This window comes from Macaca nemestrina, chromosome 13 (assembly GCF_043159975.1).
Source record: "Macaca nemestrina isolate mMacNem1 chromosome 13, mMacNem.hap1, whole genome shotgun sequence".
Lineage (NCBI taxonomy): Eukaryota > Metazoa > Chordata > Mammalia > Primates > Cercopithecidae > Macaca > Macaca nemestrina.
Window position 1 is genome coordinate 43,364,957 of NC_092137.1, and position 576,716 is coordinate 43,941,672.

At 40.3% G+C, this 576,716-nt stretch overlaps 6 protein-coding genes, 2 long non-coding RNA genes, 1 other non-coding gene and 1 pseudogene across 33 annotated transcripts in view; 3 read left to right on the forward strand and 7 right to left on the reverse strand.

Moving 5' to 3' along the window:
• Positions 1–199: 199 nt before the first annotated feature.
• LOC105464929 (ZFP36 ring finger protein like 2) lies at positions 200–4,391 on the reverse strand. The gene is made up of 2 exons (XM_011713060.3): positions 4,050–4,391; positions 200–3,537 (listed from the first exon to the last, which is right to left on the reverse strand). The coding sequence occupies exons 1-2, from the start codon at positions 4,098–4,100 to the stop codon at positions 2,107–2,109; spliced, it is 1,482 nt and encodes a 493-aa protein (XP_011711362.1). The 5' UTR covers positions 4,101–4,391; the 3' UTR covers positions 200–2,106.
• Positions 4,392–6,347: 1,956 nt separating this feature from the next.
• Positions 6,348–362,603, reverse strand: LOC105464931 (THADA armadillo repeat containing). Of its 11 annotated transcripts, none has more exons than XM_071076633.1 (40): positions 362,457–362,603; positions 359,723–359,769; positions 359,196–359,295; positions 358,822–358,916; positions 357,679–357,809; positions 353,993–354,141; positions 353,840–353,872; positions 353,545–353,593; positions 348,903–349,090; positions 345,726–345,820; positions 344,251–344,471; positions 341,534–342,225; positions 340,015–340,193; positions 338,905–339,060; positions 337,551–337,673; positions 333,859–333,982; positions 327,433–327,584; positions 323,598–323,808; positions 318,828–318,963; positions 318,411–318,544; positions 315,842–316,000; positions 313,988–314,145; positions 300,637–300,746; positions 282,562–282,694; positions 279,526–279,639; positions 273,009–273,131; positions 261,860–261,951; positions 207,038–207,127; positions 204,843–204,974; positions 173,204–173,372; positions 119,639–119,754; positions 96,076–96,170; positions 70,438–70,817; positions 69,707–69,825; positions 69,302–69,374; positions 64,676–64,829; positions 57,421–57,552; positions 34,410–34,559; positions 10,212–10,381; positions 6,348–9,171 (listed from the first exon to the last, which is right to left on the reverse strand). In XM_071076633.1, exons 3-40 carry the CDS (start codon positions 359,269–359,271, stop codon positions 8,707–8,709), a joined length of 6,078 nt encoding a protein of 2,025 aa, XP_070932734.1. In that variant the 5' UTR covers positions 359,272–359,295; positions 359,723–359,769; positions 362,457–362,603; the 3' UTR covers positions 6,348–8,706. The 11 variants fall into 11 exon arrangements, with proteins under 11 accessions (XP_070932734.1, XP_070932731.1, XP_070932732.1 ...); XM_071076630.1 differs by having other exon boundaries at positions 318,411–318,547; XM_071076631.1 differs by lacking the exon at positions 362,457–362,603 and adding an exon at positions 362,159–362,433 and having other exon boundaries at positions 318,411–318,547.
• LOC112423788 (U6 spliceosomal RNA) lies at positions 183,501–183,607 on the forward strand. The gene has a single exon (XR_003014339.1). It is a non-coding gene; the product is annotated as a U6 spliceosomal RNA (small nuclear RNA).
• Positions 362,604–400,443: 37,840 nt separating the features above from the next.
• LOC105464933 (pleckstrin homology, MyTH4 and FERM domain containing H2) lies at positions 400,444–527,224 on the forward strand. Of its 7 annotated transcripts, none has more exons than XM_011713070.3 (30): positions 400,444–400,562; positions 408,292–408,421; positions 433,050–433,112; positions 450,058–450,207; positions 452,022–452,105; positions 452,744–452,825; positions 454,773–454,958; positions 457,220–458,181; positions 461,565–461,640; positions 464,197–464,291; positions 465,276–465,420; positions 467,864–468,000; positions 468,094–468,204; positions 468,363–468,449; positions 470,077–470,235; positions 478,783–478,863; positions 482,249–482,428; positions 485,626–485,734; positions 487,485–487,597; positions 494,360–494,539; positions 496,905–497,002; positions 498,751–498,928; positions 499,847–500,002; positions 501,832–501,929; positions 510,959–511,100; positions 515,851–515,996; positions 517,349–517,478; positions 520,736–520,822; positions 522,634–522,771; positions 523,817–527,224. In XM_011713070.3, exons 2-30 carry the CDS (start codon positions 408,299–408,301, stop codon positions 524,000–524,002), a joined length of 4,482 nt encoding a protein of 1,493 aa, XP_011711372.1. In that variant the 5' UTR covers positions 400,444–400,562; positions 408,292–408,298; the 3' UTR covers positions 524,003–527,224. The 7 variants fall into 7 exon arrangements, with proteins under 7 accessions (XP_011711372.1, XP_011711378.1, XP_011711375.1 ...); XM_011713072.2 differs by lacking the exon at positions 400,444–400,562 and adding an exon at positions 423,572–423,773 and having other exon boundaries at positions 408,310–408,421; XM_011713076.3 differs by lacking the exon at positions 450,058–450,207.
• On the reverse strand, positions 430,910–432,196 carry LOC105464934 (C1GALT1 specific chaperone 1 like). Its single transcript, XM_011713077.3, has one exon. It carries the CDS (start codon positions 432,081–432,083, stop codon positions 431,136–431,138), a length of 948 nt encoding a protein of 315 aa, XP_011711379.2. The 5' UTR covers positions 432,084–432,196; the 3' UTR covers positions 430,910–431,135.
• Positions 480,659–481,645, reverse strand: LOC105464932 (small ribosomal subunit protein uS5 pseudogene; annotated as a pseudogene).
• On the reverse strand, positions 493,506–496,380 carry LOC139357826 (uncharacterized). Its single transcript, XR_011611663.1, has 3 exons — positions 495,497–496,380; positions 493,855–493,917; positions 493,506–493,726 (listed from the first exon to the last, which is right to left on the reverse strand). It is a non-coding gene; the product is annotated as an uncharacterized lncRNA (long non-coding RNA).
• A 4,081-nt stretch (positions 527,225–531,305) lies between the features above and the next one.
• The window catches only part of LOC105464935 (dynein cytoplasmic 2 light intermediate chain 1), a 55,401-nt gene continuing 9,990 nt past the window's right edge, over positions 531,306–576,716 (forward strand). For 3 of the 6 annotated variants that reach the window (XR_011611661.1, XM_071076640.1, XM_071076641.1), the window contains exons 1-13: positions 531,306–531,440; positions 534,042–534,159; positions 540,725–540,759; positions 544,919–544,988; positions 547,372–547,460; positions 552,244–552,430; positions 553,668–553,736; positions 554,823–554,900; positions 558,953–559,029; positions 559,908–559,978; positions 562,915–563,012; positions 563,420–563,512; positions 570,837–570,966. Coding sequence is in view for 5 of the 6 variants with exons in the window: in XM_071076640.1 (XP_070932741.1) it covers positions 531,433–531,440; positions 534,042–534,159; positions 540,725–540,759; positions 544,919–544,988; positions 547,372–547,460; positions 552,244–552,430; positions 553,668–553,736; positions 554,823–554,900; positions 558,953–559,029; positions 559,908–559,978; positions 562,915–563,012; positions 563,420–563,512; positions 570,837–570,966 (1,123 nt within the window). In the remaining variant the exon portion in view is untranslated. Of the gene's footprint in view, positions 531,441–534,041; positions 534,160–540,724; positions 540,760–544,918; positions 544,989–547,371; positions 547,461–552,243; positions 552,431–553,667; positions 553,737–554,822; positions 554,901–558,952; positions 559,030–559,907; positions 559,979–562,914; positions 563,013–563,419; positions 563,513–568,475; positions 568,782–569,151; positions 570,380–570,836; positions 570,967–576,716 lie in introns of those variants that run through there. The other 3 variants (XM_011713079.3, XM_011713078.3, XM_011713080.3) reach the window with 3 other exon arrangements.
• Positions 531,438–550,578, reverse strand: LOC112423691 (uncharacterized). 2 transcript variants are annotated; one of them, XR_011611662.1, is made up of 4 exons: positions 550,501–550,578; positions 549,090–549,286; positions 532,121–532,228; positions 531,438–531,627 (listed from the first exon to the last, which is right to left on the reverse strand). It is a non-coding gene; the product is annotated as an uncharacterized lncRNA (long non-coding RNA). The 2 variants fall into 2 exon arrangements; XR_003014203.2 differs by lacking the exon at positions 550,501–550,578 and having other exon boundaries at positions 549,090–549,463.
• Positions 572,044–576,716, reverse strand: part of LOC105464937 (ATP binding cassette subfamily G member 5) — a 27,266-nt gene continuing 22,593 nt past the window's right edge. For 2 of the 3 annotated variants that reach the window (XM_011713087.3, XM_011713085.3), the window contains exons 12-13: positions 573,447–573,559; positions 572,044–572,324 (exon numbers count right to left, since the gene is read on the reverse strand). In XM_011713087.3, the coding sequence (XP_011711389.1) occupies positions 572,131–572,324; positions 573,447–573,559 (307 nt within the window). In that variant the 3' untranslated portion in view covers positions 572,044–572,130. Of the gene's footprint in view, positions 572,325–573,446; positions 573,560–574,043; positions 574,112–576,716 lie in introns of all 3 variants that reach the window. The other variant, XM_011713088.3, reaches the window with a different exon arrangement.

Below are 576,716 nucleotides of genomic sequence, written 5' to 3' on the forward strand. Positions count from 1 at the left end.
AAATAATTACTTTCTTTCAGTTAGAACTTGCTTATAAAATATATACGGGCTGAGAGGACGCAGGTTCTTCTGAACTCTTGGCTCTGTCAGCTCCAAGTCCTTCCCGACCATGCCAAGACCTGGGGAATGGCAGACATGGTTAGCTGGGAAGCTAGAAAGCTAGACATTCCTGTTTAAAAATAAAGCTCTTACATGGTAATACCTTTTTTTCCCAAAAATTTTATTGGGGGAAAACTACAAAACATTTACAGTACAATGTTTACAGTCACAATTTGTAGTGAACTGATTCCCCAAAATATATTACAACTCAAGTTGACTTATCTTGTTACATTCAAAAACCTACTGTCAAAGTAGTCCAGAGAGTACATATAGTGCTCCAACTGTACCTACGTACAAACTAAAGCTACCGCTCATTCATCTGCTGTCCAGGAAAGCTTAGGAAACATTCCTGCCTTTCTACACGGAAAAAAAAAAAAATAGTACAAGTTTTGGAATTTTCTGTAATTAAACAAGGCATATTTGTGTACTACATATTTCAGCACTAAGAGGCGGTCGCTTCACTTTATATCTATATAAAAAAAGTGGTAAAAGTCTTTTCCTTTTGTGCAGTTGAACCCATCCTACATTCAGATTCTCTCAAGCACTAATAAAATACTTATTTGGTTGAGGAAGATTTAAGGCAAGTTCGGGCCCTTCCAAAGGCACTGTGAGACTCCCCCCCACTCCCCATTATTGCTACATGTCTTAAGATACTCCAGTATGTCACAGCAGAACTGGTGGAATAAGCAAACACTTTTTTGCTAGTTTATAAAGTTGGAATTAGAAAAGCATGCCACATTTCAACCTGATTGCAAAGTATGTGGTCATTTTTTTCTTTAAAGTTGGATGGGCTACAACCTTTATACATTCTAAGAAAACTCATAGGATGTTCCTCAAACTACTTCCACAGCATCAAGATAGATTTCTGTCAAGAAATCATGCAATCTTTCAAAATTTACGTAAACAAGGAAAGAAATTAATGAAATAAATATTACATACAATCTCTTAAATTAAGAATTTTGTACTCATTTACAATAAAATAACCAAGTGAAGTTACAAAAGGCATATATTACTGTGAAAAGAACATACACTCCACATTTTGCCGATTAATAATGGCAATCATAATTTAACATAATAAAAGAATATATATCTATTGCTTTTCATCATACTTGATAAATACAGTATGAACAAAATTTTCATTGTATACTTTTCACAAGATAATAAATAAGTTAAATAGTTTTTTTCATATTGAGTTGTGGTGCAGTGGTGCGAATCAACTCAAAACAGCTAAAAATTCAGCAGTTATTCTCCAACAATTACAAAGTAAGCTCTGCCCAAGGCTTCCAGAGGGAGCAGACAAAATGGTTCTAAACTAAACATCCACTAAGTGGTGGCGATGAAACCAGTAACCAGTATGGACCTTTGGAATGCAAGGGTTTGTTTTTCACCCCCAGACATATATAATTGTTAAAAAACAAAAAACACCTATGGGCTGAGGGCTAACTATCAAGGCATATTCTTGGCAGAATATTGGATTCTAAAAAGCTTATAGGTTTAGCAAGGTGGTGGCTGGCTGGTATAACACCGATCTGAGACAAACAATTAGGAACTTCTTAAGGGTTCCCACATCTGGACTTAACTAATGCTGTTCAAGTGAAGAGATGGAATGGTGGTTGATAGCTGCTGGTGCTGGGTTGATTTTTCCTGAAGTCCCAAACTCACTGGAGTCCTAAAAAAGTTTAAGTGTTTGTTTTTTGTTCTATTGGTATCACAACTGCCCTGTTGTGAATATTTTGTTCAATAGAAAAAGTTCCTCGACTTTTTTGCTCAAAAAGAATGAAACTTCGTAATAATAATAAAAAAAAAAAAAAAGAGGAAACCGAAAAGGAGAGGTGGGGGCCCCTCCAGGCACAGAGTTCGAGTCCAAGGGCTCGGTCGGGCTTGCAGTCTGCCTGGGGCCCATGTCACCCCCCCACTCCCGGGCCCCCAGCAGGGGCGAGATGGCGAGGGGTGTCCTCCAACATCTCTGAACCGCCTTCCCTTCCTCCTCACTGGCGCCCTCTTGCCTCAGTCGTCGGAGATGGAGAGGCGGCTGAAGATTGGCAGGCGGCGGCCGGGGTCGAGGCTGGGGGACTCGGAGCCGCTGAGGCTTCCAGAGCTCAAGGAGCCGCTCAGGTAACTGTCGCGGTCCGACAGCGAGTCCGGGGGGCTGGGGGGCGCGTCGAACACGGGCGAGTCGGACAGGCGGCGCGGCAGCTGGAAGCTGAAGGGTGGCGAGGGAGGCGCGGCGGCCCCGGCGGGGAGGGGTGCGCTGGGCGGTGCCGGGGGCTGCGCAGGGGGCGCCAGGCCCTGCTGCTGCTGCTGCTGCTGACTGCGGTAGTAGGCGGCGGCGGCCACGGCGGCAAAGTTGTGGGTCTGGATGGCGAGCGGCGTGATGAGGCTGCTGAGCTCCGGGCCGAAGGCGAAAGCGTTGTTGGCGCACGAGGCTGACGAGCAGGCCGCGCACGGGGCCCCAGGTGCCAGCAGGTCCTCGGCTCCCCCGCTGCCGTAGAGCAGAGCGGCCGCAGCCGCGGCCGCCGCAGAGGCGCAGCATGCCGGGGCCGAGGGCGTGGAGGCCGCGGAGGCCGAGGAACAGGAGGAGGCGGAGGAGGAGCAGGACGAGGCCGAGGAGCAGGAGGGCGGCGGCGGCGTGCGCGACGTGGGGCTGTCGAGCAGCAGTGGCGACTCGAGGCCGCCCGGGGGCTGATGGTGGCCCGACGGGAAGCCCGAGAAGCTGAGGCTGTGGTGCAGCTTGGGCCGCGGCTCCCGCGGGAAGCCCAGGTGCAGCGCGTCGCGCGTGCCAAAGGCACGCAGGTCCCCGGAGGCGCCCCCCGACGGCGCGGGCCGCCGCTCGTCCGCGTTGTGGATGAAGTGGCAGCGCGGCCCGTAGGGACAGAAGCCGATGGTGTGGAAGGTGCGGCACAGCTCGGTCTTGTACTTCGGGTGGCGAGTCAGGCTGCGCAGCTCGTGGAAGCCATGCGCGAACTGGCACTTCTCGCCGTACTTGCACGTGCCGCTCTCCTCGAAGGGCCGGCACAGCTCGGTCTTGTAGCGCGTGGAGTTGATCTGGGAGCCGCCGCCCCCCTTCTGCTGCTGCTGCAGGTGCAGGAGGTGCTGGCTGCGGTCGCCGTTCTCGCTGAACGAGCGGTCCCGGAATTTGTTCTCCTTGTTGAGCAGGGCTGTGCCGCCGCCCCCCGACGGCTCCTTAAGGGTGCCGTAGGAGGTCGGGCCGCCGGCCGCCGCGCTGCCACAGCTGCTGCCGTTAGCGGCGCCCGGGAACTTGGGCGAGCAGCTGCCGGGGCTGGGCGCGGGGTGGGCGAGTGCGTGCAGGTTGCTGGCCGAGTGCCGTCGGAGGAAGCCTGGCGCGAAGCCGGAGCTGGGGGCGGCGGCCACGGGCGTCCCCACCGCCTTCTTGTCCAGCATGTTGTTCAAGTTGAGGTTGGCCAGGGATTTCTCCGTCTGCCAAAGGAAGGGGAGCGTGGAAGGGATGAAAAACGGAAGGGGAAGGCAGACTCGGGTCGAGCCACAGAGAAACTCCCAGCCTGATTCTTTTCCTCTTTTTCCCCCACTCTTGGCGGATCCCGACTCGGCCTCCACCCTCCACCCATACACACGCAAAAGCAGCAAGATCTTGCTGGAGGGAGCGGGAGAGGGGAGGACGCCCACCGCGGGCCGCGCTGGGTTTCGACACGTGATCCTCCGCCCCGGCCGCCGAGGTGGGCGGCGCGAATCCCGTCCGGGAAGCCTCGGGCAGCGTGGCCGCGGTCGGCAGTGGAGAAACTCAACCGCGACACCAGCGCCCTCCCTGCCGCCCCCTCCTCCTCTAGGGCGCTCGCACACACTTTTGCAAACCCCGGGACTTTCCCGACCCGAAAGGCAGGGCGGGAGGGGCGTCCCCCAGGGCCAGGGGACAGAGGCAAAGTCCAAGAACTGGAACGGCTGCTGCCGGCCCGGCCCGCTCCCCGGCGTACCTTGCACAAGAAGTCGACATCGTAGAACGCGGACAAAAGTGTGGTCGACATGTTTCTGGATCCCGCAGTGGCCGGAGCGGCAGGCCGGGAGGTCGGGAGGAGCCCTCGGGGTGGCGTGGCCGGGCTTGAGCCACGACGAATAACGGGCGAGGGGCGGGGAGGGGCCGAAAGTTTGCCGGGGGGCGAGAGGAGAGGGCGAGGGCAGCGGCGCGGGCCGGCGGGAGGGTCCGGCGGAGTGCGGCAGGGGGGAAGGAGAGAAGCGAGGAGCGCTCCTCCGCGCCCCGGGGTGCCCGGCCCGCCCCCCCCGCGGAGCCGACGGCAGCTCGCGGACTGCTGGAACTCTGCAGCCCGCGAGCGCGCGCCCTATATAGAGCCCGGGAGTGCGGCTGCGGCGGGGCGGGCGCGCCGGGGGAGGGGACAGAACTGGGCCCCCGCCGGAGTCTCCAGGCAACGCCGCCCGCCAGCTCGCGAACGTCAGGCGCCTTCTCGGCCTCCCATTGGCCGCCGCCAATTTTTTTTCTCTGGGGAAGGGGGCGGGAGGCCTCGGGGCGGGGCCAGCGACCGGGGCGCCCGGTGCGGCGTGTAGCTTTCGGCCCCGGTGGGTGCCGCCGGGTGGCGGCGGGAAGGCACGGCTTTCCTTTTCTGGCACTGCGCGGTCGGAGAGCCCCGGTACATTTAGCGTGGCCGGGATTCTGCAGTCCTGGACGTGTCTTTCCCTGCCCTGTTCGCCGAGGCGGACCTGTGGAGCTTTTAGTTCCCACCTTTGGTTTTGTGCTGGGCGCGGGAATTGCAAAATGCCAGAATATCGCAACCATCCGCGCGGCCCGGCGGGTTTGCAAAGGGTGCTTCGGCCAGGAGGCGGGGGCTCGGGGACTGCGTCCTGTCGGTGGCAGCTCCAGCCCGACTGCACGTGGAGTCGCGGTGGGGGTGGGGGTGGTGGTGGCCACGCAGGCGGCCGCCGCGGCAGTCTTGCCGGTGGAGCCCGGGCTCGTTTCTCCGCCCCCTCCCCGCCCAGGCTCAGTAAACAGGGCTTGAGCGCCGGGGCCTGCCGGGCAGGGCTGAGTGTCTGAGGACAAGGCGCTGGCTTTGCTAATCACATCACAAGACCTTGAGCCAGGGCCAAAGGCGCGGAGTGGCGCGGGACGTCCCGGGCGGGGGAGCTGACTCTGAGGACAGGAGGAAAGGCCGGGAGAGCCGTGCGGGCTTGAAGGCGACTTAGCGCCACCCTTTCCGTCTGCTGGTCGGCCCGGCCTCCCCCAGCCCTCGGGCTGGGGGCGCAGCTGCCCGCCGAGGCTCCCCGCCCGGCACAGCCTGGGCCTGTTGCGTCCTCCCGGCTCTTCTCTCCCCGGCCGTAGGGGCGCCGCGCCCAGCCTTAGCTCGATGAGGGCGGCAGGATCCGGCTGAGACCAACCCGCGGCCCAGGTGGGGCTGCACAGACGCTGTTGGTGGGCGCGCCCCCCTCTGTTTTCCCTCTCCCGCCAGCCCCACACCCCAACAGCTTGCGCTGGAAAATGCGCTTTGCCAGCGGGCGCCCCGCCTTCGTCCGGGTACGGAGCAGACACCCCCACCTAGCGCCCAGTGAGGCTAAAGCCGCTGACAGCCCCACTAGGAACGATCTGGAGTCTGGTCTAGGGCACTTCTCGCTCCGCGCTCATACAGGTTGCCAAAAAGCTTGGACCTGAAGCTGGAAGGTCCAGGACCCACTGGGGAAAGAACTAGGCCTGCCACTCAGGGATTCGAGTTCCTGGAGTGTAGCCTGCATTTCCCACTACTGTACTCCCCTCACAGCCCAGGGAGCCAGAGTCCAGGGTAAGGATCAGGAATGCTGGGCTGGAGTTCAGGCCCTGCCCCATAGAAATCATGTGGTCTTAGGCAAATCACATCATCTCTTTGGTACTTGGGTTTCCTTGTAAAACGAAGGTAATATTCCTGCTTTATTCATCTCTCACCTTTGTCAAGGTGCAAATGGTATCTGTGAAGGTGTTTAAAAGACAAACAAGAACTAAACGATCTTTATGTATTAAACCAAATTGACAAAGCATAAGGGTGGAGAAAGCCAGGCTTCTGAACTATGGCCAGATGGACAGAGAGCCACAGACTCATGAGTGCAGAGCTGTGGGGGTACCCAAGTCCTGGACCCTAGGACTCAGAGCCAAGAGTAGGTGACCTCAGAGGGACCAGTTTCACTTTTAGCACCTACCCTACACTGATCCCTTGATATACCTGGGCAACTGTGGTCTGGTTTGTTCTTTGGTGAGATGACCCCAAACATCTCACCAAACAGTGTGAAACAGCCACTTCCCTAGGCACTTTTATTAGGTTAGTAACAAGATTTCAGATACAGAACCAATGGAAACATCTGTTTGAATCAACGTCCAAATCTGGGGTGAGTCCCAGTCAAGAGCTGTGAGAACACCCACTTTGCAGATTAGGATTCTGGAGATAACATGTGGACATATTATGGGACATGCTGTGTACAGAGTACCTGCTAGTATAAAATGTATAATGTAGCTGCTTTTCATTTTAAATGGAGGAAAAAAGAAGTGCTGGCCATTTCCATTGAGCTGGGCTTTGTTGGGCCAGTTTCATAATTCTTCTTCTGTGGTTATCACCACATTTATGTTACCAAGTCCCTCACGTCTCACCAGCTAGGTCTTAGAACAAAAAGTGTTAGGTTGGCAACTTTCCCTCAGGTGTGGGCTACACAGCTGCCTAACTAGGTAATTAATTCAGGATCACAGAAACCACATTTGGGGCCGAATGGTTGCAAAACCACCCAGGGAATTTCCTGTTCTCTTTAGGACAAAACTTTGGACACTGAGTTAACTTCTTTCCTGCCTCTTACAAAGCCCCTTTCCTATACTTCCAGTATGGCTGCTTTTTTGTTCTTAAATTCCTTTCTTTTAGTGATGGGGTCTTGCTGTGTTACTCAGGCTGGAGTGCAGTGGTCTTTCACAGGCATGAACTCCTGGGCGATCCTCCCACCTCAGCCTCCTGAGTAGCTGGGATTACAAGTGTGCACCACCATGCCTGGCTTACAGCTGCATTTTTAGTGTTAAATGTATCTCTCAAAGAGAGATGAGCTACATTTGAAATATGAGCTTTTCTGCAGCAGAAAATGATTGTAAACTCACTCTCTTCTAACCCGCCCCTTCAGACTCTGAAACATCAATAAATTACTCTAAGTGATCATTCACCTGAGTATTTAGGTTTTTTTTTTTTTTTTTTACAGACCCTAAAATCTGGAGCAACTTTATATACTATGATTGAAATGTTTTTTCAGATCAGTAGGATGAAAAATGGATGCGGATGAGGCTACGACCCATCCAAAGCTATGATTCTCAAGATAACTGTTAGTGGGTAACACTCTGAAATTATAAATAAAAAATGGTGAGCCAATGAAAAACTGGACCAGAAGCAAAACGTATGCAAGAGCGCCACCTGCCGGGTGTGTGAGGAAGAGGGCTGGGCTGGGCTTGAAAAGGCAGAAAATCATTAAGGTTTCTAGATTAAAATCACTGCAAAGGGGGTGTGTGTGTCAGAGTCTCGCTCTGTCACGCAGGCTGGAGTGTGTGTGTGTGTGACGGAGTCTCACTCTGTCGCCCAGGCTGGAGTGCAGTATGTGTGTGTGTGTGTGTGACGGAGTCTCGCTCTGTCGTGCAGGTTGGAGTGCAGTGGTGTGATCTCGGCTCACTGCAACCTCCACCTCCTGGGTTCAAGTGTTTCTCCTGCCTCAGCCTTCTCAGTGGCTGGGATTACAGGTGCGCACCACCACTCCTGGCTAATTTTTGTATTTTTGGTAGAGATGGGGTTTCACTATGTTGGTCAGGCTGGTCTTGAACTCCAGACCTCATGATCTGCCTGCCTCAGCCTCACAAAGCGCTGGGATTACAGGCGTGAGCCACCGTGCCCGGCTGATAAATGTGTTTAATGGCATCTTAAGTGAGAATCTTGTTACTGCCACCAAGTGATAGGTAAACAATGTAGGCATAGAATAAGTCATTTTCTCTGCCTCTCCTTTCCCCAGGTTCCTCCTCACAGCTAAGAGCATGGATATACTTTCACTGGGTGGCAAAATCAGGTTTCCTAGCATAAGCATACTTTTTTGGGGGTGGGGGAGTGCTCAATGGCTCTTTGAATAATTAAGATGGAATGTGTAGGTCACTGCAGGACTTACACATGCAGACAATAAAAATAAATTATTTGTGCAAGGTTGATCCTGAATTCTCCTAGGATCCAACATTTGGAACATATTTCTGCTTTGCTAAAATGGAACAAAATTTATGAATCAGACCAAATGGGCTGTTTGCCAACTCATCCAGCCCCTACATAAAGCCAGAACAGGGGAGGGGGAGGGGTCATGTGTGTGTGCTAAAATCCAACTCTGTGTAGTCCCTTCACAGAGAATGTAGGGAGGCTATGGCAGGGCATTAGAGGCCCTGGGGGATGAAAAAGGCTCATTCAGGCCTGCAGGTGGCCTGCACCTGGGGACAGAGGAAATCTGCAGCAGAGTCGCCTCACTTCCTACAGTAGCAGCAATAAAGTAGGCTGCCCTGAATGAGTGAACTGAAGAACAGTTTCTCTGTGAGGAGTGACAGACGACCAGACTCACAGAACTAGGGGAGGCATGAATGGGATAACATTTTTGAATATATGTTCAACATGTTTCCTGCAGATTTGTGAGGAAAAATCCACACATACCCCCATCCCAATCCCCCAAATTTTCTTCAACATGCTGCTCTGTTCTTGGAAGAGTTAACCGCCTCGCTTCTGCAGAAGAGTCCCAAACACTGAGAACTAGGGTGTCTTCCCCTTCCTTTCCTTCCAAAAAGGCCAGCAGCTTCAAGCAAGCCAAAGTCCTTTCCTCTTGAATGCGTAGTCTTGTGAACTCCACCGTCTTCACAAATTCTGCAGCTGGTGGAAGCTCTCTGAAGAGCTGAGACAGGAGGCGGCACTGTTCTGACACCATCCTTTGAAGGTGACAGAGCATCTCAGGGCTTGGAAGACGCCAGCCAGACTTGGAGAGGAGACAGAAAAGGTGCTTGCAGAGGTATTTCACAAAGATCAGGGTCTCGGCCCAAAAGTTGACTTCTGCTTTTTCAAACAGGTAGTCGTCTTCCACCTAAATCAGATGAAAAAGCCAAAAGTCAGTCTTACAGGGAATGGTGACAAGCCCCAGTCCAGATCAAGCAGTACCCTGCCAGGTACAAGAAGGGTGTCATGTCCCCTCCCCCACCGGACAGAGGGCGCACTCTCGCCTGTCAACACCCATGGACACACACCACTTGCAGCCTTGAAGGTCACCTTCTATTTTTACTCACTGTATTTCTCCAGCAGAGAGGAATTTTTTCCCCAGACTTAACATGACCTTGATAAAGATGTGTTTGTGGTGCAAAGTCAAGATACTCTAGGGGATGGATGCTGAAAAGGGGACTTCAACAAGGGAGCTTAAGGTGCAGCTGGAAATTGGAGAGGAGGGAGGAAAGGTCATCTCTGCAGCAGGCCAGAGAAGGAATCTCCAAACAGAGGACACTAGGCTGCGTCCTGTTTCTATAACACCATGATTCTCAAGGTCATTTTATCAGACACTTACCATGTCTCCAAATTTCTCATAAACAGGGACAATGCTTTTTGAACCCTTGGCCTGCTGGGGATGCCATTCTTAGAAGGTCAGCTAAGTCAGATACTGGTGGCGATCAATTTTAGTTCTCAGGAGGCTTTTGCTGCTTGTCTTTGTCCTCAGTTTCCCTATCTGTGATTGCACCCACTCTGGAGGGGGCTAGTAATAGTTTTTTTCAAGCAGGAAGTTCCCAGCAAAGATCCTAATTCTCTGAAAATGCTTCACCCTCAGACCTAACTTTGGGAAGCTCCAGGCTAACTCCAATACCGACTAACAAGCAGTCTCCATAATTAAACTCTCCGCATGCAGGGGCTTCTTTGCGAGTTCTCTCCCCTGGCTAATCTGGAGGCTGAGCATCAGCAGCCCAGAAGTCAGCCTGAGAGTGTCCCTGTGCCCTCGGCAGCACCCGGTGGGTGGCTTTCCTAGTGGTTACTGCTCTGTGTGTCAGCACGAACAAGCCCAGCTGAGGCTGTAGGTGCTGCATCCCGTGGGTTTAGGACACTCCAACCCTGCTTCCCACTCCCCTGACACCCCGGGATCACCTGATGCATGCTCTCCACACAGACCACGAGGTCATCACCGTCTCCCAACAGCCATCCCAGCAGGATGGGCAGTCCAGGGGCCAGCTGGTTCCACTGCTGGAGCAGATCACACAGGACGGCCAGGGCCAGGGCCAGAGCGATGGAGGCATCCACCTGGCAGAAGGCAAACTCTGCAGAGACAGGAGAAAGGTAAGCAATGAATATACTGCTCAGGGCCGGCCCAGGGCAGCCTGCAGGACCCTGGGAACATGAAAGGCCTCAGGTAAAATCGCTGCCACCAGCCTGGCAGGGAAGCTGGTATGGTGGGCTCACTGGAGACTATTAATCACCTTCTGAATCCTGCTATCTATACTGTTAGAATAAGTCATAGGCCTGAACCCACTGTTTCCATGCCCCCTAACTCAGTGTGGACAGAAGCAGTCCCATCTGTAGGATTAGAGAGTTATCTCCCCTCAGCTCCTCCAGTATCACCGGAAGGATCAGGAAGGCTTCCCCGTCCGGTGTCTCCTCTGCACATCTGCCTGGATTTGACTGGTTTGCCCTTTCCTTGGAAAGCAGATCTCCTGGGTGCAAGACACATCCTAGAATAGGGCATTGTCAAGCTTTTCCTTAAAGGGCCAGAGAGTCAATATTTTAGACTTTGCAGGCCTATACCTCCTCAACTCAGCTGAAAGCAGCCATAGACAATTTGTAAACAAATGGTTGTGGCTGTGTTCCAATAAAACTTTATGGACACTGAAATTTGAATTTCATGTGTCACAAAATATTATTTTTTTCAACCAATTAAAAATGTATGGCCGGGCGCGGTGGCTCAAGCCTGTAATCCCAGCACTTTGGGAGGCCGAGACGGGCGGATCACGAGGCCAGGAGATCGAGAGACGATCCCGGCTAACACGGTGAAACCCCGTCTCTACTAAAAAATACAAAAAAACTAGCCGGGCGAGGTGGCGGGCGCCTGTAGTCCCAGCTACTCGGGAGGCTGAGGCAGGAGAACGGTGTAAACCCGGGAGGCGGAGCTTGCAGTGAGCTGAGATCCGGCCACTGCACTCCAGCCTGGGTGACAGAGCAAGACTCCGTCTCAAAAAAACAAAAAAACAAAAAAACAAAAAAAAAACCACTGATAGCTCACGGGCTGTAAAAAGTAGGTGGTGGGCTGCATTTGGCTCCTATTTTGCTGCCCTTTGGCTGTGGGTCTGAGCCATGTGTTGGCTGGACCTCTACCTATAATACAATCTCTATTTTTACCTCTACCTAACTCCTTTGTGCAGTTCTCAATTGCCTGAGAATCTGTATAGAGAGGGGATAATTAAATGGCCTTTTTCTTTCTTTTTTCCCTTCAACTTTTATTGATTGATTGAGACAGAGTCTGTCGCCCAGACTGGAGTAGAGTGGCGTGATATTGGCTCACTGTAACCTCTACCTCCCGGGTTCAAGCAATTCTTGAACCTGCCTCAGCCCCCAAGCAGCTGGGACTACAGGTGCGTGCCACCACACCCAGCTAATTTTTTCTGTTTTTGCCCAGCTAATTTTTGTATTTTTTGTAGAGACAGGATTTCACCATGTTGGCCCGGCTGGTCTAAACTCCTGACCTCAAGTGATCTACCCACCTCAGCCTTCCAAAGTGCTCGGATTACAGGTGTGAGCCACCGCACCTGGCCCCTTCAACTTTTAGAGTTCTGGGATACATGTGTAGGACGTGCAGGTTTGTTACATAGATAAACATGTACCATGGTGGTTTGCTGCACAGATCAACCCATCACCTAGTTATTAAGCCCAGCATCCATTAGCTGCTCTTCCTGATGCTCCCCTGCACCCCACACAGGTGGCCTTTTTCAAACCCCCCAAACAAAAACCCACATGAGGACCAGCATAGGATTCAATACAGAGCAGATGCTCAGCACATACTTGCTTATGGCTGGAGATCATGAGATCTCCTCCTTTATTCCATCTGACCTAATCTGAACACTAACATAGAGAATGGCACAAAGAAAACATTCAGTAAATGGTAACTAGTGTTACCAATGATAATGAACATTTTGCTCCTACTGAATTCTTAATTGCTCCTGCCATTCTGCCATCCTATAAGGGAAGTATCCCTATTTAGCCAACAAGGAGACTGCGTTCATGAAGGTTAGATAACTGGTCCAAGTTTGCAGGTAGCTGTGGTGCTGGGCTAAGTATCTCCAGTGCACAGACTGCCCCCTACCCTGCAGGAAGGCAATGGAGATGAAGAAGTCAGACTTGGTTTTATCATTTTTTTTTTTTTTGAGACAGGGTCTCACTCTGTCACCCAGGCTGGAGTACAGTGGCACAATCACAGCTTATTGCAGCCTTGACCTTCCTGGGCTCAGGTGATCCTCCCACCTCAGCCTCCCGAGTATCTGTGACTATAAGCATGTGCCACTATACCAGGCTAATTTTTGTGTATTTTTTTTTTTTTTTTTTTTTTTGTAGAGACAGGGTTTTACCACGTTGTCCAGGCTGGTCTTGAACTCCTGGAGATCAAGTGATCTAACCACCTCAGCCTACCAAAGTGCTGAGATTACACGCATGAGTTACTGCACCCAGTGGGTTTATCACTCTTTTTTTTTTGAGACTGAGTCTTGCTCTACTGCCCAGGCTACAGTGCAGTGGCAGGATCTCAGCTCACTGCAACCTCTGCCTCCCGAGTTCAAGCGATTCTCCTGCCTCAACCTCATGAGTAGCTGGGATTACAGGTGCCTGCCACCACGGCCGGCTAATTTTATATTTTTACTAGAGACGGGGTTTCTCCATGTTGGTCAGGCTGGTCTCGAATTCCTGACCTCAAGTGATCTGCCCCCCTCGGCCTCCCAAAGTGCTGGGATTACACGCGTGAGCCACTGCACCTGGCCTCCCACCACTTCTTTTATGGTCTCCTTAAGGCAAGGACTGAAAGCCCAACAGGGAAGAAAAAAATTTCATCATCCATCAGCAAAATCAGTACCTGCAGCTCACGTGACATTCCTGTTGAGTCCATAAAGAACCTATGGGGGTGACCAAAGATGCCACCAAGGAAGGCCAGGCTGCTGCACTAGCCCCACCTGACAGGACAGATAGCTTCTATCCTGCAGGATTTTGCCATGAATCATGGTTAGGAAGGGGCAGGAGAGTGGTGGGATGACAGGCACATGGGAAGAGCTGGTGTGATGTGGCCAGAAGTGAGTCTAGATAGAGCTCTAACTACCCAGGCTCCAAGCCTGCAAGGCAAGGACAGAAGAGGAAGGAATGCTGAGATGTTTTGGGGAGGGTGGGGGAAGGATGAGTTGGATTTAGATCTCCTGCTTGGGGAGCCAGCTGCAACCTGCCAAATTCTCTTTTACTACCTTGCCCTGGACTAAGGCAGCTCCGCCAGAACTGCCTAGATCTCTACTGGCCAAATGCCTTATGAAGGGAGGCTGCAGTAGGGAGAGGAATTTGTCACTTAAGCGTGCAGGCCAGCTAGGCTCTCACAGTCTGGCCAGTCCATCAAGGAAACAAGAAAACAAGCAGCCAATCAACAAGTGTATTTTAAGAATCTGCTGAGAGGCTGGGCTCAGTGGCTCACACCTGTAATCCCCAAATTTTGGGAGGCTGAGGTGGAAGGATCACTTGAGACAAGACCCTGTTGCTACCAAAAAAAAAAAAAAAAAAAAAAAGAATCTGCTGTGTATCCAAAACAATCTTGAAAAAGAAAACAAAATTGGAGGACTCACACTTCCTGATTTCAAAACTTACTACAAAGCTATAGGAATAAAGACAGTGCGCTACTGGCATAAGAACAGACATATAGATCAACAGAATAGCAAGGGCAGATTACACAAATCAACAGACTGAGAATCCACAAACACACCCTCACATTTATGGTCAAATGATTTTTGACAAGGGTACCAAAATAACGGGGAAAAAAGTCTTTTCAACCAGTAATCCTGGGACAACTGGATATACACCTGCGAAAGAATGAAGTTGGACCCTTACCTCACACAACACATAAAAATTAAAATGTACCAAAGATCTAAATGTAAGAGCTAAAACTAGAAAACTCATTTCATTTTTTTTTTTTTTTTTTTTTTTTTGAGACCGAGTCTGTCTGTCACCCAGGCTGGAGTGCAGATCTCAGCTCACTGCAACCTCTGCTGCCCAGGTTCAAGCAATTTTCCTGCCTCAGCCTCCCCGAGTAGCTGGGATTACAGATGCCTGCAACTGTGCCTGGCTACATTTTTTATATTTTTAGTAGAGACAGGGTTTCACCATCTTGGCCAGGCTGGTCTTGAACTCCTGACCTCATAATCCACCTGTCTTGGCCTCCCAAAGTGCTGGGATTACAGGTGTGAGCCACCACGCTTGGCCTTGAGCTACTGCGCCCGGCCTTAGAAAACTCATAGAAGACAGAAGTAAATCTGTATGACCTTGAATTAGGCAACTATTTCTTAGATATGACATCAAAAACACAAGCAACATTAGAAAAACTGGGCTTTGTCAGACTGGGCACTGTGGCTTATGCCTGTAATCCCAGCACTTTGGGAGGCTGAGGTGGGTGGATCACCTGAGGTCAGGAGTTCAAGACCAGCCTGACCAAATAGGGTGAAACCCCATCTCTACTAAAAATACAAAAATTAGCTAGGCGTGGTGGTGGACACCTGTAGTCCCAGCTACTCGGGAGGCTGAGGCAGGAGAGTTGCTTGAACCCGGGAGGTGGAGGTTGCAGTGAGCCGAGATCACACCACTGCACTCCAGCCTGGGTGACAAAGCGAGATTCCATCTCAAAAAAAAAAAAAAAAAAAAGGAGGGAGGGAGGGAAGGAAGACTGGGCTTTGTCAAAATGAAAAACTTTTGTGCTTCAAAGTAACACCAAAAAGAAAGTGAAAGGATAATTCACAGAAAGGGAGAAAATATGAACAAATCCTATCTCTGATAAGGGACTATATCTAAACTACATAAAGAACTCTTAACACTCAGTAATAATAAACACATGAAAAGATGCTTAGCATCATTAACCATCAGGAAAATGCAAATCAAAACCCCAGTCATATTCCACTTCACACCCACTGGCATGACTATAATAAAAAAGAAAAAAGTTAAGTTTTGGCAAAGATGTGGAGAAACTGGAACCCTCATACATTTTTTGTGGGAGTGTAAAATGGCGTAGCCACTTTGGAAAACAGTCTTGCAGTTCTCCTCAAAAGATGAACCCTATGACCCAACAACTGCACTCCTAGGAATGTATCTAAGAGAGAGAAAAAGACACATCCACACAAAAACTTGTACATAAACATTCATAGCAGCCTTGTTCATAAGAGCCAAGATGTGGAAGTAACCCAAATGTCCATCAGCTAATAAATGGATAAATAAAATGTGGTTATAAATTCATACAGTGGAACAGTAATCAGCTACAAAAGGGAACGAAGAAGCAGGAGGTCTAGGTGGGAAGGTAGACAAACACCCAGGCAATAGCAGGGACATCAGGTGCTCAGTGGAGTGGTCCACATGCCAAGAGCCGTGGGAGCTGGGAGTTGGTGGGAGGAAGATGTCAATATGGGGAATAAATAATCTCCGAGGCTCTTCCTCCCACCAGCTACACTGCTAGGGCAAGATGAAATATGCCCTAGAATCTTCCTGGAATGCTTCATATGGGTGAGGTTTGCTGGTACACATTCATGTCTGTGGTAGGCCTACACAAGTGGGATTCACATGCGGTCATTGGGAATCATGTTGGAAATGCAATGGATCAGCACTTAGAATTGGTTAATCTGGTGCCTTCCATCCCTGTGAGGGGATAACTCACTGGGATTGCAGAGGAAGCAAACCAGAGGCTTCAGGGCTGCTGCAGTATAGCCTTCACCTTGCTACTGCCCCAGCCTCATCAGGGCTCCCCATCCGAGGCAGATGCCTAGCTATCAGAAACCCTGTTATGTGCCGATACTCCCTGGTGCTGCTTCTCTGCCTCCATGAAGGGCGCCGCCCCTGCATCCCCCACCGTCCAGCAGGGTTAGAGGTGAAGACTCAGGCCTCGCACAGTGTGCTGGCTCCACCACAAATCTCAGCCTCTGATTCCCCCCACTATGTGAAGTGATTGAAGTGATTATTAATTTCTAGGCAGGTAGACTCATAAGTCACAGGCTTTGAAGTTGCTTTCAACTACTGACTGAAAGAAAGATGTCAAAGTGGATGTTTTCCAGGTGCCAACCCTGAAAACTATTTCAGACCACGGATTAAAAAGCCCATGGTCTGATTTTAAAGTATTATGGGGGAGATGCCTTCCAGAGTAAGGCCATTGGTCAAGTCTGCCTTCTAGTCCTTCTCAAGAGAGGGCAATCAGCACAATAAGTGCTGTGCAAATGGCGACGGGTTGAATTCTCCCTGCCCCTAGCTCTGGAACATCCTCCTTCAGGCATCTGAAAAATCCCTCAGCTTTAGGGGACTGGCCAAGGTGTTGGGTGGCCCTGCCATCCAACCAATTCACCATCCATCCACCCACTCACCCATTCACCCGTCAATCTGGTATTTTATCTATCCACAAGTATTTATTGATCACCTGTGTGTGGAGAACACTGTGTGAAACATGAAGAAAACCACCCAGTCCCTTCTCTTAGAGAGTGAAGAGTTGTCAGAGGCAAGCTGACCCACACGACGTGTGAGGAAACAGTTGAAGACGGTGTGTGACACAGACCAATTATATCATGAGTGGGGGTAACCAAAGGACAGAAAGGAAAAACAAATGTGGAAGGGGGTGGAGGCTTCACAGAGGGGCCAAGCAGGGTGGGTGAGAGGACACACATAACCGGGAGGGAGGGAGGAGCCTGAGCTTGGGCTGCAGGGAGACAAGCTGCGTGCTGAAGGGAGGACTGAAGGTGAGGCCAGACAGGCTGGGGTGGCCTGGGCAGCAAAGGCAGCGTCTGACGGAGTGAGTGTTACTGCACTTTCTTTTTTCTGAGCAAAAATACGTTCAGGTTTCATGAGGCTGTTCCCAGATAACCTCATTATTTCTAGTCTTCTCCATGGTCGTCTTCACTTCCACTTAGCAGGGGAAAAGCCTGAACTTTAATTAGTCATGAAAAACAAGCTCAGTTCGGCTGACTCTGCCACTCAACATTTCCTAGGGCTGCCAGAAGCCTCTCTGTCCCCTGCCTCCCCTTACCCTCTACTCCGAGACTAGCCAGGGCTCTCCACCCACCAGGGCCATCAGAGCCCAGGCTCAGAGCTAGGATTCCAGGCAGGGCACTCTGTGAGTACATTCAGGGCCATGCTATCAAATGCCATCATTTCAACCTTTACCACCAATCAAGAGCTCCCAGCTGACCCCTACTGGAGACAAATGGCCCAGAGGAAGGTCAGTGTTCTAGGAAATGGAGGGGGGTCGTCACCCCAGCTTCAAAGAACCCAGTAGGAAGTCTGGGTTGGAGAACATGGGTGTTTATGGTTAATAGTCTCTGTTCTTTATCTGAAAATTTAAAAAATTTCATCAAAGAAGAACCAAATGTGCTCACCAGAGCTCTCAAGGGCAGCCCTAGTCCCAGCATGCACTGGGCCAAGTGCCAGGGCTGTGTGCAACCCCAGGACTATGGCCCACCCTCTCTCTGCCCTGTCTCTGCCCTCGTCCACAGCCGTCCCTTCCCCCAACACCCTACCTGACCATGGTATTAAGTCTGGGGGGAACTCAGACTTCACTGGGTCCAAGTGGACCCCTCTTCCTCCTCCTCCTTTTTTTTATGTTTATTTTTTTGCGACAGGGTCTCACTCTGTCGCCCAGGCTAGGGCACAGTGGCCCCATCACAGCTCACTGCAGCAACCTCCCAGGCTCAAGTGGTCCTCCCACCTCAGCCTCCCAGGTGGCTGAGACTACAGGCACAAACTACCATGTCCCGCTACTTTTTGTATTTTTTGTAGAGACGGGGTTTTGCCATGTGGCCCAGGTTGGTCTTGAGTGGTCTCAAGTGATCCACCCACCTAGGCCTCCCAAGGTGCTAGGATTACTGGTGTGAGCTACTTTGCCTGGCATCCTTTTTGTTTTAAGTCTTAGCGCCTACTGTTTAAAGTATATATGCAGAGGCAGAATCCAAACACACACAACTCGGGTTCTAAGCTGAGTTGTCTCAGCTAAACTGTACTCAACAATCCCTTTGCACCCATCTGGACCCATTAGCAGTGTCTGGACAGGGGTGCAAAGGGACCGTTTAGTACAGCTCACATGGATTTAAAAAACATCAGGACAATTCTCAAAAAGATCCAAATTTCTATTATCTTTTGAAAATTCGGAAAATCAGACTCTGCTGTCTCTAGGCCTGCATTAGAAAATGGCAGCGGCTGCTGGAGCAGAGCGGTGGCTACGCCTACAGAAGGCGGCTGCTTCCAGCCTGGGACTGCCCTACTGCCTCCCATCGCGCCCCTTTCACACGTGTGCTCACTTGCGTGGTCTCTGTGGACAGGTGAGTTGGTGAGCCCTATGTAATGGTACTGAAGAAGGCAGCTGGCCCCAGGCCCTCCCCTTACTTTTACAGAAGAGAACACTGAGTCTCTCAACCAAACCTCTTCTCAGTGGTCTCCCCACACTGCTATCTCCCCACACTGCTATCTCCCCACACTGCTATCACCCCACACTGCTATCTCCCCACACTGCTATCTCCCCACACTGCTATCTCCCCACACTGCTATCTCCCCACACTGCTATCTGGGCCTTCCCCTCCCTCTCACTCTCTCGGCTTTGATTCACTCAGCATTCCCTGCTCTGGGATCCCTTCTTCCTCCTTTTCACTTAGCCTGCCGTCCTGTCCCTCAGGACACAACGCAGATCCTGAGGTGTTGCTCAGCCCACTGGAGCCTCTTTCTCTGCTGTATCTGCACAGTGCTCAAGGTGTTCACAGATGCTGAGGGGGGCACTCCATGCTGAACCCCGTGTCTTTCCTTTCCTAGGATTGTCTATAAAAACAACACTGGGTACTGCCCAGATACCACCCGCTTACACTTGATTGTGGTCTTATACTATGCAATTTACTTGTGACTTGCATTTTCCCATTGGGGAAAAATCCAAGATTGCAAGAATAAGGTCTAGGTAGATAGAATTATTGTTGCCATTTTATACTCAAGGTCAATGGGAAAAAATCCAAGATTGCAAGAATAAGGTCTAGGTAGATAGAATTATTGTTGCCATTTTATACTCAAGGTGACTGAGATTTAGATAAACAACTTGTTCAAGATCATATAGGATATAGGTTGCAAGTGGTAGGGCCAGATAAAAATCCAGGCTTATCTGACTCCAGCACTCCAGCACCTATATTCTTTTTTCTTTGTTTTTTCCTTTGGAGACAGGGTCTGGCTCTGCCACCCAGGCTGGAGTGCAGTGGTGTGGTCTCAGTTCACTACAACCTCTGTCTCCCAGGTCAAGCCATCTTCCCATCTTAGCCTCCCAAGTAGCTAGGACTATAGGCACACCATCATGCTTGGCTAATTTTTGTATTTTTGGTAGAGACGGGGTTTCACTGTATTGCCTAGGCTGGTCTTGAACTCGTGAGGTCAAGTGATCCACCTACCTTGGCCTCCCAAAGTACTGGGACTACAGGTGTGAGCCACTGTGCCCAGCCCAGCACCTACATTCTTGACCACTTTGCTACGCTGCTCATAAGTACTGAATAAATGGATGGATGGATGAACAGACTGATTATTTTCCATTTTACATTCCCTGCCCTTCTCCTCCACCTTGCTCAGTGCCCCAGGATGCTGATCTCCATAGACTGCCTTACCCAGGTGTCCTTGCCACTGGGCTTCTAGCTGGCTTCTCCTAATGTGAAGGGAGCACTGGTATACTGGAGGGTAGAATAGAGAAGAGTGGGTGGTATTTCTTTCTTGGACCCTCCCCAGAAAGTTGTGAAGATTCTAGCAGTGGCTGCATCCCCCATGGCTAGGGCACCTGCCAGGCAGCCCCTCCTCCCTGACTTCCGCTATCCCTGGGGTCTCCCTTTCAGTCAGAGGGGTGGGGAGGGCTTCCTACTGCTCTTGTCTGTAGGTGCCTCAACATCATGACTGCCTCCCTTCACCCATGGCTCTCAGCCAGAGGGCACATTGCTCCCAGGGTACATCTGCCAGTGTCTGGATACATTTTTGGTTGTGACAGTCAGAGTTGGTGGTGCTACTGACATGTAGTAGGTAGGGGCTAGAGATGCTACTCAACATCCTACAGTGTTCATGACAGCCCTACCACCCCAATCAATGTCCGCAGTGCCAAGGATGAGAAGCCCTGCTGTAGGCCTGCCTCCAATCTTACACAACTGCAGTCCCTCTGTGAACGTCTCTGCAAGTGCTCAGTCTAGTACGCCGGTCTCTATTTGGGGCAGATGCGGAGGGCCTCATCTCCTCACATCCTTTTTTCTGAAAGGCATCCCCTAGTTCACCCCTCCTCACCAGCTCCTGGGCAGAGAGGGGGCCACAAGTGAGAGGCAGCTCCTTCCCAGGCACAGCTTGCCGCAGAGCCCTTTCTGTCCTGAGGGGAAAATGTGATTCCAGGTCTGAAGGGAAGGGATAAAACACCATCATTTGAAAATTTAAAACTACTTGACAGAAAACCCTTTACAATTTTAAGAATTTGCCTTTTCTTCATGTTTTAGCTATTTTCAAATGGAACAAATGGCCTGGGTTCCCCAGAATACCTGCAGGTCCAGCTCCCAAAGAATACAAACTCCACAGAAGTGTTATATGCTTAAAACCTGTGACTCCCTGATGTAAACATGTTTCCTGGTGACCTTTTATGAAACCAGAAATACCCTAGCAAATCCTTTGTTTTCATTTTAAAGAAAAGATAATTTCAAAATCTTTATTATTATTTTTAATCAACAATACATTCCAAAAAATCTTTATTTTTAAAGTTAAAATAACTATGATTTTAAAAATGTGGGCCGACCTCAAATCACTGGGTAAATAAAAATTTTCCCCTAATTTAAAAAATGGATACAGCCAATATGAATGAAAATAAGCATTTCAGTAAGTTAAAAGGGTGCACTTCTTATTCAGTAGGGACACACTTCACCAAAAAGGGACTGATAAATTATAGCCAGTTAACAGTACACTCAGCTTGAACCCTAGAAAAATACTTGCATTTGTTCACTTCAAACCACACCAACAAATAAGGAATGGATTCAAACAAATATTGCTCTGAGAAAATACCATCTGTGAAAAAGACCTGGTTCTCTAAGGGGCTTACAGCCTGGAGCTGTCCCACCAGCTTCCAGCCCTCCAGGGTGCTTCCATTATACCCAGTTTTGTGTGCACGCCACTCCTGTTTCCTGTGGCTATCTCCGGAGCTCAGCAGGAAAGGGTACGGCACCCACGGGCTGTGCATGTGGGCTTCGTGGCTGTTCTGAAGCAGGTAATAAAGGCCAGTCCTTGGGGCCCTGGTGTGTGAAGGGACAGCAGAGCAAGCAATGGGCCCTGTCCAGCCATTTTGGCCTGCATTTGGCATTCTTGCATTTGGTGACGATTCCTTTGGGGCCTGAACTGTGTCACCCCCTTCCTGTGAAAAGTGTAAAGCCAGTCCCTCCACAGCAGTGAGTCCCTCCCTCTGCCTGCTCCTTGATGGTTTCACTCTTCAGAGCCTCCCAGAGGGTTCGATTGCCTCCAACTCTGCCCAGGTGGTAAGTGCCTTGCACTTCATTCCTATCTGTGTGGCCACTCACCCCAGAGCACTCCTCCTAGACATGGCAGCACCCAGCCCTCTTCTTTCCTCCCTACCCCTGCTCTTCTTTCCTAACCCTGTGTCATGAGCCAATGAGGGAGGCTTCCACAGACTGGTAAGTGCTGGGCAATTTTAGGTCTGCCTTCCATCAGTCTCCTCTTCCTCTGCCTGGGCAGAGTTCACCAGCTCTGAGGACACATTCCACATTCCTCACTGATCAGCCTGGATCTTGAAACTTCTCTCTTTCTTTTCCTTGAAGTCACTTCAGTTTTCTTTAGCTTATTTCACTACTGGAACTTCTTTCTTTCTTCTTCTTTTTTTTTTTTTGAGATGGAGTCTCACTCTGTCGCCCAGGCTGGAGTGCAGTGGTATGATCTTGGCTCACTGCAACCTCCGCCTCCAGCGATTCTCCTGCCTCAGCCTCCCTAATAGCTGGGACTGCAGGCACATGCCACCATGTCCGGCTAATTTTTGTAATTTTAGTAGAGACAGGGCTTCACCATATTGGTCAGGCTGGTCTTGAACTCCTGACCTCAGGTGATCTACCCGTCTCAGCTTCTCAAAGTGCTGGGATTACAGGCGTGAGCCACCACACCCGGGAACTTCTTTCTTTTCTAAGAAATTTCTTCTCAGCCTGAGCTCCTAAGACTGACTGGCTCCTTCTGAGTTCTTCAACAGAGCTGTCATGAGGAAAAGGCACTGTACTAGCCTTGAAAACATGCCCAGTTGAGGTACTGTAAACACTGCACAGAGCTCAAGACGGGGGACTGCCTGGCTCCCAAAACACATTGGTGGGATATGAGTGGTAGTGGTGCAGATGGTCCTGAGGTGTAACTGAAGACTAGAATTTGAAAATCAGAAAAACTCAAGAAGATAATGTTTCTTTCCTGAGGACTTTAATACTACTGCCTCCCAGCTTTATCCAGAATCCAGAAAGTTCCCTTACTAGGCACCTGCCTCCCAGCCTTATCCAGAATCCAGAAAGTTCCCTTACTAGGCGCCCGCCTCCCAGCCTTATCCAGAATCCAGAAAGTTCCCTTACTAGGCGCCCGCCTCCCAGCCTTATCCAGAATCCAGAAAGTTCCCTTACTAGGCGCCCGCCTCCCAGCCTTATCCAGAATCCAGAAAGTTCCCTTACTAGGCGCCCGCCTCCCAGCCTTATCCAGAATTCAGAAAGTTCCCTTACTAGGCGCCCGCCTCCCAGCCTTATCTAGAATTCAGAAAGTTCCCTTACTAGGCGCCCGCCTCCCAGTCTTATCCAGAATTCAGAAAGTTCCCTTACTAGGCGCCCGCCTCCCAGTCTTATATGGAATCCAGAGGCTGGACGCGGTGGCTCACGCCTGTAATCCCAGTACTTTGGGAGGCTGAGGCAGGCGGATCACTTGAGGTCAGGATTTCGAGACCAGCTGGCCAACATGGTGAAACCCTGTTTCTACTAAAAATATAAAAATTAGCCAGGCACGGCGATGGGTGCCTGTAGTCCCAGCTACTCAGGAGGCTGAGGCGGGAGAACTGCTTGAACCTGAGAGGTGGAGGTTGCAGTGAACTGAGATTGCGCCACTGCACTCCAGCCTGGGTGACAAAGTGAGACTCCGTTTCAAAAAAACAAAAACAAAACAAAACAAAACAAAAAACCCAGAATCCAGAAAGTTCCCTTACTAGGCAGCCTACCTCACTCCCTAGGCTTTTACAGCTCTAAATAGAACACACACAGTTTATGGTAATGCAATGACCAAATCAAGGTATAAATGACTTTTAAACTCACAACATGATTTTAAGATTTATAAACAGTGTTCAAAATGAAAATGCCTGCGGTTTCAAAGTTTCTGGGAATTTTATATCTTGAAATGGAGTTTACTCCCAGCCCTCTCAAGGTCTTTCCTATCTGTCCCCTGTGGCCAACACTCCCCAGCAGTCTTCTGGAGTGATGACACTTCCCAAAGGCATGGGAAGCCACCACTGACATGGCCTTAGGCTGACGCTGAGTGTGGAGAAGCCTGGAGGGCAGGCAAGAGAAGGGAGAGGTCCACAGAAAACCTTTCAGGAACAGGCCAAGGAAGAGAGAATAATTCAGAGCTTAGAGGGCAGCGAGACTCTGGGTTTTGGGCCAACTAAAAAGGAGGAAAGCTCAAACTGTTGCAGGATGGATTTAAATTACCTGCTAAGAGGAGCATCTGAGTCTTAAGGGTTTCAAGACTCCAGGGGTCTACTGCCCAGAAAACTTCCCTTCCTTTAAGCACCAGGCCTTCGGTGGAGAAGTTGGGAGGAGGGACTCTGGGAAGAGGCAGGCTGTTTTCTACTTTGCAGTTAATGTTACTAGTGAAGATAATCGGACTACACTGAAAATGGCAGCACATGAAAAAAATTCACAATAACCGACCCCCAGGAGTCATTTTGCTAGTAATGCTGAAAACCGCAAATAACAAGACAATGACTGGGGGAAATTGTGACTTGGTAGAAACAAACACAAAAAATAAAACAAGTTCTAAAACTGGGCATGAAACGTCCTACTGACTAAAATTGCTGAATAAAAATAAAATCACTATTAAAGGCTGAGCATGGCCAGGTGCAGTGGCTCACCTCCTGTAATCCCAGGACTTTGGGAGGCAGAGATTGGGAGATCACCTGAGGTCAGGAGTTGCCAACATGGTGAAACCCCCTCTCTACTAAAAATGTAAAAATTAGTTGGGAGTGGTGGCGGGTGCCTGTAATCCCAGCTACTCGGGAGGCTGAGGCACAAGAATCACTTGAACCCAGGAGGCGGAGGCTGCAGTGAGCCGAGATCACACCACTGCACTCTAGCCTGGGTGACAGACCAAGACTGTCTCAAAAAAAAAAAACAAGGCCGGGTGCGGCGGCTCAAGCCTGTAATCCCAGCACTTTGGGAGGCCGAGACGGGCGGATCACGAGGTCAGGAGATCGAGACCATCCTGGCTAACACAGTGAAACACCGTCTCTACTAAAAAAATACAAAAAAACTAGCCGGGCGAGGTGGCGGGCGCCTGTAGTCCCAGCTACTCAGGAGGCTGAGGCAGGAGAATGGCGTAAACCCGAGAGGCGGAGCTTGCAGTGAGCCGAGATCGAGCCACTGCACTCCAGCCTGGGCGACAAGAGGGAGACTACGTCTCAAAAAACAAAACAAAAACAACAACAAAAAAACAAAAACAAACAAACAAAAGGCTGGGCATAGTGGCTCATGCCTGTAATCCCAACATTTTGGGGAAGCTGGTATAGGAGGATCACTTGAGCCCAGGAGTTCAAGACCAGCCTGGGCAACGTAATGAGAACCTGTGTCTACAAAAAATTTAAAAATTAGCTGAATGTGGTGGTACATGCTTGTGGTCCCTGCCACTTGGGAAGCTGAGGCGGAAGGATCACTGGAGCCTCAGAGTTCAAGGCTGCAGTAAGCTGTGACCATACTGCTGTACTCCAGTCTGGGCGTCAGAGCAAAACCCTATCTTAAAACAAAAAAGGAGTTGATATTTAAGAAAATAAAGGAGAACTTTAGGAAATGCCTTCACTGCTCTGTACAGAAATATATATATTTTGAGACGGGGTCTCGCTCTGTCACCCAGGCTGGAGTGCAGAGGTGCGATCTTGGTTCAGTGCGGGTCAAGTGATTCTCCCACTTCAGCCTCCTGAGTAGTTGGGATTACAGGCGTGCACCACCATGCATGGCTAATTTTTTTGTATTTTTAGTACAGATGGGGTTTTGCCATGTTGGCCAGGCTGGTCTTGAACTCCTGACCTCAGGTGATCAGCCCGCCTTAGCCTCCCAAAGTGCTGGGATTACAGGCGTGAGTCACCACACTTGCTCAGTATAGAAAATTGATTAAAAGGAATTAAACTGAGCCGGGCACGGTGGCTCAAGCCTGTAATCCCAGCACTTTGGGAGGCTGAGACGGGCGGATCACAAGGTCAGGAGATCGAGACCATCCTGGCTAACACGGTGAAACCCCGTCTCTACTAAAAAATACAAAAAACTAGCCGGGCGAGGTGGCGGGCGCCTGTGGTCCCAGCTACTCCGGAGGCTGAGGCAGGAGAATGGCGTAAACCCGGGAGGCGGAGCTTGCAGTGAGCTGAGATCCGGCCACTGCACTCCAGCCTGGGCGACAGAGCCAGACTCAGTCTCAAAAAAAAAAAAAAAAAAAGGAATTAAACTGGACTGTAGGAGTTACAATGGAACATGATTTCTTGATGAAATGAATTAATGTTCATATAATTCGGATTAGAAATTTGCATTTACATAAAGTCACAGTGTCCTCCAGGTAAAAACGCTGAAATAAAAACACACGGAATCTGTTTTGAAAGTTTTGTATCTGAAGGAAGAAAAAGGAGGCAAGTCTCCTCCATACTCAGCCCTCACTCATAAGGAGAGGCCTGGGCCACCTCCACAGCCTCCCTGTCGCCACACTCGGCCTCACTCCCAGTATGACTGGGCTCTCTCGGCAGTGTGTGCAGTGCTCTGGAGCTCTCTGGAGCTGAGGCTTCCTCCTCTGCTGCTTCCTGGTTTACCCTTTCTTTTTTGTAGCATCTCATGCTCCGCCTTCACCTCTGTATCCACAGCTACCCGCCCTGACAACTGTGCCCCCTTTTAAACACCTCTCAAACTTGTCTCCTCCCCATCCCCACTGCCACTTCCTTGGTCTATCCTCACCACCCTTCCTCTCAGAACAACGGCAGCCTTCTTTTTTTTTTTTTTTTTTGAGATGGGGTCTAACTATGTTGCCCAGGCTGGGCAGAGTGCAGTGGTGCAATCATGGCTCACTGCAGCCTCAACCTCCTGGGCTCAAGTGATCCTCCTACCTCAGCCTCTTGAGTAACTGAGACTGCAGGCACACGCCACTACACCCAGCTAATTTTGCATTTTTTGTAGAGACAGGGTTTTTGCCATGTTGTCCAGGCTGGTCTTGAACTCCTGGGCTCAAGCATTCTTCCCACCTTGGCCTCCCGAAATGTCGGGTTATAGGTGTGAATCATTGTGGCCGGCCAATGACGGTAGCCTTCTAAGCAGGTTCCTTGCTTCCAGTCTTGTCTTGACTCCAAGCTTTCCCCTTCCCTGTGGTCAGGGTGACCTAAGACAACTCTGACCTGATTATGTCTCAGTCTAAAAGCCTTCAGTGCTCCCACAAGGCCCAAATGTCCTACATCCTTAACATTAAAGACTCTTTCTACATGGCTTCCCTGCCCCTTGTTGCAGGAAAAAATAAGTTTACAGCTCTCTTATATCCCTCCCTCATCACTAGTGGATTGGCTGTACCAGCCATGGGTATTTTAGGCTTGAAATTTCCTTCATTCTGGGTGGCTGAGTCCCTTTTTCTTAAGTTCTTCCTGGGCCTTAGTCAAATCTTTTCAAGTGACCCTAAATCTTCTCAGTACCCCATCCCCTTCCCACCCCCATCCAAGCTGTCTGTCTTCTGATTACCAGCATCCCTGTGGTGACCATACTCTTTTTTCTTAAGTTTATTTCCAGATCTAACAGAATGATGACATTGTGCCAATTCTCACTGTCTCGGGAGGTGGGGATAGGTTGGAACATGCCTGCTATTCCTTGTCAGAGCCGACCTGGTGAGGATGTCCATCACGAAAGGACCTCCAGTTCCTCAATAAGTCAAAGAATTACCATGTGACCCACAATTCCACTCCTAGATACATACCCAAGAGAACTGAAAGCAGGTACCCAAACAAAAGCTTATACATCAATGTTCATAGCAGCACTATTGACAATAGCCAAGAGGTGGAAACAACACAAATGTCCATCCATTAATGGATGAATGGATAAATAAAATGTGGTAGATCCATACAATGGAATATTACTCAGCCATAAGAAGAATTAAAAGTGCTGATTCATGCTACAGCATGGATGAACCTTGTAAACATTATGTCTAATGAAAAAAGCCAAGCACAAACGGTCATGTATAAATCCATTTATATGAAACAATGATAATAGGAAAAGTCAGAGATAGAAAGCAGACTGGTAGTTGCCAGGAGCCAGGGGCTGGGGGTACTACTTAATGGGTACAGGGTTTTTAGGGGAGTGATGAAACTGTTCTGGAACTAGATAGTGGTAATGACTGCACACTATTGTAAAAGTACTAAATGTTACTGCAACTGTATACTTTAAAATGGTTAATTTTATTTTAGGTTTATTTCATCTCAATAAAATATAAACATGAAAAAAGAAAGGGGCTGGGCATGGTGGCTCACACCTGTAATCCCAGCACTTTGGGAGGCCAAGGTCAGAGGATCCTTAAGCCCAGGAGTTAGAGACCAGCCTGGGCAACAGAGTGAGACTCTTTCTCTATAAAAATAAAATAAAATACAGTACAATAAAATAAAATAAAATAAAATAAAATAAAATAAAAGGACCTTCATGGGGATGGAGCGGGAGAGTGTGTCAAGAACAGAGGACAATGGGTAATTCAATTCTGTGCGCCTGAGGCGTTAAAGCAAATGGAATGGGCAAGAAAATGGGCCCATTTGCTTTAAAGGGATTGGGCCTCTTCAATGAATATTTCTCCCCAGGATGCATTCTCCAAAGACTAACCCTAAGAAGGGAGGTGAGGGGTAGACAGATGAAGGTGAACAGAGGGGTTAAAACGAGAGTAAAAAGGGGTCAGGCCTCCTTCCCTGTTTGCTGGGGCCTGGGCTCACACAAGGACAAGAAGACTAGAAAGGTTGCAGCCTGAGAGGGGTGGTCTGCACAGCCACTGAGAAGGGAACCCTTGCTTTCTGGTAATAAAGCAAGACACTTCACATCCGAAATCACCTGCATGGTAAGACTCAAATGTAAGTGGATCCTGTGAAACAGTTTTATGCAGAGAGCAGAGATCAGATCAGATCACAAAGCTGCAAAGAGAAATCTCTTTACCCAAATTACACAGACCCACTCGTCTGGTTTCCATTTCACTGCCTGAGTCTGTTTTATAGTTGTGCTTTTTCATGAAGGCTTTTAAGGGAGGCTATACCCTGACATCATGTGGAAAAAATGTCCAAATACAATTACATTACAGAGCAGCACTCTTGGAAGAGAAGGCAGCCTCGAAGCGTGCTGGTGTCCTGTTTCCTCTCCTTTAAACCCATTTGTTGCTCTCTGCTCTCTAAAAGCAGAAGCCCCCAATCCCAGCTCACCTGGTCTGGTTCCTCTCTCTGTCAGCGTGTGGAGCACCCGTCTGGGAAATACAGCAATCTAAGGTACTGTGGGACTGTGTACTCCCGAGTGGGAGATGTGGCAGGGCCACAGGGAGCTGTGTCCAGCTGGGGCATGCCTAGCACCAGCCCACAGGCCTGAGCCGGCTTGTCTCATGTCACATACCTTACAATCATGGTGAGGAAACAGGCTTTCTCAGAAATCTACTCCAAAACGTCCTTTCTACCTCCTTCCCCATCCTCATGCCTTTTTTAGATGTGTCCTCAGGTTCAGGGAATAGTTTTTCTCAAAAGTTCTTATGAAAAAATAGTTACCCTCAATTAAGATTTGTTGTATTGTGAGCAAATTCTCCATACATGTTATCTTTTCCGTGTTTCTTCCTCCTCCTGGCAGAAGCTACCATTCTCCTGACTTTCCAGTCAGGGCTGTTCCTTCTGTCCCTGAGTCTCTGACTTAGACGGAACAGCACACTCCTTCTGCCACTCCTAGATAGTCCCCCTGCTACCCTCACAATCTCTTTTTTGAAGTCCATACTAACCACCTCCCCATTCTTGTTGGCTAGAGACCTGGTCTTCTTCAGTGACTGCGTCATGGCCACCCCATCTGGGACTTCCACATCCATAAAGATGCCCCTCCCAGTATTTGCTTTCACCATTCTTCAACCTCTTCAATTCAAATACTCCCCATCTCTGATTTTACTCTACTCCCAATTAATTAACTCCCAGTTAACCAATTACTCTACTCCCAATGACATCTGAGAACTTGTCATTATTTAGAACTGTTTCAACTCAAGATCTCCAATTCTAAGTTTTATCATCACTTTGAAATGAACATCAGTATCATTGCGAACGTTTAGTGGGTACTTATGTACAAGGCACTATCATACATACTTCATATATATTAATTATAATGACGTTTTAAAGTAGGTTTCATGAGCCCTATTTTATAATGGGGTATAACAGAGAGACACAGTTTAGGATTTGGGATTAAGCCACAGTCTATACACTATGGCTCCCACATCATATGGCCTCTTTAATATTCCTAACACGACTGTTTAACCTGCTACCTTTTCCACTGAAACTACCCACGCCCCCCAATCCTGACCACATCCTTGACCTTGCCCTCTCTCCCAGGCTATTGTTCTACATTATACAGGACTCCCCACGCCTGTGATCATCTTCCTAGTCCCCAATGCCCTTGTCAATCTGATCTGACACGAGGCTCAACAATGCTCCCTAGCCACCTCTCCCCAAATGCAATCTACTGTTCTACTTTGAGCCACCAATTCCAGCTGAGTAGCAGCAGTCTGCTGATGAAGCTGTCTATAAATTCACACTGTTTAATCTCAGCTGGACTCTCCATGTCCCCTGGTAATTCTTTCCTTCCTATTCTGGTGACTCCTAACTGATCCTCTATATAAACTGTTCCAATCTTTTCCCTGTCCCTACATCTTACTCCCTAACCACTCATTCTTGACTTCTTGACTTGACATTCTTGATAATCTTGACTTCTACAAGGACATTCAGCATAAACTCAAACTTCCGTCCCCCTCAAAGTCAAAGCTTCTCTAATGACTCTTTTGAAACATTGCCTTGAAGACAGATCAGGGTCTAGGAGATGTGGTTTTAGGGCAGGGGAGTGATGTAAATATTTGTATGAGAAGGAGCCACTGGAGGTAGAGAAGGAGAGCCTGAAGACGCCTGGGAGGAAAGGGAATCGTGGCTGGATAGAGGTGATGGGGGAGGCATAAGGTGGTGTGTGAAGGATGTGTGCAGGGGAAGGAGCACCTTTTTTGCTGAGTTTGAATTGGGGAGGATGAGAAGACAGATGATGTAGCAGAGTGGTCAACACTTGGGCCCTTTGCCTACCTCCTACTTACTTCTAAATTCCTTAAAGGTGGCTCTAACCTCCCACTATTGAACCTTCTCTCTCAACTCTCACTCATGACATTTTCTCAATCCTCATCGTCCTTAACTTGACCTTTCAACAGTGTTTGGCATGGGTGACCAAACCTGCCCTCTTGATAGTTTTTCCTTATGTGGGTTTCATGACAATGGAACCTCTTGGTTTTCTTGATGGGTCTTTGTTATTCCCTTTGCTAGCTCCCCTTCCAAACTGCTACGATGGCCTAAAAATGCTGCCCACCTTTAATTTCTCTCCCCTCTTCCAAGCTACCCATCTATCTCTCTTTTTGCATTCACTCATTCAATATGTAATTATATTAAGTACCTACCATGTGCCAAGCACATGGCAGCTATTAAATTGTAGCTGAATTAATGTTAATGTGTAGCTCTGATCACGTTGCTTATTTGTTCAAAAATCTTTACTGGTTCTCTGAGGTAAATGATATCCAGATTCTCTGGCCTGGCATTCCAGGTTTTAGCAGACATCTGTTGTTTTTGCTGCCCACCTTCCATTCACCCTTCTTTGGATAGCTGTCCCCAGTCTCCCTCCGGAGACCCAGCCCTTCCACACCTCAACTCCAGGCATGGGTACCTGCTCCAGATAGGTTCCAGGCCTATCCCTGAACTAATCTCAGAGGCCAGGAATATGATGCCATCATTGATATCTGGCCCCTGAGATTAGATCAGGGATAGGCTTGGACCCCAACTAGAGCCAATAAAATGCAGTGGGGTTATACTGATATAGGACTTGAATAAATGAAGATGTAAAGGCTAGAGCTGCTGTAGCCATCTTAAACCCCAAGAAAAGTGTGAGCTGATCGAAAACAGAACCAACCTAGGAGAAGAAGGGAGAAATGGCAAGAAACCAGGTCCTTGGGACACTGTTTGAGTCCTTGAATTATGTCATGTCTTAAGCCAGTCTTAGCCTTGGAATTCTCAGTTACATGATCCAATATGCCTCCCCTATGCTGAAGTGGGCTGCATCAGACATTCTGTTACTTGCATCTGAAAGAATCTATTTGATCCAAAGGTCTTTTGTGTCATCCTGCTTCATCTCACCCCACCCTACTCACGCACTTGACGCTTGTACCACACTAACATTCCTTTCTTGAACAGGCCTCACACTCTGTCACCCATGTCTTTCTGGAATGTTCTCCATCTTTCTCATCTTTTCCTCTTGAAATTCTGCCCATCCTTTAAGGTTTGGCTGTAATGAACTTTCTTCCAAGCAGCCATTCTTCTCTAATTTCCCCCAATGACAAATGTTTGTTGGATAAAGTCTAACTGAACACACACTGACATCCTGGATCCAAGGTTCCTCAAACCTGATGCAGAGACCTGGGCCTCTGGCAAACTCATTCGTCTCCCCTCAGGACTTGGGACTTGCTTCTCGGTCCTCCCACTGGTCCACCTCCTTGTTTCCTGCACTCTTTGGTCATCACTTCCCACAAAGTTTTTCTGGGGACACTGGCTTTTTGGAACGTTAGCAGATATTTAAAACAACACAAAACACTCCAAACTTCAAAACCAACCAAAGAAGCTTTACCCCAGCTGGAAACTGAAGAGTGTAACTATCTAGTAAGTTTGGGAAATTCTGGGTTAAACAAATATTTCTATTTTAAAAACCTGGGGAGGTGGGGATGGGGGCAGAGTATGTAGCTTTTCTCCAACTTACTCATTACTCATAAAGCAGGTACCAGAGCAGAGGGACGTGCCACATTCTTCTCTGAAAACATATTTAGGTTTAAGGTAGGTGCAGGTTATTTTATATACACATATAAATATCCTACCCTTTGTTCAAGGTGCCTATTTGCTCTGCACAGTGACTATTATGAACACAGAAAACTGTTCATTGTTAAATATGGCATGCTAAGTGGTTTTGCTTTCTGGCAAATCTCCAAACCATAATTATTAAGGGACTGGAGCTGCTGAGGAATTCTTGGGTTACAAGAGGCTTTGATCCTGTTCCCTGCCTTCTTTCCCCGACATGAATTTCCACGGGTGTGGCTGACTTTCATTGTTTTTCACTGCTGTGGTGCTGCTGTGAAGGTGAAGGATTAAACAGGACTTCAAGGTGACAAGGGATTGGGCCCCCCAGAACGGCTGAGAGGAGGCTCTGGCTAAACCTCTCTGCCTTTTGGAGCCCCAAATGGCTGTAACCAAGGGAATGCACAAGCTTCATCCAAGTATTGGAGTCGGGGAATGCTGTGGCCTCCAATATTTGGTTTCCCACACACTCTGGGAAGCTCAGATTCTTCGGCCTCACTCATTATCGAGTTTCCAGCTGGGGTGAAGCCTCTGTCTGTACTAAATGGCTGACAGGACTTTGCTTAGCAAAAGGCAACAGGCCCCGGGTGGGTGAGGCTTTGTAATTTCATTCCCATCAAAGGTGAGAGATCTGATCCAAAATTCCTTGGGCACCTACAGCCATTCGACACGTGCAGCCCTCAAACTCATGTAGCTGCCTCCTTTACAGGGTCAAGAAGACACCTCAGCTCAGTCAAAGATAATTCGGTGAACTTTTGAGAGAGCCAATCTGCTTCCTACTGAAACATTTGCTGAAATGTCAAGGGGCACATAACCATTCTTTCAGGCTCTTTTAAATTCTCCCCTGCCTGTAAGAAGAGCTAAGAAAGCACACCCAGATGTTCATGAATCCAAGATAGAAGGAATAAAAACACTCCTCCCAAAATGAAGTGGTAAGGTCCTCTTAACTTGGTGAATGAAAAGGCTTCTTTAACAAACAGCAAGTTTCTGGTTTTCCAGCATTTAAAAAAACCCCGCTTATGTCTGGGTGCGGTGGCTCATGCCTGTGATCCCAGCACTTTGGGAGGCCAAGGTGGGAGTTATCACTTGAGCACAGGAGTTTGAGACCTGTGATCAGATCAGCCTGAGCAGCACAGCGAGATCTTGTCTCTCTTCTACTTTTTTTTTTTTTTTCTTAAACCAGTTAGCATTTGGATCGGGGATAGAACCTTGCTCACTTTTTGACATTGTATTTATTTATTTTTTTGAGTCTGTCTTCCAGGCTGAAGTACAGGAGCATGATCATGGCTCACTGCAGCTTCAACCTCCTAGTGGGCTCAAGTGATCCTCTTACCTCAGCCTCCGAAGCAGCTGGAACCACAGGCGCACGCTACCATTCCTGGCTAATTAAAAAAAAAAAAAAAAATTATTTCCCCCCACCCCCCACAAAGACAGAGTATGTCATGTTGCCCAGACTAGTCTCAACCTCCTGGGCTCAAGTGATCCTCCTCCCTCAGCCTCTCGAGTAGCTGGAACCACAGGTATGTACCATCAAGCCCAGCTAATTTTCTTATTTTTTGTACAGATTAAATCTCACTACATTGCCTAGGCTGGTCGTGACCTCCTGGGCTCAAGTGATCCTTCTACCTCAGCCTCCCAAACTGCTGGGATTATAGGTGCGAGCCACCACACCTGGCCAACATTTGTTTTTATTCATATTTTAATACAGACAAAATCACCTTCATTTGATAGAGAAACTGAAGGCAAATAGTTCAAGAGAGGACTCCCTGATTCCCAGATCAGTATTCTCTCTCCAAGACGGCAGCTGTCCTTCAGTTTTCTTCCCAGATGAGAAAATGCCTCCCTGGTTATGGGTAGAGGTCCCTCTGCTGATGGGTGGAGAGGGGGGATGGAAAAACAAAGGCAGACAGAGAGAATGGGAAAGAAAATAGACATCAGAGTCCTTGAAGGCAGCAACTAGAAACCAGAAGCTTCTAACACAGGGGACGTCAGAAAGTTGTCCAGACTACCTGTTTTGGGAGGGGCCAGAGTGGAGTTTCCTTCAAGTGTCTGCTCCCACTGGGAGAGGTGGAGAGGGAAGGCACGAGGCCCTCGGGGCGCTTGTCTCTAACCCCAAACCCTGCGCATCCCTATGAAAGGCTGCTTCTCACTGGAAAGGAGCAGGCGATCAATCATAAAGGCAAGAGAGGGGGCTTCTCCAGGGCCAGCGGGGCCCAATTCCAAAAGGCTGGGCTTCGGGGTAGCACAGGAGGCTTCTGAGTCTCCTTCTCTCTTGACGGGGTCAACCTAGTGACATCTCCCTTCACTCCACCACCTCAATCTATCCCACTCCCCACCTCCTCCATTGGCATCTGTTCTAGGAAGACGTGCATAAGTTCACTCCAGATATGGAAGGCCTTTCTCCCGGCTCAAGGTGAAGGTCAGTGACTCACATGGCTAAAAATGAACTTAAGGCCACCTATCAATAAAAGCAAAATGAAACGCACACAAAAAGTTAAATTCCCCTGCTATTTAAATTACAGCAAGGAACATAAAACCTTATTTAGTAATTACAACCAACACTCAAATATGTAAACTTTAATTACATGTTATGGATCAGTGAGAGCAAAATGAGGAGAAAAGAGGAGAGGTGAGGGTGGGGGAAAGCCACAGACTGAAAGAGAGAAAGTCCAGAGGCAGGCAGCTCAGCAGCAGAGAAGCCAGTGGGAGGAGGGGCAGGTACAGAAAAGCAGGAGTTGGGGGTTTAGCAGGCTCTGGGGCTGAGGTGATGTGTCATGCCTTGGACAGTGCTTATTAGGGGTTATTACTGACACCTCCTACTGCTCTTGATCCTCACACTTTCAGGTGCCTCCCTTAGAAAGGGAGAGCCCCGGTGGCCCATGGAGCAGGCTTGCAGGATTAAATACGAGACACTGAGTAGGTCTGAATTTCAGGTAAACAATAAATAACCTTTTAGTATACGTATTTCCAAATATTGCAATGGGGCATATTTATACTAAAAAAAATATTATTTGTTGGCTGGGTGCGGTGGCTCACGCCTGTAATCCCAGCACTTTGGGAGGCTGAGGTGGGCGGATCACCAGAGGTTGGGAGTTCGAGACCAGCCTGACCAACATAGAGAAACCCCAACTCTACTAAAAATACAAAATTAGCCAGGTGTGGTGGCGGGCCCCTGTAATCCCAGCTACTCGGGAGGCTGAGGTGGGAGAAACACTTGAGCCTGGGAGGAGGAGGTTGTGGTGAGCTGAGATCGTGCCATTGCACTGTAGCCTGGGCAACAAGAGTGAAACTCCGTCTTGAAAATAAATAAATAAAAAAAAATTTTGTTATTTATCTGAAATTTATATAACTGGGTGTCCTGTATTTTTATTTGCTAAATCTGGCAACCCTACACAGGAGACCAAATCATTCTTTGGACGACCTCAATGACCAGGCCAATATTTACACCGAGGGCCGGGGGAAATCAAGTTGAAGGTCACTTTCAGAATGAAACAGCACGGAGACTTTGCTAAGCAGGATAGAACTTGGCAACTGGAGGATATCGACCCTCAAGTTTTCTCATCCATTGGCTGTTTATTTCCAGCTGTTCTCCTCCAGTACAGCTGAGGCTGTTTTTGCCCCCTCTCTGCCAAAAAGGTTAGGACTAAAAAGAGTAACTACACAGGGCTCACATTGGGACTATGGGTAACCTGGCCTGTGTGAGGCCTCCTGAAGAGTTTGGAGGTTCGGTGGTGGACAGTGAACCTCCTGGAGCACTAAGGAACCAGCAAAGCCAAAATGAAACACAGTCCGTAAGTTCTATGGCGTTAAAAAAAATCTTAATGTCAACTGCTGTCAGTTTCAGGGTGACATAGAGCCCATTTCACCATGTCAAGGGGAGAGGGGCAGTGAAGCTGCCATCAACTAAAAGCTCCAGGTTCACCCAGCACTTGCTGAAGAGGGCCCAAAGTGATGTTGATAGGGGTCACTACTACTGCCCTTGCTAGGGGGCTAGGAAAGGCTGTCTTGGGGCTGAAACAAAGAGCTACTGCTCCTGAGTCCTGGTCCATGAATGCTGGCCAGGGAAACCTGGCAAGGTCAGGAATCACAACCATTGGCTACAACTGAGACAGTACATGATTGTCTGCTCCCTGCCAGTCCCTCCTACTCTGACTGCACGTCCTGCCAGTTCATGCATTTATGCTCCCTGCCAGGCCCCTGTAGGCAGCAGAGGCCCTATAGGCAGTAATTCATAATATGGAGCTTTCTAGACTTAAAACAATTACAGAGTTATAGAGAATAATAACTTTTTTTTTTTTTTTTTTTTGAGACGGAGTCTCGCTCTGTCGCCCAGGCTGGAGTGCAGTGGCGCTATCTCGGCTCACTGCAAGCTCCGCCTCCCGGGTTTACACCATTCTCCTGCCTCAGCCTCCCGAGTAGCTGGGACTACAGGCGCCCGCCACCTCGCCCGGCTAATTTTTTTGTATTTTTAGTAGAGACGGGGTTTCATTGTGTTAGCCAGGATGGTCTCAATCTCCTGACCTCGTGATCTGCCCGTCTCGGCCTCCCAAAGTGCTGGGATTACAGGCTTGAGCCACCGCGCCTGGCCGAGAATAATAACTTCTTATAGCTGACAGTGGAATCATTCCAGATGTTCTGTTCTGACTTGCTTTTTTCAGTTAACAATATATCATGGATGCCTTTGCACGTGGGTTCATACCGATTTACTCCATTTTTAACTGCTGCATAGTATGTGGAGGTATTAACGTTTACTTAACTAATCCTCTGATGAATATTTAGGTTATTCCTTTTCCTGTTATAAACATCACTGAAAGGAATACCTTATACATATATCTCTGTGCCCTTGTGCACATATTCCTATAGGATAAATTTCCTAAAAGGGAATTGCTGGCCCAATTGGCATAAACATTTAAATTTCTATAGATACCATTAAACTCTCTCTAAAAATATACCAATTTATAGTTCCACCTGGTAATATCATGCCTGTTTCTTCACAGCTCTCACCCTAGTGACAGCAATTATTATTATTATTATTTTTTGAGATGGAGTCTCGCTCTGTCGTCCAGGCTGGAGTACAGTGGAATGATCTCAGCTTATTGCAGCCTACGCCTCCCTGGTTCAAGCAATTCTCCTGCCTCAGTCTCCCAAGTAGCTGGGATTACAAGTACCTACCACCATGCCCAGCTGGTCTCAAACTCCTGAACTCAAGTGATCCTCTAGCCTCGGCCTCTCAAAGTGTGGGATTACAAGTGTGAGCCACCACACCTGGCCAAGAGTAATCTTTTTATTCTGTGCCCATAAGATACAGGGAAATGACAGGGTGCTGATGTTCTAATTGGTATTTCTTTTTTATTAGTGAGGATGAGCATTTTTTTCATGCGTGTACTGTTCACATCTTTTTTCTTCTACAGAGTGCTTGGTTTTTATGTTTTGCCTCTTTTTCTATTATCTTCATTTACTGACTTTAAAGACTTCCTCGTACACTATTCATAAAAATTTAATTGCCTAATATATTGCCTGAAGTCCCAGCTACTTGGGAGGCTGAGGTAGGAGGATCACTTGAGCCCAGGAGGTACAATGCAAGTACTTCCTCTGAGGAGAGTCTCATCTACTGAAATCTTGATTGTGTTTTCCTCTGTATGGGCCTATAAGGAGTCTTTAATTTTTTGTGTTGTCATTGGCATAACGGATTTAGAAGAGTGTGCTTAAATATCTAAGTGGCATTTTGTTGTTATATTTTTATTTTACATTTCTAGTGTGCTTGCAATTTGGTCAGAATGTGGCCTAGGAAGATTTCTTTATGAAATGGAAATTTTTTTGGTGACATGAAATATGATCAGTTTTTGTAAATGTTATGTAGCTGTTTGAAATGGATGTTTATCTTCTGTCAGAGTACAAGGTTTATACCTATACAAACTTTTAAGTCTGGTATTTAAATCCTTTAAGGCCTCATTCATCTTTGGTTGGCTTGACCTTTTACATTCTGAGAAAGGAAAGGTACCCTACTATGGCTGTATTTTAATAACTTTTGCCTAATATTTTGTAGAGCGTCTTTTGGTAAATCTGGATGCTATTTTGCCCGATACGTAAAGGTGCATGCCTGTTATTTTGTGGATAACTTTTATCATTATCCAGTGTTTCTCTTCCTGTCCATCTTCATACTTTTTGTCTTAAATTTGTTTGCCTAATATTATTGCCACCCGTGCTTTCTTTCTGTGACCATTTGCCTGAAACAAATTTGTGCATTTCTTTTTTCTTCTCTCTTTTTTTTTTTTTTTTTTTTTTTGAGAAGGGGTCTTGCTGTGTCACCCAGGCTGGAGTGCAGTGGTCCAATCTTGGCTCACTGCAACCTCCACCTCCTGGGCTCAAGCAATTCTCCTACCTCAGCCTCCTCAGTAGCTGGGACTACAGGCATGCACCATCATGCCCAGTTAATTTTTGTATTTTTGGTAGAGATAGGGTTTCGCCATGTTGCCTGGTTTGTGCTTTTTTTTTTTTTTTTTTTTTTTTTTTTTTGAGACGGAGTCTCGCTCTGTCGCCCAGGCTGGAGTGCAGTGGCCGGATCTCAGCTCACTGCAAGCTCCGCCTCCCGGGTTCACGCCATTCTCCTGCCTCAGCTTCCCGAGTAGCTGGGACTACAGGCGCCCACCACCTCGCCTGGCTAGTTTTTTGTATTTTTTTAGTAGAGACGGGGTTTCACCGTGTTAGCCAGGATGGTCTCGATCTCCCGACCTCGTGATCCGCCCGTCTCGGCCTCCCAAAGTGCTGGGATTACAGGCTTGAGCCACCGCGCCCGGCCTGTGCTTTTTTTTTGAGACAGAGTTTTGCTCTGTCGCCCAGGCTGGACTGCAATGGCACGATCTTGGCTCACTGCAACCTCTGCCTCCCTGGTTCAAGCAATTCTCCTGCCTCAGCCTCCCAAGTAGCTGGGATTATAGGTGCGTGCCACTAATGCCTGGCTATTTTTTTTTTTTTTTTGAGATGGAGTTTTGCTCTTTTGCCCAGGCTAGAGTGAAATGGCATCATCTCGGCTCACTGCAACCTCCACTCACCCAGGTTCAAGCGATTCTCCTGCCTCAGCCTCCCGAGTAGCTGGGATTACAGGCGCATGCCACTACACCTGGCTAATTTTTGTATTTTTAGTAGAGACAGGGTTTCATCATGTTGGCCAGGCTGGTCCCGAACTGTTGACTTCAGATGATCCACCCGCCTCAGCCTCCCAAAGTGTTAGGATTACTGGCGTGAGCCACTGCACCTGGCAATTTTTTGTATTTTTAGTAGAGACGGGGCTTTGCCATGTTGGCAAGGCTGGTCTCGAACTCCTGACCTCAGGTGGTCCACCCGCCTCGGCCTCTCAAAGTGCTGGGTGTGTATTTCTTCATTTTCAACCATTCCTTGTAAATTCAGGCTTATCTCTTTATCAAAGTGACATATAGCTGGATGTGTTTCCTTCTTCCTTAGTAAAAGAACTCTAGTAATGTGCTTAGCCCAAAAGATCATGTTTCTTTGCACATCTTGCAGCAAAATATGGACATATTACTAGGTTACAGCCAATGAGAGGTAAAGGGAAGTGTTTTATGGGATTTTGGGGGTACTCTTTGAAAGGAGAGGATGTACACTCTTTATTCTTCTTTCTTCTTTTCATCTGTTATGAGGATGAGCTAGCTAATGCTTTTGGCAACCATCATGGATAAAGAGGTGACCTTGAGGATTGAAGCCACATGCTAGGAGAGTGAAGCAGAAAGACAGAAGAAGCATGGGGCCTGGGGCCTGCCAATTAGCCTGGACTCCCTCATATGGAATGGACTACAGTCACTTGAGAGAGAGAAAAACTTCCATTGTGTTTAAACCTCTGTTTGGCTTTTCTGTTACGTGTAGACATCAGGATTACCAAAAGACACGCCAGATTTTGCCTTTCTTTAAAAAGAACACTCAATCTAAGTTTGTCTTTTTTTCCCTTAGTGATTTGAGAGCGTTAATTTCTATTTCATTTATATTAGTAGTTACTATAAAATGCCTAACAAACATATTTGCACATTTATTTTCGAAGAGCATTAGGACCTTGCTACTCCAAGTATGATCCCTTGATCAGCTATGTCAGCATCACTGGGGAGTTTTTAAGAAATGTAGAATCTCACGCCTTACCTAGGCCCACAGAAACAGAATCTCATTTTGACAAGATCCTCAGGTGACCTGCGTACATATTGCAGTGTGAAAACCACTACTCTTGAGACTGGCGTCCCCTCCCCATTTCTGTATAATGTGCAATCATCTCCCACTTTCCTTCTTATGCCTGTGATGGCTTCCACAGAGAGCCAAGTCAGCAGCAAGGCATCCCTGGCCTTTGAAAATCTGGTCCCCATCTACCTCTAGCTTTAGTGTTTGTCCTTCTCCCACCCTACCCCAACTCTCCACTCCTCATGCTGGACTAAATGTGTCAGTTCCCTAAATGTGTCACGGCACTTTCTGGGTATACACTAATCCCTCCCCAATATCCCACCCAACAGCTATCCTACTTCTTCCTTGCTAATTAATAGAAGGTCGATTTTGTTCTGGGAGATGATGGTTCCAGTTCCAAGTGATATGCCTAGACGCGTCTCATTCTCCATTGCACGATACTTTCCCCTTCAGCCTACCCTCGTATCTGGGATGGCCATGTACCTCACCTGGCCAGGATGCATACAGAAATACATGCTGGGGCGAGGGGGGCATTTAAAATACCTGGATCAAAAGAACCCTGTGAGAAGAAAAATGTATGTTCTTAACCCTTCTTTCCTACCTAAAATGTTGGGGTGTATCTGAGGTACACAAGCTATCCTGTAACCATGAGGACAAGCATGGGGTCAAAGAGCCAACATGCTAAGGATGAGAAGCAGAAAGACCAAGCCAGGTCCTCAAGTGACAGTCTGTTTCTCTCTCCCCCCATTCCTTTCTCTTTAATTTGCTCCAAATTCACCCTCCTTTCATCTCTCCTTTAGTTGATGTAACATGGAACTGAGGTATGTTCTAGCCTGTTAGCTATATTACACTATAATATTTATTTATTTATTTATTTTTAAGTTCCAGGGTACAAGTGCAGGATGCGCAGGTTTCTAACAAAGGTAAATGTGTGCCATGGTGGTGTGCTGCACCTATCAACCCATTATCTAGATATTAAGCCCAGCATGCATTAGCTATTTTCCTCATGCTCTCCCTCCCCGCACCCCACCCCTCAACAATACAGCTAAGCTTTTCATTATAAATATCACCCTGTCTCCCTAAATCTCCCCACCCACCAAATCCACCACTCTAAAATAAGAACAGTGGGTTTTTAGTTCCCTGAGACTGAAATTATTTTCCCCCATGGGCTGAGCCAGCTAGCCCCCATCTAGGCAAACCTACCCTTCCTCTCACCTTCTTCCCTGGTTCCAGTTGGCTATGTCACGGGGCACCTTGCCTATTGGGGACTGATCTTTTTTTTAAAGTCTGTGATTTCAAGGGAGTGGATGTTGTGAAATAGAGTGAAAAGAAACTGAAGTCTGAATGTAGTGAACTTTTCCCTGCCCCTACATGTGAATAATGACTTGCTGATAGAAGTAGCTTTTTCTTTTTCTTTTTTTTTTTTGAGATGGAGTTTCGCTCTTGTTGCCCGGGCTGAAGGGCAATGGTGCGATGTTGGTTTACCAAAATCTTTACCTCCCGGGTTCAAGTGATTCTCCTGCCTCAGCCTCCCGAGTAGCTGGGATTACAGGCATGTGCCACCACACCTGGCTAATTTTGTATTTTTAGTAGAGATGGGGTTTCTCCATGTTGGTCAGGCTTGTCTGGAACTCCCGACCTCAAGTGATCCGCCCACCTCGGCCTCCCAAAGCGTTGGGATTATAGGTGTGAGCCATCGCGCTGGGCCAGAAGTAACTTTTTCAAAGATGAAAAACAATCTAAGATTTATGGACAAGGCTGTTCAAAGAGACTCAGTGCTGTTTGTAGCCAAGGTGGAAATTTCAGATTCCTAGATCTATTGTGGATAGGGAGAAAGGAAGGAAGGGAGGAGCTGAGGGTGGGGCGGGGGAGGCGGGGGAAGAGAGCAAGAGGATAGAGGGTGGAGTTAGAACTGGCTGGAGAAGAACACAGGAAGGTCAGCGCTTTGGAAGATTTCTTGTGCCCATCTCTGAGTTCTAAAGTAGCGTGAACATGACAACCATTTCCAACAAATGGCGGTGACAGAAACAAATGAACCCACTTTGCTGGCACTGTTTTTCCCTAAGTGCCATGCTGCACACACTTTCAGCATGGATGGAAGGGCGATGGGGACCAGCACTGCACATTGGAGATGAATGAACATTTTATCTGAAACTGGGAATTCTGCCTCTACAGGTTCTGACCCACCCCTCACTGTGTGCTTGGGAAGCCACCAGAACAAGATTCCTGCTAGTTTCTCAGAGTCGAATCTGAAATATTTGGCCAGAAGCTAGATTGTGGTTGGACCAATCTCTTACAGCAACTCCTGCCCATTTCATCCGTCCCCAAAGGCCAGCGGTGGCGGCGGGGGCACTGAAAGGCTGCTGGGAGCAGTGCCGGACCCCGTGCATCTGGACAACCTCCTGGGCCTCGCGGGTGCTGAGCCAACATTTTTGAGTGTATATTTTAAAACCACAGCTTCAAAAGTATAAAAATAGTGTGAAAAATCAAAACAGGACTCACAATCAGAGCCTCAATCACTCTGCTAGTTAGAGAGGTTAGAGAAATAATAAAATTAGAGGAACCAAACTGAAAGCTTTAAGAGCGTTCCCTTGCTTGGCAAGGAGAATCCTGGGGCCAGACTCGTGCAGGGCCCTTCCCTAAGTGCTTAAAGCAGCTCGGCTTCCACTTAAAATGTCTGTTATCACTCCTGTCTCCTCCGAGGAGTTATTTATGAAGAAGGTTTCCCAGCTAGCCTGCCAAGCAAGGCATCTCTAACAGGGGCTGGGCAGGCAGGAGGAGCTGAATGAGAAGCCCACAGAGGCTGTGCTGTACGATCCCACTTCTTCCAACACGCCCAGGCTGTAACTCAAAACTTGAAAACAACCCGAATCCTTTTCCAAACACAAACCCAATGTCTTCTGTCAGGTTCCATATATTTTCCTAACTCCATTCCCCACCCCGACCCACTCCACAGCAGAAACCAATTTTCTTAACAGAGCGGGTTCTTGGGAGTTTTCTAAGTGTTCTCATTTGGAACAGATTAAGGGGGCGAGGAGGATAACCTGATTTTTTTTTTTTTACTTTTGAAAACACACACACACACACACACACACACACACACACACACACACACACACACACACACGCTTGAGGGTCTGAAGCAGAACCACTACTACGTTCTATGAGTGGCTTTTAAAAGAGGGGGAATTTCATTTTCTGGTGTGATGGGACTGGGTTGCTTGGGGAGCCCTTATCAACTTGTCCCAGTGTAACCTGACCCCACAGGCTCATTGTTGGGGCCCTTGGGCTTGCCAGGAGGCTGAGCAGGGCACTGACTGAAGGGAAGCTGCCCATCTCAAACCCCATGTCTACATTCAACTCCAAAACCAGGCTGTGCTACAGAAACAATAGGTCTCCCTGTCGTGAGCCACTCTAGAATGTAACATGCTCCACTCTGCTGTGATGGAGGCCTCAGCCCTTAAAAAGCTTAGTGTGGGTGAGAGGAGGAGACTCATAAAGAAGGAGCAATGTAAGAGCTAAACTGTGTGGGTGTGACTTAAGTAGAGACACAAAGACTGGAAAGGCTTTGTGGGAAAGGAGGGCATAGGGCTGGGTAGAATCGCGACACTTAACCAGGTTGACCGGCTCAGGGAGGACCTGCCATGCGTAAGCACAGTGGTGGAACAGGCACTGGGTGCCGAACTGCGGCCTCCCCTCTCCACTTCCCCATTCCTGCTCCCTTCTGAGTGTGGCTCCCTCCCTCCTGCCATTGCTCCATTTTTTTGGTCTCTACTAAGTGTATTCTTCCTCCCCAGTCCCCCTCAATTAAAAAGTTATCTTTCTAGTAAATTCTTGCTACCGGTAATGCAACTGCAAAGCTTGTGGGCTTGTTTCCTAAGGAAGTGTCTGCATTTTGGGTGATGTGTGTGGTCCTAAGAGATGGAACAGGGATCAGCAACCAAACTTACCAAGTTGGTGAGAACGTTTTGAACAAAATTCTTATTATTAATGGTTACTTCCTTATAAAATTAGCCATGTAAATTGCTAACAGAAAACATGATTTGGATCTATGTAAAGGAAGGTCTGTTGATTTTAGGTGGCATACCACCTGAGAGGGTGGACTCCCAACAGTTTAGGAGCAGACGCTCTATCTAATTCATCCCTGTGTCCCCAGCTGTTAGTGCCCATACAGCTGGCACTTTCCAGAACCTCAGTGATTAGGACCTGGTAAAAATAAGAAGATAGCAGATTGCGAGAAATGAAGTTCCTGTCTCCCAAAACCCAGTCCTCCCCACTTACATAGAAATGGGCTTTTTAGCTGAGCGTGCGTCCATTTAGCTCAACACATGATTTCTGAGCCTCTTCGGCTGAGACCTGTGGCAGATGACGAGGGCCTGGCCGATGAGATCCACGGAAGTGGTGCATGTGACTTCCAGGTTGGCCCCTCCCTCCTGCCTTCCTGCTCACCAGATTGTGGACATGGAAGTGGGAGCTGGCACTGCCATCTGGGGCCATGTGAGGGATGGTGTGTCTTGAAAATGTCAGAGCACTAAGAAAGAAGGTGTGGGCCCCTTACCATATGGACCATCACGCCAGTCTACTGAGTGCTCTATGTGAGGAAGAAATAAGCTACTGACTTGTTGAAGCCACTACTAACTTCTCTCACAGATGCCAAATCTATACCCTGACTAAAACATCAGCTGTTTCATGCTTGAAACCCCAGAAAATACTTCAGAAAGTCCATTTCAAGATACGCCCCAAGCTGACAGCCCTGGTTGTACTCCAGTAACTTCAGTACTTCAGCTGGAGGTGGGGAGGCAGGAGAGGGGAAAGGAGGGAGGGGAGAGGAGGGAGGGAGGGGAGAGGAGGGAGAGAGGGAGAAGACAAGCTGCTGTCAAGGCCAATTCTTTGTGTTTGATTCCCACCTGCTGTTCTCTGCCTCTGCTCCTGTAGATCAGCCTCACAAGAAATTCACTTCTGACAAACGCAGTGACTGAAGTACAGCAAGGATTTCCTGGCCATTTTGACATTGAGGGAGGGATTTCTTACTTTTAGCTCATCACGATGCATCAGTGAACAGGTCAGAGCACATCTCTCGAATACCATTCTCCTCCTGATGCTCATACACACATTCACATCCAAACTGGGGCTGTATACTCCTTACAAACAGACACTCTGAAAGGTGCACAGATTCCCAACACACCTTTCTATCTCAAAGTACACACCCTGCCCCATGTGTGCAGAGAACCACCCTCCCTGTACTGACCCACCATCACCAGAGCCACTCTCCATTCTGCTCTTCTGCCCATGAGAGGTCTTGCATGGGGACTCCTGTAGTCAAAAAGAGAGCAGCAAAAACAAGGAAGCCCAGGCTTTCACAATCCACCAAGCATCTTCTGGGAGATCTGAGAACAGAACTGGAGAGTTTGGTGGGTTGGATGAGGGCTTCCCAGGTCTCTGGTGTCACCCTTTATGCCTCCTTGGATAACCGTAGGATGGTGAGGAAGGAGGGGCCACCAGCTTGGCCAGTGAGGAGGCCTCTCCTGGGCCCCACCCTTGCCCTGCAGAACTTCTCGGGCAGCACTGTCATGACAGCCTGGGTCTGACCTTCATCTGGCTGTTGGGATGGAAGAAGTCTGTGGCTGAGTGAACTCAGGAGGGCAAAGGGCAGGTGCCAGTGCTGGCTGGGATGCTCAGGAGGGGTGCTCCCGATAGAGTAAGGCCTGAAGCTGGGGCTGGAGGAGTCATCCTCCTTGAACCAGGGATGAATGAGAAAGCAGTGGGGGGGCCCATCTTGCCACCCCTGACAGAGCAGTGACCCTAACATCTGAAACTGGCTTAGGTTCAAAAAGGAAGCCTGCTCGCCACAGTGAAAAGAGAAATCCTGCATTGTGATATGGCCTTGCTGAGGAAAGCGGAAGTTCCTGAGGAAAAGGAAAGCAGAGAAGAGGAGAGCTGAGGCCATGAGCTGGAGAAGGAAGATCACCAGGCACCAGGCTTGCCCTAACAGGGAAGACAACAGCCTGCAGCGGCGTCAGCACCAGATGGCCTAAGCTTCAGACCGAGGGCTTATCATCACCCACAGGGGTCAGTCGCCGTGGCCAGAGAGCTCGGCTTTCAGAAGCAGCAAGAGTCGGGGCAAAATGATGCAAAAATGACCCTCATTTCCTCGAAAGGAGCCTGTTGTTGTCTCTCTGGGGATTAGTCACTGGGAGGCCATGGTAACAATCCCATCACCCCAGCAACCAGGCCCAGCCAGGGTACTCACTGGCACTCGTAACTGGCCAGCAGATCGAAGACGTTTGCACCTGCTTTTGCACATCATGGGAGCCGCTGCCAGTGACGCACTCGCTGAGACGCAGGTGAACGTCAGGGGGCCCAGGCTCTCTGGAACAGCAACTGACAGCACATGCAACTTGGAATGCGGCAACTGGAGCTCCGCTGTGCCCGCCCACTGCAGCTGGCAGGAATGGGGGTGGAGGTGCGGACGATGGCCTACCTTGGTCAAATCTCTTTCTTTTGAAGAAATAAATGAGAAAACAGATAACTGGCTCCCACATAACTATCTTCCTTCAAAAGCCATTTCCTCTCACCCTCCACTGGTTCACAGCGGGGTAGGACCTCAATTCCTAGCCTCTTCTGTTTCCTCCCCTGCAGCCCCACTGACAATAAGAGGAAGACCCAGTCAGCCATGGAGAGAGGCCCAGAGAGACCAAGGCAGTGGAATCCTGGGCTGACTCAGGGTGTGGTTTGATTGCTGACTGCTGAGAGATGGCTGGTTTCACAGAACACTTAGTTCTTCCCACCCCAGTGTTGCTGGAGTTCCTCCAAGCCCTCTTCTCAAGGCAGTGTTCCATCTTCTCTGCCCTTACCCTACACCACCCCATCTCACCCTGCCAGCTCCTCTCTACCCTCTGAGTCTGGATTATTCTCAGGTGGGTATCCCTACATTTCTGTCACTTCCTCTGTAAAAATCAAGGCTTGGGGGACAGTAGAGGTACTGTCCTGGGCCTCAGGAGACAGTGTCATAGACCTCGTTTTTCTACTCATTATGTGACACTGTGGAAATCATTTACCTTTCCTGGGCTTCAATTTCCACATCTCTAAGTTAGAGGCTCTAAAACCCTCAAGTCATGGGATTCCCTCCCTCCAGGAGGGGCACTGGAGAACAGGAACAGCAGCAGCCTTAACAGAGGACCACCTGCCACCTCTTGCTGCATCTGCCCTCTATTCCCTTTCCCCAGGGCACACTCTGGTATCTCAGCTCTGGTCCCCAACCCATTTTCTTACGCTGTGACTCCAGTGTCTTCTTTCAAACACAACAGTGAGTTTAGAAGACCTTCAGTGCATCCCTTTCTCTTAACTCCTGGGTTCTAAACTAGATGCCAGGTTTGGACTCCTTTCCCTGACTCAGAGAGGCTCGGAGAGTGCAAGGCCTCTGTCACCAGAGCTCCAACTCTGGCTCTGACACTTATCTGCCTTGGGACTTTGGGCCCATTCCTTCAACTCTCTGAACTTCTGCATATTCACATCTAAAATGGAGGAAGTATAGTAGGTCCCTATAATCCCAGCTACTCAGGATGCTGAGGTGGGAGGATCCCTTGAGCCCAGGAGTTCAAGACTGCAGTGAGCTACAAGCGTGCCTGTGAACAGCCACCAGTATTCCAGCCAGAGTGATGTAGTGAGAACCCACCTTTAAAAACATAAAAATATAAATAAAATGGAGGAGATAATAAAGTATCTCACAGTGTTGTGAGGATCAAAGGGGATAAAAAGAAACAGGAACATCAAGAGGGAGGTGATGAGGTTCTCCTTCCCCTGTCCCCCCACTGGCCTGCTCAGAGTGGGAAAGAGCAGACAGGGCTCTGGGAGGAAGGGGCCACCTCCCCTAGGCCTTCCAGATCGATTCATGCAGCCTTGGCTCTTGTCCCTCACCTGGGACCTGATGAGCAACTGGCAAGTATCCCCCTGCTGGGCACTTCCCAGGGCCGGCCCTGTGCTAGGCATGTGGGCCCCTATGGATGAAACTCTTGCTCAAGAAATTTCATCCTGCATGATCCAGTATGCAACGACAAGGGAGAGAAGGAGTTAGTCCAGGATTTTCTACAGTGCCCAGTCTTAGTAGATGCTCCATCAGTTCCTCATCAGCTGTTGAATTCATGTCTCTAGGAAGAGGTGAGGACTAAGGCAGGCGATTTAATCTGCCATAACAAGAAAATGCTGTGACCTCAGGGCAATTTCACAACACAGAATCCAAACAGTTTCCCCCACCAGATAGATCTGAAAAACACTAAGGTTCTTACTGGGTTTAACTACTTTGACAGATGCATTTCTCGATTCATTCATTCAGTTGATCATCAAACAGTGATTCTTATTGAACATCTATTATGTGCCAGGTTCTGAGAATATAGCGGCAAACAAACAAGACAAAAATCCTACTTTCTTGGAACTTTTTTTTTTTAAGACGGAGTTTCATTCTTTCACCCAGGCTGGAGTGAAGTGGTGCAATCTCAGCTCACTGCAACCTCTGCCCCCTGGGTTCAAGCGATTCTTCCGCCTCAGCCTCCTGAGTAGCTGGGATTACAGGTATGCACCACCATGCCCAGCTAATTTTTGTATTTTTAGTAGAGAGGGGGTTTCACCATGTTGGTCAGGCTGGTTTCGAACTCCTGACCTTAGGTGATCCACTCGCCACGGCCTCCCAGAGTGCTAGGATTACAGGCGTGAGCTACCGCGCCCGGCCTCTTGGAACTTTTATTCCGGTGGAGAGAAACAAATAACAAATAAATAAAATTATGCAGAGAATTAAACCAGTGGGATGAATGACAGCAAATAACTCGGTGGTTACTGTAGTCTGAGAGGTCAAGGCAGTACCCCTGTGCAGATGACACTGAAGCTGAGATTGGAATTATATGAAGGAGTCAGCCATGCGGGACGAGGGAAGAATATTCCAAGCAGAGGGAACAGCTATTGCAGAGGCCCTGAGGTTGGAATGGGCTTCGGAGTGGGAAAACCCGAAAGAAGGCTGGAGTGGCTAGGGGAGGAGTGGCAGGGGCTGGACTGGTTAGGATTTTGTATGTTACCTTAGGAATTTAGGTTTTACCCAGATTAAGATGGGAAGCCAAGACAAGAGTTCTGAGCAGGACAGCAGTACCATCTGTTTTACTCCTGAAGAAGCGAGCCTGAATTTCAGCAAATAAAAATAGAGGCAGGAAGACCAGGCTGCAGAAGTCTGGGGAGAGATGGTGGTGGCTTGGACTAGCACATGAAACAAGCCTGGTGGACAGGCACTGTGTAAGTATTTGTTGAATGAATGAACAAATGAATGACTGAATACCCTTATCTGACCACTTCTCATCTCATACTTAAATAGTAAGAAAAGTCTCTAGACTATCTTAAGTAGGAGTAAGAGAAGGGGTCAGAAAACAGTTTAGAGTTTTGGCTTTGTTTTGTTTTTTTGAGACAGGGTCTCACTCTGTTGACCTGGCTGGAGTGCAGTGGCATGATCATGGCTCATTGTAGCCTCGACCTTCTGGGCTCAAGTGATCCTCCCACCTCAGCCTCCTCAGTAGCTGGAACCACAGGCATGCACCACTACACTTGGCTAATTAAAAAAATTTTTTTTAGAGATAGGATCTCCCCATGTTGCCCAGGCTGGTTTTGAACTCCTGGGCTCAAGTGATCTGGCTGCCCCGGCCTCCGAAAGTGCTGGGATTACAGGTATGTGCCACTGTGCCTAGCCCCAACTTAGAATTTTAAAGTAGACACATATAAATGATGAATGGCCAGGCATGGTGGCTCACGCCTGTAATCCCAGCATTTTGGGAGGCCAAGGCAGGCAGATCACTTGAGGTCAGGAGTTCAAGACCAGCCTGGGCAACATGTAGTAGCCCCATCTCTATTAAAATACCAAAATTAGCCAGCCATGGTGGTGTGTGCCTGTAATCCCAGCTACTCGGGAGGCTGAGGCAGGAGAATTGCTTGAACACAGGAGGCGGAGGTTGCAGTGAGCCAAGATTGCACCACTGCACTCTCGCCTGGGCGCCAAGAGTAAAACTCCGTCTCAAAAAAAAAAAAAATAAATAAAAATAAAAATAAAAGGAAATGATGGAGGCAAATAAGTGTAACTCATCTGAAGAGGAATTTAGGCCAGGCTTGGAGATAGGCAGGAGGATATATTCTAGTATGAAGTGATTCTTAACTTTTTTGGGTCATTCTTCTTTAGAAAAAGGTACTTGGTACATCTATAATATTGAGTCTGGGGCCAGGCTCTGGCACCACAGAGCAGAAAAGGCACTTTGAAGACGATATACCTGAGGTGATTAGGAAAGAGCCTATGGAAGGCAGGAGAAGGAGGGAGGCAGTCAGTACTTGCGGAGCCCTTCTAGTGCCTGACCCTGTGATCTGGCAGGAACTGAAAAAAGCACAGGGCCTGCTGCAGGTCTGAGACTGGTGGGCAGACTTAGAGGTTCCAGGGGTGGAAGCATCTGTGACTCAGTGTGAAGTCCCACAGGCCTGGGGCTTTGTTGACTAAGCTGTCTCACTCCATGGGGCCACTGGAAAATGTCACAGTGACCCAGGCCTCCCTATCTCTCTCCTCCCAGGCTTCCCTCCCTGTTTGCTCAAGGGTCAGGGCATATGAGAAGTGTTCATCCTTTCATGCTGGCTCACGGGTTCTGTGTGGGTGACGATGATGCCACATGTATATATGTGTGCAGATGTTGGTTTTTTCCTTCTTTGCCTTGCCCTGGCTACATGGCTGCTTGGACTCAACCTTACAATGCCACTTGCCTACTGCTCCATTCTCTAACCTCTGAGTCTCATTTTTCTACATCTCACTCCTACTTCCCTTCTTCCACCTCCCTGCTAAACACCATTGTTATTCCAGTCTCTACAGGTCACCATGCCAAGCACAGGAGGCTCCTTTGGTGTCTCCCAGGTAACCCAGGGCCATGGTCCCTGCAGCCCCAGGCTGGCTCTCTGGTCCTGTAATCCAAGACCCAGACTTCAGAGGTAGGAGTGAGGAGGGACCCAACACTACAGGCTGCAAACTCAGCCTACCAGACCCGGACAGTGCGCGAGTCAGCAAGACTGCCACCCTAGTTGGTATGAATCAGTGAAAAACGCTGCCCCTTGAGCTGGTTCCAGCAGAGAGGGTCTGCCTGCTTGTTCCGGAGTTTCCTTATTTCAAAGCGTACTCTCATGCTTCTTTTGCCACCTGACTGTGGTGAAAAGTCAATCCATTAACACAAATTGAGCACCCACTGTGTACCTAATAGAAAACAGTCTCTCAGTTCATGAGAGCTAGCTGGGAAGAGAGAACTAAAGCACAGGAAAGGGAAAATGATGAAAGTGTAAAACAGCAAAGGCTCTGTGATGATACAATAACCAAATGCTGCAGCGGTTCAGGGAATGGGGAGATCCCGGAGGCAGGGGTGCTGTCGAGAAGATGGGATTTAATGCATTCCCACTAAATGTCCATATTTGGCAGCACAAGCAGAAGTTTTACATGACTTTTTGTGGGCAAGGGGCCTGCTAGGAAAGAGGGACCAGAATTACTTGGAGACAGTATTCTAACAAAAAGAGCTACAGCTGATCTGCCTGCTTGCCTACCCACTACCCCCTTTAAAGGTCTTACATATACATTTTTCCATAATAAAGTTTCTACCAAGAAGTCATCCTTCTTGAACCAAAACACTAACAACAGGCATGAAATCTGGCACCCCTTGCTCAGTGCCTTCGCTTATCCTGTATCAACTCAAGCAGAAACTGTTTTCCTTTTTTTTTTTTTTTTTGAGATGGAGTCTCGCTCTGTTGCCCAGGCTGGAATGCAGTAGTATGATTTCAGCTCACTGCATCACTGCGAAAACTCCACCTCCGGGGTTCAAGCAATTCTCCTGCCTCAGTCTCCTGAGTAACTGGGACTACAGATGCACACCACCATGCCCAGCTAATTTTTATATTTTTATTAGAGATGGGTTTTCACCATGTTGGCCAGGCTGGTCTTGAACTCCTGGCCTCAGGTGATCTGCCCACTTCAGCTTCCCAAAGTGCTGGGATTACACGTATGAGCCACCACACCTGGCCGGAAACTGTTTTCTGAGCCTTACAAAAGGAGATGGGAACGGGAGCAGGCCATCTAAATTAGGTGGCCAACAGTGGCTGAAGCTGAAAGAGCAAGAGAGGGAGATCCAGTGCCAGGAAAAGCAAGAAGCCTGAGGGAAGTCCAGAAAGCCATCCCCCTGCCTGCCCTGTCCCCATGGCCCATCCAGCTCCCAGAAGCACCCTGCCTCCGCTAAGTGGAACATATGGAGTTCTGCCTGGCGACCTCCTGATCTAGCCGTCCTTAAGTCCATCCTGGAGTCCTTCGGTCTAACTCTCTGCAGTATTTCCAGCTAAGCCACACCAGATAACTTGCATCGGAGTGAAAGAGCTCTACAAAAAGAAAAGGCTCAGGTCCCCCTGGCTTGTAGGAAAGGCTATGGAAGAACCCCAATCACTGGATTCTTTCTTTTAGCCCTTCTAACCTTCTAAGATACCTTTCTTATCTTCTCTTCCTCTGAAGGCAGCTTCACAAATTTGTACCTGCATGGGTTCCTCCCCTGCTGCTCTCACCCAGAACTCTGCCTAACTTAAGAATCGTACAAATGCCGGGATTTAAAGTTAAATATTGTCCAGGTTGTTTTTCCCACACAGAGGCCTTTGTTCAAATGAAATCTGACATTAAATCCCCGATGTGGTATATAAAACAGATCCAAGTGGCCGCTTGGTGGAAGAGGGTGGGGAGCTGCAGAGACAGCCTTGAGCATCTCCTGCTCTTTCATTAGAGCTCTTTCCTCAGCATTTCAAGGCCTGAAGTCAGAGCAGGGAAAGGAGGAAGGCGGAGCCTTGCCTGGAGTCTGGCCCACACATTTTTTTTTTCTCCTAGCTGCGAATTTCAATCCTTTACTCTTAAGTCCTGGAAATGTCATTTCTTCCATTCCCTTCTGCAGGCTCCATGATTGGTACAGAGTGGGGAGGGAGGGGCAGAGAGGGTCCTGCAGCTGGGGCTCCCTGATGTCCATACTTCTAAGGGCTGAGGGTGCTTCAGACATTGCAGGGAGAAAGTTGTTGACAGGCTGTGAGTTTCATGCTTCCCTATGCGGGGTGAAGCATGTGCAGGAGATTCCAGCAGGCAAAAAAGGTGAGTAAGAAATCCATTCTCAGGAGGGCCGGCTAATCATGGCATTATTTTCCCCAGGCCTTCTAGAATCATTAACTAATTCAAATCTAGACCTAAAGCCAATTATTCAAAACGATATCTTAGGGTGAGGAAGTCTGAATGACTGCATTTAACGCTTGCCTCTTCTACAGGTTCCAGAAAGTGCAAGCATTTAACGCTTGCCTCTTCTACAGAAAGAAAGATCTGTTAAGGAGCACTGGAGATCCCAGGATAGCTGTGCTGTGTTCTGAGGAAGGCAGGACAGAGCCCAGTCTATTCTGTTCCCACAGGAGATGAAGGTCTCCCTTTGCCCTCTCCATTTCTATTGTCGAGCTCTCCAAGACCTAAGGAATACTTTGTCCTGGATCTCAGTGACTTGTGGCCTCTGACTGCCTTTCCCGATTTCCTGGTAGTTTCACTTCCTGGAATGCCACGGTCTGACTTCTACATCAGTGCCAGAGGCATGCCTCGGTATTTTTCCCTGGACACCTCATAGGTTTGAAACTCTGAAGTCACCTCATGCTTTCCCTTCTCTCCCACCTCCCACAGCAGTACTCCCCATGTGGAGATTACCCAAACCCCAACCAGTACTCTCACACATCAGTCCTCTCCTCTCCACCCCATCCCTACTGAGAGCAGCTGGAGAGGACTGTCGCTGCCAGCCCCCAGCTGATTTCCCTGCTTAATAAATCCCCTTACTCATCCCCAGCCCTGGCCCATCTCACACACTGCTGCAGAGATCCCACAAGTATGTTTCCTGTAACACCAGTCTCCTCTGAGTACCTTCCCACCTCATTCCTGCTTTAAACCCTCTCCAGCTTCCCATTACCTGCAGAAGGAGATCGGGGCTTGGTACTGAGCCATCCCACAAGCGGGTGCCCCTGCCTTGCTCAGTTCATTTCCTGCTCCTCTTCCTTTCCTGGCCTAAGCCTGTGTTCTGACCACAGAAGTCCACTCACTGCTGCCCAATCAGCTCCCAGGTTCTCCCCAACTCCAGGCTTTGGCTCCAACTTCTCTTTCTGCATTGACTGTTCTGCTCTCACTTGTGTCACATCTCTCCCTTCCTTTGGCCCACTCCACTCTCCAGACCCTTTCCAGAGAGACCCCACAGAATGCACCTCCTAATTCCTCAAGCTCCTCCAGCAGGCTGCTAGAAGACAGTCTGAGAGCAGAGCTCCGTCTGCATCCATCCCTCACTGACAGTGGGAGATCTCAGAGGTGTGGAGCTCTTGCGTTGTATTTCTTTCTTGGAGGAAAACTGAGAACTAACTTTAATTTTTTCATTGTAATTTTAACTTCTCAAAGAAGACGTTAAATATTAACACAACTTAATAATGTTATTTTACTGTGGCATTTAGCCAACCACTGATTTGGGGACAAAAGAAACAACATGTACTTTTAAGGTAGTTAAGACTCAATGATAATTAACGTGGAACACCAAAGAGGAAAACATCAGCAGTGATTCTACAAAATCCTTGTATGTTGAATGAATGTGAAGTTACCACCAGCACTTGATATCCTTGAGAGATGGTAAAACAAGACAATATTGTTCTTTTTTTTTTTTTCTGAGACGAAGTCTTGCTTTGTCACCCAGGCTGGAGTACAGTGGCACTATCTCAGCTCACTGCAACCTATGCATCCCGGGTTCAAGAGATTCTTCTGCCTCAGCCTCCCGAGCAGCTGGGATTACAGGTGCCCACCACCACGCCAGCTAATTTTTGTATATTTAGTAGAGATGGGGTTTCACCATATTGGCCAGGCTGGTCTTGAACTCCTGACCGCAAGTGATCCACACGTCTCAGCCTCCCAAAGTGCTGGGATTACAGGCGTGAGTCACTGCGCCTGGCCTAAAACAAGACAATATTGTTCTGATGAATCAGTTGCCTAACTTCTGATTAAAGAAAAAAATCAGGGTCCTGAAAAAATTCTCAGTCCTCAGCTACTTTTCAGTCTAAAGAAAAAGATCTATATTTTATGCTTAAGAAAATCAAGCTGGGCTGGGTACGGAATCTACTGTGTATTATATTCCAACAAATGTTTACTGAGCACTCACTGGGCTTTCTGTGTGTCCTTCTAAGCAAATGCTGCAATTGGAAAAATGAATAAATTACCAATGGCAGAATTTTAGCTATTGGGGAAGTCTGGCAGGTTGGGGGCTGAGGCGAGCCTGCTTGCATATCACTTGTGGCTCCGTTCCAAATGCTATCCTCCTGAGAGGAAAAGCTGATCTAGGCGAAACCTGCCCTGGTGCAGTATCACTGAGAGATTATTCCAAAACTAGCTTCTTCCACATAGGCAGAGAAGCATGCACAGACCATTTAGACTGCGGATTCAGATCCTGGAAGGTTCACACATCTCGGGAGGCTTCCAGGGAACACAGTCCTGTGTTCTGCCTTGGCAAGCAGCCCCAGCCAGAGTAACTGATGTGGGGCCTTGCATCAATTACAAAGGCTATCTGGCTTCCTCTTCTCTCATTCTGTTGTCTATTAAGGTGAACTTCTTTGCTCAGCTTTGATCCCTTGCCTCAAAACAGTGTTCTTGCTTCTCATTGGGACGGCTGATCCAGAGACTTTTCCTGACACCCAGCCCCAAGAGAATCCAAGTCCACTAAAGCAGGCATCCTCCTAGATGGCTGCTTGTCCAGAGGTGTGATCTTACGTCTACTCCATCTGCCCCCTGTCTCTTCCATCCAGCAGCCCATTTTCTACCCACAGCCTGAGTTCCTTTTTGCTTTTGTAGCATTTGCCATTACATGCACATGACCCCGGGCCCGGGGCTGTAACCGCTTATACTATGGCTGTGACCTCAGGACTACCCAGCTAGGGTGCTCTTCTTTCCACTCCCCTCTTCCCTCCTGGGTTCATGTCATTATCAAATGAGCAGCTAGGACACAAAGTAGAGAAACTTAATGTACACATAATCATTTGTCGCTTTCTGTCACACACAAAAACTCACACAGGAACAAAATGATGGTTTTGTGATTCCTGAGTTATGGAACCACACAGATAATAGAGACTTGGCCTTATTTAAAACCGATGACAATGTAACTAGCAAAAGACCTAACAGTTTATTAAATTTCTACCTTTAAAAATAATTTTTCTCTAGGATGTCCTAGAGCAGGGGTCAGCAAACTATGGCTAGTAGATCAAATCTGAGAAGCTGCCTATTTTTGTAAGTACAATTTTATTGGAACACAGTCATGCCCATTTGTTTACCTACTGTTTGTGGCTTTCCCACTAAAATGGCAGAGTTAAGACAGAGACCAAATGACCAACAACGCCTAAGATACTATCTGGCTCATTATAGAAAAGTGTGCCAACCCCTATCCTACAGCAATAAGGCAATGCGAAAGGATAAGAACGAGGTACCTGTTGACTGGCAGGTATTTTCTTGTGACATGGCAGTTGTCACAGTTTCCGTGGCTGCATCTCTAACAGCTTGCTCCTCACTCTGCAGAAGGGTAAGGACACACTTCCAGAGAGCAAGTGTATCCTGCAACTCTAAGAAGACCAAAAGGAATCTGAATTACCTAGAATGCAATTAACAGGCAGGTGCAAACACTGCTTCAAATCCCTGGTGGAAGAGAGGAGCACTGAATGAGTTGCAGCTATTCCTTTTTTTCTGGGTATTGTTAAGATAGAAAGAGTGTTAGACAAATATTGGCAAAGAGAGACTCCTAAGGGAGCAGATTTGGAAATGTCTTTTTTGGGGGTGAGGAGGTAGGCTTTCTGGAGGCAACCAGCCCTAGGCAAGGCCTCCAGAAGATGCTGCCCAGCTGACAAAGACCTGGTGCCCTACTCTTCTAGTTGAGTCCTGATTCTCTAGAAGAAAACTTTATGCATAAGACTGCTTTGGAGAAACTGGCCCAGTGTTGATTCAAGTGTCTGAGCCTATAAATTCTGAAGGTGAAGCATCAATCAAAATTATGCTGTGGGGGCATGAATAAGAAGAGGCTGGGTACGGTGGCTCACACCTGTAATCCCAGCACTCTGGGAGGCTAAAGTGAGTGGATCACGAGGTCAAGAGATTGAGACCATCCTGGCCAATATAGTGAAACCCCATCTCTACTAAAAATACAAAAATTAGCTGGGCGTCATGGCAGGCGCCTGTAGTCCCAGCTCCTTGGGAGGCTGAGATGGGAGAATCGTTTGAACCTGGGAGGCAGAGGTTGCAATGAACTGAGATCGTGCCACTGCACTCCAGCCTGGTGACAGAGCGAGACTCCATCCTCGCCCCCAACCAAAAAAAAAAAAAAAAAAAAGAGAAAGACCCATGATAAAGGCAGCAACTTGTGTCCCACGTATGTAGGGGGTCCACTATCTGAATGCCATTATTACTCCTGGACACTGATCTGTCTATTCAGCCTGTGCTAGGTGCTGCTGTGGACAATGAACAATAAAAGATAGTATCTTGTCCTGAGCAATCAAAAGGAATATAAAGTCAAAAATACAAAGCAATGAGTTGTCAAGAACAAAATTGCGTGGCTGTGACTCATAAGAGGAAAAATGAAAGTGGACTGCTGTAACTGACATAGAATTCAAGATGAAAGTGAGAGGTGAGCATGGCCTCCCAGAAAGGGTACCTCCGGTCCAGGTGGGGTGGGCCTGGGCTTGTGGAGGGTTATCACTGGAGAGCCATGGAAGACCACCACGCAGCATCGCCATCCTTTCAATGGAGAAACTACCCTGCCCTAAGAACTCCCCTTTGTCTATTCTCTCCCTCATCTGTACATGGAGAACCTGGTTTCAGAGTCACTGATGCTTTAGTCATACTAATAAAACAGTGGCTCCATTTGGGGTTTCATTCTCTTCTTTTCATTACAGATCTGATTTTAAATTTTACTCAGCCTTTCAGTCTCCAACCTTTCTAGCTGTTCTGTAAGGGTTCAATACCTTCCTTTCTTAATATTTTCCTCTTTTAACATGGTCATCATTTATATCCTTCAAATCCTTCCCTCTTCAGTCCATTTCAATTTTTCTTTTTCCTTAAATGACTTTGCTGTGCCCTTGACTTTTCTCATGTACTTCTTTTTTTTTTTTTGAGATGAAGTTTCACTCTTGTTGCCCAGATAATAGAGACTTGGCCTTATTTAAAACCGATGACAATGTAACTAGCAAAAGACCTAACAGTTTATTAAATTTCTACCTTTAACAATAATTTAAAAGGCTGGAGTGCAATGGTGCAATCCTGGCTCACTGCAACCTCCACCTCCCAGGTTCAAGTGATTCTCCTGCCTGAGCCTCCCGAGTAGCTGGGATTACAGGTATGCACCACCACACCCGGCTAATTTTGTATTTTTTGTAGAGACAGGGTTTCACACCATGTTGGTCAGGCTCAAACTCCTGACCTCAGGTAGACCCAGCCTCCTCAGCTTCCCAAAGTGCTGGGATTACAGGCATGAGCCCCTGTGCCTGGCCTCTCATGTACTTTTACGTCCTTTGCTTCTACCTATTCAGTACCTTTTTTCATTGTGATGGGGTCTCACTATGTTGCCCAGGCTAGAGTGCAGTGGCACAAGGGCTCACACTACAGACTCGACCTCCTGGGGTTCAAGGAATTCTCCTGCCTTAGCCTCCTGAGTAGCTGGAACTATAGGTGCGCGCCACCACATCTGGCTAATTTTTAAATTATTTGTAGAGAGAGGATCTTGCTATGTTGCCCAAGCTGGTCTCGAATTCCTGGGTTCAAGTGATCTTCCTGCCTCATCCTCCCAAAGTGCTAGGTTTACAGGCACGAGTCACTGCGCCTATTTTTCATGTTCTTATAGGCACAGGACCCAGTTTCACAAAGGAATTCCAGGTTATTCCATACACATTTTACCTGTTATGAGCTAGGGTTTGAGTAGTTAAAGTCACCCAGAAAATGTGCTGCAAAATGGTATTAACTTTACTGGAGAAGCTTTACTAAGGTTTGTCATCCTTTGCTCTTATTCCTCCGGGTCTAATGATTAAATCACAATCACAGAAGGTCCCTTCTCAATATATATCTCTGGCTGTAAGAAAAATGCCTGAAGTCACTAAGAAGAAAAAAGTTAAAACTATATTGAAGAAAACATTGTATCCTAGAGAGATACAGGGACATGAGACCCTTTATTGGTCCGAACTCCTACAACATTTAAAATTTGAATCTCACTATCTAAAAAAACAATTCCCTCCTTTATTCTGTAAATCCTTTCTCCACAACTATACTGAAAGCTTCTTGGAGGCAGTGACCATGTCTGATTCTTGAGGGCTGAGCATGGAAGAGGTACACAAAAATATAACTCTACTAATAGATAAGAAGAGAATCAGAGCATGTTAATATGGGATTAAACGTGGCAGGAGAGGGCAGGGCTGGGGTTGAAGATGGCTTTAGAACCTGGGTTTTCCTTTTATTAAACCCTATGCTTAAAAGCAAAACAAAAAAACAAAATAACACCATTTAAAAATTTTTAAAAAAAGAATTATGCTTTTCAATTCCTTAGGGTTTTCTCAAGCTTGGTTCTTACACATCATTGACATGCTGCCCTTTCCTATTACTCTTGACACACAGAGTAGCAGTCAGGAGAGACATGGAGGTGTACAACATGCTGGAAACCAGCTAAGATCTGTACATCCATTTAATTTCAAAATATCTCCACCTTTACGTCCCAAAGATCCTAATATGGTTTGGATTCACAAATCTCATGTTGAATTGGAGTGGATGGTGGGAGGTGAATGAATCATGAAGGCAGATTTCCCCCTTGCTGTTCCCATGATAGTGAGTGAATTCTCACAAGATCTGATGGTTTAAAAGTGTGTGGCACTTCTCTCTGCTCTCTGACTCTCCTGCTCTGCCATGGGAAGCTGTGCCTTGCTTCCCCTTTGCCTTCTGCCATGATTGTAAGTTTCCTGAGGCCTACCAGCCATGCTTCCTGTTAAGCCCATGGAACTGTGAGCCAATTAAACCTCTTTTCTTGATGAACTGCCCAGTCTCAGGTAGTTCTATATAGGAGTGTGAGAATGCACTAATACAGAAAATTGGTACTGGAAATGGAGCACTGCTATAAAGACATTTCCACCTGAAAATGTGGAAGCAACTTTGGAACTGGGTAACAGGCAGAGGTTGAAACAGGGCTCAGAAAAAGACAGGAAGATGTGGGAAAGTCTGGAACTTCCTAGAGACTTGTTGAATGGTTTTGACCAAAATGCTGACAGTGATATGTGCAGTGAAGTCCAGGCTAAGGTGCTCTCAGATGGAGATGAGAAACTTATTGGGGACCGAAGTAAAGGTCACTATTGCTATGCTTTAGCAAAGAGACTGGTGGTATTTTGCCCCTGCCCTAGAGATCTGTGGAACTTTGAACTTGAGAGAGATCATTGAGGGTATCTGACAGAAAAAAACTGTAAGCAGCAAAGCATTCAAGATGTGACCTGGCTGTTTCTAAAAGTATATACTCATATGCATGAACAAAGAGATTATCTGAAACTGGAACTTACATTTAAAAGGGAATCAGAACATAAAAGTCTGAAAAATTTGCAGCCTGGCCACGTGGTACAAAAGAAAAATCCATTTTCTGGGAAGAAATTCAAGCCTGCTGCAGAAATTTGCATAAGTAAAAAGGAGCCAAGGCCGGGTGCAGTAGCTCATGCCTATAATCCCAGCACCTTGGGAGGCCGAAATGGGTGGATTGCCTGAGGTCAGGAGCTCAACACCAGCCTGGCCAACATGATGAAACCTTGTTTCTACTAAAAATACAAAAATTAGCCAGGCATGGTGGTGGGCACCTGTAATCCCAGCTACTGAGGAGGCTGAGGCAGGAGAATCGCTCAAACCCAGGAAGCGGAGGTTACAGTGAGCCAAGATCGTGCCACTGCACTGCAGCCTGGGCAACAAGAGTGAAACTCCATCTCAAAAGGAAAAAAAAAAAAAAGGAGGAGCCGAATGTTAACAGCCAGGATGACAGGGAAAATATCTCCAGGGCATTTCAGAGACCTTCATAGCAGCCCCTCCCATCAAAGGCCAGGAGGCCTAGGAGGAAAAAATGGTTTCTTAGGTCAGGCCCAGGGCCCAGCTGCTCTGTGCAGCCTCGGGACACGGCACCCTGAGTCCCGCCAGCTCTAGCTCCAGCTGTGGTTAAAAGGAGCCAAGGTACAGCTTGGGCCATTGCTTTAGAGGGTGCAAATCCCAAGCCTTGGTGGCTTCCATGTGGTGTTGGGCCTGTGGGTGTGCAAAAGGCAAGAGTTGACGTTTGGGAACCTCTGCCTAAACTTCAGAGGGATGATGAAAACACTTGGATTTCCAGGCAGAAGTCTGCTGCAGGAGCAGAGCCCTCATGGAGAACCTCTATTAGGGCAATATAGAAGGGGAAATGTGGAGTTAGAGGCCCCACACAGAGTCCCCACTGGGGCACCACCTACTGGAGCTGTGAGAAGAGGACCACCGTCCTCCAGACCCCAGAATGGTAGGTCCACTGACAGCTTGCACTGTGTGCCTAGAAAAGCTGCAGGCACTTAACACCATCCTGTGAAAGCAGATGCAGGGGCTGTACCCCTTAGAGCCACACGGGCAGAGCTGCACATGGCCTTTGGGAGCCCACCCTTTGCATCAGCATGCCCTGGATGTAAGACATGGAGTCAAAGGAATTTATCTTAAAGCTTTAAGATTTAATGACTGCCCTGCTGGGTTTTGAACTTGCATGGGGCATGCAGCCCCTGTGTTTTGGCCTATCTCTCCCATTTGGAATGGGAGCACTTACCCACCACCTGTACCCCCATTGTATCTTGGAAGTAACTAACTTGCTTTTGATTTTACAGGCTCATGGGTGGAAGGGACTTACCCTGTCTCAGACGAGTCTTTAGACTGTGTACTTTTGAGTTGATGCTGAAATGAGTTGAGACTGGAGGACTTTTGAAAAGGGATAATTGTATTTTGCAATGTGAGAAGGACAAGAGATTCAGGAGGGGCCTGGGGTGAAATGATATGGTCTGGATTGCCCAAATCTCATATCAAATTGGAGGCGGGGCCTGGTGGGACGTGATTGGATCACGTAGGCAGATTTCCCCCTTGCTGTTCTCATGATAGTGAGTTCTTATGAGATCTGATGGTTTTAAAGTGTGTGGCACTTATTCCTGCTCTCTCTCTCTTTCTCCTGCCACCATGTGAAGAAGGTGTTTGCTTCCCTTTTACCTTCTGCCATAACTGTAAGTTTCCTGAGGCCTCGCAGCCATGCTTCCTGTTAAGACTATGGAACTGTGAGTCAATTAAACCTCTTTTCTTCATAAATTACCCAGTCTCAGGTAGTTTTTTTTTTTTTTTTTTTGAGATGGAGTTTTGCTCGTTGTCCGGACTGGAGTGCAATGGCACTGTCCTGGCTCACCCCAACCTCTGCCTCCCAGGTTCAAGCGATTCTCCTGCCTCAGTCTCCCGAGTAGCTGGGATTACAGGCACGTGCCACCATGCCCGGCTAATTTTTGTATTTTTAGTAGAGATGGGGTTTCTCCATGTCGGTCAGGCTGTTCTCAAACTCCCGACCTCAGGTGATCCACCCGCCTCAGCCTCCCAATATGTTGGGATTACAGGTGTTAGCCACTGTGCCTGGCTCAGGTAGTTCTTTATAGCAGTGTGAGAACAGACTAATACAGATACCTTCAACTTAAAACAAAAATCACTGAGTGCAACCAGCAGCCTATCCAGTTACTTTAGCCAGATGCCTAGAAGTCATTCTTAAATTTCCCTTTTATATCAACCTCAATACCACCAAGTCCTGTTGATTCTACTTCCTAAATCTTTTGAGCCTGTTCTCTCTTCCTTGCTGTCAAAGCTTCACACTCACCCATTCATTTCTCACCTAGATTATTGCAATAGGCCTCCCGGAAGAAAGGACAGTTAGGCTGAGTCTTGAAAGACAAACAGAAGTCAGTCAAGCAGTGGTTTGTTTAATTTAGAGAACTGTTCCCTACTGATGACACATAGGGCCTGTGTTAGGGAGTGGTGGATAAGGCAGGAGGAGTGGGTTGGGGACAGAACAGGAAGGGCCTTGTGAGCCGTGCTAAAGGGTGTTTAGGCTTTATACTGAAAGCAGTGGGAACCCACTCAAAGGTTTTAAACAGTAGACTGAAATTATCAGACTTGCATTTCAGAAAGATCTTTGTAGAAAAAAGTTTAGGGTAAGGCTGAAAAACAAGAGGCTGGTTTTTGTGTGTTGGTGGTCTGGGAGCAGTGGCCCATGCCTATAATCCCAGCACTCTGGGACGCTGAGGCGGGTGGATCATCTGAGGTCAGGAGTTCGAGACCAGCCTGGCCAACATGGTGAAAACCCGTCTCTACTAAAAACGCAAAAATTAGCTGGACATGGTGACGGACACCTGTAATCCCAGCTACTCGGAAGACCGAAGCAGGAGAATTGCTTGAACCCAGGAGGTGTAGACTGCAGTGAGCCAAGATCATACCATTGCACTCCAGCCCGGGTGACAAGAGTGAAACTCCGTCTCAAAAAAAAAGAGTGTGTTCGTGAAAATGATAAGAGCATGAACTAAGATGGCAGGAATATATCTGAAAGACATAAAGGTAGGTTTCATGTTGCCATCTTTCACCTTCCCTTTTTTTAGGCAAGAGTATCTATTCATATTTTAAGTGAACAGACTTCCATCTCAGCACACTTACCAAGAATAGGATGGGGGTTGGTGAGGAAAAGTGGTGCAGTACTGGTGAGGACTTCAACGACGGCCAGCCTCGACTCTGTAGGAAGATGGTCTTCACAGGACAAGATGACCAGCTGAACCCACTGCTTCAGCTCAGCAGCTATTAATTCCCTGTTCTAAAAGCACAAAATATACCTATCAGTTCAGAAGATGCAACAAGGGCTGACATGGAATCAGGGGTGACCTACACCAGACTGGGCCTGCAGATTAGCTCTTAGCTCAGTGGGAAGAAAGTTGTTTTTTAGTTGCTTTTCTATTCCAACTAGAGAGAAATATGCCCAAGGAAGAAAACCTGACTTGTCTTTTGGTAAGATGGAGTCACTATGACTAGACAGCAAGTTGTTTTAGTCTTTTTTTTTTTTTTTTTTGAGACAAGATCTTGCTCTGTTGCCCAGGCTGGAGTACAGTGGTACAATCTTGGTTCACTGCAACCTCCACCTCCTGGGTTAAAGTGACTCTCCTGTCTCAGCCTTCTAAGTAGCTGAGAGTACAGGTATGCGCCACCACACCTGGCTAATTTTTGTTAGACAGGGTTAAAATGAGACAGGGTTTCACCATGTTGGTCAGGTTGGTCTCAAACTCCTGGCCTCAAGTGATCCGCCCACTTTGGCCTCCCAAAGTGCTGGGATTACAGGCATGAGCCACTGCTCCCAGCCTTCCTTTAGTCTTTCTGGATGCAAATCAGGTTATGAGAACACTGGCATACATTTGGTCTCGTAAAGACCAAATTTGTGGGGAAAGACTGTCCAGCAAATAATAACGTGTTGTCACCAATAACCAGATGCCCCTCCTATAGTAATGGAACCCCAGATTTTTGGCTGGGCCCACGGGCATCCAGCTAGAAACTACATGTCCCAGTCTCTCTTGCATTTGGGAGTAACAGGTGATTAAGTTCTGAAGACTGGGATGACACTAGAAGTAGTATCTGTGCACTTTCAAGTCATACCTTAATAAATATCCATGATCTTTATTTCCTGGGTTTCCCCTTCCTGCTAGCTAAACAAGGACAAGATGGTGGAAGCTGGAGCAACCAGGTGGGGCCCTAAGATAGAAACTATGTGTTTAGGACAGAACAACAAAGTATGAGAACCTGGTGACTCAACACTGTCAAGCTACATTTGCTTTGGACTGCTTCTATCTGATTTAAGCCACAGTATTTATGAGTTTCTGTTAAAACATTTAAAGCAGAATCACAGGCCAGGCACAGTGGCTCACAGCTGTAATCCCAGCCGAGGCAGGTGGATCACCTGAGGTCAGGCGTTCAGGACCAGCCAGGCCAACATGGTGAAATCCTGTCTCCACTAATATACAAAAATTAGCTGGACACGGTGGTGCACGCCTGTAATCCCAGCTACTCAGGAGGCTGAGGCAGGGGAATTGCTTAAAGCCAGGAGGCAGAGGTTGCAGTGAGCCAAGATCACGCCACTGCACTCCAGCCTGGGAGACAGAATGAGACTCTATCTCTAAATAAATAACTAAAGCAGCATCTAACACTATTGTTTAAACAAAGCAGTGTTGTTTTTATTTTTTAGAAAACTAGATTATCAGTTTATTACAAAGGCTAAAAGATACAAATGAACAGCCAGATTAAGAGAAAGATACACAGGGAGAGGTCCGGAAGGATCCCAAGCACAGGACCTCCTTTCCCTATGGAGCTTTGGGGTGTGCCACCCTCCTGGCACTTGGGTGCATCCTGTTCACCACCCAGAAGCTCTATGAACTTTTCATTCTTCAGGGCTTTTAAGGAAGCTTCATTGCAACAGCATGATTGATTAAATCATTGGCCATTGGTGATCAACTCAACCTTCAGCTCCTTGTTGTTTTTAATAGTAACAGTTTTACTGAGATACAGTTTACATACTGTAGAATTCAATCATTTAAAGTGGCCAATGCAGTGAACTCTGGTGTATTTACAGACATGTGCAATCACCACCACAGTCAATTTCAGAACATTTTCATCACCACAAAGAGAAACTCTGCACCCTTTAGCTATCACTTCCCTATACTCCCATCTCCCCAACCCTGAGTAAGTACTGATCTACTTTCTGTCTCTATCAATTTGCCAATTCAGGACATTTCCTATAAATGGAAATTTCCTATAAATGGAAATTTCCTATAAATGGAATCAGATAATATGGCCAAATAATATTCCACTGTATGGATATACTACATTTTGCTTACTCATTCATCAGTTGATAAACATCTGGATTGTTTTCATCATTTAAACTCTGTTCTTTCATTTTCTAACAGGGACTGTTGTTCCACATGTGCTTTACTTCTCCTATCAACTGAACCTCTTTAAATGTTCAAAATGTAACTAATGATTCCTTTGATCATCTATGGGCATCTATGCAACTAACATGATGCGTATTTTAGACCTTGAGGAAGATGCTAATTCCCAATGCACCAAGAAACTCATATTTCCCCAGGAGCTTCTTTTATCTATTTCTCTACAGTTCTGTTCATTTTTTTCTCCCTGGAAAATTCCCAATTTTCATTAAATATCACTTTATTCATGTACTGGACATAACTGGTTAAAAACAGCTTTGGATAAGAATAATGCCTTGGCAGTCTTGCTAGGCTGCCTGGTGACTTCTGTCTTAGAACTTGGTGTTTTTTTTTTCTTTTTTTTGAGACGGAGTCTTGCTCTGTTGCCCAGGCTGGAGTGCAGTGAGATGATCTTGGCTAACTGTAACCTCCACCTCCTGAGTTCAAGCGATCCTCCTGCCTCAGCTTCCTGAGCAGCTGGGATTACAGGCGCATGCCACTACACCTGGCCAATTTTTGTAATTTTTGGTAGAGATGGGGTTTTGCCATGTTGGCCAGGCTGGTCTCAAACTACTGACCTCAAGGTGATCTGCCCACCTCAGCCTCCCAAAATGCTGGGATTACAGGTGTGAGCCACCGTGCCCGGATCTGGTGTTTTTTGTTTGTTTTGTTTATTTTTGAGACAGGGTCTTACTCTGTTGCTCAGGCTGGAGTGCAGCGGCATGATCTCAGATCACTGCAATCTCTGCCTCCCAGGTTCAAGCAATTCTGCCCCAGCCTCCCAAGTAGCCGGGATTACAGGCGCCCACAACCACGCCCATCTAATTTTTGTATTTCTTGGTAGAGATGGAGTTTCACTGTTGGTCAGGCTAGTCTCGAATTCCTGACCTTAGGTGATCTGCCTGTCTCGGCCTCCCAAAGTGCTAGGATTACAGGTGTGAGTCACCATGTCTGGCCATTTTTTTTTTTTCCCCCCTGGACTATAGTTTTTAGCAAATCATCTCCATTCCTATACTCCCTCCACCCCACCTGACTTTTTTGGGGGCTTTTTTTTAATCTCCATGGCTTGTGCTTGTTAATTCTTACCCTCAGTTTTATCTCTGCCCAGCCCCATGCTCTCTGAACTTCATGATCTCCTCTATGAAGTCTTCTTCAGCCTCTGAACTCTCGCTCCTTCCTCTGGGTTCCCATGGCCCTGGCACACCTTCCTACTAGAGCATGTAATGTAATTATCTAATGTTCTCTTTCTCTCATTAGACTATACCTCCAGTCTCTGTTCATCTTTGTATCTGCCGTACTTACACATCAGTGCTAGGTTTATTGTAAGGGCTCAGGGTACACAATGTTATGCCACCACCATCAGTGTGGCTGTGTGGAATCCGGATCTTCAGGTAATTTTCCTGTGGTATTGGTTGCCTTCTACTTGTGATTCTGTGATGGTGCTATGTTTCTTGTATGCACCTAAATGGCATGTATTTGTCTTAAGACATCTTCCCAGGAAGCTGTTTTTCTTACTTTAGTTCTACTTCACTACCAAAGGACATGTAAAACAGGTGGGGCGTATCTGGGCCTCTATCCAGAGCCAGCTGGGTCATGTTCTGGGGGGAATATTTAAGCCTTAGCAATGTATTTTCATACTTAGTTCACTAGGTTGCAATCCTAAATATTTTTGGAATTGACATGCTTATGCATCTTTAAATAAAGAGTCCAGCTAGAGAAATGGGGGAAAACATAAGGGGTTTGGGCATATGTGTTTTGGGGGGAAGGTTCTGTTACCCCCATGAACTCTAATTTTAAAAATGCCTAAAACAGGCTGGACGCAGTGGCCCACATCTGTAATCCCAGCACTCTGGGAGGCTGAGGCAGGTGGATCACCTGAGGTCAGGAGTTCGAGACCAGCCTGGCCAACATGGTGAAACCCTGCCTCCACTAAAAATACAAAAAATTATCCGGGCGTGCCGGCACACGCCTGTAATCCCAGCTACTCAGAAGGCTGAGGCAGGAGAAGAATCGCTTGAACCCAGGAGGCAAAGGTCGCAGTGAGCTGAGACTGTGCCACTGCACTCCAGCCTGGGCAACAAGAGCAAAACTCCATCACCAAAAAAAAAAAAAAAAAACCAAGAGAAAAGAAAGGTGGCATCCAAAGAAGTCTCAAGTTAAACTCAAACTGAAAAACCAGCATGAACAATATTTTTGTAGATGTTACATATACATGTCACAGGGGTTCTGCCTGCTGAGACTGTTCACTTTTACTGATACCTTCTGAGTAAATGACAACACAAAACCCTAGGTCCCAGAACAAGATCAGAACTAGCCTTACCTCCACACATGTCTGCATGTGGTGAGAAATGACTTTGGAAGCAAGTCTCAGAGCTACACTCTGAATTTCAGATCTAGAAAAATAAACAAACAAAAAAACACAAAATTACAATCAGACGTATTTCATACACTGGCTTTCACAGATAGTCTGTAATCCATGCAGAGGTGAACACTGAAAATCTCTACTTCCTGGTTACAAAAATGCCTCCGGAAGCAATCACCTTGTTGTTATTAATGCGAATCGCTGATATCATTCTATTGCTTGAGTTTAGAACTCTTAGGCTGAGGCTTAGAATGAAACACAGGACCTGAGACCTGAGGCCAGGACTGTGTGCAAGTTCATTACATAATGACTGATGGGACCATACATCTTACCAAGGTTGTACAGGAGGTATTGGGGGCAAACCTTTCATTGGAAGCAACATCCATCGTCCAGATCAAGAACTCCTTTGGGGTCAGATGGACACAGTGCTCCGTCTGGGGAAGCCACTCACCAGGGTCCATACAGTGGAGAATTTTCAGTATCTGTGTAAGCCAAATCCACACACAAAAAAGAGAAATACATACTCAGGGAAACGTCTCTAGAGGTTACATAATAATCAATTGTATCAACAAGAGGTCTACCTTTCAAAAGGCTCCCACTGACTTCTTATTTCCCCCATAACACATTTGGGAGACTGAGGCAGGGTGATGCAATGACTAACCAGACGGCCTCTAGTGACTTGGGATGGGAGCCAGATGCCTTGATTTCTAGGCCAGTGTCCTTTCCTTTTGATTATGCTTCCCAGGTGGCCATCTGCCCTCAAATAGCCATGTCAGCAAAGACTACCTCTAACACACGCTACAGTGAATTTTTAATAACCTGTTTCCTAAACATCCCAAAGTGGTTTGCTCTGTCTTTGGTTAATCTCTGCTATCAATACCCCTATCATCAAAAGCTTTTCTTGGTGCCCTTCTAGGTATGACGCCATGCCAACCACCATATAAAGAGAGTCCTTATCCACTGGATGCTGGATCTACTTCCTATTGCCCCTGTAGAGCCCAAACTCAATCTTGCCTTCATGATCCTACCATTCCAGTGGCTCACACAAGAATGTGGGGAATGGAAAGGGCCAGTCAGTACATTGGAGACTTTACCTTGCAGAAGCATTCTGGGTGATTTTCCCTCATGGCCAACAATAAGAACTTCTCTCCCATGTTGCACAGCAAGGGTGGCAGACCCTTCTCTCCAAGTCCAGAGGCTGCTGACAAGAACTTTTCCAAGAGGGCTTCCAGTGTCAGTGAGCGCACTTCAGGGAAGGCAGATTCTAACAGCTGAGAGAAAGAGATGGGGACATCCCTCTCCCGCTCTCCACTCTTGGCTGCTGCAGCCCACACTGCAGCAATGGTTAGTCTAGTGAGGCTCTCGAGGTACTGGGGCAGGCCCGGCGCCTTGAAGGCACAAGGGAATCCTGTTATCAGCTCTGATCCTGAGATAATCCCTCTGACTTCCTCCCAGAAGCCAAGACTCTCCAGAACTAAGAAGCAAAAAAAGCAAAGGGAAAGAGATAATCACTTTAATTTTCCACAAAAGGACATGACAGAATGAAGACTGAATCCACTGCGTGAGGCCATCAGATATCTCCCATAAGCAGATTTCAAACACTGTCATAAGTGAGTGGCCCTCGAAGGTTCAGACTTTTGGTCCACAACAATTTCCATTTAGGTAATGTATAATTTTTCCAATAGGGGTACAAAGGAATTACCATTAGAAGATGCATTCCTGGCACCCCTCCTCAACATTCAATAAATATGAACTCAGTGACCTCTTATCACTAAGCCTCAAAGCTGACCAAGAGTATAAACTTCCTTCAGGGGCTAAGCTTCCCTCTGTAACACCCCTTCCCAGAAGCTCTTGGTTGAACCCTACGGTACCCTGGAGCTCATGAGACAGCTTATTCCATTGTCAGTAGATCTAATTGTCAAAAAGTTCTTTTTGTGTTTTTACTCATTAGCCTAATGCTATATTTTGAGGCTCCCAATGACAGCTCTTTAGGCATTTGATTACAATTCTTGTGTCCCCTCTGTCTTCTCCAGATGAAACATTCCTAATTCCTTCCCCAAATGATGGGGTCACTGTCTCTCATTATTCTAGCTGCTTTCCTGTGGACATGCCTCACCCTCTCTTAAAGGATGGCCCATAGGCTGGATCACAAATCTCCTGCATGGTTTGACCCACAGGACTATTACTTTCCCTGTTCTGAACTGGAGTTGCATCACACTGTTGACTCATATGGAGCACAAAGTCAACTGAAACCACAGCCCTTCTTTTTTGACATGGTCTACTGATGGTGGTGAGTCATCTTTCTCCCACTTTGTACTCAGTACTTAGGCCAAGATGTGTTTTCTTTGTTTGTTTATTTTAAGCCCAAGTATATCCCTGTTAAATTTTAGCTTCCTGTTAAGTTTTATGGTCTGCCTTTCATTTGCCGAGATCTTTTCATATTCTCAGTTCTGATTAAAAAAATAAAAAAACCCAAAAACTTATTGCCTGCTTACTATGTGGTAGGAGCTAAATAAGATCACTGCCCTTAAGGAGTTTATAGTCAGTCTAGTTTGAGAAAGAGAAATGCATGAACACGTAATTCCAATATAGTGGTATAAATGATAACCCAAGTCTCAAAGAGGAAGAGAGGTGACAATGTGTTAGGACCACCAAAGGCAGGGGAACCAGCTGAGCAAAGGCTCAATGAAGGCGTGAAACAGAATGGACCATGTGAGGAACTACAGGCCATCCCATAACACTGGAGCATAAAATTAGAGGGGGAAAGGGCAGGAGATGAGGCTAGGGAAGAAATGTGGCTAGAGTACAGAAAGCCTCCTAGACAATGTGAAGCAGCTAGTTCTGTATGCAAGGGAAAGCCACTGAGGGGTTAGTTTAAGCAATAAGGTCAGGGGCCCATTTTCACTGAAGTGCTCTTATTGTTGAGGGGGCAATATTAGAGGCAGGGAGACCAGTTACAACACTACTGCACTGTAGTCCAGGAGAGAAATAAATGACGAGGGCCTAAAGTTCAGAAGGAATCGGCAGAAGGTGGGTTTAAGAAACACTGAAGGTCTGAAGCCAAGGTGATCATTTAAAAAGGCAGAAAAGAAAGAAAACAAAACTATGGAAGGGATAAAACTGGCAGGACTAGGGAATGAGGGTGCGGACTAGGGGAGGAGTCTTGGGTACCTCCCAGCACCCAGTTCTTCACACATGTTCATCATCTAATAGAAGTTGGGTAAACCAGCTGGGCCTGGTGGCTCATGCCTGTAATCCCAACGTTTTGGGAGCCCAAGGTGGGAGGATTGCTTGAGCCCAGGAGTTTGAGACCAGGCTGGACAACATTGTGAGAATCTATTTCTAAAAAAAATAAAAAGTCAGCTGGGTGGGAGATCACTTGAGCCCAGGAGGTCGAGGATGCAGTGAGCCATGATGCTGACACTGCACTCCAGCCTGGGCGACAAAGTGAGACCCTGTCTCAAAAACGCATACAAATACACAGGAATGCCTAAATGCCCACAATCAAATAATTACTAAAATTTATGTGGGTAAGGTGGAGGGCAGAGGCCTTCGGTGAGCAGGTTCCCTGCTGGCCCTTGCTTCAAACGCTCTTCGAGGCTCCCACCAATTCATTAACTAGCCCTCTTTGGTTTGAGTCATACCTCAGTTATGAATCCTCTTAATTGTACCATTCTGTCCATGAAGTTTTATCTACAAGAACTCAGGACAGATTTCACCAAATGCCTTGCCAAAATTTAGATATTATATTCACAGCATTCTCTGATAAACCCTGACAACTGTACCCAAGATGTTAACAAGTTTATCCTGGATTGGCTTACCAGACAGCATTTAAGTGATACGCATTTACAGCTAATAAAACACTGTTTATATTTATCATCTCATTATAACTCAGAGAATTCTGCCAACTTCTAGAAAAGTAACATAAACATAATGCAAATGTAAAACATTAAGGTAACAGAAAAATTTATTTGAAATTGAAAATTTGCATAGACTTGCAATAATTCGAGATTTAAAAATATACAATATTTATGTAACACATCAAATTGTTTCAAAGTCTGCCACAAGGGGCAAAACGGGGACTGGACTTGGGCTCCAATATGATGGGATCCCAGGGAGGCCATCATCTGGGGTTGCAGACAAACCTCTTTTTTTTTTTTTTTGAGACAGAGTCTCACTCTGTCGTCCAGGCAGGAGTACAGTGGTGCAATCTCGGCTCACTGCAACCTCCACCTCCAGGGTTCAAGCGATTCTCCTGCCTCAGCTTCCTGAGTAGCTGGGATTACAGGTGCGTGCTACCACGCCTGGCTAATTTTTGTATTTTTAGTAGAGACAGGGTTTTGCCATGCTGGACAGGCTGGTCTCAAACTCCTGACCTCGTGATCCGTTCGCCTCAGCCTCCCAAAATGCTGGGATTACAGGCGTGAGCCACCATGACTGGCCACACCTCTACTCTTAACTCAGACATTGCAGAATTCCCAGCTCACAAGGAGGCACCTTTTTATTTTTAAATTTTTTTTGAGACAGAATCTCCCTCTGTCACCCAGGCTGGAGCACCGTGGCACAATCTTGGCTCACTGCAACCTTGGCCTCTCCGGTTCAAGTGATTCTCCTGCCTCAGCCTCCAGAGTAGCTGGAAATACAGGCATGCGCCACCACACCCGGCTAATTTTTGTATTTTTAGTAGAGACAGGGTTTAACCATGTTGCCCAGGCTGGTCTCAAACTCCTGACCTCAAATAATCCACCCACCTTGGCCTCCCAAAGTGCTGGGATTACAGGTGTGAGCCACTGAGCCCAGCCAGGCAGGCATCTTTATAAAGCAGTGAGGGAAACCCTGGGCAGTTGGGATCTTCAACCTCTGTGTCATCTCTGTTTCAGTGTCTAAAAACCGAATCTCATAATAATTTAATAATAAGAAGAGCACAGTACTATCGTCTCCAGGTACCATTTCCCTATCCTTCCTACCCACTGCTGCTAGAGGACAACATTATATTCAAAAGGAATTTCATTTGTTTGGCACAGTCAGAAATACGGCTCAGAAATCTGCTCTTAAAATTATAATTAACAACAGGAAGAACTATCTGGGTTGTTCTAGATATAGTCCAGGCTGAGTGTAAGTGTAGTCTGCTGGACTTGAGAGGTGGACACCCAGACCCACTTGCCTGGTCTGGGGCCTTAAGAAGGGATGATATCACCAGGAAGCCAGGGAATGAAGGCACTACCCAAAAGAAGGAGGAGATGGGGAGCAAGCACGCTGATGAGGTAAATGAACGGAGACATTCCTTAGGGACTTCTTGACCTACACTGCCTGTGACTTCAGTATTAACTTTGTAAGTATTTCCTAAGCATATACAGGTTGAGCATCTCTAATCTGAAAATCTGAAATCTAAAATGCTCTAAGATCAGAAACTTTTTACGTGTTGACACGGTGCCACAAGTGGAAAATTCTGCATCTGACCTAATACAGTCAACACACAGATGCAGTTTATTCAGTGTCCCCAAGGGAAAAATAAAATCACCTTCCAGTTATATGTATAAGGTATGTATGAAACATAAATGAATTTTGTGTTTAGATTTGGGTTCCATCCCCAAGGTATCTCATTATATATGCAAATATTAAAAAAAAAAAAAACCCAAACCTGAAATCTGAAACATGTCGGGTCCCAAGCATTTTGCGCAAAGGATGCTTAACTGTATTAGGTACTTGGGAGATGCAGAGATGCAGAGCTGAGAAAGAAAAAGATCTGCTTCAAAGAGCTTTAAGACCAATGGAAGGACAAAGAACAAGTACACAATAATAACTATAAAAATCCGGCTGGGCGCAGTGCCTCACACCTGTAATCCCAGCACTTTGGGAGCCTGAGGCGGGCAGATCACCTGAGGTCAGGAGTTTGAGACCAATCTGACCAACATGGTAAAACCCCATCTCTACTAAAAAAATACAAAAATTAGCTGGGCATGATGGCAGGCGCCTATAATCCCAGTTACTCAGGAGGCTGAGGCAGGAGAATCGCTTGAACCCAAAAGGTGGAGTTTGCAGTGAGCCAAGATATGGCCACTGCACTCCAGCCTGAGCAATAGAAGAGACTCTGTCTCAAGAACACCACCACCAACAAAAACCTATAAAAATCACAAAATGTTTAGTGTCCTAAAATTGTTATTAATAAAAGCTGAAATTTGGGCTGGGCGCGGTGGCTCACGCCTATAATCCCAGCACTTTGGGAGGCCAAGGTGGGCAGATCACCCAAGGTCAGGAGCTTGAGACCAGCCTGACCAACATGGCGAAACCCCATCTCTACTAAAAATACAACAATTAGCCAGGTATGGTGGTGCATGCCTGTAATCCCAGCTACTCGGGAGGCTGAGGCAGGAGAATTGCTTGAACCTGTGAGGCGGAGGTAGCAGTGAGCCGAGATTGTGCCACTGTACTACAGCCTATACAACAAGAGCAAAACTGTCTCAAGAAAAAAAAAATGCTGACATTTGTTGAGTATTTACGTGTCATGTACTGTTATGTAATTATAACATATTACATACCCATGATTTAATGCTATGAATAAAAATTACTTCTATTTTATTTATTTTTTTGAGACAGAGTCTCTGTCACCCAGGCTGGAGTGCAGTGGCACCATCTCGGCTCACTGCAGCCTCTGCCTCCCAGGTTCAAGCAATTCTCCTGCCTCAGCCTCCCAAAGTGTTGGGATTACAGGCGTGAGCCACTGTGCCCGGCCAAAAATTACTTTTAGAATTTATACTTGTTGATATTATTCGGAGCACCTAGACAAGTATTAACTCATTAATGAGGTAGGCTCTATTATTATTATTATCATTCCCATTTTACAGATGAGGAAACAGAGAGGTTACTTGCTCAAGGTCACTAAGGAAAAGGTAGGTAAAGAGAAAACACACTAAAGCCATACGAAAGACCAAAATGAATGTGATGGCACTGATATTCTACTGGAAGAAATGGAAAATGGGCTTTCAAGAGGGAACACAATTTAAGGTGGGCCCTGAGGTTGCACAGGTGCCTCACTGGGAGAGGAGAGGAAAGGGCAAAAGTGCCAGGGAGAGTTAGGAGAGAACAGGCACAAAGAGACCTTTAAATAAGTTTGCTGAATTAATGTGTCAACAGAGGAGCACCAGGAGAGGCTAGATCTAGAGCCCAAAGGGAGACAATTATCAAGTGATATTCATTTAGGCACCTTCTCCAAACTGCTGCTTGGAAAACATATTCTGTTTGTGTAGCAACTCTGACTCAAGGAGATGCCCTGAAGGGCTTGTGAAACCACGAACTGCTACCTCGACCTCACCCCAGAGTTTCTGATTCTGGAGGTCCTGGGATGGGGCTGATGATTTGCATTTTCAACAAGATCACAGGTGAAGCTGCTGCTGCTGATCCAGGTATTTGAAACACCACTGCCCTCAAGTGAAGGTAATGACTAAGGATATTAAAACCACACATGCCTGAATCCCACTCTTGTAGATTCTGATTCAGTTGGTTTCAAATTGGGCGCAGACAGCTGTAATCTTAAGAACTGGCAGGTAATTCTGCTCTGCACCCCAGCTGAGAACCACACTCCTCAGGGCCAACTTTCACGCGGGCTGGCAGGGTTTATGGGTGGGTAGGGCGCTGGAGTTCCAAGCAGAGCATGGCTGATTCCAGCGCAGGACTTCACAGTAGTGAAGAACTAGAAAATTCACCATGCCCCAATTTCTCTTTCAAATAAAAACACCAAAGGAGAGAAAATAACCAAGAATTCAAAAGAATGAATCCGCACTATAAATGTTCCTGGCAGGCAGGCCGGCCACCTGGCCAGACCTTCAGCAATGTAAACACTGGCTCGCTACGTGCAGGTTCTGCTCTAGGTCTAGATGTAGAAGTGAATTAGACCCAGCTTTGCTCTCATGGAGCTCCAACTGGGTGGGGACCACAGGAACCACATTCCCCTATTCCATCTCAGTACCCAGAGGGAGAGGGTCTCTAGGTGGAACAGAAGGTTGGAGGCAGGAATGTCCAATACTTCAGCATAAGCTACTGCAGCAACTAACAAAGAAATGCTGCTTTTCTCTTACACAGTGGTTCTCAGCCCAGGAAGCCACTACATTCATCTGAGAGCTTTAGAAAAATACTTATGTCAGGGGACACTTGACCACATCTCTGGGGTGAGATCTGGCAGTCTAATTTTAAAGTGACCTAGGTACAGCAGGGACTGACGGCTACTGTTTCAGTGGTAAAGTCTGTTTCCCACTGCAGGGAGAGTTCATCAAAGGGTTTTCACAACCAAGACTTTTCCCTGGTGCAACAACATTTGTGTCCTGCCATAAAGAGTCTAGATGCACATGTGGTACTTATTTTCATTTCTATGAGTGCCCTTCGTTGTAGGACACAAATAACTGAAGTTAGATCCAGTCTGAAGTTTAGCAGCCTTCATCTTTAGCAGACTGTAATTTTTCAACCTTCTTTGCCTTTTTATTAAAAAAAAAAAAAAAAGAAAAGAGACGGTTTATTACAAGCTGGTCTCGAACTCCTCGGCTCAAGTGATCCTCCCACATCTGTCTCCTGAGTACCTGGGACTACAGGTGCATGCCACCACACCCATCTGAAATCTTACCTTTTCTACTTGCAACCTCAACTTTGATTGATTTGGGTTTCTTCTTTGTTGGAAAGTCCAAATGTTTGAGTGAAAGAATGAAGTTTCTGTTTTAATGGCCCCATCATATTTTTCCTAAGTTAGAGTGATTTTTTTCTAACTCTTCCTGGCTGGAGCTTTTTTCAGCCCTCCTTATTTGGAAAGTCTTTGCACTTTCCCACCAGTGCAGTCATCTCAGCCACTCAAGTATGTGTGACTGATTCTTGCATCCAATTTGATTTCATTTTTGGAATTAACGTTTTTTTTTTTTTCACTCTTCGGAGCAAGTATATTTCTGGCCTTCAAGGGAATGGCTGAATGGCTGGATTCACATGGAAGGACAATACCTCCTACTGTGCCATGTCCTGGTTCCCTGGAGAAGTAATTCCTAAAGAAATGTCACAATGTGGCAGACTGGTGTAAGTTGCCAGCTTATATTTTGCAAAGGATGTTAAAAACCTACTATTATCATTTCATGAAACAAAGTCTCTTATGCTCCAAAAGGGAAAAAACCATAGTGTCATCATAAAAGATAATTTAAAGAAATTTGTTTTTAAGAAAAAGATGTAGCCAGGCATCGTGGCATGCACCTGTAGTTCCAGCTAGCTGGGAGGCTGAGGGAGGAGGACTGCTTGAGCCCAGGAGTTTGAAGCTACAATGTGCTATCAGCACACCTGTGAATAGCCATTGCACTTCAGCCTGGGTAATGTAGTGAGACCCCATCTCTAAAAACTAAAAACTAAGGAAAAAAAAAAAAGACAAATTTGCTATAGTATCATTTTGCTATAGTTTCCTTGTGCCATGGGCTGGTGAAATCACCAGGAAGCAGCACTAGTGAATTACAGCTTTGAAGAAGTTGATAAAAGCTTCTTGAGGCTAGTCTGTTTGGATGGCATAACTATTAGGAACCTCTGTTCTCAGGAACAAACTGAAGGAACTTTGCAGAGTCCTTCGTGGCACTAAGGAGTGTCTTGCATGAAGGAGTATGGTGGCCCACTCACACAATTCCTTTGGTAATATCACATGTGTTATCTTAGTAGTTTTTGGTTCTTTGTTAGGTTGGAGATTCCAGTGTAATGTCTGCAACCTAACAGTCACTGTGAAAGTTAACTTTAGATATCAAAACTGCCACTCCCTAACTAACCAAGGGAGAGTGCTAATTCAACAGGCTGCTGAAAGAGGATTTAACAGTAGCACAGACCTTGAGCAGGGATGGCATCATACTTAGCATGTTCTGTTCTATTATTTAGGGCAGTCTGTCTCCTCCCAAGAGGAGAAGCATAACCCCAAAGGGAAGGCCGGTGGGCCATTCACCTTTGCTCTTCTGAGCTATTCATATAGGTTTGTTAAATTTTAAAAAAATCAATATAATTTTTCAAAGGTGCACGTTAATCTAAATAGCTTTAGCAAGGGCATTCTGAAAAAAAAAAGTAAATAATATTACCACATAATTATGGATACAGTGAAGTTACACCATAACAGCATTTAATTTAGGTGAATTTAACTTTAGGTGTGGCCAGGGGTGGAGGAGGAATAATAATTAGAGAGGGCAGTTTCCCCTGGCATTTCAATCAGTGATCAATGTCCCATGTAGGGTTGCTGTACTGTTACCTCAGACCAGTGGTTCTCAAACTTTAGCTGCTCACCCCGAGTTTCTAATTCAGTAAGTCTGGGGCAGGGTCACCCAAAAGTTACATTTCCTAATTAAATTTCCAGATAATGCTGATGCTGCTGGTGCAGGGACTGCACTTTCTTTTTTTTTTTTTTGAGACGGAGTCTTGTTCTGTCGCCCAGGCTGGAGTGCAGTGGCGCGATCTCAGCTCACTGCAATCTCCGCCTCCCAGGTTCACGCCACTCTCCTGGCTCAGCCTCCGGAGTAGCTGGGACTACAGGCGCCCGCCACCACGCCCGGCTAATTTTTTGTATTTTTTTAATAGAGACGGGGTTTCACCGTGTTAGCCAGGATGGTCTCTATCTCCTGACCTCGTGATCCGCCCGTCTCGGCCTCCCAAAGTGCTAGGATTACAGGCTTGAGCCACCGCGCCCGGCCAGGGACTGCACTTTCAGGGCCTCCACCTCAGACCATCTGAGATCATCCATGCTTTCCATAGTGCAAACATCTTGCTATGCATTGAATGTGTGTAATTCAAGTGTTTAATGGTATTTGTTTTTGTACACCATGGCCCTTCATCATAAGTCAACCCCTTCTTCTAGTATTCAACCAAAGAGCTCCTGCATATTATACAGTTCCTGGCCTTCTGATTGTCTTGTGCCAAAATAAAAAGGGCAAGAAAGAAAAAATGTAAGGCCCAGAATGACAACATTTTCTTGGTCCCAGCAAAGACGGCTATGGGGGAGGCAAAGTCCCAGTAATCAGACACAACTTGTTCTATTTAGAAGCAGCAGTCAGTATCCGTGAAGGCAGAAAGATCCTCCTCAGGACTGAAAAGACCAACCCAACAACAAAAAAATGGTTTCACTACTACAAAGTGTCACTTATAAGGATACTGTGCAAATGGCAGTGATACTGGTTGTGCCACCATGGAAGGTCACCTGCCACAAAGTCTCAGAAGAAGATTCCTCATTCTGTCTGAACTTGCACATGTTGCTCCCTCTGCCTCAAAGGAATGAATGAATGAACAAACGAGTGAATTTCTCCTTTGCAGACATAATTGTTCTAAAGTTTTCTCTATCTTCTCCTTTCTCTCCCAGTATCTCCAACCTCCTTTAAAAAATAGCAGATGAAAAAATACAGAGCAGGCTTCATTTTTTTTTTTTTTTTTTTTTTTGAGATGGAGTCTCACTCTGTTGCTCAGGCTGGAGTGCAGTGGCACAATCTTGGCTCACTGCAACCTCTGCCTTTCGGGTTCAAGTGAGTCTCCTGCTTCAGCCTCCCGAGTAGTCGGGATTACAGGCGCCAGCCATCAAGCCGGGCTAATTATTGTATTTTTAGTAGAGACAGGGTTTCGCCATGTTGGCCAGGCTGGTCTCGAACTCCTGACCTCAAGTGGTCCGCCCACCTCAGCCTCCCAAAGTGCTGGGATTACAGGCATTAGCCACTGTGCCTGGCCCAGACTTCACTTTCAATGCATAGGGAGACAGCCTGCTTTTTCTATTTCAAAGAATTGTAGCATTGGTCAGAGCTCTGTAATCAGATCCAACAAAAGTTTTTATCTGAAATGGTGGATAAACTGGTTCTAAAAATAATCACACATGATAATTTGTACACTCTTAATGTCGATGTCCTGTTATGCAATTTCTCAGTTAAAAAAATTATATTTTTAGAGAAAAGGAAACCATAGGAACAACAACAACAAAATAAAATGACTTAATAAATCTTGGCTTCTCCTTATCAAAGGGAAATTCCATTTTTCCATTTAATCCTTGACCCGCCCAGTAAACTGTAATCCTGACCTCAGGGGGCTCTTCCAGTTACAAACATGTTGAATGACCTGGTGGAGGGATTTGGAAACTAACTTTGTCTCACCCTGAACTAGTACTGGTTGTTTATTTCTTGCCCAGGTTTGTTTCTGGTTCTCTGAACCCCATCATCTCTGCTTACACAGGTGCGGCCCCCATCACACACACTCCTTGGAAAACATCCCTACTTTCCCTTGTCCCGGCATATTCTCAAAGGCATGTATTTTTCAAGTGTAGGATTCCCAATCGGCTGCTGAGGAAGGAGGATGTGCTTCCGACGATACTCTGAAGACTATCCTGGTAGCCCACAAAATCAAAACACATCCTCTCTGGCTTGGGAGACAGCAGAGCCAGAAGAGCTCAAAGGATCTGGGTAGGCTAAAGATGAGCTCACCAGGCCCTGGGTGGGACCCACAGCTTTTACTATTGCCTCCACCTACCATCCCATCTCAGCCTTTGCCCAACACAGAGAGGAAGTCCAGAACTACTGTGGATAAACACATGACAACTCAAAGACACAAACATAGTTAATTCTAAGCATACACTACTTCTGGTTTCCTTTCCTCTTTTCTTTCTCCTTTCTCCTTTTCCCTTTCCTTTCCTTTCCCGTCCCTCCTTCCCTTCTCTCTCTGTCTCTCTCTCTCAATCTTTCTCTTTTTGAGACAGGGTCTTACTCTTGTTACCAGGCTGGAGTGCAGTGGTATGACTGCAGCTCACTGCAGCCTTCCCGGGCTCAGGAAGTAATGGAAATGAGCCTGGGAGGTGATTCTCCCAACTCAGCCTCAGTCCCAGGGAACTGGGACTACAGGCACAAGCCCTCATGCCTGGCTAATTTTTTGTATTTTCTGTAGAGATGGGGTTTTGCCATGTTGCCCAGGCTGGTCTTGAACTCCTGGGCTCAAGCAATTCACCTGCCTTGGCCTCCCAAAGTGTTGGTACTACAGGTGTGAGGCATTGCGCCCAGCCTCCTTCTGGTTCTTTCGGTGAATTGGTCCTAAGAACAGGATTGGGAATCAGAAATTCGTCCACCATGACCCTGTTTAATTTAAACTCTAACTCACAAAGGACCTGGGGCTTCTCTTCCACACTTAGTCCATGGGATACTGCAAAACCAACTTGGGAGTCAATTGCTAACTGGGAAGATTCCTTTACATAATGGGCTTACTTCTGTTGCCTCACCTGTAATAAGAGACACTAGGATCACCCATCTCAGTCCCTTGCTAGTGCTACAATTTAGTTCTGGGAATGCCCCTGGGGTTGAGGGTCTGTAGAATCTAAGACTGAAGAGGTTCCTGGCACCAATGAATTGTAGACCAAATCATCAGTGATGTTGCAAGGTGTAGTATACAGCTGCTAGCAAAATCCAACAAAATCTGGTTGTACTAGGAGTGTTCCTATTTTAATGTGAAGTCCAGCCCCAATATGGAGAGAGGACTCAGGTTAATTCTGCCAGGTAATCAATGGAAATGAACCTGGGAGTCAGGATCCAGCTGCTTCCACCCGGGATATGATGGCCATTCATTTCTTTGTTCTTGCTATCAGTTTTATCTCTTGATAAGCTGCTGTTCTCCCAATGTTGGCTTTTTCTTGTAATGTGACTTTTCACAATTTTTATGACATTTTCCCCAATCCTCTGAGTGTATGATGCTCACTTTACAGTTGAAGAACCAAAAGGCTTCAAGACAAGGTGATAGAAGTGATTTTTGCTTCTGCCTATGAAAGATTAACCATTACAGGAATTGTCCTTCTACTATAAACAATTAGAAAACTGAAAAAAATGTATGAAATTATTGTTTTTAATCATTGGATATGAGCAATGCAAGACTCAACAAGAAGACAACAATAAGGCAAGCTTTACAATTGCCTAAGCTTACTGCCAAGAGGGAATTTCTAAGCCCCAGTACAGAGAGGAGAACTCAGAGCCCAGAGGTCTTGCTCAGTTGAAAAGATGAGAGATCAGAGTTTGGGAAGACTCAGGCAGCTGGAATTTGTGGGGTACAATACCGGAGATAACAAATCTGTATAGTGAGAGAGCTCTGGAGATCTGTAATCCAACCAATCCTAAGTAACTCAACTGTGTGCTAAAACAAAGTCCAACACTTTAAAGAATAAAACAAAAATCCAACACCCAACGACATAAAATTAACATTGTCTAGTATCTAATAAAAAATTTTAAGCGTGCAAAGAAGTGGGAAAGTATAATCCATAACCAGGAAAAAATTAATTTAAAAATATCCTAAAATGACAGCAATAATGAAATTAGAAATAAGAACATGAAAACAGTTATGTACGCCTGCTACATATGGTCAAGAATCTAGAGGAAGACTGAACATGATAAAGGGAGATATAGAAGATATAAAAAGGACACAAATGAAACTTCTAGAGATGAACAATACAATATCTAAAATTAAAAAAAATTCACTAGATGAAAATAGCAGTAGAGGCTGGGGATGGTGGCTCACATCTGTAATTCTAGCACTTTGGGAGGCCAAGGGAGGAGGACTGCTTAAGCCTAGGAGTTCAAGACCATTTGGGCAACATAGTGAGACCCTACATCATTTTTCTTAAAAGAAAATAGTAGCAGGTTATACATTGCAAAAGAAAAAGGTTGTGAATTTAGAGTCACAAAAGTTGAAGCTATCAAAAGTAAAACAGATTAAAAAAAAAAGAATGAGCATCAGCGATGTATGGGACAACTTTAAGTGACTTAATTTACATTTGAATGGAATCACAGAAAGAAAGGAAAAACGGGAAAAGATGGAGGAAATATTTAAAGCAATAATGGTGTTGGGGGCTGGGCACGGTGGCTCACGTCTGTAATCCCAAACTTTGGGAGGCCAAGGTAGGAGGAGTGCTTGAACCCTGGAGTTCAAAACCAACCTGGGCAACACAGCAAGACCCTGTCTTTACAAGAAATTTAAAAATTAGGGCATGGTGGCATGTGCCCGTAGTCCCACTTACTCGGGAGGTTGGGGTTGGAGGATTTCCTAAGCCCAGGAGTTTGAGGCTGCACTGAGCCATGATCGTGCCACCGCACTCCAGCATGGGAGACAGTGCAAGATCCTGTCTCTAGAAACGAACAAACAAACAAAAAATGATGCTGAAAAACTGGATATCCATAAGAAAAAAATAAAAAAAGAATGCCAACCATATCTCATGATACACATGAAAATTAACTTTGAGATAGATTACAGATCTAAATGTTAAATGCAGAACTACAAAACTTTAGAAGAAAAAGGAGGGAACATCTTTGTGACCTTGGAATAGGCAAGGACTTCTTAACTAGGGCATAAAAAGTATAAAACACACAAAAAAATGGATAAAGTTGACCTTATCAAAATTAAAAATGTCTGCTCTTCAAAAGACACTGTTAAGAAAATGAAAAGGCAAGTCACAGATTCACAGCCACAAATTCAAAGGAGTCCACAATAGAGCCTATTAGAGCTAATAAGTAAGTTCAGTAATGTTGCAGGATAAAAGATCAACATACAAATTATCAATTGTACTTCTATACAGTAACAATGAACAATCCAAAAACGAAATTAGGAAAATAATTCTAACAGCATCAAAATAGGAACAAATTATTTAATGAAAGATGTGCATGACATATATGCGCCATGAAAACTATAAAACACCCACTGAAATAAATTAAAGAGACCTAAATAAATGGAAAGACATTCAATGTTCATGGATTTAAAGACATCATATTGTTATGATGGCAGTACTCTTCAAATTCATCTACAGATTTAATCCCTATCAAGATTCTAGGCCGGGCGCGGTGGCTCAAGCCTGTAATCCCAGCACTTTGGGAGGCCAAGACGGGCGGATCACGAGGCCAGGAGATCAAGACCATCCTGGCTAACACGGTGAAACCCCATCTCTACTAAAAAATACAAAAAAAAACTAGCCGGGCGAGGTGGCGGGCGCCTGTAGTCCCAGCTACTCGGGAGGCTGAGGCAGGAGAATGGCGTAAAACCGGGAGGCGGAGCTTGCAGTGAGCTGAGATCCGGCCACTGCACTCCAGCCTGGGCGACAGAGCCAGACTCCCTCTCAAAAAAAAAAAAAAAAAAAAAAAAAAAAAAAAAGATTCTAGCTGGCTTTTTCTTTCCTCCCTCCCTCCTTCCCTTTTTTTTTTTTTTTTTTTTCAAAATAAGCTGATCCTAAAATTCATATGAAAATGCAAGGAACTCAGAATAGGCAAAGCAGTGTTGAAAAATGAAGAAAGAGGACTCACACATCCTGATTTCAAGTTACTATGAAGTAATGGTAATCAAGACAGTGTGCTCCTGGCATAAGGACAGATATACAGATCAATGGAATATAATTAAGAATCCAGAAACAAACCCCTAATTTACGGTCAACTGACTTTTTGACAAGGGTGTCAAGACAATTCAATGGAGAAAGGATAGTCTTTTTGAAATACAGTGCTGGGACAAATGGATAGTCACATATGCCAAAGGAATGAGGTTGAATCTGTACCTCATACCAGATATAAAGATTAAGTCAATATGGATCATAAACTTATGAACTAAAACTATAAAACTTCTAGAGGAAAACATGGGTGTAAATCTTTGTGACTTTGATTTTAGACATGAAATCAAACGCACAAGCAACAAAAGAAAAAATAGATACAATGGACTTCAAAACTAAAAACTTTTGTCCATCAAAGGACATTATCAAGAAAGTAAAAATCCACAGGAAGGGAGAAAATATTTGCAAACTGTGTATCTTATAAGGGATTAATATCTTGAACATAAAAAGAACCCTTACAACTTGAGAATAAAAAGACAAATAACTCGGCTGGGCGTGGTGGCTCATGCCTGTAATCCCAGCACTTTGAGAGGCTGAGGCGGGCAGATCACCTGAGGTAGGGAGTTCGAGACCAGCCTGGTCAGCGTGGTGAAACCCTGTCTCTACTAAAAATACAAAATTAGCCGGGCGTGGTGATGCATGCCTGTAATCCCAGCTACTTGGGAGGTTGAGGCAGGAGAATCGCTTGAACCTGGGAGGCAGAGGTTGCAGTGAGCCGAGATCGCGCCATTGTACTCCAGCCTGGGCAACAAGAGTGAAACTCCACCTAAAAAAAAAAAAAAAAAAAAAAATTTGTCTGGGCGCGATGGCTCACACTTGTAATTCCAGCACTTTGGGAGGCTGAGGCGGGTGGATCACTTAAGGTCAGGAGTCCGAGACCAGCCTGGCCAACATGGGGAAACCCCATCTCTACCACAAATACAAAAATTAGCTGGCCATGGTGTTGGGTACTTGTAATACCAGCTACTTGGGAGGCTGAGGCAGGAGAATCTCTTGAACTCGGGAGGCAGAGGTTGCAGTGAGCTGAGATCATGCCCACTGCACTCCAGCCTGGGCAACAAGAGCGAAATTCTGTTTAAAAAAAAAAAAAAAAGATAAATAACTCACTTAAAAATGCGCAAAGGATCTGAAGAGACCTTTCTTTGAAGATATACAAATGGCCAACTAGCATTAGAAAAGATGCTCAAGCTCATTAGTCATCAGGGAAATGCAAATCAAAAGCACAAAGAGATCCCAGCACTAGGATGGCTATTAATAAAACAGATGGACAATAAGAGTTGGTAAGGATATGGAGAAACTGGAAACTTCATACACTGCTGGTAAAAATGTAAGATGGTTGCAGACTCTTTGGAAACAATTTAGCAATTCTTCAAAAAGTTAAACTTAGAGTTGGCATATGGCCCAGACATTCCACTTCTAGGTAAATACCCAAGAGAATTGAAAACACAGGTCCCAGCAAAAACTTGCCCATGAACACTCATATCAGCATTATTCATAACAACTCCAAAGTGAAAACAACCCAAATGTCATCAAACTGATGAATGGATAAACAAAATGTGGTATCTTATACTGGAATATTATTCAGCCATAAAAAAGAATACAATGAACAACATGGATGAACCTTGAAAACATGTTAAGTGAAAGAATCTACACATGAAAGGCCACAAAGGTATGATTCCGTTTACATGAAATATCTTAAGTAAGCTTTCAAAAACTACTTGCATAAAAATTTAACTGACACGGGCAACTACTTTCAGATTATCTGTGATGAGCGGCTAGAGTTGGGAAAGGCAGGAACAGAAAATACTGAAACCACAGATGTGGCTGGACATGGTGGCTCATGCCTGTAATCCCAGCATTTTGGGAGGCCAAGGCGGGAGGGGTGCTTAAGCCCAGGAGTTTGAGGCCAGCCTAGGCAACAAAGGGAGATCTCTCTCTACAAAATCAAAAATCAAAAACAAAAACAAAAAAACCACTAGGTGGGCATGGTGGCATGTGCCTTGTGGTCCTAGCTACTCAGAAGGCTGAGGCAGGAGGATCGCTTGGGCCCACGAGGTTGAGGTGGCAGTAAGCCATGACTGTGCCACTGCGCTCCAACCTTGGGTGACAAAGCTGCAAAAAAACAAACAAAAATGAAATAAAAAATAAGAAATCACAGATGTTCTGAGACCCTAGTTGTTGACTAGAACAGTATTTCACTCTTGGGATGAAAATGTGGGTAGAAGGTTTCATGACACGGTTCTGCCACAGATACAACTCTCACATTATATGAGGGCTTTAACTTTGGTCACAGAAATGGACAGTGAATAGGGAGTCAGGAAAGCTCAACCTTTTCACTAACCAGCTGTGTAATCTTGGGTAAGTCACTTAAATTGCTATGATCTCTAAACTAAATTTCTAAAGAATTGTGGGTCTCTGTACCCAGCACGAGGTTTGGAATTAACAGAGTAAATACCACGTTAACCTAGCAATCTAATAACACACCCTATATTATTCTGACTTCTGAAAGACAGTTAGGAATCATCTGCTTATTTTAGAAGCTCACTGTTCCCTGGGAAAGATAATTTTGGCACAAGCAGCAGGTCAGATGACAGTTCCAGTGTTTTGGAGAAAACCAACTAATTTATTGACAACAAAGCCTTTTTTTTTTTCTCCTTAAAATTTCATAGCTATAGGCCCAGAAATACAAAGTCCCCAGAAGACTCTCAAAATATGTTCTCAATTCCTTTTTATTTCCCACCCAGAGCTGAGAGAATAGCGCCAACTATGTCATATTAAACACATCTGCATCCAACACTGATAAAGTGCATGACCGAGGAACAGATAAGAATTGTTTTCAATTTGTTCAAATGGAAATAGTTAAATTTAACCTAATTAGACCAAATAATCAAAGCAGGTGTTTTTAAGATGCCAGTTTGTTTTCATTCTCTGTAATTGTTCAGCTATATTTCCCAGGAACTTAGGTAAAGGAAATTAATATGTCATAAAAATCACTGACCTATTTATTCATGTCACACATGTATTATTCATGTTTTAGGCAGTACAAATACAGGACATTGCTGAACATTTCTCACAGATTTTTACCATTTAAGCATCATCAACATCTAAGCTGGCCTGCAGGGGGGCTTATGTTACCTAACTTCCATTATAGAAACACAAGCAGTAATAAATGAGAGCCTGTCTTCTAATCGTACACTGATCTACAGAGCACACTGACTTGGCATTTAGACTATTTAGGGTTTCTGACTCCACTTGCACAAGTTGGTCACTTTTAAGACATTTAAAAGAAAAATAATAACAATAAAAGTTATATTCCAGTTAAAACAAAAGTTTATTGCACTTGGCAGAATGATAAGATCTGAGCTATAAATTCCAACTAACAAACCACAAAATGTAGTCACCAGCAGCCTGGTATTAGGAAGTGTTTTGTGCAGTGGCCATAGGTCCACTTTCCAAGGGAAAAAGGGCAGGTGGCTGCCCGGGAGCAGTCAAGCGTGCTCTTTCTAATACCACGCTCCAGTCCTGGGTAGGCTCTCGTATCATTCCACACACCCTCAGGATGGGAAACAGAAACACAAGCAAGAAAGGCCCTATAAAAGCCTGTGATGTGGAAGCTCCTGAAAAGGGGATCCCTCTCTGAGGCCTCAGGGTTCTGCAGCAGGGACAGAAGCCTGGGAAGCTGAGTCCCCAAAGAGGGTTCTCAGACTCCCTTCCCTAAGTGAGTGACTGGTGTTTCCTGACTGTGGCCCTGGTTATGCTGCGGGGCCACAGTGCGGGCAGCTGGAGAGCTCAGGATCCGCCACCTTAGCACACATGGAACACTGGGCACATCTTGCTATGCCTCAGTTTCTGTGTGTCTATGATGAAGGAACATTAGTACTTTCTTCATTAATGCACATAAAATGCTTGGCAGTGGTTGGCATAGAGACAGATGCTCAATAAATGTTGGCCATTATTATTATAACCCCCCACAAGGAGGATGAGATTAAAAACAATGTTTCCTAAAAATGAGAGTATAATGGGCATTCTATCCACATTTCAGGGGTAGGAAAACTACCTTCTGAGGTCACTTACATGAAGTGTATGGATGGACAAATCCTTATCAACCTAAAACATTTCTATCTATGATTGCTAATGTCATTTCTTTTAGGATTAATTAATCCTCACGAGTCATATTTCAATATATTATACATACACGTAATTATAAAAGAACCAAGTTGCATAAAATTTATAAAATGGAGACTAGGAAAGGAAACACCCACTCATAAACCCACCAAGAGAGATTAAAATGAAAGTCTGAAAGTGCAGGTAGGTATTTATTTAAATACTTGGTAAAAGAAAATGTTCAATTCAACAGTTGTGACAGACACAATTTCAAGGGGTGTGGGCATAAGAGAAACAGAAAGTCCATCTCAGAGTAAAAGGGGTAAATATTTAGTCAAGTCTTAGATGGTATTTCTGTAAACAGAAATTTCAATGGAAAATTTCCAACTTGAGAGCAAATAATTTAAGATGGGTTTAAAATAAGAATTAAAGCTCTTGTCTCCATGTCGTTGCCCAGCCTGAAACCCAGCCCTCTGAGTCCTTGTGGCAGTTCGGCTTTTTCTTCCTTGTTCCCTCAACTACAACTGGACACTATAATTTTCTTTCCATTCCAGCAGGAAACTGATATATACTAATGATGACAGCTGGATTCAGAAGAGGAAAAAGAATACAGGGGACAGAAAGTCCTTGTGGGTTTAAAACTCAAAACAAAACCCCCAGATTTGAAAATTTTAAAACCTAGTTAATGGCTGAGGAAACCTCAAATGATTGGGAAGCACTAAGATTAAAGTTTGAATTACACAAAACACACCATTATCTTAAGCTTTTCTAATCATCTTCTCTGCCTTTCTCCTTCACTGTTTTTCTCCTTGTTTATGCCCCTAGCCCTTCAATGTGGTTCTAAGATACGTTAGAGGTAGGAAAAGCCTTCCAAGGTCATTTACAGAATAGGATTGGAGAGGGGATGAGCAGATGCTCTTCCATCCAAAAAAGTTTCCCTGAAATTGTTATTACTACATTTCCTTTGGAATAATCAATCCCTTTCAAGATTCACATTTAAATATATTTAATTTAAACATATGTATATACACATATATGAACGAAACAGAATTATGTTTCATAAAATTAGTAAAATAGAAAATAAGAGAAGGAATCTCCCCTGTAATCCCACCATTGTAAAATAATTACTTTTACCATAGCGCTGCCTTTAATTCTAGTCTGGTCGTGGTCCTCCATTCCCCACTCCCTACCTCGCAAACCTCTAATACTGATTATCAAAATGGCTGGGCAAAGGCAAAGTGAATGAATTTCTAGTTACATTCTTTTTTTTTAGAGACAGGATCTTGCTTTGTCACCCAGGTTGGAGAGCAATGGTGTGATCACAGCTCAATGCAGCCTTGAACTCTTGGGTTGAAGGGCTCCTCCTACCTCAGCATCCTGAGTAGCTGGGATTCTACAGGCACATAATACCACGTCCAGCTAATTAAAAAAAAAATTCTGTAGAGATGGAGTCTTGCTATGTTGCTCAGGCTTATCTTGAACTCCTGGCGTCAAGCAATCCTCCTGCTTTGGCCTCCCAAAGTGCTGGGATTACAGGCGAGACATTGCATCCAGCCAGTTACATTATTTTGGAGTGACACTAGGAACTTGGTTCCATAAGGGTCCTAAAAATCTGGTAAGGATGAGGACAGAGAAAGAAATGTCACATTGTCTTTAAAACCACACAGTCCTACTCTCTGTCTTATATTGTCCAATGAACTCCTTTGTCTACGGGGTCAAATTCAGGCTCCTTGGACTTTGGCCTATGAATGAGGCCTTCCATGACTGAGTTTCTGCCTCCCCAGCCTCACCAGTCACACCTGCCTGGCCTTGAACCCAACCCTCCAGTCGCCATGTCCCTAGTGCTTTGAAGGCTGTGCTGATTTGTACCCTTACAGCTTTGGCCATACTTCTACCTCTCTCTGTAATACCCACCTCCACCTTGCCCATCCTGGTGAATCTCTACCCACTGTCAAAACTCTGTTCAACCATCTCCTCTTCAAGGAAGTCTTTCCTGTCCTCTCAAGTAGAAATGATCTAACTTTCTTTAGTGCCTCAAATGTGTCCCATACATACTTCCTTTAATATAGCATCTGAAAAATCCTTCATTGTACCTACTTATAAGCCCAAGGCATATTCATCTCTATCTCCAGATATAAGTGTGCAATGTATCCCTGAGGCTAGCAGGTCTGATGAATGAAAAAATAAATAAAAAAGAAAAAAAAATGATCTTTTTCTGGATCAGAGGGACAGGGGCAACCCTAATTGAGTGGACTCCTGACATTCTAAGTCAGGTATTTCCCAGTGCTTTCCTAGGAAAGCAGGCATTTCTTCTTTCCTGAAGATGTTTAAAAATATGAGAACAGTGAAGGTGAGGAGGTGAATACAATGCTGCCTGGCTACAGGAGACTGGATTAGATGCATAGCTTCCAGTGAATAATAATGACAATAGGCCGGGCGTGGTGGCTCACACCTGTAATCCCAGCACTTTGGGAGGCCGAGGCGGGTGGATCACCTGAGGTTGGGAGTTCGAGGCCAGCCTGACCAACAAGGAGAAACCCCATCTCCACTAAAAATACAAAATTAGCTGGGCGTGGTGGTGCATGCCTGTAATCCCAGCTACTTGGGAGGCTGAGACAGGAGAATTGCTTGAACCCAGGAGGCGGAGGTTGTGGTGGGCCGAGATTGTGCCGTTGCACTCCAGCCTGGGCAACAGGAGTAAAACTCCATCTTAAAAAAAAAAAAAAAAAAAACGACGATCATATTAATAAGTTAATATTTACCGAGCATTTATTCTGTGCCATGCAAAGCACATTCTTCACATAGAGCTTTACATGTATAAGCTGACAACCACTCTAAGATATAGATCTTACTGTCCCCTTTTACAATGGAAACAATGTGTCTTAAAGCAGCTAAATAACTTGCCTAAGGTCACAAACTTAGTAAATGGCAGATCTAGGATTCAAACCCAGAGGTTTGGCTTCAGTCTATGTGGTATACTTCCTACTGTGGGCTTTGTGAGCTAATAATGGAGGCAGATATATATTTACATACACACATAAACATCTTGCTTGAATTCAGAAAATGAATTCACATCTATTTGATACATGAGTTTAAATAAAATCTATATTTTCATAACACCTGTTACTATTTTAAAAACTGAGGAAAACTGAATTTCAATCAAACAGTTAATAAATTCATTTAATGAGGGCCTACTATGTGCTTAGACGACAAATAATCTAAGACATGGTCCATTCTTTCAAGGAGCTTATATGCTAAAACTATAATATCATCACATTATTTTGAAAGCATATTGAAATCTACACATCCAAATAAGTGATCGACTTATTTGGTGATATATTTATCTATTGCTCAACCTGTTTTGGGGAACAATTTATAAAACACACAAGAATACATTTCACTACATTAAACACAGTTTATTTTTATCCCAAACGGTGCTTTCCATCTCAATTGCCATTTTATTTGGTATTTGGTTATTTCCAAAAATCCATTCCATCCTCAAAGAAAGAAAATACGCTCCCACTGTTTGTGTGGATGTATTATATGAACATGCACATTCATACATATACATAAATACACACATATACAGTGATTTTATGAGGGCAATTCCCTGAGGACTGAATATAATTTGTGCTGTCTGATAAAAATGAGTCATATATACGTAATTTAAAATGTAAATGGCCACATTTTCCATCATTAATAATGTTACTTAATGTACCTTTTGAGTTCTTATGATGTCATTTACAATTCTTCCTATCTCTCCATTTGACAAAGTTAAATACATATATTTCAATGACAGTTTTATTTTTTCTTTGTTATTTTTCCTATTCTAGTTGCCAAATTTTATTTTTTCTTCTTCTTCTTTTTTTTTTTTTTTTGAGACAGGGTATCGCTCTGTCGCCTAGGCTGGAATGCAATGGCATGATCATAGTTCACTGCAGCCTTGAACTCCTGGGTTGAAGTGATCCTCCAGCCTCAACCTCCCAAGTACCTAGGCCTACAGATGAATGCTACCACATGTGGCTAATTAAAATTTTTTTTTTTTTTCGAGATGAGGCCTCACTACGCTGCCAGGCTAGTCTCAAACTTCTGGCCTCAAGCAATCCTCCTGCCTCAACCTCCCAAAGTGCTGGAATTATAGGCTTGAGCACCACATCTGACCTTAGTTGCCGCATTTTAAAAAGTAAAAGAAACAGGTAAAATTAATTTTGATAGTACATTTTAAATTTAATCCAATATGTCAAAAGCATTATCATTCCAACACATACATAATACAAAATTATTGAGAAATTTTATTTTTAACTCACACTAAGTCTTTGAAATCTAGTATGTATTTTACACTAACACAACATCTCATTTTGGACCAACCACATCTTCAGTGCTCAAGATCCACATGTGGCTAGTGGCTGTAGTACTGGATAGTGCAGGACAAAATATTTAGAGCTATGGTTGTCATACTAGAATAAAAACATCCTGTCCTTACATCTTACTCTGCAGAGTAACATCTTTAAGAGTAATATACAGATGCAAGTGAAATACTGTTATTAAACACAGCTTGTGAAAACAAGCTGTGATCTGTTTAATTAGGGTATAAACTCTAAATAATGTTAACAGCTTGGAGAAATGGATGGTTCAAAAAAGTTAAAGTCATCTTCAAGGAACTCAGCTCATCAGTAAAGGATGGGTAGTTGGGGAAGAAAGAAGGTATTTTACAACATACAAGGATTAACCATTCTAGGCAAAGAATAATGACACTAAATGAGCCAAGAAAAACTCAGTTCAAATAAACTAATGATTACAGTCAACCATAAACTGTCAGAATCCCAGTGAGTAGATTTGTAAGCAATGAATAAATCTGTTATGGCCAAAGCCCTTTAGATACATGGCAAGGAGGTATTATAAAGCTATATGGAATTTGGAACTGAAAAACAGAAATGGTGGAAATCTAAAGCAATTTACTTGGTAACATTGAATTCATAGTCTCTTTACAAACTTTGGACTCCAGTTAAATCAAGGGTTAGCTAAAGTAGATGCAACTCTGGGGTCCCTTACAGCCAGGGCGACCAGTAATTTATTATGCAAACCTGACCACTTTCAAGAGTAAAAGGGGGCACTATTAATAATTATGCTGGCATAAGAGGCATAAACTGGGATTCCTTTATAGCTATAAAGCCATATGATTTTACACTACAAAGAGGATACAACAGCTACCCCTATCCAGGGATGTGGAGTTGATGAGAGTCTAGCATGTTCTTATTACCTCTGCATGGCCACAGGGGTTTTGTGGGCTAATATACATTGATCCGGATGAGACGGTTTTGCATGCTCCCACCTCCCCCACCTCCCTCCTGCAAAGCATTTTAAATTGGTTTGAATTTGGGAACAGGGTTCCATATGAACAGAGCTGGACATTGACAGCCTGAATGTATTTACTGAAGACAACAAATCATTGACAGACTAAATGTAACAGAGGAAAGGTCTGGTCTGCTTGCACTCAGAATCTGACTTTGTAATTGTAGCCTCCTTTAGACAGGCCTAATCAATTAGAAGAGGCTGATTTTAACCAGTTGCAGGCTCATTACCCTGCATTCCAGTTTGTGTTGATGAAAATCAGTTTCAGTCCGTGGCCTGGAATTCATGTACAGCACTTCCTGCAGCCTCTTATATAAACACATCAAAAAAATTTTATTTAGAGTTGCCGTTTTCCCTTAAAAAAGAAAAACCACTTTGCAAATCATGATTAAAATAGAACAACTGTATGTGGATCTGGGGTCCATCCCCAGAAACATACATGACCAAGAAACATGTGGAAAGTCAGACCCTAAGGCAGCAACTCATAAGTGCATTGGTGTAGGGGTCGATTTGAGAAGAGAGTCTCAAATACCCAGCATCAAATGAGCCCAGCTCAGTTATCTCCACAGAATGGAACAGAATGAACTCGCAGCTATTCAAAATAATGACATTTCAAAGAAAATACGTAAAATAGAAAAAAGCCAGGGTTAGAGAAGCACAGAGGGTATCTGAGTAGAGTTCACTCTTCCCTGAATGACCAACTAGAAAATAAACGGCAAACTTCCAAATAAACAAGAACAAGTTTTCCTAAGAAACTTCCATGAGGGAACTATATAACACTGTTTAATTTTGATGTGTGGTTAGTCTTACAAAAGTAGAAGGTGGAGCAGTGTGTGGCAAAGTCACTCAAAACCCCATCTACATTTCAAAGATGTGTAACCATTCCAAAATATAGTATAACTATGAATCATACCTGGCTGGTTGTCCTTTACAGATTTGTTGAGGCAGCAAGTCAACAGGAAGAGAATATCAATATATACAGCTCTGGTCACCAAACATGGATTTTGCCTAGAAAGGTAAAGAACAGAATATAAATTGAGATTTTCTCTCCCTTAGGTCTGGGTGTCAGGAAGGAGAACATGGGTATTTTCTATGGTATAGGATGGGGCTTAAGCAGCTATGGCAAATGGTAAGAAACGATGTACAATCATTGATGGCAAGAAAATAAGCAACTAATGTGAGAAAATGAAATCCTCGACCACATGATGGAGGCCAAGGCTATGTGTAGACAAAATAGATAAAAACTCCATGCTCTGGCTTCAAATAAAATAAAATGAAAACAAACACCAAGATCCTATCCTAGTTAGTTGAAGATGGGACAGAAGGGGTGGGGAGATGGTATTCTATTATTCTACACTCTTAAGTGTAGAAATTTGGGGAAAAAAAAAATCAGTCATGAAAATCAGATTTAGTATTTTGGAGAAGGAAAATTACACTCACATATTAAAAACTGTATCTGTGGACTTGAAATAACGAGCTGAACAACAGACAAATGGCAAGATTAACAAACACTGGAGATGACATTTTCCCCAATAAATGGATTTTTTTCTTCATTCAATATATGGAGCAGCTCTTTGAACCACATAGTAGAAATAGTAAGTGGGCTCAGATTTGGGGATCTGTATACAAAAGGAAGAAGAAAGACTTTGTTTTTAAGAACAGCACTGAAGGGCCTTGACTCTTGAGTGTCTTTGTCCATGAAAAGGCCGAAACATCTTTGGTGTACTAATAATACACTGTGAGTAGTAGAGACAGTAGGGACAGACCTACATTTGAGTCCTGGCTTTCCCACTTAGAATCTCTGTGACCTGAATCAGATTCCAGACCTGTAAAATGGGAACTATATTCTCATGTCTGCTATGGTCTGACTGGCCCTGCTAAAATTCATGTTCTAATGTAACGCTATTCCAACACTGTTACTAGGTAGAGCCTTTAAGAGGTGGTTGGGTCATGAAGGTGCTGTCCTCATGAATGAATTCATGTTGTTATCTTGGGATTGGGCTAGTCATTTGGAGACTGCGTTTGCTATAAGGACAAGTTTGGCCTGATTTCCTCTCTGTCTTGCGTGCTCTCTTCTGCCTTCACCCTTCAACCATGGGATGACCCTCACCAGATGCCAGAGCCATGCTCTTGGACTTCCCTGGCTCCAGAACCATGAGCTGAATAGACTTCTTAATAAATTATTTAGTCTGTGGTATTGTTATAGCAACAGAAAATGGACTAAGACAGCCTTACTGTGAGTCACTGTGAGTGTTCAATGTGGCACAGTAAACTTAAAATGCCCACCTCAGTGCCTGGCCATGGTAGATGTTCCAGAACAGTTCATTCCCTGCCCTTCTCTACTTCCAACACAGGATTAGGGGATGGCATTCAAATTGGCACAAGTGTTCTGGCTAGTGAGTTTCCATGTGTCTTAAACCTGAAATCCATCCTTCTCATTTCCTATAAATTAACAGTTTAAAAATTTCCCTAAAGTTTATTCACACCTCTATCCTGAATTGTCTATATCTGGAGCTGGTGTATGTCTAACATGAAAAATAGGTATCAGATACTTTTTTTTTTTTTTTTTTTTTAAGACAGAGTCTCACTCTGTCACCTAGGCTGGAGTACAGTGGCATGATCTCAGCTTACTGCAACCTCCGCCTCCTGGGTTCAAGTGATTATCCTGCCTCAACCTCCCAAGTAGCTGGGATTACAAGGGGTAAGACTGAAAAACAGAGGCTGGTTAAGAGTATGCTGGTGGTCCAGGCGTGGTGGCTCACGCTTGTAATCCCAGTACTTTGGGAGGCCAAGGCGGGTGGATCACTTGAGATCAGGAGTTTGAGACCAGCCTGGCCAACATGGTGAAACCCGTCTCTACTAAAAATACAAAAATTAGCTGGGCATGGTGGCGGGCACCTGTAGTCCCAGCTACTCGGGAAGCTGAGGCAGGAGAATCACTTGAACCTGTGAGGCAGAGGTTGCAGTGAGCTGAGATCACGCCACCATGCTCCAGCCTGGGCAACAGAGCAAGACTCTGTCTCAAAAATAAATAAATAAATAAATAAATAAATAAATAGGTAACACATGCAAAAATAATTGAAAAAGTACAAAAGGACATGCAATGAAAATGAAGCCCCTTTTCCACAACCCTACCCCCTGCCCATATACTGTTCCCCTGAGGCAACCGCTACTACTACTTTCTAGCATATCCTTCCAAGCACATTCTATTCTTTTATAAGCATCTATCTGCTACCCACCTTTTTATATAAATGGTGGCTTACTATATACTAGGTTCTGATCATCACTCCTTTTCACTAATATATTTCGGGATACCATTCTATTAAGAACATAGAGATTTGCTTAATTTTCTTTTCTTTTTCTTTTCTTTTTTGTTTTGTTTTGTTTTGAGATAGGGTCTTGCTCTGTTGCCCAGGCTGAAGTGCAGTGGCATGATCATGGCTCACTGTAGCCTGAACCTCCTGGGCTCAAGTAATCCTCCCACCTCAGCCTCCCAAATACTTGGGACTACAGGTGCATGCCACCATATCCAGCTAATTTTTAAAATTATTTTTGTAGAGATAGGGTCTTGCTATATTGTCCAGCCTGGGGTTCTTTTTAACCCTGCCCCTACCTTTTATCTCTAGTTTACCCTGGAACTCTCAGTCTTAACTTCTTGCTGTTACTCTTCCATCCACTATGGAAAGCCCACAGTCTATGAAAACTTCAGTGATCTCATTCCCAATGGTAAGATTTCTACTGTTTAACAGTGGGGACTGCCCCCTGCTAAAGCGAGAGCCACTCAGGGAGGAAAGTCAGTGGCCTGAGAAAGCAGACAGGATGTCTCCTATGCATCCAGCCTTGAGCTAGGTGCAGGGAAGACATGCACAGGAGATGGCTTCTGACCTGAGAATTTTGTCTAATTTTGGAGACAAAAACAAAGACAAACTTTAGAACAGGATGTAAGGAGTTAAGCCAACAAACAAACAAACAAACAAACAAACCCACCAGGGTGGATTGGGGAAATGAAATTATACTTCCAACTGGGCCATGTAAGATGGGAAGAATTTAGAGACAAAGTTGATAAAGAAGGGCATTTGGAAAGAGGGTAAGAGATGTGACAGGGAATTCATTTGGCTTCTCCAGTCCCGAGGAGAGGCAGCTTGGGAAGATTAGAGAATGCGTTGAGAAGGTGGAAACGAGGGGAAGGCAGGTCAGGCTTTTAATTGATGGGATACTTCATGCTAACTGGGTGTTCCTTAGTGTAATAATGGACTGCCTGCTCCCATGTGGCCTCACAGAGTCATAGCTTTTTGCCCCAAATGCTTTTCTGGTTTTCTGTGGAGCCATACAGAGCCATAAAGAGAAGTTGTTGAGAAACCGGTTTGACTTTCAAGTCTCATGAGGAGCCTGGTTTCCATGAAATTTTCAGTTAAGTTAGCATATGTTTAAAAATGTCTAAATGAACAGAGGAAAGGTTGACGATCTTTAGAGCCTTCTGCCAGGCTGAAGTGTTCTGCATCTTCCCTAGACCTGGTACAGGCTGGTGACCTTACTGGCCTCCTGGGACACTTCAGGAATCACTGACTGCTCCCACAACTGTGAGGCTTGGGGCCAAGTATGATGTAGTCAACGAGATCATGGGAGGATCCCTCAAATGCTGCTGCTTTGGATTCCAGGAAACAGAAGATTTGGGGCCACAAAGGAGTCCATCTCAAAGGCTTCTCCTTTGAGATGACTCTCAGAGAAATTCCGGCCTGGAGCCCACTGTTCGTGACTCCACCCTTGAGGACAGCCAAGGCCTCATAACATCCCTGTCTGGAGTCACTGAGTTGGGCTTCACTCTGAACTGGCTTCTAAGTCAGGAAAATAATTTTTTTCATTCTTTTTCTCTTGCTATTACTTGGTGTTTGTTCTGACTTGGAAATGGTGCACTGTAAGTTCAGGGTGAGCCAGAGGTTTGTTCTCAGTCTGTCAAACCACTTTGATGATGGGAACAAAATCCCGAAGAGCAGCACGCCAGCTGGACAGGAAACTAAGCCACAGGGTTTGGTGGGCTTGGGGATTTTTTCTACCCCCAAATGGAAAAATCCTGGCTTGGACACAGCATAACGAAGATTTATAGTGCTTGAAAAAAATCAGAAGTGATCAGCGTCTAGCAGATGCACTGAAAAGCAGCATTAATAGTGGCTTTCGAAGGAGGAGAAGCACTATGCGGACGAAGTTGACATATAGAAGATGAAATGAAGGCCCAGTTAAGAATCTTGTTTTCTTCCACTCTTTTTTACATTTGTCCTTTATGAATATCCACTTTAGAACCTGATTAATATGTTTTTGCCTTGGGAAATCTCTGAACTTCTTTAAATCTCCTGCCTCTCTCCTGGAAGTTGGGAAGCAGCAGAAGGCAGGCAGAGAGCCGGGCTTCTCAGACACATCCACAAAGGCCCCAGTGTCTAGAGGACAGCAGGAATCTTGGGAAGTCTGTGATAAATTATTCACTTTTCCTGTCCCTTCCGGAATCCCAGTGGCTGTAGGTTTTTTTTTTTTTTTAAACTGAGGTCTATTCATTCAGAAAACATTTGTTAAGAGGCTCTTGAGAGCCAGGAATAGTGGTGGGTTTGGAAATAAGAAGATGAGTGATTCAGTGACAAAGTCACTGCCCTCAAGGAACTTAGAGTCCTGAATAGTGTTTTCCAAAATGCAGGTTATGATTCATTTAGTTGGTTATAAAGTCAACTGGTAGGTGGTGACCAGCAATAAGGAAGGAAAGAAAGAAGGAAGGAAGGAAGGAAGGAAGGAAGGGAAGGAGGGAGGAAGGGAAGAGGAGAGACATGGGGGCAGAGGAGGAAGGGAGAGAAGGAGCTAGGAGGAAGACAGAGGGGGAAAGGAAGAAAATATAATCAGAGTGTATCAAAGTAGTATAGTAAGGAGAGAGGGCAGGAAATTTAAAGTTCAGAGATTTCCTAATGCATTGTTTCATTAAGGTTTTTGTTATACATCAGCTTTCCATTAAGTCCTTGCTAAGAATGATTTTTAAAATAAGTTATCTTTAAGATGTAAATGACCATTAAAATGCAACAAGTTTAAGTAAAATAACTGATTGGCCTAGCTTTTTTTTCTTTTTCTTTTCCAGGTAATAAGCTACCCTACATTATACTGAATGGCATCAATAGGGTTATGCTTTGTATCCAAAATGATACTGGATATGTTGAAAGCAAACATTCCTGAAATTAAATATGCTCTATCCTGAGCAAATTCCCTCTCTGTTCCATTTTTGGCAGACAATTTATATCTTACACAGTTATTAAAATTTCAGACTGTGCATGATTTAATGTGTGTTTGCACAGTATATACACACAAAGATACGCATTAGGTCATATGTAAAAGTTATTTCTTGTTGTCAATGTCAAAAAAACAAACAAACAAACAAACAAAAACAAAACACTTGAAAACCACTAGTGTAGTTGGGAAAACACACAACCAGTCACACTAGAGTATGATGGGTGCCCCAAAAAGAGAGATTAACAGAGTAACTGTTTGTCTGGGTGAGTCAGGAAGGGCCTTGGCAGAGAGCTGGAGAATGGGGAGGAGGTAGACCATGGGCAAAGTGATCCCAACAGAGGAAGTAGCATGTCCAAAGACTTGGGGACATGACATGTTTAGAGAACAACAAGTGCTAAAGGGACAATGGTATGGGGGGGCGGGGATCGGAATGGCAGAAGTGGGTTCTTTTTATTTAATTTATACTGCCACATTTACATGGCTTAATGTGGCCTCCATCAAAGAAGTACCTCCTAACTCCTATCCACAGGATATAACCAAACATAAGGAGAGGAGTGTCTGGTCCATGGACAGCTGTCACAATGATGTGAACTGCCAAGACTACAAAGATGGCCAGTGGGATTAGCAGGAAATGATATGGGATGAGTCAACAGGGGCCCAAAACAGAAGTAGTCTTTCAGAGCTCTAAAAGTTCCAAAGAGTGACGACCGCAGAGGGACCCCATCAGCTCAAGTCACAATGGACAGCTGGGGTTCCCACTTAACATTGTGAAGCCTTGGTGGGCTCCCTAGAAGAGAGAGGGAATTCACTTTGGACTTACCAAGCTCTACCAGAATTCACTGCCATCTTCAGAGGGCTGGAAACTGCTGTTCTGGCTTTAGGTTGCTAGTGTCTGTTAAGGTCTCTAAGACACATGGCTTAACTTTATTAATACAGAAACATTTACTGAGCAGTATGGGGGATATCCTACATGGGGTGGGAAGGGGAGGGAGAGGAAAAGGTTTTGGCTTTGCAGAGCTTATGATCTTGTTTGGGGAGGGGTATATGCGGAGAAAAAAATACACATAAAAACAATCACAGGATTGATTGTCATGATTGTCATGGAGGAAGGCTCTAGAGGCACTGGAGGGGTTTGAGCTGGTGAAAGAGAAGGAATTCCAAACAATCAAACAGGTGCAGCTGGCAGGCTCATCCCAGCCCATCTGGGGTAGTTCTCTTATCTTAGCCCCTATATAAGCAGCTCAGATCACTTCTGTTCTCAACCACAATAAACAAGAAGTACTAGAAGCTTCTTGCTATGGAGCCAGCACTGGAGTTAATGAAGCAATATCCTAGGGACCACCAGCAGGCCCATAACCGGCTGGAAAGAAGGAAACCAGGTTGACAGGAAAAGCAGGTAAGGGGCAAAGAGAGAGAAGGCAGGTGAGAAAGGGAGTAGGGGGAGAAGGAAAGAGGGAGGGAGGTTAGAAGAATGGGAGAGGGAAAATGGTAGAAGAGGGAAAGGGGAAATTAGTCTACAACATGTTTCCACATCCCGTTATGATCCCTCCACTTGACACATGTCCACCCACCTCATGCCCTTTATTTAAAATTCACTTCAAGCTGGGTACAGGTGGCACAGGCGCCTATAATCCCAGCTGCTCTGGTGGCTGACATGGAAGGATTGCTTGAGATCAGGAGTTCAAGACCAGCCTGAGCAACATAGTAAGATCCTATCTCAAACAGCAATAACAACAGCAAACCCCCTAAAACCCAACTTACTTCAAAGTCCCTCCTCTTTCTAGAGGATTACCTTCCTAATTATCCAGAAAACTACCTCTAAGGATATGCTGAATGACTGTCTCGACCCAGGATATTTCGTGGAGCTTCCCCTTCTCCCAGAGATCCCACTGGTCATCTCTGTAGTCTTGAGCACTTTACATCATTGTAACAGATGTCCATGGACCAGACACTGCCTCTCCTTATATTTGGTTATATCCTGTGGATAGGAGTTAGGAGGTACTTCTTTGATGGAGGCCACATTAAACCATGTACATGTGGAAGTATAAATTAAATAAAAAGAACCCATCTCTGCCATTCTGATTTCCATTTTTTACCATGGTCCCCAGCCAAGTAACCATCATATGGCACTCTTAGAGAAACAATAGGGGATTTGTTTAAACCAAAATGCAAAATGGTGATGAACTACAGAATATATATATTTAAACAAGTTATTTCCCCTACTGTAACATGGAGACTTTAGCTGTGCATGCAGGGCCAGCTGGCAGCAGCTTGCAGGGCCTGGCTGGCTACCAGGACTGCTCATTTACCTTGCCCTCCCTGGGGGAGGTGTGACGGCAGAGCTGCATTTTTATGGTATGCCCCAACATCCATCCTGCCTTTCTTGGTCTGGAGCTTTGCGAGTGTTTATACTCACAGCCATATGTAGACGCTGCCCCACAGCCCTCCTACTTGGATTTTCCTTTTAAAGTGAAGCCATCCTCCATGCCCTGCTCTGGTGGTGGACCAACTTATAGGGAATTCTTACTGAGCCACCATGCACAAAGTGAGAGACCGTGAGCTGTGAGTCTGTCCAGAAAGTGACTGAAGGTCCAGCTATGCATTGCGAGCATAGTGCGCGTTCTCTGGAAGAGCAGGTTTTGATCCTGGGGAATGTAATCTGTGAAAGCAGAGGGCCTTACCCACTCCACCAGGGTTCTGGGTAGGCATTCAGCAAGGCTCCAGCAGTCTGCAGAAGGTACTGGGGTCCCCTTTTTAGATTAGGGCTAAAGCCACAGCCTCCTCTGTTTCCCTTAGGAGTGCTGCTGCTCGAGGAAGTCCACAGCTTCAATGCCATGGCTTTGCGTTTCCCTCCTAATATTAATCACCTGCCTTTTCAGAGAGCCCCTAGGGAGCCTCCAGAATCCTCATATTTTTCCATCTTTGTATTAGGCATCTTGTTCTCATTACTGTACTAACGCTCAAGCTATGTGCCGAGAATGATGAAAAAGAGACCTTGGTGTGGGGCTTGGGATTTGTTCAAAGCCTGGGGAAACTGTTTTAGAGGGTGTATGTTTTTTATTCCTTTTATGAGAGATGCGTGTTTCCTTCTCTCTGTGACTTGTTTAAAAGTAAAGTTTAATATGCTGCCAGAGTAATTGCTGGTTAATAACTTAATAAGCTATGTGCTAGGAATTATGGGAGAAAAGTAGTATCCAAGAAAACTTTTATTGTACAGTTTGGGGCTTGGAAGATATATAGCTTCAATTCTTATACAGAATGTTAATGGAAGTTCCCTTTCTTTTCAAACCTTACTTTCTCCCTAAAAGCATAAAAAAGGATAAATAGGTGAGGTGGATGAAATCTTCTGGATGCTGCCTGAGCTATGTAAATCACAAGGTGAGAATTTCTAACAGCACTGTCAACAGGACTGTGGTCATGTGAATTTGGCAAGGCACACCCTTGGAAATTAGCCCTGGCAAAAATAGCAGTAATGATAATAACAATATCAATATCTTATTACATTAAAAGTTTTCTCTTTAAAAAGTATTCTTATTTTATCTTTATAAAATTCTTAAGGAAGAAAAATGGAAATTATTATTCCCATTTTTACAAATCAACAAAGTAGCTGAAGTGACCTAGCTAAGATAAGGGCAGAAACCAAGAATAGAATCAAGGTTTTCTAGACAACAAATTGTATCTATGTGTCCCAAACACACAATCAAGTGAAAAGTGAGACACTGGGCCAAGCAATGAGAAACCAGTAGACTGGTGTTACATCCTGGCAGCCAGTCTGGTGAAAAGCAAGGCTCCAAGTGCAGCTATTTCAGTGAGGACCAGCATAAAGGCACATTTTCAACGTGGCGACTATGTTGACAGAGACTTCCTTACTTGACAATAGATAGTACCTGTATCTTCTTAGCACTTTTATGTTTACACTTCCATTACTCATTATGCCCTCCCCTGCTCTCTTCTATTTCACACCTTCATTTTAGAGATTCCCAATTCACAGATAAAAACTCAGGCCTAAGGAAATTACAGGCCACACCTTGCTAGCCAGTAGTTCAGCAGGGGCCAAACCCTTGGCCTCCTAACCTTGAGTATTCTCTGCCTCTCCTCAACAGCAGCACACTGTGTTTTCTGGCTGGAGGCTTTCCATTCACCAGGTGCCTCTAGACGTGACTCTCCTTATGGTTACCCAGGAATGCAGAGCCTGCGGACTGGTGAGGGCCCCTCTGACTTAGGGAGTTCTAGAGGGAGCCCCTGAACTTGCATGGGAAGGTGTTATTCTCAGAGGCCCCGGGGCTAGTCTAATTGCTGAGGAAGCCTGGTCATCACTGGCAGCTGAGGGGAAGCAAAGGATAGCGAGACTTTGGAGGGCCTCTCTCCAAGATGCTCCCTTGGCCCATTCATGTAAGACCAGCTCATGTTGCCCACAGCCCTCCTGGAGGTGGCCGAAAGCCTGGCCACACGGGACAAACATATCAGGGCTGAGCAGCTTAATATGAGGGCAGATGTGCTCCCACCAGGCCAGAGCACTGCCGTCAAGCCTGCGTCAGTTACTGACTTCAGTTAGAGGTGCTGTCTCTACCAGGTCACTATTAGAAAACAGCTGTGTGACCCAGGAGAACAAACTTATTTACGTATTAAAAGTTAGGGCCAGCCAGCCAGCTGAGAGTGGATTTCTGAGGAAAAGGGATATAGAATAGTTAAGTTTTGATGGCAAGAAGGTCTGCAGCATGAAGCCCCATCCAGGGAAGGCAGCTCCTAAGAGAGGGCCCTGGCAGCCCAAGGACATAGAGTTGCAGAATTTTCCACAAGGATGATCAGGCCCCAGGAGAGGAAGAAAGCAGGTCAAGAGGCAAAACACAAACTTGCTATTTACATCCCTAACTTGAGCCATCTTGAGACAGCCACATCTTTCAAGTAAGAAGAAGTCGCCTGCCCCCGTGTCTATTACCTCTTCTACAAATATTGGCTTAGATTAGATCACTGTTTTGAAATAGGGAGTCAGGGTGCTTCTCTTAGTCCCTTCTGGGGCTACCAATAGGAGGGAAGTCATGCAGGTGGGTCTCCGGGCCCCCACCCCAGTTTAGACCATATTGAAACCATCTCTACTATCTTCAATATCTTGAATTTCCACATAAGCTTATTTGAAGAAAGAATTCCATTGGATTAGACAATCTCTAAATTCTCTTTACTGTTATAAATTCTGTGGTTCGATGGTAGTCTTAACAATGTTGGAAAGACAAAAGCCATGTGGTCTCAAGTGCATACAAATATCTTTATTCCCATTACTAGTTGCCCAGGCAGGCAACAGAGGCTTCCAGGTGACAAGGACTGTTACTAGAGAGATTTCTGTTAATCCTTAAGAGAGACTAGAAACTCTGATGACCACTGAGAGAGGCTGGAAAGATGTAAAGCATTTAGGGTATTTCATGTGCATATCAATAGCAGCCTACTTACCAGTGTCAGCCAGAGCTCACTAACTTCCTCTTAACTCCGGATCAAGTCCATATTCCTCTGGCTGACTGAGGGCTTCCACAACTGGTCTCTTATCAAATCTTGCACTGCTCTCTAAAGCACAGCACTTCTCCTTCAGCCCCATCTCCTCACTGGCCCATGCTATATCACATGCACTCCTTCCAGTATCCCACTGCACATTTTGTCCACCATCTTGACATGCTCTTTTCCTATCACTTTTTGGTGTTTCCAAATCACACCCTGCTCTACCACCTCTCTCAAATATCTAACTCCTCTGAGAAGGCCCTCCTTGACTATCTCAGTCCACATTCTTTTCTGAACTCTTGTACTTACTGTATGTACTTCTATGCACTTCACTGTCTAAATTTTCATTTAGATTCAACCATAACTAAACTCTGACAACAGTGACTCCATATATATCTAATACACACACACATACATACACACACACACACACACACACACACACACACACACACACACACAGTTCCCATAATGCTGGGTGCTATACTAAGATTCCTTTTGTGTGCTTGGGCTATGAGACCTTCACAATTTACTTGGCAACAAAGGTACTATACAAGCACAACTTTACTAAGTCTCCAATCTGAGACAATTAATCTTTTTTTTTTTTTTTTTTTTTTGAGACAGAATCTTGCTCTGTCACCCAGTTCAAACAATTCTTGTGCCTCAGCCTCCCAAGAAGCTGGTATTACAGGCCCATGCCACCACGCTAAAAAATAAACCTTATCTAATAATTAAACTCACCTATCCTTTAAAGACTTCTCCCTCCTCCTGAAGACTTCCTTGACACCCCTACCCTGACAAGTTGGCATTTATTTCTCCCTTCTCTGCTTCTGCAACACATTTTGACTCATTCTAGCATTGACACAATCTTGTTTATAGTTATTTAAATCCATACTTGTCTTACTTGTGGGGTTTCTGAAACAGAGACAATTATCATTCATTCATATATTTCCCACTGTGCCTACTACTATTGTCTTGTAATATTTGTGATTCTGAATTGGCTTTAATTCACTGGGAATGGCTCAATGAAAGTAACAAAGGTGTTAATTTATCCAAAAGATAGAAGATGTTACATGCTCAAGGAAAAAAACCAACCCACTACATTAGAGCTTTACGTAATATTATGAGAATGTGCTGAAGACACTTAAAGCCTGCACTCCCTTGCAAGCTGAGCAATGACAACATTGCCCAAATCTTCCAACAGCAATACCCCAATACGCCAGTAGCTACAAGTGGAACAAGACAGAGATTTCTGAGCCCTCTATTGAACTAACTGCCATCTCCAGGTTAGGTTTGCAGATTTCTATATTTAAAGAGTAGAAAGCATCAGCAGTTGGGGGTTGAATTCTTGATGTGTGTGCAGTTGCGTAAAAGGACTATTTTTATTTCTCGCTGCAGTATGAAGAAGCTTTGATCTTGGGCGACTTGCTCAAAGGCCCAGTGTAATATATTGATCACTTCTGACTGCTTTTACCCAGACTAGTTTCCATAAGCTCAGTCTGTCAACAAGAACTACTTCATGTATTTTCAAACTTCACTTTTCCTCAAACAGCTTATTCCTTTAAAACTTGAGGCTGTATTTATAAAAGGGATATTTAATGAAGAAAATGTTTTGCACCTTGTCCCATTGGCTTGGGTTGAAATGTGATAATGTTTCCTTTTGTATTTAAAAAACACAAACAGGATCTCATCCAAGAGATATCATGACCTTAGACATTCCTGAGACGTCTGAAAGGGAGGCGAACATATGTCAGCATGCTTGGGTTTAAAATATACCAGCTTCATTTATCTCGTCATTCAAATCTGCATGAGGCTCAGGTGACTTCGCACAGGCTGTGCTGGAGGATTAAAGAGGGGTCCTAATAAGAAGCTGTCTCTTCCAATAAAATCTAGGAATTGAAAAGCAGTTACTACCTCTTCCATTTTTTTCCTTAAAAAAAGACTTTTTCTAAAATTAAAAAAAAGGAGGATACTTTTTTTGTGAAAGAGAAAAAGGAAACAAAGAAAGAAGAAAAAATGAGAGAAAGAAACAAACCAAAAGGCAAAACATAACCCCTAGCAATGCCTGGAAACTTGCTGTGTGGCTAGCGATCCCTGTTAAGACTTGCTTCCCTTAAAGTTTTGGCATGGGCCACAAATGATAGCCTTAAAATGCCACATGATCATCTGAATATTTTAATAATCATCCTGGACTGGATTCATTTCAACAACATGGAAGTGAAACAGCAACTTGCAGCTGTGGCAAAGGGCTGTGGCCTCTTTTTATTTCAAGTCATTGTGAAAGCAGGATCTCTTTCTTCGGGAGAGGACCAACCCATGAGGGATTTGGGAAGGAGCTAAAGGACAGTGGGAAAATGGAAGCAGACCTAAAACCCAGTATTTCTGCCTGGGAAGTACAGTCTCTTGTGTGAATAAATTTGGTGGTTAGAAAATAAATGCTGTTTTCAGCTGTTGTAAAGCAAAACAGAATCCTAAACCAGAACTTCTGCAGCTGGCCACAGACCCCCTAGGGAAGAACTGGGATTGCCACACAAAAGCCTCAGCTTTGTCTCTATAAGCATATTTTCCTTACACATTTAGATCCACAGGCCCTCCAGGAGCACATCACTCAGCTCAGTGGGGTCCAGTAAGTAAGAGAAAAAAGAGAATAGATGGGAGTATGGATAGGGGGTGACAGGGGAGGAGACAGGAAAGTGACTGGAGTATGGATGAGGGGGATGGAGAAGCAGACGAGGCGCACATGAAAGGGCACATGGAGGACTGCATGGGTGTGTGAGGCGCACTTACAGGGAAGCTGGACAGGGAAGTGGATGGATTACTAGAATTAACTTGGGGTAGCAAGTCATTAGGTCTGGTACACTGAGAAGGCTTTCAACAAACATTAGCTCCCTCTACCATCTCTTCCCCTCATCAGCACTGTTTTATGCAAAAAATTTATTCCCAAGGTTGCTTTCCTTGTAACCTTGGAACCTGGTCTTGTATTTCTGAGAGCCTGTTTTTCTCACCAGAATATCAGACTGTTATTTTTCAAAATGATAAACACACTGCATGTCAACAAAGCACTGGTCCCACACAGGGCACTGAGGCCACTGGGATGGCTGCCCAGACAATGGAGTATGCACTTCCCATAGAGAGCCCTGGGGCCATGAAGCCCCTCAGCACAGGTCATCCCAACTGGGTATGGAGAGAATCTTGGGCTGATCCCTTCAGTAGCCTCAGCCCTCTCCTGTTGCTCCAAGCTCAGTCACAAGCCCTTGAGAAAGGGAATGGGGATGGGAGTATTTCTTTTTTTTTGAGATGGAGTCTTGCTCTGTCACCCAGGCTGGAGTGCAGTGGTGCGATCTCGGCTCACTGCAAGCTCCGCCTCCCGGGTTCACGCCATTCTCCTGCCTCAGCCTCCCATAGCTGGGACTACAGGGCGCCTGCCACTATGCCCAGTTAATGTTTTGTATTTTTAGTAAGACAGGGTTTCACCGCGTTGGCCAGGATGGTCTCGATCTCCTGATGTCGTGATCTGCCCGCCTCGGCCTCCCAAAGTGCTGGGATTACAGGAGTGAGCCACTGCGCCTGGCCGGGGATGGGAGTATTTCGAACGGGGGAGTTGGATGATCACAGAACCTGGCACTCTGACCCCGGCTCTTCAAGGTATGTACTCTGTCCCCTGGGAGCTGGTCAAAATGGAGGATCTCAGGCTCCACCCAGACCTAGTGAATGAGAGTTTTCATTTTAATAAGATTCCCAGGTGATTCACGTACACATTTTCTTTCTGAGAATCACTGTTCTAGAGAAGGCTTAAATTACTGCCATTCAAAACCCTCACATAAAAACACTGTCTGGACAGATGGAGGCAGTGTGGTCAAGTACAAAGAGCCCAATAAGGTGCCGGGAGCTAAGCCCTCAACAAATGTTAGTAGTTGTCAGGTAGGATGTTAATTCTGGTGAACTGTGAGAAAACGGATAAATCGTCCAACCTCCTACAATCCTCTGTGGGCTGTAGTACTCCACGTGCACAGGGGTGAGAGTAGACTCTTAATACAATAAACTTCATGATTCCTTCCAGTTCTAAAATTCTAGGTCAATGATTCTATTTGAGAAGACTCTGTTCTGTTGCTCTCTTTATACTGAAGTAGTGGTTTTAATATACAGTTGTAGTATTTGATATGGCCTGGCATACAGCAGGGCTCAATAGGTATTTGTTGAATGAAGTAATACAGGGATAGTTATTCTATTTAAGCTTCAACTTAATAAAACTGGGCTGAGTGTGGCAGCTCATGTCTGTAATGCCAGCACTTTGGGAGGCCAAGGCAGGAGGATCACTTAAGGCCAGGGGTTCTAAACCAGCCTGGACAACAAAGCAAGCCCCGTCTCTACTTTTTTTTTTTTAAAAAAGGGCCAGGTGCGGTGGCTCATGCCTGTCATCCCAGCACTTTGGGAGGCCAAGGCGGGCGGATCACGAGGTCAGATCGAGACCATCCTGGCTAACGCAGTGAAACCCCGTCTTACTAAAAATACAAAACATTAGCTGGGCATGGTGGCAGGCACCTGTAGTCTCCGCTACTTGGGAAGCTGAGGCAGGAGAATGGCAAGAATACGGGAGGCAGAGCTTGTAGTGAGCCGAGATCGCATCACTGTACTCCAGCCTGGGCGACAGAGTGAGACTCCATCTCAAAAAAAAAAGGAAAAAAAAAAAGTTAGCCAGGTGCAGTGGCACATGCCTATAGTCTCAGCTACTTGGGAGCTGAGGTGAGAGGATCACTTGAGCCCAGGAGGTCAAGGCTGCAGTGAGCCATGACCATGCCACTGCATTCCAGGCTGGGTGATAGAATGAAACCCTGTCTCTCAAAAAAACAATTTTTTTTTTTTTGAGACAGAGTCTCACTCTGCTGTTCAGGCTGGAGCACAGTGGCGTGATCTTGGCTCACTGCAACCTCTCCTTCCCGGGTTCAAGCGATTCTCCTGCCTCAGCCTCCCGAGTAGCTGGGACTACAGGTGCATGCCACCATGCCTAGCTAATTTTTGTGTTTTTAGTAGAGATGGGGTTTCACCATGTTGGCCAGGCTGGTCTCGAACTCCTGACCTCAGGTGATCCACCCTCCTCAGCCTCCCAAGTGCTGGGGTAACAAGCGTGAGCCACCGCGCCCGGCCTCCAATTTTATTTTTTTATGGAGGTCATAAGCCTCCACAGCAATCAACCATTAACCACATCACAGTATCAGGTTTAAATGGTACTTCTGAGGGCCAGTGAGATAACTCAAAAAATCTCTCCAGATGATTCTAAAAACGCAGCCACGAACATTAAGAACTAGCATCAGCCAATCTGCTACTTAATAAATGCCAATAGCAAGGGACACAAACTCCTGTTTCCATGGGAGTGCAGGTAACCTATGAGAGACGCGGCCAGGCGTGGGCCGTGGAGAAGCACAGAGTATACCCATCAAGGGAAGATGGCTGGGACTTAGCTCTGGCCCATTGTGGCCACATGGGAATTTGAGCCTGGTGGTGCCAGATCTTCCAGTTTTTCAAAAGAAGCTGTAGATCTTGATTTACTATGAAATTTCCTCAGTTTAAAATGCCAGCAAATTATTTTAAAAAAGAAATGTAAATCCTGCACAAGTCAAACAAAACACAACTATGGCCAATCCGACCTGAATGCACTGTCAGTTTGAGCCCTCTAGCTGAGAGTGCACAGCAGGCCTGGGCCTAAGCAGCACCCCAGGGAGGGCCCAGGGGAAGACTCCTTCTAAAGAAGATAAAACAAAATGCTAAAGCAGGGCCATTTCTGTGTGGTAATATAGAAAGTAAAAACCGAAGAACGACCTATACCTGTTTGACTTATCTGTTAACTCATCATGCCAAGCTGAAATATTAACTAAAATGGCTGTCAGACATGTGGTGTGTCTCCCCAGTTGTTTTCACTGTAGAAAAGATTTTTTTAATATTAAGGCAGTTTTGAGAAGAGTTAATGAAATAATATTTACAAATCTCCTCATACAAAGCTTGGCACAGACAGTAAGCATTCAAAATGTAAAAGTTTCCTCAAATGGATTTTTTATATCTTAGTTAAAATTTTGGTGGAGGTCTCTCACGCACTGCTGGTAGGCAGATGGACTTTTTTAGAAAACAATCTGGCAGTGTATACCAAGACTTTTTCCATTTCTCCTTGACCAGTTTATTCCACTTCTGGAAATCAAACCTAAGGCAATAACCCACAATCACATACACTCATACACACACACACAAACACACACACACACACAAACACACACACTCATGCACAAAGATTTTTCTGAAACAACATCTATGACACTAAAAAAATGGGAAACAAACTGAATGCCAGCAATGGTTAGATAAACTTAATGACTAATTATTCAGATGACAAAAATATGCTACCTTCAAAAATGATGTTTTCAAAGTTTTTTTTTTTCTTAATTCAAAAAGAGGCAAAAATATTTTATTTTTAGAGATGCACAGGTGGTAATACTAGGAAGAAAAGCAAAGAAATAATTATCATAAAAAGTCAAGACAATGATAACCTCAGATGAGTGATGGGGTATATATTTTCTTTTAAATATTTTCCATTACAATGTTTTAAACTGTGGTGAAATATACATAATGTAAGCCCTTTACCATCTTAACATTTTTGAGTGTACAGTTCAGTAGTGTTAAGCACATCCATACTGTTGCATAACCAATCACCAGAACTTTTCTTTTTTTTTTTTTTTTTTTGACACAGAGTCTCCTTCTGTTGCCCAGGCTGGAGTGCAGTGGCATGATCTAGGCTCACTGCAATTTCCGTCTCACGGGTTCAAGCGATTCTCCTGCTTCAGCCTCCCAAGTAGCTGGGACTACAGGTGTGCGCAACCACACCTGGCTAATTTTTTGTATTTTTAGTAGAGACGGGTTTCACCATGTTGGCCAGTCTGGTCTTGAACTCCTGGCCTCAAGTGATCTGCCCACCTCGGCCTTCCAAAGTGCTGCGATTACAGCTCTAAGCTACTGTACCCAGCCTCCAGAACCCTTTTCATCCTGTAAAATTAAAACACTTTACCCATTAAACAATGCCCCATTCCCTCCTCTCCGTAGCCCCTGACAACCACTATTCTACTTTTTATCTCTAGGTCTTGACTACTCTATGTACTCTGTATTAGCAGAATCATATAATATTTATCTTTTTGCTATTGGCTTATTTCGCTTGGCATAATTTCTCCAAGGTTCATCTATGTTGTGGCATATGTTGGAATTTCCTTCCTTTTTCAGGCTAGGTAATATTCTGGTGTACGTACACACCGCATTTTGTTCATCCATTCATCATTCATCAACGGACACCTGAGCTGTTTCCATGTTTTAGCTATTGTGCATAATGCTGCTATGGATACCTCTTTGAGACTCCGCTCTCAAGTCTGTTGGGTATATACTCAGACTTGAGTATTGTTGGATTACACAGTAATTCTATTTTCAATTTTTTGAGGAAATATCATAGTGTTTTCCACAGCAGCTGTGTCATAAAGAGTTTGAAATAATAACAAATGCTCTCATGATACTGTCGACTGAAAAAAGGAAGCTATAACGTAATTACATGTACAGTATAACCTTGACAAGGTTTAAAAAAGCATAGGAAAAAAGACGAAGGAATTACCTACAACTCTTAACCAATAATAGTGATTTATGGATTGTGGTAAGAATAGACTTTTACTCTCTTCCAAATTTTGTACTTGACTAATTTTCTATGATAAGCATATAGCACACAACAATGAAGAGAAAAACAGTGAAAAAATTTTAGTAGGGCACATATTTATTTCTGGTTATCACATCCACTACATGCATGCATTCATTCATTCATTTTCTTGAGACAGAGTCTTTTTCTGTTGCGCAGGCTGGAATGCAGTGGTGTGATCTCAGTTCACTGAAACCTCCGCCTCCCAGGTTCAAGCAATTCTCAAGCCTCAGCCTCCCGAGTAGTTGGGACTACAGGCATGCGCCACCACTCAGCTAATTTTTTGTATTTTTAGTAGAGACTGGGTTTCACCATGTTGGGCCAGGCTGGTCTCAAACTTCTGGCCTCATGTGATCCACCCACCTTGGCCTCCCAAAGTGCTGGCATTACAGGCATAAGCCACCGCACCCAGCCCTGACTAGTCCATTTAGTTCGCTAAGTTTACTAAAAGAAACATTCATGCAATATACAAACATACACATATACACTTATTTTTTTTTCCTTTTATAACCAAAGAAGGAGAAACTAGATAACCAAATTCACTTCTGAAAAATTTAAGCCTAATATAATACTAATTACAACTCTCAGCCAAAGTAAATAAGTGATCTAGCTGGGACAGCTGAGCTGGAATCTGCAAATAGCAAGGGTGGCAGGGCATGGGGCTCATGTCTGTAATCCCAGCTTACTTGTAAGACTCTGGTGGGAGGACTGCTTGAGCCCAGGAGTTCAAGTCCAGCACAGGCAACACAGCGAGACCTCACCACTAGAAAAAAAGAAATAAAGAAAAAAAAAACTAAAAAAAAAAAAAAGCTTTTATAATTAGCATGAGTGTCAGACTGGGTGATTCCTCTCTCATGATGCCCACTGCCATCCTTTCCAGGCCAGCAGCAGACCCCTACTAGATGGCTATTCTCATTTCGTTTCTGGTCTAGGTCAGTTTACTTTTCTTTCAGTAGTTAGGAAACTGCCTTAGACCCATGAGAGAGACAGTAAACTGGATCAAGAAGGGAGGGGTGGAGGAAAAGGGGAAGGAAAGGACTTGAAGGATTAATGAGCTGATTTTCATTAAGGCTTTGACATCTTGGAATGAAAAGCAGCCTGTAAGAGCAGAAGCCCAGTCCTTTCCTGAAGCCATGTTGCCAGCTGACCATTCATCACCAAAAATTCCCCAACAACTCCATGGCTATTGCTTAATCACCTCATATAAATCCCTATTAATCTTGCAAAGTCAAAACACAAATATATGACAAAAGTCTTCATTTTATGTGCCCTCAATTTCAGAGTCAAAATTTAAAAACTGAATTGGTTATCCAATAGCACCAATGAATTTTTTAAAAACCTTCTTTGAGAACAAAAGGACAAATACATATCCACTAGCATTTTTGTACTTATGGGACTGAACAAACTCAGACTAATGATCAAATAAATTATGGAAGGAAAAGGGTGTCAGTGTTAAAATTTCAGCCAACATTTTTTTCTTTGCAAAAACATTAATTTTTCATAGCTTACATTCAAAAGATACAGAAAATCCTTAGTAGGCTCAAAGGAACATTTATTCTTCTTTCATGTGTAAATTACCAGGGACCTAAAAAAGCCTCTTCAGTAGCTGAATTTGGACTACTCTGCACTGTAATATCTTCATGTAAAAGGCAGGTGAGAAAGTAAAGACAGGAGTCTGTTCTGAGAAGGGATCGCTAGGACCAGAGGGGGTTCTTCTGAGCATGGAGTTAACTAGTATAGACAGACAACTCTCGGAACAAGAGGACCTCAGGGACAAAATGAGGCTTCATCACTTATACCCAGTTCTATACTTTGCTATTTAGGAACCTCAGAGTTATCCTGTCAATGACGTGGATAATATAGAAAAACTGATACATTGCTTTGGAATGCATTGTGCTGTCTGGCAGTATGTTTTCCTTCCAAACTCTATTCCGGGCTCTGAACACATCCTGATTAACACTTGTAAAAGTGTGCTGGGGAGCAAAAGGAAGCCTGGTGTTAGGAACCATTTACAGACCACCCACAAAGCGGAAAGTTCACACTTGGATAATAGAGAGTTGACTGTACTGGAAACAGAAAAGTGGCTTTCCTAGATTCTGGGCAAGGAAGGTGGAAACCCAGTAAATTGCAGTGATTCATGCCTTTGTCTTCTAGAGCTGGAAAATCATGGAGAAAAATCAGAAGTAGGGTGGGGAGTGGAGGGAAGGAGAATGGAAAGCCCAATTAGAAAATAGCAATAGGGACCATAGGACAGGTTTAAAAAGGCCTGGAGGACTTCTCTTTCTCTTAGCTGCAGAGGAAGCTGATGGCTTGTCAGCCATCTTCAGGCACCGCACAACATGAAGGTCCACTCAATGGCTGGCTTGCCGCTCCATCTCCTCTATCCCATTCAACAAGAGGTAATGGACTCAGGAAGCCAGTGGATAATGACTTTCTATGAGATGCATGAAGGAGTAGCAAGATAAGGGGGCAGAAATTTCTTCCTCAAAGCACTTTAAGAACTGGAGTGTTAGGATACTTGGGACAGTCCTGGCTAGAAGCAGGGTTTCAGAGGATAATTTCTGGACAGCCCTGACTTCTTGATCTCCAGAAATAACAGGTAGGAAGAAGTGGCCTATTACCTGGCAAACAGCTGAAGAGTACTGATGTGATATGTATCTTCGGGATGCTAAGAGCCACACAGAAGGCAAATGGTACTAGGCTTGGGTAAACACTTTATGGGTAAGCGACTCCTACTCTTTAAATAAAATGGAGAAAACAGGTTGGGTGCAGTGGCTCACATGCCTGTAATCCCAACACTTTGGGAGGGCGAGGCAGGTGGATCACCTGAGCCCAGGAGTTGGAGACCAGCCTGGGTAAGCTGTTGAAACTCCTTCTCCACGAAAAAACCCCACAAAAATTAGCTGGGCATAGTGGCATGTGCCTGTAGTCCCAGCTGCTCAGGGGACTGAGGCGGAAGGATCACCTGAGCCCCCAGGAGGTCAAGGCCACAGTGAGCCGTGGTAGCGCCATTACACTCCAACCTGGGTGACAGAGCATGACCCTGTCTAAAAAAAGGGAAAAAAAACAGACTAATAGACTAAAAATGAGAAGCTCCCAATAACTTTACTGGCATTTCAGACACGAGATAATTTCTCCATCAATATCCCTGTCCAAAGCTATTAATGTTGAGACAATAATTGAGACACACACATCCACACATGGGGAAATCCACCACTGGCTCCTTCACCAAAAGGTTTCTTTCAGAAGCTTTCACTGTGTGGCCTGGGCATATTTCCTCAGCCCCATTCTCTGTCACTTGTGCCTTACACTTTAGGTTCCAGAGGGCGAACTTCCTTATGGTTCTGCAAGCCTACAGTGCCATTTCATATTGCTGTGTCTCTGCCTATGCTATTACCTAAGCCTGGAATTCCCCTACCTGTGTGGATCAGTTGGCAAAATTCTGGCTCACTCTTGATGGCCAGTTTGATGTCAGCCCTCCCTCACCCCTCTTCTGGGGTACTGCTGTACCTATTACAGACATTTGTTATAACACTTAATATACCAGAGGAAAATTATGTATTTACACATCTTTCCCACTTCCTGGAAGTCCCTGAAGCCAGGACTAGTTCTTTTATATTTTTGTATCCCTACATCTCCTAACACAAAGGCTGGCAGGTAGCCTGTGCTCAACAATGCTTTGTCGAATTAAACTGATTTGAGAGCCTCACACAGCCCATTACTTGACTTGCCATAGAAGGTAGAGAGCCCAACAAAAGTGACCAGAAGCATACTTTCTGAAAAATAAAAAAGAGAGGCTTCTACCTTAGACAGCCTATACATATATATATATATACACACACACACACACACACACACACACACACACACATACACACACACACACATATTTTTAACTTGTTTGTTTCTCAAACTCTAAGCATCAGAAATTTATTTATTTTTGAAACAAGGTCTCGCTCTGTCACCCAGGCTCGAGTGCAGTGGTGCAATCATAGCTCACTAGAGCCTTAAACTCCTGGGCCCAAACCATCCTCCTGCCTTAGCCTTCCAAGTAGCTGGGACTACAGGCATGTACCACCATAACTGGCTAATTTTTGTTGTTGTTGTTTTGTAGAGATGGGGTCTTGTTATGTTATCCAGGCTGTTCTTGAATTCCTGGGCTCAAGCAATCCTCCTGCCTCAGCCTCCCAAAGCGCTGGGATTACAGACACGAACCACTACACCTGGCCAATATACTGACTCTTAATCAAATGCGTGCACTATGGCAGGAAAGGTAATAACACTAACACATGCGCCTCTTCTGGAGCTACTCTGGTGGAACTTAGAGAGGACCTACAGGGGCCTTTGCAGCTAACACTATCCTGTCACCACCAGAGTCCTGCAACACAGATTTTGAACACGGCGCTACAGAGAGTACTCCCTGTATATTAAATGAGAAATTCTTTTTACTCCTTTATCTTTTACACAATAAATGTTCTAAGTTCCAGGATAAACTAACAATGGCAAGGATGAAAAATATGTTTCTACTCTTTTTTGCCTTGCTTATTCAAGCTACCCTACTTCCCACCTAAGAATGGCAACTTCCATCCCCTCTTGCTATTCACACCCTATCTGTCTCTCAGTGCCTGCTCAAGTCTACAGCAATCTCTAATCTCTGAGTTGCCATGGCACCTAAGAGTTTGTACCACATGATTTAGTCAATCACTGCCTTTCATTGTTATAATATCTAACACAGGACTGGGCACATAGCAGGTTTCAATAAAAACAAGCTGATTGGTGGGCAGATAAAAAGCCATGTTACATGCCCCTTAGTCACTTAGCAGTTTTAGAAAAATTGTCAAGAAAATATTTTTCTTTCTTTACCACAACCCAAAGTTCTAAAAGGATAAATACTCCAATAAGTTTAGAAAACTCATGCCAATGACTTTTAAAACTCCCCACAACTAGAAACAGCAATTCTCAAATGTATTTCTAACCCCTGATAACTCCTTGCTCATGTGGGATTTTAACATACCTCTTGGCCAGCCAGAGTTTGGCTTTGGTACAAACAGTGATGTCAGTCAGCTCGTGCTGGAAGTCTGAATTCGTTCTGTGTTTGGAGTCTGAGTAGGCTTGCAACAAATGAAAAACCTAAACCAAAAAAGAAAAAAAAATTCCTGCTATGAAAATATATTTTTCCTAAATGCTCAGTTCCTCCCTTTTAAGTTTCCTTAAAATATTCCCCTCAAAGAAAACAGACACCTGCAGAATGCAGCTCTGGTCTCTTTGCAGAAAAGCATGTTGGTTTTGGAGGATGTAGCAGTGGTGAGAAACCCAAGTTCTTAATCCATACCTGTGCTATGGGTTTCTCACACAATCCCCAAAACCGATGACTGTGGCCCCAAAATCATCAGCGACAAGAGCTGATTAGTTACAAACCACCTACACATTGATTTCAGCAGAGAAATGCAAACATCTCTATGTTAGCTGTCTCACAGGAAAACAAAATGTGCCTTTTAAAGTCAAAGTCTTAAATTTAAAGAAAGATAAATTGTTTGAGAGTCTAAACTGGTTTACATGTCTGGGTTCATTAGAACAGTCTTGGCTAAAGAAGTAGGCCAAACTAATTCTTGCCTTAGCAAATACTGGGCAGTGATGTTTGTAACTATTAAGGTTGTTTTTTTTTTTTAGCAGATCTTCCCTTCGATGTCAGGAGTGAATGCAGCAATGCAGACGTGCCCCAATTATACAAGGATACTCGTGTGTATGCACGTATGCATGTATGCATGTACTGGATTCAGCAATGACATCCGCAAGGCCTCTGTGAGGAGTCCAAATCTATAGCAGACAAAGAATAAGGACAAGGGCATACATGAGATCTTTTGACCTTGGCTAGTGCCAAGGAGAAAAATGCATGTCGAGAGAAATCCTTCAGTCTCCAGCCTCCTTATCTAAATCAAGAGGAAGAGGTGGGTAAAGCAAAGTAAGCACAGATAAACACACTAAGAACTCTGAAAGTCTACTTTAATAACATCTGTTTTCTTTCCCTATTATATCCTTCTCTAGAGCTGTGAATGATTCTTTCTGTGTAACCAGATTCAACGTTTTCCTCTCGTTCTCTCCTATCAACAAGGGGCTAACAATAGTGAAACAACTGAGAGTTAGATATGGAAGGGGGTAATGAGAAACAGAAAAGGCCAGATAAAATCAATCCAGAGTCATCAGACCCTAAATGGGTAAGCTGGCAGGTTTTACTGGGTCAGACGTCTGCAATCACCAACAACAAATACATGCCAAGTACCTTCTGTTTAGAGAATCAAAATAAATTTCTTCTGAACAGAAGTAACTGTACAGGAGAGAGAACACAAGTCCCAATGTGGAGACTGAAAATGCTTTCTCTAATAATGGATCTGTTATTTCAGAAGCAACAGATCATATGTCGTGCCTTCACCACACCCCCGCTGGGACCCAAACCGCCCGTCGTGGAGTCTGGAGCAATGGGTCTGGCTGGAGCTTCTGTTCTTATGTGGTGACTGCCAGAGGGAAAAAATACCTCCCTCAGCCTGAATCCCCACTGTCCTGAAAGAGCTGGCAAAGTCACTGGGCTTTGCTTTACTTTTCTCTACAGCTGCACAAAACCAACCACCAGGGCTTTTCATGGTGTCACAGGATTGCAATTAATCAGCAGACACCAGCAAAATACATGACTTCGGAATTTACTTGTAAAGAAACCTGTGAGATTTTCAAATGCTTCTCATTTAGAAGCAATCACTTCAAAAATAACTCCTGGTGGATGTTTAAACTTAGTCCTGTATTTGCTCACCTTACTTGGCAAAAACAGTAACTGTTTTTGAAACGCTTGGTAGCTCTGGTTTATGAAAATCAGCCTACAATTCTGTCACATTGGATACAAACCAGACAATTGTGATCCTGGTTATTCACCAGGAATGGAGAGCAATCTATTTACACAGGACAAATGGAAAGACAGGTATGCTGAAAAGAACCGTGGTGGAAATAAGCATGTGGAAGGGCCAGGGTCAGAGCAGTCAAGGAAAAAATGGGGCAGGGAAGGAGACAGAGAAGAGAAGACAGGGGAAGGAGAAAGGAAAGAAAGTTTTATAAGCAAATGTATGAAACAGGTTAATGTTTTTGAGATATTTTTCTTTAAGAAAATTAATTTAAAAATTTGAATACACAACTACCCTCACAAGACAGTTAGTGTGTTGGGTTCAAGAAAAATGAGACCATCCTTTGGCATGAGGTCCAGGTACAAGGCCAGGCCCTCTGAAACTAGGATTTGATCAAGGTCAGACTCAGGAGCTCCAGGCAGCTCCCAAGACGGGCAGTTTGTCCATCAGCTCTTCAAGGATGGCAAGAGCAAGGCAACTCTTTCTTCCCCACTTTCCTAAAGTTCTGGAGGCTAAGAATTCTGAGGCTAAGAAAGTAGTCAGGCCCAAGCCTGTACTGAACCAAGCACAGAGAAACCAAAGCTACCAGATCCAAGGAGGATGATTAACTGAACACACATGAGAACTCAGAAGTTCAGTGTCATTTTAGGTGTCCCAAATTGGCAATTGAATCCAAACATTGTCAACAAGTATTTATTAAACAACTCTTATTACCAGACACTGTCCTAGGGGCTGCAGCAGAGACCTGATAGTTCCTTGCTTTCCTGTAGCTTACATTCTAGTCATGGAGACATGAAAAATCATTAGCTTTCCTGACTCTGCCTGGTCATGATCTACAACCTGCATGGCAGCATCGTCATCACTTTCCTTTTTATGCTTGACCTCCCCCTCCAATAAGTCTGGATGCACTGTAGGAATTCAATAAGCATTTGCCAAATAAAAACAATGTCGGTATTTGGTGCTTCTTCCTATATTCACTCCTTTAGGACACATTCCCTTGGGTCTGGTAAGCTATCGTAGGTGCCGACTTCTGTGTCTGGAGTGGAAGAGAGAGCTGAATCATGCTGTGCTCCTCATCCCAGTGGATGCCTCATCTGATAGTGGAGGCAAGAAGGCTAGATTAGCGCTAAGAATCTGGCCTCATAGAAAAGTCGAAGAGCACGGATTCTGGAGCCGAGCAGAGACAGGTGTAAACCAATTATCAGTTTTGGAGCTTTGGGCAACTTAACCTCTGTTCCTCCTACAATAATATCTAACTTGTAGGACTGTAGAGAGATTTAGAAGAGAATATATACTACTAGGATGCACTAGGGATGTGATAACAACGTTGATTCTTTTCCGTGTTCTGTCTGCTCCCTCCCTTGCAGCCCCATTCCAAAAATAAACAGTCAGAGAAGACTTTGCAGAAAGAGTGATATGCATATGTGGCCTTGAAAACAGTCTTGCCAGAATCGAGGGAAGGGTATGCAAGCAGTGAAAACAATTAAAACACATTTTAAGGGTATTAAAATATTGGTAATGCCAACAAAAGAGTGAACCTTAAACTATGGACTTTAGTTAATAATAATGTGTAAATACTGCTTCATTAATTGTAACAAATGTACCACACAAATACAAGATATTCATAGTAGGAGAAAATTGGGGGAAGCAGGTAGGGAGGAGAAACCTTCTGTATTACCAGTTCAATTTTTCTGTACATTTAATGGTTCTAAAAAATAGTCAATTAATTTTTTAAAATATTGGTACTATTCAGGGGAGAGCAAGTGGTCCTGTGTGAGCAGAGCACAGCCAGGGTGTGCACAGGGTGGTGGGAGACACAGCTGGAGAAAGGAGTCGGGTCTGGTCAGAGAAAGACCTTAAGGCAACATTAAGGAATGTGTACTTTATTCTGCGGATGGCAAAGATTTCTTCAAAGAATGCTCTTGGGTGATGAGATCTGTAATTTGGAGAGGAAAGCCAGGGGCAGTGTGGAGGTCACAGCAGAAGGCGTGGAATGCCCAAGACTACTGCAGTAGTCTAGACACGAGGAGGTGAGGGTTGAAACCAGCAGCTCAAAACCAATAGCCTGTGGGCCAAAAGTGGCTGCAGATGTTTTGTTTAGCCCACGCAGTACTTTTAAATCAACCCTTACGAATTGGGAGATTTCACATTAAAGTCATCCTGATTTCCATTTTGAAAAATCAGATCTGGCTATAGCGGCTCACTTTCCTGCAGGGCTAACAGTCACCTGGCTGGAGCTGAGCAGTAGGACCTGGCCTCGGAGACGAGACCTGCACTCTCTAGTCTACTACTGTCACCACTATTACTACTGCCTGCTACTCTAGTCACTAAGACGGAGGGTCAATGACATTTATCAAAGCTCTTAGGTTTTTTTTTTGTTTTAAACTTTTGGAGAATCAAGAAAAAAATAAGATACTTACTGAACCCAAATCTCTATTAAAAGTTTGAAAAGAAAGAATGGGCAGAGAGCCCCTGTGTTTATACTCATCCCCCTCTGGTTCACTTACCCACCTGGCACAGGTAGGATTCTGATTTTATGACATCTCCACCCCACCCCAATCTAAACCACAGCAGCAATGGAAGGAGAGGAAAGGATACATTTGAGAGAGCTTCTGCGGGCTGCAGAGGCAGGGCTTGGCAACTGCTTTAGACATAGAGTTAAGCCGCAGGAAAGAGCCTCTTAACTTGGGCAGCTGGTGAACAAGGGGCATCTTTCAAGATGGAGATCATAAGAGAGTCTACAGCAGACTTGGGAATGAGGGAGCGGAATTAATGAGTTTGGTTGGGAATATCCGTGTGATGACTGCTTTAACTTAGGGTAATTTATCTCGCAAAAAAGAATTCTTCAGGGACAAAAGGGAGCTCTATTAATAATCACACTGGGAAGAACAGAGGACAGATGCTTACCCCCTAGCTGTAATAGGTCCCTTGGAGAAGGGTTAGAGGTGGACACAGAGGTCATCAGCAAAAGAAACAGGAGAAAGCTTTGTTGCCTTAAGATAGTTACGACCCAATCAGAAAAAGACTGAAAGCACATTATGAAACAAACAAGTAAAAGCCAACAGCATCACCCATGACTATCACAGGCATGGATTGGCCAAGAGATGGGACTGTCAGCCCTGCCCTGAGGAGGGGGTGGTCACGAAGCAGCTGGGAGAAGCAGGGAACACATTGCAGGAGGGTGTCAGTGAGTAGGCTGATTTCTTGCCCCTGAGATGCAAGCTTTAATGAAAGTTTGAGGGGAACTGAGAAGTCTGGAGAACCTGGAAGCAGTTACCCTCTGTCCCCCACCCCTCCACTCTAAACACAGAGAGACTCAGGGGAATCCCAGGCATCTGTGCAAAGCATGGGGTCCATTTTGGCAGCTTTGAAATGCTCTTTGAATAAATGCCATGGGCCTAAAAAGAGTCATGAGGCAGTTTCCTGAAAAAACTTGCACTGCACCAGTAAAATATGTCTAGTTTATGCTGCTGGACTAAAATAGCAACTTGTGTTAGACAAGATCAAGATGATATATGGTTGTTTGGGAATGCAACGCTGAGATGGGTTTTCCTCTTCACCAAGCATGGCTTCCAGGCAATTTTCCCCCTTATAAAATCAACAGCAGCTGAGCTCCAGAAACCAGCAGAATCCAGCAATAACAGGACAAGGTTAGACAGGCTATGAAAAAAGACAACTCCAATAAGAAAAGAGATGCTCCTCCAGCCTGGGTGACAGAGCAAGATTCCGTCTCAAAAAAAAAAAAAAAAAAAAAAAAGAAAAGAGATGCTCATTTCAAAGGTCAGATATAAATGGGGTAAACGTATCATAATCATTAAAAACCTCAAATTCTGAAGATCAAAAAACCTGTCTACTTTTGCAACTGTGGTTTCTTTAAAGCAAATTGTTTTTCCCTCGCTGCATGCAGACTACAGGTGAATATTTTTGACCCTATCACCTTCAGCCAAGTATAAAATTTCTGTATCTGCCGTTTTGCCTAGTTTTCTCCCTGCATTGCTCCAACCCCCAAAGCTAAGCCAGTGCCACATTTTTCCAAGCTTACTGTTTACCCAGGATTTTATTTCGACTGGTAAAACATCTGTATTTTTTCAGGGACTTAAATAAATGATCTATGCCGGGAATGTACAGTATAGGGTGATGTCAGGCCCCCTTTTTTTCTCGACTCACTGGGCAGAACAGGCAAACATTGTTTCAGCCTGTAGTTGGGAATGTGAATATTTATCCTGTCGACTTAATTCATACAAACAGAACTGCAGGCAGGCAGGCAGAAGTATTTTATGGCTGTAAGTCAGACTGAAAGGGGGGTAAAAGGGTAAAAGAGAGATGACTGAGGGAGGAATCGAAACTTTCTAATTCACAGAAACAAGCCCAATTGCATCATTGCTGGGAAACATATACAGCAAAAATTATTCAAAATGCAGATTGTGTTTGTATGTTAAGTGGAGGACAGGGTGGGAAGGCAAGAGAAAGATCTCTAACAATACAGTATGTCATTTGCAGTCATTCCAATGTGGCCTAGGATTTGTTTTCCATTTCAGGCATATTAACTGGAACCCCAACGAGGCCGTAGGCTTCTCAGGAGCACCCCTCTTGCCTCTGACTTCCACAATGCAGGGTGCCATGTTTATTGGGTATAAGTACCTAATCATCTGTACAGAGCTCAACATGTTTTTTATTCACAGCCCAACTGGGCTAGAGCCAGAACCTTGGGATACCTGAACTCCTCGACCTGGTCACTCCCCAGAAGAAAGGCTTGGTGGGCACGTGCTGTCCACATTAACCCATCAATCTGCTAGAGGGCCAGTCAGGAAGCATTTCATGTGGTTGCTCGCCTAAACTTCAACCTGTTTACTGGGTAAGAACACATCCTTAGGATGGTCTTGCTAAGTTCCCAAAACATGACACCTTACTGTGTTGTATGTTGCTGCCAGGAAAAGGATGCTAATTACAAAGTGTAATTACTTCCTAGTTGATTCTGGTTTGGGAAGAGAATCATAGGAAACAGGCCGTGAACATCTTTAAGGACTACAATGTACAAAAACACAAAGCCTGTTGGGGACTGGAAATTCACTTTGGGCCTCAAATCCATCCCCTCCTTTCTATTAACACTCCCACTATTCTAGTTCAGGAGCAAGAAGACCCTGCACCTAGACGATAAAAACAACTTAACTGCCTAGTCTCTGCCTCCAGCACTTATTTTACACATGGCCAGCAAAGAAATATTCCTAAAGCCAAGCTCTGAGGACATCACTCTCAAGTTCAAAATCCGTCAATGACTTTCAGCTTCCTAAAGAAAGTGCTGGGCACTAAAGGCTCAATCTACCTTTCTAGATTTAATTCCTATTTCTTCCACTTTATGAACCTATTCTGTGGCCACAAAGAACAATTTCCCATTCCTAACAACTTACAAATGCTTTCCTGGCCAGGACGTTCCATCATTTGTCTCCCCACCTTCTCCAACTCCACCTACTGAAAATCCATAAAGTAATGCCCAGCTTAAACGTCACCTTCCCCATAAAACCCTCCACAGCTTTCCTCAACTACCCCCACTCCCACCCTAAGACTCACGTTTTTCTCTTCAGTGCCCCAACATCTCCTTTAATTTGATGATTTTAAAAAACGGTTTAATCCCGTCGTCATGGTTATCAATCTATACTACCCTTTTCTAGAGTATAGAGCTCTTTATCTGGCAGGCAGAGGGGCTCAAAACAGAGGATTCATTGATTCGGAATTCTACCATGGTCTTGCTAGGGGTGGCAGAACAGAAGCTGCATTTGCAGCAGCAGCTGGCGTGCTAAAAGCCACCTCTGTAAACTCTGGTCACACCAAGATGTTGGGGGAAATAGTACTGACAAGAGAGAAAGTATACATTTGTCTTGGATCATCTGTCACCTGTTGTTCTAAATTCTACAAAGTAACTACGAGCTCCTTCACAGGGGAGACTCGTCAAGGGTCCCCAACAAGGGCCCCCAAGCTGTTGGTTAAGGGCAAGGTTTGGACAGTGACATCAGATAGTCAACCTTAACCCAACATACAAATGAAGGCCTGCACATGAAGAATTTAAAATTAACTAAACACTAACATAGTATCTGCTCTAACTAAAAAGTTGATAATTTTAGAACACAGATACATTTCTGAAAATCTAGCTATAAAATTATTTGTAAAATAAATCTGTTTAAATCCTTTTAGGAAGAGCTGTATTATATTTGATAATTTATCTTGCTTATATATTTGGATCTTCAACTACTGAGTTTTCTGAGAAAGTATCGAGATCAATAAGAAATTCTTAATGTTGTAAAACTTACTAATGAAAAATAATACATGGCACAGTGGCTCACGCCTGTAATCCCAGCACTCTGGGAGGCCGAGGCAGGCGGATCACCTGAGGTCAGGAGTTTGAGACCAGCCTGGCCAACATGGCGAAACCCCATCTCTACTAAAAATACAAAATTAGCCAGGCGTGGTGGCTTGTGCCTCTAATCCCAGCTACTTGGGAGACTGAGGCAGGAGAATCACTTGAATCTGGGAGGTGGAGGTTGTGGTGAGCAGTGATCGCGCCACTGCACTCCAACCTGGGCGACAGAGTAAGACTGTCTCAAAATAAAATAAAATAAAATAAAATAATAATACAGATAATTTGTTCAGTCAAGACAAAGTTACTTTTTTAAAATAAATTTTATTGTGTATATTTAAGGTATAGAACATGTTATGAGAAGGGAGGGAGCGGGAGGGAGGGGGAGGGAGACAGAGGGGGGAGAGAGAGAGAGAGAGAGAGAGAGAGAGAGAGAGAGAGAGGGAGAGAGAGAGAGAGAAGGAGAGAGACACAGACTGACTATAATGAAACAAATTAGCATACTCATCATTTCACACAGTAACCAGCATCCCTACCACCACCTTCCAGGGCAAGAGTGTGTTATTAACTACAGTCCTAATACTGTAGTTAGATCTTTCAACTTGTTCATCCTACGTAATTGCTACTTTGTATCCTTTGACCTACATCTGACCTACTCCAACCCTGGTAACCACTAACCATTAGTTTATTCTCCAGTTCTATATATTTGACTTTTATTATTTTGTTAAAGATTCCACATATAATTAAGATCATGCAATACTTTTCTGTGTCTGGCTTCTCTCAGCAAAGTGTCTTCCTGGCCCATTCATGGTGTAGCAAATGGCAAGATCTCCTCCTTTTTAAAGGCTGAATAATATTCCACTGCACATAATCTATCTCTCCCAGTTTCCTTATTCATTCATCCATTTGTGGATACCCAGGTTATTTCATTTCCTCTGGATACATACCCAGAAGAAGGATTGCTGGGTCTTATGGTAGTTCTATTTGTAATTTCTTTAGGAATCTTCATACTGTTTTCCATTATGGAGGCATCAATCTGCATGCCCACCAACAGGGTACAACAGTTCCCTTTTCTGCACACCCTTACCAACACTTATCTCTTGCTTTTTGATAACAGCTATCCTAAGAGGAGTGAGGTGGCATCACATAATGGTTTTGATTTCACTTGAATGCAAATCAAATGATTAGTGATGTTGAGCACTATTTTATATACCTGTTGGCCATTTTCATGTCATCTTTTTTGAGATATAAAAGAGATGGGCATTCAAGTTTGTTGCCCGTTTTTAAATTGGGTTATATATTTTCTTGCAAATGAGTTTATGAATTACTCATAAATCTTAGATAATAACCCCTTATCTGATATATGGCTTGCAAATACTTTTCCCCAATCTGTAGGTTGCCTTTTTTCACATTTTATTTATTTGTTTATTTATTTACTGAGACGGAGTCTTGCTCTGTCGCCCATGCTGGAGTGTGGTGGCACAATCTTGGCTCACTGTAACCTCTGCCTCCCAGGTTCAAGCGATTCTCCTGCCTCAGCCTCCCAAGTAGCTGGGACTACAAGCATGGGCCACCAAGCCTGGCTAATTTTTTTTTTTGAGACGGAGTCTTGCTCTGTCGCCCAGGCTGGAGTGCAGTGGTGCATTCTCGGCTGACTGCAAGCTCCGCCTCCCGGGTTCACGCCATTCTGCCTCAGCCTCCTGTGTAGTTGGGACTACAGGCGCCTGCCACCATGCTCAGCTAATTTTTTGTATTTTTAGTAGAGATGGGGTTTCACCGTTATTAGCCAGGCTGGTCTCAATCTCCTGACCTCGTGATCTGCCCACCTTGGCCTCCCAAAGTGCTGGGATTACAGGCGTGAGGGAGCCACTGCGCCCGGCCAATTTTTACATTTTTAGTAGAGATAGGGTTTTGCCATGTTGACCAGGCTGGTCTTGAACTCCTGACCTCAAGTGATCCATCAGCCTCGGCCTCTTAAAGTGCTGGGATTACAGGCATGAGCCACCACGCCTGGCCACATTTTATTTTTTAATTTCTTATGGGTATATGGTAGGTGTATATATTTATAGGGTACATAAGATACTTTGATAGAGGCATATGATGTGTACTAACCATTTATCATTTCTTTGTGTTATGAACATTCCAATTATATTTTTATTTTTAAATGTACAATAAATTATTGTTGACTGTAGTTACCCTATTGTGTTATCAAATACTAGTTATTATTCATTCTATCTAACTGTATGTTTGTACCCATTAACTATCCCCCATTCCTTTCCTCCCCAGCCTCTGGTAAACATTTTACTCTCTCTCTCCAGGAGTTCAATTGTTTTAATTTTTGGCTCCTACAAATGAGTGAAAACGTGAAATTTGTCTTTCTGTGCCTGATTTATTTCACTTAGCATGGAACCTCCAGTTCTACCTATATTTTTGCAAATGACAGGCTCTCATTCTTTTTTATGGCTGAACAGTACTGCACTGTGTATACGGACTATGTTTTCTTTACCATTTGATATGGTTTGGTTGTGTCCCTACCCAAATCTCAACTTGTAGTTCCCATAAACCTATGTATTGAGGGAGGGACCCAGAAGGAGGTAATTGGATCATGGGGGTGGTTATCCTCATGCTGTTCTCATGATAGAGAATGAGTTCTCACGAGATCTGATGGCTTTACAAGGGTTTTTCCCCCCCTTTGCTCGGCACTTCTCCTTGCTGCCACCGTGGGTAAAGAATGACGTGTTTGCTTCCTTTTCCGCCATGACTGTTAAGTTTCCTGAGGTCTCCTCAGCCATGCTGAACTGTGAGTCAATTAAACCTCTTTCCTTTAAAATTACCCAGTCATGGGTATGTCTTTATTAGCAGCGTGAGAACAAACTAATACACCATTCATCTGCTGATGGACACTTAGGCCTTGGGTTGATTCTAAATCTTGGCTATTATGAACAGTGCTGTAATAAACAAGAGAGTGCAGACATCTCTTTGATATATTGATTTCCTTTCTTTTGAGTATATACCTAATAGTGGGATTGCTGGATCATATGGTATTCTAGTTTTGCTTTTTGAGGAACCTCCAAACTGTTCTCCACAGTGATTGTACTAATTTACATTCCCACCAACAGTGTACAAAGGTTCCCCTTTCTCCATATCTTTGCCAGCATTCATTATTGCCTGTCTCTTGGTTAAAAATCATTTTAACTGAGGTAAGATAATTATAGGCTGCCTTTTCATCTTGTTTATTGTTTCCTTTGCTTGCAGAAGCTTTTTAATTTGATATCGTCCTTTTATCCATATTTGCTTTTGTAGCCCGACCTTCTGGTGTGACAGTCAAGAAATCATTGCCAAGGCCGATGTCAAGGTTTCCCCTGTTTTCTTCTTAGAGTTTTATGTCTTAGGTCTTACGTTTATATCTTTTATCTATTTTGAGTTGACTTTTGTGTACAGTATAAGGGTCCAATGTCATTCTTTTGCATGTGGAAATCCAGTTTTCCCAGCACCATTTACTGAAAAAACTATCCCTTCCCCATTGCAGACACAGTTAATTTTAAGGCAATACAGGAGAAGAGGAACTGATAGTGGCATAAATGAAACAAAATTAGTCATTGATTGATAACTGTTTGAAGCTGAGTGATGGATACATGGGGATCCATTATATTATTTGTGTATATCTAAAAATTTCTATAATATAAAAATGTGAAAAACATTTAGTGAGGGAGGGTAGAAGGGAAAGATAAAATAGCTTAGTGTATAGGACACAAAAATAACCAATATAGGAAGAGCTTATGATGTAGTGCAGAAAGTTAGATGTACATACTGAAATTTAAGGTAGAAAACAGTTAAGTGCTATAAGAGAAATACAGAACAGACGGCCTAGAAACAAACTCATTAGAAATTCTGCACATGGAAAGTAAGTGGATTATAAAAGTACATTTAAGCAGTAGTGAAAAGATTAATTCATTCAATAAATAGTATTAAGACAATCAACCAGTCCTTTGGGAAATGATATAGTTGGATTCCTATCTAAAGCCTTAAACTAAGATAAATTCCAGATGTAGAAAATAATCAAATGTAAAAAAGAAACTATAAAAATGCTAGAAGGGAATGAAATATGTTCTGTATCATGTTTTATAATCATCAGGTAAAAATGTTTTTTAAAATAATAAAAAGCCATGAATAGGGGAAAATAAGATGTATAAATATGTCAACATAAAAACTGAAAACTTTCATATAGCAAAATCTAATATGAAGATTCAAAAGTAAAGGGAAACCAGGGGTAAAATATCTGCTAATTCCCCTAAGGAACAAAACTTGCAAATCAATAACAAAAATGAAAGTAACTGAATGAAATATGGCAGGGATTCTCAAACTTTCTCAATTCAAAGCACCTTTAGTACCTCACTAATTTTTTCAGGGTACCCTAAGGCCAAAAGAAATAGCTAAGAGTTCCATTTATTAAGTAGTTAGGTCCAAACAATCCAATAAGTATTTATGCCTTAATAACTTCGTGGCTGTGTGAAAAAATAAACAGAAGTTGAAAGAAAAAATATTTTCCTTTCATACTTAAAAAGCCACAATTACTCACTAATGGGATGCATGTGCCTATTGGATACTGTATGGCTTCCCCGACTTGGACTCCACCACTCATTCCTGTTCCACATAGATTTTCTCAGAGCACTTGCTTTTTTATCACAGCAACTACCAAATGCTCAACTTTGCAAAGATACAGCATCATCAAAAGGAATGTAGTATGAGCTAATGTTAAAAACTATAAATTACTTTGTGCTAGTAATTCCACATAATGTCTGACAGATGGCAAGTGTCACTGTGCTTCTCCCTAAAATTGAAGATATCCCATGCCTTGCCACATACTTTGGGAACTGCAAATATTTAGCAAAGAACATAAACAATTCACAGATGAAATACAAATAGCCAATAAATGTATCAGAAAATGTTTAATTTCATTAGTGTTTAAAGAAGTGTAATAAAACAATGAGGTTTTTTTTTAACCTATGTATTTGGCACACAATTTTTTTTTTTTTTTAAAGTAAGACGCAATTGATAGATGGACAAGAAAATAAGACACTCTCAGTCATCACTGGTGGAAGTATAAATTGTCACAACCTTTTTGGAGGGTAACCAGCAGAGTCATGTTGTATACATAACATATTCTATGCAAATGGTACCCAATGGAGTTGGGCAAAGCCACAACTTGAAAGTCCAGCATTTGCTATCAAAATGGAAGACATGTGCTTTCTTTAATTTTGCAATGCCCACTTCTAGGAGTTTATTTTACAGACAAACAGATATGGGCAAAAGTATAGATGTTCAAGGATCATCTTCAGCAGCACTGGTTGTATGGAATAGGAAAATTTAGAAACAACCAATACAGGACCAGTTGAAAAGAGTAAGGGATAGTCCTACATATATCCTGTCATGTACAGCCAAACTGTACAGCCATTATAAAGAAGTTGTAGATTTATATAGACGCAACTGGAAATTTCTCCAAGTCATACTGTAAAGTGAAAAAGGAAGCTACAAAAATACTATGATCCCATTTTTATTAATGCCAGGTTGTTAACAATGGGGGAATGAGGTTTTTACATTCAATGTTGTATACTTCTGTAATTTAGAAAGCTTTACAGTAGAAATGCATTACTTTTCAATTTTTTTCAAGTTTTGAAATTGTAGACTCATAGCAAATTGCAAAGCCAGCAGAGTCAGTGTACCTTTCACTCAGCTTCCCCTAATGGTGATACCTTATATAACTATAGTTCTAGATCAGAATCAGAAAACAGACATAGGTACATTATTATTAACCAGACTGCGTACCTGATTCAGCTGTCACCATTTTCTACATGCATCCATTTGGTGGGGGAGGAGGGTGCCATTTTATCCCATATATGAATTTGTACAACCACTACCAAAATCAAGATACATGACTGTCCTATCACCACAAAGCATATTACTTTTAGAGTCAGAAACAATAAAAGCTAAAATATATTCTTTTTTTGGTCATATATTCTCTAACTCCCTACTCAATATGAAAATTCACATACTAATTATTGGGACAGGTGGCTGTGTGGTATTTTCACTGAGAGAGAAATCAAAGAAAAGAAACTTTGGCATTCCCAAGGCTCCTCCTCTCTGGTCTCTTCCTTTGACTTTTCAGTTCTGTGCCCAGTGTGGCTGGAAAAGCAGGTCACAGGAGAAACTCACTGAGGGCAGAGAAGGCTGTTCATGGGGGAGATAGTTGGCAGCCTTCTTAAGAGCCCCAATTGTATCTCCAATGTTGCCTCTTCAGCAAACGAGGCCAAAGGAAATGTAAAGTTATATTAATTTGCATTTTCCAGATTTTAGAGTGGCTATAAAATTTGCCTTGTAAAAAGAGATTGGCTTACAAAAACTGCTTGGCATCCAGCATCTGGTAATGCACGTTACTCTGAGCTGCTCAGTGAAGGGGTTTGAGGCAACTGGACTTAACTGTACCTAAAGGCCCCACAAACCTGAGCCTGGGCTGGAGCCAGCCTCAGGAGTTTGCTGGCTTCCAATGCACTGTGGGAACAGACAGACTCCTCTTTTAGAAAAATAAAGATGGAATTTTTTTTCCCTCTTTTGGTTGCAGCTTATTTCAAAGGTCATCAAAGTAAACAAAAGGAAGACTGTGAATCTTTAAAAGTCAAAAAGTGACAACTGTTTACAAAGTGGCTGTTTATATTTTCACATGGAGGAAGGGAAAAAATGATTCCTCTAAGCCCCTAGGAATGGAGATTTCGGTGGCTGCCCTTCCCCCTCCATCTAGTTTGTTTGTTCATTTGCCACTCAAAACCTCCAGCAGTGAGGTCCAGGAACATCTGTTGCATCCATTTTATGCATAATTATTAAAGTCTACTAGACAGCTGGGGTTTGTGGAATAAACCAGGCAGTGTCTTAAGCAAAAGCCTCTGTAGCCCTTATTGATAACTATGCCTCCCACACTCCTGCAATTATGTGTAATATCCAAAATCATAGAGAAAGGATTCAGTAAGGCCTCTCCAAATCTTGAGCCCTGTTTCCTAAGATGGCACCTTTGTTCAGAGAATGGTGATTCTGTGAGATCTAACTGAGCCAAGGGGCCCGTGATATCAGTCCTTATGAGCCTCCTTGGATCCCTGAGAGTCATCAAAAAACGTTTTTATGGCTTGGTGCAGTGGCTCACACCTGTAATGTCAGGACTCTGGGAGGCTAAGGTGGGCGGATCACTTGAGGTCAGGAGTTCGAGACCAGCCTGGTCAACATGGCGAAATCTCGTCTCTACTAAAAATACAAAAATTAGCCAGGCGTGGTGGCGGGCGCCTGTAATCCCAGCTATTTGAGAAGCTGAGGAAGAAGAATTGCTTGAACCTGGGAGGTGGAGGTTGCAGTAAGCCGAGATTACGCCACTGCAGTCCAGCCTAGGTGACAGAGCGAGTCTCAAACAACAAAAAAACAACAAACAAACAAAAAACCCCTTTACTCTTAGGCATTTTCTTGGTTGATCTGACAATAAACTCTGGACAATCGTCATGGATAAGCTGCTAACTGGATTTTTTTTTTTTTTTCTTTTTAAGAGATGGCATCTCCCTTTGTTGCCCAGGCTGGACTCAAACTCCTAGGCTCAAGGGATCCTCCTTCCTCAGCTTCCCTAGTAGTTGGGACTACAGGCATGTGCTACTGTCCCCAGCTCTAACAGGCATTTTTTTTTCTATTATTAGATATACTTCAAGATAATGAGATGTAGGTGGTATTAAAATAACCAACCTAAAAGGTACCTTCTAACATGGTGTGCTGGGCAAATTAATCAAAGTTCAACTCTCAGTCTATTACAAAGATTTCATATTATTGCTACACATCCATTTAGGCTCAGCTCACCAATTCCCTTTGCAAAGTTCTCCCTGACAATCCCAGGTCACGGCAATCGTTCCATCCTCTCATGCCATAGCACTTATCTGAACCACTCATTTGGCACCTAGGATATGTTATCTTAATTGCTATTTATCTTTTTATGTAAACCATGTCGTTTTATCTCCTACAGAGCCTAGCTGGAGTGCAAACGTTTGTTGATTTGATTTTAAATTTAAGGCAATTACCATGTGGGTTGAGATAAACAGTACTTGTAAGGCAATAGTTAACTCAACAGTGAAAGTAAACAGCAAGACTGCTTGCAAATAGTTTGGCATGCAAAGTAAGATGACCAATGACTGTAAGTCCTCAAGACTGGAATATGTTTGTGTCATGGGCCACCAGCCTTTTAAGTCCTAGCCTACTGACATGTCAGGTTATTTACATGAATTAATCTTTCCCCAAGCTCACCTTGAGGAAACTAATAATCTTCCTTCTAAACCTACTTCAGCTCAAACACTGATGCCACTATGAAACCATTCCCAGGAACTGTTAAGTTTATTTGTTGAGTCAATAGCTGAATGAAACAATGACTCTCTCTAAGCAACCAGTCACCCACTCATCTGTCCATAAACCATTTTGGCCGTTCCCTTTCACTATATTGCTGGAAGGCTATGAGGATTGTTTGGGAAAGTTCAAAGAGAAGTTGTTACGGATTTTCCATATAAACAAGCCCTTTCAGTCAATTATTGGGACTGAGGACAATGGGACAATAGGATATTTCTCTTGGTGCCCACTAGACTCATATTGATACTAGACTGATACTTCAGTCCTCAGGCTAGGAGTTCTATATGTGGAATGAGTTCATCCCCAGGAGACACCTGACAGTATCTAGAACATTTTTAGTTGTCACAACTGAAAGGGGGTACTACCAGCATCTACCACAACTGAAAGGGAGTGTTACCAGTAGACAGAGGCCAGGGATGCTGCTAAACATCCTACACAGCACAGGACTACTTCTTAAAACCAAGAATCCAGCCCAAAATGTCAGTTGTGCTGAGGCTGAGAAACCCTGGCCTACTATAATATTACAGGCTTTGTAGTCAAGACGTAGCTGGTAGCCTTAGAAAATTATTTAATCTTTTTGAGCCCTAAGTTCCTCATCTATAAAACAAAGCTAATAATACAACTCCTCTCACATCTCATGAGGCTGCCATGAAGTCTAAAAGATAACTGATATACAAAGTGCTTTGTAATTTCTCTTTAAAAAATTAGTCACTCTTAGACCACTGGACTTCTGCCTTTGGCAGTGTTGTTTCTTAGCAGCATTTTTCTTAGTGGTCTGTGATGATTGTCCCAGAATCTGTGCTTTCTGATGAATCATCTTACTACAGCTCATCACAATGACAAATATATGGCAAGGATAAATAATGATTATCCCTCAGGTGCTTTAAGAAATACAGTATTTGGCCGGGCGCGATGGCTCAAGCCTGTAATCCCAGCACTTTGGGAGGCCGAGACGGGCGGATCACGAGGTCAGGAGTTCGAGACCATCCTGGCTAACACGGTGAAACCCCGTCTCTACTAAAAAATACAAAAAACTAGCCGGGCGAGGTGGCGGGCGCCTGTAGTCCCGGCTACTCGGGAGGCTGAGGCAGGAGAATGGCGTAAAAACCCGGGAGGCAGAGCTTGCAGTGAGCTGAGATCCGGCCACTGCACTCCAGCCTGGGCGACACAGCGAGACTCCGTCTCAAAAAAAAAAAAAAAAAAAAAAAAAAGAAATACAGTATTTGTTATCAAGGTTGCCATTTTTATCATACGTTAAATTTTCTGCATTTGTGATGTACATTTAAGAATAAGTTGTACCACTCAGTGTCTTAGAAAAAAATAATGTGCTGACCCTTGAAGGTATTAACTCTATTAGTTATGACCCTCAAGAGGTTTATTCTTGATATTCTTTCCAACTGAGACTGTTCCATAAATTCACATATCCAGAGGTATAATTTCTAGCCCCTTTGGACTGCTCTGAGAGAGGAAAACTCTTTAAAATATGCTAAGAAAGCACATTCTTATTTTCTTTAGTATTTCCCAAATGACCCAAATCAGGTAACACTTGAACAAATACTTTAGCTCCCAACGTAGGTCATTTCCTGGGTGAATCTGGCCAGTTTGCTTTTACCTTATTCAAAGGAAGCAAAGTGTTTTTCCTGTGTGTATTAGTCTCACAAAATAGATACCTGGATGTTTATATAATGAAGCATTATGATCTTACATTTGCAGTCCTGCTTCAAAGGGTATGAATTATGTGTGCATGTGTTTAAAATTCCCTAATTTTTTATTTACAAGAAAAGGCAATATAACACAGTCACATATTATTTAATGACGGGCATACATTCTGAGAAATGTGTTGTGAGGTGCTTTCATCACATTACTGTACTGAATACTGTAGACAACTGTAACACAATGGTAAGTATTTGTGTATCTAAACAGAGAAAAGGTATGGTAAAAATATGCTATTAATATAAAATATTTCAAATGGTGCACCTGTTTGGAGCACTCATCATGAGTGGAGCTTTCAGGACTAGAAGTTGCTCTGGGTGAGTCAGTGAGTGAGTGAGTGTTGAGTAAATGTGAAGGCCTAGGACATCATTGTACACCACCGTAGACTTTACAAATACTGTACACGTAGGCTGCCCTAAATGGATTTTAAAAATTTTCTTCAATAATACATTAACCTTAGTTTGCTGTTAACATTTTTACTTTATCAACTTTAAATTTTTAAAAACTGTTTGTTTTGTAGTAACAGCTTAAAATGCAAATACTTGCATAGCTATAAAAAATAATTTCTTTATATCCTTATTTTATAAGCTTTTTCCTATTTTTTCTATTTTAAATTTTATGTTTTTACTTTTTTTAACTTTTTTGCTAAAAACTAAGACACAAACACACACATTAGCCCAGGCCTACACAGGGTCAGGATCATCAAAATCACCATCTTCCACTTCCACATCTTGGCTCACTGGAAAGTCTTCAGAGGCAGTAACACACATGGAGCAGTCACCGTATATAGCCACAATCCCTGAGACTGTTTTACAGTTAACAATTTTTTAGGTAGTCACCTCCTATGATAATAATGCCTAAAGCAGGAATATACTCTGAAGTAACAATAAAAAGCACAGTAAATACATAAACCAGTAACATAGTCATTCATTGCCATTATTGAGTATTATGTGTTATATATAATTATATGTGCTATACTTTTATTTGACTGGCAGCGGAGCAGGTTGTTTACACCAGCATCACCACAAACACATGAGTAATGCATTGTGCTACAGGCAATAAAAATTTTTTAACTCCATTATAATCTTACGGGACCACTGTCACATGTGCAGTCTGTGGTTGACTGAAACACTGTTATGTGATGCATGACTGTAGTTTATCCCAATCTTCTTGAAATTAATGGTGAACTCTATGTAGAATGAATCATATCTCCATAACAGGCGGTTTCCTGGCTATCATGAAAACTGTTTTTTTTTTTTTTTTTTGAGACAGAGTCTCGCTCTGTCGCCCAGGCTGGAGTGCAGTGGCCGGATCTCAGCTCACTGCAAGCTCTGCCTCCCAGGTTCACGCCATTCTCCTGCCTCAGCCTCCCAAGTAGCTGGGACTACAGGCGCCCGCCACCTCGCCCAGCTAGTTTTTCGTGTTTTTTTTTAGTAGAGATGGGGTTTCACCGTGTTAGCCAGGATGGTCTCGATCTCCTGACCTCATGATCCGCCCGTCTCGGCCTCCCAAAGTGCTGGGATTACAGGCTTGAGCCACCGCACCCGGCCTATGAAAACTGTTTATTCAAAAGCCTTTGAAGTGGCAGAAGAGAAAGAGGGAGATTTCTCATCTGATCCAGAGGGATGTCTTCAACTTTGGTTATCACTGGTCATTTTTATTATTGGAAAAACAAATGGAAAGACTGAGTTCGGCTTAGCATTATGAGGAAGTGAGCAGGATACCCACCAATAGGAGAAGTTTAGTTTATAAGTCTGTGGAGCAGGGGCATTCACCCTTATGGAAATAACATACAGTTCCTGAGGATGAGAAAGTAGTCTCCAAACACAAGGATTTGTTCTAGTATTTAAATAAGCCAGCCACTCAGGAGGCTGACGTGGGAGGATCGCTTGTGCCCAGGAGTTCAAAGCTGTAGTGAGCCATGATGGCACCACTGCACTCCAGCCTGGTAGACGGAGCAAGATCTTCTCCCTGTAAAAATAAAAAAATTAGGCCAGGCGTGGTGGCTCACACCTGTAATCCCAGGACTTTGAGAGGCCAAGGAGGGCAGATTGCTTGAGCTCACAAGTTCGAGACCAGCCTAGGCAACATGGTGAAACCCTGTTATCTACCAAAATTACAAAAAATTATATGGTTGTGATGGTGTGCACCTGTAGTTCCAGGTGCTAGGGAGGCTGAGGAGGGAGGATGGCTTGAGCTGGGGAGGCAAAGGATGCAGTGAGCCAAGATCTGCTACTGCACTCCAGCCTGGGCAACAGGACCAGACCTTGTCTCAAAAATAAAAGAAAATAAAATAGAAAATAAAAAAATTTAAAAAGCTGTTTATGTAATATGATAGACCTGAAGGGCCAGCAGTGCTATTAAAATTGACTTCTCCTAACTCAAATGTATTACTCTAAAACAATTTTTCAACCCCAGCACTACTAACATTCCCCAAATGTTATTTCTTTGTTGTCAGATAATTCTTTGTTGTGGGGGCTGTCCTGCATGCTACAGGATGTTTCCTAGCCCTTAGCCGCTATCCATCTTATGCTAACAGCACACCACCAATAGTGACAACCAACAGTATTTTCAGACACTGCCAATGCCCTCGTGGGGAAAAATGACTCACAATGGAGAATGATTGCACTAGGCGTTCTATTATATACACTGACATCATGTACTCTATTTACTTCTGGGAGATGACAGTACAGTCTACGTCCTTATGACGCGGCTGACTTGTTTATTCATTCAGCAAATACTTGTTGACATCTGCTTATGTGCCTTCCAAGCAAAATGAACAGCACATATCAAGGCCCTGGGGCAGGACAAGGTCTGGTTATTAGAGGAAGGTCCATGGAGTTAGAGATGAATGAAAGGAGGAAAGCAGCATGAGATGAGGTTGGAGAGGTAGGCTGGGTCAGGTCATTTTGGTGCTTATAAGCAACTGTTAGAGATTTAGATTATTTTAATTATGATGGTAAATGACTAATGGGTTTTAAGTAGGGAATTAAGTGAATCTCATCTGTTTTTTTTTTTTTGAGATGGAGTTTCACTCTTGTTGCCCAGGCTGGAGTGCAGTGGCGCGATCCTGGCTTACTGTAACCTCCGCCTCCTGAGTAGCCAGGATTATAGGCATGCACCACCGTGCCTGGCTAATTTTGTATTTTTAGTAGAGACGGGGTTTCACCATGTTGGCCAAGCTGGTTTTGAACTCCTGACCTCAGGTGATCCACCTGCCTCGGCCTCCCACAGTGTTGGGATTACAGGCGTGAGCCACTGCGCCTGGCCTCATCTGTTTTTTTAAAAGGTCCTTCTCCCTATATAGAGTATAAATTGAAGGGAGCAAGAATATATGTAGACTTGGTGGCTCACACCTATAATCCCTGCACTTTGGGAGGCTGAGGCAGGCAGATCACTTGAGGCCAGGAGTTTGAGACCAGCGTGGCCAACACAGTGAAACCCCGTCTCTACCAAAACTGCAAAAATCAGTAAGGCGTGGTGGCAGGCGCCTGTAGTCCCTGCTACTTGGGAGACTGAGGTGGGAGAACTGCTTGAACCTGGGAGGTGGAGGCTGCAGCGAGCTGAGATCGCGCCACTGCACTCCAGCCCAGGCGACAGAGCAAGACCCACACACACACACACACACACACACACACACACACACACACACACACACACACAAACAACATATGCAGACAGGCCAGATATGAGGCAAATGCAGTTGTCCAAGCAAAAGATGAGGCTGGCTTGCACAAGTATAGCAGTGTAGAGAATAAGGGTACAGAAGTTGATGATATCAGTAGATTAGAAAGCAAGTTAAAAAAAAAAAGGTGGGTTCCTTGATCCCGAGGTTCCTCTTGAGAAACTGGGTGAATGGTAGTCTCATTTGCTGAAGATGGAAAGGCCAGGACTGTGCATAGGCCAGGGGGTAAAATTAAGAGTTTACAATTGCTCAGATGGGAAGACACTGTCTCCTAAACTAATGAGGGGTGCAAGGGAGATAATCTCGACTTCCTAGAAGCTTATGATTTGAGGCAATAACATATAATATGTGGGAGCAGGGTCTAAAGCAAGTGACTAAGGTGAATATTGTGTAAAGTAAAAAATGACCCTTGAATTATGTTCAGCACAGAGATACTAAAGAGACAGTATCTTTGTGTCCCCACTAAACAGTGGGACACCAGTTCACTGTTCACTGCAGGGCACGTCCTTATTGAGAAAAAGTCAACATTTGAATTGCTAATAGTTTCTCTCTCTTTCATTTCTTAACTTGGCACATATTTAGCAAGTTAAATGGGTTCTATGTGCAATGAAATGAAATTAATTTCACTTAAAAAGTAAAATACTGACCCATAAAAATTACTGTCTAATAAACTGTTACACAGATGCATAGGGATTCAGTCAATGAAAGATCTAAGTAAGGTGGAGTGAAGAAGAAAAAGCTGTCTGAAGAATGTGGAGTTTTCACAGGAAGAGGTCACAGATTAAGAGGTCAGAGTGATCTGTGATCACCTGGATCTCCAATCTCCAATTTCTCAGATCTTAAAAACAATTCAGTGAAAAAAGTAGATTTAACTCCTTCAAAAGGATCGACATATGAAGATGAGGAAGAGAGGAGTAGGTAGCCAAAACACAGTGGAGGAATATAAATAGGAAAGCAAAAGTTTATGTATAATATTTCTTAATATCGGAGGGAACTGAGGCCAAGAAGCAAACCAGCAAGGTTCCCAATGAAGTTGCCATCTAAGTGAAACAAGAAATCAAGATTCTCTATATTTTTATGGAAAATAGTATGGTAGCTCCTCAAAGCATTAAAAATAGATTACCAAGTAACCTTGCAATACTACATATAGGGATATATCCCAAAGAATTGAAAGTAGGGTTTCAAAGAGATATTTGTACAGCCATGTTCACAGCAGCATTATTCACAATAGCCAAAGGTGGAAGTAAACCAAAAGTTCATTGACAGATGAATAAACAAAATGTGGTATATCATGCAAAGGAATATTATTCAGCATTAAAAATTCTGACATATGCCACAACACAGATGAACCTTGAGACATAATGCAAAGTGAAGCCAGTCACAAAAAGATAAATACTATATGATTTTCCTTACATGAGGTATCAAAAGTAGTCAAACTTATAGACACAAGGAATAGAATGGTAGTTGCTAGGGGCTGAGGGAAAGGAGAAATAGGGCAGTGTTGTTTAATGGGTATAGAGTTTCAGTTCTGCAAGATGAAAAAGTTCTGGAGACTGGCTGCACAACAATGTGACCACACAACATTACTAAACTGTGCACTTAAAAATGGTTAAGATAGTAAATTTTATGATATGTGTCTTTTATCACAATTAAAAAAATTTTAATTAAAAATTCCCTGCATTCAAGTCAGTATTATTCAATATTGTATACTGTATTCAATAAGATTTTGGGGGCATGTTTTGAATTTTCTGACTACAGGATTCTTCCTGTAGTTAAAAAGCCTTGTGGGTGAACTACACATTTACCTAACATTACCAACTGGTGGTGTGAGTCTGCATTAATTAAATGTTCTGAAAAATCCATTTTGACTTCTTTTAATCCTTTACCAAAACAAAAACCAAAAATCTAGCAACAGGTGCTCGTTTGAAATAGCAAAGTCTATCATTAGAGGCAAGCTACAAGACTGTAGTAACTGTGGGGAGAGGAACAATTATCAAGTGACGTTGCAACACTGGGATGGTAAAGACCTACTTTCCCGCTTTTCTAAAGTTCACTTCTTTTCCAGTCTCTCTACTATTATGTTGAAAAGAAAAAAGCCTATAGACCAAAATCCTAGGCAAAGTTTAATTTTTAAAAAACCTTCTCCATTGCAGACTCTTTAAAAAGTAGGCTTATCATTAAAGATATGGTTAGGATGTAGATAATAATTATCAGTGTGTCATCTATCAGTCATCTTAAGGAGGTACAAAAGTTCATATAAAATATCATATACTTGTGCTGAACCATCAACTTTACTTGCCATACAAATCTAGTTTCTCTTTGCTCAAAGCTAAAAGCCCTCTCAACCTCTTTAGCCCCTTATCTTCATCAGCTCCACTCCATACCACTTTTTGTTTTTGAAAGAGGGTCTTGCTCTGTTGCCCAGGCTGGAGTGCAGTGGTGTGATCACAGCTCACTGCAGCCTTGATCTTCTGGATTCAAGTGATCCTCCCACCTCAGCCTCCCCAGTAGCTGGAACGGCAGGTGTGTGCCACCATGCCTGGCTAATTTTTTTTTTTTTTTTGTAGAGACAGGGTCTATGTTTCCCAGGTTGGTCTGGAACTCCTGGCCTCAAGTGATCCTCTTGTCTCAGGCTCCCAAAGTGCTGCCAGGGTTAAAGGCATGAGTCACTGTGCTCGGCCCACACCATTTTTTAAATCTGTTGATAACTTCCTTTTAATTTACCTATACTGAAACCCACTTAAAATTTAACAATTAGACTCACCACCTCAACTCAACATAGTTCTTTTTTTCTCTTCTCCAGTCCCCCAACATCTACCCAACCTAACATCACAAGTCAGAAAACCTATTGGCTCAAATTCTCTGACTTTTTTCTCTAGTTCACTGTCTATAGCAATGACACCTCTCTTAACAGTAGCTTTCCAGCTGTGAAACTGAAGTAGTACCACCACCCTGCCCCTATCTTTTAGGATGAGAATGTCATGAGGCCCAAGAGTTTACACGTACTGATGACCTACTTGATCTTCATAAGATGTATCATGTGCAATTACAATTATTATTGTTATCTCTGCCCCCGTTTCCCACAACTCTTACTTCATGCTCCTTGATCTTGACCACAAAACATTGTGTTACTAAATTGCTCAGTCTCCTGCTTCCTTCACTCCTGCCTTTGAGCAGTCTCGCCAGCTGCCCTTTAAACTTGGAAGAGTCTCCTGTTGTGTCTGCCAAGCTAATACCACGAGCTATTTCAAACGTGTCCTCCTTACTCATGTCTCCCTGCCCACTTCTCCACATGAATGACCAGGAGCACCCTTCCTAGAGTAGAACAAGTGATAAAATGAAATCCAGAACACTTTTTGTCCATTAAATATTTGAGCTTAGAAATTTCAGGGTCTTCTTAGGGCTCGTCATGGTCCTTTAATCTCAAAAGCAGATTACTTTGTGACATACAATATCTATCACTTGGGGGATACACCTTTTTATCCTTTAGATCTGAAAACAATAACTTATCTCTCATATTAACTAGGTTTTGTACATTATGTCTCTCTCTTGCACACTTAAACCAGTATTGTTCAAATTTGTCTGATCACAAGAATCAGCTAGGTTGCTCATTAAGAAGGCAGATTCTGGGGTCCTACCTCAGGCCTTCATGACCAAAACCTCCAGGACAGGCACTTGGGAATCCATATCCTCATCAGTGCCCCAAGTAACTCTCCTGTCAGGTAAGGCTGGGAAACACTGACAGCCTATAAAATCTTCCTGTTTTTGTCAGTGCCCTAACAACCAGAGATCTGAAGACATAAAGGCAAATGATGTAACTCTTCAGAATTCAGTCATGAAATTTCTATATCCTCCAGTCATGCTGTGAGTATGGACTGAAAATTAATTTGGACTTAAAATTAACACTATGTGATTCTTGTACTCCAACGTTTCTATTTCAGGTTTGTTGGTTGTGTCTCCCCAGCCATGCTGTAAGATCCCAGTGAAGAATTTATAGTGCTTTATATCTATTCAGTGCTTAATTAGCAAAGTACTGAGCATTTAATTGAAACTCAATTAAAACCTTACTGATTAATCAGTAAAGCCACCACCCAGTTAAAAAAAACTCCATGTCTTAAAGCCTACCTGAATAGCACTGAATCCTTCCCATATCACCAGTTAATGAGGAGAATCAGAATGCAAACTTAGGGTTTGCCTCTTGGCCTGAAAGAGGAAAGTAATTATTTGGCGATTTGGCCAGATTTCTAGAAACTTTTGTTATACCTTGTCTGACTGCCTGGATTTCTCATAATAGAGTCAACTTCCTTTCATCCCTCATGTATTACTGCTTTGACCCTGTGTTCTTTCCACCATCACGCTGGAGAGATCTCAGAGTTAATGATTTGCATCTGACAGTGCACCATAAAAATTCAAGTGGCAGGCCGCTTTCGGGAAAGGACATACAGCAACACCCTTCTCACAGACAAACAGAAGTTTCATGTTGAACACTGCAAATGTTCAAGGATGCTTATCTGAAAACATTCAAAACATGAAGATCATTCTAGATTAAAATATATCAAACAAAATGGAATATAGGCCCCTTTTTAAAACAGTGAAAGATCATCACTTATATAATATCCAAAAAAATAAAGTTAAGCAAACAATAGGAAGCTAATTTACTCAAGAAGTTAATACTGAACACAAAAGTTTCAATAAGGGTGTATCACAGCTATGTTCAACATTACATTTTTCTAAAGGATGAAACTACTCTCTGTGAAATAAAAAGCGTCAAATGTAAGTAATGAATGGTCTGAATAATGAGATTCATCCCTGAAACTCAGTAGATTTCAAAATCAATGCACAGGGGCAAGGCTATTTATAAACTCTACTTCCCATCAACCTCAGCAAGATGTCAACTAACAATAACAAGTTAATGTTTTCCAGTAATCTTCGCTGTGCTATTTAATTGCCAGCACTCAGGCCAAGGTAAACTCCGCAGTAACAAAAGAGCTAACATCACAATCAAAGAACAAGATTAATGAATATTACATTTCTGCTTTGAAGTGAACACTGAAAAACATGCCCACAACATTTTCTTTTTCAGCCTCTGGAGTTTGAATTGTGCCAAATAATTAACATAGTAACTTGAAGGTAGATTTTTATAATATTTATTCTATTTTTAATTAACCATAAAGCTTCAGTCCTTGGGGAACCTTTTTAGATAAAGAATATCCTCTTCATAATACAATAAAGCATATAATTCCTTAAATTATCAAATATAATTTTTAAACGCTGACCACCACTCCTAATGCAATTTTTTAAAAGTAGCAATACAACTTGAAGTTCCAAATCTGAAATGTATAGCTTGATGAGTTTTTACATATGTCTAATTATATATTATAACATTCTTTTGCAGTGGTGGTTAAATGGTAGAATTCCCACACTGATTAGAATGTTAATAGTAGATACTGACTTTTCATAATATAAGAAAGAGCAATGCTCACTTTTTGTTGAGAGGGGAATGAACTTTCACAAGTAAATTGTCTCTTTATGTTAAACAATATTCAGTAAGAAAGTGCTCTTATAAAAATAAAGACAAAGAAAAAAACAAAACATGCATTCTTTTCTTTGTCACAAAGGGGAGAGATCACTGACTTGATTTTCAAACTCTTTGATTCTTTTGTGAACTCACCCCTGAATGTATCAACTCCTTGGCAAATAAAATAAATTAAACCTTCACAGTTTCTTCAACTAAAAACTATTTTGCTGTCCATGGACTGAATTACTTTGGTCTGTTTGTCAAACCTCCACAAGCAATTTGGCCACTTTATTGCTAAGAGGGTCCACTATTTCCCTTTTCTGGTGCACTAAAAAAAATCACTTGCCATTTTAGCAGCTAGGTTCATGTGCTAACTTTCCCCACTGTTTAAATATCTACTCCCCAAGTTAGTGATGGATTATAAAACCCAGGCCCCACGATATTCACCTCATGCTGGATTTCTGATGGTTGGGATAACTCGTTCCTGGGCGCTGAGTTTTTGTCATCATTCATCCAAATGTATTCTCCCATCTTTGGGCTGCCTGTTGTCACCCTCTCACAATATAAACTTCTTTCTTAGTAGTCTCCAAAGACTATGTGGTCAGCTAAACAATTTTTAAACATCAGTGGCAAATGTCTAAGAATGTGCATACAACAAACTAACTGGGAAAAGACTAATCTGAATGCATGAGAAATCTATTTAAACAAAAAAATAAGTTTTAAAGAGCTGCTACTTTTATTACTTAAATACGATGAGTAATGTGAACTAAAACACACAACTGTCAAGTACTGTTTCTGTTCTGAACCTGATACATTCAGAAGATTCATTAATAATAAACATCATGGAGGAAGGTACATTTTTGTAGTCCATGTGTCAGAATTACACAAATAAAACAAAACCCTAAAATAGTAAAATTCAAATTAATGAGATTTCTTCTTTATTCTAGAAAAATCTGACTCTTTTTAATGATGAAGTGATAGGTGAAGTGGTCATTAAACTTGGAGTTCTAGGGTCAGGAGTTTCTAACTCCTCCGGGAACTTTGTATTGTAGGGTGTGAAGGTCCTCAAATCCCCACCCACTCAACACAGCCAACAGAAGAGGGTTTCTGCAACATGAGTTTTCTTGTTCTGCTATGCAGCATTCCTGTTCATGTCACCAAAAAGGAAACAGGCCATACAAACTGCATTTCAAAGTGGCTTGACCTCCAATGTGACAAATATAGAGTATTAGTCTAATAAGTATTTATTATTATTTTTGAGACAGATTCTCACTGTCGCCTAGGCTACAGTGCAATGGCGCAATCTCAATCTCCTCCACAGTAGCTGGGGTTACAGGTGTGCGCCACCACACCTTCGCTAATTTTTTTGTATCTTTAGTACAGACGGGGTTTTACTATGTTAGCCAGGCTGCTCTTGGACTCCTGGCCTCAAGTGGTCTGCCCAAACTGCTGGGATTACAGGCGTGAGCCACTACGCCCAGCCAAGTCTAGTAAGTATTTAAACTCTCCGTTGGAATACCCACCCAAAAAACTTACTTCTAATGCTGCCAATAGGAAAAGAAAGAGGAAAAAAAGAAAAGAAAACACTATCCCTATCACACCCTTTGAATTACTCAAAAACAACATTAATTCATTCATTTAACAAACATGTATTGGGTGTTTAAGGTTAAATGTTATGGGAGTGTACAAAATAACAACAAGTTTACATGGTTATTTAAAGTACAATATATAACACACAGTTTAAATCATAAATGATGTTCAAGAATTAAAAACAAAAAGCCCAACATTTTCACTATCCCTGTGAAAACTCAACTTTAAAAGATTACTAGAACTGTTTATTCTCTTGATGCAAGTTATTATTGGCATCCAATTATTTCTATTTTCTCTCTAAAATAATTTGTGTTAGTAACATGACCAGGTTCTCTTAAGGAAAAAAATTAACAGCTTGTAATAAATCTCAGTTGTTAACTTTTATTTATTTATTTATTTATTTAGACAGGGTCTCACTCTGTCTCCCAGGCTCAGAGTACAGTGGCACAATTTTGGCTCACTGCAACCCCCACCTCCAACCCCCTCACTGCAACCCAACCTACCCATTCTCCTATCTCAGCCACCCAAGTAGCTGGGATTACAGGTGCACACCATCAGGCCCGGCTAATTTTTGTATTTTTAGTAGAGACAGGGTTTCACCATGTTGGCCAGGCTGGTCTCGAACTCCTTGGCCTCATGTGATCTGTCCACCTCAGCCTCCCAAAGTGCTGGGATTACAGGCATGAGCCACTGAGCATGGCCAAGTCTAGTAAGTATTTAAACTCTCCATTGGAATACACCAGGAAAGCTTATTTCTAATATTACCAACAGATGTTCTTTGTATTGATCATAACATCTTTCTAGTTCCCTTATTAATGAGTTAAATAAAATCTTATATGCATGTTTATTTTATATTTGCCTGAGAGTGATTTTACCTTTATGAAATTATACTTTAACAATGTCAATTTTCCCCAAATTGCTCTACAGATGCAACACAATCTCAATCAAAAAAATTTCATCTATCCTTACTATTTATTGCTGCACATCAATTTTCGAATTTTGGAATTACACTATCAAGTGAAAGTTTAAAAAGTTAAAATTTTTGTTGGACATGCATTAAAGCCTATGTTTAGAGAAAACTGACATCTTTATAATACTTAGTCTGATCAAAAACATGTAATATTCTTGAGGAAAGCCCAAGAGAATCAATGGAAAACACATTAGTGCACAAAAGATCTTTACAAATGATATTGCAAATGAGAGTTAGGTGACAAGGTACAGTATGGTACTGAAGTTAGGAATATAGGCTCTGAACTTTGGATCTGCCACTTTCTAGCTATATGAGCCTCATTTTCCTCACTGTAAAACAGTATTCACTTTCTAGAACCGTTATGAGAATTCAATTAGCAAATATATGTAGGTGCATCTAAGTGTTTGACCCAGAGTTAGTGCAATAAAAGTGATGACTAATAGTATTATTACAAAGCAAATATACAGAAGTCAATCATTTTCAAAAGTAAAACAGCACAATCAAAAGATACAACCAATAAAAGTACCCACTGATAACAGCAATAAGAAATATTTTTAAAATGCATTCTATATGAAGGAACCTTTAAAATGTAATGCTGTTGACATATAAGGATACAAACAAATGGAAAGGCATAAACCATTAAATAACACAAAATTAAACATGTTATATACAGTTAGTAAGTTAACAGTGAATGTGATCCTAATTTTAAAAATGACAATAAAAGGTAGGGGACTATACAAATTGATTTAAAGTTCATAAAATATTGAAAAAGTAATACTGAAGGGGAATTAGTCTCCACCAAATTGTAAAACACATATTATAAAGCTACTGTGAGCAACTGGTGTGTGAATAAATTGTTCAAAGGAAAAGACTAAAAATCTGGAAAATAATAGCAACTACATACTGAAACTCAGTATATGACAAAGACAGCTTTCAGTCTGGGGAGGTAAGATTTATTTTCTAATAAATGGTCGTGGACCAAAAAGAAAAAAAAAAAACAGAAAAACCATGTAAATGATAGTTACCATTTATTAAGAAACTATACCATGCCAGCCACTATACTGCGAATTTGTACATGTAACATCTCTATTCCTTACAGCATCCTTGCCAAGTATGTGTTATTATTTCGCAGAGGGGTAAGCTTCAGTTCAGAGTTTAAGTGACTTGCCCTAGACCAAGTATCTAGAAAATGGGGAAAGAGAATATCAAGTTCAGGTCTGCCTGGATCCAAAACTTCTTTACATTGTATCATCCTCTAGCCACCACATAATCCAGTTTGTCAATGAAACTATCAATGGAGCAATAAACACTGCAAGATTACAAACTGTGTATACCAAGTAGGAATGAAGTAAGTATAATAAAACACAGTATTTTATCTCTATTCTTCTTAATTTTAAAATGATAAGTACACTTGGGGTCCCTGTGTGATTTATACTTTATCATTGTAGCTTCTTAGCTTTTCAATTACTGGATGACATCTAAGATGAATGCACCTTACACAAAATTCTTTCCAAAAGAGGAGCATTAAAGTGAAGCTAGCATGCACTTCAAAATAATTTTACACAGAGGAAAATTTCGTAACTGTTTTCTTTTTCTAAACACAAGGTCACAATTTTAGGAAACTGAAAAATCTGTAGGCCAAAAGAATACAATGCTGGTTATTCTGACTTTCCTCTGCTGGGCAGTAAACCTCTTGCACTTCTATTTTTGAAAACTGAGGTATCCCTTTAATCTTGTTACAGAACTGCTGACAGTGTTAAGACAGCAAAGGAAAATTGGCCCGGGGCCTGTACTAGGAAGGTCTCCAAGAAAAGGAATAAAACAAAGCACAAACACGCAAAAGCATTTTGCAAGATAATTTTGTGAAATCGGTGTCAGTGTTCACAACCCAACACAAGAAACACCACCCAACTGCAAGCCATTTCAGACTAAAAGGGGCCCCTGAAGCCAGATCAACATTGTGAAACCCTCAGAGCCAATATTTACAACACGGTTAAAGTTGTACCTGTAGAAAACGGAACATCCCTCCTCTCTGGCCTCTCCAAGGATTCTACACATAACTAGTAACACTCTCTTCTATTTTATTCAGTGTATATAAAGATACAGTTCAGAATGCACACGGCTTCCCTTGTTTTACTACATTCAGATGGTCAAGACACAAGGACACCCTGCTGTATGCACTCCTGAAATAATACCCTCATTACGATGCTTTGTTTTCTACAAACACCTGAGACAATTGAGCCAACATTTTTAAAACAGAGAACCATCTGCTCTTCAAAAATGGCTTCCATTTGGCTCAAGTCATTTTCAAAATTTTCTTCAATTCTATAGCTGAAAATACACAGAAGCAATGTCTCTTTCCCAAACTACATGTGGTGTTAGAGATTTACTAGGATGCCCTCAGACAATGATAAAGATCCATATTCTAAACATTCCGTCTCGGTTACTGAAGGCCACATGTTAAATGAATGAAGTCTATTTCTGTCTCACTTAGAAGCAAAACACTTAACACCTGCTTGGAATCAACAGCGAAGACTTTTACTAGGTTTCTGAGCCCCAAATACCACACTTGAATTAAGTCAAATGTCAGTTATGACTGACATTCAGAAGGGCTTCGCAGAGGCTCTGGCAACCTAGATACATGCAGCTCACTTATCTCTATCCATCACTACTCTGAGGCAAACAAAATCTGTTTTTTTATGTGAGATGACTAGAAAGGAGGGTGGCCTAGAATGAGTTTGTCCAGGGAATTAAGATTCATGGGGTCTGGCTCCTAAATGACTGTGTGACTTCACATGCAGCCAACATTTCAGGAGCCCCTACTATGTGCCAGAGCCAGTGCCAGACACTGGGAGTTTAAGTAGTGAGTGAGGCACGGTCCTCAGTCTCAAAAAACATCAGGTCACCTCCTCAGGTCTGTTTTCCCATTCATGGAGTACACAGCTCAAAGGCCACCTACAGGTTTAAAATTCTATGACTCAACACAACCTATTCTTGGGCAGAACATAGCCCTGGGAGTGGCACAATATCGCGGAAAGAGAAGGCGGCAGTGGGGAGTTGGGATAAACAATAGCATCTCCTCTGAGCTACTTGTGGAAGAGTCTGCAAATGCCTTTGGCAAAATTATAAATTGTTTAGAATTGTTTAGAGTTTAGATAATGGTCCTTTCCTACTTGAATATTTAATATGCTCCTATATGTGCCATTACCACAGGCCTGGAAGAGGGATCAACCTGATAACTCATTCACAACAAGGGATTTGAAAATTCAGTCAATGCTTGACTGAGGTGACACATGACGTTTCCCCCCTCCTCTTTAGACATAGATTTTGTTTTTTTTAAAGGAAAAAATGTGTTAAATATACAAAGCTCAATGGCAAGAAAGGGAATCTCCAAATGCCAGATATGAAGAAGGAACTTGGAGCCATGGTGACTGATGAGGTGCAGTGACCCACAGGGGAATTAGATGCTGAGCTGAGAGCACTGCACAAAGCTTACAGTGATGAAAAACTGTTTCACTCACTAGAAAGCTCCATCATCTGATTGGGGATATGGCAAAGAATCTGTTACCTTGGGGCCAGAGGTGAAAAATTTGTTCCTTATAAGGAATCAGAATTTCAGGTTTGAGAGAGGCATATGAAGTACAGGAACGAGAAATTTACAAAATGCTGGGTCTTGACCTATGATATCTATAGGAAGGACCCTAAACGGTTAAACGCAAAACTACCAGAGACAACTGCCTCTACCATCCAGTGCACAGGTGACTGCCAGGAAAAACGGTTCCTGAAGACGAGCTAAAAAACAATTACAACCCTTGGGAAAGGCACCAGACACAGCAAAAGGCAGAATTCACATTCCAGGAACTACAGAAAACCAGTAACTTGAAAAAGACTAAGGTAAACAGATACCTTGTAGAATGTCCCTCAATTTGGGTTTGTATAGTATTTTCACACAATTAGATAGAGGTCATAGGTTTTGGAGAAAATATTGCAGAGGTGATGTTGGGCATTTAAGAAGAAATTAATAGAAAACAGTCAAAGAGATAATGAAAAGACTAAAAGAAATAAACAGAATTACCATGAGAAAATAAGAGGCAGATCTCAGGGTGGGATGGGGAAGAGACACCTTCAGTGAAGTAGAAAATTTCATGACAGAATGAAATACTTATTTCACCTGTGTCACTATAGGCAACTGAAAATGGAATCAGTGAACTAGAAAATATATCTGAAGAACTAATCAAGAATAAAGTCGAGAGATAAAAATTGGAGAGAACTGTGAAATGACAATATTCAAAGAGACGGAGATAAAGAATATTCTGGAATTTAATAAAGATATTAGTTCATATCAAGGGACTTCACCAAGTCTTGAGTATAATAAATACAACCAATGATCACCTAGGAACATCATAATAAAACTGTAAGCCATCAATAACAGAAAAATCTTAAATGCCACAAAAAGTAGATAATCTACAAAGGAATGACAATCAAACTGATGATAGCTGTCTCATTATAATAACAGATGTCACAGACAATACAATAGTATCTTCTTTTTTCTTTTTGAGATGGAGTCTCGCTTTGTTGCCCAGGCTGGAGCGCCGTGGCATGATCTGGGCTCACTGCAACCTCCGCTTCCAGAGTTCCAGTGATTCTTCTGCCTCAGCCTCCTGAATAGCTGGGATTACAGGCACCCACCACCAGGCCTGGCTAATTTTTGTATTTTTATTAGAGATGGGGTTTCTGCATGTTGGCCAGGCTGGTCTCAAACTCCTGACCTCAGGTGATCCGCCTGCTTTGGCCTCCCAAAGTGCTGGGATTACAGACGTGAGCCATCGCACCAGCCTAATAATATCTTCAAAGTGTTGAAGGAAATAAGTGTCAACCTGGACAACCTCAACTACAGGATAAGACAGAAACTGAGTAAGACAGAAACAGAAATCAGAAGAAAGGAGTGGAACGCAAGAAAAAATAATGAACAGAGAAATTGGTTAAATATGTTAGCAAGCATAAATACTGAGTGTAAAATAATAAAAATAATGACTGATTAAAACCAAGGTAGGCCCAGCAGACAATAATAATGTAGAAGACAGGAAAAGCAAATTCAGTTACAGTATTCTAATGTCCATATCTTCTGGAGAGGAGAAAATAAAGATAATATCTTTAAGATTTTATGGACAACCTCTTAAAAAGATAGAGATGGAGTCTATAACTTCCAAAAGAATAAGGAAAAAAATGAAGAGAGAGTTAAAAAAACACACAACTATTTAATACAATTGTAAAAGGAAAGAAAACAAGAAGCAAAGAAAAATGTGTTAAAGAGAAAATGTGAAATAACAGAACCAAAAAAGTTCAATATCAGGAATCATAATTAATGTAAATGGATTAAAATAGCCTACTAAAAGACAAGAACGATAAAAACCACAATGAGCTATTATAATTCTACACACTTACTAGAACAGCTAAAACCCAACAAGCTGGTGACACCAAGTGCTGACAAGGACTGAGAGCAACAGGAACTCTCATTCACTGCTAGTGGGAATGCAAAATGGTACAGTCATTTTGGAAGATAGCCAGATTCTTATAAAGTTAAACACAGACTCACCACATGACCCAGCAATCTGCTAGGTACTTACCCAACTGATTTAAAAACTTATGTTCACATAAAAACCAACTTACAAATATGTATAGTACCTTTCTTCATAACCGCACCAAAGTGGGAGCAACCAAGATGTCCCTCAATAGGTGAACAGGGTAAACAAACTTGGTATATCCATAAAATGAAACAGTATTCAGCAATACAAAGAAGCTGTGGCTTCAATATGGATGAATATTAAACGTATTTTGCTAACTGAAAGAAGCCAGAATGAAAAGGTTATACATATTTTATGATTTCACTCACATGACATTCTAGAAAGGGCAAAACCACTGGATGGAAAAATCAGTGGTTGCCAGAGGTTTGTGGAAATAGGAATGCTTAGGCGAACTACAGGAGATTTTTTAGGGTGTGGAACTAACCTATATGATATTGTAGTGGTGGGTACAGGATCCTATATACTGGTTAAAATGCACAGAACTTTATAGTACAAAGACTAAAGTTTAATGTATGCAAATTTAAAAAAAATCAACCAGGAGATCAGTACAAAAGAACCCAATTGTGGTGAAAGAATCTAACTGTGCTCTATAAATAACTTTGAAAAATGATGTTCTAACTAGAAGCTGTAAGACTAAAGACAAAAGAAATGTATATACAGTATTCTAGTAGGTAAGGTTTTTTTCTCCCATTAGTATGGGTTAAAAATTCTGAAACATCTGTGCAACTATGCTAGGACTCGAGGAAATAAATGAGTAGTAGATGACAGGAGCTAGGTTTCTCACTGTTGGACAAAGGTTACAGATAATGCAAGTCAGAAAGCTAAAATGAACCACGTAGTACTGGAGTAGAGTCAAAGACATCAGTATGAACTCTTGTTTAGTTTAAATACAGTTGCAGAAGGACAGAAACAGAAATAGACATGTGTGCATAAATGGGTTAGTATACATATATGGATTTCCTAGCTCTGTCCACTGAGAGGGCCTAGAAGAGATAACACCCCAGTAGCCATGAGCATACTCAGTGCCCCAATCTTGGTTTCGAATATCATTCTCCAATAAAAGAAACCAGGTATTGACTATTTCTGTATGTAGAAAAGGGAATATACAAGGTGAGACTAGAACATCTTGTGCCAGAAAGGAAGAAAAATGGCTGGGTGTAGTGGCTCACGCCTGTAATCCCAGCACTTTGGGAGACTGAGGCTGGTGGATCACCTGAGGTCAGGAGCTCGAGACCAGCCTGGCCAACATGACGAAACCCTGTCTCTATGAAAAATACAAAATTAGCTGGGTATGGTGGTGCACGCCTCTAGTCCCAGCGACTTGGGAGGTTGAGACAGGAGAATCACTTGAACCTGGGAGGCAGAGACTGCAGTGAGCTGAGATCGCGCCACTGCACTCCAGGCTGGGCGAGACAGAGTGAGACTTTGTCAAAAAAAAAAAAAAAAAAAAAAAGGAAGAAAAACAAACTGAAAGGATGAAAGCATGTCAAAGGCACCCAGGAGCCAACCTGAAAGAGCTCCCAATAGCTAAAACTGAAGCTGAAATAACTGGAGCAACAAAATAAATAATGTAATACTGGATTACAACCCAAAATACAAAATAAATATCTGTGAGTCCATACTGATTGAAATAAATGATTGAACAAATAAATAAATGGGAGAGAAGAGATAAATTTTCCACAGAGAAGAATTCAAAATAAGTAATGTCAATACGCCCCCCACTCAGCTTCAGGAGGTGAAGCTCAACTTCCTTCTCCCAACCCCCTGAGTGTGGGCTGCACTTAGTGATTTGATTCCAAAGAGTAGAGTATGGAAAAGACAGGAGAGGAAAGTAGCTCCACAGTGGAGAAATCTGGCAAACACAACTTCTCAGCCATGTGATTAATGTTAACATCAACAGTGATAAGTCTTTTTTTTTGGATGGAGTCTTATTCTGTCCCGCAGGCTGGTGTGCAGTGGCATGATCTTGGCCATCAGTGGCATGAACCTCCACCTCCTGGATTCAAGTGATTCTTCTGTCTCAGCCTCCTGAGTGGCTAAGATTACAGGTGTGTGCCACCACGCTCGGCTAATTTTTGTATTTTTAGTGAAGATAGGGTTTGACCATGTTGGCTATGCTGGTCTCAAACTCCTGATCTCAAGTGCTCTGCCCGCCTTGGCCTCCCAAAGTGCTGGGATTATGACGTGAGCCACTGCGCCTAGCCAGTGATAAGTCATATTGATAGCATGTACCCTGGATATGACATGAAGATAATGGCAAACCACCTCAGTGATCTTTCTCCCAAAAACCCATACTCCTAGTCTAACCATTAAAAAAACAGATAAGCCCAAATTGAGGAACTTCCTACAAAGTATCTGACCAGTAGTCCTCAAAACTCTTAACACCATCAAAAACATGAAAAAAGCATGAGAAACTGTCACAGACCAGAAGAGTCTAAGGAGATATGACATCTAAATGTAATGTGGTAACCTGGATGGGATCCTGGAACAGAAAAATGACAGCAGGTGAAAACTCGTGAAATCTGAATAAAGCGTGTGGTGTTAATAGTAATGTACCAATTACTTCCTTAGCCATGACAAATGTTGCATACTAACGTAAGACAGTAACAACGGGAGAAACTAGGTGAGGGGGGCACAGAAACTTTCTGTATTATCTTAGTAACTTTTCAGTATATATAAAACTATTCTTAAGAAGTTTATTTAAAATGAGACAGTGACTATCAGATTGCATACTGAAACAAAATCAGATATATGTTCTTTACGAGAGACAACTAAAACTTAGAGAGACAGAAAGAATGAACATAAAAGATAAAAAAGATATTGAAGAAATACCAAGCAAATCACCATACCAGTACCAGACAAAACTAGAATTTAAGCCAAAAGGCATTAACAGTTATAAAAGAGGAAAATACTTAATGATAAAAGGAACAATTCTCCTTAAAAAGCATTACAATCATAAAGATTCTAGCCACTTCACGGATACTGCTTCTAACTGCTGCACCAAAATGTATAGAATTAAAAAAGAAATAAGACAAATTCATGTATAGGAGCTTTTGACACACTGCTTATAAAATGACAGATTAAGCAGGTTTTAAAAATCAGTAAGAGTATAGAAGATATAAGTAACACAACAGTCTTCCAAGCACACAATTCACAAACTACCACACTACCATACCACAAAAATGGCTTCAAAAAATTATCAAAGAAGGAATATAATTGTAGATTATGTTCTCTGGCCACAAAATAACATTATAACAAAATTTAACAATAAGACCTCAACATCAATGTTTAAATTTCAAAAAATAATCAATGGGTTAAAAATAAAATATGAAAATTCTCAACTATTTAAAAGTGGACAACAATGAAAGCACCATGTATGAACTTTTATGGGATGGGACTAAAACGGCATTAAATGAACATTTATGGCTCTAAATATACATATTGAAAGAGAAGAAATAATAAAAGATGCATCTAACCACACAGAGATGACTGACAATATCAAAATTGTTCTTGGAAAAGCGAATCAAACCAATCAACCTGGGGCTCACTATATGCTTAGTAATAGGTGTTTTGGAGACAGCGTAAGTAAGACACAATCCCCGCTCTCCATGAGTTCACCATCTTCTTGGTGAAACAAAGAATTAGGTGATAGCTAGAACACAAAGCTATATATCACTTACAGTATTAAGGGTTATCATCAGCATTTTAAGCTAACATACCAGATAATTAGCATCACACCAATCTCCCTGTTGGTCATAGAAACAAAGGCATAACCAATCACTGAATGTTAGGTTCAGTTGGTCCAACCAACTAGCTACTAGCTGGGAGCCCCAGTACAGCATCCTGAAAAAGGCTCATCTGAATTAGTACTTAAACATTAATGAACATAGGAGTTTAACTGGGGATCTTGTGAAAATGCAGATTCTAATTCAAGAGAGTTGAGGTGGCCTAAGATTCTGCATTTCTAACCAGTTCTAAGCAATGCCGATTCTGTGGTCCAGCACCACACTTTGAGTGACAAGGTTCTCTAAACTGTGCCTGACCTCGGGAAATGAGTGCTTACTAACACTCCACAACAACCTATTGCACCTGTGAAAGGTCGATCATTTTTTTTTAAAAAGTGAAAGATGTTGTCAATTCTTAAATATATACATAAATACCAAAAATATTCACTTGAACACAAATTCTTTGGCGGACTTTTTGGAGTTATTTTGCTTCTTTTTTTAACTGAAATTTTAGATGTTTTTAGGCCTCTACCATCACTCCTGGTCTAACTTCTACCACACACACACAGGTTACCCCCCATCTCAGTTTCTCTATATGATTTTTAAAATGACCAAACTTACTCTGATCAATGCAGTGATAGTAAGAGTTAACTTCTGAAATGGATAGACAACTGAAAATTATGCATCTCTACTCATGCTCTCATTCGGGAGGGAGAAGTAAAAATTTAGAGAAACAACAAAGGAGGAAAAGCTAGGACAAGGGGAGAGTAACAAAGTAAATCATACATTTTTCCAGAATAGATGAAATGATGATCTTCAAGACACGTTTACTGAACAATATAGTCCTTCTTCTCTAATGAGGCCGTTGAGCTCTTGGGGAGGGGCAAGGGCATGAGTAAGAGCCTACCACAGCTTAGGGATTACAGGCCAGGGGACACTGTTACTGATTTTCTTCAGAAACCTACCCAACTCAGTACCCCTTTGAGTTGGTGGGTGTGGATTGTAACTACATTTCTAATTTACTCTAAGAGTTTCCTTTGAAGAACATCAACTCAAATTTCTAGCATCTTTTTCCTAAATGTACATATTGAACACACTATCTGTATGTTCAATCATGAATTTTAATAAATTATTGCCTTGTATCTCTGTTCTCTATATGCACATCTAAGAAACAGACCTGATGACTATTTCAATTTTCTCTCAAACTGATCAATGCATACTTCTTTTCAGTATAAGAAAAATTTGCGGCTGGATGCAGTGGAACATGTCTGTAATCCCAGCACTTTGGGAAGCTGAGGCGGGAAAATTGCTTCAGCCCAAGAGTTCAAGACCAGCCTAGGCAACACAGTTGTGACTCCATCTCTATGAAAAATTAAATTAAAATAAATAAATAAACAAAATTAAAAAACAGTTTGGAGGCCAGGTGCAGTGGCTCACGCCTGTAATTCCAGCACTTTGGGAGGCCCAAGACAGGCAGATCACCTGAGGTCAGGAGTTCTAGATAAGCCTGGCTAACATGGTGAAATGCCATCTCTACTAAGAATACAAAAATCAGTCACGTGTGGTAGTGCACGCCTGTAGTCCCTGCTATTTGGGAGGCAGAGTTTGCAGTGAGCCAACATCTCACTACTGCTCTCCAGCCTGGGTGACAAAGTGAGACTCTGTCTCAAAAAACACGAAAAACAAAACCAAAAAACCCCACAAAAAAAAACCCCAAAAAACAATTTGGTAATTGGACAAGTAAATGTCTCACATATTTGAAAAAATCAATTATAAAGCAGGAAACTGAAACTGCATTTCAGAAACATGTTAGATATAAAAATGACTATATATCCTGTAATCTAAGAAGAAAGGGCAAGCATAAAGTCTAAAAGTCTATCTGCTATAGATGGACTAAAATTTACATGTAAAACTCATCTTACTATCTAAAATTTTTTTTTAAAGGCTTAAGAAGTGAATAAGAAGAAAAAAGTGTCAAACAGCACATGTAAAATGTTAATTATACTGATCTCTTTGAAGATTAACAAAGGTGATGGAATTTTCTGGCACTTGTAAACTCTTCAAAGTCACAACTTTAAAAAAACCTCTTAAATCCATTTGATATTAAAAAAAAAAAAAAACTCCAAACAAACAATCTTAGACTCCTTTTTAGAAATATAATTCTCAGGAAGCTAATGAAAAATGTCCCCCTCACCAGAAATTTTACTTTGTAAAGATTAAAAAGGCATCCCAAATAGAAAAATGAGCAAGATTCTAAACACTTATTCCATATGAACGTGGGTCCATCAGTAAAACATGTGATATCTGATGCCTATACGCACCTCAACAACTGCTTCAGAGAGCTACCAGTTCAAGACTATAACACACAACCCACTAATTAATAAGGATAAAAAAGTGGAGGACGAAGCAGGAAGGCAACATTTGGCAACAAAGGTGAACATTTGCAAGTACAAATTCATACCTCAATAATCCCATTCACTTGATGTAGAGAAGGCACAAAATACGCATGCTATTGACAGTAACAAGAGAAATTCAAGTAAGATTTAACTTATGTTTTTTTCAAACATATGCCTTTGTCCAAAACAGAAAGAAATATAATTATATTTAATATAATAGATGTAGTTTTCCTTTGTTTCCCCAGACAGACAAAGAAAAACACGTGTAAGAATGATTTGACAATTTCTAAAAGCAATAATAAGGATATGTTTTTAAAAGTCTTATTTGTATGCGTCATACTACTTTCAGAGTCAAGCGCCAGATTTACTACTGACTTTGACATTTACATATATGACATCTATATAATATTTAAGGTCCTTTCAAAAATCTTAACATAATTACGGGCTGGGTGCGGTGGCTCACGCCTATAATCCTAGCACTTTAGGAGGCTGAGGCGGATGGACTACCTGAGGATGGGAGTTCAAGACCAGCCTGGCCAACATGGTGAAACCCCATCTCTACTAAAAAATGCAAAAAATTAGCCAGATGCAGTGGCACACACCTGTAATTCCAGCTACTCAGGAGGCTGAGGCGGAGGCTGCAGTGAGCCAAGATCACGCCACTGCACTCTAGGCTGGGCTACAGAGTGAGACTTCCTCTCAAAAAAAAAAAAAAAAGCATAATTACTATCTCCACCATGTATTTTCAGTACCCATTAGATTTATCCACCAGTTTCCTTTCTGAGGTCTGAATCTGGGAATATGGACAAAGTTTTATGCTTAACTCAAAGAAAAAATTTTTATGTTCTGGGTTAAGTTTTCAGCAGAACCTCTTGTTCTTAGAGAAGATTCATTCACACAGCCTCTTGTCCCCAACCCAAGAGAGGATCAGTGAAATAGATAGCAACTGTACCTGGCAATTCATCAGTGCTTCAAGTAAAGAAGTGATACAATTTTAATTATGTGCTATTTTCCGAAGCTTCCTTAGGTAAACAGAAACTAGAATTTTATTATGCTTTCTGACTCTGGGGAGGGCAGAATTCAGTTTCAGCTATATATCATGAAAGTGGATCAGAAACAGGTTGGAACAAGGACATGAAGCACGCTATAAGAAGCTACAATTTTAAAAGTGAGCTGGCTTATACGTTCACAACACTTTTCCAGTAGAAAGAAAGAGAGAGGAAGGAAAGCGCCTCCTTAGTGATTCCAGTCTGAGTTTTGTATCCCCCCACCTTTTCATTTATGCCTATGCATGGCTCACTGTAGAATGCTGAGCCACAACTTCTGCCTGGGTCAGGAACGGTTTCTTTTGTGGTTGCTGGTATTTAAAAGAGCTGTATCATGCCTTATCCCACGGGATGATGGGGAAAATCCATAGGTACCATGGAACAAAGGTTCTCAACAAGCTGCCCCCGCCTCTGCCCCCTGCCTCCCCAGAGGACATACGGAAATGTCTAGAGACATTTTTGGTGGTGGTTGTTGTCACAAATGAAGGAGGGGTGCTACCAAACACACCACATTGCACAAGGCAGCCACCCACAACAAAGAATGTCAAGAGTGCTGAGGCTGAGAAACCCTGCCACAGAAGCAAAGGGTGAAGTGGGTAGCAATACAGAGAAATGCAAGAATGTCATGAACAATAATATGGTCTAAAATAGGAAAAGACTTGTATTACTTATTTAAACTTTCCTTTAGGCCTGTGTGTTGATTTTACTTCAGGCCTCAGGTGGCTACCAAATTGGCTATACTCAACCACAGTGCTTTTAAATGGTCAGCTGTGTCCTTAGTAACTCAAATATGTTGGGTGCCATAAATATATCTAAGAACTATAGCACAAGTACATAAACCGTGCAATCTCAAATATCCTACCCTAATAAAAACAAAGGTATTACTTTTTGCCTATTCCATCTGCATATACTAAAAACACGTAACAACAAATAATACTATTTTTATTGGATGAGAACCACCAAACAAATCCCTTCACATTATGGGACCACATACCATCAGATATTTTACAGGGATTCTAGGAAATGACAAAAGTCTGACAGTGTGCCCACTGTGAGATGTTTCGTTGTGTTGCATAATTTTTAAAGTATACTCAGAATTATCTTCAGTCATATGAAGTCTCAGACAATAAGAGTGGAATGGCTTGGAGGGGATGGAAAGCATGACTTCCAAGATGAAAAAAAAAACTTGGAATATGCTAGATTAACCTATCTAGGAGGATCCTGTATCTCCTTTCACTTTATGAACTTCAAATTTCTCCCTTCCCATGATAAAAAGAGTCCTTTGTCTCAGACAGCATGAGACACTGATTTCTCAAGTTTCCGTTGGGGTCTGAGGGAGAGGATGTAATTCAAAACAAAACAGGTGCAAGGAATAACAACCTGATACGCAGGAACTCTGCTCTTAAAAATCTGAGCTAACCTCAGCTCTTATAATCTTTAACATGATCTACAGGAAGGCAGAGAACACAGTGACTGACTGGAGGAACCTCTCTGTGAAATATGATAACAACGTAAAGTCAAAATTGCTGAAAATGGACTTATTTCTCTTATGCACTCACTTATCAATAGGAACCCTCACGTTTTACAGTATTATTTCAATTACAACATTAATTTTTTTAAACACAGTTTTCTTTAGCTCAAGGTCTTTTACTCACCATCTACATCAGAGATTCTTACATTTTTAATCATAACTCCCTCCACCCCCCACCCATAGCAGTGGTGGTGGCAGCAGCAGCAAGTATTAATAATAGCAACCAACACTTACTGAGCATTTACTATATACCAGAGACCTTGCTACCCACTTTCCACATATTAACTCACTTAATCTTCACAGCCACCCTATGAGGTCATTTTATTTTCCCATTTACAGAAGAAGTGGAGGTACAGAAATTAAGTAACTCACCCAAAATAGCACAGAAAGTAAGCAACAGAGCTAGGATCTAGAGGGAGACAAGCTGGCTCCAGAGCCCGCTCTTACCTACTACCTGAAAGGACCTCTCTGAGCACATGCTTCCAGCTTTTGTGTACTTACTAACTTAGAAATTATATACTATTCTATGAATACATTATGTACATTACATATCAAATGTAAAATAATAGCTAAAAGCCAGGTACACCTGTAGTCTCAGCTACTCTGGAGGCTGAGGCAGGGGGACCACTGAGCCTGGAGTTCAAGGCCAGCCTATGCACCACAGCGATACCCTAGTCTCTAACAATAACCATAATAATAATAAAAAAGGATGCGATAAAATAAATAACACACTAACGTATTCTTCCACATATGTTATTGTCTTGCAAACCCCACTTTGAAAGCTACAGGCCTACAGAGCCCAAACTGCTTGGCCCAGCATTTGTGGTCTCTCACATGTTGACCTGCACCCACCCTGCCATTCACACATCCTCTCTCCTTGACACAACAGGCTGGTTTGCTCATTGCCTCCTGCAAACACTTTCTGATGCCCTCCCCCATGCCTGGGCTTATACCATGTCCCTTGCCTCAAAAACAGAAAGCTAGTTTCAAGGTTTATCCCAAGGCCCAATGTTCCCCTGAAACCTCTGATCTCTCCAGTCCATCCTGGTCTTGCCTCTCAGATGTGTGATCTCGGCCACATGCTTGGTGCACGTAACATGTAGCCATGTATTTCTGGGTAACTGTCTGCAGTGTCAATGGTTTATTTTCCAGGTAGCTCATAAGCTTCTTGAGAGCAGGGAATATGCTATAAATTTTCTTTGTATCCTCCATAGTACCTGACATAGTATGTAGTATGATGTACTTAACTTCTCAATAAATATTTGCTAAACAGAAGAATAAACATTCTCCACATTTACTCTACATCTCTAAGGCCCAGGTCCAGAGGGTTAAGGTAAATGTCATACTAGAAAGCAGAGAAAGTAATATGACGGATACTTTGCTCTTTGCCTAAGCTCATCAGAACCATGACAGATTGACCTTATTCACTATGATTCCAGATGAAAAGGACCTCAGAGTCCCCAGCAATTCTGGCATCTATAGTGTGATGAGCTCACTTTAGGGAGCTCTTAAGTTTCTAAAGTAATGGCATCCTTCCTGGCCTTGTTTATCCACTATTGCCCACTCTATTGGCACTTTCCTATGGGTAAAGATAGTCTCAAACATGCACTTGGTATACCTGCTTACAGATGTCTGCAGCCAGCAGTTTCAGACGAAAAGACGTCCACCCTTTACCTTTATTCAAAAAACAAGAAAGTTTTCCCATGTCCTGTGATGTGATATAATTTGCTCAAACGTTGTTTCCAATGATGACTATTCTGACATGCCAACTGCCCTCCTCTCCTATCTATTCCTGATTCCCATTAGCCTACTCGTTCTTTTGTCTGCAGCAACAATTACTTTCTAACAAACTATCTAACTTACTTATTATATTTACTATAATAAGTTCTGATATGTTTTACTCTTGCTGCTGGAATATAAGTGCACTGAGAGCAGTAATCTTGGAGGGCAAGGATGTGTCTCTTCTGTTCTCTGATGTAGCCTAAGCACCCAAAACAGTGCTTGGCACGTGCTCAATTAGCAGTTGTCAAATGAATGAATAAACAGATGGATATCAAGTCCCATTTTGCTCACAATCCCGAAGGCCCCAGAGAGAATCCTTCTCGCCTGACAATATTCCTTGTCTTCACCCAGAGAAGCAGTGTACAGAGAAGCAGTATACAGAGTTTCTTATACAGAGAAGCAGTATAGTACAGTGGTTAACTACACAAGCTCAAAAGCTTCAAACAACCCTGAGCTTGAATCCCAGTTTTAATCTTGCATAACTTTAGTGAAATCTCACAACCCCTCCTGTTCTCAGTTTTCTCACCAGTAGGATGGGAATAACACCTATCCTCCAGAAGAGGCTCTGGAGGAACTCAGTGACTGGTACATCACACACACGCTCTCGCACTAAATATATATATATATATATTTTTTTTTTTTTTCCTCTTTTTGCTATTAATTCCCCTACTCTAATCAACTGACAAATCTCTAAGTTCCACATGCCCCTGACTGATACTCTGAGTTCTGAGCACTTCAAAACAGCAGTACATTGCCTGGGGAATAATGACAGTGCAGTACAGTCAATGCTCCAGAACCTGGCAGCTAAGAGCTGTCTCCAACACCCAGCAAAAGCTCCCTAAGTAACAGACACTAAATAAAAGCTTTTGGATGTTTATAAGGAAGGGATTAATTCATCTTCAAAAGTAGCATTTTAATTAAAAATGACTTTTCTGGGCTTATATCCAGAAAGGAATATATTGCCAAAAGGTAAGATTTAACAAGGTTTAGTTCTTTCTTTAGGTTTGTTTTTTTTTTAAGAGTCCAGTGCTTCCCAATCCTTTTCACATCAAGGCACACATAGAAAGTAATCTTTCTTTGGCACTCTGGGATAAAACTGACGATGCTGCTCCCAGCTGCAGGTGACTGCCTAGAGGCCCCAGCCCTGCCAGGCCACACTCAGACTCCCTGAGAGCTGAAGGAATCGATAAATACCTTGGCACATCCATAGCCACACCACTGGAGAAACTCTGCCTTAACACTTTTTGGACTGGGGACCTTTCTAGCAACTTAGATTTTTCTCCTTTCATACTAACAGAAGTTCTCAAAAAGAAAGAATAAATCTGGCCACCTGACAAGAGTGAGCATTTTCTTCAAATGATGACTCATTCCAGAAAAAAAGCACACAGACCAGAAATCCACCTATAACTTATAACATCAGCATAGTTTCACGCTTTTCTTTTTGATTTTCCATTCTGAAACAATATTTTCGAGGCATAAAACAAACAACAATGGAGATGGTCAACATCTTAGGTCGCCAAATGGAATCTATCAAGAAATGTTCCATTTCTGGACAGCTGGACCATTTTTATGTTTCACAATTTTGTACTTTTAAGAAATACAAATGATATTAAAATTCTTAAAGCACTAAGACATTGTCTCATGTGATTACATTTTTAAAAGATGGAAATGATAGTTCTTTTATATTTAATCACAAATTTTGATGTAACAGCAATATTAATAGAAATATATATACATATCTTTTCTATAAATGTTCATTTGCTTCCCTATTTAAGAAACTCCAGTAGAGTTGACACTTAAGGCTACCTCTGTCACTGATTTTCTACTTGCTTCCACTGCTCCCGTCTGTAGCATAGACTGAAGGGCGGTTGGTACCATCCCTGCTTCTTGCACAGTGATTCCTTCATACAACTAGCTGGCCGAAATAGCCTACCTTTACTTCTTTCTTTGTTTTCTGGTTTTCTTCCCATAAAGGTAATGCCAAGGTCTAGTCCAATTTCGGTCTTCATGTGTCCCATCCAGCCCAACACTACTGTTCCCATCATGTAAAGATTCTGACCCTATAGCAAACACAGAGTATATTGGGATGTTCCAGACTCAAGCAGAAATGGCCTCAGTTTCAGTCTCCTTTTATGCCTGATGCCCTGTCTGGCATTGTATCTTCTGTCTCCTCTTCATTTCTGTTACTCATATGATCCCTGGTCCCTGAGGGCTCACTTGGCTTCTAACCCACAGCTCTCTTTAAGTTTGCCTCAAAGGCAAACTCCTTATGTTTTCACCAGTGCCTAGAACAGGGTAAGCAAGCTACAGTGTCTGCTGAATTAAATTTAGTCCTGACCAACTTCTCATGGTCCTATCAGTTCCTAGATCTAGGATCCGTAACTCCTATGGTTACCCAAGTTTGAGAGGTTTTGTCAGACCCTTAAGGATGACAGAAGGTATGGCAACTATGGACTTGGCTATAGGCTAGGTCCCAAGGGAGGATCTGTATTTCCAGATACAGATTTAGTAGCATTAAATGGAAGACCAAAGAGAAATGATGACAGAGAGATGAGTGGAGAGGGAAGGGTACAATATACCTTTTACGGGTCACAGCTTCCCTGGGTTTCACTGACTTCTTCTGTCTCAATAACACAAATAGATTTACTTTGTTTCCACTGTATCATAACATACTAAATTAGATTTAAGGGGAGCAACTGAGTGATAAAGTTTATCTTTAGATGGATTCTTGGTTTCTTCTCCTTAGCCATAAAAAGTTGTTATTCGCATCAGAGGCAGCACATTCTAAAGAAAATAGGAACACAGGCTTTGGAGTTTAATATGTTATCTCAGCCGGGCGCGGTGGCTCATGCCTGTAATCCCAACACTTTGGGGGGCTGAGGTAGGGGGATCACTTGAGGTCAGGAGTTCCATACCAGCCTGGCCAACATGGTGAAACCCAGTCTCTACTAAAAACACAAAAATTGGCCAGGCGTGGTGGCGGGTGCTTGTAATCCAAGCTACTCGGGAGGCTAAGGCAGGAGAATTGCTTAAACCCAGGACGCAGAGGTTGCAGTGAGCTGAGATGGCGCCACTGCACTCCAGCCTGGGCGACAGAGTGAGACTCTGTCTCAAAAGGAAAAAAAAAAAAAGAGCTAAATTAAAGAGCAATAGATCACCTTTTATTTGTAGATAACAACAACAACAACAACAACAACAACCCAAAATAGACAAGAAATGAAAAAGCTGAAAATTCAAACTCTTATTTCAAATGGTATACATTTTCTTATGAATTACCCAAAATGTGAGTTAAGTACCCAAGAATCAGAATAAACCCTTCCTCATGATTGTTGGCCTCTTATATTGAGCTCCTCCTCAATATAAGAATTTTCTGAACTCCAATATGATCTCTTGAGAGTGATAAGCAACCTAGTAATAATGTTAAGTCCCCAACATGAAGAGTTTCGGCAACAAAAACAGAAGGTTAATTCTACTTAAGAGACACAGCAGCCCTGCTAGTGATGTTCCCAAATGAGGTAATGTCCATGGCTCTTATCTAGCCTTTATTGAGATTTAATGTCATTTACCCCTGGCTCTCATGAATCTGCTGCATAACCTCACCTTTTCTAATGTGTGTTACTTCTAACCATCTCAACACAGCAATTATGAACCTCTGGTTTTTAAAATGATTAAGAAATGAATCCCACATGTTCTTTTTTTTTTGCAAGTGTTATAATTTGAGTCTTTCTTCCATAGTCCCAGAAAATTCAGAGATCAGCATATTTCTTGTTTTGAAGGTATACTATAGAAATACTCTGAGATTTGATATATTTATGTAAACATTTTCAAAGCGGTCAAAATGTATAATTCAAGAAAATGTTCTGTGAAAGAATTTGTTTTCTGACTACAAAATGATTTCCTGCTTTTGAAAAAAATAACAACTTTATATTTACTTAGCTGGCTCTGGAGATCCCATGGAGATGATCATTCCTTTCAATCTCTAACACCTCTTTTCCAGGTGCAGGCTTTTTAATGATTTCAAAGGTAGCTTTATGTGGAGAGGAATCTATAAGATGTAGAAAGGAAAAAGAAAAAGAGCCCTTCCCAACTTAACCCTTTATGCTTTCCCCAGAAAGAACCACAGGATGGACAGAACTAGGACAACGCAGGTGTGACACTCAAATGGACACGCCAGAAAGACTTTCCACATCCCTTTGACTTCTTTTTCTGAACCAGGGTAAACCAACCTTGATAAAGGTAGGAATCTGCCTGACAAACATGAATACGATACCCAACACCCACATTTGCTGGCTTTTATTCAACAAGCCCTTCATCTCACCAACACTTAGGAACAAGAGCAACAGCCACAACAAACCCAGAGTTCTAGGGTTTACCCTTTCCACAGGATTTCACATTTTATCTAGCAGAAGAAGTAAACTTGAGACTATCAAAAGCAGCCCAGAGGCAGAGCAAAAGACCATGTTTTGTTGCTGGGCAGACTGGTGAAACTCAGCCAGAACTGTCAGTAGTGTGTATGGGAAACAAGGCTGGGAGGCTCATTTGCACAACTGATGAGAGAGCCCAAGAAGCAACTCCAACCAAACTATTTGGACAAAGTTCAGCCAAGAGTGGATCTTCAGTAAAGAAAATCTGATGGCTTATCCACTTGACAAGCTAGGCCTTCCTTCTAACTCAGATACACTTTGGAAAGGCTGTTCTGTATTCCTCATCATTCCAGCCCTGCTCTTTCGAAGAATCAGCAGAGTCTGACACAATCAAGAGATATAAATTTTGAGGCAGAGCAAATAATTTTTGGGTCACAATGGTCCATCTTTAAGACCAAGACAATAACCCCTGCCCCTCTCTTCATCACAGGGATGTAGTGAGAACTCAAGGGAGATGAGTGCTCAAGAGCTGATAGTAAAGAAAAGACCTAAGACCCATAATGTATGTAACATAGACTAGATGATCTCAAACTGCAGTCTGGGGCAGTGCAATCTTTTCAAGAGGTCCCCAAGACAAATTATTTTCAAGTGATGCCAAGAAAATAGTTTCCTCTTTTACTCTCATTCTCTCATGAGTGTACAGTGGAGTTTGCCAGAGGCTACAAGGTGTGTGAGGATGTCATTATTTTGATGACTAATGCAATATGTACTTGTGAGTCCTCGTGTTTTAATATTTTCTCAAGTTTACTTTTTTTGTTGAGACAGAGTCTCACTCTGCCGCCCAGGCTGGAGGGCAGTGGCATGATCTCGGCACACTGCAACCTCTGCCTCTGGGGTTCAAGCAATTTTCGTGCCTCATCCTTCCAAGCTGAGAAGCTGGGACTAAAGGCATGTACCACCACACAGTTAATTTATGTATTTTTAGTGGAGATGGGGTTTCGCCATGTTGGCCAGGCTCGTCCTGAATTCCTGGCCTCAAGTGATCTGTTCAGCTCAGCCTCCCAAAGTGCTGGGATTATAGGCATGAGCCATCACACCGGCCTGTCTCAAGTTTACTTTCTAATTGAATATTGATAGAGAAAACTCTCTGGGAGCCGTAATAGCTTTTAAGAGTCTAAAGAGGTCCTGAGACAAATTTGAAAACTGCCAACCTAGAACTTCAGTCCCACCCAAACCAGTAGGTTCCCACTCAGGGGCTACCTTCTCACCCACTGGGAGCCTTTATGCTGCTCTCTTTGCATGGGAGACTCCTTCCCTTTCTTTACTTGGCTAACTTCTTCAGTCTCTGCTTAGATGTTGCTTCCTCTGGGACATTTTCCTCGATTTCCCAGAGGAGCCTGGTGGCCCTGCTATGTGTTCACCCAGCACTTAGCGCACTACATTGTGATTGCCTATTTTCTGGTACTTTTTTGTCCTTGGCTCCTTCAAGGCAAAAACTGACTTACTTGCTATTATGACTGTGACACAGTGGTATGTAGTAGGCATTCAGTAAATATTTGTTGAATATAGAAAACAATCAAGGAACGGCCAGGCACAGTGGCTCATGTCCATAATCCCGGCCCTTTGGGAGGCCAAGGTGGGTGGATCATTTGAGGTCAGGAGTTCGAGACCAGCCTGGTCAACATGGTGAAACCCAATCTCTACTAAAAATACAAAAATTGGCGACTGTGGGAACAGTGGGGGTGCAGAAAGCTCGTAATTCCAACTTCTCAGAAGGTTGAGGCACAAGAATGGCTTGAACCCAGGAGGCAGAGTTTGCACTGAACCGAGACTACACCACTGCACCCCTGCCTGGGCAACAGAGTAAGACCCTGTCTCAAAAAAAAAAAAAAAGAAAAAGACAAAGATAGTTCTATCTTGCATTCTTATTACCTAGGGAGAATGAGTTATGAAATAACTAGTTTTCATTATAGTACAGGTTTATTAAAATTAATAATAGACTATCTATATATCTTGTGGTGTACCAGGCACTATTCTAAGCATGTTGTATGTATTAACTCCCTTAGTGTTCACAGAGTTCCTATGAGGTATATGCTACTATTATCCTTATCTCAAAAATGAAGACATGGATGTATAAGTAATGAGGGGTAGATCTGAGATTCACACCCAGGCTGTCTGGCTCCAAAGTTTCATCTTGTTAATCACTCCAGCCACTGCCTGCCACATCAGCAGTGTCGATCTCAGGCTTATAACATGTATTGAGATCTCAAGGCCATCTCTCAACTCTGTTCATAAACCGAGAACATGACCTGACATTTATATTCCACCCCTAACCCTATGCCCGGGTGAGCAACTATAGCAGCCATTTGAACACAAGACCTCACCAATACTACCTGTCCTCAAGTTAGGGTTGAAATAGGGCAGTTTCAGCAAAAAGTCTCTTTCTCGTTTATTTTTTGTATGTTACTTTTTTCTAGAAGAAGTGTTAGGTTAAAAACAAAAAACTTGTACATTTGTTCAAAATAATAAGGTTTTTTGGTAGCACAGAGTAAACAGGAAAGGTTCAATACTTCCATGTACTAAGGTGCTGTGCCACAGGGCAAACTCTCCCTGATGTGTATAACTCTTCCTGTGCCTCTTAGGTTAACCTCTCTCAAGGTAGCTTCCAGTTTTACTCTGAACAGGTAGTAGCCCAGAATGTTTTGCAGGCATACTTGATGGAAAAGACAAAGTTTTATCTGGCTCACAGAGGTAAGGCCAAGTGGGAGAAAGTATACTGTAGAAAACACGGGATTTATTGCAAAAGATAATCTGAGAGAATCACAATGTAACACTGTAGTGATATTTGGGATGAAAAAAGCATAACTAGGAGATACCTGATCTTTCAGAAGTAGAAAAAAAGTTCTACAAAGTTAAGAGGCTGTGTATCAAATCTTCACCAGCTAACAGTACATGAGAAACCAGAGTTCATCTTATGGTGTTTGACAGAAGTCACACAAAGCAACTTTACTTACCTGGAGAAGTGTCCCATGAATATGGTTTTGCCGGAAACACTGGTCAGTGCAGCTGGGGAGTGTGGCCAACAGAGTTCGAATGGTATTAGGAATGTGATCTATCATAACAAATGGGACCAAGGCACGAGCTGCCATTTCACGGGAGTGATAGACAGGTGAGTGACCACACCTGGGGAGAAATAAAAACACAAGACCATTCAACAGTCATCTCTACATCTGTCTTTGTATATACTTACATTCTCTCTAGCATGGGCTGGAACATTCAGGGGTTAGGGGGAGACAGGAGTTGCTCCTTATTCCAAATGATGTTTTGTATCTGCATTAGTTCTACAGGTGACTTTGCTTTGGTTAAAAACATCGTTAGCACCTATAATTCTTTATCACGGAGATTAAACATAGACAGGCTTGGGAATAACACAATAAACAGGTAGTATCAAAAAACAACTTACTCGTTAACTATTTATTGGGTATTTATGATAAGCAAAAGCACCATGATAAGTGCCATAAAAAATAAGACAGTCACCATTGTCTTTGAAGAGCCCATACTTTGGTTGGCCAGAGGAAAAGTATATTTGAAAAAATGACCAAAAGTACGAGACAGTATAGGAAAAGTGAGAAGCAAGTGATCTTGACATTATGACTATAGAAAATCAGAAGAAGGATGGAACTCAGGAAAGCAAGCATGATTCAAGTAGGCCAAGAAAGATCTGAAGTCATTTCAACCAAGGGCAAAGTGGTATAAAGCAAGACTAGAAATACTCAAGGTGTAGGTAGATGTGTTTGAATAATGCAGAGGTTCATGAATAACAGTAAAAGTTAAGGCTGAGAAGTGGGATAGGCCATACTGGGGAGTGCCACAAAGAGCATAGTCCATGGTCTGAACTAATTGTTAAGAGAACAAGAGATGGACCTTCAAATCACCAAATCCTTGCCTCTGGGCTGACTCATACCAAAAGAGCTGGAATAAAAGCCAGTTCTTAAATAGTGAAAGTCGTGAACAAGGGTTATTTTGAGATTCTAGAAAGGTCATTGTAAAGGCAGGTCATCTACAAGTCATCTTCATAAACACTCAGAACCTGAAAGGCCATAACCATTTTGTTGAAACTGTGCACTTTAAAGCCTCCACAGATATGAGATTGATTGATTGAGAGTAAAGTAAAAGTCTTCACAGATATGAGATTGAGAGGAAAGTCCAATATGCTAAGTACCAGCTTAAATAAGTTCTTGACTAGAACACTCAAGACTTCATGATTTTTCATCCAATTAAAAAGTAACTCAACTTACAGAAATGTCTTAGATGACAAGAATAGGGAAGGTCAGAAGATGGTAGACTCTGCAGGGGAAAAGAGATGGCCTCTTGACTTTCTTCAAAATTAATCTGTGTTCATGAAGGAATTACTTGGTAAGAATCAGGCCATTAGGGCTACATGGCCATGTTGGCTCAGGAGTAGAGGGACAGGGCCCTACAATAGCAATGTTTCTAATACCTTAGAGGTTATCGCCAACGTTTATTCTAATATGCCAAAAGAAATACAGATACAATTTCTGTACAACTAGAATAGTCGGAGCAGAATTTCATCATGGTGTTGGGGGAGGTAGGGGAAGAGGAGAAAGAAGTATGGGGTGAGTTTAAAAAAAATATATGCTATTTTTCCCCCTAAGACAGTTCTGTCTGTCAGGTAGGTCCTGCAGCACAGTTTCAGGACGGAGAAGAGGTCACCCCACATTATCTGTGGGAAAACAGACAGCTATGGTTACAGTAGTTGTGACAGTTCCCACAACTCATTCATTTTCTCACTTATTCTTTTTAAATGATTAAATGTTTAATCCGTAACTGGCAAATGCAGAAAAATGTTTGCTTTGGTCTATAGGAAATGATGAGGGAGGGGTCAGGGAGAAACTTCACTTGATTAAAAAAAAAAAAACTCTGAAAATGTTTTGAGATTTAATTAGCAAATCACCTCACTTAGTATGGCACAGTCATTTGTCGGAAGCTTCCCTTTCCGTCTGTCACCCACCTCTCCAATGCACACACTTTGTGTTACAGTGTGTTTTATGTTACCGAAAGGGCTCTTGTATATAAATGTTTCTTTTCAAATACAAATAACTCTGACATGGTTACAGATGTTTAGTTTCCAATTAGCAGTGACTGTACACTAAAGAGTGCCCCTCCTTTTGCTCCTGACTTTTGTAAATGATGATTTCCCAAAGGATTCTGGCATCCATACAAGAGGAAGAATGGAAAGTGGGAAAAGTGCCAGTATTTTCTGCTTTTGGATACCCTGTGTTAGGGTAGTTTCCAAACGCACACAACAAGGTTAAAAAGCAAAACAAAACTTCTCCTCAAAAAAGTAACACAATTACCAAAAAAGAAGCCAATTCTTGAAGTAATATTTAATTAAGTAACATTCATTATAAAGCAATGGTTAAATATTCCATCACAAATTCTTTAGATGGAAAGATTAGATCATAGACAAATTTATACATATATATGTAAACACTAAGAAAAAAATTTCTAGGTTACTGTTTTGTCACCTACTGGGGGCAGGGAGGGGGTCTGAGGAGCACATTTAGAATCTAGTAGCTATAAGAATAGAAAATTAGAACACCTGGATTTTCATTCTGCTTTGGACACTGAGTTCTGTGACTTGCAAAAGTCACAGAAACCTCTCTGAGTATCAGTACAGTTGAGAATGGTGGCAATGCTTTCTACCCAGTGGTCTGACGTGATGTCTAAGAGAACACTCCAAGTAGGAAGGACTTCAGAAATTCCAAGTTTTTACAGTGCACTGTGCCTGTGTCTAGTAATAGCATCAGTATATTCAAGAATTGCAGGCCTATAAGTGGCCCCAGGAAGAGAATTAAGAACATGTGGTGAATTCTATGCTGCTTTAAAAAGTTAAGACAACATGTTGATAATATGAAGGCAAAGAAGGTCTTTTTTTGGCCACCATTAAAAGCGGTGAGGAAGAGTCTCAAGCCCTTCTGAAATAAGTGGGATAGCCCCTGTCTCTCTAAGTTTCTTCCATAAAAGAAAAAAATACACTTAAGGTCTCAAAGGTCATTTCTACTTTTAACATTCCTTGAAAATCAGTCCCTCTAATAGCCCTAAGCTGTGTTCTAGGCTTGAATACTAGGTCCTCCACAGAATCTACAAGGTACAGACACCAGTGTCTTAAAACTTCTAGCCCTCTCACTTCAATAAACCCTTTCTATGTTCATTTTAATCACATATTTATTGACTGCCTACCATGTCCTCGACACTGTGTAACATAACACATGACACTTTTATTTATTTTTTTTTTTTGAGACACAGTCTCACTCTGTCACCCAGGCTGGAGTGCAGTGGCGCAATCTTGGCTCACTGCAAGCTCCTCCTCCCAGGTTCATGCCATTCTCCTGCCTCAGCCTTCCGAGTAGCTGGGACTACAGGCGCCCGCCACCTTGCCCAGCTAGTTTTTCATATTTTTAGTAGAGACGGGTGGTCTCGATCTCCCGACCTCGTGATCTGCTCACCTTGGCCTCCCAAAGTGCTGAGATTACAGGTGTGAGCGACCGCGTGCCTGACCGAGACATGATACATTTTTAATAAGAATACTTGCATCCCACAATTGTACAGCACTTGACAGTTGATAAAATACCTGCACACTTGTGATCTCTTTACTATGCAACTTCCCTGTAGGACAAAAAGGCATTATGAACCTAAATTAACAGATGAAAAATAAAATGAAGCTCAGAAGGGCTCAGTGAAAACTCCGAGGGCTAAGTCCAGGATGTGTAAGTAGCGCTCAGGCCAGACTGTGACCCAGAGCTCTCTGGCTACTCAACCTGTAGCTCACACCTGGAAATCAAGGGAGCATAAAAATATCTCCTAGCTAACAAAAACACAAACTGTAATTTATACATATGTGGAAAATTTCTAAATGAGTGTTTTGTTTTTTTTTTTAAACATTTTAAGGATAACGAAAATATTTCAGAAACTAATGTAAACTATGAACTCTCTCACAAGAGGAATATATTTATGAACATATACACACAATTTCCCATACAGTTTCAGGTTCGTGACACACATCCAAAACCCTTGAGGAGGGAGTTTCCCAGACCCAGGTGGGGAACCTCCTGCTGCTCTGTCGCATACATCAATGACAACACAATGTGGCTGTCAGGTGTGTGCTCTGCTGCATGTGACATAGCAGTGGAGAACACTGCTCACAGGGAACCACCAGCTTAGAGGTGACATACAGTCTGCTCATCACAAATCAGTGTACCCATGCAGACATACACAGCTGTAGAGTGGCACAGAAAAGTCAAGTGGGAGGCAGAGCTGAAACAACTTTCTGGAACAGATAAAGGACCTTCAAATGAGGGTGAAATACACACTTGAGCTTAACACTTGAGGAACCCAGAGGAGTTCAGAATGCAGTACTCTCAGCAAAAAAAAGGACCATTGAGCTGAGATCATGCTGACTTCACCACCTTTCACAGAGTGAGGGCAAAGCTTTTTCTACGTGTTCTTGTTTCATATCTACCATCACAATGTGTTCTTTTTTTCTGAAAGATTTCAAAGGAAAGCGGCTATACATCACCAAAACTGCCTCTGCCCACCCACATCTGTAGGGACGTCTACTGAGTACCTAGCACAAGCACACACTTGGTCAGGTACCAGAGAATCGGAGAGAAAACCACTGCCTAGGCCACAAGGAACTTAACAGTCTAGTGTGGAACACAGAAGAACCAGCCAATGATTCTCAGGCCATGAGAAGTAAACACAAGCTGCTGCTGCTGTGTAAGTGCGACACCTGTGTGTGCGAGTACTAGTCTAGGTGATCATGCCCAGCTCTGCCTAAGTGGGGAGAGGTGGGGAGAGGCAGAGAGCGCTTGGGTTTGGCAAGAAAGAAGTCCTTCCCCAGACCTGTGCCTTTCCCTATGTGAACCCAAACTGCCCCTCAGGGCATCCAGACAAAAGGAAAGGAACTGAGATTAAGTTACTAGTATGTGCCGGGACTGGCTAGGTGCTTTAGATACACTATTTTAATTATTTCATTAATCTGCATCCCAAGGTCAGTGTCATTATCCCTATTTTAAGATGAACAGAGTGAGGTTTCCCAGCATACTTTGGGTCATAAAGTTAGCATAAAGTCCGCATTTTAATTAGGGTCTGTCTACCTACAAAATTCAGTCTTTGTAAGACTTTACAATGCAGTTGCCTCAAAATCCCCAGAGCCTTGGAAAAGCCAAATGTTTCCAAACATTCAACCTAATCACACTAAGGTATGAACGACTTAGAGAACCAACCAGTCTCTAATTTGTAGACCGCGAAGCAGAACAACAAAGATGATGCTGATAATAGCTAACATTTCCTGAGCATTTATTAAAGACCAGGCTCTGTAGGTGGTACCTCATTGAAATCTGACAAGCCAGAGTGGCTGAGAAACTTTGTAGGCAACATGGGGGAGGTGTTTTTGAACTGAGGGAACTTTAAGTCTCAGTAGCATTGGGTGAGTCCCCGTATGTCACAGGAACCAGAGGCTTCAAAGTCTCCAAATGGCTTCAGGATCCAGCCAATATCCCCTTCCATCCTACCTCATTAACATAATTAACATTCCCCCAGTTCCTCCCCATTTCCTGACCCACCTCCAGTCCTGATTCTTATTTTTCAGGTGAGGCTATATCATGTACAAAACAGAGGCCCCCAAACTTCTGTCAGTGATGAAAAGGGCCATCCACTTGCTCTAGATGGCCCTACTTAACCAAGCAGTTAGCATCTTCCAAGGTGGGGTGAGTTCAAAAAAGCTATGTCTGACCCTGATCCCACCCTGCCAACACACCCCCTAAAACCTCTCACTAAAGTTACTCAAGAATGCCAGCCATACCACTATGGTCTGTTTGTCCTACAGCACAGCTGTCAGCTCTTGGGAAATGGTCATCTACTGACAAGCCAAAGTTGAGACAACCCTATTTAACAGGCCATCTCTAAAGGCTGGGTGAGACACAGCAGGCTGAGGCTCTGGATTATACTACTTTCAAAAAATCTTTCTTTCTATATATGTTTTGGCAAGCCAACTAGCGTTTGCACATTCCAGTTCATTCTCACTAGAGTAATGTCCTTTTACTCTTGTGCTTTTACTCCTGTACTGAAGAGGGAATTCCTCTTCATCTTCTAACTATGCTAAGGTATTACATTTTTGTTTAGAGACAGGGTCTCACTCTGTCACTGAGGCTGGAGTTCAGTGGCGAGATCATAGCTCACTGCAGCCTTGAATTCCTGGGTTCCAGTGATCCTCCCACCTCAGCCTCCTGAGTAGCTGGGATGATAGTCATATGCCACCAGGCCTAGCTGATTTTCTTTTTCTTTTTTTTTAAGTAGAGACAGGGTCTCATACACCTGGCCTCAAGTGTTCCTCCCACTCTGGCCTCCCAGAGTGCTGGGATTATAAGCATGAGCCACCATGCCTGGCCTCTGCTAAGGTATTACCTTTTTTGTGAAACTTTACTGTACCTCCTGTGATCAGAATCAATCACTTCCTTCCCTCTGCCTACTGCAATTGCATATTTAGCTCTGCCATAGCAGCCAGTGCATCTCACTTACCTTCCCCACAGTAGCTCTCAGGCATCATCATGTCTGCTAGACTGAAATGACTTTGAGAACAGAAACAGGGTCTTCATAGTTCTTTATCACGGAGCACATAGGACAGGGACTTAAGAACATGCTCTGGAATCCAGCAGACCTAAGTTTACATCTGACTTCTGACACTTACTAGTGTGTGACTTTAGATAAGTCAGTAAACCTAAGTTTGTACCTTCTATAAATGGGGAAAAGGAAGAATGCTCATTTCATAGGGCTGTTGTGAAGTTTAAATGAAATAATGCATGAAAATAAAATGTCTAGAAGACAGGCAGGTGGAATAATTTGAAAATAAAACCTTTATACACTTTACAAATTGTCTTTCTCTAGTGCTCTTTGTCTCAACAACTGGCTGAGGAAACAGGGCCTGGCCTGTACCAAACAGGCTCCAAGTGCTCACAAAGGCCTGCCCTCCTCCTTCCCCTCTAAATGAGCTGGAAAGGAGAGGAGGCTTGAGTTTCTCTAGGGCCTATTCACTTGTTTATGTGAAGCCCATTAGCTTTATTCTCCAGGTCCAGGGCCCAAGTCTATTTTCTGTCTACTCTACTGCTATTATACCAAGATTTCTTTTTCCTTTTTGTTGTGTGTGGTTCATAGTTTTAAATCTCGCCTTCAGGAAAACATGTATGTGTGGGTATGTGTGCGTGCATAAAAGAGAGAAACCACACACACACACACAAAGTTTGTATCCAGTGAACTGGAAAAAGCAGATATTTCTGCATGTCCTGTAACTATTAAATATGTTTTTGTTATAAACGTGGCATTGCTGAAGCCCTTTTCCACACTCTCAGGTGAGTTCAGTGATGGCCAAGGTTGCCAGATTCTCTAGTTGTTCTTCCTATGCCAATATTTCACTCATCAGAACTAACTGCTCATCAGAACTAGCTGTTCCTCCACCACCACCCGAACTAGCTGCTCCTTTTCTTACAACTCAAATCACTAGCACATAAAAATTGCATTGACTATAATCTTGCCCTCTGCATAGCTCAGGGATTTCTTTATTCAAATATATTTCCTGGAAGAGTAATGAGTTCGGGGCTTTTAAAGTTTGATTTTTTAAAAATCCTTGGTTTGGGTAGTAAGGAGAAAACAAGAGCCGTAGACAGTAGCTAAGCTAAAAACTGCACATTTCCAGACACACAAAGTAACTTCAAGTAGAATGTTTAAATACGTTATCTGTCGGGCAGTTCAAAGCTCTTTGCAAATTAATTCTAAGCAACACATTAAACCCTTAAAAAAATTATGAAGAAATGCCAACAATAAGCCACAACAGAACATCTAAAAACTGTACTGTGTGACCACTTGAGACAAGCCCAACCACAGAATCTAAGCCTCAGAGAAGCATGCTTTTGAGGTCACCTTCACACTGCCTCCCAGTGACCCAGGCTGACAGGCCACAGGCTAATAACTCCAGACTGAAATGTCAGCTGCTGGGAGCTAGAAATCAGCCTCCATCATCTGGACATCCCTCCACTTGCCCCTGCAAGAAACAGGCACAGCACTCAGCAACCTAACGTGGCAGAAATACAGGCCTGGCAGGTGCAATGGCTATGGCTACTTGATTCATACCATCCCTTTCAGTGCTAGGAAATAAGGCAAGGAAATTTTCCAGCACGGAGGGGTGAAGGTATACAATTTGGTTGTTACTTTAAAAGCTCTCTAAACAATGTGCTTTAATTGTTCACAATTATAAATATTCTTAAATAAATGAAAAGATGCATGATTTCTGAATGCTAATTTCTGGTTACTTGCTGATCAAAATGTAGAGATAAAGTATGAAAATTACATTTCATCTGAAATTTCATTTAAATGTTTCGTCATTTTTTGAGACGACAACAAAGACAATTTGAAACTAAATTTTTCAGATCCCAACCAAATGTTTTAGACAGCTGGGAAGGAGATTCTTCTCAGGGGCACTAAAATGTGCTATACCTTAGCAATAACTCTTTCCCGACTCTGGGAAAAACATGGAAAAGACTTTATAGCAAAGTACATACAAAGACATTGGGAGCCCTAGAAAATAAAAAGGAATCATCTTTCCTAAGCAAATAAAAATAACTGCTAGACTTAGTTTGAAAATTTGGCATAATCTTCCCTCCCAGTCTATCTGAGGGGTTTCTCTCTGACCCTGTACCAATGAGCCACACTCTGGTCTACTGTTCTCCTCATGCAACAGCTGCAACAGCATTCCGGATCTACCCTCGCGTTTCTTGGGCTGGGATGAGCTGCATGTAAGGGCTGCTGCATATGCAGACTGAATGAAAGAGCTGCACATTCCTCCCAATCGCGAAACCCTTCACAATGTTTCTGCTTAGCCTCCACAACCAACCAAGAAATGAGCACATTCAGGCAGCCACTGACTCTTTAAAGGGGGCTGAACACAATAACACTTGACCTCTCAGCATGTCTCCTCCTTTCCTTGCAGGCAGTGGATAGGTCTGAGAAATCAATAACAGGCTGGTTTTCTTTTGGTGTCGACTGCTCAAAGGCCAAGTTCTCAAAGTGATTTAATACAGTTGAAACTCACACCATTATCCTTCAGCGCAAGAGATTCCATATTTACAGTGATTGATTTTTCAGTTCACAAACACAGGAATGGGTAGTCATTTTAAGATACTATACAAAGGAATAGAGAGAATTTACCATCTTATTTTTTAAACCCTATTATATATAACCCTACTATATATAGATAGAAGGTTTAGAAAGGAATGTTTTTATTGCCATTAAAAAACTTTTTTAGCTTTCAAATTTTCTAGAACCTATGATAGCTCTCTATAGTCACATTAAATACATATTTTTATTCTGGTATTCAAAGTACTCTAATTCTAGTCCAAGACTGACTGGACAAATCATAGGTGCTGAGTAAATTTTTCTTTGACCAATTTAACTTTTCAGGTGATTATCTCTGAAATGTTATTAAAATCTTAGACAATCTAAATATCCTGTGAGTCAAGGGAATGCTCAACATAGACCAATTCTATTAACTTCCCTTTTTGACAATAATCTGTTACATTTCTAAAAGATTCTGATATCCATACTAAAAGGAAGGAAGGAAAAAAGGAAGTGAAGGCAGGAATATTTACTGAGTGCCTGCAAGACGCCAGGCAATGTGCTAGGTACTTGAAAACATTTTCTCTCATTTTTAGTACTCAGATAAACCCTTTAAAATAAAGTACATAATATTATATAAATGTATGTGGGTTTTCACTCTAGATAGTCTAGTGGGAACATAAAAAGAATGATGAATTCCCAAATACAATGTAACCACAACCAACTAAAATGCCTTGTGCCAATTCTTTTTGTTGTGATAATGAATGAGGAAACCTTTAGAGGCAATTTATCCCACGAATTTTAATGGCTGGAATGCATATTTGCAGGTCTCATACATAAGGAACTATCTAAATATGTTTCCTACTGCTCTAACTAGTGTTAAACAAAATAAAGCCTAAAGCTTTATTCAATATTAACTTTAACGAAGGCAAATTAGTCACCAGGACTTTGAAGTAAGTCATCCACCAAGTTGCAGCCATCAACCAACAGTTTATGAAGAACCCCACGTCAGACTGCGACAGGTTCCACAAATGCTGTGGCAGTGTCCCCTGATGTCCTCTCTCAGTACTGATCACCTCAGGTCAAATAACTTACAGTCATTCAAAGTATAGTATTAATTTTGTGCTTGCCTCGGCAGCACATACACTAAAATTGGAACGATACCGAGAAGATTAGGTTGGCCCCTGAGCAAAGTATGGTATTTATTTAAAGACAAGTTTGAATTGCCCAAGAATAAAAATCTTGAACCATAGTAACGACAAGAAAAGACACATACATGTCAGCACATTGGCAGAATCTTCTTGGGTTTAGAAGAAATACACGGTCATCAGCTTTAAGCGACTTTTTTGGTGAAGTGAAACCTGCTGTGAAGCAGAAGCACTTACACGGTTTCCTTTGTGTCTCTTACGCAAGGCTACTTTTAAGACATCCTCAGATTAAAATATGAGTATCTAACAATGTGGCCACAGCAAGTTACGTAATGTCCTTTCACATCCTCATCTGTAAACGCATATTAGAATAAATGATCTCCGAAGTCCCCTTCAATAACAAAATTCAATCATGGACATTTAAACATTCCAGGCAGATAGCTATCTTTTTTATTTTACAATATCATTATGACCTCTCTTGCTCCATTGCTTAATCTCATAATAGTGATGATAATAATAAAAGTTTTCTATCTAACACTAACCATACTCAATCTTTCTATAGTTGGAGCCAATTTTCTCTAGTTTGAGCCTCTGTGGAGTTGGAGAACAAATGACCAGTGTTTTCTACACACAGGAAAACCCTTCATTAACTCTATTGGAATCCCGTCATGAAAGCACCCTTTACTCTTCTGAGGGCTACAATCACTCCAACTCCTTTCATCATGTAGAACCTCTTCTCTAGAATCTCATTAATTATTTTGCATCTACAGAGGGTTAAATGAATCTTCCCAATGCCATCAGCTAAAACGATTGGTGCTACTACTATATGAGAGAAATTTGAGTATTTCTTTTAATTTGATTGCTTTGCAGAGACTGCAATTTGTTTTTGCTAAAGCTAATTAATGCCCCTGAATGACCCTCCTCATGTTTCACAGAAACACTTCAAGCTAAAACCAGAAAGAATGAATTTTTAAAAATAATAAAGTACAAGGAAAGTTTTCAAAAATTCCAAAAAACTGCTTTTTTTTTGGCCTGGAAAAATGACACAAAAGAGCACAGATATTGGGATACTAGCAATAGATTCATTCAAGGTACCTTTTCTCAAATGAAAATTGCAATTAGGTAAGTTGAGTCATATTTCAGCATGCCTACAGTATCCCAATAGACTATTGCCAGTCAGTTTTTAAATACCCCCTGAGAAAGTCTGACATCTTCCTTTGGTTATCCCTGTGCCCATGTTTACACTGCCAGTCAAAAAAATACTTCCTTATACAGTATAATTATACTTGCTGCAATTTAATTTTGTTTTTCTGGTTCTACATGCCAGGGAAAAGAGAGAAATCTATGCCTAAATGACTTGCATCCAAAATATATTCAGAATAGTAAGAAAACAAAACCAGGCATGATGGCTCACACTTGTAATCCCAGCACTTTGAGAGACTGAGGCAGCAGGATTGCTTGGGGCCAGGAGTTCGAGACCAGCCTGGGCAAAACGAGACCCCGTCTCTACAAAAAATAAAAAAAATAGCCAGGCATGGTGGCATGTGCTTGTAGTCGTAGCTACTCAGGAGGCTGAGGTAGGAGGATTGCTTGAGCCTGGGAGGTTGAGGCTAAAGTGAGCTGTGACTGTACCACTGCACTCCAGCTAGGTTGTCAGATCAAGATCTCATTTCTCTCTTTCTTTTTTTTTTTTCCAAGATCTCATCTCTTAAAAAAAAAAAGAGAGAGAGAGAGAGAGGAGAAAAGAAAGCAAACAACCTAACAGAAAAACTGCGTCAAAGTTTCAAACAGACACTTCAGCAAAGAAGATATATGAATGCCAAATACATGTAAAGATGCCCAACATCCTTAGACATTAGTGAAGTTTAAATTAAAACCCCAGTGACATACTACTACATACTCACTAGAAAGGCTAAAGTTAAAAAGACTGAGCATACTAAGTGTTGGCTAGGATATGCAACAATTAGAATTCTCATACTCTTCTAGTGCAAATGTATAATCACTTTGGAAAACAATTTGGCAGTTTCTTAACAAGTTAAATATACACTCACCATTTAGCTCACCTGTTCAATTCCTGTGTATCTACACTAGTGAAATGAAAGCCTAAGTCCACAAAGAGACTCGTGCATGATTGTTCCTAGCAAGTTATTTGTTACTAGTTGATGGATACAACACAAATGTCGTTCAACAGCTGAGTACACAAATTGCAGTGTATCCATATAATCGAATACCGTTTGGCAATAAAAAGAAACAAGCTACGGATACACCTAACAACATGGCTGAATCTCAAAATAATTATACTGAGTGAAAAAGCCAGACAAAATAGAATGCATCCTGTATGATTCCATTTACTTAAAATTCTAGGAAATGCAAATTAATCTATAGTGACAGAACATAAAACAATCATTGCCAGGGAGGTGGGGAAGGGGAGGTTGAGTAAGGATTACAAAGGGCGATGGCTATGTTTCTTACCATGACAGTGATGATGGTTTTATGGGTATATAAAAATATCAAATTGTATACTTTAAACATGTGCAGTTTATTTTACATCAATTATACCCCCAATAAAGTTGTTTTTAAAAGAATAACCTTTCATATACATTAGATAAGTTAACTTACACATCCTGTTGTGCTTTCGTAGCCTCCAGCTCCATCTCCAAAACATCTCAAGTCTTCTCTTCCTCAAATTAAACAAGCCCAGCTATTTCCTTTAAACTTTTACAATCAGAATTAATGTTTCCTTGTGCTCTTTTAAAAAATCAAATCAATAAACATTTAAATCCTAAGAATCACACAAGAATTAAAAAACAAAAAATATTTTTTAGGACAATGTTCTGAATCTTTCACATGTTCTAGACAGGCTCAGAGAAGTTAACTGACTTGCCCAAGCTCACAAAGGGAATGAATGTATAAGCTGGAATTCAAAGTCAAGTCTGTCTTACTGCAGAGCCTGTGCTAGTTGCAAAAATGAGTGTTCCCCATCTCTGATATTTTTACCACCATAGACGTGAAGAACAATAGCACATATTAAAAGAAATGCGATTTTATTAATTTTAAGGACAATTGACAGCTCCAATTATTCAACCAAGTGATGCCAAATTTGTTGGGCCAGCTTTAATAAACTCACCTGCTGTACTGAGCGGTATGATTTTGTAGTGGTTATTAAGGTAAAAGATTCCCCTCCCACATTCTTGATTAGATTAAACCTGCTTTCTAATATTTTGAACAGCCTTTTAGTTTGCTTATTCCATCGTGTAAAGGTAATTTTCAACTCATACCAGTTTTAGTCACCCTAAATTCTGACAAACACAAGCTAAATCAGTGGATTATTCTTCAATATATTCCAAATGAATGCACAATGGAGACTGCTGTGCAAAGTTAGAAGATGAAACAAAACTGATTACACACACCTATACCCTGCCACTAATTAAAAATATACTAGTGTTACAAGTATACAATTTCCATGGTGGTGGTATCTTTGTTCAGAAGCATGGTACCTTACCATATAGCTGAAGCCCTCTAGCATTTAATTAGGTTACTAATTATGAGAAGAGTCACATTACCTTCAAGTCTTTCCCTGGATTGTGACCAAGACTTAGTATATTAATTTCATGGTGATTGTGTTTTAAGATGGAAAACATGTCAATAAAGAATACTGATCACATCTTTCAAAGTGTCCAGGTGATGAGATTTTAGCTGTGGCAGAGTTTGAAACATTAACTAGAAGAAAATACTGCTAATTCCCACTGCCAATTTTGATGATCAGATGGTATTTTATGTTGGATTTTAAACATGAGTAGCATTCAAAGTCTTCACAGGGGATATACACATGAATATAAAAAGAAGAAAATTAAGTGACACTCATGATTTCTGAGTTCGATCAATTAACAAATTTAGCCTCAATTCGGTATCATCTTACTCCCCGGCTTTCCTCCTTGCCTATCAAAATAATACTACTACTAATAAAGTCAGTGCAAAATGTATGAGTCACTCTTCAGTCATGCCAAGTGCATAACCTTCAACCTACGATTAAAAATAAAGTGCTATGTGTGAAATTCAATACTGTTTAACTTTTGGGTGCTAAAATCTAATAAATATAATATTTCAAAAGAAATTAAACAATCTGGATCACTTCTGTCCATTTTCATGATTTCATCAGGAGATTTCTATGTCTTTGACTACATTTGCTAGTGTTCAGATCCTGGGTAAACTGGTGGAATTTGGCGTCACTTAGTTCATAATCTGTATCACCAGTTCGTACAAGTCACAGAAAAGTTCTCCATTCCCCTATATACTTCAAAGCATTTCATTTATTATTCAAATGATTCTTCTGACAAAACTAATAGTCAAGAAGAAAATAAAGAAATCTTATTTTTTAAAAGACACACTTTCCACACCAGACTGCTTTAACTAACCATGCTATTCTTGGCAAAGTCTTTATTTCCTAAAGAATACATTTACTTTCAACTTTTCTTACCTCTGAGAAGGTCAGGGCTTGTTTTTACTCGTTTTCACTCAAAGTGAGCTTTTATATATTTTAAGTTTACCTTAACTTCTTCCTAAGTCCCTATATTTTCTAGCCTTTTCTAAAGAAAACACTAAATTTAAGTATGTGAAAGGTATTGAAGGCGTAATGAATGTCTCATAACTACCTTCAAATGATGCTAGGAGTGAGTGCATGAGTTCAATACACACTTACAGGGAAAAAAGAGACGTCTTTCGTCAGAGTTCTGAGTTAAGGGCATTTGGGGTTAACGATAAAAAAAGCTTCATGATTTGAAATAAGGTTATTTTCTTTATTTCCCTCTCTCCCCTCTTCTCTTCTATCCTAAAAATTCATACTGTAGCTATGTCATAGGGTTATTTTCTTTATTTTCTCTCTCCTCCCTCCCTTATTTCTTTCTATCCTAAAATTCATACTGTAGCTATGTTACCAGGTATCATGTTTGCAGGGTCTGAGAAGTTTCTTGGCTTGATGAGAAAAATACAACAGTCTAGTCCGAAAACCCCACCACCACCCCACCCCATTACCAGAGAGGCTGAGGGGGCTGGCTGAATCATAAGTCAGCAGTCTTATTAGTAAAGATGGGTTGGGTTTTGGACAGAATCTAATACAGCAGCGTAAGGTGAGATACAAATTTAATATGGTCAAGAAATATATGCTTGGCTACTTAATGGCTGCCAGATACCACAGATGTACTACATCTCTATTCGTGGAACATTTCAATACCACTATTTGATAATCGAAGCCTTAGGCACTACTATTTCAGGCATCAAGAGACCCATGGCCACTTCTTTCAGTCCATTTGTAGAAAGAGGCGGCTATCACGGTTCAGAGTCAATCATTTTTAAGACAGAAAGGGCTCTTTTCCAATCCCAAACTTCCTAGTATGTTCATATGATGGTGACAAAATGGTCTTTTCATCTTTTTCTGTTCATTAAGGTATTCGGTACTCACAGTCCCACGGTTCTTAAATGGATACATAATGCTTCATATGCAACAGCCATCCCATTCAAAATAATGCAGGCCATGTAGCCCACCCATGTTGTACAGCTGGCCCTCAGAATCCTCAGAGGATTGGTTCTAGGATCCGTGAGATGCTCAAGTCCCTTATGTAAAGTATGCACAGTATTTGCATATAACCTATGTATATCCTCTGGTACACCTTAAATAATCTCTAGAATACTTATAATACCTAATACAATGTAAATGTTACGTAAGTTGTTACGTTATATTGTTTTTACATTTGCATTATGTTTTATTGCTGTTTTTACTTTTTCTCCAAATGTTTTTGATCTACAGTTGGTTGAATCCATAAATGACTGGATGAGGTCCAACTGTATTTCCAACTGTGACTGAAGTACTGGAGCTGTCAGGAAGCAAGTAATATTTATTTTTGTTGTGGTAAAACCTACATAACCTAAAATTTACCATTTTAACCATTTTTAAGTGTACAGTTCAGTGGCATCAAGTACATTTACCAAGAAGTTTTATTTTAGATTCAACTGGACTCTGGCCTTGATGCGTGGATATCTAGTCATTCATTGGTTGATACTCACGGCTTCACAGAGATACATGTCATTCTATTTCCAGGTAACCTCTTGGCTAGGTATTCGAAGTCAGATTTCATCTAACGTACTATGGTTTGTATGCTTGAGGTGAGGAATGAACCACCAAAATGAAGCATTTGTCTATTTCCTTCCAGATGAAAGATAGAAACTTTGATCTTCTCTTCCTTGCCATTAAACCTTTCAGAAAATAAGGAACCCACTATTCCTTGACCTTTGGGATTTTTACAAACTTCAGACTGCAGTTCAGAACATAGACTAGAAACCATCCAAGGAAAACATGCCCCAAATGAACAGGATATAAACAAAACTGTAACTAGGTAATTAATGGTAGGGATTTGACTCCCCTCACTGCTTCTCTGATAACAATCTGGCATTTTATCAGCAGGGTCTTTTATCTGGAAGGATTCACTGTGTTCTGCTGCTTGGAACTATTCCGGGAGGGGACAAAGACAAGCTTTCATCTTAGAAAGGAAATGGAACTACATCTAGAAGGGGTAAGAAAGAGTCAAACCCGTAAAAAGAACTCCAAGTCTTTCCCTGCCAGAAAGTAGAGGTAAATGGAAAACACGATGCCCTGTTTCACTAAAAACACGAGAGCAAATTCTAATGGGAAAGAAATCATTGCAGTCTTCCAAAGGTGGCAGCTTGCTTTCTCCCTTTGTTTTGAGTTCTACATCTTCTCCCCAACGTATTCTATTTATCTTCCTGTCAAAACCAAAGAAAAATAAACTAATTCATACTATGGCATAAATGACTACTAATAACTTTAAGTAATTTGTGTCCCACTGAGATGTTCATTTTAGAAGGGATCAAAACCATATACTAAAAGAACGAAAATCTCCAAGGTTTAGCTCACAATGGAGGAGGCATCTGAGAAAATTAAGTGGATAGAGGGCACTGCTTATGACCTGTCAAATCATTTAATATAGGTTTCAATTACCCTAGGGGTAAAGCTGGTCTGGGTCAGTGGCTACGGTGGAGTCAGATCTGGCCCTTCCAGTGGCATCATTCTTAGGGAAAAAGGGACTGTTAACGGGAGTATGTATTCATTAGTAGCAGCAGAATGTGCTCCCTTTATTCCCTCTCCAAACATGGGCACTCCACTCAGATCTCATAACAATGTCATGGATTGGTTATGGAAGAACTTAGGAAAAAACAGGGATTTAAATTCCTCATCCTACTTAGAACTCAGAAATATTTATCCTAGGTTGGGCCAGGGTGGGTGGCCAATTACAAAATCTACAGCCTGGGGCTTCTGTGCCAGATCATGGATTGCCCAGTGATACTAGTTCTCTTCTGTCAGGCTGTGGAGCCCCCGAGGTTCACATCTAGGGCCCTCGTGACACTTCACGGTGGGTCAGGCAAAGAGGAGGACACAAGGAAGCTGCTCTGCTGGCTAACTTTCAACGGGGAATTCTATCAGGACATGGCATTCTAAAGCTGCTACTTTAGAGACATGTTCAACCATGCAGCAGAATGCAAATCTCTCTCTAGTCTTCTCAAGTTTTTCCTAAGTCCAGTTTTCATTCTGGCTACAAATTAAATTCTGATGTCTTAAATCATGCAGAAAAAAAGGGTGGGGGGGGATAATAAATGATTGAATTATAATAATTATATGACCCTGAAGCTTAACTAGAAAAAATAATTATATTTCTTAAGTTTATCTTCAGTAGACTCATGCAGGTTATAACTAGTATTAAGTCAATTTTACTTTTCATTTTATCCAAACCAGAAAGAAGTTGAGCAAAAGGGATTCTCCTGGGAAAAAAAAAATGAATAAACATTTAAGCAAGAAACAAACCAATGCTACTCTCACATCACCCAAAAAGACAGATTAGTGTCTGAAAATATTTTCTGCCCACTGCTTTGTAAATTCTTTTCTTGTCTGTGGTGACACATCCTTCAGTAACAATTTAACTTTTCCTGGGCTACCTAGATATATTTTTCCACAGTTTCTGCTAAAACAGATGCTTCTTTCCTGTATGGTTATAATAACCAAAAGGGAGCAGGCTTATTTATACAGCAGCCTGTAGATTTCATACACATATATATTTTGTGAATGCTCTGGATACTATAGAGACTGAACAGAAAAATCTCATTAATGTGGGCACACCTAATTTTGGTTTTGTGATTATTCAGACTGAGATCTACTACAGCCTACTGTAGGACTGAGAGTTTCCATCTAAAGTAGACAGAAATGTGGCATCTCTTGGGGGCTGGTGATCAGGGCACAAATGTCCCAGATCAGGAATTTTCCCTAATGCAAAAAACCCCAAGGGACACATCTCATCCTCCATGTACCATCCACACAGGTTTTGGCTGGTAACCTTTGGATAATAATGAAAAGTGAGAAATAGGGCTATGTACACAAAAGATATAAAACTGGCAAACAAAGGTGGGTGTGAACCCACTTCAGAAGCCTTGAAGTACAGAAAATCAACTAACACCTTAACCAGATACTATTGTTATTTACCCATTAAAGCAGTTTCCTAAAGTTATTATATGCAATCTGAAGTAACAAAACCTTCCTTTCATACTATTCAGTAATGTAAACACTTCACAGATTTATATTTCCTTTTTTTCCAAATCAGTTTACAATTACTATGTAAGAAAACACTGGCAATTTAAAAAATTTTCAACACGAATTGATATCCTCATGACTGTTTTGTTTATAAGATAGTAAAAAGAGAAACCATCCAGTTTAGAGTGTGAAAGTACACATCAAGTTTAGTGTGTGAAAGTTTAGAGTGTGAAAGTACACTCTAAACTTTAATTCTTATGTAAACATTTGCTATTATTTTTTTTTCTAGCAACCCTAAAGATTTTCAAAATTATGTAAAGCAGTGGAAACTAAGATGACATACTAAAGACAGATAGAAAACATATTTTCTAAGAGTTTAAAAATTATGCGTAAATAGCAGCCCACAAATAATCTCATTAAGATTTTATGCTTCTTAGCCTCAAGCCACATTCCCTCTTTACTAAGACACTTATAACTGTGCAATGACCCATGATTTTCTACAATAAGGAAAATTTCTTTTGTAAGAAATTCTCAGTGTTTCTCAAGAATCTCAAAACTTCAGTTGAGCCAGTTTTATTTAGCAACCTGTCACAACCACTTAAGCTTTATTGCAAGTTTTTCTTCCTTTTCTCCTGATTTCAGATTAGAAAATGAGACTACTGCCAACGAAATGCCCAAGGGGGGAAATATCTCAAGAAAGCAAAGTCAGTCCAAATGTTTGTTAGGTAAAGCTGCAGGTTAATTTTGGCATGCTGAGAACTACTACAGTTGAGAACTCTACAACTAGGTTCTAGAGCCAGATTGTTTGGGTTCAAATCCACGACTTGTCACTAACTAGCAGTATGAGCTAGGTAGGACACATTTCAAAAGTTCTTACTGCCCAACATTCCCCCACTCTGTGGAATGGGATAATAAGGACAATGACCTGATAGTGTTCTCATCATGATTAAATGAGTTAATATGTGTAAAGTCCTAAAATATTGCCTGGCTCATAGTAAACATTTGCTAATTATTATCATTTATCATTAATCAGATGGAAAAAAATAGGAGCAAAAAAGATAGAGATAAGAAGCATCATCAAAAAGGATACCTCATTATGCCAAAAACCGTATCTGTCTGATTCACCACCGTATTTCTAGTGCCTGAAACATATTGTTTTCAATAAATATCTGTTGAGTGAACGAATAAATGAATTTGCGCTGACTCCTTAGGGAGTCACTTTTTGACTGTGGGCATATTATGTCTATTCTTTCTGGGCCTTGGCTTTTCGCCTCCAAAGAAAGGTACCAGCACCTGCTACTTGCTACCTCAAACAGATGATAATCAATGTAAGAAGCAAAGCAAATAATTTCAAACTTACTGGAGGGCTTTTGGAAGTCACGGATTTTTTAAACCAATGCTCCTTTGTTACTGGGCATGCATGAACACAGTCACTGACAATGGGAGGAGCCTCTGTGTCACCCTGAGTCCTGATTCTGATATGCTTCCCTTAAAGAAGTCCCCTGACTGCAGCTAGCCAGGCAGAGCAAGATATCAGACATTGTACTAGGCCCTAAAAGAAGGCTGCTCAAACGTCAGTGTGCAGAGATAACTGAAATTCTCAACTTTCGGATGTGTGTGGGACGCGCAGAAGGAGCTGTCCAATTGAAAGTTGAACTCGTGATTCTACATGAGTTCTAGATCTAGGACTAGGTAAGTGTAAGTGAGTAGTAACCCCAGAAAGAGCATGCAAAGTGAAAAAGAAACGGTTTGAGGACAGGACAAACAGGTAGTAACCCCAGAAAGAGCATGCAAAGTGAAAAAGAAAAGGTTTGAGGGCAGGACAAACAGGTGCATCAATGTTTGAGAGGCAGCAGGAGGAAGGGAGCCCTCCAAGGAGAGAAAGAAATAACGGCCAGAGAAAGTCACAGAAGAAAGAACTCAAGGAGAAGGGAGTTTGCAATAGCATCAAACTCCACAGAAAAAGCAGAAATGAGAAGGAATGAAAAGCACCCAGTGGCTTTTTTAACAATAAGGTCACTCCTAGTTTACCTTTGTTTGTGCAGTTTAGTGAGGCGGTGGAAGAAGCGGCCAGGCTGCAGTGGGTTAAAGGAGGGGAAAAGTGGAGAATAAACCCAGACCCCCTTTTCCAAGAGCCTGGCTATAAAACAAAGGAGAGAGCTGTGCATGGGCAGAGTGGGTATCTCCATGGAGAGAGCTCACACCTGATGGCCTCCACATCTTCTCTTGCAAATGAGAGGTGATGAGAGTAGGGGTGTTGGATTGAGCAAGGGCACAAAGTAGGCCCTCAGTAAATACACTTAATGGAAGGATGAACTGGTGATGAAGAGTGATCACAATATAAAGTGACAGAGAAGAATAAATGGTGAAGAAGAGAATGTCTGTAACTGGTTGGAAGGGAGGCAAGACGAACAGTCAGAAGTCACAATGTTCAAAGTGAGTGAGGAAGGAAAAAGTAAACGGACGTGAGGGTGAAGGTATCCTGAGCAGCTGATGTAACGTATGTAGCTTGTTTTTACTAGAAGACTAGAAAGAAACAGAAGGGTGAGGACCAAGGCCCAGAGGGAAAGGGAAAACCTATTCCAGCCAGAGAAAGCTAACCGAAACATGCTTTGTCATTATTTTTCCTTGTCCTCATTTGAAGCCTTCTATAATTTATCTTTACCTTCTTATTCTATTTCCCAATTCATATTTTCTTGTGGAAGAAAAAAAAATACATTTTTGATCTAAAATGCTCCCTGCTGTGTAGGATGACTGCCTATTAGTCAGCATTTGGGGCTTGGTAATGTGAAATCCTTTAATTCAGCATTAAAAATGCCTGCGGAACATCTTTGCTACAATTTTTGAGAAACAGTTTAAGAACAAGGTAATAAAAGTTCTGTATGGAAAAACACTGTTAAGATACTTTAAAATGTTAAGTATTACTAAATGTAAATTTTTTTCCCACTACAATTCATTACTTTCACAAGACTTAAATGCAACACTCAGGACAAATGCTGTTTTTTATTAAAGTTACCAAAGATGCATCATCAATGGTTTCTCCTGTTAAACAGCAAACCATTTATTTTGTGAATTTCCTGGGTCGCCCTTGGTTCAAGTGGAAGCAGAGCTCTTTACGATGCCTTCCAAGTTATGAATCATAAAACTCTCCATCACAATCTTCCCCTTGTTGGATTCCCCCTGACTTTTCACTCCTCTCACATGACTTGTTAATCACCAAGGGTGATTTCTAAAAGTCCCTGAGATGGCCGACTGAACTCCCACATTTCTTCCTGCCTTGCTATTTGGGAAAGCCTCCTGGACTTCTCCAACCCACTGATGCTCTTGCCCTTCTTTGCAGGCCTCAGTCCTTAGTGTACATGTCATATAATTAAGTGGTTAATATACACGACATCAGGTTCACAAGCATGTATTTTACCTTATTAGCTAGACGGTAAGTTCTTTAAGGATAAAGACCTTTTTCTTTACTTTGCATCTTACCCAAGACCTAACACTAGCTAGGTATACAATGAATGTTTAACAAACACTTGGTTAATCAATTAACTGATGAGCTTCTAACTTCTAGTATGAATGGCAGCAATAGGCCACAGATTATCATCATTGTCAGAAATTTCATCTAAGAATGGGACTGTGTGCTGATCAAATCACTTGTTCTAACATGACCTGAACTGGCCTACTGGCATAACAGATAACACTGAAGAAAAGCTGGTCCCTACAAGTTCTGTTTTTCTAGTTTGCTTTGTCAATGCATTCCATAGGAGGTGAACTCCTCATTCCTTCTGCTCAAAAACATATTTAGAAAATGGTCTTAAAGAGATCTGGCACCAGAAATGAAGTTGGCCAGGTCCCTATCTGGGAACTAACAGATAAAAACTGGTGACAGATGACGCGGTATCTTTTTATGCCAGAACTATCTGCAAAAAAAGACACATAATACAAAACATAATTTCATGCTACACGCTAAACCTCAGCTACCCTGGGTAGAATTCAGAAATTCAGAGGGCCCTGAGTACAGCCCTCCAAATAAAGTGCTAGGCACAGTAAAAAGGAGGCAGAGTACGTAGCTGCCCAAACAATGTGATTTCCCCAGCATTAAGGAACAACTTTCCAATCTCTGCTTCTAGATCCTCCCTATATAAGGCCTAAAATGCCACCATTAGAGTCTTACTGCTTTATTTCAAAATGTATGTATTTGTAATATACAAATATCCTGTGGAAGATAACACTGGGGGCATTTACATGTTTTACAATTTTGGCCTATAAACCAAGAAGAAAACTGAGCAGCACTGAACACCTGTGCCTCAAAAATCTGGTCCCAAGCCTGACCTGGTATCAGACGTCACACTAGTGAAACCAAGGGGCCAGGGTTTCCACAGATTGATGGGGTAGCAGATCCCTTTTTTCACCCAACAACTGTTAGCAGATTAGGATGGCTGGGCAGTGGGGGAAGGGTGGGGGCATACTCCTTTCCTATAATTCCCTTCTCTGAACCTCATGGAATTCAGCAGTAACCACAGACCAGGTGGAGTGCTGGCCAGGGGAGGAAGTTCTATGTTAACAGTACTGGCAAAGCCCTATTTCTCAGGGTGTTTCTACTTGTAATGAGCAAGGCTTGGAGATTCCTGTACTCTCTCTCCAGGCAACTCTGTTCAAGATACTTTGGGAAATTGGGACAATAAAAAGTTATCTATTATAACCATTCTTTAGGAAAGCATCTCTGTTTATTTTCTGACATGTTTAGGGAATCCTTATTAGTGCACAGTGAATAAAGTGCAAAGAACTCCCAAGTGATATATTTTAATAATTCAGTAAAAAGCAGTCAATATCAACACAACCCTCTGGTCACTAATAAAATATGCCTTTATCCCTCTCTTCTGAAAAATCCTTCTGTAGGCTCCTGGCACAACATTCCCAACCCTCCTTTCCCAAAAATTACTGACATGGTACTGGGCTCACTTGCCTCCAAGGCTGTCATTCATCTGGGTGCAGGGATGTGTCCTCCCTCACAGGACACAATGCTCTTTTTCTATTGCCTCAACTACATCTGACTTCAGGGTCTTTCCTCTGGCTTACTGACAGAGACAAAGCATGGCTTGAAAAAGTTTCTCTCTCTATCACCATTATACTGCCTACCAACCCCTTCCTCTTGCTAGCATTTTTCTTAATAAGCAAACCAGGAAGCTTTTATTTTCTATTTTGTAAGCAGAATTATCCCCATTATATAGATCTATGGCCTGAAACACACAGAGGCTGCTCTCCTACATGGCTCCTCCATTCACCCTACGTTAACCTGGGAGGCTTTCCCCAACATGTTTTGGCTTGTCTGTAATTCCATAACCTTGAACAGAAAAATGGCACCTCCCCTCTACTTCTATTCTTATCAATCCAGGGTCCTCTCATTTGGTTCTAAAGCCTGCAACAGGGTAGTTGTAAGGTGGGCCTCTATAGTGGCTCACTGGAAGGCAGTCAGAGGAGGCAAGTTCACAGTGCAGGAAGGCAGCCAGAGGTTCCTGAGGCCAGAGAGAATCCAGGTAACATCCAGTTCAATACCTTAATGCGATAGAAAAGGAAATGGAGGGTCAGAGAGGTGAAGTCACAATAAAAGCAAATGTCAGAGCTCTTATTCGAACCCAAGACTCCTCAAAGTCCAGGTAAAACACAGAACCCAGCAGAGCCTCTTTTCTATAAAAATAGTAACTGGTGGGATACAAAATGTGGCTCCAATATTGTAAGACAAGAGGTCCCTTGAGTACTTCATAGATACATAGACTTATCCAACACAAAAAGTCTCTTTCAAATTAATTTCATTTTTCTGTTACTCAATTTAACTCTGTGCCCAAACTGGGGCAAGGCAGAGGAAGGTAACAAAAAATAAACAAATGAAAGAACCCCACAGCTGCTTCTGCATGGAAGGAAAGTAAGATTTATTTTGCAAGAACAAGCATTGAGTATTACAGAACGGCATAGTAATGGTGAATGGCAAGATAAGGAGATTAAGTAACAAACGTTACAGACATTCAAAGGGAGAGGTGATTAGGAGCTGAAGTAGAGAGAAAGTGATGAGGGCATTACTTCTCAGCAGTTATTTTAATCACTGTTTGCCCCATTTATCTCTCTATGAAGCAAACTTGTTCTCTATTCATCACAAGGATTCTGGGAAAACAGAGCAGATAGAAACGTAATGTGAAGCCTTGAAGAACAGTTTCCAGTATTATAATCACAAATGAAAGTAGAAGGCAACTATTGTCTACTGCAAAAACCCCAACTCTATGCCATGGAAAATAAGGTCTTTCAACTTCATAATTTCAGTAAGGAGCAAAGTGATAATCTCTCAATTTTTGTAACTTTCAAGGAAAAGGAAAGGAGTCAATGTCATTTCCCAATGCCATAGGCTTAAAAGGATCAACAAACTCTTAAGTTTTTGCACCCCCAACTCCCTCTTTTTTAAGGCTGGTAAAAATCAAAAGATTCCATTAAATATTTTAAAAATACATAAAACATATTTTCCAATGCTGTGATTACTGGCTAGAGTTCCATATTTCAACCAAAACAGTTTCCATTGAATAGGTTCCTCTGGATGATTTCTACTGCCACATGTTTAGTTAAGATTGTATTGCTGGCCAGGTGTGGTGGCTCACACCTGTAATCCCAGCACTTTGGGAGGCTGAGGCAGGTGGATCACCTGAGGTCAGGAGTTCGAGACCAGCCTGACCAATATGGTGAAACCCCATCTCTACTTAAAAAAATACAAAAATTAGCCGGGTGTGGTGGTGGATGCCTGTAGTCCCAGCTACTCAGGAGGCTGAGACAGGAGAATTGCTAGAACCCGGGAGGCAGAGGTTGCAGTGAGCCGAGATCATGCCACTGCATTCCAGCCTGGGCGACAGAGCAAGGTTCTGTACATTAAAAAAAAAAAAAAAAAAAAAAAAAAAAATTGTATTGCTATTTGTATTTCAATATTGGTGGCTCATGCCTGCAAGTAAGTCTAGCACTTTGAAAGGCTGAGGTGGGCTCAAGGCTGGGAGTTCCAGGCTAGCCTGACCAATATGATGAAACCCCATCTCTAGTAAAAATACAAAACTTATTTAGGTTGACACAAAAGGAATTGTGGTTTCTACCATTAACTGGGCATGGTGGCATGCACCTGTGGTGGCATGTACCTGTGGTCCCAGCTACTCAGGAGGCTGACGCACGAGAATCACTTGAACCCAGGAGGCGGAGGTTGCAGTGAGCCAAGATCGTGCCACTGCACTCCAGCCTGGGCAACAGAGTGAGACTCCATCTCAAAAAAAAAAAAAAAAAAAAAAAAACAAAAAAAAAAACTCAAGAGAAAAGAAAAGCAAGCCAGGCACAGTGGTGTGCACCTGTAGTCCCAGCTACTCGGGAGGCTGAAGCAGGAGAATCACTTGAGCTCAGGAATTCAAGGTCCATCTGGGCAACATAGTGGGATCCTAGCTCTCTAAAAAAGCAAGAAAGGAAAGGAGAAGGGAAAAGGAAAGGAGATTTCACTGAAAACTTGTCTAAAGAGAACAACGACTAAATGGATTGGGGTAAAAAAAATGTACTAAAGTCATCTGCAGTGAAAATAAACAAACAAAAAAGGTGGGCAGGGACAGGGAAAGGGGGCTGCAAGTAGGAGAGATCCTTTAAAAAGTGCCTCAAAGGGGGCAGTGAAGGGATTTCTCCTACAAGTATTAATCAGATCTCAGTTATCTGCAATAGAAGGCACTTTCCGTCTTAACTGAAACTCTCATACATACAAGTAACCACACTGGTGTAGAGAGGGTAAAGAGCCTTGTCCAAGTGTCACAGTTAGTGACTAGAAAGTATTTTCAGAGGCCAAAAAGTCCCTGGGCATGCATCTCTGAGTTCCCTTTCATAAGCAAGTTTCAAGTTCCAATCGAAGAGCTCTAGGTAACCACATATGCCTCAAACCTAGGGCGATAGAGTCCTGAACAAGGGCTCAGGACTCAGAGACCTGATTCGTCTAAGTTCTCCTGGGTCTTTGTTCAGGACTCAATGGTCCTAGGTTTGAGGCATATGTGGTTACTTAGAGCTCTTCGGTTGGAACTTGAAACTTGCTTGTGAAAGGGAACTCAGAAATGCATGCCCAGGGACTTTTTGGCCTCTGAAAAGACTTTCTAGACTCTAGAAAGCCCAGAGAAGCAGGCCTTGGTGAGCTGCATTCAGAGAGCCAGTCAAGGTTCTTTGTAAAGCATGAATCACTCTGCTTTGTGGTATCTGAACTGAAGAATGAATGAATGGTCTTAAATTGAAGGCATTACATTCACATGGTAAAGGGCTGTGTATCTGGATGCAGCACAACATCAGAACATAAAATACACTGGACTTTTAAAAAGTTGTATACAAGATGTTGGGATTGACATTATAAATTCTGACCCAAGAGGATGCAACAATCATAATGCCATACATGTATAACTTTGGAAAATCCAAATCAGTAACTTCTAAGACTTAAATCAATGAAGAAAATCAACAGAGAAATAAGCTTAGACATACTCTTAAACATGGGATAAAGGAGTAAAACTACATATAATACTTACAAATACCTTACAGAGAGGAAGGAAATAGCAGGTAAGTAGACAAAGATCAAAGGGAAACAAAAAGCTGTCGTTGGCGCTTTTAATCTTCTTCTCATTGTGCAATTCACTTTTAGCAGTCAGAGCAACCTTTGCACTACTCCCACAAACTGAAACTTTTTTCTTTAGCCAAACTCATAGTATCCATGAGCCCGATGAGAACTCTTCGAAGTACATAAATTACCCTTAACAATGGTACAAAAATAAAATACTGTTGATCCACTGTACATACACCCATCCATCTTTTTAGCTATTACCCCAAGTCAAAACAGCCCACCCTTCATCACAATCAGGATCACAAACACTGCCTGGAATGATAGGTTTTATGATCAGCCTTTCACTTTCTTCATGAATAATTTTCTCAGAGGTCATCTAAATCAAATGCATACAGTTTTATCACATTCACTCTTTTTAAAAAATCTATTTATAGTTCACCTCACCAGTGAACATTTTGGGGTAGCAGGAGTTGTCCCTGTGGTAGGTTGATGAAACCCCAAACTAACTAAATCTAGGGCCTTCCACTTTACCATAGAAGGTGGCCAAAAAAGAAGAGTCAGGCTTCCTCTGTATCTGGCCACAAACCAATCCTATAGCCACAGGCGATTGTCACCATGTGCCACATGTGGTTAACCAATCCAATCAGCCACTTTTCCTACAGGAAAAGCAAAATAAGGAACAGATCCCACCACTGGTAGAGACATTACATCTATATCCAGAAGACAGCCTGTATTCAGATGCACCAACTGTGGATATAGGCTCCTCATCTCTCCCAGTTGCATCCATTTCAGACCCTATAGGTCATTCAGTGTAGCTAAGTTACTGGCTATTCAAAAGGCAACCAAAATACAAGGTTATTTTGGTGTAACAGAAAGAGTACATCTAAAACCCTTGACAAGTTCTGCACTCTTGGGTTCAAATTCTAGCTCTGTAACTGCCTTGCTCTGTGAACCTCAATTTCCTCAACGGGCAAATGAAGGTGATAACACCTCAGAGTCACTGTAAGCAAAATGCCCAGTTCACTACTTGGCAGAAAGATGGGGCTCAACAAAGGTTGGTCTACTTCCTACTGACTTCTCTACTCAGAACACTTTGTTTTCTGCATTCCTGGGTCAAAATCTACTTCTTAATAAACCCCTTAAATTGCCTAACCAATTTTTTTTTTTTTTTTTTTTTTTTTTTTTTGAGACAGAGTCTCGCTCTGTCGCCCAGGCTGGAGTGCAGTGGCCGGATCTCAGCTCACTGCAAGCTCCGCCTCCCGGGTTCACGCCATTCTCCTGCCTCAGCCTCCCGAGTAGCTGGGACTACAGGCGCCCGCCACCTCGCCCGGCTAGTTTTTTGTATTTTTTTAGTAGAGACGGGGTTTCACCGTGTTAGCCAGGATGGTCTCGATCTCCCGACCTCGTGATCCGCCCGTCTCGGCCTCCCAAAGTGCTGGGATTACAGGCTTGAGCCACCGCGCCCGGCCGCCTAACCAATTTTAATAAGCTACTGCTGTCTAGCTTGTTGAAACTGTATGTGTGCATGTGTGTGTGATGGTATTAAATTTAATATCCCAAGTTTAATTTTGCTATTCAAAATGTGATCTACAGACCAGCAGCACTGGCATTACCTGGAAGACCATTTGAAAGTTGGACTCTCAGGCCTCACCACAGATTTACTGAAATCAGAATTTATATGATCGCCAAGTGGTATGTTTACATCTTGAAGTTTTAGAAACACGGTTCTATAACACACATGGACACTCAATAAGTCAGAGCCTAGACTCTGTACTTAAGGAATCAATGGTGGTACTTCTGCTTACAGGGCATTTTGGTTACAGTGACTCTGAGAAGAGGTGTTACCACCCTCATTTGCCCATTGCGGAAATTGAGGTTCAGAGAGCAAGGCAGTTACAGAGCTAGAATTTGAACCCAAGAGTGCAGGGCTTGTCAGGAGTGATAGATGTGCTCTTTCTGTTACACAAAAATAGCCTTGTATTTTGGTTGGTGGCACTTCTGCTGTTGGTGATGTTCTATGAATCTACTTCATAGAGCACCTTACTTACTGGAAGAAAGCAACTACAAACCGCAGCATTTTCACTGGAAGAATAGACTGATTGCAAACTTCTTACTTTGTATTTTTAGAGGTTAACAAATGATGCCCTACGTACACTGGCTTCAAAGCAATATTTAAATCTTCTATATTAATGCAATCTTTGTTTTATATAACAGATACTTTGAACATAATGAGTAGTATCAGCATTCTGGTTATATGTAAACTAAGCAACATTTTGGAAAGGTACTTTCGATGTAGTAATTTATTATTTCTAGGATGCAATGAACAACAGATTGAGTAGTAAAAAGCTTCTACAAATTCAACATTCTTAAGACAGAGGACAGGTTCTAAAGCAAATCTCTGTTTCTAATGTAAACTGCAATGCTGTGCACATGCCTTTCCTCCTTGCATCAACTTTCTGAAAACATTTCTTAGTTCTTTCCAGTTATTCATGAAAGAACAATTTTTAAGGCCCCTGAAAGTAAAATTTACCACCCAAATTCCCAAAATGAATCACCAAATGCTAGATGAAGGAGATTGGTAACTTTGTATATCAGGAAACAAAAACCAGTCTGCATGAGTCATCTCTGTGATCAAAGATAACACAGCCACAGCCAGGGCTTGGGGCAAACAAATAGCTCCAGCAAGCACATGCCAGAATCTCATGTTTAATGGTTTTCTCACATTAAAATGCATAAGTCAGCTCTGTGAAACAAGGAAGTGGAACCCAGGACACCACATACATAAGAAACACTCTCTTGAGTTTAGTTTCTTACGCTTCTGCTCCAAAGCCATTTCAATTTTTGGTAGAAACACAAAAATGAAGGTACTGTTTTGTCAAGAGGTAAGCAGAAAGGTAAGAGCTAACTAATACGACAGGTTTCTGAAAGGTTTCATGAGAAAATTTTAATACTTCTTGGAGGCCTACATATTTAGGCCTTTGATCCAAAATGAACAAAGTAATCAGAAGATGGCAAATGCCTGAAAAGATGTAACACAAGAAGTGGTAAAAGGCTCTAAAAGAAGAGAACTCTGTTATATTATTCCATGAATACTCTATATTCATGGCTTTTTTCAGGTACTACAAGCTTGAAAGAGAAGATGAGTGGGAATTCATGCCACATGGCATTACCATTTACATGCCACCCATTGCACCGCCTCGCAGACTCCTCCAGAGTGAAGAGTCAGATGTCCTGATGTCCTCTTGAACCCATGGACAGAAGATATATACCAGAACCAAGCCTGCCCCGTGCTGGCCAGGTTCAACACAGGAATAACGCAAACACGGGGCCATGTTTTTCAAAAAGAGTATCTTCTATCAACACCATCCACCCACCTGCCTTGGAGCAGACAGGGCTCAAGGAAAACATTACTTACACAGGTTCTAATGAGATCCTGTACCCATGATATAAGCACCTTCCTCTGAAATACTGGGGGCAATGACAAGAAAACCCAAGCCTCTGCTTTCACAAGACCCCGCTCAAAGTATTGCGTGTGTGTGTGTGTGTGCGTGTGTGTGTATAAAATAGTTTTTTATATATATGTATATATAAAAAATACTTAAATACAAAAGTTTTATATATAATATATAATAGTTTTATATATAATATATACAATAGGTTTATATATACATAAATAAATATATATATAATATGCCCGGGCGTGGTGGCTCATGCCTGTAATTCCAGCACTTTGGGAGGCCGAGGTGGGCGGATCACAAGGTCAGGAGATTGACACCATCCTGGCTAACACGGTGAAACCCCGTCTCTACTAAAAATACAAAAAATTAGCTAGGAATGGTGGCAGGCACCTGTAGCCCCAGCTACTTGGGAGGTTGAGGCAGGAGAATGGTGTGAACCCAGGAGGCGGAGCTTGCAGTGAGCTGAGATCGCACCACTGCACTCCAGCCTGGGTGACAGAGCGAGACTCCATCTCAAAAAAAATACATATATATATGAAAAATATATATATATGACAGTTATATATACATACATATATATATATAAAATAGCTTCTGAAATAATAACAAGATAAAATATTCCCATAAAACTTCCACATCCACCTTGACCATTTCCACACAGCATGACACTACCTCATAATGAAGGGAACAAAAGGTCCCATGCTGAGAGCAGAAGAAGTACCATCCATCGGAGAAGGGTAGAGTCTCTCCAACACCAAAAGTAAGAGAAACATGCTTGGATGACGATTTGGTTCTCCCATATCACTGAAAAAACAATTATTACACATAAAAGATTTCACATTTAGGTAGTGAAGCACTCCTCCTTCAAACATGTCTCTCATGAAATAATTATGTATATGGCCAGGTACAGTGGCTTCTGCCTGTAATCCCAGCACTTTGGGAGGCCAAGGCAGGTGGATCACCTGAGGTCAGAAGTTCAAGACCAGCCTGGCCAATATGGTAAAACGTCATCTCTACTAATACAAAAAATTAGCTGGGTGTGGCGGTGCACACCTGTAATTCCAGCTACTCAGGAGGCTGAGGTGGGAGAATCACTTGAACCCAGAAGGCGGAGGCTGCAGTAAGCCAAGATCGTGCCACTGCACTCCAGCCTGGGTGACAGAGTGAGACTCCATCTCAAAAAAAAAATATATGTATATAAAGTGAGACTCCGCAATCAAGGGGATAGTTTTCCCTTTTTCTTTTCTTTTTTTTTCTACGTTCACTTCTTATCTCCCAAATGTACATAATAAGAAAAAACTGCTAGCAAAACAGGGAATTGGGCTTTTGTACAGGATCCTCTTCTCAAAGCTAATCATTTGCATAATTAGAGTACGCTACTTTAATTAGAATTGTTCCTATAGTAGAGAGGTGCCTGTTCCAGGGTATGAAATGTGAAACTTTCAACATCCAAATGTATTTAAGAAAGCATGAACAGTCACTAAATGTCAGAAAAGCATATTTGCATAAACTACTAATGTGAGCAAATACATCATAAACAGAAGTAAAATTCATTACTTTTGTTTTCTAATTATAGACAATTAGTGTACATTCATACCAAGTGCAAAATTATAGGAAAAATACAAAACACATGCTTTATGAAGTACATACTAAAAATTCCACTACCAGCTTTAGAATGTGTGTGTGTGTGTGTTTTTTTGTTTGTTTTTTTGAGATGAAGCCTTTTTCTGTTGCCCAGACTGGAGTACAGTGGCAAGATCTCAGCTCACGCCAACCTCTGCCTCCTGCGTTCAAGTGATTCTCCTGCCTCAGCCTCCCAAGTAGCTGGGATTACAGGTATGCACCACCACGCCTGGCTAATATTTGTATTTTTAATAAAGATGGGGTTTTGCCATGTTGGCCAAGCTGGTCTCGAACTCCTGACCTTAGGTGATCCACCTGCCTCGGCCTCCCAAAGTGCTGGGATTATAGGCGTGAACCACTGCGCCAGCTAGAATGTGATTTTTAAGACAATGGTGAACTATAAGACTGGAAGCCCTCGTAATGGCCTTGCTCTGTGTTTCCAAGGACACTGGCCAGTTTCGCTCAGGTAGACCAGAACCATTTCTGAATACAAGTGATCATATTAGTCAGCTAATTGCTATAGTTTCACAATGGTAAGCTGCAACAAGCCAGTAATATAAAATGACAGGTATGCATAAAGCAAACTCAATATGTAAACACAGATTTTTTTAAAAATTGGAAGAAAATAATTCATAATAGAAGAAATCACCATGTGATTTCTAGTTTCTATACCACTGAAAATGGAATTAAGTTTGATAAAATTTAACATAAAATAGGATTTTTAAAATATAAAGACAGGATTTTACACAACTTTTCAAGTACAAATTTACTATAGAGAATCAAGCAATATGATATAATTATAAAGAAGTACTTTAATAAAAAGTCAATTTTATTACAAGGAAGCAGTCTGACCATGCACAGTGGCTCAAGCCTGTAATCCCCACACTTTGGGAGGCCCAGGTGGGCAGACTGCTTGAGCTCAGGAGTTTGAGACCAGCCTGGAAACATGGTGAAACCCTATCTCTACAAAAAATACAAAAATGGGCAGGGAGTGGTGGCCACCACTGTACCCCAGCTTGGGTGACAGGGAAAGACCCTGTCTCAAGGAAAACATTTAAACAAATTTTTAAAAAGGGAAGAACTGTATTAAAAGACAGGGAAAGACCCTGTCTCAAGGAAAACATTTAAACAAATTTTAAAAAGGGAAGAACTGTATTAAAAACAGTTGCCTAAAGGGAAAATCTCAATTACTAAGGTAATTCACATCCTTGAGTTCATTTTGCCCCACCCAATTCTCTTCTTACCTGTCTACTGCATTGGCTACAGTTTCCAACTGTTTGAGAAGAAAAGGATAGAGTTCTGGGAAACGAGAGAAAAACTCTCTCCCTGTCATTCTGGGAAAGAAGGAGGAAAAAAGTTATTACCATTTATTCCCTTTGATCTGATAATAAAGCCTTTTTTAAAAAAAGGAAGATAAGTACAGTTATTTGTTTAACAATCAACATAAATGATAATTTTGATTTCTGAAGTGCTCTCAATCCATGAACTTTTATCTCAAAATTTATGCATGTTTACAAATATTTGATACGAAATTCTATCAGGGAAGAAATATGTAATCTGTGCAAACGCCAAGTTTCCACAATTGATTTGAACCATAAATAGAGTCAACACCTGATTGACTGACACTGACTCAGCTTCAGTTATAAGGGCAGGTCTAGAACAAACTTTCCCAACCCTGGCACCAATGACAGTTTGGACCAAATAACTCTTTGTTTCAGGGGGCCGTCCTACGCATTGTGGGATGTTTAGCAGCCTCCGTGGCTTCTACTCACTAGATGCTAGCAGCACAACACCCCTCCCCAACAATCATGACAATGAAAATGTCTTTAGACATTGCCAAACATACCCTGTGGGACAAAATGGCCCCTGATTGAGAACCACTGGTTTGGAGTACGGTTGTGAGAAGCACAGTCTTGGCATGTGAAGTTCTGGAAATCCAATGCTTGCTGAACTTGTAAGAATTATCTTTTTCAACTTTATAAAAACTTCTCTTGAACTATGAAAGTAAAATAGCTCCTCAGACTGCACCACTGACCAAAAAGCTCAAGCTAAATATGGCATTTAGGAACATACGGTCTCCGTAACTATTAAAGAATTACTCTGAAGGGGTGACATAAATATTCCCTAACCTACCCATTTTTATCAACTCTACATGTTATGTTCCTATTAACTGAAATCCAGAGTATTGCATTTTTTAAAAATTGAAACGTTTTTACACACAACAAAATGCTCTGATCAAGTGTACCATTCGACCCACAAACACATACACTCGTACTCCACACCCCTATGAAGACTCAGAAAATTTCCATCATCCCACAAAGATCCTCCATGCCCCTTCCCAGCAAACTTCTGCCCCACAAAGGAACTTCTGATTTGCTTTCTATCATCACAGTTTGGTTTTGTCTATTCTAGCATTTCGTATAAATATAATAATACATTTTTTTGTCTCGCTTTTTTCACTCAGCACAGAGTTTATGAAATTTATCCATGTTATTTAACGTATCAATCTGGTTCTTTTTCTGTTGAGTAGTATTCCACTACATGAATCTGTATGTTTATTGATTTCCTCTTGACAGGCATGGGTTCTTTACCTTTTTTTTTCCTTTTTTCTTTACTATTATGAATAAAGCTGCTATAAAATTCTTATATAAGACATTTTAAGAACATGTTTTCATTTCTCCTGAATTAATATCTGAGAGTAAAACTGTAATACATGTCTAATCATTTAGGAAACTGACCGTTTCCCAAAATAATTATACCATTTTACACTCCCAAAAATAAGGTAGATTTCTGATGGAGATTTCTACATTCCTTTCAACATTTGCTGTTGTTTTGTTTTTCCTTCCTTTGTAGCCATCCTTGTGGGTATACGCAATGGTGTATCTCCCATTAATTTGATTTGCATTTCCTTGACGACGAATGATGTTGAACACTTTTCATGTGCTTTGGTCATTGGTATGACCCTTTGTGAAGTATCTGTTCAAGATTTTTGCTCATTTTTAATAGGTTGCTTTTCCTTGGTCATACACATGCATGGCACACACATTCTTCTAGTCTGTGGCTTGCCAACTTATTTAATAATGTCTTTTGATGAGCAGAATTTTAAAATTTTTGACAAAGTCCACTATTTAATCAATTTTTTTCTTTTATGATTCATGCTTTCTATGGCCTAAGAAATCTCTACCTAAGAAACATATCGTATGTCTTCTTCTAGAAGCTTTATGGTTTTAGCTTTTACATTGAGGTCTATGATCCATTTCAAATTAATTTTTGTGTATAATGTGAGATAGAGATCAAGGTTCTTTTTTTTCTACATTGGTATTTCATATTTTTAATAGGGAGATGTTGTTTTAAAAAAAAGATATGCCTTAAAAAGGAGATGTGGTGCTGGGTGCAGTGGCTCATACCTATAATCCCAGCACTTTGGGAGGCTGAGCTGGGTGGATCACCTGAGGTTGGGAGTTCAAGACCAGCCTGACCAACATGGAGAAACCCTGTCTCTACTAAAAATATATAAAATTAGCCGGGTGAGGTGGTGCATGCCTGTATTCCCAGCTACTCTGGAGGCTGAGGCAGGAGAATCACTTGAACCTGGGAGGCAGAGGTTGCAGTGAGCCAAGATCGTGTCATTGCACTCCAGCCTGGGTGATAGAGTGAGAATCTGTCTCAAACAAACAAACAAAGGAGATGTGCTATGCTCATAGATTAGAGGATTCCATATTATAAAGATGACATTCTCCCCAAACTGATTATAAATGCAACGCAATTCCAATAAAAACAGTAATTGTGTGTGGGTGTGTATGTGTTTGTGTGTCTGCAAGTGACCTGAGAAGTTGATTTTACTTCATTTTATTTATTTTTTTTTGAGACAGTCTTGCTCTGTTGCCCAGGCTGGCGTGCAGTGCTGCAATTTCGGCTCACTGCAACCTCCGCCTCCTGGGTTCAAGCAATTCTCGTGCCTCAGCCTCCCGAGTAGCTGGGATTACAGGTGTACGCCACCACATCTGGCTCATTTTTCATATTTTTAGTAGAGACGGGGTTTCACAATGTTGGCCAGGCTGGTCTCCAACTCCTGACCTCAGGTGATTGGCCCACCTCAGCCTCCCACAGTGCTGGGATTACAGGCAGGAGCCACTTCGCTCGGTCCTGAGAGGTAGATTTTAAAATGTATATAGACACATCAGGGACCAAGAGTAAGAGTATCAAAGATAATCTTAAAGAAGAATGAGGTTGGAGGACTCATCCAGATAGCTAAAAATACCATAAAACTCAAGGACTCTGGGTATGAATAAGCCAATAAAATAGGATAGAAAGCAAAGGAGCAGACATACATTAATACATGTATAAAATCTTGATTTGTGAAAGAGTTAATACCGCAGATCACAGAGAAACGTAGTGTGGTAACTGATTATCCACATAGACAAAATTACAATTGGATCCCAATCTCCCACCGATATGGAAAGCAGGCAGGGAAGTGCTGGGAGGAAGAGGGCAGGTTCCTGGTGAAGGCTCCACCCCTGGCCTATGCCCATGGACCTAGGTGAAGACGGGCACTCCTGCCTTCGCGCCCAAATGTTGCATTTCCCAAGACCACCCTGGCCTCCCACGCCCCTATCCTGTGCCTATAAAATCCCCTGAAACCCTAGCACGCAGGCACACAAGTGGCTGGACGTCAAGAGGAGCACATGGGCGGAGGAACACACAAGCAGCTGGATGTCAAGAGTATACCAACAGGCACCAGCAGGCCGGCATGCCAGCAGGCCATCGCCTGGCGAAATAATGCGGAGTTTGGCCAGGGCAGTCAAAGAGACAGGCCGCCGAGTGGCCCAAATCCAGGGGAAAACCATCTCCCTTCTGGTTCCCCCATCTGCTGAGAGCTTCTTCCACTCAATAAAACCCTGCACTAATTCTCCAAGCCTACATGTGATCAAATTCTTCCAGTATACCCAGGCAAAAATCTTGGGATACAGAAAGCCCTCTGTGCTTGTGATAAGGCAAGGGGATCTAATTGAGCTGAGGAACACAAGCTGCCTATGGACAGTTAAACTGAAAGAGCACCCTGTAACACAAACCCACTGGGGCTTCAGCCGTAAACATTCACCCCTAGACACTGCTGTGGAGTGGGAGCCCCACAGCCTGCCTGTCTGTATGTTCCCCTACAGGTTTGAGCACAGGGCACTAAAGAAGCGAGCTACGATCCCATCACACACCCTGTGAGGGGGGCAAGGGAACCTTTCCTGTTTCACTACTATGTATAAAAATTAAATTCCATTGACTTCAAGGCTTTAAAACAGCATAAAGAAATAGCCGGGGCCGGGTGCAGCGGCTCACACCTGTAATCCCAACACTTTGGGAGGCCGAGGCGAGCAAATCATCTGAGGTCGGGAGTTCAAGACCAGCCTGACCAACATGGAGAAACCCCATCTCTACTAAAAAAAACACACAAAATTAGCTGGGCCTGGTGGTGCACGCCTGTAATCCCAGTTACTCAGGAAGCTGAGGAAAGAGAATCACTTGGACCTGGCAGGCAGAGGTTACAGTGAGCCAAGATCATGCCATTGTACTGCAGCCTGGGCAACAAGAGACTCCGTCTCAAAACAAAAAAAAAAAAAAAGAGAAAAGAAATAGCCGGGCGGGGTGGCTCACGCCTGCAATCCCAGCACTTTGGGAGGCTGAGGACAGCAGATTACTTGAGTTGAGGAGTTCGAGACCAGCCTGGCCAACATGGTGAAATCCTGTCTGCACTAAAGATACAAAAATTAGCCAGTTGAGGTAGCATGTGCCTGTAATCCCAGCTACTTAGTAGGCTGATGCAAGAGAATTGCTTGAACCTGGGAGGCGGAGGTTGCAGTGAGCTGAGATCGTGCCACTGCACTCTAGCCAAGACTACAGAGCGAGACCCTGCCACCAAAAAAAAAAAAAAAAAAAGACAACGATGAAAAAGAAATGCATGACGGGTTTTTTTTAACCTATTTTGAAAATTTGGGATTCTGCCCTGAGCATTCCTGGCATGATGCTTCTTTCTTTCCCCTAATGACAAATCCAGGCAGCCTAGTTAGTACACCTTCCATGTGGCAACCTGGGCAAAAGCGCCCTAGGAAATTCTAACTTAATTCTATTTAGCCACCTGGATTCTCTTAAAAGGATTAACCTGGTCCTAAATCATAAGATAATGACTACTTGCTTGAGTACACAGCTTGCTGAGTCTTCCTAAGGTGGCCCATGAGTATATAAAGGGTCTCTGTAAGATTTACAAAAATGCCTTGTCCCTCTTGCACCTGACTATTCTAGACAAAATGTCTAGTTGCAAGTAGGGAGCAACTGGAAAAAAGACAAAGTTATAAATACTGAAATGGGACAACTGATTTTGAGGAAGTAGAGAGAATAACCTTGACTCCTGGGAAGAGACTATCTCAGACCCCGGGAGGCACAATGGAAGGAAGAACATTAATGGTGTCTGTTTTTTGAAATTGCCCCTAGAGCCTTCCTCACCAAGGAAAATGCTCTGCTCTTCCCCCAAACTGTCATGAACACATTGAATTTAACCAACTGCTGGGTCTGTGAGCCTACCTCAGATGGCTTGAAGCACAATTTGATTGCTTTCCCCTTAACCTTACTGAGAAGTCTATCAGAAACTATATGTTATGGCCTTGGCTCCAAGCACCTGACCCTTCCTTGCAAAACACCCATCAATATCTCTGAATGCCCTTCCCTTTTCTATAGCCATAGCTCAATCATTGCAAGGGACAGCTGAACGCCACTCAGCTGTTGGTGTGGGCAAAACAGGATAGGCTGGAATGACTGCACTTAAGCAGTCCCTCCAAAACCAAGGACTAGAATACATTCTTTGGACTAAACTAGAAACTTTAAGATTTACCAGCCGATTGTTAGACCACGATGAAGGCACTGTTAACATATGCTCCTCGGCTGATGTAGGGAACTCCCCAAACTGTAAACAAATGCTTTCTTTACAGGGGTACTAGGTATGTGAAAGCAGGCATTAACTCTCCCCCCAACCAAACACGGTGATTTGCACCTTAGGGGTGGTCGTAGGCAAATTTCAAATGTTTAAGGAAATACCACTAGGAGGTCATATAGCTCTCAGATGACTATGAAGATCTCTCCAAAATGGGGTTAGGCTTGGCTATTCACAGAAGCTTGCCAGAGGTACAAGCAACTCATTATTTTTGCACACCCTGTGGTTGGTTAGTCCTGCTGTAAGAGTCATTCAATTAAAAACATGGTACAAAATGTATCAACTGATTTTAACTAAGGTCATCACTGATAGCACTTCAGCCCATAAAGCCATTCAGATTTGCTTCAATTCACAGGGCAAGTCATAACAATATAAATGAAAAATTTTCTTAGACTTCTAATCTACAGGTTAAGATAAAGTCTGTACAATCACTAATACATTCTGCTGTACCTGGCTTAATGGCTTGGGCTAAATGGAAAGGTCAATACAAAAACTTCAAAAGACAGCCATTTGAGTTTCTACCACAGACCCTGTTGATTTGTGAGATTTGTACAAGTGATTGGATCTGAGGTGCTGGGAGGCATAGTTGATGTCAATACTGAAAGCTGAACTCATCCTGCTGCTTGGTGTCCTATTGGTAGTAACCTTAATTAAATGTTGTATGAGACGAACTGAATGGATTTGGTGCCAACTTATCTCTTAGATTAACTGAAGGAGCCAACAGTGTGATGTATTCATGGGAAAATTCACCCGAATTTTCACCAGAAATGGGAGAGAGATGCTGTTGAGAGACAAGATGAGTTACTGCCACTGTCACTATTGCAAAGTGAAGCACTGACTGCCCTTTGTTCTGGACTTTCTGGACTCTATTCAAGTATGTTTATATAATAAACAGCACTGGAAGATATAGTGTCTCCCTCTGGATAACAAGGTTCTTAAATTTAAAATAAAAATATAGGCCACAAATGGGGAGAACATTTGTATGCATATATCTAAGAATTACATAATCAGTATCCAGAATATACAAAGAACTCGAGTGATCACTGAATAAAAGACAAATAATATAAAAATAGACACACCTATCAAAATGCAATTCACAGAAGATAAACATGAGTGGAGAAGAAACAGTAGAAAGGATGCTCAACTATACCAAGGGATGCCCAGGCATGGTGGCTCACGCCTGTAATCCCAGAACTTTGGGAGGCCGAGGCGGGCAGATCACGCGGTCAGGAGATCGAGACTGTCCTGGTTAACACGGTGAAACTCCGTCTCGGGTGGATCACGCAGTCAGGAGACCGAGACCATCCTGGCTAACACGGTGAAACCCCGTCTCTACTAAAAACACAAAAAAATTAGCCGGGCATGATGGCGGGTGCCTGTAGTCCCAGTTACTCGGGAGGCTGAGGCAGGAGAGTGGCGTGAACCCAGGAGGTGGAGCTTGCCATGAGCTGAGATCACGCCACTGCATTCCAGCCTGGGTGACAGAGCGACTTCCTCTCAAAAAAAAAAAAAAAAAAAAAAAAATACTATACCAAAGACTATTGGCAAAGCCTATAAGTCTGGTAATACCACGTATTGAATCTTTCAGACACTGTTGATGGAAATGCAAATTACTACAATTCTGAAAAATAATTTGGGATTTTCTTGAAAGTCAGAGATGTGTTTACCCAGTGACTCAAGAATGCTACTCCAGGCCGGGCGCGGTGGCTCAAGCCTGTAATCCCAGCACTTTGGGAGGCCGAGACGGGCGGATCACGAGGTCGGGAGATGGAGACCATCCTGGCTAACACGGTGAAACCCCGTCTCTACTAAAAAAATACAAAAAACTAGCCGGGCGAGGTGGCGGGCGCCTGTAGTCCCAGCTACTCGGGAGGCTGAGGCAGGAGAATGGCAGGAACCCGAGAGGCGGAGCTTGCAGTGAGCTGAGATCCGGCCACTGCACTCCAGCCTGGGAGACAGAGCGAGACTCCGTCTCAAAAAAAAAAAAAAAAAAAAAAGAATGCTACTCCAAGGTAAATGGCCTAGATAAACTCTTGAATACTGGCATCAGAAGGCTTGTACAAGCATATGCATAGCAGTCACATGTTCATCAACAAAACATGAGTAAACTGCAGTATAGCAGTCCCCATTGTGTGTGAGCTTTAAAGAATAATACAATAAACACTTTGGATCTACCACCTAGCTAGAGAAGTGGAACACTACAGTAGTCCCCCCTTCTCTGAGGGGATACATTTCCGTACCCCTAGTGGATGCCTGAAACCATGGACAGCACTGAACCATATATATACTATGTTTTTTCCTGTACATTAGTCATTTAGTAGCCAACTCTTATCAGATCAACTGTCCTGGTGTCACAGAGCGTGTGTTCAAGGAACTTTTATTTTACTTAATAATGGCCCCAAAGCACAAGAGTAGTGATGCTGTCATATTGTTATAGTTGTTCTATTTTATTATTAGTTATTGTTGTTAATCTCTAATTGCATCTAATAGATAAACTTCATCACAGCTATGTGTGCATAGGAAAAAATATAGTATATATATGGTTCAGCACTATCCATGGTTCGAGGCATCCACTGGGGGTCTTGAAAAGTATCCCCCACAGGTAAGGGGAGACTACTGTAATGTTCTATTTCTTAAACTAGGTGTTAGATCCAAGGTGTTTATTGCATTGTTATTCTTTAAACCTTATACATTTTTTATACATATTCTGTTACCTATTTCATAAAATCAAAAGTCTTTTAAAAAAAAAGAAATTCTTACTCCCTTCCAAATTACAGACCCATTAAATATTTATTGAACATTTTATCCGAAATATGTTCCTTTCCTTTTTTATTTATTAGATATTTTAATGGAAAAAGTAAAAATGCAAATGTTAAAAAACACACTAGACTCCCCACAGTGCCCTTCCTCATAGAGAACTGTGTAATAGTATTTCAGCTTTCCTATTTAAAAAAATTCAATGCGGCCGGGCGCGGTGGCTCACGCCTGTAATCCCAGCACTTTGGGAGGCCGAGGCGGGCGGATCACAAGGTCAAGAGATCGAGACCACGGTGAAACCCCGTCTCTACTAAAAATACAAAAAATTAGCCGGGCGCGGTTGTGGGCGCCTGTAGTCCCAGCTACTCGGGAGGCTGAGGCAGGAGAATGGCGTGAACCCGGAGGCGGAGCTTGCAGTGAGCCGAGATCGCGCCACTGCACTCCAGCCTGGGCGACAGAGCGAGACTCCGTCTCAAAAAAAAAAAAAAAAAAAAAAAAAAAAAAAAAAAAAAAAAAAAAATTCAATGCATACAGGTACATACTTTTAGTTTGTAGTTTTTTTCCTTACAAATAATCATATTATATACACTTTTCTGCACCTTGAGTTTTTTTCACCTAATCTGTAAAATTATTCCATGTCACGCACACTCATCTATTCTCTTCCATTTAATGGCTACAGAGTAATCTATTGTATGATTGACTGTAATTTACTTAATCCCTAATGACAGGCCTTTCGGTTATTGCTAGTCTCCTGCAGCTACAAATGATTATATGTACATTTCCTTGTTAATAAATTACAAACTTGAGTTTTACAGGATCACTGTTTTACACAGGGAGAAAGCAAAATCACTCCGCTACAGACCATTGTTATATTCTTGACCACCTCAGAGCAAAACTGGTCAAGAACATCAATTTCCACTGTTAATGTCCTTTCCTTGGCTTTTGATTCTGTGAAGAGGAGTCACTTAAAGGTAAATCTCTGAGTTTAGTATTGGGATCCCTGAGTATATTTGCTCATTCCGAATCTCTCACTATACAAACAGAAAGGCAACGGATATGTCTTCTTGAGGAATCAGTTATTAATTTCCAGAGAAATAAGTGGCCTGCTATCTCTTAGTTGAGTAAGAAACACACGTATTCTCACTTATGCACAACACATGATTCTATCACTATGATCTAGAAACTGCCTGATAGATAACTGGCTCTGCTGACCATAATACCACTGAGAAAAGGGCAGTGGAGCTACTATTCTAGGATTAAAGTCATTATTTTAATTGAATTAAGCTAATTGTCCCAAACAGCAAGTTATGTCATGCAGTTACCTTAGCAAATATTTACCAACTAGTCTATCTTGGAAGGTATATAAAGAAGGTACTTACTGAAAATTAAATTTCAGTGAACGTTTTAACTAACTGTTTTGTTTTTAGGAGCAAAGCAGGTTTTTGACTACATCTTTTCAAAAGTATACTGTTAAAATTATTGTGGCCATGCTTGATGGTGCAGACTTGGAAGTATCAACTACGCATCTGTCAGGGTTTAAAAACACCAAAATTATTTTCTACAGTAAATTTCAACCTTGTTCAAGCACTGAGCATACAGGAGGTATCCTTCTAACATTCTTAGGTTCCTCAACACAGAAATGTCAATCCTATTTCTGGTTTAGCTTAGCTAAAAGGCCAGAGTTCTAATTTACTACAAAGACAAAAGAGCTGACTGAGCTCCATGTACTCACCAGGGAGCATCATCTCAACTCTGCATTAGCCAAACGCTAGTAAAGACTTGGTTAAATATTTACATAGTATGTCTGAAGGATATGCAACATTAACAATTCTTGTGTATTATAAAACAGACTCTCAAGAGGTAGAGGGTAGGAGAACCAGAATTATCTAAGGGGCTTAACTTCTGATTCTCAATTACACCAAAAGGTCTACTGCAGACTCTACAGCATCTTGAATCCAGAAATTAGGTTGATATCAACACCAGCCTTCAACTAACCATGACCATATTAGTTTTCATGGTTGTACTGAGTGAAGAATCACCATTTGTAATAGTGCCTCTATATGAAAGAATTTCATAGGTTTTGGACTGCCCATGTAAGGTCTGTAATCTAGCCTTACTTTAAAAGGCCAAGAGCATAGGACCATTTTAGGTCATATTTGAATCTCCCTGCTCTGAATCCTAGAATATGTGAGTCTTCTCTCTCACTTGCTACTTAATCAAAACTGTAATGTGATCGTATTTTTTTCACAAAAGTAGCAAATATTTTTTTAAAGTACCTACATGCTTCATGTTGGGCTCAATCCCATGGGAGATACTAAGAGTAAAAGAGAGTCAGTGCTCTTGGAGCTTAAAACCTGGTTAAGAAGACAGGTATTCACATACGATATAACTAATAGCATAAGGCAAACCATTGTAAGAGTCAAGTGAATGATGTTTACAATAAGAGTTCGGAGTTGGAAAATACATCATTTGGGTTGGAGACATTATGGATAGTTTTGTGGGGAAAATGGAAAACAAGGCAGGTTGCAGTGGCTCAAACCTGTAATCCCAGCACTTTGGGAGGCTGAGGTAGGCGGATCCCTTGAGGTCAGGAGTTTGAGACCAGCCTGGCCAACATGGTAAAACCCCGTCTCCACTAAACATACAATAGAATTAGCTGGGCATAGTGGTACGTGCCTGTAATCCCAGCTACTCCAGAAACTGAGGCAGGAGAATTGCTTGAACCCGGGAGGTGGAGGCTGCAGTGAGCCAAGATCGCATCACCGCAACCCAGCCTGGGCAAGCGACAGAGGGAGACTCGGGGTCTCAAAAACAGCAAAAAGAAAATGGAAACCAAAATGGGTCTTGAAAAATTAGTAAGACTGGATTAAAAAGGAGATAGGACAGCATAGAAGGGAAAAGTAGTTAAGTTGACTGAAAGACAAGAGGACTTCACGACAAAAGAAGAAAGAATAATTTTTTTTTCTGGCATAATTTTATTTTAGAAATTTGAATGCCAAACTAACAGCTTTGCTGTCTTATGGGCTTTGACAGTTTCTAAACAGGAGAGATACAAGAGCAGATGGACTAGGCTAGAGAGTAGAAACATGGTGACCCCAAGCACCTTCACTAAATGTGTCCCTTATCACTTCAACTAGAGCACGGATTTCTGTAGGTTAAGGACCATGTCTTTCAGTTCCATCAACGTTCCATGCTCTCTCTACCGTCTAGATTGTGGCAAACATTGTACCTTCTTCCAGGAACACCTCCACTCTCTGTCTCTGCTGCCCACCGCACCCCTCTTATTGGACTAACTCCAAATAATCTTTCAATTTTGGGATTAGGCAGACTTCTTCCAGGACACATTCCCTGGTATCTCAAGTCTAGCTTAGGTACCTGTCCTCAGTTGTACACTACACCCTGTGCTTTCCCTAACACAGGTAGCATGTCATACATGAAACTTCCTGTTTTCTTGCTTATTTTGCCCACTAGATAATACACTCTGCACAGGAAGAAACCATAGCTAACTTCTTTTTCCCCACAATATTTAAGATACTGAGTATAATGCCTAGTTTACAGCTGGTGCCCAATAAACAGTTGCCGAGTGACTGAAGCGAAACGCAAGGACACAGTCCTTAAGACAGGCAAGGAGGAAAGGAATTATGACCAAGATAGTAACACGCTAGTAATTTCACAAAATGCATCATCAGCTATAAATGTAGTGACATTCAGAATCATCATTTGAGTTAATAAACTGAGTATCCTGCCAGAGCTTGAAATGTTCTTAAACACAAATAAATAAAGCTTATCTCACTGGTTTACAAACAGTTCAATTTTAGTTCATCCAAACAAGCAAACAGGCTAACAAGTTACCACTGCAGATATAGCGAGCCCTGGGGGTAAATTCTTCAGTGACAGGCATTTCAAACGTTTATCTATGTGATCAAAAACTAGCCTGGAAAACAATAAAAGTGATAACCAGAAAGGAAAAACTGAAGCTCTGTAAGTTCAAGCTCCTAGGAAGAAAAAAGACGACCACCAAAAATTGTGAATGGGATAAAACAGACATTAGTGAAAACAAACAAATCAGGATAAAGAATGAGAATCAAGCAGCTTTAAATTCAGAACTGTCAGACTACGCAAAAGCTGAGTTATTCCCTCTCCCACCAGGTAAGGATATGCAGGCACAACGGATGAGAGGCCCTTGGGGAAACACAGAAGCTACTTGCAGATCTCTATTTGCCTAGCACCAAGCATAAGGTGCAGAGAGCAAGAGTGGCGGTAACCTCCACCAACAAGGCAACCCTTGGCATGATCCATTCATCGCTAGACTCCACAGAGCCCAGTCAGGGCCTGGACAAAACAGGTCAGCAACGGAGGTTTACTGAATCAATCAAAATACCTGCCAGGCACCATTCTGTTTTATTTTAAAAGCTTTATAAAAATTATTCTAGCACTATATTTTTATTGAGGAAAAAATAGACAAAAAAGAATACTGCAAAGAGAAATCTAAAAATCACCACAAACTTACCAACCAAATTTAGCCACCAGTTTAATGTTTTGATGTATGTCCATTTACACCTCTCTCCTCATATATTGTTCTATAACCGGCTTATTGCACTTACTAGTATATCAAGAGTGGTTCCATATCAATCTGAAGCCATTTTAACATAGTAGTCTCTGTGTTTTACACTCTCTGTGCCTCTCCTGTGTGTGAACATTTGTCTGGCCATACATTCCTCCGGGGCACTACCCTTGACACCAAGAACAACTTACTCCCATTTGGGTTAAGCCGTATGTGGAATGCTGCTACTCCAGCTACGTCAATTTGTCTACACATTCCACATCTAACCTTGGTAATGCCAAGTGTCTAGTTCTTGAGTTTTTAGAGCATCTGGACTTTGGCCATTTTGGTAGGCTTTGAATCCAACCTGACATCTAACAGCCTAGAAAAAATCTGAACCAAGCTCCAATTTCTGATAGAAACCCTGTCTTCAAGATCTGCCACACATAAGAAAAGTTGCAATGCCAGAAGCACATGCTTCTGAACAAAAAGTATACCAATGAAAACTTTTGTGTAGTGAAAAAAGGCATTTGGTGAAATGAGTTAAAAAAAGGTGGGGGGGAAGGTATCCACACACACCCATTTCTCACACACACATCCCATATCATTCTCGATCATCTCAGGAATAGGGATCAACAGAGTAATGCACAGAGATATAAAAAGAAAAGCTAGCAAAGGCAAGCAAAGCCACCATGCAGGAATAAGGAACTGCATAGGAAACAGCAGTAAAGGTGTGGGTTGTGTCCAGTTTTTAAAAACAGGACTTATTCATAGGCCATGGAGCAAACACCATAAATCTGGTCACTGGATGAAAACAAATGCTGAAGGCAAAAGCCTGGGGGTTTTCAGTTGGTATTTCAATTGGGAACCCAATAAACTATTAAAACGGAGCTATTCCCTAGATTCTGGCCTATAAAACCACCCCACAGGAGAGAAATCATCTAAGGGTCTGTGTCTCCTCACCACAGTGATTGCTGATAAAAACAGCAAGCTCATCTTAAGAAAAATAATACCCCACCCCCCACCCCCGCAAAGGAAACAAACCTACAAAGAAGACAAAGCATGCATATGCGTTTCAAAGGATATGATCAAATGCAAACTAATAAAACAGAAACAACTAATAAAAAGAAATCTCAGTTTGAAATCCCATCAGGAAGTCCATCTCTGATTCTGTTCATGGAATCTTCTCCCTACCTAAGACTGGACTGACACTAGCTTTTCTCCCTAGAGTAGTTAACAAAAGAATGAGGGATTAGAAAGAGATGTCAGGAGTCCCGTGGTCAGAATCTCACACTCAGGAAGTCTGTGTAATCACAGTGATGGATCTACCAGGAAGCCCTTTCAGGCAAACCATGTTTGAAGGAAAGCATCCTCCTCAGGGCCTCTGTTTTGAGCACACTGATCAGGGCTCCTACCAGTATCCTTGTTTCCCTGCCAATCCTCTGCAGGTAGCCATGGGATTTTTGGACTTTTGTTTTTTGTTTTATTGAGACAGAGTCTTGCTCTGTCACCCAGGCTAAGAGTGCGGTAGCACAATCAGAGCTCACTGCAGCCTCAAACTCCTGGGCTCAAGTGATCCTCTTGCCTCAGCTTCCCAAGTAGCTGAGACTACAGGCGCATGCTGCCATGCCTGGCTAATGTGACTTGTTGCTTTTCTAATCTTTCCCTTTCAGAAGTTGCTTTCAAGGTCGAGAATTCCCAAATCACTAAACTGCCTATTACAATACCATCCTGAGACAGGGAAGTGAAAGGTGTTGGTTCTGCAAGAGCCCTGCCATGCCCCCTGTGAAGTCACTGGCCCAAAGGTGAGCCAGGAAACACATTTCTACTCCTTTACACAGCGAGTTGGTGAGTAAATATCAATCTCTTGAATTCCTCATGTGTGCAAGGTCCCATTTGGGCAGCTTACATGGATATTTTTTAACTAGGAATTATTTTTTAGAAAATGTTTCTAAAAATCATTTCTAAAACCTCAGAATCAAATAATCTCTTACAGTTTAATTCAATAATCATTTACTAAACACTTTGTGATTGACTTTTTCCAAAGATGGTCAACAAACTTCTAACGTTCCTGATACGTAAATGCCTCCTTCCTTTGAAGAGGTGGGTCTGCTTCCCCTTTCCTTGACTGTAGGATGCCTTTTGACTTGCTTTGATCAGCAGAAGGCAGCGGAAGTGACACTGTGCTAGCTCTGGCTTAAGCTTTACAAAGCATGGCAGCTTCTGAGTTCACCCTCTTGAAGTCCTGACTACCCTGCTGGAGAGAGGCCACTTCAGCCCCCAGTCATTTATGCTTCTACTGCCAGCCCCAGAAATGTGAGTGTGAAGCCATGTTGGTTGTATCAGCCCCAGGTGAGGTCCCAGATGAAAGCAGCCACCTGAGTGATCCCAGATGACAACACAAGGTGAAGAAGGACTGCCCATCTAAACACGGCTGACACACAGAATTGTGAGAAATGATAAATTGTTATTTTAAGTCATTAAATTTTGGGGTTGCTTATTATGCAGCAATACGCAATTGAAACACAGTTACAATACTGAAGGCACTGAGACTCTGTGGAAAAGGTAATACTAAATAAAAGAGATGCTGATAACAAGGAGCACACAATTTACCTTCACTATATTGATTCTCTCACAGTTCTAGAGGTCAGAAGTCTGAAATCAGTATCAAGGGTATCAAAATCAAAGTGTCAGCAAGGTACCTCTAGAGACTACAGGAGAACCCATCTTGAACTCTTCCACCTGCTGGTGGCTGTCAGTATTTCTTGGCTTATAGCTGCGTATTAGTCCGTTTTCATGCTGCTATGAAGAAATATCCGAGACCGAGTAATTTGTAAAGAAAAGAGGTTTAATTGACTCACAGTTCTGCATGGCTGGGGAGGCCTCAGGAAATTTACAATCATGGTGGAAGACACCTCTTCACAGGGCAGCAGGAGAGAGAATGAGAGCCAAGCAAAGGGGAAAAAGCCCCTTATAAAACCATCACCCCCATGATTCAATTACCTCCCACCAGTTCCCTCCCATGATGCATGGGGATTAAGGGAACTACAATTCAAGATGAGATGTGGATGGGGTCACAGCCAAACCATATCAAACCGTACCTATATTACTCCAATCTCTGTCACTGTGGTCATACTCTTTTCTTCTGTCTCCCAAATCTCCCTCTGCCTCCTTTGTATAGACAATTTCACTAGGGCCCACCCAGCTAAGCCAAAATAATCATCACCCCAACTCAAGATTCTTAATCACATCTACAAAGATCCCCTTTTCCTTACAAGGTAGCATTTACGGATTCCAGGAATTAGGATCTGAGATCTTTGAAGGGCCATTAATCTGCCTGTCGCAAATGCTAAAACACAAGAGTTAAGGCACTGCAAAAACTGATTATAGGAATTGGAGTTATTCTTGTCATATTCAGGTAAATCAGAGTCAAGGAACCCGGGGAAAAAGCACTCAGGACACAAAGTGCCAGCTCCAGGAACTGTCTCACAAGCCCAGCCGCTGAAATAACTTCCCATAGCCTTAAGACTAGTCTTACCTAGTAGCTGCTGAAACGACCTGTCATTTTACCTACCACCATGACTCACCAATCGGAGCTTTCTAGCACCAATAAACTTTGTTTCAAAACATTTTATGTAACATTTCCCTTTCCCAATAAAATCCCAACCTTTTCCTTTGTTCTTTGGACATACCAAAAAACCACTCTGGTCTTTGCGTATGTCCCCAATTACAATTCTGTTTTATATATATATTCCTAAATAAAACTTTCTGCTTAGATATTTGTCTCTATGTTATCTGATTTTTGATAGCACTAAGGGGGAAAGAATAAACATAACTAGTTTTTTCCAAGGCAATTGTTTTTCCAAATCTTTAAAGCAATGGATTACTTATTTCAAATATAATACCAATTTTTATTAATAAAGCATCAAAACAAAACAAAACCAGAGAAAGGATTCTGGAAAGATGACTAAGTAGGAAGCACCAGGAACCTGTGTTCTCACAAAGGCAACAACTGCACTGTCAGAATGGGTCTAATGTAACCATTTTGAAATTCTGCAGTCTGTCTGCAGGATTGGACAGTAAACTGCAGTAAATTTTGGTCAGTTTCAGCTCCTAGCACTGTAGCTAACCAATCCCTGGCCTCATGGCAACGATGCACATGCTCCAAGATCAGCTTACGCAAAGCTTGTAGGATAAGGATCCTATCCTCCAAAAATTTGGGGATCTGTGCTTTGATCAGTGGTTGTTGTTCTGATCTTGGAGATACAAACACATAGGCAGGCAGCCATTGTTGCAACCCTCTTAGCACAGTTACAAACCCCTTCCCCGAGGCAGAAGCAACTTCCAAGGAATTTAAAGGGTAATTCACTTTTTTCTTTCTTTTTTTTTTTTGCTTTTATTTTCTTCTTCATTTTTCTCTTTTCCCACTTTTAGAAGCCAGATATTTAAAGTCTAGGACATTCAAAAGTAACCACATATCAGGAGAATGTAGAAGGTTATCACATACACACCCAATGAAAGGTGCAGGCTCAAAAAAGACCTGAGAAAAACTTAAGCTTACACATCAGGCAGACACCTGACACAGACAGAGCCTACCACAATCAAACAACAGAAATAAAAACAGAAATCAGCAAACCCTGAGAAAGAGGGAGAATCTGATTTCCAGAGTTACTACACTATTAGATTCAAGCATCCTGTTTCCAACAACAACAAAACAAACAAACAAACAAAACCCTATTAGGCATACAAAGAAACAGGGAAAGATGGCCAATTCAAAGGTGGCGGGGTGGGGTGGGGGTGGGGGTGGGGTACCCACCAGGAACTGTCTCTGAGAAAGACTCGATGGTAGGCTTGCTAGACAAAGGCTTTAAAACAAGTTTCTTGAAGCTGTTCAAAAAACTAAAAGAAGACATGGAGAAAGTCAAGAAAATGATATATGAACAAAATGAAAATATTAATAAAGAGATAGAAACCTAAAAAGAAACATATATAAATACCTACAGCTAAAATGTACAAGAACTGAAGTAAAAAATTCATTAGACGGATTCAAAGGCAGATTTGAGTATGTAGAGGAAATAATCAATGAACCTGAAGATAGGACAATGGAAATTATTGAGTCTGAGGAACAAAAAAAGAGATTAAAGAAACATGAATAAGTCCAAGGGACCTGTGGAACACCATCAGGTGAACAAACATTATGGGAGTTCTAGAAGGAGAAGAGAGAGAGAAAGAGGTAAAGAGATTATCTGAAGAAATAACGACCAACACCTCCCAAGTTTGATGAAAGACACGAATATAAACATCCAAGAAGCTCAATAACTCCAGATAGGATGAACTGAAAAAGACCTACACACATTAAAATCAAACTGTCAAAAGACAAAGACAAAGAGATAAGCTTGAAAGCAGAAAGAGAAGCCCAGGCAACATGGAGAGACATCGTCTCTACAAAAAATTTTAAAAATTAGCTAGTCATGGTGGTGTGCTCCTGTGGTCCCAGCTACTTGGGAAGCTGAGGTGGGAGAATCACTTGAACCCAGGAGGTCAAAGCTGCAGTGAGCTGTGATTGCACCACTGCACTCCAACCTTGGTGACAGGGCAAGACCCCGTCTTAAAAAAGAAAAAGTGACTTGTTACATGCAAAGGGTCCTGAATAAGATTATCAGCCATTTTCTTACTAACTTCGGAGGCTAGAAGGCAGTGGGCTAATATATTCAAAGTGCTGAAAGAAACAAACAAAAAACCCCATTAACCAAGAATCCGATACCTGGCAAACTGTCCTTCAACTGTGAGGGACAAAATAAGACATTCCCAGATAAATAAAAACTAAGTAAGTTCATTACCACTAGACCTGCCCTGAAAGAAATATAAAAAGAGTCCTGCAAGCTGAAATAAAAGGACACTGGACAAGAACTTGAAGTCATATGAAAAATAAAGATCTCAGTAAAGGTAAATACATGGGGAGTTATAACAGCTAGTATCATTGTTAACTCTGGTTCATAACTCCACTTTTTGTAATCTACAAAAACTTAAGACACTAGCATATTTTTAAAAACTATTATTAGATTAAAAGCCAGTATTATTATAACTTCATACTTTGTTTTCTACATAAATTGATTTATGCACAAAAACAAAACAACTAACAATGTTTTGGACACACCTGTATAAAGATATAAATCTGTGACATCAGTAACTGAAAGGGGGTAGAGACGCAGCCATATAGGAGCAGAGTTTTTGTATACTATTGAAGTTAAGGTTGCACAAATTCAAATCGGAATGTTACCACCTTAGAATATTACATTTAAACCCATGGTAGCCACAAAGAAAATAGCTATAGAATATACACATACACACAAAGGAAATGATGAGGAAATTAAAACATTTCACAGCAAAAAATAAACTAAACATAAAAAGAACCCAGTACTGCAGGAAACAAGGGACACACACACAAAAAAGCTATAAGGCATATAGAAAACAAATAGCCAAATTACACAAGTAAGTCTCTCATTAGTAACCACTTTAAAAATAAAGGATTAAACTCACCAACCACAAGACAAAAGATTGGCAGAATGGATAAAAAAAAAAAAACATGGCCCAACTATATGCTGTTTACAAGAGACTTGCTTTAGATCTAGGGACACAAATAGATTAAAAGTAAAATCATGGGAAAATATATTCCATATAAATAGTAACGGAAGAGAGCAGGGGTGACTATAAATAAGCCAGTCACAAAAAGACAAACACTGTATGATTTCACTTCTATGAGGTGGCTAGAATAGTCAAATTCATAGAGACAGAAAGTAGAATGTTGGTTACTGGGGCATTGGAGGAAAAGGGGAATGAAGAGTTATTAAGGAGTATTGAGTTTCAGCTTTGCAAAATAAAAGGAATTCTGAACATAAATGGTGGTGATGGTTACACAAGAATCTAAATATAGTTAATATCATTGAACTATATACTTAAAAATGGTTAAGATGGTAAATTTTATGTTACGTGTATTTTACCACAATAAAAAATATGCTATTAAATTAAAACAAACAAAGAAACCAGAGCTGTTCTGGTTGAAGCAGGATTGAGGCAAGTGATCAACAGTTTGGCCTCCCTCTTATCCTTAGGCAAGCACAGACTCTGAACTGCCACCATAAGCTCCAGAGGCAAAGTTTAGAGTTTGATGGCTTTAGAGGCTCTAAAGTGAAACTCTGAACAGCTATCCACACTCCTGATTTCCTCATTTCCTATTATCCCTATCTTTCCAACCTACAGAAGCACATTCCATCCACCACTGTCCATTATACCCTACAATACCAATTTTACTTTTTCGTAACATTAATGGTTACTGCTGTTTTACTGAAACATGTTTAAAGTCCATCTCCTCTCACTAGGAATGTTAGCTCCCTAAGACTAAAGACTATTTAATTTCTGCTCTGATTCCAGCACCCAGAATGGTGTCTACTACATAGGAGGCATTAGTAAATATTTGCTACCTTCTTGCTAGTTTTTAGAACTTCCCACAAATCCTGCTCCTTCTTTTCAGCCATGGGGTCCCATGTTAATCAACCTGACTCTAAAGATATGTGCAAGATTACAGAAACTCTTCTTTGTTAATTCTAAAAAGCATCACATAACCTTAGTCAGGAATGTGTACTAAACATGCAAACAGTTCAAACAGTACTACATTTGTCTCATCTACTATGCTATCAAGAAATCATAGGCTGGGCATGGTGGCTCACATCTGTAATCCCAGCACTTTGGGAGGTTGAGGCAGGTCAATCACCCGAGGTCAAGGGTTCAAGACCAGCCTGGCCAACATAGTGAAACCCTGTTTCTACTAAAAATACAAAAATTAGCCGGGTGTGATGGTGCATACCTGTAGTCCCAGCTACTCGAGCGGCTGAGGCAGGAGAGCCACTCGAACCCAGGAGGCGGAGGTTGCAGTGAGCTGAGATAGTACCACTGCACTCCAGCCTTGGTGACAGAGCGAGACTCTGTCTCAAAAAGAAAGAAAGAAAAAAGAAATCGCCCAACAATTCCTCTCTTCTATTCATTAAAAATGAATAGCCTAATTTAGCATAAGGTCCAATATTCTCAAATAATTTTTTTTGTTTCTATTCTAACATTTTGTTCAGTTAACTCTTTTAACTAAGATTAATATTAATATGCCAACTCATATTGTTCAAGTGAGGGGGTGGTGCCAACAGTCCCATATTTCAAGGAACATAATAAAAGTAGAAGTATTTTCAAAGATCTATGACTCTACTCATTTTCTTTTACAGATGAGAAAACTGATACCCAAGGAAATGAAGTGAGTCTCCCAACATCAAAATACAGCTTGGAGGTAAATACACAACTAGAACCCAATTCTTTTATTTACCAATGTAGTCATTAGATATTCCCAGGTTTCTATTTTACAGGTAATCCAACTACTTCTGTGTCAGGCATCTTCTCAACAAGCAGAGGACACACTGTGACCCAGACAGGCCAGTTTTCAAAGGAATTCATGTGTCCCCATGGTTTGGTTGTATGGCAGTCTCTCCACTGCTGTCAGTCAGCCTGGTCAGGTTAGATTAAGGGTCCTCACCTGAGCCTCTACTCCCACACACTGAGCCAGGCCCACCCACTGAATTTATGGGGGTAGATGAGCAGGCAAACTGCCAGCTAAACTAATCTTTTAAAATCTAATCATCTGCTGTTACAAAGCATTTTTGGAGATCACTGGACCACAGATAATTCCGTTTGGTCCAATAAGTTTCCTGTCTCTCCTGTATTCAAATTAAGAAACTCTTACTAATATACTAGAATATCCCTTACTACCCTCCACCCACCCCCAAAAAACATCTAACTCCCATGCAAATCAAACTAGAAAAGACTGTGTGTATTTGTTCTTATTCAGGCTAAACGCTTCACTTTTCCCCAGTGAACCCATGTTTTTTGTAAGTCTGAGAACACTCAGGCCAAGACTTATTTACAAGAAAAATAAACAAACAAAAAAAAACCCAAGTAGTCACCAGGCAAATGTTACACTCCCAATTAAGACACAATGCTGTCTATAGGTATGATGTGATGTCTGGTACACATACATTTTCCCAAATTCACAATTAGAAGAAATAAGACTCAGAATATAAGGTGTGATTTTCCTCAGCTGCAGAAGTATGGAAAAGAGTCCCTTATGCAGTGGACGTCCATCTCAGACTGCAGGAATTAGTCTTCCTTCTGAAGAACTGCCTAGAAGTACTCAAAGAATAGGATAATTTGCAACAGATTGGCTGGATTTCCAGACAGAGAGGGAAAGCCAGCATTTGGCAGAGTTGTGAAAAGAACATTTTGGACATCTTAGCCATTTGTTTCTTGGAAAGCTAGAAAACTAATCTGGAATAAGTATAACTCATTATTGCTATTATTATTAGAAACTCTAACCTCTGGCTCCTGAGACTGGCAACAGTAAGTAGGTTGGTTTCTGTATACATGCAAATGAAATTTATTAAATTAGATATTCCAAGATAAGAGTCCTGTGTTTGATTTTCTCACAAATGCTGGTTTTTAAAAATACTCTGAAGTTAGTAGACTGCCACCTCCTGCAGACCCTGGAAAGGAATTTTCTTGGCCCCAAGAGCTGCCTGTACATTGAAATCACACAGAGTCAGACTTTCAACATGGCTGAGAGTCATTCCCTTACATGTGTGTTTCCCCTTAACAGCCAGACCCCAAATCGTTCAAAGATTGAAGCTGTGTTTGCTACTTCAACTATATTTCTTATAGCACCTAGCAGAGGAGAACAACATAGCATGCACTTTATACATTTTGTTTTTAAGAGACAGTATCTCGCTCTGTCACCCAGGTTGGAGTGCAGTAGTGTAATCATGGCTCACTGGGCTCAAGTGATCCTTCTGCCTCAACCTTCCAAGTAGCCAGGACTACAGGCATGCACTACCATGCCTGGCTAATTCTTTATTATACAGACAGGGTCTCACTATATTGCCCAGACTGGTCTCAAACTCCTGGCCTCAAACAATCCTCCTGCCTTGGTGTGCCAACTTTTTCCTTTTAAATAAATGAAGAAATAAATTAGGTCTATATTCTTCCTTTCTCTTTAGCTATATTCTATTAATTGCAATTAATATGCACTCATTTAAAAAAAAACAAAAAACAAAAAACAGGCAATATACAAATAAGTAAGTAGAAAGAGAAACTCCACTTTGCCCATTCTAGACCTTTTATATGCACATATAAAAACATTAAATTAGCCAGGTTCAGTGGCTCATGCCTGTAATCCCAACACTTGGGAGGCCGAGGCGGAAGAATTGCTTGAGTCCAGGAGTTTAAGACCAGCCTGGGCAACATGGTGAAAACCCATCTCTACAAAAAATATAAAAATCAGCCAGGTGTGGTGACGTGAGCCTGTTGTCCCAGCTACTTGGGCGGCTGAGGCGGGAACATCTTTTGAGCCCAAGAGGCTGAGGCTGCAGTGAGCCAAGATCGCACCACTGCACTCCAGCTTGAGTGACAGGAGATCCTGTCTAAACACACACACACTCACACACACAAAATCACACATACATAGTTATGTTAAACAATATTGTTTGGCAACTAACTTTTAAAAAATACTTAGGTGCTGTATTAATGTATGTCTGGGAAAGATGCTGTATTTATGTATGTCCAGGAAAGAAAGAGAAAGACGTTTTCCTTGTCTTTAATTTAAAAGAAAACTTTTAAAATAAATAAAAGTACATTCTATTTTAGCTCCAAGTGTTATCAACAGTTTAGTTAAAAACAGAATAAGAAGCAAATCATATGCCCTCAGAATTTTGAAGGCAATGCTCCATTAACTTCTTTTTTTTTTTTTTTTTTTTTTTTTGAGACGGAGTCTCGCTCTGTCACCCAGGCTGGAGTGCAGTGGCCGGATCTCAGCTCACTGCAAGCTCCGCCTCCCAGGTTTACGCCATGCTCCTGCCTCAGCCTCCCGAGTAGCTGGGACTACAGGCGCCCGCCACCTCGCCCGGCTAGTTTTTTGTATTTTTTAGTAGAGACGGGGTTTCACGGTGTTCGCCAGGATGGTCTCGATCTCCTGACCTCGTGATCCGCCCGTCTCGGCCTCCCAAAGTGCTGGGATTACAGGCTTGAGCCACCGTGCCCGGCCTGCTCCATTAACTTCTAACTTCTAAGTCCATTGTCCTTTTGATTCTTAATTCTCTGTAAGTGAGCTGTTTTTGTTTTTTTTTTTTTTCTTTTTCTCTTACTTCACAAAATTTTGGAAATGATGAGTCTTGGTGTGAATCATTTTTCACTCACTGTACTAGGACTCATGTTCTTTAGTTCTACATTTTCTTATTTTCTTATGCTGCTTGATAACTTACTGCCCTCACTTTTCTCTGCTCTCCTTTCTGAACTTCTGTAAGTTGAATGTTGAACTGCCTGATAATCTTCTAATCTTATTTTTTCTTTTCCATGTTCCATCTCCCTCTCTCTAGGTCAATCTCTGGCAGTGTCCTTTTACTGTCTTCCCTACCACGTACTGAAATTTTTACTTGGGCTATCGTATTTTTTAATTTTCTAAAGCTCCTTCTTATTCACAGATTGCTCTTAATTTCATCTCACCTCCCTGAGAGTGTCACTTACTTTTTTTCCATGTGTTCCTTATATTACAGTATACCTGCTTCTACGGAATTCCCTTTTTTAAAAAAACCTCTATTTTTCTTTCTACTGTTGATTATAAATTTTAGGAGGCAGCTGCTTCCTTGGTATGCTTGCAGTACTTCTCTCCATCATACACACTTTCTCTCTTGCATGCGCACATGCTCTCGTTCTTTCTCCCTCACACACACACTACAATGCAAAGAGTAATTCTGTCAGTTGAAAACAGGAACATATTAAATGCTATAATGTGGCCGGGCGTGGTGGCTCACGCCTGTAATCCCAGCACTTTGGGAGGCCGAGGCGGGCGGATCACAAGGTCAGGAGATCGAGACCACAGTGAAACCCCGTCTCTACTAAAAATACAAAAAATTAGCCGGGCGCGGTGGCGGGCGCCTGTAGTCCCAGCTACTCAGGAGGCTGAGGCAGGAGAATGGCGTGAACCCGGGAGGCGGAGCTTGCAGTGAGCTGAGATTGCGCCACTGCACTCCAGCCTGGGCGACACAGTGAGACTCCCTCTCAAAAAAAAAAATAAATAAATAAATGCTATAATGTGTGAAACAAGAGTGAGAGAGCAGGCTAACAAGAAGAAGAAACAAAAGAAGCCTATCCTGAATAAGCAGTATTGCAGAAAGGCATTTATGCAAAGGATAGGTTAGATTCTGGCTTATACTCATCCAAACACACTTTGCACTATGTAAATCTGAAAAACATCAATTCTAAATGCAGAATTAAAAGATGTTTCTCTTTTTCCCAATGCAGCTATGACTAAGGAGACAGAGACACAATAGTTACTAAGGAGGCAGGAAATCCTTCCAGCTAACCAACTTTTACATTCTGTTCCTTATGGTCAAAACGCTGACCACACTGCGGTAGCTCTTTTTGACTTTATGACCTTATTACTAAGACCATCAATTATATTCACTGTTATTTGTGCAGAGGAACTGCTCGATTGCCAGAAGACTACTCTACAGTGCTATTTAACCTTTCCCAACAGAGACTCATTGAAACTCATTTGGTAAACTGTTTTACCTAACCTTGCAAAGATACTTCCTAGTAAATATTTGAAGTATATAAATACCTCCAAGTAGTCTTAAAAATCTGCAAAACGCATCATTGTTAAGGCAAATACCCATCTAGATTATATAATCACATTAAAAGTTTAAAAAATCTCATGCATTCAGACAAAGGTAATATTCCACATACACTAAAGCAGTTCAAATACTATTTATCTGCCTACATTCAGCCTATTTCCAATGGCAATTAAAAAATAATAATATGCACAGCATTTCATTTTAGAAAAGGCTGCTACTACATCATGGAATAGAATGTGAAACCATGTTCCATAGATTATTTATTCTGTGGTGGTGTGAGAATGAGGAAATGCAAAGTAGAGAAAGAGCAAAGGTCTAGAACCAGCCTGATCAGAGGAATACCACACAGTGGCAGTGTAACCTTGGGTGATTCGTTCAACCCTGCTAAATAATTTTACATTTTTGTTCCTATAAAATGGGAATAATAGTGCCTACTTAATGGAATTACTGTGAGAAATGAGATAATGCATCAACAAATCACAAATCTAACTTTGTACCTTCTGAACAAATTACACACACATTGTTCTTTTGTCTTGGTTCTTGCCACCCAGTCCTCTTCCTTTCCCTCAGCACTTTAAAGATGAGATGAAAGGAATACAGAGGAAATTAGTATAAATTACTATTAAGTTCAACACACTCGAGATACTAAGAGTACACCAGACAACATAACTCACTTTCAAACTTACAATGCAAATAGCTTTTAAAAATACACAAAGTACAGGCATTGAAAACATGATTAAAATTTAGATCTGGCATAAAAAATTTTACACAGTATTCTGAATACGTTAACACCTATACTTTGAAGGAATCAAACACTAAATTTTATATACATGTGTGTGCGCGCACACGTGCCAAAGGCCAGGAAGACAGCTAGGAAGTGGGATAGAATGTTCCACATCAGTAGAAAAAACATATTTAGGATATCTACACACCCCCTCCCACACACACGCATGCACGCACGCACGCCCACAGTGAGTGAGGTGATTAAAGGAGATGAAAATGGCGGTATACACAATGCTACTCTCACTCTCCTACTCACACATAATAAGAGAACAATATTTGGTTTTGATGTGCCCATTCTAGTAGTAAAAGTAGACCCTTCTGTGAACATATACACAAAGAGGTGCAGATGCTTCAATAACAAGTTTATTTGCTTCTTGGAAAAGGAAACCATATTTCTCATAATTATTTGTAATTACAACAGACTTGCTAGTAGTTGAGTCTCTACTAAAATAATTTAAAGTCACTCTTAACAGTTTTCCAAAAAATCTTCAAATTTGCCAGGAAACAAGGAGCCTACAAAAATGACTGATACAAAGACTAAGTAACAACAACGAATTGAAGGAACAGTTACTGATAGTTTTCGTATGTAAATTCTGGCATTCCATCCTATTTTTAATTAATTCCATTACACTGGTGTTTCATAGGTCAAAGGATTTTATGACTATACACCAAAAATATTGTTTAAAAGTCAGTTACAAGGAACCGCCCACAAATATTTTCTAACACTTTTTTCCTTTTGTCCAATTCAAATTGTTTTTGCTTCACTTTTTTCTCCTTTAAGTCCAATTTCATTCTTTTTATTCACTTCCACTTCCTGTCTTTGCCCTTCAACAAGGAATACTCCATTATAAAGTCTATTCCATTCTTTCTGGAATCTACATAGCACCAAATTAATCTGCACGTACACTAAGGAAGAGAAAGGAAAAAAAAATCCCAGGTGACAGGGGATATCCTTACGTACACACACAGTCTCACTGTTCTCCACCTCTTGACAAAAACAAAACAAACAAAACAAAAAAACCATAAATAGAGTGGTCAAGGCTTATTTATAGAAAGGAAAAAGGGTAGCACACAATAACATGAAAATACAGCCAAAGAAGCCTTAATCTCCTCTGGCCTAATTTAAATAGGGTTACTCAACTTCATGGATTGGTAATGGATGATGTTGCAAGACAAGATGAATCAAAGAGTCATCACTAAAATATTATTTTATTCTAAGGGCAGACTACATTGTATGTTTTGACCTAAAAAATATGACTCACAGGGAGCCCAGGATTCCTTTTCCTGTCTTCCCTGAAATGTGAGCAAAAGCAAAAAGGGGTGAAGGTGCCACATACCAAGAGTCCAACGCCGCCTGCATGATGGTTTCAATTGCGCTATTCATCAGATATGTAACTTGGGTAAGTCACCTACCTTCTGAGCTTCAGTTTCCTCATCTATTAAATGCAGACAACTATACGTAACCAAATTAACTTCCTCACATGGTTACCATTAGGATCAAATGAGATAAGAGATCTGCAAGTACTTTGAAATCACCAAGTTCTGCTGATTTGACCACCTATCTCTCAATTCTATTCACTTTTTTCAATCCCTACTGTCACTATCCTAATTCTGACCACCAACATTTTCATCCTAGCCTACATCTCTGGTTTACAAATATCAGATCACACACCAGTGTCCATTCATGAAGAAAATGAAAACAACAACAACAACAAAAAACCCCACAGTGCAACATAGTAAATTCTGCATAAAGCTAAAGGTATTCTATTTAAATATCTAATATTAATTTGAGATTCCTAAGGGGGGATTATATATGTGGTTATGTATGTGAAAATGTCCTTTAATTTATGAAATGATTCTGACATGTAATATGCTCTTTAATGTACTTATTTAACAAAATTAAAGGGTTGATAACTGTATTTTGTTGATCCTCAAAATTAAAAAAAAATGTTGCTGGTTCACAAAATAGAAAAGTCTAGGTACCACTTGTCTACATTATTCTAGCAAACAAATTATTCAAACAAACTGATCTCTCAGTCTTGAGCACTACTTTTCAATCCAGACACATCAAGGCAAAATGATTATACTAAAGCAAATCCTGTTATACTTGTGTTTAAGATACTTTCTTTGCTCCCATGTCCTTGAGTTGGCTGACAAGGTCCCCAACTCACTTCAGGCTGTCCTCTCTATATCCTGTGCATTTTCATCCGGACTTCTGCATGGGAGCAGTCACCCTCACCTCCACTCCTTTTTCCCAACTAAATATTACATATCCTTCCTCTCACCCATTATCTTTCTTGCTCTGGGTATTTTCCTTGACTCCCTCAATCCGATTTTATACGCATTTCCCATGTGCTTTTGTAAGTGTTTACATCCCTTGTTGTAGACCTTCTTTCATACATTTGACTAATACTGACTGAGCTTCTGCTATGTGTCAGGCACCTCTCTAGGTGTTGAAGATACAACACTGAATGAGGCAAATACCCACCCTCCAAAGAGCTGATATTCTAGTAAGAGAAAACAGACTAGAAACTAAAAGTCAAAATAATAATAAGGCAGTAAAATATCCAGTGATTACTCATCACTGTATCTCATGAACCTAGTACAATGCCTGGGTCCTAGGTGGTTCTCAAAAAATATTTGTTGAATGAATAAATACACACGTGTCATACACTGTGTGAATGTGAGGGACTCACTACTGTGGACATAGGTTCATATTGGCTATCAAAATCTCTCCGAGTCTGGCCCAAGCTTCCAGAAGTCAAAGCAGGCTGTGTCAGTTTGACAGGGCATTCACTACTGTAGACTTGGTTTTTAAAAAACCAAGTTTGCCTACTTTAAAAAAAAAAAAAAAGTTTGCAAAAGTAGAAATTTTATCAGTAGTTTTCAGACCAAATGAGTTCAGCACTGAAGTCTCAAAAGCCACAACTTGGTAAAATATGCATCTTCCTCAAACTCAAAACACATAAAATTAAAAGAAAGTCAGTTCCTTATATAGTTCAGACACAAGGACGCTGGTTTCATGCTATATCTAGAAGGTTAATACTGGAAAAGTCAATAACTACCCTGAACAAGGACCTTGTCAGATCACTGTCAAGGCATAATCCCACCTGAGTTATCATCTGCTGAAGTGAATTAAAGTCAAGAAAGTAAACATTTAATGAACATTCACTTGCCTTTGCTCCAAAAAGGATCTCAGAAATAAGTTTTCTCTTAATTTAAAAAAAAAAAAAAAAAAGTAAGCCAGAAAGTTGAAATGAGATCCGAGGAACACTTCAGCATGGGTCAGCCAGTCAGCATAAGAAAGAGTTGGCAGTACCCAGGTGAAACTGCTCCAGATTGTGACTGTAACACCATTCTATTCATGCAAAGATTTGGAAAATACATTTTCTGGACGGAACTGGGCCTAACATCTCCACTACCAAGTTGAAAAGCCAGAAAATGAACCTGGTACAAAGGTACTCAGTGGTTCTGAAAACAGCTTGCTGTCTTTAGAGACTGCAAAGACATCAAGCCCTGGGCCTGAGACAAGCACCAATCAATCAAACAACTGACAGATATATATTAAGCATTATGCTAAGTGCTCTGGAGGACACTCGTACATAAAAGATACAATTCTAAGCCTCAAGGAACTTTATCAAGTTTACAAAACAAGACAGAAATGAATGGGAAAACGAAAACACAAAAACCAACCACAAATGAAGGGTTGGTGTGGTAAGAGTCAGAGACGTGGTATAACATTGCTCTGGAGGTCAAACTGGTGGGGGAGAGCCCGCAGAGGAATGCCCCAGGAAAGCCAGTTTCACAAGAGGTGGGATTAACCAGGAAGTTGACAGATTTGGAAAAGCAGAGGTCCTAAGGTATTCTAGGTGAAGCTTGGCCTTGCAGAACAGTTAGGATTCACCTGTCTCAGCAGTGTGGGGAGGCTGTAGGAGGAGGAGAAAAGTGGGTGGAGAAGGAGATGGCACAAGGACACTGCTGAGGCAGAGGTATGTAAGGCTTGCTGGGGACAACAGCGAAGGCTAGAGCAAAAAGCTCTAGTAGAAAGTAGGCTGGACTGTGGAAGGCCTCAAATGCCAAGCTAATGAATTTGAACCTTATTTCTCAAATACTGGAAAGCTACTTGAAGTTTTGGCATAGGAGTAACATAATGAACTGTGTCTGGGTCTGTGCTGAAAAGTTCCACCTAAGTCTACACTGCCCACACAAAATATTAAAGACAGAATTTTTAAACAATGTGCCAAAAGTTTAAAAACCAACACATTTTCATAGATATCTAAATTAAAATCACTGTGACTAAGTTTTAGATCATTCAGTAAATCACATATACTTGAGTAAGTGCAGGAATCACTGAAAGGTCCATTTTAAGCACTAAAAAATGATTTCTGAAAGGTAAACCCAGTTCTAACTACATCCACTCCCTGACTTCACCCTCCCCCAAACCTGACTAGGGTCTTTATTTTGCTTTAAGCATTACAGATTTCCTTATGTACCTGGAAGGAAGAGCTGTTAGTCATCAATCTGGATGGTGTGGGTTAACAGAGTCTTTGTTCAGAAAATTTAATTATAGGTTTGAGCCTTGGATGAATGCAAAATGAAAATACTGGAGGGGACTCGGCTAATCTGCCAACTCAGCAGTCCTATGGAACTTCAGAGTTGTCCCTTGCGCATCGTTTGGAGAAGCAGTTTCTCCCCCACTATCTGTGGCATGGCCGATCCTAGTTTACTCCTTCTTGCTTCTCTGGCTTGATTTTTGGCTATCCTGCACTACTGCATTCAGCAAAGGTTCTGCAATCAAGGGCCTGAAAATGCTCAAATGTAATTTTGGCCGTTTCACTTCCCTCAGAGGTTTCTGCCTTCACACAGGCAACACAACCGTGTTAGTTTGCGCTGGCTCCAGGCAATACCACAGCTTTACCACCTCTGACCCCCAAAAGGTGCCCAGAGAGAACAGAGTTCAAACCCAAGCTTTAATCTACCTTAACATTTACCAAATGATTTCACTCTGGCAAGTGGGTATCTGAGGAAGGCTGTTGAATCAAGGGGATTTCGCGCTGCATTTTACACTCTGTTGATTATTATAGAGATGTCAGAATTTAAAAACCATAAATAAGGAACCAAATAACATTTTAAGATACTAGATGTTGAAAATTTTCTGAGCAACAAAAGAGAAAACTCTGGTTAATAAAACACCTGCTTTCCAAACCATGGGCAACGTTCTGGCGTCTTTCCACAGAAACTCTCAGATTCCTGCCAATGTCACAAAAGGGGAAGGCGCTGACCAAAAAATGTCCATAAAAGCCGTTTGAAAAGTATAAAGAGAATTTCCCAAAATAGTAAGGTGAACTTCAAGTGCCTGAAAATCTCTAAATCAGGCTCTCCTAAAACACTGCAAAGTCAAGGTAAACATTTCCAGTTTAAAAAAGATAGGGGAGGCTACATTTTGGTTTGATGTTTTCATTTCAAACAAAATAGAAGGTAACAACCTCTAATATGTTCAAACATTCAGATTCCTAGAGAAAAGTGACATTTAAATGTAATACATGGAAATGATTAGGGCAACATTTAATTGAAAAGTGAAAGAAACTAAACTCAGAATAGGCCATTTTGGAAGGAAGACCAAAGAATTTTGGTTTCTCTTCATTTCTATCCTTCTCTCATACACTGAGCCCCATGGCTGGCATTTGAGGGGATACAAAGATGAATTTGGCTTTCAGCTCTTCCTCAGTGTTGAAGGGGAACCCCAAATCAAAATCACAAAACAAAAAGCCATCTTTTCTGGAAAACTGTCTTAAATACTAAAAGGCATTTCCAGTTCAAAATATAAAGGTAAACACTCTCACAGAGACTCAATTATTTGGGTAGAGACATGTGGTTAACATTTCCTAGGGAAGAAGCAAATGAGAAAAGGTCAAAGGCAAAAGTCAACTGAGAAAAGCTGCAACATCTCAGCAATTTACAAATTTAAAGGAGAGCAACAGTTTGAGGGTGAGGGATACACATACCACCTCCATTCGTTATAAGCTGATTTAAGGGAAAATCTCTTGCTTCTCTAGGGTGAATACCACAATGTCTGTTCTCTGGTCATAATAGCAACTAAGTTGATTTAAAAAAAAATTCTCTCCCTCTTTTTTAGAGCAGTTCATTCATAATTACATGATTTCTCTTGAGTCTTAGTTTCCTCAAGATGTGTTTATTCTGCACATCTGCTGTCCCCATACCTGATTACACAAAGGTATCAGAAAGAGCAAACCAACAGGTATAGAGAGACCAGCCCTCAAAACAGATCAAAGCAAACAGCCCGTGGAGTCCTTTGGAAATCTTGGCTGGCAGCTCTTGTAAATAAAAGTGCTTCTAAAGCAGAAAGCATTCAACTACCGTATTTATATAGGGCGTGATTGACAGGTCAGTTATTAACTTCATAAAAACACAGGCAATGTTAACTAGCAAGAATGTTTGTTCTAGCTGTTCTATCTGAAGGAAAATGAAATCCAAGATAGAATGGCTTGCTCTCTGTTTCTTTTAAGTATTTATTTTAGAACCATGCAGTATAAAAGAATGTTTTTTCAAGTCAGTGAACTTAAGCTATTTTGCTTACTGTTCTGGAATTTAAGTATGTTGTTATAATTCTTTAGAAAACAAATGTTACATTTACTAAAGGCAAATTCCAATGGTGCACCATGATCTTTTCAAGCCCTCAAAAAATTTTTATTCTTTTGAATTACTAAAAGTAAAGAAATTTTACATTAATTCATCTTTTTCGCAGTAACTAAAGTATATGAAATTAGGGAAGGAAAGAACAGGATGGTTTCCTCTCAGTGCTCCAGACACAGGCATGTGCTCCTTGAATTGCTTATAGTAGCAAGTCTAAAATTTGCCAGAAGAAGCTAAGAATAAACTGATGTCTATTTTATTAGTTATTTTGAGAGTTTTTCTTTATTACTAATATATTCTACTATGTAAGATCATTTACAACAATATTATACAGTAATAAAATTTATTTTTAAAGTTATCTCAGAAAATCTGTTATATATTGATAGAAAATTCGGCAGAAGAACTAAAATCCACTTTTGCATGCAACAGTTTTCATCCCTGAGGCTTAATATGGTTAGCACCCACTCCCATCCCAGTGGGTAAAAACAAAAATGTCAATCTGTGTTTCTCCAACTTGAAGAGCAACTTCTATAATAGTAGCTTTGAGCAACTATATAACAAAGGAATCTAAAACTTTTGCTTCTATCCATCAATACTCTTACTCATTTATAAAACGAGTAACTTAAAAAAAAAAAGTAACAAAAAAGAAGTAGAAGAAAAACAAGTTTTACTTTTTTGAATCAATCAATGAATACTTTCTTTTTTTTTTTTTTTTTTTTTTTGAGACAGAGTCTCGCTCTGTAGCCCAGGCTAGAGTGCAGTGGCCGGATCTCAGCTCACTGCAAGCTCCGCCTCCCGGGTTCAGGCCATTCTCCGGCCTCAGCCTCCCGAGTAGCTGGGACTACAGGCGCCCACCACCTCGCCCGGCTAGTTTTTTTTGTATTTCTTAGTAGAGACGGGGTTTCACCGTGTTAGCCAGGATGGTCTCGATCTCCTGACCTCGTGATCCACCCGTCTCGGCCTCCCAAAGTGCTGGGATTACAGGCTTGAGCCACCGCGCCCGGCCCAATCAATGAATACTTTCAAGACTGGAATTGTAAAATGTTGGCATTCCTAGCCAAATAAATGCTTATGAAGTTGACTGGTATTTATGTGCATCTTTGTTTATGTGTGTTTAGTATCCTCGGGCCTCGGTTTTTTTCCATGTAAACTAATAAGTTTTGTTAAATGCCTCTTGAATTAAGTTAAGAAGGCTATTTGTTAGCAAAATGTATCACTCTCAGCAAAGGCTGTCATCACATGAGCTACATAACAAGCACAAGAACAAACCAAAATTCCCCAGAAAAATCTTGTTCATCAGTACATTTAATGTACCACAATCCCGCTTCCTCCAGCATTCCTACAAACAACAGTCTTTCAGAACACAGAATTCTTATGAAATAAATACTCAGCCTTAGAACATGCCCTGGCCTCCTCCACTATCCACTCCTCCCGCTTCCCCCGCAGGACTATATTTTCAAACTAGAATATTTGTTTTGACAGACTTCTGCTTGCTTAATTCTCTGGCAAAAGATTTCTGTGCACCCCTAGTCAGTAATGAATATTTTGCCAGAAATATGCAACTGTTGGCATGACAAGAATAAGGGGAAAAAACCCTGCTGGCAAAGACTTCCAGAATTGAAGATAAAAGCAGGTATATTTGGATGAAAAGAATCTTTTCCCTTAACATATTATAATTTCCTCTTGTTTTCCCTGCTTCTCACTATCACGAAGAAAACCTTGATTTGGCAGTTTCACATACCTTCTCTACACTATGTAAAGCAATAGGAACTATTCTCTAAATCTTGGTTTCTAATTAAAGAACTATTTATCCAAATGAAAAATGTAGGTTAGCTAATCCTACTCAAAGAGTAAATCTCCAAAACAATTTCTTAATAATAGTTTATCAGGAAAATTAAAATCCATTGAACTTGTTTAATCCAGTGGAATACTTCCCTTTCATTATTTCTCAAGTTACATTTAAGGACTTAACACTCCAAAACTTAACAATGCAAGATGGCTCCACCTTCTCTGACTGAGTTCAGAAGGGCTGGGCGGGGTCTCACACAGCTCTCCTTGGAGAGCTCAGGGTGTGGGTGAAGTGCCTCCTTCTACAACTACCCAGATTCTTGGGAGGAAGAGCCCACAAAGTAGATTTTCTGCATCGGTGGATTCAGACACTTTCCAGAAAAACACAACACAACAAAATACTCACAGATCTTGAAAAGAACAAGCCTGTCCCAAAGAATATCAGATTACTAAAATACTCAACGTCTGCTGAGGGATCTTCTTCCTTCATACATCACTTAAATACTGATGCTTCCCCAAGTCTACCCTAACCCCTCTGGGTGATCTCATTCACTTTCCTGCCATAAAATACCACCTACAGATGACTCCTTCATCTGGCCTATACCTCACTCCTATGCTCCAGACCCTACGTATCTAACTGCCAAATAGATGTCATTTTAGATCCGCCATTGGATGTCCCCCAAGCATCTGAAAACACAGGGGCAAAACTGAACTTGGTATCTTCCCCCACCAGTCTGTTCCTCCTCCTAAATTCTCGCTGCTGTAAATGGCACCATTAGCCCCAGAATCTGTCTAAGCCACAAATCTGCTGCCATGCCACTATGTTTCCTCTTCCCTGGCCCCTTTGTTTTTCATCAAGTCCTATCAAATCTACTGTCTTAGTATCTCTAATCAGTATCTGTCTCTCCATCCTCCTTGTCTGCCTCATTTCCAACCTGAACTCATGCTCCTCTCTTCTCACCACTTGGTCCATCCAGAATTTCCCAAAGTGTGTCCTATAAAACACAGCTCTTCAATGGATATTCTATTAAAAGGATTCCATGACTCAATATTTTAAATGAGTAGTCAATGCTATGACTGGAGAGTCATAATGCATAGCAGTGTATTAACGTCTTCAAGAAATTCTGAATTGAAAAAACATGTTCACACCAATCTTTCACTACCATCATCTGTCCTCCTGGTTCCCTTTGCCCCTACAGTTTTCTTCACTTGGTTAACTTCTACTCATCCTTCAAGCTCAGGCCCTGACTCTTACAGGAAGTTTTCCCTAACAGTCCCTACTCATCCCTACTCTGTGTGTCCACACCTCCTTGCACACCTCTGTATGAGAATATTCATGCTGCTAGCACACAGTTTGGGGTATGTCTACTCTACTTGATGCTGAGACCTTTGTGGGCAAAGACTTTGACTTATTAATCTCCTAATGTCCAGCGCACTACCTGGCACATAGCAGGTCAATATACCCTACTGAGTAAATGAATGCTTACAAGAGCTAACTGTATTGTGCATTTACTCTGTGCCAAGTACTCTCCTAATCTCCAGGCATGTATGAACTCACTCAATTGCACAAAAACCCTAAGAGATATTTTCCCCATTTGAGACATGAGGCAACTGAGGCAGAAAGGATAAATATGTTTCATTATTCCTCCAATATGACCTTATTTTCTTATCTTCAGCAGGGTAAATGTGAGTAATTTTATTCTACTTCTAAGGAAAGAGGATGTGATTAAACACCACGGGAATGCTGCTTGGCAGAACTTTGTTACTTTAAGAAATACTGTATATTATTTAACAAGAAAAAACTTTCATGTAGTGCAAAAATAACTGAGCTAGAAGTTATATCTGAATTTGAACACCAGCTCTGCTTCACACGAGATAGGAGACCATGTAGCAAAAAAATAATCCAAATTCCAAGTGTGCCATTTAGAAAAGGGACAATAATACTTACTGAGTATTCCTACCAGGAATAGAGGACACAGTGTGTAAAAGCTCTTTGTAGCACTTAAGGTTGGTATGCTGATGCTATTACCATCATGAACAGTACAATGGAATAGTGTTTACCTACCCACAGAGCAAATATTTAGGACTGATTACTAGGTATTTCTATTTTTATTTCCCCGTGGGTAAACTGTTCCAAATAATTGGAAAAGTTTTCAAATCTGCAGAGATTTCTCCTGAAAGTTGAGAAAATTTCTACTAAATTGAACCAATCAAACTACATCTGTTTTGAGGCTCACAGTATAAACTGGGAAATAAGAAAAATCATTGACTATTATTTTAAAAAGCTTGACAACAGTCTTAAAAATTTCAACAAAATTATGACTACCACAACTGACTAAACTATCTACACTGTAGAGACTGTCTACACTCTTCTGTCACTAATGGAATCTTATATAATATAGCCAGTGCTCTCAGCCCTACAAACTATGAACAGCTCAGTAGATAAATCTCAATAAGCCTCCACATCAAACAGACTGGAAGAAATCAAAAGACCGCTGAGCTAAGCCAGACCAGGCTGATATTTTGGTTTATTGGTTAACTGTTATGCTTGGAAAGGCATAAAGCTTAATTGCAAGGCTTGAGGTGTATGTAAAAAATGCCTGACTTAAGTAAAAATACTGATCATAGCATCTGTCACTAGTTAAAATATGTGGAGATCTTTATCCAGGATATTTTTTGTTGTTTATATTTTAAATAAATGAAAATAGCCAGTCACACGGTGACTAAACATGAATCATTGTTTCAGCTTTTCGAGAATGCTTGGTGTAAATTAGGGAGTAACGCTGTTGTTAATCCAAGTCATGTGAAAGTTAAAAAGGGGAAAAATCTGGTTTGGTTTATGACTTCTTGTGGTATTAACCATAGGTTTTTGCACAAATATTAATGAATACAACACTTTGAAACACTATATGGAAAAGTGAAATCCGGTGGAGTTATTTGGATCTTTTTACCATTTTCTACTGAATAACTAACTCCATTTGGCTGAACAAGCAACAAAATTAAATATTTTTTAAAGGCCCTAAGAGAAAGTTCTCCAATAAAGGGTCAGTAAAGCTTTTGGTGAAAGACTGAAAATGAGGTCCTCCTCACTGCATTGCCCTTGTTTTCACTGCTACCAAAGCTACTCAATTATACTCAATCAGTATTTACACAGCGCTTTAGGATGGGCAAAAAATTTAAAATACAATCCCCCACCACCTTAAGAACTTGGTATCTGAGAGCATACAACAATTCACAAGAAGCAATATCAACGCAAGAAAGAGATGGCATACAGAATCTGGGGCACACCAGGAAGAGTCCTAAGGAAAGGAAGACCAAGTGCTGGGATGACCATTACCGCGTTTATTGCTCAAAACTCTAGAAGCAGGTACTATTATCATCCCCATTTTATGACTGACCCTGAGATGAAGAAACTGGGGCCTGGAGGACTAAAATAATTTGCCCAAAGTCAGAGCCAAAAGTTAAGTCTAGGTCTGCCTATCTCAACACGCATTTTTAAAGCAACATCATCGTTGCCTACCTACTACATTAGGCAGATCCTAAATAAGGCACTGGGATACAAGGGAGCATGAGCCCCAGACCCTGCCCTCAAGCAAGCCAGTCAGGTCAGGGAAGATTTCCAAGAGGAAAAGAGCTTTGGGTTGAACCCAAAGGATGGGGGAAATCAGCATACTGTAAGCAAAAGAGGAGGGATAGGCATTGTAGGAGTAGAAAAAGCATGAACAAAAGCATCAAAAGGAAAAAAGCCTGACAAGTTCAAGGGAACAATAGGGAGACTGGCTTGATTAGAGTGTGTTTATTTGTGGGGGTGGGAGAAGTTAGCCAGCAGGGGCTTAATAAATATTTGTGCATTTGAATAATAGCAGATAAGGTGAAAAGGGCAGGTCCAACTAACAGAGGGCCTTGAAAGCTAAGCCGAAGAAAACACAATTAACCAACAAATAACGTGGACAAACCTGCAATCTCACTAGTAATAAAAACAATATAAATTGAAAAAACATGGAAATTTCCCCCTCACATTCCCTTAAACGTGCATTAAAAAAAAATAATTATTCTCACTACTAGGAAGACTATACATAACTGGTAAATTTGTAAACTGATATAATCTTATTTTTTTAAAAAAGCTTGGTTATTAGTTTCATTGAATGTTTATATTCTTTAATCCAGCATTTTCGTTGCTGATAACTTATGCTCCCCAAAAATCCAAAAAAGCATGCCTCTCTCTGCATAAGAGAATATTCCCTGCATCACTTTTTATAATGTGGAAAATTAGATGGAATGTAATGCTCAATGATAAGCAGGTGGTTAAAACAAAAAAAGTTTCTTAGAAAGTGTTTTAAAAATGAAAAGGACCAATTAGATGGGTACGACTTTAGACTGCAGGCAACACAAAGCTAACAAAAATTCCTGATTAGGAAAGTGACATGAGGAAAAGTGCTTTTCAAGAAATCTGACAATGGCCGGGTACGGATCACGCCTGTAAACTTAGCACTATGGGATTCCGAGGCAGGCAGGTCACTTGAGCTTAGGAGCTCGAGGCCAGCGTGGGCAAATGGCGAAACCCCATCTCTAAAAATAACACAAAAATTAGTCAGGCAGGGTGGCACGCCTGTAGTCCCAGCAACTTGGGGGCTGAGGCAAGAGGATTGCTTGAACCCAGGTCGAGGCAGCAGTGACCTGAGATCGCCCCACTGCACTCCATTCTGGGTGACACGGTGAGACCTTGTCTCAAAAAAAAGAAAGAAATCTGACAATATGTAAATAGAGTCTGAGGCCAGTTATACCCTTTGACACATAAATTACACCTAGGATAATCTACCTGTAGGAAATAACCCTACACATTAAAACATTTTATACGTAAAGATGCTCACCATATCATTACTAATAATATTAAAGCTGGGGGGAAATTAAATATTTAATAGTAGTAGAATTATCAAGTAAACTATGATTTGTCCATTATAAGGAATGTTACTTAAGCACCTCTCAGAAGATAAATGATTATATAACTACATGAAAAATGCCTCCTACAAGCAAAAAAGGGAGCTTACAAAACTATGTGTATATAATAATTAATAATATACCTTATAAAACCTGAACACTCACGAATGGGAAAATGGAAGGAAAATACATAAAAATGCTAACAAAAATTATATTTGGGTGACAAGAATAAGACTCTAACTTTTTCATATTCTCCATTATTTAAAATAAGCATATATTACTTTTCAACATAAAAGGAGGGAACAAAAGTGAAATGGATAGAGACAAGACCTAGCCTAGACCACAGCATAATCCATTCATCTACCTGGGTGTGGAAGACTCTGCAGTTTCACTAGACTTAGCTAACCTAAAAAATCAGCAGTGAACTGGTAGCAAGGAAAAGATCATCTCAGTTGAAGAATATTCATTTTGAATATAAGGAAACATAGCTCATCTATGGGATGGGTACTGTTTATGGGGAGGACCTGAGGGACAAAAGACTGATCGTAGTAAGAAAAAATAAATGTAGGAAAAGAGTTGGAGTCTATAGGCTTACTGAAAACATACAGGTGTTTTTCTTCAATTCACATTTGGACTCAGGTCTCTAAATGTCTATGGTTCTCCTAAGTAAATATATCAAAAATTACAAATTTCAGGGGAATAGAGAATATTGCTCAATACTCATTTACCATCACCCCTCAAAATAAAAATATTGACAATTATATCACAGAATATCTCTGATTATACAGAATACACATCTGGCTGGGCATGGTGGCTCACACCTATAATCCCAGCACTTTGGGAAACTGAGGCAGGAGGATCACTTGAGCCCAGGACTTTGAGACCAGCCTGGGCAACGTAGTGAGACTCTATCTCTACAAAAAACTTAAAAATTCGCTAGGCATGGTGGTGTACATCTGTAGTCCCAATTACCCAGGGGCGGGGCTGAGGCGGGAGGATCACTTGAGCCTGGGAGGTCAAGATAGCAGTGAGCTGTGATTGTGCTACTGCACTCCAGCCTAGGCAACAAAACAAGAACCTGTCCCAAAAAGCAAAATAAATATAAAGAGTACACATCAAAAATTGGTAAGTTTCTCTGAGAAGTAGGGAAATCTCTTGTAAATAGCAAACACAACTCCAAGCAATTCCTAACACATAGGCTACGGTGTATACATCATAGACAGAATATATAACGATAATCAAACACTTACTTCTTGGGTTATACTAGAATAATACTAAAACATTTGGATCCTAATCAGTGATCATTCCCGCTTCTTCATTCTTATCACTATTGTTACTTCATAATAAGACTTACCTGTTCTGTAATGATTTTGTGCCTGTTGGTTTTTGTTTTGTTTCATTTCCAGCACACTGTATGCTCCCTAAGAGTAAGTTGCTCTCGTGCCTTCCTAATGCCTGCGCTAAGTCTGGCATACAGTTGATCCTTAATACATAATGAAGATATTAGATCATGCACACAAACCCACTCAAGACTAAGATAAATGAACCAATAAACATGTTTCCTTTTGCTATTTTGATTAAAGAAATTCTACAAAGTGTGATATTATACACAAGGCCCTGAAAAATCGTTAAACTTCGATTTAACAGGGATTGGGGGAAGAAAAGTTTCCAGAGAAAGAAACCTCCACAGAAAATGCCATGGATCTCACGGAATTCGATTTTCATGGGAAAGCCAACCCATTTGGCAGTGCATGACGGCACAATTTTGAAGGTAGCCAGGGCTGAAAACAGAAATGATAAAAACAGGCAAGTATTTAAGAATGATATGTCCAGGTATGAAAGGCCGCGACTTATAGTCATATGGCAATTGAAATACATTTTTCCAAAGACATAAATGCTATAAATGGTGGCAATGCAGAGAGCCCAATGGGAAGAAATTACTTACTTCACCATTGAAACACTATAATTTTACAACAAGGAAAAATTGAAACCTATGCTACTATAATATTGATAACTAATCAAGACAATCATTGAAAGAACCTCTTTTATTTCCTTGAAATGTTTGCTGAAGCTAAACGAAAAGTTGGCTTAATTAAAGCATAAAAGAGATGGAGATGATGACCTGGTGCTAGGTTTCTGGGGAAAGCTGGGCACTTGCCACTCTTAAAGGTCAGTGACAATGTGCTTTCAGTACATGTAACTTTATTTCCAAATACAGCCACCTGTCACTTAACAACAGGGATATGTTCTCAGAAATGCGTCATTAGACAATTGCATTGTAGTGTGAACATCACAGAGTATACTTATACAACCCTACATGGTATAACACATTACATACCTAGGCTATACGGTATAGCCTGTTAGCCCTATGCTACAAACCTGTACAACATGTTATTATACTAAATACTGTAGGCAACGCTAACACAGTAAGTATATGTGTATCTAAACACACTAAGCACAGAAAAAGAATAAAATATGCTATAAAAGATTTTAAAAAGGCACACCTGTCTAGGGCAGTTACCGCGAATGGAGCCTGCAGGACTGGAAGTCGTTCTGGGGTGAGTCAGTGCGTGGTGAGTCAACATGAAGGCCCAGAACACTGCTGTACACTACTGGAGACTTTATAAACACCACATCCTAAGGCTACACTAAATTTATTTTAAAATTTTTTCCTTCTTCAATAGTAAATTAATCTTAGCTTACTGTAACTTTTACTTTTTATAAACTTAAAAATTTTAACTTTTGATCTTTTGTAATAACAAAGGTTAAAACACAACACATTATTCAGCTGTACAAAAGTATTTCCTTTCTTTATACACTTATTCTATAAGCTTTTCCTATTTTTAAAATTATTTTACTTTTTAAACTTGTTTGTTAAAAAGAAAACATGAACATTAGGCTAGGCCTACACAGGTCAAGATCATCAATATCCCACCTCTACATTCTGTTGCACTGAAAGGTCATCAGGAGCAATAACAAGCATGGAGCTTTTGTCTCCTATGAGAATGACGCCTTCTTCTGGTACCCCCGAAGGACTCGCCTGAGCCTGTTTTACGGTTAACTTTTTTTTTTTTTAATAAGTAGGAGTACACTCTAAAATACCAATAAAAGATATATTATAGTAAATACATAAACCAGTAACATCATTGTTTTTTATCAAGTATCACATTATGGTACATAATTGTACATGTTAGGCTTTTTTTTTTTTTTTTTTTTTTTGAGACGGAGTCTCACTCTCACCCAGGCTGGAGTACAGTGGCGCGATCTTGGCTCACCGTAACCTCTGCCTCCCGGGCTCAAGCGATTCTCCTGCCTCAGCCTCCCGAGTAGCTGGGATTACAGGCGCCTGCCACCACACCCAGCTAATTTTTGTATTTTTAGTAGAGACAAGGTTTCACCATGTTGGCCAGGATGGTCTCAGACTCCTGACCTCAGGTGATCCACCCACCTCGGCCTCCCAGAGTGCTGGGATTACAGGCGTGAGCCACCACGCCTGGCCCATGCTTGACTTTTATACAACTGACAGCACAGCAGAGGTAGGTTTGTTTACACCAGCATCACCACAAACATGTGACTAACATGTTGTGCTGAGACATCATAGAGGATAGGAACTTTTCAGCCCCAATATAATCTTATGGAACCATCATCATATATGTGATCTGCCATTGACAGAAATGTTATGTGGAGCATGACTGTACAGGTAGGAGAGGCATATCATCAATACTGCTCTGTGGTTGTCAACCATGACCTGAATCACTTACTGTCATATGGATAGAGCAAAAGAAGGAAGAAAGATACAAAAATAGGTGACATTTTGTCACCTTAATGGAAGAAGCATTAAAGAGATGGGAATGAGTAAGGGGTTTAAAGAGGATGTGTGTTTTAGGAGTGTGAGAAAGAGCTGTGTTCCAGGTACAATTACACAGTGGAGCTGAAGTGAGGAAATGGGAGGAGTGGAACATGCAGGCTCTTCCCCTGAGAGAGAGGAAAGGAGTTCAGAGTACTGACAGCTTTCCACTTTGTTTTACAGTTATGTTTACAGTTGAGTTCCAGTGTTATCTCTCCTCCTCCACTGTTCTCCAAAGATTTCGACCATATTTTATAAACATCTGTACTCCCCTCAGTGCTCAGATCCTTGAACCTAGCAAACGTCTATGCTGAATGAATGATGAAGAAAAAAAGTGTTGAATCACCTAAGCAGGACACTAATCATAGAAAATGGAACCAGTGGCATAGGAAGGCTTTGCTTACAGGGGGCAAAAAACGGAATCAAGTGAATTAAAGGAGGGAAGTATGCAATTGACCATTTATATGTATCTAAATCAACTTTAGGTATTCAGATTTGAGTGATTACATAGAGATAAATAAAAGAAAGATGAAGATGTCTGAAAAGCATTAGATGCCTCTAGAATTGTACTTATAGAGTGGAAAATTCTAACCCTCCAAGATTTAGTAACCTGTTTCTTTCTCAAGTTAGTTTGACCCCATCTTCTATTGAGCCTGAGTGATCGGACCTGACCCAGACCGCCTCATGGACCACGTCTATGGAGGCAGTATGTGCTGAAAAAAAACATTTAGAGTTTAGAGGACAGAAAAGAAAGAAACCTAGCAGACAGAGAAAGAAAGAATGTTCAGGACAACCGGTCTAAGTTGAGTTCAGAGACCAAAAAGTTACATCAAAATACTTTGGTTCATAAATAAAAATAATTAAGTAATAATTCCAACAAATTTAGAAGACAGCTGGGCATGGTGGCTCACACATGTAAATCCATCACTTTGAGAGGCTGAGGCGGGTGGATCACTTGAGCTCAGGAATTTGAGATCAGCCTGGGCAAATGGCGAAACCCTGTCTCTACAAAAAATACAAAAATTAGCCAGGCACGGTGGCACGCACGTGTAGCCCCAGCTACTTGGGAGGCTGAGGTGGCGGGAGGATGGCTTGAGCCCAGGAGGCAGAAGTTGCAGTGAGCCAAGGCTGTGCCACTGCACTCCAGCCTGGGCGACAGAGCCAGGCCCTGTCTCAAAAAAAAAAAAAAAAAAAACCCAAAAAATAAAAAAACCTAGAAAGACTATTCGACTTCACATTATTTGGCCTCACAAGAAGAAAATCAATGTTACAATACAGAGGTGAAATTTCAAAGTGAATTAGAGTTTGTATTAAAAAACAATGTTAACATTCTGTTAGCTTGTTAGAGATTAGCTCTGAACCAGGGACACATTTCATATTGTAGAACAGCATTTTCTTGGTTAGGAACTGATTACATTCTATTCCGAATCTCTATTTTAACATTCTATAAAACTTTGTAAAGTCATGTGTAAAGACACAGACTTTGTTCCTGGGTGAAATTTTTATAATGCAAGCTGTTTACAGGAATGAATTTTTTGGAACCATATATCCAGACACTTGTACTACTTCACATCTTTTAATAATTACATAAAGGAAAAATATATTTTCCTATTAAGCTAAAATACTACACATATAGTCTTCTTATTTAAGTCACTGTTCTTAACACAAACATTTTCAAAGCTTTTCAGATAGCCTAGAAGAATGCAGCAGCACACATCATTAGTTGCCTAATTAATATTTATTCCTCTATCTCATCCTTCCTTTTAACAGAATTGATTTTGGTTGGGTATTCACCCTTCTGAATAGTCACGTGCTTTGGGGAGGACCATCACCAACTCCAGACCTAACTGATGAATCCCGATTAGTCTAATCATAGTGGATCTATTTCCCTCACCAGGGATAAGCTGGGGCATGCTAAATGTTAACTCTGGCCAAAAAGATACGAAGAAAAGCGTGTAGAGTGTGTGGAGGTGGGAACATGGGAACATAAAGAAGAGGAAATGTTGTTGCTCTTAAAAAGAAACAGAAATGCACAAGGCCACTGGGTATTGTGCCTAGACAGTGCAGTGTCTGGATATGATGGCTGGAACTGATGCCATCTTGCAACCATGAAGGAAGTCTGCCTGGGGCTCATGGCATCACATCAAGGATGGCACAGCAGAAACATGAGGGGAAATCCGAGTCTCTGACGATGTTTTCAATTTCAAAAGAATCAATCCTCTTTAAAACTTCCTGGTTATACATGGGATAGTAAGTTGTCTATATTTAAATTTTGATTTGGGTTTACTGTTACTTGCAGCCAAAAGCATTCTAGCTGCATAAGTCTGAATTATTTCAAGCCTCTGGGTAAATGTTAACAGATGGTGCTATTACTGTGGGGATTAGGAATGACAACAACAGAGTACGCTACTTAATTTACTAGCAAGACTGTATTTCAAAGCTGGTTACTATGTTATGTCCTTCTCCCTGTCCACACTCTTCACCCACCCCACAAACAGATACATATATCACAGTACTACAAGTTAGGTACTAATCTTGCTGATCAGTTCATCAACTGTATTATAGGCACTATCTTCCCCATACTAATGGTCAAGTTGTTGGGAAAATGGAAATTTCTTCTGACAAAATGGTAGAAGATTCTAACACAAAAGTTCATTATCTCAAAGAGGTATTTTAGTTATTACAGAATTTTTAAAGGTCTATAATTAGGAAATTTTCCTAGATTCAAATGTATTGACTCCTACTATACGTAGGACACTATTTACATTTTTATCTGACAACTTGGGATAATTTACAGTATATTTAGCTGTAACTAAAACTAAGCCTTTCTGTTGCTGCCAAGATATATCTCAAATATGTATCTCTCTCAAAGTAGATATATCTACTGCTCCTAATAATCAGAAACATGCCTTTAACCTGCCTTAATCAGTATCCCTACAGCAGTATTCCCCAAACTATTGGATGGAAAACAAAATGGCAATATATGTTCTTTGAGAGAGAGAAGAGAAGAGAAGAGAGAGAATCTCCATGGTCAAATAATTTAGGGAAATGTTCATACTGCATGCTATATCCCACTCTTGAAGATTCTCAAAACACATTATATAGCACATTAAATGGTCTGAGAAACCTGTCATTATTTAATTCAGCATTTCTAGTCAGTGAATAACAGAAAAATCTATTTTTCACTAAGTATCTCTTAATTTCTTGAAAAAACTAGTATTCCTTAAAACATAGGATATATATTCCCCACTAACATAACTGCTACTCAATTTAGAAGTGGCACACAAAAACTAAACGCAGAAATAATCACACCAAGCTGTAACCATGTTTTAAAATCTACACAGAGAGCTACTTATTCATGAGCAACTCCCTTCCAAGGCCTTGCAACACATTCTCCATGCCCATCAGCCAGTGGTACAGAATGCAATCACCTTTCAAATAATTCCCAAAGCAATGATTTTATCACAGAATACTCTGATACAAAGACTTCTAAAGGAATCCTAATGTTCTGTAAAAGTCAAACTTGTCTCCCGACATGTCTGTTTTCCTCACTCACTGATGGTCTCAGAACCTAGTACAGTGCCTATGCAGACTAAGTGACCATGAATCCTTGCTGTAGGAATGAATGACTGAATGAACACTTCCATCATGTCCTCTCTTTCCTCATCTGATTCATCTTTTAATTCTTAGTCATGTACAGTGTGTGTTCCACCTTCTACATCTCTGTTTATGTTACATGATCCCATATGCAACACCCTCTTCTCTACCTATTCAAATCCTGACCATCCTTTCAAGTCCAGATTCAACCCAGACTGCTACATGGAGACTGGCCTCATCCTCCGCCGACCTCTTTTCCCCTGACAGTCAGTACCAGAGAGTTTGATACTCACATTTCCTAAACTAGTTTCCATGTTGGTCTTACGTCTCAGTAAATGGTAAACTCCTTGAAATCTCAGACATGTTATAAACTACTTTTGTACACACTAGGATGCCAAGGTACATAAGGAATATTCAATGGAAAAATTAAGAGTATATTTTATTTAAAAGTTCAATGTATAACAACAATAGCTGGAAATTCCTGAAATTTCCAAACTGTACGTTACTAAAATCAATAGTTACAAGGACCAAGTTCTGAATAAAGAAATATTATCCAGGTTCTAAAGAAACTATTCCCTCTGGCTTTAACCTCTTTGACTCCATTTTCTCATTTGGAAAATAGCTCTGTGGTGTTTCTCTACAGGTACTGAATGAGCAAGAAATACTGTCTGAAAACCCCCTGATAAATGAAGACTTTATCTCATAGTCCTGGAAGCAATCCTGACGTCTTAAATTATGTAATCCTGGTATTACATTATATTAGTCTGGCTCATATAAAATGTAAGCTACAAAAATACCAAAGCTAAGAAAAAATATTTACTCATGCTTTTACTAAGATGCAGAAAGAGGATGCATGCATTGCCAAAATTCCATAGAACATGCTCAAACTAAAGCAACAATGTCTTAGTTATAAAAGAAGGCAATGGCCTGAAGCAGTACTTAGAAATAAAGATTACTTGGTCCACGTAAGAGTCAATATTTAAGAACACAATGACTAATTCCCACTTCAAGTTCATGAAAACATTTATTTTTAAGAACTTCTTTTCAGTTAAAAACTTTATTTGTGGTTTTCCTACCTGTAATCTATAAACCTAAGAATGAACAAAAACTTGAAACATGAAACTCTCTAGTAGGCCAAAGTGTCAGTATAGACTTAATTCTGACTTTAGGAACATCTCAACCAGGGTTACACAAAACTTGTACTTTACCTCTCAGTCTCCAAAAATACTCATTTATCTACTCTGCCTAAAGAGTAGATAAATGATTGAATGTTCATTCTACAAACAACTCTGGAAAATGCATGAATGACACTCCAGACTATATCAAAACACTGGAGCTCTTTACTTTCAAATCATTCATATTTATAATCCTACAATAATTAAAGTACCTCTTTAAGAAAATCAACTTCATATTTTAAACTAGAATCATCTGAATCCAAACTAGTATTATTGTTGCTAACAGAAACTTCATTTCTAAATAATTGGCTGATTTTTTAAAATGTTCTAGTTGAGCTTATTGTGAACGAAAAATAACCATTAAATTCTATCACCAGCACTAGCTCTGTGGCCTTGCACAAAATGCTTAACTTTTCTGCACCTCAATTTTCAGATCTGCAAAATGAGAATGAGACTGGATGACTTCCTAGGTCCTCTCAAAGATAAAAACAAATAATAATAATGGTTATTAGTATCATTTTAATTGAAGATATCAACGAAAGATATAAGCACAGACTCTAAACAAGTTTAGGTTAAGTCTAGAGAAATCACATCATAAGCAAGAATTGTCATAAACCTCAAAATCCTCTATCAATAGCACCAAACTATTATCAAATATAAGAGTTTTATAGAGACAAATGTTAAAAAAAAAAAAAAAGTTAACTTCTTGCTAGCAACATTGATATCCTTACTGGGGTAATTTCATTTATTCTCTACTTTCTAACCAGAAAACTAGGAGTTCTACCTTCGTAGTTTTACGACATTCCTGGTTAACATTAGAAACCTGAGCCTTGCTCCTCCCTCACCTCTGTCTACATGAGAACAGCGAGGGGCTCATTGAGGTAAATAACATTCATGCACCAGAAAGTACACAATCCTTATTGTCTTTCATCATCCAGATAAAGAATCTTAAAGTCAACTCAAAACAAAATTCCCCTCTGGTCCGCTCCTACCTTTCCTGCTAAAATCAACCTACCGTGTGTGAGATTTGAGATTATTGGGCAACATTCAGACTTTGGGTGAAGTGGCTAATTTCCCAGAGTCTGACAAAATAAAATCTAAAGCCAACTCCAAAAAGGTGACACCCTGCCCATGTGGGAATCCGTTGTTTGGTGTGTAACAGGATGTGCTTTGCAGATGAACTCACTTTGTGTTTTAGTTCTGCCACTTTCTGGCTGTATGGCCACAGGCAAGTAGCTAAACCTCATAAGCCTTAGGTTCCTCTTCTGTGAAACGAGAATGACACCACCTACCTCGCAGAGCTGCAATCCCGGCTAAGTTAGACATGTATAAAGGGACTGGCATGGCCCATGCACTAAAGAAATGTTAACTTCCTTCACAACTTCTCCTGTCCTTCTATACAACTGAACAGAGACTCCACGACCACAGATAACTGCCATATTCTTCATCAGACTTGGAGTCCCCTAGGGCAGAGAGTATTTCTGATTTATCTTTGGATCCCAGTAACTAGCAGAGGGCCTGGCCCAGAGTAAAAACACAATAAATGCTTGTTCAGTGGAGAAAATTAGAACTGTTTGGGTTTGAGGATGTTAATATTACCTTGGCTGCACACGCCTGTAATCCCAGCACTTTGGGAGGCCAAGGCAGGCGGATGAAAAGGTCAGGAGTTCAAGACTAGTCTGGCCAACATAGTGAAAACCCCATCTCTACTAAAAAAAAAAAAAAATTGCAAAAAATTAGCCAGGTGTGGTAGAGTGCGCCTGTAATCCCAGCTACTCAGGAGGCTGAGGTAGGAGAATCACGTGAACCCAGGAGGTGGAGGTTGCAGTGAGTTGAGATCCTGCCACTGCACTCCAGCCCGGGCAACAGTGCGAGACTCCATCTCGGGATTAAAAAAAAAAAAAAAAAATTACCCTGGCCACAGTCAACAGAAAATTCTGTTTTTCAATTTGGCCAAATAGGGCTTGCTACAAGCTACTATGTAGTTCAAAGCAAATAAGCTATTCTGAATTCTAATAATTACATTCTCTAAAATATGAAAACCCAATTGCCCTGCAGCTTTCAATTTTAGTTTTGAGAATTCAATTCTTTCCCAAACAATAGAGTGGGTAACCACAGAAACTTGTGGAATCTCTTTTCCTAGAAAACATGAAGAACAGGAGAGAAGCCAGTCTGTCTGGAAACTGCTTCAAAATCTCTCTATAAGCAGGATGCTGGACTGGATTAGATGCCCCTTGAAGGATCCTTCCAGACCTACACACCACTAAAATGTTAAGAAAAATATCTAAAATAATTCTCTATCACTTATACCCTGGAAAATAAAACAAATACAATTTAACATCTCCCAACATAGTCACTAGAAATAATTTTACTTGGATCTTCCCATGATTTTAGAAACACATTTTCTTCTTAAATTGTACTAAATTACCCTAAGCTATTAATTTGAATATGAGCTCTCTTTAATAAAATAGAACAGAGATTGTACTTAACAAAGGAAACAAGACTACTATTTTGTTCCTCTTTCAATCTGCCTGTTTCCATGTACCCCAAATCTACTCATTTCCCAAAGCTTTGTAAAAAATACTACTTCCCCCCAACATATACTCCACTCAATTCTCCTGTTGATAAATTTCTAATGTGTTCATTACTCATATTACATCGTACAGGTGATTTTTATATGGTGTCTCTTATTTGTATCTGACTCACATGTAACAATTTTTGTCTTCCTAACTGAACTGTAAACTCCTTGACTAAGATTCAAGTTTTATATTCCTCATGTACTCCCCTATTATGTTAATATTGAGTTCATAAGTGCTTTCAAGTTCTCATTGGCTCACTGATTTAAGGTGGAGAGAGTGTGCAAAAGCTAGATGACGCTGTACATTAAGCACCTGTATGAAGCTTTGGCAAAGCAGGCACTCCAAGAAGTCAAAAATAAACCTTTTCTGATTGCTACATATTGACATGTGTCATTTAGCTAGGACTCACAGGTGACAGTTAATACACACAGATGCTAAAGGGAAGGACCTAGAGCTAAGCGCCATATTAGTTTAGCTCCTGTCCTATAAGAAATGAGGAGCTATGAAGGTGAGCCCACTCACATGGAGATGGAGACTAAGAAAGCATGCATATTGCACAGGTTGCAGAGCTTTGCTGGTTCTGATTTTACATAGAATCAGTTCTTCATTCTGTCAAGACAAGTCAGGCAGCAATAAACAGAAAGGAAAAGAGCTTTACAAATTAAAATGTAATAACGTTATTTTAAAAGAGAAAACTTGTGTTTTCTCATTCTTTAAAACGCAAAAAACACATCTAAAATAAGATTAATGGGTGTAAAAATTCAGTCATTACAAGTACACTCTACACACTTAAAAAGGATCCTCTGCTCCTCTGCTTCTTATCTCTACTATGCAGCAGGGACTGTTCTATGGCACTGGGAATACATCATTTTACCAAACTTACAATGCCAGAAACATTATGTAAAGCTTTACTTTAGTATTTTAAAGACAGAAAAGACCTCAGGGATATTCCAAACTTTATTTTACAGAGAAGAAAACCAAAGCCCAGAGAGGTTGGCTATCTTGTCTCAGTTGATTATAGTGGTTATATTGTAACAAACGTAGGAGTAGAAACCAGACTTATTTCTCCTCTAGTAACAAAATTTACTTACTCATTAGGCAATTATTCCTATATGCCTTCTATATGCCAGATACTATGCTAGGCTCTGAGAACCCAAGAATGGTTAAGATACTGACCTTCTCCTCAAAAAGCATAGTCTCAAGAGCAAGACAATCAGATGAGTACAATCATAGAAGTGGTAACAGAAAGAAAAACCAAACTATATCTCTAATCCCCTAGGACTTCCAATATTTTAAAGAAAATGAACTTCTAATAGTTTGTTTTATCCTCACAATAGCCCTAGCAGTACACAGCACACATCTTATTATTCCTGGTATACAGATGGAGAAACTGAAGTGCAAAGCGGATAAGGGGGTCTATGAAGTTCATCTCCAGTGGCAGCAAAATGCCTAGAAACCAGGTTTGTTTACTCCAAGTTAGACCTTTATTTCCCATTAGATGGAAAAAGCAGATGTTCTTTTTATGTTCAGTTCCCTCTGACCAAGAACACACATTTCCAAATTGCGAGCAGGACAATCTGTGGTTGTGAAAGGAAACAACTGACTTGTGAGGTGTGTCACCAGCTGAGGTTAGTTATCCAATCGGTAAGTAACCAACCAAGACATCATCATTACTAGCCTTTTTAAAGTGCCCATTACGTATACAGAACAGATGAAAAAGGTCCTTCCATTAGGAAGTTAATATTGTAAGGAACAGGCATATAAACATTTCAACAAAAAGTGACATAATTAAACAAACTACAACTAAAAGAACCATCACAAGCAACTGCAAATTTAAGACACTAAAGGTTTTGCAAAGCAAACCTAATGGGAGCTGCCAAGAAATATATCTTCATGGGTTAAACAGGGAACAGAAGCCTTGTACGCATAATGGTCCATACCGATCTTCAGATTACTAAAATTAAAAGCTCTCACGAAAAACATTCTTCACATTTAAAAACTTAACTGTCTCATTCCTATTTCCTTTTTTCTAGAAACCTTATATATTTTGTAACCTTTCCTATCCAAGAGGAATAAATTTATAATGGAGGTTTCCATCAGTGTGACTTTTTTAAGTATAAAATTAAAAATTTTTTAATTTTAAAAAATTAAAATTGTATGGTGTTACTGCCATATTCTTCCACTCTCAGTACAACCTAAATGAGGTTTTCTCATTTTCTGATCATTTTCTCCTACACATAGTAAAATTTATATGTATTTATACATACATTCAATAATCACTTCATAAAAAACAAAAAAAATTCTTCAAGTTGTTTTAAACATTAATTTTACTTGTTTGATGACTTCCTATCATATTTTATTTATACCGTGTTTATCAAGGCCTTATAACATGACCCAACTGTTTTAAACTATGGCACACTGGAGAATTACTAACAAAATAGACAAAGCTAAGGAGAAACAACTATTAGTGATTTCAAGTTAGTGACAGGAAGAATATCTTTAAGAACAGGCTCAAAAATAAAAATTATAATCATCCTTCCAAAAGTGTAATGTTTTATTTATTTAAAAAATACTACTTAGTTAAAAAAAAAAATTAAAAAGCTCTCTGGTGTCGCCTGAACATGCTCAAGGGATTTATACTTACAGCCAGTTACCTTCCTTTTAAATATCTGGTGAATGTTACAGGGTGACAAGAAGCAATTTAAATGATAATTCGGAAATACCATAGTAGGTTTCATTAGAATTATCACTAGTACATCACAAAATGATTTCCTATTTTTTTAATTCCTAAGATTTAGTTCCATCACACAAAAATGCATTTCAATAAACATTAGCTTAAAACTTAAATATGAAGCATAATGACTTTTTTAGTTAAGAAGGGAATAAGGCTTTGAATATAACTCTAGATCCTCAAGAGAAAGACCACTGGGCCAAACTGGATCCTAAATAAAATTAAGGAAGTAATTAAACGTGCAGCAACAGTGACATCTAGTGTTAGCAACTGCAAGCCAATTAGATTACTATTAAATCCTCTTAAGTGCTAAAGAACAACTATTCAAAGCTTTTCTTCTTTAAAAACAGATCTTGTGCATTTTTATCTAAAAACTACCCAAAATCAAAATGGTTCCACAGGTTTCTTTCCAGGCATAACAAAAAAGCTGTTTTTTAAAGACAAAAACAAATTAGAGGGTAAACATAAAACTAAAGACCAAAAGTAAAAAGCACTGTTTATTACTTGTGGTTAACACCTATAGGTGTTCCTCTTAGTACCAGAGTTTAATGCAAAGGTAATCTGAGAGATGTTCTAATGAGAGGATCATAAACATTTAAACTTCCACCTATAAAATTAAAGATATTATACAAGCTAGGATAATACATACAAGTAAAGTTAGGACATTTCAGGAATACTTAAAGAAGATGCAATAAAAAAAAAAAAAAAAAAAAAAAAAACTAGCTTTTGCACAGAGAAACAGGCTCTACATGTCACCCCTTGCTACCTTGCTCAATTTTTGTTGCTTTGAAAGGTCCACTTACTGATATTTTTGCCCAAGGGTTTATAACTTGGCAGCATAGGCTAATTCATTATAGTATTTTTATAGTCTTATGATCTAGATGAATCTGTAACAGTAGGCACAATTTCAAAAATTGTTTTTGGCCAGGACAATATTGTATTTTTTAAAAAAGTAAAGTCAGCCTTAAATGGAGCTTACCTATTTGTTTTGGAAAGTTCATCCTTTGCCCTTTTAACTCCAAAAATTCTTGTGATCAAGGCACTAAAGAGAAGTGTGGATGAATTTCGCACCTAATGTACAAATGAAAACACAATAAGGGTTAAACATTCTTGGCATGAAACCAACATTTACAATATTCAAACTAGATGATTCAAAATCATTACCTAACTGGCTAGTATGAGGCTAAAAAGATATGTCTGTGTTCATAAAATAATTTTTAAAAAACTTAATGTAATCTATTCAATGACTTAAATTGAGCTCTACAACCCAATCACATGCACAAACACAGCCTTTCCCCATATTTCTAATATTATCATCAACAGTTTTCATTATATCTCTGCACTTAGAGCATCAAATAACACTTCTTTTTTAAAAATTCATTTTTCCATATTCTTCCTGACAATGAATATCCCAGTAAAACCTCAGCTCTTTCCACTTATTTTCTGAAATCCTTTTACCTATGAGAAAATACTTATAAAACCTAACTTCAAAGAACCAGGCACAGTGACTTACACCTATAATCCCAGCTACTCGGGAGGCTAAAGTGGAAGGAGTGCTTGAGGCCAGGAGTCTGAGACCTTTGGGCAATATAGTGAGACCCCCATCTCAAAATATATATATATTTTTTTTTTGAGTTTTTTTTTTTTTTTTTTTTTTTTTTTTTAGAGCCATGGCACATGCCTGTAGTCCCATGTAGTCAGGAGGCTGAGGCAGGAGGATTGCTTAAGCCTAGGAGTTTAAGGCTGCAGAAAGCTATGACTGTGCCACTGTGCTCCAGCCTGGGCAAAAGAGTGAGAACCTGTCTTTAAAAAAACAAAAACAAAATCCAAAAATCCTAACTTCAAAGAATCCAGGTAATTAATATGGCCAAGAAAATAGTTAACATCCAAAATGTTGCTTATCAGCTTCACAATACAAGTAACTTATCAAGTAATTTCAATACTGAAATTATCTGATAACTTAGTAAAGATAAGAGGCAGGAATTATCCTGAATAAACACAAATTATTTCTCCAAGATGATAATAATCTTTTCCCTATCTTTTCCCAACCAATGTGTCAAGATGCTTTGGAAGATCATAAAAGGGTCTTGACTGTTGCAGCACTACAGGCTTCCTCAATTACTCTGTCAAATCAGTGTAGAGATGTATATGTACTCACTTTGCTACAGTGTGTAAGGCCCTATACCAGCACCATGGATAAGATCCAGAAACAGAAAACACATACTTACTGATATTACAGACCTTTTATACTCTAAGTAAGTGACACAACGATATGGTGTGTTAAATAGCAATATAAGTAGAAAGATCACTAAAAGTAACAATGTTAAGATTTAGAAAACAGCTTCCTGAAAGCGCTGCCCTTAGAGTCACAAGCTCAAACGCCCACAGGAACAGTGAGCGACAGAGGCAGCAATGTACTTTGTCTAATGCAGTCAGTGTCAGCTGAGTTGCTGCCATGAGGAAATATAAGTTCAGTTTTGCCAGATCTTCTGCTTTTTCAAGAGAAGCCAGAAACCCTGGTTTTTATGTGAAATCTATTTTGAAATGCTGGCAGGAAATTAAAGGAAAAAAAAACCCACAAAACTCACCATGAAAGCCAAATAAAACAGTGGTGGGCTAGTTTGTCCTACTGGCCACCAGTCTGTAACCTCTCCTCTAGAAGCCCAGAACTGACTCAAGTCATGCATGGTAACCATAGAAGTAAATTTTACAGATATACTGGCACAATTCATACCAAAGCTTCAATAAAACCCTAAATCTGAAAAGATCCACTTATGTTCATTCAAGAGTCATCAAACATCCATGGAGGCCCTACTATGTGCCCTGCCTAATTTAATCCCCAAACAACAAATCAATCCATGCTGTTACTTTATCAATATAATCTCTGCCCTCGTTCAGGTCTGGATCATCTTCTACCTGATCTAGTGAGGTAGTTTCCAAAGACTTTTAGGTCTAAGATGACTTGGTAAAGACATCTGGGACCTTCTCTCCTCTTAGAAATCACACAAAAACACAAAAAGAAAAGGAAAACAGAAACACACACTCCATCTTGCCCTAAGCCATACTTTCTGACAAAGGCACCAGATGCAGTAAAATTAAAACAGGAGTGCCTGGAGATGTTGAGAAACGCACACCTTAAACAAAACTGTAGAGGACCATTTTACAAAGTGAATGGGCACCCTCAGAAACAAAACTCCTCTGATTCAATAGACTGACGGCAGGAGACACATAATGTCTTTTTAGTAATATTAAGATGGACCAGATGGTTCCAATCCTATCTGCCTGACCCATCCTGATATGGTCTGAATGTTTGTGTTCCCCCAAAATTCCTATGTTGAAATTCTAACCTCCAAGGCGTTAGGTGGTGGAGGCCTTTGGGAAATAATTACGTCATTGGGGTAGAGCTCTCATGAATGGGATTAGTGCCCTTATAAAAGAGACCCCAGTGAGCTGCCTCACTTCTTCCACCATGTGAGGACACGGCTAAAAGGTGCCATCTATGATCAGAAAGTAGGCCTTCACCAGACACCAAACCTGCCAGCATCCTGATCTTGGACTTCCCAGCTTCCAAACTGTGAGACATAAATTTGTGGTATTTTGTTATAACAGCCCGAAGGGACTAAGATATCCCTTATAAAGTGTCCTCATTAGCAATCAGTGATGATCATTATCTTTTCCACTAGGTGTAGCAAAATCACGATAGGCCTTCTGCATTAATCATTTACATCCTCAGAAAAACTTTTTTTTTTAAAAGCTTTTCCTCATCTGCTATTTGGTTACCCTGTTCATCAGTTAGTAAATAATTATTTCCATATATTGACCATTTTAAGAATAATTAGTTCATGCCATACAACCTCCAAACGTGACTGATTTTGTTTTAAAATCATTTTTAAATTACTTTTTAAAATTGAGGTATAATTCACGCATCATAAAATTTACTATTTTAAAGGATGCTATTCAGTGGTTTTTTACTATATTCACAAAACATGAAGCTATCACAACTAAATTCCACGATATTTTTCAATACCTCAAAATGAAACTTGGGAGCCGTTAAGTCGTCACTCCCTATTCTCCTGCAGTAGGAAAGCACAATCTACTTTCTGCCTCTATAAACTTGCCTTTTCTGGATACTTCATATACATGGGATCACATGATATGTGGCCTTTTATGTTTGGCTTCTTTCACTTAGCATAATTTTCTCAAGGTTCCCCCATGCTGTAGCATGTATCAGTATGTTATTCCTTTTTTACGGCTGAATAACATCCCGCTGTATACATATACCATATTTTAAAAATCTGTTCTTCATTTGATGGACATTTGGGCTATTTCCAATTTGGAATATTATGAATAATTTTGCTAAGAATATTCATGTACAAGTTTTTGTGTGAACATGTTTTCATTTCTCATGGCTATATACCTAGAAGTGGTATAGATTGGTCATATAGTAACTCTATGTTTAACCTTCAAAAGAACTGCCAAAGTGGTTGCACCATTTCATAGTCTCACTAGCAATGTATAAGAGTTCCGATTTCACCAGTTCTCCAATTTCTCCACATCCTCCCCAATACTAGTTATTTTCCATGAATTTTATTTTAGTGGGCATGGAATGGTAACTCACTGTAGCATTTCCCTAATGACTAATGATGTTAAGCATCTTCTTGTGTGCTTACTGGCCATCTGCCTAACTTTTCTGGAGATATACATTATTTGTCCATTTTAAAATTGGGTCGTCATTTATTATTGAGTTCTAGACACTCCGCTCTTATCAGATATATAATTTGCAAATATTTTCTCCCATTCTGTGGGTTGTCTTTATACTTTCTTGATTGTGTCCTTTGAAAAATATTTTTTTTTCTTGATGCTGGTTAAGTTTTATTTTAAAAAAAATTTTTTTTTTTTTTTAAACTTTTCTAGCGACAGCTTCGTGCTCTGTCACCCAAGACGGAGTACAGTGGTGTAATCATAGCTCACTGCAGCCTTGAATTCCTGGGGTCAAACAATCCTCCAGCCTCAGCCTTCTGAGTAGCTGGGACTACAGCTGCATGCCACTACGCCCAGCCATCTGATTTTGTTCAAGTCCAATTTATCAATTTTTTTCGTTGCTTGTACCTTAGGTGTCATATCTAACTAAATGTTACCTAATCCAAGGCACAAAAATTTACACAGGTCCTCTTGTAAAAGTTTTATAGTTTTAGCTTTTACATTTAGGTTTTTAATACATTTCAAGTCATCTGAATATGGTATGAGATGGGGATCACATTCATTCTTTTGCATGTGGATATCCAGTTGCCCAGTACCATTTGTTGAAGGTTATTCTTTCTCCACTGAATTGTCTTGGCACCTTTGTTTATTAAATGTGGAGGTTTATTTCTGTACAATCAATCCTAATCTGCTGATTTATACGCCTATCCTTATGTCAATGCCACAATCTCTTATTTACTGTTGCTTTGCATTAAGTTTTGAAATTGGGACCTGTGGGGCCTCCAACTTTGTTCTTTTTCAATAGTGTTTTGGCTATTATGGGTTCCTCACATTTCCAAACGTACTTTAGGATCTGCAAAAAAAAAAAAAAAAAAAAAAAAAAGCCAGAAAGGATTTAACAGGGGTTGTGCTGAATCTATAGATTAATTTGGGGAATATGTCATGTTAACAAGAGTAAGTCTTCCAGTGATGAACACAGGAGATCTTTCCATTTATTTAGGCCTATAATTTCTTCAAAAAATGTTTGATAATTTTCAGTGAACAACTCTTGCAGTTCCTTTGCTAAATTTATTCCTAAGTATTTTATTCTTTTTGATGCTATTATAAATGAAACTGTCTTTTTAATTTCATTTTTAGATTTTTCATTGCTAGTGTACAATTTCTGTATGACGACCTTGTGCCCTGAAACCTTGCTAATAGACAAGCTTTAATTTGCGTGTGTGTGGATTCCTTAGGATTTTCTATATTTAAGATCATGTTATCAGAAAATAGGGATAGTTTTGCATCTTCCTTTACAAACTGGGTAACTTTTATTTTTTATTCTTCTCTAGTTGGTCTACTAGAACCTCCAGTACAGTGTTGAATATGAGTGACGAGAGTAGATTTCCTTGTCTTGTTCCTGATTTTAGAGAGAAAGTTTTCAGTCTTTTACCATCAAGTATACTGTTGGCTATGGATTTTCCATGGAGGTTGAGAAATTTCCCTTCCATTCTTAGTTTCTTTTCACATAAAACAGCACTGGATTTTGTCAACTGTCTCTTCTGTATCTGCTTAATCATGTGGTTTTTGTTCTTTAGTCTATTCACACGGTATATTACATTACAATGGTCCTTCTCGTCTGCAGTTTTGCCTTCTGTGGTTTCAGTTACCTGTGGTATAGTACACTAAGGTATTTTGAGAGAGATCACATTCACTTAACTTTTATTATGGTCTATTGTTATAATTGTTATCTCTTATGATATCTAATTTATAAATTAAACTTTATCACAGGTATGTATGTATAGGAAAAAGCATAATCTATAGGGTTTAGCACTAACCACGGTTTCAGGCATCCACTGGGGGTCTTGGAATACATCCTCCTCAAATTTGAGGAGGGGACTACTGTAACTGATTTTTGTAGGTTGAAAAATACATACTCTGTTTTAGAACTGTGTAAGTCATATAGAAGAACATTTAAAAGACTTATTGTAAATATAGAGCAAAATAACTAGCATGAAAGCCTACTTCCTACTTAAGACAGAAGAGTGTCCCTTAGATTTCTGTGTGATAGTATGAATGGTTCAAGGATATCTGTTTCAGGTATTGCTTTTTATGTTTTAGTATTTCATCCATATTTTCTGTTCCATCCACTATAAATAAAGTTAACGAGGAGACTGAAGTAGACAAAGAAATGAGAAAGAGGTTGTGATTAACAAACTGCATTATCGACTCCTAATTCACTGACAATAAATGCTAATATGAATCATTGATAGCAATCTTAATATGAGTAATACAAAAGGTCATTAACGGGGCTAATGTATTTTGAAAAATTCATAGTAGTAATGGCAATAAAAACATGTCCCTTTTTGGAAGGATGGATGGAAAACATTAGGTTGGTGCAAAAGTAACCGCAGTTATTGCCATTAATAAGTAAAAAGGAGAGCAAAGACAGAAAAGGGTAAGTAGTAGTAAAGTTAAAAATGGAGAAATGATAATAGCTGTAATGAACCACGAAATGATGCTGTGGTCAACAATGGACCACATATTTAATGATAGTCTCATACGATTATAATACCGTATTTTTACTGTACTTTTTCTGTGTTTAGCTATCCAAATAATTATTACTGTGTTACAACTGCCCACATACTCAGCATGGTAGCATACTCAGTATAGGAGCATGCTGTACAGTTTGTAGCCTAGGAATAATAGGCTCTATCATACAGCCTAGGGGTGGAGTAGGCTATACATCTAGGTCTGCGCATGTATATGATATGATGTTCACACGACAATGAAATCCCCAAACAACAGATTTCTCAGAATGAATTCCTGTCATTAAGTAATGCATGATTTTAATCCCAGCTAAAATCCATCCTTCTCACAAGGGAAACACTTCCTGCTCCTGACCTCCTTCTCCATCAAGCCCTGAATATATGGTTGATAAGAACCTGGAATTTGACTGCAAACAACTGTTACCAAAATTTTTCTCTTCTATTCACAGAGTGTATAACTTTTTCTTTCCTTTCTTGCATGAAAAAGCTTTCATGTAGACTTGTTTAAGATACAGAAGAGGCTGGGTGCAGTGGCTCACACCTGTAATCCCAGCACTTTGGAAGGCCGAGGCAGATGGATCACTTGAGGTCAGGAGTTCAAGACCAGACTGGCCAACAGGGTGAAACCCCATCTCTACTAAAAATACATCTGTAAAATGAGGATTATAACAGAACCTACCTGATAACAGAACCTACTAAGATAATCAATGCAATGTAAATTATGCCAGGTACATGAGAAATACTCAATAAGACAGCCATTATTATGATTATGTATAATCTATCCTTGTATTTCTAGTGCTTAATATAACATCTACAATATATTAAGTAGATATGTCTAATGCTGAAAATATTTACATAATACCTTTCTCTGTATTTTAAAAATGCTTATTAGGTAGCAAAGTTTGAGAGATCTGTATGGTTTCAATACAAAAGACTAAGGAATCTGTAAAAACAAATTAAATATATACATGAATGCTTTCTGAAAAATATTTCTTTACTGCAAGTTAAAATTAAGTTCATTTTACATGTGTATTTTCCCTAACTTATCAGGAAAAACAATTAAGTCAAAAGTACAGATGTAGCCAGCTTTAAGCACAGTTATATTCCTAAGAGGATGTGTACAAATCAAAGTTCTGCAAATCAAACCATATTTCGCATGCACTAAGGAAAAATTACACTTAAAATCACTTCAACAGAGAATGCTTTCGTAAATCGCTTTTGTAAGTGAATACTTCTTTACATCCATTAAGTAGGTTGACTTATAAATTTTATCTTAGACTTTTATACAGCAGAAAATATAACCATTTATAATATTAAGTAACAGTGTTGATCATTATAGCTATGATATTTATTTCCTCTAGCAAAGCAAACTAAATAGAAATGTTTCCTTCATAAAGTGTTAAAAAGGAAGATTCCAAGAAATGAAATTATTAGTATTATGAAATTAGAAAGAAAATAAAAGCACTTATATATATTTATGTAGCCTTTTGTGGATATGTATGCATACATGTACTACGCATATGTAAAGCCCACACATAAAAAAAGAGAAAGAAAATGAATCAGAATGCTCATATCTGTACGGTAATTTAACAGGTGACTTTTACCGTTTTTATTATGCTTTTCTTTATTTTCAAAATTTCTGCAGTGCACATGTATTACTGTTGAGGGTCTCAAAAATAGTCTTTTCAAAACAAAATGAATCACTCATTTCTGATAGTTTCAATTTTACTAAAAAGTTGGACGAATCACCAGGCTTCACTCTCTGAAAGTCCTTTCATGGAAAATATTTCTTGGTTCATCTGGAACTAATGGCTTGAAGAAAGCAATATTGGTAATTCTGACAATCACTTTTATGATCTCCAGTATTCCTGATGGTCAAGCCACATTCCTACCTCTCTGACTCTACTGACAGCATAAAGGCATTGCTCTACTTCCTGTAAGTGTAAAAGGTAAACTCTGTGACCTCAAGAGTAGTTATGCAATGCTCTTAGACAGAACTCCAGAAGTGTGTATCTCTTACAGGAAGATGCACAATTTTCTAGGCAAGAGTTGGCAACCTCAAAGGATTCCTCTTCACAATGGGAGTCTGTGCCTTTGGCTTCCACTGCAAAATACTTACTCTCAATTAGAGGCTTATCATACAGGTAAGAAATGGTTTGTGCAGCTTACTAACTGGAAAGCCTGACTTTCTAGTAAATACTCCACTCTGCAGGCAATGTATTAAGATCTAGCTTCTTTTCTCCTCTCCCTTTGCCAGACTTTTTACTTTAAGCCATATTTCAAGCATCTATAAACCAGAGGTTATTCTCCTTATTCTAGAAGACACAATGATATAGGAAAACAAACTATAACGTTTCTCCCAGAAATCATAAGAAAACACATGAAACAATTGTACTGGGTATTGTCCACTATCTTTAAGATTTTGAATCAAGATGCTTCTGGACAGTGACCATATTACAAAAGAAAATGCGACTCACTATTTAACCTCTTCCATTTCAATGTTTTGTGAGTGTCTGTTTTTTCAACTTTTGATGGAGTTTATTTGTAGCACTAACTCAACACACTAATACTAGAGTCCACAGCATCCAAAATACAGACACATTTAAATACTCAGAGTTGTTTTGTTTCCAGATCAACATAATTAATCATTAGGGAAATGCAAATCAAAATCAGAATGAGATGGCACTTCACATCCATTAGGATGGCTATTATCAAAAAAAAAAAAAAGATAACAAGTATTAGTAAAGATGTAAAGAAACTGGAACTTGTGCATGGCTGATGGGAGTATAAAATGGTGCTGCTGCTGGGGAAGAAGTTTGTTCATTCCTCAAAAAGTTAAACATGGAATTACCATATGATATACCCAAAAGAACTAAAATGACTCAGATAATTTGTACATTAATATTCACTGCAGCATTATTCATCATAGCCAAAAAGTGGAAACAACCTAAATGTCCACCAACAGATAAACTGGGATAAAGAAAATGTGGTAGCTCAACATCACTGATGATAGAGAAATGCAAATCAAAACCACAATGAGATACCATCTCACACCAGTCAGAATGGCGATTACTAAAAAGTCAAGAAACAATAGATGCTGGTAAGGCTGTGGAGAAATAAGAGTACTTTTACACTGTTGGTGGGAATGTAAACTAGTTCAACCATTGTGGAAGACAGCGTGGTGATTCCTCAAGGATCCAGAACTAGAAATACCATTTGACCCAACAATGCCATTACTGGATATATACCCAAAGGAATAAAAATCATTCGACTATAAAGATACATGCAACGTATGTTTATTGCAGCACTATTTACAATAGCAAAGACATGGACCCAAACCAAATGCCCATCAATGATAGACTGGATAAAGAAAATGTAGTACATATACACCATGGAATACTATGCAGCCATAAAAACGAATGAGATCATGTCCTTTGCAGGAACATGGAAGAGGCTGGAAGCCATCATCCTCAGCAAACTAATACAGGAACAGAAAACCAAACACTGCGTGTTCTCACTCATAATTGGGAATTGAACAGTGAGAACACATAGACACAGGAAGGGGAACAACACACACCAGGGCCTGTTGGAGGCAGGAAGGGAGGGAGAACATCAGAACAAAGAGCTAATGCGTGTGGGGCTTAAAACCTAGATGACAGGCTAAGCATGATGGCTCACGCCTGTAATTCCAACACTTTGGGAGGCCAAGGCGTGCAGATCACGAGGTCAGGAGTTCCAGACCAGCCTACCTAACATAGTGAAACCCTCTCTCTACCAAAAATACAATAATTAGCTGGGCATGGTGGCACGTGCCTGTAGTCCCAGCTACTTAGGGGGCTGAGGCAGGAGAATCACTTGAACCCGGGGAGCAGAGGTTGCAGTGAGCTGAGATCATACCACTGTACTCCAGCCTGGGTGACAGAGTGAGACTCCATCTCAATTAAAAACAAACAAACAAAAAACCTAGATGACAGGTTGGTAGGTGCAGCAAACCACCATGGCACGCTTATATCTATGTAACAAACCTGCACATTCTACACATGTATCCTGGAGCTTAAAGTAAAATAAAAATTAAAAAAAGAAAATGTGGGATGTGTGTATACCGTGTATACTGATAAACCAACACACACACACACCCTACCCCCACCGCACAGTATGGATCAACCTTTCATATACTACATGAAAGAAGCCAATAACATAAGGACAAACATTGTACAATTCCATTTACATGAGGTATGAGAACAGGCAAATCCATAGAGACAGAAAGAACAGAGGTTACTAGGGGTGAGGGAGATGAGAGATGGGAGTTAGTGTTTAATGAATACAGAGCTTCTGCTCGGGATGATGAAAATGTTCCAGAAAAGCACAGTGCTGATAAACGCTGTTGTGAGTGCACATAATGCCACTGCATTATGTATACTTAAAAACAGCTAAAGTGGTAAATTAAAAAGAAATATAACTGGCTGTTTAAAGAAAAATAACAACAATGTAGTGTGAGTTTACAACACACATGAAAGTAAAATGTGTAACAGTAACAGCACATAGACTGGGAGGAGAGAAACAGAAGTGCACTATTATTAAGTTCTTATACTTTAAGTGACATGGTGTAATATCACTTGAGGGTAGACTGTGATAAGTTAAAGATACATATTGTAAACCCTAAAGCTATCACCAAAGTAAAAAAAATTTTAAAAAAACAAAGAAAGACGGTTAATCAGCCAACAAATGAGTGAAAATGGAACCATCAACAATCAAAAATGTAGCTTGATCCAAAGATTTCTAAGAAACTTCATGGTAAAGGGCAGGAAATATTTTTTATCATCCAGTGAAAGATTAGTTTATTAAAATCTACTCAGAAGCATAATTAAATCAATGAAAATGAATAGTAACAGCACTTACTGCCCAGACCGGTGATGTAAAACCCAGAATTGCAGCCTTAGCTCCATCAGCAACATAAGGAATAATATTTTCTCCCAGGCGTGTATCTCTGAACAACGCTCTAAGGATATTTAAAGCATGAACCTAAAACAAGAAGTTCAAAATCAGTTGTAGGTTGAAAACCGTGGCAATTCTAAATCTACACATATACAATAGCACAGCCTCAAAACAAAGAATTTACAGAATTACAAGCAATGGATAATTCACAAATGAAACAGCAGATTTAATAAAACACATCCAGTAACTGATAAACCATTTTACAAAAAATTAGTAAGATCCAAACAATGCTATAAAAAAGCTTGATCCAATGCACATATGTAGAAGCCTGCACCTAAATACAGAGAACAACACGTTATTTTCACGCACACATGAAACATTTATTTTCTAAAACCCCTCAAACTTAGCCACAAATAAAGTCTCAACAAATACCAAGTAACTAATAACTTATAGATTATGCTCTGATCACCATGGAATTAAGAAACTTAAAAAAAAAATTATTTTTTATTTTATTTTATTTTTTTAGATGGAGTTTCACTCTTGTTGCCCAGGCTGGAGTACAATGATAGGGTCTCGGCTCACTGCTACCTCCACCTCCCAGGTTCAAGTGATTCTCCTGCCTCAGCCTCCTGAGTAACTGGGATTACAGGTGTGTGCCACCATGCCCGGCTAATTTTTGTATAATTAGTAGAGACAGAGTTTCAACATGTTGGCCAGGCTGGTCTTGAACTCCTAACCTTAGGTGATCCACCTGCATTGGCCCCCCAAAGTGCTGGGATTACAGTCGTGAGCCACCACACCCGGCCTAAAAAATGCTTTTAAAATTGGCACGTTTTCAAACACATTAAACGCTGGTCAAAATTTTTTTTAATATTTTGAAGATGCTACCTATATACCAAAACTTGTAGGATGCAGTTTAAGTGAAATTAAAAAAAAAAATGTATATCTCAAATGCTTCTATTTTTTTAAATGACTAGAATGATTGTGGTAAGTGACCGATTAAGTCAACAGAAAGAGAACAATAAACTTGAAACACAGAAGGAAAATAAAAATTTAGAGCAGAAACTTTTAAAATAGCAAAGACACAACTAAGAGCATTAAAAAACCCAAGAGGTGATTCTCTGAAACAGAAATAAACCTCTGACAAGACTAACCAAGAACAGAGGAAAGAAGGCACAAATAAATAAAAAATATTATGAAGGAGTTTGAAGCTACAGTGAGCTATGATAGCACCACTCCACTCCAGCCTGACTGACAGAACAAGATCCTGTCTCTAAAATAAAAAAATAATAATAATGTATGGTCTCATTTATGTAAAACTCAAAAAACAGATAAAACTAAAACTAGAGTGTTGGAAGTTAGGCTAGTGGCTACTCCTGGAGAGAAGGGTGTGGACTGGAAGAGAGCAAGAGGGGGCTTTCAGTTGCTAGAAATGTTCTGTTCCTTGATGACTGCACAAATGTGTTCACTTTGTGAAACCGTACTGAGGTACACATATGATTTGTACATTTGTCTGTATATGTACTATAATTCCATCAAAAGATGCATATTTAAAAAAACAGGACAGAAACAGTATGAAAAGGAAAACCACAGGCCAGTCTCACTCACAAAACCAGTGAGAGATGCAAGAATGCAAAGATAATATTAAATTGAAAAAATCAATACAATTCATGACATCTGCAAATTCTAGAAGAAAACATATTTATCTCAAAAGATGCAAAAAATATTCAATAAAATTCAATTTCCTTAATAAGATAATGGGTAGCTTAAAAATTGCAGCAAATTGATCAGAAATAACCTAAGGATGCCTGTTATCTCTCTTTCTATACCAAACTGTACTACAGGTTCCAGCAACAAAGTGCAACAAAAACTGTTTTTAAAAAACTAAAAATTAGAAAGTTAAAACAAACTTAGCATTATTTGTCAAAGATATGATTATCCATAAAACAAATCCAAAAGAATTTATAGATAAGTCATTTGCTGTATTACAGCAATTCTGATAGGCTGCTGAATACAAGCACGATAATAATCCAAAAATTAACTGCAATCTTCTCAAACAGCAACAGATAATATAAACTTTTAAATAAAATACCATTCATAATTGCAAAAAAAATAAGACATTGGAAATAAATCTCAAAAATAATCTGTAATACTTTTATGGGCTGGGCACGGTGGCTCACGCCTGTGATCCCCGCGCTCTGGGAAGCCGAAGCAGGTGGATCACCTAAGGTCAGGAGTTCAAAACCAGCCTGGCCAACATGACAAAACCCTGTCTCCACTAAAAATAAAAAAATTAGCCAGGCGTGGTGGTGCACGCCTGTAATCCCAGCTACTCGGGAGGCTGAGGCAAGAGGGTTGCTTGAACCCAGGAGGCGGAGGTTGCAGTGAGCCGAGATCGCGCCATTGCACTCTAGCCTAGGCAACAAGAGCAAAACTCCCAAATAAATCAATACGTTTAAATTCTAACCAAAATTCCAAAAGGGCTTTTTACTGAGTTTAACAAGCTAATTCTAAATTTTTTATAGAAGAGCAATAGGCCAAACATAGCCAAGGTCATTCTGAAGAGAAAACAAAAAAAGATTCAACTGGCCAGATATTATAACTTTTTATAAAGACACAATAATTAAAATAGTGGTTTTAGGCTAGGTGTGGTGGCTCACGCCTGTAATCCCAGCACTTTGGGAGGCCCAGGTGGGCAGATCACTTAAGGTCAGGAGTTCAAGACCAGCGTGACCAACATGGTGAAACCCCATCTCTACTAACAATACAAAAATTAGCCGGTCGTGGTGGCACAGGCCTGTAATCCCAGCTACTTAGGAGGCTGAGGGGGGAGAACAGCTTGAACCCAGGAGGTGAAGGTTGCAGTGAGCTGAGATCACACCACTGCACTCCAGCCTGGGTGATAGAGCAAGACTCCATCTCAAAAAAATAAAAACAAAAATAAAATAGTGGTTTTGCTCCAGGGATAGATTAATAGACCAATGAAAGGCAGCACAGAAACAGAACCACCTATCTATGAAAACACATAATAGAGGCAGTACAAATCAAGAAGAAAAGGATGTATTATATCAGAAATGTCTCTGTATCAGTCATCCAAATGGCAAACATTAAATTATTTTATTTTACACTAACAACACAGGTAACATAAAGACTTGCATGCACTCCAGCCTGGGTGACAGAGCAAGATCCTATCTGTAAAAAAATAATAATATGGTTTCCTTTACATAAAATTATGACAAGTGTGACAAGTAAAACTTCAAAACTTTTAAAAGCAAATATAAAATATCTTTCTCAGTCGGGCACAGTGGCTAACGCCTGTAATCCCAGCACTTTGGGAGGCCGAGGTGGGAGAACCACCTGAGGTTAGGAGTTCAAGACTAGCCTGGCCAACAAGGCAAAACCCCGTCTCTACTAAAAATATGAAAATTAGCAGGGCATGGTGGCGGAAGTCTGTAATTCCAGTTACTCAGGAGGCTGAGGCAGGAGAATCGCTTGAACCTGGGAGGCGGAGGTTGCAGTGAGCCGAGATCTTATCACTGCCTTCCAGCCTAGGCCACGGAGTAAGACCTCGTCTTGGGGAAAAAAAAAAAAGAAAAAAGAAAATATAAAATATCTTTCTGATCTTGGGGTGAATTTCTGAAATAAGATCCAAATGTACAACCCATAAAGGAGAAAGCTAACCTATTGTATTTTATTAAAATTAAAAATTATCTATATAATAATAGAGACCACAAAGTAAAAAGAGAAACCATAGGTTGGGAGAATATATATGTAATTCAAATAATCAAAAAGAAATCAATATCAAGAAAATATTTCTGAAACAACAACAAAAATCCAGCTCCTACAAAACAAAAATGAAGGGACAAATAACCAATATCAAAGTAAGCAAAGTCTTTCAACAGACAACTCTCAGAAGTAAACCAAAAGGCTAATAAACATATGAAAAGATGTTAAAGCTGACTAGTAATAAGAGAAATGCAAAATAAAACTAGAAAACAGCATTTCACACTAAGCAGAAAGTCAAAAACTGTAAAAGTCTGATAATACAACGGTGTTGATAAGCAATGGAAAGTCTTATACTCCGCTGGCAGGAATATTAGTTCAACCACTTTGGAGACAACACAACAGTATCGAATTGAATACGTGTGTACCCTACAACACTGCAATTCCTCTAGGTATATAACCTGGAGAAACACTCACATGTGTAAGGAGACACACAAGAATGTTTGTTTCGGCATTGTTTCTAATACAAGAAAACTGGAAACAAAGCAAATGTCCATTCACAGAAGAAGGGATGAAATGAAATAGAATAAAATACTGTTCAGAAATGAAAGTGAACAGGGGCTGAACAGGAGCTTACTAACCTTAAAGTATAATGTTGATTGACAAAACCAAAGTATAAAAAGTGTGAATAACAACATTCATGTAAAAGGAGATAAAAGTATGATGAAAATGCTTGGGAATGATAGTCACTAATTTGGGTTAGTGGTTATAGCTGAGGAGGAATAAAGGGGAATGAGATGTGGAAGAATCCACAGCATAACTAACAATCTCTGTAATGTTTAATTTCTTAAACTGGAATTGGTTTCAAATATGTTCATTATTCACTATATATTTCTGTATGCTGAAATATTTCAAAAGATACATAATAAAAATAATAAAGAAATGAACCATGGGAGGGGAGAAGGAAAGCAAATTATCAACTAAAAAAGCTTAGAAGACTGGTCACAGACAAAATTTTTAAATCTCACCAATTTCATAAAAATGATCACTAAAATGCCATCACCTTGAAGTACAGTAGGGCAATAATTATCCAGCACTCGTTAAAATCAACCCCCATTATTTTTAGATGTTCTTATAAAAATAGCACAGGTTCAGCATCCCAAATCCAAAAATCTGAAATCAAAAAAGCTCCAAAATCCAAAACTTTTTGAGCACCGACATGACATTCTAAGGAAATGCTCATTGGAGCACTTTACATTTTCAGATTAGAGATGTTGACCCGTTCAGTATAATGCAAAAATGCCAAAAAAAAAGAAGAAAAAAAAATCTGAAATCCGAAACACTTCTGGTTCCCAGCATTTCAGATAACAGATACACAGCATCTGCTTTTTTAAAGTGATAGTTTAGGAAAATAGAACCAATTATATCTTTTTCACATTTCACTGAAAAATGCCTTGAAATTATCATTTTTGAACGGTGATTAACAACATTTTAGTCAATTTTTTAAAGAAATGAAGACATTTCATACCTATGGGCACTGGCCACTATATGCCATATGACTATGTTCCATATGATTGTGGAAAGAATCCCCATTCTTTTCCACAGTCCACATTCTGGCCCGTGGGCTCCCTTTAACACCTCCCACAGGCTCTAAAATAAAATCCTATGTACTTATTGTACTTGATTGTAAACTTCAGCTCTCAATCTGTTCCCTGACCTAGCATGGCCCTTTATAGTTGGGTAGGAGTATCCTACTATAGGCTGGGCACAGTGGCTCACACCTGTAATCCTAGCACTTTGGAAGGCCAAGGCAGGCAGATCCCTGAGGTCGGGAGTTCAAGACCAACCTGGCCAACAGGTGATTGGGCCCGGTCTTGAACTCCCAACCTCAGGTGATGTGACAGGTGTGGTGGCCCACACCTGTAATCCCAGATACTGGGGAGGCTGAGGCATGGGAACTGCTTGAACACAGGAGGCAGAGGTTGCAGTGAGCCAAGATCGCACCACTGCACTCCAGCCTGGAAAACAGAGTGAGACTGTCTCAAAACACAAACAAAAAAAGGAGTGTCCTACTATGAAGCATTAACTGAGGAAGCCCAGACTATAATGTACAAGCAGTACTTGACGGGTATTAATACTGACTCCCTAGTGGTGAAGTGAAGCTATGAGGAGTGCTTTAACTTCATACATATAGGTAGTGACTACAAGGAACTAAATGTGAACATCCCAAAAGTCAGATACCATATATAAAGGAAATTTTCAATGGCTGAGTTACAAAATGTACATCAACTCAAAGAAGCACACATGAAATTCTCAAGTGCTAGCATATACACTTCCAAATTTGTGGATGCAATAGTATTATAAAATAGCTTATATAAGCTGGATGTTTTCACCAGAGTTTAAAAATTGTTTGTTTTGATTAATATATTCAACTAAAGCAATGGTTTATTTTGTGGATAGTAAAGACAAAAAAAATAAAATAAAAACTATTCAAACAAGCTTCAAATGTCTGTCCAACGTTCAAGAGTTCTTTATCTCCAGCAAATAATTTTTGTTAAAAAATAAAGCAAAGATTTAAAACCACTGCAGGAGGCTGAGACAGGATAACTGCTTGAACCCAGAAGGCAGAGGTTGCAGTGAGCTGAGACCACGCCACTGCACTCCAGCCTGGGTAACAAGAGCGAAACTCCATCTCGAAAAACGAGAAAAACAAAACGAAAAAAACAACACTGGAGGGTTTGTGTATTTCCATGATTACCTGGGGGACTGTGCTCTGTAAGTCATCCATAGGCCCAGCCAAAGAGATTAACTCTTTCATTGTTATTTTCAACAAATCCATTTTGCCTTTCTTTGGTTCAGATGCCAACAGTGCCTATGAAAAAAGAATGCAAAAATTAACAGGGTTCTTAGTTTACATACACTTTTTTGCTGCTTTCCTGGATCAATCCCAAAATGCAAAATCCCCTTAATAAAAATATGTGGTTATCAAAGAAAGTTAATTAAGCCATGTGGCCCTGGACAGGTGGTTTAGCCTCACAGTTTAACCTACAGATTCTTCATCTCTAAATTTAGGTGAAGGTGAAATCATGTCATCTCTAAGGTCACTTCCAGTTTGCTCATTAAATTTTACAATTCTAAAAGGCTAAAACTTATTGACAACTCCTTAAGAACCCTAAGTAGGTGGCAGTTCTCAGACACAATGAACACATCAGTTTTAGTAACAAATTTATCTAACAAGAAAATTCTCTTCACTTAAAAAACAAAAAATCTCTGGATTAAATTTCTTGTAAGAATGTTAAGGCTCCCTGGAGATGAAGCAGTCAGTTAATTCTTCACAAAAGAATCATTACTTGGAGGACTAATCAAAGTATTTGAAACTTCATGGAACAAAAAGAAATACTGCAAACACCAAAGAGGTCCTATATTTAAAATTTTCAGTAGCTTACTTACTTACTTCGTATCTAACACTTTGCCGATGTCCAATAAACATAAAAATAGGGTAAAAATAGGGTATTAAGTCACGTGAGGCAATAAAAAGGAACGAGGTACTAACATATATTACAACATGGATGAACTCTGAAAACATTATGCTAAGTGAAAGAAGCCACATACAAAAGATCATACACTGTATGATTCCATATGTATGAAATGTCCAGGATGGGCAAATGTATAGAGCTGGAAGGTAGATTAGTGATTGCCTAGGGCTGAGTGGCAGGGGTAGAGAGAAATGGGAAGTAACTGCTGATGAGTATGGGAAGTTTCATGGGTTGATGTTCTAAAACTCAATAATGGTTGTACAGCTCTGTGAATATACTGAAAACCACTGAATGGTACACTTTAAAAGGGTGAATATATAGTATGTGAATTACAACTCAATAAAGCTGTTTAAAAAAATCACTTTAGTCACATTCTCAGATTCCCTTCCTCCATGTCTACTTTTCATGTTTGTAGCTACTGGCTCTCAAAAGTGAAAGTTTCAAGTTAGTCAGCTTCTTCTGAAGCATTTCAAATTTACAGAAGAGGAAAATAAAGACATACAAAAAAAAGTTTGGTTTAGAAGACATTTCTCATAGTTTATTTATGCTCAGATAACATTTATTTTTTAAATGACTATTCAAAAAAACGTTGTCTATATTGAAAACAATTTTTAATCTGTCTACGCAAAAGGCAAACTCACAAACTAAGTAGGCAGTTCTTTTCCATGGCTAACACTATGCAGACTTCCACCAAAACAGGAATATAACTTTATTAGTAAGTCATGTTAAGAGAAATGAAGACTTAAGCAGATTTTTTTTTTTTTAATTTAGACTTTATTCAACTAAAATAAAGTGAAAAGCTACATTCAATTACTAAAATGTCTTCAGGGAACCATGGCTTTTTTCTCCCAAAGAGCTGGGTAAAGTTTTGGCATTCTTGCCAAGGCTAGGGTAAGAAAGTACACCTTCTGATTACTCATTATGACTATAAGTTAGTACAAGTTGGGCACCAGAGCTGAAAGAAGCACACTGTACAAATATGCAGTGAGACCTTGATCCTGTCTTAACATTGGACCTCAGACAGACAAATGACATGTAAAAACACAAGGTCAGAGTGAATTATAGGCAGGAGAATGAAACACACTGATCCAGAATGGGTCAGATCAAAGAAAAGTTGATTTCTGAAGGTCACCAAAATCCGTACAGAACTACTTCAATGATCTCTGTCAACAACCTCTGCAACTGATGCCCACTGTCACCAAAAAAATCATAAAGGGATTTTAGGAATTTGAGGGAGGAGTAAGAAAGAGAAGGAAAAAATGTAGGGGCACGAAAAAAAAGACAGACTTCATTCCATTTATTTTCAGTGCTTTTATTATACCACCACATTCCTGGATTTAATCTTACTATGCATTAAACAAAGGCCTTTCAGGATGGAGTCTGATTTAGTATTGTGAAGACACTGGTTTTTATTCTTTGGGTTCATGAAGGTAACAGTCTTAATTTCTAAATAAAATATTTTCCCATCAATAGCCATATCTAAATGTGCTGATATGAAGCAATCTTTAAGGTATAATACTAGTGAAATCAAAGAGGAAGCAGTGTATACGTTTTCGTATGTGTTTAAAGGGAAAACGGACTCGCACACATATATTCTCATATGCAGAGAGGTTCAGGAGTCAGGCTGCCTGGGCTCAAGTCTTAACTCAGTTCTTACTGTCTCTGTGGCCTTTGGCAAGTCACTTAACATACCTAAATCCCAGTTTCTTCATCTAGAATATATGGATGATAATAGGGTACAGGGAAGGAGTTAATGAGGTAATGTATACAAAATAACCACTGATAAATGTCAGCTACTATTATGATTATGATTATTTTACGGATGGATGTTTTATAGGAGAATTGAAAAGAAAATATTAACACTGGTTGCCTACAGAGAGTACTGAAGGTCTTGAGATGAAGGGAAGACTTTTTTTTTTTTTTTTTTAATACAGTGGGGTGGTGGGGCAACACGTACACTTCCTGGAAGTGAGCAATGACTGTGCCACAGTGATGTCTGCCTGCTTAATACACAGACAGAAATGTATACCACCCTCTGTTGATACCACAAGATTGACCTTTTAGAGGGTTTGTTCCAAGAACAGATCTTGTCACAGGAACACACCATCCCCACATTAAAACAAAGCCACAAATGCTATGGTGCTGAAAAGACAGAAATGTTCTTTATGTAATATGCTTACTCACATGTCAAACAGGTTAGGATACACTATCATCAAAGACAAATATAAACAAACAACTAGGGTCCTACAGACAAGTACCTGTATGTAGAAAGGAATTCCAGCACTGCGCCTTGTAGCACAGAGTTTAGATGAAGGATCACTGCATTTAATTTCCTCTAAAACACTCCATAGCCACTGCTCCGGCAGCTTTTGCAGACTCACATTTGGGCACCTAAAAGGCATATATAAGCAGACATTCAGAATTAGGTATCAAAGTTCAAAGTACAAACTATTGATGTACATTTACACTGTTAAGAAAATAATAAACATCCTTATATTGAGAGGGGATGAAACAAAAAATATCCCATACTTTTCACCTACTTTCCTCTTCATTATGGGTCTTAAGATCTAAAGATTTCATTTCTAACAACTGCAGTGTTTAAAGCATGTGTCTTGTCCGTAAAATAAATTGTAATATGTGGGCTTGCATCCACACTCAAAATATTCAGGAAAAGGTTGATCATGGTCTCACAGATATTTCATACTATACAACTCAAGATTTCCAACAAAGAGAATATAAGTTTATCGTTTACTATAATTTATGTTCTGTTTATAGGGATTATACATATTCAAAGAAAACACATTTTAAACTGTATTTAGCAATCATTTTCATTGCTCTCAAAATGAGGCCTACCACAAATAAAAGTTTTAACCAGATCCTCTAGAGAATTAAAGCAATGTATCTGGGAAGAGGCATAAACATTTTGAGGCGATTTGAACATTACATCAGTGAGCTTCTGCATTATCACATTAAGCGTTATCTTAGAGTGCTCAAGAACATTTAATTTTTATAAAATTTTTCAATGTATGCCCTACTAGACTAGACTGTATAACACTGCCCCAGGAAAACCATACTCAGTGGTAGGTAGACAAAATTATCTTAGCAAGACAGTACCTGGTTTTAACTGAAATTAATATATGAAAATTTGCAGATAAAGTCCGAAGGAAAAACACATTTTTAAGTTGAGAAAGAAAAGTTGCAGAAAGATAACTGATTTCTAATTGATAGTGAATCTCTTAGGAACACATTTGGGATTTTTTTTTTTTCTTTATTCTAGTTTGGCGTAAAATAGATAATTTCAGTTAGTGACTAAACATTCTAAATAGCAACTCAGATTCAGCTGTACGTTTCACATAGAACAAAATATATAAATATTACTACTTTAAAGGAGGCATTTTTTAAAGTTTGACATGGACCTAAAAAATATTATTTCAGCCATAAATGTTACAATTACATCTCCCTACTCCTAGCAGGCTCTGTGATTCTAAAGATTTCCTTTTAGCATATCTTAAAATCCATCACCTCACCCTTGCTTCTTCACAACACTCCTGCCCTTGGCCACCAAAACCAGCTATCAAAACTCCCAACCACTAGATTAAAGAGATTCAGAGACATAACAACAAAATGCAGTGTGTGAACCTTGTTTAGATCCTGATTTGAGCAAATGAAATGTAAAACAGACACTGTCAAGTAACAGAGGAAATTTATATACATACTAGATATTAGATAACACCAAGAAATTCTTTATAAAATGTGCCATTGAACTGTGAACGTGGAACAAAGGGTTCATATTTTTAGAGATGCGTACTGAGTACATAGGAATAAAAATCACAAATTGGGGATGTGTTAGAATACTTCAGCAAACAATAATAAAAAGGAATAGATGCAGCAGGTGTGACTCAACTTTGATCACTATTGAAACTGGATGATGGGTAAAGGTGGTTTATTATTCTTTCTACTTTTAAATATATGTGATATACATACACACAAATACACACATTTGGAATTTTTCATAATAAAAATAATTGCCCCACACTTTTGTATTTTTAAGGATTGAGGTTACTTCCCAATCACTGGATTTTATATCTTTTTAAATTAAGATAAATGTCTTGTGTTTTGTGAAATAATTTACCTACTTTATTAGTAATATTGCCAGCTTGATATAATCCTCATACAGTTGCCCAATCAAAAACTGAAATCCAAATTTCTAAGAATAATTACTTAAGTGCTAATGATATAGATTACTGCCTGCTTTTGTTCCTTCTTCACTGTAAAAAAAAGAAAAAAATGGGCCAGGTGAGCATGGTGGCTCACACCTGTAATCCCAGTACTTTGGGAGGCTGAGGCAGGAGGATCACCTGAGGTCAGGAGTTCAAGACCACCTTGGCCAACATGATGAAACTCCATATCTACTAAAAATACAAAAATTAGCCACGCATGGTGCCAGGCGCCTGTAATCCCAGCTACTCAGGAGGCTGAGGCAGGAGAATCACTTGAACTCAGAAGCCGGAGACTGCAGGGAGCCAAGATGGTGCCACTGCACTCTAGCCTGGGTGACAGAGCAAGACTCCATCTCAAAAAAAAAAAAAAAAAAAAAAAAATTAAAGCAAAAACCTTTTTTTGTAGTGATTTAGCTACCCAAGAAGCAGCTGGAATTATAGAGGTGAATAAGGTAAAGAGTACTTGATCTAATATCTGTGGGTTTAATTTATACTTGTATTTTCTTCCTAGAACCATGGGCAAGTTAAAACCAGCTTATAGATAATGCTACAGCCTAAGGTCAAGTCTCCTGTAGGGGATTCGATACCTAGGAAAAACTAAGGGGAAGAAGGAACTGCAGGACATGAGAGGTACTTTCCTATTTCCTTAATTTCCTAAGTGTGTTGAAATATAAATACACTAAATACTAGTTCAATAATGCTCCTCAACTGTCAGTGGGCCTCCCCTGGGCCTCCCTGCATGAGCCCACAGAGTCTCTGGCAAAACCAACCACTCCAAGAAGGCAGGCAGGTCTGGAATGAGAGTGGAACATCTCACTATGCATCATCCTTCCTTGCATGAACTTTCAATGGCTCTTGACTATTAACCAAATCATTTAACTCCTCTTCTAACTTGATCAAACTCTCCCAGCTTGAAAGGTTGCCTATGACCTGGACCCAACCCCCCTACTTAAATCTAACCTAACTTTTCCAAGTTCCTACACAAACTCCTCTGGTCTAGTAAGATTATTTTTGCTGGTTCTCATACTAACATACAACACACACACACCACAAACACACACACCTCATACTCCCAACTAAGCATTTGTTTATGGTCTCCACACATATCCCTATTCATCCAAATGATGAAACTTCCTCCAAATACTGCATCTCACGAGGACTTTTCCTTTCTCTAAACTTTTAATTAACTTGAAGCAACTACTAGGTATATAGGCATACATGGGATCAGTAGTGTCATGGAAGGGCTGGAATCTGAACTAGACTTTGAAGGACGTGTAGGTCGAATGGTGGAAGGCCCATATATGAGAGCTGAGGAAGTAAAAGATGAGATGACTGGGGAAAGAGCTAGGTCAAGGCCCCAGAGGCAATTCCCTAATTTAGATACTTGGCTAGTATAACTGTAAACAGTTAACTGAGCCTATTTATTCCCTTGAGTATTACATACTAAGAACCAAATGCTCCTTGTTAATTTGCGGAATTTGAAAACAGAGGCCAGAAAAATGCTCTACAAGGTCAAGGCTGGCAGACTGCCATCGATAGAGCCCTCTCTGCCCATTGCACCATGAACCCAGGAACCTCAGGAGCTCTGGGAAACGCTCAAGGCACCAGCTCCTACCATCTAGTCCGAACCTTCTTATTCTGCTCTGGAATTCCCCAGCATCAAACCAGCTTTTCTGCAGAATTCTTTACTTGTCTGGTTTCCAATGTGAACTCTGCCACTGGATCCTATTCCTCTGATTCCCTTGCTTCTTAGCTCTGCACCTCTCCCAGGCAAGTACTGCCTTCAAAGCCATACAAGGGAATTTGGTCCAATAATGGAACTCCCACCCTCCCTTTTTACTAAAATGAAACATACTACATTTTAGACAAAATCTACTTACAAGTTTTTTGTTTGTTTTTGTTTTGTTTTGTTTTTGAGACAAAGTTTCACTCTTCTTGCCCAGGCTGGAGTGCAATGGTGCGATCTTGCCTCACCGCAACCTCCACCTCCTGAGTTCAAGTGATTCTCTTGCCTCAGCCTCCCGGGTAGCAGGAGTTACAGGCATGCGCCACCACGCCCAGCTAATTTTGTATTTTTAGTAGAGATGGGGTTTCTCCATGTTGGTCAGGCTGATCTCGAACTCCCGACCTCAGGTGATCCGCCCACCTTGGCCTCCCGAAGTGCTGGGATTACAGGTGTGAGCCACCACACCCGGCCACAAGTTTTATTTAAACTATCATATTGGAAATATATTTGCCTGCCACAAAGGAAAGAAAAACAAATATCTGTTGAGTGTCTATTACATGTCTGGCACAGCATCAGGCTTTTCGCAGCTGCTCTTACTTCGTTCTTAGAACAAACTATAAGAAAGTTATTTTTCCCAACTAATAGATGAGAGGGAATATATCACAGTGGTTAGGAACACAGATTATGGATCCATGTTATCTGGTTTAGAATCCTTTCTCTGCTACCTAGTAACTGTACAATCCAAGGCAATTTACTAAATTTCTCTATTTTCTCACTTTGCTGTTTTATAAAATGAAGGTTTTTGGGGGAGGATTGAGTTTGTTCTTATGTCTAATAAGTTATTAATGGCCATTTTCTAAAATCATCTGTTATTATGAGAAAAGCAAGCATTAAAAGAGTTTCAATTGAAATAATAGAGATGAAATAGCTGAGTTTCCATTTTGACAGGACATCCCCCTACAATGCAAGTTAATATTAACAATATGCAAAATATACAAATAGAAACCCCAAAACAAGCTGAGTCCAAAAACAAGATAATCATCCTGGGTAAAAAATGAAGAGAAATGCAAAGCAGTGAGTGTGCCAATACCAGAGACCCACAGGGTTACAGATTTAGAAGCAGTAGTGGCAGCCAAAGAATTTCAGCAGCCTCATCTCTTTTGAAAAGAATCTGAAAAAGAGCTAGCGACTGCCGGAGCTGCCTGAGGCTGTAGCAGTAGGAAAAGCCATGGGCACAGGGAGCCTCTGAATCAGGCTGACTACTAACTCAGTGACTAGATCTACAATATCCCCAATTTCACTGTGAGGTGGGAGACCCAAAATGCCACTACCTAATCTAGTTCCTCTGATAAGAGAGGAAAGAGCCTAGAAAGAGATCAGTAAAGAATACAAAAGGCTCCCATCATAGCCAGCAAGCCAAAATTCAAAATATGGAAATAAATTTTATATTAAGAAAGACAATCTAAAAAAAAAATCAGTAATAAGAACACAGTTTCACTCCATATGAAACTAATTTTATGGAGCAGTCTGACAAAGACCTTAAAATAACTATATTTAGGATACTGAAGTGATAAATAAGAGAATAATTTCTATTTAAGAAGAGTGAACTGGGCATGGTGGCTCACATCTGTAGTCTCAGCAACTCAGGAGGCTGAGGCGGGAAGATCACTTGAGCCCAGGAATTCAAGGCTACAGTGAGTTATGATGGCACCACTAGACTCCAGTGTGGATGACACAGTGAGACTCTGTTCCTTAAAAAAAAAAAAAGAGCATGAAATCATGAAAAACAAGCCGAACTGAAATAAGAACAGGCATGTATAAAAATAAAAAAGATTAGAAATATCAGAAATAAAAGTATACTTTCAGCCAAGCATGGTGGCTCACACCTGTAATCCCAGCACTTTGGAAGGATGAGGCAGGCAGATCACTTGAGCTCAGGAGTTTGAGACCAGCCTGGGAAACATGGTGAAACCCTGTCTCTACAAAAAAAGACAAAAATTAGCTGGGCATGGTGGCACTTGCTTGTAGTCCCAGCTACTTGGGAGGCTGAGGTGGGAGGATGGCTTGAGCCCAAGAGGCAGAGGTTACAGTGAGCTGAGATCATGCCAAGGCACTCCAGCCTAGGTGACAGAGTGAGACCCTGTCTTAAAAACATATATCTATTTTTTAATATACATATACACACACACACACACACACACACACACACACACATATAAAACAGATGAGATGAATTCTAAAGAATTAGTGACTTAGAAGACAGTCTTCTGGGAAATTTACCCAAAACAGTATACAGAATGAAAAAACCACAAAGCATGTGTGTGTGTATACATATGATAGCTCCACACCTGGACACAGCATAGCAAAATCGTGATTAATAAAAAAATGTAAAAGCCACAGGAGATTTAAAGAAAAAAAAAATTGGAGATCTACAAAGGAACATCAATTATACCAAACACAAATTTCTCACTGGCAATAACAAAAGCACTGAAGGAAAATAACTGTCCACCAGAATTGTACACCCCATTAAAGTATATTCAAAAGCATAGGTAAGAAAAAGACAGTCTGAAATACACAAAGAGTAAGTCTGCCTTCCGGAGACTCTCACTAAAAGAAATTCTAAAGGATGTACTTCAACAAAGTACACCCACAGTAGTTTCAATGGGGTGTCTACTAGATTTGCCAAACTTGCCCCAAACTAAACTCCTGATCTTCCTCCAAAAACCTACTCTACCCATAGTCTTGCCCAACCTAATAACAAATCGACCTCTTCAGGGGCTCAAGCCAAAAACTTTGTAGTTATGCTCTCTCTCTCAAATAGCAAATCTAATCTGTCAACAGACCTTGCCTGCTTTATCTTCACGTTATATACAGATTCAGATCACATTTTACTTCCTCCACCACTTTCCAAGTCATCACTATCTCTTTTCTGTAGTATAGCAATATTGTAACTAATCGGTCTTTCTGTTTTCACTATTATAGTCTATTATCAACACAGCAGTAAGTGTAATCCTTTTAAAAGACCAGATCATGTCACTCCTCTGTTCACAAACACGCCAATGGCTCCCCCTTTTACTCAGAGTAAAAGCCAAAAGTGTCTTAGGCTGTCTAGTCCTTGTAACTTCTCTGATCTCATCTACAACTCTTTCCCATGCTTACACTACTCCAGTCATAAATGGTTTACCTGATGTTCTTTAAATACCTACCCCAAGCCCAAGCCTCTCAGGACTTTTTCACCTGACATTCTCTCTGCCGTGAATGCTCTTCCTCCAGGTATTTACATTCTGGTTGTACAACTGCTAATTTTCGTATTCACTATACCTTCCAGTACATGCAAATATCTCACACTAATGCTTAAAAATTGGGTAAAATAAGGGGTAGATGAGAGGGAAGCTAAATAATTTGCTCAAGGTTACATAGCATTTACGTGGCAAAGAGAGAATTAAAATGTATATTGACACCAAAGCCCTTGCCTAATAAAAAGGCATTATTTCAATGTGCCTGCCCTAAATGCTCAGATCTGGCTCACGATGAAGATGCTATCAACTCTCTATTATTTGTTTTAGTAAATTTCACTATTTTATATTTTAAAGAGATCTATCAGGTACCTAGTGGTTACTTTGCACTCTGCTATGTCCTAAAAACAGAACCGTAGAATAGAAATTCCAAAGGGCACATAATTGACAAAATGTTTTCATGTGGCTTTGGAATGTATTACCAGAGAATACTATTTTTAAGATATTATCTTCCTGATCATGTTTTATTCAGGTTACTTTTATTTCATTCCCTGAACATCTACCATTGTGGTGGGGGTTAAAGTATTAATAGTTCTAAATGAACTGGGTGACATGAATGGAGAGCTAGCTAGAAAATTAAAATACTCTACAGAAAAGTCACTCAGTGGATAACCTCTTTGGGACTGACTTGAATTGAATTGTGTCTCACTTGTTTTCGAGGAACCCCCACTCCCTTAGGGAACTGAGGAAGTTTATTACTATTAATAAACTGTTTTCTTATATTAACTGAATGATTCATGGTAACCTAAAGAAATGACTTCACCTGCAAACACAAAGCAATTCATTTCACATTCAAATATGAAGTACATTTAAAGCCAACATATTGAAGCAAAATTCCCAGAAAAGACTCAAACTGCCAGGAAGGTAGTTATGTATAATCTCCACTGAGTAAGGTAAGCCTCTGCCAATATCTTTATTTACCAAACAATACTTTACCTACCAAGCATAAGAAGGAAGAAAAGCCTTTCCCTTTCCCATAAACACAGGCTTCCACTTTGTTAGGTTTAAGAACAAGTGGCAGCTTAGAAAGGAATCATACACTTTCTGGGAACAGAAACTTTATGTCCATTTATTTTACACATCCATGAAGTTCCTCTTTTTTTCATCCAGTCCCCTCCCCAGTTCCATGCAACTCTATCACACACATGTACTTCATTTATTCATCATCTTAAAGTTACCTACTAGGGTCCATAAATATTAATGTATGTACAATTTCCAAGATACCTTCTATTTTTATATCCATGTGGTTGGAGACTCTCAGAAAACACAAAGATTTCCCAGGGAGCACAAAATCCAAACTACTCATCCTGGCTCACAAAGCCCTACGTATCTGGACAATCTCATTAAACTTCATCTTATACCATTCTGTTCTTTAATACACCATGGACTCTGGCACTAGTGGATCTCATTGCTTGGAAAGCTCTTCTCCAGAAAAGGTGCTGCTTCTTGCCATTCAGGCCTTGGCTGAAATATTACTTTAGTCGGAAAGAGCCTTCCTTACCACCAAACTTTATCACATCAAAATACACACTGCTGGCAGATAGTTTATTATTTTCTACATCTCCATGTATCAAGGACACATTCCTTCCTGTTATTTCTCTATTCCCAGCACCTATAGCAGGGCCTGGCACCCTATAGGGAGCTCAATAAATATTTGTGGAATAAATGAATGACATATAATTTGCTAACTCCATTGAGTATGGTAGTCTAACAAATCAGGCCGACAAAGAAAGAGGGTACAAAAACTGGAAAAGAAAGTATAAACAAAAATGTTTTCCAATGAGAAGTGCCACTGTTAGAGCCAGCAATTGATGCGGCTGCTTAGCTTCCTGTAACAGGTACAAACACATTCAGCAAATCTCCATATATCAGGGTTATAGTATTCATACAGGAATGTTTCCTACTGAAATCCCCAAACAGCCTACCAAAATCAACTCTATTAATCTAACTGCTACCCCAGGAGATCATTTTTTCTCCAAGACCCAAGAACAAAACCAAGTATCGGGTTCAAAAGCAAGTATAGTTCAGGTTCACGTAAGAGTGTTATTTAACCGAGGTTTGTACACTTGTGAACACAGAGTAGAAACTATATTTCATATGAGCAATGTCTCTGAGTTTTAACAATAGTTATAAAATTTAATTCAAGATGATAACTTTTTCCTTTCTTTCTTAGGCTCTTTAGGAGATCTCCTCTAGGCCCATAGCTTCATCTATTTCCTCTGTTTGGCTGACTTTCAAATATATACCTTCAGCTGGAGTGAACAACTGTCCCTATTTGCCTGGGACTAAGGGATTTCCCAGAATGCTGGACATTCACTGCTAAAATACTGGGGGAGTCCCAGGTCACGCTATCTCCAACATGAACCCCTGTGTCAATCTCCTGACCTGTATTTCCAACTGTCTGCTATCCCACTAGGCAGCCTCCCAACACCACCTTTAACTCAGCATGTTTAAAGCATTGTTCTCCCTCCCATCGTGCCCTTCTTCTTGCCTTGCTTTTTTTTCCATTATTGGCATTAAGTATTATTCCCATCACCTAGGATAGACAGTTCAGGGAGTGGATCTTTGTCTTGGTCTTTAATGTCTGTCTTGTAAATTATGTGACTTACTTATCTAATCCCAAAGATTAAAATGCTAGGTTGAAAGTTCCTCTAAGAACAAGGCCCATGTTTTACCAATATTTTTATCCTACCTATCACAATTCCTTATAGAAAGCAATATCAATAAACTTGTTAAACTGCTAACCTCTGAAACACTATGAAATTCCAGAAAAACATTTACATTCTAGTGCTGGCTCAATCACCAACTACATGTGTAGTTATAGATAAATCACTTGATTTATCAGTGCTTTCGAATGCAAATAAAATAAAAATGCTTTGAAAATTCAATGAACATTCTCTGGGCTATATAGAGAAGACAATGACTCTAAAATACATAAGCACCAAAGTTCCTGATGAGAATGTCCCCAAAACTCCTTATCATGGTCCCATACAATCCTTAGTCCCTTGTTCAAGTCCTCACACCCCCCTCTTAGTTCCACAGAGTTGTATGTTTCCTATTTAGACTCTGGTAATTATGTCTAGGTTCACAGTAACTATGGCCTACCATATCATATTCTCAATGGTCAAAAAGAGCTCAATCAAACACAGCATCTGGCACACAGTAGATGTTTAAGAAATCTTTTCTTGAATAATTAAATAAGGAGCAACTAGTGCTGGTGCCAGCTGGCGCACATTAGCTGTGCCTGCAGGTAGGCATAAAATTGACAAACCAGGTATAAAAAGCAGGGAGCTGGAACTCTAAGTCTTCTCAATGGTGAGGTCACTGTGCCTATAAAAAGCAGAATAGAGTTCTGACTATTCAATGAACCTTCTGTCTGCTCCCTAGCAAGGAAAGATTTCTTTATAAGGAAGTGATCTCAAAACTTCAGTGTTGCTGGTGTTTATGATAATGAAGGAATTGAGAGGTAAAAATGAAACCATGCAAGGTTCCCAAGAACAATACAGCAAACCCTAGTTGTTTGTTTTGGTTCTTCATCACACAATCCAGGGCCTAGCAAGGATATAAAAAGAAAGGTTCTTGAGTGAAACAGTCTTTGGTTCTTTGAGCCAACTCTGCGTAGGCACGAACCACAGCCATGGGGAATTCCAAAATCCTGCTTTTGTTAGTGAATGCCTTTCCACTAAATAAGCAGACAGCCTCTTGTCTGAAGGCATTTTGTTTTTATTTGGTTATCTTGTCAAACTAATACAAAATAATCAGTGTCTTTAGCCTCTGAGTACATTGTAAAATTGCAACCTTCTTAAAAGGGGTTCAAGGTTCATCATAAACAACTCAGTAACACAAAATGTTATTAATCTACAAAATATGGCCAGGCGCAGTGGCTCATGCTTGTAATCCCAACACTTTGGGAAGCCAAGGCAGGAGGATCTCTTGATCTCAGGAGTTGGAGACCAGCCTGGGCAACACGGCACAAGCCCATCTCTATAAAAAATACAAAACAATTAGCCAGGTGTGGTGGTGCACACCTGTAGTCCCAGCTACTCAGGAAGCTGAGGTGAGAGGACTGCTTGAGCCCAGGAGGTTGAGGCTGCAATGAGCCAATATCACACCACTGTGCTCCAGCCTGGGCAAAAGAGCAAGGCAAGACCCTATCTCAAATATTTATACACACATATACATGCATATATCAGCAACAACAACAACAAATGGTTTACCAGTTCTCAAGGAAGCTTACTAAAAATGTATCCAGCTTCTCTCGGTCTTTTATATCTGAAATCCTGACTTTCCCAATCAGAAACTAGAAAGCGGCACTGTATGAAGAGTAGAAATTCTTAAAGAGGGAGGGAGGGAGGGAAGAAAAAGGAAAGCAAAGGAGGGAGGGAGGGAGGGAGGAAGGAAGGAAGGAAAGGGAGGGGAGGGGATGGCAGGGGAGCTGGGAGGGGAGAAGGAAGGAAAGAGGGAAGGAAAGAGGGCAGGAGGGCAGGCAGGTAGGCAGGCAAGAAGGCAGGCAAGAAGGCAGGCAGGAAGGCAGGCAGGCAGATGCACAAAAAAGAGGTAGGGAGGGCCAGGCGTGGTGGCTCACTCCTGTAATCCCAGCACTTTGGGAGGCCAAGGCCGGTGGATCACCTGAGGTCAGGAGTTCAAGACCCACCCGGCCAACATGGTGAAACTCAGTCTCTACAAAACACAAAAAAATTAGCTGCGCATATTGGTGCACTCTTGTAATCCTAGCTACTCAGGAGGCTAAGGTGGGAGATTCACTTGAACCCAGGAGACAGAGGATGCAGTGAGCCGAGATTGCACCACTGCACTCCAGCCTGGGAGACAGAGCTAGACTCCATTTGCAAAAAAAAAAGGTAGGGGGTTTGTTGTTGTTGTTTTCCTATGCTAACTGCTATGGCCTAAGCCCCTGCTAAAAGTAACAGAAATGAACAGGCCAGGCTATAGCTGGTATTCAGGCCTTTGTATTATCTTGAGTAGATAACTGAAGCAAATTATTGTTCCATAAACAGATTACTCCAACTTCTATCCACAGAGCTACCTCACTCCCACTGGATAAGTATTCTAAGATAAGAATAAAACCCGCAGACTAAAATCAAATTACATATGCTGTATACCCAACTAATTGGTCATTAGACAATGATTTTGTACCAATAAATCCGATTCCCTGACTATAAAGTGGCTTTTCAATGGCTTCATCCATCCAACTACATGTACTAGCAAGGAGCTATTTTTAACTTATATTACTATTGCTAACTGAGAAATGTCACCTTCATTTCCTCAAACTCTTTCAGTAAGATTTTTTTTTCTAACTTAGAAATTTTCCCAATCTCTAATAATTTCATAAGCTAAATTCCCCCACTCCAATCTTTGGTCAAGTATTATATTCATTATTTCAAGGTTCATGTTTATTATTTCAATGAAACTAAATACTAACGTACGTGTGCAGGAAGGTTGTGTGCATGTACGTTTTAAAAAGGGAACATAACCCTGAAGCACCAGGAAACTTTAAGCCTGAAAAATGATTTGCCCAAATGAAATCCTGTTAGAAAGCTACATATCAAGAGAAGCCATCTTAACCTCCCTCACCACTATCATCCATTATTGAGGCTTACTGCAGGCTAAAACATTAGGGGGCTATTTTGAAGACTTAGCTGCAGGCACAGGCAATAATACAATGACCAAATCTAAATTGAATTACCAATCAGAGGGCCATGGGGAGAAGGGCAAGATACAGTGGATTAAAAGAAGTGGTTGGAAGATGTACCAGATAGTTGGTTCTCTCAATGATTTAATATAATCATTCCCTAAGATCTAAGAGAAAAAATTAATATTAAAAAAAATTCTAAAACTTTACTTAAAAAGCTGGCATAGAAGTTACTCACTGAGAACAAGGTCCCTCTGCTATTGTATCTAAATGACAAGTATTATTATGAAAACTTTTTAAATGAGTGTTCAAATATTGAGGAAAAAACAGTAATATCTGACTCAACTATTATAGTAGGCTTAAAACTGAAAATAAAAATGCAGGAGTCACTAACAAAGACTTAGAATTTATACATCAAGACATTCGAGTTTTCTCCAGAGTCTTTTAATCCACAATAGAAATGGGAAATTAAAAGGATTTTTCTCTATATAAAGAATATGGCTCCCCAGGGTGGCTCATCTCTTATTCTTTATTTAAGTATTCATATTTCAAATAAAATTAATAGGACACTCAGTGAGAAATAAGTGTCTTATTTAGACACATTTGCCAAATGAAATGTAAATAAAAGTTTAGGCTGGGCGCGGTGGCTCATGGCTGTAATCCCAGCACTTTGGGAGGCTGAGATGGGGATACTGCTTGAGCCCAGGAGTTTGAGACCAGCCTGAGCAACATGGCGAAACCCCGTCTCTACAAAAAATCAAAAATTAGCCGGGTGTGGTGGCAGGCAGCTGTAAGTCCTAGCTACTTGGGAGGCTGAGACAGAAAGATCACTTGTGCCAGGAGGCAGAAGTTGCAATGAGCCAAGATCATGCCACTGCACTCCTGCCTCAGCAACAGAGAGACTCTGTCTCAAATAAATAAATTAAATTAAAAATAGTTTATACAAGATTGTATATTCTTTCATTCAAAGTTGAATGACTTTTCCCCAAAATCTTATACATTACATTTTGCTTTTATTTCTTTCTCAACTGCATATTCTTTAGAGACTTGGTATTTCATTCTCCAGAAAGGTAGAAGAAATTATTTTTTCACTATTATATTTAAATTGCTCATTAAAAGTTTTCTGTTTAATTTGAATCATTGCAGTTATAATTAACTGATGAAAGTTTAAATACATATTTAAATGATTTCTGTCCACAGAATTGTTGATGTCCATGAATAAGTACTAGTATTTTATGACAAAAACTGCTAAATGTCACAATTTAATTTTTTCAGGCCAATAATGCGAAAATGATTATAATTACTGCAATAAACATCTGAAGATTAAGCTACATTTCAACAAGTAAAGCAATTCAAATATTTGAAGAGTAAGACAACACCAAGCACTAACAAATCTCCCTTCTAGATTCAGAATTATAACCAATGATTCTGTCCCCTTACAGTTAAGTTTGTATCTTATGGTTGGAAAGTTAGATTCCCAACTTAACATCCTAGAAGTCTGTTCATTTTCATCAGAAGAACGATTTCAAATAATAAAATCATAGAAAGTAAACAAGCAAATATGAATGTCATCAAAAAGTTGAATTTAGAGTTTTATGACATTAACAAACTTAAGCACTCCAATCAAATGCTTAGACAAGTAATTACGCACAGGTAGGCAATTACGTTTTTCAAGGACAATAGGAATATTTCACTGACTTCTAAATAGAAAGCACTACATGAGAAAATCAGATTACAGAAAATTAACTCAACACACTATTGGTGTGTTATGTGTGTTACAAGTGTTGCTTTCAAAATATTCCCAGAAAAAATAACAATGTCTCCATCCCTATTTATTCTTAGATGATTGTTTAATAGTGAAGTCAGTTTACATTTGAAGACATTTTGCATAATCCTATTAAAAACCAATTCAAACAATGTGGGTCATGTTTAACTCTTCAGTTATTTATCCATTAATCTCTTTAAGTGCTTCCTTCCTTAACACAGCTGTAGCTGAAGAGGTGGACAGCAGTTGGCCTCCATTTCTGTGGATTTTCATGAATGCCCAGATTTCTCTTTGCAAACTTTTAAAATGTTGTATACCTAAACAACTTTTTCATAACTTAAGAGCTTATAAAACGCTTTCAAAAGGACTCCAAAAGAAACATTTTCTTTTAAAAATAAAAACCAAACAAAAGGAAGCCACACACACTGTAAAGATGTTCTCTGCAAAACATTCTGTTCAGCAGACTTGAAATGTCTCTCAAGGGATCAAGAACTACTTGGTTTGAAAGCAACAATTGAGAACTCCTAACAGGTTGGCTAAAAGCCAACAGTAACAGCCATGAGAACATATTTAAAGTAGATGAGGAGTGGCTAAGATACCAGGCATTGGGCCTTCCCTAGTCTCCCCACTCCATTTATTTGGAATGCCTTCAACTGTACCATTCAACCACAGTTATTCAAAAGCCTCTGTCCTTAGTCCTCTGTTCTTTCTCCTTTCATGCTCTCCATCAAAAACTGCAATCTTACTATGATATTTTTGGAGAAAACTCACAAATCTACATCTCTGTTATATCACCCAAACTAATCCTCTATCTCTAACAGCTGACTTAAATATTTCCATCAGGGTATGCCGTCATTATCTCATACTTAACACATAAAAAATCAAAAAAACTTACTCATCTTTATCAAACCATTCCCTCTTTCAACTTCCTTGGTTTTGTTAACATCAACCCCATTTGTCTGGTGACCAAGACTTAGAATCACAGAAGGAACCATGAACTCCCTGGTAACCTCCACTACTCACATTCAGTTGGTTCATGTGGCAGATGGCATTTTTCAAAGATGGCTACCACAACATCTCCTATCTACATATACTTCTACAACATCATCTTGCCACTTTGCCGTCAAAAGGTGGATTGAATCCAGGCTGACCCTAAGATGCACTTAAAATCAAAGGAATGTGACTAAAGCAATGCAATGAGACTTCCAAGGCTAGGTCAGAAAAGATCATACAGTTTCTGGCTGGTTCTCTTGGAATATTCTCTCTGGGGGAAGCATGCTGCCATATAAGAATTTCAACCCCAAGACTGCCATGCTGGGGTGAGAGGCCACATGTAGTCCCAATTAGGCCCAGTCTTCTAGCTAGTCCCACCAAGGTGCCATAAATGTGAGTGAAGCTGTCTTAGGTCCCTTGTGACCAGTTTGTCTGCCAGCTGAATGCCACCAATTGAACTCAGTAAATACCCTAAGGAAGAATCACCCAGCTGAGCCCTGCCCAAATTCTTGAGATACAAAATCATGAATGTAATAAAATGTGTCCACAGCTTTCCTTCTAAGCACTCAATACATCATGTGAGGAGTTGTTACTATCTATGTGTGGCCAAAAGTTAACTAAAACCCCACGTTTGTCTCTACTCCCAGAGCCATCACCCAAGAGGAAGCCCTCATCACCTCAGATCTACTTTGTTATAACTGATTCCAGGCTCTCCTTACTATAATCTGTCATTACAATCTATCTAACCTAACATTTCCAACCAGAAAACTACTTTTGCATGCCAACCCCACAACCAACATCAATCTCATGTTTTACATTTGTAGGAAATTCTATAATGCAAATGGGTCTTCACAAATATCTATTTTATTTGATTCATACAACAAAAGCCAGAGAGATCTGTCAATAGGGCAAATACCCTTTTCCTTAAAGATGAAGAGATCAAAGTTAATTTTTGTACAATCTCACTGCCAGTAAATGGAATGAATATATACAGAATTAAGAGCCTGAGTCACAGATTTACTGCTATTCCTCCATTCTATAATGCCTCCTATGATCTATTTCAGAGCAAAAATGTTTGATGCTTCTCTCCATCCCTGCTACAGTAAATCTATTTCCAAGACACTCTATAATTTGGCCTCAATCTATCAACTTGCCTGGTTATTTCCTACTAACTCCACCTCTACAGGAAGGTTGGCTTATTTATTCACCTTGCCAATTCTAGGCTCTGAACATTTACTCACAATGTTTCCTTCTTTCAACTTGTGCATTAGCACAAATTCCACCTCCTCCATGAAGCCCTACCAGCCTATCCCCATTGCTTTCTCTCTCTGCTATATGATTTATATATAAATATGATTTATAAATTTCACCCAAAATTGCGCAGTGTTATCTTTTTCAAGTGTGTTGGTCTTACTTCCAGGCTGGTATTCAATCCATACACATCCATACATAGAGAGATGCTGGGTGCTGCATATACCCAGTGTTGGTTCTGACCAGTCAGTGCTCACAACATACCTTTTGTTAAATATTTTGAATTTCATCTCTACTTATTTCTCAAACTAAACCATAAGCTCTTTAATAACAGGAACTTCATCTTATAAAAAACCATAATATCATCCAAACCAAGCACAGTACTAAGCACACTGCTGGTATTCATACATTCTTGTTAACTGATTTGATGGGAGTGGAGTGTGTTTTGAGGGGAAAAAAAAAATGTTCATAAGTCATGTCTACACTGGAAACAAAAAGTTGAAAAGATAAAATATTTTCAAGATCAGCAGTTTAATGTCAGGGACTTTTTAAAAAGTATCATTTAAAGACATTCTGTGCAGCTCATAACTGCCAAAATGTTTCATAAATGTTTTTACCAGGCATGTGAAAAAAAAAGTTTCAAAAATATTCAAGGAATAGATGTCTTAACAGTCCAAAATAAAATGTTTGCTGAGGCTACAAGGCTGGCAGAACTCTGCTTCATTTCAAAAAGTTTCCAGGCAATGGAAATGTTTTCCTGGAAAATACTACCTTTTATTTAGAGAACACTTGCCATGAACACTTAGTCATTAAGTAATTTAAGGTTTCCTCACAAGCTCTTTGGAGGAAATATATTACATGAATGAATGAAATTATCTGTAACTATAATGTCAAGAAATACATTTGGTTAAATATATGAAATCTATCTAAATATTAGCTTTCCAGGTAAAAGGAAAAAAAATCTTTTCTACTTTTCAGTCTACTTACTGTTCTTTTAAACTTTTCTATAAGATAAATTTATGAAGAAAAAAAAAACAAAATCTTTAAGTGCTTCTCTAATACAAACCCCAAAAATTGCAAGGTCTATTTTATTCCAAACACCAAGTAATTTTCAAACAGACAAAACATTTATTTCGTTCAAAGAAAAAAAAAAAAAAAAAACAGTAATTTCAAAGCTATTTTTAGCAAAATCTTTTGAGTTTGCTTCAAATCACCTTTCAATGAGAGAATAATAACTCAGTTTGGACATTTCAATCAATCATCTGCAGTAAATCATACAATGAAACCTAAGAAAACAATTTCTTCCAAGAGTTTTGTAGTCAACCAGGTCTTATTCTTTTAGACATCAAAAGACACAACTAAATTCTACTCCAAGCACATGCTTTGTATATTTAGTCTTTTTAAAACGTACACAAAAGGATATTTGTTTTACCTGTTTAGTACTTCAGTTAGTTTCACAAAACCAGTATAAGCCAGTTCAAATGCTCCTCTGTGCCTGGACTGCAAAAGGTGTTGTTTAAAGTAATCTCCTATTTCTTTTACCTTTAAAAAAAAAAGCAAAAACAAATGTCCAATTTATGTTTATATTCGCAAGTGTATTTGTATCAGTAACACTGTCTAGAACCCAGGTCTAGGGGTCCATTCATTTAGCACTCACCATGTGACAGAATGTTTTAAGCATTTTTTTTTTTTCGAGATGGATTTTTGCTCTGTTGTACAGGCTGGAGTGCGGTGGCGCAGTCTCAGCTCACTGCAACCTCCACCTCCTGGGTTCAAGCAATTCTCCTGTCTCAGCCTCCCAAGTAGCTGGAATTACAGGCACCTGCCACCACGTCCGGCTACGTTTTGTATTTTTAGTAGAGATGGGTTTCACCATGTTGACCAGGCTGGTCTCTAACTCCTGACCTCAGGTGATCCACCCCTCAGTCTCCCAAAGTACTGGGATCACATGCGTGAGCCACTGTTCCCGGCCGCCACTTTAAGCATTTTTTTTTTTTTTAGTAATAGCTCATCTAATTCTCACAATAATTCCATGAAATAAGTACTATCATTATCTCTACTTCACAGCTGAAAAACTGAGGCCCAGAAAGGCTAAGAAACTTATCCAACGTCATACAGCAAGAAAGCAGTGGAACCAGAACATGAAGCCAGGCAGTCTGGCTCCAGAGGTGACCATCTTTAACTATTACACTAGAACTGCCTTCCTATGTCATCTTCACAAACCTCAGTGTGTTTTGTTATAGCTCACACCATTCAACTCCAATAGAAAAAAAATCACACAAAACGACAACACTCACACACACAGGTCTAGGTGAAATAATTACTTTTCCTTCTTTTAAACATTTTTTTCTTTTATATTGTGATAAAATATATATGATAATTATCATTGTAACCCTTTTTTAAGTGTACAATTAAGTGGCATAAGTACATTCACACTTTTGTATGACCATCACCATCATGCATTTACAGAACTCTTCATCTCCCCAAATGGAAACTCCATACCCATTAAAAAATAACCTATATTACCTTTTAGAGACATAAAATTGTTAATGACAATGCAAGATGTGGTGTAAATGACCTCCTGAAAAATTACTAGGCTTCACTTCAAGACAGAACCATGGAATTTGCCAGAATGTCACCCAGTGGCTTTCCTACATGATGTCTTTCTCCACACAAGATTAGACCAATAATAAATATAACTTTTAATTTTTTTTGAGACAGGGTCTGGTATTGCTTTATCACCCAGGCTGGAGTGCAGTGGCGCAATCATAGCTCACTGTAACCTCACACTCCTAGGCTCAAGGAGTTTGAGGTTACAGTGATCCTCCCACCTCAGCCTCCCGAGCAGCTAGGACTGTTAAAGTGTTATGTCACCACACCTACCTAATTTTTTCATTTTTTGTACAGACAGGGTCTTACTATGTTGCCTAGGCTTAAGTACAGTGGCTATTCACAGGTGTGATCATTGTGCACTACAGTCTCCAACTCTTGGGCTCAAGGAGTCCTTCTACATCAGCCTCCCGAGTAGCTGTAACTACAGGCATGCACCACTGTGGCTGGCCAGACTATTTATTTTAAAGAGAACAAAACTGACAATTTGTTGTTGACTAAGGTTTTGAAAAGAATTAACTTTTAAGCCAATTAGGCTTTCATACCATTAGATTTGGTGACTATTGTCTTTTAAAAATTAAGATTTTGTATAAAACTTAGGACCAAAGCTGTAATCAGCTATCTCTTGATCCAGGTCTCCCCAGTAGATCACAGGATGGTAAAAGACAAGTTGTCCCAAGATAGCTCAGATATGCTTACCTAGAAACACCTCCTACCTCAGCATAGGGACTAAATTAGTATTCTGCACACATTAGAGACAATAAACAGTAGAATAAGTAGTTAAACATGTCATCATGGGCAAGTACCTCAGTTTCCTCATCCATAAACTAGGGATAATACCAGCATTTAGGACATAGGTTGTTGTATTAAAATAAGTAATAAATTGAAAAGCTCAGAACAGGTCTATAACCTATAATCCAATTCAGTTCAATATGAGTTCTGACTAGGGTTCTAAATAGAGGAAAACCAAAGACGTAATCCACATCAAAGTACATCTGATTACAAAGACATAATAAGTGATGCACATGGAGAAACAAGAATCAGATAGAAGACTAACAAAGAACCATTATATATAAATAAAGCAGCATATAATACATTTTTAAAAAAAAAATCTAACTCTTTAGTAGCCCAAAGAGTGACAGGTCATGTTCTCCAGTTAGTTTTCCTAAAGATCTGATGATACTCTTCATAGTATCTTTTAAAGACCACATACTACTAGTTGTCAAGAGCCACAGTCAGGTAAGCCTTATTTTATCTTCAATATGGTAATTTCAGAGCATAGTTTGAACAGAATTATCAAAGCTTAAATCTGAATTAAACCCCTAATATAGGACTGAAGCCCAATAATCCTATAAAATGAGTAGCTCATGATAGCCAGCTTAAAAAAATAATACTAATACAAAAAAAGGACTAGAAGAAATACCAGTTAGCTTATTTGTAATGACCATCATTTCAATTACTAGAGAAACAAGAGATTTCTAAGAAGGTACTTAAAGACATAGAAAATAAAAACAGAAAGTCAATGAGATGAGGTTTCTCAAACTTCCTTAATTTTTTTCCCAAAATGCTGCAGATATTAAAACATACTTCAGGAAAACATAAACTTCGTCATTACTGACAAAGTGCTTCTCTGTGGATTTACAACAGTTCATAATCTACTCCTTAGGCAAAGATCAGATTTTCATTGCTTCCTTTATTCAAACTCCCTTCGAAGGGGTCTAAAACGAAAAGCATATAATAAAAATCAAAGACCTCAGAAGTATGACCAGTGGGTGGGCTTCTCAAGGATGGACCTAAACCCTAGGTATTCCTGGCACAGAAAACATAATGACGTTCTAAGGACAAAACTGAGATGTAGGCAGTATTTCCACGTTTCATTTGGCACTTAATAATTTCTGAATAAACCCACATAGCTAATACCTAGGCTTATTATCTTTTTTCCTTTTGAAGACAATATAAAATTCCTGTTAGACAACGGTCTTTCTTTAGCACCATGTAAAATGCCTCACAGCTTAACACTGTGGTAGACAGAAAAGATGAAAACAAGATGCCTGTCCTCAGCAGGCTTTTAGTTCACTTTCGCAAAGAAAACCAACATGCTGTCTGGTGCCCAGTATGAGTATAAGTTCCAAAAAATGAAAGATCCTTCTCACTGGAATAATGAGAAAAGACTTCACATCCAGAACTTGAACAGGCTATTACAGTAGGTGGACCAAAATGAAAGAGGGTAATTAACATGAGAAGACACTGGGAGACTAGAATGAATACACCAACATTAAATAAGTGCATGCTAGCTATCTGCCAGATACTTCGCTAGGTCTTTTTATATCAATGAATGAGCACACACAGACAAGGGTAAGTAAACCTGGCTGAATGACCTAGAAGTTTCATGCTCGAAAACAGTAAGGACAAGCCTACAAGGAAGAGATGAACCCAATTACAAATGACTAGTGGGCTTGGCAGTATGGTCTATGAGCTGCTGAACAGAGAAGAAAGGCCAGGCTGACAGCCTCCCAGTGGATAATCAGACTACATGAAACAGGTTTAACTCAAACCACTTACAAAGTTAATAACAATAAAATCAGAAACAATTTCAAAATTTGATTTTTAAAATGAAAATCTCTGAATTTTCATTTTAAAATGAAAACCTCTGAAAACTCCAACTCACTTACCTATTAGATAACACTGAGTTTCTATTTAAAGTTCACAAAATGGATAATGTATGTACAAAATAATTTTTTAGAGGTAACTATTTTTATTGCATTTCTTTCTAGTCTTTTTCTTTTTTTCGACTCACAATTAAAAAAAAAAAAAATTTCTTAGCAAACTTGGAAGAGACAAAAACTTCCTTAACATCATAAAGAATACCTACAAAAACCCAACAGGCAAACATCACAGGCAATAGTACAGGTTTTTTTGTTTTTTTAATCCTCTTTAAAATCAGGACAAGATAAGGATTCCTACTATCACGACGTCTACTGAATTCTGTTCTGGAGCCCCTAGCCAGCACACTAAAAGAAGAAGAAAAGTGTAAAAAACATGAAAGGCTGGGTGCGGTGGCTCACACCTATAATCCCTGCACTTTGGGAGGCTGAGGCTGGCGGACTGCCTGAGTTCAGGAGTTTGAGACCAGCCTGGGCAACACAGTAAAACCCCCGTCTCTACTAAAATACAAAATACTAGCCAGGAGTGGCAGCGTGCGCCTGTAGTCCCAACTACTCGGGAGGCTGAGGCAGGAGAACTGCTTGAATCCGGGAGGCAGAGGTTGCAGTGAGCCAAGATTGTGCTACTGCACTCCAGCCTGGGCAAAAGAGCGAGACTCCACCTCAAAAAAAAAAAAAAAAAAGCTGGTTCCACATACACAAATCAATAAACATAATCCATCACATAAACAGAACTAATGACAAAAACCCCATGATTATCTCAATAGATGTAGAAAAGGCCTTCGATAAAATTCAACACCCTTTCATGCTAAAAACTCTCAATAAACTAGGTATTGATGGAACATATCTCAAAATAATAAGAGCTATTTATGACAAACCCACAGCCAATATCATACTGAATGGGCAAAAGCTGAAAGCATTCCCTTTGAAAACCGGCACAAGACAAGTATGCCCTCTCTCACCACTCCTATTTAACATAGTATTGGAAGTTCTGGCCAGAGCAATCAGACAAGAGAAAGAAATAAAACCATAAAAACCCTAGACGAAAACCTAGGCAATACCATTCAGGACATAGGCATGGGCAAAGACTTCATGACTAAAACACCAAAAGCAATTGCAACAAAAGCCAAAATTGACAAATAGGATCTAATTAAAGAGCTTCTGCTCAGCAAAAGACACTATCATCAGAGTGAACAGGCAACCTACGAAAGGGGAGAAAATTTTTCCAATCTATCCATCTGACAAAGGTCTAATATCCAGAATCTACAAGGAACTTAAAAAAATTTACAAAAACAAACCACCCGATCAAAAAGTGGGCAAAGGATATAAACAGACACTTCTCAAAAGAAGATATTTATGCAGCCAACAAATATATGAAAAAAAGCTCATCATTACCAGTCATTAGAGAAATGTGAATCAAAACCACAATGAGATACCATCTCACGCCAGTTAGAATGGTAATCATTAAAAAGTCTGGAAACGACAGATGCTGGAGAGGATGTGGAGACATAGAAACGCTTTTACACTGTTGGTGGGAGTGTAAATCAGTTCAACAATTGTGGCAGACAGTGTGGCGATTCCTCCAGGATCTAGAACCAGAAATAGTATTTGACCCAGCAATCCCACTACTGGGTATATACCCAAAGGATTATAAATCATTCTACTATAAAGACACATGCACACATATGTTTACTGCAGCACTATTTACAATAGCAAAGACTTGGAACCAACCCAAATACCCATCAATGATAGACTGGATAAAGAAAATGTGGCATATATACACCATGGAATACTATGCAGCCATAAAAAAAGAATGAGTTCATGTCCTTTGCAGGGACTTGGATGAAGCTGGAAGCCATCATCCTCAGCAAACTAACACAGGAACAGAAAATCAAACACTGCGTGTTCTCACTCGTAAGTGGGAGCTGAACAATGAGAACACACGGAGACAGGGAGGGGAACATCACACACCAGGGCCTGTCGTGGGGTGGAGGGCAAGGGGAGGGAGAGCATTTGGACAAATATCTAATGCATGTGGGGCTTAAAACCTAGATGACAGGTTGATAGGTACAGCAAACCACTGTGGCACATGTATACCTATGTAACAAACCTGCAAGTTCAGCACATGTATCCCAGAACTTAAAGTAAAATAAAAATTTAAAACAAAAAACTCTCATTGTTTGAAGGTGACATTATGGACATATAATCTACAAATAATTCACAAATGATTAAAATAATGGAGTTTAATAATACGGATGAATATAAGACAAATATTTTAAAAGCAGTTGTATTTTTATAGCCCAGCAAGTTAAAGTTCAAAAATGTAATTTTTATAAAGATGCATTTACAGTAACATCAAAAATTAAAATGTACCTTGAAATAATTTAACAAAAACATGTAAACCCTTTTATGGAGAGAGATTTTTTTTACGCATTTTTAAAAATTCTTTTTCACTGACAAATAATTATCCATATTTATGGGGTACACAGTAACGTTTCAATACATATAATAAACAGTGATCAGAGTAATTGGCTTATCCATCATTTCAAACATTTATCATTTCTTTGTGTTAGGAACATTCAACATCCTGCTTCTAGCTATTTGGAATTATTAATATATACGTTATTGCTAACTATAGTCATCCTACTGTGGTGAAGAACGCTAGAGCTTATTGTCCTATCTAGCTGTAATTTTGTATCTTTTCACAACTCTACCTATCTCCACCCTCTCAACTACTCTTCCCAGCCTCTAGTATCCTCTGTTCTACCTTTTATTTCTTTGAGATCGACTTCTTTAACTTCCACATGTGTGAGAACACGCAGTGGTTAATTTTCTGTTTCTGGCTTATTTCACTTAACATGATGTCCTCCACTTCCATCCATGCAGCTGCGAATGACAGTTATTTCATTCTTTATTATGGCTGAATAGTATTCCACTTTGTATATATACCACATTTCTTTATCCATTCATCTGTTGTTGGACACCCAGGTTGATTAGGTACCTTGTCTATTTTGAATAGCGCTGCAATAAACATGGGATTGCAACACTATTCAATCATGGGGTTGCAGCACTCTCTTCAATATACTGATTTCCTTTTCTTTGGATAAATGCCCAGTAGTGGGATTGCTGGATCATATGGTATTTCTATGTGTAGTTTTTAGAGGAACCTCCATACTGTTCTCCATAGTAGCTATACTAGTTTACATTCCATTCAATAGTGTGTAAGAGTTCCCTTTTCTACACATTCTTGCCATCATTTGTTGTCTTTTTGGTAACAGCCATCCTAACTGGAATGAAATTATATCTCACTGTGGTTTTGATTTGCATTTCCCTGATTTGTGATGTTGAACATTTTTTCATATATTTGTTCATCATTTCTATGTTTCTGAGAAATGTCTGTTCGATCATTTGTCCTTTTTTTTTTTTTTTTTTGCTGTTGAGATGTTTGAGGTCCCTATACATTTTGGACATTAATCCTGTCAGATAAATAGTTTACAAATTTTTTCTCCCGTTCTGGAGTTTGTCTTTGGCTCTGCTGTTTCCTTTGCAGTGCAGAGGGTTTCAGTTTGATATAATTCCATTTATTTTTTCTTGTCTATGCTTTTAAGGTCTTATTTATAAAAATGTTTTCCCAGGCCAGGCGGTGGCTCACACCTCCAATCCCAGCATTTTGAGAGTCCACGGCAAGCAGATCACCTGAGGTCAGGAGTTTGAGAACAGCCTGGCCAACATGGTGAAACTCCATCTCTACTAAAAAAATACAAAAATTAGCCAGCCATGGCAACAAAAATTAGCCATTGGCACATACTTGTTTGTAATCCCAGCTACTCAGGAGGCTGAAGCAGGAGAATCATTTGAAGCCGGGAGGCAGAGGTTCATTTGAACCCGAGACAGCGACACTGCACTCCAGCCTGGGTGACAAAGCGAGACTCAAAAAAACAAAAAAAGAAAAGAAAAGAATATTTTCCCAGATCAAAGTCCTGAATAAATACTACTATTCAAGTAGTTTTATAGTAGTCTTTACCATTTATTGTTTTGAGTCTTACATTTAGGTCTTTTATCCATTTTGAGTTGATTTCTGCTTTTTTGGGGGGGCGTTTTTTGTTTTTTGTTTTTTTTTTGAGACCAAGTCTCGGTCTGCCACCAGGCTGGAGTGCAGTGGCGCAATCTCAGCTCACTGCAACCTCTGCCTCCTGGGTTCAAGCGATTCTCCTGCCTCAGCCTCCCGAGTGGCTGGGACTACAGGTGCACACCACATGCCCACCTAATTTCTGTATTGTTAATAGAGACGGGGTTTCACCATGTTGGCTAGGATGGCCTCGGTCTCTTGACCTCGTGATCCGCCCGCCTCAGCCTCCCAAAGTTCTGGGATTACAGGCATGACCCACCACGCCCATTATGAGTTGATTTTTACATAGAGAGAGAGGTGGGTCTAGTTTCACCCTTCTGCACATAAAGAAAGCATACTCAGTTTTCCCAGCACCATTTATTGAAGAGACAGTCCTTTACCCAACGAGTGTTCTTGGAGTCTTTATCGAAAATCAGTTGGCTGTAGATACATTAATTTCTGGGTTCTCTATTCTGTTCCACTGGTCTATGTGTCTGTTTTTATGCCAGTACCACACTTTTTTTGTTGCTACAGGTTTGTAGTATATTTTTAAGTCTGGTAGTGTGTTACCTCCAACAAAATAATTTTTAATAACATACATCTCAGGATTTTTATAAAGGAAATTAAGATCAAAATGCAAGAACAGTACAGTGATTTCTGTTCTTAAAATTTAAAGAACAGAAATTTAAATTCTAATCACTTATCTTTTTAAAATTAGCATATCCTGCTCCTAACTTTTCATAAAAAGTGTATCTATAGGGAAAATTAACATGTTTTATGGACTTACAGGGTATAAATTTCCACAGGGGAAGAAGCTACATGCCATGTTTCCAGGCACCTATAATTCACCAACAGACTAATTAGGGGATCTAAATGCTCATCTAAAGCATAAAACCCATAAAAAACAAATATAAATATATTTTAAATCTACCCTTTATCTAGAGAAGGCAAATTTTGAAATGTACTACGAATGAAAAGTAATTAAATACAGTTCTCTTACTTATGAAAGGGAGCTAACACTAGAACCTACTTCACAGGATTATTGCGAGTAATAAGTAAGATTATGCATTTAAGTGTTTTTCAGAGTACCTGGCAAAGAGTAGCAAACAATAAATGTCCACTTTATTTTTATTTTATACTATAAAGTAGTGAGACTTAATCCCTAAGCCTTAATTTGAATTCTGACTCTAAGACACAGCCACTTCTAATTTCACTTTGGTTAAATGGGATGTTTTACAAAAGTTTACACTCCAGTAAAACAGTTAATGTTTTAAACTGTACCTTCTCTCCTACAGCGATTTCTTACTAACTTTTGGGATTTCTTCAAAGCTCAAATACTGTTCTCCTACATAACAACAGAGGTAATAATTTTCTACCACTCAGATATCATCTTACCAGAATGTTTATTCTTTGCTTTCTAGCAAATTCTTAACCATGAGCTATGTTAACTGTTGCCCTGTAGTCTGACTTTTTAAAATGAATTTCTGTCTGGTATCCCCATTGTATTTCTAAGTCCTTTGAGGTCACAGAACCACATATTATGTACATCTTTATTTTCCCACGATATCCTCGTAGTAAGGCAGTCAATAAATAGGATGTGGTTACATGCACAACTTCATCTCAAAGCTTAAAAATGGGGAACGTGCATTGAGTGCAATTCAATGAAATTATTTATAATTTCTAAAAAATAAACTTTGGCAAAAGAAAATACAAAAGGCAATTTCTTTAAGACTTGTGAATAAACATATATCCCATTTGTAGTTCACTGCAGAATATCTAAAATAATAACAGAAGACACTACTGAGGGAATATATCAATGTAGTTAGCTCTGGGCATCATAAAAGTTACAACAGAATCTAACATAGAATTTTTAGGCCGGGCATGGTAGCTCATGCCTGTAATCTTAGCCCTTTGGGAGGCTAAGGTGGGAGGATCGCTTTAGTCCAGGAATTCAAAACCAGCCTGGCAACATGGTGAGATCCCGTCTCTACAAAAAATATAAAAATTAGCCAGAAGTGGTAGCACATACCTATAGTCCCAAATATTTGGGAGGCTTAAGCCCAGGACGTTGAGGTTGCAGTGAGTCGAAATGGAACCACTGCACTCCAGCCTGGGCGCAGAATGGGACCCTGCTTCAAAAATAAATAAATAAATAAAATAAAAGAGAATGTTTTAAAATAGCAATTTCTATAATTAGCAATTTCTAATAGCAATCTTACTCGTGATTTCTGTGGCGATAATTACTGAAGGGGAAAAGCATGAATGAAAAATCTACCTGGTAGTTTCTTTTTAGGCATATTAGGGAAATACATATAAACTTAAGTTCATATAGTACTCCAGGTGGAGGAAGCTGTTTCAAAAAATCAGTAGGCACTGGGTATCAGATAGCCCATGAAAAGAGAACCAACAAAACGTAACAAGCAAAAGCTCTACATCAGCAAAACATCAAGTTTGAAAACTCCACACACATCAACCAGTCAGGAAGTTGTGAGATAAGGTTGTGTGTACTGCTTACTCTTGAAGGGTCTCCACTTACATCCCTCAAAGTTGGTTTTATCTCTGCCTCTTGTACAGGGACACTATGAAAGAACCTTTCATTATGTGATCAGAGCGAAGGAGGAAAGTCAGACATGCCTCTGAGTGAACACATTTTCCTCCTGGAGAAACTGGTGAGAGCACACTGCTTCACATGAAGTGCTCTAGGGAATCAACTATTTGAGAAAAAGTTCAGTAGCAAATCATCTAACTGTCCTGAGGCTTATGAAAATTTACCTGGATATGGGAAATACAGAAAATTAAATTTAAAGAAAAATTAAATGAGCAGCTCAAAACAAAGGCAGCAGTGTGCCATGTCAGAACACAGGCTGGCAAGGAGAAGAACCGGGTTCCTGTCCCAGAGCTGCCACAAACTAGCTTTGCAATCTTGGGCAAACCAGGTGACATCCAGGGTTCAGCTTCCTCTTGTCCAAGAAAGCTCGATAATATCATCTCTATGATCTTTCTAGCTCTAATGGTTTGTCAATACAACACTGAAAACTCAGAATTATAAACAAGCCCCATTTCTTCTCCCCACACAGCAACAAAAAACCCCAAACTGTAATCTCCCTACCTGTTATAAACTATATTCCTATATGGGGGATTTAAGAGGCCACCCGTTTAAACAAGGAGCTGTAAAAAGAGGATGATCTTAAAGGGACTGTCATCTACATTCAAGTCATCAAATTTCAAAATAGAATAGAATTGTATTTTAGACTGTACGGAATGGCTTTCTTCATCCATTGAGAGAAAAGTAGATCACAGTTATTACTTTGAAGAATAAGAAATGTAAGTTCCACATTCTCCCCTGTAGCTAGGGTTGCATTCTGCCTGCAAGTCACTTCACTGCCTCCGTGTATTCAGGTCTGTGGCAGTCACATTCACCTAAGATCCAACTCTTAAACTCATAGTTTTGCCACTAGGCACAGCATATCTAGCTTTGCCAGGGCAACTATGCCCTTGGAAGGGTATACTTCAGGTGTGGCGCAGCCATTCCAATGTAAATGACGTTCTTCTCTGTCATTTGTATTTTTAACTCTTAAAGGTTTTAAACACATGTGAGTATATTTAATTATTATTAATTTAAAGGAAGTTCATGGGGCAAAATGTTATGTTTAAAAGCAGAAATCCTCCAGTAATGTAAATAACACTAATTTCTTGATGACTTTGGATTTTTATTGACTCCTAAACTGAGACATTTCTTTAGTTAAAGTCAGCAATATGAAGAATCAAGTTTTTCACAGAGGGTGGGGTTTCACTGTTAGAATACTGCTATTACATATAAATTTCATCGCTCATTCAGTCATCAGTTTCTTCTCACACCTATGTATGTGAAGTTACCATGTGAATGGCAACATGGAAAAATGACTGGACCTCATTAGAATGGAAACTAATGTTTTACAGAAAAACAGTCAGGACCTTATTTTGTATTCAAGCAGTCACTGGAAGAATTCTTTGGTTTATAAGAACCTGTCTTTTTGTGATAATTATTGTTTTGGTTTGTTTTTCTTTTACAAACATCTCTTTTATTTTACATTAATTCCCAATTTTATCATGGTTGTCACACATAAATTAAATACGTAAGATTTGGGTGCTATGTAAAAGGTGTCAAGGCAAAACAACGTTCATAGGAAGCTTTCAGGTCTTTCTCAGTTACAGTAAAAGCAAAATACATTTCCCTTAATTTGTTTTTTAAACACTACCCAACAAACTCAAAAAACTAAATGTTTTAACTTGTCCTTGGAAAGAGAAGTTGGGAAATCAAAGGCCTCTAGCACATGTTTACTTCTTAGCAAGACAGTGAACATCAGTGAAGTAATCATTAATCATAGCTGGATTCCTCAGCAAAGATGTTGGCATTGGCACTATAGCCAGTCACCAGCAATGACTGCAAGTAACTCTAGGACACTAACGCCTATTTGATTTGGAAAAGAATAAGGAACATAATGATGCCTGAAGTGTCTTGTGAGCTTTTGCCTTTCTTCATCTCAGGGCCTTGCAACATCACAAGCCCAGCTGTTAACCAGATGCATGCAACATAAGCCACAGAGTGTGAGAAAAAAAAGCGTTAGCATTATTTCCATGGAACTAGTCCTGTGGTTATTATAGAAATAATCAGCATTAGCATACTACAATATTTGTTTTCTTCTTGAATTGTAACACCCTAGGGACAAAGTTGTCTTTATTTTTAAAAAGTTAAAAATGAAAGTACATGTTATATATCTTTGCTGAAAAATGGTGGGAAATGGATTTGTCAAAACCATATGGAAAGGAAGAGGGAATCAATTAAAAACAGAAATCTAATAAATCTAAAATATTTCCAAATGAAATGCTTGTGGTAAGCTAATTTCTTGTAAACACAGAACTCAAGTCACTTGAACAGTCCCAGATGGTGAACTAACTTTGTGGTCTTAAAACAAAAGTCAGCCAAAAAAACCAAGACTACAACTTTACTATCAATGCAGTGGGAAACATGAGATCCATAATCAACCAACATGTTACTTTTTTTTCTTTCCAAAATTTAAAGAGATTTGCAGAGTTTTACTAAACACACAATTTTAAGCTAAAGTTTAAGTCTGTGTATGTAAAATGGAGAAATAAAAATTAGAGATAATACTACAGTTAAAAGTGAGGTAAAATCTACAGTTATTTATACACCTTAGAAAAATATTTCCAAAAATGCCACAGTTTTGAAATGTATTATAAAGTCTAACATTCTAAATTACCATGAACTTTCTTCAGTTGACATCTGTATGATTTTATTCAAGAAAAATTTTAAACCTTTTTTAAAGTTGGGTTATAAAATAAAGTTTGTGATTTATGGGTTGACCAGAAATTATACATGGTGGAATAAACATCTGCCTTACCTGCTCCACTGTCAATAATCCATCAGAAGATTCTGGCACAGGCTGCATGGGCAGAAGCTGGCACAACGTGCCTAAAAGTAAAGCAACTTCCTTCATACTTCTCCAACAACATACCAGCACCATCTGCGCGGTTACATCACATGTTTTTACTTCTTTACCTTAAACAAAAAAAAACACAACTATTGCAACCTTGATTACTCACATCCCAGGTTTCTAAAAACAAGCTTATTCATAATTTCCCCACGAATAATCTGGTTGAACAAACCCAATTTGTCATGCTATATTTATTCAGAAGGAAAAAAGCTAACATTTGTCAAGCATGTGTTATGAGAAGAAATCATGCTAAGTTTTTTTTTTTTTCTTTTTTGGAGACAGGATCTCGCTCTGTCACCCAGGCTGGGGTGCAGTAGCATGCTCACGGCTCACTGCAGCCATGACCTCCCAGGCTCAAGCAATCCTTCCACTTCAGCCTCCTGCATACAGGTATGCGCCACCACACCCAGTTAATTTTAGCATTTTTTTGTAAAGACAGGGTTTCACCACATCACCTCCTGGACTAAAGCGATTCTCTCGCCTGGGCCTCCCAAAGTGCTGGGATTATAGACATGAGCCACTATGCCAGGTCCAGTATTTTAATTTATTATTTTCAAATTAAATTTTAAAATAAAACACAATATTGTTCCAAAACTTAAGTTTAATCTTTAATTTCCAAAGATTAAACAAACTCTGCCTCTCTGTCATAAAGTATGATATGGATGTCTATAATAAATATACTCCTTATTTATTTTGGTGAGGATGTCTGTTGCATTAGTAAAGGAGCAGAGTATAACTTTTAAAATCAAAGGAAAATACAAATTATCTTTCAAAATATATTTAATTCCCGTGGCCAATAAGCTATAATTACCCTTACTTACTCTCTTATTCTAGTTTTAGGAGTATTTTGGTACTGACATTTTTTTAAAATCCAAGATGAACTATTATATTAAGTAAAAGAGCACACTAACAAAAAGGTACTTACAGGGTAATCTCATTTGTGTTTTTATTTAAAAAGCCCAATGCATTAAATGGGTAAGTGTACATACACATAAATATATAGAATAAGTATAAAATGATATATTGCACTAAAGAGGGAAGACATGGAATTGGAGAGGAAACCTAGGAGGAATTTAATTTGTTTTTAATTAATATTTACCTCTGTTGTTTGAAACTATTACAATAGGCTATAATTACATTTATATTTTATTTTGTGTAATTTAAAAATTTAAGTGTGGAGATAATTTTTTGCAAGACAATATCCCCACCTAGTGGAGAATATAGAATATGTAATACATCACTAAGAAATTGCTGCTTCTGATGATGTTTTACAGCACTACAGAAAATTTAGTAACAACTAATGATCAAACAAGATGTAAGAACTCGAATTCTGGAGGCTTGATACAACAAAGCAGCTCCCATTTTACTAATAAGGTTTGTTTCCTTTAAAAGCCTGCTTGACTTGAAGAACTCCCACAGCAGACAATGAACCACATTGCTGGGAGAAGTTGACTGCTACCCAAATCCAGGTACATCATAGCACTGCTCTTACATCACCTGGGCTGTCAAGGCAGGTTTCACCACTCCAAGGCTTTTTGTTCTAACAGCTTGTACACTGCACAACAGCACCTAATAGTCTGGTAAAAGTCTTATAAATGCATTCCTAAACCCAAATCTTTCCCAAAACCAAATTTTTAAAAAACTTTATTTTCTAGAAATGTTCTGCACAGATTTGCAACCTCTAATTTACTATATAAAAAGGGCATTCTGTACATTTTACTTGTTAAACACGAATTACAGTATCCATTTCATACAAGTTACCTTTGATTTCTGTAGAAATATCAATATTCACCACACTGGCATTCAAGTCCTTCATATCAAAGCTATCATGTTCTTTCAATATTTTGGCTTGGTTAAAATAATCATTAGTATCGCGAGGCTGAATCTCATTCAGAATCATCTGTAAGCGGCTTGCTGACTCTGAGGGAAAGAAATTAGTGTACATGAAACCCCAGTAACACATCACATGTCACATTTCTCTTGGGGATACTTAACCTCAAAAAATCTGTAATTTTCAATACTTAATAATCAGCTCTATTAGAAGGGACTCACAGGGTAGATAATATGAAAATTATTTATAGAGTTTTCATGATGCTTGAGTGTACTTTTAAAATATGGCAATTTAGACTGAAATGTAACAACAAAAAAACCTAACTGAAACTGTCCACAGGACAAAGGCTGCCATGTCATCTACACTGCTTTTCTTAGTGTTGTCTAAATATCTCAAATATGGTGGTAATCATGTCAAAGAAGTGCAATAAACTTCAATAAATTTAGTTTTAAGATGCTATTTCTCTATGAAGGAAAAATGAAGCAGGCAACAGAAAAGTAGAACAAAATCAGTATTTGATTTAAAATATAAATAAATAACAAAAAATAGGAGAGGTTATCTCCCTATCTATAATATAAGGTATCAAAGTTTAAAGACAGAAAGGTAAAAAGACATTTTTAAAAACCCATCAACAACAAAAACAATCTTTTATAGGACAAGAATATCATAAAGACTCCACAACTTTGAAACACATTATGTAATATGATTTAATTATGATTTACAGTATTCATATTACATTAAGTTTCATTTTTATTCCCTAAGCACTCACTGGATTAGGAAATGTAAGCTCCATGAATGCAACACTTTGTTCATTACTGAGTGACCAGTGCCTATAACAGAAACTGGCTCATGGCAGAGGTTCAGAAACATGAGTTGAAGGAATGAATGGACGGCTAGGTAGTAAGGAGTTAGGCTCAGATTTTCAAAACTAGCCATGGGAAATCATCTGAAATCAATTAACAAATCAAAGAACCAGTATTTATTGTACATCTATTATATTTACATCTATTATTTAGGTACTATGGGAAATACAAACACTCAACTTACTATCATGATGATTCAATCAACATCTTATGTTCCTTCCTGGAACAGCCATGAAAAACTAACAACGACCCCCAAAGAAACCCCCCACAGACCAAGAAAAGATGAGAATAAATTTGTAAGAATCCCATCCATTCAATTTTACAGCTTTCAGGGGAGACTTTTCTCAAGAAATTCAGAATGTATGGCAAATAACACAGGGAAGAAGAAGCAAAAATGAAGACAACCAGAGGTAAAAAGGCAGGGAGAATGAAGGAAAAGTCTGTGGGGCAAAGACAATTTTTGAGACCAACTGATACCTTAAAACTCTTCACTAATAAAGATAATGTTAGCATTCTCTGTAGGATCTACCCACAGTAGGTAACAGAAATATTCAAGATTTCTCATCCAGAATATATGATGGGTACTTTGCTGACCCAAATATTAGCTATAAGACTCCATGTTCCTTATTCTTATGCACTGCTCAAGTAGAAAATCTAAAGCGTCAAAATTTGGTATTTAAGGCCGGCACAGTGGCTCAGTCCTGTCATCCCAATGCTTTGAGAGGCCAAGGCAGAAGGACTGCTTGAGGTCAGGAGTTCAAGAGCAGCCTGCACAACAAAGGAAGATCCCATCTCTACCAAAAAAATAATAATAATAATAAAATAATGTGGTATTTAGACTAACATCAGGCTAAATAAATGTGTCTTACTATCATTACCATCACCAATCTTCTAACTCATTTTTAGGAAAGAACAAAGCCTAATATTCTCCATGCAAAACACGTAACTCCACATTACCTCAATTATCAGCCCAAGGTATTTCAGTGTATGATACAGTGCGTGTTTATGACACACTCAGGTTTTCTAATACAAGCCTCTCATTTCCACTCTAAAATACATTTACAAACTTTATTTCAACACAAAATATAAATATATTTCATGATTTTTCTGTGTATTAAAAGGAATACTCCATTTTAGTATAGGTTAAGTATCCCTTATCTGAAATGCTTAGGACCAAAAACGTCCCGAATTTATTTTTTTGAATATTGGAATATATGCATTGTACTTAATGGCTGAGCAGCCCTAATCTGAAAATCCAAAATCCAGATGCTCCAATAAGCATTTCTTTTGAGCATCCTATTGGTGTTCAAAAAGTTTCAAATTCTGGAGCATTTCATATCTTCAATTTTCAGATTTGGGATGCTCAAATTATATAGTATTATATAACTCAATTAACCTGGGGTAGGAGGTACCTTGCTCATCCCCTGGTTTGGGATTTTTTTTTTTTTTTTTTTTTTTTTTTTGCTACTTTTTAATAGTTAAAACTATTGCTAAAAGGCAGAAATGCCACAAATAACAATAATTCTTTTCTCCTCAATTTAGCTTTATATCTCCCCAAAGAAATACTTAGGAAAAAAGAGGTAAAGACATAATAATCAAACCACAGCACTCTAGCCTGCCTTCTTCTTTTGCTAACCTGAATCAGTGTCCATTGGTATGAGGCCTTCAGGGGATGAGCTCTGAATGACTGGAGATACCACAGTGGAAAGCCTGTAGGACATCAAAAGGAGCTTCTCTACCACAGGTCTCCACTCGCTCACCAACTGCAGGCTGCTGCAACAAGAACATTAGGGAAATTTATACTAAAAGCAAAAATCACATTTTAAAAATGAAAATTAGATAAAAGGAGTTGAATTCGTGTTTCAAAACTGTTCAATATATAAAATATGTGAGACATAAAAATATACGCAGATATGTATGTTTTTAAATCTGATTTTCAATTATATTCAAAGCAATAGACTGCATGCCTTTCCCAGGATACATTCCAACAAGAGGTTAAAGCTCAGAAATGAATGGATTTCTGAGACAGGAAGGTAGCTATGGAAATCCTTACTTTAGAGATAACTTCTGCAAAGCTCCTGTTATACAGTGGACACGCCCATACATTGGAAATGATGCTGCTGCCTGAAGCAGAGAATTTTCAGCCTGATACACTTCCTCCTCAAGATTTTCCATCAAGCATTTGATAACTAGAAAAAGCAAACAAAATCAAAGTAATGTCAATTTTAAAACATTTGTAAATGTACGAACAGCAGAACAGTTCCCATTAATATGCCCAACTCAAATGAACTTTACACTAGAGTTTTTTTAATCAAAAAGAGATCTTTCAAGGTTATCCAACAGGGTTGCTCATTTCTAGTTAAGGCAGAACTCAGTGTCTTTCCCTAAACTGCCTGTATCCATTACAGCATTCACTCTTAGTCCTTCCTCCTAAACATCCTCTCACTAGGATATCAAACCCGAGGCTGATGTGGCATCTGCTCATTGGACAGCAGATGGCTTTCAAATTAAAAAAGAAAAAAAAAGAACAGTTTTTTTGAAAAGTAATTCATATACTACAAAATTCATACATTTGAAGTATACAATAGTTTTTACTAGTCACATATGTACAACCATCACCATAATTAATTTTAGAACATTTTCACTGCCCTCCTGCCACCAAACCAAAAAAAAAAGAAACTTACCTGTTAGCAGTCACTGCTCTCCTTGCACCTCTACCCTTCTCCAGCCCTAGAGGATCACATATTGCATGATTCCATTTATATGATCCGTCCAGAGCAGGCAAATCTATAGACAGAAAATAAACTAGTGGTTGCCTAGTTTATTTTCTGTCTATAGATTTGCCTGCTCTGAACGGATCATATAAATGGAATCACACAATATGTCATCTTTTGGAACTGGCTTCTTTCACTTAGCAAAATGTTTGCAAAGTTCATCCATGCTGCAGCATGTATCAATACTTCATTCCCTCCTATAGATGAGTAATAGTTCACCGTATAGCCATACCACATGGACATACCACATTTTATTTATCCAATTATCTGTTGATACACATGGATTGTTCCCACCTTTTGGCTACTATGAATAATGCTGCTATAAACATTCTTATACAAGTTTTTGTTTAGATGTATGTTTTCATTTCTCTTAGGTATATGCTTGTCGTGGACTACATGTTTGTGCTCCCTCCCCCACCCCAATATTGGTATGCTGAAGCCCTAATCCCCAACGTGATAATCGAAGACGAAGACCTTCTGGGCCGGGCGCGGTGGCTCAAGCCTGTAATCCCAGCACTTTGGGAGGCCGAGACGGGCGGATCACGAGGTCAGGAGATCGAGACCATCCTGGCTAACACGGTGAAACCCCGTCTCTACTAAAAAATACAAAAAAAACTAGCCGGGCGAGGTGGCGGGCGCCTGTAGTCCCAGCTACTCGGGAGGCTGAGGCAGGAGAATGGCGTGAACCCGGGAGGCGGAGCTTGCAGTGAGCTGAGATCCGGCCACTGCACTCCAGCCTGGGCGACAGAGCAAGACTCCGTCTCAAAAAAAAAAAAGAAAAAAAAAACGAAGACGGAGACCTTGGAAGGTAATTAGGTTTAGATTAAGTCATGAGATTAGGACCCTCCTAATAGGATTAGTGTCCTTATAAGAACAAAGACCAGAGCTTGCTCTCTCTTCCTGCCATGTGAGCACACAGCAACATGGCCATCTGAGAGTCAAAAAGAGGCCCCTTATCAGGTACTGGAAACTTGATCTTGGAATTCTCTGCCTCTAAAATTATGAGAATAATGGTCTCTGTTTAAGCCACTTAGTCTATGGTATTTTGTTATAGCAGCTCGAGCTAAGAGTAGAACTGCAGGGTCACATGGTAACTCTATGTTTAGCCTTTTGAGGAAGTGTCAGACTATTTTCCAAAGCAGATACAGCATTTTAAAATCCCACCAACAGTCTATGCGGGTTCCACTTTCTCCACATCCTCATCAACACTTGTCATCATCTATTTTTTAAATTATAGTCATCCTATGGGCTGTGAAGTGCTTCCTCACTGTGATTTTGACTTGCATTTCTACAAAGGCTTTTGATGCTGAGCACTTTTTCATGTGCTTACTGTTCATGTGTATACCTTCTTTGGAAAAATATCTATTCAGATTCTTTGCCCATTTTTAAAATGTGGTTATGTCCTTTCACTAGTGAGTTGTAAAAGTTCTTTATACATACTAGACAAAAGTCCCTTATCAGACGTAGGATTTGCAAATATCCCATTTTTCAGGCTTTTTCAATGTCTTAATGGCATCCTTTCACATACAAGTTTTAAATTTTGATGAAGTCCAATTTATTTTTTGTTTCCTTTTGTGGCTTATACTTTGGAAGTCATGACTAACCACTGGCTAATTCAAGATCACAATGATTGACATCCATGTGTTCTTCTAAGAGTTTCATAGTTTTAGCTCTTATATTAGGTCTTTGATTTCTTGTGAGCTACTTTTTGTATATGGCGTAAGGTAGTGAATCTAATTTCATTCTCTTGCATGTACATGTCCAGTTATACCAGTATAACAGACGTCTCCCCTCATGCCTTGGAAGGAGAAGGTTATATTCCAAATATTAGATTTGTGTAAAAACAGCAAATCATTATCAGTCAGAATGTATTAAAAACTCCTAAAAATCAGTAAGAAAAAGACAACCCTACAGAAAAACTGGACAAAGGACATCAAAAAGGCATTGCATTGAGGGGGAAAAGTAAATGGCTTATAAACATGGGAAAAAGTAATTATATTAGTAATCAGAAAAATGTAAGATGAAACCACAATTAAATAGTATTTTATATTACACAAAATTTTAAAATCTGACAACAGCAAATTATGGTGATGATGTGATGCAATACAAGTCTCAGAATTTGCTGGTGAAAGTGTAATTTAAAAGCCTACTTGCCATCATCTCATAAAGCTCAAGATGCACATACTTTGTGACCAAATTATTCCATTTGTTTACCACAAACTCTTAGATATGTGCATTAGAAGATATATTAATATATAGGCTGAGTACCCCTTATCTGAAATGTTTGGGACAAGAAGAGTTCAGATTTTATATTTTTTCAGATTTTGGAATATCTGCACCATACTTTGAACACCCCAAATGTGAAAATCTGAAATTCAAAATGCTCCAATGTGCATTTCCTTTGAGTGTCATGTTGGTACTCAAAAAACTTTGGATTTTGGACTATTTCAGATGTTGGATTAGGGATGCTCAACCTATATGTAAAAGATCTATATGAGAATGTTTACATTGGCATTATTTATTTAGGAAAAAAAATCCATCAACAGGAGAACAGATTCATAAATTGTGGTAAATCTGTTTAATATATACAGTAAGTACTACTGAGAAAATTCAGTGTCATGTAAAACTGAATAATATATAATACATATGCCAGAGGCAATATTATAAAAAAAAACAAAAACAAAAACAAAAAAAGATAAAAATATAAAATACAGCTAGGATAAAGGAAAGGCTTCAAAGATATGGGTGTTATTGTATGACTACGGTAAGTGTGATCACCTAGCTTGTGAACAAAACTTGTGAACTTTTTACATATTATTTATATATATTACATGTATATATACTTAAGTCTTCTATATTTAAATATTCTTTGTATGTTTGAAATATCTCATAAAGTCCTAAAATGTCTTGAATTGAAAGTCTTTATGTGAGGCATGTACTCCCTATTCACCTCAACTGCAGTCCTCTTCCCACTGTCTCAATAGGGTCTCCTTTTAAATCCAGCCATGAAGCAATTCAAGTAGGCAAGTATCATCCTCCATGGTACTGTCATCTCTCTATCTCCAGATATCTGGCAACAATCCCATCAGAACTAACCATGGCCTCCTCTTTTCCTCCCATTACTAGTTCTCTTTTTTGTGGCTGTTTCTACCATCTTGGAAATAATAATTTTTAACTCTCTATATCTGATCTCCCTTTTCCTATTTAAAAAAAAAAATCCTTATCTGTCCTTATTTCTAGTACAATTCCAAAATGAAGACTGACTAGCATAAAATTAAGTACATGAATCCCCAATAAATATTTGTGGAAAATCACTAGATCTGAACAATCTCAGACCATAGGTTTTGGAACTGGCTATCTGGGAAGAGAGAAAGACAGGGGTATGACAGTCAATTAAAACATAAACCCTGACAGACAAAGGAACTCTGCCTATATAGAAACAATAAAGATGGTCTGTCTCTAGTCACAGTATAATTTATGCAGGAAAAAAAGCAAACTTTTGGTGGAGAAAGAGGTCATTCTCATTTAAAAAGAACTTTATTAATAAATATTTGTATATGTGCTTATTCAACATAAATCTCCTGTTTAGAAAAAAGTATTATAAGCACTTTGGGAGGCCGAGGCGGGCGGATCACAAGGTCAGGAGATCGAGACCACAGTGAAACCCTGTCTCTACTAAAAATACAAAAAAAAAATTAGCCGGGCGCGGTGGCGGGCGCCTGTAGTCCCAGCTACTCAGGAGGCTGAGGCAAGAGAATGGCGGGAACCCGGGAGGCGGAGCTTGCAGTGAGCCGAGATCGCGCCACTGCACTCCAGCCTGGGCAACAGCGTGAGACTCCATCTCCAAAAAAAAAAAAAAAAAAAAGAAAAAAGTATTATAGCTGAGTAAACTGTTCATTTGCATAATAAGAACCCACAGTGCTCTTATATGCTGATAAACGTTTAAATAAAAAGTCACGGAGTATATGTTTAACCATTAAATATTCTAGCCAAATGAATACTGACAGAGTAAGATACCAGTTTTGATAAGAGCAAACATCAATACAAACCCATTAATGTGTTCCTTTCCACCACAGTAGCTGGTCTATCTCCATCACCACATGCAACTTGCTGAGTTAAGTAGGCAGACAAGGATGACGGTAGAGCATCCTGCCAGATTAAGAAGTTCAGCAGGTAGGAAGCTGTCACACAGTCGTATGGTTTGGTGCTTGTGCTGAGCGCCAGTGCTGCCTGAAATAAGCCTTGCAGTTTCTCTGAATCCTAGAATAAAGCACAGACTCAGTAACTGTCAAATTAAAGATTTCTTTAATTTAAAAAAATAGTAAATTATTTAAAACACAGCCTGGTGCTGGGTACAGTGGCTCAAGCCTGCAGTCCCAGCTACTCAAGAGGCTGATGGAGGAGGATTACTTGAGGCCAGGAGCTCAAGATCAGCCAAGACAACATAGTGAGACCCCATCTCAAAAAAACAACACAGGCTGGGTGCAGTGGCTCATATCTGTGACCCCATCACTTTGGAAGGCCAAGATGCGAGGATCGCTTGAGGTTAGGAGTCTTGAGACCAGCCTGGGTAGCACAGTGAGACAAAAAACTTACTCTACAAAAACTCTACAAAAAAACTTAAAAATTAACTGCGTGTAGTGGTGCACACCTGTAGTCCCAGCAAGTCAAGAGGTTGAGAGGGGAAGATCACTTGAGCTCAGGAGTTCATGGCTACAATGAGCTATGACTGCACCACTGCACTCCAGCCTAGGCAATAGAGCGAGACTCTGTCTCTATGGAAAAAAAAAAAAAAAAAAAAAAAACAGCCTGGCATACAACTGTAACTCAATATAAATATTAATTTCCTTTCTCCCTGAATATAGGTAAGTTTTTTATTACAGTAATTAATGATTATTAATCGGTTGGAAATAATTTCAATTGGGAAATTCAACACTGATAAAACCTTTTTTAAAAACTGCTTCTTTCTTCAGCAAAAGTGTACTTTGTCCTTTAGAATTCTGCTATGATTACAGCCAGACTATCTTCACTATTTCTAGACAGGGCAGTTCATAGTCTCTCTGGGCTGATGTTTCACCTGGGCATCATATGGCTGCCCTTCTCCCTTCATCCTTCCTATACAGTTAGTTCACTGGAGAAAACTGCAAATCCCCTGGGAAGCTGTACCTGGCAAAACTTCGTGTGTGCAGAAAACAAAGTGATCAATTCAGCCTCAGAAATTATACATCAGTGCTCCCACACCTATATCTCATAGAAACATCCACTCACATCGCCTGTCCTAAAGAAGACAGAACAAAGGACAGTGTGCTGTTGTAGTCACGGAAAGGCACTGGGTTGACAACAGAAGACATGAGTCCTAGTCCCAACTTCAACAACTGGCAAGCTGTGTGTTCACCAGTCTGGAAGTCAGGGTTTGGCTGCTCAATAATATTCTGATTCTACTAGGATTATGCCCTATCTTATGTCAGTAGAAAATAATTATACACTCAATTTTGAAGTAGATTACAGGTCTACAAATATTTGATGATGTTTTATAATTTCACAACAGTAGATATCAAATGTGCTGATTTAAATATGTTTATTCCAATTTAAATTCTTTACCATTTGATATGTTTATTTTCTATGACCTAAATAAAAAACTTAAAAGTAGGGGCCAAAGTTCAAGTATTAGAACCAACTAAGCATCTACGCCATTTTTTAACTGACAATTAAGTCCCAGAACTGTTTTATTAACCATTAGTAAGAAAAATAATAGCCTTTAAAGTCTAAAATGTCTTTGTTCCATCATCTTAGGTAAATCAAAGTATAATATGACAAAAGATCTAGGATATGCAGCTCCACAGAAAGAAGGGGAGTAAACTAGGTGAACAGGGTAGTCAAGCTACTTATGAGAAAAATATGCCGTCAACAATACGTACGTACGCGTCCTTAGAGAAATCAGGTTAGCATTCAAAAACTGCTGTAAACTTAACTATATTAAAAAATTAATTATATATAAGGCACACCCAAAGAAAGACTTTGGAAATATAATATTGTGATGGTTAATACTGAGTGTCAACTTGATTGCATTGAAGGATGCAAAGTATTGTTCCTGGGTTATGTCTGTGAGGGTGCCAAAGGAGATTAATATTTGAATCAGTGGACTGGGAAAGGCATCCTCTATCTGGGTAAACACAATCTACTCAGGTGCCAGTGCAGTCAGAATAAAAGCAGGAAGAAGAACATGGAAAGATTAGACTGGTTTAGTCTTCTGGCCTACTTCTCCCATGCTGGATGCTTCCTGCCCTGGAACATCAGACTCTCCCAAGTTCTTCAGCTTTGGCTTCCTTGCTCCTCAGCTTGCAGAGGGCTATTGTGGGACCTCACCTTGTGATCGTGTGAGTCAATGCTCCTTAATAAACTCTCCTTTAGATATACATCTATCCTATTAGTTCTGTCCCTCTAGAAAACCCTGATACAAATATATAATTAATATTTTTAAGTCTTGAATGCCTATTCCTTTAACTATTTTACTAATCTGCAAGCCAGACAGAGAGTATAAGCAAAATCCTATAGCAAACCACATGTGGTACTAAATTTCTTGAATTCTATGGCTAGTGTCACTATACCAAGCACAGGTTTATCAAATTTAGAGATGCAGAGGTCCCCTAAGCCCCTTAGTGATGCAAGGGCCAAGTCTTTCACATTTATGCCATAATATGCCTTCTCCATCCAGGTACTCTCAAAATATTTGCCAAGAATGAGGCATCACTATTGACAAAATATGAGGTGACGTGATGAAGGATAAGGTGAGGAGGGGCAGACAGAGGAAGAGAAAATCTCCTCTTTAAAACCTGTGTATGGTAACGAAAGTTAGCAGCCTGAGCACCAGGGAACTTTCTGCTCACAAGGGCACCTGAAAAATCATAGGCATCGGTAGATGCTGTACAGCAACTTCCAATATGGACCCAAGTCAAAAAAGATAGCTGTTCTGATAGATAGATAGATGTTCTACATAGCCATCTAGAAGCCACAGAAACAGATACTACCCTCTCTGGCATGTGATCCTACAGAATCTCACTGCATCTACAAGCTACCATGCCCTAAACACAGCTGAACAACCACAGCCTAGACCATGGCTCAGCTGCAGCAGGCACCCTCAGCCTTTATAGAGCTCTAATAGAAAGCCATAGCTAAGCTCCAGAACCAGTATTCTGCTGGTGACCCAACAGCCCCAGGAGAAGCCTCAAGGGCAGAGAGCCTGGGTCTGGAAGTCCCCTGCAGACTCATCCCCATGCAATGTGTTCACTTCCAACCCCATCTTTAATTCCTACCCCAAAGTGGGAAGAGCAATGTGTCAGGAAGAATGGAGGGGCTGGGGATGAGGTAGAGCACCCAGAGACTGTTGTTAACCTCAAGTACTTGGTAAGTTTCAGTCTCAGTTTAGCTATTGCTGGTTGAAAAACCAGAAACATCCTCTCTACCTCATTTACACTCAGTTTCTCAAGTGTATGAAAAAGGGAGATTATCTCAAAAAATGCAAGTTACTGTAAGCGATGTGTTCTAATCGAGTATTACATGTCCAAGGAAACAGGGGAAACCACAGTTAACTAAAATCTACCAATAATCTGGTAAACAATAAAACCTACCACCTCCTACACCTCCCTTTTTATGAAAGCAATAAAAACAGCAAAGCTCACTGATTTGGGCCTTATTTACTTTTTGATATTTCCTCCTTTCCCACCAACCCCAAAATAGTAGGGAGGTGTTAATGATAATTGAAAGAAACAGTCCAAAAACATGAGAAGGCAGACGCAAAGTGCATGAAAAATCCTCAGATTGCTTTATCTGCTGATAGAAAGTTTCCATGCATATACCACATTTATACTAGAAAAGTCCTGATACCTGAAAATGTACAGCTGTTTTTGATAACTTCATCAGAAGATCAAATGCTAACATTTTCACATCTTCAAAAGTGCTGGTAAAACATTCCATTAGTGCTTGGAAACGACCAACATCAATATCATGATTCAGCTGATATACTGTATAAATTCTACCTAAAAATATTTTTAAAACAAAAAGATTTAAAAGTGAACAAAAGAAAATCAATCTTCTGAAGTTATTTGACCAAATTTATAGAAAATTAGTACCAAAAAACCACACTTCATACTTTACCCATGATAGCACAAAAGAGTAACTTTTCCATCAATTTATTTCTTAAAATGACAAAATAAGTACCACAGTTCTCCAAATTAAAAAAGATTTTAAACCATTCCATTATCTTTCGAAAGATATTATATAAAAGATTCCTAAGTTATTGTTAAAAATAAACAAAAACAAGTAAATTTAGAAACACATCTTTTTAAAAATCTTAATAAAACTTCTTGACCTAGAATACAAAGTCCTGGCCGGGCTCAGTGGCTCACGCCTGGAATCCCAGCGCTTTGGGAGGCCGAGGCTGGTGGATCACCTGAGGTCAAGAGTTTGAGACCAGCCTGGTCAACAGAGTAAAACCCCATCTCTACTAAAAATACAAAAATTAGCCAGGCATGGTGGCACATGGCTGTAATCTCAGCTACTTGGGAGGCTGACGCAGCAGAATCACTTGAGGCCGGGAGGTGGAGGTTGCAGTGAGCTGAGATCACATCAGTACATTCCAGCCTGGGCAACAGAGACTTGGTCTCAAAAAAAAAAAAAAAAAAAGCAAAGTCCTACTGTATCTTAGAATGAACTAACACAGAATGATCAGTATAATGACATATCCTGACAGACTTACTGGGAGTCAAGGATAAAGAAGGAATCTACTGGCCATTCAGGGAAGAGCTCAATTCATCTACAAAATGGAAAAAATTAGACTGGCTGCATTCATCCCTATAACAACACGTAGTGCTAAAAGATAATGAAGCAATGCTTACAAAATCCTCAGGGAATGAAGGTGTGAAGAACTTTGCCTATCAAACTCTTATTCAAGTACAAGAACAATGGAAACATTTTATAATATGCAAGAAATTAAGAACTACTTATCTCCAGAAACTTTTGGTGAAAAAGAAATTTCAGCCAACCAACGGATGAAAAGAAAAATTATCCTAAAGAATGATGGCAATCACTGACTCCACTTAACTCTAGGATGAAGACTCAAGAACTGTGGAAAAATAGGGTTTCACAGCAAAATGTGAAGAACACTTAAAAACATTTCACAAGTGAACTCCTAAGGAAAACGGAAACATTCTTATGCTTACATAATTTGAGGAATATAAATTGGGATACAAATTTCTCATTTAATCTTAATTTACAAGTTAGCACAACCCTATGAAATTCCTAGAGCCGACACCTGAGGTTTTTGTTACTTCCTTAACAACTCTGTTCAGATTTGCTTCTTGTTTTCCAATCTGACTGCTTTTTATTTTTTTCTTGTATAATTGCTCTGGCTAGAACTTTCAGTACAACAGTGAACAGCAGTGGTGACGGTGGGCATCTGTGTCTTCTTCCTGATCTTAGGGCAAAAGCTTTCAGTTGCTCACCACTGAGTGTGATGTTACCTGTGGTTGTGTTACAAATGTCCTTCATCATCTTGTCCTTCCTATTCCTAGTTTTGCTGTGTTCATTTTTTTTAATCATAAAAGGGTACTGAATTTTGTCAAATGCTTTTTCTGCATAAATTAAGATGATCACATGGTATTTCCACCTTCATTTTAATGTGATCACATTGACTATTATTCTTAAGTTGACCCACCCTTACATTCCTGGGATAAACTCCACTTACTCATGGTATATAATACTTTTAATATGCTGTTGGATTTGGTTTGCTAGTATTCTATTGAGGGTTTTTGCCGTCAATAAGGCAATAAGGGATATTGGTCTTTCATCTTCTTTTTCTTTTCTTTCTTTTTTTTTTTTTTTGAAATGAAGTCTCGCTCTTGTCACACAGGCTGGAGTGCAATGGCGCGATCTCGGCTCACTGCAACCTCAGACTCCCGGGTTCAGGCGATTCCCCTGCCTCAGCCTCCTGAGTAGCTGGGATTACAGGTACCCGCCACGACGTCCGGCTAATTTTTTGTATTTTTAGTAGAGATGGGGTTTCACCATGTTGGCCAGTCTGGTCTTAAACTCCTGACCTCAGGTGATCCACCAGACTCGGCCTCCCAAAGTGGTGGGATTACAGGCATGAGCCACCACACCCAGCCGGTTTTCTTTTAAGTGTCTTTGGTTTTGGTATCAGGGTAATGATGGCCTTATAAAATGAGGTAGGAGGTGTTCCCTTCTCTCTAATTTTTTGAAAGAGTCTGAGAAGGACTGGTGTAATTCTTCTTTCAATGTTTTGTAGATTTCACCGGAGAAGTCACTCACCCTAAACCTTCTCTTCTCTCCTTCTGTGAACCTTCTGAATACTGATTCAATCTCTTCTTAAAGGTCTGCTCACATTTTCTATTTCTTCTCAAGTCAGTAATTGTCATGTTTCTAGAAGCTTGTCCATTTCATGTAGATTATCTAACTTGGTGTTACAACTGTTCACTGTATTGTCTTATAATCATTTTTATTTCTGCAAACTTAATAGAAATGTTCCTACTTTCATTTCTGATTTTAGTTGTTTGTACTGTCTTTCTTTTATCTTAGTCAGTTTAGCAAACTTTGTCTATTTTGTTGATCTTTAAAAACACAACTTCTGGTTTCGTTATTTGTGTTGTTTTTCTATTCTCTATTTCGTTTATCTTTGTTCTAATCTTTTTGTTTCCTTCCTTTTAAGTTCATTCTTCTCTTCTAATTGCTTGAGGTAGAAAGTTAACTTGGTTATTAATTCAAGATCTTTTAACGTAGGCATTTACAGCTATAACTTTCCCTATAGGCACTGCTTTTGCAGCATTGTGTAAGTTTTGGTATGTTGTATTTTTGCTTTCACTCATCTCAAAATATTTTCTAATTTCCTTCATTATTTATTCTTTCATCCATCAGTTGTTTAAGAGCTTTTTTCAAATTTGAAGCCCTTTATGACACCACTGTATGAAGCCACTAACAGTCTCCAGCCTCCTAGGTCTTCTATATATCCCCCTTATCTTCTTGAAATACTTTTCATAGAACTTATCTACATCTTGTACATACATAATCTACATAATCTTGCATCTACATAATGTAATAATGTATACAAATTCTATGTATTACTTGTTCATTCCTGTCTCCCTTCACTGAAACATAAGCTCCAAAGGAAGAAGCACCTTGCTTGGGACAGTGAATATCCTTGGTTGCTTGACATATAATAAGCACTAAATTAATATTTGCTGAACAAATCCTTTTAATCTAATTGTAGAATTTTATTACCATCAATATTGTGGCATTTGATTCCACATAAGAAAGATGCATGCAACTTATTCTTCTTGGTCTAGGAAAGGCAGAAACCATTTGACTAATCTCAAATCAGAGTCCTATCACTGAAGTTCTTGAGATGATAATGAAGGATGAATTTACATCTCCTATCCTGTACTTCACAGTCAAGGTTCTTAAGTCTCCTTTAAAAGCAATGGCTACAGTATGGCTTGCTCCATTTGCATTACCTCCCAGTTGTCTAACATAATTACAATGGCATAAGTCACTGCCCAATTACATGAAACTCATACATTAGGAAGATGACTCAGGGTTTTCATTTTTAAAGTACATTTAAATGTTTTAAATTACTCTCTTGACTGAAAAATTATAGGTACGCTTCAGCCTAGTTTTAATTCCCACACACTTAGGTGCAGCTACAACTACATCAAATGCGCAGGAAACGTTTTGTTATATGATTGAAGTAATCAATCACTCTGAGGTAAAAACTTATTTTCTAAATTAAGTTGAAGTACTACTGAAATTTTATGAACTGACGGGAGACTCCTGCATTCACTGAATGCTGTAACAAATTACCACATACTTGGTGGCTTAAAACCACAGAAATCTATTCTCTCACAGTTCTGGAAGCCAGAAGTTCAAAATCAAGGTGTCAGTAGGGCCATGCACTCCAGAGCCTCTAAAATCTGTTCCTTGCCTCTTCCAGCTTCCAGCAGCTGCAGGCATTACATGGCCTGGAGCCATATCATGCCAATCTCTACCTACGCCGTCACACTGCCTCCTCTTTTGTTTGTCAAATCTCTCTCTGCCTCTGTCTTGTAAGGATACTTGTGATGACATTTTTGGTCCATCAAGATAATCTAGATATCTCACCTCAAGATCCTAAACTTAAAACATCTGCAAGGACCCTTTTTCCACGTAAAGTTTGCATTCACAGCTTCTTAAGGATTTGATGTGGATGTGTTTTGGAGACCATTTTTCAGCCTGCCATCCCCACTTGAGTAAGGTGATCATATTTCTTACATAAATACTGTAACAAGCCAATATCATCAATACTCTAATAGGATGCCCTGTGAAGAACACCATATCACCCATACAACATTGCTGCAAAAATGTACAGCATGAATCAAGTCATCAGCAAACAATGAGACAAACCCCAATTGAGACATATTCTTCCAAAACGTTAATATCATAAAACAAGAAACTTTCCAGATTAAAGGAAGCTAAAAAGAGGCATAACAACAAAACGCAATGCATGATCTAGGGTTGCTTCCCAGATTGTGGGAAGTTAGTTTTTTGTTCTATAATATAAAAGGCCATTTGTTGGGACAATTGGCAAAATTTAAATATGGACTGCATATTCGATTAAAGCATTGTATCAACATTCAATTTCCTGAATTTGATCATTGTGTTATGGTTATAAAATTAATAAAAGACACAGATATAGCAAATATTGCAAAATATTAATAACTGATGAACCGGCCGGGTGCGGTGGCTCATGCCTGTAATCCCAGCACTTTGGGAGACTGAGGAGGGTGGAAAACCTGAGGTCAGGAGTTCGAGACCAGCCTGACCAATATGGTGAAACCCTATCTCTACTAAAAATACAAAAATTAGCCAGGCATGGTGGCGGGTACCTGTAATCCCAGCTACTCAGGAGGCTGAGGCAGAAGAACTGCTTGAACCTGGGAGGCAGAGACTGCAGTGATCACGCCACTGCACTCCAGCCTGGGCAACAGAGAGAGACTCCGTCTCAAAAAAAAACAAAAACAAAAAAAAAACGATGAATCTAGGTAGAGCGTACATGGCTATTCATTGAACTAGTCTTGAAACTTTGCTGTTGATTTAAATTTTTTCAAAATAAAAACTTTTAAAAACTGATTTTCCCCAAATGAAGCAAGCCTCTATTACATTAGCTAACTGTCCTGTCAAAAAATTACACTTTGCCCAATACTTTAAAATAAAAAAGAATCCAATGATAGCGTAAAGCTCCTCGTACTTCGGCCATTCCCTGTGAAAGAGCAGCTGAGCAGGATATTTTCCTGTTTGACCACAGTCAAGGAAGACTGAGCACAAGCAAGAAATCCCGCATTATAACACATATACACACATGTACACGGAAAAAAGAATCATTTTGGCAGGGCACAGTGGCTCACGTCTGTAATCTTAGCACTTTCGGGGACCGAGGCAGGCAGATCACGAGGTCAGGAGATCAAGACCATCCTGGCTAACACGGTGAAACCCCATCTCTACTAAAAACACAAAAAATTAGCCAGGCGTGGTGGCACGTGCCTGAAGTCCCAGCTACTTGGGAGGCTGAGGCAGGAGAATCACTTGAACCCAGGAGGTGGAGGTTGCAGTGAGCCGAGACCATGCCACCACACTCCAGCCTGGGTGACAGAGCTAGACTCTGTCTCAAAAGAAAAAAAAAGGAATAATTTCTTGTCAAAAAAGGAAAAAAAAAAAAAAAAGATTTGAAGAGGGAACTGAAATTTCACCCTCTTGAGAACCACACAGAAGGAAAAACAAAGGGTATCATTAAACCAGAACACTTGGAAACTACAGCCTCATGTTGTCTTTCCGAAACCAGATTGAGGCATATGAAACAGATAGTATGTAAGGGAAACCACATTTTAACCACAGAGCTCACTGAGAAATATTAAATATAATAGAAGCTATTATTATTTCAAATTTTAAAACTTAAAGAACAGATTGGATATTATCTTAAAACAGCAACAAACAAATTAGGGAGGTAAGAGCTGGAACTGTTTCCATAATAAGCATAATCCATGAAAATTACACTTTGGGGTTGGCAAATAATGATCAATGAAAAGGGAGATAGTTTCTCTTCTGTCCTTTACTGGCAAATTTCATTATGTACAAGCAAGAATTATATGGTAAGAATAAAACCTCAAAGAAAGGCAACAAAACTGAAACTTCAAATAAAGCAAAATGTAGAATAAGTATGTTTTGAAAGAAAAAAAATTATTTCCCATAACACTATTAAACACTTACCTTCTGGGACATGAAAAACTTCAGCTATTGAGCCTAAAATGGTTAAAGCTGAAAATCTAGTTGAGTAGGAAGATCCAGGAAACAATGCTTCAAAAAGACTGTTACAAATGGATGACATGAAATTCTTAAAAAAAAAAAAATTACAGTAAGTATAATTACGTCACAATAGGTTATATTCATAGTATTAAACACCCTTTTAGAGTAGGTGTTTTTGTTTTTAATGTAAAAATAAAAAATTTCAAAAACGATACTGGTTGTTCACTTTGCTTAATAATTCAGGTTAGTACCCTTGACCATAAGCTATATCATGACTTTAATAAACCCTATATTTGCAGAGTCAACAAGAAGTACAATTTCTATTGTAGCCCAGACAGATACGTACACTTTTTTTTTTTTAAGACACAGTCTCACTGGGTTCAAGAGCCCTAGTCTTCACTGCCTCTACCGAAGATCCCCGCATTCATTTCCAGGGTGAAGAACATGCAACCTTGGGGATTTATCCTTTAGGTCCCCACAAGCCCTAAGAGTTTATTAGGTTATTAATTCTATTAGGTTTCAAAGGAATAGGGCCATTACTGAAAAATATCCTAGTTAAACTACTTTTAATTATAAGTGAAACAGGATTCACATTAAAACACAACAAGGGCCAGGCGTAGTGGCTTATGCCTATAATCCCAGCAATTTGGGAGGCTGAGGCGGGCGGATCACCTGAGGTCAGGAGTTCGAGACCGGCCTGGCCAACATGATGAAACCCCGTCTCTACTAAAAATACAAAAATTAGCCCGGTGTGGTGGCGGGCACCTGCAGTCCGAGCTACTCAAGAGGTTGAGGCAGGAGAATTGCTTGAACCCAGGAGGTGGAGGTTGCAGTGAGCCAAGATCACGCCACTGCAGTCCAGCCTGGGTGAAAGAGCAAAACTCCATCTAAAAAACACAAGATCATCCACTAGGAGGTATCATTCAAACTGTATTGTCATTTATATGCTTAAATATAGTTCTTCTTTCCTGCAATCAGACTGTAGCCAAGATGAAGGTAGGGACCACATTTTTATGTTTGCATCCCTAGTGCTGAGCACACTATCCTACATACATAGTAATGCTCAGTATATGCTCTAATCACTTTTAATGGTTCCCAGTGAAGCTTCCAAATCTTCCTTGGCCTACCACTGAAAGCTATCCATTTTCAACTTGATTCTTTGGATTCACTTCCCATTACTCAAGTCCTCCATTCCCTAAGGTATTTTACGTCATTCACACCACTGAATTCACCATTCCCCGAGTTCTCCCTGTACTTTCTTATCTCCAAGCCTTCATTAAGCTAGTACTGGGGGTTGCAGGGAGAAAATACTGAGATTTTGGAGTCAAGAGCAGGTCTGGACTGGAGTTCTGACTCTACCACTTACTAGCTGAGGAACCTTACACAGGTTATTGCACTTCACTGAGCTTCAGCTTTCTCACTTGTTAAGTGGGGATAAGAATGTTATCTCACAGCCTTTTTATTAAAGGTTAAATGAGAACATGGACATCTAACATTTTATAAATGTAGAAGGACTCTAGTTACTATCAGTTATTTAGGTATAAAATAATCTCCACTAGACTAGAAGATGTCTTTTTCAACTAATAGCCTCCTCTTCTCCCCCAGCACTTAAAGTCTATCGATTGGCACTGAGCACACCACACACTGTGCCCGGCACCCACTGTTCTGACGATGTGACAGTCATGACAATATAGTGCCAAGGTCACAACCTCCAAAAGCCACAGGTGTGCCAGTAGGGGAAAAGTACCACAACCACGAGACTGACTCAGATTAAGACTCTAAGCACTAATTTTCAAAACATGCATACTTATAAGCACAGACCAAGAAACCATGCATACACGAAAATTCAGAATCTCAATCCAAAAAACAGCTTTTGTATTTCCAAGTACTTAACTGAGTTTTCACAAATCGTCATTTTACCCCTTACAAAAAGAAAGTAAACGAGAAATGCATTGTTAAATCTACCAATGATCTAAGAGAAACTACAAAATAACTAGGCTGGGCATAATATCCAAAATAATCCATAATAATGTTGAGAGTAGGTAGTATGTCATGCCTGTAATCCCACCACTTTGGGAGGTGGAGGCGGGGGAATCGCTTGAGGTCAGGATTTCGAAACCAGCCTGGGTAACACAGCAAGAACCCACATCTACAAAAAATTAATTAATTTAAAAGAAATTTTTTTAACTGTCCCACACGCACACTGGGGGCTTCAGTATATATTCTAGTCACTTTTTAAATTTTTATTTATTAATTTTTTGAAGCAGGGTCTCACTGCTCTGTTGCCCAGGATGGAGTGCAGTGGTACAATTAAGGTTCACCGCAGCCCTGACCTCCTGTACTCCAGCAACCTTCAAGCCTCAGCCTTCTGAGTATCTGGGACCACAGGTGCACACCACCATGCCCGTCTCAAGGTTTTTTTTTTTTTTTTAATAGAGATGGGGTCTTGCTATGTTGCCCAGGATAGTCTTGAAGTCCTAGGCTCAAGTGATCCTCCTGCCTCAATCTCCCAAAGTGCTGAGATTACAGGCATGAGCCAGCGCCAGTCGCTTTTAATGACTCCCAGCAAGGCTTTGTAGAGAGATAGTTACATCACTTCTTGGCCTTTTGGCTAAGATCAAGTGGAGAAATACATAGTCTACAAAGAGCTTTTTCATTTAATCCTCAAATCAATCTTTTGAGAAAGGTTACTAATTCTGCTTATAGTTGATGAGACTCAAGTCAGCCAACTAATAAGTGGCAGAATCAGGAGTAAACCTATGTCTTTAAAATTCAGGTTGTGACTTCCCAATCTTAGTCATTGAGATTTTAAGAAGTCAAGCTGATTTTAGCCTTTGAATAGAAATATTCTTTGTTTGATGGCTTTTTATCTTTTAAATACAAAACTTAAAACCAAGGGCATAATAATGTTTAGCGTAAGTAGTGAGCATGTCATAGTTCAAATGTATCATCAATCTATTTATCTACCTCTTTCTCAAAATAAATAGGTAAGTTCTGTCTTCTATCTGGGCCTGAGGAGAAAAAAAGGGTCTGCTTCTCAAAGGCTAGATTTGGGGGAAGAACAGTGAAAAGCTCAATCTGTTCTGCTGAAAAGAAATTCAAGATTGTCAAGCTAAGCCCTGGCCCAGACTGGAGCTGCTGTACCTGGGTTTCCATCCATTTCATTAACACAATGCCCTAAAATCCAGCCCTACTCTTCAAGCTCACTCCAATGTGAGACAGACAGCAAGCTCCCTCCACAGCTGGACCATGGGCCAAGAGTCATTAATACCAAGCCTCTGTAAGTCATCTCAATCTAACGAGAAAACAGCCCAGCAACAGCAGTCTTCTGCCCTGGAGAAGGACGGAGTTCAGTACTATCAATTACCCTTCTGTTAAAGTACTAAATTCATCTGGCCCACATGAGCTGAAAGTGACTGGGGTTAGCCCACTAACGTCATTCTGTAACAGTCCTCCAGTACAACACTGGTTCCATAACCCAGGCTACATCAAGTAGAGCACCAAAGCAGCAGAAGAAATAGGTAATACCCAGCCTGAAGGAAAAAAAGCACAGAAACACAATTTACCAAAAGACTTCCATTTATTTCCCTTTAATGCTTATTCATTATACTTTTTAATTTTTAAAAAAAGTCTATGTTTAGAAATATATCACCTACCTTATACTGCTGTAAAGAAACAGAAGGGTGCTGTTTGGTTAACTCCTTCTCTGGTTCATGTTTGGATTTATTCTGCTCCAATTTATAAAGTACCTGAGAACTTTCCTGTATTCTACAAAACAACTTTTGAGACAAAGGAAATGAAGCAAAGGTGAGCCACACATTAAATTTAAATGTCAGCCTGAGAGGCAAATTCTTTAGAATAAAACGTCAGGCAAGGAGAGCACTGATTTTTAATCTCTTAATATTTTATAATGTTTCTTTTTGATGGAAAATAATTTTTATACCAAAAACAAAGTTGTTATTGCAAAGCAGAATACTATTATTAAACCACAGTTCTATTTCCTTTAAGTTGGCACAAACCTGAAGATGATATAGTCATTTCCCTACTTTACCAATTCTTCACCCCATAAATGTGTTGCGCAATTAATTCAAGTTGGATTATTTGATAATGATCACTTTATGAGGTGCTTAAAACTATAAAAATGCAAGGGCATTCTTTCTCCTGTTACCAATTTTTCTTAAAACTACCTTAACTCCAGCATTAGATTTTTTCTTTACAAAAAAGAACCCAAGGTTGATTTACTACACCAAAATGAAAGGCCTTTTGGCCATGTGTGGTGGCTCATGCGTGTAACCGCAACACTTTGGGAGGCTGAGGTGGGAGGACCACTAGAGCCCAGGAGTTTAAGACCAGCCCGGGCAACAGAGCAAGACCCTATCTCTAAAAAAAAAAAAAAAAAATTAAACATTAGACAGGCATGGTGGTATGCCCCTGTCGTCCCAGCTACTTCAGAGGCTGGGGAGGAAGAATTGCTTGAGCCCGGGAGGTGGAGGGTACAGTGAGCTATGATCACACTACTGCACTCCAACCTGGGTGACAGAGCAAGACCCTTTTTTTTTCTTTTTTTTTTTCTTTTTGGAGACTGAGTCCCACTCTGTCGCCCAGGCTGGAGTGGTACAATCTCGGCTCACTGCAACCTCCGCTCCTAGGTTCAAGCAATTCTCCTGCCTCAGCCTCCCAAGTAGCTAGGACTACAGATGCACACTGCCACGTCCGGCTAATTTTTTTGTATTTTAGTAGTGATGGGGTTTCACTGTGTTGCCCAGGCTGATCCTGAACTCCTGAAAAAAAATGGTGGGGGGAGGGGTGTGTGCTTTCCACTCTGGATTTTAATCCCAAATGTAAGCTTTATGGAATCAGAGAAAAGGTCATAGAAGGGCCATCATGAACAGATGCAGTAGCCCAATTCCATGACCATTCCCACATGCTCCCAAAATCTGGGCTCTTTTTAAAAACCATTTCCCAAACAAAGTTCACCACTTCCCTATGCCTTCTGATGGGAAATTCTACCTTTTTAAGAAGTGAACAGATCTGTTGCCGCACTCCTGGAGACTGGCTGTTAAGATTGTATGTAATAAAGAACTGAATCCACTGCATTTCTTCCATGGAAACAATTTCTGTGCTTCGATTACTTTCACAAAGCAAGCCTAATGTATCTATCCTTACCTAAAAAACATCAAGCAATAAAACATTAATTTTCCAAGAAAAAAGCAAAACCTAAATCACTTGAATTGTTTAATTACTTACATAGGCTACAAAAGAAAAAAAATAAACTTCAGTTCACCAATAGGTACCTCAGAAAGGTTTCTTAATCTCAAAGATCCTAGTGTTATTTCCTATACAATTTTTTTATTAAACGTGTAAATTGGGGATTTATAAAATGCAACAATCAAAGATTTTTATTCCATGGTAATGCTCAGCTTCATTCCTTTTTCTCTTTTTTTCCAGTGACCCCCTTTACCCCATCACCTCACTCTTAAATTACTGCCAGGCACTTCTAACTGGTTTCCTGGTTTCTTTCTGCTCCCACTCTGGAAATTCATGTTTCCACTAATGTAATTCCTTGCTGAAAACAGAGTGGCTTTGGTTTAGCTTCATAAAACCAGCTGGTGCCTGGGAACCAATGAAGTCTTTAGCCTAACATTAGACCTTTCCAAAAAATGTCCAAAACACTCCACCCCGATAAGCAATGTTCTTAATCATCCTCCAGACCTTGCTCATTTGGGTCCCTCCATTTTGTATGCTGCTCCAAGGCTTCCTCTTTTCTAATCGTATCTATCACTTTCCTAATCAAGCACCACCTGCTCTGATCAGTCTCTTCTGAGCCTCCCAAGTAAGTCCTTATGTATTTAAGGGCACATGATGGCACGCTTGTATCTGTACTGTCAGTTCTAAGAGTTTCCAGTTGTTTTATGCAAGTTTTCTTACATCCTCAACGAAACCTGCAGTAGCTTGAAGAAAGGGTCTACTGAAAGTTTAGTTGGGAGACTAGGGTTTCTACTCATTCTCTTTATGAACTCCCTAAAACAGTGTAGGACATAATGTAGGGGCCTCTACATTGAACTGCTACATGAAAGGGATCTACTGCACCTACAAATCCAGGTAATTTTCTTTACTTACTTGACAATGCTGATGAATTAAGCCTTGCTTTATTCTTGCACCAGACACGAGGTTCTCCCAGGTATCAGTAGCAGACTGAAGATGTCCATGAGCTCTAGCTATTCGCAGACATGCCATCAAAGCTCCCAGAGCCCCCCTGCTATTACAAGACCCTAAGGATGGGAAAGATTGCTCTTGTCCTGAAAGCACAGTAACAAAGACCATTACCATATTATGCAATGACTACTATAATTATCAGCTGCTAATTTTCGTGTTTCCAATTAACATTTTATTTCAATAAATAAAAATCACATTTTAAACTCATTTCTAACATAAATTAAAGTTCCTATTCTAAAATAAATCATTATTTAAAATGATTTGTCCTTTTGTCAATCGTTTCAGGTAAGCATAATTCTCTTATTGTTAACATAAACAAATCATTATTTACCTGCTAACATTTTTACTTTTTCCCTAACACTTAGAAAATGAATCAGGAAGTAAATCAGGAAAAAAAATCAGGTGGAGAAATAAACACATCAGTGGCTACAGACTGATTATTGCTCTAAAAGTAAACACTGAACCTCTCTGCACATTTTAGAGTGACTGTTTTTCACTAGTAAAGAAGATTTAAAAAGGAACACAAACAGTCTGCTGGTCTGAGAGGCTAGCACATCAGCCATTACCAGGAAGACAGGGCAGCTTGATATAAAAATAAAGACAACCTTACTTCAGAACAGATTCTTGAATCCTGAATTTCAGATGGCTTTTCAAAAAGTCAAGAACAACTGTTGTCAAAAATTACAAAAAATGGCTTATTTTCACATACAGGAATCAAATTTTCCTGCTACCTCATGGCTACTCTTTGAAGTACTGAAAGTTTTTAACAATTTTAGTTGAAAATATTTCTTAAAATCACACTGTACATTTTTGCTTTGTTAAACAATATAATAATTTTAAGATTTATACAATGTGTCATGATCATCACTTTACACATCCTGAATTATGCTTGAATTTGCAGTGATTCCTGTAGGGTTTGTGAGTTTCAATGGGATGTCTACCCCTATTGTAAATAACTATAGATGGCTATTTCTTGAGATCATGCCTCTGAATTTTGTCACTTCCCCAGAGAAAAGAACTTGCTACTGCCAAGTTACCTGTCTTTAACCTTGCCTAACACAGTTTTTAATTATCGTCTCAATCACTTGAATAAGCACATTATATAAGACACACAAACTTTTATTCCAGTAATACAACAAAATAAATTCAGAACTTGAAAAAATGAATTAAAACCTTGTAATAAAGGAAAGTTTATCATTGTAAGTGGAATTATTCTTTAGCTTGTAGAAATGACTTCAGCCAAAAAACTCCATTCAGCTTTATACAGGAACATTCGTTTCAAACTGAAACATCTATCATTAATCTCCTCCTTTACTATTTATAGAAGTGGTATTTAAATTTAAATATGATTAGCATCTGCATAGCTACCTACATTTAAGTATTATAATTAGAAATTACTAAAACAAAAATGCATTTTTCTTACCAGTTTTAGCATCAATAGAAGTCTGAAGAATCTTTACCATGTACTGTAAGCTTTCAGGGCTGTAACTTAGTAATTTTGGCAAGTAATAATCAATCACGTAAGATTTTTGATCCAAGTTTCCTTCACACAGTATAAAAAGGAGAGGAGAAACCCAAGTCTCATGCCACTGGTCAATCCAAGAACTCTCAGCAGTCTGGGATTTCAAATGACTCTTATGATTTTTAAACATGGTTTCCAAGAGGTCACTTGCATAAGGCACCAATGACTGGTCCCCCATCACCTCTAAGATTTGAGATGGAATAGTTTTATCTATAGCCAGAATATGTTCAATTCCTATGCACTCTACCAAACAACCAAGGCACATGTACTTTCCTTTAATATGCCATTCCAATCGCAGAAGACTCTCAGTCAGTTTCACAAAGAAAGGATCAGGGACCAAAACTGCACCTTCCACAGTGAGCCGGTGCATTTGGAGAAGGTTTTTGAACATGATTTTGGTTTGGTGTCTTAGAGCATCCAATGGATGTTCCCAATGGGTATAGACATATTCCAAAAGTCTCCCAACTATACTTGAATTCCCATTCAGGCTGTCCCTTAGGCTGGGGGAACTTGATTCAAGGACTTGTATGGCTGAATTAGTCCAGGATGCCATGATTCTAGACAGAAACATTTCCAGCGTTGGCTCTTTAATCCTGAAGAAAAACAAGCCATGATCCATTATTGTAAACTGATTAGTAAAATAAATTTCATTTTAGAACAATTTAGACTTTAAAAATATTAAATACAAAGAATGAGCACAAATTTCAATTATTAAATTTACAAGAACAAAAAACTACAAGTAAAGACAAAACCGATCTCAAATTTGTGTATGAATCTTTTTACCTTGTAAAAAGTAATCCAGAAAGGAGTTCAAGACCAGCCTAAGCAATATAGTGAAACCCCATCTCTATAAAAATTTTAAAAATTAGCTGGGTGTGGTGACACACACCTGCAATCCCAGCTACTTGGGAGGCTGAGGTGGGAGGATTGCTTGAGCTCACAAGTGAGACTGCAGTGAGCTGTGCTCACACCACTACACTCCAGCCTGGGTAACAGACTTTGTCTCAAAAATAATGATAATAGTCCAGGAAAGGACATAGGGAAATTTGGGGGATGATGGAAATATTCACTCTCTTGATTGTGATGATGATTACATGTGTAATTTATTTATTTATTTATTTATTTATTTATTTTTGAGACGGGGTCTTGCTCTGTCACCCTGGCTGGAGCACAGGGGCACAATCTCAGCTCACTGCAACTCCTGCCTCCCAGGTTCAAGCGATTCTCCTGCCTCAGCCTCCCCAGTAGCTGGGATGACAGGCACATGCCACCACACCTGGCTAATTTTTTGCATTTTTAGCAGAGACGGGGTTTCACCATGTTGACCAGGTTGGTGTTGAACTCCTGACCTCAAGTGATCCACCTGCCTGAGATTTGCACACCTGGGATTACAGGCGTGAGCCACCATGCCTGGCCTATACATGTAATTTAAAACATAAGGAAAGCCAAGGGTTGGAGATGGTTGGGGGAATGGGGCTTCTCTGTGATAAAAATATTCTGAAGTTGTTTGAATTAACTTTTATGTTTAAGAAATTTTAGAAATGTTGACAGTTTATCAGACTTGTGAGGATCACTTTAGATTACCTATGTTAATGTTCTTCATAAATTCTAAAGCACTACACATGTAGAAATTTTTACAGTTTTAAAAAACGATGGTAAAAACAAATTTGAAGAAAAAAATGTTTTAAAGAAAAAAGATAGCATGAAGAATATTAAAAATTAATTTTTGAAATGCCGGTGGTTGTACAACTCTGTGAATAAACTAATAAAGTGAATTGTACACTTTAAATTTATGAATTGCATAATATATTATAGCTCCAGTATGTAAAAAATTATTTTAATTTTCCTCCTTTATTCATATGTTTATTATTATCAAGCTGTATATATGTTTTGACATTTCATATATGTGATCACTTTCAGCTATTATGGCAAAACCACCACAAAAATACAAAATACAGCCCCATGAAGTCAGAAGACCTTCTAATATTGCTGTCTCAGGTTCTTATTAGCAATATGCTCTTAGGTAAGCATTTACTTTTCTAAGTCTCCCTTTGCCCATTCAACAAATTAGATTTCTTATCCTACATAGTAGACATATGAGGATCACGTTAGATTACCTATGTTGAAGTTCTTTATAAATTCTAAAGTACTATACATATAAAACTTTTATAGTTTTAAAAAATGATAACATTGAAAGTGTTAAAAATTAATTTTAGAAATGTTCCTCACTGGCTAACCTACAGCAATAATTTCATTTATTTATTTTTTTGAGATAGGATCTCACTCTGTCACCCAGGCTTGAGTGCAGTGGCACAATCATACCTCACTGCATCCTTGGCCTCCTGGGCTCAGGCAATCTTCCCACCTCAGCCTCCCAAGTAGCTGAGACTACAGGTGCATGCCACCACACCCAGCTAAGTTTTAAAAGTTTTGTACAGAGAGGGTCTCACTATGTCACCCAGGCTAGTTTTGAACTCCTGGCCTCAAGTGATCCTCTTGCCTCAGCCTACCGGGACGGTAGCTGGGATTACAGGCACAAGCCACTCTAGCTTTTGGACTACATATTTTAAATGTCTTACAAGTGAAACAAAATATGAGACAATAGCATCAAAACTCACTGTGAACTCAAGGTGAACAAAACATGTGCGGTATCCAAGAGAAGGGCCTCCCCACTCCGACCCATGCTCCCATTCTGCCAGTCCAACATGGCAAGTGTCCCCTGACATAGGAATAAGACAGCTGACCCAGAGACGTTACCACAACAGAGGCTTCTGCAACTGCTCATAAACCACTCGGGGACGCTGGTGCAGTCCACTGAATGAAGAAGCACACTGCTAATCTGGAAAAATATAGCAGAGCTAATACACATAAAGCTTTTAAAACTTTTCAGAGATATTTCAAAATACAAACCCAAACATCTCTTTCCCCTGAAAAATCCTAGGAAAAATGACTAAACCCAAAGATAAAATACCCACAAATGTCATTATTATTATATTAGTATTAAAGGAATAAAATTACATCAAGTACGTGAATGATTTTGCTGGTTGGAATGTACTGGCAGAGCACAACACATCGCCACCTGCAGGTGGATAAGCTTAACAACTCTTTTTTTTGGGGGTTTTTTTTTTTAAACAAATGCTTTTAGAGGTGATTTGAGAAATAAACATCTTCAACTTATTCAAAGATAATTACTTTGTGTGATCTCATAAAATAATGCACATATATTTTTCTAAGGTAAGGTAAAAAGATAAAATAAGTTTCCATATAATATAGCAAGCAAAAAAAGAAACCTACTAGTAAAAAATACAAGGATTGTGGCCTAAATTATCAAATTATACTTTCTATAAGAAGCAAATTTACTGAAAAATTGACTCTATCTAGCATGCTTCCTGTCTAAAGTACATGATTTGGGTTATTCTTAATAAAAAACACATTTATCAGAAAAGTTATTACTGTGTATGTATCTATACATTAATATGCATAATTTTAACATTAAAAATATCTTTTAACATATTAATGAGAGATGACACTGAACAAACAGCACTAGAAAAAACTAAAAGAATATACATCAAAAATGTTTATAGTGATTATCTTTGTGAGATGGACTTACAGGTGACTGTTACTGTCTTCTTGTTATTGTTGCTTTATCTGAAATTTTGGAATTGTCTCTTATATGAGAAAAGGGTCATCAGAAGGAACCAGACAATGCAAAAAAAAATTCTTTTAATTCCCTTCTTTAAAAATATTTTTAATTTTTTTTTTAAGTCTCACTCTGCTGCCCAGGCTGGTGCAATCTTATCTCACTGCAGCCTTAAACTCCTGGGCTCAAGCGATCCTCCCACCTCAACTTCTCAAGAGCTGGGACTACAGGTGTGCACCACCATATCCAGCTAACTTTTTTATTTTTTGTAGAGACAAGGTGTAGCTAAACTCCCCAGGCTAATCTCAAACTCCTGGCCTCAAGTGACCCGCCTGCCTTGGCCACCCAAAGTGTTGGGATTATAAGTGTGAGCCACTGCACCAAGCCAAAAATATTTTTTAAACATACTCTAACTCTCAATAAAGTACAATTCTAAAAAGGAGATGCACTTACCAAATGAGGAATCTTTTCAGATGGGTGAAACATAGTCTTAATAAAAAGAATAATAGCTAATCCAGATGTGCTCTGTACAGTCTGTAATAGATCATCTATTTGGCAAAAAAGAAGACAGTTTATGTTAAATAATGAATATTCTGTTACAGTGGAAAGAGCAGATGCTGAGCAGCCAGATAGGCCTGGCTACAATTTCTAGTCTGACCACTTCCTGGGTGAATAGGTCTTACATAAATTATTTTAAATCCCACAAACTCTGTTTTCTCTTCTGTAAAATGGGATAACTCTTAACTGACACAGTGTCAGGTTTAGATGAACAATGAATATAAAGGCTTTTTAGAAGCAGTCTCACTCTGTTGCCAGGTCGGAGTGCAGTGGCATGATCTTGGCTCACGGCAACCTCTACCTCCCGGGTTCAAGCGATTCTCCTGCCTCAGCCTCCCGAATAGGTAGAATTACAGGCGCGTGCCACCACACCCAGCTAATTTTTGCATTTTTAGTAGAGATAGGGTTTCACCATGTTGGCCATGATGGTCTCAATCTCTTGACCTTGTGATCCGCCCGCCTCGGCCTCCCAAAGTGTTGGGATTACAGGCGTGAGCCACCGCGCCTGGCCGAATATAAAGGCTTTTAAGCCCAGCATATAAATACTCAATAAATGTGATTCCTTCCTCTCTCCTCTAACATACACTTTCTTCCTCTCCAACTACTGCTTCCCAGAACACCTAACAGCAACACCACCTGTCCCTTCCTCTCCACCAATGCCTCTGTATCCCAATCACCACAGACATAGACTTTTTCAAAAAGAGATTTCAGGGCTTGTGTAAAGAATGTACATAAGTGCTAACTACAAACTTTGCTAGCACTGACACTGTACCCATAGCAACCAGTTTTGACTTGGTATCTTCTTTTTGTTTTATCTCTATTAGCCTCTAATACCATGGTGAATTGTTCAACCTGGGGAAAGAAGTATGACATCATAAACTACGTACTAAATATCCATTCTGCCCTTTATCCCTGATAACAAAACTGTGACTTTGATTGGGGAAGCCACATGCCCAGCCAAAAGCTGGATACCTGCTTCTTCAATCTTCTTTGCAACTAAAGGTAGGTATATAAGAGGGTTCAGGCCAATTGGATGTAAGCCAGTCACTTGAATATCCTGATTAAAAGTAAAGACGCAACTGGCCTTCCTTCTTCCTGCCTTGAATACACATCTGGAGCTACAGCAGTCATATGGCAATCACAAGGCAATAAACGTGGGAGAAAGCCAACCTGCTGAAGATGGCACAGCAGAAAAGCAGAAAATGTGTGGGTCATACACTGCCTATACCAGTTCAGGATCAACTGCCTCTGAACTTCTTATGTGGGAAAGGAGGTTTGGTTTTCAGTTACTTGCAGCTAAACACTTTACTGATCAAGAACTTCAAAATGCTAGAAAAGAATAGTACTGATTAGGTGCCATCAACTTTTCAGAAAAGAAGCTATTTCTGTTTTTTTTTTTTTGAGACAGAGTTTTGCTCTGTCACCAGGCTGCAGTGCAGTGGCATGATCTTGGCTCACAGCAACCTCCGCCTCCTGGGTTCAAGTGATCCCCCTGCCTCAGCCTCCCGAGTAGCTGGGACTACAGGTGCATGCTGCCACATCCGGCTATTTTTTTTTTTTTTTCGTATTTTAGTGGAGACGGGATTTCACCACGTTGGCCAAAATGGTCTCAATCTCCTGACCTTGTGATCAGCCCGCCTTGGCCTCCCAAAGTGCTGGGATTACAGGCATGAGCCACCACGCAAGGCTGAAGCATATTAAAATCATGTATTCTCTACATTTCATTAGTTAGAGAATCTTTTTTAGACTAACACAGTCCTCTTTTAAAAAGTAAATAACCTCTGAAAAGTTTTCTGTAAGTTACGTCTTAATAAAAGTAACTTCAACTACTTTCCTTTCAATACCTGAGAACTCAGGCAAAAAGAAAAATGGAAATACTAATTGGAAAAAATATAGCTAAGACTTTCGTTACCAGGGTTAAAAACACAAAGAGGCTGGGCGCGGTGGCTCACACCTGTAATCCCAGCACTTTGGGAGGCCAAGGCAGGCAGATCACCTGAGGTCAGGAGTTCTAGACCAGCCTGGCCAACATGGTGAAACCCCATCTGTACTAAAAATACAAAAAAAAAAAAAAAAAAAAATTAGCCAGGCATGGTGGTGCACACCTGTAATCCCAGCTACTTGGGAGGCTGAGGCAGGAGAATCACTTGAATCTGGGAGGCAGAGGTTGCAGTGAGCCAAGATCGCGCCACTGCACTCCAGTGTGGGCAACAGAGACAGAATCCATCACAGACAAAAAAAAAAACACAAACAATGAGATGCTATTGTTTTCCAATCAGCCTAGCAAAACCAGAGTCAGTTATTGTTTTTCACTAACAAGAGCTCTAAAGAGATCCATTAGCATGTTTTTAATGAAGTTACATTCATACATACATTACCATATAGAATGGGAGGTGAAAAGAGGATAATTCAACTTTTTATATAAATACTTGTGTTAGGTATCACTTTTTGTTAATCTTATAATAATAAACCACAGATTCAAAAAAAAGTGACAGAAAACAAATTTATAGCTTAATAAATTATTTAAAAGTGATCACCCTTGAACCTATCTTCCAAGGCAAGAAATAGAACTCAGCTACTCAGGCTGGGCACAGTGGCTCACACATATAATCCCAGCACTTTGGGAGGCCAAGGTGAGCAGATCACTTGAGGCAAGGAGTTTGAGAACAGCCTGGCCAACATGACGAAACCCTGTCTCTACTAAAAATACAAAAAATTTGTCAGGTGTGGCGGCACCCTCCTGTAATCCCAGCTACTCAGAAGCTGAGGCACGAGAATCGCTTGAACCTGGGAGGTGAAACCCAAGATGTGGAGGTTGCAGTGAACTAACATCACGCCACTACACTCTAGTCTGGGCAGCAGAGTGAGATTCGGTCTCAAAAAAAATAAAATAAAATAAAATAAAATAAAACCATGTAATGCAGGGCCTCCCTCCATTTTGGGAGGCTGAGTAAGGATACATTCCACACCTTAGTTAAGTATCACTTTTCATACTGTTAGTAGGAAAAGCTGATTGGCACTCAATTTTAACTGTCAATTATATATCATTTGTATATAATTTGTTACACTTACCATCGCTTAAAAACTTGGTAAAAATACTCAGCAATCCACACATATTTTGCCATATGGGAGAATTGGAAGCCTTCCAAAGATTTCCCTGGAAATCTTGTACTTTCTGTACTAACATCATTGAAACTCTAATGCCTACCAATAAGTCATTCATCAACTGTGTTTGAATAATATGATTTCCAGCACATTTTCTATAAAGAAGAAAAGACATTATTACAAAAGGAAATTCAAACAAAAATGTGAACATTTCTAATTCCCAGCAAAATAAATACATTCCTCAAAGGCCCGAAATCAATTTTAAATTATGATAATTTATTCCTCTCTCTTCCATTCCTACAAACATTCCAATTATGTGGATACTAACTGCAAACTTTCAACACCCTTTACTTATCAACATGTCCCTCTTTCTCAGCCAACAACTAACTTTACTTCTTCTAGGGCAAAGGTAAGAAATCAAGAACGAATGACAGAACTTGGGCTGGGCGAAGTGGCTCACACCTGTAATCCCAGCACTTTGGGAGGCCGAGGCAGGCAGATCATTTGAGGTCTGCAGTTTGGGACCAGCTTGGCCAACGTGGCGAAACCGTGTCTCTACTAAAAATACAAAAATTAGCCAGGTGTGGTGGCACATGCCTGTAATCCCAGCTACTCAGGGGGCTGAGGCAGGAGAATCACTTGAACCCCAGAGGCAGAGGGTGCAGTGAGCCAAGATGGCACCATTGCACTCCAGCTGGGCGACAAAGCAAGACATCATATTTAAAAAAAAAAAAAAAAAAAAAAAAGAATGACATAACTTACAAACTTGAACACTCTCTCAACGTTGATATATTTTCCCTCCCTGGCTTTTTTTTTTCTTTTTTGAGATAGAGTCTCGCTCTGTCGCCCAGGCTGGAGTGCAGTGGTGCAATCTGGGCTCACTGCAACCTCCACTTCCCAGGTTCAAGCAATTCTACTGCCTCATCCTCCCAAGTAGCTGGGATTACAAGCAAGCCATCATGCCCGGCTAATTTTTATATTTTTAGTAGAGACAGGGGTTTTGCCATGTTGGCCAGGCTGGTCTCGAACTCCTGAACTCAAGTGATCCGCCTGCCTCGGCCTTCCAAAGTGCTGAGATTACAGGTGTGAGAAACCATGTCCAGCCCCTCCCTGACTTCTAAAATGTCAGGCTCTCTCGCAGATTTTCCCCTACTTCACCAGCACTCCTTCTCAGATACCTTCACTAATTCATCCTCTTCTCCCTAATCTTTTTACGTTAGGAAAGTCCAGGACTCAGTCTTTATTCCTCTTCTTTTCTCCATCTAATTCTCTCCCTTGCTGATCTCTTTAGTTCATCAGCTTTAAATTATAATCTACGTGCTGATAATTCCCAAATTTTTATCTCCAACCCAGACCTCTGTCTAATTCCTTTCTGGTATATCTAACTTCCCGATATTTTTACTTGGATGTCTAACAGACATCTCTAAATAAGTGAACTTATCTTCAACTCCAAATCTGCTGTACCTGCTGCATCTTTATCCTACAAAAACACTGTAATCATCCTTGCCGCCCCTCCTCTCCATTTCATCTATAGGAAAATCCTGTTGGTTCTACCTTCAAAATACATCTAGAATCAGACCAACTCCATTGCTGTATCTTGGCCTGAGCCACTCTCATCTCTCCCTTGGGTTACTGCCATAGCCTCCTAACTGGTCTCTTGCAGCTTCTGTCCTTCCCTCTCAGTCAGTTCTCAACACAGCAAAACACAGAATAATCCTATTAAGGCAAAAGTTAGGAAAAAAAACTTGGTAGTTTCTCAAAAACTTAAACATAGAATTATCTTATGAGTCCACTCTTATGTATATACCCAAAAGAGCTAAAAGCAGAGACTCAAAGATATACTTGTACATCAATGTTTATAGCAAAATTATTCACAATAGCCTAAAGGTAGAAACAGACCAAATGTCCATCGACAGACGGATTAACATGTGGTCTACACATACAATGGGATATTATTCGGCCACAAAAAGGAATGAAATTCTGATATATGCTACAAACGTGGATGACCCTTGAAAACACACCTGTAATCCCAGAACTTTGTGGGGCTGGGGCAGGGGCACTGCTTGAGCTTAGGAGTTTGAAACCAGCCAGGGCAACATGGTGAAACCCTATTTCTACCAAAAATATAAAAACAGGGCATAGTGGTGGACGTCTGTGGTCCCAGCTACTCCAGAGGCTGAGGTGGAAGGATCGCTTGAGCTTGGGGGGCAGAAGTTGCAGTTAGCCACGATCCTGTACTCCAGCTTGGGTGACAGAGCCAGAACTTGTCTCAATAAAAAAAAAAAAGGAAACATAAATGAAATCAGCCTGACACAAAAGGACAAATATTATATGATTCATAAGAATCACCTAGAATACGCAAATTCAAAAAGACAGAAAGTAGAATAGAGATTACTTGGGGCTACAGGAAATGACTTTTTTTAAAAAAATTAAATTTCCTTTCTTTTGGACACACTGAACTTGAGGTACCTGTAGAACATCCAAGCTGAGATGTCCACAAGTCAACTGTCAACTGATCTCCATCAGTCTACCACTCAGGAAAGAGATCTAACTTGGAGTAATAAATTCGGGAATCCTGAGTATATAGGTGGTGGCTGACACCAAAGTGGACGTTATTAAGCAGTTCAAACAAACAAAATGAAAAGGACAGAACCCACCTTTACACGATGACCATAAAAAGAAGAGCCAAAAAGGAGAAGAAGAGACAAAGAGCTCCTGCTATGGCAAAAGGCTACCATGAGTGAAAGACGATGATGTACAGGTATTATTTCTGCTCTCTCCCAGAACCTCCTCAAACCAACAGCCATGGGATTTAAAATGTAAAAAGATAAATTCTAAAGGCAACCAATATGCAACAAGACAATAATAATAATATTTCAGAAGCTGCAAAGGAGATGATGAGTGATAACTGACAGCAGAATCAAGAAAAGTGGACGCTCAGCCAAGGAACAAGCCCAGAAGCCATTTGATTTGTAGTACCAAATGGCTCAGAAACCGTTGGCACTAGGTACTCCTTGATGTGGAGGTAAACATAGGATTGAAAACAGGAAGATTAAATACCTCTGAGCCAGAAAACAACTTATCTTTAGAAAAGGTAAAACAGGTGTCTGGCAAGGAAGATAGCACACACAGATAAGGCAACAACATATTACAAAAAGGAGAATTAGGTAAATATATGCACAATGCAGGCCAAATACTGAGACCTCAGCCTTCTTCCCTCACTCAGCAACCAGACTATTAAGACAATGGTTTAGAAGATTCTTCCATGGCAAATCCAGTATCTAAGCAAAAAGATTTAAACATACTGACATCTTTAGGTTTCCTCAAGGAAGAGTTCCCCCAAGAAACAGCCCAGCTAGACTAGCCTACAATAAAATCTGCAGTCAACTCCACCCATAGGCACAGGCATTCAAATCAATCCTCAGTGTCCCATTATTAAATATGACTACCCGAGCTGGGCACGGTGGCTCACGCCTATAATCCTAGCACTTTGGGAGCCAAGGAGGGAGGATCACTTGAGCCAATGAGTTCGAGACTAGCCTGGGCATTATAGTGAGACCTCATTCCTACAAAAAATTAAAAATAAAAAAAAATTAGCCAAGCATTGTGGCAGACACCTGTAGTCTCAGCTACTTGGGAGACTGAAGTGGGAGTATAACTTGAACCCGGGGAGGCAAGAGGTGCAGTGAGCCAAGATCGTGCCACTGCACTCAAGCCTGGGCAACAGAACAAGACCCTGTCACCAAAAAAAAAAAAAATTTATATATAGATAGATAGACAGATAGATAGAAAGAAATACGTAATTGCCCAGCCAAGGATCACCAGACTTCTAAGGAAAGCTTCTAATAAGAAATATACTGAACAAAACCAGCAAACAGAAACAAGCAACTTGGAAGAAACAGAGACTATGTAAAGAAGATAAAAAACAAAAAACTATCATGAATATATCCTCAGAGAAATAACAGAGGATATTTCACTCACGAAATAAAAACAGGATGCTATGAAAAAGGAACACACTCAGGTGAGGAAAAGAGTTCTTTCACTTACTCTCATAACAATTTATTAAATTTTTAATTTTTCATTTAAATATTTTAATATAGTTTAAATATTAAAATTCTGTATTTATTAAAATTAAGTATCAAACCTCTAAAAAATAGATTTAAATAATTGGGTCTAATATTAATGGAGAAAGGGGCTGGGCATAGTGGCTAACGCCTGTAATCTCAACACTTTGGGAGGTCAAAGCAGGTAGGTTACTTCAGTCCAGTAGTTTAAGACGAGCCTGGGCAACATAGTGAGACTCTGTCTCCAAAAAAATACAAAAATTAGCTGGGTGTGGTGATGTATGCCTGTAGTCTCAGCTACATGGGAGGCTGAGGTGACAGAAACACTTGAGCCCAGGAGGTTGAGGCTGCAGTGAGCTATGATCACACCACTGCACTCCAGCCTGGGTGACACAGCAAGACCCTGCCTCAAAAAAATGTAATAGTAATAATATTAATGAAGAGGGATGAAAAGATCACATTCTGAGACTTTCAAATTTTTCTTTGTACAAAGACAATGTACAACTGCAAGTATGCACACACAAATGCCAACATATAGCACTTGCCTATTTTCTTCCACGATTTCAATTAAACTCTTCTGCAGAAAATGAAGCACTGAAACAAAAGAATATGACAAACCAGAATTTAAAACTGTGAACTTCAACTTCGATAAAATATTTTATATCACTGTTATATAAAATGATACCATGATATAGAAACAAAAATTTAAAAGGAAGGCGCATGATGTACCTGAGTTATCTACAATGCTCTACCTATTGCCAAGAAACTTAAAAGAGCCAGTTCCAAAATGACTCATAGAAGCCATCAACTCACGGAACAAAATAAAATAATAGGACTTACCATTTTTAAGCAGATTATTAACACCTGCTCTACCTGTAGAGGAAAAATTGAACGCTGGTAAGGAGTTTCATGACCAAAATTTAGTATCATTTAAAACCTATGATGTGACGAGAGGCGTTAGCCAGAAAAAGGACTAGAAAAGTGCTGCCTTACCCAAGTTAAAGTTCTCCATACAGGAAGATATATTGTCAATTACTTTCCTATAAGAGTATAAGTCAGTAGTATTCAATTCTTCCTGAAGACGAGAAGTAAAACGGTGTACAGCTTCAGGTAGAAAAAATTCAGGTAGGCTATTTAGTGAGCTAGAAAAAGAAACAAATATTAAAAATCTGACAATCTAATAGCCCCAGAATATGTGGGGAGGGAAGAGAATCATACAAATGTGGGAATACTGAACTAAACCTTCAAAATACAGCCAGAAAATTACAACTCCACACTACCATCACTGTAATTCCCTGACCTATCAGCTCATCTGGTCTCCCTGCTTCCATCTTGCTTCTCTCCCATCTCCCAGATTATTCTCAACAAAGTAGGCAGAGTGACGCTGTTAAAACACCATGTCAATTCTCTTACCAAAGCCTCCAACAATATCCTTCTCGGTTAAAGTACTAGACGAAGTATTTGCAGTGACCTACAAGGTCCTCCCTACACAATCTGGCACTACCGTAAGCTCCTGACCTCATCTTTTTTTTTTCTTTTCTTTTCTTGATTTTTAAACAGCATCCATCGCAATCCTGACCTCATCTTGATCCTTGTTCACTTAGCTCTAGCTAGATGGCCTTGCTCTGTTCTGACATACCAGTCTTTGCTCCTGCTGTTTCTTCTATCAAAAAGACTCTTCTTTCAAATATACTCAACAATTATTGCCTCATCCCTTTCAGGTCAATCTCAATTATCTTATCACGTCTGAGCAAAGCTATATGAAGTGACCATAGTATTTTAAATTGTAACCTTCACCCTATCCTTTATGTCCCCTTTCCTCCCTCCCTGCTTTTAGACAGCACTCATGCCATCTAATAGCCTATAAATGTTACTTATTTACTTTGTCTATTTTCTATCTTCCCCTTAGAATGGAATCTCCATTCTGGACTGTTTCATTCATTCTACCCCCAATTCCTAGAGGAGTGCTGAAACACAGTAGGCAGCCAATAAAAATTTATCAAATGAATAAATTAAACATATCAATTTTGCCTCAATTAATATAAATCAAAACTGATAGGCTTTGTTCTAAATATAACTGGACAGTTCAAAGTTTTTCTGGAAGAAAAGAATTCAAAAATGGGAATATTCAGAGTAAGAAAAGTCACTAGAGGGATGACTTAACACTGATACATAATTAAAACACATTATCAAACTATAGTAAATAAAAGTGTGGTATTGGTGTATGAACAAATGGACCCAAATCAGAAATTAAACCCATGTATATACGTGAACATATAACACAATATGGTGGTGTTCCAAATATGCGGGCAAAAATGGACTATTCAACAGTTTGGATAAGTGGTTCCCCATATAAAAAAGAAAACTAAATTGAATCCCTACCTCATACTACATTCAAACCTTAATTCCAGATGGACGTAAGGGTTGAGCAAAAAAAAACAGTATAAGGCCTGCAAATAATATTGTAAATAATCTTGTATTACAGAAAGCATATATAGTAAGGTATAAAACTCAGAAATCTACACACACAAAAATTAGCTGAGTTGATAACCAAAATAAAATTTTAATTTTTATAAAGACAAGACACCATGAGAGAGTTTAAAGACAAGTAACAAAGGAATGTATTTAGCATATCATCTATACAGAAGTCTTATAAATCAAGAAAACATTCTAACAAGAAAATGTACAAAGGATATGAAATCAAAAAAAAATAGTCACTCAAACTCCACACATTGAAAAATGTTCAATCACACTAGTAATCTGGGATACATAAATTATAATGATAGCATCTTCACTCATTAGATTTTAAAAGATTTAAAGATTCATATTATCCAATGTTGGAAATATATGAAGAAGAAATAAGCATTCTAACTCAATTGGTAGTGTGGGGGAGTACAATTTAACAAGAATTTCAATAGGCCTAATTTTTGGTCCAGAAATTCTACTTCTTGGAATTTATCTCAGAGAAATACACATATATAATTATATACATAAGAATATCACTGCAATGGGGAAGTGATTACTTTAAAACATATAATATAAATCATGCAATATGTACCATACATAGATACATATATGTCATATATACAGTACATTTAAATTTTGGTATATTCCTATTACAGAATATTTATAGCTGAAAAAGTAAGGACTGTTGGCGGGAATGTAAAATGCTGCATATTGAAAACAGTATGACAGTTGCTCAAAAAATTAAAAATAGTATGACCATATGGTCCAGCAAACCCACTTCTGGGTATATATCCAAAGAACTGAAAGCAGGATCTCAAAGAAATATTTGCACACCCATGTTCACAGCAGCATTATTCACAACAGCCAAGAAGTGGAAGCAACCCGAAGGTCCACTGAAAGATGAATGGATGAACAAAACACAGTATATACATACAACAGAACATTAAGCCTTTTAAGAGAAGAAAATCCTGTCATATGCTATAGCAGGGATGAACCTTAAGGACATTACGTTAAGTGAAATAAGTCAGTCACAAAAATACAAATACAAATATTACACTAATATGAGGTATCTAAAGTAATCAAATTCCTGAATGGGAAGTGACTGCCAAAGCCTGGGCAGGAAATGGGGAGTTGTTACTTAATGAGTACAGAGTTTCAGAGCTTTGCAGATGACAAGGTTCTAGAGATCATTGCACTGCAATGTGAATATACTTAATAGTGAACTATATATAATTAAAAATCATTAAGACTCAAACATCGTATGTTCTCACTCATAAGTGGGAGCTAATCTATGAGGATGCAAAGCCATAAGAATGATACAACGGACTCTGGGGATTCAGGGGAAAGGGTGGGAAGGGGGTGAGAAATAAAAAGACTACAAATTGCTGGGTACAGTATACACCGCTCAGGTGATGTGTGCACCAAAATCTCAGAAATCACCACTTATTCACGTAACCAAATACCACCTGTTCCCCAAAAACCTATGGAAATAAAAATTAAAATTTTTAAAAAAGAATTCATGTAAAAAAAAAAAAAAAAGGTTAAGACTGAGGTTTTACGTTACGTGTCTTTTACTACGATTTTTTTTAAAAGGATTATATGACATGGAAATATCTCTAAGACATTCTTTAGTGAAAAAACAAGCTACAGAACATTATGTAGAATACAATCTCGTTTACAGATACATTAAAAAAAGTAGAATGTAACACACATATGCCGACCTCAAAGAAAAGGTCTACAAAGATAAATACCAAAATGGTAAGTGACAATCTTTATTAAGAAAAGATAAGTCCTAAACAATGAAATGGAAGCCTTACCTTTTGTTTTGTATACTTCTATATAGTTTGAAATTTTTACACCAAGCCTATATTCCTGTGTTATCTGTGTAAATATATATTTAAACCAAGAACAGATAGGATAAAAAGACGAAAAAACAGCAAGATACATTTAAACATAATCAATAAATGTAAATGGATTGAGGGAGGAGTTAGAGAACTACAGCCCACAGCCTGTTTATTAGTCTGTGACCTAAGAAGGCTTTTTATATTTTTACAAAGTTGTAATTAATCAGTGAAAACAGAGAAGAAACCGTATGAATGAACTTTTTGTGATCTATATCAGTTCAGTTTTATCAAACCAAGGAAGGAATTTTAGTTACTTTCAGTCAAATTCAACACTTTTTAACACCCGATTTCCCTTCCTTTTTTTCTTACCTTGCCAATACTTTCTTCAAGGGATTCTTTAGACTCAAAGAAAGATAAATGCCTGCTAAAATATCCAAACAACTTTGAATAGTGGGATCACACACGCCATTTTCATCTACTTTCTCCAGCAGAGGCACAATCTATAATACAAAACATTGAAGTAATTTTTCTCATATCAAGTATAGCAAAGTAACATGGTTCTAGATACTCTTTAAAGTCTCAATTGCTGGGCACAGTGGCTCACCCCTGTAATCCCAACACTTTCAGAGGCTGAGGTGGGCAGATCACTTGAGCCCAGGAGAGTTCAAGACCAGCTTGGGCAACACTGAGAAATCTTGTCTCTAAAAAAAAAAATACAAAAATTGGCCAGGCATGGCGGTGCATGCCTGTAGTCCCAGCTACTCAGCTACTCAGGGGGCTGAGGCAGGAGGATCGCTTGAGCCCAGGAGGTTGAGGCTGTGGTTGAGCTAAGATTGCACCAGTGCACTCCAGCCTGGGTAAGACAGCGAGACCCTGTCTCAAAAAAATAAATAAAACAAAGTGTCAATTATAAGGTGAAATATTTTCCATACTCCACTGTCAAGGATACCGATTTAAACACCTATTTCACTATTTATTAACTTTTTAAACTCATGTCCCCAGCTCTCTCTTTACCCTCCAGACCCACCTCCACAGAGAATCACAGACCTGTTAACGGCTTACGGTAAAGAACAGCTGTAGCACAATTTAAAAACCAGTAACAAACTTACTTGCTTTCCAAAAAAAAAATATGTGTGCTCAAATGGTAAATCCTAATACCGAAATACTAATTAAGTATAATATTTATATTTTAAATTAACTTTTAAATGTGCCTGCTAAAAAGTTTTGAAGATTCATATATTTTAAAATTTATCTTCACAAAAGAGGTATGTACAATTATCTTCTACCTTATCTATTTACAGCTCAATTATGATAGAAGCCTGAATGTGGCTTCTATTGCTGTTTTGAATACGAGGATATTATACAATAAACAGAAAAGAAAAAAAAATACCTATTTGTTAATGATAAACTGATATGCAATAATTAGGGGCCAAAAACTGTCGGTGATTTTTTAAAATCCTTAATAGCATGATACTCTTAAAAATGTATACATGAATATCAATTCAGACTTACTTGTTTAACATAATGGATTTGTGACACTCCATCCGTGAGTTGTACACAACGTAACAGCAAAGAAGCTAGATTTTTCCCTTCCACATCAGCAAAAGCTACATAACATATACAAAAAAAATTTTTTCAATGATTTAACAGTAAGTTAAATATAACTTTGCCTTTGTTGTCCATTCTACAAAATTTTTTAATTATAAACCAAAGCAATAGGTGGAACATAGTCTGAAGACAGAATTTTAAGAAAATTTTTACATCCAAAACATAAGGAAAAACATAAAGAATTTGAATATTATATGCTAGGGGTCCCAGTGATTAAAATACTCTGCTTGCAAACTAGAAAAAAATATATTATATAAGGGAAACCAGAAGTCACCTACATTTCAAAGTTTCAAGGTCCTGATGGCAAATGGTCAACACAGCAACTTGCATTTCTTTCTTCTTCTTTACACCCATTTTAAATAGAATTAACAGTAGTCACTGCAAGAAAGAAGACTTTAAGGCATTAATGTAATGTTTCTCAACCTCAGCACTATCAATTTTTGGCTGGGTTCATTCTTTGTGAACAGTATCATCCTATGCATTGTTTCATGCATCCCCATCTCTACCCGTTAGGTGCCAGTGGCACCCTCCTCCCTCCCAAGTTGTGATAACCAAAATACGTCTCCAAACATTGCCAAGTGTCCCCTGGGGGGCAAAAGTGCCCCAGAATAAGAATCACTGTCTAAGAATTTCTGATGTGAAGAAGAAAAATGTTTTAAGCTCAAGTTTATTACTGACTGAAGTTATTTTACCTACTATGACTCAGTCTTTGTATTTTAAAATATAGCAAACTTTCCTTTTAGTGAACACACACACCAAAAAAACCTAGCATAGTTTTTCCAAAAATAAAGTACTTCAAACTAACCTCAGTGACTTGTTAGACTAACAGGAGGTACCACCATGTACTGATTTCTGCAAAAATGAAAAAAAAAATTTTTTTAAATATTATTCTCTTGAGTTTGCTTTTATTGATACTTAACAAATCAACTGAAAGACTACACGACTACACACTAAGAGTACCACGCCATCTGGAAAGAAGTTGGTAGCGAAATGTCATAGGGCTCTTTTCTTGATGCAGTTAGCATTTTTAGCAGTATTTATGATGAAAATATTAGAGGATATAATGTAGTACATGTATAAAACTAATCTGAAAGGACATGTTGAATGATGCAATCAGGAATAAAAACAGGTCAATAAACTGAAATAATGAGCAATACGAAATTTACCAAGATGAAATAGAAATAAACGTAAAGGGCTGCATTTAGTTTAGGGGAAAAAACTCAGAAATAGAGGCTGGGGAGGCAAAACGTAGTTTGAAACGAGCGCTCAACAGCACAAGATGACAGCCAAAAACCACAGAAGTCAGCCATATCAGAGCACATGATTTTATCCAAACAGGTCAGGTGACATGTATAGCGCATTAGGTGCAGCGCTGGTGGCCATACTTTAAGGAGTCGTAACAAACAATGTAGCTGATTTCTGAAGGACCTAGAGAGCACCTCCTTCGGAGAACAGCTCAGTTAACCAAAGGTGTTTGGCCTGGAGAAAAGTCAACAGGACAAGAGCCTTAAAACAGCTACTAGACTGTTTTGGAGAAAAAGGGAGTAGATTTGTCTACTATAGACTTATTGTCTTGCTATTAGTAAAAGTTAGTACAAGCTACAGGGAGACAGACTCCAGATCAATACAAAGGAAAAGCTCTATGTTCCCACTAAGGACTGGGCTACCTTTTAAACAAAGAATTTCCCAACACCAGGAATATTCGAAGAGAAGATGACTGAATATTTTGTCTTGGACTCCTGAAATAGCCCCCTAACTGGTCTCCTAACTTCTGCACTTACCTCCAAAGAGCCCATTCTGTTTACAGTCATCAGAGCAATCTCTTTAAAAAAAAAAAGCTCTCATCAAATTGAATTACTTACTCTCTTCCTTAAAACTTTCCAAGGGTTTCTAAATACACTTAGAATAAAATTCAAACTTGAGGCTGGGCATGGGGGCTCGTGCCTGTAATCCCAGCACTTTGGGAGGCCGAGGCGGGTGGATCTCCTGAAGTCAGGAGTTCAAGACCAGCCTGGCCAACATGGTGAAACCCTGTCTGCACCAAAAAAAAAAAAATACAAAAATTAGCCGGGTGTGGTGGTGGGCGCCTATAACCCCAGCTACTCCGGAGGCTGAGGCAAGAGAATCGCTTGAACCCCGGAGGCAAAAGTTGCAGTGAGCCGAGATAGTGCCACTGCACTCCAGCCTGGTGACGAGCGAAACTCCGTCTCAAAAAATAAATAAATAAATAAATAATAAAAACTTGAGATTTTGCCCTTCCAGGCCCTAAATAATCTGGCCCTGCCTTCCTCCACTCTTCATCTCAAACCAATCTCCTCTTCACCATCTCAAGAGCTTTGCACTTCCTCATGCTCTTATTCCCACCTAAGAGGCTTTACACTTCCCAGTATCTCTGCCCCTTAATGTTCTTGCAAGACTGACTCCTTCTCACCATTCATGTTTCTGCTGCAATATTACCTTCTAAAAGCCTTCCATGACCACTCTATCTAAAATCTCACCAATCCAACACACGTAGACACCATTTCCGTTAATTTTCTTCATAGCACTTACTAGTACCAGAAATTACCCTAACGTGTACATTTGTGTATTGTCTGTCTCCCCTAGTAGCAAACTGAATGAAGGCAGCAACTTTAATCTGTTTTGTTCATGTTTCAGGCCTCAATTCCTAAACCAGTGCCTGGCACATAGGTGTTTAACAAACACTTGACGAAGAAACAAATTAACAAACATTTGTCAGAGATGTTCTAGAAGAGATATATGTCTTTAAGGGCAGGAAGATGGACTACCTGGTTTCTAAAATCCATTCTACACCTAAGTGACATTCTACATCTTAAGAACCTATGGTCTGTTTGGGAAGTAAGAAATCAATACAGTAATGGCAGGTGAGCAACCACTTAACCAAAAATGGACGCAGCTAGGAAAGTGTCGACAACAGAGTAATTTGTAAAGGGACAGTCAGATCTAGCGGAATTGAGGCACGCTTCCTAAGAAAGTAACCACTGTACAAATCCAGAAGAGATTGGGAAACGTAACTAGGGAGACTATTCTCTGGTGAAAGGTAAGCAAGTTTGCAGGAGGATTTGCTCTTGCAATTCTGAGGGCTCTACAAAAGCAGACTCGGTAATTATGCCTGCTCAAACGTGTGTCTTGAAGAACCGGGGTCCCCCAGAGGGTAAATCCCCTGTCTACCGCAAGGCCAGAAGGTGCCCAGTAAATTACACTCCTCCTAAGTCCCACTTACTGCTTCCCTTTAGAACGCTGCTTCACTCTACACCTTCCTGGCTGACTCCCACAAACATTCTCTGGGCGATTTCTGAACCACGTGGAGTTGAGGAATGACAGTGGGAGAAAGGGGTTAAAGTGCTGTCTCCATGGAGACCTTAGCGACCGGAAATCAGTTTCACAGCCGCCGAATCCTAGCGATACCAAAAATTGGGAATTAGTGTGGCTCGCCAGATGGCCCTAGCAAAACTGGCCGAGCCGAGCGCAAAGTCACGCGCTACCGCGGGTCTGGCAGGCAAGACACCTGGGAGCCAAACCTCGTGCCTGTCGGCGTCTGAGAAGAGTCGGAGGCGCCTGGTCAAGTCTCGGAAGCAGGTCTTCTTCTACGGCGTCTCCGAGACTCGCAACGCGGACCGCGGTAGACTACCGGGTCAGGGCGAAGAGAGGGAGGGAGGGGTAACCTGGGGGAGTCATCGCGAGAATTGACCAAACGCAGCTCCTCCAATCAGGAGTTCGACGGTGTCGTGACGTCACTGGGGTGGACGGTAGCTATCGGGTCAGCGCCGCGCGTTCCTCGTGGTGTTGGGGCTGACCGGCCGTCTTGCGCACACGTGATTCTCTTCACATGCTTGGACGCCTGGGAAGCGCTTTTATCCTAGTCCAGACCTTCCACCTTTCTCCCACTCTGTTGGCCCAGTGCAGAGTCTAGGAGAAATCTACGTGAAGTTTAGAGCCTGCGAGATGGAGCAGAGGGTTGGGCGGCGACTGAACGGAAGCCATGAGAAGAATTCGGACTAAAATGAGAAGTGCTGTACCAACGTGTGCCAAAGCGCATTTGTTCATTCAGTGGATAGCGAGCTTTACTGTCAGAGCGTCTCCAGGCGCTAGCCTTGGAAGTTATCCCCTACTGAGGATACATATATTACGCAGCACATACAAATTGTCAGATGGTTCAGTCCTTGAAAAATACAACAACTTGATGTCACTGGGAGTTGCGAAAGGGGCCAAGATCAGGAAATAGACCTGATACTATCATCAGGAGGATTAATTTGGAAAATAGAAACATGTCAGTTCCCTAAACGTTAATGACAAGTTTTTAATAATTATTTTCCGAATTTTTTATTATTACCTTGCCTTGGTTTTCTTTGTAGCTTTACCACATATGTATGTATCACTATCTTGTTTTGTTCAATTTTGAACTTTTTGGAATTGTGTATGTATTCTGCAGCAATTTGCTTCTTTCAGCATTGCTTTTCGTATTCACCTACATAAAAGCAGGCGGCTGTGGTGCTCTTCGCCCAGGCTGGAGTGCAGTGGTGCTATCTCGGCTCACTGCAACCTCCGCCTCCCAGGTTCAAGCGATTGTCCTGCTTCAGCCTCCTGAGTAGCTGGGATTACAGGCGCACGCCACCACGCTTGGCTAATTTTTGTACTTTTTTAGTAGAGACAGGGTTTCACCATGTTGCTCATACTGGTCTTGAACTCCTGACCTCGTGATCTGCCCGCCTCAGCCTCCCAAAGTGCTGGGGTTACAGACGTGAGCCACGGCGCCCGGCCCGTAATTTTGCATTGTTTAATATACTTCATTATGTATCCATCCTGCTGCCTCTTATCGTGGATTATTTGCAGTTTTTGCTCTAACATTGCTGCTGTGAACTATGTTGTGCATGTCAACTGGTGAGTGTGAGCAGACGGTAAATATGTTGTACATATCAGCTGGTGAGTGTGTGCAGACGGTTCTCTACCGTAATTTTTTGTCATATTTTTGACCCGGACTGATAGTAAGAAATACATTGTAGACTTTGAAACTGTGGACATATAAGTATTCACACATAACTGAAGTAAACATTTCTTGAAATGCTACTTTACAGGAGCTGTGAGATTTTATTTCCTTTTTTTTTGTAAATTATGGTAAAATACACAACAAAATTTATCATTTTAACTATTTTTAAGTTTTATGCTTTTTAAAATATGTATATTGTTTCAGACCTACTAATTATATAACTCAGTGGGTCCGAACCCTTTTTTTGTTCTGACCAAACCATTTTAAAGGGGCAGACACTGCAACTCTTCACCCTACACAGTGAGAGGTGGGCTAGGAGGCAAGCATAATAAAACATATGTTGAAAGGTGAAATTACTGTTAAAACTTAAGACAAATTAACAGGGTTTAACTGAGCAAGGGGAAAAATGATTCTCAAATCGGGCAGCCTCCAGAATCATAGCAGATTCAGAGAGACTCAGAGAGACTCCAGGGATGCCTCGTGATCAGAGCACGTTTATAGACAAAGAAAGGAAAGTAATGTACAAAAAACAAGTGAGGTACGGAAGCAGCTGGATGTGTTACATACAGCTTGGCGTTTGCCTTACCTGAGCACAGTTTGAACAGTCAGCATTGTATGAATAGTTGAAGTATGGCTGCTGGGATTGGCTGAGACTCAGCTATTGTTACAGAAGTACACTCCTAAATTAGGCTTTCAGCCTTGTCTACCTACTAAGTTAAGTTATGGTTCATCCATAAGGACTCAAATATGGAAGTACAGAGGCTTTCTCAGGCCATATTTAGTTCAATTTAACACCGCCATGGAAAAAAATAGGGGAATGGAAAGTGAGAGTATAGGGGAGATACATTGCAACATTAAATGGGATAGTCAGAGTAGGCCTAATTGAGTCAAGATTTGCAAGAGACATAGACACTTGGGGAAGGGGAAACCTTCCATACAGAGGGAACAGCCAGTACAAAGTTTCCAGGGCAGGACTTGCCTGTTCGGAGAATAGTAAGGAGGTAAGAGTGGCCGGAGCCAAGCAAGGTTAGTAAGGAGTGGGACAAGGGGCTTTGGATTATGTAAGGCTTTCACGTTATTTTATGGATTCTTTCACTCATCAGTGAAATGAGGAGTGATTTTGAGCAAAAGAATAATAAGATTTAATGTACATTTCAAAATAATCACTGGAGCTACTTTGTTAAGAAGAGACTGTAGGTCGGACGTGGTGGCTCACGCCTGTAATCCCAGCACTTTGAGAGGCTGAGGAGGGCGGATCACCTGAGCTCAGAAGTTCAAGACCACCCCGGGCAACATGGTGAAACCTTGTCTCTACAAAAATACGAAAAAATTAGCTGGGCATGGTGGTGTGTGCCTGTAGTCCCAGCTACTCGGGAGGCTGAGGCACGAGAATTGCTTGAGCCCCGGGGGCAGAGGTTGCAGTGAGCTGAGATTGTGCCACTGCACTCCAGCTTGAGCTGCAGAGTGAGACTCCATCTCAAAACAGAAAACAATAAGAGACTGTAGAGCCTGCAGGAAGCCCAGTGAGGCTGTTGTGGTAAACTAGCCAGGCAGGATGCTGGTGGCACTGGCCAGGGTGGTAGCAGTGGAGAATGGACAGATATTGAGAATCGCTTGAACCCCAGGAGGTGGAGGTTGCAGTGAGCCAGATCACACCACTACACTCCAGCCTGGGTGACAAAGGGAGATTTCATCTCAAAAAAAAAAAAAGAAAAAGGAAAAGAAAATACTTGGCATACTAACAGTGAACTAGATAAAATCATAAAAAGTAATCCTTGTGTCAACATTTTCTTCAATGTAGTTTAGCATTGCAAATATGTACCTGTAAAAATAATATTTTCCACTCAATTAGAAAAGGGAACTAAAAATAATTATTTAGAGCTGGGCACAGTGACTTCTGACTGTAATCCCAGCTACTTGGGAGGCTGAGGCAAGAGGATTGTTTGAGCCCAGGAGTTCAAGGCTGCAGCATGCTATGATCACAGCTAGCCACTGCACTCGAGTCTGGGCAACAGAGAGAGACCCTGTCTCTACAAAAAAATTATTATTATTTAATGACATGATTTTATATGTAATTATTAAGATTCTTTTACATTTGAATGGACATTTGAGTAAGTAAAAATTGACCTTTTAAGGCCACAAAGAAAAGGCTTTAATTGCCTACATAATTACTACCTGTTCATTAAGGTCTGCAGCAGCCAAAACCTCAGAAGCAATGTGACTGACCAGTCAAAAGTAAGGTTCTCTCGCAAGTATTATTTTCCATACGGAAAAACGTGGTAGTGTCTCACAGTTTCATAGTCATTTTTATATCTCCCAAAATTATCACGTATGGTACTCTGCAAACAATGCATGGTGCCATGTACAATTCAGCAAGCCCCCATTAAAAAGCCTTATTGGTTTGGTTTTTTTTTTTTTTTCTTAGATGGAGTTTCATTCTTGTTGCCCAGGCTGGAGTGCAGTGGTACGATCTCAGCTGACTGCAACCTCTGCCTCCCGGGTTCAAGCGATTCTCCTGCCTCAGTCTCCTGAGTAGCTGGGATTACAGGCATGTGCCACTACGCTCGGCTAATTTTGTATTTTTAGTAGAGACGGGGTTTCTTCATGTTGTTCAGGCTGGTCTTGAACTCCCAACCTTAGGGGATATACCCACCTCAGCCTCCAAAAATGCTGGGATTACAGGCGTGAGCCACCGTGCCCGACCTGAATAGTTTTATATCTAAAATGAAGCCCAAAAGTATATACTAGACCTATGAATATGAATATTTTGTATTTAATATGTTTGGCCCCAAGTCAGTGAAAGAAAGAAAAGTACTGTACTATTACTTATATATCTACTTATCTGTCTTAAAACAATAAACATGTATTATCTCTTAGTTTATGTGGGTTAGAAATTCAATTTGGCTGAATGTGTCTGACTAGGAGTCTCTCATGAGGTTTCAGTGGAGATGTTGGCTGGGGCTATGGTCACGTGATGGCTTGGCTGAGGCTGGAGAATCAGCTCCCAAGATGATTGACTGACTTCTTGGTGCTGGTTGCTGACACAAGCCTCCAGCTCCTCTCTACATGGACCTTTTCCCAGCTGCTTGGGCCATCTTACAACATGGCTGCTGACCTTCCCAAAAATAAGCAAGAGAGTACAAGGTGGAAGATTCAGTGACTTTAATGGCCGAGCCACAAAGCAACACAGCATCATTTTGACAGTATCCTAACGGTTACAAAGGTCAGCTCTATTCAGTGAGGGAGGCTCTACACAAAAGTGTGCATACCAGGAAGCCAGTATCACTGGAGGGCCATTTTAGAGGCTGCCAACCATAGTGTATTAGGCCATTCTTGCATTGCTATAAAGAAATACCTGAGGCCAGGCACGGTGGCTCACGCCTGTAATCCCAGCACTTTGGGAGGCCGAGGCAGGTGGATCACCTGAGGTCAGGAGTTCGAGACCAGCCTGGACAAGATGGTGAAACCCCATCTCTACTACAAATACAAAAATTAGCTGAGCGTGGTGGCATGTGCCTGTAGTCCCAGCTACTCAGGAGGCTGAGGCAGGAGAATCACTTGAACCCAGGAGACAGAGGTTACAGTGAGCCAAAATTGCACCATTGGGCTCCAGACTGGGCGACAAGAGCAAGACTCTATCTAAAAAAAAAAAACAAAAAACAACAAAAAAAAACCAGAGCCGGCTGTGGTGGCTCACGCCTGTAATCCCAACACTTTGGGAGGCTGAGGCGGGCAGATCACGAGGTCAGGAGATCAAGACCATCCTGGCTAACATGGTGAAACCCTGTCTCTACTAAAAATACAAAAAATTAACCGGGTGTGGTGGCAGGTGCCTGTAGTCCCAGCTACTTGGGAGGCTGAGGCAGGAGAATGACGTGAACCTGGGAGGTGGAGCTTGCAGTGAGCCGAGATTGCGCCACTGCACTCCAACCTGGGTGACAGAGCGAGACTCCGTCTCAAAACAAACAAACAAACAAACAAACAAAATAAGTACCTGAGGCTGGACAATTTAGAAAAAAAAAAAAAAGGCTGGGCAATTTAGGAAAAAAAAAGTTTAATTGGCTCATAGTTCTGTAGGCTGTCCAGAAAGCACTGCACAGCATCTGCTTGTAGGGAGACCTCAGCAAGCTTACAATCATGACAGAAGGCAGAGGGAACAACCACATCACGTGGTGAAAGCAGGAGCAAGAGGGAGAGTGGAGTGGGGAGGTAGGTGCCCCACACTTTTGCAAAACCAGATCTTATGAGAATTGACTCACTTATCACCAAAGGGATGGGCTAAGCCATTCATGAGGGATATGCCCCCATGATCCAAACACCTACCAGGCCCCACCTCTAACATAGGGGATTACATTTCAACATAAGACTTGGTGGTGACACTGATCCAAACCATTTCACATAGTAACGATAACACCTTTGCAGATTTCCTTTGCTGCCTAAAATGCACTAAGGGATCATAACTAAGGAATGACTTATTTATTATTTAATTAAATATAATTTCCATAGAGTATCTTAAGGAAATGGTAATTTTCATGTTTCCTTACAAAGTTATTTACCTTTAATGACATACATTTTCATGTAAGTCAGCACAGAATTTAAACATAAAACTAGGTTAATTTTAAGAAACATTTTAGATGTTCTTCAAACTTTCTCTTCCTAAACAATTCCTTCCTGAGGGGCTGGGCGCTGTGGCTCAGGCTTGTAATCCCAACACTTTGGGAGGCCAAGGAGGGCAGATTACTTGAGGTCAGGAGTTAGAGACCAGCCTGGCCAACATGGTGAAACCCCATCTGTACTAAAAATACAAAAATTAGCCTGGCGTGGTGGCAGGAGCCTGTAATCCCAGCTACTCAGGAGGCTGAGGCAGGGGAATTGTTTGAACCTAGGAGGCAGAGGTTGCAGTGAGCTGAGATTGTGCCACCACACTCCAGCCTGGATGACAGAGCTAGACTCCATCTCAAAAAAACAAAACAAAAAACAAAAACAAAAACACAACTCCTTCCCATATAAGAATATGTTGTGGCTGTTGTCTGTGTGACACCACTCTCTTCCTTCCCCATACACAGAGTTTCCACTTGAGTGACCTCAGTATTCCCTGAAAGCATTGTCCTTTCATCAACCATGCTCTCTGCTGGGAAGTCCTTCTTACTCCCACCTGAGAAACTTCCTCACACTTGAGGCTCCATCTCAAATTTTACCTCCTCAATGAAATCTGACAAGAAATTCCTATTCTCCATCGTACTTAGATTTCTGTCTCAGTGATAGCATTATCAGTTTGTTAGTCCATGGTAATTATTCTTACGCTTGTCGGTCTTCCTACTGATTTATAAACTTTTCCACATTGGGCACCATCTTTAGATTCCTAGTGCCCAGCACAGTGCCCGGCATGAATAGCTCTGCAAATTGTTGAGTTAGGATAACCAGGCCAGCAAGTCCTCCGCAGTGGCAGTGTGCAGTGGTGCTTACTTTACCACTGTGTGGCAGCAAACTACAGAAGTATTTCCACCTTTTTATAAGGGGTAGAGCTGAGAAGAGTATTCATAAACTATAGACAATGTTTCTTCTGGGAGTGGAATTACAGGGGACCCTCGTTGTCCATGCTGTTTATTTCTGGATTGTTTTAATAATAGCATATTTTTAATGTGAAATACGGCATTGATACAGAAAAGTACACAGAACAAATATTTACACAGAGATGCAAAAGTATGTTAGAATAATTTGCCAGCTCAGTTGAAATAATGTGCTGAATTTATTATGAAATACAACTATCAAATAGAAAATTACTTTGTTCATAACATTGCACAATACTGTTTTCAAATTCATCCATATTGTTGCTTGCACTTTTTATACCAAATAAATAAATATTAAAACTTTAAAAGAAAATTTAGTAATAAGTAAAAATAGTTGTAAAATAATATGACCTAAAAATATTAGAACAGAAAATTGTATATACATTGTATTTTCAGCTTTATAAAATAATGGATACTATGAACAAGGTTTGGAAAAGAATGAGTTTGGAAAAGCAGTTTGTCAGGCCAGTAAGATTGTGAGTGAGTTTTTCTTTCTTAAATTTTCTTTACTGTTCTAACATGGGCTTAATAAACCTTTAAGGCCTGTTTTTATAGGTCATAGAGTTGCTAACTGGAACATGCCCAAATTACCACAAACCTGCCATATTTTACCATTTGGATCATATTACTGTCATCTTAAAGAAAGCTGGTGGTTGTGTTGGGCACAGATAGAAAACTGTATTGTTAAATTGAGTTTGGCCTCCCTACATATTTTAAGTTTGGCTTACTGTTTTCTCTATACTTAGTTGGTTGCAACCTAACTTGATGTTAAACAGACTGTAACCTGATCTCTCAAGTAGCAGAGTCTCAGCCAATCACAGGCAGCCAGCTGTTCAAACCAGGTTCAAATAAAGCAAATGCCCAGCTGTAACCAATCCAGTTGTTTCTGTACATCATTTTTCCAGGTCACTTTCCTTTTTCTGTCCATAAATGTTATCCAACCATGCCAAAGCCCTGGGGTCACCCTGAACCTGCCCAATTTGAGAATCGTTTATTACTCAAACTCTGTTAAATTTAATTTGTCTAAAGTTTTTCTTTTAATCATATAAAAATTTAAAATGCATAGCACCATCTTTGTTTGATTAAAATGCTTTTGAAAAGAAAGGTTTTTTTCATTCTTGTTGCACAAAGCATTCTCGTATCCCCACATTATTCCCCCACTCAAAAACATCTGTCCGTATGGCAATCCTAATTCCTAGCCCTCTCCATAGGAGACAGGACTAGTAGCTCACTACTGTGGTTTTTGGGGGACATCTAAAGAAGGAATCCCTGGGACAGGAAGAGATGGAAAAGTTTGATGTCCACTTTTGACAGTAGGGTTCTACCAGAGTTCTGCAAAGGGAGAAGATCATGTATAAAACACAGTTCCAATCTTTTGAAAAAGGTAAATATTGTGTTGGGGTTTGTTGTTGTTGCTGTTGTTGAGACAGGAAACTCACAATCTTACTCACCTGACAAACTGCTTTTCCAAACCCAGTCACTCTGTCACTCAGGCTGGAGAGCAGTGGTTATGACCATGACTCACTGCAACCTCGACCTTACTGCGCTCAAGTGATCCTCTCACCTCAGCCTCCCAAGTAACTGGGACTACAAGCAGGTGCCACCATACCCAGCTATATATATATTTTTTAATATGTAGAGATGGAGTTTCACCATCTTGCCCAGGCTGGTCTCAAACTCCTGAGCTCAGGTGATCCGCTGGCCTTGGCCTCCCAAAGGGCTGGGATTATAGACATGAGCCACCACACTTGGGCATTGTGTAAAGTTTTTACTATCCATATTAACTAATATTATCCTGTGTGCACACATAAGGTTTCTGGAGCAGAGCAGATTACTGTTATTTACTTATAGCAAAAAACAACCCCATGAATCCCCCATACCCAAATTCTTATCCCTTAATGATACAATGAGAGGTGGTTGAACAAAACTCTACATGTAAGTAATATGTATTGTAAGCGAGGAACCTCCCTTCCCCCAATTTAATCTAGGTGTTGATGTAGACGGGAGAGGCAGCTATACTTCTCACTTCTTCCTAGAGTTTTTTTGGAAACATAATGGGAGGATTCCTGAGTTTTTGCTTTAACCCTTTGGAATATAAATAAATTTCTTCTGGGGAAAGGTAAGCCCAGTGTCACCACTTTACCACCCTGGGATGTCTCCACAATCCAGGTCTCATCCCCCGGTGTTAGTCCCTTTGTGTTGCTATAAAGGAGTACCCAGGGCTGGGCAATTTATAAAGAAGAAAGGTTTATCTGGGCTCACGGTTCTGCAGGCTGTATAAGCAGCATTGCGCTGGCATCTGCTTCTGGTGAGGCCTCGGGAAACACAATCACGGCGGGAGGTGAAGGGGGAACCAGCATGTCACATAGCAAGACAGGGATAAAGAGAGAGTGAGGTGGGAGGTGTCAGGCTTTTGCATAAACTAACTGAGCAAGAACTCATGTATTACCATGTGGAGGGCAATAAGCCATTCATGATTAATCTGTCCCCATGACCCAAATACCTCCACCAGGCCTCACCTCCAACTTTGGGATTACGTTTTAACATGAGATTTGGAAGGGACAAAACGTCCAAACCATATCACTCACGCCCCTCGAAAAGTAAACTCGTACCTCCAGGTCCAGCAGGAGGTAAATCTCTCTCCAGAAAGTAAATCTCCAGTGGAGATGTGTATGTTATAAAGGTCTCCTGTCTATGTCTAGTAAATCTCTCTTGTGCCTGTTTCAGGTTTCTCTCACTATCTGATCCATAAATTACTGTCCAGGTCCCTGGTAAAATTTGCTTAGAAAGCCCTAACTTGCAGAAACATAAAAGTATTTGCTGCCTGATTGGTTAAAACTATGCCCCCAAATTTGCATGTCCAAATTAGTGTGACCTTTCACACTTCTTTTAATTTTCTTGTAATTACTTTGAGTATATAAAACTCTTTTTTTTTTCTTTTTTTTTTTTGGCCAGGCTCGGTGGCTCACGTCTGTAATCCCAGCACTTTGGAAGGTTGAGGCAGGCGGATCACAAGGTTAGGAGTTCAAGACCAGCCTGACCAATATGGTGAAACCCTGTCTCTACTAAAAATACAGAGAAAATTAGCCAGGCATGGTGACATATGCCTGTAATCCCAGCTACTTGGGAGGCTGAGGCAGGAGAATCGCTTGAACCCGGGAGGCAGAGGTTGCAGTGAGCCGAGATCACGCCACTGTACTCTAGCCTGGGTGACAGAGTGAGACTCCATCTTAAAAACAAACAAACAAACAAACTCTTTTTTTGGCATTGTTTTGTGTATTTTGATGACATAAGAAAATCAGCCTTACTATTTATGGCCTAGTCTTGCTTTTGTCTATTTGATGAATTGATCACCACCACCCCCTCTTAATCATACCTGCCAAGTCTTAAAATTACTGCTGGTGGTTTCTAAAAATGAAATACAGTTCCAAAGAATAAAGATGTCTATGCCATTGAGGAAGCTGAAGAAAATGTTTAAAAAGCAACATCCAAAAGGATTTCCAAAAATATCAGAAACTATACTAATTTTTGAAGAAACAAATATATGGCCCCTAAGGTGATTTTTCTAAAGGGGACTAGTGTCATTTGAATGTGTGAACTCTGGGATGTTCTGGTTTGTTAAAAAAAAATCATATAGCTTTATATAAGAAACAAGTAGATGAAGATGTGTCCTAGTCCTGACCTGATGTCACTAGTACTAACACTCAATTTAGTTAGGTGACCTATAAAATTCACCCTAGTTCTACTGTGCTTCCCACCTTGCCTACAAGACAATGGAGTATTTTTTTTCTAAAATCTGCATTGCAGCATTCCAGGAGCTGCTATTCTATCTTTCCTTTACCCCAGGGTCTGAGCCTCAAGACAGCCTAGGAACCCAGGCAGGGCCCCTCCACCTACACAGACTTGATCCCACTTCCCATACTCGGAGCTCTCCTGGACTAGGGAGAACTTCAATCAGGCCCTTTCCTCCAACCCCGGTAATTTTCATTTATTCCTCACAAAAGACCTGTGAAGCATGCAGGGCTGGAATTCTCTGTCTTTTTTTTTTTGTTTTAACTGATGAAGAAACATGTTCAAATGGAGAAAGTGGCTGGTGTGCAGTGATTCTGATGCTCAGTCCTGGGCTCTTTCCATTATGTTCCAAACCCTCCTTTTTATATGCAGATGAGCCAATTGTGGCAGTGACACTTTCCTGCAAAATGAAACAATGCCATAATTACAAGGGCTTGGGAATTAATGGCACTAAATGGGTAATTTGGGTTTAATGTTAAATCCTGGAATAGGCAACCCAGGGCCAGAAAGAGAGGCTTTCCAAGTGTCACCTCTGCCATCTGGTGGTCAAATGACAATATAACTGCAACAATTCAGTATCGATACTGTCATCATATGAAAGTCATGCATGACCCCAGGGTCGGGTGAATTATTTGAGGCTGGACTCTGACTTTTAGGGCCTGAGATGAGAAAATAAAATGTTGAATACACAAATAAAGGTCAGAAGTTTTCCACTAGATCTCTGCTCAGGGTGAGGAACTGCATAGTTTACAATGGAAGAGCCCATTCATCCATTTATTCAACATATTTATTAAGCACGGTCTTAGGCTAGCTTCCTAGGAAATAGATTCTAGGTAGATATTTGCTTAAGGAGGGTTACTGGGGAGCATTCTTGAGGATCACCCTTGTAAGGGTTTGAGGGAAACAGAACTGGTCAGAAAGAGTTGACCTGGAATGAATTTGCAATAGTGGCCTCAGCCGATCTGGGAGCTCTGGTGTTGGCTTGGCAAGGGGACTGAGCCTCTGTACTTCTTTATCCACCAGTTATTGGATTCCTTGTGAGCTGTAACAGAGCTGCACCTAGCGGGATGAGTGCCTTGGTCCTAAAAGGGGGGATCTGGGCAGTGCCCTACAGCCTCCTCTAGAGACACCTACCGTGTTCTGGTACTGTGCCAAGGTCAGGTGATGTAATGTTGAACAAGATAACATCTCTGCCTTCAAAGGCACCCAGGGGTGCAGTGTTATAGAAAATAAATATGTGGGCAAATGAGTAAAGGAATAAATAATTAAAAGGGGGTTAAAAAAACCCGGGAAATACAAAGCAACTGTCTCAGAGCTAGACAATCTATCTCATAAGAGTAAACAACAAAGAAAATGCTCGCCAGAAATGTTGGCTCACACCCGTAATCCCCACACTTTGAGAGGGCAAGGCAGGAGGATTGCTTGAGGCCAGAAGTTCAAGACCAGCCTGGACAACAAGGGAAGACCCTGTCTCTACAAAAACAAAATTAGCTGGGCATGGTGGCATGCCCGCAGTCCTAGCTACTTGGGAGATGGAGGCTAGAGAATCACTTGGGCCCAGGAGTTCAAGGTTGCAGTAAGCTATGATTGCACCATTGCACTCTGGCCTGGGCGAGAGAGTTAGATCCTGTCTCTAAAACAAACAAACAAAATCTTGCCTTTTCTTTTTATGTTTGAGACAGGGTCTCACTCTGTTGCCCAGACTTGTTTCAAACTCTTGGGCTCAAGCATTCCTCCCATCTCAGCCTCCCAAAGTCCTGGGATTACACAGTGCCTGGATCCTTTCCTTTTATTATATTATTATTATTATTTGAGACAGGGTCTCACTCTATCATCCAGGCTGGAATGCAGTGGTGTGATCATGGCTCACTACAGCCTTGACCTCCCTAGGCTTAGGTGATCCTCCCACCTCAGCCTCCCAAGTAGCTGGGACTACAGGCGCACCCCACCATGCCTGGCCAATTTTTGTATTCTTTATAGAGATGAGGTTTTGCCATTCGGCTCAGGCTGATCTCACATTCCTGGGCTCAAGCAATCTGCCCACCTCAGTCTTCCGAAGTGCTAGGATTGCAGGCGTGAGCCACTGTGTCTGGCCCTTGTCTTTTATCAACAACGATAAAGAAAGCTGAAAACATTTGGTATGAAAACTGAATTTACCCTCTGCTGATATAAAAACTGAAAAAGAAGAAAAAGTCATCTAGAAACAATTCTAGAGAAACACCTATGAAACTTAACCAAAGCAGTGGGAGATTACCTTGTCATTCATCCGCAATGGAATGTGGCACCCTTCAGTGCTACCTAAGAATAGGTGTTGGGGCTTTCCCTATATCCTGGGGCCTACACCTGTTCTGAGCTATTGGGAAGGAGGGCTGCCCATAGGTAGGTGTCATTCCTGGGGAATATTCTGGCTGCTGATCTTGTATTGATATCCCCAGATACAGCACCTTGGAAAAATCAGAAAAGACAGCTCCTGGGTACCTGCTTAGGTGGAAATCAGAGAGATTTTGGTGCTGATTCTGCCTGTGGCCACATGATGCACCCCAACCCAATTCTGTTGTCCCAAACATCTCTTTCTCTACATCCTTTGTGTTTTTCTTCTTCCCATACCTGTAGAATCTTTATTTCCTCGCAGGGAAAAGGGAAAAGTACTTGGATCCTTGCCTGTTGTCCTTAGCCTGTTACTTAGAGCATTACAATAAACTCCATCCTATGAGCTCGTTAGGCTTAAATATTTGAAATGTACAAAACTATTTCTCCACCATGAGTTTCAGAAAAATCATTTGGGGACTTAAAAAACCTAAAATTGCCTTTCTTGTCTTCTGGTTTTGCTGTGGCAACCATTCTCTAAGGCAGAGGGAATAGAATTGCCCAGAGGTGTTGGGCGGGGCAGAGGTCTACGATAGAGGTACCTGTTGACAGTTCTAAACTCTCTTTAGAACTTCAGACGCTTGCCCTGAAACAAACACCTCCGTTTGATGTACAGCCTCAAACTCCTATCTCTTTTTGCCTGCCTGCCTGCATTTCTCTCTTTCTTTCTTTCTTTCTTTCTTTCTTTCTTTCTTTCTTTCTTTCTTTCTTTCTTTCTTTCTTTCTTTCTTTCTTTCTTTCTCTCTCTCTCTCTCTCTTTCTTTCTTTCTTTCTTTTCTTTCTTTCTTTTCCTTCCTTCCTTTCCTTCCGGATACTCACTCTGTTGCCAAGCTGGAGTACAGTGGCATGATCTCAGCTCACTGCAACCTCCACCTCCCGGGTTCAAGCAGATTCTCCTGCCTCAGCCTCCCAAGTAGCTGGGACTACAGGCCCGCACCACCACACCCAGCTAATTTTTGTATTTTTAGTAGAAATGGGGTTTCACCATGTTGGCCAGGATGGTCTCAATCTCTTGACCTTGTGAGATCCACCCGCCTCAGCCTCCCAAAGTGCTGGGATTATAGGCGTCAGCCACTGCACCCAGCCTTGCCTCACTTCTTTCTGCCTCTTTCTTCGCCTTGAATTTGCTATACTAACTTATGCCCTAAACAAGCAAAAATTCTGAAAGTCTTTTTCTCTCAAATTCCACTTCCTCCTAGCTGATTAATCATTGAGTTCTAGGTAGTTCCATATTTGCTATTACTGCCCCATTTTAAGACACTGCTAACAACCTCCTTTCCCTATAGATCAGAGTTTATAAATCTCAGCACTGTTGACATTTTGGATGGCATAACTCCTTGTTGTGGGGGACTGTCCTGTGCATTGTAGGGTGTTTAGCAGCATCCCTGACCACTCCCCACAGATGCCAGTAGCACCACCAAGTTGTGATGATCACACAATGCTAAGTCACACTGGAGCGACAAAAGAAAAAAAATGTGTGCCCTATGTACACTTACCAAAATGTCACCTGGTAAGTTAATAAAAGTTCTACAACAACAATAAAAAGACTGAATTTACACTATGCTGGTATAAAATTTGAAGGGAGGAAAAAAAGATGCCCCCCCAAAAACAATTTCACAGAAACTTTGAGGGCCCAGTGCCAAACGAAAATGCAGGTCCTCTTCTTCAAAACTTATTAAGAATTTCAAAACAGTGAAAGCAGAGCATTAAACCAAGCATAGAGCCCTTCTAGGTATGGAGGGTGCTGTGCTGCATGGCTCTCAGCAGCTGGCCCTGACCCATGTCACCCAATCTGTCCACTCGCCTTTGTCAATCCCCATAAATCTGCCTGATGGGGAATGTGACAGCCATGTGAACTCTGGGAACCCCAAGCTGACTGAAAACAACTGTCCCCATTGCGCAATAATGCAGGATCTAAAAACAAACAGCCTGCCTTTATTTAGAATTTTGGGTTGGGTGCAGTGGCGTCTGTAATCCCAGCACTTTGGGAGGCCAAGGTGGGAGGACTGCTTGAGGCTAGGAATTTGAGAAAAGCCTGGTCTAGGCCGGGCACGGTAGTGCATGCCAGTAATCCCAGAACTTTGGGAGGCCAAGGCGGGTGGATCACCTGAGGTCAGGAGTTCGCGAACAGCCTGATTAACATGGTGAAACTCCATCTCTACTAAATACAAAAAAAAAAAAAAAACTGCCCTGTGTGGTGGCACATGCCTGTAATCTGAGCTACTTTGGAGGCTGAAACGGGATAATCACTCGTACCTGGGAGGTGGAGGTTGCAGTGAGCTGAGATTGCACCATTGTACTCCAGCCTGGGCAAGAACTTAATTCCATCCCAAAAAAAAGAAAAAAAAAAAAAAGAGAGAAGGGCCTGGTCAACAGACCAAGATACCATCTCTACAAAAAGAAAAAATTTTTTTAAATTAGTCAGGTGTGGTGGTGTGCACCAGTAGTCCCAGCTACTTGTGGTTACTTGGGATGCTGAGGCGGGAGGATCACTTAAGCGTGGGAGTTCAAGGCTGCAGTGAGCTATGACTGTGCTACGAAAAATAAGTTTAATTAATTACTTTTTTTTAGAGATGGAGTCTAAAAGTCTTAATTGCCTTTTTTTTAAGACATGGAGTCCCCTCCACCAAAAAAGTAATTAATTAAACCAGAATTTTGATGGTTTATCATGGATTTTTTGTATTAATTTTGATTTTAAAATATATTGTATTAAAATGCTACTTCTTCTGATTACTGAGGATTTTGGAGCTTTTTAAATTTTGCATCTTGCTGTCTTGACCCTAATCTAAGCCCTGTTCCAGACATTGTCAAGTGTTTCTTGCTGATTTAGAGTAGGGGTCCCCGAACTTTGATCAATATCAGAATCACCTGCAGGTCTTGTTAAAACACTGACAGCTGGGCCCCGCTTCCAGAGTTTCTGATTCAATAGGTCTGGGATGGGGCTCGAAAATTTGCATTTCTAACAAGTTCCAGGAGATGCTAAAGCTGCTGGTCCAGGCACATTGAGAACCACTGCTTTAGAGTCATCCTTCATGTCATGCCAGTGCAAATATTTTTCCAAAATCCAAGGGACTTCTCTGCTTAAAACTCTTCAGCAGGTCCCTATGGCCTATAGAATACAGTAGCCGCTTCTTGGTGGCATACATTACCCCCATGGGCTACCTTTCCAACCTCCCCTCGTGACCTGCACGTAATACTCTAGTAATATCAGCTGTTATTGCCTCTAGAAACCTTCCTTAACCCCTAAATTGTGCTAAGTGCCTGTTATTGCCCTCTGATAGCACACTGTATATACCTCTCTGTTAACATTTATAACTTAGTATGGAATGATTTGTTTGTATGAATGTCTACCCCATTAGATGGCAGGATCCTGGAGGGCCGGTACTATCTTTATTCCTCTAGTTCCTGTTATAATGTCTGGCTAACAAGTGCCCCAGTAGCATTTTATGAACTGACCTGAATGGACCTGAATACAATTCTGTAGTCTCATAAAAAGGCAGAGAAAAAGAATACCAGCTTGAGTGAGAGTTAGAGATGTAAGTGCATAGGGGTAACAGATGATACAGCTGATACTTCAAGAGCCTTGAGGTTTGAGGGCCTGGCAGACTATTTTTCAATTGTCTATAAGAGTGTAATTCTTGGCCAGGCATGGTGGCTCACGACTGTAACCCTAGCACTTTGGGAGGCTGAGGTGGGTGGACCATTTGAGGCCAGGAGTTTGAGACAAGCCTGGGCAACATAGGGGGACCCTATCTCTACAAAAAATAATACAAAAAATTAGCCAGGCATGGTGGTGCATGTCTGTGGTCCCAGCTACTCAGGAGGCTGAGGCAGGAGGATTGCTTGAACCCAGGAGGTCGAGGTTGCAGTGAGCCGAAATCACACCACTGCACTTCAGCCCGAGCAAGACCCTGTCTCTTAAAAAAAAAAAAAAAAAAAAAAAAGTTTAATCTTTTTTATGCAGAATTAGCCCTTAGTATGTTCTATGTGACCTCTGGATCCTATTGGTAGCAATATCCATGTAAGGTGTGAAAGAAAAGAGCTAAGAAAGAAATCTTGAAGCATTGGCTAGAGCAGATAAGAAATGCGGTCCTGAAGAAAGAGCAACAATATTAGGTTGGTGCGAAAGTAATTGTGGATTTGCCATTAATTTTAATAGCAAAGAATAGGATGATGTAGGGTGACACAGGTAAGAAAAAAGGAGACCAAGAGGAAAAAATCATTAGATGCAGAGGAAAACTGATTTTTTTCAAATAAAAGGTATTTTTTTCCCCTTAAGTAAGGAAACAAAAAAGAAAGACTTGTAAGTAAAATTCTTCAATATTATATTAAACAAATTTCAAGAAATCAGTTGGTTTTGTTGCTTTAAAATAAGTTCAAGGAGGCTGGGCGCAGTGGCTCACGCCTATAATCCCAGCACTCTGGGAGGCTGAGGCAGGTGGATCACGAGGTCAGGAGTTCAAGACCAGCCTGACCAATATGGCGAAGCCCCGTCTCTACTAAAAATATAAAAATTAGCTGGGTGCGGTAGCAGGCACTTGTAATCCTAGCTACTCAGGAGGCTGAGGCAGGAGAATCACTTGAACCAGGGCAGCAGAGGTTGCAGTGAGCCAAGATCGTGCCACTGCACTCCAGCCTGGGTGACAGAGTAAGACTCTGTCTCAAAAAAGAAAAAAGAAAAAAAGTTCAAATATTTATTTATTTATTTAGTTTTGGAGACAGAGTCTCACTCTGTTGTCCAGGTGGCAGTGCAGTGGTGCAGTCTTGGCTCGCTGCAGCCTCAACCTCCCAGATTCAAGTGATCCTCCTGCCTCAGTCACCCAAGTCACTGGGACCACAGGTGTTGCCACCACACCTGGCTAATAGTTGTATCCTTTGTAGAGATGGGGTTTCATCATCTTGCCTAAGCTGGTCTGGAACCACTGAGCTCAAGCAATCTTCCTGCCTCAGCCTCCCAAAGTGCTGGGATAGGTGTGAGCCACCGTGCCCAGCCGAATTATTTTATAATATAAAATATTCCAAGGGTAGGGCTACCATATGAATCAGTTTAAGTATGATTTGTTTGGATAGTTGGCTCCTGGTGTCATGGAAAACGGATGGGAAAAATGAAATTCATAGGAGAGAGTGATCTGCAATCTGCCATGGAAAATGTTAGATGTTTTGTGGGATAAAGTAAACCAAAATTCTGGAATAAAAGTATTGCCCATCAATATAAAGGAAGCTACATGGCAATGGCTTCAAATGCCAATAGTATCTCTGAGAAAAATGTATTTTTAGTATATTTCCAATATACTGACGTCTATCATACATCTTTGATGTTTTTCAAACCGTTTAAAGTATGTACATTCTTGTTAGAGAAATTTGAACATAACCTACCTCCTTTGAAATTATGACTGTATGTTTTTGGAGTAAGGCTTCAGTAGATACAGGGATCCTACTTCAAGGAAGGGTTTGTTGCCCTGGCTGCTGGGAATGTGGTAATCAGACGGCTTCCAGCTTTCACTCCCATTAAGGTTTCCCTAAACTGTTGTCACACCCAAGCACGTGCCCTTCCTAGGAGGCCTACATTCACGTGCTGATGTACTAATGGCATCCTGGGCATGAAGGCCTGGCTATTTTAGGTCACTGTGGGACAATTCTGAATGAGATCGTATGTGCCTAGGACTCCTCAGGACATTGGCTGAGGCTTTGAGGAGTCTACATTACAGTTTTCTTAAAATCCTACATCCTCTCCTTCCCTTCACAGGAGGTAGTCACTAAGTATCTTACATGCCAAGCCAATCTCAGCTTCTGCTTCCACAGAACTAGTAGGAGACAAATATCAACACGTTTAAGGAATGAAGTTCATCTGTGGTTCTTTACCTTCTTTACTAATCAGGCAAGAACTAGAATACGGATAGACATAATAGATATCACCTGTATCTATAGCTACACCCATCTTGGTTTATATCTATAATATAAATATATATTTATATCAGTAACATAGATATAAATTGAGATGTTGACTCTGCAGACATATGGCACTGTTCTTTTCTTGATGCAGAAAAGTCCTGGGATTTCTCCAGTCTTGTCCAAGTGAAGCAGAAGCAGAATTAATAATCCACTCATTCATTAAACAAATATTTAGTGAGCATCTATGCCAGCCCCTTTGGGTTCCTGGTGTCTAAAGATACAAAATACGTAAGACATATTTTCTGTTCTCTAAGGAATTTCATGTAATGTTGAAGAAAAACATTGATAAGGGATATAATGGAGGAAAACACTATAGTAAAGGGATGAGAAGGAAGTGATTTTTTGGCTTATGTGAGACAAGAAGATCCAAGTAGGGCACAGTGGCACACACCTGTAATCCACCTACTGAGGAGGCTGAAGCAGGATAATCCCTTCAGCCCAGGGGTTCAAGGCTGTGGTGAGCTATGATTGCACCACTGCACTTGAGCCTGGATGACAGGGTGAGATCATATCTATAAAAAGAGGGAGAGAAAGAGTTTGGGCATGGTGGCTCATGCCTATAATCCCAGCACTTTGGGAGGTTGAGGTGAGAGGATCGCTTGAGGCCAGGAGTTCAAGACAACCTGGCCAACATAGCAAGACCCCATTTCTGTAAAAAATTTTTTTTAAAAGAGAGAAAGAGAAAAAAAAAGCCACATAGTAAGGGATTTTTCAGGATGTAGAGGTGATGAAGTGGTAAACAGGGTGGCAGTCCATCCATTCCCAGCAGAGGGAACAGCATATGCAAAGACTCAATACAGGAAACAAATCTCCACCTTGGAGAGTGGGGAGGGGTAAACTTTTAGGTCTAGCAACGTCCCCTCACTGCTCGGCCTTTCTGCAGATTGTTCTCTTTACATGAAACTTTTTTTTTTTTTTTTTTTTTTTTAAGGCAGGGTCTCACTCGTTGCCCAGGCTGGTCTGGAATTTCTGTCCTCAAGTGGTCCACCCACCTTGGCCTCCCAAAGTGCTGGGATTACAAGTTGAGCCACCATGCCTGGCATGAAACACTTTTGACTCTCTCCTAATTTTTCACCTGGATTAATTCCTTGTCTTTCATGCCTTTGCTAGGACATTGCTTCTTCCAGGAATTACCCTGATTCCCTCAAGACTGAGCTAGATGAGTCTGCTATACAGTCCCACAGTATCTGTCACAGCATTATCACGCCATGCTTTAAATTGCCTGTTTACTTGTCAGTGTTTCCCTCTGGCTAAACCATAACTTCCTTGAAAGCAGGCATTAGTCACTGTTGATCAGCAGATGTCAACACAAGTGATTGAAAAATAAAAGGTAGTGTTTGTTGAATGGATAAATGAATGCTGCCAAGCGCAGTGGAGTTAGGAAAGTACATTTTATTTATTTAATGAACATTTATTCCGTACTATTATGTGGTAGACCTTTCTAAGTACTGCGGGTAACAGGAATGAACAGAACAAAAAGCTTCATGGAGCTTACATGCTAGTGAGGAGAGACAGAGGATAGGCAAATTGCTGTAAAGTACAAAGCAGTGTGGGAGAGAAGAAGATTATTATTTCATGTAGGGTGGTCAGGGAAGATGTCATTCATAAGGTCATATTTGAACAAAGACCTAGAGGAATTGAGAGAATGAGATATAAATATTTGGCATATAGGGGATACATTGGAAACATCAGCAATACTTCTTAAAATTGCCCCACCAATTGTGGTTCCATATTGTGGCTAATTTCTCTCTGCTATTGTAGGTAATATCATGAGGATTTTGTTAAACTCTGACTTTTATTTTGGCTATCTCTTTAGATACTACCAAAACATTTCAAGTTTCTTTAATTCCCTATCCATTTTATAAAGATTCCTGTAATGGTTAGGAAATCCTTTTGTTTCTAAAGCATTTTGAAGTCATGGACTAACCCAAATAATGCCTACAATCAGTACAAATATTTTATCTGTCTGTAGTTGGCAGGTCTGGGCAAGAGCAATAAATATGGCCATCTGGACTGATATTTTTTTTTTTTTTTTTTTAATGAAGTCTCACTCTGTCTCCCAGGCTGGAGTGCAGCAGTGGGATCTCGGCTCACTGCAACCTCCGCCTCTGGAGTTCAAGCGATTCTCCTGCCTCAGCCTCCCAAGTAGCTGGGATTACAGGCACACACCACCACACTGGGCTAATTTTTGTATTTTTAGTAGAGACGGGCTTTCACCATGTTGGGCAGGGTTTCATCATGTTGGGCAGGCTGGTCTCGACCTCCTGACCTCAGGTGATCCACCCACCTCGGCCTCCCAAAGTGCTGGGATTACAGGCTTGAGCCACAGTACCCAACCCATGTGGACTGATTTAGTTTCTGTGAGAAGCTTTTATTTCAAGGGTAAATTCAAGCTTGTGATGGCCTAGCCTCCCTGACAAGTTTTAGTTTTTCTTTTTAAGTAGGAACAATCACAAAATTTAATCAGGGATGCCCAAGGGAGTCTCTAGTAGGTCCATAAAGGAATGGAGAGTTCCCTGATAGGGGTTAAGTAATCACGGAATTCTTTTTTCAGGTGAAGGAGGGGAAGGTGGTTGGTTAGTGCTGCAGTAATATGGGAAAGGCAAACAATAACATTTTATTTATTTATTTATTTATTTATTTATTTTTGAGATAGGGTCTCACTCTGTTGCCCAGACTGGAGTGCAGTGGTGCGATCTTGGCTCACTGTGGCCTCAACCTCCTGGGCTCAAGCGATCCTCCCTCTTCAGCCTCCCAAGTAGCTGGGACTGCAGACATGCGACACCACACCTCGCAAATTTTTTGTAGAGACAGGGTCTTGCTATGTTGTCCGACTGAACTTGAATTCCTGGGCTCAAGCAATCTGCCCACCTCAGACTCCCAAAGTGCCAACATTACAGGGAGGAGCCACTGTACCTGGCCAATGATATTTTATAAAGCTTAGCTGACTAGCTGAAAAGTGATAGAAGAGCCTATATGGTGTGGGAACCATTAAGTTTAGAGACGTTAAAACAAAACAATTGAAGGTTTTGGTTTTTTTTTTTGAGACAGAGTCTTGCTCTGTCACCTAGGCTTGAGTGCAGTGCTGCGATCTAGGCTCCTTGCAAGCTCCGCCTCCCGAGTTCACGCCATTCTCCTGCCTCAGCCTCCCCAGCAGCTGGGACTAGAGGCGCCAGTCACCACGCCCGGCTAATTTTTTTGTGTTTTTAGTAGAGACGGGGGTTTCACCGTGTTAGCCAGGATGGTCTCATCTCCTGACCTCGTGATCCGCCCTCCTCGGCTTCCCAAAGTGCTGGGAATACAGGCGTGAGCCACCGCTCCTGGCCAATAATTGAAGTTTTTACACATTTTATTGTTGCTGCCACACAGACAAGATGGCTATGTCTTACTTATTCAATGAAATTCTGAAATTCAAGCAATAGGCCTCTAAGGATTATCATCTATTTGAATTATTACCACTAACAGTTATTCAGACTTCTTATGAACAAAGAGAGAAACACAGATTGTGAATCTAGAATCCTGAAAATAGTATCTTAGTAGACAGTTAATATTACCAGTTTATACACGAGCATGCCTTTTTAAAATATCAACTTGAGAGCAAACAGTCATAGAGAGACTAGAGAGACTATTTTTTTTTTTTTCCTTGAGACAGAGTCATGCTTTATCACCTGGGCTGGAGTGCAGTGGCACGATCTGAGCTCACTGCAACCTCGGCCTCCTGGGTTCAAGCAGATTCTCTTGCCTCAGCCTTCTGAGTAGCTGGGATTACAGATGTGTGCCACCACACCAAGCTGATTTTTGTATTTTTAGTAGACATGGGTTTTCACCATGTTGTCTAGGCTGGTCTCAAACTCCTGACCTTAGGTGATCTACCCACCTTGGCCTCCCAAAGTGTAGGGATTACAGGTGTGAGCCACCGCGCCTGGCTGGAAAGACTATTTCTTTAAGACTAGTCAAGTGCAAGAGTGAGAAGTGGAGAAAGTAAAACAAGGAGTTTCATCTGTAACTGTGAATAATCAATTGAGATAACTCATTATCTTAAGACAGGCCACAATATATTGGTATTAACATGCGTATGTAAACATAATTCGCCTAAGAAGATAAGGTCTTTTTTTAGTGTCAGGTGTTTTTTTTGGTGTCAGGTGTTTGGCGAACAAAAGACTACTCATGCAAATATTGAATTAAAATTTGAAGAGTTTTAAACAAACCTAATTTATTTATATTTTCCCTTCTTTTATAGTGTGATGGAGCAGTCCTTTGTGTTATTTAATGGTCACTTTAAGAAACTGAACTATACTTTAGGTATAAAAAACGTTGTAACAGTTTTTTCTTCTGAATTTGAAGCTTAATTTAGGAAAGGCAACATCAGGAATGGTTAAAGAAGACAAGGGATAAGTTGCAAATATCTAAAGATGAAACTGCCACAAAACTGTAAAAACACGGGGGAATAAACAACAGTTATTAAGAGCTTTTTTTTTCCGAAGGTAAGGACTCCATCCAAATTCTAATTTTACTCTCCTTTGGCATATTATTTACATTACAATTTGCAGTTAAGAATGTATTGATATACCTTCATAGGTATGCATTTCATCATCTATATAAAGATATATAAATATACAAAGATATTAATTTAAAGGTTTTATAATTTTAAAATATAATTAACATCAGTATAGTAAATAAAACATTGTATATATCATACTAAGTTTACCATCTGACAATACTATAACTTTCCGAACAAACAGAAAATCATACCCATTGTCTTGTATATATTTGTATCATAAAACATTACAGTATTGTATTTAGTGTAATAAAATATTTATATTAAGTGTTAAATTTAACAGAAGTAACCAACTTTTCTTTTCTCCAGACAAGAAAGAAAATTAGAGAATTGAAAGCCAAAATTTACTTAGTTATTTTCTTCTCTTTGACACTTATTTAATATTATTCTAAAAAGTTTGAGGAGGTGGAAATAACTAACTAAAAATATAGATATAGATAATGTTATTCAAATATATTTTCATATTTTGTTAATCAATTGTCAATTTAAGCAATAAATATAACTTAAAATTGTATTTAGTGACCAACGTTTCATATTTGTTTCTCTTTTGTAAACTGTCTGCTTATAAATGCACATAAACGTATTTAAGTATTAATTGTTTGTCTAAGGTTTTAAAGTTGGTTAAAGATCTGGAGATTATAATTTAGCTAACACACAAGTTCTTATGATTTCGAACATTGAAGAATTTTATAAAATTAAATCCTTTGACCAGACATTCATTATCATTCCCTTTGGTTGAATATAGTTTTACACATATACCTTTTTACTTGAAGCAAGTAGTAATTGGTTTAATTTATAAAACCAGTATAGGAAATTTAAGAAGTTTGTATTATAAGAAATTTGATTCTGGTCTTGAACAAACCAAACTATTATGCAGACACTATTTTAATATGGTAAATTAATTTTTACAGACTCTCAATCATGACAAAATATCTTCTTTTATTTTAGAATTAAAACCTTTTCTTTTTATCTCCTTGCTGTTATGTAGGCTATTATGTAAATATACCTTTATTAGGGTCAAAAATAAGAAACACAATTTAATAACTTTTTATTTCTTTTAGATAGTATTGACTGCTTATCTAGACTATAATCCTAGAGTAAGTACATAACTGAATGCTTTTTAACAATTAATTAATCTTTAAAGTATCCCAAGAGAAGAGAAATGAGAGGAAAAAGAATAGGAAAAAAAGTAAGGAAGCCAGCTTCACACAAATGTGAAATTATTTTTTGTAAAAAGCTAATTATGCTCCCTCTGTAAGAAAAGGGAAGGAAGTTTTGATGTAGAAAAATAAATTCCACATATATACACACAAAAGAGAATGACATACAGTTGGTTTTGACATAACTTGAGTCCTTGATAATTTTATGGAGACATACAATTAAAATGTCAGGTCTTATTAATTCCCAAAGTACAAAAACCAATAAGGGGATGTTTCCTGGGTTAAGCAAAATCTTCTCTCTTTTAGACAAACAAGACATCGCCTTGTAAGGGTTTCTTCATTCTTTTGTCTTGAGATACTACTCAAATGAACAACCTTGTTCGTGTCATAATTTCCCCAAATTTGGTTATTGCAATTCCAAACATTCCCTGATAAAATTGTGCCAGTTAGAAAAGTAAGTGTACAAGTTATCCTATGAGGGGAAAAACATGAAGGAGGCAGCTGTTAGCTTGGAAGAGGTACAGTGTTATATTGAGAAAGTGCCTGAGAGCTGACTGCTCTATAAGGATGATGAGTGACTAACTTTGTGTCTCTGGAGCTTGGCCAGAGGCCAATTGCTGCTAATCCACAGCTGGACAAAATCTCCCGATTTAGTGCAGATGAAATTAAACAGAGAAGTTCTCAGGAAAACAAAGACAAAGCCTGAGGTTTGTAAAGGTGACCCAAGGAAAAGTTTATTGAAACTTTTCAAACTAGTCTGTGGAGACTTTCGAACACAGCCTTTGAGGCTGACTCAAAGATGAACTTCTTAGACTTGTGGCATCCTCTCCCTGCAGAATTTTCTTTTCGCAGATAACATGCAAAATGCTAGTCAACTAGCAGCAGGTGTTGTTAGAGGGATAGAAAATAATTTTGCCAAGGAACAACACAAATCTGCTTAGATTTGTTTCTTTAAACCCCAAGGGATGTTATTCCTATGAAAATAAATCCAACACTGGGCTTCAATGAAGGGTTTCAGTGAAATATTAGAGTCCAATTTAACATGTGCAAGTAAAACACAAAGGGTCTTAGATGTGCACATGACTGAGTTGAGGGTCCTGCTCCAAAGTGGTGAAGGCTTCAGCTGAATCTCATTGGAACTTCTATTTGTGTCTGCTTCCTCCAGACAAAACCACCAGACTTGTAGTTGAACTTATACATACATTGAAAGTTAACTTTAACCAGATATTGGGGGGATAAAGGGGACTTCAAGGAAGAAGTGAAGTTTTGCTCTGGATCATATGCTGTTAAGAAGTGAAGATAATAGATAATTCTATGATTGGGCATTGTAATGACTCTTTTTTTTTTTTTTGGAGACAGTGTCTCTGTTGTCCAGGCTGGAGTGCAGCGTAGTCGCAGCTCACTGCAACCTCCACCTCCAGGGTTCAAGCGATTCTCCTGCTTCAGCCTCCTGAGTAGCTGGGATTATAGGCACCCACCATCACACCCGGCTAATTTTTTGTATTTTTAGTAGAGACAGGGCTTCACCATGCTGGTCAGGCTGGTCTCTAACTTCTGACCTCGTGATCTGCCCACCTTGGCTTCCCAAAAGTGTTGGCATTACAGGTGTGAGCCACCACACCCGGCCTGTAATGACTCTTATCTGAAAGGAGGCAAGACTACAGTGAGGCTAAAGCTATCATTCATAAAGAGGCAGTGGTCACTCATATTAGCCAGGACAGGAGTATACTTTTGGGACGTTTGCATTGTGAAACTTGCTTTTGTCTATGCTTAGTCAAAATTGTGCAGTAGTGAGGTGTTTTGTTTTGTTTTTAATCTCATCATGGTAACAGCATGACCCTATCTGATATTGATAGTCTGTGAAATTGTTAATGTCCAATAGAACACTGTGGCCTAGCTGTGACACCAAGTGCTAGCTCCTTACAACCCTGAGAATGAGCTGTAGTGCCAGGCTAGTTCTCAGATTTTAAGGGCTGCTTTTCTCTCTTTCAATTGGGAACAATCAACCATGTCAAATGCTTCTGTTCCATCAACTAAGGTTAGAAGTGAGAATTGAGCATTGGATTTTAATGGTGTGAAGTTCATATAGGATTCTTTCAGCGTGCGGTGGCTCAAGCCTGTAATCCCAGCACTTTGGGAGGCCGAGACGGGCGGATCACAAGGTCAGGAGATCAAGACAGTCCTGGCTAACACGGTGAAACCCCGTCTCTACTAAAAAATACAAAAAACTAGCCGGGCGAGGTGGCGGGCGCCTGTAGTCCCAGCTACTCGGGAGGCTGAGGCAGGAGAATGGCGTGAACCCGGGAGGCGGAGCTTGCAGTGAGCTGTGATCCGGCCACTGCACTCCAGCCTGGGGGACAGAGCGAGACTCCGTCTCAAAAAAAAAAAAAAAAAAAAGATTCTTTCCTCCTAGAGTGTTAAATCCAGTTAGACTTAGAACCCAAAATGAAGGACATTCGCATAAAGGCAGTTCAGAGGTGAGAATCTCAGTGAGAAGAGCCCCAGTTGTCCAGGGAGTAATTAACGAATTACCTGTCATCAATTAGTGTGCACTTACTGACTTTCCTTCCATCCCTTTTTCACTTCCCCATTCCCTCCTGTAACCATTTCTCAGATAGACTGCTTACACCCAAATCCTTGTCTCGGAGAATCTCTGGTGGGAACCTGAACTAAAAGAGATTGTTCTCAGACTGGTTATTTATCAAAGAAAGTAGTTTCAACCACATTACACTTATAATTTTGGAAAGCCTGAGCAACTGTATTTTTAAATTGTTGTTTCTATAAAATGTTTTATTAATATAAATTACAAGATAAAATGTCCTATGGACTTAATACCAACATCCAAGAAGATAGAAAATAGAAAGAATAGAAAAGGGCGGCCAGGCACAGTGGCTCACGCCTGTGATCCCAGCACTTTGGGAGGCCAAGGCGGGTGGATCACGAGGTCCGGAGATCGAGACCATCCTGGCTAACTTGGTGAAACCCCGTCTCAACCAAAAAATAGAAAAAATTAACCGGGCGTGGTGGCGGGCACCTGTAGTCTCAGCTACTCGGGAGGCTGAGGCAGGAGAATGGCGTGAACCCGGGAGACGGAGCTTGCAGTGAGCTGAGATCACGCCACTGCACTCCAGCCTGGGTGACAGAGTGAGACTCCGTCCACCCCCCCCAAAAAAAAGGAATAGAAAAGGGAAGAGAGTATTAAATCAGACGCTTAGGTTCTAGTCTGGGGTGTGTTTTCAGTTGATGCTACGGCCTTGGGTGTAAGTATTTATCTGTAAAAGGAACCTAAAATACTTGCCTTATATCACTGACCAATTGTGAGAATTTAAGAACATCGTATTTCTGAAAATTTTTGAAAGTTGTAAGGCTCATATAAATAGACATTATTGTTTTCTGCAATTAATTTTATGTATTAAAAGCCATCATTTGGAAGACTCTTTGCAATTTTCAAAGCTTACTACAAAGTTAGTTATCAAGACAATGTGATACTGACTTAAAGATAGACATAAATATCCACGGAATAGAATTGAGAGTGCAGAAATAAAACCTCATATTGACAGTTAGTTGATCTTCAACAGGATACCCAGAACTTTTAATGGAGAAAAAATAGTCTTTTCAACAAATGATGCTGGAACAACTGGATATCCATATACAAAGGAATGAATTTGAACCTTTATCTCATTCCATATATAAAAAATAATGGGGAAAAGGAATCAAATACCTAAATGTAAGAGTAATAGCTCTAAAACTATTAGAAGAAAATAGGCATAAGTCTTCATGACCTTGCATTAGGCAACTGTTTCTTAGATATGACAACCTAGAGCACAAATGACAAAAGAAAAAGCTGATAAATGGGACTTTGTCAAAATTTAAAAATATTATCCTTCAAAGGACACCATCAAGAAAGTAAAGGCCAGGCGCAGTGGCTCACACCTGCAATCCCAGCGCTTTGAGCCGTTGAGGTGGGTAGATCACCTGAGCCCAGGTGTTCGAGACCAACCTGTGCAACATGACAAAATCCTGTCTCTACCAAAAATAAAAAAATTAGCCAGGCAGATCACTTGAGCTCAGAAGGCAACAGGTCAAGGCTGTAGTGAGGCAGAATTGTGCCACTGCACTCTAGCCTGGGCAACAGAACAAGACTCTGTCAAAAAAAAAGAAAAGAAAGAAAAAGAAAGAAGGTAAAAAGGCAACCCACAGAATAGGAGAAAATATTTGCAAATCCTGTATCTGATAAGGGAATTTATCTAGGATACATAAAGAGCTCTTACAACTTGATAATAAAAAACAGATAACTCCAGCCGGGTTCAGCGGCTCACGCCTGTAATCCCAACACTTTGGGAGGCCAAGGTGGGCAGATCACTTGAGGTCAGGAGTTCAAGACCAGCCTGGCCAAAATAGTGAAGCCCTGTTGCTACTAAAAACATAAAAATTAGCTGGGCATGGTGGCAGGTGCCTGTAATCCCAGCTACTTGGGAGGCTGAGGCAGGAGGATCACTTGAACCCAGGAGGCAGAGGTTGCAGTGAGCTGAGATCATACCACTACACTCCAGCCTGGGGGACAAGAGTGAAACTCCATCTCAAAAAAAAAAAAAAAAAAAAAAACCTCAAATGAAAAATTAGCAAATTACTTGGATAGACTTTCTCCAAAGAAGATATACAAATGGACAATAAGTACATGAAAAGGTGCTTAACATTGTTAGTCATTAGGGAAATGCAAATAAAAAAGACAGTGACATACTACTTCATGACCATTAGGATGACCATAATAAAAAAGACAGATAATAACAAATATTGGTGAAGATGTGGTGAAAGTGAAATCCTCACTCACCGCTCAGGGGATTATAAAATGGTGCAGCCACTTTGAAAAACAGTCTGGAAGTTCCTCAAAAGGTTAAACATAAAGTTCATATGACCTAGGAATTCCACTCCTAGGATGTACCCAAAGCAATGAAAACATATGTCCACATAAAAATTTGTACACAGATGTTTATAGCAACATTAATTATATAGCTAAAAAGTCAAAAGAACCCAAATAAGTGCCCATTAACTGCTGAATGGATAAACAAAATGTAATCTATCCATATAATGGAATATTATTTAGCCATAAAAAGGAATGTGTAACAAGTACAGAATGCTCAATGGGGAGGCAGGACTTGAGCTTGTTAATCAGAAGGATCTGGTTATTGCATTGTTAGGGTCAATTCTACAACATGGATAAACCTTAAAAACAGTATGCTAAGTGAAAAATCCAGTCACAAAAGACAACATATTATATGGTTCAATTTGTATGAAATGCCCAGAATAAGAACCGATAACAGCAGGAAGTGGATTCGTGGTTGCCTAGGGTTGAGGGGAATGGGAGGATTGAGAGGTGATGGTTGAAGTATACAAGATTTCTTTTTAGGTTGATGAAAATGTTCTAAGATTGATTATGATAGTGGTTGCACACTTCTGTTAATATACTAAAAACTATTAAATTATACACTTTAAAGAGATGAATTGTGTAGTATGTGAGTGATATCTCATTAAAGCTACTATTAAGAAGTCTTCCAAAAGACTACTAGGAAAACATGAAAGTTTGGAAAAAGTTATGACAATTTTACACTAGTTAAAAATATAAAATGATCTAACTGTACAATAATAAATGCTTAAATACATTAGGATAAAATCTTAGGATGGACTATTAACCAATCATGAAAAACATTTTCAAATAATACTTAATGACAAGGAAAATGCTCACAATGACATGTTAACTATAAAAGCTTGATAAAAGTAAGAATTCAGCATAATACCATATTTTAAGGGACATAAGTGTATGTATAGAAAAAAGACTGAAAGACAACAAAATGTTAAAGTGTTTATGAAGATTGCTTGTGAATAGTTTAGGTTTTCTTTGTTCTTTCTATCTTTTTATATTTTCCAGTTAAAATGAGTTTATATTGCTGTAGAATCGGGAAACAAAATATTGTGAAGTAAATATGGCTATAGGAATCTTAAGAAAAAGGTTTTTATATTGATTTGAGTATATACTAGAGTAACATAGCACTAAAGTTCAAAGTACAAGACCACCATATGAATTTGGTTAAGTAAAGGAAAAGACATTGAAAACAAGGATGCAAGTAATTACTTTTTCATTTTGATTGTTTGTTCAAAATGTTGCTGCCAAGTTATCTCACTTTATTTCAGCTAAGCTCAGAGGGAACCCAACCTCCTGAGTTCAGTATGTCCTTGACTGGTTCCTACACGTTGCCCTCTTGCATTTTTTCATTTCCCTGGCTTCAACTGCCTACTCCTCCTAACCTTAACTCTTGGGATCATCCTGCTGTATATCTGCTAGTTTTCAAATAAATGCTTTATGCAAGTTTCGAATAGCCACCAAATACACTAGTACTGTACTTCATTCAGTATAGTACAACCAAATACAAGTTGAGTATTCTTTATCTAAAGTGCTTGGGACCAGAAGTGCTGCAGGTTTGGGAATTTTTTGGATTTTGGAATATATGCATGTACATAATTAAATATCTTGGGGATGGGACCCAAGCCTAAATGTGAAATTCACTTATGTTTCACATATACCTTGTATACATAGCCTGAAGGTCAATTTTATACAATATTTTAATTAATTTTATAAGATATTTAAAATAACTTATACAATATTTCAAATTCATGAAACAAAGTTGGTTTACATTGGACTATCAGAAAGCAAAGGTTGCTCCATCTCAGTTACCTGTATGGACAATCTGTGGTTGTTTGGCATCACCATCATTCCTGACTCTGAATTTATATGCTACAGACAGGCAATCACTTTCTTATACTTATTTTCACGTACTATTTGAGAGGAAAAAAATGCCATGTCACTAATACATTGAAAAACATGATGTGTTCAGGGTAACTAAGCAATACAGTAGCCTTACCAGAATACCTGGGTCAGCTGTGAAACAACAGCAACAACAAACGATGGTGGGCTTGCAGCCTCCACCTGCTATGCTGTGTTCGATTAAAAGGTTACCGTACACTGTACTTTATTATTTTTTAGGTGAAAAGAAACATGGCTCCGTGTGAGGCATTGTAGGAAACCTGCTATTGGCATGTTCAACCTGAACATGTGCCATTTAATTACCCTTTGTGGGTATGTTTGCATGGGGGAATCTGTGTGTGCACAGGAAAGTTATATCATACCTGAAGAGGGCTGGGAGGGTCGTTTTCCCTTGGGGAGGCTAACTAAACTGTGTTGTACACCTGCATTTTGTCTGAGACTCGAAACATAAGGTCAGTTGTGGAATTTTCCACTTCTGATGTCATGCTGGCACTCAAAAAGTTTCAGATTGTGGAGCATTTAGGATTTTGAATTTTGCATTTAGAGATGCTCAACTTGTATCTCTTCAACCACTCTGCCAAGTTCTGAAATCTCCATAGTATATTCCACAGACAATGATATAATAGAAGAAACTGTTACAGTCACTTCTGATTATGTTGTTTTGGACCTGCTTCCCAATACTTCGATGTCATCTGTTAGAACCGGATTATCAGCTGATGCCAAACTTCTTTCCCTTCCAGCTGGGCAAGATGGCTCAATCTCCCTCGTGGATACCACCATTAATCATTCATTCGTTCATCCATTCACTTGTGCTCACAGGCTAGTGCCTCCTGTTGTGGTCTTGGCTCAGTTGGCTTGCCTCACTCTGACCCTAACAATGCAGTAACCAGATCCTTCTGATTAACAAGTTCAAGTCCTGCCTCCCCATTGAGCATTCTGTACTTGTTACCATCCTGTTGACCACAGCTTTCTCTGGAGTCTTTTGAAGATGCAGTTTCATTTTACGATTATGACACAGCACATAATAATATTCTTATAGTGTGTCTTTTCTCTAACTGTTAGTGTCAGGGCTGCATTTTTTGTTCCCTTAATTCTGGCATAAGCTGTCTCTATGCACTATATAAAGAGCAAAGGAAGACTATTAGTTGTCAGCCGTAATAAGATTCTGTACCAGAATGGCTGCCTTTGCCTCGTAGGTACTAACCCCAAGCAAGAAAAATCATCTGTTCACATTTAACACTTTTATACTGTCTGGATCACGTTTTCTTGTGTGATTTTCTTTTTCTTTCTTTCTTTCTTTCTTTTTTTTTTTTTTTTTTTTTTGAGACAGAGTCTTACTCTATCGCCCAGGCTGGAGTGCAATGGTGAGATCTCAACTCACCGCAACCTTCACCTCCCAGGTTCAAGAGATTCTCCCTGACTCAGCCTCCTGAGTAGCTAGGATTACAAGTGCATGCCACCACGCCTGGCTAACTTTTTTTCTATTTTTAGTAGAGATAGGTTTCACCATGCTGGCCAGGCTGGTCTCGAACTCTTGACCTCGTGATCCGCTAGCCTCGGCCTCCCACAGTGCTGGGGTTACAGGTGTGAGCCACTGTGCCCAGCTTTCTTGTGTGATTTTAATGTTTAGGGCCTTTTTTTTTTTTTTTTTAACTTCATAGGTCCTGATCAAACTATTACTGGTTCTCCCTCAGTCAGGTTCAACAATTCTTTTCCTCTTTTCAGTTGTCTTAAAATAAGTGATGCTCAAAGTACCCACCTCAGTGCTTTTGTTACACCTCTGCACATACTTGTTTTCTTTTCGTGACCTTAGCAATGCCCATTAGTCTCTCACCTTTACCAGTTCTGGCCCTGGCCTGGCACCACCTATGCTACCCACACCAATTGGTGATAGTGGGGGCCCAGCTCACCTGGGGAGGTGAGATTGAAGCAAATCCTGCCTTCATTGCAGATCCAAAGGACTGAGCAAGCCAGTTTGCCCTGGATACTGGGGACACATCAAGCAAACTGTTTTCCTGGTCCACCCCCACTGGGAGGGCCAGGAGGCTTGTCTATCTCCTTGTTTGCAGGGCCTCCTTCAGGCCAAGGCTTTGCTGGTCTCCTGGGTCGCAGGTAAACAGCCTGGAGTGCCCAGACCTGTACCCTACTCAGCTAGAGAGAGTTGTTCCTGCTGGCTCTATTCATTTTTCCCAGTCTTCTTCCCCTTGTCTTTGATATTTTTTCCCAGGTGCTGGGGTTTATACTTTCTCCGTGCCAGAAACCACAGTCTTATTCTAGTGGAGTTAGTGTCTCCGCCCTCCTTGTTTCTTTTTGCATTTTGTGTGTGGTGGATTAAAGGATCAGACACTTATTCTCTGATATTTATGCAGCTCCATATCTCTTTTCCCTTCAACCCCTCTGTCCTTGCTCCCAATGTGCCAAGTGGCCACGTGGCCAGCAATCATTCCATGATATGCAGTAATCTCCCGCTATGCAGAAGTATACCTTGAAATGTATACCCAAATTCAAACCGTTCTCCCCGACTCAGCCTGACTGATTTTCTGCTGGCTCTCTCCTGGATATTTCACTCTCCCCTCAAGTTGTTCTCAGTACCTCCAAGCCAGATCTCATTCTTCTTGTTCCCTCTCCTTGCTTCCCTGCTTTTGTAAATGGCACCATCATTTCCCAATAATGCAGACACAAAACCTCCCTTCTAATCCCCCTTCTAGTCGGTTGTTAGACCTTGTAGGTTCAATTTTTTGAAAGAAGTTGAGATGTATAAACAGTTCCTGATTTACAGTGGTTTGACTTATGATTTTTGCTAGATACTGGATATACATTGAAGAGCAAAAACAGTTTTTCTACTTCTCCGGCACTTACAGTCTTGTGGGGGTTAAGCAGACAATAAAATAATCACAAATGAACATAATATCACAACTGAGATTAATGCTTATAAAACAAAGGTACTTATTGCTACTGATATTCATGATGGCTGGTCAGATATTTTCTATCCCTGCTACCTAATATAAAAACACAAAATTCAACATGTATTTTTCTTTTTTAAAACAGCTTTATTGAGATATAATTCACATAACATACAGTTTATCCATTTAAATTGCATATGTCCATGGCTTTTTGTCTGTTCAAAGTTGTGTAATCATCACCATGAATTTTAGAATGTTTTAATTATCCCAAAAATAAACCTCACTTGTCTTAGCCATCACCCTTATCCTTCCTAGCCCTAAACAACCACCAATCCACTTCTGTCCCTATGGATTTGCCTATTCTGAACATTTCATATAAATGGGATCATACATACAGTATGTGCTTTTTAAATGACTGGTTTCTTTCATTAAGCATAATGTTTTCAAGGTTTATCAATGTTGTAGCATGTATCAGTACTTTATTTCTTTTTACCACTGAATAATATTCCATTGTACCATGTGTTTTTCTCAGCACAGACAGAGATAGGATGCTGTTCCGCTGTATTCTCCACACCCAGACAAATTCAGTTTGTCATGTTTCTAGAAGAGGGTGACAGTAAGTAAATATTGGCTGAACCTTACAAGGGTGGCAGCCGTGTTTACAAAGGGGCTTTTCATGAGTGACTTTATTCACTCAGTTCTTTTAGTCTAATTAGTATTTCTGACTTGCAAACGGAAGTGATTCTATTTTGGCATTCTTTCTCTCTTTCTCCTGCTTGGTCTCTACTGACTTGCTGTGTTAAATTATGCAAGTTACTGAAACTCTGTTTGTTTAACTCCTGCATGCTCTATAAAATAAGCCCAGTTCAGTCTGCTTGTTTGCAAAAGCTGTTTGGAGACAATTTTTCATATGATATGCATCATCAGCTCCCACAGAAGGCAAAAGGAATTTGATGTGTGGGGGTAGTCTGGGATCCTGTCCAAAATTAGTGTTCATCTGGAAGAAATATGGAAGTCTGATACTTGCTTACTGACCTTTTAGTTGTATTCACTTATTGCTTTTCCTCTGAGGAACTTTGAAAATCTTTATCTCTTTTGTGGTTTTTTTCTTTTCTTTTCTTTTCTTTTTGAGACAGAGTCTTGCTCTGTCACCCAAGCTGAAGTGCAGTGGCGTGATCTCAGCTCACTACAACCTCTGCCTCCCTGGCTCAAGCAATTCTCCTGTCTTAGCCTCCTGAATAGCTGGGATTACAGATGTGTGCCACCATGTTTAGCTAATTTTTGTATTTTTAGTAGAGGCGGGGTTTCGATATGTTGGCCAGGATGGTCTCAAACTCCTGACCTCAAGTGATCTGCCTGCCTCGGTCTCCCAAAATGCTGGGATTACAGGCATGAGCCACTGTGCCCATCCTCTGTGTGTGTGTGTGTGTGTGTTTTATATAAGATGAGATAAAGCTTTTAAAAAAAAGATTGCAGTAGAAAAAGTTTTCTGATACCCTCTATTGGCCAACTGTGAACCAAAGAGAGTAATCTGTCTGACCTAGCTTTGTGACCTGGGGAACGATTATTCATAACATTCAGAATTCTCTTTATTTTACCCCGAGACTGACCTCTCCAGACCCTAAGCTGGGATGTAAAATTCAATTGGATTTAAACTGTCACTCATTTACTTATGCAACATGCTCTGTGCTGAGGAGAATGCAAAAAAAAAAAAAAAAAAATAACACAGATCCTCATTTTCAAAGTGCTCACAGTCTAAAAGAGATGTGAGGAGCTGTGCATAAGGCAGAGGGAGCTAAACCTCAAGAGAGGCGAAAATCTAGATGCTCAGGGAGCAGAAACCAGAGAAGACATTCCTTCCTTCCTTCCTTCCTTCCTTCCTTCCTTCCTTCCTTCCTTCCTTCCTTCCTTCCTTCCTTCCTTCCTTCCTTTCTTCTTTCTTTCTTTTTTCTTTCTTTCTTTCTTTCTTTCTTTCTTTCTTTCTTTCTTTCTTTCTTTCTTTCTTTCTTTCTTTCTTTCTTTCTTTCTTTCTTTCTTTCTTTCTTTCTTTCTTTTCTTTCTTTCTCTCTGTCTCTCTCCCTCCCTCCTTCCCTCCCTCCCTCCCTCCCTCTCTCTCTCTCTTTCTTTCTTTCCTTCTTTCCTTCCTTCTTTCTTTTTTTGTCAGAGTCTCACTCTGTCACCAGGCTAGAGTGCAGTGGTGTTATCTCGGCTCACTGCAACCTCCCCTTCCCGGGTTCAAGCGATACTCCTGCCTCAGCCTCCCGAGTAGCTGGGACTACAGGCACCTGCTACCATGCCCAGCTAATTTTTGTATTTTTAGTAAGGACCAGGTTTCACCCTGTTGGCCAGGATGGTCTCGATCTCTTGACCTCGTGATCTGCCCTCCTCAGCCTCCTAAAGTGCTGGAATTACAGGCATGAGCCACTGTGCCCAGCCCAGAGAAGACATTTCTGCTAGATAGAGCGACAGACATAGTTACATGGAGAAAAAGAAGAAGATGATGATGATTATTATTTGAGACAGGATCTCACCCTGTGGCCCAGGCTCCAGTGCGGTGGCATGATCGCGGCTCACTGCAGCCTCGATCTCCTGTGTTTAAGCAATCCTCCAGCCTTAGCCTCCTGAGTAGCTGGGACTACAAGTGAGCGCCATCAGGCTCAGCTAATTTTTATACACACACACGCACACACACACACACACACACACTTTCTTTTTTCTTTTTTTTTTTTTTAGAGACAGGGTTTCACCGTGTTGTCCAGGCTCGTCTCGAACTCCTGGCCCCAAGTGATCCACCTGCCTCTGTCCGCCAAAGTACTGGGATTACAGGTGTGAGCCACCACGCCCGGTGAGAAGATTATTCTGAACTTTTTAAAGTGAGACAGGAAACAGCGTGTAAACGCTCCCAGTGCACTTACTTCGGGTGGCGAGGTGCACAGCAGTAGTCTCAGGTGTGTGAAGGGCAGCTGTGAGAAATCTGAAAAGACGGGATGGAGACCTTGAACACTAGACTAGGGAATCTGTTCTTGATAATTTAAGCAAACGGAAGCCAATGAAAGTCTTTGGCACACTGTTAATCAAAACTGCTCTTAAGGAAATTAACCTGGCAGGAAGATGAAGGGTGGATTGGCAAGAGGAGAGACTTCAGACTAGGAGACTAAGGGAGGGTGCTGCAACAGTCCAGGCAAAAGGAGTGGAATGAAGGTGACCGGCCGCTGCTAGGAAGCTCTGGAGTCTCTCAGTGGGGACATTAGAGGTACCACTCCAGGACAGAGCTCCCTCCTGGGGCAGGGACTGGGAGGAACCAAAGTTATAGCCACACCCCCGGTGACGCCAGGTGGTCGGCTATGGCCTCCCATTGGCTACACCGGCTGCCAGTCCCTGGAGGAGGCGGTGCCCTTCCCTGCCCTCTCTGAGCTCGGCGTTAGGAGTGCGCGGGCTAAGAGCCCGGGGAGACTGGGGGCCAGCCGCCGCCGGGACGTCGGGCGCTGCGGCCGGGGACCCGCTGCTGAGATAGGCAGGTGAGAAGACCCGGGGACGAGGGGCCACCCCAGAGTCCCTGCCACCCTGGGATCCCGCCCCCTTGAGTGCGCGCCATCCCGGGGGACTCGCGGGGCCAAGGTTTGGGGCGCTGGGAGGAGCGGGCGGGCAGGGACTAGGGGGATGGAGCGGACTGACTCGGGATCCGCCGCCACACCTCCCGTCACAGCCCGGAGTCGGCCCCCAAGTCTGGATGTCGCCCGGAGAGGTGGGCAGGGGGCGGTGGCCGGCGGTCCCTCGCCCCCTTGGGCTCCCGTGACGTTCTGTTTGGAAACATCGGGCCCGGGCTTCTGGCGCGGCACGAGCGGTCCCGGGGGCGCAGCGGGGCAGCCCAGGGTTCCCGCGCCGAGGAACCCGCGCGGTCAGGGATGCCGCGCTAGTCTTCGGCTTCGGGAGATCCACCAGGATCTCCGGGGCGAAACTTTAAACTCAAACCTTTAAAGAGGCATTTTGTACACCTGGAGTTGCTGGCACGTCAAAGCACCCTAAGGTGACCTACCCTGAAACCACTGTCCCCAAAGTTAGTGGGACACTGTGTAAAGGACAGCACTTTTTACCCGTGGATTTTATTGTGCGTAACGCTGTGGAAATAGAAGTCGAACCACTTAACGTTGGAAAAGCGCTGGTGGTGGGCTACCTGAGGGTCACTGCTTTCTTTGTGAAAATGCCAGTCTTGGAAGCCTGGCCCGCACAGCGGTGTGTCCCAGAGAAGTGTGCAGCGAGGAGCTCCGGGCAGGGCCACCGAAGGGCAGGCGTTGCCCAAGTGGGGCTAGGTGGCGGTCAGAAGGTTCCTTAACCAAGGCATGCCTCAGTCTCGTCTAGAAAGATCTTTTACACACACACACACACACACACACACACACACACACACACACACACGATTACCTAACCAAATTAAGGTGTCCCTTAAGAGCCAAAAACTAAAGAATATCATAGAGGCTAACGCTGCGCTTCATCAGGGTAAGCCTAAGTAGAAGAATTATTTCATTTCTTTTTCTTTCCTTTTTGGGATTTGGAAGAGAAACAGGAAGTCAGAGATTCAGAGAAAAGAGCATTCACTCCACAACTGTAAACAGTTTATCTTATGTCAGTAAATATTTCCAAAAGTCACTGGGGGTATTTGGAACACCAAGACTTTTTCCTGTCCCCTGAAGTGAAGATAGATTACTTTCAACTTCAGAATCTAGACATGATAGATTCCTTTCAGGTTCAGAATCTAAATGTGGTATTTTATTTATTTAGCAGTCGGCTATGTTATATAGTTACATATATAGTCTCAATGTTATATAGTTCTATAATATTAGTGGTAATGAAAAGGATGGTGGATATTGTTTAAAATTAGAATTTTTAATGGCCCAACATGGTGCACTAATACAACAGTTGCTTTGTACTTGTTACCTAACTGAAATTACAGAATGAAATGAGGGAATCAGGTGTCTAGATCTCAGTGCAGACCATTATCCAACCAATTTGCAGTTTTGATTTATTATGACCCATTAATAGGGAATGTAGATGTTAAATGCCAATTTAATAATATTCTTAAGGCTTTGCTACTTCACTATAAAATATATAAGTAGCATAACTAAAGAAATAGGTATGTTTAACTTTGAATTAATTTATTTTGTCATTATCATAGCAAAGTGCTCTAGGTAAGATATATGTATGATACTTTTCATATTTGAGGTTGACAGTTACCTCTCAATTTTTCGAGTTAATGGTGAAATTCTTGGCAGGGATAGCCACAAGTTATGGTTCATTCAATTTGTAAATGCGGTCCTAGTATACATCCATTTAAACGGCGACTTTTTCTTTAGTCATTTGTAAATACGTGATTTTTAAAATTGAGATCTTAATATAAGTCATACACTGTAAGATTTTTCCTTTTAAAGTATACAGTTCACTGGGTTTTGGTATATTCACAAAGTTGTGTAGCCATCACCAATATCTAATTCTAGAATATTTTCATCACCCCAAAAAGAAACCCCATATCCATTGTAGTCAGTCTCCATTAGCTTCTCCTCATAGCCCTTGGCAACCACTAACCTACTTTCTGTCCTTTGGATTTGCCTCTCATGGACATTTCATATAAATGGACTCATACAATATGTGGCCTTTTGTGTCTGGTATCTTTCACTTAGCATAATGTTTTCAAGGCTCTTTCATGACTATAGCATGTAATTAGTACTATATTCCTTCTTTATGGCTGAATAATATTCCATTGTATGGATACACCACTTTTTTTTTTTTTTTTTTTTTTTTTTTTTTTTTTTTTTTTTTAGACAGAGTCTCATTCTGTTAGCCAGGCTGCAGTGCAGTGGCAGGATCTCGGCTCACTGCAACTTCTGCCTCCTAGGTTCAAGTGATTCTCCTGTCTCAGCCTCCCTAGTAGCTGGAATTATAGGCCTGCACCACCATGCCCAGCTAATTTTTGTATTTTTAGTAGAGATGGGGTTTTGCCATGTTGGCCAGGCTTGTCTCGAACTCCTGACCTCAGATGATCTGCCTGCCTTGGCCTCCCAAAGTGCTGGGATTACAGGCGTGAGCCACTGCACCTGGCCAGATCTACCACATTTTATTCGTTCATCTGATGGTGGGCACAGGCTGTTTCTACTCTTTGGCTATTATGAATAATGTTGCTCTGAACATTTATTTACAAGTTTTGGTGTGGACGTGTATTTCATCCCTTGGCATATGACCCCGTCCCTTGACATATGACCCAGCAACTCCAATGCCAAGTATAAAGTTACCAATACTTTTTATTGGTATACCAAATATAAAGTTACTCCAGTAACTTGGTAACTTTATATTTAAACTTTTTTTTTTTTTTTTTTTTGAGACGGAGTCTCATGCTGTCGCCCAGGCTGGAGTGCAGTGGCGCGATCTCGGCTCACTGCAAGCTCCGCCTCCTGGGTTCACGCCATTCTCCTGCCTCAGCCTCCTGAGTAGCTAGGACTACAGGCGCCCGCCACCGCGCCCGGCTAATTTTTTGTATTTTTTAGTAGAGACGGGGTTTCACTGTGGTCTCGATCTCCTGACCTTGTGATCCGCCCGCCTCGGCCTCCCAAAGTGCTGGGATTACAGGCTTGAGCCACCGCGCCCGGCCACTTTTTTTTTTTTTTTTTGAGACGGTGTCTCATTCTGTCACCCAGGCTGGAGTGCAGTGTATGATCATAGCTCACTGCTCAAGTGATCCTCCCACCCAGGCCTCCTGAGTAGCTGGGACCACAGGTAAGCTCCCCCACGCCCAGCTTATTTTTCAATTTTTTGATAGAGAGAGGTCTTGCTATGTTGCACAGTCTGGTCTTGAACTCCTGAGCTCAGAGATGAATTCTCCCACCTCAACCTCTCAAACTGTTGGGATTACAGGTGTGAGCCACTATGCTGGCCTGTTTAAACTTTTGAGGAACTGTAAAACTGTTTACAAAGCAGCTGTACCATTTTTACATTCCCACCAACAATGTATGAGGGTTCCCATTTCTCTACATCCTCACCAACCTTGTTAGATGTCTTTTTCATTAGAACATCCTATTTGATGTGAAGTGGAATGTTGTTGTGACTTTGATTTGCATTCTCCCTCCTAGCAAATAATGTGCTTATTGGCCATTTGTTTATCTTCTTTGGAGAAATGTCTATTCAGATACTTTGCCCATTTTTATCTATTTATTTATTTTTGATTTATTATTATTATTGTTTTTAGAGATGAGGGTCTCCCTCTGTCGCCCAGGCTGGAGTGCAGTGATGTGAACATGGTTCACTGCAGCCTTGACCTCCTGGGCTCAAGTGATCGTCCCACCTCAACCCCCAAGTAGCTGGGACTATAGGCATGCACCACCATGCCTGGCTAATTTTTTTTTTTTTTTGTATTTTTTAAAGACAGGGTTTTGCCACATTGCCCAGGCTGGTCTCAAACTCCTGAGCTCAGGCAGTCTAACCGCTTCGGCCTCCCAAAGTGCTGGGATTATAGGCATGAGCCACCATGCCCAGGCCTTTGCCCATTTTTTAATTGAGTTATCTTTTTTTTTTTAATCATTGAGTCCTGAGTCCTTTATATATTCTAGACACAGATCCCTGAGATATATAATTTGCAACTATTTGTCCCATTCTGTGGATTATTTTTGCACTTTCTTGATAGTGTCCTTTGAAACATAAAAATTTAAAAATTTTGATGAAGTCCAATTTATCTATTTTTTTCTTTGATTCCTTGTGCTTTAGGTGTCATATCTAAGAATCTGTTGCCTAATCCAAGGTCATGAAGATTTATACCTGTTTTCTTCTAAGAGTTTAGAGCAAGCTTGTCCAACCTGTGGCCTGCAGGCCACATGCAGCCCAGGATGGCTTTGAATGTGGCCCAACACAAATTTGTAAACTTTCTTAAAGCATTATGAGATTTGTTTTGCAATTTTTTTTCTTTTTTTTTTTAGCTCATCAGTTACCATTAGTGTTAGTGTATTTTATGTGTGGCCCAAGACAATTCTTCTAAAGTGGTCCAGGGAAGCCAAAAGATTGGACACCCCTGGTTTAGAGCTTTGGCTGGTACCTGTAAGTTTGTGATCCATTTTGTGTTACTGTGTATATACGGTATGAGATATGGGTCCACATTTATTCTTTTGCATATGGATATCCAGTTGTCCCAGCATCATTTGTTGAAAAGACTATTCCTTCCTCCATTGAATGACCTTATCACTCTTGCCAAAAATCAATGTGAGGCTTTAATTCTGGACTTAATTTTGTTCTGTTTATCTATATATCTATCTTTATGCAGGTACCACACTGTGTAATCAAGCTACTGTATAGCTTTGTAGTAAGTTTAGAAATGGTAACATGTGAGTCCTCCAACTTTTTGATTTTGTTTTGTCTATTCTTCAGCCCTTGAATTTCCAGGTGAATTTTGATCAACTTGTCAATTTCTGCAAAAAATGCAGTTGAAACTTTGATAGAGATTGCATTGTGTGTGTATAGTCATTTGCAAGTATTGCCATCTTCACAGTATTAGGTCTTCCAATCCATGAATATACAATTTCTTCCATTTATTTAGGTATTCTTTAACTTCTTTCAGTGATGTTTTGTAGTTTTCAGTGTATGCATCTTGCACTTCTTTTGTTAAATTCATTCCTAAATATTTTATTAGTTTTGATCCTATTGTAAATGGAATATTTTCTTATTTTCGTTTTTGGATTTTTCCTTCCTAGCGTATAGAAAAACAATATGTCGATCTGATTTCCTAAAACCTTGCTAAACTCTATAGTTTAGTAGTTTTTTGTGGATTCCTTAGAATTTTCCATGTAGATGATCACGTCATTTGTAAGTAGAGATAGTTTTATTTCTTCCTGTCCAATCTAGATGGTTTTTATTTTATTGTCTTGCCCTGGCTATTATCTCTGTTACAATGCTGAATAGAAGTGGTGAGAAAAGGCATCTTTGTCTTGTTCCTGATTTCAGGGAGAAAACTGTCAGTCATTTACCAGGAAGTGTGATGTTAGCTGTGGGCTTTAGTAGATGTCCTCTATCAGGATGAGGAAGTTCCCGTCTATTTGTAGTTTGTTGAATATTTTTATCATGAAGGGGTGTTGGATTTTGTTGAATGTTTTTTTTCTGTGTCTATTGAAATGATCATCTGGGTTTTTGTTCTTTATTCTAGTCACATGGTGCATTACATTGATTGATTTCAATTTGTTGAAAAACATGCACTCTTCATATTATTTTTAAAACTGTAGACATTTTACTGTAGGACGTAAGCAAGTTATTTTACATGTAGAGCAAAAATTGACCAATATTAACCTTTTGTCCTTTATATTATTCACATGGTGCATTACATTGATTGATTTCAATTTGTTGAAAAATATGCACTCTTCATGTTATTTTTAAAACTGTGGACACTTTACTGTAGGACATAAGCAAGTTATTTTACATGGAGAGCAAAAATTAATCAATATTAATCTATTAACAAATGGGTAAATAGACTCCTCTTATTGCTTAAGCTGAAGAGTATCCCCACATTTCTGCGGAATTATATGATAGTTCAAGACTTAAAGATGCCCCTTTCAGGACTACTTTTCATTTTCTAGTATTGCATCCATATTTTCTTTCCCTGTTCACTGTAAAGCTAATAAGGAGAAAAATGAAGCAGCCCCAGAACTGTGAACATGTTTGTGATCAACAAACTGCATTATCTACTCCTAAATCATTGCTAGTAAATGCCAGTGTGAATCATTAATCATAAATGCTAATATGGGTAATGGAAAAGGTTATTAAGGTTAATCTCCTTAGGAAAAACCTCAGAAAACAATGGGGCGAGGATTCTATGAAAACAAAGAAATGAAAAGAGAATGACTTCCAGCTCTACAGTAATACGTTTCCTTTAAATTAAGGCTAGAATTTAGGGACATCTGAAGGCTTTAACAGGTTGGGGTGCTCTTAATAAATGTTGTAGTCTTTTAAGAATAATTCTGCTTATATTTATTTCTCACGTACTGAATGATATTGTCAGTATTAATGTGAAAATTTAAGTACAAAACAGTCTTTATGCTAGGAAAATAATCTTTTAGTGGGTTTTTAGCAGCATAAAGTTTTTAAAAACTGGTATAGGATTAGGGAGGGTGCTATATTACACTAAATACTGGGAAAATCAATGTGGTTATATTTTTAGAAAACAAAAGAATAGTATACTTCAACTGCAATTCCATTCCAGGGCTCTGAGAGTTTTGCTGTCACAGTTCTTCGTAACAGAGGCTTTCCATTCCTAATGTAAATTTCATAGCAGGGCAGTTCATAGCAAGAGGAATTCAGAAATACATTATTAGGCTGCTTATTAAAAATAGCCTGATTAAATATTACCAAACATTTAAAACTAGCTTTATGAATCTCAGAGCCAGAAACCATCATGCTTCCAAAATCAAGTAACACTTCAGAATTTTAGAACCAGTTCCCTTGCATCTTGTCGTCTCCCTTACGGTGCTTCTCCCTGCAATTAATCTCCTCCAAAAGGAAAGTTAATATGGAAAACATGAATTCCAGATTTACTTCATATGGCTAACTCCAAATTGCATGTTCATATGCCTTCTCTTACGTCAAATAAAAATTATGCAAACTTGTCAGGATCACAACAACTTACCCTTAAATACGCCAAAGGACCTCTGGCTTGAAAGACTTAACCTGGACCTGGCCAAATTGAGAGTGGTGATAAGGAATCATTATAGTAAAAATCCAAACTGTAAATTGTAGCAATTGAATCAAACTGTAATACTTCCTTAAATTTCAGAATATGGTAAATTATGAGCTGATAGATTCAAACAATCTTATCTGTTAGGCACAGCTAAAATAATAACACCCTGTGTTTATGTGGTGGTGTTATACTGTCTGTTGTTCTACTAGAAATAGCAGTACTTCATTTGTTCCTCACTACATATCCACAAGGAATAATGGTTTGTTGTCAACATGCCCCTTTTTCTGGACTGGCTAAACTGAGACCTAGAAAGGTTAAGTAGCATAGTTGGGCTCCAGCCTTAGTCTCCTATTTCCCACTAAGTTCTTTCCGTAAGCCCTCACCAGTTCTGGAATTCGCCTTAGAATTTAAAACTTGTACATGGATCCCACTAGACAGTGATTAGAATGTGTACATCGGATAATTTAACAAATTATCCTGCATGTTAATTGTGTTGTACCATTTGAATGTTTTGCTTTTTTTTTGTTATTTTGGGTTTTTTTTTTTAGAATAAATATGGCAGAGCTTTCTGAGTCAGAAGGACCAGTAGATTGGAAAGAACGATGCGTAGCTCTGGAGTCCCAGCTCATGAAATTTAGAGTTCAAGCGAGCAAGATACGAGAGCTCTTAGCAGAGAAGGTAAGCTTTCTCCCTAAGCTTTGTTATTAAATGTCAGCTATTGAGGGCCTGTTTCATATATATTAAATAATCTCAGTACTTTGGGGGTTGGATTTAATTTTTATCAAGTGTTTGAAGCTATATTTGGCATATTCTTTGCCAGTGTTAGGGTAGATTGAACTTTAAGACAAAAAATATTTATTTGCAAATGCTAGTGGCGTATGTGAGGACTGTGTGTGTTTGATGACTGTAGACTTCATTCATTCCAGAGAGAAAGCTATAATTTATTTGATTTTATTAGAGGAGTATGACAACTTTGATCTACTAAATGTTTATAAAAATCACATTGAGGGGATTATAGAAAAAATTATCTATTGGTAGTAAAATGTGTTTATACCGTATTTGAAAGATGTATCTATTTAGGAATCTGTGTTGACTAAGTATATATTACTAAATTCTCGCCTGGGCTAGAACTGAGTTTAACATAATTGTATGCTTTTCTAATCATGTAATTAGAATTTCATTTATATTACAGGAACTTTTTTGCAAGTATGTGTATAAAACCAATAGATTTGTTCATTTATTCATTCAACAAATATTCTTTGAGGGCTAATTACGTGTTAGACACCATTCTTAATACTACAGTTACATATGTGAACAAGACAATCCATATTCCTATTTCCAGGGAACTTGCATTCTAGACCTGTGCTGTCCAATACAGTAGCCCCTAGCCACATGTAGATGGATGTTCAACACTTCAAATAAGGCTAATTCGATTTGAGATGTGTTGCAAAAGTAAAATAAATACTGGATTTCAAAGTTTTAGCATGAAAGAAAGAATGTAAAATATCTCAGGAATAATTTTTATATTGATTATATGTCGAAATGATATTTTGGATATTGGGTAAATAGGCAATATTAAAATTAATTTTACCTACCTCTTTTTACTTTTTAAATGTGTGTATTAGAAAATTAAAAATTACACCTGTGGCTCATATTATATTTTTATCGGACAGCACTGTCTGTATGAATGGATGAATGATATTAGTGGTTATTCAGAATTGATCAGAGGAACTTACAGGTGGTTTCTGAAACAATAGTCTGCATAATCCTTTAGGGATAGAGACTGATACATGTATCATATTTCCAAAAAAGGTATTAAATATTATTTTCATTGCTAGCCAAGAATCTCTTAGTGCAGAATTATTCTAATAAAATTCAGTGAAACATCATTCAGTCTAAGCTTGCATATATATCATCTCAAACTTTTGGGCTTTAACATCTTTTATGTGAAAGACTAAAGTTATCCTTACTCACTTTGGGTCAAGGATGACTCAGTAGTCAATCAATGAATCAATCCTGAACTTCAGTGTGCTTTATTTATTGATATTCCAGCAAAAGTATAGCTTATAAAATCCCAGTTTGAGTATCGACAAGTTGGAGAAGTTTTTTCTAACATAACTTAGTAACTCATCTTTTATCTTTTGCTCTTCTCTCAATGAAAATCATTTTCCATGTTGTACTATGATTTATCTGGTTATTTTCAACAACTCCAACTGCCCCATACAGTGATTTTTGTCAAGATTCACCAATTATGTCCTTGTTACTAAACCTCATAGACACTTCCCAGTTGTTGCCTAAGCCTCTCAGCAGTTGACACTGTTGACCACAGAATCCCTCTCAAAATTTTCCTGGTTTTCTTGACTTCTGTACTCATTTGGCTTCCTTATGAACTAAGTAGAAGGTATCACCTTATTTGGGTTCCAATTAGTCAACCTTTAAATTCTAAATTTTTTGGCAACATTTGTTCTGTTCTTTAGAAAGCATATTGCAGCAAGTTTCTCAATGAGTGCCCATTTAAAAAATAATACAAGTGTTGTTATCTCCAATAATTTCTCTATAAGTAAAAGAGCTTTTTTATTATTAATTTTATGCTATTAAATTAAATGTTTTCTTTGTCAGTGAATGAGCATTGATAGGAATATTATTTCAGAATTGCTGTTCTAGTTGTGGTTTCTTTTTCTTTAATTTTCTTTTTTCTTTTTTTTGGTCTGTAGTTTGTATCTGTGACATAAATTCTTTGGCAGATCTAAGAAATGGAATTATTCTGATGTGTTTTACACATTGGAAAGTAGATAAATGTGCCAGGTTACTCATGGCTTCCCAGTAAATATATTCAACACAAGAATAAGGATTTTCACAACATTTTCTATTATATTCTATTATGAATATTTTTCTCAGGTTTAAAAATTTATTTTGGTCTCCATCCATGTTTTAATGAAAATACCTAATATTTATTGATTTATTATGTATAGGATAAGCACTGTATAGGTATGATTTATTTAATTCTTATAACAACTTGTGAAGTAATACATTTTGTTGTGCTCATTTTATAGATTAGGAAACTGATGCTTACTATGCCAAGAAATCTTCTAAGTGCTTTAAATATATAAACTTTTAAATCCTTTTAACTATCCTACGAGGTAGCTACTAATATTATCCACATTTACAGAAGAGGAAACTCAGGCATAGAAAAGTTATTTAACTTGACTGAGTTCACACCAAAAAGTGAATAAGGGAGCCAAGATTCAAACCCAGGCATTCTGCCTTTTTAAGCCTGAAGGCTTAGCCATCACCCTCTATGGCCTTTCTAATTTTCACCTTCCTTGCCTTCTCTGATATATCTATTCACTCATCCATTCTGTTCTCTATTCAGCCATGCAACATAAAAATCCACTTCTGCTTGGGGGCAGGTACCTGTGTGTGTGTGTATGTATGTATGTATGTATGTATGTATGTAATATTAACAATTTACATAACATTACTTAAGCAAACCCCATGGCATTACTTTTAAGTGCCAACTTGAGTCAAATGTTGCATTCCAGAGACTGGTCTGGTCCTATCCACCTCTTTGGTTTTGTGTTAGCACCAGTCAGCCCCAGGGCTTCTCCCTAATAGTGCTCTATACTTTCCCCCTAAATGGATGCAGGCCCAAGGCTGAAGATTCTTGAGAGAATACTAATTTTGTTCTTTAGCTCTTTGCCAGGAATTGTGGCCAACTTCTCTTTCCTGTAACAGTTCTAGTTCTTAGTTCCACTTTATTGGTTATGGGTATAGGAAGCTGACCCTTGGGGCCAAATATGGTTCCTAAGTCTTTACTGCAACCATCAACTAGTTTAAACCCCACAGGAACCCTATGAGGTGATTGTTATTATCCTCAATCCAGAGAATTAATATTAAGGCTGAGAGTAATTGAGTAGCATGCCCAATATCACACAGCTAACAAAAAGCAGAGCTGCCGTTAGACTGTAGATCTTTGAGACTTGTGATGTAGCTAGTAGAGTGTCTGGCACATAGAAGTAACTCATTATTATTTTCCTATGTCTTTCTGTTTTTTGGTTTTGTTTGGTTTGGTTTTTTGAAATGGAGTCTTGCTCTGTTGCTCAGGCTGGAGTGCAGCGGCGTGATCTCAGCTCACTGCAACCTCCACCTCCCAGGTTCAAGTGATTCTTCTGCCTCAGCCTAATGAGTAGCTGGGACTACAGGCACATACCACCACGCCTGGCTAATTTTTGTATTTTTAGTAGAGACGGGGTTTCACCATATTGGCCAGGATGGTCTTGAACTCCTGACCTCGTGATCTGCCCACCTTGGCCTCCCAAAGTGCTGGGATTATAGGCGTGAGCCACCGTGCCTGGCTTTTTTTCCTGTGTCTTTCTGAATGGACACACTGGTTAAGTGAATGGGGAGGTGACCTAAATGTAATTACATTTGTGTGTGTGTGTGTGTGTGTGTGTGAGAGAGAGAGACAGGGTCTCACTCTGTTGCCCAGGCTGGAGTGCAGTGGTGCAATCTCGGCTCACTGCAACTTCCACCTCCTGGATTCAAGTAATTCTCCCACCTCAGCCTCCCAAGTAGCTGGCATTACAGGCACGGGTCACCACATCAGGCTAATTTTGTATTTTTGTTAGAAACGGGGTTTCACCATGTTGGCCAGGCTGGTCCTGAACTCTTGACCTCAAGTGATCTACCCATCTCGGCCTCCCAAAGTGCTGGGATTACAGGCATGAGCCACCATGCCTGGCCTTAAATGTAATTACATATTTATAGCAGATGTATTTCTGAATTTTTAAAAATATGTGAGATGATCTAGGTGTTTTTATGATTAGAGATGAATTTCAATTATATATGCCCTATATTTTTGGAGATGAAGTTGGAGAATACATGGGATCTTTTAGAAAAGTTGTTTTGCACCTATTTTTTTCATCACAGTTTCCAAGTAACTTAGAACATTGAAGCTTGTGAAGAAAAAGGCCTTATTGAAGTCTTGGGCAAATGCTGCTGTAAGTGGGAGAGGTCTTTAGAGGAATTTAAGGAATGGTGTTGGAAATATCCCTAGTATGCCAAATATAAACTCTTCAGGGAAGCTGAGATTTAAGTAGTTTTCCTACTTTACAATATTACTAGTTAGTTTTCTGAGTCAGGAAGGGAAAAGGGAAAGTTTCTTTGTAAGTTGAAGTGAAATGTTATTTCCTATGAGTTAGATTTTCAGTGAAAAGGAAAGGGAGAAAAATATGAAGAATTTTCCTTTTGGACATCAGCATGGCTCGCATAACCTCATGCTACCTCTACCTGATGCGGCATTGCCATTTGGAATTTCCTGCCACTTGGCATTTCTTTTGTGATTGTGATCCCCTTGAAGCAGCCTTGGATTGTGTCACAGGAATAAGGAGTCCTTGGACAGCATAGCATATGCTTTTACCCAACAATCCAGTACAATATCATGATTAACCTATTTAAATTATACATTCCCTCAGTTACTCTACTGGCTTGCCTAATGTTTCACAGTGTCTAATGGAAATTCTACGTATACTAACAATGAGACTGTACAGGCTAATTTAAATGTCACATCTTTGGTTACTGGTTGAAGATATTTATTATAAAAACATAAAATAATGTTTGGTGGTAGAATGTTTCACGGGGTCTGTGGGGGAAAAGACAGGAAGAGAGACACGTGGCAGGGAACTGCTGTCCACATCAGTGGATGTGAAGATCCTACAGGATTCCACCTAAATTAACCAATCCATTAAACAAATTTATTTGTGTATGATCCCTTTAACAGTGAGAGGCTCTGTAAGAATACAGGCTCAATGGCAGATTTCCCTCTGCCACTTGTTGCTAAGTTCACTTTGGCTACAGAGGGTACTTCTGTAGTAGTAAATTAAGCACTAGGCTTAGAATTTGCTGCTTCATTTTGTTATTACATAATTGGCCTATTCATAAAATACTTATTTTTGTCCAAAGCCTGATATGGGACAATAGATCATTTCAGGTTTGTTTTTCTTTTTTTTTCTTTTTCTTTTCTTCCTTTCTTTTCTTTTCTTTTTTTCTTTTTTTTTTTTTTTTTGAGACGGAGTTTTGCTTTGTCGCCCAGGCTGGAGTGCAGTGGTACCTTCTGCCCCCGGGTTCAAGTGATCCTCCTGCCTCAGCCTCCCGAGTAGCTGGGACTACAGGCATGCACCACCATGCCCAGCTAATTTTTGTCTTTTTAGTAGAGAAGGGGTTTCACCATTGTTGGCCAGGCTGGTCTCAAACTCCTGACCTTAACTGATCTGCTCACCTTGGCCTCCCAAAGTGCTGGGATTACAGGTGTGAGCCACTGTGTCCGGCCATTTCAGGTTTCTTTTACTGACTTAAGATAGATTGGCTATGGAATTGGCCCAAGGGTTACATCATATTCTCTATTGTGAAAGTATAAACTTACATGAATATTGTCTGCGTTGCTTTTTTGAGTATTTTGCAAAGTTATTGTCCAGCATGAATGATTATATTAATAGAAACAATCACTCAAAAACAAAGCATTACCTTTCTTCTTTTCTTTTTCTTCTTTTTTTTTTTTTGAGATGAAGTCTCACTCTGTCGCCCAAACTGGAGTGCAGTGGTGCGATCTCGACTCACTGCAGCCTCTGCCTCCCGGGTTCAAGCGATTCTCCTGCCTCAGCCTCCCAAGTAGCTGGGACTGCAGGCTTGCACCACCATGCCTGGCTAATTTTTTGTATTTTTAGTAGAGACAGGGTTTCACTATGTTGGCCAGGCTGGTCTCAAACTCCTGACCTCGTGATCTGCCCACGTTGGGCTCCCAAAGTGCTGGGATTACAGGCGTGAGCCACTGCGCCCAGTCAGCATTACCTTTCATACTACTCTTATATTTAAACTGGTTTTAAAATAATCTAAGTTTTATTGGATATACCTAATGTATATTTACATTAATACAATGTGAAGTGTTCAGAATTTATAATCTGTAACATAGATTGTGAAAATGTAGTGATTACCCTTTATCAAAGTTTATCCACACATCATAATTTTTTGGAGTTAAAATCTTTTCATTCATTCATTCATTCATTCATTCATTTTGTTCAGTAAACATTGAGTTTCTGTTATATGTATTCATTATGCCTTCCTCAACCATTGTTGTATAAGTAAATCATCCAACATCTGGAGAGAGAGCACTTAGTTTTTTCTAGGCAGTGGCAGAATTCTGTTAGAATCTCAGATTTCTTTTTTCTTTTCTTTTCTTTTTTTTTTTTGACATGGATTCTTGCTCTGTTGCCCAGGCTAGAGTGCAGTGGCGCTATCTCGGCTCACTGCAACCTCTGCGTCCCAGGTTCAAGTGGTTCTCCTGCCTCAGCCTCCCAAGTAGCTGGGATTACCGGTGCCCACCACTGTGCCTGGCTAATTTTTGTATTTACGTAGAGACAGGGTTTCACTGTCTTGGCCAAGCTGGTCTTGAACTCCTGACCTTGCGATCTACCCACCTTGGCCTCCCAAAGTTCTGGGATTACAGGTGTGAACCACACACCCGTCCCTTAAATCTCAAATTTAGCTTCTCTTGGTTATATCTCTATCCCTTTGTTTCTTTCTGTGATAACTTCCCTGATAACATGTAACTTGCATTGTTCCTGTTATGAATGTTATGCCTTTAAGTTACAGATAGAAGATTTCTAGGCTGAACGAATAGCAGACAAAGGACAGAAATCAAGACAAATGCTTTTCAGCTAAGATTTTGTGTGTGTGTGTGTGTGTGCTTTTTTTTTTTTTTATTTGGGACTCTGATTTTCATATAGTTCTGTATCACTATACACTGTGTGCATCTGGCTTATAAATTCTATAGCACCTGTGGGTCAACTAAAAGGGCATTAGGGAATCAGAACATGAAGACTGAAATCCCAGCCATGTACAAGGCATGTTCATTCTGAACATCAATTTTCTAATCTCTGTAATGGGAATAACAATTCCTGTCTCACAGCATAGCTGTGAAATAGTGTATTTGAAAGTTCCTGGTTCCTAAACACTAATTTGAATTTTTAAAAAGTTATCTTCTATTCCCTGAATTATCTTTCTTTCTCCTAGGATTATTTTCCTGTTTTTATGTTTGTAATTACTTTTCAGGTTGCAAACTTTTCTCAAATGCCTGATGATTTTTAGTGGTCTATTTATATTTAAGAATAGGACACCTGCAAAGTGGCAGTTATGTATAACTGGTCAGTTGCTGGTTAGCAGTCAATCTTTTCTTTAGTGTGAGTGGGTGGGAGAGTACCTGCTGGGCGGTGAGCTCATAGATGGCATAGCTGTTGGACTAGTGCACTCCAGTTCATTTATTCAATTTCGTAAGAGAAGAACTTTTCCATTTTTTTAGCAGGAAGTAAATGCTTAGCTGCTAGACATTTGGCAGATGGGGAAAAGAGAGAAGGTTTCAAGGAATTAGTTGACTCTAAGGGCCACAGATTTTTCCATTAATACCTACTGTTTTCAGTCCGACATATCACTCCACCTCTAGGTCTTTGCAGGGCTCTGCAGGGCATTTGGCCCTTAGGAGGAGAAGCTCAAGACTTATTCTCCAAGCCTTATTCTAGGCTATGCTACCCAGAACTCTGCTACACTAAAAATAGGGGGATTAATTGACTGTATGCATATTTAATGGTAAGCTGACCCTTCACCCCCAACCTCCTTTATCCCACTTGGCTCCTAAAATGCTAGCAGCCACCCTTTATTCTACAGGAGGAGATAGAAGTCTCTAGGGACTCCATGAGTCCAGGAGGAAAGAAACAGGGATGCTGACATCAGTAGTTTCCCATCAGGGAGCATCCTGAAGTTTTTAGTCAGCTTTTTAACCTAAGTAGCACATCATGGGTGACTGGACATCTGAAGAAAGCCTCTACCATGAAAGATAGGGCACAATCAGAAAAAACCAGCATTGCCTATATGGGGAAAAGTAAGCAAAACAAAATGAGCAAAACTCTATCATTGAATATTCTCAGAGAGATAGGAAAGGATAGTGCATCCATGAAACAGGGAGTATTCAGAGAATAAATAAGGGCTTTTAGAAAACCAAAAACATCGTAGAAAAAAATGGCAAACTTAAGAGCAGGGTTGAAATATAAACTTAGGGAAAGTTCCTGGGAAGTAAAGCAAAACACTAAAGAGATGGAAAACAGGAGAGAAAAGATGAGAAATTTAGAGGTCCAGTTCAATATGTCCAAGATCCAAGTAATAGGAAGACTAGAGGGGAGAAAATAAATGAAACAATACAAGAAAGTTTCCTAGAATTGAAGCATACAAGATTCCAAGTTGAAAGTGTCTATCAAGCACCTACCATAACAGATTAACATAATTTCCACCTCAAGGTACATCATAATGAACGTTTAGAATATAGAGATCAAAGAAAAGATTCTGCAAAGCTTTCAGAGAGAAAAAACAGGTCACATACAAAGCCTCAGGAATTGAAATGGCTTCAGACCTTTCAAATGCACCACTAGAGATTAGAAGATAATGAAACAATGTCTTCAAAATTCTGAAGGAAAATTATATCAAACCCAGAATTCTGTACCGAGGCCAATTATGAATTTTATTTGAAGGTAGAATGAAGATATTTTGAAGACATTCAAGGTCCCATGTAACTTCTCTGAGGACTCCCCAAAGGGAGTGCTTTATTAAAAGGAGGAAGTAAACCAAGAACAAGGAAGGCATGGGATACAGGAAACAGGAGATTCTATAGGGGAGAAAGTTGAGGGGTCTCCCCAAGAAGTCAGCTGTGCCCAGGCAGAGAGGGGAGCCAGTTGAGCCTCCTGAGTAGCTGGGACTACAGGTGTGCACCACCACATCCAGCTAATTTTTTTGTATTTTTAGTAGAGATGGAGTTTCACCATGTTGGCCAGGATGGTCATGATCTCTTAACCTTGTGATCTGCCTGCCTTGGCCTCCCAAGTGCTGGGATTTCAGGCATGAGCCACCGCGCCCGGCCTTCTTTATGTTATTCAGTAAGGCTTTGAGAAACATAAAAACAAACACAAAGTAAATCCAGTTGCGAAGTAAATGGGCTTGTTTAGTTTTCTCAGGGGAAATGTTAATAGGATGTTTCCATGGAAATAATTATCTAAACAAAATAACAATTGTGAGTTTTCAGAATGCGTCACAAAGCATTTGCCACATATATTTTGATGTTAGATGTGCTTGGGATCAGGATTGTTTTATCTTCTTGATGAATTACTTCATTTATAATTATTGATTCTCTTTATTGCTAGTTTTGTCTGGTTTTAATATTGTTTTAAATTAATATTTGGGTCTATTTTTCTATCTCTTTAATTTCAACCTCATAGTGAAATGTTTTAAATATGCTTTTTGGTTTTTTGAGACAAGGACTAGCTCTACCACCCAGGCTGGAGTGCAGTGGTGAGATCTCAGCTCACTGCAACCTCTGCCTCTCCAAGCTCAAGCTATCCTCCTACCTCAGCCTCTTGAGTAGCTGGGACTGTAAGTGCATACCACCATGCCCAGTTAATCTTTGTATTGGTTTTTGTTTTTTTTGGTAGAGATGGGAATTTGCCATATTGGCCAGACTTGTCTCGAACTTGTGAGCTCAAGCCATCTGCCTGCTTTGGCCTTGCAAAGTGCTGAGATCACAGGCGTGAGCTACCATGCCTGGCAAAATTATGCTCTTTTAAATAGTGTGTAGCCAGATTTCTTTATCCAACTACGGAAATAATATCTTTAAATATATCTGAAATCAAAATAAATGCATTCTATTTTCTGTATGTCATGTTGATCAAGTTTTCTTTATCTCTCCCTGTTTCCATCCTTCTTCCCTCCTGGCATTTTTGGAAGCTCTAGATTGAATTTCTTTTTCTTTTTTCTTTTCTTTCTTTTTTTTTTTTGAGGCAGAGTCTTGCTTTTGTCCAGGCTGGAGTGCAGTGGCGCGCAATCTCATCTCACTGCGGCTTTTGCCTCCTGCATATAAGATTGGCATGCTCAAAACAAAAAACAAAACAAACCACATTTCTATATGCCAATAGCAACTGACTTTAAAAAAGCATAATAGAGATGAAAACAGCAATCAGAATAGCAACAAAATTTATACCAGTCTAGGAATTAACAGAGATGATGACTTTTTCTTTTTTTTTTTTGAGACTGAGTCTCACTGTGTCGCCCAGGCTGGAGTGCAGTGGCGTGATCTCGGTTCACTGCAAGCTCTGCCTCCCGTGTTCACACCATTCTCCTGCCTCAGCCTCCCGAGTAGCTGGGACTACAGGTGCCCGCCACCATGCCTGGCTAATTTTTTATATTTTTAGTAGAGACGGGGTTTCACCGTCTTAGTCAGGATAGTCTCGATTTCCTAACCTCGTGATCCGCCTGCCTTGGCCTCCCAACGTGCTGTGATTACAGGCGTGAGCCACTGCGCCCGGCCAGATGATGACTGTTATACACTGAATTTCTGTTAAGTGTAACCACTTAAAACTCTTGTCCCCTTAACTTTTTTTTTTTTTTTTTTTTTTTTAGTTGCCAGCATTGACTGGCACAGTGGCTCGTGTCTATAATCCAAGTGCTTTGGAAGGCCAAGGTGGGATGATTGCTCGAGGCCAAGAGTTCAAGACCAGCCTGGGCAACATAGTAAGATCCCCCCCCATCTCTACCAAAAAATTAAAAAATAGGCTGGGCGTGGTGGCTCACGCCTGTAATCCCAGCACTTTGGGAAGCTGAGGTGGGCAGATCACTTGAGGTCAGGAGTTCGAGACTAGCCTGGACAACATGGCAAAACCCCGTCTCTACTAAAAATACAAAAATTAGTCAGGTGTAGTGGCACATGCCAGTAGTCCCAGCTACTCAGGAGGCTGAGGTGGGGGAATTGCTTGAACCTGGGAGGTGGAGGTTGCAGTGAGCCAGCCAAGATCGTGCCACTGCACTCCAGCCTGGCAACAGAGTGAGGCTCTGTCTCAAAAAAATTAAAATAAAGAAATCAAAATTAGCCAGGTGTGGTGTGCACACCTGTAGCCCCATCTACTCGGGAGGCTGAGGCAAGAGGATCGCCTGAACCCGGAAGTTCCGGGCTGCAGTGCTATGATATGATGCCTGGGGGAGGGGAAAAAAGGCTCGCACAAATACTTTATAACATTATAATAAAACTTCAAACTGGAATGCGGCAAGGAAACGTGGGGGATGATTAAAAAACAAATCTGTATAGGGTAGTGTAGTGGTGGGGGATTTGGTGAAGGAAAGGTGAGGAAATCAAGAGCAGTGGAGAGCAAGGTATCAAAACCAGGAACTGCTGAAATCCTTACAATAGCTGGGATTGATTTTTCTTTAGATAACACTTTAGAAACTAGGCATTTTCTAGAACACAAACCAGCACCTTCAATTTAAACTTTCAGGAAACTCTTGAAATGTAGGTAATTATGTATCTTTGATGGACAATGGAAGATGCTAAATGCTATGCGAATCCATTAGAAACCGTAAAATGGCAGGTAACCAGAAAGACTTCAGATGCCTCACCTTGTCCTAGAGAAAACTAGTGGTTTTTCCAACATTGCCACAAAACGACCTACTTTGAAAGCCTAAGGTGGCGTGGAGACGGGTTGGAAATAACACTTGGAGTAGGATGATTATTACAACTGAATGAGATTTTTCGTCTTGGAGAGTAATTCAGCCCTCAACAACCTCTTGAGCTTTGCAACAGGAGCAGACTTTTAATTTGTAATATTAGATGCATTTTCATGAAAAGGAAAAAATACACATTCTTTGTTCAGAAAAATCTTTCTCTGAAGGTTAACTTATCATTGTACCATTAATACTTTATCATCTATTTAATTTGGAATGTATCTTAGTGATTTTTTTTTGTTTTTTTTTGGGGGGTGGGGGATAGAGTCTCGCTGTATTGCCCAGGCTGGAGTGCAGTGGCATGATATGGGCGCACTGCAACCTCCGCCTCCTGGGTTCAAGTGATTCTCATGCCTCAGCCTCCTGAGTAGCTGGGACTATAGGCGTGTGCCACCATGTCGGCTAATTTTTGTATTTTTGGTAGAGATGGAATTTTGCCATGTTGGCCAGGCCGGTCTCAAACTCCTGACTGCAAGTGATCTGCCCGCCTCAGCCTCCCAAAGTGCTGGGATTGTGGGCATGAGTCACTGTGCCCAGCCTATCTTAACGATTTAAATGGACTTTTTTTTTTTTTTTTTTACTTGAAAACAAATCTGTGTAATACATTTATTTTTGGCATATGTTTATATAGTTTGTGGAATGGAAAGTTAGGAAAAGCTCTGTACTTTTTTTTTTTTTTTTTTTTTTTTTTGAGATGGAGTCTCGCTCTGTCGCCCAGGCTGGAGTGCAGCGGCGCGATCTCTGCTCACTGAAAGCTCCACCTCCCGGGGCCATTCTCCTGCCTCAGCCTCGTGAGTAGCTGGGACTACAGGCGCCCGCCACCACGCACAGCGAATTTTTTTGCGGTTTTTTAGTAGAGATGGGGTTTCACCGTGTTAGCCAGGATAGTATCGATCTCCTGATCTCGTGATCCTCCCACCTCGGCCTTCCAAAGTGCTAGGATTATAGGCGTGAGCCACTGCGTCCGGCCGCTCTGTACTTTTTATGAGTATACTTCTTGAGTATACTTCTTGAAGCTGAGACACTGAATTTCTCCATTTCACATCCAAGGACTGAGAGCTAAGAGAAGATATTCCTAGAAGCTGCATGTCAAAATGAGAGTGGCTTCCAGTGGAATGATGACCAGATAGATGATCACAGGAATAGTCAGAGGATTATCTTTACAGGTCGACACATAACAGGGTAACCTTGGGGTTATCTATTGCTGCATAAAAAACTCCTTCAAAACTTAGCAGCTTTATTGATTTAGCCATTCCACGATGTATACATATTTAAAAACATCGTGTTGTACACAATAAATATATACAATTTTTGTCCATTAAAGAAAACCGTAGTGGGCTGGGTGCGGTAGCTCACGCCCATAATCCCAGCACTGCGGAAGGCTGAGGCGGGTGGATCACCTGAGGTCAGGAGTTTGAGACCAGCCTGGCCAACATGGTGAAACCCTGTCTCTACTAAAAATACAAATAATTAGCCAGGCATGGTGGCAAGTACCTGTAATCCCAGCTACTTGGGAGGCTGAGGCAGGAGAATCGCTTGAGCCCAGGAGGCAGAGGTTGCAGTGAACCGAGATCATGCCACTGCATTCTATCCTGAGCAACAAGAGGGAAACTCCATGTCAAAAAACAAACAAACAAACAAACAAAACAAAAAATCCTTAGTGGCTTCAATTAACAATCATTTTATTTGTTCGTGATTCTGTTGGTGGTTCTTTTACTCTGTTTGGCGTGGAATGGGATCACTCATGTGACTGCATTCAGTTGGCAAATCAGCTGGAGGGTGGACTCACTGCGGGTGCTGGGACAGCTGGGTCTGGATATCCAAGATGATTTCACTTGGATGTCTAGGTCTCCTGGCCTCCTGTCTCTGCCTTCCAAGTAGTTGGGATTACAGGTGTTTCCAAGAAGTTGGGATTACAGGCGCACGCCGCCACACCTTGATTTCACTCACATATCTGATGCCTCAGCTGGGAGTGGTGAAACAACTGGAAACTATCCTAGCCACCCTGCTAAACCGATCCCAAGGCAGCCAGATCTTTTTCCATGGTGATTGAGGGCTCCAAGAAACAGCAAGTGGAAGCTGCAAATCTCTTCAGGCCCAGTCTCAAAAGGTACAAAGCACTCTAACCACCAAAGCCCATCACAGCGTGGCCCAGTGTTAAGGGAAGGGGAAATATTCTCTATCTCTTGATGGAGGACATCCCATGGAAAAACAGCACGTGGGATAGGAGTTACTGGATCACCTTCTGGTTGTCTAACATAAACTTGTTTCTGTCTATTGAGAAATTGAATTGTTTTCAAGTTTCACATGTAGTGCACCATGCAGGTCTGTCTGTACTTCAAGAGGGTGGACCCACCTCTGCAGAAGATGATCTCTAAATGTATTCCCAGTATCTGCAGCATTGATAGACACTGGGCAGACTGGTGTAGGGTAGGGCAGATAATAATTTATATTACAGGTGTGTCTTAAAATTTTAAGGGTAAACACTGTTTTGCCCTCCTTCTTCCATGTCTACAATTGTGCCTACACTTTAAATTATAACACATACATATATAAATTGTCCTTGCAGAAGCTAAAGTTAATACAATATCATTTTCTGTCGTCTGAACAGTGATCTTCACATTATTCGACTACCCATTGAATATTTCTTCATCTTCCTTTGTATTACTATCTTGAGCTTTCATTTCATTTTTTAAAATAAAACATACAGGCCTTAGGCAATTATTCTGCATTGTACAGGGAGTGTACTTTTATCTTTCAGCATAATTGTGCTATTCCTATTTGCTCACTTTTTTTCTTCTGCTTCTTCCCATTACTTTGAAGTCTCTGTATATCTCTTAAATCTGGTAATTTATATTTTTCACATTCATACGTATTAAATAATACGTGAATTCTTTGTACAATTTTTCATGTTATGAGCTCTCTCTTCTCCTGTGTTCAGAGTAGAGTTTACTTCATCTGTATTATCTATTGCTGTATTAACAACCCCAAAATTTCATGGCTTAAAACAACTATAAACATTTATTATCTTGCACAGTTTCTACGGATTAGAAATTTGGGAGCGACTTAGCTTATGTCTTCGATGAGGTTGCAATCAAAATGTTGGTCTGGGATGTAGTAATCTGAAGGCTTGACTGGAGCTGGAGGGTTCACTTTCAGTGGTTCACCAAAATGGTTGTTGGCAAATTGGTATTGGCTGTTGGTAGGAAGCCTCAGTCCCTAAGTGTATGGATGTCTCCACAGGACTGCTTGAGGGTTCTCACAGCATGGTGGCTGGCTTCCCCCAGAGCAAGTCATCCAAGAGAATGCAAGGTGGAAGATGCAGTGCGTTTTATGACCTACCCTCAGAAGTCATACTTCATCATTTCCACAATATCCTGTTGGTTGCAAAGGTCAGCCCTATGTTGTGAAGGAAGAAACTACACATGGGTGTGATTACCAGAAGGTGAGGATTGTTGAGAGCCATTTAGAAGCTGGCTACTGAACCATCTATTGAGTTTTTTCTCTTTCAGTGACTGTGTATTTCTAAATTTTTAAGACTTTTTTTTCTTTTTTTGAAACAGAGTCTCACTCTGTTGCCTGGGCCTGAGTGCAGTAACTTGATCTCATCTCACTGCAGCCTTGACCTCCTGGGCTGAAGCGATCCTCCCACCTCAGTCTCCTGAGTAGCTGGGAATACAGGTGCATGCCACCATGCCTGGCTAATTTTTGTATTTTTTTTTTTTTTTTTTGGTAGAAGTGATGTTTTTGCCATGTTGCCCAGGCTGGTCTCGAACTCCTGGGCTCAAGCCATCCACCTGCTTCAGCCTCCCAAAATGTTGGGATTACAGGCGTGAGCCACCAAGCCTGGCCAAGACTTTAAACTGGTTTATTTTCCTGCCTGCTTGTTCTTGTTTAATACCTTCCTGCTGTTTTTCTTCTTTTTTTCAATTCTTGTCTTTTAAAAAATAGATGTCATTCTCATTTCATCTCTTTGACAATCCTAAACATAAGAAATCTAAAGTCTTTCACATGGTGTTATCATTTTTATTTTACCAGACTAAATTGGTCTTTTGACCATTGATACTGTTATCTGTATTTCTTAGTTTTCTTTGTATGTTTTGGAATTTGGGGTTGCAAGGTACTTTTTTTTGTTTTTGTTTTTTTTGAGACAGACTCTCACTGCATTGGAGTGCAGTGGCGTGATCTGGGCTCACTGGCAACCTCTGCCTCCCAGGTTCAAGTGATTCTTCTGCTTCAGCCTCCCAAGTAGCTGGGACTACAGGCACGCACCACCACACTCAGGTAATTTTTGTGTTTTTAGTAGAGACAGTGTTTCACCCTGTTGGCCAGGCTGGTCTCGAACTCCTGACCTCAAGTGATCCACCCACCTTGGCCTCCCAAAGTGCTGGGATTACAGGTGTGAGCCACTGTCCCTGGCCTGCAACGTACTTTTAAAAAAAAATTTTTGGTCAAGTTAATTGAGTACATATGTAAAAGTCACCCTTTTGGGTGTTTAGTTCAGAGTTTTGGCAAATATACACGATTCCGTAACCACTACCACAATCAGCATACACACTATTTCCATCACCTCAGAAATTTCCCTCCTATGCCTTAACAGTCTGTCTTCTTCTCAAACTCTAAGCCCTGGCAATCACTGATATAGTTTCTGGACCTTTAGTTTTGCCTATTTTAGAGCATCAGTATGACATAAGGTGTATAGTTTTTAGTGAATGGCCTCTATCATTTAGCTGTATTCTTTATTTCTCTTAAGTAGAACTTCTGGGTCAGCAAAAGAATTGATAAACTCAACACATAATGCTTTAATGAGAAATCAAGGTGAAAAGGAAGAAACTTTTTTTTTTTTTTTTGAGACGGAGTCTCACTCTGTTGCCCAGGCTGGAATGCAGTGGTGTGATCTCAGCTCACTGCAACCTCCACCTCCTGGGTTTGAGTGATTCTCATGTCTCAGTCTCCCAGAAACTTTTAAACATCAAAGTGAGGAAAGGTAAAAAGGATTTGAAACAATGACTAGTATTGAAGATAAGCAAAGAAGATACAATATACAGATAAAAGAAGCCCCTGAAGAAAAAAATCAAAACAAGGGAATGAAACAAATGCAAACAGTATAATTTAAGAAAAGTTTACAGAAACTTAAAAAAGCAAAATGTTGCATATTGAAATAGGGGATCATGTGGCTGAGAACATTAACCTAGAATGACCTACTTCAAGGCATATTTTTCATCAAAATACTGAATGTTAAAGAAAAAGAAAACATTCTTTAGGTATTTAGGCAAAAATAAAAACATGACCTTTATATCATTAGGAGAATAAAATTATGTTGTTACACTGATAGTGATGCTTTATGCCAGGAGAACATGGAATACCATGTTTCAGATATCAAGGAAAGCACATATGATCCAAGGATTTTGTGTTAAGCAGAACTGGCTTTCAACTATAAAGGGCATAGGAAGCAGCTATTAGCAGTTAAAGAACTCAGAAAATATTGTTCCTAGGAGTTCTCCCTAAGAAATTTAGAGAATGAGGTTCAGACAACTAGAGTAACTAGGGAGATTGTAGTATGTGATGGCTATATGATCTGACAATGAAGATAGAGTAAACCAATAAAAATTGGGGAAAAAATTGCATATTTTAAAGTATATTTCTGAACCCTATTTTGTTCTATTCATCTAATATGTCTGTTTTTACCCAAATATCATTCTTTTGACTACTATTGCAATTTTATAAGTCTTGATGTCAGGTATTATAAATATTCTATTTTTTTTTTCTAAGTTGTTTAGGCGATTCTAGGTCCTGTGCATTTCTATGCCAATTTCAGATTCTTCTTCTTAATTTGTGCAGAAAGGCCTGCTAGGATTTTGATTAGACTGGGTGGAATCTATAGGTCAACTGGAAGAGAACTGACAATAATATCGAGTCTTCTGACTCATAGTTTAACTCTCCATTTATTTAGCTCTTCTTTAATTTTCCTAATCAGTATATTGTGGTTTTCAGCATACAAATATTGTGCTTATTTTGTTACATTCGTACCTAAGTATTTTATGGTTTTGATACTTTTGTAAATGCTACTGTTGTTTAAATTCTAATTTCAACTGTTTATTGCTCTTATTTTTTTTTAACCTTTTTTTTTTTTTGAGACGAAATGTCACTCTTGTCCCCCAGGCTGGAGTGCAATGGCACGATCTTGGCTCACTGCAACTTCTGCCTCCCAGGTTCAAGTGATTCTCCTGCCTCTGCCCCCGACTAGCTGGGATTATAGGCATCTGCCACCATGCCCAGCTAATTTTTGTATTTTCAGTAGAGACAGGGTTTTACCATGTTGGCCAGGCTGGTCTAGAACTGACCTTAGGTGATCCACCCACCTCGGCCTCCCGAAGTGCTGGGATTATAGGTGTGAGCCACCACGCCTGGCCGTTTATGGCTCTTATATAGAAATACAGCAGATTTTTGTATATTGACCTTGTATCCTATGACCTTAATAAACTCATTTATTAGTTCTTTTGTAGATTATTTGGGACTTTATGTGCAGATAGTCATGTCATCTGTGAATAAATATTGAATTATTTCTTCCATTCCAATATATATGCTTTTTATGTTTCTTTCTTGGCTATTACATTGGTTAGCACCTGCAGTAAAACTTTGAGTAAAAGTGGTAAAATGATATTCTTGTCGGGGAAAGCATTCAGTCTTTCCCATTAAGTATGATGTTAGTTATAGGTTTTTTTGTAGATACCTTTTATTAGGTATCAGAAATTCCTTATATTTTTAGTTTGTTAAGAGATTTTTATTGTGAATGGATGTTGAATTTTGTCAGATGATTTTTCTTCGTCTATTGAAATGATATTTCTTTTCTAGCCTCTTGACATGATGAACTACATTGGTTTATTTTTCAAATGTTAAAACAACCTTGCATTCCTAGGATAAACCCCACTTAATCATGACGTATTATCTTTATTGTGTATGTTTAGATTGGATTTGCTGATATTTTGTTAAAGATTTTTGCATCTGTATTCACAAGGATATTAGTCTAATCTTTTTCTAGTTTTGGCAATACTGGCCTTATAAAATGTGTTAGGAAGCATTCCCTTCTCTTATGTTCTGGAAGAGTTTTTGTTGAGTTTCTATTTATTCTTCCATACATTTTTGGGTAGAATTCACAAGTGAAACCGTCCAGTCCTGGAGTTTCCTTTGTGGGAAAGTTTTTAACTACAAGTGTGATTTATTTAATAGACATTGGGCTATTAAGCTAACTTATTTCTTCTTAAATGAGCTTTGCTATTTTATTCAATTTATGAGCATGAAGTAGTTCATAATATTGTTATTTCATTAGCATCTGTGGGGTCTGTGGTGATGTCTCCCTTTACATTACTGATACTGATAATTTGTGTCTGTTTTCTTTTTTGCTTTATTAGTCTGGTTAGAGAGTTATCAATTGTATTGATATTTTTAAAGAACCAGCTTGTTTTATTGATTTTTCTCTGTTTTTATGTTTTTAATTTTATTAATTTCTCCTCTAATCTTTATTATTAGTTTTTAAATTTCTGTTGGCTTTAGGTTTAATTTGCTCTTCCTAATGATTTTAATTCATTCAGACTCTTGCATTTCAGCTTATGCCCTCACTTCTCCACAGTGCAGCTGGAATCACAAAAGTCACTAATGACCTCCTGATTAGCAGTGGCGTCATCACCAGTTGTCACCTAGTTTGATTCCACTTCAGCATTTGAACCCTTTTTCTATGTACATTTATATATAGCCTCTCTAATTTCACAGGTCATTTGAAAATCTTCCTCTTAATTTTCTACTCATTCCCTCTAAGGGAGCAGAATTACCTTTGATTGACAATTGGCTACTATTTCTAATGCAAGGTTCTAACACCCTTTTTTTTTTTCCTCCCTGCCATTATTCTCTTACTTTTTTCAGCTCCATAAAACTCCCTGTGGTGCCTCATCATGTATGATACAAACTACTTTATCCACAATCCTGTCACTTAGATATAGACAACTCCTTTTTAATTCCATAAAAACAGGCACACATAACATTTTAACAAAAATTTGATTGCAACATTCATTACTGCTTTGCAGTCCCTTTTTCCTCAGTATATCATTTATGTATAATATCATTTTATATATCATTTACACTTATTTTTTAAAATGTCATTTATATCTTCTCATATATATTTAAAACTTTTTATTAGAGAGATTTTCAAACATACAACAGTAAGCAGAATGTTATAATGGACCCTCAGGTACACATCACCCAGCTTTCATGGTTGTCAACTCAGGGCCAATCCTGTTTCATCTACACCCTGACCTACTTCTTTCCTCCTGTGTTATATTGAGACAAATATATCATTTCCTCCATCCATGTAAATTTGTAATGACTGTATGGTATCTAACTGTATGGATGTACCATCATTTATATATTTGCATAATCCTGTTTTTGGACATTTGTGACTTTTAGTTTTATCATTCAAATTATAACAGTACAACTGCTACCATAATATTTTTAAATAAATGAGATACCACCAGCTTTTCACATTGCTTGAATATATTTTCTTATTTTTATTCCTATAACATCCTGTAAAGTAGTTAGAACAGGTTATATTATCCACATTTTATACACAAGAATTTTAGAGTCCAGTGGCAAACTATTGGTGAATAGTAGTTTCCTAAAATTATTCATAAAAATAACACATATATATGGTAGAAATAGGCTGCTTTAAAAATTTCTATGTAAATATTCATTGTACACCTATTAAGTATTAGATACTATGTTGGATGCTTTTCTGTTTAATCTTCACATAAATGCTGTGAAATAAGTGTTGTATCATTTTGCAGGTAGGGAGCAGAGACTCAGATAAGTTAAATAATGTACCCATCATCACATAGCTAGTAAGTATTGGAATCTGGGTTCCAATTTAGGTCTTGCCTTTAATTTCAGTATTCTTTCCAATTTTCCCTATATTAATATTTCAAGGATTACCTCCTTTTCATTAAGAAAGCAAGTAACTTTTGAGCCAGATTCTGCCTTCAAGCAACTTACAGTGTAGTTGGGAAGATAGTACAAGATAGGAAGTCAGTGCCATAGGAGCAGAAAAAAAGTTATTTGGCAGTGGTAAAGATAATGATACTGTCCTTAATATATGCGTGGTACTTTAGGCATGACAGCTTTGTCATTTCATCAATAATTTGTGATATATTAAATACCTACTATGTAGAAAGACCTGTATTCGTTATGTAATAGTGAAGCAAGCTGACTTTTGTCCTTCCTGTTATCACTAGAAACTAAACATTTGAGAAGGAGAAATCAGACAAGATATTTGCATAGTCCTCTTAAGAAAACTATTTTTTTCACTAGCAAAATTTTGTGCATTCTTCTGTTTCTCCTGGCAATCCTGACAATATTCAAAATCCAGGCTAAGGCTCCAGAAAAACCAAATTTCCCTGAAAATAGAATATAGTTATATTGTAGAAGTGACAATTGTCAGCATATTGCCAGTAGTGGAAGAATGTGGTATTGGCATGTGTTTGCTAGTTGGTTTTTGGTTTAGGGAATATTCTAGAGACATCCAAAAGACATAATACTTGTCCAGTTGCTTCTATATAGTGCCATAGTCTAAATAAGTAATTCAACAAAATGCTTTGAAACCACAATACTTGCTCATTCAACATTTGAAATATTTTCACAGAAATTAAATGAGGTACTGAGAATGCACTTGCACGGTATTATTTACATATCCAAATATTTGAAACCTCTTCCAGAATCTAGATCCCTGCAATAAACTGCCTTTTAAAATGCTGCCATGGGGCTGGGTGCGGTGACTCACACCTGTAATCCCAGCACTTTGGGAGGCTGAGGCGGGTGGATCACCTGAAGTCAGGAGTTTGAGACCAGCCTGACCAATATGGTGAAATGCCATCTCTACTAAAAATACAAAAATTAGCTCAGCATGGTGTTGTGTACCTGTAGTCCCAGCTACTCAGGAGGCTGAGACAGGAGAATCACTTGAACCTGGGAGGCGGAGGTTGCAGTGAGCCGAAATTGTGCCACTGCACTCCAGCCTGGGTGACAAAGCAAGACTCCATTTAAAAAAAAAAAAAAAAAAATGCTGCCATGTAGACAGGCAGTTAAATATGTGGCCATACATGGTGACAACAAATGTTCTACACCTTTATTAACCAGTAGAAATATGTAAGCTACATGTGTAACTTAAAATATTCTAATAGACACATTAATAAAATTAAAAAGCAGGTGAAATTAATTTTATTTTTTTCTTTTTTTTTTTTTTTTTTTTAGACGGAGTCTCACTCTGTCCCCCTTGCTGGAGTGCAGTGGCCAGATCTCAGCTCACTGCAAGCTCCGCCTCCCGGGTTCAGGCCATTCTCCTGCCTCAGCCTCCCGAGTAGCTGGGACTACAGGCGCCCACCACCTCGCCCGGCTAGTTTTTTTGTATTTTTTAGTAGAGACGGGGTTTCACTGTGTTAGCCAGGATGGTCTCGATCTCCTGACCTCGTGATCCACCCGTCTCGGCCTCCCAAAGTGCTGGGATTACAGGCTTGAGCCACCGCACCCGGCCAGAAATTAATTTTAATAGTATATTTTATTTAATGCAAAATACCCAAACATTAGTTCAGTGTGGTGTCAATATAAAATATTACTAATGAGATGTTTTATGTCTTCATACTGTTTTCAAATAATATATGAATTATTGAATGAAGTGTGTATTTTACACTTACACTGTATCAGAATTTGGACTAGCCACATTTCAAGTGCTCTTGGACAGCACAGGTCTATAATTCTCCAGCCCTCAGTCATTTTCTGAACCAACTGGAGGCAAGAAAACGAGTGTGTCATTGAAATAGTGTCCAAATGCCCTGAGCCGGTACAGGCCATACATCATTACTTCCATCTTTTGCGGGGTCAGTCCATTAAAAGTAACAGCCAGATCTGAACAGCAGCCTTCTACTACTTGCTGAGGGTTATTAGACAATGCCTCTTCAATAAGCTGTGCGATTGGTTTTGTATTAAATACATCTCTTCCTTCATAATCCTCTGCATTTTCTGCATGAACTCCTGCATATTTCAGGCATATTGCCAGCTGCTTATCTTCAGATAACTTCCAAATCACACTTTGATCTGCACAGGTCTCAGAGTTATTGAGAAGTCTGTTAAGTCTTTTCATCGACTCTGTACTTAAGACAATCCCTCCTTCCACAGTCACGTATTCGAGGTCTCCAGATACAACAGTGTGACCCAGATAGAAGGGTTGGGATGCATCCCTTGTAAACAAAAGATACTTTAAATTTTCAATGACGGCAAACGTAGTGGGAAGTGCAAGAAAGAACCAGTTGTAGTTGTCACCATACTTTTCAAAGACGTATTTGTAAGTGGTCCTCATCTGTACCCACCTGTCATTGCTTTCTATATTGAACAAATTATCATTTTTAGTATTGTAGAGCTCTGCTTTGTCACAGTGTTTGGTCCAGGTCTCTTTCAGTACAGCCCAGTAACTCTTATCTTCGGATTCTCCATAGATGATACAGAAAACACGAATACTTTTACTGAGTTCCACGAGTATCACTTTCGAAGTGTTTAAGAAATCGTTCCTGTTAGCTGGACGAAGGTGATGGTGCTCGTGGTCTTCAGTTTGACCTCTGTGTCGAATGTGAATTTGGCCAAACATAGTTATCAAAACCCAGGAAATGCTCCCAAGCAACATACCCTTAAAAAATGATGTCCCACTAGCGGAAACCATTTTCCAGGCGTTGAGGACAGTGCCCTCGGGTCAAAGGCAGCCTGGGACCGGGTCCTGGGGGGGGTCCCGCGCCTTCCGGAGCTCGCGGCCGCGCTCCCGGTTGGGCCACTCTAGCTGCGGAAGGTCGCTTCTCGGTGGCGTAGAGAAGGGGGCGGGGCAGGAGCCGGACGCGGCCGGCACTGTGGGTGGGGTCCGGGCTGCTGCGAGTGAGAGGTGTGCTGGGAGTTCTGCGCGCCTGGCCTCCCAACCAACAATAACGTTGAAAATGAGCAGAGGTCGAGTCACAGACGGCTCTGAAGTGGGCCAGACATCAGCACTGAGCCAAAAAGAATAAAATTGAGTTTTACCTCACGATTAGTGTATTCAGCCCCTGGTACAACACATCCCTATGTTGATTAGCATCGGGTCCTTCTTAAGGCTTTTAAAATTCTCCTTGTAATATTCGTTTTAGTATTTGTGTGTCTGTGTGTTTAATCAAAAAATCTCTTCTATACTCTCTCCATCAATCTGTAAGAATGTAAAACAACCCAGAGTTTTTATTGAAATATAGCACCCACGGAGTTTAGGAGAACAGGTCGCTTCCCTGATGTCATTATGACTTTTTCATCAACCCATCAAATAGGACATTTGAAGCCTTTCTTTCCTCTTAGATTTATTTTCTTGTTCTTAGTATGTGTTAATCAGTAATTTTTAGTTTACAATCCACTGAAGAAAATTTTACTGATGAATACTCTTGAGGTATATATATAGTCCTTGTATTAAAAGCACCAAAACTCTGGCATTTTGATCAACTTTTAAATATGCAAAGAGCCTTTAATGTGCTAATTGTATTTAACTCATCTCCAGTGAACTACTTTAAAATATCCAAACTGATGATGACATGATGAGATTTTTTTTAAGCCTTTTTCAGAAAGGCTTATTTTTCAAAAATAAATTTTTGTATTTATATTTTCCCTCACTTTACAGATGCAGCAGCTTGAGAGACAAGTTATTGATGCTGAACGTCAAGCAGAAAAAGCTTTTCAACAGGTAGAGTAAAATTTTAGTTTAAATGTTTTTTCTGCCTCTACTACTCACATAAAGATTGTTTGGCTCATAATGGAAAGACAATCATCAGCCTGCCTCTACATCTTATCATTTTGACTGTTCATAGCTTGATCCATAAAGGAAATGGAGAATCTAACTCTATTTTGTCCATTAACAAATTTTCAAAGGAAAAAAAGGCTGTTTTAGGAAGTTTTATCTTCTGAGAAAACTTTTATGGTAATACTAACTATAATGGTTATGGTAATACTAACTATAATTAAGTTTTGTATATAAATATGTTAGTAGCAGCTTTATTTGTAGTCATAAAGAGTTGGAAATCATATGAATGCCATATTATAGGAGAATGAAAAAGTAAACTATTATCAACTCCATGAACCATTAGACAACCATTAAAATAATTGTTTCTAAGGCTATGCATTAATATGTAAAAATGCTTCGAGTTATATTAGGAAAAGTCAAACCTAAGAGTTAAAAAAAAGGCTGGGAGGAAACACCCCAAAATTTTAATGAAAGTTTAAAATTGTTCGAATTATGGAATCAGGAATTATTTTTTCCCCTATTTTCTTTTTCTTTCTTTCTTTCTTTTTTTTTTTTTTTTGAGAGGGAATCTTGCTCTGTGCCCCAGGCTGGAGTGCAGTGGCGCGATCTTGGCTCACTGCAACCTCTGCCTCCCAGGTTCAAGAGATTCTCCTGCCTCAGTCTCCTGAATAACTGGGATTACAGCTGCACACCACCACACCCGGCTAATTTTTATATTGTTAGTAGAGATGGGGCTTGTTGGCCAGGATGGCCTCAAACTCCTGACCTCAGGTGATCCGCCCACCTTGGCCTCCCAAAGTGCTGGGATTACAGGTGTGAGGTAGCGTGCCTGGCCCCCTATATTTTCATACTTTGAGTTTTTAAATATAACTTTTGTTTATTAAAAATTTTAAATTTTGTAATGACAGGGTCTCACTGTGTTGTCCAGGATGATCTTGAACTCCTGGCTTCAAGTGATCCTTAATGTCCCAAAGCGTTGGGATTACAGGTGTGAGCTCACTTGCTCAGACAGCTTTTATTATTTTTAAAAGATGTTTTGATAAGTCATATAACCCTTTCTGGGCCTTGCCAGCAGTAAAATGAGCAGTAAAATGATGGGTTTGGACGGGCCCACCCAGCCTTAAAGTTTAATGATTCTAAATCCATAGCTTCTCATTTCATGAAAAGATCTCAGTCATATTCAGTTTAATCAATGAGTTCCAGTGAGTTCTGGTGTTCTGCAGCACTATAGAGTAATATGGTTAACTATAATTTATTGCATATTTACAAAAAGCTAAAAGAGCCAGCTTTCTATATTTTCATAAAGCCAGAAGAGAGGATTTTGAATGTTCACAACACAAATAAATAATAAATGTTCGAGGTGCTGGACACACTAATTACCTTGATTTGATCATTACACATTGTATACACACATGGCAATATCACTCTGTATCACACAAATATGTACAATTATTTTGTATCAACTAAAAAGGAAAAAAAGGCTTAAATACAAAATTATTTTTCCTAAGAAGCGCATATGAAATTCCTTATGCTTCCTCTAAGTTTGTCATGTTTCCTTCCTTCAACTTGAGTACTACCAAATCTTTTTTCTTTTTAATTTTTATTTTAGAGGGGTAAGGAGTCTGGCAACGAGGCTTTTCCCCTTGCCGCACTGCCATTCTTTCCACTAATTTTGGAAGTTGCAGTATCTGTTTGTTTAGTGGTTTGGCTTTCTGGCTGCTCAAAATTGAAGTCAAGTAAGCCTTCTGAAGGAAATTTATCACTTGAAATCCTTCAGAAGGACCTCTATATGTGGCAGCCATACCAAGTTTCTCATTTTCTTGCCACTGCCAATTATTTCTCTCTCTTTTTTTTTTTTTTTTAAATTGTTGAGGCGGAGTCTCGCTCTGTCACCCAGGCTGGAATGCAGTGGCCGGATCTCAGCTCACTGCAAGCTCCGCCTTCCGGGTTTATGCCATTCTCCTGCCTCAGCCTCCCAAGTAGCTGGGACTACAGGTGCCTGCCACCTCGCCCGGAAATTTTTTTGTATTTTTTTTAGTAGAGACAGGGTTTCACTGTGTTAGCCAGGATGGTCTCCATCTCCTGACCTCGTGATCCGCCCGTCTCGGCCTCCCAAATATATCTCTCTTAATTGTATTTGCTTGACTTACTATATTTCTTGTTTCACAGCATAGTCACATCTTCCATTTGACAATCAGAATTTCTGTTTCTGCCTCGTTGAAATTTGTGTCCAGGGCCACTTTAGTTGCAATTATTTTTACTACATACACTGGATTTCTAGTTTCTGTTACTGTTGTTCATATGCCAACTGGAAAAGCCACCTGTTCCTTCAGAATGCCAACTGGAATTCCTTCCTGTACCATTATGATTCCAATCTACTGTTCCACTGTTTGAATGCCAACCAACTCCAGAAGTACTATGGTTGTGAAACCAAGTCAAGGAACCTCCTGCAACACCCTAATGCCACGCAGGACATCCTTTTGGTCCACCACTATTCCTCAAAGAATGCAGAAAGCTGTTTCTCCACGTATTATTAAAGCCATCTTTTTCCCAATTCCAATCCTGCTGTGGAGGTCCAGGATGATGCCACGCTGGCTGACTGTAACTTTCTCTGTCTTGGTGAGGAATTTGGTGTTCTCAGCTCCATTAGGGTCACCTGTCATCAGAATTTCCTTCTTGGCTGCTACTTGTCGACTTTGTTCTTTCCGTTGTTTTATTAATTGAATGAGTTCCTTGTCAAAATAATCTTCTTCCTCTTCCTCTCCTTTTCCATCATCTTCTCTCTCCTGGGCATCAACGTTATCTTTGTTGTGAAATGTGATTAGCATATGCAGAAAGACCCACTTCTGTGGCCCCGCACATTTGACACTCATGACTAGTGCCCCTTTTTGGAGCTGTACACAATGTGACACAATATGCATTTTTGTTCTCCTACCATAGTGATCAGATCTGAAGCACTCAACCAAACCCTCTTACTCCATCAGGCCACTGAGGGCCAGGCAAGGGAGCTCCCTGATGCCCCAGACACCCCATTCAGTTTTGGGTGGGAGAGCCCACTCTGGACCTGCTCCCTACCAGACCCCATCACCCTCAATTTTCATTTTAGATTCAGCGGATACATGAAAGATTTAATTTTATAGAGTAGAGTAAGTACCTAATAGATTTCTAAATAAGCCCAATGTAGCCTAATCTTTGATTTTCTTAATTATGCTTGAAAAGGAAATCTTGTAACTTTATTAGGCAAGACTTCAAGCACATACAAGAGTCGAGAAAATAGTATAGTGAACCCCTATCACCCACTTCAACAATTAGTCAAGTCATGGCTCATCTGTACCTCCACCCACTTCCCCTGCCCCCCTCACACTGGACTATTTAGAAGCAAATCCCTGACATGGTATAATTTCATCCACTATTATATACTATACTAATCTAAAACCAAACACTCTTAAAAATCATAACCACAATACCATCATTATACCAAAAAATTACCGATAATTCTTCAGTATATCAAAGATCTAGTTAGTATCCAAATTTTTCCAAATAGCTAATAATTGCTTCTGTGTTTTGTTCTTTAATCAAAGTGGAATTCACATAACATAAAATTAACTTTTTTTTGGAGACAGAGTTTTAATCTGTGGCCTGGGCTGGAGTGCAGTGGTATGCTGTCAGCTCACTGCCACCTCCGCCTTCTGAGTTCAAGTGATTCTCCTGCCTCAGCCTCCCGAGTAGCTGGGACTACAGGCACCCACCACCACACCTGGCTAATTTTTTGTATTTTTTAGAGAGATGGGGTTTCATATTGGCCAGGCTGGTCTCGAACTCCTGACCTTGTGATCCACCCGCCTCAACCTCCCAAAGTCCTGGGATTACAGGCGTGAGCCACCGCACCCGGCCAAAATTAGCATTTTAAAATGAACAATTCAGTGTTGTGTACAATCATCACCTCTATCTAGTTCCAAAATGTTGAAAGGAAACTCATCTCAAAAGGAAACTGTATTCATTAAGCATTTAGTCCCATTTTCCCCTCCCCCTAGCCCCTGGCAACCACCAATCTGCTTTCTGTTGCTATGGATTTACCTATTCTGATATTTCATATAAATGGATTTATATACTATGTGATCTTTTGTGTCTGGCTTCTCTCATTTAGCAGAATGTTTTTGATATTCATCCATGTTGTAGCATGTATCATGCTTTATTCCTCATTATGGCTGAATAATGTTCCATATGTATATACACACACACACACACACACACACACACAAAATTTGTTTATCCATTTGTCTTTTTATGGACATTGTCTTTTTATGAACTTTCACTGTCCTCAATGTTTCCCGTGCCCTACCTATTCTACCTTTTCATCTTTTGACTATTGTGACTAGTGCTGTTAAGAACATACATGTATTTGTTTGAGTACCCCTTTTTAATTCTTTTATTTATATACCCTTTTTTTTTTTTTTTTTTTTTGAGATGGAGTTTCGCTCTTGTTGCCCAGGCTGGAGTGCAATGGCACGATCTTGGCTCACTGCAACCTCCGCCTCCCAGGTTCAAGCGATTCTCCTGCCTCAGCCTCCCGAGTAGCTGGAGTTACAGGCATGCGCCACCACGCCTGGCTCATTTTGTATTTTTAGTAGAGATGGGGTTTCTCTGTGTTGGTCAGGCTGGTCTTTAACTCCCGATTTCAGGTGATCTGCCCACCTTGGCCTCCCAAAGTGCTGGGGTTACAGGTGTGAGCCACCTCGCCTGGCGCTCTTTTTTTTGTTTTTAATAGTTGATTTGTTCAAATTGGGATCTACACTAGATTGACACATTTCATTTGATTCTTAAACTCTTTTAATCTATAGGATCTTTTTCCCTTTTTTCCTTCTTTTTTTTTTTTTCAATTTATTTGTATGGGTTAATTTGTTCTCTAAAGCTTTCCACATTCTGGAGTTTGCCAATTGCATACCTATGATGTGATTTAACAAGCTCCTCTACCCCTATATTTCCTGTAAAATATAGTTAGATCTAAAATTTTGACCTTTTTTCTTTCTCTCTTTTCAAGACTACTTCTTGGGTGATATTGTTGACTTCCACCAGAAGGTATATAATAATGTCTAGTTATCTCTCTTTCTCTTTTTTTTTTTTTGGTGGTATTAGTAGCCATTGATTACTTTGTTTAAATGAATGATTTCATCAGGGAGGTTATTGCTTTTTTAAAAATAGACTTTAATATTTAGAGAAGTTTTAGATTTACAGCAAAATTGATGGTATATGAAGTACAGAGCTTTCATATATCCTCTCCCCTCCAACACACGTTCAAGCTTTCTTCACCGTCAGCATCCAACACCAGAGTGGTACGTTTATTACAACTGATGAACCAACACTGACACATCATTATCACCCAAAGCCCATAGTTTACATTAGTGTTTACTCTTGTTGTTTTGTGTTCTATGGATTTTGACAAATGTTTTATGATGTGTATCCTCTTCGATAGTATCATATAGGATAGTTTCACTGCCCTTAATGTCTCCTGTGCTCTACCTATTCCGTCCTTCCCTCCTCTTACATCCCGGGAAACCACTGATCTTTTTACTGATTTAATCATTTTGCCTTTTCCAGAATGTCATATAGTTAGAATCAGACAGTATACAGCCTTTTCAGATTGGCTTCATTTTCACTTAGTGATATGCATTAAGGTTTCTCCATGACTTTTCAATTAGCATTCTTTTCAACACTAACTTATCCAGAATGGCTAAAATTAAAAGAACAACAATGAAGTGTTGGCAAGGAGATGGAACAACTGGAATTTTCATACACTTCCAGTAGTAATGCAACTTCGTACATTTATTCACTTTGGAAAGCTGTTTGGTAACATCTACTAAAGTAAACATTTGCCAGCCTGTGACCCAGCAATTCTACTCCTAGGTGTATACCAAGAAAAATAGGAACACGTATCCACCAAAATATAGGTATATGGACATGTGAAGCAACTTTATTCATAACAGCCCTAAGCTGAAAACAAGCAAATCATTTCACCAAAAAAGACACATGCAATTCTATGTTTATCACAGTGCAATTCACAATAGCAAAGACATGGAATCAACCAAGGTGCCCATCAATGGTGGGTTAGATAAAGAAAATGTGGTATATATACACCAGAGAATACTACACTGCCATACAAAAGAATGAGATCATGTCCTTTGTAGCAACATGGATGCAATTGGAGGTCATTACCCTAAGAGAATTAATGCAGGAACTGAAAACCAAATACCACATGCTCTCACTTATAAGTGGGAGCTAAACATTAAATACACAAAAGATGCCGTTTCCACAGTTTGAATCTATCTTGATCAGAATTCTTTTGACATCTAATAATGATCCCTGCCTAGAAAAATAAACAAGTTTTTCTTATTGTGAAATGCCCAATAAGTCTTACCAAGATAGGAGAAGATAAATGTAGGATATAACATGAGGGAAAGCCAATCTAAGACAACTGTAGAAATTGCTAAGAAAATTATGGGCAGGGCACATTTCAAGGTTAATTCCAACCCAGCTCTTCTCCAGGATTCCTAGAGGACAGTTATTTCAATTAGCATACAATGGTGTTCTAGACATATAGAATTAAAGTCCAGAGTTTGGAATAAGCAGTTAATTTTTCTTTTTTTGAGACAGGGTCTCACTATATGCCCAGGCTGAAATGCAGTAGTGCGACCATGGCTCGTTGTAGCCTTAACTTCCCAGGCTCAAGCAATCCTCCTGCCTCAGCCTGCCAAGTAGCTGGGACTACAGTCATGTGCCACCACACCCAGCTAATTTTAAATTGTTTGTAGAGATGGGGCCTCATTGTGTTACCAGGGCTGGTCTCAAACTCCTGGGCTCAAGTGATCCTCCTGTCTCGGCCTCCCAAAGTGTTGGAATTACAGGCGTGAGCTGCAAACTTGGCCTTTTAAAAATTTTGTTGTTGATTTTTTTTCTCCTCTTCCTCCTTCTCCTCCCACCTCTTCCTCTTTTTTCTTTTTTGAAGGGGAAGGATGAAGACAGGAGAGGAATATGAAACCTGTTTGGCAAAGTAAAGTCTGCATAGCCAAAGAGAAATCAAGGTGAATTCATGTTTCTCTGCCTTGGGAACAAACTTAAAATTTTAGCTGGATTTAAATCTAAACTCTCCCACTTAGTTGACTGAAAAAGCTTATTAGTTTCTTCAAGTCTTAGTTGTGTCACTTATGGAAAAGAGCTAATTGAGCTCATAGTCTCTTTATATTGTGTAGAGGTGTACAACACAGTGATTAAGAACACAGACTTGAGCCAAACTGTCTGGGTTCAAAGTCTGTCTCCATCTCTTATCACCTTTTCAACTTGGGCCTCAGCTTTCTATCTATACAATGTAGTACTATCTAATACCTAGCTCGTAGGATTTTGGGGAAATTGAATAGTTACTATGAGTAAAGTACTTGGAATATTTCCTGCCACATAGAAGTGTTATTTAGCCATTATGAAAATTGACTCTGATTTAAGTAAAGTGCCTGGCATGCAGTCAGCCCTTAATAAATGGTGGTGGTGGTAGAAGTACGATTAGTAATGTGAGGATCTATGCTGTGCCTGTGTTTTAATACTCTTTGGCTGATAGTACCAAGTAGTGATATTCCCACTTACATGTCTACAAAGGCAATAATTAACAGTAAAATCATAAAAGCCTACTTAAATTCTGTGAAAGAAGTGCAGCATTCTCTGTCACTGCATGCCAGATGTCTTAGTCTTTTTCTGCAGAGGTGTACTGAGCCGTATATGCATGTTCCTGTTCAGTCGTGCACCTTGCAGCACACATTTGTTGGTTTTGTCTGCCTCTCTGACTTTCACCACTAAAAATAGTACTCAGCTGAAACCAGCTCAACTCTCTACTTTAGCATTGTACATTTTTCTCTTTGTATATTAATGAATGGCATCACTTCTGTATCAATTAATGAAGTTGTCTGCAGAAAAAGTCACACATTTGCCAGATAAATCTTATACTTAATGTTCTAGTACATCCCCTTCCCCTCCCCTCCCTTCCCTCCCTTCCCCTTCCCTTCCCTTCTTTTCTCCTTCCCTTCTTTTCCTCTTCCTTTCCCTTCCCTTCTTTTTCCTTCATTGTCTTGTGTTTTCTGACTTTGGCCTTCCTAGTAGCATCTCTCTTTACCTCTGTACCCTGGCTGTCTCTATATGTCTCTCTATCTGTTCTTCCCTATCTTTCCCTTCCCTTCCTTTCTCTCCTTTAACTGCCCATATTATGGGAAAAAGAGAAAGAAATTGAGGATGGTTTTGTTTTGCCTTAATTTAAAATTCTTAATTCATAATACGTGGCAAATTTCTTTGTTTGTGAAAATTAAACTAAATTAAGTATTTTTTATTTGTGATTTTCAACTATCTACGCCCCGCCCCCAGCACTGCTCTGCTCCGATTCCTTGGGTCTTACGAGATCCAGTGAGGATTCTTTAAAAAAGGATCCTTGTTCCCGATTCAAGGGAAGCAAACCACAGAGGTTTGTTGTCATCCGGGCCAACCACTGGTCTTGGTAAGTTTGACAGGAAGGACTTCTCTCCTTTGAAGTTGTTCTTTGAGGATATTGAGTATAAAGTTATTTAATTCTATGTGCTACATCTTTAAGCAAAAAGACACCAGGATTGGTTATTTTAGACATACTGCTACCCCCATCACCAAAAAAAAAAAAAAAAAAAAAGAGAGAGAGAATTACAAATCTCTCAGAGTTTCTGTAAGTTAGCAAAACCTGTAGGCATTTCTTTTTGTCACACTTTAAATTTATTTAGTGCATATGTTGTTACACTTCAGAAGGACTTTTTTTCTTTACGTTACCTCATAATCTAAAAGTTGACAGGAAATACAGAGAGCAGATGAATTCTCATGCACTGATGAGGTCACCTTTTTGGCCTTTACAAGACTAAGTGTTAATAACTCAGAGTAACTCAATCCTTTGCTATCTTTAACAATTTCCATGGGACTGTGGCCTATCTGATGTTTATGTTGCTTAAATCAGCTTGCCTTTTCTCATTTCACCATGTCCTAAGACTCAAACAACTGTATTTATCTTAACCAAAAAGGAATGTTTTGCCACTAAAAGCAGTACTCAGCTAAAACCAGGTCAACTCTATAGTTTAGCTTTGTACATTTTTCTCTTTGTTTATCAATGAATGGCATCACTTCACTTCTGTAACAATTAACTAAATTGTCTGCAGAAAAAAGTCACAGATAAATATTTTATTGCCAGATAAATCTTGGTAATCTTTATACTTAATGTTCTAGTACATCTTTTTTTTGTTTGTTTGTCTTTTGAGACAGGGTCTTGCTCTGTCAGCCAGGCTGGAGTACAGTGGTGCGATCTCAGTTCACTGCAACTTCTGTTTCCTGTGCTCAAGCAATCCTCCTACCCCAGCCTCTGGAGTAGCTAGGACTGCAGGCATGTGCCACCACATCCATTTAATTTTTTTTTAACCTTTTTTTGTTGTTGTTGTTGAGATGGTGTCTCACCATATTGCCCAGTGTAGTTTCGAACTTATCAGCTCAAGCAATCCTCCAGCCTCAGCCTCCCAAAGTGCTGGGATTACTGGCATGAGCCACCACACCTGGCCCTAGTGTATCCTTATTGTTGTTGTTCACAAGTTTTGAAAGCAATATGATCAAATTAACCCAGTTCTACTTATGAGTACTCCTGTGAGATAGAAAAGCAGCAAAGAGCATATTTGGAAAATACTGACATATAGGATTCATTCCCAAGTATCTGATTAGGTGAATACCTTAATATATTACATTTATTTATGCTAACCAAAGAAGGGTAGATTATTGCCCTATAAAAGTATGTGTGTTTTTATTTTATCCTTTGGGGCTTGATCTCTTGCCTTTGTGTGATTCAGGCATGGTGGCAGCATTTAAAGTTGCCTCTGACCATTCTAACACATGAGCTAATCTTGCTTTACTGTAAAGTTAGTTCTTAGTATTATTATTATGATTATTATTATCATTATTGAGACTGAGTCTCACTCTGTCACCCAGGCTGGAGTGCAGTGGCGTGATCTTGGCTCACCGCAACCTCTGCCTCTTGGGTTCAAGAATTTCTCCTGCCTCTGCCTCCGGAGTAACTGGGATTACAAGCGCATGCCACGATGCCTGGCTAATTTTTGCGTTTATAGTCTAGATGGCGTTTCACCATGTTGTTCAGGCTGGTCTCAAACTCCTGACCTCAGGTGATCCGCCTGCCTTGGCCTCTCCAAGTGTTGGAATTACAGGCATGAGCCACCATGCCCAGCCTGAAGTCATTTTTGACTCTTAATAAATCCATGCTGCCCAGTCATTCTAATATCCATGACCTTGTAATGGATATTACATTGCAATGCTTTGCTATATGAGGCCCAACCTTCATTACATGGAAAGCAAATTATTTAATGATCTTGATTTTCAACTTCTGCAAGAAAAATCCTACGTTATAATCATGGAGTACTATGCCAAAATAATTGTGTTGTAAATGTGATTCGAATGATTAATTAATTTGCAGTAAACATATAAAAATTGTAATCAACTTGCTGATTTCCTTGATAACATGTCAGTAAATTTTGACACATTCTTGAGTTCAAGTTTTCTAAGAAGGTTTAAAAAATATTTTATAAACATGTGGCCTTCCCTTTCTTATGAGATCCCATCCAAGTAGTGTAGCATGACATGCAAAGATCTGTGTGTCCCTCTCCTTATTCGCAGCCTTATATCTGGCCATGTCCCCCATTCTCATATATATATATGAGAATGTATATGTATATACATTTTTTAATGTGTGTATATATACACATTTATTTATGTATACACATTTAAAAATAACTTTAACTGTTATTTTAGACTCAGGGTACATGTGCAGGTTTGTTACATGATTATATTGCGTGATGCTGAGGTTTGGGATATGGATGATTTCATCACCCAGGCAATGAACATAGTCCCAATAGTTTTTCAGCCCATGTCCCCATCTCTTGCTCCCTGTCTCATAGTCCTCAGTGTCTGTTGTTCCAATCTTTATGCCCTTGGGTGTTTAATGTTTAGCTCCCACTTATAAGTGAGAGCATGTGGTATTTGGTTTTCAGTTCCTGCATTAATTCTCTTAGGATAATGACCTCCAGTTGCATCCATGTTGCTACAAAGGACATGATCTCATTCTTTTTTATGGCAGTGTAGTATTCCCTGGTGTATATATACCACATTTTCTTTATCTAACCCACCATTGATGGGCACCTTGGTTGATTCCATGTCTTTGCTATTGTGAATTGCACTGTGATAAACATAGAAGTGCATGTGTCTTTTTTGGCAGAACAATTTATTTTCCTTTGACTATATACCCAGTAACTGGATTGCTGGGTCAAATGGTACTTCTGTTTCTTTGAGAAACCTCCAACTGCTTTTTTTTTTTTTTTTTTTTTTTTGAGACGGAGTCTCACGCTGTTGCCCAGGCTGGAGTGCAGTGGCGCGATCTCGGCTCACTGCAAGCTCCGCCTCCCGGGTTCCCGTCATTCTCCTGCCTCAGCCTCCTGAGTAGCTGGGACTACAGGTGCCCGCCACCGCGCCCAGCTAATTTTTTGTATTTTTAGTAGAGACGGGGTCAACTGCTTTTTATAGTGGCTGAACTAATTTACATTCCCACCGACAGTGTATAAGTGTTCCTATTTCGCCACAGCATTGCCAGCATCTGTTATTTTTTAATTTTTTAATAATAGCCATTCTGACTGGTGTGAAATGGTATCTCATTATGGTTTTGAACTGCATTTCTCTGATGATTAGCAATGATGAGCATTTTTTCTTATGTTTCTTGGTTGCTTGTATGTCTTCTTTTTTTTTATTTAAGTATTTTTTTCGAGACAGGGTCTTTCTCTGTTGCCCAGGCTGGAGTGCAGCAGCATGATCATGGCTCACTTGCAGCCTTGACCTCCCAGGCTCAAGTGATCCTCTCACTTCAGCCTTTTGAGGAGCGGGGACCACAGGCATGTGCCACTACACTCAGCTAATATTTTAGAAATTTTTTGTAGAGATGCGTTCTCACTGTGTTGCCCAGGCTGGTCTCAAACTCCTGGGCTCAAGCTGTCCTCCCTCCTCGGCCTCCCAAAGTGTTGGGACTATAAGCATGAGCCACCACACCCACCCAGCCTGTATCTTCTTTTGAGAAGTGTCTGTTCATGTCCTTTGCCCATAGCTTCTGCACAGCAAAAGAAACTATCAACAGAGTAAACATACAGCCTACAGAATGGGAGAAAATATTCACAAACTGTGCATCCAACAATGGTCTAATATCTAGAATCTATAAGGAAGTTGTTATTGTTTGAATCTGAACAATCTAAACAAATCAACAAGTAAATTTTAAGTAACTGGAAAGTAGTCTGGGATTTAAAATACTCCGAACAATCTATTTTGTCATTCTGTTTGGAAACAATCAGGAATCTTTGTCATGCCATAGCAATTTATATATAGAAATAGAAACTTTTAATTCCCTCTCAAAAATACAGTCACATCTCGATTATGTATAGTGGACAGGAATAAGGTTAGAAGTGGGAAGAAGGAAATAGCGATATGGATAATTACAATGGGAGTAATATTTGCAGCTCCTGCTTTCTCCTATGGGAAATAGCACTGGAAGCTGTACTGGGATCCCCAACAGTACTCTTGGGTTCTGTGATTTGCTAGAATGACTCATGGGACCCAGAAAAGCTGTTTTGCTCACGATCACCATTTATTACAGTGAAAAGATACAGATTAAAATCAACAAAGGAAAAGGGCACATAGAGTGGTGTCCTGGAGAAATCAGATATGAGCTTCCAGTTGTCTTTCTGCTGTGGAGTTGCACAGGGATGCACTTAATCCTTCCATCAATGTGTGACAAAATATATGAAATATTGCCAACAAATAAGCTTACTCAAGCCTTGGTGTCCTGGATTTTGATTAGAGGTCGGTCATGTAGGCCTGAAATATCCACTTGACTGTTCTTAGTCAGTCTCCAGCCCACCCAGTGGTCAAACTGATACATTTTGGCCCAGGACCCCAGGCGAACAAAAAAACAGGCATTTACCATAAGTCACACAATTAACATAAACTATGTGGTATGGCCCAAGATCTCAACTGTATTACTACAAGGGCAGCCTGAACAGTCAAGATATTCCAGGGCATCAGATGTTGTCTCCCAAGAGCCAGTGAAGGACCAGTCCTTTCTTTGGAATGTGGAGGATCTGTGCACCCAAGTCTACTGAGTTAACCCTTTGCTGAACAGGAATTTAGGGACCTTGGGATCAAGAATGTTTGGGGGAAGTAGGTGAGGAGTGCGCTGAGGTGGGTGGATACAACCAGAGGCTCTCCTAGAAGTAAAGAAGCAAAGTAGCCTAAAAACACAAAGCATTCCACACTGGAGGCTATACTTGTATACACATTTGTGAGAGTTTATTTAACAACCAATTTGAATTCACAGGTGTTTGTTATTGGCCAGTCTCTGAATAGTTAAAATTCTTAAATGGTTCTGGTTAAATGAATGGAAAAACAAGTGAGCTGTTTTCCATATGGTTGTGGTGAGATGTTTTAAAAGGCATCTTGGCTTTTCTGTGGACCTCTTAGCTTTTCTGTAGACCTCTTATTCATATTAATTACCAAGGAAGGCTGAATCCTGTCTACAGAACTTGGTCTTAATAGGACCAGTTGGTAAGTAGGTTGCTTGTAACTACTTTGTGGTCTCTCTCTCTAAGAGATTTTGCCCCTTTTGCCAATAGTTTTCTTGCCTAGGAAAGTTGTTTGCCTAAAAGTAATGGTCGAATTAAAGAGCTTCAGACGGGAAGGATGCATCCAAGGAGCTCTGTAGCATTCATTCATGTAATAACAACTTCCAAATTGAATGTGTTATTCAGGGTAAAAGAACAGTTCCAAACCATAGTTTTCCAGGACTATAGACCTTTCCTAAGCAATAATAGGACTATTTTATGTGGCTGCCCAATGTCTGTAGGGTGGCTTGCTTTAACTTAATAAAGGGACACTAGATGTAGGTCTGGTCGCATTTATTTTTATTCTTACTCAATTACTTTTGTTTTTCTTGAGGTTTACTTCTATTAATCTGTGCCCAGATGAGAACTACCATTTTGGACTTGGGCTCTGCTCTTCTCTCCCTGCTTCCTCAGCTTCAGAATGCCATATGTGCAACTGGCTATCCCATCTTAAGATTACTGTCCAGCTCTCTGTCCTGCTCGGGCGGTTTTGCATGACATCATCTCTGATGCAGACCTTTGTGCTTGATACAGATCTTTGTCCTTCAGCTCATGCAGAAAGCCCGCTATATTACTTAGAACCTAAGGTAGCTTAAATTATCATTTGGATAGTGGAATACATTTTTTTCTTCTTCTTCTTCTTTTTTTTTAATCTGCTTTTATTTTCCTAGTTTCCAGCCATGTGGTTGGTATTTAAATAGAATAGTTTTGGCATCCGAGTTGGTTTACATTTATGCAGTGAACCCACTGCATTCATGGTTAAAAAAAAGAAACCTGGCATTCATGGTTAAAAAAAGAAATCCAAACTAATCTTTATACCTTTCAGGAGAAAATCTTCATTAGTCAAATATTTTTTAGCTTTAAGTAAGGATTCCTTGTGACTTTTCAGAAGTGTTTTTAATAATTTCAGATTTTCATCTTAACTGTCATCTTTAATTTCTCAAATGCTTTCACATTATTTTTTTCTCTTTGCCTGTATAATCTGAAACATTGCTAAAATTATATTCTTACCTATTTGGAGTATATAGAATGAAAGTCTTAATATTGTATACAGTCCCCAATATTTTATTTTCCTTCATACTACCATTAACATCTCAAACATCTCTTACTTGGATCTCCTTGTGAAGTTTCTGCTGAGGCATCCAATCAACTCAACCATCTACAATCAAGGATCAAGTTTGTGAGTCAAAGTGAGAACTAAAGGAGAGAAAAGTGAGAACTAAAAGGTGTTGATAGGAAAATCTAAACTTTACTATAAGTTGAATAGACTTATATAATCCATGTAGGTTGGCAAACACAATATGCAGATATGCCTTTCTGAGATTTTATATGCCTGGATGTGTTTCGCAGAAGATCCAAGCAGGGCCAATCTATCTTAGATATTAAACTTGCAGCCGGGCGCGGTGGCTCAAGCCTGTAATCCCAGCACTTTGGGAGGCCGAGACGGGCGGATCACGAGGTCAGGAGATCGAGACCATCCTGGCGAACACGGTGAAACCCCGTCTCTACTAAAAAATACAAAAAGCTAGTCGGGCGAGGTGGCAGCGCCTGTAGTCCCAGCTACTCGGGAGGCTTAGGCAGGAGAATGGCGTGAACGCGGGAGGCGGAGCTTGCAGTGAGCTGAGATCCGGCCACTGCACTCCAGCCTGGGCGACAGAGCGAGACTCTGTCTCAAAAAAAAATAAAAATAAAAATAAAATAAACTTGCAGCACCACTCAACCTCCAGCCACACACTCAGTCTCTTTTACCCTGTTCTATTTTTTTCCCACTACCCTTATTTTTTACCCTAAGAGGCAGGATTTTTTGCCTCTTAGCTCAGCTGGATCTGGGTTCTTGTCTCATGACCAGGAAGAAGTAGTCGCATGGACACTCAAAGAATGAGCAAGGCAGGAAGTTTTATTGAGTGATGAAACAGCTTTTAGTGCAGAGGGGACAGGGGTGGGGGTGGTCCCCCTACCCAAAGCAGGAGAATTCCCAATATGGCTGAGCCCGGGGCTTTTTATAGGCTCAGAATAGGGAGTGCGTGCTGACTGGCTTGCGAGTATGCAAAAAAGGTTAAAGTAAAGACATTACTCAAAAGTGGGCATGATAGTGTAGAAAACCAATTAGGAAAGGATAGGTATATGTAAAATAGGTGGAGGATGGGGATCAATCGAAAGAAAGTGCGCCAAACAGGAAGGCAGGTTCTCAGTCTGGTTCAAGGATTTACCCCGGACTGTTTCCAGCTTGAAGGTTGGATATTTCACTGGGGACCTGCCCCATCTGCCTAGGCATTTGTCTGCCTCCTGCCTCTATCATTATCACCTGAGTAATGTAATGTACTCTTCTTTTTTTAAAACATTTATTATATTTGTGATCTCTCTCACCCACTAGAATGTAATTTCTCAAGCTCCTGGACTCAAACTGTCTGCCTGCCTCGGCCTCCCAAAGTGCTGGGATTACGGGTGTGAGCCACTGTGCCAGGTCTAGAATGTAATTTCTATGCAGGCAGAGATGTGGGGGTCTAGTTTATTCACCGATGCTTTCGCAGGGCCTGGAATAAGTCGGGCACTTGGCAGGTTTTCACTGAATATTTGTTAAATGAATGAATCAAGAAGCCCTCAGTGAGTCCTACCTATATCTAGACTCTAATACATTTTTATTTTTTATGATTCCATCATTTGGGGCTTTAAGCTTCTTCCCCCACGCCCCTTTCCATAGTGTATATGCTTCTTTTTCACCTAAGTTCAAGTTTTTTCCCATAATACATTATTATACCAGGCCATCCAGTCTGAGTCTCATCTCACCACTCATCTTTCTTAATTTATACTTTGTTTAAAATATGAAAAAATGAGGGCTGGAAACTTTGTTTCTATACTCATATAACACTTTGCTTATTGTCATTGCTCTAGGAAACATGTACATTACTTTAAATGATAGCAATATTCTGAGAATTTCTTATGTTTGTATGTACCTCAAAGGTAACACCACTTGGTGAAACAGGCTTCAGACTTTATAATCATTAAACACATTAAACCTTGCTGTTTAATGTTTTCCTTTTTGAAGTCTTTTAGGAATCTACATAATATTAAGGTAAAATTCTAGGTTTAATACTGTGATAACCTAAGTACACACACAATTTTAATATTTTATCCTTTGAATTTAGGTACAAGTTATGGAAGATAAATTAAAAGCAGCTAATATTCAAACCAGTGAATCAGAGACAAGATTATATAATAAATGCCAAGATCTGGAGTCGCTAATACAGGAAAAAGATGACATCATTCAAAACTTGGAATTGCAACTTGAAGAGCAGGTTAGGAAGAATTTGATAAAGAGTTCTAAGTGTGTGCACTCATTTGTGCATAATCACAAAGATTAAAAAGAGAGAGCCTAAATTTCTATATTTGGGGAGGAATCTTGCTTATTCGGTCAACTCATAGGATTGCATCACATTTATTGGTGAAAGGTGCAAGTAAAATGGCAATCCTTTAAGTTCAGAGTGATTCCAGGCAAGATCTAACACTTTTTGGATGTGAGAATGCTCCTTAATATTCAAACATTTGAGTTTATTTATTTATTTCAGATAGAGTCTCGCTCTGTCAACCAAGCTGGAGTGCAGCGGCTCCATCTCAGCTCACTGCAACCTCCGCAACCCCCCCGCCACCAGGTTCAAGCGATTCTTGTGCCTCAGCCTCCCGAGTAGCTGGGTCTACGGGCATACACCACAATGCCCAGCTAATTTTTGTATTTTGTTTTTCAATAGAGACAGGGTTTTGCCATGTTGGCCAGTCTGGTCTTGAACTCCTGACCTCAGGTGATCCGCCCACCTCAGCCTCCCAACCTGCTGGGATTATAGGCGCCAGCCACCATGCCCGGCCAAAAGTTAGAGTTTAAACGTAGTATTTAAGTTGGGAGCATCTGGTTATCAGCAGGTATGTCTGTAAATTGTTTGCAACCAATCTTTGCTTCAGACTGTTAGTGTTGGAAATGTTCATAGAACATTACATTTTAAATATTTATATTTGATGCCAATCCTTCTGCTTAGAAACGTGTATACCATTTTTGAACCACTTTATTGGAATCAAGTAATCTAGTTTAAAAAATGTACTACTCATGCCTGTAATCCCAGCACTTTGGGAGGCCGAGGTGGGCGGATCATGAGGTCAGGAGATCAAGACCATCCTGGCTAACACGGTGAAACCCCGTCTCTACTAAAAATACAAAAAATTAACCGGGCGTGGTGGCGGGCACCTGTAGTCCCAGCTATTTGGGAGACTGAGGCAGGAGAATGGCGTGAACCTGGGAGGCGGAACTTGCAGTGAGCCGAGGTCAAGCCACTGCACTCCAGCCTGGGTGAGAGAGTGAGACTCCGTCTCAAAAATAAATAAATAAATAAATAAATAAATAATAATAATAATAATGTATTAGGAAAAAATTGCTTTGGGGTTATGTACTTAATGGTCACTTAACATCATTTAAATATGACCACTATGAAATCGTTTTGTTAAATGTGTTGTTTATTTTCAGCATTTTTTTTTTCCCATTTCTTGATAAAGACCAGTGTTTCTTTAGGTCAGTGGTTTTCAGCTTTCTACCACCCCTAGACCCTGCCTATTGTGATTTATTTGGTAGTCACATTCTCAGTAGTTTTGTGACCATAGCCAGATTTTAAGGCTGGTAAATGAGAGCTAGAATTTCACTATGTTTATTTTTCTTGGATCTTTGAAAGCTAGTATTTGAGGGGGAAAAAAAAGCCATGCCCCTAAGGAGAGTCTTATTCTCTTCTCCCCAACGTGGTTGACCCCTGTGTTACTGCTCTAAATCCTAGAACATTTCCAGAAAATGGCTTATTTTGTTGATAAATTCAGTGGATTGACTTCAGTGTATGATCTTTCAGAGAAAGAGAATAGCGGTTGCTAAAACTAGTAATATGTGCATATGGCTTTGTGGTTTCTTTTTGTATCTACTGAATAATTTTTTCTTTTAAAAATTTATTTGGTAATTTGAAAGTAGATATAGTAACTTGGAAACAAGTTTTAAGTGGATTTGCCTTGTATATTTATGGTATAACATTTCCAGACCATTGCATTTATGTTTGAACTAAACAAATTGCTATTGTTATTTCAGAAACAAATAAGAATACAAGAAGCTAAAATAATAGAAGAGAAAGCAGCTAAGATCAAAGAGTGGGTAACGGTTAAATTAAATGAGGTATTTATTGCTATATGTTTTCCTTTTCTTTACCTTTTACTTCTTTTGAATTGATACATCATCAGAATATATGATTACTCTGAGTAAAACAAAAAATTTTGATCGGTTGGTGATACTGTTGTCTTTTGATAAACTTGAGATATAGGTAGCTTTTGTTTTAATATCCGGTGTATTTTTAAAATTAAACATATTAATAGACTCATGATGATGTATAATAAACTGTAAATAACTTTATTCTGATAAGTTAATTTTAGTTCTGATTAATTTCAAATAATAATAGGACATATGTCTATATCTCATAAAATTAATGTATTTGGTAGCTGAGAAGCACACATTTTCATTTTTATGGCAGTTTAAAGCTGAAATTGTTTCCTTTAAAATAATTTTACAGTGGAAAAGGCATAAGGGGTGAAAACATTTAAAACTCTTAGTTCTGAAAAATGTAAATATTGATACCATAATTATCTAGGTTGATAGCCTATTCTGATAAATTAATCTGATATTTGTTTATCATTTCCTTTGTATTTTGCTTACACATGTAGAGAAACTAAATATTAACATTTTCTAATATTTTAATTTATTAGTACATTTTTATAATGTTATCTCTTTGTGAAAAGAATACCATTATGTTCTTTTAGCTGGAACTGGAGAATCAGAATCTTCGTTTGATCAACCAAAACCAAACTGAAGAGATAAGAACAATGCAGTCGAAACTACAAGGTACAAAAACTTTACTAAGATAGCTTAGTTGGATTTATTTGACTATATAGGCTTTTACTTTTTTTGATGTTTTAAAGATGCAATTATGGATATCATCCAAGAAGCTGTTGTCATAAAATGAAAGAGAATTTCTAAACAAACCAGAACTCCTGCACCCAAGCGAATGTTGGGCCTGAAAGCAGAAGGCAAAAAAGAGATGGAATTGATGATGTCTACCAAAGTGGTCACTACACAGATCAGAAAAACATGACCAAATACTAATTTCGCCCCTCTCTATTCTAAAAGGCCTTCCATCGCTACACTTTTTAGAAGCACACTAAGTTCCGGAGAGTCCGCCTTGCTAAAAGTACTGTATAGTGACATTAGCCTGGGAGGTCAGACATCATGGATGATGGGTACTAATCTCTAATGGTGAGGACATTTTGCTCCTTCTAAGTGATGTAGTGCTACATATCCCTGTTTTCTTGAAAGAATATAGGGGACTTTACCACACAAGATAGTGAGTTACAGGTAGTCGTATCAGAGAGACATGTACTCCAAAAGTTCAAGAAAACTTGAATTTTGACCTTAGAGAATAGACCTTTTAATGGGGATTAGGAGAGTCACAAATATACATTTGTAGCTGCATTGAAGACTTTGGAGGAGGCTTCTTGGCATCACACATGCCGAAGACATTACTGAACTTGGCATTATTTGAGGGCAGCTCTGAGGCACTTCTGTGTGTTCTTAGATGCCTGAGCTGGTGGTTACTTGCATGCAAATGTCACAACTCAGTTCGTTCATGGATCACCAGTGTTCTAATCCTTTCCCCATATGGATCTTCTAGATGAGGGTTTGAATCCAGTCAGTTGGGAGAATCAATTGATAATCTGCTGATAAACTCAAGAATATCGGTGGTGAGATTGGTCTATTTTAAAAAACATGTATCTCCAAAATTATTTCTAACTTTTGACTGGGTCACTGGGCCGGGTGCAGTGGTTCACTCCTGTAATCCCAGCATTTTGGGAGGCCAAGGTGAGAGGACTGCTTGAGGCCAGGAATTTGAGACCAGCCTGGGCAATATAGTGAGACCCCATTGCTACAAAAAATTTTTTTTAATTAGCTGGCCATGGTGGCACACACCTATACTCTCAGCTATGTGGGGGCTTGTTCGGGAGGTGAGGTGGGAGGATTGCTTGAGCCCGGGAGTTTGGGGCTGCAGTAAGCCATGATCATGTCACTGTACTCCAGCCTGAGCAACAAAGAGAGACCCTGTCTCAAAAATAAATAAATAATAATAAAGTCCAAGAGATGAATTAAATTCGTGATTAGGTGCTGACCTAATCACTTCACTAGCTATCTAAATTCTTTACCCATCTCCTCTTTTATTTTTTTCTCCAAAGAAGTGATTAAAGCTCTTTATATTGTGGTTACCATAGACCAAACCTCCCCATCTGCTTTTTTCTCATGACTGAAAACTAAGATAAGCAGAAGTCATTACAGTTATCATGGGTTGGTTTGCCCCAAGGATGATCCAAGGTTCCTTTGGTTGTTTCAGCAACCAGGTCCTCAGTTTCTTTTTCTTCACAGTGGCATACTGTGCACATTTTACCAACCCTGAACTGGTATTTGTCAATACTTGACTCTGCAGGAAGCTAGAGCTCTCTAGTTATTTATAATCTGTTTGTGTTTTGTTGTTGCTTAGAACTAACTACTCTTAAAGGGATTATTTTTCTTTCTTCAGTTAAAAATATTTTGAACATTCAAAATATATAAAACAGAATTTAAACATTGGGATGTGATACTTGTCATTGAAGGTTCCATGTTATTGTACATCAGTAAAGATGACCTTTAGGCTTTTTTTCTGGCAGAAAGAGTGATTTGTTCAAGTTTTTATATGCCTTGGTTCTATGTGTAACAAACTTTCATAAAAAATTCAAATCTTAATTTTGATTAATGACGTTGTAGAAGTTCAAGGAAAGAAGTCGTCCACTGTCTCTACACTAAAGCTTTCGGAAGGCCAGCGCCTGAGCAGTTTGACCTTTGGGTGCTTTTTATCTCGAGCAAGGAGTCCTCCTCAAGTAGTAAAATCTGAGGAAATGAGCAAGATATCATCGAAAGAACCTGAGTTCACTGAAGGAAAAGACATGGAAGGTATTTATGGACTACAGGAATTGATTGTGGCATTTTTTAAAAAGGAAAAATCATTTGCTAAGATTAATCCAAATACAGCTTAATTTTCCTTATTTTTTTCTGACAATTTGATATTTTATCAGAATGTTTCTAAAGAGAAATACAGCATTTAACTTTGTGTATCTAATTACTTTGTGTTTTCTGAGAGCCTTTGCCAGTGACGCGTAGGAGAAACTGATTTTTCCTTCTTAATATTTATTTCCTGCTGTAGGTGGAAGGGGGTATTTAAAATTAAGAAGTTTACAGTCCCGCCTACAAGATGCTGTACTTGTTTTAGCAGAGTTTCAGATTAGAACTGTGAATTTCCTATTCATTATTTATTTAAAATATAAAACATTACCTAATATTACACATGAAATTAAACATTGGCGTAGCAAACTTATAAAGAAAAAACCCTAGAGGATAAATTAATAACTGCTTTGGTTTTCCGTTAATCCTTCAAAGAAGAAAATGTTTTCCTAGATATTTAAACCCTGGTCCTGTATACAGATTTCTACTCTTCTTCTTTTCGTCTTGAAGCACTTCTATCAAAAAAAAAAGAAAAAAATCTCTCTAAATTTTGCTTCATTGCAGCTGTTGGCTTTGCCACCTCTAGCACAATCTCTTTTGTTGACTTTCCCCAGATATTTTAGAGAGACCTGAGTTTTCATCCTCTCTACTTTCAACTCCAAGTTCCTTCCCCCAGAAGAGAAAAAGTATAATGGTAAAAGTTGTGTCTATGCTTGGTTATGAAATTCTGAAAATGATATATTTTCCAATCAGAAGGCTCCTTTGCTCCTTGCTTTCATGCCATTACTTACTTTGCTCTTCTCTTCTGTCTCTCTTTTTTTTTTTTTAGACAGGATCTCACTGTGTCTCCCAGGCTGGAGTGTAGTGGCATGATCACAGCTCACTGCAGCCTTGACCTCCCGGACTCAAGCGATCCTCCCACCTCAGCATCCCTAGTAGCCGGGACTACAGACACATGCCACCATGCCCAGTTAATTTTTGTATTTTTTGTAGAGATGGGGTTTCACCATATTACCCAGGCTGGCCTTGAACTCCTGGGCTCAAGCAGTCTGCCAGTCCTGGCCTCCCAAAGTGCTGGATTTACAGGTGTGAGCCACTGCACCCGGCCTACTTGCACCTTTTTTCCTCCTTTGGAGAAGCCATTTTCATTTCCTTCCCTTTTTCTAACAGTCAGGTACAGCTGAGGTTGCCTGTACTGATGCTCTTGCTTATTTGCAGATTTAACAAACTGCCTAATACCAAATTTTAGAGTTTATTTGTTCAGCCTCTAGTTCCTTAATTATGAAGGTCCTGTCTATGTTTTCATGTTTTCAGTTTCTTTTCTACACTTCAGTCTAAAAGTTTAATTCCTTGTTTATGAAGTCAATGGTTCATTCTGTTAATTATGTTATACATAAAAATAAGCCGTATCTAAAGATATTTTTAAAAAGTGTTATTCTTATTATAAAAACACATTTTGTAGTTACGATTAAACCAAAAGTAGAGCAAGGAAGGCTTTTCTGTGTTTAATTTTCTTCACGATTTTACATATCTCAGTGTACCAAAGTTTGGTGCAAGGTTTGTTTCTTAAACTATAGCTTTGTATTTATTATGCTTAAATTTACTTTATTATAATTTAAATATTTAGTTGAAAGGAGGTGTCATTTTCTTTGCTTCTAAAATAGAATTCATGCTGTTCATTTTTTTGGTGATTGCTTTCTTTGATAGTCAAAGTTGCCCTGTTTCACATTTTGCTTCTTGTATTATCTCTCTTTAGACTCTCTCAGTTTTTTTTCCCCCAACATGGTTTTTTTTGTAAAAACCAATTTGGAAACTATTATATTGACATGTTAGGGCTCTGAGTTTTATATAAAGCTTATAGTTTTCAAAAACTTATGTTTAAAAAAGATGTAAGACTAACACAGGATAATGTAAATGATTTATATGAAATTTTTGGTTTATTCCTTTAATAAAAAAGTAGAGGCAGGGTCTTGCTCTGTCACCCAGGCTGGAGTGCAGTGGCTGATCATAGTTCACTGCAGCCTTCAGCTCCTGGGCTCAAGCAATCATCCTGCCTCAGCCTCAGTGGTGTAGTACCTGTGCTACAGGTACACACCACTGCACCCAGCTAATTTCTACAGTGTCAATTTCTACAGTGTATCTACATAAAGCTAAATGTACAGAAATATTATATTCTTAAAGGCAGCATGCTGATATGATGTATCCTTTTCTAGAAATGGAAATTCCAGAAAAGTCTGTTGATAACCAAGTTCTAGAAAACAACAGAGGCCAGAGAACATTGCATCCAACCCCTTGTGGCTCGGAACAGAATCGGAAAACAAGAACAAGCTTTGCCACAGAGGGTGGTGTCTCCCAGAATTCTGGGGCTCCAGTGAGTGACTGGAGTTCTGATGAGGAAGACGGGAACAAAGGAAGATCCAAGTCCAGATGTACATCCACCCTCTCTAGTCACACATCTGAGGAAGGGGTCCAGTGTAGCAGGATGGGGAGTGAAATGTATCTGACAGCATCTGATGACAGCAGCTCTATATTTGAGGAAGAGACTTTTGGCATAAAGAGACCAGAACACAAGAAGCTATATTCTTGGCAGCAGGAGGCACAGTGGAAAGCTCTAAATAGTCCTCTCGGAAAGGGAAATTCTGAATCGAGTAAAAAGGAGCAAGATAGTTCCTCGGATGAACTGAATAAAAAATTTCAATCTCAGAGACTTGATTATTCATCTTCATCGAGTGAGGCCAACACCCCAAGCCCTATTTTGACCCCAGCTTTAATGCCAAAGCATCCTAACTCACTCTCTGGAAAAGGAACACAATTAGTGCCTTCATCACACCTGCCACCCCCAAAGTTAAGGATTCCTAATGTTTTCAGTATAAGTGTAGCACTCGCCAAAAGGCACTTAAGCCAGCCACAGTTAAGCTCCGACAGGATGTGTGGTACAAATAGAAATGCTATAAGCATGATACGACCACTGAGACCTCAGGAAACTGATCTTGATCTAGTTGATGGTGACAGTGCAGAAGTTTTAGAGAATATGGACACGAGTTGTGATGATGGATTATTTTCCTATGACTTCTTGGACTCTCCAAATTCAGATGACCAGGAAAACTGTGACTCAGTAAAGAAGGCGGCGTGCAGCAAACCTCCAACTCCTCCCCTGCACCGTTTTCCTTCTTGGGTAATTATATCGCTGCACGTAGCACATACACAGTAGTTTTTTTCTCAACACTCATTTTTCTTTCTTTCTTTCTTTTTTTTTTTTTTTTTTTTGAGAAGGAGTCTCGCTCTGTTGCCCAAGCTGGAGTGCAGTGGCGCAATCTCAGCTCACTGCAACCTCCACCTCCCGGGTTCAAGTGATTCTCCTGCCTCAGCCTCCTGAGTAGCTGAGACTACAGGCATGCGCTACCACGCCTGGCTAGTTTTTGTATTTTTAGTAAAGACAGGGTTTCGCCATGTTGGTCAGGCTGATCTTGACCTCCTGACCTCAAGTGTTTCTCCTGCCTCGGCCTCCCAAAGTGTCCATACTCATTTTCAAGTTTTACTTTGTCTTTTCTTGTTTCCTTTCAAATCCAGCTTTGTTCTGACATTTTCCAGTTTTTAGACTACAATTTCTTCTCTTCCCTCACTGAGTTCTGAATCAATTAAGAAATAAGATAATGACAAGACAGATGGGAGATCAAGATATTACCTTATTTACTGATAAAACTAATTTTAGAGAATTAGTGGGCAAATGAGCTTTCTAATACTGAACCAAAGATTCACCCATTCCCAGGAAGCCCTGGACCACCACAGGATTCTGCCAGTGAAGCCGTGTCCCTCTAAAACTTACCACCTTGAAAAACAGAACAGATGGTTGTTTTCTGCAGGCAGCTATTTCTCAAGAGAAAGGGGAGAGGAAGCTGCCAGGCTCTGCGTGCCCAGTTTCTCCTTCTCAGCTTACCAATCACATTAAGCCACTCTTCCTCTTGGGGAGGGGAAAGTGAATAGGTAGAGAGGGATCAGCAGTGTTCAATTACTGGAGGTTCCTCCATGTGGAAGAAAACGTTGGGGGTAGGAAAGAAGGGTTCCCCCTAACTGTGATATTTTGGGTGAATTCTGAACCAGGATACTCTTGTTAGTCATCAGTTTTTGAACTTAGTCATTTATCTGATTGGCTTTAAGATAAATTTAATTTCCTTTTTGAGCTTATATAGCCATTGGTTTCCAAAGCATCTTTCTACAGACCTAGTATAGATTAAATCTTCTTCCATTGAAACATTGACTATTAGTAGGATAACATTGCTAGACTAAAAAAAAAAAAATCCTATATTTGAAATAAAATGAAATGATCTGTTTAATTTTAATTTTTATTTTTTTTTATTTATTTATTTTTGAGGTGGAGTTTCACTCTTGTCTCACAGGCTGGAGTGCAATGGCACCATCTCAGCTCACTGCAACCTCTGCCTCCCGGGTTCAGGCAATTCTCCTGCCTTAGCCTCCCAAGTAGCTGGAACTACAGGTGTTTGCCACCACACCCGGCTGATTTTTTTGTATTTTTAGTAGAGATGGGGTTTCACCATGTTGGCCAGGCTGGTCTTGAACTCCTGACTCCAGGTGATCCACCCACCTTAGCCTCCCAAATAATGGGATTACAGGCGTGAGCCACTGCACCTGGCCTGAAATCATCTGTTTTATAGATTTAAGTTTTTCTTCACATACTGGCATAGTTTAACCTTTGACCTAACCTTTGACCTCCAGAGAAACATCTGGGTTGCAAGACTTTTTTGGTTTTTGGTGTCATGTTCTTTTATTATTATATTTTTTAATTTTGTGACTGATGCAGTTTTAAGCAAATTAGGGCAGACATGTTTTTCTAATATAAATTCAGACCTTAAGATATATGTGTTCTTATTTGCTTTCAAGAGGACATTTTATTTCAATATCCACATGAAACCTTCTGTAGTTTATTACTAAATTTTGGATAGCACAGGAAAGGGGAAGTTAATGTCATGTGAATCTCTGGAATTCCAATTATGTTATACTTTAGGCAGTGAGAAATTGAAATCTTGCCTATCTTATGATGTTGAGATTTTCAGAGATTTAGATTAGGCTTTTAAGTTCGTTTTATTTGGCAACCCATTCTACTACTTTTTTTTTTTTTTTTTTTTCCCACTTTGTCTTCTCTTACTCTCCTGAAACTATTCAGTCCTGAAAAAGTAGTATTGCTTTTCAAAAGCCTTCCAGCAGACTGGCCAAGTCTAAGATTTTATTTCTGTGTTTGTTAGGTATTTTCAGGTTTCAAGGAAAAGAGATGTATTCTAGTTACCTCAATAAATATGTTTGTTTTAAGAATTTCTAAGAGTTTATTTTAAGGCATAGCCTATCCTTATTGAACTAGAATACCATGCAAATTACAACAGTCACTCTAGAGGGACAACTTGTGATGAGTCAGCAGTACCTCTGCCAGAAACAAGTGACATCCATTGCCCCTGTTCCCAGTGAGTCAGCTTGTCCTCCCAGGCCTCCAGTCCCCTCTCTTGAATTCCACTACTAACTACTTTCCCCCACTCTCCTAGGGCTTCAGACTGCCTCCGTCTCCTGCTTACTGCCTTATTGTTATATGTCTTTCTGTTGCTGTCTGTGTGTGTGTGTATCTCACGCTCAAAGAAACTGCATCTGATTCATTCAGCCAGACATTTTTCAATCTAAAATGTCCCTGATAGTCAGCGATTTCATGCCAGTTACCTCTTAGGCCAATGGCTGTGCTGAAGAGGATGGCCTTAGTTGCCCACTATTTCCTGGACGGTCAACTGTGTCCGAGTTAGACCCATTACAAAATTCAGGACATGTTGCTATATGCATTAGGAACTGCCTGTGGTCCCTTTTCTCAAGGGGGCAGGGCTAATAACCTGTCCAGTACCTGTTTCAGAGATTTCTCAGAAGAGAAGAGAAAACAAAATTCTACTTTTGGAACAAGATAATATAAATTCCATTGCAATTCTCATATTCATTTCTTGTTTGACTTTAGGTATCGCTTCTACTTGAGTGAAATGTACATTGATATAGGAAGGTGATAGCATTTAATGCTACTCTGTGTATGACTTCTGACTTCACGCTTTTCCTTTCTTTGTTTAACCATGTTCCAGAACAGTAGAATATTAAAAGTGGTGTTTATGTGTAATCAATTATTGGGAGTGGTTTCTAGCTTAATGTTATAGCCATTCATGGTTTTTCTCCCCACCGCCAACCATATTCTAGAATGCTAAGGATATTAAAGGTGGTGTTTATGTGTAGTCAGTGATTGTGAAGAAGCTTTCTCTTACTTTTTCTCACATCTTCAAAAGAATTTATAAAACAAAAATGTGGGAAAAAGATAAATAATGGAATAATTAACAGATGGAGAAAAATCTCTGCAGTACTATTCACAATGGCATATTTTAGTTGGCACCGATGATGGTTTTATAATAATGCTGTACTCTAGTGAATCTTAAATGAAGAACAAATGAAAAACATGTGTATTGAACATAATCTTTTTTTTTTTTGGCTTTAAATACCCTGTTCAAACTCTCTCTTTTACACTAGGAAAGCAGAATTTATGCTGTAGCCAAATCAGGTATTCGAATGTCTGAGGCCTTCAATATGGAGAATGTTAATAAAAGTAAGTGCTTTCACATGCTGCCACCTGGATGAACCTTGAGGACTTTGTGCTAAGGGATAGTATAATACAAATACATGGTACAGTCACAAAAAGAGAAATACTGTATGATTCCACCTAAAGGAGGTATTTAAAGGGTCAAATTCATAGAAACAGAAAGTAGAATGGTGGTTACCAGGGGCAGGGTGTGCGTGGAGAAGCGAATTTATTGTTTACTGGGTATAGTGTTTCAGATTTGCAAAATGAAAAAGTTCTATAGGTCTGTTTTACAACAGTGTGAATACACTTAACATTACTGAACTGTACACTTCAAAATGATTAAGATGGGCCAGGCATGGTGGCTCATGCCTGTAATCCCAGCACTTTGGGAGGCTGAGGCAGGCAGATCATGAGATCAGGAGGTGAAGACCATCTTGGCTAACACAGTGAAACCCCATCTCTACTAAAAATACTAAAAAATTAGCCAGGCATGGTGGCGGGCGCCTATAGTCCCAGCTACTCGGGAGACTGAGGCAGGAGAATGGCGTGAACCCGGGAGGTGGAGCTTGCAGTGAGCAGAGATAGTGCCACTGCACTCCAGCCTGGGCGACAAAGCAAGACTGTGTCTCAAAAAAAAAAAAAAAAAAAAGATTAAGATGGTATATTTTATGTTCACAATAAGAAAAGTTTAGAAAAGTGATTTGTATTGCTATTTCATTTGCTAAGAACTTCCTAAATGTCTAAATTCATTGGAGTAAAGAGTTGTATAAACTTTCAAAAAATGATTTCTAGGGTTGCTGATTTGTCTTTTAAAATTGAAATTCGTCTTAGTGTAGGGACTCAAATACACTCAACTCTGATGTGTATTTTTTTACCTGAGAGAGACTAAATCAGAGAAACTGTGGCATTTCAGCTGTTTAAAATGGTAAAAATATAGCCTTCTATGTCCTTTTTTGCCAGGATTTAAAACACATTTCCCCTTTCTTTATTTCTTCCAAAAAATTCTTATTGAAACAATGCATGCTCATTATAAAAAATGAAACCAATCAACAAGAACTGTCTGGAATAAAAAGAAATTTCCCTGTGGTTATTTTTACTACCTCCTCCCTATTCCACCACTAATTCATATGTTAGAGGTAACTATTGATATTCAGTTCCTGTTCAGCTATCTGCAGTTCTTTCCATTCAGGAAATTGTTTTTTTTTTTTTTTTTTTTGAGGCAGCGTTTTACTCTGTCACCCAGGTGGGAGTGGAGTGGTGTGATCATAGCTCACTACAGCCTTGAACTCCTGGGCTCAAGAGATCCTCCCGCCTCAGCCTCCTGGTTAGTTAGGACGACAGGTGCACGCCACCACGCCTTGATACTTTTTAAGATTTTTTGTGGAGATGGGGGTCTCACTGTGTTGCCCGGACTGGTCTCAAACTCCTGGCCTTAAGCAATCCTCCTGCCTCAGCCTCTCATGGTGCTAGGATTACAGGTGTGAGCCACTACACTCAGCTAGGAAATTATATTCCAATATTTCAGCATCAGATTTACCTGACAAAGGCTTAAGAACAGTGGTTTTGGTTTTTGTTTTTGTTCAAGACCAAGTCTCGCTCTGTCGCCCAGGCTGGAGTGCAGTGACATGATCTCGGCTCACTGCAACCTCCCCTTCCTGGGTTTAAGCAATTCTTGTGCCTCAGCCTCCCAAGTAACTGAAGTTACAGGTGTATGCCACCATGTTTGGCTAATTTTTTTTTTTTTTTTTTTGAGACGGAGTCTCTCTTTGTCGCCCAGGCTGGAGTGCAGTGGCCGGATCTCAGCTCACTGCAAGCTCCGCCTCCCGGGTTTACGCCATTCTCCTGCCTCAGCCTCCCGAGTAGCTGGGACTACAGGCGCCCACCACCTCGCCCGGCTAGTTTTTTGTATTTTTAGTAGAGACGGGGTTTCACCATATTAGCCAGGATGGTCTCGATCTCCTGACCTCGTGATCCGCCCGTCTCGGCCTCCCAAAGTGCTGGGATTACAGGCTTGAGCCACCGCGCCCGGCTGGCTAATTTTTATTTTTAGTAGAAACAGGGTTTTGCCATGTTGCCCAGGTTGGCCTCAAACTCCTGGGCTCAAGTGATCCACCGCCTTGGCCTCCCAAAGTCCTGGGATTACAGGTGTGAGCCACCATGCCGCACCAGAACAGTGGTTTTGATACCATGCTGGTAATAGGGTTATGAATAGTCAGAGAATATCTTCCTATGTACTGCTCACTGAATTGGTTGGTAAGCAGTTGCCAATACTTAGTTCTGCCCAGCCTGAGCAAAGCATGCATGGAGATTCCAAGGAAATAAAAGCTATGGTTCTTGCTCTCAAAGAGCTTACAGTCTAGTTGGGGAACTAGCACACATGAGGAAATAACGAACCATGTAAAAAAGTGTATAAATAAACCTGTAAATGCCATTATCTATAAAGTAGACTATACAGTTAGTAATCATGTATTAATCCAATTTCTCTTTAAATGGAAATTATACTAATTTGTATTCATAAGAAAAAGACCAATGTGCTAATTAGATTTTTTAAAAATGTTGTTTCCTGTTTTTCTGTTTCAGATTCTGTTGCAGCCCTTTCCTATACCACATCAGGGCTTTATACATCTCTGATATACAAGAACATGACGACCCCAGTGTATACAACTTTGAAGGGGGTAACTCATTATTGTTATTGTTAAAACATGTGCTTCTCTTCATGCTGGATCGAGGAAATTGTTAATTCAAGCTCCAGGTTCCATTCTTAACATTTTACACAGGCTCTCCCTTTATAGAGAGTTTTACAAGTTCACATTAACATATCATAAAAAAGAAGCAATGGAAAAGTCTGGAGAAGACACTTATCAGAATATTAGAGGTCTGAGCCAATTTTTGCTGTGTCCCGTGTAATTGATTCCCCCACCTTCCCATGGCCATGAATTGTTTAAAGGAGACATATTATTAATAATGTAAATGAAAACTCCTAATTTAGGCAGATCTTTGTATCAATGCCAGGGTACCCCTTGCTTGCTTGAAGTATTAATTAAAAGAAGGATTGTCAGGTATTGACAACCTTATATTTTCAGAAATCTTTTATAATTGCTAATTAGAATTCAGGGTTTAACAAGATGAGTTTGATAACAGCAAAATACATTCCCGAATTCCTTTTAAAAATCATATGCTAGCTGGGCACGGTGGCTCACATCTGTAATTCCAGCACTTTGGGAAGCCGAGGCGGGCGCATCACGAGGTCAGGAGTTCGAGACCAGCCTGGCCAACATGGCAAAACCCCATCTCTACTAAAAATATAAAAATTAGCCGGGCGTCGTGACAGGCACCTGTAATCCCAGCTACTCAGGAGGCTGAGGCAAGAGAATCCCTTGAACCTGGGAGGCGGAGGTTGCAGTGAACCAAGGTCGTGCCATTGCGCTCCAGCCTGGGCAACAAGAGCAAGACTCCATCTAAAAAAAAAAAAAAATCATATCCTGTGACTTCTTCCTGTAAAACTTTCTGTTATCTAAAAAGAGTGATAACCTTAGAGATTGATACAGGGAGGTTGTTCCGCTTTTCTTTAGGAGGCGACCCTAATAACTAGCAGCCTTTTCTTGGATGAGTGGTAACATTAGGGATGAATACAGGGAGGTTGTTCCACTTTTCTTTAGAAGGCGACCCAAATAAGTAGCAGCCCTTTCCTGGATGACTCATCTGGGTCAGAGGAAGAAGACAGCTCCAGATCCAGCTCCCGGACGTCAGAGTCAGACTCACGCAGTAGGAGTGGGCCAGGCAGCCCCAGAGCCATGAAACGAGGTGAGGGAAAATCACGGGCATATGAGGCAACTCCAGATCGTTCTGAATATTAATTGGGAATTTTATCTCCATAACAGGATATTTTTTAAATTAAAGAACTTGCTTCAGACCCTAGTGAAAAGAACTTTAGCCTATGACTGATATGTTTACAGTCCTAATTCTCTTCTTAATTCTCTGTGATTTCAAATAAATTATATAGTCTTTTTTTTTTTTTTTAGCCTTTTATTGTCTGTGAGAGGGAGATCACTTTATTGTTGGAATAAAGTGAGATAATTGGCCAAAATGAGGTTTCTCTCTTGGCATTTTGGACAATTTGTGAAATAGACGTATTTCAGCTAAATTTGTTACATTGCTAACTGGCAGAAAATATACCTTAAAATTTGTCAATTAATCTGATGTTAAAGTGAAGAACAACCAAAGCTTTACTTGGGATATGTCTATGATTTTTAGTGGATTCTGTGTGTGGGTAGCGGTTACAGAGAGATCTACCTCCACTAAATGACATCTGTATTTTATGAAAAGCCCTTAATGCAGCATGGTGTGTCTGTTGGTTTTCAAACTGTGTTCCGTGGAACCTCTGGGTACTTCCAGTCCCCTCGACTTCAACTGGAGCTGCTCAGCCTTCCTAGGATTCACATTTTGAGCTTCCACTGGTCTTCTTGCTCTCAACTTGCCCCTCTATGGCCAGAATCAGGTTATGTCACACTTTCGCTGGAAACACTGCAGTGGCTCCTCACAATGGATATAAGGATTCGGTCATGTACTTGACCCCATCTCCTTTCTTCTGTGTACTCAGCTCCAGCCTCACTGGCCCTCTTGCTATTCTGGGACATGACAGGCATGCTTGCATTTCAGGATCTTGGCACTGCTGTTTCCTCCAGCTGGTGTTCTTCCCCTAGATGTCTGTATAGCTGACTCCCTCACCTCCGTCAGCAAACGCTGCCTTCTCAGTGAGGTCCACCCTGACCACATCACTCAAATTGCAGCCCTTTGTCTTTCTTCTGTTGCCAGATCTTTTTATTCCCTTTAGTCTGCTGTTGTTATTATTCCATAGCACCTACTGCCTGTTTGTCAGTGGTCTCCTTCCACTAGAATCTGTTCCATGAGAGCCAATATTTTTGTTGTTTGCTCTATCCCTAGCATCTAGGACAGTGCCTGGCACACTGGCCCTGGTCCTGGGAGCCTGAGATTTGTGTTCCAACATTGCCCCTGCCTAACTCTTTGACTTTGGACAAATCCTTTAATCTCTGGGCTTTAGTCTCCTTAGGGCATTAGCCATGACAATCTGTGAGGTCCCTATAGGTCTAAATTTTTGTTTATTCTATGAAAAATAAAGATAGAGCAACTGTTACTTGTCTGAGTCAAATAAAAAGTAGTGTCACAAGAGTGACATTGTTCTAATATGCCCCTTAAATGTTAATATATATTTTGAAAAATTGCTGGATACTTTTATAAATAATTACCTAAGTCCTCGATTTTATTTAATATATTCTAAATGTCCAATTGTAGTGACCTACGAAATGTGGCTTGCAACTCCCAAGTCGTTTTCTGTAAAGGCAAATGAATTATTGTATAAATGATCCATTGAATTTTATGTTATAGCTGCTGGCAAGTGAAAGAAATTGTTTATATCTTTCAATCTTATTGCTTCTCTTTTATGAAAGATTTTAAAAATCTGTAAACTGCTTAGTAGTTTATGAAACTTGAATGAAAAAATACTACTGAATTGTGTTTTTTTTAAATGTGAAGTTACTTTAAAAGTGATTACAGAAGTTAAGAAATTTAAAATGTGATTGTGAAAATCTTGATAAATTAAGATTCAACATTTGTTTGCCTATATATCAATGTATAAATACACATATTTTTAATTTTTAATAAAAGATACATGAGTAGACTCTTGCATATATTTTATATATGTAAAATAGCTGTGATTGTAATCATACCAAAATATGATTCCTGTTCCTTTCACTTCCTTAGAGATTTATGTGACAGTCCCTACCCCTTAGTTCTGTTTTCTGCTTTAAAAGTTATTCATGTTGGGAGGCCAAGGCAGGCAAATCATGAGGTCAAGAGATCAAGACCATCCTGGCCAATATGGTGAAACCCCATCTCTACTAAAAATACAAAAATTGGCTGGGTGTGGTGGCGCGCACCTGTACCCCCAGCTACTTGGGAGGCTGAGGCGGGAGAATCACTTGAACCCAGGAGGCGGAGGTTGCAGTGAGCTGAGATTGCACCAGTGCACTCCAGCCTGGCAATAGAGTGAGACTCTGTCTCAAAAAAAGAAAAAAAAAAGTTATTTATGGCCAAGGGAATGAGAATAAATCTAGTCTAGGGAGGCTTATGGTTTAGGAATAATTGCATTCTGTAGGAACACTCAGAGCCGGTGTTTGGCCCTCCCCAGTATTAAATACTGACTTGATTTCTTTCTTTGTTCTCTTAGGTGTGTCTCTGTCCTCTGTGGCTTCTGAAAGTGATTATGCTATTCCTCCTGATGCTTACTCCACAGACACGGAGTACTCACAGCCAGAGCAGAAGCTCCCAAAAACTTGCTCATCTTCCAGTGATAATGGGAAAAATGTAAATATTGAATATGATTTTTAAAAAGTAATGAGTCAGTTTGAGCCTCCAAAAGGAAACTGAAAATGCTTTTTTCTATCTTTTAAAAATTAGGAACCACTGGAAAAATCTGGTTATTTATTAAAAATGAGTGGTAAAGTCAAGTCTTGGAAGCGGAGGTGGTTTGTTCTTAAAGGTGGTGAATTACTTTACTACAAATCTCCGGTAAGTGAAAAATGTTTTCTGTTTAGAACGTAATTCCTCAAACTATAAATCAGATGCCTGGTTGATTTCCTTCCCATAATGCAAGTAATGATACAAAGCATTTCTTATTTTTACTGTTAAAGTTAATCACTTTCCATTTGTTTTTCTCTTTCATACAGAGTGATGTAATTAGAAAACCCCAGGGCCATATTGAACTTAGTGCTTCCTGTAGTATTTTAAGAGGAGATAACAAACAAACAGTTCAGGTACTTAACTTTTTTTTTTTTTTTTGTATCATGCCAAACTCGATTCTCAATTATCCAACCTAATGGAAAGGAGATTGGATAATTCAATGTTTCTTTATTCACTTTGATGCCTGGAAAGTATGTGAAACTCCAAGGATTTTTGTTAAAACTATAATGTAAGTTAGGTTTGTATTGGGTGACTCCCACCACACTTTACCTTTCTTCCTTTATACTCTTCTTTCTTCATATTTAATCTCCTAGGTATTTTCAGCTATCAAACTGTGAAGCTATTTTAAGGAAGGGTTATCTGGTAAATGAATTCTCAATAAGATGTTAGTTATATAATGTACTATGAAATTCAAGTATGTTTGTATTTTAATATAGACTCTGAAAATGATAGTTCTTATATGAACTTCAGATGCCATAACACCTAAGTGGGAAATATATTGGTGAGCAGAGGGACTGTACTGCCAAGCAAGTCACACTGTAGGGGTAGCTGCTGCCCATTTTACTCACACGTAAGGCCAGTCTTGCCAGAAATCTGTTAAATTTAAAACACAGGCTGTTGAGATATTCTAGTATGTGTAATTTAAATTCAGACACTTTATTTCTGAAATGTCTTCAATAACCATTATTTTCTTATATTGCTTGTTTGGAGGGTGGAAGACAACTTTGCCAGAAAGGTACATTATCAATGTTTCCAATGAATTGTACCTGAAAACCCCTCAAAAATTTAGAAAGGAGAATCAAGGAAAGATTTGGCTTTGGTCATGGCAGTTAGGAATCATTTGTAAGCTTCTGAAATATTTGGAAAATTTGCAATGTGGCTAATTTGAGACTGGAAAATTCTGAGTTCATAATATCTAATCACATGTTAGTTCCAAGAATTTCTCTTCTTATATGCAAGATCTTATTTTACTTATAGTTGATTTCTTCATTTGTATTAAGAAAGCTCTTGTTTAGTTGCTAAAAAATGTGTTATTTTATTATAGTCTTTAATCATTCTGCTCCTCATTTCAATAAGTAGGAACCTGGCCGAGCATGGTGGCTCACACCTGTAATCTCAGCACTTCAGGAGGCTGAGGTGGGTGGATCACAAGGTCAGGAGATCGAGACCATCCTAGCTAACATGGTGAAACCCCGTCTCTACCAAAAATTCAAAAAAATTATCTGGGTATGGTGGCGGGCACCTGTAGTCCCAGCTACTTGGGAAACTGAGGCAGGAGAATGGTGTGAACCCGGGAGGCGGAGCTTGCAGTGAGCCGAGCTTATGCCACTGCACTCCAGCCTGGGCGACAGAGAGAGACTCCGTCTCAAAAAAAAAAAAAAAAAAAAAAAGTAGGAACCTGTAGCACATTTAAGCGAGGAAGGGAAAATGTGACAAATAAACAAGATATAAAATCATAACCCCAAAATTAAGTAAACTGGAGTAACAAAATTATTTCCACAAAAATTTAATTGCTGTAATTCTCACAAAGTGGTTAAAATGTTCTAAATGCTATGGAGTCATTTATTTAGAACCTGGGACTTGAGGTTTAGCATGTTTGCTTCCATGTTAAGTGATGACGTTCGAATAATGAACAAGGAAATGCTAACAATCCTAAATCTTCACAATTTTCTTTCCTATACCTTTCTCGTTGCATTCTAGTTGACCACTGAAAAACACACATACTATCTGACTGCAGATTCTCCCAATATATTGGAAGAGTGGATTAAAGTGTTACAGAATGTCCTTCGAGTCCAAGCTGCCAACCCACTTTCCCTGCAGCCTGAGGGCAAACCCACCGTGAAGGGATTGCTCACTAAGGTAGGAACCTCCTGTGTATAGCAGTGTCCCGGGCAACTATGGGCATGAGCCCATGATCGCTGAAAATGGGATGTCAGAGCATATATATATTGAATATTTATATGATCCTGGGGATAGGAAAGGGTGTTTTTAAGTATGATGCCCAAGGCAAAAGCTATAAAGATGAAAAGAAGACAAATTTGACTATAATATGTAAAAATGTAAAGGCTCTATTAAAAATTCTATGAGCAGAATTTTTAAAAGAAGGATTGAAAAACTTTGAGGAGGTATTTGAAACATGTGAAAACTGGTTAATATCATTAATATTTAACACTTTTTTCTAACTGGTAAGCAAACAATGAACACCAGTTGGGGGAAAAGGAACAAAGGACTCAATGGGAAAGAAGGAGAGATCATCGAGATTGGAAGGAATACAAATGATCAATAAGCATATGGAAAAACATTTTACTGTCACTCAGAATTTTTTTAAAAGCACAGAGTGAAATAATAGGTGTCACTTTTTAAAATCTGGTGAAAAGTAAGACATTTTTACAAATTTTCAAATCTAGTATTGACAGATTAAGAAATCTGCTAGTTTCTGCAATTATAGAGGCAGTAGAAAATAAATCTGCTAGTGAGAGTATTACTCCACAAGGCAGTTTGGCAGTATGTTGGCTGAAGTGTTAACTTAGCCAATAATTTTGAGTGAACAAATCAATATCAAATATTTTAAACACACACACACACACACACACACATTCATATATATCTCCTTTGATCCAGCAATCTCCGTTTTAAAAATTTATCCTTAGGAAATGGTCTTAATTTGCGAAAGATTTAATTATGAGATGTTCCTCGCAGCATGTTTCTTTTCCTATTTTAAAAAACGAGGTATGATTAATATATCTGAAATGCACAGATCTTAAGTGTAGAGTTTGATGAGTTTTGAAAGCTATTTACTGTTGACTCTATTAAGATGCAGAACATGACCATTACCCCAGAAAGATTCCCTGCACAGCATGATTCATAATAAACAAAAATTGGGACCAACTTAGACATAGGGTAAGGTATAGCTTAAAAAAAATGTTTGTACAACCATATAATGCTTTACTATGCAGCCTTTTAAATGTTGTAAAAGAATATCTAATGCTATAGAAATATGATATATTGTTAGGTAATAAGTAGAGTGCAGTGTTACATTATTATCCCTTATTTGTTGTAAGTATTTATAGAAAAATGTCTGAATGGGAAATATACCAAGGTATATTGGTTATCTCTGTAATTTTATTTTATTTTTGCTTAATTCTGTTTTTTTTTTTTTACAATAAGTATTGACTTATACTTAATATTATTTTTAAGTTTTAAAAAGTCCTATTGGTCACTTTTTAAAAATACAATAAAATATTTATACACACATAATCACTCCTCATTCATGTACTCTGATTATGTAAGAGGTGGAAAATTAGATGGAGAGGAACAATGCTACTGTGTAGTTTATATTTATTAATAATGTGGGAATGTAGGTGGGAGCTATTCCATAATATTTAAAAAGACTGACAACTATAGCAAAGGTAAAAAATAATTCACCATTGCATTAAACAAAGAGATATACTATGTACTATGTTTTTTCTAAGATACAACTGTGACAATGTTTTCTTAGTTACTGATGGGTTAGGAACAAAATATTTGCACAATACGTTTCCAGTGAACACGCTGCTACTTTTAATCACATTCTTACTGTAATTCATAATAATGAGCTATGCTCTTGTTTCGAGGACCACATATGTATATCAAACCCTGAGAATTTAAGATGATCCCATGGCTAAGGGTTTATTACTTCCCCCACAATTAGGTTTTTGTTTGCTTGCTTGTTTTTACTTTATCAGCATGGCATGTCAGTTTCTGCTCCTGTAATGTTTCTGTGATTCTCCACTTCCCATTTCACAATTGCATTTTAAATGAGCATGAGTCAATGGGATTCTCAGATGACTAAATCATTAGGGTTTATAGCCAGGATGCTTATTAACTTTCCTTCCTGCCATTTGTGCTTGTCCACCCCCATGTTTTCACCCTCAGAACCTTATAAGACAACAGCTTCCCTCAGTTATTCTAAGTGACTTGTTCTGAGCTCACGTTCAGGCTGCAATATGAGATACTATCGAATTGCATTTGAGTACCTTGGAGGGGAGGAAGTTTTCTCAGGTTGTCACGTTGTTATTAGTGAGTACAGAATAATATAGGTAGATGCTAAGAACTTGACTAATTTGATTCTAGACATTCACTCTTACAATTTTCATTTTAATGCTTAGGAAGAACATTTTCTGTATAAGAATTCGGTTCTTTAAAAAGCGAAAATTTATTATGCAGTTACCACATGGAGCACAATGTGCTGAAAGATACTACGATGAATAGGCCATTGTCCCATTCCTCAGAGAGCCTCATAATCTGTTGAGAAAGAGGGAGACAAAAGCTTATTTATAATGATATATGTAAAGTACAATTATTGAGATGTGTCAGGAATGACTTCTGAGAGGAAATTTACCAGTGCTGAGACTTCAAGGAGGAGTAGGAGAGTTAGTTATACCAAATGGGAATGGGCGGAGGGGTGGTACTCCAGGCTAGGAGACAGCATGAATGAAGGCTTAGAGTCTCGAAGCAGTGGCTCACACCTCTAATCCCAGCACTTTGGGAGGCCGAGGCAGGCAGATCACCTGAGGTCAGAAGTTGGAGACCAGCCTGACCAACGTGGTGAAAAACCGTCTGTACTAAAAATACAAAAATTAACCAGGCGTGGTGGTGGGCACCTGTAATCCCAGCTACTTGGGAGGCTGAGGCAGGAGAATTGCCTGAACCTGGGAGATGGAGGTTGAAATGAGCTGTGATTGCAGTATTGCACTCCAGCCTGGGTGACAAATGAAAGTCAGTCAAAAAGAAAGAGAAGAGAAGAGAAGAGAAGAGAAGAGAAGAGAAGAGAAGAGAAATCTCTAAGCAGTGCCAGCTGCACTAAGAACAAATCCTTCGGAGAAAAAGCTAGAGGGGCCTATGGAGAGGAGTGGAGAGCTATTTTTGTCTTTTTAAGGACTTTGTTCTTTATCCTGAAGGATATTTGAAACCCTTCAGGGTTTGTAACAGGAGCATGGGCATATTCCTGTTGCTAACAGATTACTCTGCTAAAAGGAAGATGAATTAGTGGGAGGCAAGGTGGAGGTTCTAAGAACAGTTAAGGGAGTGGTTCCCATGAAGAGGGTGAAACTCTGAAGGGGTTACAGGAAAAGAGAGGAGAAGATGAATTTAAATAATGGTAAGAAGTAAAATCTTTAGTTTGATTGAATTTGGGGTTAGGAAGTAGAAGAGATAAAGATGCCCGGTAGAAAGATGATAGCCGATAAGAGAGAGCTCAGGAAAGAGGAGCAGTTTTAGGAAGATTAGAAGGTTATTTTGGAAGACATCAGGAGCTGGTAGGACGTCTTAGTTAAGAAACCCCGGCCAGGCGCGGTGGCTCAGGCCTGTAATCCCAGCACTTTGGGAGGCCGAGACGGGCGGATCACGAGGTCAGGAAATCGAGACCATCCTGGCTAACACGGTGAAACCCCGTCTCTACTAAAAAATACAAAAAACTAGCCGGGCGAGGTGGCGGGCGTCTGTGGTCCCAGCTACCCGGGAGGCTGAGGCAGGAGAATGGCGGGAACCCGGGAGGCAGAGCTTGCAGTGAGCTGAGATCCGGCCACTGCACTCCAGCCTGGGCGACAGAGCGAGACTCCGTCTCAAAAAAAAAAAAAAAAAAAAAAAAAAAAAAAAAGATTTAAGAAACCCAGCAGGCAGCAGACCACCAGTCTACATCAGAGGAGAGTGCTGGAGGGCTGGATTGGAGAGCGGGGTTAGAGGAATCATCAGCATACATGTGGCAATTATGGGAAATTATGTAGGACAGGGGAGAGCAGGGGAACACTTGTAAATTTCAGGGCACAGTAAGGAGATGTGTGCAGAGATCTGAGAGTAATGCTGTGACTGATCTAGTGTCACATGTGCTCAGAGAAGAAGGTACATTGCCTTCAGTGGGTTGAAGGGTAAATGGGAGATTAGTAAGTGAAGTATTTAAGTTTCAAGGTCTATCTATACCTTTCAGTGCGTTAGAATCAAGCTGGAGGGAACCTGGAGTCAGGAGAGGCATTTTTTAGGGTGGGAAAGATGTGCCTTGGGTTAACAAACTAAGGGGCAGGCATCTGGAAGAGGGGAGGAGGGAGATTAAAGACAAAGCCCAGAAGAAGTGGGTGGCTGGACGTGGTGGGAAGGCATACTGGAAGGACTGAAACTGGAGGATAGGTGAGGAAGGGTGTAGACAAGTATCTTAAGTTTGTAGGACATTGAGTGATATCATGTCTAATATCCTCAGTTTTCTTGATGAACATTATCCCGTAAGACAATGTTATTTACTAAGAGTGGGGAAAAGGATGGAGAATAATCATTCAGGAAAGTAGGATGTACCCAAGGATAAATAGAAGGCTTGATAAGTATTATTGAAGGCCCACCAGACTTCCTGATTTGAGTTTATATTGATTATTTTTCTCTAACATCTTCAGATGCCCAGGAAAAGGAGCAGAGAATTTACATTACAGTCAAGTGAGGATAGTGGTTTTTTTCTAACATTTTATTATATAAATTTTCAAATATGCAAAAAAACAGAATAATTTTACAGTGAACACCCATATTCCCATCACCTTGTTTCTGTAATCAACATTTTACTTGCTTTACCACCTATCTATCAAGATGATATTTGAAATTAATGTTTTATTATGGGCATTGCCAACATATGTGAAAATAGAGGGAATAATATAATGAGCCCTCATATATTCATCATCTAGTTTCAACAGTTATTAATTATGGCTACTATTGTTTCCTATAACCCCCTGTAACCATCTGTGTCTTGTTACATTCTTCACTAGATTATTTCAAAGCAAATGGAGATGGAATTTTGTTGAGTGGATTTGTTAGAAGCATAGGAATACAGCATAATCACAGGCCCTGGAGCAAGAGTTGTTTCATGATCAAACATGGAAACCCAGGTTGGCAGAGAAGGACATGGGGCCAGGAGGGGACTGATAAGCTAGAATAAAATGGAAGGATCAAGGGGCTTAAAATTATGAGTGAGGTCAAAGAATAAGAGCGTGGGCCAAGCATGGTGGCTGTAATCCCAGCACTTTGGGAGGCCAAGGTGGGAGGATCACCTGAGGTCAGAAGTTTGAGACCAGCCTGGCCAACATGGTGAAACCCTGTCTTCACTAAAAATACAAAAATTAGCCAGGCATGGCAGCACATGCCTGTAATCCCAGCTACTCAGGAGGCTGAGACAGAATCACTGGAACCCGGGAGATGGAGGTTGCAATGAGCCAAGATTGTGCCACTGTGCTTCAGACTGGGCAACATGGTGAGACTCCATCTCAAACAAACAAACAAAAAAACCCAAGAATAGGAGTGCGGTAAGTGAGAGGGGGAGGGAAGCAGGAGGAACTGAAAGGAAGTTGTGATCAGAGAGCAGAAAGTCAATTGCAGAAGTGGGATTTTTGTCTGTAAATCCCAGTGAAGAAAAAAGGATTAGGGTATGGCTGAGGGGATGGGTGGCAAAAGTGGAAGGACAGCAAAGGTTATTAGAAGTGAAGAGCGCAAGGATGTGGAGATAGTGTGGCAAGAGGCAAGGGCCAGGGTGGGAGCCAGACTGCCTGGGCACAAGTCCTGGCTCTGCCACTTACCACCTGTGTGACCTTGAAGAAGTTACTTACAGGCTCTGTGCCTTAGCATCCTCACCTGTAAAATGGCGGTAATAATAGAGCCAACCTCACAAGGTACTGAGAGGATTAAATGAGTTATTTAAATATATAAATTGTGTTAGAACAGTGCCTGGCATATCATAAACACACACACAAAAAATGCTAGCTATTATCATCTGAGAGTTTCACCTTGATAGTGAAGTCAGCAAGGCTGGTGGCAGGATTTGTGGTGGAGAGCACTACAGGGATGGGCTTATGGGGAAGGAGAGAATACCGTAGGGGCTTATGGTTTGTGCTGTGGCAAGGGCTCATTAGGATATGATGTACTGTTTGTCTTCAAAATTTCAAACAAAACCAATAGGAACTACCTTTGTTATGGAGGCGTGGTAAAAAAAAATTACTCTTTTAATTAGTTCACTTTGAGATTTGAGGTTGCCTTTAAATTTTAATGAGGATTCTTCTAGTATAATTTGTTTTCTAATTTTTTAAAGAGTAAGTCAGGGTTTTAAGAAATTCTAGGCTGGGTGCGGTGGCTCACACCCATAATCCCAGCACTTCGGGAGGCCGAGGCGGGCAGATCACGAGGTCAAGAGATTGAGACCACCCTGGCCAACATGGTGAAACCCCATCTCTACTAAAAATGCAAAAATTAGCTGGCCATGGTAGCAAACGCCTGTAGTCCCAGCTACTCGGGAGGCTGAAGCAGGAAAATAGCTTGAACCCGGGAGGTGGAGGTTGCAGTGAGCCGAGATTGCGCCACTGCACTCCAGCCTGGGTGACAGAGCGAGACTCCGTATCCAAAAAAAAAAAAAAAAAATCCTAATGCAAGATTTATGTATAAAGATAGATTGTTAAAACACAGCTTTTACAGTGAATTGGCAAAGGTCTTCATTAATTTGCCATTCTTCAAAGGCATACATTGTTCTCTTTTAAAGACAAATCATTTCAGAAGCACACTGTCTATAGCCAGATGCATTATACTTCAGTTTTTATGAGACTTCTTTCTGGAGATTGTTTAAAGAAGAAAAGAAAAAAACACCCCACACAAAGCTATTTAAAGCTTCCAGGATATTTGTCTGTAAATATGTTTCTAAATTTAATTAAATTGAAACATGTCTCAAATGAAACATTTTTTGTTTTGTCTCAAACAGTATTCTAAATCCATCAAACCGTTAGGTGGTGGAGTTACTCGTTTGCTTAAACCGTTTGAAAAGCCCAAAGGCTGACTGGGTTTATGAGTTTAAAAGAAAACGTGTTTTCCTTCTTATTCATAGTGAGGACAGAAGCATTCATTGAGTAACCACTGCTATCCTTTATTTATGTTTTCGTATTTGGCTCTCACCATAGCCCAGTTGTGAGCCTCTTTGCACTCTTGATGAAAATATTTAGCATACTGCTAATTGTCTGTCTTCCTCACAAGGCTGTGAGCTTCCTGAGAAAGGAGACTGTATCTTGTTCAAATCTGTTTCTCCAGGACCTATATCACTTACTGACTATTCAAAGTCAAGAGCTAGATTCAAATTCTGTCCCAGTCACTTAGCTTACTACCTGATATATAGGAGGTACTCAATTTACAGCAATAGCTTTTAACATTATTTTATTACTTTATATGATTACTTCTAAGAAGGCATCAAATGTTTTTGAATGAATGACTGTTTTACATTTGGGAAATTACTAGAATTCTTTAGGTTTTCATCTTCTCAGTTCTTTTTTATTTTTATTTTATTTTATTTTATTTTATTTTTGAGACGGAGTCTGCTCTGTAGCCCAGGCTGGAGTGTGGTGGTGTGATCTCGGCTCACTGCAACCTCCGCCTCCCGGGTTCAAGCAATTCTCCTGTTTCAGCCTCCCGAGTAGCTGGGACTACAGATGTCCACTACCATGCCTGGTTAATTTTTGTATTTTTAGTAGAGATGGGGTTTCACCATATTGGTCAGGCTGGTCTTGAACTCCTGACCTCAGGTGATCCACCTGCCTCGGCCCCCCAAAGTCCTGAGCTTACAGGCATGAACCACCGTGCCCAGCCTTCATCTTCTCACTTCTAACGTTAGAGTGTTAATCTAGAGAGCCACAGGACTATTGGAAATCTGTGAAATATGGAAGCTGTGAAATATACTTACTGGTGAAATTGCACTTTCTCTTCTTTATGTTAATGCATTTATGGGGTACAAGTTCTATTCTGTTACATGCATTGATTGCATAGTGATTCTGTCAGAGCTTTTAGGATACCCATCACTCGTAATAACATACATTGTACCCCATTACATAATCACAATCCACCCCTCCACTCCGTTCTTTATCCATCTGTGAAACCTCAGTCCTAGGCATAGTATTTGATGCACAGTAAACATTCATTATATGTTGAATGGTGAGCACTAAAGCAAAACTTGCCATTCTACTACTGTTAACAGGTAAATCTTTTTTTTTTTTTACAACTTTTATTTTAGATATAGGGGTACATGTGCAGGTCTGTTACATGTGAATATTGCATGATGCTGAGGTTTGGAGTACAGATCCCATCACCCAGCTAGTGAGCATGGTACCTGATAGGTAGTTTTTTAACCCGGCCACCCCGGTTCCCTCTACCCTGGTAGTCCACAGTGTCTGTTGTTTCCATATTTATGTCCATGTGTGCTCAATGTGTAACAGGTAAATCTTAAACAGCATTGGACCATCTATTTGGAATATCACTTATATCTGGGCAAACTGAATACCTATAGAAACTCGAATAGAGTATATAAGCTATACTTTAAGGTGTCAGAGTTCTGGGCTACATTTGTAATTCATTGAAATATGATTTCAGGTAAAACATGGATATTCCAAGAGAGTCTGGTGTACACTAATAGGAAAGACATTGTATTATTTTCGGAGTCAAGAAGATAAGGTATGTATGTATTTTTAATATGCCAATTGAAATAACTTTTTGTTTGTTAGGGCTTAAACTTTTCCTTTTCACTCTTCTCTTACTTTGTAAAACTTCAGAATCTTTATGAGGTTGAAATTTGGTATAATTTCACAAATTTATGTAATTATACAAAGATCTATCACCTACACCTACAAGGGTCTTGATTCTTAATTACAAGCCTTAGCAACTTTTAATTAATGCATCTTCTAAGACCTAGAAAAGTCTTCTTCTACTCCCTCCCCACAACCATCAGTTTCTTATATTTTCCCAGGTTCTTACAGACCAGATAAGGTTGACAGAAGGAAGCAGCAAGTTAGGAAAGAAAACCTAAAAAGGAAAAAGAATCTAGTTCTGTGCCAGGCCCTCAAATTCCCGAATACCACTTATCTACCCATCCATCTGCCTGTTTATATTCTGTTTATTCATGTTTAATACCCTCCACAAAAGAATCTGAATTATTTTTAATTTCAGAGTAAAAAGACGGGGTATCTACCCAAAGGTAAAATGCATGGCCAGTCATCGCTGCGGGTATTGTGTGTCACCTTCGGGTAACTGAAACTATAAAAGTTGAACCAACATGGGCCATGAGTACTTATATGATACAATGATGTCCGCTCCTCTGAAGAGCAGCCTGTGACTGTTACTGTGTTAATGAGACTAAACTTCTTGGTCTAGTGACCACGTGGGACAGTTAGTATTTCTCCCTCCCATTTAACAGACTACACTCTCAGGTCTGACCAGCTATATTTAAAATACATGCCGTTATACTCAATATTGCTAATGGGGTGGAGATTAACACAGACAACCATTAAAAACAATGCTGAGGCCAGGCACGATGGCTCATGCCTATAATCCCAGCACTTTGGGAGGCCAAGAGGTGGGAGGATTGTTTGAGCCCAGGAGTTTGAGACCAGCCTGGACAACATAGCAGGACCCTGTCTCTACAAAAAATTTAAAAATTAGCTGAGTGTGGTAGTGCGTGCCTGTAGTCCCAACTACTAGGGAGGCCAAGGTTGGAGGATCACTTGAGCCTGGAAGGTGGAGGATACCAAAGTTCTTGTTCTCACGGCCAAGGAGATCTAGGTTGTGGACACACACAGACAGAGTGAGTTTAGGGCAGGAGTTTAGTAGACAGTGCAAAAGGAAAAAACAGCTCTCCATCACAGAGAAGGGTCCCGAGTGGGTTGCCAAGTTGTAGTAAAAATATCAAGGTTTTCATAAATGGGCTAGTGAGGAGGGGGCTCGTAAGGAGGGGATATCTTATCTTCCTGATGGTTTAGTTGGGACCAGGTGTGCTATCTGTACAGAGCAGTTTTTTTTTTGTTTTTTGTTTTTTGTTTTTATCAGCTGTGTCTCATTCCCCGACCACATAGGCTGACTCTTAGTCTGTGTTTCTTCATCCTGGTTATCTGGGAGGGAGAGTTTCTGTGTTTGTTCCCATCTTCTTGCAGCTGTAGGCACCCCCCACCCCCAAGTCTGCTTTTAGCTTCCCTATCTTAGTGTGCCCAAAGGGAAAAGAATGTGCTTATTAAGGCCCACTGTTTTATTGGGGCCCATTGTACAAGTGTGAAGTTTGGTAATTACTCAGGAGACCTTCCCCACTCCTGTGCCGAAGCTGTCTTATCTGTGTTTTACTGTCTGCTCTTTCAGGCTGCTTGTTGTGAGAAGAGAAGTGATTTCCTTGAACTGCATGAGGTTAGAAAAGGAGCTATCTTTGAGCTGCTTTTTTTTTTTTTTTTCCAGGCTTAATTCACTTTATTTTTCTTGTATAAAAACCCTATGTTGTAGCCACAGCTGGAGCCTGGGTCCGCTGCACGGAGACTCTGGTGCGTGTCTTGACAAGGTGGTCAGTGAATTCCTGATAGGGAGACTTGGTAAACACAGTCTCCTTCCAGAGGTCAGGGGTCAGGGAGCTGTAGGTCTTAGAGATGGCATCAAAGGTGGCCTTGGCGAAGTTGCCCAGGGTGGCAGTGCAGCCCCGGGCTGAGGTGTAGCAGTCATCGACACCAGCCATCATGAGCAGCTTCTTGGGCATAGGTGCTGAGATGATGCCAGTGCCCCTGGGTGCAGGGATGAGGTGCACCAGCACAGAGCCACAGCGGTCTGTCACCTTGCAAGGGACGGTGTGGGGCTTGCCAATCTTGTTCCCCCAGTAGCCTCTGCGCTCAGGGACAATGGAGAGTTTGACCAGGATGATGGCCCCACAAATGGCAGTGGCCACCTCCTTGGAGCACTTAACACCCAGGCGGACATGGCCATTATAGTCCCCGATAGCAACGAACGCCTTGAACCTGGTGCGCTGGCCAGCACGGGTCTGCTTCTGCACCGGCATAATCTTCAAAACCTCGTCTTTGAGAGAGGCCCCCAAGAAAAAAATCAATGATCTCAGATTCCTTAATGGGCAGGGAGAAGAGGTAGATCTCCTCCAGGGGCTTGATCTTCATGTCCTTGACCAAGCAGCCCAGCTTGGTGACGGGCATCCACTCCTTATCCTCAGCCTTGTCTCCGTGGCCCCTCGCGGCCCCGGATGCCACTGCCGAAACCTCCGCGGAAGCCACCGCGGTTCCCCATCCCAGGGCCACCAGGGCCACCAGGGCCACCAGGGCCTCCAGGCCCCCCCGCTGCACCGGCGTCATCCACCATTTGGTGTTTTCTCGGAGAAGCTGAGCTGCTTTTTTTAAAAGGAAAGTTTTCTGCTGGGGACTCACTTTACCCTAACTGTCTATCTAAATAATTTCTTTCTGCCTCCTATAACAATTTTAGTACAGCTGAATCATCTGAACTACTGTATAGAAGTGGCACCTTGCTTTTTCCTCAAAAGTTAAATCTCTAATATGTATATGGTTCTTTCATATTACTCTTGGGCTCTTTGGTTGTTGCCACTACTTTTGTTACACTGTGGATGATCAAATTGCCTCTAGGCATCATTTTTAAAAAGATATGTTATGCTTGTGTGGTGGCTCACGCTTGTGATCCCAGCACTTTGGGAGACTGAGGCAGGAGGATTCTTTGAGCCCAGGAGTTTGAGACTGGCCTGGGGAATGTAGCAAGACCCTATTTCCAAACAAAAAAAAATTTTTTTTTAATCAGCTGGTTATGGTGCCATGTGCCTGTAGTGCTAGCTATTTGGGAGGCTGAGATGGAAGGATCCCTTAAGCCCAGGAGTTCGAGGTTACAGTGAGGTTACTGATTGAGCCACTGCACTCCAGCCTGGGAGACCCAATCCCATCTCTAAAAAAAAAAAGGAAAATAAAAAAATTTAAAAGTATGCTTTATAAATTTAAAAATGAAAAAGACTATGAAACATTTTAGTAGGAAAAGATTTAGAAAATGCCTTCCTCATAATTACTAACATTTACTTTAGTTTCCTTTAGGTCAGATCAAACTCTGGGAGGCTAAAGTGGAAGAGGTCGACCGATCTTGTGATTCAGATGAAGATTATGAAGCCAGTGGACGCAGTCTGTTATCCACACATTATACTATTGTTATCCATCCCAAAGACCAAGGTCCAACTTACCTCCTAATTGGATCCAAGCATGAAAAGGTATTCAAAGACTTATTGGTTGATTTAGAATGATGTAGACTAATATTATTCAGATATTTGTAATAATTGTCAAATCAATTTAATGGAAATAAGGAAGAAAATTTTGCTATAGACTTTCAACTCTGTTTTCAGAGATTATTTACCTCCCTGGAAATGAGCCTTGTTCAAATATGTCATTTTCCAATCCTGTTGGTAAAAGTGGTATCAAGGCTGAAATTAGTGCATGGAAGTGGAGGGCTAAAGGACCTTATGTTAAAAATGTGAATCTCTCAGACTGAGTATTTTTTGGTAAATCTAAGGACTCCATTTTATATTTTTGACTAATTTTATTAAAATTTGGGCTTAGATACATTGGAAAATTAATTATTTTATGTATTATATGTGCATGTAGTCATTTATGATAAAGGAGGTATCACAAATTAATGGGTAAGCAATGTATCATTCAATACATAGGGTTATGTATTATATATTGAGGAAATTGGCTACTTAGGAAACATTAGTTTTTCATCTCATACAGATAGCAAAATAATTTCCAGATGAATTTAAAGAGTTAAAAGAATTCAATGAAATTATTTTTTAAGAGGGCCTTTATCTGATTTCTGAATCAGAAGTACTTTCTAAGAAAACAAAAAAGTGGACCGGGCGCGGTGGCTCACGTCCATCCCAGCACTTTGGGAAGCCGAAGCAGGTGGATCACAAGGTCAGGAGATGGAGACCATCTTGGCCAACATGTTGAAACCCTGTCTCTGCTAAAATACAAAAATTAGCCAGGCAAGGTGGCGCGTGCCTGTAATCCCAGCTACTTGGGAGGCTGAGGCAGGGGAATCACTTGAACCCGGGAAGCAGAGGTTGCAGTGAACCGAGATCGCACCACTGAACTACAGCCTGGTGACAGAGCAAGACTCCATCTCAAAAAAAAAAAAAAAAGAAAGAAAGAAAGAAAGAATGAAAACAAAAAGGCAGTGTAAGAAATCAGAGTGCAAATGGTTGATAGATTTGACTATAAAAATTGAAATAATTCTTTCTGTCAAATATTATCATAAATATGACTAAAAAGATAATACAGAAAACAAAATATTTCATGGATGGCTACTGTATCCTTAACATATAAACAACTCTTTATAGATTATTATTGTTACTATTGGTCATTGTTTTTGAGCACATGTATCAGGCCAAGTGCTAAGTATATCTCTTCTTCATCCTTCCAATTACCCTCTGTGGGAGGTGACCTTATTCCCATTTGTAGGTGGAAAGACTGAAGCACTTTTTTGTGGTCACACATCTGGCAAGAGGCAGAGTTGATATTAGACCCCTGTCTCTAACCACAGTGCCTGTGTTCCTGAACACTTGCCTCTGCTACCTCTCATTTGATTTGAAAAGGACTATGTTTCTAGTAGAAAAATGGAAAGAGGGCCTGACGAACAACTTACTGAGGAATTTAATGGCTAATGAACACTTACACTCATCTGTAATCAAAGATATGCACATTTAAAAGTGATAAAGCTTTTATTGTCTCTGAGGTTATCAAAGATTTTAAAAATTATGCTAGTGAAGCTATGAGGAGGGAAGCACTCCTATACACTACTGGTGGGAATAGAAATTAGTGTAAATGCTTTGGAAAGTACTTTGAAAATATGTTTCAAGAATTCCTGAAAGTTTTCACGCCCTAGTAATGACTCATAATTCTATTTCAAAAAATATATACTAAGAAAATGTTGGCCAGGCACCGTAGCTCACGCCTGTAATCCTAGCACTTTGGGAGGCCGAGACAGGTGGATCACCTGAGGTCAAGAGTTCGAGGCCAGCCTGGCCAACCCGGTGAAACTCTATCTCTACTAAAAATACAAAAAGTAGCTGGGCGTGGTGACAGGTGCCTGTAATCCTAGCTACTCAGGAGGCGGAGGCAGGAGAATCACTTGAACCTGGAGGCGGAGGTTGCGGTGAATCAAGATTATGCCGTTGCACTCCAGCCTGGGTGACATAGCAAGACTCTGTCTCAGAAAAAAAAAGAAAAAGAAAAAGAAAGAGAAAGAAAATGTTAGTAAATGCAGCCAAACATTTATGTATAGTTTGTTCGACACAATACACATTTTTCTAAAAAAAAAAAAAAAACAGAGTTTCACTCTGTCACTAGGCTAGAGTGCAGTGGCATGATCTCGGCTCACTGCAACCTCCGCCTCCCGGGTTCAAGAGATTCTCTTGCCTCAGCCTCCTGAACAGCTGAGACTACAGGCGTGCACCACAGCTGGGACTACAGGCGTGCACCACAATGCCCGGCTAATTTTTGTATTTTTAGTAGAGACAAGGTTTCACCACATTGGCCAGGCTGGTCTCAAACCCCTGACCTCAAGTGATCCACCCTCCTTGGCCTCTTAAAATGCTGGGATTACAGGTGTGAGCCACCATGCCCGGCCTACAATACTCTTTTTCAAATAATTTTATTTTTTAAGGATTTTAAACATGGAAAATATAACGTTTCCTTTTCAGTTAACAGGTGATAGCTGTCACAGTATTTTTTATCCGTGAGAAGTTAGTAACCATCATAACGTTCAGCAATAAGAAATTGCTTAAATAAATATGGTATGTCCATATGTGTAATAGAATATCCTGCAGTCATTAAAACTTGTTTATAAAGAATTTCTAGCAACAAGGGAGTGCTTGTACTATATTACTAAAATTCAGAAATTATCCTCTACTTTTAGAATAATTCAACTATGTAAAAATTTAATCTACATATATATTTTCATAGAGAAAAAAAGACCAGAAATCTCTGGTGAATGGGATAAGATGGATATTATGTTTTCTTTAAATTTTCTGGATTTCCAAAATATCCTGTATGTATCACTCTGGGAGCCAGATTTTTAATTTCATAGAATTTATTTATTTTATAAAAGAATATCAGCTGGTTGTATTTAGTCTCTTAACATGTGTTATTCTTCTTAATTTTGTCATGCTTTTCTAAGACGCATCTGAAGAAAATAAGAAAAATGTGAATAATGGGAAAAGGTAATATAAACACAGTTCAAGTGAGCATGCCTCAGAATGGTTTGAATAAATGGCTTTTCATTATTATTTAAAATTAAAGCAAGTGGTTCGTTTCCATCTCAAAGTTTTCTACTGTTTATGCAAGTTGTTTTTTTTTTTTGAGTAATCAAAACTGTGTCTTCACATTTCTGTTAATATGTTCTGGTTTTCAGGACACCTGGCTTTACCATCTGACTGTTGCAGCTGGAAGCAACAATGTCAACGTTGGATCTGAATTTGAACAACTGGTTTGCAAATTGCTAAACATAGACGGGGAGCCTTGTAAGTTCATAAATATATAAATAAAGCTTTATGGTTTATGAAATGGACCTCAACCCACTTAGCCTAATGGAGTTTTCACTTAATGGGTTCCTGTTTCCCTGAAATATACCCACCTTTTCACTGCCTTTGTTCATCATGGGAGAGAATTCTCTCTGTGGCTCTTTGGCTGCAGGGACACCATCATTCCTTATTAGGCTGTGTCAGGTCACCTCCCTCTGCCTTTGCTTCCATTGCTCCTCTGCTTGGAATGCCCCCTTCCCTGGCAGTCCTCACCAACATAATGAAACCCCACCTAGCCTTACGAGATCCCCCAGCCAGCCCCCTCCAGCTCAGCATCTGGCTCATAAAAGGTGCTTCATCAATGTTAAAATTATGTCCTAATACGCTTTGTCACTTAATTCTTTTATAGCAAGCTTGTCCAACCTGCAACCCACAGGTGGCATGCAGCCCAGCATGGCTTTGAATGTGACCCAACACAGATTCCTAAACTTTCTTAAAACATTACAAAATTTCTTTCTGAGGTTTTTTGTTTTTAAGCCCATCAGCTATCATTAGTGTTAATATATTTTATGTGTGGCCCAAGACAATTCTTCTTCCAATGTGGCCCAGGGAAACCAAAAGATTTATAGCATTTGTAATTTTGCATTGAAATTAAGTTTTTGTTTTGTTTTTGAGACGGAGTCTCACTCTGTCACCCAGGCTGGAGTGCAGTGGCATGATCTCAGCTCACTGCACCCTCTGCCTCCTGGGCTCAAGTGATCCTCCTGCCTCAGCCTCCTGAGTAGCTAGGACCACAGGCGTGCACCACCATGCCCAGCTAATTTTTGTATCGTTGGCAGAGATGGGGTTTCGTCATGGCAAAGGCTGGTCTTGAACTCCTGAGCTCAAGTAATCCGCCCACCTCGGCCTCCCAGAGTGCTGGCATTCCAGGCATGAGCCACTGTGCCTAGTCTGAAATGAATTTTTATGGCTAAGGTTTCCCCACTGAGAGTCTAGATTCTATCCTATGCTTTACACACTAAGAGAGACCATATTTTATTTGCCGTGTCCAACACAGGAATTTAATAAATATTGATTTTAGGAATGCCTTCAAGTTCCTCTTTATCTTTATATCTCTTTCTACTTTGGCTTCTCCTCTCTAGAGAAGTTCTAGATCTTTCTCCAGCTCTTTCTCATATATAGTCATGCCTGCTACCTAGGTCACCAATCTTTAGCACATTTAAGCAATGTGTTAGTGCCCTGGTAGACTTATTACAGCCTAGTAAATTAGGACCCAACTCTTCAAGATTATCCAAAACAAGAACATGTCTCACTCATAAATGGCAGCTAAACTGTGAGGATGCAAAGGCATAAGAATGACAGAATAGACTTTGGGGACTCAGGGGGAAAGGGTGGGAAGCGGGTGAGGCAAATCAGGTTCAGTAGATACTGCTCAGGTGATGGGTGCACCAAAATCTTCCAAATCAACACTAAGGAACTTACTCATGTAACCAAATACCACCTATGGAAATTTTTAAAATTAATAAAAAAAAGAAAACAAACAAACAAACAAAAAAAAAACAGTAACATGAGAATCCCAATGGCCTGGCTACCAAAATAAAATAATGTTGCCAAAGAGTTTTTTTCTGACCTTTGTGACTTAAAGTTGTGAGCCAAGCCTGAATGAGCTAATGTCTAGAGGATGAATTTAATGGGAGGCCGAAATAAGTGGTTTATTCAGTTTTCTGTTCATATTTTATTCTGCATTTAGCCTCTCAGATATGGAGACACCCCACTTTGTGTCACAGTAAAGAAGGAATCATTTCTCCTCTGACAACTCTACCTTCTGAAGCCCTACAGACAGAAGCTATTAAATTATTTAAGGTAAAATATTTATACGTTGTTAAATTATTTAAGGTAAAATACTTATATGTTGTTAAATAATTGGAAAAAAATTAAAAATAACATTTTGGGTTACAAAATTTTACTCCAAGAAAATTCAAAATGTGTTTATTATTATTAAGAATATTATTGAAATAAAATTGGTGAATTTAATATGCATTCTTAGTGAGGATTTTGGATTTACTGAAATAAACTATTAATATGTATGGTTTGGGCAATGTGAAATACTTGGTATCAGATGAATCATTTCCCCTTTAACTTCTAATTTTCCACATCACACCAGGCACAGCACTGGGAGAGGTGTCAGCACTGTCTTTCCTCTCTAGTGTTACTCTCAGTTTCTTATTCCTCAATCTCTGTTAGAAATCCCTGATCACTCAAAACTTGCCATGCACCTTAGCACTCTTTATCGTTCTATCCCTATCATCAGTTACCTTCCAGTAACTCTTCAGATTTCTCTAAGGGCCAGGCGTGGTGGCTTAATCCTGTAATCCCAGCACTTTGGGAGGCCGAGGAGGGTGGATCACCTGAGGTCAGTTCAAGACCATCCTGGCCAACATGATGAAACCCCATCACCACTAAAAATACAAAATTAGCTGGGCGTGGTGACACATACCTGTAACCTCAGCTACTTGGAAGACTGAGGCAGGAGAATTGCTTGAACCCAGGAGATGGAGGTTGCAATGAGCTGAGATCACGCCACTGGACTCCAGCCTGGGCAACAAGAGTGAAATTAAGTCTCAAAAAAAAAAAAAAAAAATTATCTAAGGATTTTAGCTCCCAACTCACATTCTCTACCTGAACTCTTGCAAATGACTGTTATCACTTCACTCACCAATGCCATGATTTTAAGATTCTTGACCTTCTAAATTCCAGTAAGCTTCATCTCTGGTCTCCTTCATCATCCCATTCTCCATGTCCACACCTGACTTCACCATTCCTCACAAGTACGTCACCTCTAAAAGCTTCAGTTCGAACATCTCTTTCTTTAAGCAGAATCCTAGCCTACAAGCTCTTTTTTTTTTTTTTATTCTTCCATTTTTTTCTTCATCTCTAAGACCTTTGTTTTGGACCATTTGCTTTCTTTGAGATCATAAGAACTGCATCTTGACTTTTCTTCCTTCCTTATCCAGTCTGGTTTGTTCCTATTAATTGTCATAGTTCCTTGGGACCCATACTTCCATGCACTCTTCAGCCAGATCCCAACCTAGATCAGTGCTATGTTTTCTGCTCCCAGGATAACCAGATGTGCAATGCTGCAGAGCATCAAACCGCCATGCAGTCTGATGTCAGTATAAATTCAGGGTCTTCCTCTGTCACAGCCAACTTTCTGCCTTTGTGCTTGTCTTTGGTCACATCCCGCTCAAACTCTCTACTTAAGAATACAGCAGAGAAACTTACCTTCTATTTCAGTGAGAAAATTAGAGGACATCAGACATGACATGACCACTTCAAAGCCCTCCCCTTGCAGCTGGACACGGTGGCTCACGCCTGTAATCCCAGCACTTTGGGAGGCCGAGGCGGGCAGCTCATGAGGTCAGGATATCAAGACCATCCTGGCTAACATGGTGAAACCCCGTCTTTACTAAAAAAATACAGAAATTAGCCGGGCGTGATGGCACGTGCCTGTAGTCCCAGTTACTTGAGAGGCTGAGGCAGGAGAATCGCATGAACGTAGGGGGTGGAGTTTGCAGTGAGCCGAGATCACGCCACTGCACTCCATCCTGAGTGGCAGAGCAAGACTCCATCTCAAAAAAGAAAAAAAAGAAAAAGAAAAAAGCCCTCCACTTAACAGACAATCTTTCATCTCTTTTCTCCTCCACTCCTCCAGCCTCAGAATATGGTGGATCTTCTGTGTTTCCAAGTCTGAACTCTACACCAGGATCTTGGTACTTCATTTTCCCCTAGTCTCTTGGAGCTCAATCTCTTTCTTTTGGCTTTGTCTTGCCTAAGTTTCTCCCATCTCAAAAAATCTATTTGTTTATTAGATAATATTATGTATGGAGTTATTGTTAATTGCAGGGTCATGGATGGCTATAGAAAAAATCTTTATCAACTGGACATCCAGCCTGAAGTATTTATTGGTAAAGTAATAAAGTAATATGATATACATTAAAATACCCCAGAGGAAAAGAAAGTAGAGGTGGGGAGGTGGTGAAGTTTGGCAAAATGCTGATAATTATTGACACTGGGTGATGGGTACATAGGTGATTATTATGCTGTTCTCTACTTTTATACATTTTTAAAATTTCTATAATGGAAAGTTTAAAAATATCCACCTGTAGAGTATGCCAATACCTAAATCAAGAAAGACTACACAAATATATTTGAAAATCTAGATGACGTGGCCAATTTTATAAGAAAATATAAATGACCAAAATTGATTCCACAGGAAAAGGAAAATCTAAAGAGGAGTTTACCAAACTTTATGTGTAGATAATTTCAATGCTGTTTAAATTGTCCCAAAGCATAGAAAAAGAAAGAAATTTTCCAAATTCAATTTTTTCTTTTACTTTTTACTTGGGACAATTTCCAACATATATGAGTAGAGAGAATATTACAATGAGGCCTAGAGTGCCCGTCTTTCAGATCCGCAGTCATCAACACATGGCCAATTTTGTTTTATTCTCCCATTCCCCACTGTACCCTAACTTTGGATTATTTTGAAGCAATCCTTGATCATTATATCACCATATTCTCTTTGTTAAATAAGTATCACTTTCATACAAGAGTGCAGCAAAGATTGTACAAAAATAATAAAATATTAGCAATCAGAATCCAGCATCATTTTAAGAATATTAAATCACTCAACTCAATAGCAAAAAACAAATAATCCAATTTTAAAATGGGCAAAAGATCTCAATAGACATTTCTCAAAAGAAGACACTCAAATGGCCAACAAGTATATGAATCAATGCTAAGCATCGCTGATCATCAGGGAAATGCAAATCAACATCATAATGAAGTATCATCTGACCCCAGTTAAAATGGCTGTTATCAAAAAGACAGAAAATAACAAATGCTGTCAAGGATGCAGAGAAAGAGGAAAACTCATACACCATTGGTGGGAATATAAATTAGTACAGCAACTTTGGAAAACAGTGTGGAGGTTCCTCAAAAAACTAAAAATAGAACTACCATGTGATCTAGCAGTCTCACTGGGAGTATATCCAAATGAAAGGAAATCAGTATATTGAAGAGATATCTGCATTCCTATATTTATTGTAGCACTGTTCACAAGAACTGGTATATGGAATCAACCTAAGTGTTCATCAGTAGATGAATGGATAACGATAGGCCGGGCCAGTGGCTCAGGCCTGTAATCCTAGCACTTTGGGAGGCCAAGGCAGCCAGATCACTTGAGGCCAGGAGTTTGAGACCAGCCTGGCCAACATGGGTAAACCACATCTCTACTAAAAATACAACAATTAACTGGGCATGGTGGCGCATGCCTGTAATCCCAGCTACTAGGGAGGCTGAGGCACAAGAATCACTTGAACCTGGGAGGTGGAGGTTGTAGTAAGTCGAGATCGTGCCACTGCACTCCAACCTGGGTGACAGAGCAAGACTCTGTCTCAACAAAAAAAAAAAAAAAAAAAGAAAGAAAGAAAATGTAGTATATATACACAATGGAATATTATTCAGCCATTGAGAAAAACAAAGCCCTGTCATTTGCAGCAACACAGATGGAAATAGATGGAATTGGAGAACGTTATGTTAAGTAAAATAAGCCAAGCACAGAAAGACAAACATCTCATGTTTTCACTCATAGGTGGAAGCTAAAAAAGTGGATTTCATAGAGGTAGATGGTAAAATAGAATGGTGGTTACCAGAGGCTGGGTAGTAGGGGGTGGAGGGATGAAAGGAGGTTGGTTAATAGGTACAAAAATACATTTATATAAAAAGAATAAGTTCTAGTGTTCAAAGCACAGTAGGGCAACTATAGTTAACAAGAACTTAGAGTGTATTTCAAAATGCTTAGAAGAGAACATTTGGAATGTTCCCAACACAAAGAAATTATAAATGTTAGAGGTAGTGGATATCCCATTCCCTTGATTTGATCATTACATGTTGCATGCATGTATCAAAAAACTCATATACTCCATTAATATATGCAGCTATTATGTGTTGATAACATATTTTAATGTTAAAAAATGTTAAATCATGACTGAAAGGGATTTCTTCTAGGAAATTAAGGATGGCTAAGTATTAGGATATCTATTAATATTACTTACTATTAGGGAGATAATCATATCTGTAGATGCTGAAAAGGCATTTGACAAATTTAACACTTATAGATAGCAATACATATATACCTCTTTAACATGACAGAATATTCCTGTTTTAGCTAAAAGCAAGCATCATGCTTTATGGAGAAATTTTGGAAACATTTCCACTAAAGTGAGAAAAAGACAAAGATGTGCCCCATTATTTTTAAAATTTTTCAATTACAGTATAAATTTTATAAGGTTTGTCATTATTATTATTATTTGATATTCTCTTAGAGAACTAACCTATGTAATTAGGCAGTAAATAAAAATATTTACAGATGGCATATTTGTATACCCAGAAAACCCAAAAGAACAAACTAAAAAACTGCTACACACGAAAAGAGAATTTAATAAGATAGTGAGAGGTACAAAATAAGCAAAAAACAAACGCTTTTATGTGTGCAAGCAACAACCAGTTAGAAGACAGAAAGGAAGAACTACTTTGGGCCATGATGAAGTTACAGGACTGGATTTGTCCTGCCAGTGGTTTTTAGACATTGAACGCAGGCAGTGCAGGACAGATTCTTCAGAAAACTAATGACATAAGCTCTACGATTGCTGCAGCTTACTGTCTGGAGAGATTCAAGACTGCTGTGCAGAGAGGGAGCACCCAAATAGAGCCTGGCAGTCTTCCTGAGTTGTGAAGACAGAGTTCAGAATTTGAGAAGGCCAAGGTAGACTTCACGGGGCTGATCGGGCACGGTGGCTCACCCTGTAACCCCAGCACTTTGGGAGACTGAGATGGGCGGATCACCTGAGATCAGGAGTCCAAGACCAGCCTGGTTAACATGGGGAAACTCCGTCTCTACTAAAAATACAAAAAGTAGCCAGGTGTGGTGGTTGGTGCCTGTAATCTCAGCTACTCGGGAGGCTGAGGTAGGAGAATCACTTGAACCCAAGAGGCAGAGGTTGCACTGAGCTCTGCACTCCAGCCTGGGTAACAGAGCAAGACTCCATCTCAAAACAAACAAACAAACAAACAAACAAAAACAGGGCTGAGAGGAGAGAGCTAAAGAGAGGGAGGGAGGGAAAGCTCTGGAGATTTGAGTTTTCATCTGAGAACTGATAAGCATGTGTGTGTTTGAGGAAAGTACCTGAGGCTGAGGACAGAAAGACACAGGCAAGAACATTCCAGCTCACACAGAGCTGGAAATAGTTTTCCCATCTTCTAGAATGGAAAAATCTCTGATACGCTGGACATCAAATAGAGTGCACAGAAGGTGATTGCCTCTGGAATGGGGCCCAGATAGTACTAAATATAAGGCTGTTCTGGTCCACTCTAAGAAACTTAAAAGAGACCTTGGAAGAATCAAACCGTTTCCAAGTAATTTAACTATCATCTGAGAGCAAAACTAAAAACTATTTAAAGCATCCCAAAAAGTCCAGTGCCCAAGAATATAACATTTACAATGTCTGCATCCAGTCAAAGATCACCAGGCATACAGAGAATCAGATCCAGTATGACATACAATGGGTAAGAAAAAGTAATCCTAGAAACATATCTAGAAATGATGCAGGTGATGGTAGGTAAGGACATCTCTGTGTATCTGTTGTCTATTGTTACATTTACAATTTCCCCAACACTTAGTGACTTACAACATTTGGTTTTGAAGGGTCAGGAATCTGGAAGCAGTTTAGCTGGGTGGTTCTGACTCATAGTCTCCTGATGGTACCATCAAGCTGTCAGCGGGGGCAGCAGGCATCTGAAGATTGGAATGCGGCTGGAGGATTCCAAACTCTCTCACGTGGCTGTTGGCAAAGAAGCCTCAATTCCTCACTACATGGGCCTCTCCAAATGACTGCTCAAGACATGGCAGCTGCCTTCCCCAGAGCAAATGATCTAACGGGGAAAGAGAGAGAGTGACCAAGATGGAAGTGCGTTGTTTTTTATAAGCTAATCTTAGAAATGGCATGCCACATTCTACCGTTCACACAGACCAACACTGGTAGAATACAGGAGGGGATTACCTACGGATCTGAATGTCAGGATGTGGAGCTCACGGAGGACCACTTTGGAGATTGGCCACCATACTTCACGTGTTCAGGAAGGTAGAGGAAAGCATGAGCATTTTAAGAAGAGTAAGAGAAGAGATTTAAAAGACTCAAATTGAATTTTTAGAGATGAAAAATGCAATGACTAAAATGAAAAATACACTGGATGAGATTCACATGTCTTTGGAAGCTCTGTTAATAAGTATGTAGATGTTTAGGACTGTTACGTCTTCTAGATGAACTGACCCCTCTATCATTATAAAATGACCCTCTTTATCTCTGGCAGAATTCCTTGCTCTGAAATCTACTTTGTCTGCTATTATTGTAGCGATTCCAGATTTCTTTTGATTAGTGTTATCATAATATATCCTTTTCCATCATTTTAAACAAAAACTACTGCTGAAAAGAGAATCGATATAATTCATGCAGAATAAATCTACTCACTCCTCACCTTGAATATATCTGTTTTTGTTTAATTCAGACCTGCCAGCTTTTTATAAATGCTGCAGTTGACTCTCCTGCAATTGATTACCACATATCTCTAGCCCAGAGTGCTTTGCAAATCTGCCTGACACATCCTGAGCTGCAGAACGAAATTTGCTGTCAGCTTATTAAACAGACAAGACGAAGACAGCCACAGAATCAACCAGGACCATTGCAGGTAGATATTGATATTGATACATATACATGCAATTTAAAGTGATACTGTTTTTCTGATTGTAAGAATGATACACATTCAGCATAGACATTTGGAGAACACAAAAAGTGCAGAAGGAAAAATAGGTATTAATATTTTGATGTCTACCTTTTTGGTTTATTTATATATTTATATGTTTATATATACATGTATGTATGTTGGTGTGTGCACACTCACAGATTTTTATATTGCTGGCATTACAGTGTGCATACTACTTTTTTAAACTAGAAAATAATCATTTCCCCTGTATCCTTAGACATTCTTCAAAACATTAATGGTCATGTTAACATTAAGTACTATATATTTAGGTTTTTCCAAATTTTTTCTATAATACATACCTCTGCAGTAGACATCTTTGAACCTAAATGAGATGGAGTTTCACTCTTATTGCCCAGGCTGGAGTGCAATGGCACAATCTCGGCTCACTGCAACCTCCACCTCCCGGGTTCAGCAATTCTCCTGTCTCAGCCTCCCAAGTGACTGAGATTACAGGCATGTGCCAACACTCGTGGCTAATTTTGTATTTTTAGTAGAGATGGGGTTTCACCATGTTGATCAGGGTAGCCTTGAACTCCTGACCTCAGGTGATCCACCCACCCCGGCCTCCCAAAGTACTGGGATTACAGGCAGGAGCCACCGCACCCACTAGGAACCTAAATCTTGTGGACAGGTCCAGCAAATTCCTTTGAACTCATTTTTAGAATTTTCTTATATCTTCAACAACATTCAGTATATTTTAAATTCTTAACAGGTAAAAAATGTTATTTCACTATTGAATCAGGATGCTTTCCTTTATTACTGCAGTTAAATACATTTTTCAGGTGTTTGGTAGTCATCTGTGTTTACTCTTCAATGAACACCTGTTTTTATCTTTGTGTTTTGACTCCCTGTTAGCCATAGGATAAATCAGAAATTTCTTACCTTAGCATATAGGACTCTCAGGGTTGGATCCAGGTTTGTGAGACTTGAAGCTTATACAGTTTGGGAAATGCTCTTTAAGACAAAGACTTGAAAATGGATTACTTTTGCACATTTTAGAAATCATATGACCATGTAAACACAGTTAATAAGGCCTTTCCCAGGACCTGTGCCCAAGAGGGAATCTGAAGCTTAAGCTTCATCTGCATCAAGAACACTTCATAATCTGGCTCCACTGGCCCCTCCTTCTCCACTTCCTGCCTCCAGCAGACAGTGAATGAATAAATACGCCCCATCCTTCAAACACACTCTGCCTTTGCAATATTCTCCACCTTGCACCTGATGGTATTCCTGTTACCTGGATCCCTCCTCTTCCTTCCCTCCCATAGACTTTATAGCCCAGCCCAAGCAACATATTCCCTGTGATCCCTTCTCTGACTCCACAAGAAGTTAGTCATTCCTTCCATTGGTTATGCTTTAAAAAGTTAATACATGGTATTACCATGTTGTATTATAAATTACTGTTTAAATATGTAACTGTCTCCTACTAGACTGTAGGCTCCTTAAGGGCAGGGACAATGCCTATTTCTCCCTCTTTTTTAATATAACGTTTTAAAAATGACTGAAAATAATATATAACAAACAAGGACAAAGAAGATCTGTATCCTACTTTTACATTTATGTACTCTAAAGAGTTTGTCTAATGCTTAACATTTTTTAACAAATGCAGTGCTTTATAGGATAAAGAAATAAAAACTTTGTTGTTGTTGTTTGAAGACATTTTTTTACCTTGTTTAGTGGTCAAGCATTAACCACCATGTTCTTCAGAAGAGAATTCTGCTGTAACATGTTTTATACTTCCTCAAAAAAATATAGAAAGGAGAATACAGAACAGAGCAAAGGAAAAATAAAAATCACATATATTGCTGTTACCTAAAGATAACCTCCGTTAATATTTTTATACTTGTCCCTTATTTATGTATGTAGATACGTATGTATGTGTAGGTGGCTTGGTTTTGATTTAGGGCATGTGTTTTTTACTGTTTTGCAATCTGCCTTTCTCAAAACTATTACTTGTATTTCAATGAATGAGTAAATACATAAGTGAACAAAAAAGAAACAATGTTTCTAATCTTTGAGTGTGATGTCAAAAAGGAGCACCACGTCTGCTTGTGCCTTGGTTCCTCTGTTGTAGATAACCATATACACAACTAGATGGATCATAGATCTGACCCAATGTAGAGTTTTTTGTTTTTAACCTATAATAAATGCTGTAAACAGATCATGCATATGTGAAAGAAACAAAACGTTTTTGCATTAAAAGAGACTGTCATCAGCCCATTACACTCACTCTGATGTGGATCTCTGACTGGCACGTGGTATCTAACCTATGGTGCTTCTTCCTGCCCAGGGCTGGCAGCTCTTGGCACTCTGCGTTGGGCTCTTCCTTCCCCATCATCCTTTCCTGTGGCTCCTCAGGCTTCACCTAAAGAGGAATGCAGATTCCAGGTGTGCAGCATACTAGCCAGCTGAACTGTTTATGTGGTCTCTGAAAGTCTACGATAAATCATAAGTATTTAATGATCTGCCAGGTACATTTTTAGAAGAATGTATGAAACAAATATTGGTACAGGAAGCCTTTGGTTATTAATGTGGAACTAGGAAAATACTTCCTTTGTTATGTTAAATCTCTTAGGGAAGATTGCAATAAATACTTGAAAAACTGACAGAGAGTATTTTTAAGTGAAAAGTGTATTTGCATCGCAAGTATGAATGACTTAGCATTAGTGGGTGTTCATTCAATAAAAGCAACTATTTTGTTTCCTTAGTTTTCCCTTTTACTATTTTTCTCCACATTAAATTCTTTTATGTGAACAATTTCCCCCATGGTCTTCCCTCCTTTTCTAATTGGATGTATTTGAGTTACTTCAGAATTGTTACTCCTTTGAAAAACACATTTAAAGTTCAACTTCCAGAATGGCTTTCTTACTCTGGGACCCAGGTCACTCAGCCAAGGCTTATCCAGGGTCATTTTGTCCACCAAGAGGTTTGCGTCAGGTTGCTTAAATAAACTCTTGGACTAAAACAAACACAGTAAAAGAAACAAACGAATAAACAAACCGAACTTGGAAGCAATAGGAAAATATTCTACAGTTCATAATACATTTTGGGGCCTCTGTGATCAAGGTCATCTGTGATCAAGATCATGTCATTTCAGTTGCAGTCATTGAGGAGCCCCTAGACCAAGGATCTGCCTACAGGGCACTTGAATACAAACATATTTGACAGGTGTTATCAATCTGCTTGAATAAGCAGTAAAATTTATGTATAACAAACAAGGGCAAATAAGATCTCTATCCAACTTTTACATTTATTTACTCAAATGAGTTTGTCTAATGCTTAACATTTTCTAACAAATGCAGTGTTTTTTATAGAATAAAGAAAGAAAACATTTTTATTTTGTTTGAGGATTTTCTTTTTTTTTTTTTTTTTTTTTTTGAGACAGGGTCTCGCTCTGTCACCTAGGCTGGAGTACAGTGGCACATTCTTGGCTCACTGCAACCTCCATCTCCAAGGTTCAAGTGATTCTCCTGCCTCAGCCTCCCAAGTAGCTGGGACTACATGCGTGTGCCACCATACCTGCCTAATTTTTTGTATTTTTAATAAAGACAGGATTTCACCATGTTGACGAGGCTGGTCTTGAACTCCTGACCTCAGGTGATCTGCCCGCCTCAACCTCCCAAAGTGCTAGGATTACAGGCATGAACCACCACACCTGGCCTGAAGGCATTTTCTTTTTTTCTTTTCTTTTTTTTTTTTTTTACCTTGTTTAGTGGTCAAGCATTAACCACCATGTTCTTCATGGTGAACCACCATGTTCTTCATGAATTCTGCTGTAACATGTTTTTATAGGTTACTCTCTACTATTCTTCATGCAATTGCTTTCTTTATATTTGTTAATATTAAATCACTATATATTGACTTATGACTGGTAATTTTAAATTCAGCTTGTGACTATAATAATACAGTAAAGATGAAGAATGCTTTTTGGGGAGGTCTGAGTGAGGCAGTTACAAAACTAAAGTTGGAATTTGAGGAAAGTTACAGCAGTTTAGTATTATCATTCTAAAAAAGTTACTGTCAAAGTTAGCCTAATACATTGTGATAATGTACAAGGGATGCTTTCTTAATGGTTGCATATATTAGGTTGTCAATTAAATTTATTCTTAGATTTTATCTTAAGTTTTGTATTACAGGACAGAATTTGGAAAATATGCCATTTACTGCCAGCGTTGTGTAGAAAGAACGCAACAAAATGGTGACAGAGAAGCAAGACCCTCAAGGATGGAAATTCTTTCAACTCTTCTCCGAAACCCTTATCACCATTCTTTGCCCTTTAGTATACCGGTGCACTTCATGAATGGGATATACCAGGTAGGTTACCTGATGAAAATATGCTTAGCCGACAATCCTAGGTGCAACCTCTGTTATAGGGAACAGAGACCTCTCTGCCTACTTTTGTCAGCACCTGGCAGTGACAAACATGAAAATACATTAGACTTACTATCAGAACAGCTGAGTTTTGAAACAGTTTTGCTACAAAGGATTCGCACTTATAACAAATCCATATTGAACTGAATAAGGGATGGGCTTCACTGCCACTATGATTCTGATGGACAGAAAAATCAAAAACATTTTGGTTGGGGCTTTTTCCCATCAGTACACCTGCTAGGTGTGGAAATAATTACTGATACTGGGTGAGTACAATTTTAGTCTCTTTTAAAATCTCCAAATCTCAGAAATTATCTGGGAAGACTTCACTGGGCCCTTCCAATTCTCAGATCTAGATGCTTGCTTATTAATTGAAGCAAACATGTTCCCAAACTAGCAATTAGTCTTTGTAACCATATGTCTTTTATCACAGAATTCAGATACTTAACTGCCTATTAAAGAAACAAACATTAAATACATAAAAGTGTTCATTTATTTAAACGTATTTCTGGTTTATTTTCTTCCATTTGATTAAAGATTGCATATTGTACTATAGTTCTTGGTTTGTTTCTAATGAGTAAGCATCATATCTTTGCAAAATATTTATAGCTGTCAGTTGATCATTCTATTTTAGATTTGTGTCTGTTTGCTGAAGCCAAGATTTTTGAGTTCTTCAGCAAGCTAATTGCTGAGGTAACCTTGTTAATTTTCTCCAGAGGAGCTTTGGAAAAAAAAGTTAAAGCACCTAGAAAAATATGTTATCATTAATCATGCATCAAGCATGCTCTGTTTCATCCTCAAAATCTCAGTTTGAAACTATATATTTCTTATTAAGAGAACTGTTTTGTTACTTCTGTCTAGGTAGTTGGTTTTGACGCATCTACCACAGTGGAAGAATTTTTGAATACTTTGAACCAGGACACAGGAATGAGGAAACCAGCACAGTCTGGATTTGCATTGTTCACTGACGATCCTTCTGGCAGAGATTTAGAGCACTGTCTTCAAGGAAACATCAAGGTGAAACCAAGTCCTTTTTAGGAGCCAAGCCCAATGAACAGCAAAGAAGCTGCTCTTTACAAGAAGAGTACACTTTGCAAGCAGTTTAGTTTAGGAGTTTTCCAAAAATTTAACCAATCTAATCTCCACGATAAGAAAAAAATACAGGACTTTGTTAAACTCATAGAATTCTTAATATACAATCTCTACGTTTATACATTCCATATTAAAGAGAGGAAAAGTGTTAGTAATGGAAATGATACTCTAAATATTAGGAGACTAAGGGTAGATATGTAGAAGTGCTAATAAAATGACTTTCCTTTTTTTATCATTTATTTAACAATACTTACTAAACTGTTTTATCTCTTACCAAACTATTGTTATCTCAGGGGCTGACTGGACTCTGTGGGGAATACAAAAGGACCAGAAATAGTCCCTGCCCACAGTGAACTTAAAATTTGCTTAGGGAAGAGCAACGTTATACACAGATAACCTTGAACTAGAGTTGAAAGTGATGAGTTTTAAGAGTGCTATGAACTTTGCACAGAAAGAGGGAGATTGAGTTCAGCATTGGGAGTTAGGGAAGGCCTGAGCTGGAAATGAAAAATGGTTTAGGAAACAGACCTGTGGTCGGGTGCAGTGGCTTACACCTGTAATCCAAGCACTTTGGGAGGCCGGGACAGGTGGATCATTTGAGGCCAGGAGTTTGAGACCAGCCTGGGGAGCATGGCAAAAACCCGTCTCTACTGAAAATACAAAAATTAGCCAGGCACGGTGCCGCAAGCTGTTGTCCCAGCTACTCTTGAGCCCATGAGGTCAAGGCTGCAGTGAGCCGTGATTACACCCCTGCACTCCAGCCTGAGCGACAGAGCAAGACTGTCTCAAAAAAAAAAGAAAAGAAAGAAAGAAAACAGACCTGTGGAAATGAAAAGGGAGGGATTTTAAAAGAATCTTTTCCAGATCATAGTAAAATAACTTTAATAGAGCTTCCATTTAGTAATGGCAATAATATATATAGAATTAGGCCAGTGGGGTGGATCACGCCTGTAATCCCAGCACTTTGGGAGGCTAAGGCAGGCAGATCATTTGAGGTCAGGAGTTCAAGACCAGCCTGATCAACGTGGTGAAACGCTGTCTCTACTAAAAATACAAAAATAATTAACCAGGCATGGTGGCGGGTACCTGTAGTCTCAGCTACTCAGGAGGCTGAAGCGGGAGAATCACTTGAACCCAGGAGGCAGAGGTTGTAGTGAGCCGAGATCGTGCCACTGTACTTCAGCCTGGGTGGCACAGTGAGACTCCATCTCAATTAAAAGAAAAAAATAGAATTATAGAACCACAAGGGACCTTAGAGAAACAATGCACTTATTTTGCAAATGAAAAAACTGAGGCCTAGAGAGGGAAATGAGTTATCCAAAATCGAATAGCTAGACCTGGGTCTAGACCCTTTCCATAAATTATATTTCAGATTTCTTTGGTATAACTTTACTTATTACAATCTTTTTGAACTCGGAAGATGAAAAAGTTACTTCTTTAGTGACCAAATCATGAAAAAATCCCTGGAATCTTCTTGTTTCCAGTTTCAGGCAGTCATACACTAAGATTCCTTTCTGAGTAAAAAATGCATGGCCACAGTCCAGAGTTAATGTGTGTCCAAAAGGGTAAGTGGACCAAAGAGCAATTTATAATGACATCCTAAACTCAGAGCTGCATAGAGGCTGAAAACAAAAAGCTTGAGTATATTTGGTTTGATCATATTAATGGAAAAATTTCAGTCTGCAGCACACTTGTCTTCAAAAAATGTTGATTTGAAAAGTACTGTAAATCTCAATTTTCCACTTCCTTTCTAGATTTGTGACATTATTTCCAAATGGGAACAGGCTTCCAAAGAACAGCAGCCTGGAAAATGTGAAGGTACAAGGACTGTTCGTCTGACATACAAAAACAGGTGTGTAATACGCATCCAGATGCCGAAGCATGAGTATACAATATGTTCAAATAATACAGGTGTGTAATACTGCATCCAGATGCCGAAGGATGAGTATGCAATATGTTCAAATAATACAGGTGTGTAATACTGCATCCAGATGCCGAAGGATGAGTATACAATATGTTCAAATAATACAGGTGTGTAATACTGCATCCAGATGCCGAAGCATGAGTATACAACATGTTCAAATAATACAGGTGTGTAATACTGCATCCAGATGCCGAAGCATGAGTATACAATATGTTCAAATAATACAGGTGTGTAATACTGCATCCAGATGCCGAAGCATGAGTATACAATATGTTCAAATAATACAGGTGTGTAATACTGCATCCAGATGCCTAAGCATGAGTATACAATATGTTCAAATAATACAGGTGTGTAATACTGCATCCAGATGCCGAAGGATGAGTATGCAATATGTTCAAATAATACAGGTGTGTAATACTGCATCCAGATGCCGAAGCATGAGTATACAATATGTTCAAATAATACAGGTGTGTAATACTGCATCCAGATGCCGAAGGATGAGTATGCAATATGTTCAAATAATACAGGTGTGTAATACTGCATCCAGATGCCGAAGGATGAGTATACAATATGTTCAAATAATACAGGTGTGTAATACTGCATCCAGATGCCGAAGGATGAGTATACAATATGTTCAAATAATACAGGTGTGTAATACTGCATCCAGATGCCGAAGTGTGAGTATACAATATGTTCAAATAATACAGGTGTGTAATACTGCATCCAGATGCCGAAGTGTGAGTATACAACATGTTCAAATAATGCACCTACTATTTACCTTTCTATTGAATGCCTTCAAAATTATTTATTTGTAAGTTTGTCTTTCTATAAATGATAACTCTGTTTCTATAGGAAAAAAACTTGTCACATAAAGTTTTGTTTCTAATTCTAGTCTCTTAATGTCATAAAGAATTGTATTTTATAAAAATATGCTTTTAGACAAAGATTAGAAACACTAGGTCTCAGCTGAGCACGGTGGCTCACGCCTATAATCCCAGCACTTTGGGAGGCCAAGGTGGGCAGATAGGTCAGGAGTTTGAGACCAGCCTAGCCAACATGGCAAAACCCCACCTCTACTAAAAATACAAAATTTAGCCAGGTGTGGTGGCATGGGCCTGTAATCCCAGCTACTCAGACAGCTGAGGTGGGAGGATCACCTGAGCCCAGGAGGTTGAGACTGCAGTGAGCCATGATTGTACCACTGCACTCCACACTCCTGCCTGGGCAACAGAGTGAAACCCTGTCTCAAAACAAACAAAAAATACACACACACACAAGCATAGAAACTATGGGAAAAAATAGCTGCTCTCTCAGAGTAGTTGATACAAGGATGCATTTTTCACTTTCATAATTTCCTTTAACAGTATTATTACATTTTTCATAAAGACTGAATACTTCAATACCCTACTGCAGATCTGTAGTAAGAAGAGATACCTATGTTTCTTTGGGAGGCCGAGGCGGGTGGATCACGAGGTCAGGAGATTGATACCATCCTGGCTAAAGTGATGAAACCCCGTCTCTACTAAAAATGCAAAAAATTAGCCGGGCCCAGTGGTGGGCGCTTGTATTCCCAACTACTCGGGAGGCTGAGGCAGGAGAACGGCGTGAACCCGGGAGGTGGAGCTTGCAGTGAGCTGAGATCCGGCCACTGCACTCCAGCCTGGGCGACAGAGCAAAACTCCATCTCAAAATATATATAAATAAATAAATAAATAAATAAATAAATAAATAAAAAGAAGAGATACCTATGTTTGCCTCAGTCTTCTGGAAGTCATATACTCTTTATACTCATATTTATTCCTTCTCAGTCTTTCATTCTCATTTTTCTCTTTCTTTCTGCCTCTCTCTCTCTCTCTCTCTCGATGTTCACCAAGCTTCAACTATAAGGCCTATCACTTAGCTAGATGCTATGAATAAAATTGTAATAAATACAGACAGACGCAGTCCCTGATCTTTTGGAATCTACGGGTTAGCGAGGAAGACAACTGTTGGGCATATCCTCACTCTAATGAGTGTGTAATGACACAGTACATTCTCTGAAGGGAGAGAGAGGTACTGTGAGGGCACACAACAGTGAGCCTGACCTAGACGGGAGACCTCGGGAAACTCCTCTGAAGAAATGATGTTTACACCAAGTTCAGAGGGAGATGGGAGTGGGAACATCAAAATGCATGGAAAAGAATGTACAAAGGCCCAAAGGCCTGTTGAGGGAGGCTGCTCAGCTTGTGTCAGGAATTGAGAAAATGCCAGAGAATCCAGAGCACACACCGTCTCTACGGATAAAATGGTAATGTACTTTGGCACGTAGTCAGGAACCAGATTTCCTTTCTTTCTTTTTAAATATTTTCATTTCTTTCATGTATTAGCAAAAGGTAGTACTTAATAAACACTATTAACTGACCAGCTCACATTAATTATAACAAAATAATGGTATTTTGCTGGTTTTATTTGAGTCTTATACCCTGTCAATTCAGGAATCTATAAAATGTTAGACCCAGAGCCTGGTGGAATTATTGGAGTCATGCTCAGAGGCCTCTTTTTGGAAGATGTTCAGACTTAAAATTGGAAAGTAAGAATTGAAGGCACTATGTACCATAAAGGATGTAATAGCCATTGATCCACTTTAAAAGTTCTTGTTCTATCCATCCTGGCTAACACAATGAAACCCCGTCTCCACTAAAAATACAAAAAAATTAGCCGGGCGTGGTGGCGGCGCCTGTAGTCCCAGCTACTCGGGAGGCTGAGGCAGGAGAATGGCGTGAACCCGGGAGGCGGAGCTTGCAGTGAGCCGAGATCGCGCCACTGCACTCCAGCCTGGGTGACAGAGCGAGACTCTGCCTCAAAAAAAAAAAAAAAAAAAAAAAAAAAAAAAAAGTTCTTGTTCTAATAGTCTATCCCACAGAAATACCCAGATAAGTGGGCAGAGTATTCCAGTATGTCCCAGTATCTTCCTTGTCATATTTTTGTCATATTCTTTGACAATGTTTTTGTGAAAAATTTGGGACAGACACTTACATGTTTATTAATAGGGAGATCAATTAAATAAATATGGCACATTCATATTTTGGACTCTTCTCTCATCCAGTTGGCCACTTAAAAGGCCACCCAGTATTTGAACAGACTCTGTTGATCTGAATAAATAGTGGTTGTGAACACTGGAGCTTCTTTATTCAGGGGCTCATGAGCTGTGATAATTTGCCAGAGGTTCAAGTAACAAGAAAGTGACTATTAATCTTTGGTATCTAAGATTTTAAAATCATACATTCCTAGAGATAACCAATATTGCATAGATATTGGAAATCTAATAGGCATCACCTCTGGAGGGACCTGTTTCCCTTGAGGGCAACCTTTATCAATGTATCAATGGCCCTTTGGTGACTGGTGAGGACAGCAGGCTAGGAGACTTGGACCCTCTAGATTATTATTGTAGTTCTGTTTAATGTGGAGCAGTAGTTCCCAACGTGGGCCCCACACTAGCAGCCTCAGGACCACGTGGAACATGTTAGAAATGCAAATCATTAGACCCCACTTCAGACCCACTGAGTCAGAATTTCTGGGGGTGGAGCCCAGGAGTCCGTGTTTTGACAGCTCTCCAGATAATTCTTCCATGTGCTGGGTTTTGAGAAGCACTGACCTAAAGGTCCTCATCGCTGCCCCTGCCTCTTGACCTCAGCCTTTGTGGAAGGAGCCAGCTCCTGGACCTGGCCTGCCAGAGACATTTATGGAGAAGAGGTTCAGGCATTCTCTTTTATTTTATTTTTTATTTACTTATTTTTTTTTTGAGATGGAGCTTCCCTCTTGTCGCCCAGGCTGGAGTGCAATGGCGCGATCTCGGCTCACCACAACCTCTGCCTCCCAGGTTCAAGCGATTCTCCTGCCTCAGCCTCCTGAATAGCTAGGATTACAAGCGCCTGCCACCACGCCCAGCTAATTTTTGTATTTTTAGTAGAAACAGGGTTTCACCATGTTGTCCAGGCAGGTATCGAACCCCTGACCTCAGGTGATCCACCCGCCTCAGCCTCGCAAAGTGCTGGGATTACAGGTGTGAGCCACCGCGCCTGGCCAAGACTATTCCTAATAATCTTATGAATGCTTATGAAATCTTATGAATTCCTAAACCTTATGAATGCTTAATACATACCAACTCTGATGATGATGGCTATGACTGGAACTAAAGTGAAATTTGGATACAATTTGGATATGAAAGACAGATTTAAAAAATGCTTCAAGTCTAACAAACACCACAAGGAAGGACAAAGAGAGTCGTGAATAAAAATTTTTTGGTTGACAATTGGTTGAGTTTATCCAAAGACCTGGGATCAATAGAAAGGAATGTCTGGGTTGCGATAAGAGGTTGTGGAGTCCTCACTTCAAGTTGTTCTGCCTTTCTAGACCAAACCAATGGATTTCTTAAGTGTATTTGATGTCTCATGCTTCCCTAAAATGTGTAAAACCAAGCAGCACCCCGACCACCTTGGGCACGTGTTCTCAGGACCTCCTGAGGTCTGTGGCACAGGCCATGGTCACTCATATTTGACTCAGAATAAATCTCTTCAAAAAAAATTTTTTTTTGAAAAAGAGAGAGTTGTGAATAACAGATTATGATTACCTTGTTTAAAAATAAAACCTCATGACAATGTCTTTGACATCAGGAAAAAAAGTAACTCAACTGAAAGGCTTAATTTTTAACAGAACTCTGAAATGGCTGGATACCCACAGCTGTGAGAAAGTACTGTTTCTAAACATGGCCATGCTTTGCATGTGTTTATAAGTAGCTTAGACAATGAGCCCTAATTTCTAGTGATACAGTTAGGAGGGAACCTTGCTGTGACCTGTCACACAGCCAAGGACCTGATTCTTCATCTGCCAAGCATCATGGTAATAAACAAAGCTAAAATATCAATCCTCTTTATCATGGAATTTTAAATTGATACTTAGCAAGTGATAGAATTTTAATGATTTAGATTCAGGTATGAAAGATCTAATTAATCGGTTTTGAACTTGTTCTCATAGACAATCGTTGGCAACTAACATTTAAATTCTATTCACAGTTAAGCTTCTTATTTAATTTGATTTCTCACTGTGTTTTTGAAGTTGTAAGAGCCATGGCATGTTTTTAACAAAACTGGCCACAGCCAAGAAGTTTAAGCCAAGAAATGGAGTTTATCCCATTTCTCCTAGCTATGTTCACACTAAAAAAAATTGCAGGATCAAGAGACTTTCATGTGGACTGGGCACGGTGACTCACGCCTGTAATCCCAGCACTTTGGGATCCGAGGTGGGCGGATCACCTGAGGTCAGGAGTTCAAGACCAGCCTGGTCAACATGGTGAAACCTTGTCTCTACTAAAAATACAAAAATTAGCTGGGCGTGGTGGCATGTGCCTGTAGTCCCAGCTACATGGCAGGCTGGGGCAGGAGAATCGCAGGAACCCAGGAGGCAGAGGTTACGGTGAGCCAAGATCATGCCACTGCACTCCAGTCTGGGTTGTAACAGAGCAGGACTCCATCTCAAAAAAGAAAAGAGACTCTCGTGATTCCAGAGACCTCTGGAGAATACTACTACTAGTACTACTAGTACTACTAACCTGCATTTGTTGAACATTTACCTAACATCAGGCCCTATTCTGAACTCTTTGTATGCATTCTTATATAATCCTTACAACTCTTCGAGGTTCTATTATTATTTCCATCTCACAGATGAGGTAACTGAAGCTTTAGAGAGTTAAGTCACTTGCCTAAGACTATGAAAGGGAATTCTTCAGGCTTTTTTGGCAAATTCCTGTACTTAGCAATTCTCACATACCATTTATTTGTCCATTCATGCCATCTACCAGTGCCAAGCCTTGTTTGAAGCCTTGGGAATTCCAAGGTGAATAGAGTTTCCTTACCCTTTAGAATCTTCCAGTTTATAGGGAGAGGCAGACATGAAGTCTTAGAAGTGCAATCAATGCTATAACAGGAAGAATGTAGCACAGGAGTGAAGACCATGGGCTGGAGACAGGCTGCCTGGGTTAGAATCCTGGCTCTACCACTTACTATGTGGCCCTGAGCAAGTCACTTAACATCTCTGTGCCTCAGGTACCCTGTATGTGAAATGGATGTCAAAATGATTCCCACCTCTAGGGTTGTCTGAAGGATTAAATGTTGGCAATTGTAAAGCACTTGGTTCAGAGCCTGCCACATAGTAAATGCTTTGTAGATATTTGTCATTACCATGAATATGACGTGCATGTCCAAGAGGTTGTAGGGACATAGAGGAAGACTGCAGAGTGGTGACTTCTGAGCAGATGACTGGAGGTTGGACGCCACTGAGGCAGGAAGAGAACAATTGCAGTTTTACTAGAGTATAACCAGTAGACATGGTGGACTGAGGAGTGAAGGAAGGGTGAACGGAGAGAGATTGCAGGCTGTCCCCCCAGTAAGTTTACAAGAGGATGGGAAAGGGAACAGTAGGAAATAAATGCTCTGAAGAATGAATATGGATCCAGTTGAGGGCAAACAAAAGGATTACCCAGCGGCGCTGAGAGCCCTGCTGAATTTGGAAGCAGTGTGTTTGTTTAATGGTACTGGTCCACAGTGATGTGATTTCCATCCCACAGTATTCAGCTTTCTGGGTGTGCAGTGAGGAGGTGGAGATTTGGGAATACCCCTGCGAGCTAATCCAAGCCTTGCCTGCTGTCATAGAAGCCCATTCTGTCTGCTCCAAGCCTCTTTAGGATTTGGAAGCAGCTGAAAGCTGGCCATACTGTGAGAGGCTTAGATCACATTCCTGTAGTGCCTTTCCTATTCAAGCTCCACGGATTTGATATTTATGACTTCTTGGTCATTTTTGTTCCTCTTCAAATTCTCCCCAAATCCCTAGATAGCTGTTGGAGCCCAAACTGTTTCATTAGGGATTTGAGTCAATGGTTCATGTCCAATATAGTTTTTCTCTGTTTTTTTATTATTATTTTTATTTATTATTTATTTATTTATTTTTGCTAATGACGCTTCCTTTTTCCCTCTCAGGCTCAGTCTTGTTGCCTGCCAGGAATAACAGAAAATGCACTTAAGCTCTTCTTGCCTGTAGCCATTTGGTTCTTTTTCTCCCCTTAGCCGTATTACCAAACCGTCCAGTGGTAACACTTAGCTAAACTCTAGTGGGTTACAGTGATGAGTATGATATACTTCCTAACTTCCAGTAGGGAAAATAAGCTGTGCATACCAATGTAAGCATGCCAGAAGGGAAGGCTTTCATCTTAAATGTTCTTCTCTTTGTTTTATATGACTTTTCTGATATCACTTTGGATTTGGCATCTGTTTCTGTTGCCCAGCCGTATTCTACTACCAGTTTAACAATATAATCCTGCATTATTTGTCATGGTGTAGTCATCGTAGATTAAAATGGAGCTTAGGATGTTTCTGATTTGTAAACTGGGTAGAGAGGAAAGAATGAATAGCATCACGGGGTAGGAGGAGCTTTTCAAAGTACACCCACCCATGCTTGCCCAGAGATTCAGACCTGCTGCCCTCCCCTTCCCTGCTATTTGAGAGAATTACTGGGAGAGATACTGTAAATGATAGGGGTGTGTCCTCTCCCTCAAGTGTGTAGGAGGAAAAAATGCTTAAAATGCAAAGTTATAGCCAATTGAGCACACACCTAACAGCTAGTGTATCTAAATCTCTCTTTTCCAGCCTCTGTGTTGTCATGGCAGGATTCAGGTATGTCAAGATGTTGCTCACCCACCCCAATGTCACAGCATTTAGAGCCCTTACAGCACCTGTGCCTGATCTGCAGCCTGGAGTCAGAGCCCCACAAATCTCACATATGAACAAATGACACAGTGAATATATCGAGTTACTGATTTAATGAAGACCTCCCTAGGCAGACAAAAGCCATGTTGTGTTTCAGCAAGTCATAGTGATAACATGTAAACTATTTTTGAGCCCCTAAAGCTGCTTATCAGATTGTGGCCAAAAAGTCAAAACACACTTACATATATAAATATTATCTTTTAGATTCCCAGAGAAAACTCACCTTCTCCCCCTCCCCTTATTTGATGTTGATTTGGGGGTGATTTTGAGTTGAAACCTTCACTTCCTTTTCCGTGCTGTGTCCAAGGTATTCAGGAAGGATCATGAGGGTTTTGAAGACTGGGTTTACACAGCCCATTGAAATAAAGGCCTGTATCATACATTCCTTGCAAGAGAGGGCATATTTAATTTCGCTTGATGTCTTAGGTCCTTCCTCAGGAACATTTAAGGATTTGGTGTTTCAAGGCCTAAAAAATTGCTTCATCTCTTTACTTCTATTTATGTATTTTTATTAAATTTAAAGTGGATTTCTTTTTTTTTTTTTTTTTTGAGACGGAGTCTCACGCTGTTGCCCAGGCTGGAGTGCAGTGGCGCGATCTCGGCTCACTGCAAGCTCCGCCTCCCGGGTTCCCTCCATTCTCCTGCCTCAGCCTCCTGAGTAGCTGGGACTACAGGCGCCCGCCACCGCGCCCGGCTAATTTTTTGTATTTTTAGTAGAGACGGGGTTTCACTGTGGTCTCGATCTCCTGACCTTGTGATCCGCCCGCCTCGGCCTCCCAAAGTGCTGGGATTACAGGCTTGAGCCACCGCGCCCGGCCTAAAGTGGATTTCTTATAAGCACCATATAGTTGGGTTTTATATTTTATCCACTCTGACAATCTCTGTCTTTTCATTGGTATATTTAGACAATGGACATTTAACGTGATTCAGCCTCACCTCCAGCAGTTCCTCAACCTCAACCTCAAAGCAGTTTTTTCTTATTTTGCTGGAAGTACTAAATAGAACAGAACAGAAGTCATTGACAGTAATAGTCTAAGTTCATACCACTTAGAGTACTGTGTTAAAACAACCCCATCTCAGTTCCCTGGATTTATCTTTACTTTATTCCTTTGTAAGAATATAATTTAATGAGAAATTTACTCTTTTTTTTTTTTTTTACAGACTATATTTCTCAGTGCAAGCTCGTGGAGAGACTGATAGAGAAAAGTTGCTGTTAATGTATCAGACAAATGATCAAATCATAAATGGACTTTTTCCTCTGAACAAGGATCTGGCATTAGAAATGGCAGCTCTTTTAGCTCAGGTAACTTCCATGTTATATAGAGTTATATATTGAAATAATAAGATACTAATTTCTACATTGAATTAAATGTAAAACAATATACTTCGGTAACTCTTTACATTCATTTTGCTATGATTAGCACCTTAAAAATTACAGGCACTATAATTACAGTTAGCCTCTAAAGTGCTGACGGTTGCAATGACATAGAATGAGACAGTATTCCATAAAGAGAACCCAGTTTCTTAATTATGTTGAAAATATATCTCTAGGCTTTGTATTTAATAAAGGAATTGGAATGTAGAGCTGTGGGCTTGAAGATGTCATGCTGAAATCGCTTGGTAATCTAACAGGAATAAGACCTTGAAAAGGCTAGAGCACTTTCTTTTATTTACCTATTATATTAGTTATGATTAAGTTCAACCTTCACACACACACACACACACACACACACACACGCATTAATACTGACTTAATCAGAATAGAAATATATTTAGCGCTCACATAGAGAGAGAGGCATCCTGGCACCTCTGAAACCATTAGGGGCATGGACTTTATCCTCTTCTCTCTTCTGCTGTCCCTAGGGTGTCATCATCATGGTCCTGGGAGTCTGCCAGAGCTCCAGCTAACGTCAGTGTTCCAGGCCTCAGGGTGGGGGAAGGGCTGAAAAGGGCATGCCCTCCTGCACTTGAGAAAACTTCTCAGCAGTTGCATAGAACCCGTCCATTCATGTCTCTCCCATCAGAATTTAGTCACATGGCCTTGCCTACTACCTACCAGGGAGTCTGGGGAATGTGGTCTCAGCGGGGTGGCAGTGTGCCCAGCTAAATTTAAGGTTTTTCTTAAGAAGAAGGAGAGAATGGTCATAAGATGCAACCCATAGTCTCAACCACACCTGAGTCTTTGCCTAGGTTAATTAAGGAAAAAGTTAAAGCAACTCTGTGATATGGCATCTGGACCAAGGCTTAGATTCCCCAGGGTCTTTGGTCTATGGCTCCTCACACTACACTCTGTCCCAGGACATCTCAATCATTCTTTTTATTTTAGGCACCACCTATGCCAAAGTTTCCCAGATCTTTTCTCTTCAGTTCGTAGTTCTTTTGTGGTCTCCTTAAAGTCAATCTTTTTTTTTTTTTTTTTTTTTTTTTTTTTGAGACGGAGTTTCCCTCTTTTGCCCAAGCTGGAGTGAAGTGGCACGATCTCGGCTCACTGTAACCTCCACCTCCCAGGTTCAAGCGATTCTCCTGCCTCAGCCTCCCTAGTAGCTGGGATTATAGGTACCCACCACCATGCTCTGCTAATTTTTGTATTTTTAGTAGAGATGGAGTTTCACCGTGTTGGCCAGGCTGGTCTCAAACTCCTGACCTCAAGTGATCCACCTGCCTTGGCCTCCCAAAGTGCTAGGATTACAGGCATGAGCCACCGCGCCCAGCCAAAATCAGCATATTGAAAACCAAACTAATCATCGTCCCTCCTCTGTGTTCACACTCTGTTTCCTCTTTATGATACTGCCTCCACCTGGTCCCACAAGCAAGCTTCAAACCCAGGAATTATCATGACTCTTCCCTCACTTTGGCCCTTTCCCACCAGTCACCACATCCTGTGAATGTGAATTCTCAGGGATGTTTTACTCAGTTCTCTCCTCTGTATGCTGACTCCTGTTGCTAAGGTTCGGATCATTGTCTCACACTGCCTGCTGTCCTACAGCAGGCTCCTAAGTAGTGTGCCTTTCTGTGGTCTCTTCCCTCACAAATTTATCCTTCACACAAATGCTAGAAGAATTTTTTCCACTTATCTATTGCTACATAACAAATGACTCCAAAACTCAGCTACTTAAGACAGTAATTTGGGCAGGGATATGAAGGGACATGTGTGTCTCTGCTTCAGGTGGTATCAGCTGACATAACCTGAGAGTCAGTTGTCGCTCTATGGCTGAGGGCTGGAATTATTTGAAGGCTCCTTCACTCATGTCTGGTGGCTGATTGATGCTGGCTGTTTGTGGGGACTTCTGCTGGGACTGTCAGCTGGAGCACCTTACACGTGGTCTCTTCATGTATATGACTGCTTGTGCTTCCTCCAAGAATGGTGAATGGGTGACAGCAACAACGTCCCAGAAGAAAGACAATAAGCGGAAGCTGCTATTTTCTTAAGGGCTGAGCCTGGAAATTGGCACAGTGTCACCTGTGCATGGAGCTTTATTAGGCAGCACTAGTAACTGGGATAGAGATATAGCAAAAAAATGTGAATCTAGCTTTCTCATTCCTTTTTTACATGCAAGGACTTTCACGATCTGAACTCTGCCTGCCTCTCCAACCTCAACTTTCCCTTAATACTCCCTACCTTGAGCTTCATGCTCCAATAAAGTATAAACTGTGGTTCCATACACAACTCCCTGCCTTGTGTGTGGTGCACTTTATCTTGCCTCTTATGATTGACTAGTTTGTCTCCTTTACCCAGATCATCTCTACCCCATCCCTTCACCTGTTAACTTCACCTGTTAACTTTCTGAATCCTGTCTTGGAGGGTTAAATGTCCCTCTTGGGGTTTCTGTAATGTTCTATTGCCGTCCTGACCTCAGTGGTTTATAATCATTGATTTATCTTTCTGCTTTGCACTACTGACTGCAGCCCCCCCTGAGGCCAGGGCTGTTCTTGTTCATCTTTGTCACTAGCACAGCCTTACACACAGTTCCTTCTCCATAACTGTTCTTAGAGGAATGAATACTTGATAATTTAGTTGACTTTTTTAAAAAAAATTTTTGTGGAGATGGGGTCTTGCTATGTTACCCAGGCTTGTCTTGAACTCCTGGGCTTAAGCAATCCTCCCACCTCAGCCTCCCAAAGTGTTGGGATTACAGGCGCGAGCCACCGCGCCCAGCTTCCTTTTTTTTTTTGGTAACTATTCTTCGTTAGACTGTCGTATCCTTGGAGATTGAATCTGATGTCAGGTTTCCCAGGTAGCTGTGGTGAATGCTGCTTGGTGATAGATGGGAACAATGCATAGCTTGCTCTAGGGCAAGGATTTCAGTATGGTTGAAGAGCTGGTGGACAGCTTTTATTTGGAGTGAAGAAATTTGGAAGGATACTTCACTAAGTAGGAGATGATGGGGATTGATAGAAAAAAGGAAAAATGAAGAATGGGAGCTGAAAAGCAAAATCAACCCAAGTAACCAGCAAGTAAGAAACTGGGTCAAGGAACCTAGGACGTTGTAAGAATAGGCTGTAAGCGCAAAGCTCAGCTGAGGACTTTAGACAGTAAGTGATCAGATTAAGAACTGGAAAAGAGGAGCCCCAGGGTGGGAGTCTCAAAGGCTGGTTGTGCTAAGGAATAGGGCCCATTTGAGATGCAGAGCTGGGGCTTTCTATGAGACCATTCCAGTTTTGATGGAACCTTTGATCCCCTTTTTGGGGAATGCTGTAGGTAATGATGTGAATGATCAGTAGGATATTCACCTGAATGTCCCCTGTCCTGTCTTCCTCCCTAACCCTCTTTGATATCTACATACCTACATGGCTCTACAAGTCACCTAACACAATTTATCACAAGTATTTATGCCTCAGTCTTCTCTACTAGATAATAAACTCTTTGAGGGTGGGGCTATGCTCAGCATTTTCCTTTCTCACATCACTTAGCACAGTGCCTGACTTACAGTGGGGACTCAGAATGGGTTTGTTTGAAGGGATGAATTGGTGAGTTCATGGAGAGATGGATGGGTGGATAGTTAGATGGGTGGATTGAGGATGGCATCTCTGCAGCCTATTAGTAGAGATGAAAGCTGAACATTCTTTCATTAAGGGATAAAGGGGAATGAAGGACTCTATGCCCAGGATTAATGCTAGTAGAATGACAGTATGAACACAATAACATGGAGAAAATCTAGGAACAAAGTAATGAGAATATGGTTCTTGCTCCCATTACATTCAGGAGAGACCCTCAAAAAAGTCCAACTAATAGTTTTTTTTTTTTGAGATGGAGTCTTGCTCTGTCACCCAGGCTGGGCAGTGGCACGATCTCAGCTCACCGCAACCTCCGCCTCCTGGGTTCAAGCGATTCTTCTGCCTCAGCCTCCCGAGTAGCTGGGATTACAGGTGCCCACCACCATGCCCATCAATTGCCTTTTATTTTTAACATCCATTTCATCTTATTATCAGCAATTAAAATAGTGCCTTAAAAATGAAAAATTGTCCTTGTGTTACAGACAATAACAAAGTAGTGGCTTTTAGCAAGTACTACTAAATGGGGATAGTAAACTAGGAAGGTTAATGTAGAAATGGAACGCAAATGTTTAAATTACAGATTTTTTTCAAAATTAGAATTCAGGCCAGGCGGTGGCTCACGCTTGTAATCTCAACACTTTGGTAAGACAAGGCAGGCGGATCACTTGGGGTCAGGAGTTCGAGACCAGCCTGGCCAACATGGTGAAACCCCGTGTCTACTAAAAGCCCCAAAATTAGCCAGGCATGGTGGTACACACCTGTAGTCCCAGCAATTCAGGAGGCTGAGGCAGGAGAATCACTTGAATCTGGGAGGAAGAGGTTGCAGTAAGCCTGGGTGACAGAGCGAGACTCCATCTCAAAAAAAAAAAAAAACTAGAATTCAAATGTAATTTATAAAAATTCCTACATGTGATTATAAATTTCATAATCACATAATCATGACAAATAGGTTTATGTATTATGTGTTAAAAAAGAATGTTTAGGAAAAATAAAACTAACTGATTTTCTGTCTTAAAACTCTTTTTGATATATTTTCACTTTTTTGGATTTCCAATTAGGTAGAGATTGGAGATTTTGAAAGACCTTTCTCAACTCCAGCAGGGCATGTTACCCATCAGTGCAAAGCGAATCAAACTCTAAAGCAAGTCATAGAGAAATTTTATCCTAAAAGGTATAGAGATGGCTGTTCTGAAGAGCAGTTAAGGTAAGGACATCTTTGTAACTCTTTAGAGGGTAGGGTCTTGCAAGTTTTTTGGTAATATTTTTCTGTTCAAATTTTAAAGGTGAAAAACATTTTGACAGTTTTCTCAACATTTTTTTAATACTATTCAGCACAGAAGATTATAGATATTTTTATTTAAGATAAGCCCAGAAGCTTTAGAATCTATATTTAAACTTTCTTTAATTATTAAAGAAAAAAAAAGCCTTCTTTAATTATTAAAGAAAAAAAAAAGCCTTTAGATGTAGTTTTCAGTTGATCTTTTTCATTCTTTTCCCTGACAATGAATAAGAGAAAAAAACTGGCCAATAATATGTTTAATTTTATGAAGTGCCTACCAAAAAATCATATGTTGTGTATTCTATTATGAATAAATTGAAATAAAAATAAACTATCTTCTTACATAAGACTTTTTAATATAAAAGTTTCTAATTTACCTCAATTTGGAGTTTCAGTTTCAGAGAATATATAAAGAAAAGGTGATTAGATTTAAAAATAGAGGCAAACCCAGTTTATCATGAGCTTTTCCAAAATAGAAACATTTAAGATTAGCCTTTTATCTATGTAGAATGAGTGGTTGCCTTTGTGATTTGATCTGACAAGTTTCACCTTGCATCTAACATCTCTCCAAGCCAGGGGTGGTAGGACCTAAAATTCTACCATCAGGGATTCATCTTTGGGCTCTACGAGTTGTATTTTTTTTTTTTTTTAGACGGAGTTTTGCTGTGTCACTCAGGCTGGAATGCAATGGGGCGATCTCGGCTCACTGCAACCTCTGCCTCCGGGGTTAAAGTAATTCTCCCTCCTCGGCCTCCCGAGTAGCTGGGATTACAGGCACCTGCCATTATGCCTGGCTTGTTTTTGTATTTTTAGTAGAGATGGTGTTTCACCATGTTGGCCAGGCTGGTCTTGAACACCTGACCCCAGGTGATCCGCCAGCCTCAGCCTCCCAACGTGCTGGTATTACAGACGTGAGCTACTGCACCTGGCCTGTACTTTTGTTTTAAAATGAAAATATTCCCATGAGAAGTTATCTTTTAAACTAATTTACACTAAGTTTTGATGGTAGATATTCAGATTTTAAAAATGGATCTGCTGGGGGTACCTAGTTCATGCTGAAAATATGGATAGTATGAGAATTTGGTGAAAGGAATATTCCAGAAAGGACAAGTGGTGGACGGTGGTGTGATAAGAGCCACAAAATCTTTACGCGGGTTATGCCTAGGGGTCACAGTTAGGCTTAAGATTGGCTCAAGGAGAGTTTTATCTTAAGATTATGACACACTGTTTATGTTTTTGCTTTAGTGTTTTTGTTTTTGTTCTTTTCTTTTTTTTAGGCAGCTTTGCCAGCGACTCTCAACCAGATGGATGGCCCTCCGGGGACACAGTGCTGCTGACTGTGTGCGCATTTATTTGACAGTAGCCAGGAAGTGGCCGTTCTTTGGTGCCAAGTTGTTTCTTGCAAAAGTAAGAAAGAATGGGAGAGAGATGCATAATGAAAACCTTTGTGTACATAGCCGACCAGATTTACCCCAGACTTAGTATATTTGGCTTCTGTAAAAAATGAAGAAATATCCAATAATGTAAAGAAAACAATGAAGAGACACTAGGGAAAGGGCACAAAAGCTTCTCTATCTTTTCCTGTCTGCCCAACTTTTCCCACCCTAAATCATTTCTTGGACTCATTGGCTAATCATGAGTCCTAAACCACAGCTCAACTCTGCATTATTCTGTTCATTCATTCATCCATGCACACGTTTACTCTGTCACTCATTTGCTTATTTATTTAGTATTTACTAAATAGTTCTGTTTGCTAAACATTGATCTAAGCTCTAGGGATACATAACCTATTGTTTCAGATGGATTGTACATGAACTTCCAGGACTATTTTACTTTGTGTAGTCTGTAGTGCAACAGGCCTGTAAACAAACCACTGTATGGCAAATATCACGATGAGTCACATGAACAGAATGCTGCAGGAACACTGAGGAAGGAGACTCGCCCTGCCCGGGGATGGCCAGCCCTTTCCCCAAGGGAAAAATTGTGCCTTTTGATTCCTTTTCTTTCTGTTGAACCATGTCTCTTTGTACTTTCTCAGGCTCTTAAGATAACATCTTGCCTTGTGTTATATTTTTCTGTGTGTTTGTTTTATCCTCACTATTAAATTGCATGCTCCTTGAAAGTATAAACTCACTGATCCTAAAATCTTCCTCTGGTACCTACCGTAGTGCTTTAAACATAATTAATAATTATCACTTAATAAATATTTGCTGAATAGCTGTGCAACTTTGGGCAAGTCAGGTTACCTCTCTGGACCTCACTTTTCCTCATCTGTTAATGACTTAGAGTAGAAAAGTAAAATCTAAGGTATCTTCGAACTCTGATTCTATAAGTGACTATATTATTGATAGGTGAGAATTAATTTTTTTTCTAGTGGAACTGAAAGCTGTATATTAATTAAGAAAAAGACAATAAAGTTAGTATTCTTAAACATCTATAAAATTAATGTTCTTACAGGGAGTTGAATATATATTTTTTAAAATTACAAGGAATAGATTTGAACTGTAGAGCAGCATGGATTTTAATTCTAACTTCAGCATTGGAAATAATATTAAATACCCTTTTCTGTTCTGATAATATGTGCTTGCTGGCACAAAATTTATTAAATAATAATATTGCTTTTCATATTACATGGCAGGCATCTTTTTTGCTCACTTTTCTTTCTTTATAACAAGCGACACTTCCTTTGTTGCTTCATGGCATCCTGTTTTCTGTGTGTGTGGTGAAATTTACCCTTTAATTTTTTTTTTTTTTTTTTTTGAGACGGAGTCTCATTCTGTCACCCAGACTGGAGTGCAGTGGCACGATCTTGGCTCACTGCAACCTCTGCCTCCCAGGTTCAAGCGATTCTCGTGCCTCAGCCTCCCAAGTAGCTGGGATTACAGGTGCACACCACCACACTTAGCTAATTTTTATATTTTTGGTAGAGACAGGGTTTCACCATTTTGGCCAGACTAGTCTCGAACTCCTGATCTCAAGTGACCCACCCGCCTCAGCCTCCCAAAGTGCTGGGATTACAGGCGTGAGCCACCGCACCTGGCCCATTGTAACTATTTTTAAGTGTATAGTTCTGTGGCATTAAGTACATTCTCATTGTTGTGTTGCTGTCACCACCATTCATCTCAGAACCTTTTTATTTTCCCAAACTGAAACTGTACCCATTAAATGCTAACTCTCCAGTCTTCCCTCCTCCTCCCAGCCCCTGGCAACCTCCACTCTACTTTCTATCTCTATGCATTTGACTACTTTACGAACTTCATGTAAGAGAAATAATATAATACTTGTGCTTTTGTTACTGGCTTATTTCACTTAGTATAATGTCCTCAAGGTTCATCCATGTTGTAGCATGTGTCAAAATTTCCTTCCCTTTTGAGGCAGAATAACATTCCACTGTATGTATAGATATACCACATTTTGTTTACCATTCACCTGTCAGTGGACACTAGAGTTGAAGGGCATCCTTTTGAATTGAATTCTTCCCTATCCTTTGCAAATCAACCCTCAGTAGACAGTTTCTAACTCAGGGTTTTGTATATATGAGATGCTAACAAGTTTTATTATATAAAATAACCCAACATTCATCCCAGTTTTATATCTATAGTCTTGACATTATTTTGTAAAATTTAAGAGAAATAGTTAAGATTTTTTTTAGGTTTCATTTGTTAATGGAACCAAACAAGCATCATTAATTGCTCAAAATAATTTATGGGTTTCAGTGGTAGGAGGTTCTTTTTATTAATATAATTTCATAGCTTTTTTTTTTTCTATGAGAACCAGGAGTAGCTTTTACCTTTTTTTTTTTTTTTTAGATGGAGTCTCACTTTGTCACACAGGCTGGAGTGCAGTGGCACTATCTCAGCTCACTGCAACCTGCGCCTCCCAGGTTCAAGCTGTTCTCCTGTCTCAGCCTCCCAAGTAGCTGGGATTACAGGCGTGCACCACCATGCCCAGCTGATTTTTATGTCTTTGGCAGAGATGGGGTTTCGTCATGTTGCACAGGCTGGTCTCGAACTTCTGGCCTCAAATGATTCACTCACCTTGGCTTCCCAAGGTGCTAAGATTACAGGCATGCGCCACCACACCCAGCCAATTTCATAGCTTTTACAATAAAAAATTTGGTGGAAATTTTCATATTTCTCATTACTATTTATCACACAGTTTCATATTTTTATTGTGTTTTTATTACACATTGAATATCAGATTTAATGAACTTTCAGGAAAGGTGTGCAATTATAATAATAATCCTTTACCTTGTAATAGCACTACACAATTTATCAAGCACAGCAGTATATTTTGCTTCATTAGGATTTTGGTCCTCATGGACACCCTAAAAGCCTTGTTGACTATTAATGTCTTAACGCAGAAGAAAATTAAAATATGAACATTATTGTTCCTATGCTAAAGATGAGGAAATTGAGCCACAAAGAGATTCAGTAGTTTGTCCAAAGGCACACATTAATAAATGGCCGGTTTGGGTCTCAAAGCTAGGTCTCCTAATACCACATTCACTCTTTGCTCCAGTATACCACCCTGCCTCTTTCCTAGGAGAGATTTTTAATAAGATTTTGTTGTTTAATGGCAAATGTTACATGACATTTAGACTGAAAAAAATTCTGTAATTTTGCTTAGCATTTATAATATAGTGTATTTTCACCTCTTCATAGCCCATAACTCCATCATCACTTGGAAGTACTTTCATGTGGCTGGCTGTAAATGAGGATGGTTTAAACCTCTTAGAATACAACTCCATGGTAAGTTTAAACGCTCAAGTTTTGCATTAAGTCAACTGTTTCCATTGCTCAGTGTACCATAAACAGAAGGTAATGATATCTTAATCTGATTTTTCTCTTACACAGAAAACATTCTTCCTAATACTATGTCATGAACAGTCATTTTACAAATACAGCTATGATTATAATTTAACCTTTTAAAACAAGATAAGACAGTGTATGAGAAAAATCTTGATAGCGTGACTATATTGTGATCATGGTTATATTCGTGAAATGATTATATTTTTAAAAGTGTTAAGAAGATTGTTTCCTGTGTAAAATAAAAATCTGTAAGAAATCATTAAAGTGGGAACTTTAATAACCAAAGTTTAAGTTCACTTTCACTAAGGCTTCTTTAACAATTTCTATAATTTTCTATAGTGTCATATATATAGCGTCTTAGCACTTTCCACATAAAGTCAAACTATGATTTCTATATATGTTCATTTATTTACCTGAAATTTACATTTTTTAAATCATATTTCATGTGTCTAATTATTTAATACAATTTTATTCTCTTTTTTGTTTAATCTGGTGGGCAGGAATTACTACATTCACCAGGCAGGTCTAATCGTGTGGCTATAATCAGAGATCACTGAAAATTTTCTGGAAACCAAACTATCCTTTTGTGTTATAGTTACTGTTTCCCCTTGCAATTGCTTAAAAAACAAACACACATTTTTTTTCAAAGGGTTATATTTTCTGAGTGCCTTTTAGTTCTTGAATGGATAACTTGAAGGTATTATAAAATCAGTGACTTAAAGTAAAAAAAAAAACCAAAAAACAAAAAACCTATACACCGGTATTGAGTTACCTTAGTTCAGGAAACCAGCTCCCTAGCTCTCAGGAGGTAGCCAGACAGGCCGGGAAGCACACACAGGTAGGTTGCAGGTCCGAGGCATTCAGTCCTGGAATGGTCTGCTCAGTCTTGCAAGGTAATCATTAGATATGCAGAATCCTTTCAGGCTGTATATTAGTTACATTTTATTTTATTTATTGATTTTTTGATTTTTTTTTTTTTGAGGCAGGGTCTCATTCTGTCGCCCAGACTGAAGTGCAGTGGTGTGATCACCGCTCCCTGCAACCTTGACCTCCTGGGCTCAAGCAGTTCTATTGCCTCAGCCTCACAAGTGGCTAGGACCACAGGCATGCACCACCATGCCCGGCTAATATTTTTTATTTTTTCATAGAAACAAGGTCTCCCTATGTTGCCCAGGCTGAGCTGAAGTGATCCTCCCACCTCAGCCTCAGGTGTGAGCCATCAGGCCCAGCCTAAGTTACATTTTTACATTGTTTTGGAAACACATTAGAAAAAAATATTTGCTGCATATGTGACAAAGGGTTAATATATGATACTGTTTCTGTTTATAGATTTCAAAATCCATCTATCAGGGTAGATTTACCAATATTTGACCGTTTTGACCATGAAAAGTATCAGTAATATGGCTTAACCTAACATATATATAAGAGACATATGAAAGGGCATGTAAAAAATATTAACAGTGGCTTTCCACTAGATGCTGGAGTATAGCTGCTTTTTATTTTTTTCTTATATTTTCTCATTTTTCTTCAGTGACTTGTTTCGGACTCAACATTGTAAAGGTAGATGATGCCTAAATAAAATTAGTACCACTACTATCTATTTTGGATCATAATAGATTTTATTTTAGAAATAATTTTGTATTATACCATAATTGATGAATATCTGCATTTTAATGGAGCTATATTATTATTTTTCATCTCTCTTTGGAAGTAAGAGCATATAACATATTTACTTTTTCTTCTCTTTAAAGAGGTTAATAGTCAGCTATGTGTACAAGAGTCTAATGACCTTTGGAGGCTATCAAGATGATTTTATGGTAGTCATTAACAATACACATTCAAAGGACACACCAACAGAGAAATTACTTTTTGCCATGGCAAAACCCAAGGTGAGTAGGAGCCTTTTTGCCAACTTTTTTGTGCTAGTTGTTTTCACTTAATCTTAGCCAAAAGTCCAAAAAGCAATGCTAGTTGTTTTCATACTAAAACATTTATTCAGCAAAGACTACGTTCCAGATGGGAAAACAGACGTTATTTATAGTCAAACAAACATGGGTCCAACTTACATCATCTTTCCAAGCCCTGGTTTCTTTGTCTAAAAATATGGTAACATACTCCCTCCTTCTTTTGGCTTAGAAATTAAATGAAGGAAGTTTGTAGAGTACTTAGCCCAATGCCAGGTATATAGAAGATTCCAAATAAATGGTTGTGGCATTAAGTTATCGCTGTCTGGTACTTTATGCACATTATCTTATTCACTTGTGGTTGTTTGCTTTATGGACTCATTAGAGGAAAGACCGGGGTTTTATAATTAAAACATACTTGCTCCTTTATGACTTTTAACAAACTATGTAGTTTTAACATCTCTAAGTAAAAGCAATAAATAAATGGATTACATTCTAACATGCAATTCTAATTGAAAGTGATTTTCCTAAAACTTTAACTGTCTTAATGTTATCTGATAAAAGAAATTACTTCTTCAGAATCTGAAGCTTTTTTTAAAAAATAGATGTCTTTCTTAATTAAGCCTATACTTAAGTGAAAGCAGCTAACCAGTAAGTGCAGATCAGGGAACTCAGTCTTTAGTGAAAATAGAGAGTTCCTATGACACTAACTTTCTTAATTCATATATTCACGAACGTGGCTTTATGATAATTTGATAGAGCTATACTACTGACTGTCACATTTCCTAAGATTGCCACTCAATGTGGTTGTTTTTGAGATTCACTCTTTCTGCCGGTTTAAGTGATGAAAAAATGTGTGGCTGCCTTGATGGTGCTGGACATGTAAGCACTTCATTGTTTGATCTAGAGAGAAGGGAATTCTGGTAGCCTGGGCACTTGCAAATGGAGCTCACCTGTGGCCAACACTGTGCTCTTCTGGAAGTGATGAGAACTTCTCAGGAGCATAACAGTTCTGTTTTCCTTGTTTTAGATTCTTGAAATTACTCTTTTGATCGCCAGTTACATAAACAACTTCCATCAGCAAAAGGCAGCATTTCACCACCTCTCTGCTCCAGCACTGCTCTCAGCCCAGACCCGGGGACCCCAAGCCAGAATGATGGGAAGCCAGCCTCTTCTGTCAAGCAGCAGACCGACCAAAGGCCCCACCTTACTCTGAAAGCCGGGGAGCCTGAACGTTCACTCCCTGTCCTCCATGCTGTGGCTGTATCAGCTCCCTACAAGTTCCTTTACACCTGGCAGCATGGCAGCCACACACCAGTATTCCAAACTTTAACAATGAAGGGGGTTAGTCTCTTTTATTTGATTCTTAAATATTCAAATAAATATTACCAGTAAAACATAAACACAAAATTTGCCAACGCACTGATTTTCTCATAGAGTAAATGAGTAAGAATTCATCATTTTTTCCATCTCCCTTCTCCCTTGTCATCAGACACATTGTGCAATGTGGCTTTTCTTTTCTTTTCTTCCCCTTTTTAATATTCTGGCAATCTTTAGAAAGGGAGATTCCAAACTCTCATCTGGTAAACCAGTTGATTATTTGGAAATGTTCACTGCCAAAATAGTAAGTGCTATAATTAAATGTGCTTTTAATTAATGATATAGTGTTTGGAAAGGAGTAGAACATGCAGAATAAGAAACAGCGGCAGAGTGGTGTGAGGAGTCCATTTTCAGAGCAGGTGCAGTACATCTTCCGGCTCTATGAATCATCATATGAGAAAGCAGGGTAACGTTAGGTAACCTGAGCCTCCTGTGTGGTATTAGAAAGTATACCCTGTCACCTTTGCAGATCACTGGAGTGTAAAATTTAAAACAAGGTGGTGATTCCTGACATTCCTTGACTGTTCATGCTGCCCAGGTTCACAAGAATATTGCCCACATTTCACTGTATTTGGTGCTGGGTCATCTTGACCTTGCTTTAGTAATAATATCTTTAAAAACAAAGACAATCCTTAAAGCTTTCCCCCTCACACATTACCTTCTAATTATAGTTTGAAAATAGATTCCCTACACATACATACATATGTATATACAGATAGGGTCTTGCTATGTTGCCCAGACTGGCTTTGAACTTCTGGCCTCAAGCAATCCTCTCTCCTCAGCCTCCCAAAGTGCTAGGATTACAAGTGTGAGCCACCACACCTGGCTCCAGAAATATTTCATTTTATTTTCTTGAGGCAGGGTCTCACTCTGGTTGCCCAGGCTGGAGTGCAGTGGGGCCATCATAGCTCACTGCAGCCTCGACCTTCCGGGATCAAGCAATCCCACTTCAGCCTCTTGAATAGCTGGGACTAGAAGCATGCACCACCATGCCCAGCTAATTTTTGTATTTTTAGTAGAGACAGGATCTCCCTATGTTGTCCAGGCTGGGTCTCAAACTCCTGGGTTCAAGCGATCCTCCCACCTCAGCCTCCCAAAGTGCTGTGATTACAGGCATGAGCCACCGTGCCCAGCCTCAAAAATATTTTTTAAAAGAAAAGAGAAAATAATTCTTCTGTCAAAGGAGGTTAAATTTTAGTTGATAGAGTACTTAAGTGCATTACTTTATTAGGTTATGTAAGTGGTCAGTGTATTCCAGTATGTGTCAAAACAATGTACTTCATATTCATGATAAAAATGAAACTGTGATAAGACATGAAAATTATATTATTAAAATGTTCAATTGTAATGGTAATCATGAGTATACTTAATTTTATTTATGTATAGAATATTTGTATTTATTTTTTGGACATATATTTATCACTTTGTCATTTTTTTAAACCAATTTGAGAAATGTTAGCTGCTGAATTAATTTGTTGGCCGAGACGTCATATTTTCTTCTGCTGCTGCTTTCTCCCTGTGGCAATGTACTGTTCTCACATTAAGTCTTTAAAAAATGTTCCATACTGTATTAGCATCCTTAGAAAGGACAGAGCTAAGAAGTACATTGCTCAAAAAAATATTGTACTTTATTGATAATGACCAAAAAGAATATTTTTTAAACCCCATCAAAATAGATTTCCATTGACTGTTTCCCCTACATCTTTTGAGCCACAGTCACCCATTGAATAAGCACATTTGTTTTTGAGAATAAACTGGTAACCAATTTATGATGACTCTCAGAAACCTTTTGGCTGGGATACAGTAGAGTGTCTAAGTTCCCAGACAGCCATCTCATAATTAGTTGGTGAGCCAGAGGCTCGACAGAGCTGTTACTTATGTGTGAGGGCTTTATTCTCATGCAGTAGTTTATTCATCATTTGGTAAGCCCCTCCCCACAATCTTCTAATTTAAACAGGTAGTGAAGGCTTAGCTTAAACTGAGTAGTACTTTAGACTAGGCATTTATTTTTGATAGAGCAGAGGTAAAATATTTTGATGGAAGGAAATCAATTTTCTGTAACTGATGATGTGAAAATTTTATTTTCTGGGAAATTATATAGCCATTCAAAAATTCAAAGTATGTTATTATGATTGGTTACAAGAGAATAATGTTACACGCTTAATTGTAATATTTGTCTCCTATCATTTTCTTCCCTTTCAATCATAATAAATGATTTACAAAACCCATTTTGAGCATTACCTTTTGAATAATCTTCAAGAAATACCTAATGTTTTCATTGTCAAAGCTGAGGTGTAGTACTAGTGAAAATGGTAGTTATTACCTCCTTCTCTTGCATTCGTGCTTTGTCTTCAGTGTTGCTGTGTTTTATCCATATAAAAGAAAGCTGTTTTGGCAAATTGTAATTTTAATCCATATGTGTGCATATTGATACACAATATATAAATAGGTAAATAGATAGAAATATTGGTTCTCCCATGATTTCATATTTCATATAGGTGAGTTGAATGGACTATGTTCCAAAAATTTGTTTTAAATGTTCTGGATTTTGTGTGTGTGTGTGTGTGTGCCCTTAAAATCAAATACTATCATAGCTTAGAAATGAATTTAACTCTCAATTTATAAGAGAAGTTAGTCACAACTTATAAAGACCCTCTATTTCAAAAATGTGTTTAATAGTTTGCTGTTTGGATTTTTTTTTTTTCATAAAAGAAATACATGTGCTTACATCTACCTGCCAATTTAATAAAAATACACAGTGGTCAGGTTCCTAGAACAATACATTTAACCCTTAATTGTACCTGAAGCATGATCCTGAAGAAGTAACCACCATGGATAACCATGTTTCTCTAGAAAAAGGCTTTACCTGTTGGTGGGATGCCAAGAACATATTTCCCCCACCCACTCCCCCGCCCCGAGCAGCTGATTTCTAGGGAGGGGAGGCTCCAGTAATTTGAAAATTGAGGAAGAGAAGTGACAAGCAGGAAGAAGTGGACAGAGCAGTTTCCCTGCTGCCCACCTGATTTATGCAGAAATGACATCTCCTCTCACATTTCCCCCCAATCTCTTTTCCCTAAAAGAAGAAAAGGATGGCCGGGCATGGTGGCTCATGCCTGTAATCCCAGCACTTTGGGAGGCCGAGGCGGGTGGATCACAAGGTCAGGATCTGGTCAAAAAAAGAAAATGATGTTGGCAAAGCACAGGAGTATCTGAGATTACAGGCACCTGCCACCACGCCCAGCTAATTTTTTTTTTTTCTTTTTTTTGAGACAGAATCTTTCTCTGACGCCCAGGCTGGAGTGCAGTGGCGCCATCTCGGCTCACTGTAAGCTCCACCTCCCGGGTTCACCCCATTCTCCTGCCTCAGCCTCCCAAGTAGCTGGAACTACAGGCTCCCGCCACCTTGCCCCGCTAATTTTTTGTAGTTTTAGTAGAGATGGGGTTTCACCATGTTGGTCAGGCTGGTCTCCTGACTTCAGATGATCTGCCTACCTTGGCCTCCCAAAGTGCTGGGATTACAGGCATGAGCCACTGTGCCCGGCCTGCCAACATCATTTTCTAATAAACAGAGTAGGGGTGGGAGAGGAAGGGCATCTCTTTCTGAACATGCTGCTAGGTTATATTGTGGTTTTATGAAAATCAAATTACTCTTCTTTAACAGTGGCAGTGGCAAGAGAAGGCTAATTCCCTCTCTCACTATGTGGCTCTAATGAATTCCCAGGAGTTCCTAGGAACTGAATATTGGGTAATACCAGAGGAAATGGCTTAGATGTTATTCTTGAGTTTCTAGAAAATGCTATCAAACTCCAATAAGAGTTGCCTTTTATGAGAGAAAAGTTAACAGAAAGTGTAACCTTAGAAAAGCTTGTGGAGAGTTCTTAGGTTTTGGATCATGTACAGATTATAAGATGTTCCCCTCAGGGATAGGGTATCATCAACACTGCTTTCATGTTCTGACTATTCTACCGAAACTTCTTCACATGAGGTTGTCACTGACCACTTAACTGCCAAGTCCAGCAGACCCCAAATGGTCCAACTATCTGCTGGGTGATATCTCAAACTCACCATGTCCTCTAAACCTGCTTCTCCTGCTCTGTGCCCCTCAAAATTGGTTAAGAGGATCACCAGTTCATCAATCAAGAAAGAAACATTGAGTTTTCTCCCTCTTACCAACGTCTTATTCTCTACTGCCTAGTAATTGTATTAGATAGAACTCTTTTTGCTGTAAATTCCAAAATTCAACTTGAACCAGCTTAGACAAAAATGAGAAGTTGTATTACAAGGATATTAGGATGTCTCATATAATCAAAGAGTAAGCTGAACAACCAAGCCATAAGAAAGGTGAGGACACAGGTAAGCCTTAGGGACAACTAGAACCATGAGACATATGCCAGCGCTTTCTCTTCATATTGATGTGTGTCTGCTACTGTGTGCTCACTAACTACAAAATAATTCATTTAGCACAAAATATGCTAATTTCCTCTAGAGGTAGAGTGACTTGCTTTTCCCAATTCTAGTTTGAAAAATTTCAGGGAAAGACTGGGATTAACCCAGCTCATGTTAGGTGTTTACTCTGAACCACCCCAAACGTACTCATCATTAGGAGAATGCTTAAGTAAATTATGAAAAATCTATGTAGTGAAATATTCTGCAACAATCAAAGTTATGTTTATGATGCATTTTAAAAATTTGATATGGTGCATTTTTAAAATTTGATATGGGGAAATACATGTTAAAATCAGGATGTTAATTAACTTTACAATTAATCTCAACTTTGTAAGGAAAAAGATTAGAATGAAACATATCAAATGTATTTCCAAAATACCTAACAATGATTACTTCCGGCTTATGCTTATTTTACCCTCTTAATTTTCTGTGCATACTTTTTTCCCCTACAATTAGCTTATATAACTTTGAAAACAAGGGAAAAAAAATTCAAACTCTGCCTGTCACTTTCCTAGCTATTGTTAATAGCCTCCACATGGTCTTTAGATGCCAAAATATCCTTCACGCAGCTGCAAAAAATTATCTCATGAAACTCATGTCTAATCATGGCACACTCCTATTTTTCAACCCTATTTGGTTTCTCATAACCAACACAGTAAAGTTTAGACTACAGTATCCTTCACAGTAGCCCCATCTACCTGCCCAGTTTGCTTTTCCACTGTAGCTCCACCACGTATTTTATATGATCTCACCCCAAACTATTCAGTTTCCCAGATACATCCTGCACACGCCTTTACCCTTCTGCACTGTTGCTCATTCCAACCAGAAAGGAGCATTAAATGGTCTCCTTCTCCTTCCATTCTTACCTTAAGAACAATCTTCACCTACCCAGGAAGGTCACTTTCTTTGCCCGAGTATGAAGGCCTCAAGAGGAATGAGGGAAGAAAGGGGAACTCACCTGCTCAGTCAGACCAACTGAATCAACCCTGAATCAGTGCTGCTGATCAGGGCCCAGCCAGATCACCTTCACTTTCCTTGTTAACAAGCTCCCTCCTTCAAACACCTCTCCCAGTTATTCAAACAAGTGTAATTTTGAAGTGCTAGTACTGAGTACTGTGCCCAGTACATAGCAAGCACTTGGCAAAAATATTAGCTGTTGTTATTGCTATCAATATCAACAGGGCTTCCTAACTAGCATGCAAAAGTATTCTGAAGTTCTAGAACCCAAATCATTACAATTCATTACAATCTGTCCCATATCAGTTTGTGAGCTTAAAGGCTGGCTTAGCACCAGGCTATAGCTGCTGATTCAATGACAGATGTATAAGCCTCCTTTGAAAAAATCATCCTTTCTTCGATGAGCTCTACTCCCATTAATTCCCTTCCTATGTGCAACTTAGTGTTCTTTGTATCTCCAAAATATACCTAGATGTTGGGAAGATTTTGTTCCTAATGACTCTATCTGAAATAAACACCCTTTTATCAACGATCAGCCTGGTTTCCAGGAATGTGTTTCTTTGTTCAAAGTTACTGACCAGCAGCTTATCACACAATAATAACAAGCATTAAGCAGTTACAATGTGTCAGACACACACGTAAGTTATGTTTTACCTATATTTATCTCATTTAAGATTCACAATCTTTCCCCTTTACAGGATCAGAAATTCAGTGATTTACCTGATGTGGCAATGTGGCAACTTAGCCAGCGTGGCTGAGTCGGAACTTGAACCTAGGTCCATCTCACTCCAAAGCCCATGTGCTTGAACACCACACCATAGAAATCAAGCTGAATAGCAGAGCATTGGAGGGAGGGTATCTCCTTCAAATATTCAGGGTGTCTTAGGCTAGAAAGCGTAGGTCTACTCAGCATTCAACACAGACCAAATACTATCAGTGCCATGAATATTTCACCATCTCCTTCAGGCATAATTAGTCACTTGCCCTAATGCAATTTTTGTACCGCTATACAATAGCTTAGATCACTCACTTCCTTGGGTGCTTATAATTAGCAGAGTATGTCTTTCTTAAAGGTAGCGATCTTTTCTTACTCATCTCTTTATTCCTTATTCTGTGTAGCATAGGGCCTTGCATATTCAGTGATTGTTATTTATTTCAATGTTCGTTATTTATTTGGACACTCCTGGAGATCTATAAAGAGACCACAAAGTTCCAAAAGAAAATAATCTACATTCATAAAGTAAACGAAGTAAGTAGGAGATGCACTTGCTTCATTAATTTTTAATAAGTACACAATATGCTATTGAATAAAACTTGAAACAACTAAGCATCTAGAAAGTTGGAAAATATTAAAATTACAGGCTTTATTTTAAATTTTAAAGTGCGAATGTTCCTTGCTTCTAGTAAATTACTAGAAAACAGCTCAAGAGATTGTTACTCCTCTATTCCTAAATCATGGCGATTGGGAAGAAAAAGGTGAAAGATGAGAGAGAGCAAAAACCCCTGGCATATAGTTGATACTCAGTAAAAAAATTTTAAAATAAAAGAACATTTCCAGCCCAGAAACAATTGCTTTTAGATCCCAGGTTTGTGACTCCTTATCATCTCGTTCTGGGAGGTAACAAGGGGTTACTAACTTGGGATCTAAAAGCAGTCCTAAGGCTTGAGGCTGAGAATGAGATGGAACAGGACTCCTGAGAACTACATTTCCCATGATGCCCCTCTCCCCACGCAACCGCGGCCGCGACGTAGCTCCCATGGCAACCCAGAAGGCCTCACTCACAGACTCCTTGCGTAGCTCGCCGCCTGATTCTAGGCTGGTCTCTCCTCCGAGCCCGTGACGTTTGCGGCAGCCCGGCCACGATGCCCAGGTATTCCCTGAACTCGGCTTGCGAGGGAAAGGCTGCTGAGAGTATTCCTGGCGAGAGGAAGCCCAGGCGGGACCAGCTGTTGGAAGACTGAGGGGGTGGCCTGCTTGCCACCCGGGTCTGCGTGGTCGGGGACCTAGGAACCAGCCTTGAGCATAAAGATTCTGCCGCAAACAGGAAAGAAAGTTCCCTAGGTAGAAAAGTAAGAGATTTGGAAACCTCAGCAACTCCACCCATTCAATGATTGAATAAAAGTTTCTTGCAGGCCAGAGACTACTTCCGGAGCAGGACATTCGGTGATGAGCTAGACCGCAAGGGCCTCCCCTCCGTTGCGGGGATTCGCAGTAATAAGCAAGGGGAAACTTGGAAGGCATTGTGGAAAGTATAACATCACATTGAAGGGGGGAAACGGGAGAGGGTTTGTAAATTATATTCTAGCTCTTCAATTCTATGCTATTCATTTTAATTACCCGTTCTCAAGATATTCCTAAACCACCTCTCAGCAATTTATAAGCACGTCGGGGAGAGGGGTCAGGGAGTGCATCACAGAGCAGGATAAATCTTTTTCTCTCCTTGGGATAGTGTGGAAAATTGTCAGCTTTCCATCACGGGATAATTGGTTACAGTTATAAAGCTATGGTTATACTTAGGATTTCCGCAGGTGACATGGCTGACTGCAGCACCTCCGTCTCTCCTGTCTGCTGGGTATTTGGAAAGCAGATCCTCACGTTTTGAAAGAATGTTGTGTAAATGAAGAGCAAACAGGCCCAAACTGAATTCTGAAGGCTCACCTGTGAAATAAATGCATGAATTTTAGTGCAAACATTTAAGGTCTCCTGTTTTGACCCTTTTTCTTTATTCCTGGTTCTTGAATAGTAATAATTACAAGCCCTCAATAATTTTTGTAATTGTATAGGCCATGCTCTAAACAAATACATATTTTAACAATTATGATAATCTTATAAAAGTGGTATTCTTATTTATTGGCATTTTAGCGATAGAGAAACAATTGAGCTTGGGGAATAGTACAGAGGATTGCATATATTAGGTTCTCAATAAATATTTCTTTAATTAATAAAGGAATGAAGGACTTAAAGAGGTTAGGTAATTTTCCCAAGTTCACATACATAGGAAGTAGCAGAATCAGGCTAGGACCCATCAGGTCTTGCCCATGGTTAGTTTTTAGTTTTAATATTCCATTTTCACTTAGGCTTTAATATATATATGATTTTATTGTGTAAAGTTATATATCTGTGTAAAGAAATGAATGAAAGGATGGTTTTCAAAATGTTTGTGGTTTTAGGGTTTTTTTTTTCCTTTAGAGTTTTTTGTTTTTTGTTTTTTTTTTTTTTGAGACACGGTCTTGCTGTGTCACCCAGGCTGGAGTGCAGTGATGTGATCATGCTCGCTGCAGCCTCGACCTCCGGGTCTCAGGCAGTCCTCCTGCCTCAGCGTCCCTATTAGCTGGGACCACGAGTGCATGTCGCCACACCCAGCTAATTTCTTTTTTTTTTTTTTTTTTTTGAGACGGAGTCTTGCTCTGTTGCCCAGACTGGAGTGCAGTGGCACGATCTTGGCTCACTACAACATCCACCTCCCGGGTTCAAGTGATTCTCATGCCTCAGTCTCCTGAGTAGCTGGAATTACAGGCACCCGCCACCATACTTGGCTAATTTTTTTTTTTTTTTTTTTTTTTTTTTTTAGTAGAGATGGAGTTTTACCATGTTGGCCAGGCTGGTCTTGAACTCCTGACCTCAAGTGATCCACCCACCTTGGCCTCCTAAAGTGCTGGGATTACAGTTGTGAGCCACCGCTCCCAGCCGCAGTCAATTTTTTTTGTTTGTTTTCTTTTCTTTTCTTTTTTTATACTTTAAGTTCTAGGGTGCATGTGCACAACATGCAGGTTTGTTACACATATATACGTGTGCCATGTTGGTTTGCTGCACCCATTAATTCATCATTTACATTAGGTATTTCTCCTAATGCTCTCTGTCCCCCATGCTTATTATTATTATTATTATTATTATTATTATTATTATTTGTAGAGATGAGGTCTCCCTATATTGCCTGGGCTGATCTCAAGTGATCCTCCTGCCTCAGCCTCCCATATACTTTTATATTAAAAAAAAAAAAGATTTTTTACCCCAAAACATAATTTAAAAAACAAAAAAGAAATGTTTCAGGGAGAAAAGATTATTTGATACACTGGTTTTGTACTTTTCCCATCTTCCTAGGTGACTTAAATGTTTGTGGTTTTCAAGTTGTATGTTCCCAAAAGTCATTGTACTTCCATGTGTGTCTGAGAAGCTAACATACACAGCTATGAACCTTAGGGGAAGCCCCAAATAAGACAGCCTCAAATCCTGGCGATAAAGGCTCTGCTTATCAGTTTCAGCATTTTTCAAAGAACTAGTTCAAAGCAACAAAAGAAAAACAAAATCATAGCATGACTAATCCTCAGATGTTTTACCAGATTATTGTTCCTCAGAAAATAATGTTCATTTATTTCATAAATTATACTGAAATAAAATTTCTCTGAGCTTGAAATAAATATTTGAAAGAATTCTTTTTCCCTCAGTTTTGTTTTTTCTGCCTCTCATGTAGTGAAACTCTCTGGGAAATTGCAAAAGCTGAAGTGGAAAAAAGAGGAATCAATGGAAGTGAAGGTGATGGAGCTGAAATTGGAGAAAAATCTGTTTTCTTCATTGGCAGTAAAAATGGGGTAATGCTTTCTTTTTTTCAATTATTGTGATGATTTAACAACCATTGGTAAAACATCTTTTAATACTTTGATTAAAATGTAGATACTTCAACCAGATGACCAATCTGGTTTAGCATGAATTAGAAAGTGCTTGTTATTAATCTAGGAAAAACTATAGTAGTTAACAAAATTTTAGAAAAATATATTTAAACTATCTTTTATTTCATGATTTGAAAATATTCAGATCTTCTACCATAATTGAGTATAAAAGCTTGGATTCATGTAAATATCTAAGTCAGTCTCTAAATCAGTAAGTCAGTATCTTAATAATTTTATGTTTTAGACTGTTACTTTTAGAAATCTCATTAAAGGAATAATTGAACTATGTCAGTGATATTTGTTACAGGGTTATTAATTATTTTGAAAAATGTGGGGAAAATATGGCAGCATTTCCATTGGGCCTCTGATTGGTAGGAAGAGACCCTCCCCACTTGCTATAAGTCTCTGTTTTCCTTCGCCAAGCGTACAGAAGGGCTTGGAAGTGGCCACACAGAGCAGGAACGTATGCATCATATCTTCATGCAACTTTGCCTGGCCCACAAAGTTCCTGCCAGGAAGGCAAAATGGCTGGTGACACAAAAAGGTCAAGACTTGCCAGATGCAAGATGCTGAAATTCATGTAGTGCCCTAGCTCATTTCTGTGTGGGTTTCAAATTCCTGTTCATTTTCTGTGCTACATGCTTCCACTTAAGCGCATTGACAAATACGAAACTTTCGGAAACTAAACTCTGTATCAGCAAGGTTACATGTTCACTGGGTAACATCAGTTCCCAGGCAGCCTGAGCACCCATCTTGTCTCCAGATGAGTCCCAGAAGGCCCTCCCTGCACAACTGGACACCCTCCATTGGGGGGTTTTATATACGACGTTAAGATCACATTTATTGGGAGAAATACTTACACAACCATGAAAAAGGTTTTAGTGATATAAGAATATAATCTGAATTGAAAAAGCAGGACATAAATGTCATACATGATATGATCCCAATTATACAAATATGTAAATAAAAAATTCTAATAAAAGTTAGAAATATGGATAGTAAAATTTTAATCACTTAATGTTTTTATTTTGTTTTTATTTTCTTTATTTTCCAGAGTTTTCATATCGGCCCACTTTTTAAAATTCCAACTTAATTCTTTAAAATAAAATTATCATAGAGCATTTCTATTTTAAAATTTTAATCCAACTATATAAGTATATAGTACATAACACATATTATTTCTTTTTTTTGAGACAGGGTCTTGCTCTGGTTGCCCAGGCTGGAGTGCAGTGGCGCGATCTCGGTGCACTGCAGCTTTGACTTCCCTGGCTCAGGTGATTTTCCCTCAAACAACTGGGATTACAGGCATGCGCCACCATGCCCGGCTAATTTTTCGTATTTTTAATAGAGATGGGGTTTCACTACGTTGCCCAGGCTGATTTCGAACTCTTGGACTCAAGCAATCCGCCCATCTCAGCCTCCCAGAGTGCTGGGATTACAGGTGTGAGCCACCGTGCCCAGCTACGTGTTATTCCATGAGTTTACTATTATGATGTGTGTGATTTTCATATTAGGCATAGTATTAACAGTTTCCTACATTTTATCTTACTCTGCCATGTAGATACATACATGGATTTAAATAAATGAGTAAATAACTAGTACTAGTCTTATGGTACAAATAAATTTCTATTACAGAAAACATTCTGTACACAGAATATTAGATAGAATGGCTTCTACTAATGGTACTGGTTACTGACTCCAGCATACAAATGTTCACATACAAAATACCACTACTAGTATCCTCTTAGCGCTCTCTGTAACAGTTATCCTTAACTCCTTTGTAGTCATGATACCCTGTTTTTGTCTTGTTTTGTTTGTTTTTTTGTTACTTGTGAAACCACCCCTTTTTCTTGATGGCAATATGCGGCATATACAAGCTGTTTTTCATTTTTAGTAACAAAAGTAATTTTGTGTCTGATGATTTGGGAACTCCCTTAAGATACCTAAAACTTTTGAGGATATTGTTCTTTAAAAAGTTTGTGATTCTGCTGAGTGTGGTAGCTAATGGTTGTAATCCCAGAACTTTTGGGAGGCTGAGGCAGATGGATTGCTTGAGCCCAGGAGTTCGAGACCAACCTGGGCAACATGACAAAACCCAGTGTCTACAAAAATAAAAATAAAAAAATTAGCCAGGTGTGGTGGCGCTCACCTGTATGTAGTCCCAGCTACTCGGAAGGCTGAGGCAAGAGGATCACTTGAGCCCAGGAGGTCAAGGCTGCAGTGAGCCACTGTGATTGTGCCACTGCACTCTAGCCTGAGCAACAGAGGGAGACCTTGTTTCAAAAAAGAAAGAAAAAAGTATCTGATTCTGCTTCATGGAGAACGTTATTTTGGAAGATAAAGAGAAGCAATTAATGCTTCTGTTGTTCAATTAATAGTAATCACCCTTTACCAAAGAAGCCAGCTGTCCTGCTGCCTTATCTTTACTCCTTCCAACCAGCTGTTCATCCATTCAGTTGACATTGAACGAACATCTTTTATATCTAAGCATCCTGCTAGACACTGTGGAAACAGGAATGAAAGGCATTCTCTACTGGGAAGGAACTTGTGTATCAGGACTTGTACACCAACAATGACAATACCATGAGACAAATGCTACGGTGGAAAACAGAGAGGGCACTTTACTCACCCCAGAAAGTTGGGAGACTAGGAAATTCTCCTGAAGAGAGTGGTGGCTAAAGCTTGAAGGGTGAGAAGTAAGGAAAGAGAAGTAATTCAGGTGAAGAGTGTGGAGTATTCTAAGATGGTCAAGAAAAATGTATGAAACAGATATTCCAACAAATGGGAGAGAGATCATACTAGAGGAATGTAACAGCATTGCCAGTCATTGTTGACTGCCATTTTCATGATGGGTGTTAGTTTGATACTAGTCTGCCCAGCGTACATGGATTTTCTCCACCATCACTCACTTGCATGGGTGCAGGCATGGAGGAGGAAGGTGATTACCTGGGGCTGTCTTTGCTGGCTGGGTACAATGCAAAGTGAGGGAGCTCAGGGGATGGCTGATATTTACCAGAGATGGTTGTGATGGTAAACTATGGGCTCTGAGATGGAAAAGGAGAAAAGCGAAGGTAGGAAGAGGCTGATGGAGTAGGAGCGACTGTTGGTTGGGGGAAGAGGGGTATCAATGGACATTTGAAAGCTTTCACTAAGGCCAAGGAATTATTACTGTGGGGATTCCTGAAGTAGTGGTTAGAGAATGTGGTGTTTGTATATGTGATTTTGGAAGCAGTGCAGTTTCCAGTGAAACTGGAAAGCTTCAAGATGTAACCTTGGAAGTGACTGTGGCAGAAATAGAGTGAGGGAAAAGGCCTCCATTGAGAGGCAAATGCACTGAGAGGTCCGGATGTCAGGTGGATTGCCAAGACCCATGTGGGTGTGAAGAAGATTCATGACAGTAGCTGAGAAGGCAAGGGAGATTGTGAGCCAGAAGAGATGACAGCAACCCTGGTGGTAAACTGATAGGAGCCTCTGAGGTTTTTGCAAGAGGAAGGAGGTAGAGTAGTTGTTTGTAGGTGGCACTGGGGAACAAGGAGGACCCTAAAGTATGTAAGGTAGTGAGAATAAATAGCCTCGTTTAACAAGGCTGCAGAGGAAGGGGTCCAAGGTAGGTCATATTTTAGTTAAGGCCAACAGGTGGAGAGAATATTCTGAAAAGGCTGAGATATCAGGGAGTTTGCCAGTCATGGAGTTGAAATCATAGAGTGGAAGGATTTTAGAGGAAGGGAGGACAGAAGGGGATTATTGGGCAAGAATAAGGGATGTGTAGAGAGTTAGGAAATTCAGAGTTCCAGGGATAATGGGTCAGTGGAGAGGGCTGGACATCTGGGGTGATTGAGGCAATGGGAGGGAAGATGGGATTCATTTTGATGGTCTCTAAGCGAACTTGTACTAGGTCAATGTTTCTTGAATTAGGAAACCTACAAGACTATGGTGACATTCTCAGGGGACTACAGTGTACTAATGAATTTTTAAATCTTGGGTTGTAATTTTGATGATAATCTTAAACTTGATTTCAGTTCCCAGATTAGTTTATGTTAATTTGGAATTGTTACCATATAGTACTATACATTTATATGAAATTATAATAAAGGTGATTTAAGGCCAGGCATGGTGGCTCAAGCCTATAATCCCAGCACCTTGGGAGGCCAAGGTGTTCAAGACCAGCCTGGTCAACATAGTGAAATCCCGTCTCTGCTAAAAATACAAAAAATTAGCTGCACATGGTGGTGCATACTGGTAATCCCAACTACTCCGGAGGCTAAGGCATGAGTATCACTTGAACCCAGAGGGGGAGGTTGCAGTAAGCCAATATGGCGCCACTGCACTCCAGCCTAAGCAACAGAGGGAGACTCTGTCTCAAAAAAAAAAAAAAAAAAAAAAAGAGGGAGGAGTGATTTAAATCAGTTACTAGTGTACCATGAAAATTTGAGGAAATTGGCTAGATATTATTTAAAATTCCTTCCAATTCTTATTCTACTTTCTTGTAGAGTACATTACTTTTTAGGTAATGTAGCCCTTATTAATTTAAAACTTTTACAGCATACTACATATGATACAAGTATAGGAAAATTAGAAAATCTTGATTTTCTTCTTTTTTTTTTGATTTTGAGATAGAGTCTTGCTCTGTTGCCCAGACTCAAGTGCAGTGGTGTGATCTCAGCTCACTGCAAGCTCCGCCTCCCGGGTTCACGCCATTCTCCTGCCTCAGCCTCCAGAGTAGCTGGGACTACAGGTGCCCACCATCACACCCGGCTAACTTTTTTGTATTTTAAGTAGAGATGGGTTTCACCATGTTAGCCAGGATCTCCTGACCTCGTGATCCACCCATCTTGGCCTTCCAAAGTGTTGGGATTACAGGCGTGAGCCACCACGCCTGGCAGAAAATCCTGATTTTCTTAAAAACATTAATTACCTGCAAATCCATCAGCTAGAAATAATCATTATTAACATAGTGATGTCCCTCTACATTTATTTGTGTGTTTCTTTCTGTGTGTGTGTGTGTGTGTGTGTGTGTGTGTACTTCAAGGAAGCAGGAAAAGTATTTTTTAATTGAAAACAGAGTCATGCTGATCTATTATGAATGTCTTACTATGTCAGCAAGTATATTTCTACATTGTCATTCCTAATAGCTGTATATTATTCTATTATATGGATTACCATAATTAATTTAGCCAGTCCCCTAATTGGGGACATGTAGGTTGTTTTTAGTTTTTCAGTTTGATATAACACTAGCCAATAAACATCCTTCAATAATAGCATTTTTATATTGTACAATTCCAGTTATTTTTTAATATATCTCATTACAAAAAATTTATTCAATTTGATCATATTCCAGATATAATGTGGAATAATTATCTTTTTTGTCAAAAACTATGGGTTTTTTAGTAAAAACAAAAACACATATAATAAGTGTTCTGTGTTTTTGGCAATCCAGAGTTTTCCAAATTATTTTCTTGGGTGGAGCTCTCCCTGCTGTTTCTCTTTTATCTGTTTCCTTGCAAGGGGTATTTTGTTTACAAAAAAAAAAAGGGGGGGTTTTACTGTTTTTAAAAAATGATATAAACCACTGAGCTAGTCCCTGGCTAAGCTGTGAAGTTAAGTGGCATGACTAGTGGTAGGAATTAGGCCAGAACCTGTATTTCCTTACTCCTAAAAAGAAACTTGGGACCGGGCGTGGTCGCTCACGCCTGTAATCCCAGCACTTTGGGAGGCTGAGGTGGGCAGATCAGATGAGGCCAGGAGTTCAAGACCAGCCTGGCCACCATGGCAAAACCCTGTCTCTACTAAAAATACAAAAATTACCCAGGCATGGTGGCGTGCACCTGTAATCCCAGCTACTCGAGAGTGTGAGGCACGAGAATCACTGGAGCCCAGGAGGCAGAGGTTGCAGTGAGCCAAGATCATGCCACTGCACTCCAGCCTCGGTAACAGAGTGAGACTCTGTCTCAAAAATAAAATAAAATAAAATAAAAATAAACAGAACTTGTAATAAGTACATCCTCTGGACTTAAAACAAATTACTCTAATGCAGTATCTGAATTGCTTACTTTGAACATATTTACAATGTATCCTTTATTTGTATGTTACCTTTTTCTTTATTTCCACTTCAACAATTGGAATTAAAACATTTTGAAAGACACTAAACATCAGCTTAACCAGTAATTAACATTGATGAGTAGAGAAAAAATTTAAGACAGTTGCCAAGTTGACCACTTAAGTGAGGTATGATTTGCTAGTGTTTGTCATCTGTGGGACTTTATAATTATAATAATAGCAGTGTAGTTACACTGTGATGGAAAGTTGACAGTTAACTTTTTCCACTTATCAAACTTCAGAACAATTCTGAAAGTTTCTAGTTTTTAGTTTCCGGGTAATTTATCATTCAATTGATTAAAAATCTATTTTGGGTCACAATTATGAACAATAATACAATTTTTACATATGAATGACATTAACACAGTATTCCTTCTTTTTTAATTTCCAGGGAAAGACTACTATTATTCTAAGGTGTCTTGACAGGTAAGTGTCATGTTAACCTCTAAACTACGGTTATGCTTATTCTAGTTGTACAGGGCAAGTTAGATCTAAAAGACATAAGGAAGGGGAACGATTTTAAGACCCAAACAAAATATTTAATTCTTAGCAAATCCTTAGTATAACCTTTAAGAGTGCCTTTAAAGATAAAACTAACAATAAGCCAAAAATTATTTGAGACTAATACTGGATTTCCCTATTTGAGGGAGAAATGCTACTGTAATGACCCAGCCTATAATAGTATTTACCCTCTTTTTGGCTATGCTACTCTGGTATTTAAATTATTTTTATTCTACCTAATCTACAGTTATTTGAACATTCATTGTAAGCTTTAGCTGCTCAGGGGTACATTTTTGAAGCACAGTGTTGGTCCTCAAACTGGATATTTTATCATTTCTTTTATATATTTGCTAACGTATGCTGTAGAAGCAGGCCGTCAGATTAAGATTTAGGATTATGGGCCGGGCGCGGTGGCTCAAGCCTGTAATCCCAGCACTTTGGGAGGCCGAGACGGGCGGATCACGAGGTCAGGAGATCGAGACCATCCTGGTTAATACGGTGAAACCCCGTCTCTACTAAAAAGTACAAAAAACTAGCCGGGCGAGGTGGCGGGCGCCTGTAGTCCCAGCTACTTGGGAGGCTGAGGCAGGAGAATGGCGTGAATCTGGGAGGCGGAGCTTGCAGTGAGCTGAGATCTGGCCACTGCACTCCAGCCTGGGTGACAGAGCGAGACTCCGTCTCAAAAAAAAAACAAAAAAACAAAAAAAAACCATTTAGGATTATGATTGGTAGATGTTGCAGGAAGCTGATGAGGAAAGCCTTCAATCATTTTTGGAAGATATTTCTCTGTTCCCTTCATTTGAATACATATATCTTATAACTTCTCCAAAAATCATCAAAAGAGATGGAATTTGGTGTTAAGGTCACATTAAAGAAACATCACTCATTTGAAAAATATTATTAAAGGATACAAATAATAAATTCCCGCTTTGGTGTAATTCCTTTCACCAACAATATTGTTTCTCAGAGGAACTATCAACAGTAACACCTGTTTTATCTTTCCATCTCCAGGAATCATGGGTCTTCCTGTCATAAACAGATCATCTAATACAACACCAGCTTAGGATAAAATACTACAAAATAGTACATTGAGTTGAAAAGTATTAATTTCTTTCTTTTTTTTTTTTTTTTTTTTTGAGACGGAGTTTCGCTCTTGTTGCCCAGGCTGGAGTGCAATGGTGCCATCTCGGCTCACCGCGACGTCTGCCTCCTGGGTTCAAGCGATTTTCCTGCCTCAGCCTCTCGAGTAGCTGGGATTACAGGCATGTGCCACCACACCCAGCTAATTTTGTATTTTTAGTAGAGACAGGGTTTATCCATGTTGGTCAGGCTGGTCTTGAACTCACAACCTCAGGTGATCCACCTGCCTCGGCCTCCCAAAGTACTGGGATTACAGGCGTGAGCCACCACGCCCAGCCCTGAAAAGTATTAATTTCAATTCCTCAATAGTCTACTTAGGAAAAGGTTAATTTTCTAAACTATAGGTTAAATATCAGATCTTATAAATTTTGTCTTAAAAGTAGCATTTTGCTTGATAAAATTTCTTTTTTTTTTTTTTTTTTTTTTTTTTGAGACGGAGTCTCGCTGTGTCTCCCAGGCTGGAGTGCAGTGGCGTGATCTCGGCTCACTGCAAGCTCCGCCTCCCGGGTTCACGCCATTCTCCCGCCTCAGCCTCCCAAGTAGCTGAGACTACAGGCGCCCGCCACCACGCCCGGCTAGTTTTTTGTATTTTTAGTAGAGACGGGGTTTCACCGTGTTAGCCAGGATAGTCTCGATCTCCTGACCTCGTGATCCACCCGCCTCGGCCTCCCAAAGTGCTGGGATTACAGGCTTGAGCCACCGCGCCTGGCCTGCTTGATAAAATTTCTATCTTTCAGAAAATATAACCAAACATTACTCTCTATATAATATATTCAAAAGATATATGCAGGGGTGATATTCAAAATATTTAATAAACATAATTATGTAAGTTACAAATTTAAAAATCATTTCTCTTTCTTCTCCAATCTGAGGATAGATATGGGGTCGGGCGCAGTGGCTCATGCCTGTAATCCTAGCACTTTGGGAGGGCAAGGCAAGCGGATCTCTTGAACTCAGGAGTTCAAGACCAGCCTGGCCAACATAGTGAGAACTCGTCTGTACCGAAAGATACAAAAATTAGCTGGGCGTGGTGGTGCACACCTGTAGTCTCAGCTACTCAGGAAGCTGAGGTGGGAGGATTACTTGAGCCTGAGAGGTTGAGGCTGCAGTGAGCTGTGATCACGCCACTGCATTCTAGCCTGCATGACAGAGTGAGACCCTGTCTCAATAAAATAAAATAAGAAAGTAAAATAAAGATATGTACCAATATAATTTGGCCTTAAAAAGGAAGGAAATTCTGTCACATGCTACAACTTGGATGAAGCTTGAGGGCATTATGCTAAGTGAAATAAGCCAGAAACAGAAAAAACAAATATTGGGCTGGGTGTGGTGGCTCACACCTGTAATCCCAGCATTCTGAGAGGCCAAGGCGGGCAGATCACTTGAGGTCAGGAGTTCGAGATCAGCCTGACCAACATAGTGAAACCTCATCTCTACTAAAAATAAAAAAATTAGGCAAGCATGGTGGTGGGCCCCTGTAATCCCAGCTTCTTGGGAGACTGAGGTACAGGAATCACTTGAACCTGGGAGGGGGAGGTTGCAGTGAGCCAAGATCGTGCCACTGCAAAAAAAAAAACAAAAATACATATGTGTGTGTGTGTATATATATATAGTATGATTCCACTTATATATCTAGAATAATCAAACTCATAGAAACAAAAAGAATGGTGGTTACCAAGAACTGGGGGAAGGGAAAACGAGAAGTTGTTTAATGGGTATGGAGTTTCAGTTTTGTGAGATGGAAAAGTTCTCAATATTACTGAATTGTACACTTAAAAATAGGTAAGATGAATTTTATTTTATGTGTTCTTTACCATAATAAAAAGTTAAATATATATATACACCATAAAACTGCTTACCAGCAATATAAGCTATAGTATAAATAATTCAACAAATTGTTTTAATATTTTCCTAATCATTACTGATTTTAAGGACTTGTTGATATAATTTATTAACTATCGCTATCTAAATGATGCCTATATTTGAGCTGTGATTTAAGATAAAGAACTGCTAGAGAACTGCATTAAAGTCTTGCATTGTTTTTGTTTTCTTGAGACAGGGTCTCTCTCTGTCACCCAGGCTGGAGTGCAGTGGCATGATCTTGGCTTATTGCAGCCTCAACCTCCCAGGCTCAAGTGATTCTCTCACTTCAGCCTCCTGAGTAGTTGGGACTACAGGCATTTACTACCCTTTTTTGTAGAGACAGAGTTTTGCCATGTTGCCCAGGCTAGTCTTGAACTTGTGGACTAAAGCAATTTACCTGCCTCAGCCTCCCAAAGTGCTAGGGTTACAGGCATGAGCCACCATGCCTGGCCAAGTCTTGCATTGATGTTGTAATGTGACAGCCATTAGATTCCTAGCTCCTCACATCATGGCTGAATATAAACCCAGTGTCACTTTGGGAGGCCAAGCGGATGGATCATGAGGTTAGGAGATCGAGGGCATCCTAGCTAACATAGTGAAACCCCGTCTCTACTAAAAATACAAAAAAGCAGGAGAATGACGTGCACCTGGGAGGCAGAGCTTGCAGTGAGCCGAGATCACGCCACTGCACTCCAGCCTGGGCGACAAAGCGAGACTCCGTCTCAAAACAAACAAACAAACAAACAAAAAAAAACCCAGTGTCAGTGCTTCCTGCATGGCCTGGATGTGGAGATCTTGTGCCCAGCATGGCCATCCACACTGCTAGCCTCAACTCATTCTCTACATGCCCCAGCAGTGCCTTTAGGGGCTACCACATTATGCATGCGCCGTTAAAATCCACTAAGATGGTGTTTTGCAGGTTTACTTCTTTTGTATATATAATTTATCTCAATGCTATTATACAAGGTAACTTCTCTACTAATAAAGTTTTTAAGAGGAAGGAAAAATGAATCAGGTAAGATGGTAGCATAAGAAACTAATACCACCTACAATGATGATACTATCTGCCTTTATTTTACAGAGATGAGCCACCAAAACCAACCTTAGCTTTGGAATATACATATGGAAGAAGAGCAAAAGGGCACAACACAGTAAGTGTCTTTTAAAGTGACATTGCTATGCCCATAGATGGGAAAGTAATACTGCTAACTTTGTTTTACATTTTCCATCTTACCTGTAATCAATAAACATATCCAGTTGTACACTTCATAGCTGTCTGCCATTAAACTTGAAATGCAGTGTGGCAGATAGAAGCCAACCCAAACTGTGAAAAGATTTTAGCCTTCTCATGTATTATGTCTTAAAATGCTATAATAAGATACCTTTTTAACTTTATTGTGCAGTTCATGAGAATAGTGTTGTGAGTTACTTTCGGTCTCTCAAAAATCTGCTAAAATATAGGTTTGACCTGTGGAATATTTATGAAAATATACTGTTTAAAATCTAAATTACTAGCATTTAAAAATGCATCTTGAAGTTGATAGTACCAGTTGAGATCGTATGCCCTACTTGATTATAATCCTATTTTCACTTGTTTTAATGTCTCTTTAGAGGAACATTATAAACTCTTCAGGATAGAAGGAGGGTTTATAGTATATGTTGGCGGGGGGAGGGGTGGGGAATTCCTAAATAGAATCTTTTTGGAGTTGTCACCTGAAAAGAGGTCATTTCTTAAATAAAGTTAAGTGTGTAGAAGGACAATCTAGAATGGAGCATCCCGCTACTCCCCTAACAAAGGCACATTTTTATACACTGACTTAGTCCAAATGTTTGCTCATTAGTAGACAGTATATAAAGAGATAAAACTTCCTATCGTTGCTTCCAGGATTCACCAACGAAAGTGGGTTATTAAAACTGAAATTTAAAGAAAAAAACATAATATATGGAGGTACAGGAGAACTTCATTTTTGTGACTCACTTGAATTTTGACACGAGTAATAAGCCTAGAAATGTAATTATGCTTTTCATTGGAAACTTGGAGACAGCTCTCATAAGCTTAACCATTGAGAAGAGCTCTAAAAACTTCCCTTTATCAAATTGTGAATTGAGGGAGATTTTCCAGTGAATAATTATTTTCCCCACAAAAATTAATGATTCAGATATGAACAGCCAAACAATTGTAGAGATTGCAAAATGAAATTTTGTCAAAAATCCAAAATAATATATATTCATCTAAAACTTATTTTATTGACATCCTGTCTCTTCCAGGTTCATGGGAGTAGATACATAAAAACTTGTGTGATTTTTTTTTTCCTAAACTTTGTACTGTCAAGTGGGATATTTCCATATTCATTCTGGAAGCATCATATCTTTCTCAGATTTAATTCCCTAAGAGTCCTAAATAGAAGTATTTTGTCAGCTCCTCACACAATTTCAGTGACCTGAAGGGTCTTCAGTGTCAGGACAGAAGCAGAAATGCCATTAGCCAACAATCTAGGAACGTCTTATGGAATAGATGGTCCTATTTCTTTTCTTTTCTTTTTCTTTCTGAGACAAGGTCTCACTCTGTCACCCAGGCTGGAGTACAGTGGCAGGATCATAGCTCATGGCAGCCTCAAACTCCTGGGCTCAAAGAATCCTCCCGCATTAACCTCCCAAGGAAACTGCCCCCACAAATTCACTACAAGCATGCACCACCACACTCAGCTAATTTAAAAAGATTGTTTATAGTGATGGAGTCTCACTGTGTTGGCCAGACTGACCTTGAACTCCTGGCTTCAAGTGATCCTCCAGCCTTGGTCTCCCAAAGTGTTGGGGTTTACAGGTGTGAACCACTGCACCCAACCCTAAATGATCTTATTTCTGAACTTCTTGGCTGCCTAGCCCTGTCAGTTTCCTATTATTTTGAGGGTCCTATAAAAAAGAGAAGCTATTGTTTGATCTCTTGTTCCCCCACCTACCATGTATTATTGTCAGTGGTAGCCTGTCAGATTCTCCACAGGAATCAGGAACAAATCGTCTGCTTATACTTTTGCTCAAGTAATCTTGATCCGCAGCCAGGACTGCCATTTGTTCGTCCCTTTTCTTTATGCCTTACGTGTGTCTAATTCATTCTGCGAGCTTCTGTCTTCCTAAACAGGAATGTTTTCCTATTCACCTGTTTTATTTCTGTCTAGAATTATAAATGTTTTCCAAAAAATAATACCAAATTTGCTCAACGGGTTAATTTTTATCTAAAATCTGCGTAAGTGTATGCCACATATGTTATTTACAAGATTGACACACTGTTTATTGTATTACTAGAATTAAGGCATTTGTGTACACATATAGACAATTCTGAATATTTCATCATTTTTCTTTAAAAATAGGTGCTTTGGTGCATTTTGAGGGATGGAATAAAGGAAAAAATTTTGACTGCCAAGAAAGGGTTGATTAAAGACTACAATATTTTATATGTATAATTATTACTGGCAAGTGCTAATGACATGTAAGAAGTACTTAAAATTCAAAAAATCAAAAATGTTTGTTTTTCAGCCAAAAGATATCGCCCACTTTTGGGAACTGGGTGGAGGAACCTCTTTATTGGACTTAATCAGCGTCCCCATCACAAGTGACACCTTACGGTAAGTGAGCCAGCTCCAGGAAAAGCTGTAAGCGCACAGGAGTGTCCCTAGGAGAAATATGAGTTGGCTTTTCTCAGTCAGAATTTTGGGGCACAGTTTTATGTTGCTGACGGCTTATGCCCACTTCCTTTCTAAATGCCTAAATTGTAATGCTTTCAAAGAAGTTTTAAAAGAACCAAGATTTTGGCCTGTGCTGAACTGAGATAGCTGACATTCCTCCTAGTAACATATTTTCCAAGCTGAAAACAAACAGACAAAAAAAAAAAATACATCAAATTACACTTGGGCAATGAATTCATTTTGTAAAAATAAATTTGAAAAGCTTTATTCTTTCCATTATCCATCTCAGTATGAGTTAATTCGGCTCTGAGTTTTTTTCTTCAGCTGAGTATTATAAGCTACCTTTGAATTTAATGCTAATTTACATCCTTGAAGCTTCATTTAAAGGAAGACTATATGTCGGAGAAGAGAGAAAGTCTCTCCGTTTGCTGACCTTAGAGAAATAGAACTTAGGGGAAACCTCAAAACGCTTGAGTGATGTTTTCCTGACAGTGACTCCCACATGTTGGCCAAATGTGTGGAAAATTGTGACATTTCTTACAATGTTCCTGGGAACTGGTCTTAGCTAAGAAAAACATATTTTTTTAATCTGAAGTATTTTGTTCTTAGAGTTTAACATAAACCATTGCTGCTGCCTGGATCAAATACAAAGGGCTTGACAATTAGTTGTTACATGTTGGTCATTAAGCTCCTTGGAGGATGGAATTATTTCTTGTTAATGGGACTGTTGTTTTTCTAGAACTGGCTGGATACAGTTGGCTTTATTTTGTCTTTTTTTTTTTTCCTTTTAATGAAGCATGATTTACTTTCTTTCACTTATTACAAAAGTAATATATGCTCATATAGAAAACTTGTAAAAATACTGAAAGACACAAAGAAAGTAAAAGGAACCAGAATCACATTAAAAAATAACCACTTTAACATGTTGAGGTATTTCTTTCAGCCTTTTCAATATCTGTAAATAGACTTTGTACAGGTTTGGGATATTTTATATACATATTTAGATCTTGCTTTTCCACTTTTAAACACTTTTCCCTATGATACTATTTTTCAGAAACATGGAATTTTACAGTTAGATAGTTTTTCATTTGTCTCTCTTTAATGGAGACAAATAAGTGAAGCTGCCTGGGAATAGTGCCTAGTGGTGTGGTTGAGAAGAGATGGTGAGGGGCCAGGTGCGGTGACTCAGGCCTGTAATCTCAGCACTTTGAGAGGCCAAAGCTAGAGGATCACTTGAGGTCTGGAGTTCAAGACCAGCCTGGGCAACATAGTGAGACCCCATCTCTACAAAAAAGTTAAAAAATAAAATTAGCTAGGCATCATAGCATGCCTCTGTAGTCCCAGCTACACAGGCGGCTGAGGCAGGAGGATTGCATGAGTCAGGGAGTTTGAGGCTGCAGTAAGCTATGATCATACCACTGTACTCCAGCCTGAGTGACAGAGTGAGACATTGTCTCTTTAAAAAAGAGAGAGAGAGAGAGAGAGAGAGGGAGATAGTAAGGGTAGGAGGAGCTTCCAGTTAGAGTGGCCAGAGGCTGAAAGGGTGAAAATACAGTAGCTGGCTCTTACCTGGGTCGGAAGTTGGCTCCTATTCAGCTGATTTGTTATATTACCTCTCTCCCCTTCTCAAAGCCCAAAAGGTTTTGGCCTGCTGGAATTGTGGAAATTCTAGGTTCTGCAGGAAGCCAGATTATCCTGAGGGTTAATACCTCATTTGTGAGGTCTTGGTCTCCCTTTCCCTGGAGCCCCAGGACAGCTGGGACCTGCTTTAGGAAAGAGGAAGGGTCAGGGTTATGATCAACAGAGGGAAAGGGAGCCATAGGCTTGGGTCTAAAGTAGGTTGCTGAGTGGTTAAATAATTCATGGAAAACATTTCATTCTTCATGTGGTTGCTAATCTCAAAGTGTTTTTGACTGGAATTCGTTTGACACATAATTTCCTTGTGTTGGATGAAGTCCCACAACTTGAGAAAACAATATTGCCAAATACTGTTAGATACTGTTTATCTCTGAAATAACCGCTTATAGAATTATAAATACATTGAACATTTCCACAGACTTCAGACAATTGGTAATAGAACATTTCCTGTAGTCTGAATCTCTGTTTTAAGAGTTTATTAAAAAGAAATTTGGGGCTATCATTTGCTATGAAATAGGTAAAAAGTAACAAAAGTATTTCCAAATATACTGTAAACAAAAATTTTAATCTTAGAAAAATTTGAGTAATTTAGTTTTCTTTCACTTAAAATAATTTTTCACTTGAAAAAAATAATAAATTTTACGTTATATCCATTTCATCACAATGAAAAAATGTTAAATCATAGTTGAAACATAACCATACCAAAACCCTAAAAATAAAATTAGTACAATTAAAAATGTATATATTATTTTTACAGTTAAGCAAAACTGTTTATGAGCTTATTAAAATGACATAAATATAATTGCCTAGACCATGTAATAACGCAATAATTTTTAGAAAATTTGATAATTAATGTATAAAAGACCACTTTCTGAATTTAGACCAACAGAATTGTTACTGTTTTGCTTGAATTATACAAAATAGTCTGTTTACTTGAACTAAACAAAATAATTAAATAACATTATAATTTTGTGCTATGTCTTCTAGCAGAATGTTTGCTGTGTTGATCAAGGATATATTGGTTATATTGGAGATAATCCTAAACCATCAAGGATTATGGTTCTACATACTTACTGTAACCATTTTTTAAAATACTCCTAGATTTATATATGTTTAGTTTTTATTGTGGTAAAATATACATAGCATAAAATTTTAGTCATTTTTAACTGTGCAGTTCAGTAACATTAAGTATATTCTCATCACCATCCATCTCCAGAACTTTTTAATCTTCTCGAACTGAAACTCTTTACCTATTAAACAATAACTCCTTATTTTTCCCTCCCCAGCTCCTGGCAACCCTCATCCCTACTGCCTGTCTCTATGAATTTGACCACTCCAGTACCTCATATAAATGAAATCATTCATTATTTCTCCTTTTGTTATTTATTTGTATCATATAGCATAATGTCTTCAGGGTTCGTCCATGTTGTAGTATGTGTTAGGATTTCCCTCACTTCTAAGGCTAAATAATGTTCCATTGTGTAAACAAATAACCACAGGTTAGTTATCCATTAATCCATGCAGGAACATTTGGGTTGTTTCCATCTTTTGACTATTGTGAGTAATGCTGGTATGAACACTGTGTACACTATCTGTTTAAATCTCTTCCTTCAGTTCTTTTGTGTATAGACTCAGAAGTGGAATTGCTGGATCATCTGGTAATTCTATGTTGAATTTTTTGAGGAATCACTATACTATTTTCCACAGCGGCTGTACCATTTTACATTCCCATAAGCAATGTACAGGGGTTCTAATTTCTCTGTATCCTCGCTAATACTTGTTATTTTCTCATTTAAAAAAATGTTTTAGGCCAGGAGCGGTGGTTCACACCTGTAATCCCAACACTTTGGGAGGCTCAGGTGAGTGGATCACCTGAGGTCAGGAGTTCGAGACCAGCCTGGGCAACATGGTGAAACCCCGTCTCTACTAAAAATATGAAAATTAACCGGACGTGGTAGTGCACGCCTGTAACCCCAGCTACTCGAGAGGCAGAGGCAGGAGAATCGCTTGAACCCAGGAGGCAGAGGTTGCAGTGAGCTGAAATTATACCAATGTACTCCAGCCTGGACGATAGAGACTCCTCCACCAAAATAAAAAAAAAATGTTTTGATAGTAGCTAGCCTAATGGATAGGAAGTTGGACATCTTTTCATGTGTTAATTGGCCATCTGTATACCTTCTCTGGAGAAATGTCTGTTTGAGTCTTTTGTCTTTTTTTTTTTTTTTTAATGTAGTTGAGATGGGGTCTCGCTATGTTGCCCAGGCTGGTCTTGAACTCCTGGCCTCAAGCAATCCTCCTGCCTTAGCTTTCCAAAGCTCTAGAATTACAGACATGAGCCACCATCCCTGGCCTCTTTGCCCATTTTTGAACGGGAATGTTTGTTTTCGTTGCTGAGTTTAGGTTTATGTTTGATGTGCATGAACAGAATACAAGTGCATATGGTGATGGTGGTGGTGTATCTGGTGGTCAGGAGTGTGCTTTCAGAGAGACAGAATGTTATTGCAGAAAAACATGTAACTTTGGATCTAAATACCAGTTCTACAATTTACTAATTATGTAAATCTGCACCTTAGACTTCTTCTAATCTATGAAATGGACATTATAACATCTTCTGGAGAGGGTTATTGTGGAGATTAACTAGGTAGTTCCCTAGCAAGGTCCACCCATAAATCTATTTTCTTCTCCTTTACCTGATTATTGTGTTATTGTTTTTGCTTCTTTTATTATTTTTGCTTCCCTTTTTTGGAGCACACAGTAAAACTGGATGTAAACATGGCATTGTCGGCTCAAATGCTTGCAGCTTCTCTATTTGAACTAAACTACTTTTAGTTCGAACAGAAACTTAGTTCTACTATTGTAGCACTTAAATATCACTAGAGGAAAGTATTGGAATAAATAAGGCTATGACTTTGGTTTTTTGTTTTTTGTTTTGTTTTGTGTTTGGGGGTCTTAGAATAATGCTATGGGGTTTTTTTTCCCCCCTTTAAGGTATATTTTCGTTATTCTTTGATAAATTTCAGTACATTAGGGTTTCAAAATGGTAACTATTTTGAGTCTTTCTTGAAAAATGTTTTTATTTCTTTAGGACGTTTTCTCTTGTTCTCGTTCTGGATCTTTCAAAACCTAATGATCTTTGGCCCACCATGGAAAATCTCTTGCAAGCCACAAAAAGCCATGTAGACAAAGTGATAATGAAACTGGGAAAGACAAATCCTAAAGCAGCTTCTGAAATGAGACAGAAGATCTGGAATAATATGCAGAAGGATCATCCTGTGAGTTGCTGTTTGGGATTATTACTGGACTCCTTAGTCCCGTATATAGTTAATGATAACATCACAAACAACTTCTTTAGATTTTTATGCATGACTTGAAATTCATTTGATGTAGATGAACCTGCTTACTGGAAAATTACAGCAATTTATTAAAACCTCAGTAAGAGCAAAACAAGAAAGAAGATTCCTTATATCTTCTTGTTAGACATCTTCTGTGATTGTTATGGCATATTACACCAATCAGAGAAATAGAGTTTTAAAGTAGTGGTTTGATATTGATTTTATAATCTCTGTAAAAATGAAGATAAAAAGCCAGATTGTACAAAAGTCACCTGAGAAAGACTAGATGAAGCTACAACTTTAAGCAAGAGGTAGAGTTTTAATAGCCTTCACCATCACTCTGTATTTTACATTCATTTGTTTCTGTCACTTATTCAGGATCTTTTTATCATCTGACAGCTAATTATATTATAAAGTTGCTATGATAGTAACACAGGTTCCTCAAATACAATCATAAATATCAGCATCTGGAAAACTAAGAGCAGCATTTTATATTATCCAGAGTTTATAAGAAAGTGTAGCCAGGTGCTGTGGCTCATGCTTACAATCCCAGCACTTTGGGAGGCTGAGGCGGGCAGATCACGACGTCAAGAGATCAAGGCCATCCTGGCCAACATGGTGAAACCCCATCTCTACTAAAAATACTAAAATTAGCCGGGTGTGGTGGTGTGTGCCTATAGTCCCAGCTACTCAGGAGGCTGAGGCATGAGAATCGCTTGAACCTGGGAAGCAGAAGTTGCAGGAGCCAAGATCGCACCACTGCACTCCAGCCTGACGACAGAGTGAGACTCCTCCTCAAAAAAAAAAAAAAAGGAAGAAAGTGTTTTACATAGGAAATAATGAAACAAATCTATGATGGATAAATGCTATTCCAACAAACAGGTAACATAAAATAGAAAAAAAAACCAGGAAGGTAATATATAAGGAAATAAAAGGGTAGAAAAAGGAAAATAATAAATATCATAGTAATTTAGGGAATTGCCATTTCTAGTTTTACACTTATGAAATATAGCTTAGGAAGTGAAAGTTAAATATTGGAACAAATTCTCTGTCAAGCAAATTAAGTAAACATCTATGAAGAGACTGAAAATGGAATGGTTTTGGAAGTAAATAGAAATTGCTAAGCACCTAGCATTAAAGAATTATAATAAATCAATGAAATATGTTTATTAAACAGGATCGTGAATTAATTGACCCATTTCCAGTACCTCTGGTCATAATTGGAAGTAAATATGATATTTTTCAGGTAAGCTCTTCCACTTCTAGCTGAGTTTGTTGTACATACATGGCTGTGCTTTTTATGAGGGAGGTACAAAAATAATGTCAACATAAGAAAAATAATTATTGAAGGAATAGATTAGTAAGTCATACATCTTAAAGATTTTGGAAAAGAAGACATAGTTGGGACAGAAAAACATAGGTAAAGAAAATAAATGCAGTGATTAGAATGGGGATAAGGCAGATTTAGAAAACGAATCCTGCCGGGCACAGTGGTTTATGCCAGTAGTACTAGCACTTTGGGAGGCTGAAGGGGGAGGATCACTTGAGCCCAGGAATTTGAGGTTACAGTGAGCTGTAGTCACACCACTGTACGTCCAGCCTGGGTTACACAGTGAGACACTGTCTCTTAAAAAAAAAACAAAAAAGTCTAGGCCGGGCGCGGTGGCTCAAGCCTGTAATCCCAGCACTTTGGGAGGCCGAGGCGGGTGGATCACGAGGTCAGGAGATCGAGACCATCCTGGCTAACACGGTGAAACCCCGTCTCTACTAAAAATACAAAAAACTAGCCGGGCGAGGTGGCGGGCGCCTGTAGTCCCAGCTACTCGGAGGCTGAGGCAGGAGAATGGCGTGAACCCGGGAGGCGGAGCTTGCAGTGAGCCGAGATCCGGCCACTGCACTCCAGCCTGGGCGACACAGCGAGACTCCGTCTCAAAAAAAAAAAAAAAAAAAAAAAAAAAAAAGTCTTCAACCCAGTCACTGGGGAATAGGACTTACTTCTCAACTTTTAAATTGAAGAAAGTAGAAAATTAGTTCCTTCTTATCTTTGCTTGTCAGAGAATCGTTAGGGTATTCCACACTATGAAATATGCGCTTATATCTAAATTCTGTTGAGCTAAGTATTTAAACAAAGAAAGATCTGATAGCTGAAGCTCTAAGAAGGCTGCAGCTGTTGTTCAGCTCTCTATGAAACAAATATCAAGGTAATGGAATACTATTCCTGAAGGTGAGTTTAAAAAAATAAGAAATAATCTGTTTCTACATTTAATAATTTGAATCTTCCTGCTATAGATATTTGGTTATCTTGACTTTTTTTAATAACATATTTCTACAGGATTTTGAGTCTGAGAAGAGAAAAGTAATATGCAAGACACTTCGATTTGTTGCACATTATTATGGAGCATCATTAATGGTTTGTACATTTCTTGTCCTTTGGGCTTGGACAGTACCAAATTTGAGGAAATTAGCAACTTGATGCACAACTACGAGGAATAAATGCTTTTGCTAATGCACATGGTCCCATTGCTCTCCCACTGCTGAAGACCTCTCCTTACAGAGTGTTTGATAGTGCATCTGTTGAACATGTGCTACTAGTTGGTCTCCCCCTTCTTTGGAACAAAAGTTCTAAATTGTTTATATCCATAAATCCCAACCAAGTTTAAAGAGACAAGTTGATTATCTATTTATTCATTTTTGGTATCCCCTTAAGAATTAGAATCTGTATTCCCTTAAAAGAAAAACAAAAAATAACTCTAACAGTGTGTGTACGGGGGATGAGGGCTCTTTTAAAAAGTACTGTTTGTTGTAAAAGTTAAAAACATGAAATCTGAAGTCATGTGCCCTGGGTTCGAATCTCAGGGTGACCATTTATTAGACGTGTGATCTTAGGCAAGTCACTTAATTTCACTTAAGCCTCATTGTCCTCCAGGGTAAAATGGAGAAAAATAGTATCTTCTTCATAGGGTTGTTGTGAGGATTCAAAGAGGGAGTACGTGTGAAATGCTTAGCACAGGGCCTAGAACAGAATATTACTCAATAAATGTTGGTTTTTATAATCACTGTTATTATCTCCCATAGCAGGACTAAACTTCACTAAATGTCCTTTAATGCTATAAAATATAACAACTTTTTTTTTTTTTTTTTTTTTGAGATAGTCTCACTCCGTCACCCAGGGTGGAGTGCAATAGTGTGGTCTTGGCTCACTGCAACCTCTGCCTCCCGGGTTCAAGCGATTCTCCTGCCTCAGCCTCCTGAGTAGCTGGGACTACGGGCGTGTGCCACCATGCCCGGCTAATTTTTGTATATTTAGTAGAGACGGGGTTTCACTGTGTTGGCCAGGCTGGTCTCGAACTTGTGACCTCGTGATCTGCCCTCCTCAGCCTCCCAAAGTGCTGAGATTACAAGCGTGAGCCACCGTGCCTGGCCAAAACATTTTTATTTAAACAATTTCCAGCTGGGTGCAGTGGCTCACGCCTGTAATCCCAACACTTTGGGAGGCTGAGGCGAGAGGATCATTTGAGCTCAGGAGTTTGAGACCAGCCTGGGCAACATGGCAAGAACCTGTCTCTACAAAAAATTTTAAAAATTAGCTGGCCATGGTGGCACACACCGGTTGTCTCAGCTACTTGGGAGGCTGAGGTGGGAGGATCATGTGAGCTCGGGAGGTCAAAGCTGCAGTGAACCATTATCACACCACTGCACTCCAGACTGGGCTTGTCTCAAAAAAAAAAAATTCCTTTACATTTGAATAATTATTTAATGGTCTCTTTTTTCCTCCAAATTAAAGCACTCAGAGGAACCTAGAGACAACATGGTCTAGCCCCTTGCCTTCATGGCTAGAATATTTTGACTGAAAGTAATATTTACAAAGTATGTATTCTCAGCTTTTATACCTTTCAAAACATTATACATACATTTCATTACGTATTTTCTTAAAAACGATCACCTTTTATGTTTGAATTGTATTTGCTTACGTATTAGGTTGACACAGTACTTTGGGAAATGTTTTTCTTCACTATTTTGAGAGGATATGGGGAATTTAAAGTGAATGACTCATCCAGGGTACAGAGGTAAAGATCTTGCAGTTACTTATTTTTGCCACTAGAGAGGGTCACACATTTACTTCTGGCTATCAAGTTAGCTGAGGGAAATCCCTGTATTTCTTTAGGAACAGATTACATTTGATGGAGGGCCCAGTCTGGTCTCACGGGTACAAATTTAGATGAAGTCAGGTCATTGCAGGCCACAGCAAGCCTGGGATTCACTGTGGCCCAGGAGATGGAACAAGATCAGGGACCAGGGAATGACTTTGAGAAGGGCTTCATCTCAGCTTTCAGTAAGCCCAAAGGAACAGGGTTTGGGTTAGTGGAGTACTTCTGGACCACCAAAGGAACCATAAGGCCTTTCAGGAAGAATGTAGCCAAAGTGATCAAAGCCCCATCTTTCAGTTTCATGTCTCCTCTTACCCTCTGCCCCATTTAAGGAAGAAAGTTGGGTACTGCTTTGCAAAATTCCATGATATTTAGCAGGGTTTTTTTCCCAACACTATAGTTGATCCTATACAGTGCAGTTGAGAATATTGATTCAACATTATGAACAATCTAATTAAGTTAATAAAAACAAAACACAGGCCAGGCGTGGTAGCTCTTGCCTCTAATCTCAACACTTGGAGGGTGAAGTGGAAAGACCACTTGAGGCCAGGAGTTCAAGACCAGCCTGGGCAACAAAATGAGACCTTGTCTTGACAAAAAAAAAAAAAATTTAATTAGCCAGTCATTAGCATCATAGTGCATGCCTGTGGTCCTAGCTACTCAGGAGGCTGAGGCAGGAGGATTGCCTGAGCCTGGCAGTTCAAGGCTGCAGTGAGTTGTCATCACACTGCTGTACTCTAGCCCGGGCAACAGAGCAAGACCCCATCTCTTAAAAAACCAATATGCTCCTCACCCCCCAAAGAGAACAGGAGAAGACTGGTAAGTAGAACCAGATTCAGAGGAGAGCCATCAGGATGGCAGGGACTTAAAATTATTATATATGAGGACCAGTAGAATATCACCTAAAATGTGATAACTCTCTTACATAGTTGAAGGAATGTTCCATAGAAAAGTGACTAACTTCATTCTTTGCTATTCTAAAGTCCATAAAAAGGAATCAATAGAGTTTACTCAAAATATGAAAGCACTTTCTAATACTACCATTTTCTGAAAACAGAATGAATTATTTGGGGAGATGAGTTCCCAGGTATTGAGTTTGTTTAAGCAGAAGGCTTACAGGTCTTTGTGAAGGGTGTTTCAGAAGTGGTTGATGCAGCAGATGGAGGAGTTGGGTTAGAAAACTTCTAATGTTCTCCCAGCCCTATGTTCTGTGAAATATGTTTGTGATTAGGTTTTTCCTTTCTCATAAAGAAAATAAAATTAAGCAGAGCAGTTATATTTCTAAAATTCAGTTAAAGTTTTCTATATGTATTTTTAAACATGGTCTCAGTAGAAGCATTACAATTATTTCAATGCTTTCTTTTAAATAAATGTATCAGATCTTATATATACACATGAGTATTCTCATTTGAATACTTTCTCTGAGAGCGTTAAGAACTTTCTGTTCTTAATCCAGAATGAGGCTTATCTTGTGGAATTGCCATTGGAACCATAACGCTGATGTCTTTGCTTCATAATTAGATTTCATTTCAGTTCAAAATTGTTCTTCTCACTTCCATACCTCTTAGTCATTTTGACTTGGCTGTGAATGACTTTTGGTATCTACAGAAATCCAATCTAGTTTTTAAAGATTTGTAGAGTAACCATATGTCCTGGTATTTATCTGATGTCACAGCTTAATGATTAATAGTACCCAACCCTTTTCATTCTCTGAAATGTTCTGGTTATGGTTTCCCTAGTTATATGCCAGCATTGAAAATATTCAGTAGCTTAGGCACCAAAAGCAATTTAAAAAGAAGTTTAAAAATTACTTTAGTGAGTATCAGCATCATTAGACCAGTCTGCAGTCCCACAGTGACTGTTTGGAAGGCAGCAATACACCCTTGGATGTGAAAGCTACTTTTGAGGTATACCTCTCATTTTCTAACCAACCCAACTGCATTTTGGAAAATTTTCTTTTAGACCATAATGAGTATGTTTACACACATACAGCCCATAAACATACATTCATATATACATTTTAAAGAAATTATTTGACAGTGATTATGATCCATTTGTGTGAGTAGCTGAAATGATTAGTACATAAACACAAGTCCTTTCCACATCATGTACTCATTAAGTTTGAAGAACAAGTTAAAGTTACCAAGATTTCTGTATTCAGGTTTTTGTTTTGTCTACTCAAACAAAAGTATTTGTTGGGCAACTAAATAGTGATTCTCTTTGCAATCTGTATTTGTTCAAAGCCATAATTATTTTACCTGTTTCTGTGATTGGAAAATAGAGCATATAATTTGTTCTCCTGATTTGTTTAAAGTTTACCAGTAAATCAGAAGCTCTATTACTAAAAATACGTGGAGTTATCAACCAGTTGGCATTTGGCATTGACAAAAGGTACTGCTAAGATATTTTTTATATCATTTATTGAGTGATTGATTTAGCCAATGTTGTCTCATCTGATTATTGTTCTACTCAGTCTGTTGTGTCTTGACCAGGAAAGTGACCTCGATGGCTAGTCTTAAAGGGATAATTTCTTTTTTTTTTTTTTTTTTTTTTTTGAGACGGAGTCTCGCTGTGTCACCCAGGCTGCAGTGCAGTGGCGCGTTCTCGGCTTACTGCAAGCTCCGCCTCCTGGGTTTACGCCATTCTCCTGCCTCAGCCTCCGAGTAGCTGGGACTACAGGCACACCCCCCAAGTGCTGGGATTACAGGCTTGAGCCACCACGCCCGGCCAGGGATAATTTCTTTTTAAAATTATTTTTATTATTATTTATTTTGTCATGACTCAACATAAAGTGGATAATTTCATATTATTTCCTGCTTCTTATATTCTTTAAATATTTCTCAAATTTTGCAACCAAAATGTTATATAACATTTAGTTTGAGGCTGAAATAAAATAATGATAGTATTATACTTGCTCCCTGATTTATTTTACTTCCTTTCCCACACTTTGGTAGCTTCCCTCTATTATTACTTTCTTTTATTGATTTGAAATGGAATTGAAAATTTTGGTATGTATCTTCTTAGCCTTGCTACTTCTCTTAGTTTCAATTTAAGGTAATAGGGTCTGTCACTTTTTTCCTATAAAATGTTTATTTATGCTATATTTTAATTTTTGAAATCACTTAAATTGATAGTCATTCATTTGGGGCAATGCTCTCAGTAGTGGCTAAATGTAAAACTAGTCCATAATATTGCTCTCATGTTTATGGGAGAGCGTGGCAGCAAATTTAATGGCTAAACTAATTTAGAATCTTTTTTTCTCTACGTAGCAAATCAATATGTGTGGATCAGAATAAACCACTGTTTATCACAGCAGGATTGGATTCTTTCAGTCAAATAGGTTAGTGAACTTATTAAGGTTGTTCAATCTTTTTTTAATTGCTTATTGATTTTATCCTACTCCATGTTCACTTTGTCTCCAACATACTCCTATTTCTGGTTTCATTATCATTGCTGTTATTTCCTATGTGTTTGTTTATATGCCCAGTATTAATGTAACATGCATCACATTGACATGTTTGTGATGGAAGGGATGTCACCACATAAGAGACTGATTTCTCATTTCTGATCTCTATTCCACTGAAAAACAAATTGCATGTATTTTCTTTCCCCCACTGATTTCCAGGTACTTTTAAATTTTAGCTCCTTGGATCTAAGGAAGCTAGGAGCATAGAGTAGTGAGGAAATTCAAAGCTACATATTACGGGCAATTAGCAAGTATATGAGAGATTGAAAAGTAAGTCAAAAAGAGCACGTTTGTAACAATTAGGTATGATTTGATTTTTTGTTATGAAATAGCATGCCTCATCTAATGGAATGTATTTCGTAAACTCATAGACTCTACAGGCTTCTGAATCAAAAGGAAGTTTAAGAGTTTATATCTCAAGCCCCTTACCTTCCCACAGAAACTGTTTTCATTGTGAAGCTCTTTGAACCTTGCACTTCTTTATCCTCTGCAGGTGGCATAGTTTGCTTTTAACACTCTAATGAGCAGTAGGGGTTTTGTTTTGTTTTGTTTTGTTTGTATTCCCCATCCTCTATTAGTCTTACAAGCTAAAGGTGACTTGACTTCAAATATAGAAATCTTTGTAATGAGATTATAGATTAATTGGAATGAAAGGAATGGAGGTGATTTTGCTTAATGAATGGTCATGGAGTCTGATGTTTATGATTATCATTAATGCCAACTTAATTCCAGTAGCAGTGAGAATCACTATTGTACTGATAGATAATGCTGATGGAATTCTTTTGCCTCTGAATAGTTGGAGGCCAGAAGAGAGTTCATAATTACTGAATTTTGAAATCATGGAGCTTAGATCTCATCAGAATTAAAAACTTTTGCTCTGTGAAAGCCCATGTGAAGAGGATGAATAGACATGCCACAGTCTGGGAGAAAAGAATTGCAAACCACATACATGACAGAGGACTAGTGTTTAGAATACATGAACTCAACGGAAAAATAAACAATCCATTTAGAAAGTGGGCAAAAGACATAAGCAGACATTTCATTTCAGAGAGGACATAAAAATAGCAAAGCAGCACATAAAAAAGTGTTTAATATCGTTAGCCGTTAGGGAAATGCAAATTGAAACCACAATGAAATATCAGTATACACTTAACAGAATACCTTAAATAAAAAACAGTGACACCACCAAATACTGGCAAAGAGTCAGAGAAACCAGATCTCTCATACATTGCTGGTGGGAGTGTAAAATGGTACAGCCACTCTAGAAAACAGTCTAACAGTTTCTTATGAAACTAAACCTGCAACTACCATATGACCTAAAAATTGTGCTGTTGGGCGTTTATCCAGGATAAATGAAAACTTAAATTTCACACAAAAAATCTCTAGGCATATGTTCACAGCAGCTTTATGTGTAGTAGTCAAAACCTAGAAACAGCCCAGAAGTTGTTCAGCAGGTGAATGACTAAACAAACCGTGGTACATCTGTACCAGAGAAAACTGCTCAGCCACACAAAGGAACAAATGACTGATACACATAGCCTGGGTGAATCTCCAGGGAATCATGCTGAGTGAAAAGCAGCCAATTATAAAAGATTACATACAGTGTGATTCTATTTATAAAAAATTTTGAAATGAAAAACATTTTAGAAATGGAGACAGATTAGTGGTGGTCAGAGGGTAGGGATAGGACTATGGATGGGGAGACGAGGGGAGGGCTCAGGAAGGAGGAGGTTATGTCTATAAAAGGGCAACACAGGATCCTTGTGCTAGTGGAATTAAGTTGGCATCTTGACTGTGGTAGCAAATACATGAACCTATGCAGGTGATAAAATTGTATAGAACTTAATATACGCACAGACACACAAAGGAATACAGGTAAAACTTGGCAAAGCTGAATAACATCAGTGGAGCGTATCAATGCTTTTCCCACCAAAGTGGCAAGGATGTCCTGGAAGATCACCAGCAAAACAGTTTTGGTGAACAATAGATGTTGGAAATAGAAAGAATGGGAAATATCCAGTTACAAATTGTAAATGGCAGCAAAGTTTTAAATTTTTCAAATTAAATTATACAAGTAATACATAAAGATATCTCCTTGTAAAAAGGTAAAAGAGTATATACAAGGAGCAAATCTGTGTTCTTTCCAATTTCCTGTGCCTTTACACACGTGTATATAGTGTAGGAAAAACTATTTGCTTTAAACATAATTATATGTTCAGTCTATATCATTTTGGAATTTCCCTTTTTTATTAAATATACCTTATTATTCAATACCTTTTTATTCAATATACCAATATACCTTAGTAGTTTTTCCATGTTAATGCTACATATGGATCTATTTCTTATTTTAACTGTTGGATAGTGTTACAGAGCATGGGTGTGCATAGTAATTAATGCACTATTCACCACTGATGAATATTTTGGTTGTAGGTCAATTTATTCAGTGATAACAAATGATGCTGCAGTGTGAAATCCTTAATACAGTACCAGTTTGCAGGTGTTTCTAGGGCAAACACTACCAAGAACTGGAATTACTGGTTAATAGGATGTAGATACAGGTATAGATACAGGGTGTGGAGAATGAGAGTTACAGTTTACCAATTACTCTTTGGCTCCTCTTCTTTCAGTATTAGAATCTGTCCCAGTGACCTTGCTGTGCTGGGTAGGGCAAATTTTAATGGTGACTATATTAAGGAGAGGGAAAATGAGTGATCTGAGATGTATACCTTTGTTAGAGTCATTTCTTTTATTGGCAGAATTTGTAATATTTTAATCAATGCAGTCATTTGAAGTAAAACTTGCTATTTTAGGATCTCCTCCTGTTCCTGAAAATGACATTGGAAAGCTTCATGCCCACTCACCAATGGAGTTGTGGAAAAAAGTGTATGAAAAGCTCTTTCCACCAAAGGTACATATTTCTAATTTTTTAAAAGCAAGATTTTTAGCACCATCTAACAGTTATAGGAAATGTGCCAAAGGGCCTATTATGATAACTTTGTTTTTATCTCTTCTGCTCAAAAATCAATTAAACATTGCTGAAAATGTAAATAGGCACTGTGGTGATTAAAAAAAAAGTCAGACATGGTTCCTGCTCCACTTTCAAAGATAGTTATCTGGTTGTTAGAGAAGGGAGAGACAACTGAAAGGGGACCTGGTGGAATTGGAAGCGGGCCTCAGTGGTGATGAAAAAAGCTTGAAAGATCATAGAGAGCCTTTGTGGTAGGCTGAGGAATGGGAGCTTGGTTTATTAGGCAGATGGTAGCCATTGAATTTTGGGTTATGGGCATGAAGTGATTTGGAGATTTGTAATTTCAGAGTATTAACACACTGAAAAATATCAAGGACCCTGCAAGAGATCCTCAGTATGCTGAAAGTGAAGTCGATGAGATGAGAATTCAGAAGGATCAGGTATTATCTTAAACATTTACTTAATTTCATCTGAAGGTTTTTCTTGTTGTTGTGGTTGTTGTTTTGAGATGGAGTCTCACTCTGTTGCCCAGCATGGAGTGCAGTGGCGCAATCTTGGCTCACTGCAAGCTCCACCTGCTGGCTTCATGCCATTCTCCTGCCTCAGTCTCCCGAGTAGCTGGGACTACAGGCGCCCACCAGCATGCCTGGCTAATTTTTTTTTTTTTTTTTTTTTGTATTTTTAGTAGAGACGGGGTTTCACCATGTTAGCCAGGATGGTCTCAATCTCTTGACCTCGTGATCCGCCTGCCTTGGCCTCCCAAAGTGCTGGGGTTACAAGCGTGAGCCACTGCACCCGGCCTTATCTGAAGTTTTATCACAAAACCTGGAGTGCCTTGGGAATTCCTTACATTTTTCTCAATGTATTTACTTAGTGTATCTTTTTTACTGTTAAAATTATTTAAGTAGTACATCTATTTAAATAACACACTAATAGTATACTGTAGAAAAAAATAAAAATTTGATATGAATAAAGAAACATTTTTAAATCACCTGTCATCCCACCACCCGGACATGACTTGATGTTCACATAAAGCTTTTTGATTTTCTAGTTTACATTATATTAAAGATGAGTAGTGGTTCTTACCTTGCTGCTGGAGAGACATTTTCTCAATACTCTTTGGTTTGTGGAATTACATAAAAAGTTTTGTTTTTGATTAGGAAATTCAGACATATCTATACTTTCCTTGTACCAGAAAACGTATCTCGCCCAGTTAAGGACTGAAAGCACAGTCTGAAAGCACACAGACATACCTGACAGAACCCAGGATCTCTCAGGAAAATGCTTAAAAGTGAACACTACCATCCCGTGTATCCCTAGATAGCCCCATTTGAACACACAAATCTGATGTAAGAATGTTAAGAGTTGGTAAACTCACCATGACCCAAATACTTAGAGTTTTCTTTTCTTTTTTTTTTTTTGAGACGAGCCTCACACTGTCACCCAGGCTGAAGTGCAGTGGCGTGACCTCGGCTCACTGCAACCTCTGCCTCCCAGGCTCAAGCAATTCTCTGCTTCAGCCTCCTGAGTGGCTGGGATTACAGGCACCCGCCACCATGCCCAGCTAATTTTTTGGGGTTTTTTTTTTTGTAGAGACGGGGTTTCACCATCTTGACCAGGCTGGTCTTGAACTCCTGACCTCGTGATCCACCCACCTTGGCCTCCCAAAGTGCTGGGATTACAGGCGTGAACCACCACGCCCAGCCTAGATTTTTCTAAAAACAAACAAGCAAACTTAAGTTTTAGTTTGATTTGATAAAATGAGACATTGTACAGAATCTGTCCTTATATGAGTAAACTTATGTATGGTAAGCACTAGATTGAAAGCCCTGGCAGCTTCTCAGGCGGCAGCCACATTTTTTCGAGGGTAACCTGAAAGCAGCTATCACCTGGGAGCAGGAGCCAGGGCATTTTTCTCAGCATTCACCTGCAGGGGGCCCTTGGAGAAGTAAGCAAAACATTTTATGTAAACGGTCCAGAAGACTTTTGAAAAATATGCCATGAATATTTAGAGGTTTTGTAGGTGTAGCAAAGTGAGAGGCATGTTGTAGAAACAGTAAAATGACCTCATGTAACCCTTATTATGTTTCCAGCTTGGATGTAAGGATTAGTTGGAAGTCATCCCTGATTAATATTTATCTAGGGGTCAATGATTAACTGTTGTTGTTGATAAGAATATCTGTTTATATTGCATAATGATCACTTTGATTAAGTTCATATACATCAGTATTATTAAAGGATTAGGGTATTTGTGAGCATCATGAATTTTCACATTCAAATCTGCCTTCTCTAAATGACTTAAAACCGTAAGAATTCTGTGTGGAAAAGGAAGGCAGCCCCATAGTACCCATATCACCCTTCATTCATCTCTTGTGTCTCACTGCCAGCAGATCACCAATTCCTATCATCTCTTGGTTCAAGATGTTTTTTAACCCACCTGAAAAGTTATGCTATCCTAAGTTTGCCTCTAAACCACTTTTATACGTGTGGTTTTAGATGAATTGCATTGATTCCAGATTGCACACATAGGACCTTAGCATAATTTTATGCTTTAGCTTTAAAGATACCCTAATGATTATCATTGTTGTTGCTGTTATTTCATTGATAATCTGAATCTAAATTTTGACATTCTACTATACGGCATTTTTAATTTGAATATTATTTCATACTCTTTCACGCGTAGTTGTGAGACCTTAAGTTGTTTCCAGTTGTGTGCTGTGAGGTCAATCCTCAAGGATCTGAGGATTGGTAGGAAGACCCCTTTCATCTTTCCTGCAGACTTAGGGGTCTTTTGTGATTAGCCCTCTTTAATTAAAGTTCTGTCTTTGCCAGACTTCACATGGGCACCAGAAAATAGTAGTATTTTCTACTTTTTAAAAGCCCTCTAGCTTTAAAGCAGTCCCGATTTTAAGGGATTGTCAATGTGAAAAGAACTTGCTGAGCCCTTCTACCTCTTTTGTGTTTTTTTCTTTTTCTTTGATACTGCGTCTTGCTCTGGCATCCAGGCTGGAGTGCAATCGTGAGATCATGGCTCACTGCAGCCTTGAACTCCAGGGCTCAAGCGATCCTCCCGTCTCAGCCTCTCAAGTAGCTGGGACTACGGGCACACATCACCATGTCCGGGTAATTTTTTCCTTTTTTGTTGCCCAGGCTGGTCTTGAACTCCTCTCCTAAAGCAGTCCTCCTGAGTTGGCCTCCCAAAGTGCTGAGATCACAGGCGTGAGCCACTGTACCCAGCTTCTTTTCTATATTTTTGTTAAGGCAAAAAAAAAAAAAAAAAAAAAAAAAAAAAAAAAAGTTACAGTTAACATTTATTTTTAAGGTCTTCTTGGCCAACCACAGATATCTTTTGAAAATTTTTCTTACTTGCTATCCCTTTAAAACATCAGTGTATTATTTTGAGGCCATATCATTGTCATATTGAAGATCTAGTGGACTTGGTGGGTTCTGTCTCACATTGGTTATTCCTTTTCCTCCCTCTGGCGTGGCCTGTGTGATAGCCCTAGTTTTCTCACAGTCTGCTGTCTGCAAAAGGGAGATACTACTAGCAAAGAATCTCAAAACAACGTTTTCACCTTTGTCCTTGGTAAAAATAATTTCACTTCCAGTTAAAGACAAAGTTTGCAGTAAACAATTTGTTTATTCTTTATGAGTTAATCTTTAAAACCACAGTGGTAGATAACTGGTGAACTGAATTAACTTTATTAGGAAAAAATAAAACAAGCTGTAAAGAGTACATATGATTATTGCCATGCAAATTCTTCTGAGAATCCAGTGAGGAAGTTAAAAAAAAAAACAAGGAAAAATTCTTCCAAAGTCTGTATACCATTTTGAAACATTTAACGTTCAAATTTTAGTAACTTAGAGTATAGGTATGAAAGGGACGATCTGCAATTTTTCTGAAAATTAGAATGGATTTTCTTTTCATAGCAACTGTGAACTTCAGTTATGTTAGCCAAAGGGCAGTGATTGCCTTATCTTGCAGAGTAACCACATTTTGTTTATTTGAAGTGGTGATAACCTTTGTACAGTTATTTAGACATTGAACAACATGTAGGAGGCCAAGAGGCATCCCCTTAGATGGCCCCTTTTACATGTCAGTTGCCTTGTGCAGGATAGCCACCTCCACTAAAATTTATTTATGAATTGTAAAGGTAACATATACTCATTGTGAAAAAATTCAAAAGATATAGATAGATGTATATAAAATAGAAAATGGAAGTATCCTGCCCTCTCCCTAGCTGTGTGCTTTTTTCATGTGGCACATACTATTTTTTCATGTGGCCACTTTTGTTTTTGCTGGCTGCCTTGGAAGCCACCTGTGAATGAACGCTAATTATTTCATCAGTCCTTACTGGGGGACATCAAAGTTGTTTCCAGTTGTGCTCAGATAGAGCAGTGAGCATCCTTGTGCATTGCTCTATTGTTATGTATGATCGATTTCTAAAAGTAAAATCACTGGGACAAAGGATACACACACACACAAACATACACACACACACACATTTTTTTGTGGAATTACATAGAGTTTTGTTTTTGATTAGGACATTCAGACATACCTGTACTTTCCTTGTACCAGAAAATGTATCTCACCCAGTTAAGGGCTGAAAGCACACAGACATACCTGACAGAACCCAGGATCTCTCAGGAAAATGCTTAAAAGTGGACACTACCATCCCGCGTATCCCTAGATAGCCCCATTTGAACACGCAAGTCTCACTCTGTCACCCAGGCTGGAGTGCAGTGGCGCAATCACAGTTTACTGCAGCCTGGACCTCCCAGGTTCAAGCAATCCTCCCACCTCAGACTTCCAAGTAGCTGGGACCACCGCACACACCACCATGCCTGGATAATTAGTTTTCTCAGTTTTTGTAGAGACACAGTCCCCCTATGTTGCCCAGGCTGGTCTGAAATTCCTGGGCTCAAGCAATTCTCCTGCCCCAGCCTCCCAAAGTGCTGGGATTATAGGCATGAGCCACCGCACCCAGCCTGGGTATATGTTTTTAAAATATTTTTCTAATTTCAACCAAGTTTTTGATAAGAACTGAACAGCAAACAATTAAAAATAAGAGTACTTTTGAATACTTGAAGGATGACAAATGTCTAGTTCATTAGTTGAAAGATGATTCATATGTGTTATGTAGTTTATGTACATAATTTTGTCTGAAAGTTTAATAAATTCATCTCTGAGTGCCGCTTAGCAGCACAGAAACTCTGAAGACTGTATTTCCAGAAAATAAGTCCTAAGCATAATCATTTACAAAACAATTGTCAAGAAATCTTTACAATGATAATGCTACTAAGGATACATTGTTATATCTAAAAAATGAGAAAGCAGTTTTAACATGCCTCCTTGAATTCTTAAGTTGATTTTTCTTAAAGTAATACATATTTTTGTTTTAGGAACTGGAACAGTACAAAAGAAGTTCTTCCAAGTCTTGGAAACAAATCGAGCTTGATTCTTGAACCTAATTCAATTGTTGTATATTTATTTCTTCTTTTCTAAATACAAATAAGATTATATTATGAATTAACTATTGTGGCAATATGTGAAGAAAGTTATATTGTATAATTTGTGAAAGAACAAGCTGGATTTCTTGGACTAGTGCTCTCCCTGTATATTTTGAAGCTTTTTAAAAGGAAAAAATATTGTAGAACCATGTGTAATTTTTTTTTTAAATAAAAGAATCTTCTACTCCCTACCTCTAACATGTTTAAGTGGTATATACTCAATGCAGCATGTATAAGTTTCTGCTTATATGTTTTTAGGAATATAAAAGTAAGAGTATTTGGTTACAGTTTTAAATGCAAGGTTAAGTGCCCATGTTAGACACATTCTTTCTAAGAGGCGTTCTCAGCTGTAGCTGGGAGGAAACCGGAATTGGGTTCACAGATGTCAAAACTTTACTCTGAACAGTGAGGCGCAAGAAGCACCTGAAATAGGAGATGCACATCCCTGGGTCCCCACACCTAGATAGTCACCATCCGTGGTCTGGAATGGGGTGTTTTTAATCAGCACCCATTTCACCCCTCTGTGAGACTGACACATTTATTTTAAATACCACTTTTTGAAGAACAGGCACATTTAACGAGATATCCTATCAAGAAGCAGGACAAAACATCACGTGTTGGGGATAACCAGGATTATTTCCAAGGTGGGATAGCCTTTAAGAAGCCGTTCCCATCTGTAGATTGGTGTACCTGCTAGCCAAGTTCATTTTGAGTAAGTATAATTGCTGTGATTAAAAATGATTTATCCTGTGTTCTTCCATATCCACACGTAAAATATGTTGACTCCCAGCTTCAGATAAACACATTTACTACCCCAAGGGAGTGGTGTCTGAGCAGATAGCAAGCCATCTGCTTATTGCAACGAACCAGGACTTCATAAATTATTTGCAGTATGTACGGTTCTAACACCCTTGAGAACAGAGTTTTCAGCATGTTTCCAAGGAACCTCAGTCTTAAGCACAGGTTTCTTGCTGAGTGCTATGGAAAAAGAGATCCCTTTAAATTTACAGTGAACATTATGATCTCAGAAACATCACTGACTTGGTGGGAAGAAACAGCCTGTTCCACAAGAGTAACAGGAATTGCTGTTATATACTTTGATTTTCTTACACATCACTGTCCATTTTTGACTTGAGACACAAACTGTCACATGTTGAAAGCCATTGTGTTTTTCTAAGGTGCTATCACTAACATTTAATAGCTTGAAGTCACGTGTGATGTCAGTTTTCCAAATGTTTCTGAGCTAGAATGAAATTCATCTGCATATGAATAGTAGAAAATGTTTCCACTTATGCTGTACACCCATATCTTTAGTAAGTTGAAATCAGTGATTTCAAAAGAGGTTCCTGTGGGACTCTCTTTGAACTACTGTAATAGATTATCATCTCCAGAATTGTCTATAACTGATGTGACATATATAATCTGTAAGACATTGTGTAACTATTACACCATAATCATCCATGTCAAAGACCTTTTATAAAAATTGACAATACTAGTCTGATAATTTACCAATGCCTCCACATCCTTAAATACTGTTCTGAGAAACAGAATTTTACTGTGGTTTCGTTAATGAAATGATCTTTCCTACTTCAGTGTGAGACATTTCAAATGCTATAATTTATCTTTCTTCACAAGTTAGGTCACAGTCAGTGAACAAGTTCATGCGCTCTCTACCATATTCTCACCCAAAGTTACCATAGTAACACTGAGACAGTTTCATTTCAGGTTCTTACATGGAATTACTTGAAGATCAATCAGAAACAGAATCAGATCAGTCATTTTAATAGAGAACCCAATTTTTTTTTTTTTTTTTTTTGAGACAGAGTCTTACTCTGTCGCCAGGCTGGAGAGCAGTGGCACAATCTCAGCTCACTGCAACCTCCACCTCCCAGGTTCAAGCGATTCTCCTGTCTCAGCCTCCCAAGTAGCTCCTGCCACCACGCCCAGCCAATTTTTGTATTTTTAGTAGAGACAGGGTTTCGTCACGCTGGCAAGGATGGTCTCGATCTCTTGACCTCAAGATCCACTTGCCTCGGCCTCCCAAAGTGCTGGGATTACAGGCATGAGCCACCGCGCCTGGCCAGAACCCATTTTTAGTAACCTATTTATATTATTTTATCCTTGAAAATATGTAATACAGGTGTCTGTATTTATACATATCAGCACCCTTTACAGTTCAAGAATGTGAAATTTCTAGGGTGTACCCTGTTCTTTGTAAATAATATGTCAGCACTTTTTTTCTTTCTTTTTTAGAGACAGAGTCTCCCTCTCTCTGTTGCCCAGGCTGGAGTGCAGTGGTTCCATCGTAGCTCACTGCAGCCCCTACCTCCTGGGTTCAAGCGATCCTCCCACATCAGCCTCCTGAGCAGCTGGGATTACAGAGGTGAGACACCATGTCTAGCTATGTCAGCATTTTTTCTATATGGACTTTAACAGCTGATCTCCAAACTTAACAAGGTTATTTCTCAGTGTATACACTTCAGTAACGTTTACTTGTAATTCTATAAGTAAACTCAGCTGAAAGTGAAAAGTAGCAAACGAATCTTTAAAAACATAACCAGAGGTTTGTCTGGTGTGCTTTGTTCACTGTTGAGCCCATTCCTGCAGTTTTTTATTTTAATCCTCAGTAAAATTACTGGGTGCTCTGTAGCAGTGTTGCTCGCCATTCATCTGCCCAGCATTCTCTCGATGTGATCAGGTAACTCCAACCCCTCGTATGGAGGGGTCTTTTAACTCTGGGTCTTCCAGGAACAGAAGCATTCTTACCCAATTCTGCATGATAACCTTGCTTCATCTAAACCCACAACTCTTTTTTTCTGTCACTTACAGTCAGTAATCCATCAAGCCTTTTACTTTTGCCTAATCCTTTATCAAATGTAAGCATATTTTTAGGATGACCTATTTTTTTCTGTGCCTAGAACAAGGAAAAAAATAGTCACACGAGTCTCCCATAGCTTTATGAATGATTATTATTTAATTCTTGGGCCAGCTCAGTCACAATTTCCAAATACCACATGTCCCTGCAAGTTGTAACAGGAAGGGACTATGAACCACTTCCATTGCATTCAAGGCCTGCATGGATCCAAGAGGCACAAATAGAGTCTTAATGGTTAAAAGACCTGAGATGTCCTATCAAGAAAGAAATACATGGCACTGGCCGGGCGCGGTGGCTCAAGCTTGTAATCCCAGCACTTTGGGAGGCCGAGACGGGCGGATCACGAGGTCAGGAGATCGAGACCATCCTGGCTAACACAATGAAACCCCGTCTCCACTAAAAATACAAAAAAATTAGCCGGGCGTGGTGGCGGCGCCTGTAGTCCCAGCTACTCGGGAGGCTGAGGCAGGAGAATGGCGGGAACCCGGGAGGCGGAGCTTGCAGTGAGCCGAGATTGCGCCACTGCACTCCAGCCTGGGAGACACAGCAAGACTCCGCCTCAAAAAAAAAAAAAAAAAAAAAAAAGAAATACATGGCACTCTCATTTCAGACATTCAGAGCAGTCATGCACAGTCAGCAGCTTCACTTCCATTTTCCCAGCCATGGTTTTCACTATCTGCTAATGAGATGATCCCTTATTTTGAAAACAACTATTCCTAGGATGACAAGAGCTGGAATAAATGAATACAAAATCAGAAAGTTCATTGTGAATCTAGATGTTGCACCTGGGCTGGTTTCCTCAATGAATTGAATTCCTTGAGTGAAGGCACACATTGGATTAGTCATCACAGAAACATTTGAGCTGCCTGTCAAGGAAAAGATTGACAGTATCAGGTGTGGTTTATCGCAGGTAATTTAATCAACAAGTATTTACCAAATGCTTGCTAAGTACCCTTATTAATGAAAAATACAGGACACTTTAGCAAGCACAGAGTTTACAATTTGAAGAAGCAAGAGTGAGCAGTTCTGGCCTTTGGCCTCATTTGAAGATGGACATGCTTTTGTTTCTATTTTGAGTATAGATTAATTACCGCATTTGTGATAAAAATCATGGTCCCTTAGCGCAGGCTATCCTAAAGTTACTGACATTATCACTTAAAATTATTTAAAACACTACTGAATTCAGCCATATTATTTGGTTGTCTTTGGAGTGGCCCTGAGATTTTTTTGGTGGGTTTTTTTTTTGGTTTTTTTTTTTTTTTTTTTGAGACACAGTTTCACTCTGCTGCCCAGGCTGGAGTGCAGTGGCTCGATCTTGGCTCACTGCAACCTCACCCTCCTGGGTTCAAGTGATTCTCATGCTTCAAACTCCTGAGTAGCTGGGATTATAGGCATGCACCACCACGCCCGGCTAATTTTTGTATTTTTAGTAGAGACGGGGTTTGTTTGCCATGTTGGCCAGGCTGGTCTCGAACTCTTGACCTCAAGTGATCCACCCACCTCGGCCTCCCAAAGTGCTGGGATTACAGGCGTGAGCCACTATGCCCAGCCACCGTGAGATTTCTAAAGGCCATGAGGTCCTTGTCCCGGTCCTACTTCTGACTTTTGCCAAAAGTGGCTTTACTTAGCTGTGTACGATGTACATTTTGGGGAAAAAGAAGCCACTTCAGCCTGCTTGAATGTGTTCAGTAGATACAGAAACTGAGTCTATCCCGAATATACTAGAGTTTACCTCAGTGTACATAAGGTCTGTCATTTTCTAACAACATCCGAATGTCCCTTACCTATTGACCTTTGACAGGAGACTAACTTGACTACTGCTTATTTTCTTTCATTTTAAAAATCAGAGAAAATGGACCGTATTTCAAGACAGAGTTTTAACTTGAATTATTATGAAACACAGCTTTTATTTCAAAAATACATTTCCTCCAATAAATTGCTTCCTCAGAGTAACGTGCAAAAATAATATCCCCAAATAGAATACTTACCACAAGTGAAATTCAGTCCGTAGAACTCATTGACTAAAAGAATCTCACTGCAATATTTTTGGAATGTAAAATAACTGATGATTTTAAAAGGAATGGGCATTTCTTGTATGTTTCTTAAGAAAAAGAAAACAAAAATGAAATTCAGTGGGCTCTGGCAATAGTCCTACCAAATAAAAAGAAAGGCAATCCTTATGTTTTCCAACATGAATATAGTTTTCTATCTCTTTATTGTAAAAATGATGCTCACTATTAAAAAAACCTTCAAACAACATTGAAAAATATAAAGAAATACCATTGCCTAGAAATAACTATTGTTAACATTTTGATAATATATATAACATATGTGTTTATAAAGTTTTATATAAGTGGAATTAAACTCTTCATGCTCTTTCCCAACCTACTCTTTCTGCCAAACATGTCTCAGACATCCTTCCAAGTCAGTAAGCATAGTACTTTGTCATTTTTAGTCACAGCTTGGTAGCCTGTTATAGTGAAGACCTTAATTTAACAGTTGTCTCAAGTAGACAGTTACTGTCTAATTATTTTGGTAAGCACTATTGATATAAACATACAAGAAAATACAGACCTAACACATACCAATTGGAGGAGGAGATTTGTGATTACACAGAAAGTTGAAGGTACCAGTGTAGAAAGTTAGAACTAACCTAGAATACAAAGGAAAAAGGAAGGAGAGACCGAGCCAACATTCATTGTGAAAATGTAATATGTCTCCACTCCAATCTATGTCAGGTGAAACTTTATGCTGACACTGTGGTCTTTTTAGTCCACCATATATTTCCTGTCAATCAAAAGATTTAAAATTCTTTCTGGTTGCAAGACACTAGTTCTAGGAGCTTGAGAACTTCAAAAGACGTATCCTATCCCTAAAGAACTTGTAATGTAGTTGGAGATATAGACTATATCCTTAAAACTATAAAAATACACAGTAGTGAACTATTTGTGCCAAGAAAGTATTAAAATAAAATGTGTACCACACATCCGTGCTGTTCTTGTATTTAGTATTTATGGTTTCACTTATTTCCAAGTGGTCCTCAAACTTTCAGTTATTGTCAGTTTCCTAAGGCACAACATTGAATTAACCACATTGAGAGGTTACTAATTGAAAAGGATACGTGGGACTCTGGGAAGGAATTAGGGGAACAGAAAGGAAATTCTAGGAAGGCAGAAATGGTATGAGTACAGGCATACCAAGGGCTGCATATTGGACTGACTGGACCAGAAAGACTGGAGGAGAGGATGTGAAGGAACAGTGGGAGGGGAGCTCGGAACAATAGCCTGAGACAGCTATTTCAGGGCCTTGCTGTGAGTTGAGGTCGAATGACCATGGATGAGAAAGGTCACGTTGAAATCAGCATTCTGAGAAAATTAACGTGACTTCAGCAAGAAGGATGGCCAGAATGAGGGCAGAGTAAGAACAGAAAAAAAAAAAAAAAAAGCAGACTCCAACAAAAGTTCAAGTTTGAGATGACAAAGGCCTGGAGTAGGATGATGGCCATGAGAGGGTGGCTGTCTAGTGGCTAGGGTGGTATCTTTTTGAGGTAGGAACCGTGCACCTTTGTTTCTGCCTATACCACACGGAGTCAAACAAAAATGTTCCAAATGCACCTATGGTTTGATATCAGAAAAGAAAACCAACATGATTTGGTGAGTGATGCAGTGTGTATACAGTTCAAAGACAGAGTCATTCACTTATTCACTCAACAAATAATGTTTGCAGGCCTGATGGTCCAAGGCCTAATTGGGCTGGCTGCTGAGAAGGTCTAAAATGATGAATGAGACACAGCTGCTGCCTTCAAGAGGCGGATAATCTATTACTGCAAAGGAAAACCATGACAGGAGGTAGCGTGTGATAGGCTGAGAGAGAAAACAAAGGGGGCCTTCAGAGAGAGTGCGCCTCTAGCCTTGGGAACAACCAACAAACTTTGTGCAGGTGGCAGAGAGAGACAAATGGATCAGTGAAAGGCACAGACAGAAGGAGAAGCAGCGGGAGGAACCATAGATCTAGATGTATTGACATGACATTGTCCACATTATGTTGGTTTGTGCTTTTTTGGTCTCTTTTTTTGAAACTGAGTCTTGCTCTGTCACATAGGCTGGAGTGCAGTGGCGCGATTTTGGCTCACTGCAGCCTCTGCCTCCTGGGTTCAGGTGATTCTCCTGCCTCAGTCTCCTGAGTAACTGAAATTACACGCACGTGACACCACACCCAGCTAATTCATATTATGTTGTTAAATGGGAAAAAACGTATGCATATTTTATATCTTATACAACAGGATTATTTCATCTTTGTTAAATTTTATATCAAATTCTAGCAAGAACTACATCAAAATTTAACTCTGGGATCTGATACTTCAGGTAACTTTTACTTTCTTCCTCATCCATATTTATATTGTGAGCATTTCTTCCCCCAAGAACTTCATGATTTTGTAAGCAGAAAAAACAGCAAAGCTAATTTCCTTTGTGTTTAAAGGAGAAGGGAGCCAACAGCACAAATGCCACAGGCAGTTCACCTAGAAAGATGATGACTGGGCAGGAAAATGGGTAAACGGAATGACTAGCAGGTTGATGTGGCCTTTAAGAGCAGAGTTTTAATTCAGTGATGGAAGTGGAATTCATGTGAAGCCTTGGGATGTTAAGATTTTGCAACTAATCTGAGAGCATTTAGTATTCTTTGCCACTGCCTACCTTTTAAGAGCAAATTAACCACCAGGCGCAGTGGCTCACACCTGTAATCCCAGCACCTTGGGAGACCGAGGCAGGGAAATCACTTGAGGTTAGGAGTTTGTGACCAGCCTGGCCAACTTGGTGAAACCTCATCTCTACTAAAAATACAAAAATTAGCTGGGTGTGGTGGCACGCACCTCTAATCCCAGCTATTCAGGAGGCTGAGGCAGGAGAATTGCTTGAACCCAAGAGACGGAGGTTGCAGTGAACCGAGATCGTGCCACTGCACTCCAGCCTGGGTGACACAGTGAGTGAGACTCTATTTCAAGAAACAAAAAAATAAATAAAGAGCAACTAACCTCGTTTTCCTAAAAACCCAATACAAATGCTGCTTATGATGGCATTACTTCCAGATAAATCCATCATAAGTTGAAAATATTATAAGTTAAAAATGCATTTAAGGCCAGACGCGGTGGCTCACGTCTGTAATCCCAGCACTTTGGGAGGCCGAGGTGAGTGGATCACCTGAGGGCAGGAGTTCAAGACCAACCTGGCCAAAATGGTGAAACCCCATCTCTACTAAAA

Coding starts and splice junctions, on each gene's coding strand:
- LOC105464934 (XM_011713077.3), bottom strand. CDS start 432,083: ATGGTTTCCGCTAGTGGGACATCATTTTTTAAGGGTATGTTGCTTGGG.
- LOC105464933 (XM_071076639.1), top strand. CDS start 435,564: ATGCCAACCAACTCCAGAAGTACTATGGTTGTGAAACCAAGTCAAGGA. Junction 468,205..468,362: donor TACTTTACTACAAATCTCCG/GTAAGTGAAAAA, acceptor TCTTTCATACAG/AGTGATGTAATTAGAAAACC. Junction 497,003..498,750: donor AAGAGGAATGCAGATTCCAG/GTGTGCAGCATA, acceptor TTTGTATTACAG/GACAGAATTTGGAAAATATG.
- LOC105464929 (XM_011713060.3), bottom strand. CDS start 4,100: ATGTCGACCACACTTTTGTCCGCGTTCTACGATGTCGACTTCTTGTGC. Junction 3,538..4,049: donor ATGTCGACTTCTTGTGCAAG/GTACGCCGGGGA, acceptor TTCCTTTGGCAG/ACGGAGAAATCCCTGGCCAA.
- LOC105464931 (XM_071076630.1), bottom strand. CDS start 359,271: ATGGGTGTAAAGAAGAAGAAAGAAATGCAAGTTGCTGTGTTGACCATT. Junction 327,585..333,858: donor AGTTTTTCATGTCCCAGAAG/GTAAGTGTTTAA, acceptor AAATATTTTTAG/GTAGAATTTATACAGTATAT. Junction 119,755..173,203: donor TTCATGGGACACTTCTCCAG/GTAAGTAAAGTT, acceptor TTTTTGGTTTAG/GTTTTTCATTTGTTGCAAGC.